Raw genomic sequence first — 576,716 nt, 5'->3', positions numbered from 1 at the left:
TACCAAGGCAAGGTGTTTGTGTGCTTGATGGGTATTTATATGCATCTCCTGCAATCAGGGCTAGATGACGCCTGATCGCAGGAGAGGATATTGGCTCCACACTGCCAGGAACCACCCGCAGATGGACGCCAATACTGCGGCCCAAAGATCACATAGTACCACCAACAGGGGAAAGCTCCCCTGACAGTTCCAGACTGCCAGGAGACACCTGCTTATGGACATAAGTACTGCATGATTTCAATGTACACATACCGTACTGGGGATCCCACAATAGGGATATAACTTTTCCGCCAAAGGGAATTTAATAAGACATGCGGCCATTCTCTAAAATTAGCAAGAGTCAAAGTACTATGTCTCATCATTTCATTATAAGAATCGGGACAGGACTGTTCATTATCACCATTAGGTAGGGTTGTCACCTGTCCAGTATGCACCCAGACGGGTTTAAAATCATGTGTCCCAGATTCAGACTGCCCTGAACCTGGACACATTATTCAGACTGGACTGTGGCTTCCCCTCTCCAGGGGGTTCCTGTGGCCTCCCTGTCACACCTGGACTGGGGTGGGGCAGCGGATGTGCCATTTACTAGAACCGATTGGCTATATTTCCCCCCTGAAATGTCTGCAGGAGCAAAATACAGCCTCAAATCACTAATGATGTTTATGATAACCCCTTCTCGCCGAGCGTACGCAGATGTGCGTACTCGGCTTCCGGGGGGTATACCGGGATGATGCCCGCACCTGCAGGCATCATCCCAGTACCGTTTTTTTCAGCGGGCGATTGGCTATCCAGCCATAACAACTGAAGCGGCTAAAAGCCGGTCGGCTGTTATGCCGGAGGAGCGGGAGGGGACATCCCCCCCTCCCGCCGCCTCCCACCGCTGTTACCGGTGCTCCCGCTCGATCGGGAGCACCGATTCAAGATCCGGCGCCTCCGGCTGCTGGGGAGAAACTGGAAGGAAGCCGTAATCGGCTTCATTCCAGTATTCTAATCTTAAACACGGAAGCGACGTCATGACGTCACTTCCCGTTTACTCGGCTGCCTATGGCGCCGGTTTAAAAAAAATATACGGTATTCAGAATTGCCGCTTTCAGCGATCTGAATACATTGAAGTGTAAAGGAGGGGTGGGGGGTCTTTTAGACCCCCGATCCCTCCATAAAGAGTACCTGTCACCACCTATTACTGTCACAAGGGATGTTTACATTCCTTGTGACAGCAATAAAAGTGATCAAATTTTTTTTTTTTAAACAATTTAGTCATTTTCATATAAATAAAATAAATAAATAATAAAATAAATAATAAAAATTTTTTTTAAAGAGCCCGCCGTCCCCGCGAGCTCGCGAAGCAAAGAAAACGCATACGGAAGTCGCGCCCGCATATGTAAACGGTGTTCAAATCACACATGTGAGGTATTGCCGCGATCGTCAGAGCGAGAGCAATAATTCTAGCACTAGACCTCCTCTGTAACACTAACCTGGTAACCGTAAAAAAAAAATTAGGTAAATAGGTACCATACTTTGTCGTCAATCCACGAGTGCGTGCAATTATAAAGTGCGACATGTTTGGTATCTATTTACTCGGCATAACATTATCTTTCACATTATGCAAAAAAATTGGGCTAATTTTACTGTTTCGTTTTTTTTTAATTCATGAAAGTGTCCCTTTTCCAAAAAAGTTGAGTTTAAAACACCGCTGCACAAATACCGTGTGACATAAAATATTGCAACAATCGCTGTTTTATTCTCAAGAGTCTCTGCTAAAAAAATATATATAATGTTTGGGGGTTCCAAGTAATTTTCTAGCAAAAAATATGGATTTTAACTTGTAAACACCAAATACCAAAAATAGGCTTAGTCATGAAAGGGTTAAAGGCTTCACTGCATACCTTGCCATTGGTGCCCTTCTGTCATCCCAACGAAAGAGGAATGGTACCACAGACTCAACAATATAGAAAAAAAATCTAAAGAACGCATCAGTATCTCACAGGAAATAATATCCAAATTCACATCAACATGGTACTGTTGGTAACACTATATGACAACATCTGCAAATACAGAAAATGTCTGTTAACCTCTACCACTGACCACTTGATAGAAACAGAAATCAGTAAATTCATAACCCGAATATCTCTTCTTGGTCCCTAATGTAACATAATTATATATAGGGACCATCAATTACACATCAAAAATTAACCGAATAAACAAACACTATGCCTAATACAGCTCAAGCAGAGAGAGAGAGAGAAGAATCCAGCTCCCCTCTCCCCTTCCCCCTTTCTTTTTTTTTATCTTCTTTCTCACCCCTTTCCTCTCTCACCCTCCCTCCTGAGCCCTTCCCCTCTTATCCCGTCATTACCTTCCACTCCCCCCTTTTTTTTTCCTTTACATCACATGTTCCTCCTAATAAAATAAAAACACAAAATATTAAATAAAACACAATATCTTTATAGCTAGAAACTTCTTCCAAAAGTTAACACATATAAAGAATCTATGTAGACACCAATATGCCAATTTGCTTCTATGGCTACCTCGAAATATTGACCCACTAATAGAGATGCTCGAACACAAATAAGAATTTTCTCCTGTATGAGTGTTTTCATGTTCCTCCCACATATGATCCAATTGGCTACTTATTACCTCGAGATGTATTAATGTTATAATGTTTGATGTTATTTGTATGCCTTTTTAACATCAATAAAAATGTATGAAACAAAAAAAAATGTGTTAAATGATAAGTTCACCTTTCATAACATGTTACACCCATATATTCGGGGTGTAACATGTAACATGCGCTGGCCCCTGCACCTCCGGGTCCCCTGCAGGGGATCTTCTCCACCTGCTAGCTCCAAAATTTTTTAAAAAAATGGCCCTGCAGGGCTCCACCCACCTGGCTGTGTCACTCATTCATGTGCTCTATGAATGGAAAACTACAAGGTCTGGCAGCCTTTGTGGTTGATGACTTGTAAGTTTCAATGAACTACCAGGGCGCTGTGAGTGCTGTGGTAGTTCATTAATTCTTCCTGTCAGCATGTTTTGGCTTATACACTGACAGGTCTACAGGAGACCTGCATGGCATTAGCAACCTGCTGATCGCTGGCGAAATACTTTACAGCCTCCTGCAACAAAGATAAATGCACATTTTTTTAACCTGCAAAAAAATGTCTATGTATTATTTTTTCTGAAAAGGTGAACTTTTTCTTTAAGGTGAAAAACCTTGAGGCTTTAGAACCAATTAAATAAAAATATCTCTGTGCAGCTATATAGTGTAATCTCCCCCTTATTTGGACCTCGCTAGTACAAAATGTCATCAAACATATATATATAAAAAATAAATAAATTGTGCAACACTCCCTATCAAACCCTTTATAAAATCAGGGCCCCAATCCTTACACATGTACACAATCGTAAAATGAAAACTTTATACAGCCCTATTAAAGTGATATAAATATATAACAATCAACGATAGGTGATAATATTCCAAACAAAATTGATATAATTGTTAATCTATATTCAACACATGTAGCTTCCACCATTTGTGAATGAATGAATGACTTGTATAGCGCTGCAAATGTGAACTGAATCGCCTCAAGGCGCTTGATCTGACCTGCATTGACTTCTTAAAAGAGGTGGGTCTTGAGTTTTTTGCTGAAGGCCCAATGGTTTCCTTCCAAGCGGATGTTCGTGGGTAGAGCGTTCCATAGCCGTGGTCCTTGGACTGCAAATCTTCATTCTCCCCTTGATTTGTACCGGGATTTGGGGATGAGTAGGAGGTTTTGGTTAGTTGATTGGAGGTTGCGATTGGGAGTGCAGTGTTTTATTTTTTCGCATAAGTATTGAAGAGCGTTTCCTTGTGTGCATTTGGGGGTCAGGCAGAGGGTCTTGAATGTGATCCGATCCTTTATGGTTAGCCAGTGTAGGATCCTCAGGGAAGGGGAGATGGATTCCCAGGGGTTTTTTTTTTCCGTGACTAGTCTTGCTGTCGTGTTTTGGACGACTTGTAGGCGTGTAATCTGTAATTTAAGTAGTCCTATGTAGAGGGAGTTGGCGTAGTCGAGTCGACTACGATTTGTGTAAATGGAAATGCACTCAAAATGTGCCAAACCACCTCCTTCCAACTTCATCTCACTAGAGAGGAGGGCTCTAATTAGTAGAGATCAGAGAATTGTAATTTTGCCTTCATTTATATGGCTAAAGGTCTGAATAAAAAAATGGAGGAAGATAACATGCAAAAGAAAAACTGTACACTCAAAATAGTAAAAAAATACATGCAGCGCTAATGGTGAAAACGACGTACAAGTGCAAAAAAGAATAATGTAAATGATCCAATATAGTGAATAAAAATGAATAAAACATATGTGCATAAAAGAACAAGAGAAAAAAAGTCCAAAAAAGAGTGCCCGTGCAATCATGAAAACTATATAATCCAAATTCATAGGTTATCTGGTTTCACCACGTTTTCCACCACCATGATAAGATGGACTCTTACCAAAATAATAAGACTCTATTACAGAGTCAAGAACGTTCAGTGTAATATATGTATGAGGCAACGGGTATCATCCAACCACAGGATCAAGGATATGGCAGATTCAATGGCACCTTAGTAGATGCGCAAGAATCTATTCCCATCATGGATATGCAATAAAATAAAGCAGCCACATAGTGTGATCCGGTATATAATATATTATTTAAAAAAAAGGGGGGATTACAAGCACTCAATGTCACTGAATTAACAGGCATGTCAAATCAATCCAAAACAGCAAGTAAACATGGAAGCAAAACAGCTGGTGTACACAGCAGGACAGGCATGGTGACGGCTCCTTATGTAGACGTAGTATGCAATGCATACTAGCACATTATGACATTACCTTGCAGAGTTCAAAAAAGAAAAAAAATGGTACTGTATACTACCGCTTTAAGAGTAAGATGATAATTTCTTTTAATGTTTTTAGAGTTATGCATTTTATTTGTTAAGATCTAATAATAGCATCTAGAAATCCTTTTTTTAATCTTGCTCCATGTACAATCAAAATAAAGGTAAATTTAATTGCAGAAAGAAAATTACTGGCTATAAAAAAGACTTATCTAGCATTTCAATTCAAAATAGTTACAGTTGTTAGCCATGGATATGCATATGAAAACATAATTATAAGCTTTTAGACATTTTATGTGTGCTGAATCTTACTTAAATCAATTTAGCAGTTTCTCAACATAAATATAAACAAATACATATGTGGTAAATGGGGTGTCACGTGATTGTACATTTGAAGTAGTATGACAGTGGTCATTCTGGTTTTCAAGGTGTTACAACAACATTATAAGTAGTCAGTTGCTGTAGGGGAGAACAGACCTGAACATCCCCCAGACCAATGGAGAAAATGCGTACAATATTGTATATACAATACATCATTACCATTTTAAGATTTTAAGCTATTGTGAGAAAGGTCATGCCTGGGGGGGGGGGGGGGGGATGCAAGAATAATTTTTTGAAATATCATACAATGGGGAGGGAGCCCTTTTAAGGCGACTCTGAAGGCAACATAGAAACATCACAAGTTGTGAGATGACTTTGGCTGTATGCCGTTGTGAGGATCAAGGTATAAGAATAAAAATGGTTGACAGTATGTTTCACTAAATGCTTATCTCGTCTGTTTTCAGTTGTTTTAAAGACATCATTCTTAAAGGCCGGATGGGTGCAGTCACGTACACACAAAGAGGAAGCCATGTCGTAAGGGTCAACTGCTGCATCAGCTCTAAAAGCAGAAGACACTTAGAAATTGCCTTTTATAGAAGTTGTTTTGTTTCAACATTTTTAACGCCTGTCTTTTTCTTAGTGTATAAAAAGAGCTGTGTGATAATAAAGGACCTCAGAGTGAGTGAGTGCGACCGTCTGAGCAGACATACTGAGAACTCTTTCCGTGTCTCCTTGCTTAGATAAGACTCTAATAATAATTGGGAAACGGTAACATAACTTATGAATAGGTGACTTGCAGTAGTCACACCTAACATTTTTGGCGCACGAACAAGGGACTTCGCTAAAGAAACTACAAGAGGCGAACGAACATAAGGACGGAACGAAGAGGTCGGGCACATCAGGAACCACAGACAAAACCTGCGCAGGTAAGAAAAGCTTTATTTTCTTATAAACTCTGTGCTTCTTAGATTTGTGCCCACCCGATCTGTCTGTATTGTTCTTCAGGTAAAACCAACCTCTGTAGTAAGCGAGTCTTGAATTTAATATTTGACTTATGTTACCGTTGTTTCTTGTCTGTCTCCTTGTCATCTGTCTGTTGTGACTGAGATAAGCCCTGTTTGTATGGTGTGAATTGAAACATATATCATCCCAATGGGTAACGGAATGCGCCCTTAACTCGTAAGAGTACTTGGGGGTCCGACACTTAAGTTTGATATACGCTTTTTGATTCATGAGCCTAAAAACGGGTTGAAAGTATAAGTCCTGACTGCCTCAATAAAGCAGGAATAAGAAACGATTGCTGAGAGATTCCATGGTAATGGGAAGGGAATAAGGTCTCCACAAAGTCCGGAGATCTAGTTATATGTGTTTGGCCACCAAAAGGAATGCTTGTATATGTTGTAGCCGTCAGTCTGGTCATAATATTTGTCAGTTGGCTAGCATATAAAGTAATTCGATTTCAGAAATCTCATCCAGGAGAGGTTTTTAGTATTTTGGCACCCTAGGAGGAGAAGGCAACGAGACACTTAGTAAGTGATCCAAACGCCACCTAGGCAGGACTGTCAAAATGGGCCAGAAACATGGTAAACCCCAGGAGGAATCTCAGAAATGTTATGCTGTTAAAGACATAATTACAATGTTGTATGGGAAGGACAAGGCACAGGGCACGAATAGGGTTCTCAAGAAATTTGGAATGGATGGAGAAAATGGGCTAAGTGTAGAAGGTTGGGAGAATATAAAGAGAGACAGACAGGCAGAGGTCCTGCAGAACAGATGGGTATCACAAATACAATGTTTAATTAAGGTTTCCAACAGGGCTAAAGAGGAGGGATGGAAGTATTGTCATGAACAGGGTGGATGGGACATGAAGGTCCGACGCAAGAGTCTCCCTTCTGCTCCCGAGGATGGAGTAAAAACGGAAGGTACTCCACCTCCTTATACCACTACCACACCAGGTAGCGAAAGACCAAAACTTTATCCTTCCTTAAGAGGAAGAGGATGGGTATGCCGAGTATGCGGTACCCAGAATACAGACTGGGCACAGGAATGTGTACATTGTGGAGCTCAAAGACCAGAGTCCGTAGCTCCAGTCCACAGTCGGACTAGGGTAATACAAGTAAATAATCCAAATGCGGGTCAAGCAGGACAGCCACCTACAGTGACTCAACAAGTCGTTCTGAGGACATGGGCACCTTGGTCGGCTGACACTCTTATGGCATTAATACAGAATGCTCCTGATCCCGTAGCAAAACCTGCCGCATTCTGTAGATTCGTGACACAATTACTAGACACACATGAAGCAACTTGGCAAGATGGGGAAGATTTGTGTAGACATAAAATGACACTAACAATGTTTAATCAATTTATGAATGAAATTGCTCCACATAGACCACAAGGGGATCCAGCGACAAATCCACCAGGAGTACACCCCCGTCATATAGACTCTAGACTCCTGTTTATTAATCAGTTACGAGAATTTTGCCAAAGGAAACAGCAGGAAAGGGGTTCGACAGCGCCCATAAAACAGGCCCCAGGTCAGACTGTTACAGAATTTTACCTCAACATGGAAAGCATGATGGCTGACGAAGGTCTAGATTTAGCCTTACCCGTCACCATTAGGGCTTTCAATCGACAGTTTATGGAAGGACTAGTACCCCAAATAGGTGACAAACTGAAGGCATGTACTCCCGAATGGAGAGCCATACGGGACAGAGGAACATTGTTGCAGAAAGCACAAGGCATAGAGGCTGATTTAGCAGAAGCTAAACCCAGAAGGACACCGGGAGTTAACACTGTTGCCCGGGTCAATGAAGGAGGGAATTCCTCCCGTAAACCTCTTACCTGTTATTACTGCAACAAGGTGGGACATATAAAAAGAGACTGTAGGAAAAGAATAAAAGACGAACAGGAAGGAAACACGGACAGAGACACGAGGGACTACAGACAGAGGCGTACCAACGATAGGGAAGATCCGACCGCATGACTTGCCCCAGTCCTAGCTGAATCAGAGAATAAAATGCTCCACATGTTGATGAAGGTGGAAGGTAAACATATTCCTTGTTTAGTTGACACAGGAGCATCACGCAGCTTATTATCTGATTCAGTAGTCCCTCCACACATGACATCCCGTGACACCATACCCATAAGTGGTTATGACGGTCTTTTGTCCGATGCCCCACTGACTAAACCTTTAAAAGTAAAAATAGGGAATCACATGTTTTTGTCACGCTTTTTGATTTCCAGAGGAGCCCCTACTAATTTATTAGGAGCAGATATTCTTCAGAAAATAGGAGCAAACATTACTTATCATCCAGATGGTATGGTCACCTTAGCAATAGGAGATGACCCAGAGGGTATAGAAATCTGTAATAAAATACAATGTTTGGAAGTAGAACCAGAACTGTCCAATACACCCTCGCCGGAAATAGATCAAATTCTGTCTAGCCTTCCGGAAGGGCTATGGGAAACACATCCAGCAGACGTTGGGCTTTTGCCCATACCCCCGGTTACTCTACAGCTGATTCCAGGAGCAGTTCTCCCCCAGCAGAAACAGTACCCACTCAGTGCGCCCCAGGAAGCAGCTATAGAACTACAAGTGGAGGCTCTACTCAAAAGTGGAGCATTAAAAGAAATACAGTCACCAGCCAATACCCCATTGTATCCGGTCAAGAAAAAGACATTGGGGGATGGCCCAGTAAAGTATAGAATGGTACAAGACCTAAGGGCGGTAAACAAAATATTGGTCCCAATAACGCCACTAGTACCAAACCCGCATACTTTACTTTCAGAAGTACCATCAGATAGCTCCTCATTTACTGTTATAGACTTGGCTAATGCTTTCTTTTCTGTACCCCTGGCGGAGGAATGTCAACCGTGGTTTGCGTTCCGTCTCAAAAACCGCCAGTTGACCTGGACACGCCTACCGCAAGGAATGGCGCATTCGCCAACTCTATACTCGCAAGCCCTACAGACAGTGTTGGGGGAATGGCAACCACCTGACACTTGTGTATTGTTGCAATATGTAGATGACCTATTGTTATGTTGTCCGGATAACGATACTTGTTTAAAAGCCACTCTATCATTGTTACAATTCCTGGCTGAAAAAGGGTGCAAAGTGAATAGAACTAAGTTACAGGTATGCCAGAAAAAGGTTGTCTTTTTGGGCCACTGTATATCCCAGGGTACTCGACACCTCACTGAAGAACGAGTCCAGGCCATAAGACAAATGAATGTCCCACGCAACTTTAAGCAACTTCGTATGTTTATGGGAATAGTGTCATATTGTAGACAATGGATACCACATGCCAGTTCTCTGATGCAGCCATTATATGATTGCTTGAAAATAGTACCCTATGTACTCACAGAAGCAGGTCATAAGTCTTTTAGCACCTTAAGAAAGTTACTAATTTTGGCACCTGCGATCGGGATCCCTGACTATACCAAAACATTTCATTTGTACATTGCTGAAATCACGGGACACGCAACAGGGGTGTTGACACAACAACACATCAAACAAAGGCCGGTAGCATATTTCTCAGCGGCTCTCGATCCTGTCTCTAGAGGATCACCGTCCTGTGTACGAGCAGTCGCAGCAGTGTCAATTATCATTGACAAATCCTCAGAAATTGTCTTAGACAATCCTGTAGTGGTACATACCACACATGACATACACGCCATCTTGTCACAAGTTCAGCCAAAACACATATCAATGGCGAGGCAGCTGCGTCTGCAATGCACCTTGCTCCTACCTCCCAATGTTACCTTCCAGCGATGCACTTCCTTTAACTTAGCACAACTTCTACCCTTACAGACAGATTTGACAGGGGGGAGTAATGGTGAAGGCACAGCACAAGAAACTCAGGATTCTGACACACTTTCATTTCATGACATAACATCTGATGAACACGATTGTTTTCAACTTATGGAACAAGAGATCACGGGGTTCCCACATGTCACAGACACACCCATTGCAAATGCAGAACACACACTGTACATAGATGGTAGTAGATTTGCCGATGACAAAGGTAAATATCACACAGGTTATGCTGTGGTAACGGACACACAGGTAATTGAGGCAAAGTCATTACCAGCACACATGTCTGCACAGGAAGCGGAACTAACAGCTTTAGAAAAAGCCTTAGAACACTTAGAGGGACAAGAAGGGAACATTTACACTGACTCTGCCTATGCTTATGGTGTTGCACATGATTATGGCCACATATGGAAAGCTAGAGGTTACCTTACAGCAGCAGGTACACCTGTTAAACATGGTGAAGGAATCAAAAGAGTCCTGAACAATCTTCAAAAAGTTAGAAGAGTAGCCATTATGAAGATAGCGGCACACACGAGCGCAAAAACAATTGAGGCAAAAGGAAATGCATTTGCAGATTTAACTGCAAAACAAGCAGCTCTAGGGGAAGTAAGCCCTGAGACCTTAGCTACGGTAAAGGTGAGCATCCCAGAACCGACATGGCAGCAGATGAGTAAACTACAGGAGCAAGCAGGAGAGAGCGAGAAAGATAGATGGGTAAAAATGGGAGCAGCACCAGGCCTTGACAATATATGGAGGGAAGGAGGCAGAATATGCCTACCTGCCTCTCTATACCCAGCAATGGCAGCGGCTGTCCACTTGCCCACTCATGTCAGCTCCAATTCTATGTATAGGATTGTAAGCCAAGGATGGCTAGCCCCTGGATTCAGTAGTACTGCAAGGAACTACTGTGCTGCATGCCAAATCTGTCTGTTAAATAACCCAGGACAGAGAGTAAAAACCCCACGTAAACATCAGGTTCGGGCCCAGTATCCCTTTCAGAGATTGCAAATTGACTATATCCAAATGCCTAAGAGCGGCCCATTTGAATTTTGTCTCGTGTGCATCTGCTTATTTTCAGGCTGGCCAGAAAGTTATCCAGTGAAATCAGCTACAGCGAAAGCCACAGCGAAGAAACTGATCACAGAGTTAATACCTAGGTTTGGTCTTCCTGAAACCATAGAATCAGATAGGGGAACACACTTTACAGGAGAAATCATGCAGAATGTAATGGCTATGTTAGGGGTTCAACAAAGTTTCCACACCCCTTACCACCCACAGAGTTCAGGATCAGTAGAAAGAGTAAATGGGACAATAAAGTTAAAAATACAAAAAGCTATGCAAGAGTTAAATAAACCTTGGCCAGAATGTCTGCCTTTAGCTTTGTTCTCCATAAGGTATACTCCAACGGGAAAAACAGGGTTATCCCCATATGAAATACTTTTTGGGAATGCACCCAGACTAGGTTTATACTTTCCACAGAGTATGCAATTGCAATGTGATAGTTTGACTGCATATGTGATACAATTACAACAGCATCTAACTAAGATCCACAAAAGTGTGTATTCTTCTCTTCCAGACCCTAACTCAATAGCAGGTACTCATTCGCTGAGCCCCGGAGATTGGGTCTATGTAAAGAAACATACCAGAAAAGCTTTAGAGCCACGGTTTGAAGGACCATATCAAGTACTGCTGACCACTCCCACATCGGTCAAGTTGGAGAGTAAAGCAGCCTGGATCCACGCTTCACACTGTAAAAAGGAGCCAGTTGGCAAATGACAACATGTATCTTTTTATTCTTTTTGTTTCAGTAATCCTGACCAATAGTTTGGTTACCTCACAGAATGAAATTCACAAGGATGAAGGATTTTCCAAAAAAATGTTATTACTGAAGTTTAAATATGCTTATGCTCGGAAGTCAGGATATGAGAAATGTTGGATTTGCAGTAAATTACACCCCAGTACAGCAAACATACCACTGATGGCAGTTCCTATAAATTATACTGACCTTGCTAACAGTAGCATTAACATAACTGGAACAAATACCAGCAAGACAGTAATGTTTAAATCAAATGGTCTCGCCTTTCCCCCTGCCTGGTGTTTCAACTTAGGGAACACAACGGGAGGAAATAGAGAATGCCAAGACAGCAAGTTTAATTTGCCCATTGTCGTATTAAATGGAAGCTTCTACCCCAGTAATTCCAGCACACACCAGACATTATCTGACTTCCTCACTAACATTGTGGATAATAATGTTAGGTGGTTAGTATCCAACTTATCCCTCTATGGATACACCTCTCGTTATAGAAATGATATCAGTTCAAGATCAGTAGCTCTAGGAAACAATATATACATCTGTTGTGGGGATAAGTGTTATACCTGGATACCTAGAAGGGCTCAGGGATGGTGCTACCTCGCAAGTTTGGTACCAGTAATGGGAGTAGTGGGTGATGAACGAGGTGATCACCTACTAGAAGCTAGTATGCACCCCAGATATCCCCTCAGATATCGTAGCAAGAGAGAGATATTCTTAGAGCAGGACATGGCATGGGCTTGGTTCCCGTCCTGGACAGGATGGGGTATAGACTTAATGAAGCGACTAAATAACTATACTGGAATAATTAATGATATTTTGGAGAAAAACTCTGATGACATTACTAAGTTAAATCTAGAGACCAGAGCCATCACAAAACAAATAGAATTACATGAGTTAGCGATTGAAAGTATGAGTGCAGCATTAACAGGACTCTGTGAGGCTACAGAAGACTATGAATGTTGTACTTGGATACATAACACTAGCATCGAGATACCCGACTATTATGACATCATTGCACGACACCGCACGGAAGTAAAGGATCTACAGGAGAAGGCCCGTAATATTGGCCGTGACTGGGATCCGTTTGGTGGAACTTTTAGCTTCTCAGGGTTATTCTCTTGGCTTAAGAAGGCAGCGATGACAATTATAGTGGTGCTTTTATTTGTATTTCTTCTTTATGCGTGTTTTAAACTGCTCATGTGCTTTTGCAAGAAAGCCAAGGTAAATGCTGTAGAAAAGATGGAACTTTTGTAAGTTGATAAGTTGGATAAGATAGGTGGATTTGGTTCCTTGACATCACCCATCTGTCAGAAAAGCCACTCTTCCTGAATTTTAGATGTTGGTACTATCCAGGGGGATGGGTGTATACCCCTCTGACAACTCGCGGTCAGGGAGAGTACTTTGGACATAGGCCGACTAGAACTTGTTCAGGTGGACCCAGGGTAAGAGGGAAGGGTGATGTCAAAGGGGGAAATTGTGAGGATCAAGGTATAAGAATAAAAATGGTTGACAGTATGTTTCACTAAATGCTTATCTCGTCTGTTTTCAGTTGTTTTAAAGACATCATTCTTAAAGGCCGGATGGGTGCAGTCACGTACACACAAAGAGGAAGCCATGTCGTAAGGGTCAACTGCTGCATCAGCTCTAAAAGCAGAAGACACTTAGAAATTGCCTTTTATAGAAGTTGTTTTGTTTCAACATTTTTAACGCCTGTCTTTTTCTTAGTGTATAAAAAGAGCTGTGTGATAATAAAGGACCTCAGAGTGAGTGAGTGCGACCGTCTGAGCATACATACTGAGAACTCTTTCCGTGTCTCCTTGCTTAGATAAGACTCTAATAATAATTGGGAAACGGTAACATAACTTATGAATAGGTGACTTGCAGTAGTCACACCTAACACCGTGTTATGGCACAGTGCAATTTTCCATACAAGTCATCACATATTCCATGCATGTCATCACTTATTTTGGATGTGTAAATATTTTTTTTTACTTTTGCATTTATCTTTGCTTAAATACAGCAACAACACCAATCTGATTCTTTTAAACTTAAAAAGGGCTTGTTTAGGTAGTTTTGGCTACAGTAGAAATGTATACTAATAAAAAATAAAGCTAAACTCCTCAGCTTTATACAACTTGGCCAGGGGCACAACAGTTTAATAACATAGAGTGATTTTATACGAGATAGCCGCGCTTATGGAAAAGGACATGATAGATAGGAAAATAGTTATGAGGAAGGTGAATACGTGCTGACGCACACCCAAAGAATTACTAAGAGGTTGTTGCCTCCCTAAATACACGGGCCTTATGCAAAAGCTTGTGCTATGAGATTTTTTTCCCCTTTGAGGAACAACCACCGGGCATAAGGTTTCCTGCACAACGAACAAAAACCTGCGGCAGAACGCGGAAGATACAGGCGAGTGGTGGAACCCTTAACAGCAAAGTGCAACGTGGAGCAGAACCTATAAGCTTACAACCCCCTAGGGGGTGCGTGGATCTGGTGAGTGGGGACCCAAGAGGGGGAATGAGCACAAAAGTCACCATAAATTCTCATGATCACGAAAGTCACCCTCTTTGATTTCCCTGAGTGGAATATTTGCATGTCTTTGGACATTTGACGGAAGAACTATTGAGGACTATTTGGTCAACTAAAAAATTGTTTTAGGTGGTTTACTTGTGCCACTGATATATCCCTTTCTCCTTTTTTTTAGCTTTTCTAGCTTTATTATAAATTTTTTTTTTTTTTTTTGGTTTTCACGCTGGTATACTTCCCTTGTGAATGGTGATTTTTTTCACAATTTTTTTCACAGTTTTTTTCACAGGTTTTTTTCACAGTTTTTTTCACAGTTTTTGATATAATTTTGGACCTACTTGTATATGGTTTACATATAATTGGTATATATATAAATTTACCTCACGCTGTTTTTAAAAAATAGGGGAACATTTTTTTTTCTTGTTGATATTATTCCTTTGGTAATGATTATATAGAAATCACCCATATGTGGATTAATGATCTAATGATTGATTAATTCTTATCTACCGTATATCAGTTGATAGATGTTGTGTTAAATTTACATAGATATTGTCACGGTACTGTATAGAACGATTATAGGAAAAACATTTTTTGAAAATTAGTTAACTGACACTTGTGAGGGAAAACTTGCACAATTGAGTGGAATGTAACATATTTAGTGGAATTATTGTTATTATTTATCATTATTCTTAATTTTCCTCCTTTTATATATGACTTATGACTCAGAGGTCCAGATATTAGGGTAAGGGACACATCATTAATATAGATCCAATTTAGGCCTGTTAAAAGGTGAGGTTCACTAACGGTATCTTTAATAGTTCAAACATATATATTGGAGGTAGCGCCAATAGCCCATCTTAGCCATTTAAAAAAAAAAGGTTTAATAACATAGATTGGGAGTTTCTCAAAAAAAAAACTCCTCCAAACTTCAACATCACATTCTTTAACTCCCCTTCCAACTTCATATCACCAATTATTCCCAAAATATTCAAACTTTGGAGTTCGGATATGTGTTAGGTAGAAATTGGCTAACATCAGTACAGTACACAAGCACTTGAATTTGCAACAAATGGAACCCCTTTGCTGCATTTCCTGATGGTGGCAGGATCCCTACTGATGATCAACATACCTCTGATCCTTTGATTCCTGGAATTTTTTTAAACTATAGCAGCCAAGCCAACTGTAGCCAGCACTTAAAGCACCTCATGAACCACATGAATGCTGACTAATTTGAGTCCAAGACTGATACAGAAACTCAAGATGTAAGGACTGTGGGAACTAATGGGTGCTTGGGCTAGACCACTAGTCAGAGCTTGCACAGTATGCCTGTCCTACAGACAGTATGCTGTCTGAGAGGGCCAATCTGGAGATGAAAAAAGCTACACTATAACCAAGCCCAAGTACAGCGCTGTTTAAAAAAATGTAACGGTTACCAGGTTACAGAGGAGGTATTTTGCTAGAATTATTGCTCTCGCTCTAACGCTTTTTTTGTTGTTGTTTTTTCTTTTTACATTGTCACTTTAGAAAAAAAAATTCTGATCACTTTTATTTCTGACCCCAAATTGACCCCAAATCCCTCTTTTGCACTTCAAAGTATTCAGATCGCCAAAAATACTGAATACTGTCATTTAAAAAAAATCAGCGCCAATGGCAGCCGAGAAAACTGGAAGGGACGTTGTGATTTTACATAGAAGACTGAACCAAAGCCATTTTCAGCTTCATTTCAGTCTCACGCTAGCCAGCGGAAGTGTCGGATTGTTGATCAGGTTTCCTGGTGGGACAGGAGTCCCAGGAAAAGCGACGGAAGGCAGCGGGGGGGGGGGGAGTCCCCTCCCGTTTCTTTGGGATAACATCTGAGCCGCTTTTAGCTGCATCAGTTGTTATCCCTGAAGAGCCAACCGCTCACTCTAAAAAATGGGACTGGGGTGATGCCTGCAGCTGCAGGCATCTTCCCAGTATAACCCCTTAAAGCCAAGGCCGCATATGTGCGTACAGTTAGCGCTGAGGGGATAATTACCTGTTCTATGCAATAGTTTTGCACAATACTGCCCAAATCTCTTCTTCTGAGACCCTCCACTGGCATTCTTAGCTCCCCCTCCCTTCCAAGTGCTCCCATAGCAATCCGCTTGAACTAATTTTTGGTTTGCATACACTGGTGAGAAAATGTGTTATAACATCTGCCTTCTCTCCCCGTGTTTATTTCTTTTATAGGGCCTACATTTTCTGTCCTTAACGTTTACTATTAATATGTTTAAAGAAGCAGTAGAAGTAAATAACTTAGATTTTTTAAAACAAAAAATAAAGTCACATTACAGATAGAAGAAGGTGCAACCTAATAACCAGAGGCTAAAATAAACTACAACATAATTCCCCACATTCATTGTAGAATACAACAAGTTGGTCCTGAAAACCAATAAACTGCATTGGCGAGTTGCATTAACCAAAAATGGTCAAATGACAGCCATATTTAATATATCCAGAACATTGTGAGGAACCTCAAATTACTTATACAATACAGAATACCGCTTCATATAGTTTTGGTCTGGCCAGAATGCTCAAAGTAATGGGTGTACAATTACCCTATCTGGATCACTGAGTGTGGGGGCCATATGAGTGGGCTTATAATCTTCTGGGAGAATCTCAATTAGCATCAGAGAAATAGTATAATAAAAAAGAAAAGGGAGATGTTTTTAAGGGGTAGAGGAGCAGGGAGGTTGAATCCTGAGCTTGTTTGTCAACTAAATGCACCTCCAAGTGATGTAAAAAGGAAGTTACTGAACATTCTCTGTGAGTAGCAACAGCTCCCAGACTTTGTTAGAGTGATCAATATAAATATGAAGCTGAGCAGTGAGATTTTCTATGAGTATGACATCCTGCATCTGAGTAGTATTCCACTAGGGAAAGGGGTTTGACACCTTTCCATTTTAATGATATCAGACACCTGGCTGAGGTGAGTATATGTACTAGTAGTTTTTTTTAGTAGCTTAAGATAATTCAATGGGGGTAGACCCAAGAGGGAAGGTTGTAGGGGAAAGGGGGCTATGTTTTTGAGTATAAATGGTCACCTAGTAATGTTTAATTGTTACCCAATACCCAATACCAAGGGGTCCAAGTTCTGTTTTTCAGTTTCAGCAACATTGGTTGATGGATATATAGCATGGAGGTGCTATGGGGTCTGGTACCAGTGGAAATGTATTTTATATTAATTATTCTTATATGGGGTACATATAGAGCTATTAGATGCCCTTTGAAATGTTGCCAGAGCTAGCTCCTCCCTCCAAAATGTTCTACAATTTTCCCACATATGATTGTTTATATGAATTTTGAAATATTTCATATGACGTTTTATATGAAGTTTGAAAGGAGTATATTTGTAAAATAGAAGGGAACTAGAGAGTGAATGGGCATAGTAGCAGATTTGTAGAAATCAAGAAAAACTGTGTTTACTTATCTCTCTCCAAAGCCCTAAATCTTGTGTCTTTCTGCTGTTTTGTTCCTCTGTTATCAGCATAACTTCTGACATGTTATCCGAGATGGGAGATAAAACCAGCCTGAAATTTGTGTCGGGATGGGTGCTATAAAGAGATTAACAGAGAGCTTGTCTTGTCACAGCACGTCTCCGAAAATCTCTTTGTCGTTCCTCTGCCTATGTGGAGTGGGGGTGTGTGCCTTTCCTCCAATCAGCTGTCACACAGTGTATGCCAAGAAACCATTCCTACTGCTGAATGAGGAAGTAAAAATTATAACGCAATGTAAGAATTTATAAAGAATATAACAAGCAGATATGCATGTAAAAATTATATATTTGGTTCATCCCTGTGTATCATCTGAAGTTGTTCATTTCACTGAGTATAGGAGAGGGTTTACATGCACTTTAAAGCTCCAAAAAAGAAGCATTGTTTTATTGTTCAGACATTCACTAGGTGGCTAAAATGAAATAATATCTTGGCCATCCATGACTAAGATATCTGTGAGGTCAGGCTTCCTGGAATCAAGGGGTTAAACAAAAAAGGGGGTCAGCAAGGAAAAAAATATGTTATCAATTGCTATTGGCATTTCATAATTTGATATAGGTTTCTGAGGAACACCTTGGGGCAAAGTTGTGGTTGAGTTGAGGTGAACCATCAAAAGTTGGTACAGTAGACCAGGAGATCAGAGCACATGGGTTAAAGAGGTTGTAAAACTTAGAAAAAAAAACCCTGCAAGACAAAAGGCATAATGTGCTAGTATGCATCACACAGCAGCTCATTACGAAATACTTACCTTAGAACAAAGCTGTTGCAGAGGTCAATGGCACATGGCTCAGAGGGAACAGCACCTGTGGGACATTCCTTCAGAACACATGCACCAGTGATGTCACTGGCTGCAGGCACTGTTAATATCTCCTAAACTGTACAGGTTTAGGAGATATTTTCACTATCTATAGGTAAGCTTTATTATAGGCCCATTTATAGGTACTTGTCAGCAGATGAAGTTTACTTCCTCTTTAACTGACTAGTAATATGTTATTATGATTGGGAATGTAAACCAGCTAGATTTTAAGAAGCATTAAAGATTGATCTAAAGATACAGTATCAGCTTGCATCTTTTAAAGATGGGAGATTGGTATTAGAATTGGAAGAGTCTCGAAAAGGTATAGTAATTTTGGTAAAATAACCATTTTAATGTTCACTATGCAACCAAAAATAAAAGATGTGAGTTTCCACTGAAGTGGGGAACTTCTAATATTAAGAGAGTGGAAGAAGAAGTCATAAATAGGGGTGAGCTTGACCCCCAAGTACATAAAGAGGAAGTAAACTCTCCCACTCTGATGCTTCTTTAAATTTAGTCCATTATAATAAGTAATTCTCAAACTATAGCCACTGCAATCCAGCCCAAATGGCATATTACTTACTGTTTAAAGAAATGTTAAAAAACTTGTTTCCAGGGGTTAGGCAGCGCCATCTTAAGTATTGTTTTCTGAGTCCACAGTGGAGTGTATTTCCGCCCTTACATTGAGCACTTCCTGTAATGTTAACCAAGCCTCCTTCTCAATCCAAAGTTTCTATGGCAACCCTGCTTCCCTGTTCATAGCTGACTTGTTTTATTTCATAGTATTTACTTGCGCCGATTGTCTAATGTTTGCCTTTGTCGGTCTTATCAGCTTCAGCTGATAAGACTGCAGTAATGTCCAGGTTTACACTGCATGTGATGTCACATGGTCACATGGTGTGTAGGAGGAAGCTCTGAATGATTCTGCAGCCTCCTGGGATAGCAGTGGTGTGCCGTAGGAAGTCCTGATAACAGATAGACAAGCACATAGAGAGTGTGCCCTAAATCAGGGGAGATCTGGGCAGCATGGTCAGTGACATCATTCTAAAGAACAAAAAGGATTACAACAATACTAAGCAAGTAAGGCAATATCTAAAAGCTGTGTTCATTAGGGTTTTTGATGCTGATTTACATGGGACAAAGTTGCGGGGGAGAGTGTACAACCACTTTAAGGACAGTTTGTCTTCCAGGGGCATGGGAAGTATTTAGCTAGAGCTGGAAGTGTCTTGGCATCACTTTATGTGTTAAAACCTCAATTTAAGTAGCATGCTTGTTATAGCCCGAGAATGAACCATTTAGATCCAGGGCTTTGTTTAGATTAGGAAGAGTAATGTGCATTTAGGTCAAGGTGAGGAGTTCATCCTCTGTGTCTGTTCCTAACCAGGATGCCACATATGTTGAAGTAATTACTGATATGGCTTTGGCTTTTTTGATCAATGTAGTGGTTCTTCAAGAACAATGAGACATTGAGCACACTCATTTTCCTGAGGACAATGCATAATTCAACTTGGTTGACACGGTTGAAGGCTTTACTGAGCGTAATACAGAGGCTGTCCCTTTTCACCTCCTTCTGAAAATGCAAGTTGCCTGGTTGTCATCGAAGCTTTTGGACACTGACAAAGAACAAGCAATTAGCAAAGGAAATTAAGGGTGAAATCAAAACCGCTAATCTGCATACTTGATCCAAGTCACCGACATAAACATTTCTGAAGTCACCTAATCAGTGCGACAGCCATGGAGTAACTATTTTTAGGAAGGAAAGGTCAGCAATGATAGCCTCCATATTGCCTTGCTACAGATTGTGTTTTGAAACAAAAAACTCAGAAAAATATTAAAGCAAAAATAAATCAGCATTTCCTTTTATTTATTCAGAAAATAAGATGCTAGAAATAATAAATATACAGAATAGCATATTTTTTCCTACAGAATACATCATAGTTAAACTAAAGAAAATAAGGAAAATATCATATATATATGTAGGAATGCTGTAGGTCATATGGCAGTTAACTAGTCTCATTAAAAAAAAAATCACATTATAGTTCTGGAAAATTATTAGAACAGAATTTAAATGTTCTAGTCAAAATTTTACAGAGTATGAAGGCATTGCTAAGGTGACCTGGGATTTCAGTTCAAGTTTATTAATCCTTTAGGAAGGGAAGGAAAGGTTAAACAAGATAAAGAGAGCAGCGAGCTTGAAAATGAGGAAAAATCACTGTTGGTTTTCCACAGGGTCTTCTTCCTAGTATCTGCGTTGTATATGCAAAGTATATATTCATGCTTTTTCATTAACAGTCACACATTCTCTGCCTCAGTTATGGGAAAGAAAATGTGGTTCATTTAATCCATGTAGTACTAAATGCTTTATTGTGAAGGCATAATTGGGACATAATGAGTTGAATGCCCAGATGACTTGCTTGGATAACAATGCAAAAAAGAGATGAGCAGAACATACAGATTTTTCCTACTGAATAAATCAAATTTTAATTAATTACTCTTGTAATCATAACATCATTTTAGCCTAAGGCAGAACCGGATATCCATAAAGCACAGAAGTCTTATAAAGGCCACAAGGAGGCTTTTACCATACAAGAGTGACAAGGGCGATTTATCCTAAACTGGTACATTACATAATTCTATTCTAGAAAGAGATAAATATTCTTCAAAACTAAAGAGCATGCAACTTTGGTGTGCCTAGCAGATGGGGCAGTTGTAGGAAGATGGTCATTTCTGCAAATAAGTCATGAGCTCGTGTCAAGTATAACATTTCCAAATGAGACAGGGAATAGAATTCTTACTTTAATGTCAACTACATGTATACTGTTAGTAATTAGGGTGAGTGAGTACTATCTTTGTTCAGGCATCATTCACAGGCAGCTTCTACATCCTGGAGTATAGTATTGGCTCTTTGAAAAAACAATCATGTAAATCTTGGGGCTCTATTTAACAATTGATTTCACACAAGAGTCACAAAAGTCGTCATATTCTCACACAGGCAAGCCCCACACTGCCTTTCACCCTATAACATTACATGAAGTTATAATGAACAGCTCAGTGCTATCCTCATGCCGGCCCAGACTCAAATGACTTCTCCTAGAGTGTTTCTCCATCTTTTTAAATTATACTGTAGTTGTATTTAGTGACATGTAGGAAATCCATCCATATATGCTTTAACTCCTAATCCATATCTGTCTGCTTGATCTAGTGGCTACTGTACTGTCAAAGAAATGGTTATCACTTATCTCATTTCCCAAGAGATATGCTCTGAACACCTCATGACTGTTATTGACTGCATAGGCTCTCCTTAAAATGGCTTATGATCTATCACGTGTATGCAGTTGGGCTTCTGGCACATAATAATGTTGATCTTATTTACATTAACAGCAGGCGGTACACTTAGGGTTTTTTCTCGCTGCCGGCTCTAATTTCAGTCCTGGATAGCCAGAAATTATAGTTCTGAATTCAGAATTAAAAATGAAAGTCCAACTCTTATTTTATTCATTTTTTTCAAAGGCATACTTTCTTTAGTCTTCCAAACTTCAGACAAAGAGGCATCATGCTGCTTGGGGCTACTGTGTCCCATAATAAAATCAGTTGATAAGCAAACATATATCCACCCACGGTAAATGGCTGACAGCAGTCTCCTAGGTGTAGGAATGCACAAGTGCTGTTTTTACACCACCATAAGACAGTAGGGATGAAGGGGTTAAGGTCATGACGTGACCATTACCTTGAAGATTTTGAGGTACTTGGCCCTATTTTTATTATAACAATGTGGGGATTTGTGAGGAGAGGTTAGGAGAATGCTCTGCTGCTTCCTGCACAAGTGCTGGAGTAGAGAAAATATTAAATTGTAAAGCTTGTCAAATAAATGTTTGTTCTCACTTAAGAGGGTGATTATTATTTTCCAAAAGCAGATTTCTCAGTGAACTGAAAAGCGAAATATGTGTAGCACCCTCTACCTAGGTAGGTGCTAGAGTAGGGTTTTTTGGTAAGTGTAGGTAAATTTAGGCAGGCCTAACTGGAATCGAGGCCTGTTTTTTTGGTTTATGTGGGCTGGGAGTGGCTCAGAGTAGCAGCTATGACTCACAGACAGCATCACCTCACTGTTACCTCCCTCTTTCTTCTAGAGGCTTCTAGAAGAAAAGAAGGGGATGAGAGGTGGAGCTGTCTGGGGTGTCTCAGGGAGCCCTAACCAATCCCCAACTAGGACTTGCAGTGGGCAGGCCTCCTTAAAATACCTAGAGTCAGCCCAGCTGGGGAGGAGTTTTATGGTGGAAGAACTGAGGATGGAGTACTAGGCTGTCGGGCCTTTGAGGAAACTCCCCAACCTGGAGGGGGGTGACTTTGGGTCTGGGCCTTGGGTGCAGGATGGAGCCCTTCAAGAACTCATGAAGGATCTGAACAGAAGGAGCTAGTACTGCCAGGCAAGTCTTCGGGAGTGAACCACTGGTTGCAGCCAGGAGGGCTGGTGAGTGACATGCACAGTCAGGAGGACTGGGGAGGCACACCTGAGAGGACTGGGAGTGTGCAGTCTGGGAAGGGTGCAAAGCCAGTAGTGTGGACTGTAATGCTGCAGACAGTGAAGTTGGGCAGCTGTAGCCAGGAGGGCTGGCAGGGCCTGAAGAGGGCTGGCTGGGATCAGTATGCGATTTATAGGACAGCTAGCACTAAATACTTTCCATATTTTCTGCTATACTAAAGGGACCCACGGCCCCTGTTTGCAAAAGGCTATTGCTAAGGCCTGGCTGAGTCAGTGTCAGGCCTAACCACCATGAGCTAGCTGCTCCTGGAACCACTAAATAGGAAGCTACATTCAGGAGAAATGGGGCTAACCACTAGATAGAAAGTGATGTGCAGGAGGAGGTGAATAACGCAAACCACTAGATAGGAAGCGATGTGCAGGAGGAGGAATGGAGCGAATCTTCTGGATTGTACATAGTTTTGTCCCAACTTTCTATGATCTTTACTGGGCATCCCATCCTTTTTTTTTTTAATCATGCTTAGGTTTGTAAGTGTCTTGCGCCACAGTAAAGCATATCTATATTCAAATTGTAAATAATGTATTTATTTTCACCTAGTAATCTGAGTAATCTTTAAGTTTGCAAACTTACTTTGTGAAGAATCCCACACATTCATTTTCTTGAATTCTGCAATATGTATTCACTATGTATTCACTATGCCCTGTGAATAGGCACTGCCGTGTCACACATTTTTAGAGCCTGCTTTCTGAGATAAAGTGGTGTTAAGAAGAGAAGTTTCAGGAGGCAAAGTCAGAACAGGAATCGCTACTTGTGTAAGAAAGGGCATCCCAATAGACAAGATGGCTCCTCTTTCCACTACAGATGGGCAAGAGGAGTCATACCTGTGCACAAGCAGGCATACCAATGCATGCTGGCACTCACATGCACCTTGTGACAAATGTTGGCCCCAAACTGGCTATTTAAACTGTGCCAGGACTCAGAATCGGTGCTGCTTGGTCTTCAGCCTCCTGTGTATCCTGTGTTCCTGTGATCCTGAATCTTGGTTCCAGTTGTTGACCCGGCTGGTCTTGACCACTCTCTGAACTCCACATGCACTAACCTCGGCTTGTCCCCTGACCTCCTCTTTGTGTCCGCTCTGCTCCTGCTTCTCTGATCAGTTCCAGATCCGGCTTGTTTCCTGACCACACTCCTGCTTGTGCCCTGCACCCAATCCATCCTGCCTGTGTGTGACCTGGCCTGCCTGACCCTGCTACTCTGCCTGCTGTCATTGATATCCACCTACCACCCTGCTGTTCCAGCTTACCTACTGTCTGTTACCAGCAACCATCTCAGCTGCCTGCTGTCACCCATGCCAGCATGCCTCAGTCTGCTGTCTACCATGTGTCTACCGGCTCTCTTGATTACTTGATTACTGGAGCCTTTTCTTCTGCTGCCCAGCGTGGACACCTGCTCTGCTGATAGGAAGACCTACAGGCATTTGTGCCACTCTGTACTGTGTACTCTGTGTTGCGCCTCATGTCTGCACTATCAGGGGCCCTAGTCAGAGGTGTAAGAAGATCATGTCAGGCTCTGCTACCAGGTACATGATAATTTGTAGGCAGCTAGGTACCATGGGATATGCAGCCCTTAGAAATTGAAAGAAAACAGCAGAGGAGCAGCTGCAAAGCATGCAGGGAATCCAGAAAGTTTTGAAAAAAAAGATGTCTGGCAGATAGGCAGCACTCACAATGTGAATGGAGATTTTTCAAGTAAACTTATACTATTGTAGCTATTGTTTGTATCGTTATTACAATGATGATGTTATAAAATAAAAACTTAAAATGGTTCCAAAGCCTAAATTCTTTTTTCCTTAATGCATTCTTTTCATTAAGGTAAAAAAATGTTTAAGTAGCAGTATGCTCCCTTTGAGCCCTCACTCAGTCCAATGCTTTGCCCATCTGTGGCTGCTCTCTACCTTTTCCCAGCTCTCACAGACTTAGCTAAGAGCAGCAGGAACCATTGGGGGCTTGAGATCCAGCCCAAAGGTGTGTCATGATAGAAAAGGGTGACACACCAAGAAGGTCAGGGTCCAGGAGCGCCAGTGGGAGACCTGAGAAGAGGAGGTTTTGGGCTGTTTTGTGCAAATCTATTGTAGGTAAGACTATCCGACCCTCTGGGAAACTTTTCTACACCCATAATTCTCTGCAGCACAATGAGCATGATTTGATAATGATAATAATTCTTTTCTGGGTGTCCGAGGCTGATTCCCCAACCCCCCCCCCGGGAACAAATTGGATAAAAAATTGGATTTTTGTATACACCGTAAAATCCTTTTCAATGAAATTCATTGACTGACACAGCTCCTTTAAAACTTGACCTTAGGGTTATATCGCCACCTTTAGGAGAGGAGTAGGCAGAGCAGGTAAAACATGTAAAAACAGCAAAACTGCGGTCCCAGCAAAAAAAAAAACTTCACCCACAACAAGAGGAACTCCTCAAACAGAGAACGGCCGCCATCAAAACCTGTGTCCACATATGCATCCAAGGATGCATTCATAACAACTTGTGACTCAATGAAAGTGTAAATTGCAACATTACACAGCCTCTTGCAAAAACTTTGCGGCCAAAGCAAGCATCCGAAGATGCGCTCAGGTCAACTTTGTAAAATTTAGTGAAAGTGTGAACGGAAGACTAAGTGGCCGCCTTACACACCTGGAAGACAGACACATGATGTCGGGAAGCCCAGGAGGTTCCAATTGCCCTGGTGGAATGAGCCGTGACGGGAAAGGGGGAGACCCGCCCTTTTAAGGCATAAGCCTGAAACACAATCTGTCCGCTCCTGCCAGACCTTTTTCAGACCAGCCACCTAGACAAACAGAGAGTCTGACCTCCGGAAGGGAGCCGTAGCAGACAGATACACCCATAGAGCCCGGACCATGACTCGGGAATGTAAAGCAACTTCTTTTGGATGTGTTGGCTTAGGACATAGGAATGGCAACACAATGTCTTCATTGAGATAAAAGGCTGAAAACACCTTTTGAAGAAATTTCATCCACCCGCCACTCCAAATCACTCCCAAAGTTAGAGTCCCCTGTCAGCTTCACATACAAGAGTCCCAGGCCGCCGTAGCTTAAGCCTTCTGTTGTGCTGTCATCCCTTATCCAGGGACATGCTTGGGATACATGCCAGCGGAGGGTTCTGTAACTCTCATCCAGCTTCATCTCTGCCCAGACCAGCCTACTCAATTCAGCTGTCTGATCCTTGTGCGGGTTTTCTCCTCAAAACAGCACCCACAATCCATACTGCGACCAGTACCATTACTTGTTGGAGGGGAGAACTTTTCCCTGGTGATGCTAGCATGGGCTAGCGCTTCCTTCCAGTGTTCGCAGCGGATAGAATCATACCATCCCAGCAGGACCTGCTCTGATACTGGTCCTCTGTGCTGTATCTGCATCTCTCACAACCTCCTTCTGAATTCCTCTTCCATGGAGGCTGGTATCTGTACCTCTACTCACCTGCTATCCGGACCTTGGATCCAGGTGGAGGTTTGGATGTCCCAGACTGCCGGATGCATCCCACTGCTTGCCATGTGATGGAACCTATCCCCCCCATACTCCGCTTGAGTGTTTCCATCAGTATACTGCTTCCTAAGTCCTGGAACACAAGTCCAATGGGTCTGGCTATAGGAACCCCCAAGAACTAGACAACACCAGTCTTGGAGTACATCAGGAATAGTCTTTTATTTGAGATCTCACACAAATATATACAGCAGGATGACTAAAACCTAACCTAATTAGCATGAGCTAATTATCTAATCATTGGCCCAGACTAGTTGACTGAGAGATACGACTTTTCAGGGTAAGACTTTACGTCTCCTAGCTCACTGACTATTCAATACACATTACCATAAACATCAACACAGGGTTAATTAACAATGTGTGGAATACTCTTACAAGCCAGACTAGACTCATTTACACAACAGACAGGTGGCTGGAGTTGATGACAATAGCATCTAACAGTTTGTGCCCCAACAGTGTGATTCAGTCTATTGCCAACATGGCATATACATATCCAGAGTCTGTGTGTCTTGGGGGGGGGGACATGTACCTGAACCCAAGTAACACCACGTCAGGGGTCCCCAGGCATACAGCTCACAAAGAGCACCCTTTGTCCCAGCTAGGTCTGTCACATGGGGTAATCAGAATCACCAGAATCCCCTCGGCCTCCACTCAGCATAGCAGGCGTGGCAGTAGTTTTTTGTGGGGGAAGGCATAATCAGCCGATAATGCCCCCATGGGCCACTAACGTGTCTGACGCGTCCCCCCAGGGTTCTCTTGTCCCAGAGACAATCCTCTGTACCTTCCGATTGAGCCGAGAGACCCAGAGGTCCACATCTGGTGTGCCCCTCCTTAGGTGAATAAACCGGAATACATCCGTATGTAACGACCATTCCCCTTGGTCCAGCATTTGATGACTCAGGTAGTCCGCATGCCAGTTTTCTATGTCTGCAATGTATATGGCTGACAAGGCTGGCACGCGCCGCTCTGCCCACTGTAGGATGTGAGCAACCTCCCATGTTGCAGCCAAGCTCCTTATTCCTCCTTGATGTGTGACATACGCCACAGCCGTGGCATTGTCCAACTGAATCCTGACCAAAGGCCCCTGCAGCCTCTTTGACCATGCGGAGAGGCACTGCCTGATCACCCAAAGCTCGAGCCCATTAATTGGCAGGTGGGATTCTTCCCACGTCTAACGGCCCAGGGCCGACTCTACGGCAAAACTGCCCCCCCAACTGGTCAGGCTAGTGTCCGTTGTAATCACCATCCAATGGAGAGGAAAGAACGATTTTTCCTGGAGACTTCAGCCACCAGAGCGGGGAATGCCTGACTAGCTTGCTCACCCAAATTTGACATTCCAGGGATGGTGGAGATTTGTCCCATATTGACAGGATCTCCCTCTGCAAGACTTGAGTGTGGAATTTAGCATATGGTACCGCCTCGAAAATGGCTATCATGAAACCCAGAACTCTCATGCAGAAAAGCAGCGACGACCACCTGTGGGGCACCTTTAACTTCACTGCAGCTTGAAAAGTCTGCAGCTTGTCTGAAGCGAGAAGACTCTCGCTTCTCAGGAGTCCAGCAGTAAGCCCAGGTACTCCAGGCACTGAGTCAGCACCAACTCTGACTCTTTTAGGTTCAGTACCCAAACCAACTCCCAAAGAGTTTGTATGGTGATCGCCAGGGGCGTAACTATAGGGGGTGCAGCAGTCGCGACTGCAACTGGGCCCTGTGCTGCAGGGGGCCCATGCAGCCCCCTCTACATACGGCCGGCAGCAGCATAGGCAGCTAGGGGTACCAGTGCACCATGCACACGGGTGGCTGGAGGTGGAGGGTGACTAGCAGAGCTCCACGCTCGACTATCGCACTGGTTGCTCTTTAGTTGTGCATTCCCCGCATGACCTGTGTCCTCGGCCGGCTCCCTTAGAGTACCCCTCTCCTGCTCCATGCATTGCCGCTCAGTCCGATGTCTGTTCTCCCCAGCCAGAGTCCCGCCCCCCCGAGTCCGGCCCACACTGCACTGCATACTTCTCCCGGGTAAACAAATTTTAAGCACACAGATGCAGTGCAGCCCTATGAGAGCCGGCTCCCTGGAGGACACTGCCAGCCCCCCTCCTCCCCCGTCATACACAGATGATGAAAGATCTTTCTGGGAGATATGCTGATCACCCGTCCAGCACACTGGATGGAGCCCAGGCCAACATGGATGAGTGCACGGCCTGCAGCTTGGTCATGGTGAGTGAGAGGACCCCATCCCTCACACACCATTACTTACCCCCTCCATCTCCCCCTGGGGACAGTAACTTCATCTGCCCTGGAGAAAAGGACCTCATCTCTTCTGGGGACAGGGACCCCATCCTGCCTAGGAACAGTCCCCCAATGGGGCACCTAAAAATAGAAAAAAACTAATTAAAAAAAAACTACTGATGCCAGTGGTGGAACTACAGGGCTCACAAAGGTCATACCTGTGACCACGTCCTGGAGTTCCACCACCGGACTCCGAGGGAAGGGCCCTGGCTGGGGTTCAGGGGGGCCCTTCATGGTTTCTTGCATCGGGGCCCTGAAGGTTCTAGTTACGCCACTGGTGATCGCACATCCTCCTCTAATTCTGAGGTAGAAGGTGCTCTCAGAAGGAGGTCGTCCTAACACCTTGGTGAAGACCCTCGGCATTGACACCAGGCCAAAACGGAGAACCACCATTTGGTAGTGCTCTTCCCCAACTTCCTCGCAGAAACCTCTGATGCCTGAGGCATATGGGTATATGTAAGTATGCATCCTTGGTGTCCAAGGATCACCAGGAAGTCCCCCTGATGAAATGCAGCGACCATGGAGCGAACAGATTCCATCCTGAGCCTTGCACTTTCACAAAGCTGTTAAGGGCTAGAAGTGGGTCCTGTAGAAACCCAAACAGGGCCTCCTGACGAGCTGGAAGCAGATGAAGGTTGGCGGGAAAGAATCTGTTTTGTGGACAAGAAATAAACTCTATCTTGTATCCCGATGAAACCAGTGTGTAGACCCAGCGGTCGGACCGTAGGAGGTTCCACCGAGCTACAAACTCCCGAAGTTGACCCCTCACCTGAGTGAGGCGGAGACAACCTTCATGCAGTAACATCTTTGCTCGCAGAATTTGTTTGGCTTGCGAAACCAGGGGCGCTTTCGTCCCTCTGCATGCGCCTTGTCAGACTGGGAGTGCTTACCTGGTGACCTGGACGGGCGGAAAAGCTACTTCAGATTGGAAAGAGAGATCCCATGCCTACGGCGTGGCTGTTTACCCTTCCTGGACTGTGGGAGCAACGTGCACTTCCCACCAGTGACATTCTCAATAATGTCATCTAGTGAGGCTCCAAATAGCTCTCACTTTGGAAGGGCAAAACCGCCAGTGCTTTTTTGGATGCTTGGTTCGCAGACCAGCATTTCAGCCATCAGGTGCAATAGCACCACTGCTGATACTGATGCTCTAGAGAGCAAGGGGACCGTATCCAGGGCCGAATCACAGACATACTTAAGGCCATGCACCAAAGGTCTGCCAGTTCTACGCAGACCGGGGAAGTCTGTTGCTTCACCAATTCCAGCGCAGCAATTTTGCCCATTCAGTAAACGGCTTTGACAACAAGGCCGTGGCCAACACTGGTCGTAACACTGACCCCACTACTGTACACATGGACCGTACCGGGCCACCGCCTCGATCCTCCTATCAGTAGGGTCCTTGGAGACAGGTGTCCCTTCTACTAGAATCGTGGTTACTTTATTTAACCTGGATAACGGGGGGTCAATGACCGGAGGAGATGCCCATTTTTCAGGAGGCTCTCCTTAAAGGGGTAATGCACCACCATCCTTCTCGGGACTGAAAAGGCCCATTGTGTCTCCCCCCATTCCTTGTATATAAACTTATCAAAATAAGTTACATACGGAAACACCTGAGCAGTGCGGGCCAGTTTTCGGGACCTAAAAAGGACCACCACCTCTGCAGATGCCCCTGCAGTATTCTGTCTGTTCAGGGTACCCTGCACTGCTGTGATAAGTGCTCCTACAAGTATCCTTTTCCTGCACCAACCTGAACACAGATTTATCCTCACTGTCCGCATGGTCCTGGTCCGCATCTTCTGACATATCAGAACAGGGGCTGCCTGTCACTGCGAGGCCCAAGTCTGAATCAGAGCTTTGCCTAGAAGACGGGGGGAAGGGGGCATTCTTTTAGCCCCCTTACACCCACACTTCGCTTCCACCCTGGTAACGAAAATCTCCAGGACCGCCGACAAAGCGTCCATGGGCACCGCAGGAGCAAGTGAGCCAGTTGCAACAACAGGAATGTCTGACGCCAAGCCTACCCTCACTTGCCTGTCACCACTCAGGGACTTAAGGCAAGGCACACAAATCCCACCCTCCTAGCTGCTTTACAGACTGAGGGACCCCCCGCAGGACTCACCACCCTGACCCAGGTACTGCGCCGTGTCAATGCTCTCCGCTCTCCCTTGTGACAAGCTTGGGGTGTTCTGAGTAAAAATCTCACCATTCTAGATGTATACATTCACCAGCGCTGAGGTAAAAACAAGCTGAGGCTACAAGAAAATGGCTGCCTGCTGTTCAGGCAAAGAAAACCCCAAGAAAATGGCCCCTGAACCTTCTAGGATATGATCAACAGTAATAGACTGCTAAGGCTACAGGAAAATGGCTGCGGCCTCTGGAAAATGGCCACGGCTTGCGCTGTGCCCCCCATGGCAAACGGCCGAACACCTCACTGTGACCAGAAAAAACAGGGAAGCAAGGAGTGGACCCTAACAGCCAGTGCAGCCCCTGGCAAGGCCCGAAGCCCCCCCGGAGGACCCCGGCCAGGTATGTACACCGCACCTCATGCCCAGTCACACAGCGGCCCAGTATGGGGAGGAGGGAAAGAGGGACAGGGAGAGAAGAAAGGGAGCGTGAGAGAACCCCTAGTCGACCTCCCAGGGAATGCCCAGCTGCTCCATCCTGCCGAGACAGGTGGAGCCGTACTTACCCCTTCTGTCGGGACGGCTGGACTCATTCCACAGACAGACCCATCACCCGAGCAGTACGGGGTGGCTGTTGGCCATGGCACACTGTGACATGGACAGCAATAGCCCCCCGTCATATGTGTGCCCCGGAGCATATAGCTCACCAGCTGCCCCTGGACCAGAAAGGGGCATGTTGTGGCCAACCCATCGCGTAGCTAGGGTCTGCTCATGCTCAATGGTCAGGCTGTGGAGACTACAAGGATTTATACTATCCAGCCTGTCACCCAGCCCGGCTGTTGATAGTAGGTCACAGGATCAAAAAATGCAGAAAAAATGAAAAATTCCCAGGACCAATGGTCCCCTTAGGGAGCTAGGTCCTTCTTCTACACTGGGTAGAAAAAACTGAACTGCAGGAAGCAGAGTGAGGGGTTATAGCCAGTGGGACCTCCCCCTGGGCGGTGCTATGCAGTTTTGCTGTTTTTACATGTTTTACACGTTCTGCCTAGTCCTCTCCTGAAGGTGGAAATATAACCCTAAGGTCAAGATTTAAAGGAGCTGTGTCCATCAATGAACGAAAGAGAAATATATATTTCTGTTCTTAGTATAAAAACAGGAATTGCAGATTGCATTCGACATTGATTTTTCTAAGTACTACAGAATAGCCAAAGTAGATACTTGAGGATGCGCAGGTTAAGGGTGCAATGTTTATTTTTATGTCACATCAGCTTGTCAAACCTTCCTTGCAGCAAAAATATTAGAGCACAGGCTGTCTAAAATCCCTTGAGAAAGCATATCTGAAAGGAACACAGGGAATTTAATTAAAAGTTTCCTTTCTGATATAGCCACAAGAACAGAAGTTTCATGTAGTCTACACACATCTTCAACATACAACATCAAAAACCTTAACATTGCATATTGTACTGACAGTATTTTGTATTGCACATTCACATTCCCATGCACATGTTTTTATTTTAAAGTGAACCTATACTCTGTTTTGAACTTTGAAAGGCTAACGCCTTGCCTAAGAGCAGACACTACAAGATGTTTACTATTATCTTTGTTATCCAGAAGGATCTTTTCTGTGCCCTTTTCTTTTTTGTTGTTTATCCTTTGGATGTACTATTCTAGCTTAAAACTATTACATGTAGCTATGTTATTAAAGTAAACCTCAAGTCTGCTTTTTATAATGTCTGTCACTTTTTTTTGCTACAAAAATTTAAATTGAAGCAGCACACCACTGCTAAAAGGTCCAGACATGACATTATTCCAATAAAGGCCAGGAGACAACAGAACAACAGAGAGTATCCCTCACATTTTTCGGGGTCCAAATTTGCCCCTTCATCATGGCTTGAATTGAAAAATCGAACTGGGTTAGAAATTAACTGGACCTTTAGGACTTGTTCACACTGCCCACACACTAAATCACATCAGTAGGGGGTGGTGTACTGCGCTCTGAGGAAGAGGGCATGTCTCTCAAAACGTGTCAGTTGCACTCTGCCCGATGGTTATGCATCTGGTGGTGACTTGTTCTTTGTAACACCTGTGTTATTTTTCCTTTTGGGAATATAATTATTTTATTTTTAAACATTTATTAACCACTTGCTTATTGGGCACTTAACCACTTGCAGACCAGACCATTTTTCTGGTCAAAGACCAGACCACTTTTTGCGATTCGGCGCTGCGTCGCTTTAACTGACAATTGCGCGGTCGTGCGACGTGACTCCCAAACAAAATTGACGTCCTTTTTTTCCCACAAATAGAGCTTTCTTTTGGTGGTATTTGATCACCCCTGCGGTTTTTATTTTTTACGCTATAAACAAAAATAGAGCGACAATTTTGAAAAAAACGCATTATTTTTTACTTTTTTTATAATAAATATCCCCCAAAAATATATAAAAAAAAAATTTTTTCCCTCAGTTTAGGCCGATACGTATTCTTCTACATATTTTTGGTAAAAAAATCGCAATAAGCGATTATTGATTGGTTTGCGCAAAAGTTATAGCGTTTATAAAATAGGGATAGTTTTATAGCATTTTTATTAATCATTTTTTATTATTTTTTTTTTACTAGTAATGGCGGCGATCAGCGATTTTTATTGTGACTGCGACATTGTGGGGGACCCATCGGACATTTTTGACACATTTTTGGGACCATTGTCATTTATACAGTAATCACTGCTATATAAATGCAGTGATTCCTGTGTAAATGACACTGGCAGTGAAGGGGTTAACCAGTGGGTGGCAGTGTAGGGGTTAAGTGTTCCTAGGGGTGTGTTACTAACTGTGGGGGGGTTGGGCTTTCATTTAGTGAACACTGATCTCTGCTCCAATCACATGGAGCAGAGATCAGCGTCACTAGTTGCTAGGCAGAATGGAAAAATGCTGTTTACACGGCATTTCCTCCATTCGGCCGCTCCGTGAGACGATCGCGGGGATGCCCGCGGCGATCGAGTCCGCGGGTCCCGCGACCGGACTCACGGGGGTCCCGACCAGAGCGGGAGCGCGCCGGCGCCGGCGCGCTCCCGATGGCAGGGCGGCATTGAATATTGGACGTACCTGTACGCCAATATGCCTGCCCGTGCCATTCTGTCGACGTACATCGTCGTGCGCTGGTCGGGAAGTGATTAAACCCCCCTCCTATCCAGATCAATTTTCTGCTTTCAGTGCTGATGCACTTTGAATGACAATTGCTCGGTCATACACTGTACTCAAATTAGATTTTTATCATTTATTCCCCCAAATAGAGCTTTCTTTTGGTGGTATTTGATCACCTGTTTGATTTTTGCTTTTTGTTAAAAAAAAATGTAAAAAGACTGAATTTTTTGAAAAAAAAATGTTTTTTTTATTTTGTTATAAAATTTTAAAACTGGTAATTTTTGTCTGTCATTGATGTACGCTGATGAGGCGGCACTGATGGGCACCGATAAGTGTCAGTGATGGGCACTGATGGGTGACAGTGATGGGCACTGATCAGTTACACTGATAGGCAGCACTTCTATGTGGCACTGATTGGCATCACTGGTGGGCATTGATAGGTGGGACTTGTGGGCACTTTCATGTTCCAATCATGAGGCATAATTGCCTCTTCCTCTTCGGGACCGATGTCCCTTTAAGCTGAGCCGGTGATCGGCTTTTTTTTCTCCTCTGCTGTCAGCGTGAGGAGAAAAAAAAACGATCACCGAGCTTTTGTTTACATCATGTGATCAGCTGTCATTGGCTGATCACATGGTAAGGGGCCGGGAACGGCCCCTTACTCAGATCGGTGATCATCCGGGCCACAGTGACTCGGTGATCACAGCGCGCTCTGGGAGGGAGCGTGCACAGGCCTCCCGGGAATTGACATTCGCACTGTGGCCGTCATTCGGCCATAGCGCGGATGTCAGATGGTTAAAGAGTTATACAGTAGTGCACTAGGCTTATGAGCCTTCTTCTTATGTTTGCTTTTTGCGTTGTGATATGCTTTTTACCACACCACACAGATCCTTTTTTTTTCATTTTTGTATGCTCTTTATTTGAAGTGCACGCAAGTGACACTTCATAAATGTTTACTTTACAGCAGCACAGTGTGATGCACTGCTGTACAGTGACATGTGGTGCCTTCCTTTGTAGCAGCATATCTGCAATATACAACAAATTCTGTAGAACAGTTGTAAAAATTGTTGATAGGGTAGGTGAAGTTCTTTTGTCCGTGGGTTACCTGTTTACAGGTCAGGCATTTGGCCTTACATCATTGGTACATCATTGGTAAATGCCTATGAGTGGAATTAAACACAAGTGATGGGTATTGGATTCTGGTTTAGATTTTAGTTTGCTAGGTGCCACAGAGTTTTTTACATTCCGGGCCTTTCTATATGAAACTTTAGGTTTGCGGGGAGAGCTGAGTTGAGATGTGGATCTTCCAAAAGGAAGGGGCAATGTTTTGTCAGTATATGTTCCATTTTATTGACTTTAGCATGGAACTGGGTGGTAAATCTGATGGTTTATGACACTGGTTCCTGAGGATCTTTTGAATCTGTGGTATTATCAGAGCTATAGTGGAGATGCGCTTGTTCTATTAGGGGCATAGGGTAACCCTTATTTATAAATTTTTGTTTTAAGAGTTTGATCTGGACTATGTAATCTGTTTTTCTGGTGCAATTTCCTTGCAAGTGGTAACACTGACTTTTAGGAATATTGGATATCCACCTGGGGTGATGGCAACTTTTAAAATGTATGGAAGAATTTCCTGCTCTAGGTTTTATGTAATTTTTGCCTAGGATCTGGCAATTGTTGTGGTAGAGCTCAAGTTTTAAAAAGGCTACGTTAGTGGGGTCACAGACTGAGGTGAAGGACAAACTGTATGGATAGGTTATTGCAATGTTGGACAAATTCCTCAAATAGGGGCTCTCAGCTACCTAGATTAAAATAATGTCATCTATTTAGTGTCCATAGAAGATGATGTTGGAAATGAGGGGATTTTGTGCCAGACGTAATTGGGTTCCCAGAGCCCCATTGTAAGGTTTGCATAACTTGGGGCAAAATTTGCCCCCATGGCGGTTCTGCTCACCTGTACATAATAGTCTCCATCAAACTTAAAATAATTATGAGTCAGACTGAATTCTTCCATAAGAAAATGTGTGGCCACTCAGAAGCCCACATCATGTGGGATCGATTTTTAGAGTGAATTTGCATCCAAAAACACACACAGGTATGTGGGTTACCGGGTGTAATTGGCTGAAGAACTCTAGAAGGTGTACCCCATCTCTAATATATGAGGGAAGATTCTGCACAAGGGGCTGGAGGAATTGGTCTCTATATGGTACAGGGAGAATATAGCGAGAACGGACTGGTGACACTGTCCATGGCTGCAACCATAGGCCTCCTTGGGGGGTTCTCACAATTTTTATGAATTTTGGGTGCATGATAAAGGTATAGGTTGGGAAAAAAATCCCATTGAAAAAAAGCTTTTTTTTCCTGTTTGTTGATAACCCCTGCATCATAATATGCATTTTTAACAAGAGATTGTGCTTCAGCAGTAAATTTTGGTAATGAATCAGATTGCAATTTTATATATATGTATATATATATATATATATATATATATATATATATATATATATATATATATATATATATATATATATATATATAACAGAAACCATGAAATCAGACTGAGACAGAAGTACAGTTAAATCACACATGTTTAATAATAAAAGTAAAAAGAACAAACATTGTCAAAACATAGCCAAATTTCAGTAACTGAAACAGATAGTTAGGCAAGCCAGAAGTCAGGGATCAAAGTAGTGCAACAGCAAGCAGGATCTGGAGCCAGAAAGAATGTCAGCAAAGCAAGTCTTTAAACAGGAACACAGGAGATAGGATCTGTGATGTTGACAAAGGCAGAGATTCTTTGGGCTTGGCAGCTTAAGTAGGTAGGACTGACAAGCAGGATATCATAAACAGCTGAGTAACTGTGGAGAGATAGGAGCTGGCAATCAGCCGACAGGTGAGTGGCCAGCTCTGAGAAGAAAGGGCTGAGCCCAGTCCTGACAATATATCAGCATCAGATAACAAGGGGCAAGCTTCTGTGAGGTAGTCTTGTTCCAAAATGCCACGACCCTTAGCTGATATTATCATAAAGTTATAATTGAGAGTGAGGTCTTTGAGGGCTTTTTGTTCACCTGAAGCAAGATTGGAATATTTATAATGAACTGTTTTGGTTTTGTGGCACATATTCAAGATTTCAGAGTAGACTCTTAGATAAAATGTTTGTAGATATGGGCCCTTTGCATCTACAGGATGGAAAACTGACTTAGGTTTGAACCTAGTATATTGTACTAGGGGTAACGTGAAAGGATGTTCTGTAAAAAAGCTAGATCCTCATCCTCATCTTCGATATATAATTCTTCCACTCATAGGCACGTACCAATGTGTAAAGCCAAATGTCTGACCTCTAAACATGTCACCCTAGGACAAAAGAATTTCATGGTTAAGGGCAAGACCTACCCTATAAACATTTTTTATAACTATTTTACAGAATTTGTTGTATATTGTTTATCCTATCCCTGCGGGCTGTTCTACTTTGAACGAACTATCAGAACGCTGAGAAAAAGATTTGGGTAGCACCGCCATTTTGTCAAGGATGGTGCTGACAAACACAGAGCTTCACCCCCCCCCCCCACACTTCCTTGAGTTCCATAATAAGTAATCTTTGAGTTTAGCAGTATGGTTTATTGAATCTATCCCAAGGATATTCCCGGAAACAGATCTTTTCAAATGCCTCTGCCAAAGGGAAGGGAAACCTTTTTGATTTATTCCATTGACACCTTTTGCCTTGGCCTTGGCTTTTTTAGCTTTATTACACACCACATTTGGAAAAACCTTGTCACATAAACAGGTCCTCTATTTATGTTCCCAAATAAATAAATAAATATATATATATATATATATATATATATATATATATATATATATATATATATACACACCCCATATAATATGGTTGAAAACAGATGTTTTCAGTTTTAGCATATGTATCCACATACTAAACATACTCATGTTTTTTTTTACATACTCTTTATTCAGGAATATATTCTTTACATAGAGCTGCTTCTTGCTTCTACACCACTATAGTGAGCTAATTTTATCCATGGGCTTTTTAAAAATCAACTTTTCATATCTACAGACACTGTGAACCTAAGTTCCACCTTGGTCACCTAAGTTGTACCAGTACCTTTTTTTATTGTTTTTTTTTATCATGCACCTGGTAGTATACCCTGAAATGATGAGGAAGGCCTCTCTTACACTTCTGACTTGGGGCCCCGATAGTGTGAACAGAAGGCAAAGGAGTGCAAAGTGGCACATGTGCCTGTAGGTCTAGGCAGTAGCAAAGAGGGTATCCACGCCAGGCAGTAGAGGTCATCAGTAGTCTTCAGTGAAGCAGACAGGCTGGTAGACAACTGGAGGATGGCAGACTGAAGCAGGCTGGTCCTGGTGACAGTGGGCTGGTGAGGTCTGGGTACAAGCCTGGTCAGGAGACAATCATGTAATAGAAGCAAATAAAGCAGACAATAGCAGAGGTCATAGAGAACAAGCCGGGGTCAGTGCAGGTGGAGTTCAGAGAGCGGTCAAACAAGCTATGGTCGGTGCAGGCAGCGTTCAGAGAGTGATCAAACAAGGCGGGTCAGCAAGTGGAATCAGGATACAGGGTAACAGGAATACAAGTTGCAGGAAGGCTTAAAGACAAAGCAGCACTCATCCTGGTGCCCATTTGGCACCAACATCTGTCACACGTGCATTAGCCAGTGCCCAATTGTTGTAAGCATGAAAGGGAACATGTTTTAGCCCTTGCACAGAAGGCATTTCCTTACAGTTTTTTTTTAAAGTGCAGACACCATATAAAATTGAGAAGGATTGAAAGATTGAAAGTTCTGATCCAGAAGTTCAGAATCCATCAAAAAGTCAAAAACACAGTTTTCTGTTCTCAGAAACAATAGTTCAGAACCTCGCCTTAACCATCAATGTGTCATTCTCTCCTCCATTTTCACATTGACAGGGTTTTGCCTTGTCACAGACCCCCTACCATTTGTTTTTGGGTGGCCAGGAAAGATGAGGCAGTGAGCATGCAGCCCAACTTTCCAGGAAGTATCCCCCCTGGAAACTTGATGGGTACAAGGACCTTATCCCCACATCACATGTTACAGGTAGGGAAAATCACAGCCCATCTGTACCATGTGATTAGCTGTGGCCAATCACAGCTAATCACAGTAGTGAACACTGAATGAATAGTTTTCATTCAGAAAAAAAGGTTGTGTATAACTATAAAATTCTAAGTTTTAAGCAATCATAATTAGTTCTGCCATGTTTTTATGGTAACACTGTATTGTTCTGATCACTGTATGTAAAAAAAAAGTTGTAAAAACAAAAAAAAAGTTATAAAAATATATTTAAGAAATTAACAAATTATTTTAAAAGTTGTTTTTTGTTTTGTTTTGTTTTACATACTGTCACAAGTCAGGGTCCCTTGTATATATAATAAAACATTTCATAAAAATTACATAAATATATTCCCTATTTTGTAGACGCTATAACTTTTGCGCAAACCAATCAATATACTTTTTTTTTACCAAAAATATGTAGCAGAATACATATTGGCCTCAACTGATTTTGGGGTATATTTATTATAGCAAAAGTAAAAAAAAATTTTTTTTTCAAAATTAAAGCTCTTTTTTTGTTTATAATGTAAAAAATAAAAACTGCAGAGGTGATCAAATACCACCAAAAAATGCTCTATTTGTGAGAAAAAAAAAGAATGTTTTGTTTGGGTGCAGCATCACACGACCACGCAATTGTCAGTTAAAGCAACGCAGTGCCATATTGCAAAAAATGCTCTGGTCATTAACCCCCCTGACGGTATTCCCGAGTCTGGCTCGGGATGGAATTTTTATACCAAAAGCAGTAACCCCGAGCCAGACTCGGGACCGCATCGCTGGATCCAGGAGGACATTTACTTAAAATCTCCCTCGGATCCAGCGATGTCCCCCCGCTGTACGAGCGAGCCGTGTCTCGCTCGATCTATCATGGAGCCGAGCTCCGTTCCCTGCGAGCGTTACGACGCACGGGGACGGAGATCGGCGCCAAATTCAAAAAGTGAAACACACAGTATACATACAGTATAATGTAATATTACAGATTACATTGCTGTATGTAATTATTTCACATCCCCTTTGTCCCTAGTGGTCTGTCCAGTGTCCTGCATGCAGTTTCATATAATAAAAACTGTTCTTTATGCCTGGAAACTGGAGATTGTCCATAGCAACCAAAACTGTCCCTTTACATCAAAAATGATTTTAGACCAGCTAGAAAACAGCGATTAATAAATTGTAATTACTCGCAGAATTGAGCGATAGTGATTTGTGGGGCGATCCGTCATCAAATATTGAAAAGTAATGACAGTGACAATTCTGCAACTGAGCAAATTTCAGTGTTTTTGATTTGATTACATTATTGAATAATTTTTATTATTGTTATATTATTATTTGGTATAATTATTTATAATTATTTATTATATTATAATTTATGATTTAATTTTTCAAACTTTATTATACCCGGGATGTCTGCTAGACTCTGGTTTGGACAGATTTAAGTGAGTTATTCCTAAGAATTACAGGACTACAATATAAAACGCCAAATTTTCATGCAAAATAATTGTACCGCTTTTAGCACCTAAAATCCGAAATAATCATACCGCCAGGGAGGTTAAGGGGTTAAAACCTTCTGGGGCTGAAGTGGTTCAATACCATCAAAAGAAAGCTCTATTTGTGTAAAAAAAAAATTCTGACCAATTTGCCATTTGAAAGCTTTTGTTAAAAAGGGGATAGTTTGGCATTGCCATGATGGACATGTACCAATGCAACAAAAAGGTTTGAGAAATGCAGTTCAGTAGAAAGTGAAGCCTTTAATGTGGCTTAAATGGCAACATTAAATATACACAAATAAGGTGACTGGGAGAACCCTGGTGATGTCATTGACCAAATATGGTCATGATTATATTTGATTTATCAGCATGTCCCTCCCTCAGATTGGAAAGCAACATTTAGTGGGGCCCCAAGCCTTGTGGATGTGGGGATCTTATAGGGCAATTATCACAGAATCTGGAAGTCCCCTTTATTATAATAGGGTCACACTAAATGTTTCTTTCCAATCTGCTGTGATAATGCAAACAGAGCATATGAGGACCCTTGCTGATACATCAAATATGATCATGACCTGGGATCTCCCAGTCACCTTTTTTACAAACAGAATGAAGCCAGGGATGAACTGTCATTTAGCAATTGTACTTTTTTTATGTCACTTTTGAAAGTGTAATGCCCTGTACACACGAATGGATTTTCCTACAACAAATGTTGGATGTGAGCTTGCTGGCTGAAAGTCCGACCATGTATATGCTCCATGGAACATTTGCTGGCAGACTTTCCACCAACAAATGTTGGCTAGCAGGTTCTCAAATTTTCCACCAACAAAACTTTGTCAGAATTTCTGATCGTGTGTACACAAGTCCGACGCATAAAAGTCCACGCATGCTTGGAATCAAGCAGAAGGAGCCACACTGGCTACTGAACTTCCTTATTCTTGGCTCGTCGTACGTCTTGTACGTCACCACATTCCAACGTTTGTAATTGTTGGCCAACATTTGTGTGACGGTGTGTATGCAAGACAAGTTGGAGCCAACAACCTTCAAACAAAATCCACGGTTTTGTTGTCGGAAAGTCAGATCATGTGTACAGGGCATAAATTGAAGTGGTACTTAATATCACATGAAAGCTTTAAGGTATCCCTAAGATCTCCACATCTAAAATCCACAATCCACAATCACAGAGCTCATCACAATAGTACACAATGAAAGGCACAAATCAAAAGCCTTCCATTGTGAACAATTATCATGTCATCTGCTGTGAGTGGCCACAGCGATCACATGTTACCGGCAGCTGGCTGGTACAGTGATCTGTTATGGCGTGTGCCTGGTGGACACAGCAGGTGACAGACCGCATGAGGCAAAATCCTGGGAGGACATCATATGAAAATTGTACTGTTTCATTAAATAGCATTCAGCTAGCCCTACATGCAATGTTTACAACATAAAGAACTCCAACTGCCATAATTTTACTCTACAGGACCGCTCTACAGAAAATGCAGAATGTAACGTGTGTGAAGAATGTTTTTTCAAGCATATTGTTGTTTTTGTTCAGTGTTTTTGTTTTTGTTCAGTGAAAAGATCTTCTCCCTGCTGTACTTTTTTTTATTTATTTTTTATTTTTTTTGCCTTTGTGCCTCCATGGCAAGGTCCAGCTTCCAATACTTTTTTAAGTAGTTTGCCTATTAGCTTTAAAAATGTTTAGAATCTACTAACAGGATCTATCCTGTCATAGACTTTAATGGGATGCACTAAACCCTTGGTGAATTGAACAGATTTTTACATCCCTATATATTAACTGAAATGATGTCTTTGTGCCTTATGGACTGTATCAATGTGTTTTAAGAACTGAAGTAATTTTCCTATAACCACCAGTCAGACTTAAACCCTCAGGGCAAGTCTGATTAATGGCTCAGGAGACGTGGCTCCTGTTCTTAGTAAGAACCTATTGATACTTAAGTCCTTTATGGTTTGTTTAAAAGCTAAATCCAGCCAAAACTTAGAAGTTTTGTTCCTACCTGTGCCTTCCTGTGCCAGTAACCCAATTCTTCTCATGTTCTCATGTCACAAAATAAAATGTGAGAGGGGGGGATGATTTGTTGTTGGCACAATGATAAATTCATAGTCTAGTGAAGAAAATTATGTGTAATACTGACAGGAGAGTGTGGCCCTGGGGTATATTAGGCTTATCTAAGAAAACTAGAGGAATCAAAAAGTAAGCTTCTAGACCAGAGGTCTCCAAACTGCGGCCCGGGGGCTGGATGTGGCCCTTTGCTTGCCTTTATCTGGCCCTTGGGACACTATTCCTGTCACTGATACAAGGCACTATTCTCTCCTATTCGCTCCACTGACACCAACGATGGGGCATGATTTCTCCTACTAGGAAAACTAAAGACGAGCAACTAGTTCTCCCAATGACACCAGTTTGTGGCATTATTTGTCAAACTGACACTGATGGGGCACTATTCCTTCCGCTGACACCAATAATGTATTTTTTTTTATCCCCAGTGACCACCAAGCCTATGGCATCGTTTTCTACCACCAATGCCAGGGCACTTTCTACTCCCACTGGCCAATGTCCGGCCCCCCGAACATTAAAAGCACAGTAAACTGGCCCTCTGTTTTGAAAGTTTGGAAAGCCTGGTTCTAGACTAGACAAGCCTTCCATTTCCCCTCCTCACAGTCATTACATTTTCTCTCTTTCACATCATGCCCCCTCATCTTTTTTAGATAAGTTTGCTGCAAAGTTTTACATCTATGTTCATGCTCTCCCTTTTAAGGTGATTTAGCAAAAGGGTGTATGTATTATACTTATACAAATACAGGTATATACAATCTATATACATATATAGGTTATATAGGTTATACAGATATAAAATACAAGTATTTTATATAGTGATATTCCTTTTATATTCTTTTCATTTCCCCTTTGTCTCACACAACCTCCCAAAGTCCTTCCTGGGTATCCATATATGAACTTAGGTTTCATGTCTAAGATATTACCTGGAACATCCGTCTCTGCATGTTTCAGCTCATGAGTCTTTGATCTTGTTACATTTGCAGATTAATAACCTTAAGGATGAGCAACGTCTAAGTGCATTATGTAGAATAGCTCCTTTATCCATGGCTGCTAAGACATCAATTTGCTTGTCAAAACGGAATAATGATGCTGTTGCAGTATAATCATTGCTTTTAATCAGGATCTTTTTGCTTACTATCATATTAGGTGCTTAGTATATTAATACTGCATACGTTACACATTATTTTCCGTCATAAAACATGTATAATAACCACACACTACCAGCATACAGTATATATGTAAACTATGAAGCAATAGGAAGGCTATATTCTGTATGCTTACTTTTGATTTTTTACCGGAGACAGATTTGGAGGTTACTACAGAACTATTTGTAACACTGGAGCAATTATGTGTTTTTCTTATATTTGTATCCATATGTTTGTGTGCTCGGTTTTTTAGCCTTTGTAAAAATAAAGTCTAATCCCCTGTACACACAGTCGGACATTCCGATGACAAAATCGGTCTGATTTTTTCTGATGGATGCTGGCTCAAACTTATCTTGCAAACGATCGCACAAAGTTGTCGGAAAATCCAATCGTTCAGAATGAGGTGATGTAGAACACGTATGACGGGACTATAAAGAGGCCAGTAGCCAATAGCTTTCCTCTCATAATCTGAGCATGCGTGGCACTTTGTACGTCGGACTTGTCTACACACGATCGGAATTTAAACGATTGGATTTTGTTGTCGGAAGATTTTAGATCCTGATCTCAAACTTTGTGTGCCGGAAATTCCAATGGAAAAAGTCCAATGGAGCCCACACACGATCGGAATTTCCGACAACACAGTCCGATCGTACATTTTCAGTCGGAAAGTCCGACCGCGTGTACAGGGAATAATAAAACTTATTGTATCTTTAACCAAAAAAAAAGAGAGAGAATTATGGAGGCTGCAAAAACTGATCTAATGGTTTCAGTACTTTCTGAATTACTAATTTAGACCATGTATGTAAATTAGTAGTTGTAACTTCACTCTGACCATGCATCTGGGTCAAAGCCAAAAACAGTCAGGCAACTGACATTATCAAAAGGAAATCAGCAATAACAGTATCCATATTTCTTTCAATACAGGTATCTTTTAAAAATGATTCTTCACTGATCAGGCGGGTAAATGGAGTAGGCGGCCAAAACAGAATAGAATCTAGAATAGAAGGGTGTGACGGGTTGAATACATATTTTTAATTTGTGATTTTACCTGGCATTGCGTGTCTCCGGGAAATCCCCATAAAGTCAATGGCCAAATATGGTCAAATCTATATTTAGCCAATGATGTCCCATGGCAGACCCTGCCCATTTGTTAATACTTACCTGTCATTGGGATTGGGATTGTGTCAGCAGTCTGGGGGGCATCATTTATTGTAATTGACAAGGATCTGCACATTTGGTGCAACATTATTGATTTGTTAACAGACTTGTCAAAATGTGTATGTTGTATTTATTTACCGTTTACTTTTTAATTTCTGAATGAGTACGGCTACTATGTACCCCTTACTCTTTCACATGGATGAGGCAATATTTGGGCACGAACAATCAGGCCAAGGTTGTGTGGAAAAGGCCCTCATCCCCATCAACATGGGGACAATGAACTTTGGCAGGAGAGTTCCTTAACATCAATAACAAATCAAATTAATTAGGGATTTTTTTTAGGGACCCTACACCAGTTTGTTTGTGTTGTGCCTCTCACATTTCTTACCAGGCTTGAAGGGCTTGGTATAAATTATTAGGGAACACAGTTTTTTTGTTTTTTTTTTGCATGAGATCCCCATTTAACAATTATACCAGACTCCTGTCTGTGATTAGATTCTGGTATAGTGAAGGGATTCGCCAGCTGTTTAATTACAAACAGAAGTGCGTAGCTGAAGCTGTCAATTTCTGGCAATTTAAACTGCTTTTATTTTGTTTTGACATTTCATTTTTTTTGGGGGGTGGGGGGGGGGTGTTTGATTTGTTTTGACATTTATTAAATGTCACTTTTGCTATTGTAGGTTGTATATGTCGTACAATTGTACCACTTTATAGGCAGGTTAGAGGACCCCCCCCCCAGGCATGTTATTTAAAAGAGAAGTATGGGTTTATTTTTTTATAATTTGATTCATACTTACAAAAGTGGATGCAGCATCAGACCGATGCTGCATCGGTCCCCTGCTGTCTCTGCACTGAGAACCGAGCCACTGAACACCACCGATGGCTCGGTTTTCACAGATCCCTGCTAATTTGAGCGCTGAGCTGTGAAGGGGTGGTGAGCGGCCGTCTCGCTGAGATGCTGAGACTGCCATCAATCAAGGCAGCTGGTGGATCCAGACTTGAGAAATCAGAATAAAGCACCTCCTCGACTGATGACAGTGACGTCAGCAAACAGCGGACTTCAGACTCAGCTCTCCGCTGAAAAGGGGTCACAGAAGTGCAAAACAAATTGTACTCCTGTGACCCAGTGGAGAAGCCCAGCCTAGAAAGCTTTGGCTGGACTTTTCCTTTAAAGGAGTCTTTCAGTTTTGCTTTTTTAATGTTTCATTATAAAGTATAACTAAAGGTAAACTTTGTTTTTTTATTTTGGTTTTGGATACAGTGGAGCGAGATTAGAACACCTGTAAAGTTTGTCTGGGGCTCTTTTAGGGAGCTTCATCCTCTTTTTTGTCCTGTTTATCGTTGCCATCAATAGGGTAAGTGAAAGTGAAAGAAAATCCCAAAGTTTGGGTTGACACCAAAACAGAAAATGAGGGGAAATATTCCAATGGAAACACTAGTTCTGATGACACTGTGATTTCCTCTCAATTCCTGTTTTCGCTTTGGGACAGAAAGTGAAGGGAAATCTCCCCAATGGTACAATGACAAAAAAACTGACAGCTTTTATAACTCTCCATTTACATCAAAAATTAAAAAAAAAAAACGTTTAGCCTTTAGTTCTATTAAAATGTCTGCTCCCTACCAAACAGAATTTTTATTTTTGGCTTTTTTTGCTTTTGTTAATGTACCCCATAGTCCCATGTCATATTTTCAATAATCCCTTTTACCCTAGAAAATGGCCAGAACTGTTTTTTTAATGTTCAGCTCACATCGACTTCAATGAGATCCGGAATCAGCACCTGAACTTCTGTAATATACACTGAACCTGCCTCATACTGAACCCAGGTACATTCAGCTTATCCCTACTGACAAAGATTAATTGGTTTTGAATATTATAGCAATAATGTACAAAAGGAGATGTAACCTATATATATATTTAATTTCCCCATCCTAACTTTAATAAAGGTTTGTAAAAGCGTATATTAAACCTGCATTAAACATTCAATGTTTTTCAAGAAGTCTCTAACATTGGACCTGAGACTACTCTAGGTAATAGCACCGGGACTGGGATGAGGAACAGATGTCACTTAACAGCCTTTATTATAGGGAATACCACAGGAGCCAAGTGCCTTCTACTGCTGCAAATGTTAGGGTTGGGGCTGGTGTTTGGGCAAGGGTTTCTTATTATGGAGATGTCATTTACATTTGGTAAAAAGTTTAATTTGTCTGTGAATTTGGAGATTAACATCTTCAAAAGGTTAACATTTATCCATAAAAAACATACTTTCAAAAATAATCTGATTTGAAAGCCTTATCTATGTTGAAAAATTCAAATCAAGTAGTATAGCCCAAGGAATTTAACATGAAAACTGACATATGCTATAGGAATTGCAGATAAGTAAGCTGGGGAGTTAATCCTTTCACATTCTGAATTTATAGCGTAACATTCTGAAGTACTATGCCTGTGCTTAATGCAGCTGTCACTGAACACTGCATAGTGCAAAAACATTAATTAAACGAATATAAAATTTAAAATATTTGATACAAAACTGAAAATAAAACAAAAATACATTAAAGGAAACTTTCCTTACCCTTGTGGTAAAGTATATTAAAAGGGTGTCCCATCCATACAATAGAGTACATGTATTCCATACTTACGTGTGCTTTATGTGGCTACACATAGGAGTTATTCTTACATTCTCGCACCTTTAGTAAGAGATATACGAAATTGTATAACATTTTTGAATTATTATACATGTAACAGTAACACCCTATTGTTTATATTCATCTACATGTATTCGGGGGATCTGGGGTAGATGTGTTATACATATTTTCAGCAGTAGGGATGGGCGAACAGTTCGAACACAAGTTCGGGCTCTGTTTGTTCAGGATGTTCGTCAAAACCGAACAATATGAGGTGTTCGGGGAAACCATTAAAATTCTATGGGACACTAACATGAAAAATCAAAAGTGCTAATTTTAAAGGCTTAGGCCGCGTACACACGGGCGGACTGTCTGTCCAACTTAGTCCGCTGAAACACATTTCAGCGGACAGTCCGCTAGTGTGTGGGCTTCAGCGGACTTTTTCAGCGGACAGTCTGGCGGACTAAGTCTTTCGGAATTTCCGTAATATTGTCCGTCCAACTTTGGTTTCAGCGGACAGTCCGCTCGTGAGTAGGCAAGTTGGACGGACTAAGTATGGCGCATTCTCAGAAAGGATTTACACGGCCGAAGGTTGCATTGCAGTGTATTGGACGTCGTATTTCTAGTCCCGTCGTACGTGCTGTACACGTCATCGCGCAAGCTTTCAATGGACTGTCTGTTCATCGCGTGTGGTCAAGTCCGTTCATTCAAAAGTAGGACGGACTGTCTGTCGGATTGTCTGACGGACTTAGTTGGCCAGACAGTCCGCCCGTGTGTACGCGGCGTTATATGCAAGTTATTGTCATAAAAAGTGTTTGGGGACCTGGGTCCTGCCCCAGGGGACATGTATCAATGCAAATTTTTTTTTTTTAAACTGATGTTTTTTTCGGGAGCAGTGATTTTTAATGCTTAAAGTGAAACAATAAGCATTATTGTTTCACTTTAAGCATTACTAGTGCCACGGCGAAGTCACGGGGAAAGCCCGTGGCATCAGAGGGGGTGGAATCACCCATTAAAGTCACCAGTGGCCCTGCCCTCAACTATATTACAGCGGTCACCCAGAAGAAGCGTCACTCGGTGGGAGCCTCCCACGTAGGTGGAACTGTTGCAGCTTTTTTTTTTCAGTCCATCAGGTGGCGTGAATTTACATCGCTGAACATTTTTATTTTTTTATTTTTTAATAAAGGACTTGTCCCAAGCTGTCTCTTATCTTTTTTACCATTTTTGACACTTTTTTTTGCGAAATGATAGTTGCACAATGTACCCCATTACCAATTCCCATAGGGAAGGGTGGGATCTTGGGGTCCCCTTGTTAAAGGGGGCTTTCAGATCCCGATAAGCCCCCCTGCCCACATATCCCCACAACCCACGGGCAAAGGTTGTGGGGACGAGGCCCTTGTCCCCATCAACATGGTGTCAAGGTGCTTTTGGGTCAGACCTCAAAGCACCCTCCCCATGTTAAGGGCATGTGGCCTGGTACAGTTCAGGGGGGCGCTCTCTTGTCCTCCCTCTTTTCCCGTGGCCTGCCAGGTTGCGAGCTTGGATAAAGGTCTGGTATGGATTTTGGGGGAACCCCTACACCATTTAATTTTTCAAATGTGGCTCAGGGTTCCCCTTAATTTCCATACCAGACCTAAAGGGCCTGGTATGCATTTTGGGGGGACCCCCCCCGTGCAATTTTTTAAAAATGTTTGTTTGGCGTTCCCCTTAATATTCATACCAGACCTAAAGGGCCTGGTAATGGACTGGGGGGACCCATGCCCTTTTTTTCAATGAGTTTTATCATTTTGCTGTGGTACTGTTCTAAACCCATTTTTATTGTTTCACTTTAAGCATTAAAAAAAAAAAAAATCACTGCTCCCGAAAAAAAGGGGCATTTAAAAAAATAAAAATGGCATTGATACATGTCCCCTGGGGCAGGACCCGGGTCCCCAAACACTTTTTATGGCAATAACTTGCATATAAGTCTTTAAAATTAGCACTTTTGATTTTTCATGTTCGTGTCCCATAGACTAACGGTGTTCGTGTGTTCTTCCTAATTTTTTTGCCTTTTCGGATGTTTTGGTGCGAACTGAACAGGGAAGTGTACGGCTCATCCTTATTCAGCAGCATGACTACAAGCATATCTTTTTAATATAACCTTTTAATAAACATAATAACATTTCTGATTTCTGACACAATTTTCTAGGCCTTAAAAACAGTTATCAAACGTTTATCATTTATTTAGGAAATATGGCTCGTCCTTCTGAACTGTGATATATTTTCTCCTGCATTTAATCCCTGCAATATAAGCATGATCAAGTTGTACATATGAGAGATTTTATTTTGAATTTTGTATTGATTAATCTGTAGATATAGTACAAGTGATTTTGGTAACTTGAGCTGACTGCTTTTAGTTTTCAGCTGGATTGCAGGTGGTGATAGTTATTGAATATTTACTAATAATCATTTGAATATATAAAACAGATAAAATATAATTGTGTACATAAAATTACAGCAAATTACAAATAAATAAAATATATTTTTACCATTTTGTCCATAACTGTTATATTAACCAAAAAACACGTTTGCAATGGTCTGGAGATCTTTCAGTTTAATTGTATTTGATTCGAGTTTTTGATCATTTGAATAACAATGGTATGACTACTCTATACATTAATCAGCTCATGCATATTCTTTCTATAGAGCAGAGTGAGGATGCTCTTCATAATTTAGTTTCACTGTATCCCCTGTGGGGGCAACCTGCTTATCTCTATCCCAGTCCTCTAAAATGACATGAGCTGTCTTCCTCTCCTGGGAGACTTAGCTTTTCACAACACTTCCTTAATTTAATGCCCTATTTAAGTTAAAGCTACTCTTTGTTTTAATTATACCTCTGTCAAAGTCTTTGTAAATGGACTCTTAATGTAATTAAGTTTTAAATGATACGAAAAACAAAACCAATGGAAAAAGCTCAACCTCAGCAACAATGCTGAGAAAGGAAGAAGAACTAAATAGGACAAGTCTTTAATTATAGTATAATTGTTTTTTTATCATCATTTATTAGCCTGTCTCTTTTTTTTTAATGGATCATCAGTTCGGCAATCCTCTTTGTATAAATTAAGCTGTGGTCAGATCAATGCCCCTGCATTATAATGCTTGCTGTTCTGAGCTGTAATTAGAATTAGATTGAAAAAGAATTACATGTATACAACATGCTGATTTGTGATAAATGTTTGCAATAGGTTTTGACTTCAAGCTTTACAGTGTGTACTTACAAGGTGATGGTGTTCTATAAACATTTATTTTTTTCTGGTCCCTGTTTGTTTAATGACCATGATAAGACCGTGTTGCTGTGTGAATATCATGTGATAAAAATCTATAACTGGCGAGCTTTGGTGTGATCTAATGATAGGAGCTTGTGTCAAGCAAGTTTACTCACACTGTATTTAAAGTGTTAGAATACCTATGCATAGGGTAGCCATTATTTACTAATTGATTTGAATATTTTAGAAAAAAAGGAGAAATAAGCTATTGTTTACTAAAAACTAGTAGTTTGTAGGTCATAAACCCTTTGGTATGCCAAAGCTTCCTTCACTATGCAGGTGTTCTGTAGTAAAAAAATAAATAAATTATATATATATATATATATATATATATATATATATATATATATATATATATATATATATATATATACACATGTATATATATATATATATATATATATATATATATATATATATATATATATATATATATATATATATATATATATATATATACACATGTATATATATATATATATATATATATATATATATATATATATATTGTAGACATGTCACTGGAGAAGTGGTTGAGGGGGTGTACATCTCACCTAGGTTGCTACACAGTGTGAGATGGTAAGTCCAGGATGGATCAGTTTCTCAGCAGCAATATGCTGCTGAGTTGTTATTTAATCTTGCCGGGCCTGGGTTTATATGGAATGGCAGGTAGGTTTGGTAGAGGGACCTGTCATTCCACACCCCCCATCCCTCGATCCAGTTCTGGGTTTTGGATCAGGTGAGCTTTGATCCTAATTAGCCTGGGAAGGTAAAGGCTCTGCGGGCCTGCAGGTGTTCGCTCTCAGCCAGGGAAATGAACAGTCTGTGTGTTGGAGGAAGCTGCAAGCACAGCCACTGCTGGAGCTAAAACCCACCCTGCGATATCCAGGCGAAAGACGCTGTGTTTATAAGTGTCAGATAGGTGAGAAGAACCTGTTAGTAAGCGCCCAGCCGGGCTAGGTTGTTTTCTTATTTTGTTATTATTTTGTTCCTGTTATACACAAGAAGCACGGTGTTGCTGTATATTTTGTTTGTTGGACTGTTTGTACCACGAATAAACGCCAAGGTCTGCTTTATAAATTCCAAGTCTGCTGTGAACTGTGTCCAAACTCACCCTACCCCGGGAAGATCCCTTACAATTGGTGGAGAATGCGGGCAACACGGTTGCTAGGGGCAACGGTGTGGACAGACTTGGCTACAGCTGCTTATGTCCTGGGTGAAAGCTGCAACTACACTCCAAGAACAGTCCAGCAACATGGAGGAGATGCTGAAGCAGTTTATGCAAGTGAGTTTTCAACAACAGCAGGCTCAGACAGAGGCCAATAGACGACATGAACAGTCCATGGCGGCACAACAGCAGATGCATAAGGAAGAGTTGCAAGCTTTGCGCCAAAGCCAACAACAACTTATCGAGCACCTGATAGTAAATCGAGAGGCGCCTGTGGTTGCTAATCCACCCACAGTGATGGGAGCCGCTCCAGAGATTTTTTTTGGGAGAAGGACTGTGCAGAAAGCGCTGCAAAAGATGACTGCTGAGGACGATGTTGAGGCCTATCTAACAGTATTTGAGCGCGTGGCTGAGCGAGAGAAGTTACCAGCCGCTGAGTGGGCAGAGGTAATTGCGCCCTATTTAACAGGTGAACCTCAAAAGGCCTACTATGACCTCAGTGAGCAAGAGGTTAAGGACTATACTCGGCTAAAAGAGGAGATACTTGCCCGACTAGGAGTTACTACTGCAGTCCGTGCCCGGAGGGTACGCAACTGGAGCTACAGTCTGGACAAATCAGCGAGGTCCCAGATGTATGACCTAATCCATTTGGCAAGAAAGTGGTTGGAGCCAGACACTTCTACTCCTGCACAAATCCTAGAGAAGGTCGTGATGGATCGCTACCTCCGAGCGCTTCCTACTGACCTGCAACGCTGGGTGGGACAAGGTGATCCTAAGAATGCAAACGAACTTGTCAACCTTGTGGAGAGGTTCCAGGCGACTGAGGACTACCTCCGTGATGTTCCTGCAGCATCTTCACCTCCCCGGAGCGCCAGATCTGTGCCGTCAGCTGGTAAGAGACTTCCATCTATTGGGGGAGTGTGGAGGGGTGCTGATGGAGGGAAAAGGGCTCAAGTGGTGTCTCAGGGAAAAAAGACTGGTGATGGTCCCGGGTGGCTAAGGGGCTCTGAAAAGGACTCCTTGCCAAAGAGACCAGGCCCTATCCAGTGTTGGAGATGCCATGAGGCGGGACACGTGTCTGCCCATTGCCCTCTTACCACTGAACCCATGGAGTGTGACGCTAGCCGGCGTCAGTCGCTGTTTGCGGAACCATCTTGTGCTGCAGTTCCTGGACTAGAGACTGAACCGCAAATCTGCAATATTACCATCAATGACCTTCCCGTTGAGGCGTTAATGGACTCGGGAAGCCTCGTAACCTTGGTGCATGCTAGCCTGGTGGCTGGGGACTTAGAGTCTAAAAAGCATATGAGTGTTGTGTGCATACATGGTGATACAAAAGTGTACCCTATAGTGCTGGCTAAAGTCGGGACTGAACAAGGCACCGTACAATATGAAGTGGGTGTGGTGAAAAACCTCATGCATAATGTAATATTGGGGCGCGATTTTCCATTATTCTGGGCTCTCTGGGAAAAAAGGAAAATCCCCAAAAGGAGTGGGGATACCTCTAAGGGGGTTGCTTTGTCCCCTGTGAATGATAGAAGTGTGCAGGATGAAAATGATTGTTCTCCTTTGCAGGTCCTGGCTGGGGAGGAGGAGGCTCCTCCCACTGAGCAAAATATACTAGACTTAGAGGTGTCTAGGGATAATTTTGGCGCTGCACAATTACAGGACCCCACTCTCAAAAATGCGAGAGAGCAGGTTGCTGTTATGAATGGGGTACCTCAGGAACCAGAGGCTGAAAAAAGATTTCCACATTTTTCGGTGACTAATGATCTTTTCTATAGAGTCAATAAGATTAAGGATGAGATTGTGGAACAGCTTCTGGTACCTAAGCCGTACCGGCGTCAGGTGCTTGACATGGCACATAACCATGTTCTTGGGGGACACTTGGGGACTGACAAAACGCGAGAGAGGGTTCTCCAGAGGTTTTTTTGGCCGGCGATATATGATGACATTAAAAAATACTGCGAGTCGTGCCCCACATGTCAGGTTAGTGCCCCAGTGTCACATTTTCGCAGTCCTTTGGTTTCGCTCCCTATTATAGAGGTGCCTTTTGAGCGTATTGCCATGGATTTAGTGGGTCCCGTTGTAAAGTCAGCTAGAGGACACCAGTATATTTTGGTAGTCATAGATTATGCGACCCGCTATCCTGAGGCTGTACCCTTAAGAAACACTGCATCTAAAACAATTGCACGTGAGTTGTTTTATATGTTCTCTAGGACTGGGATCCCCAAAGAAATCCTAACTGACCAAGGTACGCCATTTATGTCAAAACTGATGAAGGAATTATGCAAACTATTTAAAGTCTCACACATCCGTACCTCTGTATACCACCCCCAGACGGACGGATTGGTGGAGAGATTTAATAAAACTTTGAAACATATGTTGAAGAAAGTGGTGGGAAAAGATGGTCGTGACTGGGATCATTTATTACCCTACCTCATGTTTGCTATTAGGGAAGTGCCCCAAGCGTCCACAGGGTTCTCACCATTCGAGTTGGTCTATGGTCGTCACCCTAGGGGTCTACTGGACATTGCAAAAGAGACATGGGAGAGTGAGTCCACCCCATACAAGAGTGTTATTGAGCATGTAGCACAAATGCAGGACCGTATAGCCACTGTAATGCCCCTGGTAAGGGAACACCTCCAGAGAGCTCAAGAGGCCCAAAGTAGAATTTACAACCGGTCCGCAAGAATCAGGACATTCAACCCAGGCGATAGGGTCCTTATACTAGTCCCCACTGTTGAGAGTAAATTCTTAGCGAAGTGGCAAGGTCCTTATGAAATTGTTGAAAAGATCAGTGAGGTGAACTACAAGGTGCACCAACCAGGTAGAAGGAAGCCTTTCCAAGTTTATCACATAAACTTGATCAAGCCCTGGAAAGACAGGGAATCCTTGGTGGCGACAAATACTGTTAATAATTTGTCACCACCAATCCCTCCAGTCAAGGTAGGTGATGCTCTATCAGTGTCACAGAAACAGGAGGCTCTGGAATTTTTACAGAAAAACAAAAACAAGTTCTCTGACCTCCCAGGGCGTACCCACCTCATCCATCATCACATTGAAACTGAGCCTAGAAGCAGAGTAAACCTAAAGCCCTATAGGATACCGGAGGCACGTAGAAAAGCCGTATCTGCCGAGGTAAAACGTATGCTTGATCTGGGGGTAATTGAGGTGTCACAGAGTGAATGGTCCAGCCCGATTGTGCTAATCCCAAAGCCCAATGGAACTTGGAGGTTCTGTAACGATTTCAGAAAGTTGAATGAGATCTCCAAGTTCGATGCTTATCCTATGCCCAGGGTAGATGAGTTGATTGAGAAGTTAGGTAACGCCAGGTACATAACCACCCTCGATCTCACAAAGGGCTACTGGCAGATTCCACTTTCTGGCGAGGCTAAAGAGAAAACTGCATTCTCCACCCCTGATGGGCTATTCCAGTATGTAGTGATGCCATTCGGGTTACATGGAGCGCCTGCAACTTTCCAGAGGTTGATGGACTTGATTCTGCGACCACATCGGGATTACTCAGCCGCCTACCTTGATGATGTGGTCATTTTTAGCCCTGATTGGGAAAGTCACCTCTGTAAGGTACAGGCCGTGTTGGATACCATAAGTGATGCAGGGTTGACCATAAATGCCGAGAAGTGTGCTCTAGCCCTAGAAGAGGCCAAATATCTGGGCTACATTGTTGGGAGAGGATTGATTAAGCCACAGCTAAATAAAATTGAGGCAATACAGAATTGGCCTAGACCCCTGACAAGGAAACAGGTTAGAGCTTTCCTGGGTATTACGGGTTATTACCGTAGATTTGTGCCGAACTTTGCCTCAGTTGCTGCTCCACTAACTGACTTGACAAAGGGCGGAAAGACAGCAATGGTCACGTGGACCCCAGAGGCCGAGAAGGCTTTCCAAAGCCTTAAGTCTGCCTTGTGCCAACCACCTGTGTTAGTTACCCCCAATTTCAGGCGAGAATTTCTGGTCCAGACAGATGCCTCTAACACAGGCTTAGGTGCAGTACTCTCACAAGTAGTGAATGGTGAGGAGCATCCGGTGACGTACTTGAGTAGAAAACTAACCCCGGCCGAGAAAAATTATGCCATTGTGGAGCGGGAATGTTTGGCAGTGAAGTGGGCCCTAGAATCTTTAAAGTATTACTTGCTAGGCAGGAAATTCAAGTTGGTGACAGACCATGCCCCCCTAACATGGATGAAGTTAAACAAGGAGAGAAATGCAAGAGTGACTAGATGGTTTCTGTCCTTACAAAACTTTAATTTCACTGTGGAACACAGGCCAGGGAAATTACAGGCAAATGCTGACGCATTGTCGAGGGTGAGTTGTCTGTGGGGACAAAAGGCTCAGCCCTCCGGTCTGAAAAAGAGGGGGGGATATGTAGACATGTCACTGGAGAAGTGGTTGAGGGGGTGTACATCTCACCTAGGTTGCTACACAGTGTGAGATGGTAAGTCCAGGGTGGATCAGTTTCTCAGCAGCAATATGCTGCTGAGTTGTTATTTAATCTTGCCGGGCCTGGGTTTATATGGAATGGCAGGTAGGTTTGGTAGAGGGACCTGTCATTCCACACCCCCCATCCCTCGATCCAGTTCTGGGTTTTGGATCAGGTGAGCTTTGATCCTAATTAGCCTGGGAAGGTAAAGGCTCTGCGGGCCTGCAGGTGTTCGCTCTCAGCCAGGGAAATGAACAGTCTGTGTGTTGGAGGAAGCTGCAAGCACAGCCACTGCTGGAGCTAAAACCCACCCTGCGATATCCAGGTGAAAGACGCTGTGTTTATAAGTGTCAGATAGGTGAGAAGAACCTGTTAGTAAGCGCCCAGCCGGGCTAGGTTGTTTTCTTTTTTTTGTTATTATTTTGTTCCTGTTATACACAAGAAGCACGGTGTTGCTGTATATTTTGTTTGTTGGACTGTTTGTACCACGAATAAACGCCAAGGTCTGCTTTATAAATTCCAAGTCTGCTGTGAACTGTGTCCAAACTCACCCTACCCCGGGAAGATCCCTTACAATATATATATATATATATATATATATACATATACACATGTATATATATATATATATATATATATATATATATATATATATATATATATATATATATATATATATATATATACATATATACATATATATATATATATATATATATATATATATATATATATATAAAATGAGAAAACAACAGAGTGAGAGGAGTAAGACACTAGAATAACTACTAGTCACAAAAGACATCTTAACTCCTTACAATAGGCAATCAAGGCCTAATCAGCCCTAAAATTGAATAGCATATTAGTGCTATTAGCTGTATGTTGGAAGATTTCCCCCATTAAACACCACAAATATGCATATGATAATAGCTATAGCTCAATACTTTGGCTATGTTACTGAAACATTTACATACATCTTCAATTTTTTCACAGGTCAGGTTATACAAACAATTCAATTGAAGGCTTGAGATATACATTAACTTTTGCAAAGGTTAAAGGGGAACGCCAAACTGAACAAATGATTTCTAAATGCAAATGCCATGTATATTCTTTCTTGCTCATTGTATATTTTGTTCAGATCTATGAAGTAATCCAGAATCAAACAACTCATGAACTTTGTCTCTGTGCAGGAACTTCCTGTAATGCAGCGTACACGCGACTGGACTTTCTGGCAGAAAAGGTCCGATGGAATCATTTCATCGTATATTCCAATCGTGTGTGGGCTTCATCTGACTTTTTTTTTCCAAAATTCTGACGGACCTAGAAATAGAACATGTTTTAAATCTTTCTGACGGAATCTTTAGAAATAGAACATGTTTTAAATCTTTCTGACGGAATCAATCCCTATCGAGAAAACCGCTTGTCTGTATGCTATTCCGACGGACCAAAAACAAGGGAAGCTATTGGCTACTGGCTATTGAACTTCTTTTTTCTAGTCCCGTCGTACATCATCACGTTCTAAACTAACAGACTTTGGTGTGATCGTGTGTAGGCAAGTCCATTTCAGCAGAACTCCGTCGGAAAGACCGTCAGAGTTTATTCTGATGGAAAAATCGGTTGTGTGTACATGGCATTAAACATACAGTTCCTTGCTGCGCTTTCTCCTTGCGTAGGATGACCAGCTTTTGTTGCCACCCCACCACCCTATAATATTCTGCAGGCAGCTTGTAGTGGAAGGACCTGCTGGGTTCCACTCACAGTTCTGTCCCTTGCACAGACTGTGTGCAACCCAATGAAGACATCAATGCTACTTTTTTTTATTTTTTATTCAATCTTAATTTTATTCAGGAGAAAGGTTGAGAAAGAGAAGTTAAACATTACAAACAATAACAAGATACACCAAGATACATACATCGTATGTGTCTTAACAAAAACATGTCCATGGTACAAATAAAAGGATTGAGAGCATGCATAGAAAGCCTATCAGGAAACCTTTAATGATAACAATCCTTGTTTGGGAGAAAAGGGGGCAAAGAAAAGGAAAAAAAAAAAGAAAACAACATGTATATATATATATATATATATATATATATATATATATATATATATATATATATATATAGAGAGAGAGAGAGAGAGAGAGAGAGAGAGAGAGAGAGAGAGAGACTAAAATAGATAAAGCATATAAGCTAAAGAACCCTTCGTCTTCCGTTCAGCCAGGGGGGTCAAGGCTGACCCCTGCGCAGAGCAACAGACGAAATGATATAGAAATCTGTAGGAAAAAATTACGTGGGGTTCTTACATCGATTCAGAAACAACAGATACGCCGAAGCCATGGTACATTAGCTAGATGGATTTCTAGGGGTGTATGGAAATATACAGAAAAGAAAAAGGATCAAGGGCATATAAGAGGGGGTATAGAGATAGGGGGCAAGGGTCACTCTATCATGGTCCCAGGGCGACGTCATCCAGGCCATGTTCAGCCCAGGAGATAAACTCAGAGGAGTATCGGAACATGGACCATGATGTCCAGGTGAGAGTAAACTGTTCATTTTTACCACATTCCTCTGCCAACAGACGTTCCAGGTCCCTTATGCGGTCCACCTCCGTCGCCCAGTCCCCCAGGGAAGGCATGATCGTCGATCTCCAATGATGGGGAATCACTACCCTGGCCGCCGCCAGGAAGTGTCGTAAAATATCTCTTTTGATGGATTTGAATGTACCAGGGAGTATAGATAAGAGAGCCACCTCAGGTGAGGGGTGTAAAGAGGTCGCCATCAGCTTGCAGTAAAGTTTGAACATCTGTTGCCAATACCTTTGAACCGGAGGGCATTCCCACCATATATGGAGCATGGTTCCCCGGGAGCTAAGACACCGCCAGCAGGTATCTGGTACTTCCGGGTTGAAATGGTGTACAGTCGATGGGCATCTGTACCATCTCGTTACCAGTTTAAATCCCTTTTCCTGGATCTTAGTGGCGAGGGATATTTTATGCGTCAGGATAAAACTTTTTTGCCAGTAAATAGGAGAGATAGGGTGTTGTAGTTCTGTCTCCCAGGCCACCGTAAACGGAGGGAGGTCAGGGAAAGAGATATTAAGCAAGAGGGAGTAAAGTTGAGATACCACATGTGTTGGAGGTTCTGCCTGCAAGATCAGTTTCTCAAACCCTGTCGGTTCAGCAAGGATATCTGGAATGGATGGGAAAGTCCAGATGTAGGAGATAGTCTGTTGTCTCTGCATCCACTGCATGGGATGTCGGGAGGTTAGACTGGTAGAGGTATCTGTCCTTAAAGTGGGATCCGCCAAAGGACTTGGGCAAGTCTCCTATGGTCTTCTCTTTGCCATGGTCCGAATTTTGATACCCCCATAGCTGGAGGAAAGGCCGGGGTCCCAAAGAAGGGAGTCATAGGTCCCATGTATTTTGATAAGCCCCTTTTGGTCAGCATACGGTCCCAAATCTGGATTGTGTGATGAGTAAGGTCGTTGAGGGGGCCCGACCCCCCCCCCCGGACCGTGGGCAAGGTCCATGGGAGGGTGGAGAGATCGATTGGGTTCATATGATTTTCCAACTGAACCCAAAGCTTGGTGTAAGAGTGGTGGAACCAATCTAGTATGCACGTGAGCACTGCTGCTTTATGGTACAGGGAGGCGTCCGGGGCTCCGCCCCCCCCCCCCCGAACCCTTGGACGAGATAATGTTTCATACCGTATTCTGGGGCGAGCAGCATTCCAAATAAATTTGGAAAACAGTTGGCGTAATTTCCTAAAGTACGAATTAGGTATGTGGATAGGAACACATACAATACATACCATCACTTCTGAATTTTTGTTCTGTCGTACAAGAATATTCATAACTTTAGTAACCTCTTAATTTCCAATATGAGATTAGCATGCAAAAAAAAAAAAAAATGGACGATCATTCATCTGATAATCTCATTATGTGTACCAGGCATTTATAGAATAATTTGATGATTGGGCTATCTGTTGGTTACTTCAGGTCTCAGATTACACATCATAAAACACTTTCATCAGGTGTACTTGAGAGATTAAAGAAGCTTTTGCTTCAAATTTAGAAGTCCAATGTGGATGTTGTTGTGTACATTGATACACATTTAAAGGATGTAAGGATGCCTGACTATTAGACAACCAGGAAAGATATATCTTTTGTAATCAGTTGAATAATATGTAAATGTCTATGCACCATCTACATCTTATTACACAATAACACTTGTCTATGTTCTTAATTTAGGTGTTGCATGCATATGTTTCCAGCACTCATCAACCAGTTCTACAAAGCCCATACAAAAGTTCACTAATCCCTAAATGCTACACACACCTTAACCACTTCAATACCGGGCACTTATACACCTTCCTGCCCAGACCAATTTTAAGCTTTCAGCACTGTCGCACTTTGAATGACAATTGTGCGGTCATACAACACTGTACCCAAACTAAATTTTTATCATTTTGTTCCCACAAATAGAGATTTCTTTTGGTGGCATTTGATCACCTCTGGGATTTTTTTTTGTTTTGTTTCTGTTACAAAACTTTGTAAATAAGCACATTTTCTCCTTCACTGATGAGCACTGATGGGGCTGCACTGACGGGGCACTGATAAGGCGGCACTAATGGGCACCGATGAGGTGGCACTGATGATGGGCACTAATATGCACCACTGATAGGCAACACTGATGGAGCAATGATAGGCGGCACCAATGGGCACTGATATGCAGCACTGATGGTACACATAGGCAACATGGATGGGCACTGATAGGTAGCACAGATGGGTACTGATAGGTGGCACGGATGGGCATGGATCGGCACTTATAGAGACACTTATGTACACTTACCGATGGTATGGATGGATGCCAATCAGTGCCAAACAATAATTGCCAATCAGCGATGCCCATTGTGGGCACTGATTGGTATCCATTTTTGGCACTCATAGTCATCCATTGTGGGCACTGATTGGCATCCCTGGTGGTCTAGGGTGGCATACCTGGTGGTGGGCATCCCTGGTAGTCTGGTGGTGTCCCTGGTGGCCTAGTGTGGGCATCCTCGGGGGGCTGCACTGATAATCGATCAGCACAGACGCCCCTATCAGAGGAGCAGCAGATCGGCTCTCCTCTACTCGTGATCACCGGCTCTTCCTGTTTATATCGTGATCGGCTGTGATTGGACACGGCTGATCATGTGGTAAAGAGTCTCCATCAGAGACTCTTTACCTAGATCGGAATTGCGGTGTGTCAGACTGACACATCACAACAATGATGGTGGCCATGCGTGCCCCCAGGCGCCCGGTGAGGATATTGAAACCACTCTGCTTACATCATATTGGCGGGCGGCAAGTGGTTAAAGTGGATGTAAACCCGATTCGTTAAATCTGAGCTGGGAACATATATCTGCAGTGCTTTGTTATATCTCTTCAAAGCACTATGTCCCGTTACTGTCTCCAGCCCCTTCTTCTGTTATTAGCATGATAAATCCTGACAAGTTCTCTGTCACGTATGATAAAAGCAGCCAGAGTTTTGTGTTGGGGTGGATGCTATAAATAGATTAGCAGAGCCCTGAACGATTCAACGATAAGCTCTGAAAGTCTCTACCTATGCAGAGAGGGGGTGTGTGCCTTTCCTCCAATCAGCTGTCTTCGCTGTATACCCAGGCTTCACTGCAGTGCTAAACAGGAATAGAAAATCTCCTAACATGATGTGCACATTCTAAACCATATATAAAGCTGAAGACAGCAGATATACATGTAAAACTTATGTTGGAAGATTTGTTTCATTCCTGTATATCAGATATACAAATATACATGTAAGACTTATGTAGGAAGATTTGTTTCATCCCTGTATATCATCTGAGGCTTTTCACGTCACTGGGTATATGTGAGGGTTTACATTCACTTTAAAGTGAAACATCAGTTTTCTTAAAAAGAATATCCTTATGACAGTTGTATTCAGTACAGTATGAGGATTTAAAGATTTTCGCTGTGGTCTCTCAAATGCTTTCACATACTAATATAGTTCCTAGTGAGTCCTAAGCTGGTGATTATACCTACAATACTCAGATGGTATTACGTACCTGGTAGCAGAGCCTGAAATGATGAGGAAGGCCAATAGCAGAGTGGGTATCCATGCCAGATAGAAGAGGCCGTCAGTAGCTTTCAGTGAAGTAGGTGAGTGGTAAACAGCTGGTGGATGGCAGAGTGAAACTGGCTGGTACTGGCAATAGTAGGCAGGTGAGGCATGCACTGGTAGCAGACTGTGGAACAGCAGGATGTGTCAGGAAGCAGAGTCAGGAAAGTAACAGTAGTACAGACTATAGCACCAATACAAAATGTTTAAGCTGATCCACTGTCATTGAGCTCACTATTGATTAGCAAGTCCACTAAGTGCAGACACCTTGCCATGTATGCTATCGAAACTCACAAAATATAATCACAAAATGTTTGATTGTTTAATATTTTAAAGGGAAACGATAATTGTTTTGAGTCAAATATGTTTTTTGTAGTAGTAATATTTTTTCTTTTTTTAGTTTATAGCATTTAATATTTTGAAACTATTGTTTAATCAATTTTTTTTACTCTTTGCATACAATGTTTGTTTTACAGCTAAATAGTTAATACATGACAAAGGATTGCTAAAGTACTGTGGGTAAGTCCAGACACAGCACAGCTGACAATACTTTCTTTCAAGCTCTATATGTCTCATATAAACCTGGGAGTCAGTGCTCCGATGCCTTATTGGAGTTCTGTAAACATTAGGCTTCCTTCCTATAGCTGAAGTCAATGCTGGGACAAGGTCACCCAGAGCCCAGGGCAAACATGCTAAACTGCATCCCCCCCAAGATTTATGAACATTATGTGTCAGTAAAAACCACCCCCCAAAAAACACTAATCTGCATGCTTATACCCTAAGCATGAATTTCCCTCCTCCCACTGCAAATCCACCCTCCCTGCTAAATCCCCCCTCTCAGCACAAATCTTTGCCCCCCCCACCAAAAAAAAAAAGTTCACCACTCCTAAAACAAATCTTCTACCCCTAAAATCCCCTTCCCGGTACACATCTTCTCCCCTCCACTCAAAATCCCCCCTCCCACCACAAATTCCCCCCTCCCTAGCACAAATCTTCTTCCCCTATCCTCCCTCCCAACACAGATCCTCCTAAATCACTACTCTAAGCACTACCCCTCCCAAATTTCCCCTTCCAGAAAAATACTTACCGCTAGCTGCCCCTAAAATGCCCCCTTGTGCCCAGGGCAGGTTTCCCTTCTGCCCACCCCTTGTCCCAACCCTGGCTGAAGTGATACATGTCCTTTTGTGAAAGAGACTAGAGGTTTACCTGCTGTCTAGACACAAGACTAAAGCCAGCCATACATGGACTGAAATTTGGCTGGTTCAGCAGGGACCGGCTGAATTTCAATCCATGTATGAACAGGGAGGTTGTAAGGCAATTGATCTACTGATCGACTTCTGTACAACCACCCTTTTGGAAAATTTCTGCTCGATCAATGTGGCTATGGCTGACAGGGATGATCAGTGTGTTTTGATGGCAGGGAAGTCTTCCCGCTGTCAGAATACAAAGGTTCAGTGGAAAGGATTCCCCCATCCACCTTAAATGTGAGTCATTTTTTTTGTTCTATCTGCTAGTTGAACAAAAAAAAAAAAATATTCATCTATGGGCTGCCTAACATACCATTAACATCCATTATTTTAGATTTTTACCTAACTTTAAAATTATATTCTTTCAAAAATGTTTTTTTCAGTTTTGACAAAAATATTAAAAGATAACGTGCAAAACAATTATACATTCCATTTAATACTAGAGCATTTGTGCATTATTATGTCAATCTAAATATAATCTGAATGTAATGAAAGTACTTCCTGTTTGCTTTGCTGTATATCCCAATAGAATGAATAGGTTCATTTAAACAATCTGTTTACTGCAAACTGTTATTTCAATTCCCATTAGGTACTGTTGAATTTTAGCAGTTTGTTTCTGTCTTGGATTTTGATGGCACAAATGTCTGTACCTGAGATCCTAGGCTTGCAAATGTTACATAACAATTATGGAGGTATGCCACTATTATTATTGGATTTTTAAAGCTCCAGGGGGGAGAAAACAATTGAACTATTTTCACTAAGTTCTATTAATCATTATTTGCAATAACAACTATTATTTTAGCAATGGGAACCATTATGCACCGCAAAATAACAGTCATCCAGCTTAAAATAACAATCACTGTGGTAAATAACAAGTGTTTCAGCTTAGTGAACTGTGCCTATTGGCCCCCATTTCTGAAAATAACAATTGTTATGGTCTTACAACTGAATGAAATGAGGCTCATGACAGGAATATCACACCATGAATGTACCCAAGTTAACTTATTATCCATCTCACCACATTCCTCTAAAAACAAAAAGAATTTCCAAAAAACAAAAAAGTATATAACATTTTACAGCATCATCCTCACCAATTTAATTCTAGTATATTTGCACAAAACCCAGACAAAATGTACAGTATTTTGCCAAGTCTATTTACTGATTGTTGCCAATGCTAGTGAAAGTAGTTCCTAAATGGAAATTCATACTGAAAGAATGGGACTGATTTGGTAAAGCCGATAGGCTGTTCATCTTACAAAGGAATTTTCACTTTGCAAGGAATTTTTTTCCCTTAGCTTAATGAATTAAGTGAAGCTCTGTTGAATTCTATTGTTCAATCATAGCAAGCAAAAAAAACAAATTTTGTTTAAAAGTGATTGTAGAGTCTTGTTTTCTTTTTGTTTAAAAATAATAATTATGTTATCTGGAGCATCGGTAAGGGGGTGGCTAGGGGTGGCTGAAGCCCCAAATGTGACCCCGAAAAGCCCCGAGTCTCTGAAATGTATTTTACAATTATTAGCCCCGAGTCCCCGTGGCGCCGCACTGCGCATGAGCAAGAAGGAGCAAGCGGCGGCCAGCAGGACGCGTGACGTCGATACACCGCACGTAACCACGTCACATGTCCTGCCGGCCGCCGCTCGCTCATGAGCGAGAAGGAGCAAGCGGCGGCAGGACGTGTGACGTTGATACGCATGGCATCACGCATGGCATGCCCTGCCTTTAAAAAAGGGTAAGGCGGTGGCAGGAGACAAAGCGCACACATTCACACTAGGCAACCTGGGCGGGCTGACTGGAGCTGGACTGCTGGAGGCTAGCGCAACAACAAGGGATTGAGACAGGCTGCAACTGCTGACATCGTGCTGACTAGACTCTTAGAGCATTCACTCACTGGCAGGACTAAGATAAGGAGCTGGATCTGGCAAGCTGATCATACACTGTCTGTGGCCGTGCAATCATCTCATAACATTGTACCTTAAAGTGGAAGTAAACTCCCCTATCGTTTTCATCCTTGGAAGCTGCCATCTTTACCTCTGTTTAATCTTCAGCTGCCACGGTGCTGCACATGTGATCCGTTATGACACCCACCATTGGGTGGTTTGACAGTTTGGTTGAGAGCACAGCCAATGTGCAGTTAGCATTCCCGGCATGCCATTTTTTTTAAACTGTTTAAATCCATGGGTTTACTTCCACTTTAATGGCTTAATCTGACTTCAACTGGGTAGGGGCTGCCTGATTGGATGCTGCATGAATCATGGATCTAGTTTTAGTACCTCTTGTACAATCACATGATTGTATAGTGTATGGACAACTTTTCAGGCAGCCATGATCTGATATTCAGTATGGAGGATCCGTGTCAGACGCCCGTCACTATAACAGTACTGCTCTCAGATCACCACATTACCTTAGATTGTACAGTCAGATTGCATAGTGTATGGTCAGCTTTCTTTGGGCTAGAGCTACTTTTGATTGAAAAGAGATTTGTCTGCAACATTTTTTTTTTTTTTTTTGAAAAAAAGAACGTTTATTGAGCATACAAAATACATAGGATAACAGTAACACATATGGGGTGCAACATACACCAAATATACGGATATAAAACAGCTGCTAACAATACCACAGGCTGAAAAACACAAGGAGGGGGGGGTTCTTTGTTTACAGATTGCACGTTACATAAAAAAAAACAAGGGGCAATATAGTGTGTTCAGATATGGGGGGAAAAGAGGAACTCAGAGGTTGGGAATCATATGCCGAGCCATAATACATTCTACTCAAAGTAATTTGCAGAGAGGAGCAGGAAATCATTATTATGAGGGCGGGGAGCCCAACTACAACCACGGTGACAGCCGGACTCGCCGGGCCGAACCCGGATAGGTGTAAAGAGGCGTACAGACCACAGACTACACTAGTCGGTACATGTATCTGAATCCCCCATCCATTTATCCCACAGCTTGGCAAACTTGCTCGGGCAGCCTCTATGCATATACAGCAGTTTTTTATAGGGGAGAGTGGCATTGACAGCCGCCTTCCATTGTCGGGCGGTGGGGGGCGCAGAGCGCAACCAGGTGCGGGCTATCTGCAGTCTGGCTAGGTATAGGGTCTCCTGTAGAAAAACAGTCGGGATCCTTGCCTCCTCGGATACGAGGAGAATCCCCAGCAAACATTGGCGGGGGCATAGCGTCAGAGGGGAGCCCATTTGGTCATGTAGGAAGTCAACAATTTGCTTCCAGTAAACCTGCAACTCAGGACAGGACCAAAGGAGATGGTAGAACGTGGCCTGAGGATCACCACATTTAGGACATGCTGGATCATAGCCAGGTCTAAACTTGGACAGCCGCCCAGGGGTCAGGTATGACCTATGTAGCATGTAGAGGTGTGTAAGTCTGTCAGAAAGTTTCGGGGAGACCAGCTTAGGGGTGTCAAGTGCAGTTTCCCAGTCCGCGTCTTCGATAACCCCCACGTCGGCCTCCCATCTAGCCTTAAGTCGGTAGGCGCGGGCAGTCGCCCCAGGCGTGAGCAGGTTGGTGTAAAAAAAAGAAATCAGTTTCTTAGGGTCATCACCTAGCACGGCTGTTGCTATCGGAGGTGTTTCAAGCCTGGGGATATGGGAGCCAAACTGAGAGCTAAGGGCATGGCGGAGTTGAAGATACCTAAAAAACATTCTATTAGGGAGGTTGAAGTCAGTTCTGAGGGCCTGGAAGGGTCTGACAGAGCCATTGGTAATAACCTGGGACAGAAAGATAACGCCCCCGGCTAGCCACACAGAGCGGTCGGGGATCGTAGAGAGTTCGGGAAGTAGGGGATTGTCCCAAAGGGGGGTGTGGGAGTGAAACCTAGGGGCCCCAGTAATGGACGTGGCCTGCTGCCAAATCAAACAGTGGTGGGACAACATGTCTCTCATCGGGACGGAAGGTCCCCCGGAGCCACGCATAAGGAGACGGAGCGGGTGTACGACCAGAGTGTAGTGTGGGGAGCATACCAGTGAGGCATAGCGATCTTTGTCAGTCTGATTGAAATAGTAGAAATGGGACAGTTGAGCGGCCAGATAATAATAGTGCAGGTCTGGTAGGGCGGTGCCGCCCAGGTGGGTAGGACATTTCAGAACACTCCATGAGAGCTTGTGTCGAGACGAACCCCAAACAAACGTGTTTAAGATGGCCTCCAAGGATTTGAAGGTTCTGAGAGGGATGCGCAGGGGAGCATGCCAAAACACATAGAGCAGCTTGGGGAGGAGAATCATTTTGACCAAGTTTACACGGCCCATCACCCCAAGGGGGAGACGGGACCAAATCTGGGTTTTTTGCTTGAGCAGGGTGAATAAGGGTTCCACATTTAAAAGGGTGTAGTCAGTCAGCAATCGTGAACATTGCACTCCCAAATATTTCACCTGACTTGCCCTGACCAAGGGCATTGCCGCCTGATCAGCGGACGGGGCACCCAAGTCTAAAGGGAGGATCTGGGACTTGGACCAGTTAATACGTAATCCAGAGTATTCCCCAAACTGCTCTATCAATCGCAGGGCTGCTTGCAAAGAGGGACCCGAGTCTTCGAGGTATAATAACATATCGTCAGCGTATAAACTGAGGGTTTCTGTCAAAAGGCCCGAACGCAGGCCCTTAATTTGCGGGTGAGCACGAATGGCAATGGCCAGCGGCTCAACCGCGAGGGCATACAGGAGGGGGGACAACGGGCAACCCTGGCGAGTACCCCTAGACAGAGGGAAAGGATCCGAGATCCTGCCATTAACCTGGATCCGGGCAGTGGGAGCGCTATATAAAAGCTGAATCCACTTAATAAAATTAGGGCCAAAGCCAAAGTTAGTCAGGCATTCCCATAGGTAACTCCATTCAACGGAGTCAAACGCCTTCGCGGCATCCAGACTCACGACTACCCGGGAACCGATGTTATCGTGGGTGGCCTGCAGATTCATAAAGAGTCTGCGGAGATTGAAGGCAGTATTTTTATTAGGCATGAACCCCGTTTGATCTGGATGTATAAGGCTGAGGACAACTTTATTGAGTCGCAGGGCCAGAATTTTAGCCAGGATTTTTACATCCAGCTGTAGGAGGGAAATCGGGCGGTACGACTCTGGGTAGTAGGGGTCCTTACCGGGCTTGGGTATGAGGACAACAAGGGCCTCCCCCATGGAGGCGGGAAGGGACATTGTGTCGAACATATGGGTGTATAACGTGTGCAGTTCTGGGATTAGCGTGTCTTGAAAATGAGAATAAAATTCCAGGGGCAGCCCGTCCGAGCCAGGCGCCTTGGAGGATGGGAGGGAGGCAAGTGCCTCGGCAATACAGTCAGGGGAGATGGGGGCTTCCAGGAGGGTTCTCTGCTCTGGGCTGATAGAGGGGAAATCTATGGAGTGAAGGAATTGGGTGAGGTCAGCGTGTGTGTGTCTGGTTGAGGAGGTATATAGATTGGAGTAGAACATTCTAAACTCACGTAGAATCAGGTCAGGGTCAGAGATCAAGTCGTCGGCGGCGCCACGGAGCTGAACCACCACCGGAGGGCTATGGTCAAGCCGGGCCATATAAGCTAGCAGTTTGCCCGCCCGCTCGCCGTGTTCAAACACACGCTGTCTACTAAAGAAAAGGCCCTGCTTCGCTTTCTCATAATGAAGGTGATCAGTCAGTCGGGACTGGAGGCGGAGCTGGGTGGCATGTTCCAGGGAAGGGTCCGTCACAAACAGTTGCTCAAGGGATTGTAGGCGCTCCTCAGCCTGTGTCAGTGCCTGTCTAGAATTAGCCTTGTACCTGTTAATACGGGTGATCAGGAGCAGCCTAGCATGAAGCTTAAATGATTCCCATATTGACCCAGGGGACGCAGATCCCGCGTTTGAGCGGAGAAAAAAAACTAGTTCCCTCTGTAGGTCCTCCAGATCTGGGATAACCGTAAGCCAGAAGGGGTTCAGTCTCCACACACGGGGGGGGACAGTCGCAGGCAGTCTCAGCGTCAACCAGTATGGGGAGTGGTCCGACAGCACCCTGGCGTCAAAGCCGACCTCCAATAATTCGGGAAGCAGGGAGGGAGAGAGCAGGGCCATGTCTATACGAGACATAGCTCGGCGGGCGGGGGTGAAGCAAGAAAAGGCCTGTGTTGTTGGATGCTTATGTCTCCAGGAGTCTGTCATGGCCAGTTCAGCTGCAAATCTGCCGAATCTAGTGGTATGAGGGGGGGAAGACGTGCGGTCAGGTGCGCCAAGTCGGTCGAGACCGGGGTTGATGGTCATGTTGAAATCACCTATCCAGATTACCGGAACTGTAGGGAATTTGGTCATAAAATTAAGACCTTCGTGCAGGGCCTGAAACTGGAAAGGTGGTGGTATGTAAAACGCCATAATAAGCATCGTCAGGCCGCTCACAGTGGCATGTAAAAATAGGAATCTACCGTGAGGGTCTGAGCATAGGTCATGTAACTGGAACTGCACAGTTTTAGCAATTAAAATGGCTACACCTCGGGAATGGGAAGTGTGAGGGGCGCTGTACATCCAGCCGACCCAAGGTTTTCTAAGCGCCCTTTGGGACTGGCCTGTAAGGTGAGTCTCGACGAGGATCGAGATGTCCACTTTCAGGCGTTTGAGGTGAGTAAGGACGGCTAATCTCTTGGGTTTAGCGCCAAGGCCCCTGACATTCCAGGTTACAAATTTAAGCGCAGCCATGGAACATGTCGGCACAGATTAAACTAGTGTAGGCCCCCGGCCCAGAAAGTTCGGGCATGCAGGGCGCCTGGGCAACCTCCGGATCCTCCATGGCTGGCAGCAACAAATACAAGAACACATTTGCAATAAAGTTACAGCTGTAAATAGCACAATATAAAACACATAGAACCAGTAAAACAGTCATAACAATGCCTACTCTGGACCAGCGGGGCAAAACAAAAAAACTGTCACTCGCCGCAGCCGCGGTAGTGACTGCTGGCCAGGGAAACAACACAAACATGGGCGCATTTATAACAAACTGCAGAGCAGACAGTGCAGCAGGTTGCAGTGGGTGTACGTTCCAGAGCAAGAGTCAGCAGGTCGTCTGAGAGACCAGGTAGAAGCATAACGTGTGGGGCTGACAGGGAAAAAAAAAAAAAAAAAAGGGGGGGGGGGGAGCCCAGGCATGTGGAAAAAATGGGCCTAATAGGGGAGACAAGGAGTTCAAGCAGTACATGGTTACCTCCGTGTGCATCAGTAAAAATAGGGAGGGAAGGGAGAGAGGGGAGAGTGAAAAAATGGAGCGAGACAGGGGCAGGGGTGGCACGTCCCAGAACATGGCCCCCCTCACGATCTGCGCCATCACACCGGTGTTCATCTCAGAGAAAACAATGAAGGGTGCACGGGAGTCTGACAAAGGAGGGGAGGCAGAACCTGTGAATTCAGGGCACAGAGAGAGTCCAGCGGCGGTCACCGCAGAGGGCAATCAGCACAGCGTTCTCCCATGCAGGGGGTGATAGCAGCAAAAATGGAGGCAATCCATAGGGTCAAAAGAGAAAAAAAGAGGGGGGGTATAGTAGAGGGAACAGGAGAGGGCAGGGATCACTCACGGTAGCCAAGTGTCTGCAACATTTTTAAGTCATATCAGTATAGAGGAGCCTAGAGCTCAAAAGATCTTCCTGTACCTGCATATGGATTGTGGATGATTAACCACCTATTCCCAATTTAAAGATAAGGAAAATAAAAACACTTCTTTGAATGTCTGCAGGGTTGGTTCATGGCCATGCCACATGCAATCCAGTGGGTTTTTTTTTCTGCGTCAAACGCATAAATAGTAGGTTAAATGGTTTCCAATGGCATAGTTCACACGAGTGTGTTCCTGTCCAGAAAGAAAAGTGGAACATGCTGCATTTTTTTCTGCACTGAACTGCACCGGGAAAAAAATGCATCGGAGCACACATGTCCTTATCTAGGGTGAAGAAAAAAAAGGGGGAAAAAACGCACTGGAACACATCAAAAATGTACATGCAGAAACATCTCCAAACTGCGTTTCTATGGGGTGAACTGGCCCTTAGGGTCTGTTCACGCTGCTCGCGTTCCTGTGTGGTCCCACATATTCCAGTTTTGACAGCCTATTCATTTCAATGGGTTGTCAAATGTACTGGAATGCAGAAACAATTCTGTGGTTTGATGGCTACACCAGAATGGGGTATTATTGGATTCCAAGATGTCTTTGGGGTTCCATTAACAGTTGGCATCCGCATGTTAGAGCTGCACGATTAATCTCTAAGAATCGAAATTGCAATCTTTTTCCCTTCCCGATCTTCAAAACAGCATGTCACAATTCTTTCTAACAAGTTCCTCTTCTCCAGGCCTGGCCGGGCGGGCCTTGTCTGGACTAGTCTCTCAGAGTCGTCTCATCAATCATACCTGCTGCTGCCAGTGGGGGACACAGTCATCACGCTTCATGAGATGGGCGCACTAGCGCACTACAGGTAACTATATGCAATTGCATTGCATGCATGGAGAAAATGCTGATGTCTGATCAAATTTATGTTAAAACAAAATCCTATGCTATAGTCAAATTTAAATCTTAGACTGTGTTTATTAAAATAATTTTGTAAAATAGAATGTTGGGTACACCCCCATTGACTTCTGACAAACTACAAAATCTATCTCCTTTTTAGCTACTCCCACCCTACCCCATCCCCTCTCTTCCTAAATAACCTCCGAATCAGGACAAAATTCCATGTTGTGCTGGACACATACACGAAGAGATAAACCACAAGAAATACCTCAATATTATATACACCATGCGTTATAAGCGAAAAGAAGCCACCAAAGCAGAGACAGTATTGGAGGCAATATTAACAATACTAGTATCTACCACCGCACATCCCCCTGAGAGGCAACCCACAGCCTTCCTCTCCTCCTTCTGCATAGACACCGGGCTAATTCTCCCCACATACATCACAAACAAAGTATAATATCTTCAATGTATACTAATCTCGGCCTAGATGTCTTTTTTGCTATTGGTTTGTGAAGCTTGTCCTGGTCATATATTCCTGTAATTGTATTATATATACCTTGTATTGAAATACCTGTTTATCTTTCATGTTATCTAATAAAAAGAATAAAAAAAATAAAAAAAAAGAATGTTGGTTTTAATCTAAGTCTTTATAGTTTGAAATAAATTAGAACATTACATACCTAGATTACAGTCATACGGTACCCTTACTTGCCTTACCCATTTAATATATACTTAAATATATAATTCCACAAAGGGAATGGGGACAACTTGGCAAGCGACATTGTTTTGTATGTATTAATCACAATTGAATGCTTGGAAATGCTGACAACCATAAAATATATTTTTTTATTGCTTTTGTCTTTTTCTAATAGTATTTTATGTGCAACATACAATCAACAACAAAGTGTTCTTTTAGAATGGCAGCGAAACGCAAGTCAACAATGCATACGAATATGCAACAACAAAACAGGTACAAATCATTCTCGTTCTCCTCTCTCTCGTTCTCCCTTTCTCCTTCTCCCTTTCTCCTCTCTCTCGTTCTCCCTTTCTCCTTCTCCCTTTCTCCTTCTCCCTTTCTCCTCTCTCTCTCTCCTCTCACCTCTTTCTACTCTCTTTCTCCTCTTTCTCCCCTCTCTCTCTCTCCTCAATTAAAAAACTCCAACCCTGTGTGTGGTTTGTATGTTGCATAATGTTTTTTGTCCAAACACAATGCAGCTGTTGACAGCTTTCTGCTTTCCCTTTATCAGATGTTGATCAGGCTGAGTTGATGGGCACTGGTGAGGCTGAGCCTGAATGGAAGAGACACCAAAGAGTCAAAAAAACCCTACGACAACAGGTAAGTAGATATTAAATTTAAACTGACAAATAGATTTTCCTACATCACCTACGCATTTTTTTGTTGTGTTTTCAGTCTTTCTTAAGCACATTACAATCCATTTAAAATGGTGTAACACCGTAAAAAAAAAAAGAAAAAAATCATGAATGTGCCTAAATAAAATAAAAACATTTGGAAAGGTTTGAATTAGGCCTTAAAGAATGGATGCCTACATATCACAAAATTTATATCCGCCTTTGAGAGCTCAAAGACCTGAAATAGTGTGGGCTAAGCAGTTTTCAAATTTCTAGTGGGATGTTGGCAGCACACTCTTGCAACCACTGCTGCAGCCTGTAGTGAATAGTGGGGGTATACGTTTTATATACAAGAAGAAACTAACCTCACTAACAATAAATACACATATGAAGTTAAAAAAAAGACAACTTAAACACGGAGAAAAAAATATATACCAAGTTCAGGAAAGCAAACTCTAAATTTGAAATAATTTCTTCATAGGATATGGATATCAGACATTTTTTTCTGCAAAAAAGGGTCTAACGCAGCAGAAGAAGCTAAGCCTGAGTCTCATGAAGAAGCAGTGAGCACGGATCAAATTTCAGAATGTGATGACAGTATTTTACTCGCAGAGGAAGGCACTTTTAGTACCACAACAGATACATAAGTGGGTGATGGATCCATTGATATGACTGCAGTTTGTGATGTTACTGATCTAGGAGATGTGGATAGTGGTTATATGCAGCCTAAACTAAAGCAATATCCCTATAAAATGTTCGGTTCACAAAAACGATCATTCCAATTTCAGTGGTTTGAGAAATATACTTGGCTAGAATATTCATGTAACAAAAATACTGCATTTTGTTTTGCTTGTAGAAATTTTGCCCCAAAAGGCAGGAGGCACAATCTGGACGCATTATTAACCACACAAGGTTTTAAAAATTGGAAACGTGCTTTTCGATTTCTTTAAAGAGCATGAAAGAAGTGCTCTTCACAGGTCTAGCATGTTGGCATGGGCAGCTTGTAAAGATTCTAAACTGCGTGGAAATGTTGTAGAACAAATAGAAAAAGCTACTGTACTCCAAATTCGAGAAAGGCGAGAATATCTAAAATGAATAGTAGCAACCACAGTGCTTCTTGCCAAGCAGGGCATATCATTTTGAGGTCATTTAGAAGAAGAAAACCTAAATAGAGCCAATTTCAAAGAGTGCTTAAATTATTTACATAAATTTGATCCTTTCCTTCTAAAGTACAAGCCTCCAGGCAATGCTACCTATACTTTACCTTCATCACAAAATGATCTCATACAGTGCTGTTCAGAAGAAGTAACAAGTACAATTGTTAGCGAGTTAAAGAAATCTGGAATGTATGCCATAATGGCAGACGAAGCAAGGGATAAAAGAAAAGAGCAACTTGCTATCTGTGTGCGCTACGTTGAACCTGACACAAATGCTGTAAAAGAACATTTCCTGAGATTTTCTGAACTGAAAGATTTAAGTGCAAATTCAATAACAGAATCTTTGGAAGATTACCTCACAGTTAATGGTTTAGCCAATGTCCTCTGTGTTGCTCAAACGTACGATGGAGCTGCAGTTATGAGTGGCATAATTGGTGGTGTACAAGCTAAGTTTCAGAAAAAACATCCTGAAGCTATTTATGTTCACTGTTATGCCCATGAACTAAACCTTGTACTCTGCTATACCTGTAAAGCAATCCCAGAGGCTTCTGGTTTTTTTCAAACACTAGAAAACCTGTATACTTTTTTTAGTGTATCTTTTACACAGCACCAAAAGTTCATTGATGTTCAGGCGCAACTTGGACTAAAAGAAATAGAACTAGTACAGCTCTCAGAGACACTTTGGTCTTGCCAGATACGTTCCATTACTGCCCTAATAAGCAACTTTCCAGTCTTAGACCCCTTTCACACCAGGGCATTTTGCAGGCGCTATAGCGTTAGAAATAGCGCCTGCAAAACGCCCTAAAGAAGCTGCACCATTGTGTGTAGTGTGAAAGCCCTGAGGGCTTTCACACTACAGCGGTGCGCTGGCAGGACATCAGAAAAAAGTCCTGCCAGCAGCTTCTTTGGAGCGGTGTGTTTACCGCTCCTCCACCGCTGCTGCCCATTGAAATCAATGGGGCAGCGCTGTAATGCCGCCGGCAAAACGCCGCTATTGCGGCGTATTGCCGGCAGTTTTAACCCTTTCGCGGCCGCTAGCGGGGGGTAAAAGCGCCCGCTAGCGGCCGAAATGCACCGCAAATCCACCGCAAATCCGGCGGTAAAACGCCGCTAAAAATAGCGGCGTTTTACCGCCGACGCAAGGTGCGGTGTGGTGTGAAAGGGGTCTTAAAGAGGAGAAATCTGCCATAGCCACTGGCTTATTGATTAAATTGCGTAAGTTATCAGTGCGCTACTGCCTTTTTGCGTTTCAATTGTTACTGGCTACTACAGAAGGTTTCCATAAGTTGCTTCAGAAGGAAAACCTAGATTTGTCTACTGCATTAGACTGTAAAAAAGATGTTTGTACTTCATTAAGATCTCTAAGAACCTATGCCAAATCAAGAAATATACTTTAAAAAGCTGTTTCTTTGTTTCACATTGACAGTGAGACTCCACAAGCATCCAGGCGAATTAAAAAAACAAAAAATGATGGAAGACTTTGTGTACGAAGCCAGACCAACACCACGTGATCACTTGTCAAGTGAAGATTATCTTAGAACAAAAAATCTTTAACCCTTGCTTGGACCAAATGCTCTCTGAACTTGAGTATAGTTTCTCTAGCATTAAAGAAAATTTGGTCAAGGGCATTGAGGCATGCAACCCACTTTCTTCATCTTTTCTGTCAGAAGACATAAAGGAAATTGCAGAACATTACAAAATTGATCTGCACTATGAAGAAGTAGTTGTTTCTAAAAACTTCTTTGAACGCAAAAAACAGGAAGGTGCGGTACTAACAGTACAGCACATTAGCAAACTTTTGGATCCTTTAATGTTTCCAATGGTTAAAAAAATCATGCAAGTTGTCCTAACAATTCCTGTGAGCAGCTGCTCTTGCGAAAGATCATTTAGTGCTTTGAGACTTCTTCATACATGGCTCAGAGGTACAATGGGGCAATCAAGGCTTCATCATCTTGCAGTTCCTTCAATTGAAAAAGGTGTTTTGGAATCTGCGTCTGATGAATGTGAAATTGATCATTTTGGTAACAAACAATCACAAAGGCATACCTTGGTTCTCTCAAGAGATTAACTATTACAGGCACTTCAGCTGTCTCCGTAAATGTAATTTGCTCCTGAAACTGTAAGATTCTAAACTATACCTATAGGAGGGTAGTTCAAGAATAACAGTTAATGATGGTTGGCTTTTTTGGATGCTATGTACAGTATCTTACAAAATAAGTACCCATACACCTCACATTTTTGTAAATATTTTATTAGAGCTTTTCATGCGACAACAATGAAGAAATTTCACTTGGCTACAATGTAAAGTAAAAGTAGTGAGTGTACAGCTTGTATACAAGTGTAAATTTGCTGTCACCTCAAAATAACTCAACACACAGGCAGCCATTAATGTCTAAACCACTGGCGACAAAAATTACCTTACCCCTAACTTAGTGCAATTGTCAACATTGTGTCCAAATTCTTACTTCTTTGTAACTTCTTTGGCTGACCATTGGCAAGGCCTGATCTGAGTACAACCTGTCCTGCTAAACCGCTGTATGGTCTTGCCCACCGTGCTTTGGCTCAGTTTCAGGTTATTGGCAATCTTGGAGCCAAGGCCATCTTTATAGAGATCCTCAGTTATTTCCCATGAGGTGCCACCGTGGCATGTATTTAGATCTTCCTGTATGAGAGCGATAACATAACACCAAGATTCAAACCTGAAACCTTGTTATAACACTAAGGACTAATGAATCACATGAAAATGGGGGGGGGGCAAATTGGGCCCAATTTGGACATTTTCACCTGGGGGTACTCTTGACAGTGGTTTAGACTTTAATGGCTGTGTGTTTGAGTTATTTTGAGGGGGCAGCAAATTTATACAAGCTGTACACTCCCAAATTGTAGCAAAGTGACATTTCTTCAGCGTTGTCAGATGAAAAGATAGAATAAAATATTTTCTAAAATGTAAGGGGGTGAACTTACTTTTGTGAGATGCTATATGTACCCCTTTATTGCTAAATTATTTCCTACAGTAAAACAATGTCTGAACAAGTACAATTGTTAGTGAATTTAATCGAGAATGTATGCCATAGTAGCAGACAAAGCAAGGAAGGGATAAAAAGAAGGCAGCAACTTCGTATCTGTGCAAGCAATGTTCTACCTTACGCAAGTGCTGTCAAATCTTTCAGTTCACAAAATCCCAGGAAATGTTCTAAGTGCAGATCCAATAACAGAATCTTCAAAAAAGATTCTCTGGCGTGTCATTTTTGTAGACAACCTCTACTCTGTTTTTCTCAGACATTAAAAATTAGTTACTGAAAATGGAATATTGTAATACTATACTACAGTTTAAAAATGATGACACTTTACAGTACAGATTGTTTTCTATATGGTTAACGAGTTGTAATTGTAGTTTTACTACAAAAAATTGTTTACACTTTTATTAAGTTTTAAACTGGTGTATTTTCAACTCATGAAGCACCTTGCATTTTTCCAGAAACTCCAAATTGTAGTGAACCAAAATACAAATGGCAAAGACCAAGCTATGACTACTAGTACTACAGTCAAGTTGGAGAATTTCTCCATATTGGTTATTTGTAACTCCATTTTGAATTTTGATCTTTGCTATCGTTTGGAGTTTATTGAATAAACCACTGTTATGTGTTAAATGAGTGTTATAACAAGTGTCTTAAATATTGACTAATATAAACCCATGCCATGTTAAGGGTATTCTCTCCTTCCAGTATACCTCTGAGTCTGACCCTAAAAGTGGGATAGTTCTATCTACACTCTTTAAAGATATACTATAGGCACCAAAATAACTTTAGCTTAATGAACCATTTTTTTGTGTATTAATCATGCCCCTGCAATCCTGCATTATGTATCAATGCTCAATTCTCTGCCATCCAGGGGAGGTGTAACTGGGGCTGCCTGCATCCATTCCATGGATAGAAACAAAAGTGATTAATTCAACGCCTAAATGACTGAGAAACTAAAGGTGTATGGGTGGTCTATACACAAATGGATTAAGCTAATTTTGTTGCCTCTTACCTATAGTATCCCTTTTATTAGTGAATTGATTTGAATTGATGTGTGTAAGCTGCCTCTTATGGATAGTTTTGGACTTTAATATTTTAAACTGATGTTTTTTTCACAACAGTGAGTACCTTGTACTTTTTTGGGGGGGGGGGGGGGGGTTCACTAAACTCCAAATTCTAGTGAACCAGAATCAAAAAGGCAAAGATGAAGCTAAAATTGCCAAGCTATGGCATGGCTACAAGGCGAGTTCGATAATTTCTCCATCTTCTATTTTTACCGTAATTTTTCTCTTTTCTATAGTTTGGCTTTTATTGAATAAACCCATTATATGTTAAATGAGTGTTGTATAACACATCTCTTAAATATTGCCTAAGACACCCATGCGGCATGGGTTCATTGAGGTAGACTGGAATGAGAGAATAACCTAAACATGGCATGTGCCATGCTATGTTTAGGGTATTTTCTCCTTCCAGTCTACCTCTATGACCCCTGGGCCTGGTTCACACCTATGCATTTTTAGTGCTTTTTGCATTATGCAGATTTGTACTATAGTACATTTTTACATGGTTTTTAATGGAGCAAATTCTGTAGTGCAAATATGCAAAAAGCATAAAAAATGCATAGGTGTGAATCAGGCCTAAAAGTGGGAAAGTTCTACAATATTTAAAGGTATACTATAGTCACCAAAATAACTTTAGCTTAATGAAGCAGTTTCAGTGTATTAATCATGTCCCTGCAATCCTGCATGCAGTCTCACTGCTCAATTCTCTGCCATTTAGCAGTTTAATCCCGGTTTATTTTTATTTTTTTGTCTTTCAACCTGAGCCTAGTCATGCCTTGTGTCAGTGACTCGCACAGCTTCCCTAAAATTTTACTGTCAAGAGAAATCCAATGTTTACACTTCATTTATTGTACATTGGGGTTGATTTTATAAAACTGGAGAGTGCAAAATGTGGTGCATCTGTGCATAGTAACCAATCAGCTTCCAGGTGGTATTGTGAAAGCTGAACTGAACATGCTGAAGTTAGAAGCTGATTGACTAACATGCACAGCTGCACCACATTTTGCACTCTCTGTAATACGCCTGTAGGAGCCACCCCCTGTATGTGCTTAAGGTTCAATTTACAGAGGACTCAGAGGAGATTAAAAACCTCCTACAGTGAGAAAATTCGGATGGGAAAATGAAACCCTTTTTTCATGGCTGTGTCAGCCACATCCAGTGGAGGAGGTGTAACTAGGGCTGTCTGCATCCATTCCATGGACAGAAACAAAAGTGATTCAATGCCTAAATGGCAGAGAAACTAAGGCCTGATTCACACCTATGCATTTTTAGCGCTTTTTGCAGATTTGCACTACAGAACTTGTTCCATAGGAAACCATGTTAAATGGACTATAGTGCAAATCTGCAAAATGCAAAAAGCACTAAAAATGCATAGGTGTGAATCAAGCCTAATGGTGTATGGTCTATACACAAACTGATTAAGCTAGTTTTGTTGTTGATTACCTGTAGTAGCCCTTCTAGTCAGTGAATTGATGTGTGTAAGCTGCATTTTATGGGTAGTTTTGGAATTTTATATTTAAACAGATGTGTATTTCACATCAGTGAGTACATTGCACTTTTAAGTAGTGAATTGATGTGTGTAACCTGCAATTGTTTGTATTGGATCTTGATAACTTTGTTTTAAGTATAATAAAAAGACAACTTATTAAAAAATTTTGTATGCATATTTTTTTACTTGAGTCTGAGTTTACTCTTCTGCCAATGTGTCTTGGTGTGTGCATTGCACAAAGGGAATATGTGTGCGCAATGCCCATGCATATATTCTATTTTGCTCCCTGCATAAGATTACTACTACTGACTTAAACATAGGTATATATAATACTCATTGTAGGTGAGTTCAGTGTATGTCAGTTAGCCAGGTCAGTGTAGTGTATGTATGTCAGGTAGCCGTTAAGGTGAGGTCAGTGTATGTATGTCTCTACTGTCCGTCAGTGTATGTATGTCAGGTAGGTGAGCAGGGGCGTAACTATAGGGGGTGCAGCAGTCGCGACCGCAACTGGGCCCTGTGATGCAGGGGACCCATGAAGCCGCCTCTACATATGGCCGGCAGCAGCATAGGCAGCTAGAGGTACCAGTGCACCATGCACATGGGTGGCTGGAGGTGGAGGGTGTGAATAGCAGAGCTCCATGCTCGACTATCGCACTGGCTGCTCTTTAGTTGTGCATTCCCCGCATGACCTGTGTCCTCGGCCGGCTCCTCAGAGTACCCCTCTCCTGCTCCATGCATTGCCGCTCAGTCCGATGTCTGTTCTCCCCAGCCAGAGTCCCGCCCCCCCCTGAGTCCGGCCCACACTGCACTGCATACTTCTCCCGGGTAAACAAACTTTAAGCACACAGATGCAGTGCAGCCCTATGAGAGCCCCCCGGAGGACACTGCAGGCTTGTCTGCAAGCCCCCTCCTCCCCCGTCATACACAGGGGATGAAAGGTCTTTCTGGGAGATATGCTGATCGCCCGTCCAGCACACTGGATGGAGCCCAGGCCAACATGGATGAGTCCATGTTATGGCCTACAGCTTGGTCATGGTGAGTGAGAGGACCCCATCCCCCACACACCATTACATACCCCCTCCATCTCCCCCTGGGGACAGGGACCCCTTCTCACGTGGGGACATGGACCCCCACCTCCCCTGGGGACAGGGACCCCTTCTCACCTGGGTGCAAAAACTGATGCCAGTGGTGGAACTACAGGGCTCACAAATGTCATACCTGTGACCATGCCCTGGAATTCCACCGCCGGACTCGGAGGGAAGGCCCTGGCTGGGGTTCAGGGGGGCCCTTTATGGTTTCTTGCATCGGGGCCCTGAAGTTTCTAGTTACGCCACTGTAGGTGAGGTCAGTGTGTCAGGTGGGTGAGGTCAGTGTGTGTCAGGTAGGTGAGTCATTGATGCATCATTGATGGGCAGCACTAGTAAGCCAGGCAGCAACCAGCAAGTTAGCTTACCCCGCCACACAACCCCACCGCTCTGTCAAAAACACCAGCGACACGACCACCCCGGGTCCCCCCACGGTGCCCCTATTGGCCTTCGGGCTGAAGCCCATGGTCTTTTTGACAACTAGCAACGCCCCTGCATGTTATACTTACCAGTGCATTTGCACAGAGAAGCCCAGATCCTCCTCTTGCTGGGTCTCTCTTTGGCTCTCCTTGCCCCTCCCTCCTGACGAGTGCCCCCACAGCAAGCAGCTTGCTATGGGAGCACCCGAGCTGAGCTGCAGCTCTGTGTAGCCATTCAGACATGGAGCTGCGGCTCGGCCCCGCCCATTTCTCTACTCAGTGGCTGACTGATTTTTTGATTGACAGCAGTGGGAGTCAATGGTGTCTCATTCAGCCAATGAGGAGGAGAGTCTCAGGCAGCCAAGACAATCACTGGATGGAGATGGGGCTCAAGTAAGTATTAGGAGGATGAAAGTTATTGGGTATTTTGTTTTTTTTTATCATTTTTACCACATTAGCTAAATGTATTTCCTTACAAAGAACCTATTTGCCTTTAGTAAATAAACCCCAACATGTCATCTGCCATTGCTAACCTAAAAATGTTAGCTACTTAGTTGTTGTGTTGTGTTGCTCTTACTTTAGGAGTTCACCAGCATGAAGAGCCACTGCTGGACACAGATTGCGGGTTTAGGTCCTCTACAGTGTTCCTTGCAGTGGGAAGATGTGAAATCTATGGTCCGTGTTCCCCAGTTTGTAGAGGGATTGTGAGTGGAGAACCAAGGAATGTCCAAAATGACGGGAAATTTGGGTGATGTGATCAACTGAAAGCTGATGGTCTCACGATGGTCAGCCTCAAACTGGGTTACCAGAGGAACTGTTTTATGGGTAACAGGTCCTGAGGATAAGGGTGAACCATCAACCGTCTCCATCTCAATAGGAGCAGATGTATTTCTGTCTTGAATGTTATTGCGGTGGGCAAACTCTATGTCCATAAAGTTTCCTCCAGCCCCAGAGTCCAGCATAGCAGAGCAGGGGATTTCACGGCCCTCAGAAATAAGCTTAATAGGGATGACAAAATGAGAGAGTGGAGAATTTACTTTATTTTCTTTGAGAATCAATGGGGAGATGGACTGAGTAATAGAGTTGATTTGTTCAGGCAGGATCACATCAGTTGCCGCAATTGTTCTTCTAACCTTGTTAGAACGGTTAACTGTGTAATGGAAATTTGTAGGTTCTGTATATAATTGTATTCTATTTTATATGTATTGCACAATACCCTCACTGTGCACACGGCACTAATAATGTTTTCAGTACATGTTTTGCATTCTTTTCAGTCCTGATTAGAATTAGCCTGCCCTTGTTACCATAAACGTACAATAGTAATATTAATGTGATACCTACGTAATCATGTGTATAAAAACCTTAAAATGCGTCATAATAAAGGAGAATGGTTATTTGGAAAGATGCTGAGTGTATCTTTTGTGTCTGTTCCCTACTACAGTAGTTATTAATTTGGAACCACTAATCAATATGAGGGTAGGAGTTGCCTATCTATAGAATATCCATTTCAGGTGACGAGCTTGGCCAGCAGGGGTTACCAGGTGTCCCTGAGTATCCGAAACGAGGAGCTTGAGACGATCTGGGAATTTCTGATAATCATCCGGCTGAGGTAAGGCTTTTGCTTACATTTGAGCTATCAGACTTCCTTGATCGGTAAGGCATTTTCGGGACAAAGGGTACCTATTTTACTCCCCTTAATCGAACTGTATTGATTGGTGGTTATATGTTATGTTGTCACTGTCTACTGTCCATCGGAGTGTTATAGAGAAAGGGAAGAATAGTGGTGTTCACAGGTATATGTAGTACATCTGCTAGATAAAGTATTTTAGAGGCAAGAGGGTATAGGCACACGTAGAGAAGACTGGCCAGTCATTATGGGCATTAAATTAAGTAAGGGAATGAAGGGTAAGAGACCCTCAAAAATGCCCAGCCCAAGAGGAGCGCTATATATGAACCGAAGGAGCAGTTCCGCCTATACTGAGCCCCTAGATTAATGGTGAAAGTGGACAGGGATCCGCAAAGGGTAACTGGGTTACCACCAAAGTCCACAGGAACAAAGAATCATGCAGAGTATACAGCTAGAGAAACAGCTATCTATGTGAGCAGGATGGAACAAGGGTGACAATTAACACTAGACAGAAAGGGACTTTTTGAAGTTAAGTTGTGGGATGAATTTGGGGTCAGGCACTACAACTAGTAAAGTCAAGAAACAGTAATGACAGTTAAAACAGAATGCTTTATATGTTGTCAGAGAGGGAAGATGGGATGAGCACTATGGCTGCCTGTCTGATCATAGAATGTACAGTATGTGAAGTATGGTATTACAATACATTGGATGCAAAGGATATCAGAACAAAATAAGGAATGCAGAAGTTTAAGAAAGGAAGTATTAAAGTTAAAATAAAGTGAGAGAATGATATGCATGTGTTGTGTACAAATGGGAATAATGTAAGCAATTTTAGAGATATATTTGTGTATGTTTGTGAATGCTGGAACCTTTAGTTCTATCGCTTGTATGTGTCAATGTGACCCCCTCCTTTGTGCTCTCCTGAAAGAATGTAGCTGGGATGAGAGGTCGGTGATAAGCTGGAAGGACACTATGCCAATTTCAGTTTTTTAGACAAAACATGTATAACAAAATGTGCCGGGTTAACGAATCTAATGTTAAACAATGTGATCACAATTATTTTTGAATCTGTTTTCCAAACATGGTAAAATGAAGGTTACATTTAACCGTGTCTTACACAAATTGAATATCCGGTGATAGTGGAAACAGTGCATTTAAAAAAAAAAGAGAGAAATTGAGTAAAATTAAGTAATATGTCCCCCTTTAAGGACATTGATCTGTGCATATATATTAGTGTGTGATATTGAAATTATCATATGAGTATTAATTTCTAATATGAGTTTAACAATTTTATTAATAAATATAGATATATTGAAACTGGTTTAGACAACTTTTGGTTGGAAAGGAAATCCAGGTTAATGGGGAAATTGGTAAAAATGGGATTAGTTTAGATTAAGGCCGCGTACACACGGGCGGACTGTTCACCCAACCTTGTTCGTCAAACAGTTTGACAAACAGTCCGTTCAAAATTTGCATGAGCGGACTTGACCACACACGACGAACGAACAGTCCGCTGAAAACTTGCGCGATGACGTGAACGGCACGTACGACGGGACGAGAGATTCGAAGTCCTATACACTGCAATGCAACCTTCGGCGTGTAAATCCTTTCTGAGCATGCGCGGAACTTAGTTTGACGAACAAGCCTACACATGAGCGGACTGTCCGCTCAAACCAAGTTTCAGCGGACAGTCTTACGGAAATTCCGAAAAACTTTGTTCGTCAGACTGTCCGCTGAAACTGTCCGCTGAAGCCCACACACGAGCGGACTGAGTTGGACGAACAGTCCGCCCGTGTGTACGTGGCCTAAGATAACAATTTTGTAATTTTACATTTATTGAGTGTAAAGAAAAAAAAAGATTAAAATGAAGTTGTTAATTTGAATACAGCTGCAATAATGTTTAACAAAGCCAAGATGAATGGGATACATAAGAAGTTTTTCTACAAAAATGAAATCTTAAAGTCTGATAATAACTTGATGTGCGGTCCATGATGTGAGAATAATAATAAATAAAATGTAAATATAACAGACCCATCACATCAAGTCCACACACCCTGTTAGGATAGATGCTGCCTGCAGCCAGTTGGTTTATAGTTTTTGATGGCCAAGTGCTTTCTGGTCCATCATACATATTGTTGGTCCTTTTGTTTTTATGTATTTTTATTTTTGAAATTCAAAGCAGAATGTGTGGATTGTGAAATGATGTGCCCCTTTTCCTTGTAAGTGCAGTGGGTATAAGTAGAAGAATACTTAGGGTTTATGGACATCTCTGCATGACTGCAGGGTATTCTTATCATTTATTATAATATTTCCAGGAAAAAGTTGTCTTTTTGAAACATGAAACTGGAGTTCTTACACAAACAGCGTGATGGAAAACAAGCCATTGTTATATTTATGCAAGCTGGACCCAGTAATGAAGGGTTCATCCCGATATATCAGAGCTGTAGCTTTATGCAAATATGCTATTAGACAAAGTTACAGACATTATTTTGGTTGAATATTTAATTTTTAATGGTCCGACATTCTGCACAGCAAATATATAGCTAACTAAATGTTTGTCTAATGAAAGGTTCAAAATATGAATTTGTTTTGTTTATGTACAAATCTAACAATGAAAAATGCGTACATTTGAATCCAGCCACCTTATTGCCTCTATTGGAGGAGGCTGGAGACAAAGAAAAAGCACATGTGTTAAATTGATGACGTAGGAATCAGCTGCTGTGAGCCCAGTGCAGGACACACTCCCTGAAGACCCGAGTATTTACTTTTTTGTAGTGTTATTCCTGGTTTTATACTGAGAATTAAGTTTATCACCCAGAAGGATTCTCTGTATTCAGAGTCATTGGATCCTTTTTCCCCAGCTCAAAAAGCAGAGCTTCATGTTTTAGCAACGCCTGTGAGCTATAAAAAGAGTAGATATTTATATAGATAGTTGAGATAGAGAGAGCTTTTGGTTCCATTTGAAGGGCCGGAAGTTTGCTTTTACTTCGGCAGGTAAACCAATCAAGCACGCCAAGTTAATTTGATCAGCTTTTTTCAGCCTTCCAGGTTCTTGCTGAGGTAGCCATACTAACAGTAAAACTCACACATGGAAAAAGACCAGGCAACTCTAAGGATGCTGCCTTTACAGCCCCGGACACTTCCTGGGTCTGTGCAACTCACAGATTCCACCCTAGTTCTGGCCCAGTATAGCTGGGATTAATAATTCAACTTTAAGGACCCCAAAACGAGAAGAACAAGTGGTCCGCAGAGGGCAACTTCTTACAAAACAAGACTTTGGAAAAGGTGATCATTTATGTCTGTCAGACACTCTTTTCTCTCCAGCTTGACACATTGACCGTGTCATCAGTCACAAGCAGTTATGGCTGCATTAGTAAATGAGCATGGGATAGAGACAGGGTTCACCACAATTTGTTTTTATAACATACCACTTCTTGTTTTACCTGTTACCAAAGGTGTTACCAAAAGTGTTACCAAAAGCTGAACATCCCTTCCAGAGATAACAAAAAGATATATCCAGATGCCCAAGTCAGGATCTTACGAGTATGTATTTTGTTTGTATAGACATGTTTTCTGGATGTCCAGTGGCAAATGCTACTGCAAAGGCCACAGTAAAAAAGTGTTATCAGAAGTAGTTTTTAAGTACAGAGTGCAGAATCTACAGAGAGTAACAGAAGAAATCATTTTTATAGGAGAGTCCTTACTGGAAATGTTGAGGTTTTATTTTTACACCCCCTACTGTCTACAATGTAGCGGACAAAGTAGAGTAAGAAAATAGAAAACTTTTGCCTGAATGTTTTTATATTTTATCAAGCCCCTAATGGGATGTTGGACTTTCTCCCTATGGGATTTGGTTTGGGAGTGTGTTACTCACTTGCTTATATTTTGTTTCAGCAGCTGAAGTCCTCCATTTGGACCTCACAGAGAATGCTGCTGATCTTTTAAGGTTTTTGACAAGCTCATTTATGTGTTTTCTCCCCAATTCCAGATCCTAAAAGTTTGGAAGGATCTAAAACTAAAGCCAGGTGACTTGTGGATTGTTAAGAGACATTTATATATATATATATATATATATATATATATATATATATATATATATATATATATATATATATATATATATATATATATATAAAAATGTTTGGAGACTCAATACAGCGTCTATTTCATGTACAGTTTTGCAAAACTTGAAGGAAAAGTCACCTGGATCCACACCAGACACTACAAAAATGACTAAATTAAAGAAATCTCTGTGTTTGATTTGTTTCCCTCTTGCGATCACAGTCTAGGGTACTTTTTGATTCAATTACTTTAATTGTAAGGGATATATATATATATATATATATATATATATATATATATACCGTATATACTCGAGTATAGGCCGACCCGAATATAAGCCGAGGCCCCCAATTTACCCCCAAAAAAACTGGCAAACTTATTGACTCGTGTATAAGCCGAGGGTGAGACATGCCTGTCCATCCCTGTGTGTGTGTCCGTCCATCCCTGTGTGTCCGTCCATCCCTGTGTGTCCGTCCATCCCTGTGTGTCCGTCCATCCATCCCTGTGTGTGTGTGTGTCCATCCATCCATCCATCCCTGTGTGTGTGTGTGTCCATCCATCCATCCATCCCTGTGTGTGTGTGTGTCCATCCATCCATCCATCCCTGTGTGTGTGTGTCTCCATCCATCCATCCATCCCTGTGTGTGTGTGTCTCCATCCATCCATCCCTGTGTGTGTGTGTCTCCATCCATCCATCCCTGTGTGTGTGTGTATCCATCCATCCCTGTGTGTGTGTGTCTCCATCCATCCATCCCTGTGTGTGTGTGTCCATGTGTGTGTGTGTGTGTGTGTGTGTGTGTGTGTGTGTCCAGCCTACCTGTGTCCTGAGCCTGTGTCCCGAGCCTCCGTCCCGTGCCTTGCCTCCTTGCCTCCGTCCCGTGCCGTGCCTTGCCTCCTTGCCTCCGTCCCGTGCCGTGCCTTGCCTCCTTGCCTCCGTCCCGTGTCGTGCCTTGCCTCCGTCCCGTCCCGTGCCGTGCCTTGCCTTGCCTCCGTCCCGTGCCTTGCCAGGATCGCCGCTCTTCGTCGGCGCCTCGGCGGCCATTCTAAAATTCAAAAGCCGCGCCTCCGCCTTCGCCTGTGATAGGCGGAACACTGAATTTCCCAGCAGCCTGTGTTCCGCCTATCACGGACATCGTCTCATCCTCGTCCGTTGTACGAGGATGAGCGGATGTCCGTGATAGGCGGAACACTGACTGCTGGGAAATTCAGTGTTCCGCCTATCACAGGCGAAGGCGGAGGCGGAGGCGCGGCTTTTGAATTTTAGAATGTCCGCTGTCTGTCTGCTCGACACGCTGATCGAGCAGGCAGACAGCGATGACTCGAGTATAAGCCGAGGGGGGCACTTTCAGCCTCAAAAAAGAGGCTGAAAATCTCGGCTTATACTCGAGTATATACGGTATATATATATATATATATATATATATTTGAAAAGTAGTTTAGCCATGTTGAAGTCATATTTGTCTTTTGTACCTTTTCCATTTTATGTAGAATTGTCTGTGTTTACATGTGCTGATAAGTCAGCATACCAACAATTAAGCTAGAAGGCCATTCTGGCCACAGGAGTGTACAGCCAGTACTCTGTAAATATGTCTTTGTTTTTCACAATGAAAAGTCATTTTGTAATGAAAAAAGCTGCTCAGCTATTATTTTCTCCACAATGGAGTTTTTGCCTCTTTGGCCAGGACTACATCCACCTAAGCGTGTGGAGGTTCCAGGTTAAAGGTGATAGCAGATATGGTTAGTGATCAAAATATTGATCAAAAGAGAGGAGACTGTAATGGAAATGTGTAGGTTTTGTATATAATTGTATTCTATTTTATATGTATTGCACAATGCCCTCACTGTGCACACGGCACTAATAATGTTTTCAGTACATGTTTTGCATTCTTTCCAACCCTGATTAGAATTAGCCTGCCTATGTAAAGCCCCTTTTTACCATAAACATACAATTGTAATATTAATGTGATACCTACGTAATAATGTGTATAAAAACCTTCAAATGCGTCATAATAAAGGAGAACGGTTATTTGGAAAGATACTGAGTGTATCTTTTGTGTCTGTTCCCTACTGCAGTAGTTATTATTAATTTGGAACCACTAATCAATATGAGGATAGGAGTTGCCTATCTATAAAATATCAATTTCAACTGCATACACTGCCCAGAGTCTCCACAATATAGACAGAGGTTCTACGAACATCTTCTTTCTTTCTCCTGAAAAGAAATGGATCTCCTAATTGCATCAAACTGCATAGGTTCAGCTGTGTCAGAATCTGGAGAAACTCTTGGATCCTTCTGAGCAAATTGACTAGCAGAGAAACGCATGCCACCATTGCTTCCAAACATTCCCAGCCTCTCCTTCCTCCTTTCTGTAAGCCTCTGATCAACTCGGATACATAGTTGGATGAAGGCTTCAATATCATTAGAAGTCTCTACTCTGGCAAGCTCATCTTTTACCTGTTCAGAAAGCCCTTGGCAGAACTGACTTTTTTGCACTGCCGAGTTCCAAGTGGTATCTGCCATTCAACGTCTGAATTCAGCTGTGTACTCAGCAACAGAACGTTTACCCTGTCGTAAACTATGCAACTTTGCTTCAGCCGTAGCGCAGTGGTTGAGAATTGGATCATCAAAAACTTGATTCATTGCATCCTCGAAAGTCTGGAAATTATTCAGCATGGCACTGTCTTGTTCGATATAGGGGGAGGCCCAGGCTAGAGCTTCCCCAGTCAGGAGGTTGATAACAAACATTACCTTCTGTCTTTCAGAAATGAATGCAGTGAGTCGCATTTGGAAATAGATGTGACACTGGTTAAGAAAACCTCTGTAATGGCGGCGGTCGCTATTAAACTTGGGTGGGTGAGGCATATGTGCGTTAGTATCATCTCTGGAATGTAAATTCAGCAATTGTTTTGTCAGAGCACGGATTTGTTTGTGCTGTTCCTTCACCCCACCTTCCAGTACGGAGAATTTTTATTGGTAAGTGACACCGAACTCCTGCAGCTCTGCAATTTGCTGCCTGAACGGAGCCACAGCATTTGCTATAGCGGCCTCCAGGTTATTGGCCAGAATATTCTGTCACGATCAGGGGTCAGGCTCAAAGACCTATTGCTATAGCAGTGGCCGAACTAACCAGCAGGATAGGTACACAGGCAGTCACCCTGGCAGATGACAAAGGCTCACCTGAGGTGCGGAGTCTAAGTACTAACCGTTTTTCACCAGAGCTCCAGATGGTGGAGATGGATTTAGCTGCATGTTAGTACCAGGTCGCGGTCCTCAGGATCACCCCACCAGGAGGTGAGCAAGCCGGGGTTCAGTAGCAGATGAGCAGGTAAGGATCAAACAGAAGCGTGGTCAGAAAGCAAGCCAAAAGGTCGGTAATTAGTTTTTGCAGGTTGGGATCAGGAAGAAGCGTAGTCGTGGAACAAGCCAAGGGTTGATAACAAGCTGTAGCAAATATAAATGGCAGCAGGGAAGACAGGAGCCAGATACAGGCTGGAGATAGCACATTATTCTGGCAAAGAGGAAGTGCAGAGACATGGCTTATATCAGGAAGTTCATGGGAGGATCAAAGAGTTCGAGGTTGGGCTGAAATCAAGGTAGGGTTGTCTAAAGGATCTGAGAAGGCAGATAGTTCAGTGAGAAGATTCATTGCCAGACACAGCTGAGGTCGCAGGTTCAAGTCCAGATCCTGCAACTAGGTACCTGCTCCCCCCCCCCAAAAAAAAAATACATTTGGCATGTCTGGGGGTAAGGAGGAATGCTTAAAATGGAACTTTCCCTTTTGGGTGGAACTCCGCTTTAGGAAATCAGGAACCAGGCTGAAAATGTTAAATGAAGTTTGTTGACAGTGCAGCAACTAAAACACAACCTAACTAACTATTTACAAATGGAGGGAGGAAACATGAGCAGGCCAAGGTCAGTACTGAGACAGGAAACAAGGGGAGCATGGAGCAGGGTACTGGAAGCTGGATGAAGGATCAGGTACAGGAACAGGGATTAGGATCAGACAGGGACACAACTCACAGGAAGAACTCTGAAGCTCTGAACTTGTACAATCAAGGGTGGGATTATATACCTCCCAGCTGCTGGGAGACACCCATTGGTGGCCATTGGAACTGCACCCATCTACTCCGGGAACAACAGTGCCACCAGCAGATGAGCCAGATACTGACACAAGTCTTTAGAGGAACTGTGTCTCCCAGGAAGTAGTACTAGCTGATAATATAAACAACTTGAAAAAAGCTTTAGAGGTCTTCCTCAGGAAATAGAATACAGGTGTATAGGATGATTTAGATGATAATAAAAATCACACATATGGTGATTTGGATACACGCGTCTTTTTTTTAACCTTCTAAATTATGTAAATACATACCATATTTATCAGCTTATAGCAGGCACGAGTATATAACATGCACCTTCATTTTAAAAAGGGAAGTTTTAGGGGAAAAACTTAAATTTAAAAATAAGGAACTTTGAATCAAAATAAGGGTCACTGCCCATCGATGCAGCCTTATCAGTTTTCATCTGCAGCCTCAGCATTGCCCATAAATGCAGCCTGATCAGTGTTCATCTGCAACCTCGCCATTGCCTATTAATGCATCCTCACCATTGTCCATTAATGCAGCCTTATCAGTGCCCATCTGCAACCTCACCATTGCCCATCAATGTAGCCTGATCCGTGGCCATCTGCAGCCTCACCAATTCCCGTCAATGCAGCCTGATCAGTGGCCATCTGTAGCCTCACCAATGCCCATCAATGCAGCCTGATCAGTGACCATCTGCAGCCTCACCGTTGCCCATTAATGCAGCCTGATCAGTGGCCATTTGCAGCCTCACCATTGTCCATCAATGCAGTCTGATCAGTGCCAGATTACATAGTAGAATCTCCTGTTTACTCTGCACCCACAGTCACACAAAGTCCTGCCTCTTGGACCAGCTCCTATCATAGACAGAACGCTGGTCCAATGCAACATCTATCCTAGGAACCGGTCCAGGAGGTGGGACTGTGTGTGACCTCCTTCCCCTCTGAGGCAGCCTGGTAAAATATTGGTGTATAACACGCACACATGATGTTCCCTCCATTTTCAGGGGGGGAAAGTGTGTTTTATATGCCGATAAATATGGTAACTAAGATGTGATGGCTCTGTTAGTTTCCATTTCTATTTTTTCTTTAGGTTTTTTCTCACCTATTGATCCAGCCAGTAAATCTGTTATTTTTGAGCTTCCTTTAACAAACCAAGCTTTTCAGAAAAAGTGGCAGTTAAAGGGTTGAGACAAAGTATTTAACACTGACAAAGGTGCTTACAATGGTCAGATTTAATTTATTTATGTAAAACCTTTATCCCAAAAGCAACGACATTGTTTCTGTAACTGCTTATAAAGGTTTAGCTGGAGTTTGACTTGAATTTGTTAGTCTAGACCATTTAAATTATCTGGTGCATCTAACACCACCTTCTTCCCAAATTGGCAATGCTGCGGTCCTAATGTGTCTCTGTTGCTTCCCCATCCAGTATTAGGGCACCCCAAAACAGGAAATGTATTACTGGTAAGGACACTAGGTGAAAATACAGAACCCCCCCCCAACAAAAAACAGAAATGTAATGCGGTCACTACATTTAAAGATTGATAAACTGCAATAAATTTCCTTTTTGCATTTTTGTCTTGGGGATTAATACTGCTTTAAATTGTGGCCATGTGTCCACTTTAGGGACCTTATAGTGGACATATTATTGCAGTTTATATAATCACCTTTGATATATTTGTAGTGTGATCATATCCCCCTTAAAGGGGAAGTTCTGCCTGAGCTTGTTTGGCTTCTCCTATGGGTCACGGGGTGTAATTAATTTTGCACTCCCGTGACCCGCTTTCAGCAGAGAGTGGTCTGAAGTCCATTGAGTGTGGAAGAGCTGAGAGGAGAGCTGCTGATTGACAGCAGCTCTTTGCTCTGGGATCTGAGATGGCTCAGTTCTCAGTGTAGAGGAGGCAGGGGACATCCACCTAGGTAAGTATAAATGGGCAAAAAAAACCTTTACCCTTTTAAGCAGAAGTGCTCTCTAAGTTTTGTCTATCTAAGGACCTCATTATGCATCTCTCGGGGGAATTGAGACCTTTCCTGCAGTCCACCACACTGTGCTGTCATGCCATACCACACATGACCAAGTTGCTGGCTGTCTTTCACTTTCTGGGCAAGATCTTTTATCAGATGGTAGCAGGAGAGGTGGTTGGGGTATCACAGCCATTTTCTCCCATTTGCTTGCTAAGGCCCTGCAGGTTTTCAGGCAAATTGCCCCCAAACATACCTGCGTACCACACATCAGGAGTGGAATCAGACTAAGACCGATTTCTATGTGGTAGCTTGGTTTCCTAATGTCATGGGTGTCATAGACTTGTACTCTTGTTCCTTTTTTGACCCCTCTGATAAAGAATACATCTATTGTAAAAGAAAGGGGCACCACTCACTAAACATACAAGTTGTCTGTGATACAAATATATTCATCAGAAATGTGGTCACTAGCTTCCCAGTATCTGTCCACAATGCCCACATAATAAGGCAATCACAGCCCTATCACCATTTCGACACTAACAAAATAAACAAGGCTGGATTATTGGTAAGACATTTTTCATTATAAAATATGTCTCAATGCGTGCCACAAGCATCATACATGGAAGTACCGTGTTTATCGGCGTATAACACGCGCTGGCGTATAAAATGCACCCCAAGTTTAGGAAGTTTAAGGGAAAAAACTTACATTTAAATGCCCATCAATGCAGCCTTGTCAGTGTCATTTGCAGCCTTGTTCATCATTTGCAGCCTTGTCCATCATTGCACCCTTGTCAGTGTCATATGCAGCCTTGTCCATCATTGCAGCCTTGTCATGCAGCCTTGTCATGCAGCCTTGTCCATCATTGCAGCCTTGTCATGCAGCCTGGTCCATCGTTGTACCCTTGTCAGTGTCATTTTAAGCCTTGTCAGTTTTATTTGCAGCTTTGACTTTTAAAAATGGCGCCACCGAGATGTCCTGTGTATCTTGGCGGCGCTCGGTAGTTCTCGGCCACCTTCGGCCCTTCTCGACACCTTTCGGCCACCTTCAGCCGTTCTCGTCAGCCTTCGCCCGCTCTCGGACGTTCTCTGCTCCAAAATGGTGGAGGATTGGCGTATAACATGCACCCGCGATTTTCCCCTGATTTTAAAGGGGGAAAAGTGCATGTCATACGCCGATAAATACAGTATATGTTACACTTCTGCACACAAAATACACACAGCAGATTTTAGCCTTGGCTAAATGGCTAAACCAGATGCTCAACTTGGTGTAACCATTTCCAACTTAAGCCACTTCACACATGCCTAAGGCCTTTACATTACATTACAATCATGCTCAGCAATGAAAATCTAAATGTAGGGAAGAAATGTTCCTGTCATTACCCACTCATCATGATATACTATTGCAATTATAAGCATGGCATTTTCAAACTGCATTGCAGGTGATTCTGGCTATCATTTTCTGCCCTGGCTGCTAACACCACTCTTCAGGTGCTCAACATTTGCAGATTCTTGCTATATTGCAGCAATTACTAAGACAAGACTTGTCATTGAGCGGAGCTTTGGGGTTCTTGAAAGCAATCTCTGCTCTCACTATCTGGTGTTTTTCTGCTCTATAGCCCTAAAAAAAGTTGGCAATATGTTTTTGGCCTGCTGCATCTTTCATAACTTAGCCCATCGTGCAGGATTGCTCCTAGATTTTGAGTTTCAAGGCACTGATGAGCGAGGCCATCAAGTCGGACAGTACTTCATACAAAGCTATTTTTCAATTGCATTAACTCTTATGTTTTTACCAAGTAGTTTACTCTGTTTTTGGTGAAAAAGTCTGTGTTTGTTACAAAGGAACACAGGAAGTGGCCACATATCAGGCTGTCTGCAACCCTCCCACTTCAACACAAGCTGCTCATTTCAGCATTGTCTGTAATCTCTGAGCCCTTGGTTGACATTTATGACATGTACTGATAATACATTAATTTTACACCAAGATCTTTGGAGATATCGTAGGCAAAACCATCCTTGTATGTTTGCTTACAAAAAACTTAATTAAAACAAAGAAATAAAAAAATAAAAGATGATGACCAGCAATATTATTATTATTAGGCCAAACAACCAGTGTTAAACCAGAACTGTGCAAATACACTGTATTTACAAGCCATAAGGTATATGCCAAAGGAACATAGGTGTCGCATCCCACTTTGATACACACTGCTAAACATCTCATCTTATTATGGGGAAAAGTTTAGGCTCAAAGAAATAGGCTCAACATTATCTAGAATGACAATGGTGGAAAAACTGCAGTACATACAACCTTGCGCAACTGGGCATGACCAGTTGCACCCGATTCTCTGTGCTCCAGTTTTAGCAAATAGCACCCAATGTTTATTTTCCATATTCAAAAATCACATATGTGTCAAGATATAGAAATTTTTCATTTTGGATAAAATAATGGAGTGTTGAACCCCTGTCAGTCTGTTTTTTTCCATCTGGGTCCCTCTATTGTTTGGATGACAAAAAAATTCTGGAAAGATGTATTTCTTATAATGTGAACACTGTTTGAAATTCCTATCAATCCCAATTCTACAATAGCACTTTTAAACTTAAAACAGGCCACTCTCTCCTACCGCCAATTCAAACTCCTATTACAGATCACTACAGCCACAAAACAAACAATTGCCAAAGCTTCAAATCCCTGTTCTTAAAAATTGCTAAAAATAGAGTCAATTGGGCAAAGATCCATGCCAAAACAGAAACTATAACTTGAGATAAAATATCCAACTTTGAGAATATATGGAATGCCTGGGTGACTCACTTTTTGCCTTCCAATGCTGATGCTTCCTTACTAAGACCTTGGTAATCTCGATTTATACTTCCATTCTCTGCATTCATGGAATGTGTTTATTACCATGTACTACCCCGGGATCCCTACTACCTCTCATTTCTTTCTTCCCTATCTATTTTTTCTCCTACCTAAGATAATTTTTTTCTTTTATCTTCTTTCTCTCTTCTACCTTTCCCCCCCCTATTCTCTCTCCTCTTTCAATTTACTCTTTATATAGTTCTGGTAGCAGAACTTTTATTTCCTTGGTTATCGTTATACTAATTGTACATAGTTCCAATATGTAGTATAAGATTTTAGATGATATAATACATACTTTTTTTTTTTTATTTAAAATCTATACTTGTGATAAGACCTTTTTTTTAAATCTTTTGCGCAATAAACAAAAAAAGACCGACAATCCAATAGAAAAATGTAAAAAAATTGAATTTCTTTTAGAAATTAGACATTGGGTACTATGCACCCGCATATCAGCTTCCGCTGTGTATATATATATATATATATATATATATATATATATATATATATATATATATATATATATACACACATACATATATATATATATATATACATATATATATACACATATATATATACACTATAAATATATAAATTCTCAACCAATGCCACATTCTCTACATACATGAATTTCTGATTTTTTTGTCAACTATCGGAAAGTTTCCTCGTTAGGGGTACTGACTATTTTCTTGATGCTGCTGTCACTGGAACTTTCATGATGTCTGTTCTTGTATCTTGAGAAAGCAGTCTTCATGCAAGTCCTACTGCTGTCAGTTCAGGGTTCCTTTGCACAGGGCATGTAAGTTTGGTCAACACCCTCATCATCCACGTCTGTACTGCAATCTGTGTAGCTGACTTAGTTCAGAATTAAATGGTGTTTTCTTCTCTCTTGAGTAGTGGATCTTTGGGACTTATCTGCATATTTGCATCAACCTAGGTACATAGTACATGTGACAGCATATGAAGACATGCCTTTTTTTTTTAAGATTGAAAGAAAGCTATCATGACTTCCATAATATGCTTTCTTGTTTCCCTGTCTTCCTCCTGGCTCAATTTGGGATGTAGCATCTATTTAACACAATAAAAACATGTTAGTCCCAAACTCTAAACATATGCATATGTAGGTATGAATAAAAAATATATACTTACATTGGACCATGGATGCTTTAAGGATGCAGCAGGTGATTTCTGCTCCATGTTTTCATACTGTAAAAAAGGAAAACATACAATGCTTGGAAAGTGCAGATAAAATAAATGAAGCACATTTAAAACAAATTTCCAATGGATGACTTGAATACAGTAAAGAAATTATAAAAAAAAAGGAATACATAAGCATCTATATATGTATCTCTGCCATTGATAAGTCTGCCTCAAAGTTGGATGTTTGGAGATAAATGGTTGGATGTTTGTGGTAAATAAAAAATATTTCTTGTTAAGGTTACATATAATCCTTATCTAAACAATAGAATAAGCATTCAGCGCTGCTTATTCTATTGTTTAGATAAGATTATTGTACACATTTTGTTTTTATAAAGTGGCAGCTTAGCTTAAAGTTTTTGTTCAGCGCAGTGGCAATACACAGTAGATGGGGAAAGAGTGAGTGTATCTTTGTTTTACATAAGGTTACATATAGTTTATGGTTATCTCCTTTTTTTTATTCTAAACAATATCAAACAGTGGCCACTGGCGATACATTTTTTGAAGGGGCACAAACAAAAAAGCCAAAAATTCACTTACATCTGTAGAAGAGCAATTGCATGCAATACACAGTGTGCCACTGCCCAGGAATACTTGCATTCCAAAGGGAGAGACGCCAGAAACTGGAAGTGATGGACACGATAATGCGCAAAGCCCCACCCTACATGTTGAGAACTGTCCAATCACATGAGACCAAAAATGTTAAAAATATATACATTTGATAAATCAAAAGTGGGAGGGTTTGGGGCTCAGTGCTCTGTGCCCTGAGGACAATATAAAACAAGCCAATTAGAGCTCTCAGCCTCAATCACATCCTTTTCAAAACTTTAAGGACCTAATAGACACCCATTAGTCCGGCACCCCGCATGCACTTCATAAATTAAATACAGTTTTTTTTTTAAATAAATGATAATATATATGACTAACAGATTTTTAACATGTTATGAACTTTGGGGGGGGGCACCCCTGCTGCCCTAATGGAGTGGCCGCCACTGATATCAAACAAATACACAGAAAACATGTTGGGGCATGCTTCAGAAGTCCAAACAATGGGGAAGAAAGGTTGAACAGTCACATTGGGCACTTTTGGACAAACAAGCAGGAAACATGTGCAGCAAGCAGTGGGGGGCATAGCTGAAGTGTACAGCTAAAAAAGGGTCTAAATATCCAGAAATGATCTAATGAAGAATGTCACAAGCAAGGTATGCACCAGAAATGCGGCAGAAATTATAAAAATCTATGACACAAGCCAAACATGAAAGTGTGTTAACTGCGAAGACAAATGAGGCTGTTGAAAGGCTTACCATGTGCTCCACCAGATCCAGAATGTTTGGCTTCTCTTCTCCTGAGCTCTCTTCAGCAATCTCTCACTTCTGCCAGGACCCTGAGAAGTGTGCACCGGAAAAGAAGCCCAGCCAGCTGGATATGATGATGCCTGCAGTAAATTTCTACACACCTTTGGTGAATTATCACACTGTTTCATGCGGGAATAATCACAAAACACGGCCAAATATTGCATGCAGTATTGTATTAGCATTGTTTTGTGAATGTCAAAACACATTTTGAAAAAGGCTGATCAGTATTTCTTAAAGTGCTAGATACCGCTTTGTGAATGGAACCCATAGTGTTCTTCTGGATTAATTAGTCAATATTAGTCAATATGTTATGTAGTCAAGTTGATAAATGATAATACGTTTAATAAAACATCACTCAACATATTCATCAACCATAACTATGCACATAGAAAGGAAGGACATTCTCCATGAAGCGGCAACATATATTTCCTCAGCAGTTGGCACCACATTTGCACCCTGTGCGTCCCATAGGTGATTCAAGCTCAGTTGTGGAGGTGGTATAAAACATGGTGCCTCTGGTGCACCAGAAGAATTTTTATGTCTGGGTGACAAGTAAATCTTGCATTTCCCCCCAAAAAATTAAAACAAATAATAAAGTATATATATATATATATATATATATATATATATATATATATATATATATATATATACACCGTATATATACACCCATGGTCAAAAATATTAGCACCTGCATTTCTATCAGATAATGCAACACTTCACCCAGGAAAGTGTTGCAATTACAAATGTTTAGCCATTCTTATGTTTATTTCTTTTGTTTGTATTAGTATGATACAAAAGTGTTAAGGTTACAAGGCCATTTGCAGAGATCTTAATGTTCCTGATTCCACTGTGCACAACATTGTCAAGAAGTTTACAGACAATGGCACTGAAGCTAATCTCCCTGTACGTGGACTACAGAGAAAATTTGATCAAAGAGTTTGCCAAAACTTACCAGAGGAAGCCAAAATCCTTTTATGGAGAATGTACTGTGGACAGATAAAACAAAATTACAGCTTTTTGGTAAAGCTGATGGGTAAAGCCCATCAGTCTACTGTTTTCAGAAAAAGTAATGCAGACTTTAAAGAAAAGAATACAGTCCCTACAGTAAACATGGTGGAGGTTCACTGATGTTTTGGGGTTACTTTGCTGCTTCAGGCACTGGATGTTTTGATCATGTGCATGGCATTATGAAATCTGAAGACTACCAAAGAATTCTGGAGTGCAATATAGGGCCCAGTATCAGAAGGTTGGGTCTCCATCAGAAGTCATGCGTCTTACAGTAGGACAATGAACCAAAGCACATGTCAAAAAAGCACCCAGAAATGGTTAAAGACTAAGCTCTGTAGAGTACTGAACTGGCCAGCAATGAGTACAGATCTAAATCACATAGATCACCTGTGGAGAGATCTCCAAACAGCAGTTGGGAAAAGGAACTGTTCCAATTTGAGAGACCTGGAGAAGTTGGCGTAAGAATAGTGGTCCGAAATTCCCATAGAGAGGTGTAAGAAACTCACTGATGGTTACAGGAAGTGATTAATTTCAGTTATTTTTTCGAAGGGGTGTGCTATCAAAAAATTTAATTGAGGGTGCCAATAATTTTTTCCAGTCCATTTTTGGAGTTTTGCATGGAATATGTCAGATTTGGCTTTTTGTTTCTCCACTTTTTTTGTGTCAGATCAATACAAACAAAAGAAAATAAACATGAGAATGCCTAAACATTTGTAATTGCAATTTCCTGGGCGAAGTGGTAAATTGTGTGACAAAAATGCAGGAGTGCCAACATTTTTGGCCATGACTGTTTATATATATATATATATGTAGCAGACAACAGTATGGCTGAACTCTTTAAGATCTCTTTTGAGTTAACCCACCCTGAAGCTACCAGCTCTGCTCCTAAGGAGTCCCAGAATTGGTACCAAGAGCTTGCTGACTTCTTTGTCTCTAAGGTCCCTTAAGACCATTAGAGACAATATCATCAGACTAGAGATTGTGCAGGAGAACATCTGCTGAACAGTGATGGACCCTGGACTGTCCTGTTTCCAATTGGTAACTGCTGAACAAGTGGTTGAAGTAATTGCCTCTTTGAGACCATCTTCCTCCCCCTGGATGTCTGTCTTGCCAGTTTGAATAAAGAAACCGTTGTTCTTCTTGCCCCCTTTATTGGAGAGATAGTTAACAGTTGCTTCAGGACAGGCACCGTCCCGGGCGTTCTGAAGCAGGCCCTTGGACCCTGCCATCCTAAGCAACTGTAGGCCGATTTTCAACTTGCCTTTTGTGGCAAAGGTGATGGAGTGCTTGGTGGTTATCCAGCTACAGGCTTATCTTGAGTCCTTCTACGTTTTGAACAAATTCCAGTCCAGATTTTGACCTTTCCGTGGAACAGAGACAAGCCTGATCTGTGTCTATGATAATGTCCTTCACAGTCTGGACAGAGGTGACTCAGTAGCACTGGTTCTTTAGGATCTGTAGGCCGTGTTTGATACCATAAACCATACAATTTTACTGGAGTGGATGAGATCAGTTTTGGGTATGAGCGGGTCGGCTTTGGCATGGGCGGCCTCTTTTTTAGAGGGTAGTGTTCAGGGAGTCAAGACTGGCTCCTTTTACTCTAAGAACATTGCCTTGGACTGCAGAGTGCCACAGGTTCTACCCTGTCTCCTCTGCTGTTCAACATCTATATAAGGCCTCTTACCAACCTCTTAAAGACCCAAGCCATCTAGTACCATGTATATGCAGATGACACCCAGGTTTACCTGAGCATTCCTAGGAACCAGCTGGCTGATGCCACCCTTGCCAACTGTCTGGAAGCTGTCAACATATGGATGTCCACCAATTTTTTTAAACTCAGTGGTGGAAAAACTGAAGTGATTATCTTCAGTGATTTGGCTATTGATCCAGATAGTCCGCCTTGGCCTTCCTCATTTGGTTCTCCTCTGGAGGCGGCCTCCCAGGTTCGTGACTTGGGATTCGTCTAAAGCCCCATACACACTATCAGTTTTTCTGCTGAGTTTTTCCTTCAGATTTACCAAAACCATATAATATGAAGTCAAACCTTAGGAGTTTCAATTTGTATGCAATCAGACAGACCCTTGCACTACATGGTTTTGGTAAACCTGAAGGAAAAACTCAGCAGAAAAACTGATAGTGTGTATGGGGCTTTAGACTCAGGTTTAACCCTGGTAAATAAGGTAGTCAGTGCATGCCACTGGCAACCAAAACTCTCCAGGGTGTTGTTCAAGTACCTGGATCTTCTGGACAAGAAAACCGTCATCTGTGCCACAATAGGCAGCTGCCTAGACTACTGTAACTCATTATATCTGGGATTGCCAAAGCAAATGGCAGGGGCTTCAACTCATGCAGAATGCTGCAGCAAGGCTACTTATGGGCTACTTATGGGCGTCCCTTTGAGGGATCATATCACCCCGTTCTTTGTGCCTAGCACTGGCTGCCGATTTACCATCGTACTCTGTTTAAAGCAGGCTGTATCATATTTAAAATCATGAGAAGCCTTGCTCTGAGTTACCTCTGTCCACGCTTCCACAAACAAGTTCTGGGCAGATCACTTAGATCAAGCAGAAGAGACCTCCTCCACATCTATGTGCCTAAGAAGACCCAGCGTGGTGGTTGAGCTTTCTCCCATCAGGGTGCTGGGCTGTGGAATAACCTCCCTGCTGAGCTCCAGGAGGCCCCTTCCTTGTCTTTCGCAGAAAATTTGGAGACTTGGCTCTTCACACAAGCCTTTCCTGCGTAGCCTTTCTGGTTCCATTTTTCATGCTGCTTTCCTGCTGCTCTCTCCTCCTAGTCCCTGTTTTTTTTGTTTTTTTTTAATATATTTTTTTCCCCAATGAGCGTCAGGACCCTTTGTGCTATATCAAGATACTGCTCAACTCAACCCATCTCATATATATATATATATATATATATATATATATATATATATACAATATATATATATATATATATATATATATATACACACACACAACAGGTAAAATAATTATTAAACACCTCATTTTCACCACATGTTAGTAGGAATTAAGTTATGTGTAATAAATAAAGTCAGGGCTCTTTTTTCTGCCAGGACGCGGAGGAAGGCCGTTCTGCCACCTATGACAATCCTCTCTGCTCCAACCTGTCATAAGTCATGATGACACACTAGCGCTCACATCCTTCGGCTGCCTTAGGCAATGTGCTGATGCAGGAGGCAGCTTCCGTCCCTGCTTCTACTCACAATGTAGCACGGAGGAGCCCTGAAACTACAGTTCCTCAATCACCTGCAAAAAAAAGCCCGCATACCATATGGTCTGGAGCACTGGCAGTGGAAGAGGTGAGGGAGCTGGGAATGAGAAACAGGGGAAGGGGGGAGAGGAGAGATTGAACTGTGAAAGTGTATGGAAGGATTTGATTATGGAGAAGAACTAGGAAAATGTATGTGAGGAGGGGCAGAGAGGAGGGCTGGGAAAATGGGAGGGATTTGTGGAGAGAGGAGGAGAGGAGGGCTGGGAAAGTGGGGGGGGGGGTTGTGCAGAGAGGAGGGCTGGGAAAGTGGGGGAGGGGAATTTGTACGGAGAGTAAGGCTAGGAAAGTGGTGGGGGGATTTGTGCATAGTTGAGAGCTGTGAAAGTGGAGGGGTTGTGCAGAGAGGAGGGCTGAGAAAGTGGGGGGGGGGGGATTTGTGCAGAGAGGAGCGCTGGGAAAGTGGTGGGGGGATTTGTGCAGAGAGGAGGACTAGGAAAGTGATGGGGGGATTTGTGCGGAGAGGAGGGCTGGGAAAGTGGTGGGGTATTTGTGCGGAGAGGAGGGCTGGGAAAGTGGGGGGGGGATTTGTGAGGAGAGGAGGACTGGGAAAGTGGTGGGGGGGATTTGTTCAGAGAGGAGAGTGGGGGGGGGGGATTTGTGCAGAGCATGAGCTGGGAAAGTTGAGGGGGTGGAAATTTGTCCAGAGAGAAGAACTGGGAAGGACGGAGCTTTGTACAGAGGTAAGAGCTGCAGAGGGCAGAAGGCAGATTGTGCAGAGGTGAGAGCTGTAGTGGAAACTAAAGTGAATAACTCAACACCAAGTTCACTATATGGACCGCTTATGTATTTGTACATGTTGATCATATCCCCCTTAATCTCCTCTTATCAAGAGGGAATAGATTCAGCTCCTCGAATCCTTCCTAGCTGAGCTCCTCCATGCCTCTTATCAGTTTGGTTGCCCTTCTCTGCACTTTCTCCAGTTCCCTGATATCCTTTTTTGAGAACTGGTGCCTGAAACTGAACTGTATATTCCAGATGAGGTCTTACTAATGATTTTTACAGGGGCAAAATGATATCTCTCTCTCTGGAGTTCATACCCTTTTTTAATACAAGAAAGGACTTTGCTTGCATTGCAAGCTATTGTTGAGCTTGTGATCTACCAATACCCCCAGATCCTTCTCCACCATTAATTCCCCCAGTTGTACTCTCCCTAGTATGTATAATGCATGCATAATCTTAGCCCCCAAGTGCATAACTTTATATTTATCAACATTAAAACTCATTTGCCACTTAGTTGCCCAATTAGACAGTGCATTGAGGTTGGCTTGTAAATTGGAGGCATCCTGTAAGGACGTTATTCCACTGAATAGCTTAGTGGCATCTGCAAAGACAGAAAAGTTACTTTTAATCCCAGACCCTATATCATTTATAACTATATTAAAAAGTAAGGGTCCCAGCAATGAACCTGCACCACTGATAACCTTAGACCATTCAGAGTAAGAGTCATTAACCACTACAATTTTTTTGTATTTAAACATACATGCTGCATGTTATTTTGCCCTTGATGCTCAGGGCAGCGCTTTTCTATTTGAAAATTTGGGCTTTTTTGGGAATGGGTCCTTTCAGCTGAGGATCTTGGAGAAGGATGGGACAGTTTTTATGGAAGATTCTTTCCATGCACCAGGTATTGGTTATGAAATTGAGTGACAAATCTGATTTATTAATCTACCTTATCCTTTTTCTTGTCTTTATTGTGTTTAGGTAGTGAGAAAATGCTTAACTCACCAGATTTTGGGGGTACATTTTATCAAGGAATTTATTGGTGAGGACTTCCTTACATGTGCAGTTCTGATTCATCCTGCAAAATTGGCTCTTTGGGATGTTCTTCATCATTTCCGGGTGGTGGCAGCTGGTGAAATTAAGGTACAAATTACCTGATATAGTTACATGGAGCTACAGACCCAGAGTAACTTGACATGCACTGATTCTTCCACATATCTGTGAGTTGCCCACTGTATGTGTGCTCACCATACCTTTACATGCTACACTCAATCCGGCACCCTCTGGTGTTCTTGGCCCTATAGGTATACCCAGCTGACAGCCTTGCATATTTATCTTGGACTAGAATCTGGCCAACTATTTTCCTGAGATCTACACCATCTATGCCTAACTTTGATCATAATTACATCTGTACTGGCTATCTATGTGAGTTGCCAATTTGTTGTTTTCATTAAAAAAAATTCCTATGCTTATTGCTTACCACATTCAGATCGTGCCCTCTGCTATTTTCAGCTGGGCTACATCAGGCTGTAAGAGTCTGGCTTTGTGGCATACCAATAGAAAGGTGTTGTATTCCTCCCCTTGCATGCACATCAGAGTTGCTGACCTCTGCATTATACAACAACTATTTCCTAATATACCTCAGATGGTCTCCACAGAGATATTTCACCTCCATAAATCTTTTCTTCCACAGCCTGCTCTATAGAAGAAGGCTGAAAAAAAGCAATTATGTACGCATATTGAGAATCGATATGTGTTAGTCAATGAATAACTAGGGGTGCCAAAAGATATTTTAGTGTACAAAAATTGTTGACATTAAAGAATTACTATTATTATTATGATTTTTCATATTTCTGAAAGGTGTAAAAGGTTTTATGTTTTAGAAAAGTTCCTGTGTGAATACTTTTGTGGTTTACTTTTCATCCAGTAACATGAAAGATAGATTTTGCCATCATATGTAAATTTTTGATTCTACATAAATTATTGAAAATGCCTTTTGGTCTGGATGTAACAGTTGTAATTTGCTTCATTTATTATAAAATGTACTGATTCTATGTTTAAAATGGAAAAATAAATATGTTCAATATGTTCAATATATATATCTTTATTTCTTATTTCTTATTCATATATTTATATCTTTTTTTTCTTATCTGGAAAGTGTAGAGGACATAATCATTATATAATAATTTAATATATAAAGCAATTTGTCAATAAATTAAGAAGAATGATTACCTTCTTTGGCCAGGGGACATATAAGCAAATACATTTGCTTATGACAACAAAACAAAACAAAATGGTTCATGAGTGTAGCAACTCCTAGCTGTGTTGCTAGAGTGCTAGGATTTTTGTTTGTTAGTGTAGGTAAATTTCAGGTTTGGCTGGCAGCCAAGCCTGTGTGTTTTTCTGGATCAGGGTTTGAGTGAATCAGGTAGGCTGGATGACTCATCAGCAGCTTCTCTGGTGAACTCTTCCCTGCTAGCTGGAAACTTGGAGAAGGTTCCAGAAGTAGATAGGAGGAGTCAAGGAGGAGCTAGCTGGCGTATTTTGAGGGCTCTGACCAATCCTCGAAAGATGGGTTGGTGGGGGTAGGCCCCCTCAAATACTCAGAGTCAGCTCAGCAGAGGCAGTGTGGAATGTGGGTGGAAGTTTGAGATGGAGTATTAGACTGTCTTGGCCTTTGAGGGAGCTCCCCAGTCTGGGGGGTTGACCTTGAACTTGGGCCCTCTTCAAGACACACAGAGATGTTCCAGCCCAGGAGGCACGAGAGCAAGGAGATGACAGTGGGAAAACTCTGCCAGGCAAGTTTCCAAGAGGAAAAGGAACAGCCAAGAGGGCTGGTGAGTGACACACAGTCAGGAGGACTGGGAGGCATGCTTGAGAGGACTGGAATGGAGCAGTCTGGGATAGATGTAGAGTCAAACAGGAGGACTGTGGTGGCAGGGGCATGAGAAAGGGGCAGCTGCAGCCAGGAGGGCAGACAGTGCCTGAAGAGGTGGTACTGGGGGCAGTAGCCACAGATAGGACAGCTAGCACCAAAGACTTTTATTTGGTGGGAGACAACCACATTCACCAGCAGTCCCTATACATGAAGAATAAGCTTGTCATAATAAACACTATGTGGATGTATCAAGGATTCCAAATTGAAAACTGCCCTGTGAAAATATAAGTAAATGTGCACAGTAAGATTCAGTTGTACTTGAAGAATAAGGGAAAAAGCACTCACACCACCACATCCGCAAATTGAAGGGGGAAAAAAGGGGATACTAATAAAGTAACCAAGGGTCAGACTTTGGAGGCAGGGAAACAATGGAGAAGTGACACTAATAAAGTTTATTGAAAAAAATACATGATACAATCACAGTGTTCAAAGAGATTAAAAATCATATGAAATGATACAGCTTGTACAATGAGCCCTTGTGCATCTATGCATTTCGCCGTTAAGCTTCTTTAGGACACGATCAAGGTTCAAAGACATAACAGAGAAAAGAAAAAAGAGAGTGAATCTCACTGTCTGTAATGAGATATATTCAAAATATCCAAAATATCATATATACAGAAATTACATCATACTACATTAAAAAACATATGCTCAACTATCGAAGGGAAACCAGAAGAGACAGACAGCAATACACAACCATAAAAGATACCTTGGGGTGGACTATGTCTCATATACAAAACTCCAACAGCCAAAAATATGGAATGCTTCTGGCAAGGTGTAAGCAGGTAGAATCGAAATGCATGTGCGCATAGCTAATGGGAAGAATGAACTGGATTATGGGGATTGTAGGCAATACAGCGAGTGGCCTCCGCTCGATTTGCACATGTGCCAAAGCAAAATAGGACGGGAGAACTTGCTTGGGTAAAAACTAAGATGAGAATGAATACATAGTCCCGCTGAGAACCATGTCCACATGTGCAGAACATGGAAAAGGCAGGGGAGGTTTCAGGCATCTTGGAGAGGGATGACAGACATTTTAACTCGTGACATCGGATCTCGTAGATAAAAAGCATAAGTTAGATAAAAACACAAGAACACTGAATATTTATATATATATATATATATATATATATATATATATATATATATATATATATATATAAATTCATGAATCTAATTTGCATTGTTCAGAAATATAGTTACAGTAATAGACATTAGTCATAAATAGAAGAAAGCTAATAATCTAAATACATTACTATATACTACGTAATATCTCATTGATCCATCTAAAGGATCCTATGCTTCTTAAGCAGAACCATCACTGAAATAAAGCGGAAGCAGCAGATGGTTTATAAAATAGAAACAATATTCGAAATTGGAAAAGGGGATGGGGGGACACACAACAACAAAAAAAGAGGGGAATAAACTAAGCTAACTTTGAAAGGAAAGGTCTAAAGCTCATCATGTTGTTTAGGCCTGGATGTTTAGTGGCCCGTAGAGTTTCCTCCCCGAGGGCCTTCATAGATACGGTCAAGGGCAGCAAATTTGAAAACCCATGGGTCATATTTATGCTTGAAGGCTACATGGTGGTATTGAGGAGGCTGTTGGTGGCATCGTAGATATGATCCTTAATCCTCTTCCAAAATGGCCTGATTGTCTTTCCAACGTAGAAGGCTCCACATTGGCAGAAAATAACATATATAACTCCTCTAGTTTGACAAGTGATATGGTGTTGTAGGGAGTGGATACAGCCATTTGGAAGAGGGATAGAGGGTCCCACCAAGAGCAAGTCACAAAAATTACAAGTACCACACCTAAACGGGCCAGTTTAGGTGTGGTACTATTGGTCTTGGGGTCTGTCTTTGGTTTTGCAGTAGTGGCTACGTATTAAGCGATCTCTAAGGCCGCGTACACACGCGGGGACTGTTCGCTGAAACTGTCCGCTGAAACCAAGTTTCAGCGGACAGTCCGCTCGTGTGTGGGCTTTCAGCGGACAGTTTCAGCGAACAGTCCGCTGAACAAGGTTTTTCGGAAATTCCGAAAAACTGTCCGCTGAAACCTTGTTTCAGCGGACAGTCCCCGCGTGTGTAGGCTTGTTCGTCAAACAAAGTTGCGCGCATGCTCAGAAAGGATTTTCACGCCGAAAGTTATAATGCAGTGTATAGGACGTCGTATTTTTCGTCCCGTCGTACGTGCCGTTCACGTCATCGCGCACGGTTTCAGCAAACTGTTCGTCCGTCGTGTGTGGCCATGTCCGTCCATGCTAATTTTGAGCGGACTGTTTGCCGAAACTGTTTGACGGACAAAGTTGGGCGAACAGTCCCCGCGTGTGTACGCGGCCTTACAGATCCTGAATGCCAGAAGGTCATTTCTGGTTTAGGTCCTATATATTTATTTAGTATAGGGTTCGCTAGCAAGATGTGCCAATGTTTTTGGATTACTGACCATATTATCTGATGCTGGCCAGTGTAAGTAATAATAAACCTGACAGCATCTGGATCTGTTTTCTTAGGTTCTGGGAAAAGGATGGTATTCCTAGGTCTAGCTGCGGCTTTTTTAAAAGCCTTTTTAAGGCTGGTTTTAGTATATTCTCTGGCCAATAGGCATTCATATTGACAGTCTGCCTCCTGTTTGAAATTGGTATCACTGGAACAGTTGTGTTTTAAGTGCAAATATTGGCCAAAGGGGATACTTTGAATTAAGGACTGGGGAAGTGCACTTGATGCATGTAAAATTGTGTTACCCGCAGTGGGTTTACGATATTGATAGTGATGTCCAAAAATGCAGTAGTAGTTACACTAGATTGCATTGTAAATTTCAAATTGTAGTCATTCTGACTCAGTATGGCCATAAACTTATCCAGTGCTCCTGGTGGTCCCGCCCATAGAACCACCATCAAACAAATGAAAGAAGGTCAGTGTTCCTCCTTGGAAAACAGATCACGTTCCCACCCTCCCAGGTACAGGTTCATATATGAAGGCGCACAAAAAGTGCTCATATCAACACCCTGTACCTGGAGGAAGTGGGACCCATCAAAGGAAAAAACATTCTTTGAGAGAATGTGAGATAGTAGTTGTAACACAAAACTATTAAGGCTTACGGACTTTGGTCCCCTCTCACTCAGAAATCTGACGATCACTTCCATGTCACGCTCATGTGGAATGGATGAGTATAAAGCCTCAACGTCAATAGCTACCAAGAAGCAGCCAGAAGGCAAAATAAGGCCATCCAGATTTCTCAGAAGATCCAGAGTATCTTTAATAAAGGAAGCTAGTATAGTGACATGAGGTCGTAAATACTCATCGACAAATTTACTTGTTCTTTCTGTCTTGGAACGTCCTGGTGGGTTTTTAGGTTTTTGTGTATTTTTGGGAGTGAATAAAAGGTTAGGGTTCTATGGTAAGTGACCTGAATACCCTCAAAAATCTCCCTGGTGATCGAGCCATCAGCAAAGGCGGATTGTATAGTGTGATCATATTGCTGGTTACATTTAGTGATAATATTCTCGGATATTGGTTTGTACCATAGTCTGTTTTTAAGAATGTCCCAACACATGTTCCTGTATTGTAGCTCATCCATTACTACTACATTTCCACCCTTGTCCGAGGGTTTGATCATCAGGTGAGAATTTGTGCTCAAATTATCAAGTGCAGCCTTTTGTGCTTGGCGCAAATTTTGATTAGCAGACTTATGAAAGGTTAGTGACTCAATTTCATTGGTGGTCTGGGTAAAAAAAGTCCACACATTAGAATTAATATGCAGACATGGAAACTGGGTAGACTTTTTCTTAACCGCTTCCCCTAGCAACTTGATATCATTGTGGTATTGTGTCATTTTTATTCGAAGGTCCAAGGCCTCGTCAGATTCCGTGGTGTCTTCTAGTGTTTAATTCGATTCATTCTCCTCTAAGACCTTGTACACACAGTCAGAGATTCCGACGGAATGTGTCCTATTGGACCGTTCAGTCGGATATTCCGACTGTGTGTGGTCTGCATCGGACTGTTTACGTCGGAATATCCAACGGACCAAGTTTTCCAACTTGCCGGTAAAATTTTCCGACAAAATGCTCCTATCGGACATACTCCGATCATGTGTAGCCACGCATGATTAGATCAAATTCCTAGACCAAAGCTATTGGCTACTAGCCTGAACATAGTCCCGTCGTAACGAAATAACGTCATCACGTTATGTACAATGGGTTTTTCCGACAATTTAGTCCGACCGTGTGTATGCAACATCACTTCCGGACCTCTTCCGGAATTAATCCGTCGGAATTACTCCAACAGATTTGGTTGTCGGAATCTCCGACCGTGTGTACAAGGGCTAACAGAAGGACCAAGTTCTTTAGAGCTCTGAACTCGGCAACTGAATTTTTTTTCCAAATCTCTTGGTGAGAGATTTCGGCCTGTATTTGCATCTATCATTGTTGTATATAAACTTGTAAGTAAGTTTCCTAGCGAACAAATAGAGAGCTTTAATAATCTCAAATTTGCTCGGCAGGCAATTAGGGCAAAAACTTAGGCCAAGCTGGAGTAGCTCATATTCCGTTGTACTTAGAGGGTAGGATGACAAATTAATGACTTCCAATTTACAAGGGCCTCCTATAGATTCAGTATTACCTGTAGTTGGTAGAGTTGAAAGAGGATTGGAAAGTGGGCTGGTGATGAGATTGGTGTCAGGGATTTTCGTTTTAACACTATTTTTTTTCAATAAACTTTATTTGTGTCACATTGTTTCCCTGCCTCCAAAGTCCGACCCTTAGATACTTCATTAGTATCCCCTTTTTTCCCTCAGTTGGACTTGAACTAACAAGCATGGCATACCAGGCATGCAGACTGACATCCCAAAAGCAAGGGAGCAGTGAGCATGAAGACCCCAATCTACACTGATACAAGCCCATATGCTTTTCAATATTGTGGGGGTAGTTTAAAGGAAGTATTAGACATAAAACATGGACCCCTAAACAGACACCCTAGCCTGATACTGATACACCAGGCACCGATGGGGTCTAAAAGGGTTTGAAAGAAAGGGAGGGGCTCATGTTTCACCACCAACCTGCACATCATGAGGGGCAAGTACGTGATCACCTCTCTCACAGTGAACAGATTTTGGAGGTTCCATGGAACCCTTACATGTGCACATGTGCATGCATGTGTGAAGTTATGAAAATATATGAAGCACATATCTGTATACTACTCAGAGTTCCCCTTCAATATGAAATGTATTTCTTAGCAAAATGTTTCTGAATTCTTTTGGTATTTATTAGGTATTGCAACATATATACAGTGGTGTGAAAAAGTGTTTGCCCCCTTCCTCATTTCCTGTTCCTTTGCATGTTTGTCACACTTAAGTGTTTCGGAACATCAAACCAATTTAAACAATAGTCAAGGACAACACAAGTAAACACAAAATGCAATTTGTAAATGAAGGTGTTTATTATTAAAGGTGAAAAAAAATCCAAACCATCATGGCCCTGTGTGAAAAAGTGATTGCCCCCTAAACCTAATAACTGGTTGGGCCACCCTTAGCAGCAACAACTGCAACCAAGCGTTTGCGATAACGTGCAATGAGGCTTTTACAGCGTCCTGGAGGAATTTTGGCCCACTCATCTTTGCAGAATTGTCCTAATTCAGTTACATTAGAGGGTTTTCGAGCATGAACGGCCTTTTTAAGGTCATACCACAACATCTCAATAGGATTCAGGTCAGGACTTTGGCTAGGCCACTCCAAAGTCTTCATTTTGTTTTTCTTCAGCCATTCGGTGGTGGACTTGCTGGTGTGTTTAGGATCATTGTCCTGCTGCAGAACCCAAGTTCGTTTCAGCTTGAGTACACGAACAGATGGTCGGACATTCTCCTTCAGGATCTCTTGGTAGACAGCAGAATTCATAGTTCCTTTTATCACGGCAAGTCTTCCAGGTCCTGAAGCAGCAAAACAGCCCCAGACCATCACACTACCTCCACCATATTTTACTGTTGGTATAATGTTCTTTTTATGAAATGCAGTGTTCCTTCTACGCCAGATATACTTGGACACACACCTTCCAAAGAGTTCCACTTTTGTCTCATCGGTCCACAGAATGTTGTCCCAAAAGTCTTGGGGATCATCAAGATGTGTTGTGGAGAAATTGAGACGAGCTTTGATGTTCTTTTTGCTCAGCAGTGGTTTTCTCCTTGGAACTCTGCCATGCAGGCCATTTTTGCCCAGTCTTTTCCTGATGGTGGAGGCATGAACGCTGACCTTAACTGAGGCAAGTGAGGCCTGCAGTTCCTTGGACGTTGTTGTGGGGTCTTTTGTGACCTCTTGGATGAGTCGTCGCTGCGCTCTTGGGGTAATTTTGGGCGGCCGGCCACTCCTGGGAAGGTTCACCACTGTTCCATGTCTTCGCTATTTGTGGATAATGGCTCTCACTGTGGTTCGCTGGATTCCCAAAGCTTTGGAAATGGCTTTATAACCCTTTCCAGACTGATAGATCTCAATTACTTTCTTTCTCAATTGTTCCTGAATTTCTTTGGGTCTCGGCATGATGTGTAGCTTTTAAGGATCTTCTGGTGGACCTTACTGTGTCAAGCAGCTCCTATTTAAGTGATGCCTTGTTTTGAACAGGTGTGGCAATAATCAGGCCTGGGTGTGGCTAGAGAAATTGAACTCAGGTGTGGACAACCACAGTTATAGTATGTTTTAACAAGGGGGGCAATCACTTTTTCACACAGGGCCATGATGGTTTGGATTTTTTTTCACCTTTAATAATAAACACCTTCATTTACAAATTGCATTTTGTGTTTACTTGTGTTGTCCTTGACTATTGTTTAAATTGGTTTGATGTTCCGAAAAAAACTTAAGTGTGACAAACATGCAAAGGAACAGGAAATGAGGAAGGGGGCAAACACTTTTTCACACCACTGTATTCATTGTGTCTTCTTGCTCTACAGTTGACATGAAATGTCCTGCCAATGAAATGATGTTGAAATGTTGAAATGGAAAGTCCCTGTTTATAATATAATTTCTCACCTGACTTAATTAATCTTTATTTTGTCAAACGGACCTGTTACTGGTTATTGTGGTTGGGTCAGTGTGACCATATGTGGTGTGGAGGAGATTATTCATGAATGTATTGCGTACGTTGTGATTTGGGCCTGTGCCCGCTATATACTGTGATGTTATCATTTTCTTATAAAAAGCTGTACCAAATTGTATTCTGTATCACATCCCCTTGGAAGGTGTGATCATCTGTACAGTGTGTATTCTGGAGTAAACATTCATTAAGACGAATGCTACTTCTTTGATGTCCTTTATTTCAAGGCTGTATGTAACACATGTAAGATAAGATGGTAATAAACATACCACAAAAGAAAACAAAACACATTATTTTTAAAACAAAATTTACCTTCACAGGTGTCATTAGAAGAATTGTCATCAGAAGAAGTGTCCAAAGAAGTGTCCAAGGATGTCATGAGCTGTGCCCTCCAGCAATGGCAAGACAGAGTTCAGGGGAGCAAGGATGCCTCTATATGGTACAAAGCATGATACGTAATGTACAATTTAACAATCATTTTGTTCTGTACGCTATGCTAACATTTCATATAAGGGTCGCTATGCACTTGACCATACAATCTTTGTATCAGCTTTTGATTTTCCAAAACTACGTAATATGAGAACCTACCTAATCTATCCAGTCAATAGGTATACACTCATGAAGGCCCATGCACTACATAGTTGTTGGTGGATTTAAAGGAGTCAATTGTACAATCAGATTGTAATGTGTGTGGTGAGCTTTATACATCAATTTGTAAGCTTTGCTGTACAGTCCCAATTGTAACACCACCTGATTGTGTAAACTATACACATTCATATTTAATTCTGTACACAGTGCAACTGGTTCCAAAGTTTAGCTATTCAATATCATTTGATTTTATGATCTGTCCTGTACATTCCCAAATCCACAGAGTTTATTTTGTTATGTTATGCAGTAATATATCTAGTGCACAGAGCATTGTTCTGTAAGCTGTACTGTACATTCCTTTTTGCACACTACCTGATTTTGTACGCTTGGTTGTATATACATCATTGTCAGGATTTCCTTCTGCATATTGTGCTGTATGTTCCTTTTCCACAATGTGCCATTCTGTTCACTGTGCTGTAGATTCTCTATTTCACAAACACTGTTGCTTTAACATATCTGTATTCAATACACAGACAAGCAGAAAATCTACAAAAACAGTGAAATAGAATGAGTAAATGCCGATTATGTCATCTTTCAGGTGGGCTGTGGCATTCAGGTGAGGCCAACCGTCAGCATTTTTACTGGCAGCCAGCGAAAAAAATTAAATTTTCTCCTGGCAGTAAATTAAATGCCAGTGAGAGGAAAAGGTTGGCAGTAAAAAATATGGCTGTGACGCTCAAATCAGATCCAGTCTGGAGAAAGCCAAGACCATTTTAGTGCCTGCTACAGTGTGTTTGAGTGGCGCCGGTGCTCTGTCAAAATAGTCAATTCATTGAGATCTCCAATCATGTCACTTCCGGTTACTGTAAAGCACCAAGGCAGCATCAATTCCTTAGCTGCTGTTCTGTCAAAAAAGCAAACTCATAGTGTACATGCTTGTCAATGTTGTGTCAAAACAGCAACTCGTCTAAATCTCCAATTACTGATTCTTTACAGTAACCGGAAGTGACGTGATTGGAGATCTCGATGAATTCTCTATTTTGACAGAACACGGGCAGGGAGTGGGTCTGGTGGAGGCGGTGCCTGAGCGTGTCATGTGATGTCATGGTACAAGGGAGCCGAGTGGTGTCTGCCTATTAAAATTTTCGCTTGATATCTACCTTACATCACATTTTTAACTGCATATTTGTACTTGTTTGTAGCCTAAATACTAACATTTTTACTTAAAACTAAATTTTGTAATTTTTGTAAATCCCAGTAAAAACTTGGCTAAGCCAGTAAATTTTAGGTGTTGAGTCAGTAAATTTCAATCTGGTAGGTTGGCAACACTGGCCTGTACATAACGCACTCCTACTGCTAGATTACCTATTTACAGCTGTAGTAATACTGCTCGTAATCACGAGGGTTATATCATTGGTCAGTTCTGGTCAGGCCTGGAGCTTGAATAATGATGAGGTGTCTGAAGTCACTAACATAACTCAAGGCTATCCTGGGAGTCTGCAGGAACAAGTCAGCATTGCAGTATGTAGCATTGAGCTATGCTCAAATTAAAAAATCTATGAAATGTGCAGGGCTAAGGTATGAGCTCACTCATACTCAGAATGGAGAGCAGGAGGAGATCACTGAACTCCCAGTCTCTGATCTCCTATGTGTACACTGAACCAAAATGTGCTTTTGCATTCGTAGCTACAGAGTGCTGGTACTCTGAGCAGGCTCAGATGCAAATTGGATATTCTCTGTCCCTGGTCTGTTACTGAAAGACACAGAGGAGGCATCAGGCAGTGCTGGGGCAAGGTCATTTAGTGCCCAAAGTAAATATTTGCTTACTGCCATGCAACATTTAGCATTCTATGCCTCAGTAAAATATGAGGTAACAGTGACGTAGAAAGTAATTGGGCCTTTGTGCAGGATCATAAGTTGGACACTCCTGAGCAAGAAAAAAAAAGGACTGTGCAAGCACTGTGCAGTGTGGTTTTTAATGTGCTGAACACTGGCTATGGTCAATAGTAAGTGATGCAGAGTTCACACATCAGTAGTAGGTGGCACACAGTTCAGAGGTCAGAGATCAGTAATAAGTGAGGTAAGAGCTCCTGGTAAAGACTGATATGTAACCCAACGACAAAAAAGCCACCCTACCACCCACCCCCCAGTATTCTAGTTATAGTACATGAAATATTAAGAATAAAACGGCATATATATATAAAGTGTATATGTTATAATTTAATGGTCACAGCAGCCTCATTCTTTAGATTCCATGTATTGAGAAAATTATTTTGGAGAGGTTCGTGAAGCTCTAATCAGATTTTTTTAAAGATGGGTTACATCACAGTTAACCCCATGTCTGCTGGAGGTGGATTCCAGTGGTACCTGAACCCCACATTTGCCAGCTGCATCTATGCTATGCATGACTTTTTGCAGGAGCTCCCCCCACTTGATTCCCCCCCCCCCCCATTGTGGCACAATATGTATGCCGCATAATAGGGTGGGTGTGACCAAATTGTGAGAGGTCCCTAAAGGGGCATTGTAAACCTCAACACCACACTGTCCACAACTCAATGAATACATCCAATTCTCATTCACATGGAGGGCGGGATCTGGTGGCCTCTTCTTAAAAGGGGGCTTTCAGATTCCAATAAGGCCTGGGGGGTTGGTATGGATTGGAGAGAGATCCCCACACAGTTTCTTTTTTAATGCTGGCTCTTGTTCATGTTCTGCTGTCAGCGGGGAATCCAGCAGACAACAGGGATGACTCATCATTGTTAGGGAGTCGCAGGTGCTATCTCCTTAAGAACCAATGACTCATCCCTGCTGCTCACAGCAGGGAAGAGTCACAAAAGTAAAAAACTCTTATCAAAATTACATCTGAACTGCATTGACTCTCAGTACAATTGTCCCTTATATTTGCACAGGAAACTGGATTGAAATCGCACCGCATTAGTGTGAACCTAGGCTTATTGTTATAAAATTAAAACTTCTTACGTATACACAGGTATTTTCCAGTCATTCATGAAACAAGTGCAGTCCTCTGCTATATCTCCCAGGTTGAACAGTATGCTGCATAAAATGAAATGTCAAATAATGTCAAAGTTCTGTTCTGTGCAGCAGTACACTGTGATCCTAGACTGCATAACTGCGGTGGCCACGGTGGAGACCAGGATCAGAGGAGAATTGGAGGCGGCAGACATTAATTGTTTAGAGGGCAAATCGTGAATTGAACTTTTTTTTACAGCCCAGAGAGGAATCATTTTATTTTATTTTTTAAATAAGCTGGACATGGGCTTTAAATGTACCATAGTATGCTTTATTCTGTACAGAATGTGATAAAACCATAAAGCTTCTACATAAAGCAGAGGAGCAGTTATGCTTGAACCACAAAAGCAGTTCTAGTTCAATACTATAGATTTTGTATCGCCATAATTTTAAGACAGAAAACAGAATAACTTTTGCAGCAACAAAACCACACAGTATGTCTATAAAGTTCATTCACATTCTATCTTGTTTTATTGAATCTATTTATATTTGGAACACTTGTATGTTTTACTCTATGCTTTACAGAGATCATTGAGCCATATACATCAGTCCCTGGAAGGAAGGAGTCTAATGTCCTTATAACAATGTCCCACCCCACACATACACACACATACACACAAACATAAATATACACACACATGCACGTGCCAGTGTAACAATTATTTTGTTTTTGGAAAGGAAACCAGGACATTGGGTGAACTTATCCAAACACATATTCTATGTAGACAGTTCTCCTGATGAAAATAACGTCAATGACTTCAGCACTTCAAGGCGCGATTATAAACAAATTTCTAACCACCATTCTATCTAAATTCTCAATCTAGTTACATTTACAAAAGGTTACAATGTAGGTCTAATTTTTTACCACTATGAATTCAGTATTTTATTATTTCGTTGTGTTATTATTTATTACTTTGTATTTTTTTGAATTGTAAATTATATTAATTTATTTTTATGTCCTTCATTTTGTGCACTATTTATAAGAATTAATTATAAACTTGATAAACATCCTTAGTGTTGGTTGTATTGACTTATCCTGTATACAAGAATACAAGATTACCTAATCATTATTGAGGGTATTTTCTGTTACTCAAAAACAGAGTTGAGGTTAAACTAGGACTATGAAACTAAGAATAATAAGAGAAAAATAATAGACATCTCATGTAATCAAAGAAAAGGCGTGTTTTTGAAAATTACAATGGCAACAGTAAAGAGTCATAAGGATATTAAAATAACATTTTGTGCTAGCAGAGTGGATGTCTTAAGTAAAAATTTTAACTTGCTCGATTTAATCTTTAAAAAAAAATGCATATTTGGCATACACCCAAATCAGTTCAGCCATAAAAACAACAGTAATAAAAATGCTGTAATGTTGTCAGAAATGTATTATTGCTATTATACAGGCTTACTTTGGTAAAATATTCAAGGATTTTGCATTTGTGTTTACCTATTTACATCTAAACATGTACCAGTCTGTGCAGCCCTTCCATACTTCAGTGACCACCAAAAGTTCCTTCTATGGGTTTTGGAGTTAGAACAGGGGACAAATGATACACATTCATTCCAGCTATGCCACATATACGTCATGTAATTGAAGTATACTGTTTAATGTCAGTATTAATGAACAAGTATGACTAATATTCTGCATTCTTTCCAATAGCTTTTACCTTTCTGTTTTCTATAAACTGCAGTTTATTGGAGTTTGGGCGTTTTTTTTAAAAGCCCATAAACTCCACTCTATGTTAGCCTATGTGCCCATGCACACATGGATGTTTTTTAGCTTTAACAAGCGGTGGAGTTTATGGGCTTTTTTCTGAACGCCAGAAATTTGTGTTCAAATTGTCGTTATTCACCACCAAAAAACGACAAATGCTGATAAACGCTCATAAACACGCGATAATTAGTGTTCGCCGTTCTATTTTTTCAATGCATTGTGTGAGTTTGGAATGCACTGTGGGATTTTTGGAGTGTCCTCTGTAGTGATGGACGAACTTCCGACGGGACGTTTCGCGAACGCGAAACGCGAACGGACACAAACGTTCGCGAAAACGACCGTTCGCCGCGGGCTCCATTGACTTCAATGGGAGGCGAATTTCGCAAACCTTTAGGTCGAATTTGCGGCCACGGGGTAATTATTAGGGGGTAGCACGTAGTCCCACCACCTGGACAATAGCATAATACATGTATGAGGTGAATTTGGGATCGATAACTACAAGCATTTTTTTTTTATTTGGGAAATTGTTCTGACAATTCAGGACTATGGAGCTAATGAAGGCAATGGAGGAGAGGGAAGGTCAGGGACCAGGGTAGGCAAACAAGAGGGTGCAGGAGATACAGAGCACTGACAGCAGCACCGTAATACAGAGCACTGACATCAGCACCGTGACATACAGCGCTGACAGCAGCTCCGTGACATACAGCGCTGACAGCAGCTCCGTGACATACAGCGCTGACAGCAGCTCCGTGACATACAGCGCTGACAGCAGCTCCGTGACATACAGCGCTGACAGCAGCTCCGTGACATACAGCGCTGACAGCAGCACCGTGACATACAGCGCTGACAGCAGCTCCGTGACATACAGCGCTGACAGCAGCTCCGTGACATACAGCGCTGACAGCAGCTCCGTGACATACAGCACTGACAGCAGCTCCGTGACATACAGCGCTGACAGCAGCTCCGTGACATACAGCGCTGACAGCAGCACCGTGACATACAGCGCTGACAGCAGCTCCGTGACATACAGCGCTGACAGCAGCTCCGTGACATACAGCGCTGACAGCAGCTCCGTGACATACAGCGCTGACAGCAGCTCCGTGACATACAGCGCTGACAGCAGCTCCGTGACATACAGCGCTGACAGCAGCTCCGTGACATACAGCGCTGACAGCAGCTCCGTGACATACAGCGCTGACAGCAGCTCCGTGACATACAGCGCTGACAGCAGCTCCGTGACATACAGCGCTGACAGCAGCTCCGTGACATACAGCGCTGACAGCAGCACCGTAAGCAGCCCCAGGAGGAAGTCAGCACAGCACAGGGATGGTGTGATCCCCTCATAATAAGAACCCCCAGGAGGAAGTCAGCACAGCACAGGGATGGTGGGAGCCCCTCATAATAAGAACACCCAGGAGGAAGTCAGCACAGCACAGGGATGGTGGGAACCCCTCATAATAAGCAGCCCCAGTAGAAATATGACACCGCTCAACCTCTTCAAAGAGGAGGGTAGGGGCATATAGTACGGTGTGCTTTTTTGGGTCAGGGAAGTGAGCCAAATGAATTAAGAAGGTCTGTGTGCTTGATTCCAAAAATTGTTTATAGACATATACATGGTCTACTGATCACATGTGTTGAATTCCTCCGAGATCCATGCCTCATTCATTTTTAGAAATGTGAGGTAGTTAACACTGTGGTGAGCTAGGCGAGTACGCTTATCGGTCACAATCCCCCCTGCTGCGCTGAACGTCCTTTCGGACAGGACACTGGATGAGGGGCAAGCCAACAGTTCGATTGCAAATTGGGCAAGCTCTGGCCAGAGGTCAAGCCTGCCCACCCAGTAGTCTAGGGGTTCATCACTCCTCAGAGCGTCCACATCGGCCGTTAACCCAATGTAGTCGGACACCTGACGGTCTAGGCGTTCCCTGATGCTGGATCCGGATGACACCTGTCGATGGGTCGGCTGAAAGAATGACCTCATATCCGAAGTCACCAACACATCTTCAAACCGGCCTCTTCTTGCAGGCGCTGTTGGATTGGTACCCGCAAATCCTTCTCTGGGAGTGGGAATTGCTCCTCTGCCAGCGCACGCAAAAGCAGAATGCAGCATTTCTCGAAGCAAGGCCTGGAAGTGCTGCATTCTGACAGCCCTCTGCGACGGCGGTAACATTTCCGCCATTTTGTGTTTGTACCGGGGGTCTAAGTACGTTGCCACCCAGTACTGGTCCTTGACCCTCATGCTTTTTATACGGGGGTCCCTATTAAAACACTGGAGCATGAAGGCCCCCATTTGCACTAAAGTGGAAGCGGTGTGGTGGCCTGGCTCCTGCTCATCATCCAGGATAATGTCGTCCTCTTCATTCTCCTCTCCCCATCCTCGCACAACAGGGATCCCAGAAAGGTTTAAAGCATGCTCTTCTTGCTCCTGCTCATCCGCCCCGGCACCATCCTCCTCTGACTCCTCATCAGACTCCTGTTGTTGACTTGTCTCAGATAGAGTAGCCCCCCCTGGGAATTCATCCAGCATTGCGACTTCCTCATCTTCCCGCTCCTGCTCCTCCACAGCCTGATCAATGACACGACGCAATGCACGCTCCAGAAAGAAGGCATAAGGTACCATGTCACTGATGGCGCCATGGCTGCGACTGACCAGTTTGGTGATCTCCTCAAATGGCCGCAGAAGTCTGCATGTGTCGCGCATGAGCAGCCACTGGCGCGGTGAAAAAAAACCCAGCTCCCCAGAACCGTTTCTTTCGCAGAGTTCATACAGGTAGACGTTAACTGCACGTTTCTGCTGGAGCAGCCTATCAAGCATATAGAAGGTTGAGTTCCATCGCGTCGGGCAATCGCAAATAAGACGTCTGACCGGCAGATGGTGTCGCCGCTGAATGTCAGCAAGGCGAGCCATGGCCGTGTAAGATCTTCTGAAATGGGCCGAGATTTTCCTTGCCTGCCGCAAGATGTCCTGGACCCCAGGGTATTTGACAAGGAATCGCTGCACGACCAAGTTTAAGACGTGTGCCATGCACGGCACGTGCGTGATTTTGCCCTGTTTCAATGCGCTAAGCAGATTGGCACCGTTGTCACACACCACTTTACCAACTGTCAAATTGAGCGGTGTTAGCCACTCATCTGCCTGTGAACGCAAAGCTGAAAGGAGTGCCGGGCCAGTGTGGCTCTTTGCTTCCAGGCACAACAGACGCAGCACGGCATGGCAACGTCTCACCTGGCATGTGGAATAGGTTCTGGGGAGCTTGGGCGGTGCAGTGGAAGAGACGCTAGCAGCGGAAAAGGAGGAGGCAGCTGAGGAGGAGAGGGAGGAGGATGGAGTAGGAGGAGGAGAAGAAGAGTCAGGCCTGCATGCAATCCGTGGCGGTAAAACCAAATCTACACGGGTGCCACGGGTTACATGCTTGACGGCCGTCAGAAGGTTCACCCAGTGGGCAGTAAAACTGATATACCTTCCCTGCCCGTGTTTGCTAGACCACGTGTCTGTGGTCAGATGTATCTTGGCACCGACACTGTGTGCCAGAGATACATTCACTTGCCGCTGAACATGGCCATATAGCTCTGGGATGCCCTTCTCTGAGAAATACTTCCTTCCTGGGACCTTCCATTGTGGTGTTCCAATGGCCACAAATTTGCGAAAGGCCTCCGAGTCCACCAGTTTATATGGCAGTAGTTGGCGGGCTATGAGTTCTGACAAGCCAGCCGCCAACCGTTGGGCAAGAGGGTTATCCGGCGTCATCATTTTTTTACGCTCAAACATTAGGCCCACGGAAGCCTGCCTTTTTGCAGAAAAATGTGAGCTTGGCGTGATGGAAGGTGGAGTGGAGGACAATTGTGAGGAGAGAGGAGAAGGAGAAGTAGAAGACGAGGCTGGACGGTGAGAGCCTGCAGTGTGGCTTTGTGTGTTCCGTTGCTCCCACTGGGCTCGGTGATGGCTGCTCATGTGCCTTCTTAAGGCGGTCGTCCCTAGGTGAGTATTGGGCTTACCGCGACTAACGCGTTGACTGCAAAGATTGCAGATGGCAACGCTATTGTCAGCAGCGGACACGTTAAAAAAAGCCCACACTGCGGAGCCATGTGCCGGTGTCCTGGGAGCGCCAGATGTGACCGTACATGGTCGATGACTCGCTCCTGATACATTTGCAGTCTGCTTTGTCCCTGCTGTGCAATGTAAGTCATTGCTGCTTCTCCTCCCTATCTGCTGGTCCATATCTCCCTCTGAACTCCCCTCCTCTTCCTCTCTTGTGGGCACCCACGTGACATCACTAGACACGTCATCATCAACGTCACCTTCCCCACCGCTATAAGTAGAGTAGGCAGCAACACCGGGGACCAACCTCCTCCTTGGGCTGATCTGGGTACTGGCGTCAGACTGCTGAGTAGCGCTTGTTGCTACCTCCTCTTCCTGATCCAATACCAAGAGTGGCTGCGCATCAGAAATGTCCTCTTGATATGGATCGGAAAATAATTCCAGTGACTCAAGCGGAAGGTATGTGGTGGTGGTGGTGGTGGTCGTGTTGTTGGTGGTAGTGTCTTTGGGGGTGCACATAGCAGAGAGTGAAGAAGAGGGTGCAGATCGAGAGGATGAGGAGGGTGCAGAAGAGTAAGGCTGAGCGAGCCACTCAACCAAGTCTGGTGCATCCTTTAAAGTAATTGAACGCACCTTCTGCAACTTCCCACTTTGGCTCAAGCCTGTTGCTCCTGCCCTACCCCTACCACCCCTGCGGAAGGGCCTGCCTCTTCCTCTGCATGTCATTTTTTAAATGACCCTGTGACAAAACTCTTAGTCCCTATACCGCTGAAGGACTGCTGCAGTATAGGTGAGCGGTCAGCAGTGGTGCACGTCAACCCTATCTATTGTGGACCGATAGCGGTCCTTACAGAACAGCAGACTGTACCGCACTCAAGCCTATGTACCGTAGCACCCTATACCAAGTTACCAGTCCTTATAAGAACTTTTGTGGACCAAGCAGGTTGTGTATTAGTGTTTAGCAGACTGTACGTCAGTCCCTATACCGCTGAAGGACTGCTGCAGTATAGGGCAGCGGTCAGCAGTGGTGCACGTCAACCCTATCTATTGTGGACCGATAGCGGTCCTTACAGAACAGCAGACTGTACCGCACTCAAGCCTATGTACCGTAGCACCCTATACCAAGTTACCAGTCCTTATAAGAACTTTTGTGGACCAAGCAGGTTGTGTATTAGTGTTTAGCAGACTGTACGTCAGTCCCTATACCGCTGAAGGACTGCTGCAGTATAGGGCAGCGGTCAGCAGTGGTGCACGTCAACCCTATCTATTGTGGACCGATAGCGGTCCTTACAGAACAGCAGACTGTACCGCACTCAAGCCTATGTACCGTAGCACCCTATACCAAGTTACCAGTCCTTATAAGAACTTTTGTGGAACAAGCAGGTTGTGTGTTAGTGATTAGCAGACTGTACGTCAGTCCCTATACCGCTGAAGGACTGCTGCAGTATAGGTGAGCGGTCAGCAGTGGTGCACGTCAACCCTATCTATTGTGGACCGATAGCGGTCCTTACAGAACAGCAGACTGTACCGCACTCAAGCCTATGTACCGTAGCACCCTATACCAAGTTACCAGTCCTTATAAGAACTTTTGTGGACCAAGCAGGTTGTGTATTAGTGTTTAGCAGACTGTACGTCAGTCCCTATACCGCTGAAGGACTGCTGCAGTATAGGGCAGCGGTCAGCAGTGGTGCACGTCAACCCTATCTATTGTGGACCGATAGCGGTCCTTACAGAACAGCAGACTGTACCGCACTCAAGCCTATGTACCGTAGCACCCTATACCAAGTTACCAGTCCTTATAAGAACTTTTGTGGACCAAGCAGGTTGTGTATTAGTGTTTAGCAGACTGTACGTCAGTCCCTATACCGCTGAAGGACTGCTGCAGTATAGGGCAGCGGTCAGCAGTGGTGCACGTCAACCCTATCTATTGTGGACCGATAGCGGTCCTTACAGAACAGCAGACTGTACCGCACTCAAGCCTATGTACCGTAGCACCCTATACCAAGTTACCAGTCCTTATAAGAACTTTTGTGGACCAAGCAGGTTGTGTATTAGTGTTTAGCAGACTGTACGTCAGTCCCTATACCGCTGAAGGACTGCTGCAGTATAGGGCAGCGGTCAGCAGTGGTGCACGTCAACCCTATCTATTGTGGACCGATAGCGGTCCTTACAGAACAGCAGACTGTACCGCACTCAAGCCTATGTACCGTAGCACCCTATACCAAGTTACCAGTCCTTATAAGAACTTTTGTGGAACAAGCAGGTTGTGTGTTAGTGATTAGCAGACTGTACGTCAGTCCCTATACCAATGAAGGACTGCTGCAGTATAGGGCAGCGGTCAGCAGTAGTGCACGGCAACCCTATGTATTGTGGACCGATAGCGGTCCTTACAGAACAGCAGACTGTACTGCACTCAGGCCTATGTACCGTAGCACCCTATACCAAGTTACCAGTCCTTATAAAAACTTTTGTGGACCAAGCAGGTTGTGTGTTAGTGTTTAGCAGACTGTGCGTCAGTCCCTATACCGCTGAAGGACTGCTGCAGTATAGGGCAGCGGTCAGCAGTAGTGCACGGCAACCCTATGTATTGTGGACCGATAGCGGTCCTTACAGAACAGCAGACTGTAACGCACTCAGGCCTATGTACCGTAGCACCCTATACCAAGTTACCAGTCCTTATAAGAACTTTTGTGGACCAAGCAGGTTGTGTGTTAGTGATTAGCAGACTGTACGTCAGTCCCTATACCAATGAAGGACTGCTGCAGTATAGGGCAGCGGTCAGCAGTAGTGCACGGCAACCCTATGTATTGTGGACCGATAGCGGTCCTTACAGAACAGCAGACTGTAACGCACTCAGGCCTATGTACCGTAGCACCCTATACCAAGTTACCAGTCCTTATAAAAACTTTTGTGGACCAAGCAGGTTGTGTGTTAGTGTTTAGCAGACTGTGCGTCAGTCCCTATACCGCTGAAGGACTGCTGCAGTATAGGGCAGCGGTCAGCAGTGGTGCACGTCAACCCTATCTATTGTGGACCGATAGCGGTCCTTACAGAACAGCAGACTGTACCGCACTCAAGCCTATGTACCGTAGCACCCTATACCAAGTTACCAGTCCTTATAAGAACTTTTGTGGACCAAGCAGGTTGTGTATTAGTGTTTAGCAGACTGTACGTCAGTCCCTATACCGCTGAAGGACTGCTGCAGTATAGGGCAGCGGTCAGCAGTGGTGCACGTCAACCCTATCTATTGTGGACCGATAGCGGTCCTTACAGAACAGCAGACTGTACCGCACTCAAGCCTATGTACCGTAGCACCCTATACCAAGTTACCAGTCCTTATAAGAACTTTTGTGGAACAAGCAGGTTGTGTGTTAGTGATTAGCAGACTGTACGTCAGTCCCTATACCAATGAAGGACTGCTGCAGTATAGGGCAGCGGTCAGCAGTAGTGCACGGCAACCCTATGTATTGTGGACCGATAGCGGTCCTTACAGAACAGCAGACTGTAACGCACTCAGGCCTATGTACCGTAGCACCCTATACCAAGTTACCAGTCCTTATAAGAACTTTTGTGGACCAAGCAGGTTGTGTGTTAGTGATTAGCAGACTGTACGTCAGTCCCTATACCAATGAAGGACTGCTGCAGTATAGGGCAGCGGTCAGCAGTAGTGCACGGCAACCCTATGTATTGTGGACCGATAGCGGTCCTTACAGAACAGCAGACTGTACTGCACTCAGGCCTATGTACCGTAGCACCCTATACCAAGTTACCAGTCCTTATAAAAACTTTTGTGGACCAAGCAGGTTGTGTGTTAGTGTTTAGCAGACTGTGCGTCAGTCCCTATACCGCTGAAGGACTGCTGCAGTATAGGGCAGCGGTCAGCAGTAGTGCACGGCAACCCTATGTATTGTGGACCGATAGCGGTCCTTACAGAACAGCAGACTGTAACGCACTCAGGCCTATGTACCGTAGCACCCTATACCAAGTTACCAGTCCTTATAAGAACTTTTGTGGACCAAGCAGGTTGTGTGTTAGTGATTAGCAGACTGTACGTCAGTCCCTATACCAATGAAGGACTGCTGCAGTATAGGGCAGCGGTCAGCAGTAGTGCACGGCAACCCTATGTATTGTGGACCGATAGCGGTCCTTACAGAACAGCAGACTGTAACGCACTCAGGCCTATGTACCGTAGCACCCTATACCAAGTTACCAGTCCTTATAAAAACTTTTGTGGACCAAGCAGGTTGTGTGTTAGTGTTTAGCAGACTGTGCGTCAGTCCCTATACCGCTGAAGGACTGCTGCAGTATAGGGCAGCGGTCAGCAGTAGTGCACGGCAACCCTATGTATTGTGGACCGATAGCGGTCCTTACAGAACAGCAGACTGTAACGCACTCAGGCCTATGTACCGTAGCACCCTATACCAAGTTACCAGTCCTTATAAGAACTTTTGTGGACCAAGCAGGTTGTGTGTTAGTGATTAGCAGACTGTACGTCAGTCCCTATACCAATGAAGGACTGCTGCAGTATAGGGCAGCGGTCAGCAGTAGTGCACGGCAACCCTATGTATTGTGGACCGATAGCGGTCCTTACAGAACAGCAGACTGTAACGCACTCAGGCCTATGTACCGTAGCACCCTATACCAAGTTACCAGTCCTTATAAGAACTTTTGTGGAACAAGCAGGTTGTGTGTTAGTGATTAGCAGACTGTACGTCAGTCCCTATACCAATGAAGGACTGCTGCAGTATAGGGCAGCGGTCAGCAGTAGTGCACGGCAACCCTATGTATTGTGGACCGATAGCGGTCCTTACAGAACAGCAGACTGTAACGCACTCAGGCCTATGTACCGTAGCACCCTATACCAAGTTACCAGTCCTTATAAGAACTTTTGTGGACCAAGCAGGTTGTGTGTTAGTGATTAGCAGACTGTACGTCAGTCCCTATACCAATGAAGGACTGCTGCAGTATAGGGCAGCGGTCAGCAGTAGTGCACGGCAACCCTATGTATTGTGGACCGATAGCGGTCCTTACAGAACAGCAGACTGTACTGCACTCAGGCCTATGTACCGTAGCACCCTATACCAAGTTACCAGTCCTTATAAAAACTTTTGTGGACCAAGCAGGTTGTGTGTTAGTGTTTAGCAGACTGTGCGTCAGTCCCTATACCGCTGAAGGACTGCTGCAGTATAGGGCAGCGGTCAGCAGTAGTGCACGGCAACCCTATGTATTGTGGACCGATAGCGGTCCTTACAGAACAGCAGACTGTAACGCACTCAGGCCTATGTACCGTAGCACCCTATACCAAGTTACCAGTCCTTATAAGAACTTTTGTGGACCAAGCAGGTTGTGTGTTAGTGATTAGCAGACTGTACGTCAGTCCCTATACCAATGAAGGACTGCTGCAGTATAGGGCAGCGGTCAGCAGTAGTGCACGGCAACCCTATGTATTGTGGACCGATAGCGGTCCTTACAGAACAGCAGACTGTACCGCACCCAAGCCTATGTACCGTAGCACCCTAGACAGACCAAGTTACCAGTCCTGATAAAGAGCTTTGTGGAACAAGTGAGTTGTGAATGATTAGCAGACTGCAGCAGAAGGGCAGCAGTCAAGTATAATATTCTTTCTATATTTGGAAGAAAGAATATTATACGTGTACAAGCCTATTACCGTACCACTGATACCAGTCCTGAAAAGAACCTTTGTGGAACTAATAGTAACAGCAAGTCTTTAAAATTATCCTCACTGCCTGACACACTGCTTCCTGCCTGTCCCTATACAAATTGGCAAAAAAGAGTAGGCTGGAACGATTAGCTGGAACAGCTCTTTTGTGGACCTGATAGTAACAGCTAATGATGATGATGATGATGATGATGAAGAAAGACTAATCTGGCTGAGCTGTCCCTAAAATAGCAGCATACAGCGCTCTGTCCCTTTATCTAAACTGACAAAAGAAACTCAGGCTGCTGACCTAACACCTATACCAGTCCTGAAAAGAACTTTTGTGTACCAAATAGCTAGCGTTTTCTCTGTCCCTACTCCACACAGGATCCTTTCCCTACAGTGACAGAAGAAAGAATGTAAAATGGCCACCGGATCGGGTGTATTTATAGGTTAGGGGGAATGTCCAAGTGTCCATGAGCTGTCATGTCTCAATTGGTTGTCCTGTAACACATGATAAACGTGTCACGAAAGGTTAAAGTTCTTGTATACATTAAACACGTAAGTCCGCCGGGGCGAACGACGGAAAAAGGCGTTCGAACCCGCGGACGGCGAAAGTCGGAAATTCGCCGCGAAACGACCGCCGGGCGAACCGTTCGGCCATCACTAGTCCTCTGTATTTTTATTAAAAACGCCTGCCCATAAACGCTAACGCTATAAACGCTCATAAACGCTAGTACAAAACGCTGTTAAAAGCACATTTTTCAACCAGCGTTTTCTGCCAGCAATCTGGTGTCCAGAAAAAGCTTTTTTGGGCTTCAGTGTGCATGGAGCCTTAGTCAGCAAAATATTCAATAATAAATGTATTTCCAGGACAATGCCAAGCCTAGGGATGGGTTATCTGAAGGTTTTATGAAATAAGTAACATAGCACTGTTTTTTATTTTTTATAGCATTATTAATATATAAATATTAATAACATTCTACATTCTTGCCAGTCTGTTTTTCTTTTCTATTTGCTGTTAGTATTCAGCAGGATATTCAAACTATAAATGTATTTTCAGAACAATGCCAACCCTAGAAATCGGCTACCTGAAGGTTATGTGAAATGGATAACATAGTTCTGTTTTATCCATCAAACATGTAGTCTCATCTGTAAGTGGCTCTGTTAGGCTCATTACTGTTAAATTGGAATCAATTATTTCTCTGACACCCCATGAACTTTAGAAGTGCTTCACAGTCTGGTAATATTCAATCACATTTTTCTTGATGTATTGGATAATGTATTGCACAGCTCCTTCGTTCATTTTAGCAATACTGTGTGAAGAACAAGGTAGTAGGTTTTCTAAAATCTGTGTGTGTGTGTGTGTGTGTGTGTGTGTGTGTGTGTGTGTGTGTGTGTGTGTGTGTGTGTGTGTGTGTGTGTGTGTGTGTGTGTGCGCGTGTGACCTTCATGTGTTTGTTCAAAGCATTTTAAAGGGTCAGTCTGGCTAAAACTGATATTTAATTTTAGTGCCTGTTTACACCAGAGCTTATTATTTGCCCGAAAACGGGCACCGCTGTCTACGGCGCATGCACCCTAGACAGCAGCGCGCAGGCGCACTGAGCGTGGCATTTCCAAGAATGGAGCTGCCGCGCGTGTCGACTCCCGTGCGCATGCGCGGGAGTGACGTCATCGCGGCTTCGCCAAATGACAGCGGCAGAGCTGCGAGACCCCACCAACAAGATGGATGCAGCGGACTACAGGGGACAGTGGCGACTTCGCTGGCTCCTGTGTCAGGTAAGTGACACATAATGGGCTACTATGCGATGCATAGTAGTCCATTATGCTTTGCCTTTGCAGGGAATGAAAGAGGAAGTAAACTCATCAGGGTTTACTTCCTCTTTAAAAGTAGTATACAGTGGTGTGAAAAAGTGTTTGCCCCCTTCCTCATTTCCTGTTCCTTTGCATGTTTGTCACACTTAAGTGTTTCGGAACATCAAACCAATTTAAACAATAGTCAAGGACAACACAAGTAAACACAAAATGCAATTTGTAAATGAAGGTGTTTATTATTAAAGGTGAAAAAAAATCCAAACCATCATGGCCCTGTGTGAAAAAGTGATTGCCCCCTAAACCTAATAACTGGTTGGGCCACCCTTAGCAGCAACAACTGCAACCAAGCGTTTGCGATAACGTGCAATGAGGCTTTTACAGCGTCCTGGAGGAATTTTGGCCCACTCATCTTTGCAGAATTGTCCTAATTCAGTTACATTAGAGGGTTTTCGAGCATGAACGGCCTTTTTAAGGTCATACCACAACATCTCAATAGGATTCAGGTCAGGACTTTGGCTAGGCCACTCCAAAGTCTTCATTTTGTTTTTCTTCAGCCATTCGGTGGTGGACTTGCTGGTGTGTTTAGGATCATTGTCCTGCTGCAGAACCCAAGTTCGTTTCAGCTTGAGTACACGAACAGATGGTCGGACATTCTCCTTCAGGATCTCTTGGTAGACAGCAGAATTCATAGTTCCTTTTATCACGGCAAGTCTTCCAGGTCCTGAAGCAGCAAAACAGCCCCAGACCATCACACTACCTCCACCATATTTTACTGTTGGTATAATGTTCTTTTTATGAAATGCAGTGTTCCTTCTACGCCAGATATACTTGGACACACACCTTCCAAAGAGTTCCACTTTTGTCTCATCGGTCCACAGAATGTTGTCCCAAAAGTCTTGGGGATCATCAAGATGTGTTGTGGAGAAATTGAGACGAGCTTTGATGTTCTTTTTGCTCAGCAGTGGTTTTCTCCTTGGAACTCTGCCATGCAGGCCATTTTTGCCCAGTCTTTTCCTGATGGTGGAGGCATGAACGCTGACCTTAACTGAGGCAAGTGAGGCCTGCAGTTCCTTGGACGTTGTTGTGGGGTCTTTTGTGACCTCTTGGATGAGTCGTCGCTGCGCTCTTGGGGTAATTTTGGGCGGCCGGCCACTCCTGGGAAGGTTCACCACTGTTCCATGTCTTCGCTATTTGTGGATAATGGCTCTCACTGTGGTTCGCTGGATTCCCAAAGCTTTGGAAATGGCTTTATAACCCTTTCCAGACTGATAGATCTCAATTACTTTCTTTCTCAATTGTTCCTGAATTTCTTTGGGTCTCGGCATGATGTGTAGCTTTTAAGGATCTTCTGGTGGACCTTACTGTGTCAAGCAGCTCCTATTTAAGTGATGCCTTGATTGTGAACAGGTGTGGCAATAATCAGGCCTGGGTGTGGCTAGAGAAATTGAACTCAGGTGTGGACAACCACAGTTATAGTATGTTTTAACAAGGGGGGCAATCACTTTTTCACACAGGGCCATGATGGTTTGGATTTTTTTTCACCTTTAATAATAAACACCTTCATTTACAAATTGCATTTTGTGTTTACTTGTGTTGTCCTTGACTATTGTTTAAATTGGTTTGATGTTCCGAAAAAAACTTAAGTGTGACAAACATGCAAAGGAACAGGAAATGAGGAAGGGGGCAAACACTTTTTCACACCACTGTATGCACTACATTTGGTGCAATCCAGTGCTATTTCAGCCTATTCAAATGAATGGGCTGAAAATTGCATTGTGCTTAAGTGCACAGAAATTGCATGGGAACGTAGAGTGTTTTCCTGTGCAATTTCACTGTGAACGTATACTTAAATTGCTTGCAAAGGCAGAAGTTTTTTCTTTCATCTTAATGCATTCTATGCATTAAGATAAACAGCCTTCTGTGTGCAGCAGCCACTTCAGCATCTTCTAATGCCGCGTACACACAACCGGGCTTTTCGACAGCAAAGGTCCGATGGAATGAATTCGTCGGACACTTCGATCGTGTGTGGGCTCCATCAGGCCTTTGCTGTCCAAAAATCTGACGGACCTTTGAAATAGAACGTGTTTCAAATTTTTGGGCCGGAACTCCGCCGGACCTTGTTCCTATCGAGAAATCCGTTGTGTGTATGCTAGTTGCCCTAGTTGCTAGGGCAACTATTGGCTACTGGCTATGAACTTCCTTATTCTAGTCTGGTCGTATGTCATCACATTCGAATCCGTCGGACTTTGGTGTGATTGTGTGTGTCCAAGTCTGTTCCTACGGAAAGTCTGCCAGAACTCCGCCGAAAGTCAGTCGGGAAGACCGTCGGACCTAGTCCGTCGAAAAGTCCAGTCGTGTGTATACGGCATAATGCTTAATTAAGCCCCATCTCGATCCAGTGATGTCCACGACTGCCTCGGCCACCCGTGACTCTCACTCCTGATTGGCTGAGACACACCAGTGGCATCATTCTCCCCCACTGCTGTCAAAGTCAGTTAGCCAATCAGGAGAGAGTGGGGACAGGGCCAACCTGGGGCTCCATGTCTGCAGCTTGTCTCGGGGGTCCCCATAGCAAGCTGCTTGCTGTGGGGGCACTTGACAGGAGGGAGAGGCCAGGAGAGCGAAGAGGGACCCGAGAAGTGGAGGATCTGGGCTGCCCTGTGCAAAACCATTACACAGGGCAGGTGAGTATAACATGTTTTTTATTTTTATAGAAAAAAATGAGCCTTTACAATCACTTTAAAGCAGAACTGACATCTGAAAAAATACTGGGAGATAAGGTTTTTGTCAGAAAAAAAAATGTCTCTTATGCCAAAAATGCTTTCTCCTACCATTTTTCCTCCTTAATTTAATTAAACCTCTTCTCCTCTTTCCCCTAACAATTCTTTTATTTGTTTGGTGTACACTGCCTTCAGAAGAAAGAAAAATGTGAATCTCGCCTAGTATAAAAAGTTTAGTACTCACCCTGGATATAAGAGGGGGTGTATTCAAGAACTGTCGCCAAAAAACAAAACAACAAACAATGAGACTATACACACAGAACTGAGTTAACTACATATTTATGGTCTAGAGCCCTCTGACCGATACGTATAAGGATGACAAACAAGGTTAACATAAACTCCCTTCCTAGAAATGGACCTGAAAGTGTGCCCTGGTCTAACGTACGGTATACCAAAATAAGGGGGCATACCCTAGATAGAGAAATGGGTATAAATGAGATGAATATGAAATGGAGTGAAATGAGTACTCTCATGAGGAGTATAATGCCTGAGAAATGCCCTAAAAAGGGGATGGGTGGGTGGGTATCGCGCACCGGAACCAACGAGGAAGGCAGGCGAACGGGCTAGTTATATACCCCACCGGGCTCCTCCCATAATTCCAGGCCACCATACTGGCCTTTCTATTTATGGTCTAGAGCCCTCTGACCGATACGTATAAGGATGACAAACAAGGTTAACATAAACTCCCTTCCTAGAAATGGACCTGAAAGTGTGCCCTGGTCTAACGTACGGTATACCAAAATAAGGGGGCAAAAACATTCAGGTAGGGGTTGTATTTTATTGTTTCAAGTTTGAGACTGGGTGAGTTTAACAAAGGCCTGGGCCATCTCCACTTGCGGGTTGGGTATGTAACGGGCGAAACAGGTGGACTTCCATCTGCCCAACTTCTTGATAACATGGTCCGGGACTCCTTGGCGGGAGGCGGTTGAAGCTGCTCCGATACGGAAAGAATGTCCGGAGTAGTGAGTAGGATTGAGGTGAAGGATGCCCAGAAGTATCCTGACATGTTCCATAAACTGGGCAGCGTTCAGTGGTTTAGTGTGAAATGGCAGAAGCGGGCCAGACCCTGGTTGACCGGCCAGAAGGTTTAACAAGCGGGTGAGAATGGCGACCGGGCACCAGCGGTTGTTGGTCTTATAGAAATGTATGTCAGTACCCGAGCCAAGCTGCTGCGTCTTGGAGACTGCTAAGTGTAGAATATAATGATCTTCGTATCGGACCAGGTGGTGCTTGCACAGCATGCGTGCTGAGGGGCCATTACAAGTAAACTCGCCTGGCCGTAAGAAGCCGTAGAAGGCCAGGTGTATGGCTGCTTGCAAGACGATACTTATGCGGAGACCAAAAGGTGAAGTGGCCAGAATATCTGACATATCTCTAAAAACGTCTCCTGTAATAGGCAGCCGTTTGGTGCGGGCCACTGGCTGGTGCTTCTGGATGCCGCGCATAAGAGCCCGTACGGCGTGATAAGAAAATAAGGAAGGTTCGGTAGGGTCCTGGAGGGACGAGAAATGTTGTACACCGGCCAGATATAGCCGGATTGTATTAAAGGACAACGCCAACTCTGAGTGGCAGTGGGAAATGAAGCCTAGGACTTGCTTGACACGGGACGTCTCTGTGCTGTGGCACGTCATGAAGCGGTTAAAGGCCCTCCAGGCCGATTGATAGGCCTTGAGGGTATTGCGTGAGAGGGAGTGCTCGATGAGTTGGGTCGCCGCTAGGAGGTGTGGTGCTAATCCAGGGTCAGCTGAGACCAGTCCGGGATAGCTGCTGATGTTGGTCCAGCTCCGGGTACCTGATCAAAAAAAGAGACAAAGTTAAAGCGGGAGAGGGCGTCCACTGCCTGATTGAATTTACCGGGGATGAAGGAACAATGGATATTGAACTGAAATGATAAAGAAAGCTGGACCAGTCGACGAAGGAAGGACATAATTGCTAGAGAGTTGGATCTGCCTTTATTAATGATCTCCGCAGTGGCTAAATTATCTGTAGAAAAGGTCACCGTTTGCCCCGACCAACTGCGGTCCCATGTGTGAGCTGCAGCTACGATAGGGTACAACTCAAAGAGGGAGGACGTCTCAGCGAAGCCAGGAATAGCCAGTATCTGGGGAGGCCAGGGAGCTGCGAGCCACAGATGGCCAAAAATAGCCGCAAAGCCTGTGGAGGCCGCTGCGTCGGTCACCACCTGGGGTGAAAGGGAAGACACAGAGGGAATGAACAGGGACACGCCATTCCAAGAGGATAGGAACTCCTCCCACATAGCAAGGTCTGCTATCGCCGCGGGATCCAGGCTGAGGACTTGCTCCAGGTCCTGTGAGAGGGACAGTAAGACTAATAGGCGTGACACGAATGCACGACCCTGAGGGATGATGCGCATGGCGAAATTCAGCATGCCGAGTAGGGACTGTAGCTGTCTTTTGGTGCAAGTTCTGGCACGGGTGAAGTCCCTCAGGACCGTCCTGATGCGGGCCAGTTTATCCAGGGGGAGGCTGGCCTGCATAGTGTTGGTGTCTAGGCTGACCCCGAGAAAGGTGATGGTCTGCGTCGGACCGTCCACCTTGGGCTCGGCAATGGGGACGTTGAGGTTACTGAAGACCGCCCTCAACTTATGCAGATCTCCTGGAGGTGAGCCGGGTGGCTCGATCAGCAGGAAGTCATCCAGATAGTGTATGACTCCCCGACACTGGGCTACGTGCAGCAGGATCCACATGAGAGTCTGAGCGAAAGTATCGAAGAGCCAGGGGCTGCTCTTGGACCCGAATGTAAGTTTGGTGGCAAAATAGTACCGCTCCTTCCACTTGATGCCATGCCAGCACCAGAGAGATGGGTGGATGGGAAGGAGCTTGAAGGCGTCCGAGATGTCGGCCTTGGAGAGCCAGGTTCCTGTGCCTGTTTTGAGAATGGCCTGGATGGCCGTGTCTACAGATGTATACTTGAGGGAGAACTCCTCTGAGGGGATAAGGGAATTAAGACTGGGGACAGAAGAGGAATGAGGCGCTGACAAATCGTACACCAATCTGAGTTTATTAGAGAACTTGCCCTTGACAAGCCCAATAGGGCTGACTCTCCAGGTGTTGAATGGGGGCTGTGTGAAAGGGCCTATGATGAAGTCTCGGTCTAACTCTGACTGTAGTAGTTGGTCAACGGCTCGTTCGTCCATAGCTGCTGACCGCAGGTTCTGGCATTCGTGCGTGAGGTGAGGGAGAGAAATAAGTCCAGTGTGAAAGCCTTGAGTGAAGCCCTGAACAAGGTAGACGGATAGTGAGGGGGTAGGATGATCGGTGAGGTAGATGCTGAGCCACGAGACGTTGACCCGGCTTAGTCAAAATTTCTTAACCGGTTTGACCTCACACATGATCCTGGGATGAGCCCTATGACACTGTGTGCATACGTGGAGCAGCCTGCACTGACTGAAATTGCATGAGCCGCTGTTATAATTGTTGCAGATTGCTGCGCCCCCCATGGTCTTGATCGGGCGCCCAAATGTATCTGTCTGCGGCAGGCGTGCCGGCGCCTGTGAGCCCTGAGCGGTACCTGAGGTAGAAGGACCGTCTGAGGGCGGGGCTGCCACTGAGCTAGCGCACCAAGTCGCGGTGTGAGTAGCCGATTGGCAAATCGCACAAAGAGGAGACCGTAGTGGCGGCAGAATAGTTCTGTATCCATGACGCTCCAATCAGTAGGTGTCTGGAACTGGACGAGCCTGGCGGCCGCTTTGGCTGAAAAGGAGCGGTGGTAGTCGTAAAATGAAAACCCGCCGTATTTATAACCTAGACCTACTACCACATGGAGGTAGCGATCCAGCTCCTCCCTCCTGCCAGGGGAGACTGAGCAGATGATGTCCCTCATCATGCCGAAGGCCAGTGTAAATTCGGTGACAGAAAGCTTCCTGTCCAGCCTGGGGTCTTTGGTCTTGAGGACCACCGACACGTCCCCCCATGTATAAGCCTTGTTTTCTGCCAGTTCATGAATGGAGATGAGAAGCAAAGCCAGATTGACGTCCTTGCCCTCTAAGATGTCCTTCCTGATGCTAGCTGATACCAGATGAGAGGGGTACACCACTGATGTACACTCGGTGGTACCTGCGAGAGGGTTAGTCACTGCCTGGGATGCTGGTACTCGAGGAGACACGGGCGGGCGGGTCTCGAGGAGGGCCACCCGATTATGGACCTCTGACATTGAGGTCGTCAGGGAAGACACCAAGGTATGGAGCTGCGAAATAGAAGAGGCGATAGAGCCCAGTGAGGCCTGCTGGGTACTAGCCTCAGCCGCAGCTGGGGGAGGAAAGAGGAGCCTGAAAAGCTCGGCCTTCCTGGCTGTTGCCGGAAAGGGTACGCCTCTGCGCCTAAGCTCAGCTGTCATCCTAGGAATGGTCCATGCTCTGAGGGACCGTTGGCTGCCACTCTCTGAGACTAGAGACGGAGACAATGGGGCAGTGAGGTCCTCGCTGCCAGCCCGAGACATGGTGGCGTAATCCAGGCCTGGCGAGCCTATTAGTCCTTGGGTTCGGGTTTTCTCCTATGCGGAACCTATATGAGGGTGACATGGATTACAAGACACGTTGGAGATCCTGAAAAAGCATATATGCTTAACAAGAAGGATGCTTCCGCTCATGAGCGTTTCCTCCCAGAAGACGTTTTTGTTTTTTTTTCTTACCTAAGGAGGCACCGTCCCACCAGGTGCAGGGTGGACCTACTGAAAACTCGACTGACCTGAGGAGATGAAGGTGAAGTTTGAGAGTTCTATACCTGAACAGAAATGCTAGCCAAAATAGTGATTTCATGGAGGTGAGATTTTTTTTTTTTTTTTTCTGGCAGGTATGAAACTTTGAAGCAATTCATAGTGAAATGTGGTCGGTGAGCCAGGCCCCCGGTAGGAATCCAAAGTTTGAAAAATCAACTGGACTTGAACCGGGAAGCGATATGACAGTGAAATGAGTGAATCCGCCATGACAGATGTCCGGATCGCCATGCCATGCCACCATCTTGCGACCGAGATTCTGGAGCATGTACTGAAAATGAGGCCTGTCCTAGGGCACGCCGAGGCGAATTTGGTGCACGGATGTGACTATTCGTACCGGAGCGTGATAGGTGAGATGAAATGATACCCATGACAAAGACAAGAATCAGAGGATGTGCCCATGAATGAAACAAACGAATCCTGTCTTTGGAGCATGTACTGAAATGAGGCGTGACAGCTGGGCACACCGGAACAAATCGGTGCATCAATAAATGCAACAGGATTCGAATCGGAGCGTGATAAGTGACAGAAAATGATATGCCATGACAGAGACAAGAATCAACGACTGGACAGATGGTTACAACAAAGAATCCTTCTCTGGAGCATGTACTGAAATGAGGCGTAACAGCTGGGCACACCGGAACGAATCGGTGCATTAATGCATGCGACGGGATTCGAATCGGAGCGTAATAAGTGACAGAAATGGTATGCCATGACAAAGACTAGAATCAGGGATTGTGCCTGAACCTGCGAGTGACTCAGTCTCTGGAGCATGTACAGAAATGAGGCCGAATAACTAGGGCACTCCGAAGCGAATCGGTGCATCGGGGATGCGACAGGATTCGCACCGGAGCGCGGTGAGTGACAGAAATGAAATGAATCGATCTGATATCAAAAAGATTGAAATGATGCGAAGTGACATGAAATGATCGAAATAATTTGAACGGAATGAAATGATCGAAATGACTCAAATATATGAAATGAATCGTATTTGGAACGGTCGGACCGGTTTACCGTTTGAAAGGACACGACATTCGAAATGATCCAGACTGCTAGAATTAACGTAACGAGCAGTCGGCTGCGGTATCGAAGTGATTCGACCGATTCGAATATTTAAGTAAATGATTGGGGAGTCGTTCGGCTCGACCTGACGTGCCTACGAAATGAAGTGCCCGATGTGGCACGACCGACGCGTCTCGAAAGGAAATAACAACTTTCCTTCGCAAGAAAAAGGAGTAGTGACATGAGGTAACGAGTACGAGTGACACGGTTTAAAACGTTCGTGAAATGAAAGGTGAGAGGTTCGTGAGTTCAGGATATCGTGTTTAAGTGACATTGTAACACATGAAATGAGAAAATGGGTGCCGAAGCCCTACCTGCGACAGCCGGCCCAGACGCGTTGTACGACAACGGCAATTTCTTTGAGTATTGCGACACTCGGACGGAAAACACACGAACGCCAACGACAAGACGACTGACAACACGGATACGATCAAGACAAACACGGGGACTCACGAACACAACTCGCTACGTTTGGTCTCAAACAGTCGGCCCTTGATTTCTGACGTATCAGATATCGCGCACCGGAACCGACGAGGAAGGCAGGCGAACGGGCTAGTTATATACCCCATCGGGCTCCTCCCATAATTCCAGGCCACCATACTGGCCTTTCTATTTATTAGCATCATGAAACTATACAATGTACTAGCAAAAATTACCTCCAAAAAAAGAACCCCCACCAAGACTCACCCCAAAAATTCTAACTCTGCATACTGGGACAAGATGAACCACCACCTTTATGCCAAGCAAGGCGTAGGAGGTGCAGTCCCAGCAAGGAGCTGAGCCCACCCTCTACAAAAACAACCACCCCCCTTACTCAAAAATTGGCTCTAAGCCAACCAGCCAGGGACCAGTGTGGACCCGCTTCCAGGGGGTATAGTGCTCCACCTTAAAGCCCCAATGGGCGTATGAGACACTGCCTGATGATGGAGCTAGGGTGCAGTCGGTCAGTAATAAAGCAGCGGTAGTCAATTGCTTGATGCCCTGATATCCAAATAGGATCAAGAGATCCTCCGATGTCCTGCTAATTAGCACAGGTAAAACAGGTGACTAGTCCTGACTGCTGATACCTGATACAAACTGTCCATATGAGGATGTGGCAGGAGAGACTGCAAGGTTGCAGTGGTATGTGGACTGTAAGGATGAACGTATGTGCAAAATGGATTGCTGTACACAACACTGAATAAAGTATGACACACACACGATTGAGACATGTGTCAAGACAGGGAGATTCCCATGGCATGCAGGTAATCTCAACCTGTCAAAAGTGTAGCTATATACATCAAAACTCTGGTGTGGTGGTATTGGGTGTACTCACAGATCTCCGTTCACAGTCTTCCGCACATGGATGGATATAAGAGCCACTATGCTGTGTACCGATAGATACAGATCTCCTGCATGTAATGCACTCCACTTGAGGGCATGTGGTGTGTGCTACTCAGCTGATACAATACAGTACAATCAGACACGGTTAGTCTCTCTGATCCAGGTGAACAGGTGAAGCTACAAACCAAAAGTCCAAACTATGGGTTAGAGTCTCTGGAACTCTGAGTGGCTGAGTCATAGAAGGGGGCAGTATGTCCTAGCTTCACCATCTACATGTTTCATTTCTGTATACCGGAACTTTGCAGGACATGGTACACTGCTTGCAGAACATGTACATTGCAGTGTAAACTTCTTGCTCTTTCACAAGATCAATAAGATGATAAAGGTTTGTATGGCCACTGGGGACGATAAGACAAGTCCAGTTACCTCATCGGTAACTGCCAAAAACTGAAGAGGGGGGGTTGGTGAACCGAGAGGCAGTGGCAGAGAAGGTAAAACCATCTTTTTTATTGATGAGGAATGCCCTTCTTTAGGTGTCAGTTGATGATGTGATCACTTTCAATTAATAGAGTTGCAGGATCCTCTCAGAGTCTACAAAAATCAATCAAAATTACGTTCCGCTAGATCTGTTCATCTTAACCACTTTCAGACCGGACCAATTTGCTGGTCAAAGACCAGACCACTTTTTGCGATTCGGCACTGCGTCGCTTTAACTGACAATTGCGCGGTCGTGCGAAGTGGCTCCCAAACAAAATTGACGTCCTTTTTTTCCCACAAATAGAGCTTTCTTTTGGTGGTATTTGATCACCTCTGCGGTTTTTATTTTTTGCGCTATAAACAAAAATAGAGCGACAATTTTGTTATAATAAATATCCCCCAAAAATATATAAAAAAACATTTTTTTCCCTCAGTTTAGGCCGATACGTATTCTTCTACATATTTTTGGTAAAAAAATCGCAATAAGCGATTATTGATTGGTTTGCGCAAAAGTTATAGCGTTTACAAAATAGGGATAGTTTTATAGCATTTTTATTAATAATTTTTTATTATTTTTTTTTTTATTAGTAATGGCGGCGATCAGCGATTTTTATTGTGACTGCAACATTGTGGGGGACACATCGGACATTTTTGACACATTTTTGGGACCATTGTCATTTATACAGTAATCACTGCTATATAAATGCAGTGATTCCTGTGTAAATGACACTGGCAGTGAAGGGGTTAACCAGTGGGTGGCAGTGTAGGGGTTAAGTGTTCCTAGGGATGTGTTACTAACTGTGGGGGGGTTGGGCTTTCATTTAGTGAACACTGATCTCTGCTCCAATCACATGGAGCAGAGATCAGCGTCACTAGTTGCTAAGCAGAATGGAGAAATGTTGTTTACAACGGCACTTCTCCATTCGGCCGCTCCGTGAGACGATCGCGGGGATGCCCGCGGCGATCGAGTCCGCGGGTCCCGCGACCGGACTCACGGGGGTCCTGACCAGCGTGGGAGCACGCCGGCGGCGGCGCGCTCCCGATGGCAGGGCGGCAAATTTAAAGGGACGTACATGTACGCCCATTTGCCTGCCCATGCCATTCTGTCAACGTACATCGTCGTGCGCTAGTCAGCAAGTGGTTAAACAAAGTTTAAAGCATATTTTCGCTTTTGTATTCAAATTTAAGAAAACCTACTACATGTCATGGGATCTTCATGTGTCTAAGCCCTTGTACACACGGTCGGACATTCTGACAACCAAATCTGTTGGATTTTGTCTGACGGATATTGTCCGAAACTGTTGCATACACACGCTCGGACAAAGTTGTCGGAAAATCCGATTGTACATAACGTGATAACGTTATTTCGTTACGACGGGACTACGTTCAGGCTAGTAGCCAATAGCTTTGGTCTAGGAATTTGATCTGAGCATGCGTGGCACTTTGTCCGTCGGAGTAGGCTACACATGATCGGAGTATGTCCGATCGGAGCATTTTGTCGGAAAATTTTACAGACAAGTTGGAAAACTTGGTCCGTCGGATACTCTGATGGAAACAGTCCGATGGAGACCACACACAGTCGGATTATCCGACAAAACGGTCCGATAGGACACATTCCGTCGGAATCTCTGACTGTGTGTACAAGGGCTTAGACTACAAAAAATCAAGATAATCAAAAGAATGCATTTCAAAAAGCATTATTTGGTTGACAACCTAAGAAAGATGCTTAGAAACCTCCCAGAAAACTTAGAAACCTCCCACCCCAAACCCAATTAAAAAGTAGAAAATGCCACTAGGCCATATGGTCCTGGATTTACAAACTACTTACCTAATAAAGTAGTACAGGCAGAAGAAAATACTAAATCGAAAGGGGGTGCAGTCTCATTCACATTGAAGATACCCAGTAAGGATTAACATCCAAATAAGACTATATTGGTTTTAACCTCCCTGGCGGTATGATTCAGTCTGGATTTAGGTGCTGAAAGCGGTACAATTATTTTGCAAGGAAATTTGGCGTTTTATATTGTAGTGCTGTAATTCTTGGGAATAACTCTCTTAAATCTGTTCAAACCAGAGTCTAGCAGACATCCCGGGTATGATTAAAGTTTATAATATAATAAAGAATAATAAAAATTATTCAATAATGTAATCCAATCCTAAAACACTGAAAAAGGGACACTTTTTGGTTGCTATGGACAATCTCCAAATTTCAGGCAGAAACAACTGTATTTATAATATAAAAGTGCATGTAGGGCATTGCACAGACCACTAGGGACAAAGGGGGGGTGTATTTTTTTTAATACAGTACTGTAATCTGTAAGATTACAGTGCTGTATGTGTTTTGTGTGTTTTTACTTTTTTGAATTTGCCGCCGTTCTCCGCTCCCGTGCGCCGTAACGTCGCAGGAAAGGGAGCTCGGCGGCACCTGGCACTGTGAATCGAGCGGAGGACAGCTCGCTCACACAGTGCGGAGGACATCGCTGGATCCAGGGGACAAGGTAAGTAACTCTCCCTGTGTCCTCCCCTGCATCCAGCGATGCGATCCCGAGTCTGGCTCGGGGTTACCGCTCCTGTCAGTAAAATCCCAACCCGAGCCAGACTCGGGATTACCACTAGGGGGGTTAAGCATTGTCTTACATTACAGGTCAGTGTACAGTATCTATCCCTGAACACATTGGGGGTTGATTTACTATAACTAAAGAGTGCAAAATCTGGTGCAACTCTGCACAGAAACCAATCAGCTTCTCTTTTTTTTGTCAAAGCTTTATTGAACAAGCTGAAGTTAGAAGCTGATTGGCTACCAATTGCACCCGGTTTTGCACTCTCTGGTTTTAGAAAAGCCCATATAGTGAACTTGGTGCATTCTATTTTTTTACTTTAAAATGAATACACAAACAAGGAGGCACTCTTTACATCTGGAGGAAAAGAGGTTTAACGTCCACATATGGAAAGGCTTCTTCAAAGTAAGAGTCTGACAATGTAGAATAGGCTTCCTAGGGGAATTAGTTTTGGCCAGCTCAGTTGATTGCTTTAAAAAAAAAATATGGATGTGTTCTTAAATGCACAGAATATAACTGTATTTTAAGATTTATTAGTAATAACACCAGAGAATGTTGATCCAGTAAATATCTTATTGCCTAGGGGGTTCAGGAATCTTTTTTTTTTGACTGGAGAAAAATGGGTCATGCTTTATAGGGGATTTGTTATGCCTTCCTGATGGAATCAGATAGCACTGTGTCTTTTTTTTTTCACCTATGTAACTATACAGTATATACACTATATACACTATACAGCATAGCATACTAGCTAATTATGAATTACCTGAGATCGAAGCCCCCCGCAGCGGTCCTTGTTCATGCGATGACGTCAACGACAGTCTAACTGAAGTTGAAATAAAGGAAAGAATTATAAAACATCTTCAAAAAGGTAAATCGTCATGGAATGTTGTAAAAGCTGTTGGTAGTTCCCAGCTAGCTGTGTCTAAAATCTGGACCATGTAGAAGATAGAAAACTTAACCCAATATGCCTTGAAAACAGAAAATGTACAACGAAAGAAATGAGGAACAATGGTCAGACACGGAAGTCAATGTCTGTCACTGAACTGTAATGCCCTGTACACGTGGTCAGAAATTTCCGACGGAAAAGGTCCGATCGGATTATATTGTCAGAAAATCTGATCCGATGGGAAATTCCGACGGAAAAAATTTGAGAGCAGGATCTAAAATTTTCCAAAAAAAAAATCCAATCAGACTTTTTACGATCATTTGTAGAGAATTCCGACGGAAAAAGTGCCATGCATGCTCAGATCAAATTACGAGACCAAAGCCATTGGCTACTAGCCTCTACGTAGTCCCGTCGTACACAACGAACGTCCCCACGTTCCAAATGATCTGATTTTCCGACAACTTTGTCCAACCGTGTGTATGCAACACCAGTTTCAGACAAAATCCATCAGAAAAAATCAGTCGGATTTTGTGGTCAGAATGTCTGACCATGTGTACAGGGTATTAGACATTGACTAAAGGAAATGGGACTTATATACAGAAAAGCCAAGCGTACACCATCATTAACACCCAAACAGAAAAAAACAAGGTTACAGTGGGCTAAAGAAAAGCAATCATGGACTGTGGATGACTGGATGAAAGTGATATTCAGTGATGAATCACGAATCTGCATTGGGCAGGGTGATGATGCTGGAACTTTTTTTTGGTGCCATTCCAATGAAGTGTATGAAGACAACTGCCTGAAGAAAATCTACAAATTTCCACAATCATGGATGATATGGGGTTGCATGTCAGGTAAAAGTATGGTGGAGATGACAGTAATTAAATAATTAAATCTTCAATAAATGCCCAAGTTTATATTGAGGTTTTGGACACTTTTCTTCTTCCATCAATTGAAAGATGTTTGGTGATAATGACATAATTTTTCAGGATGATAATGCATCTTGCCATAGGGCAAAAGCTGTGAAAACTTTCCTTCAAGAAAGACATATAAGGGTTAATTTACTAAAAGCAATCAATCCCATAATGTCAATGGCATGGCCTGCAAATAGTCTGGACCTTAATCCAATTGAAAATCTATGGTTGAAATGAAAGAAAATGGTTCATAATAAGGCTCCAACCTGCAAAGTTGGAGCCAGAACGATGAAGAATACTGTTTGTCAATAGCTAAATTCATGCCTCAGAGAATTCAAACTGCTATAAAAGCTAGAGGTGGTGCAACAAAGTACTAGCGGTGTACTGTAGTGTTTTTTTTTTCATGATTTCATAATATTTTCCTCAGAATTGAATGATTCAATTTGCCTTATCTTTAAAAACAGTTGCAATTGACTACAGTTTTTTTTTCTTTTTTCTTTTTTAAGTGTTTCTTAAAGCCAGAAGGTTGGAACATTAAATTAAAATAGTTTTGATGCATGTCTGTGATTATTTTTTTCTATACAACTCAGTAATTGAATGAACTTTTTCCAAGAGTGGTGAATCCATATTTTTTTACCAAGGTTTGTATAGGGTTGTTCACAACTCTCATTAAAAGTACTAAATATGCTTTGCAATTAACACAAAGCTATGTAGCAAAGTACAGTTCTTTCAAGAAGTTTGTAATCTTCAACCTGACTTGGTTGGCATCAAAATGGTAATAGAGGTTCATTATGGGTAAATGTTAAATTGAGAACTTGGGGACTAACAAACATGCAACACACAATCTGCCAGGTGGGAAGTAAAACTAGGTAAATGAATGATGAAGCAGATCATGAAACAACAGTAGCCAATACCAATCTCCAGCTTCTTAAGCTATATGCTTTCATATATACAAAGAGGCATAGGTTTAAAGGAGTACATCATGTTCATTTTGCAAAGGGAATTTTCACTTTGCATGGGCATTTTTAATTAGCTCAGTGCTTGTGGTGAAAATTAAATTTGCAAAGAATACCTAATCGCATGAAAGTATATTCGGTTGCAAAGAATTTCATGATTGAAGTCAGCGGAGCTTAACCTCATTCACTAAGGTAAGGAAACATTCCCTTGCAAAGTGGAAATCCACTTTGATAAGTGAGCATGATGTATTGCTTTCGTACATTAACTTAAAAGAGAGTGAAAGAAAGTTATGTATTTTTCCCTATACAGAGGATTAGCACTATTTCATCTAGACTATGCTGTTTTGTTTCACGTAGTAGTTCATTTCTAGATGTACAAAAATAAGAAAAAGTACAAAGAATTGCAGAAAAACTATTAAGGCTCATGGAGATCCTAAGAGGAGGATTTCATATAAATTCATTAGTGGACCATATAAAGACCATATAAAAAGGTCAGTGGAAAGCTGTTTATTTTAACATTAAAGGCTACTGAAATACAGGCTATATAGCATCTATCATGCTATACTATCAGGGAGGCGTGTGATTGATCCCAAATATATTTTTTTCAGCAGGACAGTATCTTCAGTGTAAAGAAGAACAAGGAGTCCTGGAAGTAATGGTTTGAGCCGCACAGAGCCCCGATCTTAACATTATTGATTCTGTCTAGAATTGGATGAAGAGACAGAAGGATTTGAGGCAGCTTACACCCATAGAAGATCTGTGGTTAGTTCTCCAAGATGTTTGGAACATCCTCCCTGCCCACTTAGTTCAAAAAGTGTATGCACAAGCAATATTTGTGTCTTGAAGAATTGATACTGGTTTGAAGGCGAAGGGTAGTCACACCAAATTTTGATTTGATTTGGATTTCTCCTCTGTTCATTTACTTTCCATTGTGTTCATTGATAAAAATAATCTATTATCACATCTAAATCTGAAACTTCTTAATTTACAGCATTTTTTTTACACCTGCCTAAAACTTTTCCACAGTACTGTATATATGAAAAACACAGCAGAATGTTGATCCAGGAAATGATCCAATTCCTTTTTGGGTTCAAGAAGGAATTTTTATCTTTTGAAGAAAATTGAAGACTGCTTTCTGTGCTTTTACTTTCTCTATATCAACTGGGCTTATGGGTCCAAGGATGCACATTTTTTTCCTCTTTTTTGGCCTAGATATGTAACTTCAACAGCCCATGCAGCAACTAAAGAAAGCACAATGAAAAAAAACTATTTTTTGTACAGTTTCAACATTTTCAACCAGCTGTTTATTATAAAGCGGAAAGAAAAGAACCCCAAGTTATCTTTGGTTTAGGATTTTAACTTTTTCCATTGAATTTGTACTTGTGTGGTTTCTAGAGATGTAGTTTGTATTCTCTTTCATAAAGTCTCATCAACCAAAGAAACTCGTTTAATATTAACATTGTTCAGTCTTTATCCCAACTGGTCTCCTCACCATATAGAGCAAGAGTGATGTCTGAGCACACAAAGTCTAACACCAACTGACAGCTTCTATCGATTGAAAAAGGTTTTTAAAATATTTATATCCAAAGCTAAAGAAACATTTGGAGAGATAAAGCTCACATTTACCCCTTCACTTCAGGAGCACTGATTTCATTTAACACATGATTGAACAGAATACCACAAATGTTGTACCGTTCTATATAACAAACTACCCTGACCAGCTATTCTGTCATTAGAAGGTTTTAATCTAAGTCTAACTTTTTAACTTCTTGGACATAATTTGTTATGAACTGATAACACTACCCTAATGTGTGGCCTAATCTATATATCAGTTTGCCATATCTCATACAGTATGTTTAGGCAGAAAAACAGAAAGACACATATGTCCACTCATTTTTTCAACATAAAGTTAACATAAATCTGATTTGAAGAACTCTTTTATCTTTATTTTCCTTAACCACTTCCTATCCACTTCCTATCCAGGCCATTTCTGACACTTCGCTCCTACATGTAAAAAATTTTTTTTTGCTAGAAAATTACATAGAACATTATGTATTTTTTTTTTTTAGCAGAAGTAGAAGAATACAATTGTGGGTGTTGCAGTTTTTTATGTCACATAATATTTGCACAGCGTTTTTTCAAACACAATTAACACTAAAGTTAGCCCAATTTTTTTTTAGCATAATGTGAAAGATTATGTTACGCTGAGTAACTGGCGGCAAATTACAGTGTTTAAAATTCTCCATAGGCGATGCTTTAAATGAGTTTACACATTACTAGTTTAGCACAGGAGGTCTGGTGCAAAGATTGCTCTAGCTCTGATGTTTGTGTTAAAACCTCACATGTGGTTTGATTCATTTACATATGCTTGCAGGAGTAAAGTATGTGTTTGCATTTGCACCTAAGCACGGTGGGACGGAGAGGGCTTTACATTTTATATATATATATATATATATATATATATATATATATATATATATACACATTTATTTATTTATTTATTTTATACAAAACATTTTTATTTACCTTTTTTTTGTACTAACTTTATTGCTATCACAAGGGATGAATGGTGCTATAAAAAAATCTTTGGAGAACAGCGCTGTCCAAAAAATTGCTCAATTATTCAAAAGAAAGCCTATGCCAATGAGGCAAGCTTTAAAAATAATAGTATAAATACTAACAGTAAACTAAATATTAGATTCTTGCTGCAACACAATGTGAGATACCCACAATATACAAAGACCAAAAAATAAAGCTGCACTAGAACTTATAAAGTGCCAAAATGATCTTGTGACATATTAAATTCTAATATCAAATACTGAACAGTGTATATGACCAAAAAAATGTGCAAAAAATACTCAAAATTAAAACACATAAAAAGTCCAAAGAGGGAGAGAAACGCAAAAGAAATAAATTCAGTCCATTAGAGTGACTCTTTAAAACACCCTTCAGATGTATAGCAGGTGCGCCCAGAGAGAGAGGTTCATCCACCACCAAATTCAGTAAGGCTTACCAGCTGAAAAGATCTCTTTTTAGGGAGATCGTACAAGCTTGAAAACAAAACGATCGCTCCTGGTCTCTCCAATAGGTTCTGCTGGCGTCTCCAACTCCTATATCTCTTTCTTAGAGCGTCTCACATTCCACCATAATTGTTTGGTAAGAAAAAAGAGAAAGGCTCCCATAGCATAATTCCGTATAAAATTTTAATCCGAACGTAATAAAAAAGTAACAAACGCACAGATTTCCAGCTGAGTACAAGCGTGTGTATAATCACGAGCCGGCCGGCTCTCTCCTATTTACACTGCCCGCCCTTCCTGGTCAACGGGGAATGGCGGTGACGTCAGCACGCCGCTCACCCTACGTCAAAAATTACTTCTTCCTGGGGTACGGGCGGCGCGCTGATCCGCCGCCATAAATACTCACTGGCTAAGAACGTAACCGCCCACTTCCGAGCTCCTGGCTACAGCTCCTAATTCACCATTTTGAAATAGGGCAAAATTGATCGTTCGCCCTTATCCTAACTATTGAATGGTAAATCCACTCTAGGGAACGGAAAAGAACCATTTCCCAGATGGGTCTACATTAACCACTTGCCGACCGCCTCACGCCGATGTACGTCGGCAGAATGGCACGGGCAGGCATAAGCACGTACATGTACGTGCTTTGCCTCCCGCGGGTCGGGGGCCCGATCGGGCCCCCGCCCGGTGCCTGCGGCGGTCGGTTTTCGTTCGGGAGCGATCCCGGACGAGGGGACGGCCATTCATTCATGGCCACCCCCTCGCGATCGCTCCCGACGAATGGAAATCCCCGGTGACATCACTTCCTCTCCTGTAATGTAAACACAGGAGAGGAAGTGATGTATTCTCTCCTCCGTGTCGGTATTTTTCGTTCCGACACGGAGGAGAGCGGATCAGTGAGTTGCACCAACACATCCCACACACAGTAGAACATGCCAGGCACACTCACACCCCCCCTTTACCCCCCGATCACCCCCCCCAATTACCCCTGCCCCCCAGTCACAGTGACACCAATGTCATTTTTTTTTTTTTTTTTTTTTTTTGCATTGGTGTCATTTGTGACTGTAATAACTGTTAGGGCAGTTAGGGTTAGCCCCCTTTAGTTCTAATGTACCCCCCTAACCCCCCCAATAAAGGTTTAACCCCGTGATCACCCCCCGTCGCCAGTGTCACTAAGGCTGGGTTCACATTGCAGCGGTTTATGAGAACGAATGTGATTCGCACCGCACTGCAGTGCAAATCACATCCGATCTCTGTGCGATTCGAGTTCAGCCATTCGCCGCACCCGCCGCACCCGCCACACCCGCCGCACCCGCCGCAAATTCGCACGGGACCCTTTTTTTGGCCCGCAGCAGAATCTGATCGCATGGGTGTTCACACCATGCGATCCGAGTTTGCAGATCGCACTGCGATATGCGAACTGATCTGGGGGTGTCAGTAACATTTCACTGACACTCCCAGCAGTTCGCATAGGGCAGTGTGAACTGCCGCCGGGAGGCATGCGATGCGGGAACCCGCCGCGGATTCGCGGCGTTTCCGCATCGCTCCAGTGTGAACCCAGCCTAATAAGCGATCATTTTTCTGATCGCCGTATTAGTGTCACAGGTGACGCTAGTTAGGCAGGTAGGTATTTAGGTTCGCCGCAGCTTTTTATAGCGCTAGGGACCCCCATATACTACCGCATAAAGCCCCCTGATTGCCCCCTAGTTAACCCTTTCACCAGTGATCACCATATAACTGTTACAGGTGACGCTGGTTGGTTAGTTATTTTTTTATAGTTTCAGGGCACCCGCCATTTATTACCTAGTCTCACTAGTGTACCCCTAAATTTAGGGGTGTCTACTTTCTAAAATGGGGTCATTTGGGGGGGGGGGTTTGTGCCATCTTGGCATTTTATGGCCTTCAAAACTGTAACGCCCTTAGAAAGCCTGAAGGCGGTGCTTGGTTTTTGGGGCCCCGTACGCGGCTAGGCTCCCAAAAAGTCCCACATATGTGGTATCCCCGTACTCAGGAGAAGCAGCAGAATTTATTTTGGGGTGTCATTTCACATATGCCCATGGCATGCATGAGCAATATATCATTTAGTGACAACTTTGTGAAAAAAAAAAAAAAAAAAAAAAAGTTTGTAATTTTCCCGCAACTTGTGGCAAAATATAAAATATTCCATGGACTCAACATGCCTCTCAGCAAATAGCTTGGGGTGTCTACTTTCTAAAATGGGGTCATTTGTGGGGGTTTTGTGCCATCTTGGCATTTTATGGCCTTCAAAACTGTAATAGGTAGTGAGGCGTGAAATCAAAAATTTACGCCCTTAGAAAGCCTGAAGGCGGTGCTTGGTTTTCGGGGCCCTGTACGCGGCTAGGCTCCCAAAAAGTCCCACATATGTGGTATCCCCGTACTCAGGAGAAGCAGCAGAATTTATTTTGGGGTGTCATTTCACATACGCCCATAGCATGTGTGAGCAATATATCATTTAGTGACAACTTTGTGTAAAAAAAAAAAAAAAATTTTTTTTTTGTCATTATTCAATCGCTTGAGGCAAAAAAATAAAATATTCAATGGGCTCAACATGCCTCTTATCAATTTCCTTAGGGGGTCTACTTTCCAAAATGGGGTCATTTGGGGGGGTTTTGTACTGCCCTGTCATTTTAGCACCTCAAGAAATGAGATAGACAGTCGTAAACTAAAAGCTGCGTAAATTCCAGAAAACGTACCTTAGTTTGTAGATGTGACAACTTTTGCGCAAACCAATAAATATACAATTATTGACTTTTTTTTTACCAAAGACATGTGGCTGAATACATTTTGGCCTAAATGTATGACTAAAATTGAGTTTATTGGATTTTTCTAATAACAAAAAGTAGAAAATATCATTTTTTTTCAAAATTTGCGGTCTTTTTACGTTTATATCGCAAAAAATAAAAATCGCAGAGGCAATCAAATACCATCAAAAGAAAGCTCTATTTGTGGGAAGAAAAGGACGCAAATTTTGTTTGGGTACAACATTGCATGACCGCGCAATTACCAGTTAAAGCAGCGCAGTGCCAAAGTGTAAAAAGACCTCTGGTCATTTACCAGCAAAATGGTCCGGTCTGAAAGTGGTTAACCAACTCCACTATGTCCCTTAATTATCCCATCGGGAGCATACGATCGGATAGAGGCGTCCCCCCATGTCAAATCGCACAATTGCATTATATGCAACCAAACACGAAGGGATCCACACTCACTTCCCCAACCCCACTCTCCCCAATGGATAATTAATTTCTAATACACTTCAGGCGGTGTACACAGTATCTAATACAGTGTAGTGTGGTGTTGCAAAACAAAAAATAAGGAAAGGCACACTAAAAGAGGGCAAGCAGCCTCTGTGTCTACAGTCAACAGTGGTGGTTGTGGACACCGTGGATCCTGTGCAGGTGGCCGTGGGGCAAGCTTGTAATTTTTTGCTGCTGCTGGCCGTGTTATTGAGCCATAACAGGCAGAGGAGTTGGTTGAGTGGATAACGAAGCTGTCCTCATTCTCCTCACTCTCTGTCACCCAGGCTCAGAGTAGTTTGCCTCCCAACGAAGCTGCCAAAGCGACCTATTCCATCGGCTCCTTGTCCACAGTCACTCCCTCCGTAACCCCACCATCATGCATTGAGGAATCCCCAGTATTATTCTACCACAGTGTTGGTTATATGCTGCTGTAGGATGTGCAGTGATTTGAAGGCTCCAATGTTGGTTCACAGGTTGAGGAAAGGAGTAACGTGAGCCTAGAGAGAGAGGGTGCCACAGAAGGACAAGAAACTGGCAGTAATGTTCCCCCAGCTGCAGCATATTGCAAAGTTTGCTCCGGTGACGGGGAGGGAGGGGATGATGAGGTCATTGACTGTACTTGGGTGCCTGAGAGAAGAGAGGAGGAAAGTGAGGAGGAGGAGGCACAACTCCAACAAGGCAGGATGTCCTCTAGGGAGCATCTTAAGGGCAGCCGCCCTATTGCATCACACCGCAGAGCTCCGCTGGTGCAAGGCACTGCTGATTCCCCGCTGACTTTAAAATCAAGCGTAGCCAGAACAGCAGCTGCTTGGGCACCACATGCTTGACCAGACATATGATGACCTGCCATGCAGTCCGTTGGCACAGCACTTGAAAGACCCACATCATAGACATAGACCCACAACCCTACTATACCTCCAGTCCTCTCAAAAACCTGCACTGAGAGGAATGAATGCTGCCTTTTGAACTGGTAGACTGTCCCCTTTCATGAATTTTTGGAATGTGCTGTACCTCAGTGGCAGGTTTCAAAGCATCATTTCTTTTCACAGAAGACCATTCTGGCTCTCTACCGGCATGTGGAAGGCAATGTTTTGACCTCGTAGGACAGGGCAGTCAGCAGTAAGGTTCATATTACTGCTTACTCATGGTCCAGTAGGCATGGGCAGGGACCTTACCTTTCCTTCATGGTGGACTGGGTAACTCTGCTGGCAGCTGCAAAGGATGCAGGACAAGGTTCAGTGTTGTTGGAGTTGTTCCGCCACCATAACTCCAAAATACTAGTGGTGATTCTACCACAGCTCCCTCCTCCACCACTTTTTCCTCTATGACCTTTTCTGCAGATTGTCCTCTGAACCAGCAGTGCTCTGTAAGTGTTCAAGGGGCTACGCAAGCAGACAGGCTAAAAGATGCCATGCGGTGCTTGCGTTGGCCTGCCTAGGGGACAGGAACCACACTGGGGCAGAGATTCTGTCAGCTCTGCAGGGGCAGGCTCAGAGGTGGTTGACACCATGCCAGATTTAGTCAGCAATAGTTGTATGCGACAATGGCATCAATCTTCTGTCCGCCCTCCGGCAGGGACGCTTGATCCATTTTCCATGTTTGGCACACGTCCTGAATTTGGTGGTGCAGAAGTTCTTGACCAGGTACCCAAGCTTACAAGATCTCCTGAGGCAGGTTAGAAAGGTCTGTGGTCATTTCCGTCAGTCATACAATGCCAGTGCTTGGCTGTCTGACATTCAAAGGGAATGCAACCTGCCCAACAATCGCCTCATTTGTGACATGTCCACCAGGTGGAACTCAACGTTGGCAATGCAGCAGCGGCTGCACACACAGCGAAAGGCCATCAATGAGTACCTGTGTGAGTATGGCACCAGCCAAGGTCAGGGAAGCTAGGCTTCTGATAGCATTCCTGTAAGTCTGCCAAACACACAGGAAGAAGAGGAGGAGAAGGATTGTGTCAGCATGAATGTAGAGGATAACACTAAGCAGCAGTCTTCAAGGGATGGTTTTCAGTCCCCAGAAACCCAAGGAGTTGTACGTGGCTGGGAGGAGGTAGTTACGGATAATGTGATACTTAGTGACCCAGAGGGCTCAGAATCTAATGCCCCTGCAAACTTACGCTGCATGGCCTCCCTGCCTTCTGCAAAGCCTGCAAAAGGACCCTAGAATTCGTAGTATCAAGGAGAGGGATCATTACTGGCTGGCAACCCTTCCTGATCCACGTTACAACGGTAAAGTTGCAGAACTCATACTGCCTTCGCAGAGGGAGCAGGATGAAACATCTTCAGGAGGCCTTGAAGAAAGGTTTGTGTAATGCATTTACAGGCCCTGGGAGGTTACAATTTCCTGATGCTGGACAATGTATTGCTGAGGCTTCATTCAGTCAGAGGAAGGGCGGTGGAAAAGGTGGCCGGCTGACCAATGCCTTTAAAAAAAAATTTAGTCCTCACCGCCAAGGTCTGATTGGTTCAAGCAACCATCGCCAGTAGTGATGGCCGAACGGTTCGCCCGGCGGTCGTTTCGCGGCGAATTTCCGACTTTCGCCGTCCGCGGGTTCGAACGCCTTTTTCCGCCGTTCGCCCCGGCGGACTTACGTGTTTAATGTATACAAGAACTTTAACCTTTCGTGACACGTTTATCATGTGTTACAGGACAACCAATTGAGACATGACAGCTCATGGACACTTGGACATTCCCCCTAACCTATAAATACACCCGATCCGGTGGCCATTTTACATTCTTTCTTCTGTCACTGTAGGGAAAGGATCCTGTGTGGAGTAGGGACAGAGAAAACGCTAGCTATTTGGTACACAAAAGTTCTTTTCAGGACTGGTATAGGTGTTAGGTCAGCAGCCTGAGTTTCTTTTGTCAGTTTAGATAAAGGGACAGAGCGCTGTATGCTGCTATTTTAGGGACAGCTCAGCCAGATTAGTCTTTCTTCATCATCATCATCATCATCATCATTAGCTGTTACTATCAGGTCCACAAAAGAGCTGTTCCAGCTAATCGTTCCAGCCTACTCTTTTTTGCCAATTTGTATAGGGACAGGCAGGAAGCAGTGTGTCAGGCAGTGAGGATAATTTTAAAGACTTGCTGTTACTATTAGTTCCACAAAGGTTCTTTTCAGGACTGGTATCAGTGGTACGGTAATAGGCTTGTACACGTATAATATTCTTTCTTCCAAATATAGAAAGAATATTATACTTGACTGCTGCCCTTCTGCTGCAGTCTGCTAATCATTCACAACTCACTTGTTCCACAAAGCTCTTTATCAGGACTGGTAACTTGGTCTGTCTAGGGTGCTACGGTACATAGGCTTGGGTGCGGTACAGTCTGCTGTTCTGTAAGGACCGCTATCGGTCCACAATACATAGGGTTGCCGTGCACTACTGCTGACCGCTGCCCTATACTGCAGCAGTCCTTCAGCGGTATAGGGACTGACGCACAGTCTGCTAAACACTAATACACAACCTGCTTGGTCCACAAAAGTTCTTATAAGGACTGGTAACTTGGTATAGGGTGCTACGGTACATAGGCCTGAGTGCGTTACAGTCTGCTGTTCTGTAAGGACCGCTATCGGTCCACAATACATAGGGTTGACGTGCACTACTGCTGACCGCTGCCCTATACTGCAGCAGTCCTTCAGCGGTATAGGGACTGACGCACAGTCTGCTAAACACTAACACACAACCTGCTTGGTCCACAAAAGTTCTTATAAGGACTGGTAACTTGGTATAGGGTGCTACGGTACATAGGCCTGAGTGCAGTACAGTCTGCTGTTCTGTAAGGACTGCTATCGGTCCACAATACATAGGGTTGCCGTGCACTACTGCTGACCGCTGCCCTATACTGCAGCAGTCCTTCAGCGGTATAGGGACTGACGCACAGTCTGCTAAACACTAACACACAACCTGCTTGGTCCACAAAAGTTCTTATAAGGACTGGTAACTTGGTATAGGGTGCTACGGTACATAGGCCTGAGTGCAGTACAGTCTGCTGTTCTGTAAGGACCGCTATCGGTCCACAATACATAGGGTTGCCGTGCACTACTGCTGACCGCTGCCCTATACTGCAGCAGTCCTTCATTGGTATAGGGACTGACGTACAGTCTGCTAATCACTAACACACAACCTGCTTGGTCCACAAAAGTTCTTATAAGGACTGGTAACTTGGTATAGGGTGCTACGGTACATAGGCCTGAGTGCGTTACAGTCTGCTGTTCTGTAAGGACCGCTATCGGTCCACAATACATAGGGTTGCCGTGCACTACTGCTGACCGCTGCCCTATACTGCAGCAGTCCTTCAGCGGTATAGGGACTGACGCACAGTCTGCTAAACACTAACACACAACCTGCTTGGTCCACAAAAGTTCTTATAAGGACTGGTAACTTGGTATAGGGTGCTACGGTACATAGGCCTGAGTGCAGTACAGTCTGCTGTTCTGTAAGGACTGCTATCGGTCCACAATACATAGGGTTGCCGTGCACTACTGCTGACCGCTGCCCTATACTGCAGCAGTCCTTCAGCGGTATAGGGACTGACGCACAGTCTGCTAAACACTAATACACAACCTGCTTGGTCCACAAAAGTTCTTATAAGGACTGGTAACTTGGTATAGGGTGCTACGGTACATAGGCCTGAGTGCGTTACAGTCTGCTGTTCTGTAAGGACCGCTATCGGTCCACAATACATAGGGTTGACGTGCACTACTGCTGACCGCTGCCCTATACTGCAGCAGTCCTTCAGCGGTATAGGGACTGACGCACAGTCTGCTAAACACTAACACACAACCTGCTTGGTCCACAAAAGTTCTTATAAGGACTGGTAACTTGGTATAGGGTGCTACGGTACATAGGCCTGAGTGCAGTACAGTCTGCTGTTCTGTAAGGACTGCTATCGGTCCACAATACATAGGGTTGCCGTGCACTACTGCTGACCGCTGCCCTATACTGCAGCAGTCCTTCAGCGGTATAGGGACTGACGCACAGTCTGCTAAACACTAACACACAACCTGCTTGGTCCACAAAAGTTCTTATAAGGACTGGTAACTTGGTATAGGGTGCTACGGTACATAGGCCTGAGTGCAGTACAGTCTGCTGTTCTGTAAGGACTGCTATCGGTCCACAATACATAGGGTTGCCGTGCACTACTGCTGACCGCTGCCCTATACTGCAGCAGTCCTTCAGCGGTATAGGGACTGACGCACAGTCTGCTAAACACTAATACACAACCTGCTTGGTCCACAAAAGTTCTTATAAGGACTGGTAACTTGGTATAGGGTGCTACGGTACATAGGCCTGAGTGCGTTACAGTCTGCTGTTCTGTAAGGACCGCTATCGGTCCACAATACATAGGGTTGACGTGCACTACTGCTGACCGCTGCCCTATACTGCAGCAGTCCTTCAGCGGTATAGGGACTGACGCACAGTCTGCTAAACACTAACACACAACCTGCTTGGTCCACAAAAGTTCTTATAAGGACTGGTAACTTGGTATAGGGTGCTACGGTACATAGGCCTGAGTGCAGTACAGTCTGCTGTTCTGTAAGGACTGCTATCGGTCCACAATACATAGGGTTGCCGTGCACTACTGCTGACCGCTGCCCTATACTGCAGCAGTCCTTCAGCGGTATAGGGACTGACGCACAGTCTGCTAAACACTAATACACAACCTGCTTGGTCCACAAAAGTTCTTATAAGGACTGGTAACTTGGTATAGGGTGCTACGGTACATAGGCCTGAGTGCAGTACAGTCTGCTGTTCTGTAAGGACCGCTATCGGTCCACAATACATAGGGTTGCCGTGCACTACTGCTGACCGCTGCCCTATACTGCAGCAGTCCTTCATTGGTATAGGGACTGACGTACAGTCTGCTAATCACTAACACACAACCTGCTTGGTCCACAAAAGTTCTTATAAGGACTGGTAACTTGGTATAGGGTGCTACGGTACATAGGCCTGAGTGCGTTACAGTCTGCTGTTCTGTAAGGACCGCTATCGGTCCACAATACATAGGGTTGCCGTGCACTACTGCTGACCGCTGCCCTATACTGCAGCAGTCCTTCAGCGGTATAGGGACTGACGCACAGTCTGCTAAACACTAACACACAACCTGCTTGGTCCACAAAAGTTCTTATAAGGACTGGTAACTTGGTATAGGGTGCTACGGTACATAGGCCTGAGTGCAGTACAGTCTGCTGTTCTGTAAGGACTGCTATCGGTCCACAATACATAGGGTTGCCGTGCACTACTGCTGACCGCTGCCCTATACTGCAGCAGTCCTTCAGCGGTATAGGGACTGACGCACAGTCTGCTAAACACTAATACACAACCTGCTTGGTCCACAAAAGTTCTTATAAGGACTGGTAACTTGGTATAGGGTGCTACGGTACATAGGCCTGAGTGCAGTACAGTCTGCTGTTCTGTAAGGACCGCTATCGGTCCACAATACATAGGGTTGCCGTGCACTACTGCTGACCGCTGCCCTATACTGCAGCAGTCCTTCATTGGTATAGGGACTGACGTACAGTCTGCTAATCACTAACACACAACCTGCTTGGTCCACAAAAGTTCTTATAAGGACTGGTAACTTGGTATAGGGTGCTACGGTACATAGGCCTGAGTGCAGTACAGTCTGCTGTTCTGTAAGGACTGCTATCGGTCCACAATACATAGGGTTGCCGTGCACTACTGCTGACCGCTGCCCTATACTGCAGCAGTCCTTCATTGGTATAGGGACTGACGTACAGTCTGCTAATCACTAACACACAACCTGCTTGGTCCACAAAAGTTCTTATAAGGACTGGTAACTTGGTATAGGGTGCTACGGTACATAGGCCTGAGTGCGTTACAGTCTGCTGTTCTGTAAGGACCGCTATCGGTCCACAATACATAGGGTTGCCGTGCACTACTGCTGACCGCTGCCCTATACTGCAGCAGTCCTTCAGCGGTATAGGGACTGACGCACAGTCTGCTAAACACTAATACACAACCTGCTTGGTCCACAAAAGTTCTTATAAGGACTGGTAACTTGGTATAGGGTGCTACGGTACATAGGCCTGAGTGCAGTACAGTCTGCTGTTCTGTAAGGACCGCTATCGGTCCACAATACATAGGGTTGACGTGCACTACTGCTGACCGCTGCCCTATACTGCAGCAGTCCTTCAGCGGTATAGGGACTAAGAGTTTTGTCACAGGGTGATTTAAAAAATGACAGGCAGAGGAAGAGGCAGGCCCTTCCGCAGGGGTGGTAGGGGTAGGGCAGGAGCAACAGCCTTGAGCCAAAGTGGGAAGTTGCAGAAGGTGCGTTCAATTACTTTAAAGGACGCACCAGACTTGGTTGAGTGGCTCACTCAGCCTTATTCTTCTGCACCCTCCTCATCCTCTCGATCTGCACCCTCTTCTTCACTCTCTGCTATGTGCACCCCCAAAGACACTACCACCAACAACACCACCACCACCACATACCTTCCGCTTGAGTGCAAATGGGGGCCTTCATGCTCCAGTGTTTTAATAGGGACCCCCGTATAAAAAGCATGAGGGTCAAGGACCAGTACTGGGTGGCAACGTACTTAGATCCCCGGTACAAACACAAAATGGCGGAAATGTTACCGCCGTCGCAGAGGGCTGTCAGAATGCAGCACTTCCAGGCCTTGCTTCGAGAAATGCTGCATTCTGCTTTTGCGTGCGCTGGCAGAGGAGCAATTCCCACTCCCAGAGAAGGATTTGCGGGTACCAATCCAACAGCGCCTGCAAGAAGAGGCCGGTTTGAAGATGTGTTGGTGACTTCGGATATGAGGTCATTCTTTCAGCCGACCCATCGACAGGTGTCATCCGGATCCAGCATCAGGGAACGCCTAGACCGTCAGGTGTCCGACTACATTGGGTTAACGGCCGATGTGGACGCTCTGAGGAGTGATGAACCCCTAGACTACTGGGTGGGCAGGCTTGACCTCTGGCCAGAGCTTGCCCAATTTGCAATCGAACTGTTGGCTTGCCCCTCATCCAGTGTCCTGTCCGAAAGGACGTTCAGCGCAGCAGGGGGATTGTGACCGATAAGCGTACTCGCCTAGCTCACGACAGTGTTAACTACCTCACATTTCTAAAAATGAATGAGGCATGGATCTCGGAGGAATTCAACACATGTGATCAGTAGACCATGTATATGTCTATAAACAATTTTTGGAATCAAGCACACAGACCTTCTTAATTCATTTGGCTCACTTCCCTGACCCAAAAAAGCACACCGTACTATATGCCCCTACCCTCCTCTTTGAAGAGGTTGAGCGGTGTCATATTTCTACTGGGGCTGCTTATTATGAGGGGTTCCCACCATCCCTGTGCTGTGCTGACTTCCTCCTGGGTGTTCTTATTATGAGGGGCTCCCACCATCCCTGTGCTGTGCTGACTTCCTCCTGGGGGTTCTTATTATGAGGGGATCACACCATCCCTGTGCTGTGCTGACTTCCTCCTGGGGCTGCTTACGGTGCTGCTGTCAGCGCTGTATGTCACGGAGCTGCTGTCAGCGCTGTATGTCACGGAGCTGCTGTCAGCGCTGTATGTCACGGAGCTGCTGTCAGCGCTGTATGTCACGGAGCTGCTGTCAGCGCTGTATGTCACGGAGCTGCTGTCAGCGCTGTATGTCACGGAGCTGCTGTCAGCGCTGTATGTCACGGAGCTGCTGTCAGCGCTGTATGTCACGGAGCTGCTGTCAGCGCTGTATGTCACGGTGCTGCTGTCAGCGCTGTATGTCACGGAGCTGCTGTCAGCGCTGTATGTCACGGAGCTGCTGTCAGTGCTGTATGTCACGGAGCTGCTGTCAGCGCTGTATGTCACGGAGCTGCTGTCAGCGCTGTATGTCACGGAGCTGCTGTCAGCGCTGTATGTCACGGTGCTGCTGTCAGCGCTGTATGTCACGGAGCTGCTGTCAGCGCTGTATGTCACGGAGCTGCTGTCAGTGCTGTATGTCACGGAGCTGCTGTCAGCGCTGTATGTCACGGAGCTGCTGTCAGCGCTGTATGTCACGGAGCTGCTGTCAGCGCTGTATGTCACGGTGCTGCTGTCAGCGCTGTATGTCACGGAGCTGCTGTCAGCGCTGTATGTCACGGAGCTGCTGTCAGCGCTGTATGTCACGGAGCTGCTGTCAGCGCTGTATGTCACGGAGCTGCTGTCAGCGCTGTATGTCACGGAGCTGCTGTCAGCGCTGTATGTCACGGAGCTGCTGTCAGCGCTGTATGTCACGGTGCTGATGTCAGTGCTCTGTATTACGGTGCTGCTGTCAGTGCTCTGTATCTCCTGCACCCTCTTGTTTGCCTACCCTGGTCCCTGACCTTCCCTCTCCTCCATTGCCTTCATTAGCTCCATAGTCCTGAATTGTCAGAACAATTTCCCAAATAAAAAAAAAATGCTTGTAGTTATCGATCCCAAATTCACCTCATACATGTATTATGCTATTGTCCAGGTGGTGGGACTACGTGCTACCCCCTAATAATTACCCCGTGGCCGCAAATTCGACCTAAAGGTTTGCGAAATTCGCCTCCCATTGAAGTCAATGGAGCCCGCGGCGAACGGTCGTTTTCGCGAACGTTTGTGTCCGTTCGCGTTTCGCGTTCGCGAAACGTCCCGTCGGAAGTTCGTCCATCACTAATCGCCAGCATCTGCATTATATGGTACAGGAATATCTAGGGGCAAGAGCAGACTTGGAGACCTTTCCAACAGAGCATCCACTGGTTTACTGGGTCTTGAGGCTGGGCCACTGGCCAGAACTTGCTCAATATGCAATTGAGCTACTGGCCTGTCCTGCATCCAACATGCTTTCTGAACGCACATTCAGTGCTGCTGGAGGGTTTGTAATGGATCAAAGAGTGTGCCTGTCCACAGACTCTGTTGATAGGCTCACATTCATAAAAATAAATCAGTCTTGGATCAGCAGCTATCAAGCACCTGATGCTGATGAAACTGATTGAATTTGCTATTGATCTGGGATCATTTGAAGACTGCCTATGTTGACTATCCTATTCCTCCTCAATCTTGATGATGCTAACTTCCAACAATATTTTTGGTTTAGGGCACCACCACCCAAGGCCCAATTTTTCTATTCCTGTTTAACAGAGGCGTGTAATTAAATCTTTGATATAATATTTCACAGAAGGGCCCATTCCTGCACCCAACAAGAGTATCTGTGAGGGATTACAGTGTTGTGGCAGCACCATCACCACCCAAGGCCCAATTTTTCTGCCCTTGTTTACCAGGGGCATGTAATTACAATTTTTGATATAATATTTCACAGCTGGGCCCGTTCCTGTGCCCAGTAATTGTGAGGGGTTACAGTGTTGTGGCACCATCACCACTACTCAAGGCCCAATTTTTCTGCCTGTTTTACCAGGGGCATGTAATTACAACTTTTAATAATATTTTACAGCTGGGCCCGTTCCTGCGCCCAACAAGAGTATCTGTGAGAGGTTACAGTGTTGTGGCACCACCACCACCCAAGGCCCAATTTTTCTGCCCCTGTTTAACAGGGGTATGTACTGTATTTATCGGCGTATAACACGCAAAGTTGTATAACACGCACATTCATTTTAAGAGGGAAGTGCCCAGGAAAAAAATAAATTTCTTGTATTGGCGTATAACACGCACACGCTATTTGCACCCAATTTTCGTGGTGAAAAAGTGAGTGTTATATGCCAATAAATACAGTAATTACAATTTTTGAAACAATAGTTAAGCAGGGCCCGTTCTTGCGCCCAAAAAGAGTATCTGTGCCCCTCACAGATACTCTGTTTGGGCGCAAGAACGGGCCCTGCTTAACTATTGTTTCAAAAATTGTAATTACTGTATTTATTGGCGTATAACACTCACTTTTTCACCACGAAAATTGGGTGCAAATAGCGTGAGGGCACCACCACCACCAACACCTAAGGCCCAAATTTTCTGTATATAGGGCAGGCCATATAGTAAATATGGCAGAAAAATTAGAAATAATTCAACACTCAGTTGGTATACTTTTTTTATTTTTAATACAAACGTTTTTATTAAAATTTTGACAGTATAACAAGATAATGACGTTTACATATATTGTCAGGTTTCATACAAGCGAAATATATGCACCTAGCGTATATCATTCTATTAATTCAAGCCTATAGGGTAATGCAGCTTGCTTTTGTGCAAACCCATCTTTTGCTATTCTATGTCTTAGTGTGATAAATTAAAGAGATACCTTTACAATGGTTCAAAAGTCTTTTATAGAAATAAAGGATAACCATTGGTATAGAAGACTTTCCCGCAGGAGGTGTGCCTGAAAAGACCAAATGCATTCATTAAATTATGAAATGTGGGGCCACTCAACAGGTGGGAGGGGCTAGGAGCACCAAAGAGGGACCTGAGAAGAGAAGGTTCCAGACTGCTCTGTGCAAAACCACTACACAGAGCAGATAAGTATAACATGTTTGTTATTTTTAAACAAAAAAACAAGGCTTTAGTATCACTTTAAGAAATATCAACATATATTTTGATGTCTACTTTTTAAGAGACAAAAAGACTACCAGTGACACCAAAGAAATGTTTTGCCTGGCAGTAGAATACAGTTGTCCTTTTTCTGCATATTAAAATATTAATGATTTACATACACTATATTGCGAAAAGTATTGGGACGCCTGCCTTTACACGCACATAAACTTTAATGGCATCCCAGTCTTATTCCGTATTTTTCCCAGTCTTATTCCGAAAATTTAGTTGGCCCACCCTTTGTAGCTATAACAGCTTCAACTCTTCTGGGAAGACTGTCCACCAGGTTTTTTTTTTTCAACTCTACTTAATTACTATAGTTGCAAGCATTAGACATGTGCGATTAGTTTCGTACGAATTGAAAATTCCGAATGTTCGTTATGGAATTTTTATGCATAAAAATTTGCATGAATGTACGAATTTCCGGAAATTCGTACATTCATGCAAATTTTTATGCATAAAAATTCTGTACGAAATACGAAATTTAGTTTACGAATTTCAGATCCAAATTCATAACGAACATTCGGAATTGTTATGAAAAGTTAACGAACCTAAAAGTTAAAAATCCAGGAAGTCAGCACAGCACATGGATGGTGGGAGCCCCTCATAGTGATAAATTCATCATAACGAAAATTCATAATTGTTATGAAAACTTAACAAACCTAAAAATTTAAAACTCAGGAAGTCAGCACAGCACAGGGATGGTGGGAACCCCTCATAATGAGAAATTCATCATAACGAACTTTCGTTATTTTAACGAAAAGTTTACAAATCTAACAAAATTACGAATTGAATTTTGGACACGAATTACAAAATACGATTTTTTTTAATACGAAATGGAACGGAACGAAACAAAACACATTTTTGATGGGGCCCATGTCTAGCAAGCGTCATTAGCTGATGATTGGACGGACTTGAATATGAGCCCATTTCTCTCTCTCTCTCGCTCTCATTGTGGTAGAAGTGAGGCTCTAATAGAAATAAAATACTAAATAAAATGTAAAAAAGGTATGTATTAAAACCTGTTTTAAAAAAAATTAAGAATTGTAATCAATAGTTCTCATACTGTCACTTGCATAATCAGCAGAGCCATGCCAATTACCTCTCAACTATAGTAATTAGGTAGAGTTGAAAAAGTAGAATGCCATAATTTAAAGTGGAGCCACACACCACGTGAGGGTATTTAAATACAATTATTTAATGTTTGACTGACATGTACATTTAAATGGTTATACAGGTAGACAAACAGTATATTGCATTCTATATTCTTTTGTTTTTTAAGGATCATTGAACAGTGTGTCATGAGAATATAGAAAAAGTGACCTTCAAGTTTTGACAATACACATAGATGAAGGCTAAAATTGTTTTTTCAGCCCTACCAATTGCAGCCACTACAAAGTGAATTGCTCATAAAGTGGCAACGTTTAAGTGCTAAGGGAAAATTAAGTCATTATCAAGTGTCAAGAACATAGTTATTTTTACAATAGCTTTGGACAAGCGGCAGCCATAAATAGGATCTTTTCATATTACATCCATAAAACAGTGCTAAAGTTTTAATATTAGTATAATTCATTAAATTAGGCCATTCCTTCATGGCACAACTGAATATCCAGTAAGACTTTCATTTGTAACAAATCAAGTTCAGCAGTAAAAAAAACTAAGACAAAAAGGTTTTTGCCTTGGAACTTCATTTAACCTGTTTAAAATTAGAGAGAATGGTGGAATATCAAAAATTGCATTACATTTGGAACAGATGCACTAACATAAATACGGGGGGTGAGGGATCCATTTAATAACATGAGACTGTAGTGTGCCATAACCAGCTGAGGCCAATCCAATAATACAGTGATTGCTGGTTGGTTGTTGTGGGATAGGTTTACTGCACAATTAAAGAGAGTGAAACAGCCAAGTAAATCATCACTTGCATCAATTTGGCTAAACAGATGTGATTTAAAGTGATCGTAAACCCATATATATATATATATATATATATATATATATATATATATATATATATATATATATATATAGTGAAGTGAGTAGCCTCAACCTCCAGTGACACACAGAGATAAAACAAATCCTCTTATATAGGTTGTACCTGTTTATTTGCAGCCATTTATCAGGAAGAACAACACACAGATGAAAGGATCGTTCTCAACTCTAGCAACAGAGGCCGGGGATTTGATGTCACACACTGCAGAGCCAGAGCACAGAGCTGAGAGTAATCTAAGAGCTGACAAGAGAAAAATTGACTCATCCCCCTCTTCATGGGATCATAGAAATATAGAGCTGAGGGTATGATTTATTTCTAACAAAACACATACAATCTATAACCAGTTGCTTCTTCATCAGTACAACAAAAAACAAACAAACAAAAAAAGGAGAACATTGTGTACACTGCATATCCACCACTGCTATCCACTTGTCTAATGAAGAAAATGAGAATGACTGGTCCTGTAATTCACTAATCATCAACTCCCCACATTTGGCCATATTTTCTGTCTTTGCACATGACAGTTATGTCTTATTAAATATAGGACACATGCTTTTCAAATGACGTAGTCTCAAAAATAGCTTCTTTTTTTTTTATGAACTGGAGAGAAGGGTGGAATAGGGTAGTAGCTTCTATTACCTAGATATTTTGTGACAGTTACCATCAGATATGGTGAAGGAGAGTTAGTAAAGTGCTACTTTAGCCTCAAAGAGGTTGATTTACTAAAGGCAAATAGACTGCACTCCATAGCTTAGTTTATTAGGAAACTAGGTGAAGCTTAACTTCGCAAAGAATACCCAATAACATGGGGTTTGCAAGGAAAATGAAAAAACTGCATTTTAGCTTGCACAGAATTGGATGATGGAGGACAGCATAGCCCCCCCCCCCCCTTTTTACCAAGCTCTGGAGTAACTGCATTTGCAGTCTATTTACCTTTAATAAATCAAACCCAGAGTGTGTGTCATTTCTATTTTTACCACTCTTAGGCTTGGTACACACTAGGCGTTATTTACTAAAGGTAAATCCACTTTGCATTGCAAGTGCACTTGAAAGTGCACTAAAGGTGCACTTGGAAGTAAAGTTGCTGTAGATCCGAGGGAGACATGCAAGGAAAATAAAAAACAGCATTTTAGCTTGCACATGATTGGAAGATAAAATCAGCAGAGCTTCCCCTCATTTCAGATCTACCCCTTAGATTTATAGTGACTGCACTTGCAAGTGCACTTTCAGTGCAAAGTGGATTTGCCTTTTCGTAAATAACCCCCACTATAGCGATGTCAGACATGGGATGTGATTCACACCGCACTGCTGTGCAGATCACATGCAGTGTCTTTCCTTTGCAAATTCAGCCATATAGAGTGTATTTGGGCCAAAATGGTGTAGGACCCTTTTTTTGCTCCACACTGGGATCACACTGGAATCGGATCGCATGGGTGTGAACACGATCCGATTTCTGTCCAAATTCACAGTACGAACTGCGATCTGTGATCCGATCTGGGGGTTTTATTAAATTTGTATTGACTCCCGCAGAGGTTCGCAGAGGGCAGTGTGAACCGCCAGCGACTCAGGAACTGCTCTGGATTTGCAGGGTTTCCCGCATTGCACAAGTGTGAACCGAGCCTAAGTGGTATTTTGCAATCTTCATCTCCATCTCAGACTACTGCCCAGATTGCCTGGGTATTTGTTAGATAACACAATAAGTCTCAGTATTTTTGTTTTTTGGCAGCAAAACTTTTGTATTGTTTAAAATCTAAAAACAAAATGGGCAGAAGGCAAGCTAATTATAAATGATTTGCTTTGCAGGGAGCTACCAATTTCAAATTTTTTTTTAAATCCTGACAGGGTTGCTTTACGGCACGATGTTTCAGAACATCATTTTCAGTTTTATATAATTGCTGTATATATATTTAGGCCAACTGCAGCACAGGATGTCATTCCCAAAATGTAAAAAAAATCCCAGTCAAATAGTCACCTGTCAAAGAAAGACAGTGGAAAGATTAATTCTTAGACAATCACCTGTAGAAAAATTTATATCATTTTGCTTTTTTTTTTGTTTAAATCTTAAATGAGTTCTATTACACCAGCAATATATAGCAATACAAACAATAGTTTTTTTTTTTAACAATCAAATATAAGCTTACCTAAAAATCTCCTTTCCTGTTGTGAGTTCTGCTTGTCTGCTGTCCATTTCTTTACACAACTTCTGGATTTCCAGCATGCTTTGCAGCTCCTCCTCTGCGGTTTACTTTCAGTTTTGAAGGGCTACATACCCCATGGTACCTTCCTACCTGAAAGTAATGATTCCTGCACTGACTCCACCTCCTGAAGCTCCTCCTCTCAGCCCCTCTGTAGATCAGAAGGCAGGCTCTGTGGAATGTGTGACGCAGCGGTGTCTTCTCACAGGACATAGTGAACATGTGTCGCAAAGATCAAGGAAGTAAATATGTGGGCACCTTCACAAAATAAGTTTGCAAACTTCAAGATCATTCGGATTAATATGAGCAGGCTAGAAGTAATTAAAATAGAATGTGGAAATTAGTATATGGTTTTAAATTTTGGCCATAAATATCCTTTAAGACAATCAAACATTAGTACGCAATACACATTCACTTTTACTGTCCTAGAAGCATCATTTGAGTGCTATCTGGCATCATTACATGTGTATTTTTTAACTGAACAATATTTTTTGGCAAGAAAGATGAATACTGTTAATGTAAAGATCCTTTGCACAAAGCTTTGTTTAATACTACCTAGCCTAATACTGCAGATGTCCCTGAACGTCATGGAAGCATCTAATCTACTAGCTATCACAGTGTTCTGTTTGTGCGAGACACTATGCAGGCCATGGTTTTATCGCAATAAAGCGATCAGCATAGATTGTTCTTTAAACTCTTTTCTCCTTGGTTTTGCTACAGATGTTGTAGTGAAAACAATACACTAAGAGAATGCATGTTGTTATGTTCTTTTCCATAATTATCTCTCATTAGGCAACAGAAACAAAAGCACAGTAGATGTTCTGCACAAAAAAAAGATTTTTGACTGCTGTAATTATCAAGGAAACAGAAATGTACCTAATAGATTGTCATGACTGAGAATTTGCAGAAGTTTTATTTTTATTTTTTACCTTCCCATAAGGCCAAGAGGTGATGCTGTCCTATTCATTACTGGTAAAGCTGATATACATATGTAGCCGGTGCTGCTCAGCCCACCTGTGTCCCACTCCTCCGGTTGTGCTGATAGATACACAGGCAAGCTGGCAGGGGCACACACACACACCCTCAGCCTGTTAGCAGATGTGGGGGGGATTTTCCTCTCCCCCTCTCACTGTGCAGTAAAAGAGAGACACACACACACACACAGAAGCTCATTCTGCTCCTTCCCCTGCTTCCATATTAGCAGGGGGAGGGAACCATTGGGACTCCAGCACAGGGGGAACGAAGCATCATGGGAAATGTAGTCCCCAACACAAACGACCCCATAGCAGTTCCTGGGGACAAAAAACTACACAGACCAGCTGCATGGAGGATTTCAGAACATGTCTTTGCATCATGGTAACAGGAACTGAACACACAAAGCAAAGCACTTCTTCTCGTGTACAATAGAGTTACAATACAATAGAGATATATGCATTACACTATAATACTACAGTGCCATCTACTGCATAGACAGGTATAATGCATACAGTATATAGTCTCAGTATACAAGTAATTTGCTGTTGTTCTTCCAACAGGCCCTGGGTCGCGAATTGGTGAGCGGCACTTGCCCACCTTTAAGACACTGCATGCAATGTTGTCATAACTGTGCCCACACTTGTAGGAACACTTACACCCTGCTGAGCAGTCACAATATCCATCTTACTTACCAGGATACTACCACCACACTGTACATTACTTTATCTGCCAAAATACCTTTAAATACACTTTGCTCATGATGCCAAACAGGGCATCAAGTGCACAAACACAAGGCTAGCAGAATATACCTGACTTTTTAGTGAGAGGACCTTTTTCTTTTTTTTTTTTTTTTTTATTTAGCAGTGACTCTAAGTTTAACCTTGATAATTCACATTATTAAAAAGAGGGGGAAAACACTGTGCTCCCTATATAAGTGACAAAAAATTGTGATATAACACAAAACAGCAGCTAACATACAAACAAACCAAGTCAAAATAACGAATGATAACAAACAATGTAGCGCTATAATGTAAAAAAATGTAAAAAACCTAGACATAAATCACCAAATGATCTGGTAGTGAAATCAAACTTAAAAAGTCAGCACACATATCACATGTTGTGCAGTCCAGTAAGGAATACAGAAAATGTGTTACAGTGAACTAACAATATAAGCATAAAAAAGTCCAACTATGACAAAATTATGTAAAACGTGAGTCCAGATATTCCGTTGGTATGAACTATGTATAGCCTTCCGTTCCCAGCCAGAAATTATTATAGAAAACAGTGGATACCCTTACCGAAAATGGTGGACACAAATTACTATATAGTAAATGTGTCATGCAGGCTTATGTGCGTCACACACCATTCGTACAAATCAGGTCATGGATCACCATCCGAATAGTCGATGTCCACTTCAGGATCGATACACCTCAGATCTCCAGGGTTTTCAACTTTCTCTCGAAGGTTCCGGTCAGCTAGGGGCTAGGAGCGGGTTTACCACAAACAAAAGGTAAGGACACAATGCCTCTCATAGTGAAATTCCACCATTAAAGACATATAAAAAATGACATAAAAAATATCCAAAAAGAATCACGTGATCCAATAAAAATGAACAATAAAAAGAGCAATATGGGGAGCAGGAAACACTAAGGGTTACCGAGCTCGGAGTCATCACACTAAAGTGAAAGCACAGTTTGTGCTCTTTGTCTCCCCCTACACTGCAGTACCCGGCAGGAAGAGGTAAGATAAAGAAAGCACTGCCGTTTTTGAAAAGACTTTATGTATGTATGTATGTGTGTGTGCATTTGTATGTGCATGTGTGTGTGTGTATGTATGTGTGTATGTGCATGTGTGTGTGTATGTATGTATATGTGCATGTGTGTAGGTGGCGAGCAGGTGGGGGACACACTAGCAGCATTTGATGGCACACTGGCAGCATTTGGCACAGTGGCTGCAATTGATGGCACAGTGGCAGTGTTTGGCACAGTGGCTGTGTTTGATGGCACAGTGGCTGCAATTGATGGCACAGTTGTAGCATTTAAGGGCACAGTGGCAGCATTTGAGGGCACAGTGACAGTGTTAAATGGGCACAGTGGCAGAGTTAAATGAGCATAGTGGCTGCAATTGATGGCACAGTGGCAGCGTTTGATGACACAGTGGCTACAATTGATGGCACAGTGGCAGTGTTTAATGGCACAATGACAGCGTTTGATGGCACAGTGGCAACGTTTGTTGGGCACAGTAGCAGCGTTTGGGCACAGTGGCTGCTGTTGATGGCACAGTGGCTGCATTTGAGGGTACAGTGGAAGCGTTTGACGGTACAGTGTCTGCATTTGATGATTTTTTTTCTAAATTTTTTGCGCCCCCCAAAAATTTTGAGCACCAGCCACCGCTGTTTATTTTTTTAATTCTTTATTTAATATTTTTTTATACACAAAATATAAAACTCACATAATTAAACATGGCGTACGAGGGAGAAACATCATAAACCTTGAGCCTTGAGGGGATTCCCTTTTTAATACCCATTTCTGAGCTGGCGGGGGGTGGGGGGATTCCCCCTTTCCCCACCCTGTCTTCTCCTTTCCCCTCCAGGCTGATAAAAATATAATACTTCTTTCTCCTTGTTCAATACCCCCACCTGATTCCTTTATTTCCCCCCTCCCATTCCCCCCTCACCCCTCTCCCCCCACCCCCCCTCCCCTCCTATAGTCCTACTACCTCACTATATTTCTTCGTTAATTTGAACAATTTCCATTGTTCCCATTTCTTTCGGAATTCTGGAATTCCAGCCACCGCTGTTTAGATGTATGTATTCACATTTTATGTATGCACGTTTAATCCTGCCCCCCCCCCCCCCCCCACATTAGAGCTGGGCGATTTAAAAAAAAAAAAATCTGTAATAAAAAAAAAAAAACTCGATTCACAATTCGAATCGAGTTTTTTGTTTTTTTTTGATAGGCACCGCACCAGTCCTGAGGAGCTGCGGGCAGGAGTTTTTAGGTGAGGCTGCAGATTCGTCCTAGTCCGCGAGTCCGGCCTCGATTCAAATGTTTTTTTTCCCCAAGCCCTACCCCATATGTGTACAATCAGAACTGATTTTTTTTTCTTGCTTGTTCAAAGTATCAGCAAAAAAATGCTGTTCCTCTGAAAGCGATCTGTGTTTAGATCACTTTTCAGAGGCATTTGACAGCCGGTAAAGAGGCAATATGTTGCCTCCTGACCACCTGTTTAATTGTAAAGGTTTGTAAAGGTTTGCGTTTTTTTTTTAAAATAAAAAACATGTTACGCTTACCTTCACTGTGCAGCTCGGTTTGCACAGAGTGGCCTCGAACCTCGTCTTCTGGGGTCCCTCGGCGGCTCTCGTGGCTCCTCCTCTTATTAGATAACCCCAGAGGAACGGGAGCCAATGGCTGAGCTGCTATCAATCTATCCAATCAGGAGCCGAGAACCCCGGCCAAAGGAAGAGCGCATCTCCACCTGGTGAAGTTCCAGGGCTCAGGTAAGTAAAATAGGGGGGCTGGGGTTCCAGTGACTGCCACGTGTTTTTTCACCTTAATGCATAGGATGCATTAAGGTGAAAAAACACAAGGGTTTCCAACCACTTTAAATGCATCATCACTATGCTGCAACTGCAACTGCATGCAATGCACACAGTTGCAGAGTGGTTGCAGTGCAGTCCCATTCACCTGGGGATGTACTTAAAGGGTGCCCTGACTGGAAAAAGATTGAGAAACACCGACATAGAGGAACCCATCTCTCCATTTTCCTCCTGCAGCCGCTGAATGCCTGCTGGAGGGAGAGGTGGAGAAGTGGCAGGAAATGGAGAACTTGGTTCCTTTACATGCAGCCGCCCACTTGCAACCGGACCCTGTTGTTCCGCCACCGAGCTCGGAGTAAAGGGCCCTGTCAGGGGAGCCCTTCATGGTTTCTTGCATCGGGTCCTGAAGTTCTAGTTACGCCACTGATTGGCAGAGTATTGGCCGTTTATTGGCAGAGTATTGGTGAGTATTGGCAGAGTATTGCAGGGTTGCATAGTATTGGCAGAGTATTGCAGAGTATTGCACAGTGTTGCAGAGTATTGGCAGAGCATTGGCACTGGACAGCGCTGTGGGCACTACAAATGCAGCCCACAGCGCTGCTGCCATCTCTCCCTTTGCACTGTACCAATCATGACATGATGCCAGTTTGTTTACAAGTGATCGCTCCATCATTTGACAGAGCGATCACATGGTAAGCGGCCGCTACCATCGGCCGTTTACAGCGAGCCATGATGTGCCGGGTCTTTCAGACCCGGCGGTCATGGATGTTTGCGGGAGCGCGCCCCAGGGGGGTAAGTCAGTATTACCATAGGATCAGTGGATCAATAAGGCAGAAAAGACAATATAGGTAGACTTTGTATGGTGCCTGCTATAGTATAGGTGTATGTACAAAATAAAGAAAATACCCCATCTGATTCATTCATAATAGAACAATGGGCTCAATATATTCCAAATCCACCTGCTTTTTACTTGGATTATGTAAGTAATGTTTCTGCCTTTTTGTTTTCTTGTTTGCTCTGCTGTTTTTGTTACCCTGCTTATATAATGCAGTAAAAAGATACGGGAGGAGAGTGTGAGACAATTATGACCTTACTAAGGTATCATTCCAAAATAGACATATACCATATTAGAACAAAATAGGGTGGGACTTTACACGTACCTTGCAAGATCTAATGAAAACACAGATCATAGAGATTTATGTAAAAATAAACATATCTTTATTCTATACATACACATAATTGATTATAAAAAAAAAAATCTAAAAAAAATAGTTTAAAACAGTTACAGTAAGGTTGTTCAGGATGTTGTTATCCCAACTGTAAAATCCTGGTAAATGGCCTACGCATTTCGTGGGATAACCCGCTTCATCAGGGCCTTAGATTATAACACATATTATCTATATATTGTAATGATATATAAACATATTATTAACACAAAAATGCATATAGAAAACAATTAGCAAGAAAAATATATATGTTCATTGTATATTTCAACAATATTAATGAATGATATCACATCTAATTTACAACACTTTTAATGATCAATTGATAATTCTACAAATAATATTCCAATAAAGCTTGTTACATGCACTACGGCACATTGTGGGAAAGGAAAAATAGAGAGGAACAGGATGAGCACCTATAACAAATTGCCCATATATTGTATAATGTAACTAGTTCCTAAATTTTAAATATGTACAAAAAAAAGAAAAAACAAGTAAAAGAAAAACCATAATTGAATATCTAAAACTGTACCTGTCAAGTGTCAATGAACGGCTTTATGGGAGTGAAGCCTGGGGAGTCCATGGGGGTTGACTCCTTGTTCCCCTTGACAAGGAACGGTGCTCCTATATATTGATGGGGTTTTTGAATAATAAAGGTAGGATTGGCAGTTATATCTAAAAATAGGGGAAGTTAAATAAGTGAGTTGAGGGTTTCCAACAATAGATGTGGGGGATGGTAAAAACTGAGGAAAGGGAGGAAGGAGAGGGGAAAGTAAGTGAAGGAGGAGGGGGGTTGGAAGAGGGGGGAGGGAAGAGGAGGGGAAGAGAAGGGGAAAAGAGGGGAAGAAATAAAAGGAAAAAGTGGGGGAAGAGGAAAGGAAAGGTGGGGGGGGGGGGAGAAGTAAAAAGGAATGTCAAATAGTAAAATATATGGGTGGTCCTGCACTAATGGCAATAAAGAAAATTAACTGCTTCCCCTACTGGTACAACCGCCTAGGTGGAATGTAAATGCAAGTGTTAAATGGAGAGAGGTAGGTGTGGCGCTGTTCTAGGGTGCAATAATTGCATGCCCCTGTGTAACAATCTGCGTGTCCCCATATTATACCCCCAATGTAATTTATGAAAATAAAAAACATCAAATTGCTAAATGTGTTTAAAGTGTCAAGTGCTTGGTGCATACACTGGTGTGCACAAGTGCTGACAACACACATATGCAAACATGGATGAATGTGCTGTGATCATATATAGTCCATTCTTCAAAGCACAAAATTAAAGCTAAAGTGACTGGTGCTCTTCAAAACCATGCCTTGGTGATCCTTATGTATAAAAATAATTCATGGCTAAAAAATATATATACGGTATATACTGTGATTATGTATAGTCCATTATTTATTCCAGATAATCAGAAAGTAAAAAATATAAAAATAAAATGACAGGTGCTCTTCAAATCTGTGCTCCGTGATCCTTATACACTCCCCTATAGGTATTGCACTCACCCGAACCACTTACCCCACATAGGGGTATCTCGCTTTCACAGTATCTGCCACTGTGCAGCAATCTCCAGATCTGTTTCTGCAGTATCAGCTATGTCTTTCCGTGCTTGCGGTGTCAGGTATACCTTTCTCCTTTAAATCTCATTCCGCATCACCCACTGAGGTCTCCACATAAGTATCTTGTAGAAACATGCAGTCATTAGGTGAGTGCAAGACCTATAGGGGGGTCTATAAGGATCACAGAGCACACATTTGAAGAGCATCTGTCACTTTATTTTTATATTTTTTACTTTTTGATTATCTGGAATAATTTAATTAATGGACCATAAATAATCATGGTATATTATATATATATATATAAGAGGGCCAGTATGGTGGCCCGTAATTATGGGAGGAGCCCGGAGGGTATATAACCAGACCTCGCACACCGTTCAGTGTCGATTCCAGTGCGCGGTAATACGTCACCAGGCCGACCGTTTGCTTCTTACTTCGTCTTAGTAAGCGCGTACATACACCATCGCTATCCCGTCTCCATTCGCAAAACCTTGCCGATCGTTACGCCTCGTCGTCGCAGGTAGGACTATTCTCGTTATTCCTTACTCAAGTTGATATCAGTTCGCTAGCTTGTTTTCTTGGCTAAAGTTGTCTTCGGCTAGTATCTCTTTACGCTATCTTTCACGTACATTTTCTTCTACCTGCCGTATTTCACCCGTACGTTCTCATTCTGTACTTGTTCACAGCTTCGTTAAAATCGTACGTTCTCATTCTGTACTCATTCACAGCTTTCGTTAAAATCGCACGTTTATTCTGTACTCGTTCACAGCTTTCGTTAAAATCGTACGTTCTCATTCTGTACTCGTTACCATGTTTTCTTTCGAAATCGCTCGGCCTGTAAATAAACCGAAACCAGTGCTACCCTTACACGGTTTCAAACATGCACCCCGCCTCAAGTTGGCCTTCTACCCGCTCGTTCAGATCACAGACGCACTCCAGACGGTCGTCAAAACCGTACGATTCGAATATATATTTTGCATTTGTCAAAACACCCTTAAATAAACTTAGGCAGTCCGAACCCTTGTCATTTGACAAATGGTTACGGGGGATTCGCACCTAGTCGCAGCTATGTTTCGAATCCGCACGGAACCAATAATAAAAAAAAAAAAAAAAAAAAATATATATATATATATATTTAAAAAAAAAAAAAAAAAAGGGGGGGAAATATAAATATATATATACACAATACCGCACCGGGTCTTATCACGTCATCGACAAACGGGCCAAATCTTTCACCAACCGTTCTTTCAGGGCTCACATCCAGCCCGGTTCTAATAGTCACGGCACAAGCTCTACGATACTTTTCACCTTTCTCGAACCTAATTGCACGTTCATTCACAACTTCTACACCAAACCGCTCGTAGTTACGCACGGTCAACCCCACATAAATCATTTTCTTACCTTCTATCCTTCTAAACTAAACTGTCTTGCAACCACGGCAAGTCTTTCTGCATTTGGCTCACAAAACAGCCGAACGTCTCCAGTAGCAACACGGCTACTCATACGTTTTCTCTATCCCTGTTCCTCTTTTTAGGTCAGTAAATTTGCCACTTGGTCCATCCTGCAACAGGCTCAGACCACCCATTCCAGGTAAAAAAAAAAGAAAAAAAAAAAAAAGGGGGGGGGGGGGGGAGGGGGGTAGAATACAAGGTAACCTGGTTAGAGTTTTGCATTTCTTCACCAGGGGGTCGCCTATGGCCCCGAAACAGCTTGTAAACCCACCTTATTACTACTCCTGTATCACCCCGCTGTAGGTTTCACACAAATTCAGCCCTTGACCCAACAGAGTCGCCAGCACCAGGGCTTCAAGGCAGGTGCATCGTTAGAAGGTATGAAAAAAAAAAAAAAAAAAAAAGAAAAAAAAAGTTCCTTTCTCTTACACACTTTCACGACATATTTTACCTCACACGCATAATTTTAAATTTTGGGTCCGAGGCGTTAGCAACTGTCACATACTTCTACGCATCTCACTCTGTTTTCGGAGCACAAGCCTCCACTACGCAGACAAGGTCGCCTAAACCCCCATTCTTGCTGGCAGTGCAAGCAGTTAGCCGACCGAACACACGTCAATTTCTACAGACCGCAACATTCCTACTTAGCACACCAGACTTTCGTTACCTTCCCCGGTTCGCCCCGGGGATTCTGGTGCACTAGTCTGTGCCGAGCACAGTCGGACACCCGAGCTATCGGTTACCTAGCCAGTCACCTCCTGGCTCACCTCGGTGTCACGCATTCTTATGAGTTATAATAAATTGTTTCACTCAAACAGCGCTCAAGCGCAAACCAACTGTCGCTATGGCTGTCACTCCCCCTGATTTTCCTACTTTATGCTTTCCTCGAAGTACCTTTCTGTCCCCTCCTGTATCCCCAACCTTTTCTTAAAAAATATGCATTTCCCCTCTCGTTTAGCGGACACCATGTCGTTGGCCGGCAGCGACATCTCTTCCCCCGACCCGTCATCACCTGGGGCGGGTTCAACCAACGGTGACGGACAGCTCTACAGAGCCTGGACCATCCCGAAACTCACGGCAGAACTACGACGCAGGGATATCCCCTTCCCGGCTACAGCAAGAAAAGCCGAACTCTTGAAATTGCTATTCCCACCATCTACGCCAGCCCCATCAGATTCCCAGGCGTCCCTACACTCCATTGCATCAGCAGTTGCTCAGCTGCACTCCTTAGTGGCTTCACTGTCTTCAACAGTCTCCGATGTCCAGACCAGAGTAGTGTCTCTGGAAGAACGACAAGTGCTCCCCACGTCACCCACCACTACCACCCCCATGCCAATACCGTTAGGTACGCCCCAGTACAGCTCCACCATCTTCCCGGCACATCTCGTCCCAGCTAACATTAGGAAGGACATTTTAGATGGCCGGGACGTCAATCTCGCGTCCCTCCTTATTTCGGTTCACGATGCAGCGGAGAACAAAGCCTATACATGGGGGGATGTCTCCGTCGTTCTAAAAGCGAAAGACCGTAGGCTCGCACGTAAGCTCACAGTCACTGAGTTCGTGCTCGCCTTTGGTATGGTTAGAGACATAATTTGCTCCCTCAACCCCAACAAAAGGGAAGAACTTGATCTGTATCTACACGCAGTGACGGATCTAGGTTATAGGTATGGAGGGAGCGTGTTCTACGACTACCACCGCTCCTTTTCGGCCAAAGCTGCTGCCAGGCTCAGTCAGTTTCAGTTGGCTACCGACTGGAGCGCAGTCGATACAGAACTATTCTGTCGCCATTTTGCGGGACTACGCTCCCCACTGTGCACCAACTGCCAGTCGGCCACCCACACAACTAGCTGGTGTTCGGAAAACGAGGGCAGACGCCCCCCGTACTTTCCCCCCTTCTCAAACACAGCTCAGAGCGCAGGTACATCCACACAGCGCCCACAAGAGGACAAGTTAGGTCGACCCATTAAAACGCTAGGAGGAGCTCAAATTTGCAACAACTTCAATATCGGGGGTTGCCATTTCCCTCAATGCAGACTCCTCCACGTCTGCCTCACTTGCCACCAAGCTCACCCCAGTATCGCCTGCGGGATCAAAAAACCTAACCACACATGACTGAGCCGCATACACATCGGATGGCTGCACTTCTACCTCCTTTCACACCCATCACCCTCACTAGCAGCCTTCCTACTACAGGGTTTCACTGTAGGTTTCCACACGGGGTTTATCACTCTCCCAGACACCACCCACGAATGCAGAAATCTTCGGTCAGCAGCCACAGACGAAGAAGCGATCAACACCTTGCTACAAAATGAACTTGATCGGGGATACATGATCGGCCCCTTCTCACACCCACCTTTTTCTGTTTGGAGAGTCAGCCCTATCGGGCTTGTGAAAGGGAAATTCTCAAATAAACTTCGTTTAGTCTATGATTTGTCCGCGCCTCATTTTTCTCACGTACCTAGTTTAAATTCCCTTATACCCTCAGAGGAATTCGGTCTCAAATACTCCTCCGTAGACCTTGCCATCCAAACCATCCTCCGCTTAGGAGCTGGCGCCTGGCTGTCCAAAGCCGACATCGCGGACGCTTTTAAATTATTACCGATCCATCCATGCCTATGGCAATGGCACGGTGTCAAATGGAAGGACCAGTACTATTTCGCCACGAAATTGACCTTCGGCTCCAAAAGCAGTCCATGGCTCTTCGACACGTTCGCCCAGTGCCTGTCCTGGATCCTTTCACACCACGCGTCCTGTCAGAAAGTGATCCACTACTTGGACGACTTTCTGCTTATTGAGGAACCCGGGGAATCTCCAGTAGATCTTAATAGCCTTAGAGAAGTTTTTGCCAAACTCAATGTACCCATAGCGGAGAAGAAGGTGGAAGGCCCCGCACAACGCCTCACCTTCTTGGGTATCATCCTCGATACTCAAACCATGCAGGCTAGCTTACCTCTCGACAAACTAACCCGCATCAGGGAGGTCATCCATACCTTTACGATTACACAAGGGTGCACCAAGAGACAACTCCAGTCTTTGCTCGGGATGCTCAACTTCGCGGTAAGGATCATCCCCCAGGGTCGATCTTTTGTCTCCCGCCTCTTGGTATTTCTTTCCCAAGTACAAGACCCCGACCGTGTCTTCAGGCTAGATCAAGCAGCAACAGCCGATCTCAACATGTGGGACAATTTCTTAGCAAACTGGAACGGCATCTCAATGTTTATCCCATCAGTATCCTCCTCTTCACCCCAGATAGTCACTGATGCTGCAGCCTCCACAGGCTTTGCAGCGATCTTTGACCGTCACTGGTTCGCAGGCCCATGGCCGCCAGAGATTCTCGCAATCCCCGGCTTCAATCTATCATCCTCGCTATTCGAGCTATATCCTATAGTGGCTGCAGCACAAGCCTGGGGCAGTAGCTGGACAGGACAGACAGTTACGGTTGTCACAGACAATCAAGCCACAGCCAACATCATAAACAAAGGCCGTTCTAAGTCACTGGCCATAATGGCATTTCTTCGCAGGTTGTTACAATTGTCCCTTCAGCACCAGTTTAATCTTCTCTGCATCCACATCCCAGGCAAATGTAATACCTTAGCTGATGCCCTGTCCCGCCTTAATTTCGAATCATTCTTTTCACAGGAACCTGGAGCCGACCCAACCATGACTACTATCCCACACTGGTCTCAGCTAACTCTTCATTGAATCCGTACCTATGCAATGCTACCAAGCTCATTAACCTTTCGTTATCTCACAACACGATCAAGGCCTATCGTGCTGCCTGGAAAATGTACAACAGATTCCTAGCAGCCTTTCCCGGGGCGAGCCCAGGCGATCTCCATCATATCCTCGCTTTCATTTCATACTGCCACACGCAGATGACTTTGGCTCACAACACTATCAGACTCTATCTGGCAGGCATCCAACATTTTATTTCTTTGCAAGACCCCGCCAAACCGTCCTTATTCGCCGCTCATGCAGTCAAGACAATTCTGCGTGGTATTCTCAAACAGCAGCCGCCAGTCAGCAGCAAACGTCTTCCTGTGACCGGCACCATCTTTCGTGAGATATCACTCTTCCTCTCTCGTTCCCCTTTTGGCCCTTTTCCTAGCCTGGTCATTAAAGCAGCCATTTACCTAGCCTTCTATGGTTTTCTGCGCCCCAGCGAATTTACAGTCACCAGCTCTAGCGGTAAGAAGCTATGCAGACGGCACCTCACTCGCCACCAAACCTTCTTCACTTTACATTTAGAGGTATCTAAAACACAACAGGTGGGCCCAGGGACGGACATCAAGTTTTTTAAAACCTCCAATGCCTGGTGCCCCGTGGCCGTCTTGGACCAATTACTAGAGCACTTATCCGATCCATCACCCGACAGCCCGTTACTACCATTCCCGGTTAAACCACTTAGCTGTAATCAGTTTATCAGCCATGTCAAGATCCTCCTACGCAATATAGGCCTCGACCCAGCTCGTTATTCAGGACACTCTTTTCGTATCGGAGCAGCATCAGCAGCCTCACGCAACGGAGTTCCAGCACACGTAATCAGGAAGTTGGGAAGATGGAAATCCACTTGCTTCGCTCAGTACATTCCCGACCCACAGTCAGAAATGGCTCAAGCCTTCCGCGGCCTTGCTCTCTAAAACCTATTGTCTTACTATAATAAACTACTTTGTCCCTAAACCAAGTCTTTTGCGCCCTTCTCTTAGCATACCGCCCAGTAGCACAGGGCTCACTGCCCAGCTCAAATGGGTTTACCTTACTGCAGACCAGGGCACACTTCAGGTCTATTTTATGTTGTATGTCATGTGGCGTGTTTATGTTTTCCTTCCATACCTTCAGGACGAAGGGTTTTGACCATAAATAAGAGGGCCAGTATGGTGGCCCGTAATTATGGGAGGAGCCCGGAGGGTATATAACCAGACCTCGCACACCGTTCAGTGTCGATTCCAGTGCGCGGTACCCTCCCACCCATTTCCCTTTCTCACAGCACTCAAAAAACAAGTTTCTCTACAGGAACAACCATTACTTTCTTCAGGTATGCGCCCTTCTCTTAGCATACCGCCCAGTAGCACAGGGCTCACTGCCCAGCTCAACTGGGTTTACCTTACTGCAGACCAGGGCACACTTCAGGTCTATTTTATGTTGTTCGTCATGTGGCGTGTTTATGTTTTCCTTCCATACCTTCAGGACGAAGGGTTTTGACCATAAATATATATATATATATATATATATATATATATATATATATATATATATACACCTGTCACAGTTCATCTGAGTACCCGAGTACCGGTCACAGTCCATCACAGTATCTGTCACAGTCCATCTGAGTACCAGAGTACCTGTCAGTTCATCCGAGTACCCAAGTACTTGTCACAGTTCATATGAGTACCTGAGTACCTGTCACAGACCATGTAAGTACCAGTGTACCTGAGTACCTTTCACAGTCCATATGAGTACCTGAGTAAATGTCACAGTCCATGTGAGTACCTGAGTACCTGTCACAGTCCACCTGAGTACCTGAGTACCTGTCACAGTTCATCTGAGTACCTGATTACCTGTCAGTTCATCCGAGTACCTATCACAGTTCATCTGAGTACCCCGAGTACCTGTCAGTTCATCCGAGTACCTGTGTACCCATCACAGTTTATCTGAGTACCCGAGTACCTGTCACAGTTCATCTGAGTACCTGAGTACTTGTCAGTTCACCCGAGTACCCGAACATCTGTCACAGTTCATCTGAGTACCCGAGTACCTGTCACAGTTCATCTGAGTACCCAAGTACCTGTCACAGTCCATATGAGTACCTGAATACCTGTCACAGTCCATGTGAGTACCAGAGTACCTGAGTACCTGTCACAGTCCATGTGAGTACCAGAGTACCTGAGTACCTGTCACAGTTCATCTGAGTACCTGATTACCTGTCAGTTCATCTGAGTACCTGGTTACCTGTCAGTTCATCCGAGTACCCGAGTACCTGTCACAGTTCATCTGAGTACCCAAGTACCTGTCAGTTCATCCGAGTACCCGAGTAACTGTCACAGTTCATCTGAGTACCCGAGTACTTGTCAGTTCATCCGAGTACCCAAGCACCTCTCATAGTTCATCTGAGTACCCGAGTACCTGTCACAGTTCATCTTAGTACCCAAGTACCTGTCAGTTCATCCGAGTACCCAAGTATCTGTCACAGTTCGTCTGAGTACACGGGTATCTGTCACAGTTCATCTGAGTACCCGAGTACCTGTCACAGTTCATCTGAGTACCCGAGTATCTGTCACAGTCCATATGAGTACCTGTTACAGTTCATGTGAGTACCAGAGTACCTGAGTACCTGTCATAGTCCATATGAGTACCTGAGTACCTGTAACAGTCCATGGGAGTACCAGAGTACCTGTCACAGTCCACCTGAGTACCTGAATACCTGTCACAGTTCATCTGAGTACCTGATTACCCGAGTACCTGTCACAGTTCATCTGAGTACCCAAGTACCTGTCACAGTCCATCTGAGTACCTGAGTACCTGTCACAGTTCATATGAGTACTGAGTACCTCATTATCTGTCACTGGCCTTCAGAGTACCCAAGTACCTGTCACCAGCCCATCAGAGTCCCAGAGTACCTATCTGTAGCCCATCAGAGTACCTGAGTACCTTTCATAATGCCATCAGAATACCCGAGTAACTGTCACCAGCCCATCAGAGTACCCAAGTACCTGTCTGCAGCTCATCAAGTTACCCGAGTACCTTTCTGCAGCTCATCAGAGTACCCGAGTACCTAACTGCAGCCCATCAGAGTACCCAAATACCTATCTGCAGCCCATGCCTCATAGAATATATGTTGGGGTGTTTGCCTTCCAAAATGGGGTAATTTTGTGGGTAATTTCACTGTTCTGGTGCTCCAGGACCTTCAGAAGTGTGATAGGTAGGAATGAAATGAGATGTGATTTATGCTCCTAGAACGCCTGAAGGTACTACTTCAATGTTGGGCCTCTGTATGGGGCCAGGTTGTGTAAAAGTCTCACACATGTGGTATCCCCATACTCAGGAAGAGTAGCATAATGTATTATGGGGTGTTATTTTTGCTTTATGTGTTAGAAATATCTTATAAATTGACAACTTTGTGTAAAACTTTGTGTAAAAAAAATGCGTTTTCATTTTTTTTCCCACATATTGCCAAAAACTTCTGGAAAAAATGAACCATTCAAAAGACTCATTATGCCTCATAGATTATACCTTGGGATGTTTACTTTCCAAAATGGGGTCAGTTTGTGGGCAATTCCACTGTTCTGGTTCTCCAGGGCCTTCAAAAATGTAATAGGTGGTTGAGAAATGAGATGTGTCATTTATGCTCGTAGAATGCCTGAAGGTGCTACTTCAATGTTGGGCCTTTGCATGTGGCCAGGCTGTGTAAAAGTCTCACACATGTGGCATCACCATACTCAGGAAGAGTAGCAGAATGTATTTTGGAGTGTCATTTATGGTATGAATATGCTGTGTGTGAGAAATAACCTGATAATATGACAATTTTCAAAATCTTCATTTTGAAAAGATTTGTGGGAAAAAATTACAACTTAAAAAAACTCATCATGCTACTTACTTTATACCTTGGAATGTCTACTTTGTAAAAAGGGGTAATTTGGGGGTATTTTTACTTTCCTGAATTGTTAGTGTCTCAAGAAATGAGATACACCTGATGTACTGAAGGCCTGATCAGATGTGATCCATTTTCAGTGATTAGCACCATAGTTTGTAGACTCTATAACTTTCACAAAGACCAAATACCGTATATACTCGAGTATAGGCTGACCCGAATATAAGCCGAGGCCCCCAATTTACCCCCAAAAAACTGGAAAACTTATTGACTCGTGTATAAGCCGAGGGTGAGACATGGCTGTCCATCCCTGTGTGTGTGTCCGTCCATCCCTGTGTGTCCATCCATCCCTGTGTGTGTGTCCGTCCATCCATCCCTGTGTGTGTATCCATCCATCCATCCATCCATCCCTGTGTGTGTGTGTGTGTGTGTATTCATCCATCCATCCATCCCTGTGTGTGTGTGTGTATCCATCCATCCATCCATCCCTGTGTGTGTGTGTGTGTATCCATCCATCCATCCATCCCTGTGTGTGTGTGTGTGTGTGTGTGTGTGTGTGTGTGTGTGTGTGTGTGTGTGTGTGTGTGTGTGTATCCATCCATCCATCCATCCCTGTGTGTGTGTGTGTGTATCCATCCATCCATCCCTGTGTGTGTGTGTGTGTGTGTGTGTGTGTGTGTGTGTGTGTCCGTGCAGCCTTGTGTGTGTGTGTGTGTGTGTGTGTGTGTGTGTGTGTGTGTGTCCGTGCAGCCTTGTGTGTGTGTCCAGCCTACCTGTGTCCCAAGCCTCCGTCCCGAGCCGCCGTCGTCCCGAGCCTCCTCCGACCCGTGCCGTGCCTCCTCCGTCCCGTGCCGTGCCTCCTCCTTCCCGTGCCTCCTCCGTCCCGTGCCGTGCCTCCTCCGTGCCGTGCCTCCTCCGTCCCGTGCCGTGCCTCCTCCTTCCCGTGCCTCCTCCGTCCCGTGCCGTGCCTCCTCCGTCCCGTGCCTCCTCCGTCCCGTGCCGTGCCGATGGATCGCCGCTCTTCTCGGCGGCCATTCTACAATTCAAAATTCCGCCTCCGCCTGTGATAGGCGGAACACTCAATTTCCCAGCAGCCTGTGTTCCGCCTATCACGGACATCCTCTCATACTCGTCCGTAGTATGAGAATGAGCGGATGTCCGTGATAGGTGGAACACTGACTGCTGGGAAATTCAGTGTTCCGCCTATCACAGGCGGAGGCGGAGAAGGAGGCGCGGCTTTTAAATTTTAATGTCCGCCGTCTGTCTGCTCGATACGCTGATCGAGCAGTCAGACAGCGGTGACTCGAGTATAAGCCGAGGGGGCACTTTCAGCCTCAAAAAAGAGGCTGAAAATCTCGGCTTATACTCGAGTATATACGGTAATATACAATTATTTGGGTTATTTTTACCAAAGCTAAGTAGAAGTATAAATTTTGGCCAATCTTTATGAAGAAAAATTACTAATTTGCAAAAAATGTTGACAGAAACAAAGAAAAACTTGTTTTTTTCACAAAATGTACAACCTTTTTTATTTATAGCACAAAAAATAAAAAACCCACTAGTGATTAAATACCACCAAAAGAAAGCTCTATTTGTGTGAAAAAAAGGACGCAAATTTCATATGGGTTACATGACTGAGTAATTGTCATTCAAAATGTGAGAGCGCTGAAAGCTGAAAATTGGTCTGGGCAGGGGGGTGTAAGTGCTCTGTATTAAGGTGGGTAAACTTCTTCATTAAAACATTTTTTGTGCAGCAGTCCCACTCAATTTATTCTATAATATACGCCCTTGGGAATGCTTGATTGCTATTGCAACATACTGCTGTGACTGATGTGCACCTCACCGTTTGAACTTTCTCCTTGTGTATATATATATATATATATATATATATATATATATATATATATATATATATATATATTGAACATCAGTGTATCATTACTTAGACAGATTTACAGATTTAGGGATCGTGTTTGCTATGTATGCATATATTGGTACACTAATGCAAGCCTACAATGCAAAAGTATTATCTATTAATTCTTTTTGTTCATTTCCTGTTGTAAATTTGTCCTTATGACTTTGAAACAATTTTACCAGTGTTTTATTAATTCCATTCTGTGATAATTTTCATGTAGAAATGCTTTTGATACATCCATAAATGACCATTGATATGAAGTGATTTGAAGTGATATCATTGCAGGGCTCTGACTTTGGTGCTTTCATATGAGTAAGGCATATTCTTGTAACAGATATATTTTTTTTCCATTTCAACTGCTGCAGCTGATAATTTTTCAAGTAGTAATTAATCTTTCAGAAATAAAAGCATGGACATACATATATTATGCATGTATTAAAGCTTTCGAATTTTAAAATAACATTGCCAATGAGCCATGTAGAAGAAATTTTTAAATTATTTTTACTGTAGGAGAGCTATAATGATGAAACACTGAACAGAAACTAGATTTGCATGCCACAAATAATCACATACTATATAATGAATGCTATACTAATGCCATTTTTAAGTGTGACAAGGATATAAAGTAGCAATAAAATCATGTAAATCTAAATATAAACACAGTGTGGATAATAGACTAAACAATATAAAATGAAGATATGTAGCATATTTGTCTTTGATGAAATTGTTCATTTTATCACATCCTGCCTTTAGGAAAAAAGTAAATGTCTTCATTGTGAATATTCTCAGAATGTTTGATCAAATGCTTTAAAAGCTACTTCATTTTTATTCAGTTTTATAAATTTTTTCATTTATAAGAACAACACCTTGAGTGGACTTTGGTATAAGATTCAAATTCATGTTTCACTTTAGGTGTTTACAACCTAGTGTTCACATTGCCACGTTTCCTCTCCATTTTCCAAATGACCTATATCTTACAACTTAAAACTTTCAAATGACCTATACAGTGCCTTGCGAAAGTATTCGGCCCCCTTGAACTTTTCAACCTTTTGCCACATTTCAGGCTTCAAACATAAAGATATAACATTTTTATTTTTGTGAAGAATCACCAACAAGTGGGACACAATTGTGAAGTGGAACAAAATCTATTGGATTTTTGAAACTTTTTTAACTAATAAAAAAATGAAAAGTGGGGCGTGCAAAATTATTCGGCCCCCCTTGCGGTAATACTTTGTAGAGCCACCCTTTGCTGCGATTACAGCTGCACGTCGCTTGGGGTATGTCTCTATCAGTTTTGCACATCGAGAGACTGAAATTCTTGCCCATTCTTCCTTGCAAAACAGCTCGAGCTCAGTGAGGTTGGATGGAGAGCGTTTGTGAACAGCAGTTTTCAGCTCTTTCCACAGATTCTCAATTGGATTCAGGTCTGGACTTTGACTTGGCCATTCTAACACCTGGATACGTTTATTTGTGAACCATTCCTTTGTAGATTTTGCTGTATGTTTGGGATCATTGTCTTGTTGGAAGATAAACCTCCGTCCCAGTTTCAGGTCTTTTGCAGACTCCAACAGGTTTTCAACCAGAATGGTCCTGTATTTGGCTGCATCCACCTTCCCCTCAATTTTAACCATCTTCCCTGTCCCTGCTGAAGAAAAGCAGGCCCAAACCATGATGCTGCCACCACCATGTTTGACAGTGGGGATGGTGTGTTGAGGGTGATGAGCTGTGTTGCTTTTACGCCAAACATATCGTTTTGCATTGTGGGCAAAAAGTTCGATTTTGGTTTCATCTGACCAGAGCACTTTCTTCCACATGTTTGGTGTGTCTCCCAGGTGGCTTGTGGCAAACTTTAGACGAGACTATCTATGGATATCTTTGAGAAATGTCTTTCTTCTTGCCACTCTTCCATAAAGGCCAGATTTGTGCAGTGTACCACTGATTGTTGTCCTATGGACAGACTCTCCCACCTCAGCTGTAGTTCTCTGCAGTTCATCCAGAGTGATCATGGGCCTCTTGGCTGTATCTCTGATCAGTCTTCTCCTTGTCTGAGCTGAAAGTTTAGAGGGACGACCAGGTCTTGGTAGATTTGCAGTGGTCTGATACTCCTTCCATTTCAAAATGATCGCTTGCACAGCGCTCCTTGGGATGTTTAAAGCTTGGGAAATCTTTTTGTATCCAAATCCGGCTTTAAACTTCTCCACAACAGTATTACGGACCTGCCTGGTGTGTTCCTTGGTCTTCATGATGCTCTCTGCACTTTCAACAGAACCCTGAGACCATAACAGAGCAGGTGCATTTATACAGAGACTTGATTACACACAGGTGGATTCTATTTATCACCATCAGTCATTTAGGACAACATAGGATCATTCAGAGATCCTCGCTGAACTTCTGGAGTGAGTTTGCTGCACTGAAAGTAAAGGGGCCGAATAATTTTTCAGTTTTTTATTTGCTAAAAAAGTTTAAAATATCCATTAGATTTCGTTCCACTTCACAATTGTGTCCCACTTGTTGGTGATTCTTCACAAAAAATTAAAATTTTATATCTTTATGTTTGAAGCCTGAAATGTGGCAAAAGGTTGAAAAGTTAAAGGGGGCCGAATACTTTCGCAAGGCACTGTATCTTACAACTTAAAACTTTCAAATGACCTATATCTTACAATCCATCACCCCCTCCCCAGGGCTCAGAACAATTTTCACCAAGACTATTGCATGTTTCTCGGTGACCCACCTTGTGCAAACCACCATGACTCAACAACCCTAAGCCCTTGTACACACGGTCGGAGATTCCGACAACCAAATCCGTCGGATTTTGTCCGACGGATCTTGTCCGAAACTGTTGCATACACATGGTCGGACAAAGTTGTCGGAAAATCTGATCTTTCAGAAGGTGATGACGTAATTTTGTTACGATGGGACTACGTTCAGGCTAGTAGCCAATAGCTTTGATGTAGGAATTTGATCTGAGCATGTGTGGCACTCTGTCCGATCGGAATTCTCTACACATGATCGGAGTATGTCCGATCGGAGCATTTTGGCAGAAAATATTTCCGGCAAGTTGGAAAATTTGGTCCGACAGATATTCCGACGGAAACAGTCCGATGCAGACCACACACAGTCGGAATATCTGACAAAACGCTCCGATCGGACACATTCCGTCGTAATCTCCGATCATGTGTACAAGGGCTAAGGCTACATTCACACTGAGGCACTTTACAGGCACTATAGTGCTAAAAATAGCACCTGCAAAGTGGCTGCAAAGCGCCTCTCCTATCACTCCAGTGCAAAAGCCCTCAGGCTTCAAAAGTTTTCCATCTTTAAAATTGATCCAATCAAATTTCCTGACCTGAGCATCACTCTCTCTCTCACCACAGTAACTCATTTTTACTCACATTTTCCTTTTCATTGGATGTCCACAGTTCCACCTTCTTTGCTGCAATTTAGGACCACCTTATGAATCTTCTATATTCTAAACAACAACCCTCTCTCAGCCCCAAATAAATAACAACCCCCTTTTCCTACTGGAAATGGAAAACCCCATATCCTCTGCTTAGTGGATTACTCATCGCTTCTCCCATGTTCATAATTTCCTCACCTTTTATTACCTTCAATGTTGATCAGAATTTTTACAGCATTGCAAATCCTCCCAGAGCCACCCTCTTTGCCGAAAATGAATATTTCTTATGAATAGGGATGAGCTTCGTGTTCGAGTCGTACGTACGTACGTTCGACTCGAACATTGGCTGTTCGTCTGTTCGGCGAAATCCGAACTCTTGGTCCGTTCGCGTCAAAATTTGTGTGGCGCGCACGGCCCACAATGCACTGCGATGGCGCAGTGCATTGCTGGCTCGTGATTGGCCAAGCATGCACTGTGACCCCGCATGCTTGGCCAATCGCAGCGCCAGCAGCGAGGAGAGCCATGATTGGCCACAGGCAGGATGCCTGTGGCCAATCATAGCTCAGGCTGTGTAGTGCACGCCCCACACTATATAAGGCCGCCTTTGAGGCGGCCTCGTGTAGTGTGTTGGCATCTGAATCAGTGGGTGTTCTGTGTACCTTCAACACAGTTACACACCAATCGTTTTTGGCTGATTTCCTATCTTGCTCTTGTGTAGTGGTTATTGTCTGTGCCCTGACCGCAGTATACACCACTATATTCACCTCACCTATATAGCTAGTGATCTAGCTTTAATAATAGAGCTTGCAGTCAGTAGTGTTAGGAGATAGTGCGTGCTGTCTGCGTGCTCTGTACCCAGTACATACCGCTATAATCCACCTACATAGCTGTTCTCTATTTGAGCCCAATTGCCATCTGCAGGAGTTATTGGAAGTTGTGTGTGCCTCCAGCACAGCACAGTATACATCTGTATATACCCCTTTATCTCTGCTGTTTTCTGGTTATTGTCTGCATGCCCTGACCGCAGTATACACCGTGATATTCACCTCACCTATATAGCTAGTGGTCCATCTTTAATAATAGAGCTTGCAGTCAGTAGTGTCAGGAGATAGTGCGTGCTGTCTGCGTGCTCTGTACCCAGTACATACCGCTATAATCCACCTACATAGCTGTTCTCTATTTGAGCCCAATTGCCATCTGCAAGAGTTATTGGAAGTTGTGTGTGCCTCCAGCACAGCACAGTATACATCTGTATATACCCCTTTATCTCTGCTGTTCTATAAAAAAGGCATCTGCAGGAGTTAGTGGGTGTTGTGTGCCTCCAGCACAATATAAACTACCCAACTACTGTTTTACCCAACTCCCTTCAGGCCATTACCATGTCTGGAAGGCCAGCAAGGAGAGGCAGACAGGCGCAAGCCGATAAAAGAGGGCAAGCAGGCTCTGTGTCTAGAGACAACAGTGCTGGTCGTGGACGCGGTGCATTGTCATCAGCACGTGGCCATGGGACATGCTTGTCCTTCTTTTCTGCAGCTGGACATGTTGAACCGCAACATGCCAACGACTTGGTAGAGTGGATGACCAAGCCCTCTTCATCCTCCTCATCCTCTCTCACCCAGTCTCTGGGTAGTAGCAAAGCAGCTGCCAACACATCGTCTTCCCTCCTCTCAATGTCATCATCAGTGACTCCTTCCCTAGACCCACCACGTCCTCCTGAGGAGTCTCCTGAACTCTTTGAGCACAGTGTTGGGTACATGCTCCAGGAGGATGCCCAGTGTTTGGTGGGCTCTGATGATGACACTCAGCTAGAGGAAGGCAGTAGCGTGAGCGCAGAGAGAGGGGATGCTCAAGAAGGACAGCAATCTGGCAGTCATGTTCCACAAGCTGCAGCATACTGCCAGGTTTGCTACAGCGATGAAGAGGGAGGGGATGATGAGGGCACTGACTCCACGTGGGTGCCTGGAAGGAGGGAGGAGGAGGAGGAGGAGGAGGAGGAGGCACATGTCCAACGAGTCAGGATGCCCTCCGGGGGCCAGCTTAGGGGCAGCACACCGACTGAATCACACCGCAGAGCTCCGCCTGCGCAGAGCGCTTCCTCTGCGCGTTATTCTAAAAGTTCTTTGGTGTGGGCCTTTTTTGAGACGAGTGCATCAGATCGCACCACTGCTATTTGCAACATATGTCTCAAGCGTATCTCACGTGGCCAAAACATCAGCCGCTTGGGCACCACATGCTTGACCAGACATATGTTGACCTGCCATGCAGCTCGTTGGCAAGCGTACCTCAAAGACCCACACCAAAGAACAAAGCGGACCTCTCCTTGCTCCTCATCAGCTGGCATCTCCAACCCCACTAGACCTTCAGTCCTCTCTGAAACCTGCTCTGAGAGGAATGAAGGTGTAGAATTAGGTGTGTCACAGCCAAGTGCTTCCGGGAACTCTGCTAGTGGTACATCCACGTCCGATTATAGCAGGCAAATGTCCCTGCCCCAGCTGCTGGACCGGCGGAAGAAGTTTACTCCCAGCCATCCACATGCCCAGCGGTTGAATGCTAGCTTGGCTAAATTGCTAGCACTTCAACTGCTGCCTTTTCAGTTGGTAGACTCGGCCCCCTTCCGTGAGTTTGTACAACGTGCGGTTCCTCAGTGGCAGGTCCCCAAACACCACTTTTTCTCACGGAAGGCGATTCCGGCTCTCTACCGGCATGTGGAAGGCAATGTCCTTGCCTCGCTGGACAGGGCGGTCAGCGGTAAGGTGCATATTACCGCTGACTCATGGTCCAGCAGGCATGGACAGGGACGTTACCTGTCTTTCACGGCCCATTGGGTCACTCTTCTGGCTGCTGGGAAGGATGCAGGACAAGGTGCAGTAGCGTTGGAGGTTGTTCCGCCACCATGCCTCCAAAATGCTACTATTGGTTGTGACACACCTCTCTCCTCCACCCCCTCCTCTTCTTCTTCCTCCATGGCCTCTTCCAGTGCTCTGTCCTCAGAACCAGTGGTGCTCCGTAGGCGTTCCAGGGGCTACGCAAGTACGCAGGCAAAACGATGCCATGCCGTGCTTGCACTGGTTTGTTTGGGGGACAGGAGCCACACTGGGGCGGATGTTTTGTCAGCTCTGCAGGGGCAGGCCGAGAGGTGGTTGACGCCACGCCAGCTTAAGCCAGGAATGGTGGTTTGCGACAATGGCACCAACCTCCTCTCCGCCCTCCGACAGGGACAACTGACCCATGTGCCCTGTGTAGCTCACGTCCTTAACCTGGTGGTGCAGCGGTTCTTGGGCAGGTACCCCGGCTTACATGATGTCCTGAAGGTGGCCAGGAAAGTCGGTGTGCATTTCCGCCGATCATTTAATGCCTGTGCTCGTCTGGCTGAGCTCCAAAAGGAGTTGAACCTGCCCAAGAACCGCCTTATATGTGACATGCCCACCAGATGGAACTCAACATCGGCCATGCTGCAGCGGCTGCACACGCAGCAGAGGGCCATCAATGAGTACCTGTGCGACTACGGCACCAGGACAGGGTCAGGGGAGCTTGGTTTTTTCTCACCACGCCAGTGGGGCATGATCAGGGATGCATGCACTGTCCTGTCACCGTTTGAGGAGGCCACAAGGATGGTGAGCAGTGACAGTGCATGCATCAGTGACACTGTACCTCTTGTCCACCTCTTGGAGCATACGCTGTGTGGAATAATGGACAGGGCACTTGAGGCAGAACAGAGGCAGGAAGAGGAGGACTTCCTTGCCTCTCAAGGCCCCCTTTATCCAGACAGTGTTCCTGCTGTGCCACCCATCACACAGGAAGAGGGTGAGGAGGAGGAAGAGGAGGAGGAGGAGGATGATTGTGTCAGCATGGAGGTGGAGGCTGGCACTCAGCATCAGCATCAGCAGCAGCAGTCTTATAGGGATGATTTACAGTCCCAAGAAACACGTGGACTTGTACGTGGCTGGGAGGAGGTAGCTGCGGATCATGTTGTCCTTAGTGACCCAGAGGACTCCGGACCGAATGCCTCAGCTAACCTACGCTGCATGGCCTCCCTGATCCTGCAAAGCCTGCGGAAGGATCCTCGTATTCTTCGGATCAAGGAGAGGGACCATTACTGGCTGGCCACTCTCCTTGATCCACGGTACAAGGGTAAGGTTGCCGACCTTATCTTGCCATCGCAGAGGGAGCAGAGGATGAGACATCTCCGGGAGGCCTTGCAGAAAGCAACTGTAATGTAACAAATGTAACGCGTTCCCAGAGACTGGGAGGTTACAAACTCCTGGTCCTGGACAACGTGTTGCTGAGGCATCGGTCAGAAGGAGCGGTGGAGAAGGTGGCTGTCTGACTGATGCTTTCAGACAATTTTTTAGTCCGCAGCCCCAAGGTATGATTGGTTCCAGCACCCATCGCCAGCGTCTAATTTACATGGTGCAGGAATACCTAGGGGCAAGGTCAGACTTGGACACCTTTCCCACCGAAAATCCTCTGGCTTACTGGGTCTTGAGGATGGATCACTGGCCAGAGCTTGCACAGTATGCAATTGAGCTACTGGCCTGTCCTGCATCCAGCGTTCTTTCGGAACGCACCTTCAGTGCTGCTGGTGGCTTTGTTACCAATCACAGGGTGCGCCTGTCCACCGAATCAGTTGATCGACTGACCTTCATCAAGATGAATCAGTCTTGGATCACCCACAGCTACCAAGCACCTGAAGCTGATGTAACCGAATAATTTTTTTTGAAATACCACATCCCTTCAAGACTGCCTATGCTGATGCTGAGTGACTGTCCTGTTATGTTGATTGTCTATCCTCTTCCTCCTCCGCTGATATGTTGGAAGAACATTTTTGGTTCTGGGTGATGCCAGCAGCCCAATTTTTCTGCCCCTGTTTAAAAGGGGCGTTTAATTACAATTTTTGATGCAATGCTTTGCAGCAGGGCTAATTCCTGCAATAAAACTAGAGTATATGGCAGAGGTTGGAGTGTGGTGGCACCAGCACCAGTGCCTAAGGCCCAATTTTTCTGCCCCTGTTTAACAGGGGAGTTTAAGTACAATTTTTGATGCAATGCTTTGCAGCAGGGCTAATTCCTGCAATAAAACTAGAGTATATGGCAGAGGTTGCAGTGTGATGGCACCAGCACCAGTGCCTAAGGCCCAATTTTTCTGCCCCTGTTTAACAGGGGAGTTTAAGTACAATTTTTGATGCAATGCTTTGCAGCAGGGCTAATTCCTGCAATAAAACTAGAGTATATGGCAGAGGTTGCAGTGTGATGGCACCAGCACCAGTGCCTAAGGCCCAATTTTTCTGCCCCTGTTTAACAGGGGCGTTTAAGTACAATTTTTGATGCAATGCTTTGCAGCAGGGCTAATTCCTGCAATAAAACTAGAGTATATGGCAGAGGTTGCAGTGTGATGGCACCAGTGCCTAAGGCCCAATTTTTCTGCCCCTGTTTAACAGGGACATGTAATTACAATTCTTGATATAATATTTCACAGGAGGGCCCCTTCCTGTGCCCACCCAGAGTAACGGTGAGGACTTATAGTGTTGTGGCACCAGCACCAAAACCACCAAAGGTCAATTTTTCTACCACTGTTCAACAATGGCATGTAATTACAATTCTTGATATAATCGTTCACAGCAGGGCGCTCCAGCGCCCACCAAGAGTCACTTTGAGGGCTTACAATGTTGTGGCAAAACCAACACCTTGTTCCGCCATTTCTGCAGAGCATATAGGGCAGGCCCCTACTTTCAAACATCCAACTTACAAACATCAGACAGCAGCAAGTGAGATGAAAAAAGATGGACGACAAAACAAATTATACAGGGGTGATAACCCTTCCCTATGTTTTCCAAAAAGCTTAAAAATAGTTTTTTTGACTGGAGCTACACTTTAAAAATGTACCAGTTGAAAATTACAAACAGATTCAACTTAACACAACAAACCTACACAGTCCCTGTCTTGTTTGCACCGCCTGTATACTGCTGTTCTGAGTATATAGGGCCTGGGGGCCACACGCATTTCCTTTTTTAATATGGGTACAGGGTTCCCCTTAATATGCGTACAAGACCCAAATAGGCTGGTAATGGGCAGGGATGGCTACCCATGCCATTTTTCTGAATGATTTTCAACCATATTGCAGGAACCAGATATAACATTAAAACCGCAAGCAGTTTTAAATGGTGTTATTTCCGTTTAATCTCATTTTGTGCAGGGACTGGTCTAAACACGGGAAACACGTGGCACTTCACAGGCATACTACAGACACCCCCCAGGCACCATATTTAAAGGAATATTTCACTTTTTTTTCACTTTAATTGTCATTAAAATCAGTGCTCCCGCCAAAACGGCCGTTTTTAAAACTTTTTTTTGCATTGACCCATGTCCCCTGAGGCAGGAGTCAGGTCCCCAAACCCTTTTTAGGACAATATCTTGCATATTAGCCGTTAAAATTAGCACTTTCCATTTCGAACATTCGAGTCCCATAGACTTCAATGGGGTTCTAACGTTCGTAACGAAAGTGGGGTCCGTTCGAAAGTTCTGGTGCGAACCGAACCGGGGGGTGTTCGGCTCATCCCTACTTATGAATCTTCTCCTTCATCTGGGCACACAAACAACTCAAAATACAGCATTCCATCCTCTGCACGCAGATTGCAATGGTCCCCAACACAGAGAAACACTACAAAGCAGCATTGCTATTTTATTTTTTACTACTACATGCTACTAAGGCCGCGTACACACGGGCGGACTGTTCGCCCAACCTTGTCCGCTGAACAGTGTTTGGGCGGACAGTCCGCTCGTGTGTGGGCTTTCAGCGGACAGTTTCAGCGGACAGTTGGACGGACAAAGTCTTTCGGAAATTCCGAAAAACTGTCCGCTGAAACTGTGTTTGAGCGAACAGTCCGCCCGTGTGTGGGCTTGTCCGCTGTACTTTCGAAATGAGCGGACTGTTCCCGCTCGGAAAGTCCGCCCATTTCGAGCGCGTGTACAGGTAGGCGGGGCCCGCGAAGGAGACGTCGCGGGCTCCGCCGCCTGGAATGGGCTTAAAGGGGAACCCCAACGCCGAAAAAAATCGGCGTGGGGGTTCCCCCCAAGTCCACACCAGACCCTTGTCCGAGCACGCTACCCGGCCGGCCAGGAAAGGGGGGCGAGCGAGCGCGCCCCCCCTCCTGAGCCGTACCAGGCCGCGTGCCCTCAACATGGGGGGGTGCCTTGGGGAAGGGGGGGGCCGCGCGGCCCCCCCACCCCAAAGCACCTTGTCCCCATGTTGATGAGGACAAGGGCCTCTTCCCGACAACCCTGGCCGTTGGTTGTCGGGGTCTGCGGGCGGGGGGCTTATCGGAATCCGGGAGCCCCCTTTAAGAAGGGGGCCCCCGGATACCGGCCCCCCACCCTATGTGAATGAGTATGGGGTACAATGTACCCCTACCCATTCACCTGTGAAATAAAGTACAAATAAAAACACAACACAGGGGGAAAAAATATTTTATTGCACAGCCGGGGGTCTTCCGTCTTCGGGGGTCTTCTCGCCGGACTCCTCCGCTATGTGTGTGTAGCTCTTTTGCCAGCGGAGGAGTCCGGCTTTCTTCCTCCCCGCCGCCGGCCTCTTCTCCCGACTTCGGGGGTCTTGTCCCCCTCTTCGGTTCTTCTGCCGGGCCACCGCGCCTGGTCCGGTGGCCCGGTCTTCTGTCGCCGTCTTCCGTTCTTCTGTCGCCGCCTTCGGTTCTTCTGCCGGGCCACCGCGCCTTCTTGTAGCTCTTTTACAGGCGGTGGCCCGGTCTTCTGTCGCCGTCGCCGCCTTCCGTTCGTGTTCTTCTTCTTGTTCTTCTTGTTCTTCTCCTGGAGATGTTGACTCGACGAGCTCTCCGGCCGGAATGCCGGGGACGCGCTGTGCGGTCACTTATATAGTGACAATGGGGCGGGGTCACATGGTATATGTCACATGGGTTGGTCACATGGGTTGATGTCACATGGGGACTATGACATCGTAAGGGGGCGGGGTCACCATGTGACATCAACCCATGTGACATATACCATGTGACCCCGCCCCATTGTCACTATATAAGTCACAGCGCAGGGCGGCTCTGGCATTCCGGCCGGAGGGAGCGACGTGTCAACATCGCCTGGAGAAGAACAAGAAGAACAAGAACGGAAGGCGGCGACGGCGACAGAAGACCGGGCCACCGCCTGTAAAAGAGCTACAAGAAGGCGCGGTGGCCCGGCAGAAGAACCGAAGGCGGCGACAGAAGAACGGAAGACGGCGACAGAAGACCGGGCCACCGGACCAGGCGCGGTGGCCCGGCAGAAGAACCGAAGAGGGGGACAAGACCCCCGAAGTCGGGAGAAGAGGCCGGCGGCGGGGAGGAAGAAAGCCGGACTCCTCCGCTGGCAAAAGAGCTACACACACATAGCGGAGGAGTCCGGCGAGAAGACCCCCGAAGACGGAAGACCCCCGGCTGTGCAATAAAATATTTTTTCCCCCTGTGTTGTGTTTTTATTTGTACTTTATTTCACAGGTGAATGGGTAGGGGTACATTGTACCCCATACTCATTCACATAGGGTGGGGGGCCGGTATCCGGGGGCCCCCTTCTTAAAGGGGGCTCCCGGATTCCGATAAGCCCCCCGCCCGCAGACCCCGACAACCAACGGCCAGGGTTGTCGGGAAGAGGCCCTTGTCCTCATCAACATGGGGACAAGGTGCTTTGGGGTGGGGGGGCCGCGCGGCCCCCCCCTTCCCCAAGGCACCCCCCCATGTTGAGGGCACGCGGCCTGGTACGGCTCAGGAGGGGGGGCGCGCTCGCTCGCCCCCCTTTCCTGGCCGGCCGGGTAGCGTGCTCGGACAAGGGTCTGGTGTGGACTTGGGGGGAACCCCCACGCCGATTTTTTTCGGCGTTGGGGTTCCCCTTTAAGCCCATTCCAGGCGGCGGAGCCCGCGACGTCTCCTTCGCGGGCCCCGCCTACCTGTACACGCGCTCGAAATGGGCGGACTTGCCTCCGCCTTACGTGGGCGAGTCCGTTCATTTCAAAAGTTGAGCGAACTGTTTGCCCAACCTTGTTCGTCAAACAGTCCGCTCGTGTGTGGGCAAGTCCGCTCATGCAAATTTTGAGCGGACTGTTTGATGAAACTGTTTGCCGAACAAGGTTGGGCGAACAGTCCGCCCGTGTGTACGCGGCCTAACTGTGATAAAATCACCAATCACTGCATTTCTTTGGCTTCCACATCCTATACAAACACCCTCTTTCAACACCCCTAATAACTAACAACCCCCTACCAACCTAGTGTTTTGCTTTTGCTTAGTGAAATACTTGCTGATTCTCCCATGTCCATTATTTCCTCACCTTACATTACATTCCATATTGATCAGATCTTACTGAGCACCATGGATTCATTCAGACCAAATACTATAGATACCTTCAGATCAGACACTCCCTCCCTCTTATTGGGAACTCAAAATTTCTTTACACCAAATTGGTCCAATAACATACAGTATCTGCTTTATACTAACCTAGTCCCAAAATACCAACCAAGCTGCTCTCTACGGTCATCCCAAGACCTCCTGCTCTCTAGCTCCCTTGTCACCTCCTCCCATGCTCGCCTCCAGGATTTCTCTAGAGCTTCTCCCATCCTTTGGAACTCCCTACCCCAATCTGTCCGACTGTCCCCTAATCTATCCATCTTTAGACGATCCCTGAAAACCCTTCTCTTCAAAGAAGCCTATCCTGCTTCTAAATAACACTGTTTTACTTCCTCCATCAGCTCATCCCCCACATCTATTACCTTTTGTATCAATTGCCCCTTCCTTTTTAGATTGTAATGTAACTGTAATGTCTGCCCTCATGTTGTAAAGTGCTGAGCAAACTGTTGGCGCTGTATAAAACCTGTATAATAATAATAATATAAATATAATAATAATAATAATATGCCAGATTGCCCCAGAATGACATCCTTCCTATATATTTAGCCATAAACCCTCTAACCCACTACCCCACTGCATATGCCAGGAACTGACACACTTGACATTAACTGAAAATTGAAGTAAGATCTGGTCAAGGAGAGCCAAATGCTCTTTCAGCACAGTTTTAATAGGTAATTAGCTAGTATCAAGCACCTGCAGGGATCACAAAACTGTTACATCCTACAGTGACAGATTCTTTGGGGATATGTTCCATACATGGTGATCCTGTCTAAAAATCGAATTTTGGTCTTAAATCGTTTGCCTTCTTTATACCCCGTTCCACATCACTATACTAAAAGATTCCTCCACAGTCCTCCTACACCATACAATCCCAAACCTCGCCATTTCTCAGCAAAAGCTCAACATCTTCTTCTTCCTTGTAGCTAAGCAGACTATTGCAAACGCCTAGATGAAGTCCAAAGTTAATCTTTAACCACTTCCCGACCGCGCGCACGACGATGTACGTCGACAGAATGGCACTGGCAGGCATAAGGGCTTACATGTACGTCCTTGCCTGCCTGCGGGTCGGGGGCCCGATCGGGCCCCCGCCCGGTGCCTGCGGCGGTCGGTATTCGTTCGGGAGCGATCCCGGACGAGGGGACGGCCATTCATTCATGGCCACCCCCTCACGATCGCTCCCGACGAATGAAAATGCTCCGTGACATCACTTCCTCTCCTGTAATGTAAACACAGGAGAGGAAGTGATGTAATCTCTCCTCCGTGCCGGTATTTTTCGTTCCGACACCGAGGAGAGAGGATCGGTGAGTTGCACCAACACGACACTACACAGTAGAACATGCCAGGCACACTCACACCCTCCCGATCACCCCCCCAATTACCCCTGCCCCCCCAGTCACAGTGACACCAATGTCATTTTTTATTTTTTTTGCATTGGTGTCATTTGTGACTGTAATAACTGTTAGGGCAGTTAGGGTTAGCCCCCTTTAGTTCTAATGTACCCCCCTAACCCCCCCAATAAAGGTTTAACCCCGTGATCACCCCCCGTCGCCAGTGTCACTAAGGCTGGGTTCACATTGCAGCGGTTTATGAGAACGAATGTGATTCGCACCGCACTGCAGTGCAAATCACATCCGATCTCTGTGCGATTCGAGTTCAGCCATACAGATAGTATGGCTGAATTCGCGCCGCACCCGCCGCACCCGCCGCACCCGCCGCAAATTCGCACGGGACCCTTTTTTTGGCCCGCAGCAGAATTGGATCGCATGGGTGTTCACACCATGCGATCCGAGTTTGCAGATCGCACTGCGATATGCGAACTGATCTGGGGGTGTCATTAACATTTCCCTGACACTCCCAGCAGTTCGCATAGGGCAGTGTGAACTGCCGCCGGGAGGCATGCGATGCGGGAACCCGCCGCGGATTCGTGGCGTTCCCGCATCGCTCCAGTGTGAACCCAGCCTAATAAGCGATTGTTTTTCTGATCGCTGTATTAGTGTCACAGGTGACGCTAGTTAGGCATGTAGGTGTTTAGGTTCGCCGCAGCTTTTTATAGCGCCAGGGACCCCCATATACTACCGCATAAAGCCCCCTGATTGCCCCCTAGTTAACCCTTTCACCAGTGATCACCATATAACTGTTACAGGTGACGCTGGTTGGTTAGTTATTTTTTTATAGTTTCAGGGCACCCGCCATTTATTACCTAATAAAGGTTTAACCCCCTGATCACCCGGCGGGTGTCATTTGTGACTGTAATAACTGTTAGGGCAGTTAGGGTTAGCCCCCTTTAGTTCTAAGGTACCCCCCGTCGCCAGTGTCACTAAGGCTGGGTTCACATTGCAGCGGTTTATGAGAACGGATGTGATTCGCACCGCACTGCAGTGCAAATCACATCCGATCTCTGTGCGATTCGAGTTCAGCCATACAGATAGTATGGCTGAATTCGTGTCGCACTCGCCGCACCCGCCGCAAACTCGCACGGGACCCTTTTTTTGGTCCGCAGCAGAATCGGATCGCATGGGTGTTCACACCATGCGATCCGAGTTTGCAGATCGCACTGCGATATGCGAACTGATCTGGGGGTGTCATTAACATTTCACTGACACTCCCAGCAGTTCGCATAGGGCAGTGTGAACTGCCGCCGGGAGGCACGTGATGCGGGAACCCGCTGCGGATTCGTGGCGTTCCCGCATCGCTCCAGTGTGAACCCAGCCTAATAAGCGATCGTTTTTTTGATCGCTGTATTAGTGTCACAGGTGACGCTAGTTAGGCAGGTAGGTATTTAGGTTCGCCGCAGCTTTTTATAGCGCCAGGGACCCCCATATACTACCGCATAAAGCCCCCTGATTGCCCCCTAGTTAACCCTTTCACCAGTGATCACCATATAACTGTTACAGGTGACGCTGGTTGGTTAGTTATTTTTTTATAGTTTCAGGGCACCCGCCATTTATTACCTAGTCTCACTAGTGTACCCCTAAATTTAGGGGTGTCTACTTTCCAAAATGGGGTCATTTGGGGAGGGTTTGTGCCATCTTGGCATTTTATGGCCTTCAAAACTGTAACGCCCTTAGAAAGCCTGAAGGCGGTGCTTGGTTTTCGGGGCCCCGTACGCGGCTAGGCTCCCAAAAAGTCCCACATATGTGGTATCCCCGTACTCAGGAGAAGCAGCAGAATTTATTTTGGGGTGTCATTTCACATATGCCCATGGCATGCGTGAGCAATATATCATTTAGTGACAACTTTGTGAAAAAAAAAAAAAAAAAAAAAGTTTGTAATTTTCCCGCAACTTGTGGCAAAATATAAAATATTCCATGGACTCAACATGCCTCTCAGCAAATAGCTTGGGGTGTCTACTTTCTAAAATGGGGTCATTTGTGGGGGTTTTGTGCCATCTTGGCATTTTATGGCCTTCAAAACTGTAATAGGTAGTGAGGAGTGAAGTCAAATATTTACGCCCTTAGAAAACCTGAAGGCGGTTCTTGGCTTTCAGGGCCCCGTACGCGGCTAGGCTCCCAAAACATCCCACACATGTGGTATTCCCGTACTCAGGAGAAGCAGCAGAAATTATTTTGGGGTGTCATTTCACATATGCCCATGGCATGTGTGAGCAATATATCATTTAGTGACAACTTTGTGAAAAAAAAAATAAAAAAAAATTAAAGTTTGTAATTTTCCCGCAACTTGTGGCAAAATATAAAATATTCCATGGACTCAACATGCCTCTCAGCAAATAGCTTGGGGTGTCTACTTTCTAAAATGGGATCATTTGTGGGGGTTTTGTGCCATCTTGGCATTTTATGGCCTTCAAAACTGTAATAGGTAGTGAGAAGTGAAATCAAAAATTTACGCCCTTAGAAAGCCTGAAGGCGGTGCTTGGTTTTCGGGGCCCCGTACGCGGCTAGGCTCCCAAAAAGTCCCACATATGTGGTATCCCCGTACTCAGGAGAAGCAGCAGAATTTATTTTGGGGTGTCATTTCACATATGCCCATAGCATGTGTGAGCAATATATCATTTAGTGACAACTTTGTGTAAAAAAAATCGCTTGAGGCAAAAAAATTAAATATTCAATGGGCTCAACATGCCACTTATCAATTTCCTTAGGGTGTCTACTTTCCAAAATGGGGTCATTTGGGGGGGTTTTGTACTGCCCTGCCATTTTAGCACCTCAAGAAATGAGATAGGCAGTCGTAAACTAAAAGCTGCGTAAATTCCAGAAAACGTACCTTAGTTTGTAGATGTGACAACTTTTGCGCAAACCAATAAATATACAATTATTGACTTTTTTTTTACCAAAGACATGTGGCTGAATACATTTTGGCCTAAATGTATGACTAAAATTGAGTTTATTGGATTTTTCTAATAACAAAAAGTAGAAAATATCATTTTTTTTTCAAAATTTTCGGTCTTTTTACGTTTATATCGCAAAAAATAAAAATCGCAGAGGCAATCAAATACCATCAAAAGAAAGCTCTATTTGTGGGAAGAAAAGGACGCAAATTTTGTTTGGGTACAACATTGCATGACCGCGCAATTACCAGTTAAAGCAGCGCAGTGCCAAATTGTAAAAAGACCTCTGGTCATTTACCAGCAAAATGGTCCGGTCTGAAAGTGGTTAAACAGTGAAAGCATGGCAGAACACATTGTTTGTTCACAAGAACTTTCCAGTGTTCTCACCCTTACCCTTCCTCCTTCCTACCCCTGCTCATTGTCCCCCTTATATAATCCCTCCTCATTTCCCCTCCACTTTTCTGAACCCCTTCTTTTTATCTTCATGCTCAAGCCTCAATGTTGGCTACAATCCATGGCATCTCTACCTAGAAGCCTGTACACTCTTTGTACTAAGACTTGAAAACCCACTGTTTATTTATTGCCATTATATACCTTCCTATACTATGTGTTAAACTGAATCACGATTAGCCCTTGCGTAAGCAGCACTGTTGTTAAATCGTAACCTGGAAAATGAAAAGAAAAAAGTGAAACAGAAAACAATGCTTATTTAATTCCTGATAATATGTGATCTATCATGTCAAATTGAAACTTTTATCAGTGTGTCTATTCACATTAAGACTTGTTAAATGACTTTGTGTCAAACATATTAAAATTATTCAAAACGGATCTGCTAATGCAAAAGGACAGCCCAAGAAAGGGATTCTTAGGTTTTAAACAGTTAGCATAGAAATAGCTCACAATAAATAATCCCATTTACCAAAATCTGAAGACAAAGACTAGCGTCTGGAAGACTTGTCTGATTATTCATATCTCACTGATAAAAACACCAGAGAGGGGTAAAAATAAAAAATGAGGATCAGAAGTTGGCAGCTTATGCAGATGATTTGATCTTTTTTGTAACGTCCCCAATTACATCTCTCCCATCTTTACTAATGGAGCTACGAGAATATGGGAAAATATCCAACTTTAGAATAAACTATGGAAAATCGGAGGCAATGGGAGTAGAGATGGATTCGCCTCAGTTGCAAGCAGTGTCCACGCAATTTGATTTTAGATGGACGAATTCATATATAAGTTACTTAGGAACAAAAATGTCAAAAAATCTAAATGAACTGTTTGAACTTAACTATATCCCACTGGTAAGACAGATCAAAAGTGATCTTCAAAAATGGGACAAAGAGATTTTTACATGGTTCGGGAGAACCAATATTATTAAGATGAATGTGATGCCCAGACTGTTATACATAATTCAAACTATACCAATTAAGATCCCTTCAAGTTTGTTTAAGGATCTTAGATCAAGATTTATGAAGTTCATCTGGGCTGGGAAACCAGCAAGAGTACGCCGAGATATTTTAGTACTCCCCAAAGGAAAAGGAGGGATAGGACTTCCAGATCCAATAAAATACCAGGAGGCCTCACACTTAACTAGAGTAGTGGAATGGTGTAGGCTTAAAAACGAAAAACCGTGGATACAGACAGAACAAGCAGCGACAGATATCCCATTGGAAGGATTAGTGTGGATTCCAGATACAGAAATACCAATGGGATTGAGAAAACATCCAATACTAGGGGAGACATTACGAATAACTAAAAGAGTATTCAGGAAAACATCTATTTCAAGAATTCCCAGTCCGCTCCTTCCTATCCTTGGTACCCCAGCATTTCTACCGGGAATGACAGATCCAAAGTTTAAAACAATACAAGATAGAGGTATGAGTAGAATTTGTCATTTCTCGGTAGGCAACCGGTTAATGACTAAAAAAGATACTGAAAAAGGAATGACATTAGGATTAGACCCTTTCAGAATGAGGCAATTAGAAGCCTTTATTAGATCTAAATCAAAGGTATACGTAGAAATAAGGGCATTGACTGAGTTTGAAGAGATCTGTTTGAAAGGAGAGGAACTGAGACATCTGATGTCTTATTTTTATAGTATGTTAATAGAACAGGAGACTTCACAAGATTTGCCCTTTTTACAGGCTTGGGAAAGAGTTTTAGGGACTACGTTTTCCCCAGAACAAAAGGATAAGATGCTGTTGTTTAATCAAAAGGCCTCGATGGCAAGCAGATATCAAGAAGGGGGATATAAGATCCTTACTAGGTGGTATAGAACACCAAAAATGTTACATCAAATTTACCCCCAGATATCAGAGACATGTTGGAGATGTCATGGAGCAGAAGGAACATTATTACATATATTTTGGGAATGTCCAAAAATTAGAGTGTTCTGGGAGATGGTAGCCGATACTATTGTAAGGATTACAGGAATTGACCTGGGAGATAAACCGGCAACTTTTCTGCTGCTGGACATCCCAATGGCAATAGAAAGATTCAAAAATTCTTTGCTGAGACATTTATTGATAGCAGCAAGGGCATGTATCCCGGTTCTGTGGAAAAAAAGCAACCCTCCAGCTAGAGCACAGTGGTTTCAGAGAATTGCAGAAATCCAACAAATGGAAAATTTAACAATGACAATGAGAGATCAAGACGAGAAATATCAGAAGATCTGGGCTCCATATCTAAATTATAGAGAAAGTATGATGTGAAACATTTCGAAATATGATAGAGCAGGCGGGTGGTGGTGGGGGGGGGGGGAGTGAGGGGGGGGATTATAGAGAAAATTCAAACTTTTTTTTTTTTTTTTTTTTTTTTTTTTTCTCTTGTTTGTATATTTATTTATTTATTTTTCTGGGAGGGAAGGGTGAGGGAGGGGGGAGGATGACATGGAATTGAGGTACGGATTGAAATATTATAAGACTGTTATAGCTGTTAAAGAAGTTGTAGATGTAAAACGAAATGTAATGTGAAATCTATGGAAAGAAAAGATGAAAAAATAAAGAATTTATAAAAAAATAAAAACACCAGAGTCAGGTCCTATGAGTCGATTTTGCAAACAATGATTTACCAATTTAGTCAGCCATTTAATTAGGAAAGTGTTTTCCAGATGGTGTTCCCTAATCAAGTACCCCTAGTGAAAACTGTCATTTTAGCTTTGCTGTATTCCCATTGAGGAGTTTCAATTCACTTCATGTTCCCATAACACCAGGGCACACAGGGATTTTTATAATGCTTAAAGTGAAAATGATAAAAATGAAATATTCCTTTAAATATTGTGCCTGGGGTTCCCCTTCGTCTGCCTGTGAAGCAATAAAAATGAAATTTCCGGCAATACAGATAAAAAAATGAAAACTTTTTTTTTTTAAGTGTTGTGGGGTCGCCCTCAAAATCCATACCAGACCCTTATCCAAGTATGCAGCCTAGCAGGTCAAGAAAAGTGTCAAAAAGTAAGAAGCACAGTAAACTGTTTTTGAAAAGTTATTTATTAAAAAAGAAAAAAAAAATTGTGTCCCTCAATGTAATCCACCTTCAATCGTGTCGCCTGCCCGAAAAATAGAAAGAAAAAATGCCCCCCCCCCCCCCCCCCGGGAGGCCCACGGCCATCTGCCTCCTCTCCGCTTTTGACAGTTCTTATATAGGCAAGGGCGGAGCCTCCTGGTTACATTACCCGGTGGTACTGCCCCTTCTGATGTCACATGGCGTCAGAAGGGGGAGGTGCCACCGGGTGGCATAGCCAGGTGGCCCTGCCACTTGCCTATATAAGAGCTGTCAAGCAGGGAGGAGGCAGATGGTTAGGAGGCTTCCCAAGAGAAGACTGGCTGGGACGTGATTGACGGTGGATACATCGATGGACACTATTTATTAATTTTTTAATGAAGGACTTGCCAAAAATTGTTTACTGTGTTTCTTCATTTTTGACACTTTTTTGGTTAAAGGGTAGGTGTACAATGTACCCGATGGCTATTCACATGGGAGGGATGGGATTTGGGGACCTCCTTGTTAAAGGGGGCTTCCAGATTCCAATAAGTCCCCTGCCCACAGACCCAGACAATCACAACCCAGGGTTGTTGGGAAGAGACCCTTGTTCCCATCAATATGGGGACAAGGTGCTTTGGGGGCACCCCAAAACACCCTCCCCATATTGAGGGCAAGTGAGCAGGGGGGTTGCTCGCTCCCCCTCCCTTTTTTTTTAAAGTTTGGCTTGGAATTTCCTTAAAATCTATGCCAGACCCAAAGGGCCTGGTATTGATTTTGGGGGGATCCTACACATTTTATTTCTTAATTCCGTCACAGGGTCCCCCTTAACCACTTCAATAAAGGGCAAGTTCACCCCCTTCCTGCCCAGACCAATTTTCAGCTTTCAGTGCTCTCACATTTTGAACAATTACTCGATCATGCAACACTGTACCCAACCAAAATTGTTACCATTTTTATTCACACTATTAGATCTTTTTTTATAGTATTTACTGTATTTATCAGTGTATAACATGCACTTTTTTCCCCTTAAAATCAGGGGAAAATCATGGGTGCGTGCTATACGCTGATCCCCCGCCGATCTGCGCTGTCTGTGGAGCGCCGCCGACATCTGGCAAGCCGAGCCGAGTGTACTGTGTACTCGGCTCCGCTCTCAGTCACGCCCAGTCCCGCCTCCTAGCCTTTACGTCCCACCATTGGCCCGGTGTTGTGTCCATCACAGGAGCCAGGACAAGGGGCGGGACGGGGGCGTTACTGCGAGCAGAGCCGAGTAGCCGAGTACGCTCAGCTTGGTCTATGGCGGCGGCGGGAGGAGCCGAAGATCTCGGCGGTGGCGGCGGGAGAAGCCGAAGATCGCGGCGGCGGGAGGAGCTGAAGATCGTGGTGGTGGGAGGAGCCAGAGATCTCGACCGCGGGAGGAACCGCAGATCTCGGCGGCGGGAGGAGCCGAAGATCTCGGTGGCTGCGGCGGGAGGAGCCGAAGATCTCAGCGGGGGCGGGAGGAGCCGAAGATCTCGGCAGGGACGGCGGCGGTAAATTTAAACCATGCTGCAATTTTGGGGAAGGCTGCAGGGGGACAGTACAAGGCTGCAGGGGGACAGTGCAAGGCTGCTGGGGGACATTGGAAGGCTACATTGATGGGCATTTAAAATGTAAGGTTTTTTTCCTTAAACTTGCCTCCTAAAAGTTTTTTTCCTTAAACTTCCCTCCTAAACTTGGGGTGCGTGTTATACACCTATAAATACAGTAATCACCACTGGGTTTTCTTATTTTTTGTGATGTAATTAAAAAACATTTTTGAAAAAAACAAATTTTTTTTGTTTCTATTCCAATATTTTGCACATAAATTTGGGCCTACTGCTACATATCTTTGGTAAAAATAACCCAAATTAGTAGATATTATTTAGTCTATTGGAAAGTTATAGAGTCTACAAGCCATGGTGCAAATCAAAACAAATTGATCACACCTGATGTACTGATGGCCTACCTCATTTCCTGAGGCCCTGAAATGTCAGGACAGTACAAATAGTCCCTAAATTACCCCTTTTTGGAAAGTAGACAGTCCAAGGTATTTAGTAAGAGGCATGGAGAGTTTTTTGAGCATGTAATTTTTCCCACAATTCTTGGGAAAATTAAGAAATGATTATTTCTTTTACACAAAATTGTCATATTAACAAGTTATTTCTCACACACAGAATATGCATACTTCCAATTACACCCCAAAATACATTCTACTGCTCTTCTTGAGTATGGCGATACCACATGTGTGAGACTTTTTCACAGCCTGGCCACACAGAGAGGACCAGCATGTAGGGAGCACCATCAGGCTTTCTGGAGCATAAATTACATATCTAATTTTATTCCTACCTATTACACTTTTGAAGGTCCTGGAGCACCAGGACAGTGGAATTACCCACAAAATGACCCCATTTTGGAAAGAAAACACCCCAATGTATATTCTTTCAGGCATAGGCTGAAGATAGGTACTCGGGTACCTTGATGGGCTGCAGGAGGGAGGGAGTGTTCATTTTACAATGCACCAGTAGGGAAGTGGTTAAAATCAATACCAGACCCAAATGGTTCCCCCCACACCATTTTCCCCCCAATTTTTTTTATTATTTTTAAATTTAGCTCTCAGTGGTGAAGCCTGAACAACCTATTGACTGTGCGCTCGGCATGTGAACATCCCACTAAGTGCCCACTAATGGTGCCTGAACACTGTAACCCCTCACAGTTACTCTTGTTGGGAACAGGAATGGGCCCTGCTGGTAAAAATTAGAAAACATAATAAATGACATGCACCTGTCAAACAGGTGCAACAAAATTGGGCCTAGGTGTTGGTGGTGCCTGAACACTGTAAACCCTTACAGTTACTCTTGTTGGGTGCAGGAACAGGAATGCTGTTAAATTTTTATTTTTTAAAATTGAAATGACATGCACCTGTCAAACCAGAACAATTGAGACTTAGGTGTTGGCAGTGCCTGAACACTGTAACCCTCAGGCCGCGTACACACGGGCGGACTGTTCGTCCAACTTTGTCCGCTGAACAGTGTTTCAGCGGACAGTCCGCTCGTGTGTGGGCTTCAGCGGACAGTTTCAGCGGACAGTCTGACAAACAAAGTTTTTCGGAATTTCCGTAAGACTGTCCGCTGAAACTTGGTTTGAGCGGAGAGTCCGCTCGTGTGTAGGCTTGTTCGGCAAACTAAGTCTCGCGCATGCTCAGAAAGAATTTACACGGCGAAGGTTGCATTGCAGTGTATCGGACGCCGAATTTCTCATCCCGTCGTACGTGCCGTTCACGTCATCGTGCAAGTTTTCAGCGGACTGTTCGTTCGTCGTGTGTGGTCAAGTCCGTTCATGCTAATTTTGAACGGACTGTTTGTCAAACTGTTTGACGAACCTAGTTGGGTGGACAGTCCGCCCGTGTGTACGCGGCCTCACAGTTACTCTTGTTGAGTGCAGGAACGAGCCCTGCTGTTAAAAATTTGAAAAACATTGAAATTACATGCACCTGCCATACAGGTGCAGAAAAATTGCGCCTTCAATGTCGGCAGTGCCCTAAATCAAAAATATTGTTGGAAGCTAGCATAATCAAGATTCAGGAATAGGATAGGCGGCATAGGCAGTCTTCAAGGGAGCCAAGATCCCTAGCAAATTCAATCAGTTACATCAGCATCAGGGGCTTGATAGCTGCTGTTGATCCAGGACTGATTCATTTTGAAAAATGTCAACCTAACAACAGAGTCTGTGGACAGGCACACTCTTTTATCTGGCATAAACCCTCCAGCAGCACTGAATGTCCATTCAGAAAGCACGCTGGATGCAGGACAGGCCAGCAGCTCCATTGCATATTGAACAAGTTCTGGCCAGTGGTCCATCCTCAAGACCCAGTAACACCCAGTGGATGCTCAGTTGGAAAGGTCTCTAAGTCTGCTCTTGCCTCAAGATAATCCTGCACCATATGATGCAGATGCTGCCAATGGTTGCTTAAACCTAACAGTCCTGAGTGCTGAGAATTGTTTAAAGGCATCGGTCAGATGGCCACCTTCTCCACCGCTCTTCCTCTTACCAAACAAAGCCTCAGATACACAGTGGAACAGGAAAACTTTGGATCAGCAGCACATCCACACAGGAAGTAAAGTAGAAGGTCTTTATTGAAGCATAAACATGATAAAAGCAATGGATGGGTGTAGGTAAGGCAAATGCAGGTAGGTTGATGCATTTTGCACTGTAAAAGTGCTTTGTCAATACCAAGTGCTTAGTTTTGACAAAGCACTTTTACAGTGTGAAACACGTCAACCTACCTGCATTTCCCCTGCCTATACCCATCCATTGCTTTTATCATTTTTATGCTTCAATAAAGACTTTCTACTTTACTTCCTGTGTGGGTGTGCTGCTGATCTAAAGTTTTCCTGTTCCATGATTTCTGCTGCAGTGGTATGGCATGCACCCCACCTCACAGAAGCAACCCAGGAGTGTTAGCGATTGTATCACCTGTGAGCAGCGGCTTTTTTTCTCTACACAGAAACACCGTGTTCAGGAAATGGCAACCCCCCAGTGTCTGGAAAGGTGTTACACAAATTTTTCATCAAGGCGTCCTGAAGATTTTTCATCCTTTGCTCCCTCTTGCAAAGGCAGGATGAGGTCTGCAACTTTACCCTTGTAATGTGGATCAAGAAGGGTTTCCAACCAGTAATGATCCCTCTCCTTGATACCAAAAATCCTTGGGTAATTTCACAGGCTTTGCAGAATCAGGGAGCCCATGCAGCATAAGTTTGAGGAGACATGAGAGTTCTTTAGGTCAATAGGAATGACATTGTCAGGAACTACCTCCTTACAGCCACATACAACTCCTTGAATTTCTGGGGACTCAAAACCATCCCTTGAGGACTGCTGTATGTTATCCTCTACATCCATGCTGACACAATCCTCCTCCTCTTCCTCCTGTGTATGTTTGGCAGGCCTGCAGGAATGGTATCTGCATAGGGGGGGCATTGGGAGGAAAGGAGGTCCTCCTCTTCAATCCCCTGTTCTGCCTCAAGTGTGCTGTCCATGATTCCATGAAGCATGTGCTCCAGCAGGAAGACTAGAGGGACAGTGTCACTGATGCATGCATTGTCATGGGTCACCATCCTTGTGGCCTCCTCAAATGGTGACAGGAAAGTGCATGCATTCTTTATCACTGGCCACTGGTGTGGAAAAAAGAAGCAAAGCTCCCCTGAGCTTGTCCTTCTGACATACTCACACAGGTACTCATTGATGGTCTTCTGCTGCATGTGCAGCCGCTGCAGCGATGCCAGTGTTGAGTTCCACCTGGTGAGCATGTCACAAATGGGGCGGTTGGTGGGCAGGTTGAATTCCTGTTTAATGTCAGCCAGCTAAGCACTGGCATTGTATGACTGCTGGAAATGGCCACAGACTTTTCTGGCCTGCCTTAGAAGATCTTGTAAGCCTTAGTACCTGTTCAAGAAATGCTGCACCACCAAATTCAGGACATGTGCCAAGCATGGAACGTGACAAGTGTCCCTGCCAGAGGACGGAGACAAGGTTGGTGCCACTGTCGCATACACCCATTCCTGGCTCAAGTTGCTGTGGCATTAACCACCTCTGAGCCTACCCCTGGATAGCTGACAGAATCTCTGCTCCATTGTGGCTCCTTTCCCTTAGACAGACCAACTGAAGGACAGCATGGAATCTTTTAGCCTGACTGCTTGCATAGCCCTTTGAATGCTTAGGGAGCACTGCTGGTTCAGAGGACAATTCAGCAGAAGAGGCCATAGAGGAACAAGAAGAGGAGGGGTGGAGCAGACAGACAGATGTGGCAGAATCACAACCAGCTTTTTGGAGATGTGGTGGCAGAACAAGCTCCAGCACTGAACCCCTCTCCTGCATCCTTCGCAGCTGCCAACAGTGTTATTACTATTAGTTATTATTATTAGTGTTACTGTTTTTTATTTTTTTTATCCAGTGCACCGTGAAGGAAATGTAACGTCCCTAACCATGCCTGCTAGACCCCAAGTCAGCAGTAATGTAAACCTTGCTGCTGATCACCTGTCCAACGAGGCCAAAATATTGCCTTCCACATGAAGGTACAGAGCTGAAATGGCCTTACGTGAAAATAAATTTATTTTTGGAACTTGCCACTGTGATACAGCACATTGCGCAAATTCATGAAAGGAGGCAGAGTCTACCAGATGAAAAGGCAGCGGATGTATTGCTAGCAATTTGATCAAGTTAGCATTTAGATGCTGAGCATGTAGATGGCTGGGACAGTATTTTTTTCTTTTTTACGATTCAGAAACTGGGGTAGCAAAATGTGCCTGCTAAAATCAACAGGTGGTGTACTGTTAGCAGATTGGGTGCAAATACCTTTGGTACACATTGCTATACCATCATTCCTCTCAGTGGAGGTTTTTGAGAAGACTTGAGGTATAGTAGGGATAGAGATCCTAGATGTGGAGCAAGAAGTCTTCATTTTTTTATGATGTGGGTCTTTCAGGTGCTGTTGCCAATGGACTGCATGGCAGGTCATCATATCTCTTGTCAAGCATGTGGTGCCCAAGAGGTTGGTGTTCTGGCCAGGCTTGATCCACTTCAGACAGATATTGCAAACAGTATTGCTGTGGTCTGCTGCACGTGTTGAAAAAGGCACACACCATGGAACTTTTGGAAGTCAGCAGGTAGTCATCAGCGTCCTGCACCTGTAGAGCTCTGTGGTGTGATGCAATAGGGTGGCTGCCCTTAAGCTGGCCCCAGGAGGACATCCTGCCTCATTGGAGTCCTCACTTTCCTCCTCTGTCCTCTCAGGCAAGTACAGTCAGTGACCTCATCATCCCCTCCTTCCTCGTCACTGAAGCAAACGTGGCAGTATTCTGCAGCTGAAGGAACATGACTGCTAGTTTCTTGTTCATCATTGGCACCCCCTCTCTCTAGGCTCATGTTACTCCCTTCCTCAACCTGGGAACCAACATCAGAACATTCAAATTTCTGCGCACCCTCCAGCAGCATGTAGCTGCTATGATTGAATCATTCAGGGGACTCCTCTGTGCATAATGGCGGGGCTATGGAAGGAGTAGCTGTGGACAAGGAGCCCGTGGAATAGGCCTCTTTGGCAGCTGCGGTGGAAGGCAAACTAGTATGAGCCTACGTAACAGAGGATGGGGAGGATGAGGACAGCTTAGTTATCCACTCCACCAACTCTTCTACATGTTGTGGCTCAATAACACGCCCAGCAGTGGAAAAAAGGACAAGCGTGCCCTGCCTGCAGAGCATGCGCCATGTCCGCAACCACCACTTTTCACTGTAGACACAGAGGTTGATTGCCCTCTTTTAGTGACTCGTGAGCATCTGCCTCTCCTTGTTGGCCTTTTGGACATGATGGGGATTCTTATACCTTTTTATTATAGAACGTGGGGTGGAAATATGGTGCAATACTTTTGTGCTTGGTGCACTGTTTTTATTTTTTGGAGGGGTTTTTTCTAACCTTTTATTGTAGAGTGTGGGATGGGAATAAGATGCTTGGGTGCAATACTTTAGTACTTGGTGGACTATAAACCTTTTTATTATAGTTGTATTTAAATTTATTTAAAACTAAAATAAAATAAATGTAAAAAAAAAATAAGAAAGGGCAAAAAGAACAAACAGTGGTGAAGCAGAAGGAAGACCACTTGCAACTCAGAAGAACGGACAGCAATTATGGAGAATTTTTTATTTTTTTTGCTGCTGCTGGAAACAGAGAAGGGGGGAGAGCAATTATTCCCTAAATATTCTCAGTGCTGCTGTGCTGCTGAAAAAAAAAAAGTATACCACTGCTGTGCTGACACAGAAGGACTAACACCTGTGGCACAGAAGGGGGGATGATAATACTGCAGCAACAGAACCTAATACTAAAAAAAAATGATTACTGAAAAAAAATTAGATTAGTAGTGACACAGAAGTGTTGTACACACCAACACTTCAGTAGCACCACAACACTGGGTTAGTCACACTACAGTACACTGTATAATATACACTGCACTCAACTGTGTTATTCACCCCACACTACACTATATTATATGCTCTACACTGTATTATATACACCGCATTACACTGTTTTATTCACATTGCACTACACTGTATTATATATTCTGCACTACACTGTATTATATACTGTACACTGTGCACATTTTGTCACATTACAACCAAAAACTTAAATGTATTTTATTGGGATTTTATGTGATAGACCAACACAAAGTAGCACATAATTGTGAAGTGGAAAGAAACCTGCATTGCATCAGAGGGGGCAGGGTCACCCATACATCACTGGGGAAGCCCGGGTTTGCCCTTGCGTCAGAGGGGGGCGGGGTCAGGTGACAGGTGGCCCCGTCCTCCTCAGCTAAGACCTGTCAGGCTGTTGGAATTCCCACAGTGTCTCCGGTGGAGACAGCATGCGCTGCGCTGGACCATCGGAAGAGATCACCCATCGCTGGACCATTGGGAGAGATCAGCCATCGCTGGATAGCAAGAGTGGATTACCACCGCTGGAATCTTTTTTTTATTTTTTTATTTTTAATAACGATGTCTGTGTGTTTAACAATTTTTTACACTTTCTTTGTGAAATGGTAGGGGTACTTCAAGCAGGGGGAGTGGGATCTGGGGGTCCCCTTGTTAAAGGGGGCTTCCAGATTCTGATAAGCTCCCCGCCCGCAGACCCCCACAACCACCGGCCATGGTTGTGGGGATGAGGCCCTTGTCCCCATCAACATGGGGACATGGTGCTTTGAGGGGTCACAGTTGACGTGGGGTTCCCTTTAATATCCATACCAGAGACCTGAAGGGCCTGGTAATTGAACTTGGGGGGAACCCCACGCATTTTTTTTTATCAATGACTTTCAATGACTGTTCTCTGTATTACGGGGAGCCGACAATTCATTATACCAGCGAGTGCTTTTAAATGACTTTTTTCCTTCAGAAATGACACTTTGTGCAGGGACAGTTCTAAGCATGGGAAACATGCGCCCCTTTCCAGGTATACTATACACACCCCCAGGTATGAAATTGAAAGGAATATTACACTTTTATTGTTTCACTTTAAGCATTATTAAAATCACTGCTCCTGAAAAACAGCCATTTTTAAAAGTTGTCCCCTGGGGCAGAACCCAGGTCCCCAAACACTTTTTAGGACAATAACTTGCATATCAGCCTTTAAAATTAGCACTTTTGATTTTGAACGTTCAAGTCCCATAGACTTTAATAGGGTTCTAAAGTTCAAGCGAAGTTTAGGTCTGTTCGCAGGTTCTGGTGCGAACCAAACCTGGGGGTGTTCAGCTCATCCCTAATTATATACTCTGCACTGCACTATATATTATGCACTACACTCTAGTATATACTCTGCACTGCACTGTATTATATACTCTGCATTGCACTGTATTATATATTCTGCACTGTATTATATCCACTGCACTATATACTCTATATAATCTGCACTGCACTGTATTATATACTCTGCACTGCACTATATACACTACACTGACTGCACTGTATTATATACACTAAACTGACTGCACTGTATTACATACCTCCCAACTTTTGGGAATGAGGGACACCTATCAGCAAAAGTATGCAGGCATAGGACACACTTCTTGCCATGCCCCCTTAAAGGAGAATTTTACAAAAAAACTAGATTGGTTAAACCCACAAGTGTTTTTTTTTACCACACTAATATTCCTTTCCTGACAGACTCCATGGCAGCCTACGTATGGGTTAATCCCCGCCTCTCATACCTCATAGGACCCCACTCCCATAAATCTTTGCTTCTAGCTAGAGACTGTGTTCCTTTTTTGTCCTCCTAGGACCAAGGTGTTTTCTTACCTGTCGAAAGCTTTAATCCTCTCCTGGTGGTTTGCACGTTGATGATGATGGCGGTTATTCTCGGAGTCCATATTTCCCAGCTATTAGCAGGGAGGACACAGGCACTGAAGAGCGATGCTGTGAAGATCTGAAAGTCATCCATTGGTTGACAGATTGCATCATGGCCATTCGTCCTAGCTATTAGCGGGAGGCCCTTTATTAATGTGCCGATCGTGCAGAGAGTGTATCGACCCTCCCAGTCCCAGGATGGATTGTGCTGGCTTCAGTGTGGTGATGTATAACTTTTTCATGGCAGCCTGTTTTTGTGTGTTTGTTTGTCTTACCTGCACCGGTGTAGCCATGGCGGCTGGAACGATTTGCGTTCCAGTCCACCGCTATTCGCTCTCTCTGCGCAGATGCGTGGCTTCGACTGAGATCGAGGCTTGGTTAGCATGTGCGCAATTGGGACAAAATGGCGGCGGTCACGCATGCGCGCGGACGCCGTAGGAGTGGCGGTAGTACAGCGCAGGTGCGCTGCTGACATCATCATGGCGGCAGATTTATATAGCTGTCAGAGACAGCTATGCTTTGGAAGGTTTCCAAGCAAGGCAGCTACTTCCCGTGCTTGTGGTTTTTCTGCTCAAGGTAGGGGGGGGGGGGAGTATTATTGTCTGGTAGTGTGCATATCATTGCTCTCTCTATGTTCCTACCTTTTCAATGCTTATTTGAATTGTGCTTGTTTTAGCCATTTAAATCTCTGCTGCGATGGATGTGTCACCGCCCCCTAGTGGCCAACCCTTATGCCACAGGTAGGATGGAATTTTTTCCCCTCTGCCTGTTTGTATTTGGGTTTCTGGAGCAAGTTAACTATTTATATTCTTTTTTCAGCCCCTCTAGGTCTGAATCTCAAGTCTTGACACACGGTGATAGTGACAAGTCTAGGTCACAACGCCATCATTCGTCTTCAAGCACTAGACATACCAGATCATCCTCCAGACATAGGAGGGAAGGCTCAAAGTCTGGTTCTGGACACCATTCTTACCGCCATTCCAGCCGTCCTGTGGAAAGGACTTGCTGGGGATGTAAAACTCAGGTCCCAGAGGGTAAATCTCTCTGCGAGTTATGTTACTCTCGGGCTATGAAGGAAAGAGGATCTGAAGATCAGCATGTGGAGGCTCTGGTCAGGAAGGTGATCCAAGAATCCATGAATAAGTCGGATTCCAGCCATACTTCCAATCCTCCTTCGCTCCCAGCCCTAGTCACTGAGGTGGTTGATCCTGAGGCTCCAGGTCCCTCTCATCACAGTCTTTCTATTAGTGGATCCTCCGATAGCGAGGTGGAGACGGATGAACCTGGCGCAGGTTTTGAATTTTCTCAGGTTCCGTTCCTGGTTAGAGCAGTCAAAGATGCTTTAAAATGGGATGAACCAGTGGAAGCTCCCTTTAAGCAGAGGAAATACTTCAAGCATCTCAAGAAAGACCACTCAAATTTTCCTTTTTTGGAAGAACTTGGTGAAATTATTTCTGATGAGTGGAACAAGGTTGAGAGGAAAAATTCCTTGATCTCTAAGGTAGCAAAAATGTATCCTTTCAAGAGCGATGAGGTCAAACATCTTGAGTCAGCCCCTCTTATTGATGCCGCTTTGATGAGGTTGGTGAGGCATGTTACTCTCCCTCTGAAAGATTCTGTTTCCTTTAAAGATGGTCTGGAAAGGAAGATAGATACGGACCTCAAGCGCATCTACATTACTGCAGGCATGGCTTGTAAACCAGCCCTAGCCCTTGCTGCGTTATCTAAGGCCATGTAATCATGGACTGAGGATATAGATACGACCTTAGGAAGCATTTCTGAAGAGCTGGTCAAGAGCTCACCAGTGCATGAACTGGAGATGGCCTCGGCGTTCCTGGGGGAGGCATCCCTGGACATAATTCGTCTGGTAGCTCGCGTAATGCTCTCTTCGGTCACGGCAAAACGTGCCCTGTGGTTGCGCCCATGGGTTGCAGATCCTGCCTCTAAGCAGGCATGGTGTAAAATTCCTTTTGAGGGATCTTCCCTCTTTGGGAACAAGCTTGACTCAGCTATTACCCGTGCTACCGGGGGTAAATCGGGTTTTCTGCCCCAGGATCGCCGCCTCATGGGTCAGAGAAGAGTTCTCCCCAGGCAAGAAATGGAACGTGCTAGGGACGCACGTCGTTACAGACCTGGACGTGAGTTTAGGAAAAACTGGAAAAGAAGCCAGCCTTCAGGTCAAAAGTCCTCAAAAGCCTCTTCTTCTGGTGGTCGGGAGGCTTCGAAGTCCTTTTGATATGGGGTTTGTCCAGACGGAGCAAGTCAGGGCTCGTTTACTCCGTTTTCAGCACGTCTGGGCAGTCTCGATTCAGGACTACTGGATCATCAAAATGGTCTCCTCAGGACATTCATGGGTCTTCAACAATCCACCCATTCACCAGTTTATCCCAACGGTTCTTCCTCATTCAGAAGAAAAAAGACAGATTCTCGTATCATACACAGAATCATTGATGGCTCAAGGAGCCACCATCCCGGTTCCAGCCGAGGAAAGGTTTCAAGGAGTTTACTCCCCTCTTTTCATGGTCCTCAAGAAGAATGGCTCCTGGAGACCGGTCATCAATCTGACACATCTAAACTCCTTCATAAAAAAGGAAAAATTCAAAATGGAGTCTCTACTGACAATACGCCAGGCTATTCAACCAGGCGACTGGCTTATCTCAATAGACCTCAAGGATGCCTATTTCCACATACCGATTGCAGAAGATTACCAGAAGTACCTCAGGTTTGCAGTAGATCAGGTACATCTTCAGTTTACATGTCTCCCGTTCGGGCTCTCCACTTCGCCTCGAGTATTTTCAAAACTCTTACTGGCGGTCGTGGCTTTAATCAGGATCAGACGCATCCGGTTACATCACTACCTGGACGATCTGCTCCTACTTTCTCAAGACAAAGAGCAACTGTTGTCTCATCGGGAACAGGTTATTTCTACTCTAATGGAGTTCGGCTGGCTCCTGAACAAGGAGAAGAGCCATCTAGAGCCAACACAATCTCTAATCTTTCTCGGAGCCCAGTTCAATACAGTAATGAGCACCATCTCCTTACCCCTGGAGAAAATTCCGGTGATCCGAAACAGGATTCGGCTTGCAATGTCACCTTTTCTCCTCAGGGTCTCTCAATGTCAAACGATAATCGGCACTATGGTAGCCACAGCCCCTATGGTGAAGTGGGCACAATGGAAGATGCATCCCTTTCAGAAAGGGTTCCTCCAACAGTGGGATCCAAGGGCTCGAGATCATCTCGTCCGGATAACCCCTTCCGTGCGGAAGAGTCTCCCTTGGTGGCTACAATGGAAAAATCTTCTTCATTGTCATTCCATAGCACCTGTTTCCTGGGTCACAGTGACAACGGATGCCAGCAGCAGAGGTTGGGGTGCTCTCTGTCTCTCGGAAGTAGCCCAAGGCAGTTGGGATTTCCCTGCCCAGAGCGTGGTGTCGAACGTGCTGGAACTACGAGCCGCCTTCCAAGCACTGCAAGCTTTTCTTCACCTGACGTCAGGAGCTTCAGTTCTCCTTCGAATGGACAATACAACAGCTGTATCCTACGTCAAAAGACAGGGGGGTACTCGCAGTCTCTCTTTATTGAGGGAAGTAAGCCCGATTATGTCCTGGGCCCAGTCCAATCTGAGAGATCTGACGGCGGTTTATCTCCCAGGAGTTCAAAATGTCCAGGCAGATTTTCTTTCAAGATTCTCCCTGGACAACAATGAATGGTCTCTCCACAGCGAGGTATTCGATTGGATTCTGTCTCTGGGGATCCTACTGGAAGTGGACCTGTTTGCCTCCCCGTGCAATTTCAAACTGGAGAAATATTACATGAGGTGTCGTTGCCCTCAGGTTTTCGGGGTGGATGCCCTGATGGACCAGTGGAGATTCCACAAGGCTTATGCCTTTCCCCCGACTCCGATCATTCTCCGATTTCTGGCGAAGCTCAGGTGGGAAGAGGTCGAAGTAATAGCGGTTCTTCCGTATTGGCCCAACAGGCCGTGGTTCCCACTCTTGTGGCAGCTCAGTTTCCAGGACCCAGTTCCTCTGCCCTCCAGACCGGATCTCTTGTCACAGGGAACGACTCTTCACCCATGTCCATCCCAGCTCCATCTGATGGCATGGTTTTTGAGAGGGAAAGGCTGGAAGCGTTAGGTTGTCCCGACACAGCAATCGCTACTTTACTGAGTGCTAGAAGACCAGGTACCAACAGGGTCTATCAGAGAATTTGGTCAAAATTTGCAGACTATGTGTCCACAACCAAGGTTCGTGTAAAGACCCGAAGATAAGGGATGTTATTGGCTTTCTTCAGACAGGCCTGGACTTGTCCTCATCGGTGAGCTCCTTGCGGGTCCAAGTTTCCGCAATATCTGCCTTTTCAGGTGTCTCCTGGGCCAAGCGCCCTCTCACAAAACAGTTCTTCAAGGGAGCAATGAGGCTCAGACCTCAGAGGAAACCAAGGTTTTCTAAGTGGGATCTCCCCTTTGTCCTGGATTACTTTTCAGAGAAAGATTTACATCATGGGGATCAAGTATCTATTAAAGAACTTTCTTGTAAAACTGCCTTCTTATGCCCCGTACACACGAGCGGACTTTTCGACATCCAAACTCCGACGGACTGAGTCCGACGGACTATCCGATCGTGTGTGGGCTGCAACGGACTTTAGCGAAGCTAAAGTCTGACGGACTTTAGAAATGAAGCATGCTTTAAATTTTCCCGACGGAACTCCGCCGGACCCGGTCCCCTTTGAAAAATCCGCTCGTGTGTGTGCTACTCCGACGGGCTAAAACCGACGCTAGGGCAGCTATTGGCTACTGTTTAGGAACTTCCTACGTCGAATCCAGTCGTACGTCATCACGTTCGACTCCGTCGGAGTTTGGTGTGATGGTGTGTGGTCAAGTCCGTTCGGTCGAAAAGTCCGCCAGAACTCCGTCGGAACTCCGGCGGAACTCCTTTGGAGGTCTGTCAGACTTAATCCCTCTCGTGTGTACGGGGCATTAGTAGCCATTACGTCAGCCAAGAGGGTTTCGGAGATCAGTTCTCTGGGCTGCAAGGAGCCGTTTCTCACTTTCTTCCCTGATCGAGCAGTTTTGATCCCTATGTTAGGGTCAAATCTGAAGGTGTCATCCGTTTTTCATGAAAATCAGGAGATTGTGCTTCCAATCTTTCAGGCCTCTGAAGATTCTGGTATTCATCCTTTGGACGTTGGGGACGCTTTGAAACAATATTTGAAAGCCACAGCTCCTTTCCGGAAATCTGATCATCTGTTCATCCTTTTCTACGGAAAGAATAAGGGTTTACGTGCTTCTTCCCTAACTATTGCAGCTTGGATCGTTCAGGCCATCCAAGGGGCTTATAAGGCTAGGGGCTTGGCTCCTCCAGAAGCGGTGACAGCTCATTCTACTAGGAGCGTTTCTACATCCTGGGCGGCTGCCCGTCACGTTTCTCCAGAAGTGATTTGTAAAGCGGCTTCATGGTCGTCATTCAATACATTTATGACGCACTATTGTGTAGAACCAGCGTCCTTGTCTTCGGTTAATTTTGGTTTGAATGTCTTATCTGTTGATGGTGCCAATTAAACCTTTTTTTTCTTTGTCCAGCAATTGCCCACCCGGGTGTGTATGGCTAGTTATTTCCCATACGTAGGCTGCCATGGAGTCTGTCAGGAAAATGGAAAATTTATATCAAATACTTACCGTAATTTTCCTTTCCTGATGGACTCCATGGCAGCAGGAGTTCCCTCCCGTTTGCTGGAGTAGGCTAAGTTACGGAACACAGTCTCTGGCTAGAAGCAAAGATTTATGGGAGTGGGGTCCTATGAGGTATGAGAGGCGGGGATTAACCCATACGTAGGCTGCCATGGAGTCCATCAGGAAAGGAAAATTATGGTAAGTATTTGATATAAATTTTCCATTTTATATTGGCTTTTGGCATTTACAAATGCAGCAATTTAGGAATCAGACGAAAGGTTTAACGCTGGGAAACACTTTTTGATAGATAAAAAGTGCATTTTATATACATCTATATAGATCAGACCAAAATGAGGGACACATGAGGAGCAATGAGGGACAGAGGGGCATTGCTCCAAATCAGGGACAGTTGGGAGCTATGGTATTATATATTCTACACTGACTGCACGTTCAATGCAACCAACCTGCCTTTGGCTAATCATGGCTCTGACATTTGGCTAAAGCACATAGGTCAGGTGCATGCTTTGGCCAATCAGCAGCCGTCAATGCACTGCAATCTCGTAATGCATTATAGGGTGCTCCGCGGCGGAACAAACAAACACCCGATGTTTGAGTCGAAGTTACATTTGGCTCAAACATTGGGCCCATCTCTAGTATAATGTCAGAACTACAGATACTTGTTACTTAAACTAAACCATAGGAAATCTAAAGGCTGGCATTCACGACTTCACACTGTGCAACTAATTTTTTAAACTGTACAAATCAACAAACAAGAACCTTCTGGTTCCTTTATCAACTGTACTCCTTTAGCCAAAAATATCCAGAAGTGAGCAAAAGAGGGAGCCAATATAAGCCCTCATTGTTTTAAGCTATATATTGTCAGCCTTATTGTATTTACAGTCTTAAAGGTTGGAACAATCATTTGAGTTACTTACTCAAAAAAAGATGCAGATGAACACTACTGACTTTTTCTGATTGCCCTTATTTGCATGTACTTTTACTTTCTTCATCAGCGCACCCCCCACAGGTATTACCTTTTGTATCACTTGATCATCCGCTTTAGATTGTATTGAAATGTATTGAAGCTCTTCTGTCTGCCTCCATTTTGTGTAGACGGATTACTAACAATTTCAGAAGAAACCCTGTAATGGCAGCCCCCTACTTCTCTTAGTTTACTTTAACCACTTACAGACCGGACCATTTTGCTGGTCAAAGACCAGACCACTTTTTGCGATTCGGCACTGCGTCGCTTTAACTAACAATTGCGCGGTCGTGCGACGTGGCTCCCAAACAAAATTGACGTCCTTTTTTTCACACAAATAGAGCTTTCTTTTGGTGGTATTTTATCACTCCTGCGGTTTTTATTTTTTGCGCTATAAACAAAAATAGAGCGACAATTTTGAAAAAAACGCATTATTTTTTACTTTTTGTTATAATAAATAGGGATGAGCTTCGTGTTCGAGTCGAACGTACGTTCGACTCGAACATTGGCTGTTCGTGCGTTCGGCGAATTCCGAACGTTTTGGCCGTTCGCGTCAAAATTCGAGTGACGCGCGCGCGGACCACAATGCACTGCGTTGGCGCAGTGCATTGCTGTCCGATGATTGGCCAAGCATGCACTGTGACCCCGCATGCTTGGCCAATCGCAGCGCCGGCAGCGAGGAGAGCCATGATTGGCCACAGGCATCCTGCCTGTGGCCAATCATAGCTCAGGCTGTGTAGTGCACGCCCCACACTATATAAGGCCGCCTTTAAGGCGGCCTCCTGTAGTGTGTTACTTTGCATCTGAAGCAGTGGGTGTTCTGTGTACCTTCAACACAGTACACACCAATCGTTTTTGGCTGATTTCCTATCTTGCTGCTGTGTAGTGGTTGTTGTCTGTGCCCTGACTGCAGTATACACCACTATATTCACCTCACCTATATAGCTAGTGATCTAGCTTTAACCACTTAACAACTGCCCATTGCCGATTAACGGCTTCAGGGCGGTTGTTTAACTCAGAGAGGCCGTTAATTAACGGCCTCCCAGAATTCTGCTCTCGCGTGCCCCGAGGTGTGCGCACTCGAGAGCATCCGTGACCGCTGGGTCCATAGGACCCGGCGCATCACGGTAAACGGCCGCTCATAGTGGCCGTTTACCACGTGATTGCTCCGTCAAATGACGGAGTGATCACTTGGAAACAAACCGGCGTCATGTTATGACGCCTGTTCCTCCCTCCCCTTTCTGTACCGATCGGTACAGCGGAGGGGAAAGAGATCGGTGTCAGCAGCGATGTGGGCTGCATCTGCAGTGCCCACATCGCTGCTCACCGAATTTAACCCCTCAATTCCCTGCCAATACTCTGCAATACCAGTGCATACTCTGCAGTACCCTGCCATTACTCTGCAGTACCCCGCCATTACTCTGCAGTACCCCGCCATTACTCTGCAGTGCAGTACCCCGCCATTACTCTGCAGTGCAGTACCCCGCCATTACTCTGCAGTACCCCGCCATTACTCTGCAGTACCCCGCCATTACTCTGCAGTGCAGTACCCCGCCATTACTCTGCAGTGCAGTACCCTGCCATTACTCTGCAGTGCAGTACCCTGCCATTACTCTGCAGTGCAGTACCCTGCCATTACTCTGCAGTACCCTGCCATTACTCTGCAGTACCCCGCCATTACTCTGCAGTACCCCGCCATTACTCTGCAGTGCAGTACCCCGCCATTACTCTGCAGTGCAGTACCCTGCCATTACTCTGCAGTGCAGTACCCTGCCATTACTCTGCAGTACCCTGCCATTACTCTGCAGTACCCCGCCATTACTCTGCAGTACCCCCCATTACTCTGCAGTACCCCCCATTACTCTGCAGTAACCCCCATTACTCTGCAGTACCCCCCAATACTCTGCAGTACCCTGCCATTACTCTGCAGTACCCCCCATTACTCTGCAGTAACCCCCATTACTCTGCAGTAACCCCCATTACTCTGCAGTAACCCCAATACTCTGCAGTACCCTGCTATTACTCTGTAGTACCCCGCCAATACCCCGCCAATACTCTGTAATACCCTGCCATAAATTGCCATACCCAGCCATACTCAGAGATACCCAGCCATACTCGGTGATACCCTGAAGTACCCAGCCATAGACGCCCCCCACCCCTCACCGCCCTCCGGTGCTTCTACCAACTCTCCAGTACGATCAAAGCCAGAATCTTTTTTTTTATTTTTTATTTCAGGCTTCCCAGCCTAGAGGTGAGATGTGGGGTCATATTGACCCCCCAGATTTCACTGTAAAGAGGACCTGTCACCCCATATTCCTATTACAAGGGATGTTTACATTTCTTGTAATAGGAATAAAAGTGATCAAAAATATATTTTTGGGAAAAAAAATGTCAAACTAAAATAAAGTAAAATGAACAAAAAAAATAAAAAAAATAAATGAAAGCGCCCATGTCCCCATGTGCTCGCATGTGCCACACATGTGAGGTATCGCCAAGAATGTTAGAGCGAGAGCAATAATTCTAGTCCTAGACCTCCTCTGCAACTCAAAACATGTAACCAGTAAAAAAATATTTAAAGCGTCGCCTATGGGGATTTTTTAAGTAGCGACGTTTGGCGCCATTCCACGGGCATGTGCAATTTTGAAGAGTGACATGTTTGATATCTATTTACTCAGCATAACTTCATCTTTCACTTTATGCAAACATTGGGCTAACAAGTGGTTAATAATAGAGCTTGCAGTCAGTAGTGTTAGGAGATGCGTGCTGTCTGCGTGCTCTGTACCCAGTACATAACGCTATAATATAGGGCAGGCCCCTACTTTCAAACATCCAACTTACAAACATCTCCTACTTGCAAACGCAAGGAGACAGCAGCAAGTGAGATGAAAAAAGATGGACGACAAAACAAATTATACAGGGGTGATAACCCTTCCCTATGTTTTCCAAAAAGCTTAAAGATAGTTTTTTTGACTGGAGCTACACTTTAAAAATGTACCGGTTGAAAATGACAAACAGATTCAACTTAACACAACAAACCTACACAGTCCCTGTCTTGTTTGCACCGCCTGTATACTGCTGTTCTGAGTATATAGGGCCTGGGGGCCACACGCATTTCCTTTTTTTAATATGGGTACGGGGTTCCCCTTAATATGTGTACAAGACCCAAATAGGCTGGTAATGGGCAGGGAGGGCTACCCATGCCATGTTTCTCAATGATTTTCAACCATATTGCAGGAACCAGATATAACATTAAAACCGCAAGCAGTTTTAAATGGTGTTATTTCCGTTTAATGTCATTTTGTGCAGGGACTGTTCTAAACACGGGAAACACGTGGCACTTCACAGGCATACTATAGACACCCCCCAGGCACCATATTTAAAGGAATATTTCACTTTTTTTTTTCACTTTAATCGTCATTAAAATCAGTGCTCCCGCCAAAACGGTAGTTTTTAAAACTTTTTTTTGCAGTGACCCATGTCCCCTGAGGCAGGAGGCAGGTCGCCAAACCCTTTTTAGCACACTATCTTGCATATTAGCCGTTAAAATTAGCACTTTCCAATTCGAACGTTCGAGTCCCATAGACTTCAATGGGGTTCTAACGTTCGTACCGAACGCGGGGGTCGTTCGCAAGTTCTGGTGCGAACCGAACCGGGGGGTGTTCGGCTCATCCCTAATAATAAACATCCCCCAAAAATATATTTAAAAAAAATTTTTCCCTCAGTTTATGCCGATACGTATTCTTCTACATATTTTTGGTAAAAAAAAAATCGCAATAAGCAATTATTGATTGGTTTGCACAAAAGTTATAGCGTTTACAAAATAGGGATAGTTTTATAGCATTTTTATTAATAATTTTTTATTATTTTTTTTTACTAGTAATGGCGGCGATCAGCAATTTTTATTGTGACTGCGACATTGTGGGGGACCCATCGGACATTTTTGACACATTTTTGGGACCATTGTCATTTATACAGTAATCACTGCTATATAAATGCAGTGATTCCTGTGTAAATTACACTGGCAGTGAAGGGTTTAACCAGTGGGTGGCAGTGTAGGGGTTAAGTTTTCCTAGGGGTGTGTTACTAACTGTGGGGGGGTTGGGCTTTCATTTAGTGAACACTGATCTCTGCTCCAATCACATGGAGCAGAGATCAGCGTCACTAGTTGCTAGGCAGAATGGAGAAATGCTGTTTACATGGCATTTCCTCCATTCAGCCGTCCCGTGAGACGATCGCGGGGATGTGCGCGGCGATCGAGTCCGCGGGTCCCGCGACCGGACTCACGGGGGTCCCGACCAGCGCGGGAGCGTGCCGCCGGCGGCGTGCTCCCGATGGCAGGGCGGCATTGAATATTGGACGTACCTGTACGCCAATATGCCTGCCCGTGCCATTCTGTCGACGTACATCGTCGTGCGCTGGTCGGGAACCGGTTAATGTAAAACATTTTTCTGGCCACAGGTACCTTTAGAATGAATGTTTAGAAGCACAATGTTGTGAGCTATCCATGGTGCTGATTCGGCCCACTACTTTGGCAAATGATGGAGCTGCTATTCAAAAAAAGAGGCACTAACCACTAGGAATAGGCCAAACACCCCCCGATTCATTTCACACCAGAGCACCGCAAACAGGCAAAACGTTTTGGCGAACACGCTCATGTTAATTTTTCATGTTCGTGTTTATGGGACGTGAACATGAAAAATCAAAAGTGCTCATTTTAAAGGCTTATATGCAAGTTAGTGCCATAAAAAGTGTATGGGGACCGGGTACTGCCCCAGGGTTTTTAAAATTATCATGTTTTCAGAAGCAGTGATTTTAACCGCTTTAGCCCCAGAAGATTTTACCCTCTTCCTGACCAGAGCACTTTTTAAGATTCGGCACTGTGTCAATTTAACTGACAATTGCGCGGTCGTGCGACATTGCATCCAAACAAAATTGACATCCTTTTTTTTCCCATAAATAGAGCTTTCTTTTGGTGGTATGTGATCACCTCTGTGGTTTTTATTTTTTGCACTATAAACAAAAAAAGGGTGTAAATTTTGAAAAAAATCCAATATTTTTAAATTTTTCTTATAATAAATATCCCCCAAAAATATATAAAAAAACATTTTTTGTCTCAGTTTTGGCTGATATGTATTCTTCTACATATTTTTGGTAAAAAAAATTGCAATAATCGTATATTGATTGGTTTGCACAAAAGTTCTAGCGTCTACAAAATAAGGGATAGTTTTATGGCATTTTTGCTATAATTTTTTTTTTTTACTAGTAATGACTGCGATCTGTGATTTTTATCGGGACTGTGACATTATGGTGGACATTATGGCGGACATTATGGCGGAGATGACAATTTTGACACATTTTTGGGACCATTGGCATTAATACAGCGATACATGCTATAAAAATGCATTTATTACTGTAAAAATGTCACTGGCAGGGAAGGGGTTAACACTAGGGGGCGATCAAGGGGTTAATGTGCTCCCTAGTACGTGTTCTAACTGAAGGGGGAGGGGACTGTGTAGGGGAGTTGACAGATCGCTGTTCATACTCTGTATGAACAGACGATCTGTCTGTTCTCCCCTCAGAGAACCGGAAACTGTGTGTTTACACACACAGATCCAGGTTCTCCGTGTGCCCTGAGCGATCGTGGGAGCCTGGCGGTGATCGTGACCGCCGGGCACTCGCATCAGCTCCGTGGGTGAGCAGGGGGTGCACGCATGCCCCTAGTGGCCAAATAAGGAAGCAATGTAATATAACGGCGATTCGCGTAGCCGAGCCATGTTGCCGCTGTACAGCTGTGGCAGCTGGTCGGCAGGCGGCTAATAATGCTTAAAGTGATACAATAAATATGAAATATTCCTTTAAATATCGTGCCTTTGAGGTTTGCCTGTAAAGTGGCATATCTGTGCGATGTATAGAACAGTACCGCAGCAATAATGACATTTCTAAAGAAAAAATGTCATTTAAACTTGCTTGCGGCTGTAATGTATTGCCGTCTCCCCCAAAGCACCTTGTCCCCATGTTGATGAGGACAACAACCTCTTCCTGACAACCCTGGCCATTGATTGTCAGAGTCTGCGGGTGGAGGACTTATCAGAATCTGGAAGCCCCAGATCCAGCCCCCCCCCCCCCCATGTGAATGGGTATCGGGTACATTGTACTCCTACCCGTTCACGAAAAAAAGTGTCAAAAAGCAAAAACCACAACAGACAGTTTTTGACAATTCATTTATTAAAAACGAAAAAAAAGTGAGATATCCATGAATCTTCAATCACACCACCCAGCGTACCTGAAAAAAAGAACTTAAGAACTTTGCCTCCATGGGAAGCTTCCCAGCGATTACTGTCTTTTTGCTATTGACAGTTCTTATATAGGCAAGGACGGGCCACCCACTGATGTAAACGGATGACCCAGCCCCACTGATGTCACATGACGTCACATGATGTCAGAAGGGGATGGGGTCACATGGCCCCGTCCTTGCCTATATAACAGCTATCAAAGCCAAGAAACAGCAGTTGCGCAATGCCTCCCTTTGAGGCAGAGCTTTTTTTTTTTTTTAATTAAATTTTTTTAGTCTGTTGGGCGGCATGATTGAAGATGGATGGACATCGTGGAACACTTTTTTCTTCTTCTTTTTTAATAAAGGAATTGTCAAAAACTGTCTGTTGTGGTTTTTACTTTTTGACACTTTTCATGGTGAATGAGTAGGGGTACAATGTACCTGATACCCATTCACATGGGGGGCGTGGGATCTTGTTAACCGCTAGCCGACCAGTTGTACTGTGGTAGCATGGCTTGACTGCGCGATTCGCCTCTATGTTACGTCAGTAACATAAACAGCCCGGGGACACGGAGAACCGGGGAGCTGTGTGTGTAGTTTCCGGTTCTCTGAGGAGTGAACTGACAGATCTTATGTTCATACAGAGTTTCCCTACACAGTCCCCATCCCCCTTCAAGTAGAACACTTCCTAGGGCACACAATAACCCCTTCACTGCCCCCAAGTGTTAACCCCTTCACTGCCAGTGACATTTTTTACAGTAATCAATGCAATTTTAATCACACTGATCGCTGTATTAATGCCGCGTAGCCATCACGATAAAACTACTAGTAAAAAAAAAATATTTGTAAAAATGCCATAAACTATCCCCTATTGTGTAAATGCTATAACTTTTGCGCAAACCAATCAATAAATGCTTATTGCGATTTTTTCTTACCAAAAATATGTAGAAGAATTTGTATCGGCCTAAACTGAGGAAAAAAATATGTTTTTTTATATATTTTTGGGGATATTTATTATAGCAAAAAGTAAAAAATAATGCGTTTTTTTTTTTCCAAAAGTGGCGCTCTTTTTTTGCTTATAGCGCAAAAATAAAAACCACAGAGGTGATAAAATACCACCAAAAGAAAGCTCTATTTGTGGGAAAAAGGGACATACATTTTTTTTGGGAGCCACATCGCACGACCGCGCAATTGTCAGTTAAAGCGATGCAGTCCCGAATCACAAAAAGTGGTCTGGTCTTTGGCCAGCCAAATGGTCCGAGGCTTAAGTGGTTAAGGTTTCTAGATTTCAATAAGCCCCCCTCCGCAGAGCCCAAAAACCACCAGCCAGGGTTGTCGGGAAGAGGCCCATGTCCCCATCAACATGGGAACAAAGTGCTTTGGGGGCACCCCAAAGCACCCTCCTATGTTGAGGGCAAGCTGCCTAGTATTTGTTCAGGAGGGGGGTCTCTCACTCATCCCCCTCTTTCCTGGCCTGCCAGGCTGCTTGCTCAGGTAATGGTTTGGTATGGATTTTGGGGGGACCCCACACCAATTTTTTTTTTATTATTGCATGGAGTTTCCCTTAAAATCAATGCCAGATCCAAAGGGCCTGGTATGGATTTTGGGGGAACCCCATGCCATTTTTTTCTTAATTCTGTCATAGGGTTTCCCTTAACCATTTCAATACACTGTATTATATACTCTGAACTGCACTATATACCCTGCACTGTATTATATATACTACAGTGACTGCACTACATATTCTCCACCGTATTATACATACTACACTGCTGACTGCACTATATACTGTGCAATGTATTATATATACTAAACTGACTGAACTATATACTGTGAACTGTATTATATGTACTACACTGACTGAACTACATACTCTGAACTGTAATATATATATATATATATATATATATATATATATATATATATATATATATATATATATATATTGTGATATTTGGGGTTATTTTAGCTTAAGGGTAGAGCTTACCAGTGAGCTGAGTCCACGCCAGATATGCAGTTTTAAGGACTTGTAGGCCCACTTTTATTAAAGAAAGAAAAGTCCGATAACAGAAGAGTTGCCCACACAGGGGTTTCAGCTTTCCACAGCAACAATGTAAGTAGAACCAAAAATACCAAGCCACCTGGCTCTCTTTAGCAGCACTGCTGCTCAGACTTATGCTGCAGCCCTCTTGGCTCTATAACAGAGTTCCTGTACACCCAGTACCTCAGCACTCTTTACTAGCTTCCTTTTTCAGCCCACAAGCTTGGACCCTCTGTCTGCTCTGACAGACCGACCTGTGCAGGCATGCACACTTCTCCCTTGCTTGCCTGGACTCCTTGGGAGGGTGGAGCCCAGAACCATGGTCTTGGCTCCGTTATAAGCCCAGGACCCACCTGTGCAATCATCCAGCTAGACTTCTGGCTGTTCCCAAAACCCGGTCCCAGGATTGGAGATTCCGTCCCACCCATAACACTATGGAATCTCCGGTCTCCAGGTCCCAAACTGGATTTTTGAAAACAACGAGGAAACTGAAAAGCCAGTTTCCTCACAAACAAACAACTTTCCTGGAGCCCCTCAACCCGCTTGGTTGAGAACCCTGTATTCTTCTGCTACCACAATATATATATATATATATATATATATATATATATATATATATATACATACACTATACGGACTGCACTATATACTCTGCAATGTATTATATTTACTACACTCTCCACTGTATTATTCTTCACTGACTGCACTATATACTCTGTACTGTATTATATATACTATACAGACTTCACTATATACTCTGAACTGTATTATATATACTATACGGACTGCACTATATACTCTGAACTGTATAATAGATACTATGCAGACTGCACTATATACGCTGAACTGTATTATATATACTATACGGACTGCACTATATACTCTGAACTGTATTTAATATACTATACAGACTGCACTATACACTCTGAACTGTATTATTTATACTATAGGAACTTCACTATTTACTCCGAATCATATTATATATACTATACGGACTGCACTATATTTTCTGAACTGTATTATATGTACTATACGGACTGCATTATATACTCTGAACTGTATAATATATACTACACTAACTGACTGCACACTACACTAACTATCTGCCTAATCCCCATTCATTCACTATGAATTGGCCCGTGTAAGCAGCAGCCTTATACAGTGTGGGGACATTACACTGTGATTGGCCAAAGCTTGCAGGTCAGGTACATGCTTTGGTCAATCAGCAGCTGTCAATGCACTGCAATCTCGCAGTGCATTATGGGGAACTTTGCGGCGGGCGAACGTGCCGTGAGTGCCCCATATGTTCATTTGTTCTACTTATGTTTGACTCGAACATCGGGACCATCCCTACTAACCACACATACCAACCACTGGTAAAAAAATACACATACAACCACTTTCGTTCGACTGGTCTAAATGTAACTATCATCTTTGTCTTGCTTCAGTTTCTTACACAGGGGTTGCTCTCCTTCTATGCTCTGAGTACATGCCTAATGCTATCATAGCTCAATAATTCCTGCCCAATAGATTTCTAAGGTGGAGTTAATTGTCACTACTCAACTGACACTACTTTCAGCACTAGATAAAGCCTGGACAAAGTTTGCAGTCATCGAAACATATTCAGCACTGACAGCATTTGTGATTGATGACCCAAGTACCCATTGGATAGAGTTTTTTTTCTTTTTTGGCTAATCCGTTTGTACCTTTACTTTCAAGTGCATGTTAAAAGCAAGCAGCACAAATATGATCAGGTCTACTCAACTCTACTGACAGCAGAGCAAGACCCAGTGTCTGACCAATTAGTTATGCAAAGGCTCAGTGCTGAATGTGTTCTACTATTTTATACATTCAGTGCACCCTGGAAATTGAGCATTACTTTAAAGGCTTGTGTTTTGTCTTTATTTATTATTTCTCTTTTTTATCACCCATCTGCTTCTGTATTTTTCAACACCCTTCTAGGTTTATATTTTGCATGATCAATTTAATCTAGTTATTGGGGGGAAAAGTCTCCTTGTTTTTTTTGTTTTTTTTTTGCTTTTAGTTTACGAGAATATTTATAATTATGTTAAATGTAATCAATACAATCTTTTATGAGTAGCATTGCGGATACCAGCATAAAATGATTTAAAATTATATGCAGGCAAAATCAGTGCAATATAAATTACCATCTGCATGCTGTTTCCCAGAATTCCCACATGCTGAAAAAGTCAGTATGAATCATTATAGTTATTTGGGAAGATCATCTCCTAGACCAGTTCCGAGATGTTGCACATTCAGAAATATATTATTTTCATTAGTGGATTACAAATTACTTTAAAGTTAAGAATATTGACATCTTTGAGTGAAAATCCATTGATGTCCTAGGCATATCCTCTTTGATGGTCTTAAATGAATCCAGTTTCTTGAAAAACCTTTCTAGAATATGAAACTGGCTTGTAGTGTTCTTAGTGGTTTATGGTGGTCTCTTATAGTGGGTATGATATCCGGTAAGTGACTTTGTCTATCAGTCAGTGAAACTTATTCTCAGTAAATAAAACATGACAGATCTATCCTAGCCTCAACAGATGTCGTTTAAGAGAATTAGCTAATATTTCCATTATTTCTAAAATAATGAAAATTCCTATACTAGAATTTTAAAACATTATATATTAAGTAAACGGCCCTAGCTAACTGGGAACATTTTCGTAAAAGGATAAAAAAAAATGTTATAACTTTCAGTATATACATTCTATTTCTGAAAACAAGAAGTTATAATAAAACTGTGACCATTGACCGTGCACTGAAGACCTTTGTCTTTTACTAACTTGGTGAACAATAGCTACATTTTAGCAAATGAAGCTTCATTAAATGCAATTTACACTGCCTATTTCCAAATTGTGTCACTCCAGGTAGCTACATAAACTAAGCATAATGCAGCTAGGCCATACAATATAGCATAGAAATGTCTATTTAAACCCAATCACTAAGTTGTCATATAATCTTTAACATGTTAACTTAATTTCAAAATTCATTTTCATAATTTTAAATCTCCAACCTTCATTAAAATAATACCTGCTGTCTAATGCCGTGTACACACGATCAGAATTCTCGTCGGAAAAAGCTCTGATGGTTTTCCCGATGAAATTCCGACGGAATTCGACTCAAGCTGTCTTGCCTACACATGATCACATCAAATTCCGATCGTTTATAATGCAGTGACGTACAACACGTACGACGGGACTAGAAAAAGCAAGTTCAATAGCCAGTAGCCAAAAGCTTCTGTCTCGTAGTTGAATCTGAGCATACGTGATTTTTGGCGTGTAGGAATTGCATACACACGATCGGAATTACCGATAGAAAGTTTTTCCATCTGGAAAATTGAGAACATGCTATAAATTTTTTGCTGGTGGAAATTCGGCCAGCTAAATTCCGATGGAGCATACACACGGTCACATTTTCAGATGAAAAGCTCTGATCTGTCTTTTTCTGGCTGGAATTCCGATCGTGGCTTGAGAGCAATTATATTCAGTTGTATTGTCAGCAGTTGTATTTCACTTCCTGCCCCCAGGGCTTTCTTCTTGTCATGTCTTGTCTTATCTTAATTTTTGACAGGTGACATTGTTCCATCATCTGTTCCTTCTGTTGCTTGGGACTCCCCTCCTGACATTTTTGGGCAAATATTTTTGATAATGTACACAAAGTTTACTATGCAGTGTTTTTCCTGTTTATCTCTCTCTTTATCATCAGGGTCAGTCTTCCTTATAGTTTATGGCATGTGTAATTAATCACTGCTACCTTAATTATCTCACACTTCCATATCTCCAATCAGCTCTGTGTTGTTTGTAATTAGTAGGCCCAGCAGAGCATTATCTCTAGTTGGGGATTCCAACATTTCCACATTCAAGAAATGATGAACCTTGGTTGAGAGAGCAGTTTCATCTACCCAATCAGTACCAGGATTGTTGAAATCCCCCATGATTATACCATTACCCTGTCTCCCCGTTATCTCTAGCAGTGTAAGGAGATGGGTATCCATCACTTAATGTTAGGGGGCTTATAGCATACCACTAAAGCAATCATGCTTTTGAAGCTCCCCAGGTAGAAAAAGTTCTAGTTCTATAATTTAATTAACCTGCCAGGGCTGGGCTCATACCTTCCTATACTGCTTGTCAGTCCTGCCTACTTAAGCCCTCCAGTTGCGAGGAGCTCTGCCTTCACCTTGGTCAACATTACAAGAAAGCATCTCCTGCGTTCCTGTTTAACCACTTACAGACTGGACCATTTTGCTGGTCAAAGACAGACCACTTTTTGCGATTCAGGACTGCGTTGCTTTAACTGACAATTGCGCGGTCGTGTGACATGGCTCCCAAACAAAATTGATGTCCTTTTTTCCCACAAATAGAGCTTTCTTTTGGTGGTATGTGATCACCCCTGCGGTTTTTATTTTTTGCGCTATAAACAAAAATAGAGCGACAATTTTGAAAAAAACACATTATTTTTTACTTTTTGTTATAATAAATATCCCCCAAAAATATATAAACAAAAGTTTTTTTCCCTCAGTTTAGGCCGATACGTATTCTTCTACATATTTTTGGTAAAAAAAATCGCAATAAGCGATTATTGATTGGTTTGCGCAAAAGTTATAGCGTTTACAAAATAGGGATAGTTTTATGGCATTTTTATTAATCATTTATTTTTTTTTTTTTTTACTAGTAATGGCGGCAATCAGCGATTTTTATTGTGACTGCGACATTGTGGCGGACACATCGGACATTTTTGACACATTTTTGGGACCATTATCATTTATACAATAATCACTGCTATAGAAATGCAGTGATTCCTGTGTAAATGACACTGGCAGTGAAGGGGTTAACCAGTGGGTGGCAGTGTAGGGGTTAAGTGTTCCTAGGGGTGTGTTACTAACTGTGGGGGGATTGGGCTTTCATTTAGTGAACACTGATCTCTGCTCCAATCACATGGAGCAGAGATCAGCGTCACTAGTTGCTAGGCAGAATGGGGAAATGCTGTTTACACGGCATTTCCTCAATTCAGCCGTCCCGTGAGACGATTGCGGGTATGCCCGCAGCGATCGAGTCCACGGGACCCGCGACCAGACTCACGGGGGTCCCGACCAGCACGCGAGTGCGCCGCCGGTGGAGCGCTCGCGATGGCAGGGCGGCATTGAAGATTGGATGTACCTGTACGCCAATATGCCTGCCTGTGCGATTCTGCCGGCGTACATCGGCGTTCTCTGGTCGGGAACCGGTTAAAGACTGGCTTTGCTGACATCCATTTCGACTCCAGATCCTGCTTGCTGTTCCTCTACATTAAACCCTGACTTCTGTGTTGGCTAACTATCCATTTTGGTTACTGAACTTTGGCTATGTTTTGACTACGTTTGTTCTTTTTACTTTTATTATTAAACAAGTGTGATATAACTGTACTTCTGTCTCAGTCTGATTTCATGGTTTCTGACAGTAGGCAAAGGCCATGAATTCAGAAGATGCAGTCAATCCACTTGTTGGTAATATTTTTCCAGATTGGATGAACTGGATCACCACATGGCTCAGTTTGCCATGGCGTTATAAACGCTACTGAGTCACACGGCTCACCTGGAATCTCCCACTGTGGCCGCCCCGATACAACCTTTATTGCAGGCCGACCCTGCTGCTGCTCCGGTCTCTATGTAGGCACCCTCCTGGAGTATTACCTCTATAAGAGGTATGTCTGGTTCCACTCCGCCTCCCCAACGATTTGGGGGTGATCCAGTCCAATGCAGAGTGTTTCTCAGCCAGGTTGAGATGTACTTTGAGATGCTGCCCCAGGCATTTCCTAAAGACAGGAGCAAAGTAGGTTTTGGGATATCTTTGCTTTCTGAGAGAGCCTTGGCCTGGGCAAACTCTCTATGTGGAATGCAAAAACCTGTTGTCTTGAGTTACCCTGAGTTTGTGGCTTTGTTTTAAAAGGGTATTTGGCGTTCACGCATGCTCCACTTCTGCTGCCAAGTGCCTCATGTCCATCGAACAGAGTATGAGAACTGTTGCCGACTACGCCATTGAATTCCGTACTTTGGCAGCAGAGGTTGCATGGAACTATGAGGCCCTTGTGGCTGCTTTTTCTCATGGTCTCTCGGATACCATCAAGGATGAGATAGCGGCCCGAGATACACCCACTGCGTTGTGTGGTGAACTGAGACCTTGTATTGATTATAGCAGTCTCAATTGTTTCACGATTAAGAATGCCTATCCGATTCCATTGATCACAAAGTTATTTGACCGCCTCAAGGGAGCAACAGTTTTCACAAAGCTTGATTTGAGAGGGACATACAATCTCATGAGGATTAAGGTGGACAACGAGTGGAAAACTGTGTTTAATACCAGAACAGGCCATTATGAGTACCTCATAATGCCTTTTGGCCTTTGTAACGCCCCGGCAGTTTTCCAGGAATTCATTAACGATGCCCTCTGAGATTTGTTGCAGTTATGTGTGGTGGTTTATTTTGATGATATCCTCATATTTTCCAAGTCCCTGGAGAGCTACCACATAGATGTCTGTCGTGTGTTTCAGAAACTAAGAGGGAACAATCTCTATTGTAAACTGGAGAAGTGAGAGTTCCATCGTGAACAGGTTAAATTCCTTTGCTATGTAATTTCCACTCCTGGTTTTTCAATGGATCCCAAAAATCTTTTGGCAGTCCTACAGTGGCCCTGACCCATGGGTTTATGTCCTCTGCAGTGTTTCCTGGGCTTTGCCAACTATTATCTGAAGTTTATTAGTAACTTCTCATCTCTGGTCAAGCCCCTGACTGATATGACCAGAAAGGACGGTAACCCACAGAGTTGGTCTCCATTTGGAGTCCATTAAGGCCTTTGAGAGTCTCAAAGCTACCTTTGTTTATGCTCCTGTGTTGGCACATCCTGATCCTATGTTACCCTTTATCCTTGAGGTTAAAGCTTCTGAGACTGGTGTTGGCGCCCTTCTGCCTCAACGTTCTACCTCTGAGTGCGCTATGCATCCTTGTGGCTACTTTTCCAAGAAATTGTCACCTACGCAGTGAGATTGGTGACAGAGAGCTGTTGGCGATCATTTTAGCCCTGAAAGAATGGAAACATCTTCTTGAAGGTAGCACTTTTCCGGTTCTCATTCTTACTGACCATAAGAACCTTACATTCTTATCTGAGGCTAAACTCCTCTCTCCCAGAAGTGCACGATCGGCTCTTTTCTTGTCAAGTTTCAATTATATTGTCTCATACTTACCCAGCACTAAGAATGTAAGGGCTGACGCCTTGTCACGATAATTTTCCTCCACTTCCAAGTTGGAGTCAGTTTGGGTTCCTGTGATTCCCCCTAATCGTATTCTGGCTACGGTTTGCACCAGTCTCACTTCTCCTTTGGGTGACAAAATTCTTGCTGCTCAGGCCCATGCTTCTCCTGAGAAACCTTGTGATTGCTGCTTTGTCCCAGAGAGTCTCTGTACTGCCATGCTCCAGACTTACCATTCTCCCAAGGCAGCTGGCCATCCTGGGAAGAATCAACTGGTTTGGGCCATTCCTAACAATTCTGGTGGCCTAGTCTACATGCTGATGTAACTGCCTTCGTACCTGCCTGTTCTGTGTGTGCGCAGAGTAAGATTCCACAAAACCTTCCAGTGGGCCTCCTACAACCCATACCAAATGGAGCGAGGCCCTGGACCCACCTGTTTATGGATTTCATTGTGGAGTTACCCAACTCCCAGGGCAACACAGTTATCCTTATGGTGATTGACCGGTTTTCAAAGATTTGTCATTGTATTCCACTTAAGAAATTGCCCACTTCTAAGGAACTGGCTTCCATATTTGCTCGGGAGATCTTTTGCTTACATGGTCTACCCAAGGTTATTGTCTTGGACAGGGGAAGTCAGTTTGTGTCCTGTTCTGGGGAGCCTTTTGTGCACAGTTGGGAATTCAACTTGCTTTTTCCTCTGCGTATTACACACAGTCTAATGAGGCCGCAGAACAAACCAATCAGTCCTTGGAGCAATTCCTACGTGGCTATATTTCTGACCATGATAACAACTGCTCACACTTATTACCGTGGGCAGAGTTTGCTCACAACAGTGCCTTGAATTCTGCTTCTTGATTGTCCCCATTATGGCGAATTATGGTTTCCAACCTTCCATATTGCCTGACTCATTTTGTTCCGCAGAATACTCCTGTATTAGAGTAGCATCTCCGTGGTCTTTGTTCCACTTGGGCACACGTCCAGGAAGCTTTGCGTCATGCTAATGATAGGTACAGACTCCATGCTGACCACAGTCGCCTGCCTGCACCTTCCTACCAGGTTTAGGACAGGGTCTGGCTGTCATCTCGCAGCCTCAAACTTCCTGTTTCCTCACTGAGGTTTACACCTCTGTTTATTGGGCCTTTCCATATTCTTCGCAGGATTAACCCAGTGGCTTACGCATTAGACCTTCCTTCTAATATGTGTATTTAGAATGTATCTAATGTCTCCTTATTAAAACCTTTGGTCTGCAGCCGCTTTACCACCTCGGTGCCACGTCCTCACACTATACAAGTTGAGAACCATGAGGAGTATGAAGTACAGTCCATTGTTGACTTCCATAGGCTCCTCCGTGATTACCTTGGATGTTTTCCTCTCAAGCCTGGTGCTCCTCTGAGGGGAAGGGGTCATTGAGGAGGGGGTACTGTCAGGGTTGGGCTCAGCCCTTCCTTCTCTGAGCTGGGCACTCAGCTGTTGGCTAATTGGCTAATTGCCAGCTCCCATCTCTCTCCACAGTTACTCAGCTGTTGATCATATCCTGCTTGTCAGTCCTGCCTACTTAAGCCATCCAGTCCAGAGGACCTCTGCCTTTGCCTTAGTCAACATCACAAGAAACCATCTCCTACAATCCTGTTTAAAGACTGGCTTTGCTGACATCCCTTCTGGCTCCAGATCCTGCTTGCTATTCCTCTATATTGATCCCTGACTTCTGGCTTGGCTGACTAAACGTTCCAGTTACTGAACTTTGGCTATGTTTTGACTATGTTTGTTCTTTTTACTTTTACTTAAACAAGTGTGATTTAACTGTACTTCTGTCTCGGTCTTATTTAATTGTTTCTGACATAACCAGACTTCTAACATTTGTGTGAACATCTTTTTCTCATTTTTTACTCACATTTATTATTTTAACCTTGCACACACTTTTCTTCCTTTTAGATTCAGCATGCCTGCTAGCCTTCAAAACTTTAGTTTCCCTGTCTTCTGGTTTAAGATCCCCTCCTCGACTTCACCTCCATCTGTACACTCTGACCTTTGTTCTCTGCACTGTATACCCTCCTGTGAAACCCTTCCCCTCACATACTAATTTCAAAGTATCTCCAACCTTCTATCCATCTTCTAATCATCTTTTCCCCCAACAGATCTGCAAGGTTTCAGTCTGTCTCTGCTGTACAACTGGTAATTGACCAACATGTCAGCCCAGTTCTCTATGGACTTAAAACCCTCCTTCCTGCACCAATTCCTCAGCCACATATTTAGGTCTCTGTTGTGACTTCAGGTACAGGCAATATTTCTGAGACAAATACTTTGTTTTACAAAGATTTTTTGGGGTTTTTTAATATTTTACAAAATGCACAAAACATTGTGCACAAAACAGTGTGATAAGAAGAACAATGTGAAGTAAAGTAAAGGCAAGTATATGTTAACAAGTCCATCTAGACATTAAGGCAATACCTAATGAGACTTCCCTGGGATAAAAATGATTGGTGCATACACAAATCCAACATGAACTTAACTCATTAGGGTTTTCCAATATGAATGTATATGGCCCATAGAAACTCTTGCCTCAATACAAGTAAGAAAGGAGAGAAGAAAAGGCTGCTGACACCCAGAAAGGAAACATAGCACTGAAGGAGAAAGAGGAAAAGGTGAGGAATTCCGCTTATGATCTTTAACGGCTCACTGAGAAAAGAAAGAAGAAGAAGAGGACAGTGAGAGAGGGAGAACTTACCTGGAGAGAAGGGAAAGGAGGGTTCTCTTATGATTCAGTCTGCCATTCCACCCTTATTCAGACTGTGCAGGCTGTCATATGGACATCAAGGAGCGGTCCAGGCCTAGGTGGTCATTGAACTGAAACTAATATCTTGTAGGTCATTTTCTTTATTATAGTGCCTATATCCCTGAAATCTTTTTTAAGGTTGCTCCATCATCCTCTGATTTTGTAATTTCTTACCAATATGTAGCATGACATCTGGGTCCTCCTCAGCCCCACCCAACTATCTGTTAATTTAAACCATAATGTGTCAAACCGAGTGCCTGGCAAACAACATACTGTTAGGGTCTTTGTGTGTAAGGGAAGTGGCCGTAGAAGTACTGGCAATTGCGCCAACACCAGAAATGGGCGCCTTAGGCGCATTTCTGCATGCATGCTCATTGGCAGAAGAATGGTGAATTGTCCTGTGCGCATGCACAATGGCAGTGCATTACATGACAGATGGAACTTCTTGCTGGCCTATAAAAGGCTGCTGCTGTGTTTTCCAAATTGCTGGATTGTCATCAGCTTCCTTGTGCTCCTGAACCTCTGTGTCTATTCTTTGGATTTCCCATTGTGATCCAGCTTGTTCCAGACCTGTTTTACCACTTCTCCTGGAATTTCCCTTGGCTTGTTCTACTAACCTTCCTCTTGCTTGATCACCTGTGTATGACCTCAACTTACCTCACAAGCTTTGCTGCTGCTTTTTTTTAAATCAAAATAAAAGTTTATTCAGCATAAAAAGTAAATTCAGATTAATACATACAAGATGTGAGGTGCAACAGGCACCATCATAAAATAAAAAAATGTATAACACTGTCTGACAGAGCATAATAGTACCTGGAGATATTTCCATACGTAGCTCCTTGCATCAGGAGCATGGGTACATATAATCTTTGCCAGCATGGGCAATGAGGGTGCTTGCTTTTTGGACATTTTGACCGGATTTTCAGAAGCAGGTGGTATTAGTCAATAGGAGTTGAGGAATCATCCACCCATCTGTCCCAGATCTTATTGAATTTGCCAGGGGAGGGTGAGATTCACTGCCCTCTTCCACTGCTGAATAGTAGGGGGTGCAGGTCTAAGCCACAATTGGGCTATCTGCATTCTGGCAGTGAACAGGGTTTCCTGTAGGAATATCGTTAAGTACTTCACCCCCTCAGATATGGAGGGGAGGCCAAGTAAGCACTGGTGTGGGCATAACGTTGAGGGGGAGCCCATATGAACGTGAAGGAATTTGATGATCTGTGACCAGTATTGCTGGATGGGTGGACAAGACCACATGAGATGGTAAAAAGTAATATCATTATCGCCACACCTGGGGCAGACTGGGTTGATGTCAGATTTATACCTGGACATGCGGGAAGGAGTGATGCAGGACTTATGGAGGATATAGAGATGGGTGAGATGGTCCGACAGTTTAGGTGAAACTTTTTTAGAGGAGCTTTGCTGCTGCTTACTAGCTTGATCACCTGTGTATGACCCTAGCTTGCCTTTCAGACTTTGCTACCTCTTAACGGCTTGCCCACCTGTGTATGATCCTCAGCCTGGCTTCTACTTCTGTATCATGAGTGCACAAATTGCCCAAAGGACAGCTGAAGTTCCTAAAAGGACATTTACCTTGCAACCTACTCTGCAATCCTCCTCAGTCTCCAGGTGATCATCAGCCCTGCTCATCCACACCCTGCAGGCAACGTGTGCTTCTTTGGTCACTATACCTCCTGTTCCACTTTCATTGGCCTTGGATCAGGTATGTGATAGTACAATCCAGCCATGTCAGAGGCTAAGAGAGGTGGTTCCTCACTGGAGGCTCTGTGCCAGCAAGCCACAGTCCTAACCCAGACAGTACAAAGATTCCACGAATTCTATTTACAACTGGAAAGTCATTTAAAACATCTGACGGTTTCTCCTACTCCTGCTGATCCGAGTCCACTTTCTACCAGCACTGCATCAGCTTCTTCATCACAGGAATGTGCCAGCTCTACTCATACAGTAATGGTTTCTCCTACTGAACCACGAGTACCAATGCCTGAACGATTCCTCGGTGATCGGAAGAAATTCAGGGCTTTTAAAAATGCTTGTTTACTGTACCTGGCCCTTCAGCCCAGAACCTTCTCTGTCGTGACTGTGAGAATGGGGTTCACTATTTCTCTATTATCTGAAGAACCTCAAACTTGGTACTTACTGTAATTGTGTGGACATCTTTTTAGAGGCAATAGCACAACTTTATGATGATCCTCTGCGTACAGCAACTGCTGAGTCTGCCTTGCATCGCTGCTACAAGGGAAACATCCGGTGGAAGATTACACTAATGACTTCCGCAAGTGGTCCACTGACACCGGCTTGAATGAGGCTGCTCTTAAATACCAGTACCGCCAAGGACTATCTGAGATCCTTAAGGGTGAACTGGCTTAAGTTGAGACGGTAGCTACTTTGGAAGGGTTGATCCAACTTGCCATTAAGCTTGACAGATGCCTGCGGGAACAGCGGTCAGAATGCTTCCAAACCTGCTGGGCCTACTTGGATGCAGCCTAAGAATCCACCTGCTTCCTTTCTGCTACCTGTACCCTCTACCACTGCAGCTGCTAAAGGGGAACATATGCAATTGGGTCTAGTCTGTTCTTTCCTTACCACCAAAGAGAAGCAACTTTGTCGGCAGGCCAATCTCTTCCTCTACTGTGGAGGGTTTGACATTTTCTATGAAACTGCCCCTTGAGACCCAGTAAGTCTTATTAAAAAAGCCCTATGAACTTTCAGGTCTCCGGATCTTCTCTTTCTCACCTTGTTCTTCCTGTCTCCCTACAGGTAGCAGAAGGGAAGGTCAGGATCCTAGTGATGGTTGATTCTGGGCCTGCATCTGCTTTCTGGACTTTTCCCTAGCTAAAAGACTCTGTGCACCTCTTTATAATAAGAAACAAAGGCTTGAAGTACATTTGGCCGATGGTTCCTTACCCAGTTATGGACTCGTTACCCAGGAAACCAGACCCATTCTTACGATCTTGGATTTCAGTCACCAAGAATTCATCAGTTTTGACGTGCTATGTTCATCCTTGTTTCCTATCATTCTAGGACTTCCTTGGCCACAGGCACATAATCCTCAAATTAACTGGGTGAAGAAAAAATTCTCCTTTTCCTCTGCCTACTGCTTACAGCATTGCCTCGTCCCTGATTCCAGTAACTCTGCTAACCGTTTTACTGTTAAGCCCATACCCAGTGCACATCAGAATGCTCCATCAGTCTATCAAGAATTCCTGTATATTTTCGACAAAAAGAAGGCCGACATCTTCGCACCTCATCGGCATTATGACTGTCCAATAGAATTACTCCCAGGGCTGAAATCACTTTTGGACATATATTCCCTTTATCTAAAGTCGAGTTGGAAGCCTTATGGTTGTACATTAATGAGAATCTTGAAAAAAGGTTCATCCGTCCTACTTCTTATCCTGCTGGGGCTGGCATATTCTTTTTTTAAAAGGAGGATGGCTTACTGAGACCTTGTGTGGACTATAGGGAACTTAACAAGGTCACCATAAAAAAAGATACCCACACCCGCTCATTCCTGAACTGTTTCAAAGATTCTGAACAGCTCAGATCTTCACCAAGTTAGATCTGCAGGGAGCCTATAACATTGTTCGTATCCACAAGGGGGACGAGTGGAAATTGGTATTTAGAACTTGATTCAGACATTTTGAGTACCTTGTCATGCCATTCGGTTTGCATAATGCCACCGCCACATTCCAACACCTGGTAAATGATATCTTCCAAGAGTTCCTTGACAACTTCGTAATTGTTTACCTCAGTGGCATCCTTATCTTTTCTGCCACCTTAGAACTCCATCAACCCACATAAAAAAGGTACTATCAACTTTGAGAAAGCACAGACTTTACATTAAGGTGGAGAAATGCGATTTTGAGAGAATATTTATTCAATTTTTGAGACTTGCTTGCTCTACAGAGGGAATCACAATGGATCCACAAAAGATGAAGGCAATTTTGGAGTGGCCAGCCCCTTCGGACAAGAAAGGCATCCAAAGATTCGTGGGCTTTGCCAATTTTTATCAAAGGTTTGTGAAAGGATTCTCTGCAATCATCACCCAGTTGATCGACCAACAGGTTTGAAGATTCTGTTCTGTATTTCTGCACCAGTTCTACAGCACCCAGACCCAGTCTTGCCATCTGTGTTGTAAGTGGATGCCTTGGAAGTAGCCATAGGGGCAATTTTATCCCAACGTCAGGGGCCTAAAGCTCTTCTCCATCCTGCAGCTTTTGCTTCCCAAAAGATGAGTCCACCAGAGAGGAATTACGAGGTGGGTGATCGGCTGGCCAATAAGTTCACCCTAGAGGAATGGAGGTACTTGCTGGAACGGGCCGCTCATCCATTATGATTTTCGCAGACCATAAGAACCTGGAGTACCTCGTGGCTGAATGGCCATGACCCTGACAAGCCTGATGGGCATTATTTTTCTCCAGGTTTAACTTCCACAACTTGTGTCGACCAGGCTCCAAGAATGGGAAGGCCGATGCACTCTCCTGGATGTTCCTAGATATACCTGAAATAACAGAACCTGGCACCATCCAATCTGCAAAAAAAATTTTGCTCATCCTACCTGGCTTGAAAACAGCAATTAGACAGGCTTCTACCCAGTATACTGACCCAGAAGTGTCTTCTCTAAAGAATCAAGAAGGATTGCTGTGGTATCAGAACAAAATTTTTGTTCCTCAAAAAGTAAGACTTCAAGTCCTCAGGACTTTGCATGATCACAAGCTTGCCAGACATTTCAGGATACAGAAAACCTCTGAACTTGTTCAATGCTCTTTTTGGTGGCCCAGTCTGAATCAAGATTTCAGGAATTATGTCAGCTCCTTTACCATATGCCAATGCTACAAGGGGCCCAATGCCAAGTCCCGGGGTCTTCTGAGACCATTACAAATTCCAGAGCAGGAGAAAAATGTCCGTGGATTTCATAATAGACTTGCCTCCCTCTGAAGGGTTCACCAGCATCTTGGTGGTAGTTGACCACCTTTCTAAAATGGCACACTTCCTACCTATGATGGGCACACCCTCCACTTTAGATACAGCAAACATTTTTTTTTTTTAAAGAAATCATCAGGTTGCATGGACTTCCAGACAATATTGTGTCAATTCACTTCCAGGTTTTGGAAAGACCTCTGAAAATCCTTTTTAATCAAGGTATATCTATCTTCAGCTTACCATCCTCAGAGCAATGGTCAGAAAGAAAGAACAAATTAGACTTTGGAACAATATCTACAGTGTTTCTGTGCCTGCTCTCAAAATGACTGGGTCTCTCTTCTTCCTTGTGCAGAATTCACCTACAATAATTCTTTGCATGCTGCCACCAATCTCCTTTCTGGGCCAATTATGGGTTTCATCCCTCTTTTCTACCAAATACTATACCCGAAGCATTAGTCCCTGCAGTCCAGGATCGGATAAGCTTTATTCAAACCAACTACCAATGACTCCGGGAGGCTATGCAGGAGGCTCAAGATGATTACAGAAAAAAATGTCAATGACAAAAAGAAGAGAGAAAATCTGTTTTTAAAGTAGGGGACAAGGTATGGCTGTCTGCTGTAAAACTCTCATGTCCTTCTCGGAAGCTAGGATCAAAGTTCATTGAACCTTTTGAGGTCAGAAGGATGATAAACCCAGTAGTCTTTGAACTGGCATGACCAAACCCCTATAAGATCCACCCGGTATTCCATGTTTCTCTGCTTAAGCCTGTTCCAAGTCCCTTTGCCAGGAGAGAAGAATTGCCAACACCTCCAATTCTTGGTAGAAGGCGAAACAGGAGTGGATGCCATTATGGAGTACAGGATGACCAGTCCAGTACCTAATCAAGTGGAAGGGGTACTCCCCAGAAGATAATTCCTGGGAACCCTTAAGTAATGTGCATGTTACAAGATTGCTGCAAGATTGGTGCAAGACTTCCACAACAGACATCCGGAAAGACTGGCTCATTTTGGCATCCAGAGGCTGCCCCTTGAGGAGGCTTGTCAGGGATCAGTTGATCCAGACCTTCGTTTGGAAGTTATACCCATATGGGACATGCGTTGTTGACCATCTATTAGTTCAGGGGTCCACACCTAGAGGTAAGCAAAGCAGGCATGCTGGAGGTGGAGGGAAAGTCACCCTTACATTGAAATTTCTCATGGGGATTCTTTGTTGCTGGGACTGTTAGTCCACCTTCCATCTTTCTAGTTTATATTGGATTTATATGGCCTTCTTTATCACATTTGAAATGTTTTATTGAGCCCTTTATTGTGCTGCACTCCTTTGTATATTATTGACTTCTAGGTTATGTGAAAAAATCTTTTAGTGTTCCGCTGCATTTATTTTTGTTTGTTCTCTCTTTGCACTGATTGTATTTTATACTTTTTTATACTTTCTGAGCAATACTAGTCATTGTAATTAGAAAAAAACAGCTCTTATGCCCGTAATGACTTTGACTGCTAATTTACTTAGCTGAAAGGGAATGATTTTAACCTTCTGTAGCGTAAAATGTAAAAGAAAAATGGGAACAAAAACACTAGATTCACTCAAGTTTACAATGACTGTTTACATCTTTTCATGCAGCGCTTTTCTGATAGGATTCCCCCTCTAACTATACTACCAACTGTGATTGCTATTGTTATATTATTAGCTACAATGGGTTAAAATAAGTCTGGGATAAATGAATATCAGATTAGGCAAGCTGCCAAGTAGGCTGCCACCACAGATGCATTCATCCGAATAGAGAATGACCTCCAGGCGGACAGGACACTCACTGCCATGCTAACGACTCATTGACATTTGTCTGAGTTATCGCGAGTGATTCATTTTCTCCTGCCACAGCTGCCCTCAAGTTGGTTGTTTTAAATTATTTTGTTATAATTGTAATAGGCTTTTTATCCTGAGGAGAAAGAAATTAAAAGCAGTGATCAGTTCTGAAGGCAGCAGCTGTTCCTCTATGATGGGAGTGCAGACACCAGCCATACGTTTCTGTACACAACTGATTTATTGTTATGCAGCAGGAACATATATTAGGACTCACCATGCAGATAATATTATTCTTTATAAAGAGTCTTTTACATCAGTTTGTCCATAACAGTCAGTAGACACTTCAATAATAATAAATCAACCCAAACACAGTTTTGTCAAGTTACATAATGTATATGTTCAATTTAAAAGTTAGTCTGCTTTTGATTTTCATTGAAAGAGCATAAAAAAGCACATGGATGTCTCTTGGTATAGCAGAAAGGGGTTTTCATCATTGAAATCATAACATGTCAATCAAAACTAGAATTGCTAGGTATAATATTTTAATAACTACTGACTGGGCAGTTCTTGTGTTAAGCATGTACATATGCAGGATAAGTTAACAATTAGACATTTTTGACAAATAAAACTAAAAGCCTTAAAAGGGAAGTAAAATGTTCCTGTTTAATTGTACCTACAGGTAAGCCTATAATAAGGCTTACCTGTAGGTACTGTAAATATCTCCTAAACTTGCACTGTTTAGGAGACATTTACTATATACGCCGCTGCCAAAATCATCGGCGCATGTGCACTGAAGGAACGGCCGATCGTTCGTTCCATTTCTTCAGGGCCCTGTGCTGTGAGCGGGAGTGACATCATCGTGGCTCCAGTCAATCATAGCGCCAGAGCTCGCGAACCCGGAAGAAAAATGACATCGGTTTCAGTGGTGTGCGGGCGCAACAGCTTCGTTCTAAGGCAATGGTTCTCAACTCCTGTCCTCAGGACCCACTAACAGACCAAATTATAAGTATTGCCTTGGGGAGATGCAGACTAAAATACTGCAATCACTGAGCAGCAAATGATATCACCTGAGATTTATTTCAGTTATCTTGCAAACCCGGCCTGTAGGTGGGTCCTAAGGACAGGAGTTGAGAACCACTGTTCTAAGGTAAGTATTTCATAATGAACTCGTATGTAATGCATACTAGCTCATTATGCCTAAGGATGAGCCAAACACCCCCCGGTTCGGTTCACACCAGAACCTGCGAACAGACCTAAAATTTGCATGAACTTTAGAACCCTATTAAAGTCTATGGGGCTCAAACGTTCAAAAAATTATTGTCCTAAAAAGTGTTTGGAGACCTGGGTCCTGCCCCACGGGACATGTATCAATACAAAAAAAGTTTTAAAAAGGGCAGTTTTTACAAGAGCGGTGATTTTAATAATGCTCAAAGTGAAACAATAAAAGTGTAATATTCCTTTAAATTTCGTACATGGGGGTGTGTATAGTATGCCTGTAAAGGGGCTGCAAAGTATAATTTCTGCAGGAAAAAAAGTCATTTAAAAGCACTCGCAGCTATAATGAATTGTCAGCTCCCCGTGATACAGATAACAGTCATTGAAAGTCATTGATAAAAAAAAAAAAGTGTGGGGCTCCCCCAAATTCAATTACCAGGCCCTTCAGGTCTGGTATGGATATTAAGGGGAACCCTGCATCAAATTTAAAAAAAAATGACGTGGGGTTCCCCCCAAATATTCATACCAGACCCTTCAGGTCTGGTATGGGTTTTAAGGGGAACTCCATGCCAAATTTAAAAAATATGACGTGGGGTTCCCCCAAAAATCCACACCAGACCCTTTATCTGAGCACGCAACCTGGCAGGCCGCAAGAAAAGAGAGGAGGCGAGAGAGCCCCCCTCCTGAACCGTACCAGGCCACATGCCCTCAACATTGGGAGGGCACTTTGGGAGTCTGTGATCCCTCAAAGCACCATGTCCCCATGTTGATGGGGACAAGCGCCTCATCCCCACAACCCTGGCCGGTGGTTGTGGGGGTCTTATCAGAATCTGGAAGCCCCCTTTAACAAGGGGACCCTCAGATCCCGCCCCCCCCCCCCCATTTGAAATGGTAAGGACCTACCATTTCACAAAGAAAGTGTAAAAAATTGTTAAAAAACGCACACACACCTTTGGGAAAAGTCTTCTATTAAAAATATATATCTTTTTTTTAAAGATTCCAGCAATGGCTGATCTCTTCCAGCGATAGGTGATCTGATCTCTTCTCTGGGGTCCAGCGATGGGTGATCTCTTCCGATGGTGCAGCGTAGCGCATCCATCCTGTCTCTACTGGAGACACTGCGGGAATCCTGGCAGCCTGACACATCTTAGCTGAGGAGGACGGAGCCACCCATCACCTGACCCCGCCCCCCTCTGACGCAAGGGGAAAGGTGTGCTTCCGTGGTGTGCGGGTGACCCTGCTCCCCTCTGATGTAACGGAAACCTGCGTTACATCAGAGGGGGGCGGGGTCACCCGTAGATCACTAGGGAAGCCCAGTGTTCTGACACAAAGTGTCCGCCTATCGAATAGTGTCTGGGCCATACTGCGCAGACAGAAGGGGGCGGGGTCAGGTGACGGGTGGACCTGTCCTCCTCAGCTAAGACATGTCAGGCTGCTGGGATTCCCACAGTGTCTCTGGTGGAGACAGGATGGATGCGCTGTGCTGGACTATCGGGAGAGATCGCCCATCGCTGGACCCCGGAGAAGAGATCACCCATCGCTGGATAGCAAGAGTGGATTACCACCGCTGGAATCTTTTTAAAAAAAAATTTTTTTTTTAATAAAGGACTTTTCCCAACGGTGTGTGTGTGTGTGTGTGTGTTTTTAACAATTTTTTACACTTTCTTTGTGAAATGGTAGCATTTCAAACGGGAGGCGGAATCTGAGGGTCCCCTTGTTAAAGGGGGCTTCCAGATTCTGATAAGCCCCCCGCCCGCAGACCCCCACAACCACCGGCCACGGTTGTGGGGATGAGGCCCTTGTCCCCATCAACATGTGGATATGGTGCTTTGAGGGGTCACAGACCCCCAAAGCATCCTCCCAATGTTGAGGGCATGTGCCTGGTATGGTTCAGGAGGGGGGCACTCTCTCGTCCCCACTCTTTTCCTGCGGCCTGCCAGGTTGCGTGCTCGGATAAAGGGTCTGGTATGGATTTTTGGGGGGAATGCCACGCCATTTTTTTTTTTTATTTGCCGTGGAGTTCCCCTAAATATCCAAACCAGACATGAAGGGCCTGGTAATTGAATTTGGGGGAACCCCACGCTTTTTTTTTATTTTTATTTTTTACCAATGACATTCAATGACTGTTCTCTGTATTACGGGAAGCCAACAATTGATTATAGCCGCAAGTTCTTTTAAATGACTTTTTTTCCTGCAGAAATTACACTTTGTGCAGGGACAGTTCTAAGCACAGGAAACATGCGCCCCTTTACAGACATACTATACACACCCCCCAGGTACAAAATTTAAAGGAATATTACACTTTTATTGTTTCACTATTATTAAAATCCCGAAAAAACTGCCATTTGTAAAACTTTTTTTGCATTCATACATGTCCCCTGGGGCAGGACCTAGGTCCCAAAACACTTTTTATGACAATAACTTGCATATAAGCCTTTAAAATTAGCACTTTAGATTTCTCCCATAGACTTTTACAGGGTGTTCCACGGCTTTTCAAATTTGCCGCAAACACCCCAAATTGTTCGCTGTTCAGCGAACAAGCAAACAGGCAATGTTCGAGTAAAACATGGAGTTTGATGCCTTTGTCTTACTGGTTTTTTATTTTTTTTTATTTTTTTTTAGGGTTTACAACCTCTTTAAAGGAGATCTGTACTTAGTGCTAGTTCACACCAGGTGCAGTTCCGTTCAGTTCCGTGTGCTTTTTTTCTGCACTAAAAATGCATGCACTGTGTTTTCCATGTATTCCAATGGCTCTAGTTCACACCATGGAGTCAGTTTCTGGTGCAGAAAATAACCAGAAACTGACTGCATGGTGTGAATTAGAGCCATTGGAATACATGGAAAACACTTTGCATGCATTTTGTGCAGAAAAAAAGCACACAAAACTGCATGGAACTGCATCTGGTGTGAACTAGCCCTAGTACTAGCCCGAGTATGCCCTCAATAACCTCCTTTTAAAAATGCTTCCCTCTCACAACTAGCATGCACATTAGAAAGTTAGAGCAAAGTCAGAAAAGCACAGCCAGTCAATTACCATTTTCAGCAGAAGAGTTCAATTATGGTAGCCTTACTGAAATAGTAGAGAATGTTTACTTTTACTGGATGCACTCACACCTCCAATCACGTGCAAGGAAAAAACATGTTTTGTTAAGCTCCCCTACAAGCTACTGGGTTTTCTTTGTAAGGAAAACCGTACTTGATACACTAAAACTGGTCATACATTAATATTTTTTTCATTCAACCATTTGGTTGAATAAAAAAAAATTACCCGATTGAATGTGTGGAAGGGGGAACCGCTGTGCTAATGTGATAGCAGAGAGGCTTTCCTGTTGTCAGAATGCGCTGATCAATGTTGCCTGCTAAAGCCAGCAGCACTGATCGCTCAGGAAAAACCAGAGTGGCTTGTTGTACAGAAGTCATTCAGTAGAACAGCTTCTGTAAAAACATCCATTCATGGATGGAAATTTGGCCGGTTCAATAACTAAGGGCAGCAGTACATGAATTTTGATCCATGTATGATCACCCTAAGTCACGATGGTCAGATGAAGCTTCCCAGACTTTCAGAAGTGCCCTCACCTCCCTTACTTTGCATGATTAACTGTATCTTACAGTGTTAGTGTATGTACTATGTAGGACAGGAGAGAAGATAGGAAGCAATGGCACATTCACACCATGTCCACTAATCTGCTCTTCTGTGTGGCTGAGTGTTGACACTTATGCATGGTTAATCATACAGAGCCTCTGGGGTTGACTGTACTAGTTTGCTGGGAAAATTAAAAAGCACTTTCAGTATAAGAGAATAGATTGTTGGTAACAGTGTGGGGCGTGGACATGGTTGACCTCATATTGACTATGATCATCAACCTGGACTTCAATACGGTTACCGACATATTTAAGTTGTAATGTCCCCCTTGGGTCAGTGTTTGGAGTCACCTCTGAATTAATTGGCTAAGGGCCTTGTGCACAACACTGGGTAATTTCTTGTGGGGCAAGAATGGATCTCAATTAACTTGGCTACAACCAGCATGCCAGGTTTTACCTGCGATTATCGCTAACCTCTGCTATAGCAGTCTTCTCCAGGCAGGGGAGCCCCCCCCCCCACCCCCCACCAGGAGAAGGTAATGGCCTGGCAGAAGGGATTCCTGCATCAACACTGTTTTTGTTGATGGGGGAATAGATCAATTTTTTTTCCTGCAACCTATGGTTACAGGAAACAAATTTGCTCGTGTATGGCTGGCCTTAGTCACAGTGCTGCAATGTTGCTCCTGATTATTCTTTTACAAACAAGTAAACTATTTGGAGATTTTTTTCCATTCAACATTCATATAATGCACATATTTAGTGTATATTATGCAATTTACTCCTTACTATATTTTGGTGCCATTTCTTTCCTCTCCATACATTGTAAGTTTATCATACAGCTGTGAATGATCAGTATTTTGTAGCAAATGGTATGGGCATCTTTAAAGTAGATATAAACGTAATCACCAAAATCTTATATAAAGTTAACATGATAACGTAAAAGTTATTTTATATTTTTTTTAAATCGACACCTTTCATTAAATGTCCCTTGTAATTGGGTGACTATGACTAACAACATTGTCTCATGCATTACTTGTCCAGATTGTAAGTGTATGTGTGTATGCTGATGCTCATTGCACTGGTATATTCTGCCGTTGTTACCATCCACATAAAAAACAAGTGGTGTTATTTCACAAGAGGAAGGTAGGAGACAAGTGCAGTTCTGGCAGATCAAGATTTATATTTCTGTACTTGCAGTGTCTATAAAGGGAAAGAACACAGGGAAATGTGTTTGTATTGCAATGATGCACTGCGTGGGTTTATTTCTTTATTAACCCTGACAAATGCTTTAAAATCAATGATGCAAAATGCTTACACTTTACTACAGGAAAATGGACAAGTATTAACAAACCCTCAATGTTATTGCCCCAAGGTTGTGGTTGGCTGTAACTAACGAACTATCCAACGCATCCCTACATTCTCTCTCCCTGTATGGAGACCTTTAGATTCAAGCCTGTATCCATCCCTGGGACTTCTATTATATACTATTTGAACAAAACACAGAGAGATATTGAGCCTTGATATATAACAAAGAATGCATTTCCTCAATGGAAAATGATCATTTATATAATCAGACGGGAAGTAGTAATCCTTGTCCCCTCTGCAAAGCTTTATTAATCTCATCTTTCCCCTGTCCCCAGAGGCTACTCTGGTTTAGAAGATGGAATACCAGCACATTAAGTATGTTGAAAAATCAAAGAGCCCTAATGGAAGCAATAAGTCATTGAGAGAGAGAGAGTGGATTGTTCATCTGCTGAGTGGACCAGGAAGATACAACACAAATGTATTTCCAAATAGAATTTTAGACTGACAACATGTAAGACGAACATGATCTATACTTATCTTTGTGCGCGTTCAAATAAAACACATTCATTTTATTCTTATCACAAACAGAAAAAGAATAGAAATCTATGTAAATGTAAATGTCGCTGAGCTTCTGTTCAATAGTCTTTATGACAAACATGTTGACATGTTGCTGCTGTTACAGCTTGAACCTCCCAGGTGATAAAACACTGTTTGCTGCACAGTGCTAAGAGCGGTGCTGTGTATTCGCATTTGCTAACAATAAGAACAGTATGATAACAATGCTTAATAATTAGACAATTAATGCCTTTTGTATGCCTGAGGTGTTAGGCTCTTGCCTTAGTTCTTCTTTTGTTCCTATCACTTTCAAATAAGTTTGGGTGCCCAGAGGAAAAGCTAAACTGCATAAATCGTTGATTGCATTTCTGCTATTGAACAGATTAACCAAATCCTCAGAAGTGTTTTGGAAAATCAATATGCTTATCCCTCTGAGCTATATCTATCCATCTAAGTCTCACAATATAACAAAAAAAGTGTAATATGCATAAGTCTAACCAATCTTGCTTATATTACACCTAGAAGTAATCATTTTTTTCAGACATTTATTTAATAGCAAGCCTGCCAAATACAGCAGGATTTTTGAAGTGACCAACTCTACCAGTGTATTAGGATCACCTTCAATTGGGCACTAGTGTATGTATTAACACCTATTGCACTCAGAAGTATTCAGTAATGTTTGCTATCCTCTATGGCCATCCTTGGAAAGGTGAGGTATCCTTTTAGGGCAAACCGTAATAGATTTAATATTGTGTAAATCACTTTGAGTAAGTTTGCATATTTTTAAACTGACAATTTATATATTTTTTCTACTAATTATTTGGAATCCTAAATTTATAAAGAAATATTTGGTAAAGTATGCACCCATGTGGGATTCACAGAGCATTCTGAGTTTTCTAAAGAGAACAGCAGAAGTTTTGTATGGAAACGTACAAATAGAGGGGGGCAGGGCATGAACCCAGGGATGTCTTTAACACAGGGTAAAATGGGCAGCTGCCTCTGGCCCAGTCATTGTTGTGGGGCCCAAAGCAGCTGCTCCTTGAGCCTGCCATGGTTGTAACATCAGGGGTTGCTCCTAGCTCTAGGGGGGCCATCCGGCCTCTCTGTCATATCAGGTTAGCCAAGCGCTATGCACCCCCCTACTCTTTCCCTACTCTCCCGCTTGACCCTCCCACTGCTGCGTAGGCCACTACACTGAGTTTCAGGTTAACAGTGGGCTCAGTGTAATCATTGCTTTCTCTTCCCTCTCCCCCCAGCTAAGCAGAACAAGGAGCCAATTGGAAGAGACTTGAGGGGCATGATTGGACATATAGTCCCGAGGAGTGGACTGTTCACTAAAATTCATGGAGCCTGAGCTAGACCCTGATTTTAAAGGAGAAGTAAGCTAGGCTTGCCCTAGGCAAAGATTCACCAGGACAGTGCAGTGTTCTGGGGGGGTTAGTGAGAGAAATGTGTGGTACAGTTCCCCCCAGAGAGAGAATGAGCTAGTGAAAAACCACTAAGCGAGTAACATGTGGGAGAGACTGCAAGAGCAAGAGAACCCTGTTGCCGAGCCACTGCCAGGGTACAGACCTTGCTGCACTACCTACTGGAGTCACAATCAGCACCTGATCAAAGGGACCACTGCTGCTGTGTTGCTCGATCTGGTGAGAGGCCTTGCAGCCACTATTTCCTACCACCACTAGACAATGAGCCATTAGGAACTATTTAACCAACTACCTTATAACTATGACACCAGTGGCGGAACTACCAGGGTCTCAAAGCTCACACTTGCAACTGGACCTTGGAATTACGCCACCATGGGAGAACTCCAAGACAGCATGAAAGGGGCCTGCTGCAGAATATGCCAGGGACAGGTCCCTCCCTTTACCTTCTTCACCAGCAGTGATCAGGTGGCTCCCACTGGAGTGTTGATCATCTCTGAGACGGAGCCTACTGCGAGGCTCGCAGTGATTGGGTGGGATTCAGGGAAGGGATGTGGCCAGCCTTGGAGGTAATCACGGCTTGTGGGGCAAGCAGGTGTGCTGTTGTGAGAGGCTTAGTCAGGCTGCAGAGTGGACTAGACAGATGTACAGTAAAACCTTGGATTGTGAGCATAATTCGTTCCAGAAACATGCTTGTAATCCAAAGCACTTGTATAGCAAAGGGAATTTCTCCATAAGAAATAATTGAAACTCAAATGATTCGTTCCACAACCCTTTATTCATAGGTCCATCAGTTTATAGTCCATATAAAAAGATTATAGCAATGTGACCAGGTTGTGTAACCATAAAATGTCCACCCCCAAATGGAAGCTTCCACAAAGGAATTAGAAGCAAAATCCATCAGGCGCTACACAGAGTATAAAACAGAAGAGAGGTGCAGCAATATGGTTACAGTTAATGAAGATACAACATTTAGCAACTCACATGGTTGATGATTAAAAAGAGGCACATCTAAGTATGCAGGCATCAAGGATAAAGCTGTCCACATAGAAAATCCGCAGCACCGCCGGTTCTCACCGCTGTCAGTCTGCAATTGTGACCGGAAAGACTACCCTGCAGTAGAGCGTTCTGAAAGCATGGCTTGAAGCGCTCATGGAGCGCAGAGTGGAAGGGTTGACGTCGATGGCTGTGAGGAGGATGGTTTATGTGGACAGCTTTCCCCGGATGCCTGGATACTTAGATGTGCCTCTTTTACTCATAAACCATGCGAGTTGCTAAATGTTGTACCTTCATTAAATGCAACCCTATTGCTACACTTTGAGGCACCTCACTTCCCTTTTATACTCAGATATGACATGACACTATTTGTATATCAAGACATCGCTTTTATATCAAGTCAAAATTTATTTAAAAATGTTGCTTGTCTTGCAAAACGCTCTCAAACAAAGGTTTTACTGTATGTGCTCTGAGTGGAGATCCCATGGGAAGCACATGATAACCCTTTTATTTCTAGAAGATCCCTGGTGGAAATATTATGAATTTCCACTAGGGTTCTACTAGCTAAAAAATGGTAAATCATACACTTCCAAAACAGATCTGAAAGGGTTACTCATGCACTTTCAACTGGGATCTCATCTATCAGCAATGAAAGGATTAATTTTATCCAGTCACCCGGTGACATGACATGATTAACCCTTTAATTGCAAGCAGATGTTTTTTTGAACAGGGGTCAAGGGGGCTCTTCGTGGTTTCTTGCACCAGGGCCCTGAATGTTCTACATCTCTGCCAGTGACGGAACAACCAGGGTCTCAAAAGACACACTTGCAACTGAGCCCTGGTGTTCTGCAGGGACTCGTGACATAGTACACACTCACTATAGTAACCACACAGTGGACCACTCACCAAGTCTCTTCGCCTATTCAATTTGCAGCTGCAGGCAGATGGGGCATGCCATTGGGGACAGAAACTGTCCCATAATAGGGGAGGAGCTGGAGAAGGTCTCTGCTGTGTGAAGACTCATTGCAGGACACAGAGTGATGGCGACATGTGGAAGAAGTCGAGAGCTCGCATGCAGGCAAGGGGAAACAACTGACAGGTGACAACAAGTGCCTGTCACCGATCCGATCTCCACCAATCACTGCCACTGCTCCCATCCACCCCAAGCACTGCCACTGATCCCATCAACCCCCCAGCACTACCGCTGATCACATATCCCCACAAACACTGCCACTGATCCCATCCCCCCAGCACTGCCACTCACCCCGTTCCCCCCCCCCCCATTGGTAATAACAAGATCTAGGAATTTTCTGTCTATTGGTGGGTCCCCTCATGTCCCCAGTCCATGATGTGCAGGCAGTGAGGAGATAATGTGCTGTAACCTTCAGCAACCAATCAGTGAGCCATATTGTTGCACATTAACCTATAGAAAACAATCAGTGAGCGGTAATAATGTGCAGTAAACTCTAGTAACCAATCAGTGAGTGGTAATGATGTGCAGTAACTTCTAGCAACCAGCCATTGAACAGTAGTGATCTGCAGTAACATCTAGCAACCAGTTAGTAGTAATGATGTGCTGCAACCTATAGCAACCAGTCAGTGAGCGGTAATTATATTCAGTAACCTCTAGCAACCAATCAGTGAGCAGTAATGATATGCATTAACCTCTAGCAACCAATCAGTGTATATTTTGCAATATAAATCTATTGACAAAGATCGGGCCAGAACCAGAATGTTTCATGGATGTACAATATAACTTTGATGCTTACATGGAAACAATGATTCACATTAGCATGTGCTGATGGTATTGTTTACCTTCGCTTTTTTCAAACTCACACATATAAAGTATATATAAAACCTTTAAAATGACCATGGTAACCCTAAAAGCCACATCCATGTCTTGGACATACCCACCACTCTCAAATGCTGTTTCCACCCCTGAGATTAGGAATGGTAATATACCTTGTGATGTAGAATTGAAGATCAACTGGGCTGACAGTTGCAGGATATGTGATCTTTGATCAATTTGTAACAATAAAGCAACCATTAGGATAAACGTGTTCATTGGGAGGTAAACATCAGAGGAAGAATTTCTCAGATATTGGAAAATCTCTTAGCAAACAGCCTCCAAGCATTTCCTTTTCTATGGAGATAATGGAACGTTTATTTCTTCTTTCCACATGTACAGTACATGTTATCCAAGTTAGGAAGAGCATGCTATGTACTGGTGTCTCTTATAGTAATACTAGAAAGGTGAGAAAATGTCTCAGAGAGACATCTACCCATCTATGCCCAATTTTTGCCTTTAGAAGCACAAATGATAAATTGGTTACTGTGAAGTCTGGTCAAATGAACAATGAAATTAGAAGATTTAGCACATCTATATCTTGGCAGGATCAGGGGTCACTTTGATATTTTAGAGGAAACTTAATTATTTTAAGAATCCCACCTTTTACATATCCTCTTCTTTGAAAATAGGTGGAATACACACACATTCAAAAAGGTAATTCATTTATACTCAGTTAAGAATATCAACCATAACACAATGCAATGAGGGTTTCAGATGACTGATTTTGTAAATCCTTGATATAAAGTAATAGACTGATTTGAATTGCGGAATATTTTTCAATATTAAAAAAAATTCAGTAGACAGCAGAGTTTAATAAGCGCACATTTTTTTTTCTTCTAGCAATGAAAGGTCAGTAACTCAGTTGTCATTCATGGATGTTGGAAATTAGACTCTGAGGCACTTCTGCAATATTCTCATTAATTAAATTGAAAGCTAGTAATTTGTCTTCTATTTTGTTTTGGTTACAGCAACTTAATACCTACAGCCACATTATCAGACTTCTAAATCACCCAATATCCAAGAACAGAGGTAAACAAACATTATGGCATCCAGCTGACCATGTAAAGTAAGGAGCAGATAAATGCAATTAAATATTTTTATGCAGACTCTAAAAAGCATACTGAACCTAATATAGAGAGAATGGAAAACAAACACAGAAAAGGACATGGCTATTGTATGATGGGCTTTCAGGCAAAAATATCACTATAAAGTAAATAAATGGACAATTACTCTTGGTTTGCTGCGAATGATGATAACATTTGTGGAGAATGTGGATGTCTCACACAAAGAACAGTTTACATGGCAAACCTGAAGGACAGCAACTGCTGAAGATGGAATTTACCAAAGGTTAAAATCAAATAATTTATCTGTTTATCTCCATAGAAGAACAAAATAACGTCCCAATGTGTCTCATTGGAAATCTAAAAGGTGCCAGTGAAACTTTTAAAAGTTCAGTTAACATTGAAAATTAAAGACTGTGATGCATGCAGAAAACATAGCCTACTTGTTCAGTATTATGTACAGTATGTTTAAAGACAAGCTCCAGCCCCCCCCCCCCCCAGAAAAAAAAAATTAAAACTCAGCAGCTATAAATACTGTAACTGCTGACTTTTAATATTAGGACACTTACCTGTCCAGGGATCAGGGGAAGGCTGGCAGCCTTAGGCCAGGGGGGCAAGTCCAGTCAAGTGGCCCATAGAACCGGTGGTGGCAAACTGAAGGATCGGGAAAACAGACTAAGGTTTTCCATGATCACAAAGGTGGGGGGGAGGGTCAGGGAGGACAATGTGGCCCTCCAGGGCCCATGGAGGACCTGTACCACCATGGCCTCCAGGAACTAAAGGGCAAACATATCCTTGTATGAATCCCTCAGAGCTGAGGACCTAACCCCTCCCCAACCAACTAGTGACGGACTACAAGTCCAAGCATTACCGCCTGAGATTTAAGGATTTGATCCCCTCAACTAGTGAAGGACTACAAGTCCCAGCATGAACCCCTGAGATCTAAGGATGTGTGCCCTTAGGTCCTGAGCTCTGAGGGGTTCATGCTGGAACCTGTAGTCCTTCACTTTTGGGATGTCACAAACCCAAAAGTAAAGGACTACAAGTCCCAACATGAACCCTGGCTGAGATTTAAGGATGTGATCTCCTCCTCTGCTGCTAGCTCATTCTCCCATGACACACATGTGCCACATTACACATATGTTATAATTCATTCACTGCTCCCGACCTCACCTCAGACAGTTTGACTCTGGAGAGGTGCTTCTGTCAGTCAGTGACCATTCCCTTCCCTCAGGCAGGCTCCGAGGCGAATGCCGCCGCACAGGAGAAGATGGAGGGAAGAGGTGGGCGGATAAAACACTAATGGGCGTGGAGGAGGCGGAAGATCCTCCTCCGCTCTGAATGCTGGGGCCTCAGCCTCACTTTCCTCCTGGAGACTGTGACATCACTGGTTGCTAGATGCCAGGCAATCCTAGCAACCACTGCAGACGATAGAGGCCAGCAGTGGAACAAACGCATATTGGCCGGCAGGGTCACTTTGTGAGTAAAGCTATGCCACACAGAGACACCGCTCCACATTTCCCTGCACAACGAGAGAGAGACCCTGCTCCACATTTCCCTGCACCTGATTAGAGCCATAGGCTCTAATAGGCTTCAAAATAGGGTGGACTCAGAGCGCAGAGCATTGCACTTGGAGGCCACCCAGGTGTATTAGAAAAGCAAATTAATATTTGCTTTTTTAACACTGAACTGGCTCTCCACCAATCAGGATAGCGCAGGTCTAATTCCCATCACCTGATTGGCTGGAAGGTCAGGCGCTCCTATTGGACATCTAGCGGGAGGAAGCATGGAGGACACGGGAGCCACTGCCTGACCCACTGCGCATCCTACAACTCACCCCCGCCATCTGCTGTCTGACCTGCCACCAAGATGCGGTAAGTGCCAGTCAGACAGTGAGCGGGCAGGGGGTGTGCTGGTTAAAAGCTGCTGGGGGGGGGGGGTGGCTGTGGCTGCATTTGATGGGCACAGTGTGGCTGCATTTGATGGGCACAGCGAGGCTGCATTTGATGGGCACAGCGTGGCTGCATTTGATGGGCGCAGCGAGGCTGCATTTGACGGGTGCAGCGAGGCTGCATTTGATGGGCAAAGCGTGGTTGCATTTGATGGGCACAGTGAGGCTGCATTTGATGGGCACAATGTGGCTGCAATTGATGGGCACAAGGTGGCTGCAATTGATGGGCACAATGAGACTGCAATTGGGCACAGTGTGGATGCATTAGATGGGCACAGTGAGGTTGCATTTGGTGGGCACAGTGAGGTTCCATTTAGTGGGCACAGTGAGGTTGCATTTGGTGGGCACAGTGAGGTTGCATTTGGTGGGCACAGTGAGGTTGCATTTTATGGGCACAGTGAGGCTGCAATTGATGGGCACAATGTGGCTGCAATTGATGGACAGAATGAGCCTGCAATTGATGGGCACAGGGTGGATGCATTTGATGGGCACAGTGTGGATGCATTTGATGGGCACAGTGTGGCTGCATTTGATGGGCACATTGTGGCTGCATTTGGTGGGCACAGTGAGGTTACATTTGGTGGGCATAGTGAGGTTACATTTGTGGGCACAGTGCGGTTGCATTTGGTGGACACAGTGCGGTTGCATTTGGTGGGCACAGTGTGGCTGCATTTGATGGGCACAGTGTGGCTGCATTTGATGGGCACAGTGTGGCTGCATTTGGTGGGCACAGTAAGGTTACATTTGGTGGGCACAGTGAGGTTTCATTTGTGGGCACAGTGAGGTTACATTTGTGGGCACAGTGAGGCTACATTTGGTGGGCGCAGTGAGGTTGCTTTTGGTGGGCACAGTGAAGTTGCATTTGGTGGGCACAGTGTGGTTACATTTGATGGGCACAGTGAGGCTGCAATTGATGGGCGCAATGAGGCTGCAATTGATGGGCACAATGTGGCTGCATTTGATGGGCACAGCGAGGCTGCATTTGATGGGCACAGTGAGGCTGCATTTGATGGGCACAGTGAGGCTGCATTTGATGGGCAAAGTGAGGCTGCAGTTGATGGGCACAATGTGGCTGCAATTGATGGGCACAATGTGGCTGCAATTGATGGGCACAATGTGGCTGCATTTGGGCACAGGGTGGATGCATTTGATGGGCACAGTGTGGCTGCAATTGATGGGCACAATGAGGCTGCAATTGATGGGCACAATGTGGCTGCATTTGATGGGCACAGCGAGGCTGCATTTGATGGGCACAGTGAGGCTGCATTTGATGGGCACAGTGAGGCTGCATTTGATGGGCACAGTGAGGCTGCAATTGATGGGCACAGTGAGGCTGCAATTGATGGGCACAATGTGGCTGCAATTGATGGGCACAATGTGGATGCAATTGATGGGCACAATGTGGCTGCATTTGGGCACAGGGTGGATGCATTTGATGGGCACAGTGTGGCTGCATTTGATGGGCACAGTGTGGCTGCATTTGATGGGCACAGTGAGGTTGCATTTGATGGGCACAGTGAGGTTGCAATTAATGAGCACAGTGAGGCTGCAATTGATGCGCACAGTGAGGTTGCATTTGATGGGCACAGTGAGGTTGCAATTAATGGGCACAGTGAGGCTGCAATTGATGGGCACAATGTGGCTGCAATTGATGGGCACAATGTGGCTGCAATTGATGGGCAGAATGAGCCTGCAATTGATGGGCAGAATGAGCCTGCAATTGATGGGCAGAATGAGGCTGCATTTGGGCACAGGGTGGATGCATTTGATGGGCACAGTGTGGCTGCATTTGGTGGGCACAGTGAGGTTACATTTGGTGGGCACAGTGAGGTTACATTTGGTGGGCACAGTGAGGTTACATTTGTGGGCACAGTGTGGCTGCATTTGATGCGCACAGTGCGGTTGCATTTGGTGGGCACAGTGAAGTTGCATTTGATGGGCACAGTGAAGTTGCATTTGATGGTCACAGTGCGGTTGCATTTGGTGGGCACAGTGAAGTTGCATTTGGTGGGCACAGTGAAGTTGCATTTGGTGGGCACAGTGCGGTTGCATTTGGTGGGCACAGTGTGGTTGCATTTGATGGGCACAGGGTAGCTGCATTTGATGGGCACAGTGTGGCTGCATTTGGTGGGCACAGTGTGGCTGCATGTAACGGGGGGGGGGGGGAACATGCAGGAGGACAGTGAGATCAGCAACACTGCAGCACACCAGTGTGAGCCCACATCATAGGACCAGCTACTGCACATGCTGCTGAAAGAAACTTCCTTATCTGCAGAGGGGGAGAGACTGGCCACAGCTCACTTACTTGGAAGGAAGGACCCAGCACGAGGCTCAGTCATCACAGCTTCCACAGCGTCCCATAGAAAGCACTGTCTGCTCTGTTTAAATGTTCTCGCCCACACATCTTATTCAGACACAGCACATAGGCTGCTCAGAGTGTGGGCGGGCACAGAGAGAGAGGGGGCTGGAGGAGGCGGAGCGGATCCACCCTCTTCCATTCGGCTGTGCTCGCAATGGACACAGACGGTCAGCTCAGAAGCCAGGGACAGCACTGTGACAGGACAGATGTCCGCTCACAGCACAAACGTTCCTGTGCTTCTGGGCTGTTATCCAGCCCTGTCAGCCTCCCTCCGGACCGAGCAGTAACATGTGGCCAACTGCGGAACTGCACATCATGTGCACTTCCCAGCTCCGCTGGCAGCACATCAGCCTTTTTATAGGGAATCAGAGCAGCCCAGGGGGCAAATGCATCCCTGCCCCCCAGCCCAGCCCGCCCCTGCCAGGGATCCCGCAATGTCAACACCCCAGGCGATTTTTCAGTACACTCTTGGGTGCTGCTGCTGCCATTCCTTGTAAAGGAAACTGGCAATGAAGCCTTGCGGCTTCACAGTCAGTTCCCTACTGCGCATGAGCGATATGCACTGTGCTTTCCGAATGGCCCAGCAGCGGTGGAAGGAGGAGGGGGGTAAACTTCTGGTGGGACCTCCCGTGAGTGGGGATGGATACCTGTCAAAAATGAGCACCCGCTCCCCCCTCCCTGAAAAGGTGCCAAATATGGCAGCGGAGGGGGGAGGAAGCAAACAAGCAGAGCTTCCCCTTTTGGGTGGAGCTTCACTTTAAGCAAAATCAAGAAAAAGCATGTTCAGTACATCTCTCCAATACATGCACATTTCCATATGTTTTGGATTGTACTGCGGAAAGTTGGCTCCCCTACCTGAATCGCCGTCATTGTCCGTTAGGCGCGTACACAGTAATTTGTGGGCCCATTCATGAGGGGGGAGTCAACCAGCGATTCTATGTCCGCCGGCCATCAGCGATTGATCCAGGGACAGGCAGAACGGGGATCTGTCAGTGTAAACAAACAGATCCCCGTTCTGTCAGGAGACGAGAGCTAGATTGTCTGTTCCTAGTGATTAGGAACAGTGATCTGTCTCCTCCTCCAGTCAGTCCCATCCCCCCACAGTTAGGAACTCCTTCCCTGCCAGTGACATTTTTACGGTAATCATTGGCTATTTTTAGCTCTGATCGCTGTATAAATGTCAATGGTCCCAAAAAAAGTGTCAAGGGTGTCCAATCTGTCCACCGCAGTTTCACAGTCCCGCTAAAAATCGCAGATCACCGCCATTACTAGTAAAAAAAAAAATGCAATAAATGTATCCCCTATTTTGTAGATGCTATAACTTTTGTGCAAACCAAACAATGTATGCTTATTGGGATTTTTTTTTACCAAAAATATGTATAAGAATACATATTGGCCTAAACTAATGAAGACTTTTTTTATTTTAATTTTTTTGGGGGGGGGGGGATATTTATTATAGCAAAAAGTAAAAAATTGTTTTTTTTTTTCAAAATTGTCTTTTAGTGTTTATATCGCAAAAAATAAAAAGGTGATCAAATACCACCAAAATAAAGCTCTATTTGTGGGGGAAAAAAAGACATAAATTTTGTTTGGGTAGAAAAACCATGCAATTGTCAGTTAAAGTGACGTAGTGCCGTATCAGGAGGCCTGTAGAAGGAGCTGATGCTCCTAGCACATATCCTTGTTTATCTAGTCTTCCTTCCTTTGGTTACTCTCTGCATCCTGGTGACGTCATCTCCATACGCTCCACAGCGGCCCAGACCGACTTCCTGGTGGCCACAGGACGGATTGCGGCTACCCTATACACCTGCCATGGACACTCGTTTTGGATGCTGATCTACACCTACAGACACCATCATATACAGATGAGCCTATTTTTAAGTTATTTCTTGTAAGTGCATTACGTACTTTGCTGCTAATAAAGTGAATTGAATATACTACACTCAGGTTGGCGATTCCTGTGTCTCCCCCTTCTCAAATCTGTTTACAGAGCTGGCTTTTCTTTGAGGACAGCTGCCGCCTGTCATCTCACCCTAAGAACTGTTGCTATATGGACTGTTGAGCTGTTAGTGCTCTCATACTGCCTGTTGTATTTTTAGATGTGCACAAGTATTTGCACTTACAGTTTTTTCTTTAACAATTGGAAAATTAAAGTGTAAGTGATTACACATATGCTAATCTGATTCTGCCATTTTGTGAGTTGTTAATTTGTTTCTACCATTAAATCAGTAATACTGCACTCAGTTTGGCACCCCTCTGTCCTCCAGGTGCTGACAGAAGTACATTGTGGACTAATGTGGACTATTTATTTAGTATCAATTCATACATTTTATGTGTATATACATAATTTGCCTCCAGGTGTCACATCATCATTGGTTTAGTGCCACTGTTCCAGTTTTTCTTATCAGGAGATGGATTGGGGACAGTGGAAGAAGGGGAGGATCAGCAAAAACAGGATCAAACAGTCTTTTTACGCAGGATTATGTGCAGGATTAACTCCTTAGGTTCCCTAGCAAGTATAACAAGCATGCTTTCCTGCATATACAGATATTACTACTGTGGGTTACTGCTGCACGATTCTGGGAAAAATGAGAATCACAATTTTTTTTGCTTAGAATAAAGAGCACGATTCTCGCGGCGTAACATCATCTTTCACAATATACAAAAAAAATGGGCTAACTTTACCGTTTATTTTATTTATTAAAGTGTATTTTTTTTCCCCAAAAAATTGCATTTTAAAGACCGCTGCACAAATACATACAGTGTGACATAAAATATTGAAACAACCACCATTTAATTCCAGGGTCTCTCTCTCTCTCTCTCTCTCTCTCTCTCTCTCTCGTAAGAGATATGAAAGAACACATAAACACGTCACAAGACTAACAACATAAAATAGACCTGAATTGGGCCCTTGGTCTGCTGTAAGGTAAGCCCTGGCGAGCTGGGCGGTGAGCCCTGGTCTGCTGGGCGATATGCCAAGAGAAGGCCGCAAAAGACTTGGTTTAGGGAGGTAATTATTAATTTATGTACAACAAGACACTACGGGGCAAAGTTGCTGAAGGCTCAGGACATTTCCACTTGTGGATTGGAGATGTATCGAGTAAAGCAGGTGGATTCCCGCCTGCCCATCTTTGATCGCGTGGACTGGGACCCCGTTTCGTGAGGCTGCTGATGCTGCTCCAATGCGAAAGAATGTCCAAGAAAATGACCAAGGTCCTGGCCTAATTTGCTCAAAAGGAACCTGACGTGACTAATGAACTGGTTGCTGCCTGGGGTACTAATCGGGAACGGTGGTGATGGGCTGCCTGAGAGGGATCAAACATATGGGCCAAAAATTGATCTAGGATGGACACGGGGCACCAGGCTTTGAGAGTTTGGAAAGGTTTGATGTCAACCCCTGGACCGGACTATTGTGTTTTGGACACCCTGAGGAGCAAGATGAAGTAGGTCTGATGGCGTGTGAGGTGGCGTCTACGTAACACTTTACAACTGGGATGGTGACAGTATTCACTGGGGCGTAAGAAGCTGTAGAAAGCCAGGTAGATGGCTGCTTGAACGACCAGGCTGAATTTAGCCAAAGGGGAATGTGACAGGATGAAAGACACGTCTCGGAATATGGCGCTGGTGACGGGTTGCCGTTTGATACTGATTTGGGGTCATTGCCTGTGAATATCACACAACATGGTCTTGACCGTATGGGCGGCAAACAAGACGGTTTGTTAGGATCTCATAAGGGGATGAAATACTGGATGTCAGCTGAGTGGGGTCTAAGGTATTGTGTGACAATGCCAACTGTGTGTGGTGGCATAATATGAAGACCAGGATGTGATGGAGAACTCTTGGTATTGCTCTGGGGTTTGAGGCTAGTAACCTGACATAGAACCTCTAGGCTGCACGGTAGGCCTTCAGGGTGTTGTGAGATAGTGAAAGATTAATAAGGCAGGTAGCGTCGTGAAAGTGTTGTTTGAATCCGAGGTTAGCTACGACCAGTGTGGGATAAGAGACATGGTCGGGTCGGTTCCAGGTTCCTGCAAAATAACGAAGCAAAGTTAACGGGTAGTGCGTCGGCCAGATTATTGCGTTTGTCTGGGATGTGGACACATAGGACGTTAGATTGGTGCTGTGGGGATAGTGGCACCAGCCTGCACAGGAAGGCCACGATGGCAGGCTACTAGGACCTCCTTTATTCATAATACTGGCTGTGGCTTGATTGTCTGTGGCGAACGTCACTGTTTGTCCTGCCCAGTTGTTGCACCAGACTTGAGCTGCTGCGACAATGGGGTAGAGGTCGAACAAAGAGGAGGACTAACTGAACCCAGGAATCAAGAGGATTTCTGATGGCCATGGCCCTATAAACCCAATTTGGCCAAAATTGAGGCGAGGACCTGTGGAGGCTGTGGTGACCATGACTACCTGAGATGAAGAGAGAGATGCTGAGGGAATACACATTGGCATGCCATTCCAATTTGTGAGAAATTCAACTCCCATGGGCAGATCTGCTATAGCTGGCACATCTTAATTTAAGGATTTAGTCAGGGTCTTTACCTGGAAGAGAAACACTAAAAGATGGGAGGTAAAGGATCCCCTTGAGTCTGGCTGCTGCCTTGGCTGAAAATGAGCGGTGAAAGTCAAAGGATGGGCACCCTGCGTACTTGTGACCTGCTGCATGCAGATACGGGTCCAATTCTACCCTCCTGTTGGGGTTGCTCTGCCTAGCATGTCTCTGACTGTCCCCAAGGCCAGCACAAACTCTGTGACAGTGAGCTTGCGATTAAGTAACGGGTCTCTGGCCTTCAGGATGACGGAGACATCTCCCCGCGAATATGATTTGTTCTAGGCCAAGTTGTGTACTGCTATGAGGAGGGATGCTAAGTTAACGTCGTTGTCATCCAAGATGTCCTGCTAGATGCCCTGCTAGGACAAGGTGTGCAGGGAAGACGATGGTGCAGAAGTTGGGTGTATCTGTAAGTGAAGGTACGGGAATGACGGTGGTGACTGGAGCTGGTAGGGGCACCTCCAGGGCTGTCACTCTGCTTGGGCTTCGGCGACTGCCGTTGACAGTGTGGTTACCCAGGAGTGCAGCTGAGTAGTCGCAAAGAATATAGACTGAAGTGGTGCCTGGAAGGGCTGCCACTGGCGGTGGAAATAGTAGCCTAAAGGCTTGGTTTCCTGGCTACGGCAGGGTAGGATTTACTCCTGCGACACTGTTCTGCTATGAGTTTTTTTTTTTTTTTTTATTGGTCCAAGCTCTTGTGAGACTGTAAACCACCACTTGCTAAGCCCGTAAAGGGTGATGGCAGGGCTGAGGCAAAGTCCTCACTGTCTGCCTGCGACATGGCGTCAACTTAAAGCAAGGGGGGGGTGCGTATGTTTGAGGTAAGTTGCAAAGGTAGGAAGGGAGAGTTGCGTTGGGTAGATAAGATGAAAGGCGGAAGGAAACAAGAAGAATAGGACAAGGAACGACAGCCATAGTGACAGTTGGTTTGCGCTCAAGCGCTGTTGAGTGTGACTTTAGAAAACTCAAAAGAATGTGTGACAACCGAGGTGAGCCAGGAGGTCACTGGCTAGGTAACCGATAGCTCGGGTGTCAGTCTGTGCTCGGCACAGACTAATGAACCAGAGCGCCCCAGGGTGGACTGGGGTGGGTAGCTGAAGTCTGATATACCAAGTAGGAATGTTGCAATCTGTAGTTAATTGACGTGGGTTCTGTCTACTAATGCTTGCACTGCCAGCAAGTATGGAGATTAGGCGACCTTGTCTGCGTATTGAAGGCTTGTGCTTCGAAAACAGAGTGAAGTGCACAGAAGTATGTGACAGTTGCTAACGCCTCAGGAGCAGGTCAAATTCTGTATGTGAAGTAAAAATATGTAGTGAAAGAGTGTTTAAGAGAAAGGGGGAATCCCATTGAACTAAACGCCTGACTTTATGCACTAGTTGTGAAGTCGACTGGTTGGGGTCGAGAACTGAGTTGCCCGGGAGCCTGTAGTAAGGTGACATGAGAATTTTGTTTTGACAAGGGGGATTGCAAAGAGCTCTTTGGGGCAAAGCTGGCCCCCTGGTGAAGATGCAAGCCCTCGACAATGTTTTTTTTTTTTTTTTTTTTTTTTGGGAGATACTGTCCAAACCTGGTGCAGGGTGGACTAACTGGTGTTCTAACTGGCCTAAAAAGGGGAAAGCGACAGAGAAAATGATGAGCAGCCGTGTTTCTACTGGAGACGATGAGTGGCAGTTTGAGCCACTTGCTGAAATGCTTGCAGCGATTGCAAGGAAGCGGCCTTATTTGAATTATGAGGTGAGAATGAATGAATGGATGAATGAGATGAGCAGCTGTGTTGCTACTGGAGATGAGTGGCCGTATTAAGCTATTGCAGAGATGCTTGCAGCGATTGCAAGAAAGCAGCTTTATTTGAATCTATAAATTAAATTCTAAGTGTGTAGGAATGAGGAGAGCAGCCGTGTTGCTATTGGAGATGAGTGGCCGTATTGAGCCATTGCATTGATGCTTGCAGCGATTGCAAGGAGCTTTGTTGAAAGGCGAAAGAAAAGGTTATAGAGGAAATGTGATTATGTAGGAATGACCGTGCGCAACACTGAGCAAATTGGTGGAGAGAATTGTGTACTTTTGTCTAAACAGGCAGATTCCCATTCTGTCACTGCAGGGAATGATTGCGGGTGGCCGGCGGACATCGAGTCTGCCCCACCCACTGATTGGCTCTCCCGCTGGCCAGTGGGCAGTGCACGCACATCCAGCCGGCGCATGCGCCCACAAACTACAGTTTCCAAGCCGATGTACAATGGCGGAGATTCACAGGAATGAGCCGACCTGCTACAGAACAATGATGACGGCTCGTTGACAAGTAGTTAATGGGTTAAACTTCCCTCATTTACAGACCGAAGTTCATTCCTTTGATCTAAAAAACAAAACATTACAATGTTTATAGGGGAAGCGGAATGAGGCTGAGGAATGTTGTGAAACTTGGCAGCCTGCTTGTTTTTTTTATTTTTTTTTTTATTTTTTTTAAAGCAATTCTGCTGTAAACTCTGAACTCTGCATAGAATCGGGAAAATGCTTTGTTAAGATCGCAAGGGGGAAAGAATCATGATTTTGGTTCTTAATGAATAGTTGTGCAGCTCTACTGTGGGTTTAATAAAACTTTAGGAGAAAAAAAGCTCAAAAACAAAAAATAAATGCAATAACCACATCTAAGGCCTTTAGGGTACAATATGTTAAATTTTTGTTCTTGAGTTTAGATACACTTTACGTTTTTCATTTTACACTGCACCATTCCACCCTAGCCCTTTTTATTTGTCATCTAGTGATCCTGAAACAACTGTTTGTAGTACTAGAACCTGAAATACAAGTATTGTGCTGCCCCTGTCCCGTTTGTGAGTAATCTGATGATCCTGGAACATATATGCTTAAAATGATGGAACGCCCACTACAAATTATTTTTGCAGAAAGCCTGATGCGCTAACAAATTATAGTACTAAATTAGCAATCAGTCAAATTCAACCCTGTCTTGGTCTGTCCACTAGTTGACCTGTATGAAGTAGTGTATGATTGGAGCTAAAGAAAATTGCTGAAAACACAGATTAGGATAAATTGAGCGACTTTTCTATTTTAGGACAATTGCAGTGTTTTCCTGACAGTATCAAAGTCTGCTTTCGATAATTCAGGTACTTCTAAAGTTGCAAATGTGTTCAAAAAAGTATTTAAATGGAGAAACACATTTTAGAATTAAAAATAGTTAACAAATTAAAAGATGCTACAACTTTTTTAAATTGCATTCTCATCACCACTTGAATATGAAGGATTAACACCCAACAATGTACAATTATTCGTACTATTAAATTGATGTATTTTTATCTATATTTGTTTGTAATTACTGGATTAAGCACCAATTAGTTAATAGCAGTTAAATCATTTGACCCATACAAATCACGAGACTAAGCCCTTCTACACACGGTCTGAGATTCCGTCGGAATGTTTCCTATCGGACCGTTTTGTCGGATATTCCGACTGTGTGTGGTCTGCATCGGACTGTTTCCGTCGGAATATCTGACAGACCAATTTTTCCAACTTGCCGGTAAAATTTTCAGACAAAATGCTCCGATCGGACATGTGTAGCCTACTCCGACAGACAAAGTGTCATGCATGCTCAGATCAAATTCTTAGACCAAAGCTATTGGCTACTAGCCTGAACATAGTCCCGTCGTAACAAAATAACGTCATCACGTTATGTACAATCGGATTTTCCGACAACTTAGTCCGACCGTGTGTATGCAACATCACTTCCGGACCTCTTCCGGAATTAATCCGTCAGAATTACTCCAACGGATTTGGTTGTCGGAATCTCCGACCGTGTGTACAAGGGCTTAGAGTAAGGGTATAAATGCCCTCACCTAATATTGCGGAACTATAGCTTCCTGATGATAGCCCATTGATTGGCTGAACGAATTGAGAATAGATCGCGTCATCGTGACTCACTTCTGTCCGCCACCAACTTCCAGAAATCAAGCAGAACTGTGGCCAGCGGTCAACCATCCATTGTGGGCTGATTTCCCCCAAATAAATCACCTGCTATTCACACCGGGTGCCAGGACATAGGCACCTTTACATGTGAGTGAAATCATATTGTTTTTATCAATAAACCTTTTTGAAAATGGTATTGCGCAATGAGGCTTCCTCTTTGTTCCTATCCATCCTTATGAGGCATATCCACTTCAAGAGTCGCCAGCAACGAATATCTCCAGGGGTCTCCCCACAGGCTTAATTGACCATACTAGCGATAGTTGGTCAACACTGAGGGGTGAGGGTACATCTATGTGGGGCACCCAGTCTGAGCTGCAAGGAGCATGGATGTATTTTTGAGCATGAACACCTCTGAACATCACTTTATTGGGACTTTCACATTGCAATTTATATATTATTGCCTAATTAATATCACCTAACTGGTTTTCTTTATTTCTGCATGCAATACATCACCTAACTGGTTTTCTTTATTTCTGCATGCATTACATGTGTCAACTTCAATTTTACAATGTGTAGTGAAGTTAATTGAGATTTGTTATATATATATATATATATATATATATATATATATATATGTTAAAAAAAACAAGGCTGTCCTTGCAAACATGTTTTGGGCCTCTTCTACACATTATTGTGCTTTACCACCATTGCTAAGAAATTCTGAGGTTATTCCTGCAGTGATGTAATAAAGAAAAACTCATATAGAACCTGCCATTTCTATACACCTGGGACACATTTGCATCGCTTTTCCATGTGCTTGAATAAAAATCACTTTGCTAATGCTTTTTGTGGCCAAAGTTCATTCATCCAGAAAGTTTCCCCACGTAACACACTACAATAAGAGATTATTTCCATCAATGTGGATCCTGAGTGACATCTCCTCAGTGTGGAGGTATAATTATTAGAACATTAAACATACTCTGTTTCCCATGCATGCCAGGTGGATACCATTAATGTGAAAAGAAGCCAAATAACATCTGGAGCCTTGCAAGAGATAGAAACAATGGCATATTTGCTGGGTCAAGTGTATTTTATACCCTGTTAAAGTCTCTATTTTTATGGCAATACAATTGTTTCCAGTCAGTCATGTTTTGTAATGAAAAATCATTCTTGAGAAAAAAAGACTACTCAGAACTGAAGAATGGTATAAATCCACCTGATTGCTGTTAAAGGGAATGTATAGTGTTTTTTTTTACAAATTCTCTTTATTCTAAGAAAGTTAGACGGTTATTATTTAATATTGTTTTCATTTTTTTTAGTCAGGTAAATAGGAAATATCACATCAAATATGTTTTTATTTTGAAGAAGCAGATTGAACTTTTGGTTCATTTTCTCGTGTTTTGCCATTTCTTTATTACCTGTTGTTTACAGCACTCAATAGCAAATGTCAGGGCAGCAAATCAAACCTTATCTGAGATTGTTGCAATGTTAAAAAAAAAAGTTTAATTTGGAACTAGTAAATGAAAAGAGATTATTTGTCAGTAGTCCTAGAAAAAGCCAATGGAAGAAACACCTTAGATAGCTGTACACCTAACATTTTTTAATGTGTTTTTAAATGTTTTAACCATTTCCCGACCGCCTCACGGAGATATACTGCTGTAGACGGGCACGTGCAGGCAGAATCACATACCTGTACGTCGCCCTTTAAGAGGCGGCTTGCAGGCGTGCACGGGAGCTCCGTGAGTGTGATCACGGGTCCTGTGGACTCGATGTCCGTGGGGATACCCGCAATCGTCTCACGGAGAGGAAGTGATCAGGATCGGTGATAAGTGTCGTGTCACACATAGCCACTCCCCCCACTGTTAGAATCACTCCCTAAGACACACTTAACCCCTACAGTGCCACCTAGTGGTTAACCCCCTTCACTGCCAGTCACATTTACACATAGTCAATGCATTCTTAATTGCACTGAAAAGTGTCCAATATGTCCACCATAATGTCGCAGTCCCATTAAAAATTGCTGCTTGCCACCATTACTAGTAAAAAAAAATAATTATAATAAAAATGCCATAAAACTATCCTCTATTTTGTAGATGCTATAACTTTTGCGCAAACCAATCAATAAACGCTTATTGCGTTCTTTTTTACCAAAAATATGTAGAAGAATACATATCGGAATTTTTTTTTATTTATAGCAAAAAGTAAAAAATAATGTTTTTTTTTCAAAATTGTCGCTATTTTTTTGCTTATAGTGCAGAAAATAAAAACCGTAGAGGTGATCAAATACCACCAAAAGAAATCTCTTTTTGTGGGGAAAAAGGACATCAATTTTGTTTTGGGAGCCATGTCGCATGATCACACAATTGTCAAAGTTAAAGTGACACAGTGCCAAATCTCAAAAAGTGCTCTGGTCTTTGGCCAGCCAAATGGTTCGGGCTTAAGTGGTTAATGTAATAAAGTGATAGGAAAGTCTCCTTTTTTTTCCTATAAAAATAACAAACATGTTATACTTACCTGCTCTGTGCAGTTGTTTTGCACAGAGCAGCCCGGAACCTCTTTTTCTCGAGTCCCTCTTTGCTGCTTCTGGCAACTCTTTCCTGTTAAGTGCCACAGCTCATTTAGACAGTCCATTTAGACACAAAGCCATGGTCCGATTCCGTCCCCTCACCCTCTCCTTATTGGCTCAAAGACTTTTATTGGCAGCAGCAGAAGCCAATAGCACTTCACTGCCATCTCAGTCAATCAGGAGGGAAAGTACAAGACAGCTGAGTCTCTTATGCAACATCTCTGGCTCGAGAGGAGGCTTAGGTAAGTATTAGGGGGGCTGAGGGGGGCTGCAGCACACAGAAGGCTTTTTATCTTAATGCATAGAATGCATTAAGATAAAAAAAAATACTTCTGCCTTTACAACCATTTTAACAAATATAGGAAAATAAAGAAACTGAGGGTGGGTGTGGTGTAGTGTAATCTACCCCTTGATTTGCGATCTGCAGCCGCTTCTCCAGACAGGAACACACATGTCTCTTTCTTTATTGTATTCCTTTATCTGTGCTTGTCAGTATGAACAGCAACTATACTTGATGTAAAGTCATATTATCATTTGATGTATGTTTATATATACATGCTGATATACTGATTTCTAAAGTAATTGATTTTTGCATATTTACTTTCAGAAGCAAATATACCCCATTCCCCAGAGGAAGGCTATACATCCAAAACATGTTGATTTGACCACTTATGCCACGTACACACGATCAGACTATCCGGCGGACTTAGTCTGCTGGACAAACCGCCGGAAAGTCCCCCAGACTTTCTGAACGAGCGGACCTGCTCACACACAACCAGACTTTTCCAGCGGACTAGGTCCATCGGACTATGGCAGGAGTCTGCCGTACTTTTGAAATTAACAGACTTGCCCACACATTGAGGAAAGTCCGTTCATTTTGCTCCAGGTAGCTAGGACTGGCGAAGGAAGTCAATGTCGCCGCCTTCGGCCGCGAGATTGACACGTCGCTGGCCCCGTCACCTGGTATGGACTTAAAGGGGAAGCCCTACACTGAAAACGGCATTGGGGGTTCCCCTAAGGTCCATATAAGACCCTTATCCGATCACGCAACCCTGCCAGTCAGAAAGGGGGTGGGGACGAGCGAGCACCCCCCCCCCCTCCTGAGACATACCAGGCCGCGTTTCCTCAAGATGGGGGGTGCTTTGGGGAAGGGGGGGCCCTGTGGCTCCCCACCCCAAAGCACCCTATCCCCATGTTGATGAGGACAAGGGCCTCTTCCCGACAACCCTGGTCGTTGGTTGTCGGGGTCTGCGGGTGGGGGGCCTATCGGAATCTGAGAGCCTCCTTTAATAAGGGGGCCCCAGATACCGGCCCCCCACCTTATGTGAATGAGTATGGGGTACAATGTACCCCTACCCATTCACCTGGTGAAAATTTTTTTAATAAAACACAACACAAAGTTTTAAAATAATTTATTGCACGGCTCCAGGGGTCCGAAGAGGGGGACAAGACCCCCGAAGTCGGAAGAAGACCCCCAGATAGCGACGAAGAAGAAAGCCGGGCTCCTCCGCTAGTAAAAGAGCTAGCAAAAGTGCAGAAGATAGCGGAGGAGTCTGGCGAAAAGACCCCCCAAGACAGAAGAAGAGCCTCGGAGCTGTGCAATAAATTATTTTAATATTTAATATATTTAATTAGTTTTATTTACATTTTTTCACCAGGTGAATGGGTAGAGCTACATTGTGCCCCATACTCATTCAGATAGGGTGGGGGCCGGTATCTGGGGGCCCCCTTATTAAAGGGGGCTCCCGGATTCCGTTAAAGCCCCCCCACCAGTAGCCCCCGACAACCAATGGCCAGGGTTGTCGGGAAGAGGCCCTTGTCCTCATCAACATGGGGACAAGGTGCTTTGGGGTGGGGGGCCGCAGGACCCCCCCTTCCCCAAAGCACCCCCTCGTGTTGAGGGCACGTGGCCTGGTATGGCTCAGGAGGGGGGGGCGCTCGCTCATCCCCACCCCCTTTCCTGACCGGCCAGGTTAAATGCTCAGATAAGGGTCTTATATGGACCTTGGGGGGGACCCCCGCGCCATTTTTTTGGCATAGGGCTTCCCCTTTAAGTTCATGCCAGGTGACGGGGCCAGCGATGTGTCAATCTCGCGGCAGAAGGCAGTGACATTGACTTCCTTCACTAGTCCCATCTACCTGGAGCCGCTTTCAAAATGAACGGACTTTTCTCCATCTGTGGGAAAGTCCGTTCATTTCAAAAGTCCAGCGGACTAGCATACAGACGGCTGGATTGACCACCGGACTCGCAGTCCGGCGGACAATTTTTGAGTCAAAACTACTTTCTAAGTCCACCGTACTTTTGGGGGAAAAAAGTCTGCCGGAGCCCACACACGGGTGGATTGTCCGGCGGACCAGAGCCTGATCGTGTGTACGCGGCATAACACTCACCTGGGCTGTTCTATGGATGGGTTAGATGGTTATGGGTATTTTTGTGTGTATAAACAGCTATGAGACATGTATTAATGTATGCGTTTTTTGTCACTTTGTCATTTTATAAGGATATTGTTCCCTTTTTACTAATTTCTAATAAAATTCTATACTTTTTATACATGTGTTTATTCTCTCTCTGCCTCCAAAGTCCATGAGGGGTTTTGGGATGCACTTCGTGCAACCTAGTTATTAACTTTAATAAAAAATAATACAATACAAACAACGAGAAGGTTTTTCCAATTTGTTATTTCCCCCTATCACGCTACATGACACGTCTTTATAAATTACTGCTGACAACTACCTTAGAACCTACAGGAAATTCATCATTGATTAATACTAATATTTTGTTTGTTATCAAGAATAGTTTTCATAAATGTTTAGGCACACGACATTCATTTAAACATGTTCTTATTTAATGTGATTGTAAAAAAAAAAAAAATGAAAAAAAAAAAAGCTATTCTAGTTATAGTATCTGCTCTGTGTGATGGTTGTGATGGTATTGCACTGAAAGATCCCTTACCTCCTTTTCTGGAGTCCCCCACCAGTGTTTTCAGCTACTTCTGTAATGCTAGCGTTACAAGGCAGTGAAAATTAGAACAAATTGATGGCTGATGTAAAGAATATCCCGGGGAACCAGGTAATCCACAGAGGAGACACTGAGACCACGAGGAGAAAACAGACATAAAAAGACCAACCTTTGGCAACTTTGTGGATGAGAATAGAGGATGTGGTGCAGCATAGCTTCAAGTAGTTCTAAACTCAAAAGTTTTTTTTTTACCTTAATGCATTCTGTACATTACATTCTGTGTGCAGAGCTGCTGCTGTCTCTTTCCAGTATAACAGGATACCCTAATGCCGCGTACACACGAGCGGACTTTTCGACATCAAAGGTCTGACAGAACGAATACATCGGACAATTCGATTGTGTGTGGGCTCCAACAGACCTTTGCTGTCCAAAAATCTGCCGGACTTTTAGAAATAGAGCATGTTTCAAATTTTTCTGACAGACTCGAGTCAGGTCGTAAAATCTGTTTGTCTGTATGCTAGTCCGCCGGATGAAAACCGATGCTAGGGCAGCTGTTGGCTACTGGCTATGAACTTCCTTATTCTAGTCCGGTCGTACATCATCATGTTCGAATCTGTCGGACTTTGGTGTGATTGTTTGTGGCCAAGTCCGTTCATTCGGAAAGTCCGTTGGAACTCCGCCGAAAGTCCGTCGGGAAGACCGTCGGACCTAGTCCGTCGAAAAGCCTGGTCGTGTGTACGCGGCATAAGAGAAGAGTGAGCCATAGACTCCTGCTGCTGTCAGTCAAGGCTTGTGAGGAAGAAGCAGGGGGCATGACCAAGCCATGCTGTGTATGCCTACTTCCCAGCTCAGGAGCACACCTACATGGGTGTCCTCACACAGCTTGCTGTGGGGGCATTTGTAAGAAGAAAGAGCTTACAACACTGGTGGGGGACTCCAGAAAAGCAGGTAAGGGATCATTCTGTGCAATACCATCACATGCAGATACTATAACTATAATATATTTTTATTGTTTTTATTTTATTTTTACAATCACATTAATTAACCACTTGCTTACTGGGCACTTAAACCCCCCTCAGTCCCAGACCAATTTTCAGCTTTCAGCGCTGATGCACTTTGAATGACAATTGCGCGGCCATACAACACTGTACCCAAATGAATTTTTTATCATTTTTTTCCCACAAATAGAGCTTTCTTTTGGTGGTATTTAGTTACAGCTCGGAGTTTTATTTTTTGCTAAACAAACAAAAAAAGATGCAAAAAAAAAAAAAAAAAAATCATGTTTTAATAGTTTGTTATAAAATTTTGCAAACGGGTCATTTTTCTCCTTCATTGAAGTGCGCTGATTAGGCGGCACTGATAGGCTGCATTGGTGGGCACTGATGGGCTGCATTGGTGGGCACTGATGGGCTGCATTGGTGGGCACTGATAGGCTGCACTGGTGGGCACTGATAGGCATAGTTAAGGCGGCACTAATAGGCACAGATAAGGCGGCACCGATGGGCACAGATAAGGCGGCACTGATGGGCAAAGATGGGCACAGATAAGATGGCACGGATGGGTGGCACGGATAAGTGGCACGGATGGGTGGCACGGATGGGCACTGATAGGTACCACAGATAGATGGGACTGATGGGCACTGATAGGTGGCACTGATAGGTGGCTCTGATAGGTGGCACTGCTGGGCACTGATGGGCGGCACTGCTGGGCACTGATGGGCGGCACTGCTGGGCACTGATGGGCGGCACTGGGGTGCAGCACCTGAGGCAGATTTTGGGTGGCACTGTGGGTGGCACTGTGGGTGGCACTGTGGGCACTGCTGGGTGGCACTGTGGGCACTGCTGGGTGGCACTGTGGGCACTATGGGCACTGCTGGGTGGCACTGACAGGGGGGCACTTACTTTATTTCAGGATGGCACTGCGGGTGGCAGGTGGGCACTGGCAGGGGGCAGGTGTCCTTTTAAATTGCTGGCCGTGATCGGGACTGATGTCCCGAACACGGCCGCCGGCGATCGGCTTTTTTTTTTCTCCTCGCGCTGTCAGCGCGAGGAGGAATACTAGCCGATTACCGGCTCCGTTTTATCACATGATCAGCTGTCATTGGCTGACAGCTGATCACGTGATAAGGGGTCGGGATCGACCCCTTACACGGATCGGTGATCAGGCGAGTCTCACGGGCTCGCCGATCACAGAGCGCGCCGCGCGCGCCCCTCAGGGGGCGCGCAGGCCGCTCGTAACCGGGACTACGTCAATAGACGTAGTCCCGAAAATGTGGGTCCGCGCTATTGCCGTCATTTTGCAATAGCGCGGATCCCAAGTGGTTAAGAACATGTTTAAATGTGGCTAAACATTTATGAAAATTATTCTTGATAACAAACAAAATATAAGTATTAATCAATGATGAATTTCCTGTAGGTTCTAAGGCAGTTGTCAGCAAAAGAAGAACACACAACTGCAGACTCAGTTGTTCAATGACACAACTACGTGAAAATACAAGGCCAAATCTTAAGTAAGAGAAGCTAACCGCAGATATAGTTAACCAATACAATACCAAGAACATGACTGTCCTGGCTGCACAAGACTCTTCTAGAATCTAGACCACGTTATATAGTCATTTTCTACCAGAAACATCTCAGTTGTTGTGTCACCTATGCAAAAAAAATTACATTAACAAAGGCAAATCCCTGTTTCCATGGAATACATTCCTGTGCTGCATTAGGACTGTAAAAGCCATAAACGGCTAATGGTAAGTCTGAAATAATTTTTCTGTTCATAAATAGCAATGTTTTGACCAAACATATGACCTGCAGGGGAAGTTCTTTCCAGAGACAATTTTGAAAGAAGAAAAAAAAGCTTTTCATATGATATTTTACTAAGAGGCTGTATGAGAATGTGACTAGGTGTTCTGATATATTTGTATCAAGTACATTACAGTCTGTTTGCATTTACCTCAAGTGAACACATATTGATTAATATATACTGTTTAACACATAATCATAGATGATTATTGATGTGCTGACTTTAGATAATCAATAGGGAATGATAGAATCTGCCTGTGTTCCATTCATGTGTGTGAGGGAGGGGTGGGTCACCAAATCCTGCTTGAAATTGGAGAAACCCGAATTTAGCTGCCAACCCCATTTCAGTCTATTGAATTATTATACTATATTCTAGCCATTTTCAGGGCTAATATTCACAATATTGTCAAAAAGGATACTGGAAGCAGGGCATTGGTTTGGTGACATTTATAGCTGCTCCCATTTCAGCATGAAATCAGCCCCTTCCTTAAGTTTATGGTCTCTGCTACACCACAATGGATGTTACCCTGCTGCCATTATTTTACTCTAAAAGCTATTACTGCGCTCTATCAGCAGGTGGCATGTAAAATGTCTGTAATGCTGAACCATGCTGTCAGTGGTAGGTGCATGACCAAAGAAACATAGTCCAGTAAGCTTGAATAGGGATGCTAAATATCCTTCACGGTGTACGAGGTTAATGTTTTGGTGGCTGGGTAGGTATACAGGACAGGGCACACTTCTGAACCTGGTGGAACCACCATGTTTCCTTTCTGATTGTGACAGCGTAGTCACCTGTAACCCATCCTCCTCACTGACCTCATCATTTGACTCCTTGGAGCCAGCAGCCCCCCCCCCCCCCAAGTGCCCAGAACATATGCAACATCCTTGATTAGAAGCTGCCATGCTGTTTTGCAGCTATTATGCCTTAGGGATAGAAGCCACGCTGCACCAGAGCTGCTGGCAGCTCTCCAGGTGCAGATCAAGAGGTAGCTCTGCCATCTTCAGCCAAGCAAGTTAGAGTGTGACAGTAGCACTAAGCTGTCTGCTGGCTTTGCCTGAGAAAAACTTGTACCTACTCTGAAGCGTATACTCAACCTGGTGGTGCAGCCATTTAACTTGCAGTACCCTGGCTTCCAGTCTGAGGTGGTTGGAGTCCACTTTATTCAGTCATACCCAGCCAGTGTTCACCTGGCAGAAATGCATTGCCAACATCCACTGCTTGCCAACCGCCTTATTAATGACATCCTCGCATACTGAAACTCAATGTTGGCCATAATAAAGAGGCTGCTCCTATTCTCCACCTCCTCCTCTTTCTATTCCCCCACCCCACAACTTTATTCCTCATCTCGTTCTCCTTTACCTCTTTCTTCTGTATCCCCTCCTTCTATATGCTCTGGAATCATATATGACTCCAGAGTAGACTAATTTCAATCCCTCTTTTTTCTTCATTGGTCTTTTCCTGTGATTCTTTCACTAATAACAAGAGAAGAAGAGTGGCTAGCAGTAACAATTAGCCACACAATCCTCAGCCATAGGCTTCCCCCCTCCCTTCCCCAGAGTGAAGCCTTGAAACTCAAAGTAATGCTTTCCAACACCAACAATCTCCAATTATGGAAGAGCCCTGGGGCCATCAAATTTTTTTTTTTTCAGAATTCTGAGTTTGAAAGTCAGAATTCTGACTTTGAATCTCAGAATTCTGACTTTAAAACTCAGAATTCTGACTTTGAATCTCAGAATTCTGACTTTCAAACTCAGAATTCTGACTTTTAATCTCAGAATTCTGACTTTCAAAGTCAGAATTGTAAATTTAAATTTTTAATTTTTTTTTACAGAATTCTGAGATTCAAAGTCAGAATTCTGAGTTTGAAAGTCAGAATTCTGAGTTTAAAAGTCAGAATTCTGAGATTAAAAGTCAGAATTCTGAGTTTGAAAGTCAGAATTCTGAGTTTGAAAGTCAGAATTCTGAGATTCAAAGTCAGAATTCTGAGATTAAAAGTCAGAATTCTGACATTCAAACTCAGAATTCTGACTTTCAAAGTCAGAATTCTGAGTTTCAAAGTCAGAATTCTGAGATTCAAAGTCAGAATTCTGAGATTCAAAGTCAGAATTCTGAGTTTATAAATATAGTAGTCTCTATTAAGAAGATTTTAGGACCAATGAGCAATAATGTAGTAACACCCACAGACCATCATTCTGCAGACATACATCTCTGCTCCCGACATGGATATGTAAACCTATCTTAGGTTATAGCACACAGTATAGGGAAGCAGTGCTGGGTTCTCTGGTTCTTCTACTGTATAAATAGTTTGCTGTCTTATCATTCCTCTCTGTCTTCTGCTCCAACAAGAAGAGCCATGCTAAAAACGTGTGTATTGTGTGTGTGGGGGGGACACAGCTTCCATACATAACAGAAAACAATGGCCAGCACAGCTCTGCATCCCAACTTGTAGGAAACATTGCACTATTGTCCCAAAATTGAGGCAATTGTGAATGGCTAGAAGGCAGCAGGACAATGTGTTTTATGGCCCTAACGGATTGATCATGGCAATTACTTATCTGAACTAACAGTTGTTTCACAAACAATTAACCTCATATTAAACAAAAAAGACGAGAAATGTAAATAATGAGAGTTAGTATAGTGGTTAAAGCAGCAAGCTTTTGTAGGTGAGGTCAAGGGTTCTAATCCAGATGACAATATATTTTTTATATATATATTTTTTTTAAATATGAGATAGTGAGGGCTTAAATTGTATTTTATCAATATATCCAAATTGATTTCAAGGTATATTAAGACACACTGATATATTGAGCACACAAAGTTGTAGTATATGCTGGCTACTATAAATTAGAGAGTAGAGATTTAGAAGAAAAAAATGTATATATATTAGGGTGATCAGATGAGAGCATTAAGGTGTCATCTTCAGTTTCCCTGGGGGCGGTTCACAATTTCAGGAGACTGGTCATAACAGATCGATCATATCAATTACTTGTCTGGACTAGTACAATGGTTTCACTGAGAATTAATCTCATATTAAACTTAAAAATCACTTATTAAAAGTCTTTAAGTGATAGCATAATGGTTAGAGCAACAGGCTAATATTGTTGAAGTTGTTGGTTCTAGTCCAGGTCAGAACTTGTTATATATATATATATATTGATTTTATATTAAACTTATTTTAAAGTATGAGTTAGTGAGGGCTTAAATTGTATTTTATTGATATATCTAAATTGATTTCAAGGTATATTAACAAAGACATATTGATAAAATTGTTCTATATGCTGACTACTATAAGACCCCTTTCACACTGGGGCGCTTTGCAGGCGCTACAGCGCTAAAAATAGTGCCTGCAAAGCGCCCTGAAAGAGCCGCTGCTGTGTCTCCAATGTGAAAGCCCCGAGGGCTTTCACACTGGAGTGGTGCGCTGGCAGGCCACTACAAAAAGTCCTGCTAGCAGCATCTTTGGAACGGTGAAGGAGCGGTGAAGCTTTGTGGTGGTTTTAACCCTTTCTCAGCCTCTAGTGGGGGCAAAAGCTCCACGCTAATGACCGAATAGCGCCACAAAATTGGCAGTAAAGCACCGCTAAAAATAGCGGTGTTTTACCGCCAACACACCCACCGCCCCAGTGTGAAAGGGGCTTAAATTAGAGTAGGGATTTTTTTACAAATCTGTGTATATATTAGGATGATTTTGGTAACATGGGGCCAGTTCTCAATTTCAGAAGACTGTCCCTGGAAGCTTCATGATAACCACCATGTCTCACGACTCAGCCCTGGGCTCTGTACTATAAGGTAATCTGTGTGTGTGTACTACAATGCACATTCACCCGCCGATATCTCCCCTTCACTGATTGGCTGTAGTTTATCCCCACTGAGGCAGCGCCATTTTCCTCTTAGCTACACCGTTGACACTGGGAATTTTTTTCCCAGCTAATGACATCACCAATACAGGGTAATTTTTTCCATCCAGTGACACCACCGATGCAGGGTCATTTTTTTTCCATCCAATGACACCACTGATGCAGGGTCATTTTTTTCCATCCAATGATACCACTGATGCAGGGTAATTGTTTTCCATACAATGACACCACTGATGCAGGGTCATTTTTTCCATCCAGTGACACCAACGTTGCAGGGTTATTTTTTCTATCCAGTGACACCACCGATGCAGGGTTATTTTCAGACAGCTGCTGCTCACCTTCCATTGGCTGCCCTGGCTTCCTAACTTTCTCTGAGCTGGACTGGCAGAGGGCGGGTACTTCGTGATTGAGGGAGCTGGGGGGGTTACGAGAGGAGGGCAGAGTAACAGTCTGGGACACATGGGAAATCACCGTGCTGCACCTGCTTTCGTACAATCAATCCCCATAGCGATGCCGCTGGCACCCCTGGCCTGGAGGAGGGGGTGGCTCGGGCTGCTGCGGTTGACAGTCTGGAGATCATGCCACACTCACGGGTGTCCGTCAGCCCGTCGTCAAATGCGGGAGACTTGGGATGTCTGCATTGCCATCATATAATGCTGATTGAACAGAAATGCTATTACACACTGCTCACTACCCTGTCACTACATTGTGTTTAATGACTGCCCTGACACTGCCAGTACATACAGCTCATGGCCTCCTCTGCACTGCCACTACCAGGGCTGTCTCTACTACTCATTGGACTCTAGGCAAACATTTTCTTGGGCCCCCCCTCCCCACCTAAGAAATACAACAGATAGCAGCTAGACTCAAGAATCAGTTTACTGCAGCAGATCAGGTAGCGATTGTGATTGGTTGCCAGAGGTTGCAGCACATCATTGCCATTGATTAAATGGTTGCTAGAGGTTACTGCACATCATTTCTGCTTGTTGGGTGGTTGCTAGAGGTTACTGCACATCCTTAACACTCACTGATTGGTTGCTAGAGGTTACTGCGCATCATTATTGCTCACTGATGGGTTTCTAGAGATTACAGCAGTTCATTACTAAATTAACACAAATCTATAAAAAACTGATTCAAGCAGCGCTAATTACAAATAACTGCCACAATAAAGCAATTATTTTAACATCAGTCCTTTTTTTGTAATCCATGCTCTGTGTAGCTAAACATATAGTCCATATATCAGATCATGGAAATCACTATCAGACGCTGTATAAAAAATTCTATTGCAGATTCATAAAGCGGAATGAATGCAGAATGCTGACACCGACAAACACCACCTTCACACGTGCACAGGTTGAAACAGGGGGCGTGTGGAAGAGACCACCCTTGATACAACCCTTACCAGAAAAAAGGTTCAATCTGGCGTATACATATACAATCAAAAAGTGGCAGCAATCTTCGTTTTCTTATCCACCTCTGCGCTCATCCCCCTCAAAATTCAGTGAAAGAGAAGAACAGCGGACATAGCGTAATCTAATTTAAAACATCTTTAATGCTATTTATATAACTTCACAGTGTACACTCACAAACAAAGGATAATGTCATAGTGTTGTTCACAATATGTCAGAAGAACCAGATAGATACAACGTCTCCTACCGCTCACTGCTACTATAGCCGACGGAGGATCTGACTGCCTTCCTAAGACTTCAGGCGTGGTTACACTTGTCATATGGCTGTTCACTGATTGGTTGCTAGAGGTTACTGCACATTATTATCTCTGCATCAACTTGTGGGTGTGGTTAAACTGCACTAAACAGTGAGGCATTGTTACATACCAAGATTTTAGGAGTGCACTATATACAGAGTGCAGGGTTGAGGAGTGTGCTACGTACAGAGTGCAGAGTTGAGGAGTGCACTATATGCAGAGTTGAGGGGTGCACTATATGCAAAGTGCAGGGTTGAGGATTCCTTTAGTACAGAGTGCAGGTTTAAGGGGTGCGCTATGTGAAGAGTGCAGGGTTGAGGGGTTCTCTATGTGCAGGGTTGAAGGGTCCTCTATGGGCAGAGTGCAGGATTGAGGGCAGAGGCGTAACTAGAAACATTAGGGCCCTGGAGAAAGAAACCATGAAGGGCCCCCCTGACCCCCCCTTTTCACCAAAGCCAAGGGGCTTCCAGTTCTGGGAGGGCATTCATGGACAAACTCCCAGAGCCCTGCCTCCTGTGTGCCCCCTGGGGCACACAACCAGTGCACTCTGTAGCTGCTGTGTCCTTCAGACACAGCTGATCACAGATCACGGTAATGGGCCAATCACAGCGGCCCTTTACCAGGTGATCAGCTGATCACATATAAACAGACTTGCTGGTTATCGGCAGTACTTTCCTTCCATGCTGTGTCTGTGTGTGAGGAAAGGAGAGCCGTTAAGTGGCAAGAATGTCAGTACCTTATTTACACAAAAAATCAGGGCACTGATCATCAATGCCCTGATTATCAGTGCATCACCATTAGTGCCCATCAGTGCTGCCTATCAGTGCTCCTCAATTCCCCCTATCAGTGCCCATCAATGCTGCCTATCAGTTCCCATCAATGCCGCACGTGAGTGTCCATCAGTGCAGCCTATCAGTGCCACCTTTCACTGCTCATCAATGCCACCTATCAGTGCTCCTCAATGCCGCCTATCAGTGCCACCTATCGGTACTCATCAATTCTGCCTATCAGTGCTCATCAACGCCCCTTATCAGTGCCCATCAGTGACACTTATCAGTGCTCATCAATGCCACCTATCAGTGTTCCTCAATGCCGCCTATCAGTGCCACCTGTCAGGGCTTATCAATGCCCAGTGCAGCCTATCAGTGCTTATCAATTCTGCCTATAAGTGCCCACCTGTGCCGCCTTTCAGTGCTCATCAATACCATCTATCAGTGCCACCTATTGGTGCTTCTCAATGCTGCCTATCAGTGCTCATGGATGCCACCTATCAGTGCCAACTCTGAGCTGAGAGCATCTCTCTCATAGAGCCCAGAGCCTGCAATGACAGTTCCCCCTGCCTCCTCACTTGCATGGATTGGAGAGAACTAAGCGGATCTGCCCCTCTCCCTCTGTGTGCACCCTGGGAAGTGGGAATGATCAAATTCAGCTGCTGGGCTTCACAATTCCCACGGTACACAAAGGTGGAGCGGGGCAAGAGGGAAAGGAGCATATCAGCTCTCTCCTCTCCCATCCATCATACTGAACGGCCGCTAACAAAGCAGAGCAGACTGCAAATGACCAGCGCAGGTTGTGGAACTCTGGCTTAAAAAAAGACCTAGCGGGCAGGAGCGTGGGTTTCAGTGCAGCTACTTTGGGCCCCCCTGCAGCAAATGGGCCCAGGGCAGCTGCCCTGTTTGCCCTGCACTAAAGACGGCCCTGGCCACTACATACACTAGTTACTGTGCATGGCCCTGTACATCTTTACTACTAAAACTTACTGCATGTCACTAATTGCCTCCCCAGTTGCACAATCTCTGCATACTATTCTGCATGGAGACTACATATCATGGCTGCTTAGCACACACATTAGCACCAACAATAACACTGAGCGGGGAAGTTGGGTTGTTAGGACCTTATGATTTTGAAAGACAGCTCTGTCTCTAGCAATGACTATAGTTCTCAGTGACTCTAGCATTGATCATTGTAATGGCACTGAGTCCCAAAAATGTATCCGTGAGGATGACTATAGCCTACTGTCACCTCAGTCTCCCCAGCTGAGATAGGACAAGTCATCCAGTACCCAACTGTGCCTGCTCCCCCCCCCCCCTTAGGTAGGGGTTTTGAGAAAATAGTGGCATACAGAGCAAAATACTGTACCTGTATATGCATATACAGTATATTTGCAATATGTAAGAGTTTAAAACTGGCGCACACATAAGGGGCTAACAGTAGTAAAGAAGAAAAATAACCCTGCATTGGTGGTGTCACTGGATGGAAAAAAAGAACCTGCATCGGTGGTGCCACTGGATGGAAAAAATGACCCTGCATCGGTGGTGTCATTATCTGTAAAAAAATTTCCCTGTGTCAACATTGTAGCTAAGAGGAAAATGGCGCTGCCTCAGTGTCAGTGGGGATAAACTACAGCCAATCAGTGAAGGGGAGATATCGGCGTGTGCATGTGCATTGTAGTACACACGCACAGATTACCTTATAGTACAGAGCCCAGGGCTGAGTCGTGAGACATGGTGGTTATCATGCAGCTTCCAGGGACAGTCTTCTGAAATTGAGAACTGGCCCCATGTTACCAAAATCATCCTAATATATACACAGATTTGTAAAAAAATCCCTACTCTAATTTAAGCCCCTTTCACACTGGGGCGGTGGGTGTGTTGGCGGTAAAACACCGCTATTTTTAGCGGTGCTTTACTGCCAATTTTGTGGCGCTATTCGGTCATTAGCGTGGAGCTTTTGCCCCCACTAGAGGCTGAGAAAGGGTTAAAACCACCACAAAGCTTCACCACTCCTTCATCGTTCCAAAGATGCTGCTAGCAGGACTTTTTGTAGTGGCCTGCCAGCGCACCACTCCAGTGTGAAAGCCCTCGGGGCTTTCACATTGGAGACACAGCAGCGGCTCTTTCAGGGCGCTTTGCAGGCACTATTTTTAGCGCTGTAGCGCCTGCAAAGCGCCCCAGTGTGAAAGGGGTCTTATAGTAGTCAGCATATAGAACAATTTTATCAATATGTCTTTGTTAATATACCTTGAAATCAATTTAGATATATCAATAAAATACAATTTAAGCCCTCACTAACTCATACTTTAAAATAAGTTTAATATAAACTCAATATATATATATATATAACAAGTTCTGACCTGGACTAGAACCAACAACTTCAACAATATTAGCCTGTTGCTCTAACCATTATGCTATCACTTAAAGACTTTTAATAAGTGATTTTTAAGTTTAATATGAGATTAATTCTCAGTGAAACCATTGTACTAGTCCAGACAAGTAATTGATATGATTGATCTGTTATGACCAGTCTCCTGAAATTGTGAACCGCCCCCAGGGAAACTGAAGATGACACCTTAATGCTCTCATCTGATCACCCTAATATATATACATTTTTTTCTTCTAAATCTCTACTCTCTAATTTATAGTAGCCAGCATATACTACAACTTTGTGTGCTCAATATATCAGTGTGTCTTAATATACCTTGAAATCAATTTGGATATATTGATAAAATACAATTTAAGCCCTCACTATCTCATATTTAAAAAAAAATATATATATAAAAAATATATTGTCATCTGGATTAGAACCCTTGACCTCACCTACAAAAGCTTGCTGCTTTAACCACTATACTAACTCTCATTATTTACATTTCTTGTCTTTTTTGTTTAATATGAGGTTAATTGTTTGTGAAACAACTGTTAGTTCAGATAAGTAATTGCCATGATCAATCCGTTAGGGCCATAAAACACATTGTCCTGCTGCCTTCTAGCCATTCACAATTGCCTCAATTTAGGGACAATAGTGCAATGTTTCCTACAAGTTGGGATGCAGAGCTGTGCTGGCCATTGTTTTCTGTTATGTATGGAAGCTGTGTCCCCCCCACACACACAATACACACGTTTTTAGCATGGCTCTTCTTGTTGGAGCAGAAGACAGAGAGGAATGATAAGACAGCAAACTATTTATACAGTAGAAGAACCAGAGAACCCAGCACTGCTTCCCTATACTGTGTGCTATAACCTAAGATAGGTTTACATATCCATGTCGGGAGCAGAGATGTATGTCTGCAGAATGATGGTCTGTGGGTGTTACTACATTATTGCTCATTGGTCCTAAAATCTTCTTAATAGAGACTACTATATTTATAAACTCAGAATTCTGACTTTGAATCTCAGAATTCTGACTTTGAAACTCAGAATTCTGACTTTGAATCTCAGAATTCTGACTTTGAATCTCAGAATTCTGACTTTGAAACTCAGAATTCTGACTTTGAAACTCAGAATTCTGACTTTGAATCTCAGAATTCTGAGATTCAAAGTCAGAATTCTGACTTTGAAACTCAGAATTCTGACTTTGAAAGTCAGAATTCTGAGTTTGAATGTCAGAATTCTGACTTTTAATCTCAGAATTCTGACTTTGAATCTCAGAATTCTGACTTTTAATCTCAGAATTCTGACTTTTAATCTCAGAATTCTGACTTTTAATCTCAGAATTCTGACTTTCAAACTCAGAATTCTGACTTTGAATCTCAGAATTCTGACTTTTAATCTCAGAATTCTGACTTTCAAACTCAGAATTCTGACTTTCAAACTCAGAATTCTGACTTTGAATCTCAGAATTCTGACTTTCAAACTCAGAATTCTGAGTTTTAAAGTCAGAATTCTGAGATTCAAAGTCAGAATTCTGACTTTCAAACTCAGAATTCTGAATTTTTTTTTTTTTTTGATGGCCCCAGGGCTCTTCCATATCCAATAACACATTTTCTGTAAACAAATAAATGAACTGTGCCATGCTGTATAAATACCTTTGTGAAATTGCTATTACCACAACATTACAATCCATAAGGTGCAAATGCCAATAATGATAATAATAAATCAAAACAATATATATTAAAGTGCATAGTGCCACTATATGTAAATATCTATATAATAGATTTAAACAATCAAATGCAAGACTAAAGTAGAAAAGGTGAATCAAAAAAAGAGGGTGTGTTAAAGTACACAAATACAATGTAAACAGTGTGTATTACCCATAATAAATCATAAATGATTTGATGTAACAAGCAGTTCTCCAAAGAGACTTGTGACAGTGCTTCACAATTGGGCATGTCCTTATTTTCTCAGTGATGTCACCACATTCCTTTCCCTTGTACATAAACTTAGTCATGAATCCAGAGAGCTGTCATTAGTGTGGGAGTGTGGCATGAAAACAGGTAGGTGTATCAATTTTTTTCTTTTGACCATCAGACTTACAACACAGTTTTTTTTGTTTTTTTTTTGTTTGTTTTTTGGGGGGGGGGCTCTTTGTAATTTTTTTTAAATAAAAGACTTGCAAAAAAATGTGTGTGTTCGTGTTTTTATTTACAAATTACTTTTTTTTAAAGGAGTCATGTATACTAGATACCCCTTACTAGTTCCCATGAGTGGCAGATATCTTGAGCCGCCTCTAGATTCTGATAAGTCCCCACCAGCAGCCCATAGTCACCATGCCAAGCTTGAAGAGGCACTTGTCTTCTCCTCCTCCCATATTGAGGACATGTGGCCTGGTCTGATTCAGGAGCGGGGAGCCTCTGCTTGAACAGATTAAGGATCTGGCATAGGTTTGGGGTATGGATTTGGAAGCAAGATGGCCCATTTCAATTTTATTTTTTGTGGGAACCCTCCTAAAATATATACCAGATCCAAAGTGTCTAGTATTTATTTAGGGGATGAGGACCCAATGTAATTTTTTTTAACGTCTAACAAACTTGGTGTTTACTTTTCCTTATTTTGTAAATAATGGGTACTCCCCAAAATACACAATAGACCCTGGTCCTACTTAGGGCCCTTTCAAGCACTTTTGCATTAAAAAACACAAGAAAAATGCTTACCTTTAAAATCAATGAATGTGTCCACACTGGGACGGTGCATTTCCATTGCAGTGAAAAAAATCTTGCTTGAAGCATATTTGGAGCATGTTTGGGGAGCGATGAGTTTTTGTTGTGGTTTTTGAGTCACATGTCCTTTAAAAACGGTTAAAATCACAGTAAAATCCAAATTGTATTTATTTATTTAATTCTGGAAGCTGTAAAATACCTGTCTGATCCTGCCTGGTTCTGTCCTCCCCTCTGTAAACCGACCAAGGTTTATCATAGCTGCTAAACAATGACACCGTGATCAGTTTACCTGCCTCCATCTTCTGCAGCTCTCTTTTGTCCTCTCTCCCCCCTTCCCTCCCAGCTCTGTGTCTGTGTGAGCTGTCTCCAGCCCCTCCCCCCGCTGCAATTAGTATTAAAAAAGTGTCAATGTCACTGCCTCTCTTGTATACAGCAATAACACACTCTGTAAGTGTTTTTGTTTTTTTATTTATTTCTATAAATAAATACCTTTTTCCTATCTTCAGGCTGGTCATGTGACTCCCGACCGCTCTGCTACTCTGATCCAGGGCTACAGTGGGAGGGGCTGAGCAGCCAGCACGGAGGTCACTTGACCTCCCGGCTGACATCCGAGGGAAGCCCCTCCTGTCGTAGCCTTGGATTGGAGTAGCAGAGCGGCCAGGAGTCATATGACCAGCCAGAAGGTAACTCAAAAAAGGTATTTGGAGACACCATTTAAAAAAAAGCACTTTCAGAGTGTGGTATCGCTGTATACAAGAGAGGGACTGCGAGTGATTTTATCTCTTTGGTTAACAACCACTTTAACTCCATTTAAATATTTTTTCCCCTTTGTAATTGTTACTCTTGCTATACTACTTTGTTTACATGGTAGAAATATACTAGTTAACAGACAGGTTTTGTGAACCCCGCCCCCAAGGAGGTTTACTACACTTTAAGCAAAATTATTTTTTCCATTAGCAAATTCTCTTTAAGGTAGTGCTCAGCAACCATGCACTTTTCTTGCCAATTGGCTATCAGCCTTCAAAATAGAGAAAATTGATTTGACGGATTCAGCTAACATTGGCATCAATGGGTTTTGGATTCCATATCCAAACATTTAATTATCATTTGATTAGGCAAACCTCCCCAAACCAAACGCAGGTGTGTTAGATTCATCCCTAAGCACGATATGTGTTTTTTCTAGTACAAAAAAATGAATGTCAATCCTCAGTCTACCACGAACCAACCATAGCAAATGGGTTATCATAATACTAATCCACTCTCTGACTTCATATAAACCCATATAAAAACATGATCTCCTAGTTCTAGTAGTAGATGTGAATAACTCAGCAGGGATAACTCTATGGCAGCCCAATGAGTTTAACAAAAAATGCGGACTCAATTCTCCCATCCATAAAACTTGATGTGTATGAGGGAATTCTCCCACTGAGCTATTGTATTGTGACAGTGTGGAGACTTCCCTGCCATCTTAATACACTAATCAGCATTGCAGGTAGGGGGGGCCTGTCCATTAAGGGTGCATGGGCACCACCTCCCCTATTCACTGCCCCCACCCCCATCCATGTGTCCGACCCCTGCACATGAATTCCAATGCAGGGTGGGTGGTTTTTTGAAGCACCAATTAGAGCCAGAGGCTTTAATAGGCTTTAAAATAGGGTGGGCTTGGGGCGCTGAGAATGCACTCGGAGCCCACCCAGGTGTGTGAGAATAGTGAATGAAGTAATGAATGCCTGTTCTCCCTATCTAGGGACCTGCTATAAAGAGGGATATAGCAGGGTTTAATAAAGTACTGAAATGATGCCTGGGCCCTGGGTTGTAAATCATTAGGAGTTTTTTTCATTGATTCAATTTCATGCACCATGCACAGCAGCTTTCAACTCCTACTTCCTTCCTGTTTGTGCATGTGCTTACTAGAGTTGGGTGCACATTTCACAGTAGGGAAAGGTGGTTCCTGTAGGTCTCTCTTGCTTAAATAAACTAAGAGGCATGTCACCGAACGGCCCCACCCCTTTGTGACATCATTGACTCAGCATGCATTGGCCAGTGAAGTCACTAAGTTGCTGGGTCACCAAATGACATCACCAAGTGATCCCACCCCTTTGTTTATTAAGCAGGGGGTGGAAAGCAGAACTGTCATTCGGCAGGAGTCAAGTGTCAGGTGTGGTCTTTTTTTTTTTTGGGGGGGTTTTACTGGGGATTTACTTTGCGGGACATGTATTTTGTTTCTTTCTTTTAATAAAGGACCTATCAAAAACTGGCTCCTGTTGTATTTTACTTTGCCTATTTTTTTGGTGAATGAGTAGGGGTATTATGTACCTCACATGAATTCACGTGGGGGGCAGGACCTGGGGGCCCCTTTGATAAAGGAGGTTTTCAGCTGCCGATAGTTCACCCCTTACACCCCCAAAACCCCTGGGCCAGGGTTGTCATCAACATGGGGACAAGGTGCTTTGGGGGGGTAGACCATGTTGAGGGCATGTGGCCTGGTATGGTCCAGGGGGCATGCTTGCTCATTTCCTCCTGCCAGGCTGCATGCTTGGATAATGGTCTGGTATTTTGGGGGCCTCATGACAGTTTTTATTTTATTTTTTGGAGTGAGGTTCCCCCAAAATCCATAATAGACCCAAAGAGCCTGGTATGGATTGGGGGGAGGGTGTCCTACGCTGTTTTTTCTTTTACTTTTTTAATGCTAGCACTTCTGTCTACATTCTGCTGTCAGCAGGAAATCCCTGTTCCTTAACAGCCAACAATTCTTAGCTGAATTGTCACATTTAGCAGTAGTAGGAATACCACTGCTAAATGTTTCAGTTCCTGCTGCAGACCATCTGTAATAAAATAACGTGCAAAAACACTCGTTAAATACCATAGTATGTAAAATAAAATAAAAAATCATAAAAATATATATTTTTTTTAAAAATGAATACAATTTTAAAAAATGTGTCACCAGTCAGTGTCCCTGATCACCGCCCACCACACCAGTTATGTGAATGGCGCTGTGTTGTACTGGTGACTAAAAAAAAAACTTTTTTTTTAATTTCTTGATATTTCAAAAAATTGTGTCAGAAAAACTCACCATGTCTCTTACTAAACACCTTGGACTATCTACTTTTCAAAAAGGGTCATTTTGGGGGGTATTTGGACTGTCCTGACATTTTCAGGTCTCAAGAAATGGCCATCAGTACATCAGAATTGATCAATTTTCATATATATATATATATATATATATATATATATATATATATATATATATATATATATATATATATATATATATATATATATTCCATACAGTAGATTGTGGACTCTATAACTTTCCTACAGACAAAATAATATACATTGATTTGGGTTAATTTCACCAAAGAAATGTAGCAGAATACTTTTTGGCCTAAATTTTAAGATGGTCTTTTTTCGTTTATTTAGCAAGAAATATAAAATCCAGTGGTGTTTAATTATTTGTGTGAAAACAATGATAAAAACTTAATTTGGGTACAGTGTTGCATTACTGCACAATTGTCATTAAAATTGCCAACAGCGCTGAAAGCTGAAAATTGGTCCGGGCAGGAAGGGGGTAAAAGTGCCTTGTATTGAAGTGGGTATAGAAGGGTAAATTACATATTCGAAATTCTACATATGGCAGTTGGGTAAGTGGTATTTTATTCAGAGATCTGCAGGCAGATGCGTATCTAGAACCTTCAGGGCCCCCGGTGCAAGAAACCATGATGTGCCCCCTGCCTCCCTTCTATCCGAGCCCTAGGCTTCCAAATTTGGGAGGGTGTCCATGGACATCCTCCCAAAGCCATGCTTCCTGCATGCCCCCTGGGACATGCATCCAGCGCAATCACAGCGGCCCTTTACCATGTGATCAGCTGATCACATGTAAACAGACTTTCTGGTTATCCAAAGCCCTTTCCTCTCATGCTATGTCTGTGTTAGGAAAGGACTGCTGTTAACAGGAATGTCAGTAAAATGTTTACACTGATAATCAGTGCCCCATCATCAGTGCCATCTATCAGTGCTCATTAATGACACCTATTAGTGCCCACCAATGCTGCCTATCAGTGCTCATCAATGCTGCCTATCAGTGCCCGAAAAGTGCATCGAAAAGCAGCACAGAGACACCGTCATTGACAGTCCTTTCTCCCCCTCTGTCCGTCCTCTCTCACACCAGATGACAGAGAACACAGCTGATCTTCTCCTCCTTCTCCCCCACCCCTCTCCTGTGTGGGCTCCGTGGGAAACATGAGCTCATTAGCTTCACACTTGACTGGCCATGGAGCACACACACAAGAGGGGAGGGGGGAGAAGGTGGAGCAGATAGGCTGTGTCCTCTGTTATCACGTCTGAGAGAGGACGACAGAGAGGGAAATAGAACTGTCAATGCCAGTCTCTGTGCTACTGTTCCATGAGAGACATGCTCTCCGCTCAGAGCCATGTGAATAGCAATCCCACTGGGCCCCCCCCCCCACGACAGTGACGGAATGCCAGGGCCCAATCGCAAGTGCAACTGTTGCGACCCTGGTAATTCCACCACTGTCTGCAGGTGTACATTTTTAGAATCTAGCACACTTCTGCTCCAGCAGCCAACTCTCCAAGCATTCAGGCATTGTTACAAATCTATAAACTATTATGTGTACAGTTACATATACCTGTCTACAAAACAGGGACTTTGCAACCTGGCATATGCTTAAATATTCTATTGGTATGCTTGAGAATTGTGTAATTATATTGCAAATAAAGAAACAATGAAAAGACAAATACAAAGCGTTTCCTGTATCAGAGATCCTCAGCAGTAGCACAGCGTGATTACTAAAACACATTCTGGTCATTTTTATTCCTTCTTTGAAAGATTAAAAGGTGCGTTCTTCGTGTATGTTGGTGTGAGAACCAAATGTACAGACCGCGGGCAGCACTGCACAATCCCTCATTCACTTTGAAGTGCTATGAGAATAAAACTTAAAAGATAAACCTAACAAGCTCAAAGCAATGTTGGCAGCCAAAAGCAGTTTTAAAAAGCTCAGTTAGATAGGGAATGTAAATTTCCAAGATTGCTTGGTCAACAGTTGGGTCAATAGTTTATGTTTTTACATGTTCCAGCATCAAAAAATGTGCAATAAATAACACAATGGTGAATCTGTGGCAAAGCAATCTCCACAACAAAAAGTGATGTCCGGGTGTTCACTGAGCACACTGGGTGATTACCTTACAGCTGTAAGGTATACAGCATATATAGCCTTTAAGGGGAAACCAGGAAAGGAGCTTCAAACTCTTGTAGCCTCACCGCCTCCCAATACGGGGTTAATCCATGGGTTAACTCAAAGGGGATGCTCAGGAGATAAGCATAAAGCCCACCATAGTGTAGTCGTTTTACAAAAAACTAGTTTAATAAAGATTAAAAACTACTCACACATTTCAGATATGTATAACACAGTACAACAGATTACAAGCGTCCTGCTCATGTGCGAACGTCACTTCAAGGTAATCACTCAGTGTGCTGAGTGAACACCCGGACATCACTTTTTGTTGTGGAGATTGCTTTGCCACAGATTCACCATCGTGTTATTTATTTTCACTTTAAAGTGACACATTCACTTGGACTTATTTTATTGATTATTTTTTATCTCACTTTGAATGACACCATCACTTGTTTTTTTTATTAATTATTTATTGTTGTTTTTTTTGTTACCCACTATATTATTGTATTTATACATTTATCCACCTATTTTTATACGTAGTGCACAGGTACTCATTGATGGCCCTCTGCTGCGTGTGCAGCCGCTGCAGCATGGCCAACATTGAGTTCCACCTGGTGGGCATGTCACATATCAGCCAGCCGAGCACAGGCATTAAATGATCTGCGGAAATGCACACAGACTTTCCTGGCCTGCTTCAGGACATCCTGTAAGCCCGGGTACCTGCCCAAGAACCGTTGCACCACCAGGTTAAGGACGTGAGCTACACAGGGCACATGGGTCAGTGCCAGAGAGGAGGTTGGTGCCATTGTTGCAAACCACCAATCCTGGCTTAAGCTGGAGTGACGTCAACCACCTCTCGGCCTGCCCCTGCAGAGCTGACAAAATATCTGCCCCAGTGTGGCTTCTGTCCCCAAACAAACCAGCGCAAGCACGGCATGGCATAATTTTGCCTGCGTACTTGTGTAGCCCCTTGAACGCCTATGGAGCACCGCTGGTTCTGAGGACAGAGCACTGGAAGAGGCCATGGAGGAAGAAGAAGAGGAGGGGATGGAGGAGAGAGGTGTGTCACAACCAATAGTAGCATTTTGGAGGCGTGGTGGCGGAACAACCTCCAACACTACTGCACCTTGTCCTGCATCCTTCCCAGCTGCCAGAAGAGTGACGCAATGGGCCGTGAAAGAGAGGTAATGTCCCTGTCCATGCCTTCTGGACCAAGAGTCAGCGGTAATATGCACCTTACCGCTGACCGCCCTGTCCAGCGAGGCAAGGACATTGCCTTTCACATGCAGGTAGAGAGCCGGAATCGCCTTCCGTGAGAAAAAGTGGCATTTGGGGACCTGCCACTGACGAAGCACACATTGCACAAACTCGTGGAAGGGGGATGAGTCTACCAACTGAAAAGGTAGCAGTTGAAGTGCTAGCAATTTAGCCAAGCTAGCATTCAACCGCTGGGCATGTGGATGGCTGGGAGTGAACTTCTTTCTACGGTCCAGCAGCTGGGGCAGGGAAATTTGCCTGCTACAATCGGACGTGGGTGTACTGCTAGCAGAGTGCCCGCAAGTACTTGGCTGTGACACACCTAATTCTACACCTTCATTCCTCTCAGTGCAGGTTTCAGAGAGGACTGAAGGTCTAGTGGGGTTGGAGATCCCAGCTGATGGAGAGCAAGGAGAGGTCCGCTTTGTTCTTTGGTGTGGGTCTTTGAGGTAAGCTTGCCAATGAGCTGCATGGCAGGTCAACATATGTCTAGTCAAGCATGTGGTGCCCAAGCGGCTGATATTTTGGCCACGCGAGATACACTTGAGACATATGTTGCAAATAGCAGCGGTGCGATCTGATGCACTTGTCTCAAAAAAGGCCCACACCAAAGAACTTTTAGAATAACGCGCAGAGGTATCGCCCTGCACAGGCGGAGCTCTACAGTGTGATTCAGACGGTGTGCTGCCCCTAAGCTGGCCCCCGGAGGGCATCCTGCCTCGTTGGAGATGTGCCTCCTCCTCCTCTCTCCTACCAGGCACCGAGTCGGTGCCCTCATCATCCCCTACCTCTTCATCACTGGAGTAAACCAGGCAGTATGCTGCAGCTTGTGGAACATGACTGCTAGATTTCTGTCCTTCTTGAGCATCCCCTCTCTCTGCACTCATGCTACTGCCATCCTATAGCTGAGTATCATCATCAGAGCCTACAAAACACTGGGCATACTCCTGGAGCATGTACCCAACACTTTGCTCAAACAGTTCGGCGGACTCCTCAAGAGGACGTGGTGGGTCTAGGGAACGAGTCACTGATGATGACATTGAGACAAGAGAAGAGGATGCGTTGGCAGCTGCTTTGCTAGTACCCTGAGCCTGGGTGAGAGAGGATGAGGACGATGAAGAGGGCTTGGTCATCCACTCTACCAAGTCTTCGGCATGATGCGGCTCAACAAGTCCAGCTGCCGAAAATAAGGACAAGTGTGTCCCATGGCCACTTGCTGATGACGATGAACCGCGTCCACGACCAGCACTGTTGTCTCTAGACACAGAGCCTGCTTGCCCTCTTTTATTGGCTTGTGCCTGTCTGCCTCTCCTTGTTGGCCTTCCAGACATGGTAATGGCCTGCAGGGAGATGGGAAAACCAGCAATTGGGTAGTGTATATTGTGCTGGAGGCACAAAACACCCACTAATTCCTGCAGATGCCTTTGTTATAGAACACTAGCAATAAAGGGCAGATACAGGTGTATATTGTGCTGTGCTGGAGGCACACAACACCCACTAACTCCAGCAGATGCCTTTATTATAGAACACCAGCAATAAAGGGTAGATACAGGTGTATCTTGTGCTATGCTGGAGGCACACAACACCCACTAACTCCTGCAGATGCCTTTATTATAGAACACCAGCAATTAAAGGGTAGATACCGGTGTATACTGTGCTGTGCTGGAGGCACACAACACCAACTAACTCCTGCAGATGCCTTTATTATAGAACACCAGCAATAAAGGGTAGATACAGGTGTATATTGTGCTGTGCTGGAGGCACACAACACCCACTAACACCTGCAGATGCCTTTAATATAGAACACCAGCAATTAAAGGGTAGATACCGGTGTATACTGTGCTGTGCTGGAGGCACACAACACCAACTAACTCCTGCAGATGCCTTTATTATAGAACACCAGCAATAAACGGTAGATACAGGTGTATATTGTGCTGTGCTGGAGGCACACAACACCCACTAACTCCTGCAGATGGCAGATGGCTCAATTAGAGAAGAGCAATATAGGTAGTGTAATATTTGGGGGTTATTTAGCCTCTGTGTAGAGCACACCAGTGAGTAGAGTCCATGCCAGTTATGCCAGTTATGCCATTTAAGGGCTTGTTGGCCCACTTTTATTAAAAGTAAAACAAAACAAGTCCAATAATAGGAGGGTTTCCCACACAGGGGTTTCAGCTTTCCACAGCAACAGCGTAATAATAAAACTAAAAAATACCAAGCCACCTGGCTCTCTTCAAAAGTACTACCGTTCAGGCTTTACACTTCAGCCCTCTTATCCCTATAACATAATGTCGTACAACTACTGTACTTCTTTTTCTCTTCTTTGCTGCTCAGCCCACAGCTTTGGGCCCTCTGGCTATACCATGCAGACATGCCTGGTGCTCCACCAGGCATGTCTGGTGGAGCACCAGGCATGTCCACACAGCCTGGTGCTCCACCAGAGCGCTGCCAGGTGCTGGACTTATACCCAACTTCTCAGGCTCAGCATCAGTGAACTGCTCCAGAACATTACTAGTGACAACGTCACGTTGACACTCCATGCAAACCTCAGTTTTGTGGGTCATGGACAATGTATCTGCTGTGCCCTTATTTGGTTCATCCTGCTCACAAGGGTTAACCCCTGCAGCAGCCACCGTGCCCTCAGGTACAAGCTGTTCTGCAGCCCCTCCTGCTGGCACAGCAGAAACTGTGTCCACCTTATTTTTGTGCATAAAAGCCTTATCTATCAGGGAGATAAGATTTTTACCCCAACTATTCCAATCTATTGTATGTGAGCTTCCTCCTGCGGTACTCCTCAGAACCGATCCATCTGCCCAAGGAGACACATAAGAACAGACTGGCTTAGTTGCAGACTCATTACACCAGTCATTGTAAATCATGTCAGACTGTGGTAGCACATCTTGCAATACACCATATTCACCAACTTTCTCTGCTTGCATTTCATAAAACTCACACATCTTTGCATTTTCCACAGGTTGTGTTAATCCACCATTTACCTGCATATTTTTAGTACTAGCAGCTTGCACTAACACATTACTATTACACGGTACAGTTCCATTCTGTCCCACCAGAGTGACATCGCAGTTGTCCAGGGCAACTTCTGACTCCAATACATGAAGTTCCCTGGAGATTCCTATGGACAACTGTGCTGTCTTACCACCAGTTGCTACAGGCAACGGCCCATTTTTGATAACCCCAGGTTCTTTCAGAGCAAGAGTTTTCCCAACAGCAGCAAACTTTTCATTAATAGTAACACTTATAGCATTTTTAGCTTCTGCAGGCTGTCCTAGCCCACGGCCAACTTGAGCCTGATAGTCATTAGACACAACACTTTTAGTCACCAAAACAGGTTCTATTTGGACTTTAACCCTTGCATTCCCACTGTATAGGGAAAAGTCATTCTCAAGTGCACATTCAGTGGCCCCACTAACTGGGGTCACGCTCACATCATCATGGACAGTCTCATAACCAGTCCTTTTATACATGAAATCAGCAGTTCCAGCCATCATTTCATTAAAGACAGTCTTACCCACCGCAATAGTTGGGGTCACCATCTTCATTTGAGTATGTTGTCTTATGCACCAGTCCTCTGCTGCACTTTTACTGGCCAACTCCTGCTGGTGGCCATGGGATGAAACTACAGCAGGCATCTCCCACTGTTTAGCACCCCCTGCAGGCACAACAGGAAATTCATTGTTGCTAGGGGTGACTGCAAACATATTTTCATAGGAATCTGGGCCTGCAGACAAAACTTTTTTCTCAGCAATATTATCTCCAGCCGTATTCCATAACCTAGGGCAAGAAAACATGCCATGCCTCAGCTGGCCACATTCCAGGCATGGTACTGGGCGATTTTTTTCCAAAGTGATTCTCTCCTGGTGATTCCCAGCTGACAAAAACGCACAGGCCTCTTTGTAGGGTCGCTGAACCAAACCTCTACTGCAGCTCCTCCTTTCAGGCACACATTTCACTCTGGTTGCCATGGGAGACTGCACTCTCCCAGCAGAACTTTGCTGGCTCTCTCCTATGGGCTCCTCCTTCAGCCACTTTCCACGATCCTTATTAGAGATAGCCCATGGTACAGAGACAGCCCAACTGGCTTCCTCTGCGTTGCTATGGGCAACCACTCTCATCCTCAGCCTTTGATCAGCCTCCCTCCTTGCATATAGCATGGGCTTCTCTCTGCTGGATCCTGTCTCATGCTGTGACACATTCACATCTTTCACAATAGCTATGGTTTTAACTGCAGCAGCGTTGTCTGGGGCAACAGCACCCCTCATCCAGTTATGGACATCCAGCCGCTCTCCCCTTGCACTGAGGGTTGGCTTGCTTTCCTCTGTAGCTTGGTTAATTCCTGCCAGGTGCCACTTGCACCAATCCACTGCAGATTCAAATGCTGGTGGACTCTCCATATTTGCAGACACTCCACTACACAGAGCAACAACAGGAGTACTGTCTTTTTAAGGGACCTCTCCCTTCCAGGTACACCACCTGCTGCACACACTGCAGAGCACAGGCAGTTTCTGGCAATAGCTCACTGGTATATGCGAGGATCTTCAGTTATGCCCGCATCCGAGCACCACTTGTAATATTTGGGGGTTATTTATCCTCTGTGTAGAGCACACCAGTGAGTAGAGTCCATGCCAGTTATGGCATTTAAGGGCTTGTTGGCCCACTTTTATTAAAAGTAAAACAAAACAAGTCCAATAATAGGAGGGTTTCCCACACAGGGGTTTCAGCTTTCCACAGCAACAGCGTAATAATAAAACAAAAAAATACCTAGCCACCTGGCTCTCTTCAGAAGTACTACCGTTCAGGCTTTACACTTCAGCCCTCTTATCCCTATAACAGAGATGTCGTACAACTACTGTACCTCTTTTTCTCTTCTTTGCTGCTCAGCCCACAGCTTTGGGCCCTCTGGCTATACCATGCAGACATGCATGCTTCTCCCTTGCTTGCCTGGACTCCTCGGGAGGGTGGAGCCCAGAACCCTGGTCTTGGCTCTGTTATAAGCCCAGGACCCACCTGTGCAATCAACCAGCCAGACTTCTGGCTGTTCCCAAAACCCGGTCCCAGGATTGGAGATTCCGTCCCACCCATAGCACTATGGAATCTCCGGGCTCCAGGTCCCAAACTGGATTTTTGAAGACAATGAGGAAACTGAAAAGCCAGTTTCCTCTCAAACAAACAACTCCCCTGGAGCCCCTCAACCTGCCTGGTTGAGAACCCTGCATCCTTCCGCTGGTGGGGTACCATACTACCACAGTAGATACAGGTGTATACTGCGCTGGAGGCACACAACACCAACTAACGTCTGCAGATGGCAGATGGCTCAATTAGAAAAGAGCAATATAGGTAGATACAGGTGTATACTGCGCTGGAGGCACACAACACCAACTAACTCCTCCAGATAGCATATGGCTCAATTAGAGAAGAGCAATAAAGGTAGATACCGGTGTATACTGTGCTGGAGGCACACAACACCCACTAACTCCTGCAGATGGCAGATGGCTCAATTAGAGAAGAGCAATATAGGTAGATACAGGTGTATACTGTGCTGGAGGCACACAACACCAACTAACTCCTGCAGATGGCTGATGGCTCAATTAGAGAAGAGCAATATAGGTAGATACAGGTGTATACTGCACTGAAGGCATACAGACAACACCCACTAACTCCTGCAGATGGCTGATGGCTCAATTAGACAACAGCAACAAAGGGTAGATACAGGTGTATATTGCGCTGAAGGCACACAGACAACACCCACTAACTCCTGCAGATGGCTGATGGCCCAATTAGAGAAGAGCAATATATGTAGATACTGGTGTATGCTGCGCTGAAGGCACACAGACAACACCCTGCAGCCTACAGATGCCAAAACACGCCACAAGGCCACCTCGCTGGCGGCCTTATATAGGGCGGGGCGTGTACTACACAGCCTGAGCTATAATTGGCCAAGCATGCGGGGTCACAGTGCATACTTGGCCAATCATGAGCCAGCAATGCACTGCGATGGCGCAGTGCATGGTGGGCCGTGAGCATCACATGAATTTGGCGCAAACGGCCGAACGTGCGAACAGCCGATGTTCGAGTTGAACATACTCGAACACCAAGCTCACCCCTAATAGCAAGCTTAAGAAATTTGCTAAACAGTCTCAGTCTATATTGGGGCCAGGTTATACAAACATGTTAGATATTTTATATATATATTTTTATTTACATGGTTGCTTTCCAAATAAAATAACCCAACTGTAACTGTGGCTTATTCAGATTATCTGCTAAGTTACATTAACAGTGACACAACTAAAAAGTGCTTATTAATCATTAAAGGAAAAGGAGAATTTTCGGGACTTTGAATGAGGCTGGCACTAAAGGAATGCCTACCTCCATCCCTGTCAATATTATAGTGCCAGCCTCATTCAAAGTCCCGAAAATTCTCCTTTTCCTTTAATGATTATCAAATACCCGGGATGGTAGCACACATCAGTAGTTTGCACATTATTTTTACTAGTATGTATGGGCTGCTGTGATAAATGGCCCTATTGTTACTATTTATTTAGTTATAACTAGGCAAATGCGTCCCGCTTGGACTGCATCCGCGGGCCCTTGGCGGTGATTCGGGTCTCGCAGACCTGTCCGCTATTGCTTGCCTCTATGTGCGGAGGTATGCTTTGTGGATTTCCTCCCCTCTCCCCGCCCTTTGGTCACGTGGAGGGGGCGGATACTTGGTCTCTTTTCATGGACATCATGCTATATGTGCCGGGCACTAGGCGTCCTCGTGGCGCGCCGGTGCCGTCGGATTGCCATCTCATAGCGTACACACTGGGGAGATGGACCGGCGCTAATCGCCAGATGGCTGAGCCGCCCAGGTGAAGGCGGTCCTACTCTCCGGTAGTATGTGTTGCCAGCGTGTCTGGAACCAGGATGGTTCTCCTTTGTGGGTACTTCACAGGTAGGGCTATACACCTTTCCTTCCCCTTCCCAGCACACCCACATATAATTCTGACACTAACCTCACATACCTAATCACATTAGGTTTCCCCATAACTCACTCCCCATTCTTCTTTTTTTTCCCCTTTTGTTCTCTTGTTATGGTGGTCTTTGTTCTTTGTTAGTTTGACAGTTTCATCACGGTTTTCCTTTTTGCCCCTTTGTCACTTCACCATATTTATTTCCAACACACATATCTTATACACAACACATACACAGATCCATTTGTGGTCTATTCCTCATAGATCTCTCACATAGATATCTTCATTTATTCCACAGACCCTGCACCCTCTACCCACCCTGGGAGTGTCCATTTTGGTGGTTACCTGTTCTGCAGGCTGCCCCGGTGCTTGGCGGCTATGCACTGCGGCTTTTTCTGCGGACCCTGATGCCGTTTTACTGGCCCGCTGACGCAGACGTGAGTTGGACGCCTAGCCTTCAAATTAATTATAATTTATAATTATTAAATTATTTTGCAAATTTTTACCTAATTTATATATTAAATAAGAAGATTAAATTTTTTTTTTATATACATTCTGTAGAATTATGCCATGATGTATGCTCCTGATGAGCGGTCGGAATACCGCGAAACGCGTAGAGCTTTTAGCCATTATCCTCTATCCCAATCATGGAAAATCAAAAATCATATGATCCTTTTTGATTTATAAATTACTAATTAGGCATTTTTAACTGATTTATTTATTACTTAGTTACCATGGTTATATTGGCCATTTTGGGTTCAACCACAGCAAAATAACGTACATACATGCATACTGTTCTTTGTATTTTATGAGAATGCTTTTTGGATTGTAAATTATTGTGAAATATTAGTCCATGACTCATTGTATGGAGGCTGTATGCCCAGAGCATTTTAGAGGTTGATGCCCAAAATGTTTGTATGACGTATCATGGACTATACAAAATAAATATTTATTGCAGTCACTTGACTTATTCTCTTACTGATGTGTGCTTCATTTAAAGTCCCAATTCTGTTCTCTCCTCTCATATAAAAAGTGCTTATCTTTAATGTCCCCAAGGCCTGTCAGATAAAATTTGTGCAAGTTTTCCTGCTTAATAATTTGAGTTTGATTTAGCACATGATACCAATAACTCAATGATTTTTAGTTTCTGCTACCATTACATTATATATACAGTATGTCAATCAACCTTACAATTTAGGAATTTATTAATTATTTCAGAGTGTTTAAAGATTCCATATATTCAAACCTGACTTACAGACAATTGGCTGAAAAATAAATATTTTGGTTGTTTTACCAGAGAAAACATTTGTATTTCTGCACTTCTGAACTTTACAAAGCCCTACCACACAGCACAGCTAACCTGATGACATGAGATTTCGGTTAACCAACACAGATAAATCACTTCCTTGTCCACAGCATGTGATTAGACAAGTAAAGGAGAGCCAACAACCTAATGGGGTTATGTCTCTGCTTTCTTTACCTGTCAACGTAAAATCAAGTCAAATTCATATGTTTATACTAGTTGCAATTACATTTAATGATTATATATTTACGCAGTCATGCAACATTGTAGCCATATGACATTTTTATATATTTTTTTCACACAAATAGTGCTTTATTTTGGTAGTATTCAATCACCACTGGGTTTTTTTAGTTTTTGCTAAACAAACAAAACAAAGACGGAAGAGTTTGAAAAAAAAAAACCTTTTTTCATATTTTGTTATAACATTTTGCATGTAGTTTTTCTCCTTCACTGATGGGCACTGATGAAGCTGTACTGACGGGCACTGATAGGCTGCTCTGATGGGAACTGATGAGACAGCATTGATTGGGACTGATAGGCGGCACTGATGGGCACTGATGAGGTAGCACTGGTGAGTACTGATCAGGAGGCACTGATGAGGCTGCACTGATGGGTGGCAGTGATAGGCACTGATAGGTGCCACTGATAGGCAGCACGGAGAGATGGCACTGATAGGCAACACTGATGGTAACTGATAGGTTGCACTGATGGGCACTACTGGGTAGCACTGATGGGCACTGGTAGGCGGCATTGTTAGGCAGCACTGATGATGAGGCACTGATGATGATGCAGCATCTTAACGCATTCAAGGTAAAGCATTACTTTCACTTAAACAGAAAACCATCACTTGTGACTGGAAGAATACTGTATACCTCACTCACCAACTCCAACAGATGACAGTTAAAGCAGTGTTCGGCCCACCACTGCAAAAATTAAAAGCCAGCAGCTACACATACTACAGCTGCTGCCTTTTAACAATAGGACGATGTTGGCAGCACAGCTGATGTTGACTCCTGGAAGTGGGAAAAGGATACCTGTCAATTGCTGAACAATCTTATGAATGAATGTGGGTGCAGTACTTTTTGACAACCATATGAAGCCCAAAACAAAGATGGGAGCAGTGCTATTTGACCCCCATATTAGGGTCGCCACCTTTTGTTCAAGTCAAACCCGAACACTTTAGCGGCGCACAGCAATGTTTTTTTATAGTATAAACTATACATATATTTTGCTATTAAATAACATTTCTAATCATATGAAGTTAATAACAAGAGTCCCCCTTTACATCAGAGCCCACAGAGTTCCCCTTTTACATTTGAACTCACAGAGTTCCCTTTCACTGTAAGGGGGGACTCTGCAGACTCTGATGTAAGGGAGATCTCTGGGGACTCTAACATAAGGGATGCTCTGGGAACCCTGATTTAAGGGGAAACACTGTGGCCTCTGGTATAAAAGGGAACTCTGATGTAATGGGTGCTCTGGGAACCCTGATTTACCTTTGTGTACTTACTCAGAGGCAGGAGAGAGAAGGGGGTGAGACTTCAATCACAGACAGGGATGGATGGTGAGCTCACGCACCCTTTGGCAGCACCTCTCATCCAGATGTATTTGAGGCTGCTCGACTTCAAATTTCTGGCCCCAACTTTCCTTTTCTGAGGCACAGTGCTGGGGACTGGAGTGAGAGCAGACAAAGAGGGGTAGGGGTGGAGTAAGAGGTGCAGATTGAGCCCTCTCTCCTCTCCCATCTGTGTGTTTTTTTTGGGGGGGGTTGTTAGTGCTGGCTTTGGGCAGTGTGAAAGAGTGTAACAGACACTCAGCTGAGACAACTGCAGCCAGGAATCCTGCTGGGAAGCCATAGTCCAGTCTAAATAATGTGTCCGGGTCTCAGTCTGAAACCCGGACACATGATTCCAAACCCGAACTGTCCGGGTGAATCCTGGACGGGTGGCAACCCTACCCCATATGTAGCCCAAAACAAATATAAATAGAAACAACGGAAACATAGTGAAACCCTATGCTAGAGGCACAAAATCTGTGTTTCCTCAATATTATTGCACAGGTTATGAATCAGGTCCTGAAAAATGAACCATAACACTCACAAATGCTGATCACTAAAGCAAATTCTTATCTTGATCCAGGTGCATAAAATAGTCCAGATGGCAAATATGAAAATTCCCAGGGAATTCTTGAATTTCTTGGTGAAACAGACTGGGAAGATCAGGAACTAAATTTGTGAAGTATAGTACGTAAAGGGAAAACATTTCTGTCTCTATGGAAGCATAAAACATCCAGGAAAGATTTACTCCGCTCTGGTTTGTATGCCCTAATTGGAATATGCTTTCATCTGAAGAGCAGTCTGTCACAATTCTTGTGGCAATTAAATTCTGTGTTTTAAACATTTCATGGTTCAACCAAATGGTTAATTGTGTATATCAAAAATCACTTAGGGAATAGTTTAAGTCATCATTCTGTATTTTCATGTGCTCTATGATTTCCATTGTTTTGGGAATGTAATTCTGCTAGGACTCAGTAGGTGGTGACTATTTTTAACATATTTGTAATAGATTTTCTACCTTTTGGCCTACTAACTACTACACTTTCATCTCAGTTTTTCATTTGCCTGGTTTCCACACTTAAATGTTTATATATTCTCTCTATATGTTTTTTGTATTTCGGTGTCTCTGTATTTGGCCCATTTTAAGTATTTTCCTTGGCTTCATGCTCACTGTGGCTATGCTTATTAAAGATTAACTCACATTTAAGCCCTATACACATGGGCCAAATATTGCCCGAAAACCAGCAGTTGATTGGCATCCAATCAGTGCTCTTAGCCAATGGCTGCGAGTATCCAAAAGAAAGGGGGAGCAAGGAAGTGGGACTTTACAGTGGTGTGAAAAAGTGTTTGCCCCCTTCCTCATTTCCTGTTCCTTTGCATGTTTGTCACACTTAAGTGTTTCAGAACATCAAACCAATTTAAAAAATAGTCAAGGACAACACAAGTAAACACAAAATGCAATTTGTAAATGAAGGTGTTTATTATTAAAGGTGAAAAAAAATCCAAACCATCATGGCCCTGTGTGAAAAAAGTGATTGCCCCCTTGTTAAAACATACTATAACTGTGGTTGTCCACACCTGAGTTCCATTTCTATAGCCACACCCAGGCCTGATTATTGCCACACCTGTTCACAATCAAGGCATCACTTAAATAGGAGCTGCTTGACACAGTAAGGTCCACCAGAAGATCCTTAAAAGCTACACATCATGCCGAGACCCAAAGAAATTCAGGAACAATTGAGAAAGAAAGTAATTGAGATCTATCAGTCTGGAAAGGGTTATAAAGCCATTTCCAAAGCTTTGGGAATCCAGCGAACCACAGTGAGAGCCATTATCCACAAATGGCGAAGACATGGAACAGTGGTGAACCTTCCCAGGAGTGGCTGGCCGCCCAAAATTACCCCAAGAGCGCAGCGACGACTCATCCAAGAGGTCACAAAAGACCCCACAACAACGTCCAAGGAACTGCAGGCCTCACTTGCCTCAGTTAAGGTAAGCGTTCATGCCTCCATCATCATGAAAAGACTGGGCAAAAATGGCCTGCATGGCAGAGTTCCAAGGAGAAAACCACTGCTGAGCAAAAAGAACATCAAAGCTCGTCTCAATTTCTCCACAACACATCTTGATGATCCCCAAGACTTTTGGGACAACATTCTGTGGACCGATGAGACAAAAGTGGAACTCTTTGGAAGGTGTGTGTCCAAGTATATCTGGCGTAGAAGGAACACTGCATTTCATAAAAAGAACATTATACCAACAGTAAAATATGGTGGTGGTAGTGTGATGGTCTGGGGCTGTTTTGCTGCTTCAGGACCTGGAAGACTTGCCGTGATAAAAGGAACTATGAATTCTGCTGTCTACCAAGAGATCCTGAAGGAGAATGTCCAACCATCTGTTCGTGTACTCAAGCTGAAACGAACTTGGGTTCTGCAGCAAGACAATGATCCTAAACACACCAGCAAGTCCACCACCGAATGGCTGAAGAAAAACAAAATGAAGACTTTGGAGTGGCCTAGCCAAAGTCCTGACCTGAACCCTATTGAGATGTTGTGGTATGACCTTAAAAAGGCCATTCATGCTCGAAAACCCTCTAATGTAACTGAATTAGGACAATTCTGCAAAGATGAGTGGGCCAAAATTCCTCCAGGACGCTGTAAAAGCCTCATTGCACGTTATCGCAAACGCTTGGTTGCAGTTGTTGCTGCTAAGGGTGGCCCAACCAGTTATTAGGTTCAGGGGGCAATCACTTTTTCACACAGGGCCATGATGGTTTGGATTTTTTTTCACCTTTAATAATAAACACCTTCATTTACAAATTGCATTTTGTGTTTACTTGTGTTGTCCTTGACTATTGTTTAAATTGGTTTGATGTTCCGAAACACTTAAGTGTGACAAACATGCAAAGGAACAGGAAATTAGGAAGGGGGCAAACACTTTTTCACACCACTGTATATGAGGCACATGGTTGCAACTTTTTCATACCTTTCTTTCCTGAGTAATTGCACTTGGGTTTCACTTCTCTATTTAATTCACATATAGGTTGCCTTGTGTTCTATGCCTGTCCCGGTCAATGCTCGTGGGGCGCTTCGGATGAGTCGTCCACCGCGGCTCCCGTTAAGGGGTGCTTACCTATGGTTGGCTTTGACCCCTGGTACTACACCACCACCACATGAATTATGAAGTCAACAGGTGTTTGGTTTTGGGGGTCTTATAGCCCACCTGCATACATGTTTGCCTATATATTACCATTTATGCCCAATCCTTTATTTATAGATACATCGTGTGCTTTCTCCTGACGAGTGGCCTCCCAGCCACGAAACGCATAGAGCTGCCATTTATTATGATTTCAATTGACTTCACCTGATTATTAAGTTTACCTTTAAGCCCTGGTACACACGGTCGGACATTCTGACAACAAAATCCATCGGATTTTGTTCGACGGATTTTGTCCGAAACTTGTGTTGCATACACAGGGTAGGACAAAGTTGTTGGAAAATCCAATCGTAAGTAACGTGATGACGTTATTTCGTTACGATGGGACTACGTTCAGGCTAGTAGCCAATAGCTTTGGTCTAGGAATTTGATCTGAGCATGCGTGGCACTTTGTCCAATCAGAATTCTCTACACACAATCAGACAAAGTCTGATCGGATCATGTTGTCGGAAAGTTTTATAGCCCAGCTCTAAAACTTTGTCCGTCGGATATTCTGATGGAAACAGTCTGATGGAGCCCACACACAGTCAGATTATCCGACAACACGGTCCGATCGGACATTTTCCATCGGAATGTCCGACCGTGTGTACAAGGGCTTACACTTTTTTACCATGTGACCAAGGAGTTCATAGGTCTTGCAAGAATTACTGATATTACTGCCTAACTTTCTATGTATATTTGGTTAACTCTGGAAGACTTTTGCTTGCCATAGCATGTACCATTATTTTATGACTTTATGTGCTATATTATTGTATTACCATTACATGACTATAATTTGTATCTATCTGTTATGCTTATTTGTATTTCAGAGCAATCAATAAAACCTCCATTGTGTTTACCAATTTACCTTTGTTGCAACCATGTGCCTCATATAAAGTCCCACTTCCTTGCTACCCCATTTTTTTTTATATGACAAGGGATGGAAATGTGTGACTGTACCAGGCCACAGTTTCAATTAAAGTCCCCAGGGATGGAACCATTGGCCCTACCAAACCATGCGTTCATATAAACTCCCTGAATATAGAATTTCTCTTTTCAATACTAACCAATGGCTGTGAGTGCTGACCAGTGTGTTCTGGCGGGGGCGGTCGCCCCGGTCAGAACACAATAGCTCAGTGTGGCAATCACTGTACTAAAATCTCACCGTTAGTACAGGACCTTCTTGCAAGCTCCTCCGTTTTTTTACATTCAGCCCACTGGGATGAATGAAAAAAAAACTGCCATGTGTGCCAGGATTAACAGAGCCCAGTTCTTTACGCTGAGATTTGGCCATTTTAAATTCTTATTTTTTTTCCAACGATAGATGTTTATTGGATTATAATGGCATACATGTTGTACAAAAAGTAAGTGACACATAGCAACAAGTTAACAATAAACCAATTAATGTATAAAATATAGCACACCATGAAGGATCAACATAAACGATGTAATAATAATCTGCATTTATACCAAATTAATAAAGTACATCAAACAGTAGTAGAAGATGTCATTAAGAGCCATGGACTCCACATATGATTCAATTTGGACATAAAACCTTTTCTAAGAGCTACACCATTTTCATAGTTTTATAGGTTTACAAAAGCAACTAACTCTGACTATTTTAAATTCTTTTAAATTTCTTTCCCCCGTCCCATTTATAGTGGCTTTCCTTTTTCAAAACATCTTGGACAGACTTAAAAAAAGGCCTAGATGGGAGATAACAGATTTCCTAAATTAGTTTAAAGGCTAGGTTCATCTTTTTTTTTTCTAAATCCAAGCTCCCTTATGTACTAATTAATGTATGTGCATTATGTACTTATGTGCATTAATGTACTCATTTCCAAAAATAAAACAGCTTTCCATTATTTCTACACTGGCTTACCTAATACTCTTCGTAGCTGTTTGCACATACTGCTCAGTTACTTCTACCTTACTTCTTGGTCAGATTTTAGGTCGTGACACAGGAAGGAGTTGAGCAGCTGAGGGTGGATGGTGCAGGGTGTGTACTAATGGGATCAGTGGGTCATCACTTAAAATCTAACCAGGAAGTAGGCATAAGTAATCAAGCAGTAATCAAGCAGTGTGTTTAACCACTTGCCGCCCGCCCTATTACAAATTGACGGTGGCAAAGTGGTTTGATAATCCTGATCGGACGTCATATGACATGATCAGGATTATGAGCCGCTGCGCGCCCCCGGGGGCGCGCATCGCGGCGATCGTTGTTGCGGGGTGTCAGTCTGACACCCGGCAACTACGATCTCGGTAAAGAGTCTCCGACGGAGACTCTTTACCACGCGATCAGCCGTGTCCAATCACGGCTGATCACAGTGTAAATAGGAAGAGCTGGTGATCGGCTTTTCCTCACTCGCGTCTGTCAGACGCGAGTAGAGGAGAGCCGATCGGCTGCTCCTCTGACAGGGGGGCCCGTGCTGATCGATTATCAGCACAGCCCCCCCCCGAGGATGCCCACACTGGACCACCAGGGACGCCACCAGACCACCAGGGATGCCCAGGATAAGGTATGCCACCTTAGACCACCAGGGATTCCAGTCAGTGCCACAATGGATGCCAATCAGTGCCCATAATGGATGCCAATCAGTGCCCACAATGGGCATCACTGATTGGCATGCTTTATTGTTTGGCACTGATTGGCATCCATTAGTACAGTATATTATTATACAATGCCGCCTATCAGTTCCCATCCGTGCCGCCTATCAGTGCCCATCCATGCCACCTATCAGTGCCCATCCATGCCCACCTGTGCCGCCTACCCATGCCCACCTGTGCCGACTACCGATACCCACCAGTGCCGCCTATCCATGCCCATCCATGCCGCTCATCCATGCCCACCCATGCCAGCTATCAGTGCCAATTTGTGCCACCTATCAGTGCCCATCCGTGTCGCCCATCAGTGCCACCCATCAGTGCCCCCTATCAGTGCCCATAAGTGCTGCCTATCAGTGCCACATATCAGTGTCCATCAATGCTACCTCATCAGTGCCACTTCATTGGTGCCACCTCATCGGTGCCCATCAGTGCCGCCTTATCATTGCCCATCAGTGTATCCCCATCAGTGCCCATCAGTGAAGGAGAAAATTTACTTATTTACAAAGTTTTGAAACTGAAACAAAAAAAACATTTTTTTTTTCAAAATTTTCGGTATTTTTTTATTTGTTTAGCAAAAAATAAAAACCGCAGAGGTGATCAAATACCACCAAAAGAAAGCACTATTTGTGGGAAAAAAATGCTAAAAATTTCATTTGGGTACAGTGTAGCATGACCGCGCAATTGTCATTCAAAGTGCGACAGCGCTGAAAGCTCAAAATTGGTCTGGGCAGGAAGGTGTTTAAGTGCCCGGTATTGAAGTGGTTAAACAGCTATGAGGCAAGCCTGTGTAGAATTAATGGAAAGCTGTTTTTTTTTTTTTAATAAGTACAGTAATGCTATATTGCTACATAGGGGAGATGGAATTTAGGAAAAAAAAGTGAACAAAGGTGGTTGTAAAGTCAGAAGTTTTGTTATCTTAATGCATTCTATATGCATTAAGATAAAAGTCTTCTGTTTGCAGCAGCCCTAATACTTACCTGAGGCCCATCTATGTCCAGCGATGTCCACGAGTGTCTCAGTCGTCTGGGACTCTCCCTTCTGATTGGTTGAGACACGGCAGCGGTGCCATTGGCTTCTGCTACTGTCAATCAGTCAGTTAGCCAATCAGAAGAGAAAGGGGGTGGGCCGAACCACTGCTCCGTGTATGAATGAACATATGGAGTTGCAGCTCGGCTTGGGTGCCCCCATGAGACTGAGAGGCCAGTAACATAGAAGAGGGACCCAAGAAGTGGAGGATTTGGGTTGCTCTGTCCTCTGTGCAACAGAGCAGGTAAGTATAATATGTTTGGGTTTTTTATAAGAAAGAATTAGACTTTACAATCACTACAATGGTATCACAAGTCAAAAATATTTTGCTCAGGTGGTGGGACTCAGAAAATCTTCCACACTTTTGTCAAATTTTATATTTTATTTCTTTTAAGTCTCCACCATTGTGATAGGACACAATAGCCGCCATGACCTCTGGGATCCCTGGAGGGTAGCCTGAGGCCTCCACAGGAAAATCTCTCTGGGACGCCATATTGGCACGTGGCAGTTGGGCAAACCGCAGCCCGAGCTCAGGGTCAGCGATATCAGGAATATCAGAGGGAAAGTGGAGTTTCTTACCACCCTTGCCATGGCCCGATGACTTGGAAGGCATCCGCTGACAGATGCTGCAGCTCAGGTCGTCTGATCTCTCAGGTACGGGTAAAAGTAGGAGAGGGGCCCAACAGAGCTCTGAGAAGGATGTCTGGTTACTCCGCCATCTTAAAAACACCCTCATGATGTAATATCCTTAATGTACTGGCTGTGCAGTACCACTCTTGGTGTCTCATTCCTCGATCCTCCTGGGTGTACTAGACATTACTTCCGGGTGCATGCTAAGCGATGGCGTCACTTCCGGTCCCATCCAATCCCTTTTGACACATTGACCTTATGAAGAGGCCTCGGTTTATAAAATAAAACTAACTCAATGTGTTGTAAGATAGAAGAATAAAACACAAATTTTCTCCAAAATCTACAAGCTGAAACCAGCTCAGTGGAGCTCCATCAGCATCTGCAGATCTCTGACTAAACTTTGTCTCACTCCACCCAACAGACTACCCCTGGAGCCCCTCCAAGCCAGTAAACAATCACCCAATAAAATATGTGATTTTTGTATAACCTGTCTACTAGTTATCTTAAACTTTTGACCTGTTACTGATCACCTTCACAATTACAGGAGATAGCTCTCAAATGCTAAGCTCAGAGCTACTGCATCAGGGAAAAGAAAGCATATATGAAGGGATTTGAATCAGAGAAAGAGTTCACTCCTGCGATGGTGAAGGTGAACAGTAACAGCTGAGCCTTTTTTAGCAACATCCTTAGCAATGTCCTGGGAGTTTTCCACTCGGGCTTCATGATTCACGTAAATGGCCTACACCTATAGCAAGGGCAATATTTAATTTTGGTCAAAGCTACATAGCCTGTTTTTATCTAACGACATCCCTTATCTGCATAGACATTTTTTTGGGCAGAACAGAACTATGCCCCTAACCACTATACTATATACACTATATAACTATGCCAACCACACTATAGCCGAATGACAGCTACAGCGAGGTCCTCCAGTTCTGGGAGGCTGTCATGACAGCTTCTTGTGATTGTGCCTGACGCGCACCACACTGCTGATCACAGATTGAGGTAAAGAGCCAATTAGCGGTTCTTTACCACATGATCAACTGTGTCCAATCAAAGCTGATCATGGAGGTAAACAAAAGCCAGTTATCAGCACTCCTTTCCTTATGCTGACAGCATGAGGAGAGGAGAGGAGAAGAGAGCTGATAACTCTCTTGTGTAAAAGGGACATGTAAACTCATAACCAGGGCACTGATTACCAGTTTCCTGATCTGTGCCCACCAGTGCTGCCAATAAGTGCCTCCTCATCAGTGTCACCTGTCAGTGCTGCCTACCAGTGCCCATAAGTGCCGCCTATCAGTGCTCATCAATGCCACCTATCAGTGCCCATCAGTGCCACCTATCAGTGCCCATCAGTGCCACCTATCAGTGCTACCTATTAGTGCCAATCAGTGCCACCTCTCAGTGCCTCCTTATCAGAAATTGTCATTCAAAGTGCGACAGCATTGAGAGCTAAAAATTGGCCTGGGCAGAAAGGGGGTCCCAAATTTTGGGTTGTCCCCAGAACAATAATAGAGGGGAAATCTTACATAGCTACATAGTTAGTCTAGTTAAAAAAGACACAAGTCAATCTAGCTCAATCAATAAAAGGAAAAAAAACCTTACAATCCTATATTCACAATCCTTTACCCACAGTTGATCCAGAGGAAGGCAAAAAAAAAACCCATCAAAGTATGATCCAATTTGCTCCATCAGGGGAACAAATTCCTTCTTGATCCCCCAAGAGGTAATCGGATATTTCTTGAACCTGATATATATTTAGGAAATAATGCCCTTGCTATGGTTGTAAGCCATATATGTGCCCCATGAAGCCTGAGTGGAAAACTCCCAGGACATTGCTAAGGAAGTTGCTAAAAAAGGCTTAGCTGTTACTATTTAGTATTTACCATCACAGGAGTGAACTCCAGGCCTTTTTTATTGCAACCTACTGAGCTAGACAGAACCAGCTCTTGAAATATAAAAGTGGTTACAAAGGGTTAGCTGGACTTTTGACTTAAATCTGTTAGTCAAGCCCATCTAAATCTGCAAGTCCAACACTATCACCCTAGATTGACAATGCTGCAGACCAAGGGTGTCTCCATCACTTCTTAATGCAGAGTGGAGACACCCTATGACAGGAAGTGTATTACTAACAGGATCACCAGGTGAAAATAAAGGAAAAATGACTAAAAAATCCACCATATTTAGGGATTGGTGACCACTACTGGACCACCTACTGCACAAATACTTCAGCAGGGCAGCCCGGTTGCGCGAGATGATGTGTATGTGTTTTGTGCATGAGATACTGTGGGCATGCGCGTGGACCTGGTGGACTCAATGTCCACTGGCAAACCACGATCGCTCCACAGAGAGGCAGAACGGGGATATGTAAACAAGGCAAATCCCCGTTATGACGGGACAACATGGAGATCGGCTGTTCCTAATAATCAGAAGCAGTGATCTCTGTGTTGTCCCTGTGACCCCACCCCCCACACAGTTAGAACACACTGAGGGAACACAATTAACCATTTGATCGCCCCTAGTGTTAGCCCCTTCCCTGCCAGTGTCATCTATACATTGATTATTGCATTTCTTTAGCACTGATCACTGTATTGGTGTCACTGGTTCCCAAAAAGTGTCACTTTGGGTCAGATTTGCCACAATGTCACAGTCCCGCTAAAAATCATAGATCCACGCCATTACCAGTAAAAATAATAAAAAAAAATTAAAAGTCCCTAAGTCTATGCATTTTGCGCAAACCAATCAAAATATGCTTATTGAGATTTTTTTCTTACCAAACATATGTAGAAGAATACACATTGGCCTAAACTGATGAATACATACATTTTTTTTTTTTATGGGATATGTATTATAGCAAAAAGTAAAAATGTTTTTTTTTTTTTTAAATAGTCACTCTTTTTTTTATAGCGCAAAAAATAAAAACTGTAGAGGTTATCAAATACCACCAAAAGAAAGCTCTATTTGTGGGAAAATGTTGTTTGGGTACAGCGTTGCACGTCCGTACAATTGTCAGTTAAAGCGACACAGTGCCATTTTGTAAAAAATGGCCTGGTCATTAATCCTTTTAATACAAGGCTGAAGTGGTTAAGCTGAAATAAATTACATTTTTGTTTTTGGATTTAATACTACTTCAAGTTGACTGTACTCTACACAATTTGATTGCACTCTCTCCTTTAGATCTACTGACAACTTTGTGGTAGTTAAATACAAATGGAATGTTAATTTTTTTAGGTTTGTCCTCATATTAATTAATTTTGGTAAATGTAAAAAGGATTGTACTGAAATTAAAAATGACATTGGGATTTCGTTTTAGGTAAATGTTACAGGGATTACTGTGAATGTGCACTCTCTGAATATACACCATTGTTTTCCTTTAAATGCATGCCCTCTGAGCATTGGCTCACTGTCCTCAAGAGGCCTTTCCACATGTGTTGCATCCCTAACAGATAAACAAGGTTACATGATTGATGAGTTTCTTTTTAGTGAAAGGGCTGACAATGATGTGTACAGAAGATCCCCCTGACATCATGCCGACCCATGGCTCATTTTTCCAGATGATAAATGGAGGGGTATATTTAGTTCTCCTTTGGGATATATAATTAGTGTAACATTTGAAATCAGACATATTAATTGTTTTCAATTTCTTTAGCCTCTGAGCCCCCTCAGGTAACTTGAGGAGTTAATATATCTATACTGACACAGGGCAGAACACGGCCTATTATTCATACTGATCCAGGTCTGTGGATTCCACTTAAAATAAAAAAAAAATCTGTTATATAGCAGCCCTGTGGTCTTCAGCAGAATGGCATTCACTGTATTACAGCAAGAGGTAAGAAAAGCTAAGCATTAAAACAGGTGCACAATCTCCACTTTTCTATAGAGTATTGTAAGTCTACTGGCAGAAATCCAAATGTCTGTGCCTTCAAGTTGTTTGTTGCAGAATAGTCGGAGTTCTTTTTATTTCTGATAGCCTACACCTGTTATTCCACACAAGCCCTATTATTTTTATTCCATTTACAATGTGTGATGTGGTGGTTGTCCCCTGCAGCAGGAAAGAACATTTTTAGGTATGTGATTGGCCTGAGAAAACACAATTCCTTTTACACATTGTTAAAATGTCCAGGCTATGAGCATTCATTTATTGATTCTCAAATGGTTTTAAAGGTAGAAGGCATTCTGTGCATTGAGATAAAAATCTCCTGCGTGAAGTTCCACCCATCCCCCCTATACTTACCTAAGCCAGATCTCAATCCAGCGCTGTGCATGAGAGCAGCAGGTCCCTCAACTCTCTCTCATTATTGGCCATAGAAGCATCAGTGGGAGCCATTGGTTCCTGCCGCTGTCAATCAATCAATGGTGTCAATAACGGCATGAGAGGAGAGAGCAGGGGGGTGGAGCTGAGCAGCACTGTTTGTGTCTATAGACCCAAGGATCGAGCCCCCACAAGTGACCCTATAGCAAGCAGCGTACTATGGGGGCACTCAGCAGGGGGAGGGGCCAGAAGTACAAGTAGTGGACCCTAGAAGAGGAGGATCAGGGCCGCTCTGTCCAAAACTGTCCCAGATAGCAAGCAATTGAGCTGCAAGTTTGAAAATGACTTGCTAAGCTATTGCTAGACTTGCCAGGCTTCACAAGTTTATTGCACAATTGCAGCAAGTCCGCATTGTATGACTCCAGATCAACTTTCTTTGCAAACATTCTGCAAGTCTGCTGCAAGTTTTGGTTCCGTTATGTTGTGCAGTAGTCATCCCAGCACAGGGGCTGTAGACTTGCAGAACTCTTGCTGAAGACTCACCACTGCAACTTTGCTCTTGCTAGAGATTTGCCATGTAAATTTGCTACAAATTGGAAAATTGTTAACTAGAACTTGTGCTGCAAGTGTTCAACTTGCAAGTGAGAAAAGCTTTAAAATAAGCAATCCCGAGGTTCATGCATGGAGACTGCCAAGATAGCCAGGATCATCTAGAGCTCCCTGTCTAACAACACCCACCGCAGCCAACTGAGAGCTCATTACGGGCCCACTCCATGAGCGACAGCTAGGGGCACACCCCAGGATCACCCTGATGTCTACAGGCACTGCCAGATGGGACCAATCCCATGGCCCGTGAGCCCCACAGCCATTCCAAGATGGGGGCCACGAGTACACAGGGCAGGGAGACAGAGGAGGAAGACTCCATTGCGGAACAAGACGACCTGTGAAACCATGGCTCGCTTACCACAAATAGACACAGTGAGTGCAGCCCACAGGATGAGACCCTTCCCCACATCCAATGAATCCCTAATAGGGAAAACACTTGATATCTTTCTCCTGACCCCAATGTCTGACCCCATGGCACTGCTAGAGGCTTGTGAGGGGACCCTACAGGGTCATCCTCTTACACCTACTGACTTTTCTTCCATGATGTCAGCATTCTCCAAAATGCTATCCAGGGGCCTAGAACAAAACTCTGCTCAAATAACCTCATCAATCCATGCTGATTTACAACAACTGTGTTTGTGGATAGAACACATTAAAATAAAGGCAGATCAAGCAGTAGTCAGAATTAACCTAAACTGCCAGAATTCAGGATGTACAGGACCAATTAGAGACTGCATTATCAAAAATCGATGACTTGGAAAAGGCGTTACAATTTTAGGGTACGGGGTCTCCCTGAAACGGTGAAAGAGGTTCAGCCGGCAATCCGGGTGTTTATCAAGTACTTAATCCCTGACATCCCAGACCATTGCCTGGAATTAAACAGGGCCCACAGAGCTCTACAACCTTCACATTCAATGGCCAGAGGGACATTATTGTAAAAACACATTTTTACACAGTAAAGGAAGAGGTAATGAAAAGGTCATGTGCAGCAGAAAACCTGACATTCCAAGGACAACCTATCCAAATTTTTGGAGACCTCTCACCCTACACTGTACAGAAATGGAGAGCCTTGAAACCCCTTCTCCAAGTCTTGACACAAAATAAAATTATCTATTGATGATCTTTTCCCCTCCGCCTAAACTTCTCATTTTGCAACAAAAGTTATGGCTTTTCATCGCTTGCCGAAGGTGAGCGTATTCTACTACATCTGGATTTATTATCACAAGACCCGCAACCCTCATCAGCCGGCAAAGGTGCAACACCCTCAGCGAAAACGCCCGCCCCCTGCAAGCCCTCTCAAGGCGGCGTGACAAAAGCACCACTCCAAAAGATCCAAGGACTCTCTTCTACCCTGAGGACAGTCGGATGGATGCAGCTTCAATCAATGTGATCTGAACACCCTATTTTGTTTCCCCTGTTATTGCTGACCCCATCCAAATGAAAATACACTCTTCCATTACGGAGGGGTCAATCCTTTGGGAACAATCTGTGGGATAGGAAGGGAGAAGGGACACACTTAATGGTCCCTCTCCGTTATTTAGGGCACTTTTTTTCTAATGTTGTACTTCAGTTACAGTAGCGAACTAGGGCTGCTGGCCAGGGGCCTTCCTTCTTTAAATTCACCTCCACCAGCCTTTGAGGGGTGTTTACTTTCTCTCAAAGGCTGACAGAGGCACCCCTACCCAAGGGACCTCCAACCTTTTGATTATGGGTCAGGAAGAGACTGGACCTTTCCTGCCCGGGGGGGGGGGGGGGGGGGGGGGGCAGGAATTTGGGGACTATAGACTGTGCTCTAACAAGTTTATTCAGTTTGTCTCTCACATTTTCTCTTTTCCTTCTGCTTTTTATTTCCCACCTTTTTCTCTATCTGCCTATCTTTTCCTGTAGGAGTCTTGAGAGGTCACATGCCATTTGCTCCCCAACCCAAACAGCAGCACCCATCACCAATACTCATGGCGGCCGGCTGACCTGTCTACGTTGGATAAGGTACAGTGTATTCCCGAGATGCCCCACACTCTGACCATTTCTGGTACGACCTCTGCCAACTCAACATTGTGCATAATCTCACATAGGGATGAGCTTCATATTCGAGTCGAACATACGTTCGACTCGAACATCGGCTGTTCGCCCGTTCGGCGAATTCCGAACAATATGGGCCATTCGCTCCAAATTCGTGTGGCCCTCACGGCCCACAATGCACTGCGTCATCGCAGTGCATTGCTGGCTCATGATTGGCCAAGCATGCACTGTGACCCCGCATGCTTGGCCAATCACAGCGCCAGCAGCGAGGAGAGCCATGATTGGCCACAGGCAGGATGCCTGTGGCCAATCATAGCTCAGGCTGTGTAGTACACGCCCCACACTATATAAGGCCGCCAGCGCGGCGGCCTAGTGTAGTGTGTTGGCGTCTAAAGCAGTTAGTGGGTGTTCTGTGTACCTTAAACACAGTGCACACCGATCGTTTTCGGACGATTTTCGATCTTGCTGTTGTGTAGTGGTTGTTGTCTGTGTGCCCTGACCGCAGTATACACCGCTATATTCACCTCACCTATATAGCTAGTGATCTATCTTTTATAATAGAGCTTGCAGTCAGTAGTGTTAGGAGCTTGTGTGTGCTGTCTGCGTGCTCTGTACCCAGTACACACCGCTATATCCACCTACATAGCTCTTCTCTATTTGAGCCCACTTGCCATCTGCAGGAGTTATTGGAAGTTGTGTGTGCCTCCAGCACAGCACAGTATACATCTGTATATACCCCTTTATCTCTGGTGTTCTATAAAAAAGGCATCTGCAGGAGTTAGTGGGTTTTTTGTGCCTCCAGCACAATATACACCTGTATCTACCCTTTATTGCTGTTCTCTAATAGAGCCATCTGCAGGGCTTAGTGGGTGTTGTGTGACTCAATTACAGTATACCCCTTTATCTCAGGTGTTCTATAATAAAGGCATCTGCAGGAGTTAGTGGGTGTTGTGTGACTCCAGCACAATATACACCTGTATCTACCGTTTATTGCTGTTCTCTAATAGAGCCATCTGCAGGGCTTAGTGGGTGTTGTGTGACTCCATTACACTGCTGTTTTACCCAACTCCCTTCAGGCCATTACCATGTCTGGAAGGCCAGCAAGGAGAGGCAGACAGGCGCGAGCCGATAAAAGAGGGCAAGCAGGCTCTGTGTCTAGAGACAACAGTGCTGGTCGTGGACGCGGTCCATTGTCATCAGCATGTGGCCATGGGACACGCTTGTCCTTCTTTTCGGCAGCTGGACATGTTGAACCGCAACATGCCAACGACTTGGTAGAGTGGATGACCAAGCCCTCTTCATCCTCCTCATCCTCTCTCACCCAGTCTCAGGGTACTAGCAAAGCAGCTGCCAACACATCGTCTTCCCTCCTCTCAATGTCATCATCAGTGACTCCTTCCCTAGACCCACCACGTCCTCCTGAGGAGTCTCCTGAACTCTTTGAGCACAGTGTTGGGTACATGCTCCAGGAGGATGCCCAGTGTTTTGTGGGCTCTGATGATGACACTCAGCTAGAGGAAGGCAGTAGCGTGAGCGCAGAGAGAGGGGATGCTCAAGAAGGACAGCAATCTGGCAGTCATGTTCCACAAGCTGCAGCATACTGCCAGGTTTGCTACAGCGATGAAGAGGGAGGGGATGATGAGGGCACCGACTCCACGTGGGTGCCTGGTAGGAGAGAGGAGGAGGAGGAGGAGGAGGCACATGTCCAACGAGGCAGGATGCCCTCCGGGGGCCAGCTTAGGGGCAGCACACCGACTGAATCACACCGCAGAGCTCCGCCTGTGCAGGGCGCTGCCTCTGCGCGCTATTCTAAAAGTTCTTTGGTGTGGGCCTTTTTTGAGACGAGTGCATCAGATCGCACCGCTGCTATTTGCAACATATATCTCAAGCGTATCTCACGTGGCCAAAACATCAGCCGCTTGGGCACCACATGCTTGACCAGACATATGTTGACCTGCCATGCAGCTTGTTGGCAAGCGTACCTCAAAGACCCACACCAAAGAACAAAGCGGACCTCTCCTTGCTCCTCATCAGCTGGCATCTCCAACCCCACTAGACCTTCAGTTCTCTCTGAAACCTGCTCTGAGAGCAATGAAGGTGTAGAATTAGGTGTGTCACAGCCAAGTGCTTCCGGGAACTCTGCTAGCGGTACACCCACGTCCAATTATAGCAGGCAAATGTCCCTGCCCCAGCTGCTGGACCGACGAAAGAAGTTCACTCCCAGCCATCCACATGCCCAGCGGTTGAATGCTAGCTTGGCTAAATTGCTAGCACTTCAACTGCTGCCTTTTCAGTTGGTAGACTCGGCCCCCTTCCGTGAGTTTGTTCAATGTGCGGTTCCTCAGTGGCAGGTCCCCAAACGCTACTTTTTCTCACGGAAGGCGATTCCGGCTCTCTACCGGCATGTGGAAGGCAATGTCCTTGCCTCGCTGGACAGGGCGGTCAGCGGTAAGGTGCATATTACTGCTGACTCATGGTCCAGCAGGCATGGACAGGGATGTTACCTGTCTTTCACGGCCCATTGGGTCACTCTTCTGGCAGCTGGGAAGGATGCAGGACAAGGTGCAGTAGTGTTGGAGGTTGTTCCGCCACCACGCCTCCAAAATGCTACTATTGGTTGTGACACACCTCTCTCCTCCACCCCCTCCTCTTCTTCCTCCATGGCCTCTTCCAGTGCTCTGTCCTCAGAACCAGCGGTGCTCCGTAGGCGTTCCAGGGGCTACGCAAGTACGCAGGCAAAACGATGCCATGCCGTGCTTGCGCTGGTTTGTTTGGGGGACAGGAGCCACACTGGGGCGGATGTTTTGTCAGCTCTGCAGGGGCAGGCCGAGAGGTGGTTTTGACGCCACGCCAGCTTAAGCCAGGAATGGTGGTTTGGGACCATGGCACCAACCTCCTCTCTACCCTCCGACAGGGACAACTGACCCATGTGCCCTGTGTAGCTCACGTCCTTAACCTGGTGGTGCAGCGGTTCTTGGGCAGGTACCCCGGCTTACAGGATGTACTGAAGCAGGCCAGGAAAGTCTGTGTGCATTTCCGCCAATCATTTAATGCCTGTGCTCGGCTGGCTGAGCTCCACAAGGAGTTGAACCTGCCCAAGAACCGCCTTATATGTGACATGCCCACCAGGTGGAACTCAATGTTGGCCATGCTGCAGCGGCTGCACACGCAGCAGAGGGCCATCAATGAGTACCTGTGCGACTACGGCACCAGGACAGGGTCAGGGGAGCTCAGTTTTTTCTCACCACGCCAGTGGGGCATGATCAGGGATGCATGCACTGTCCTGTCACCGTTTGAGGAGGCCACAAGGATGGTGAGCAGTGACAGTGCATGCATCAGTGACACTGTACCTCTTGTCCACCTCTTGGAGCATACGCTGCATGGAATAATGGACAGGGAACTTGAGGCAGAACAGAGGCAGGAAGAGGAGGACTTCCTTGCCTCTCAAGGCCCCCTTTATCCAGACAGTGTTCCTGCTGTGCCACCCATCACACAGGAAGAGGATGAGGAGGAGGAAGAGGAGGAGGAGGATGATTGTGTCAGCATGGAGGTGGAGGCTGGCACTCAGCATCAGCAGCAGCAGCAGCAGCAGCAGTTTTGTAGGGATGATTTACAGTCCCAAGAAACACGTGGACTTGTACGTGGCTGGGAGGAGGTAGCTGCGGATCATGTTGCCCTTAGTGACCCAGAGGACTCCGGACCGAATGCCTCAGCTAACCTACGCTGCATGGCCTCCCTGATCCTGCAAAGCCTGCGGAAGGATCCTCGTATTCTTCGGATCAAGGAGAGGGACCATTACTGGCTGGCCACTCTCCTTGATCCACGGTACAAGGGTAAGGTTGCCGACCTTACCTTGCCATCGCAGAGGGAGCAGAGGATGAGACATCTCCGGGAGGCCTTGCAGAAAGGTCTGCGCAACGCGTTCCCAGAGACTGGGAGGTTACAAACTCCTGGTCCTGGACAACGTGTTGCTGAGGCATCGGTCAGAAGGAGCGGTGGAGAAGGTAGCCGTCTGACTGATGCTTTCAGACAATTTTTTAGTCCGCAGCCCCAAGGTATGATCGGCTCCAGCAACCATCGCCAGCGTCTGATTTACATGGTGCAGGAATACCTAGGGGCAAGGTCAGACTTGGACACCTTTCCCACCGAAAATCCTCTGGCTTACTGGGTCTTGAGGATGGATCACTGGCCAGAGCTTGCACAGTATGCAATTGAGCTACTGGCCTGTCCTGCATCCAGCGTTCTTTCGGAACGCACCTTCAGTGCTGCTGGTGGCTTTGTTACCGATCACAGGGTGTGCCTGTCCACCGAATCAGTTGATCGACTGACCTTCATCAAGATGAATCAGTCTTGGATCACCCACAGCTACCAAGCACCTGAAGCTGATGTAACCGAATAATTTTTTTTTTAAATATCACATCCCTTCAAGACTGCCTATGCTGATGCTGAGTGACTGTCCTGTTATGTTGATTGTCTATCCTCTTCCTCCTCCGCTGATATGTTGGAAGAACATTTCTGGTTCTGGGTGATGCCATTAGCCCAATTTTTCTGCCCCTGTTTAACAGGGGCGTTTAAGTACAATTTTTGATGCAATGCTTTGCAGCAGGGCTAATTCCTGCAATAAAACTAGAGTATATGGGAGAGGTTGCAGTGTCGTGGCACCAGCACCAGTGCCTAAGGCCCAATTTTTCTGCCCCTGTTTAACAGGGGCGTTTAAGTACAATTTTTGATGCAATGCTTTGCAGCAGGGCTAATTCCTGCAATAAAACTAGAGTATATGGGAGAGGTTGCAGTGTCGTGGCACCAGCACCAGTGCCTAAGGCCCAATTTTTCTGCCCCTGTTTAACAGGGGCGTTTAAGTACAATTTTTGATGCAATGCTTTGCAGCAGGGCTAATTCCTGCAATAAAACTAGAGTATATGGGAGAGGTTGCAGTGTCGTGGCACCAGCACCAGTGCCTAAGGCCCAATTTTTCTGCCCCTGTTTAACAGGGGCGTTTAAGTACAATTTTTGATGCAATGCTTTGCAGCAGGGCTAATTCCTGCAATAAAACTAGAGTATATGGGAGAGGTTGCAGTGTCGTGGCACCAGCACCAGTGCCTAAGGCCCAATTTTTCTGCCCCTGTTTAACAGGGGCGTTTAAGTACAATTTTTGATGCAATGCTTTGCAGCAGGGATAATTCCTGCAATAAAACTAGAGTATATGGGAGAGGTTGCAGTGTCGTGGCACCAGCACCAGTGCCTAAGGCCCAATTTTTCTGCCCCTGTTTAACAGGGGCGTTTAAGTACAATTTTTGATGCAATGCTTTGCAGCAGGGCTAATTCCTGCAATAAAACTAGAGTATATGGGAGAGGTTGCAGTGTCGTGGCACCAGCACCAGTGCCTAAGGCTCAATTTTTCTGCCCCTGTTTAACAGGGGCGTTTAAGTACAATTTTTGATGCAATGCTTTGCAGCAGGGCTAATTCCTGCAATAAAACTAGAGTATATGGGAGAGGTTGCAGTGTCGTGGCACCAGCACCAGTGCCTAAGGCCCAATTTTTCTGCCCCTGTTTAACAGGGGCGTTTAAGTACAATTTTTGATGCAATGCTTTGCAGCAGGGCTAATTCCTGCAATAAAACTAGAGTATATGGGAGAGGTTGCAGTGTCGTGGCACCAGCACCTTGTGCCTAAGGCCCAATTTTTCTGCCCCTGTTTAACAGGGGCGTTTAAGTACAATTTTTGATGCAATGCTTTGCAGCAGGGATAATTCCTGCAATAAAACTAGAGTATATGGGAGAGGTTGCAGTGTCGTGGCACCAGCACCAGTGCCTAAGGCCCAATTTTTCTGCCCCTGTTTAACAGGGGCGTTTAAGTACAATTTTTGATGCAATGCTTTGCAGCAGGGCTAATTCCTGCAATAAAACTAGAGTATATGGGAGAGGTTGCAGTGTGGTGGCACCAGCACCAGTGCCTAAGGCTCAATTTTTCTGCCCCTGTTTAACAAGGGTGTTTAAGTACAATTTTTGATGCAATGCTTTGCAGCAGGGCTAATTCCTGCAATAAAAGTAGAGTATATGGGAGAGGTTGCAGTGTCGTGGCACCAGCACCAGTGCCTAAGGCCCAATTTTTCTGCCCCTGTTTAACAGGGACGTTTAAGTACAATTTTTGATGCAATGCTTTGCAGCAGGGCTAATTCCTGCAATAAAACTAGAGTATATGGGAGAGGTTGCAGTGTTGTGGCACCAGCACCAGTGCCTAAGGCCCAATTTTTCTGCCCCTGTTTAACAGGGATATGTAATTACAATTCTTGATATAATATTTCACAGGAGGGCCCGTTCCTGTGCCCACCCAGAGTAACTGTGAGGACTTATAGTGTTGTGGCACCAGCACCACAACCACCAAAGGTAAATTTTTCTACCACTGTTCAACAATGGCATGTAATTACAATTCTTGATATAATCGTTCACAGCAGGGCGCTCCAGCGCCCAGCAAGAGTCACTTTGAGGGCTTACAATGTTGTGGCAAAACCAACACCTTGTTCTGCCATTTCTGCAGAGCATATAGGGCAGGCCCCTACTTTCAAACATCCAACTTAAAAACATCTCCTACTTGCAAACGGAAGGAGACAACAGCAAGTGAGATGAAAAAAGATGGACGACAAAACAAATTATACAGGGGTGATAACCCTTCCCTATGTTTTCCAAAAAGCTTAAAATGAGTTTTTTTGACTGGAGCTACACTTTAAAAATGTACCAGTTGAAAATTACAAACAGATTCAACTTAACACAACAAACCTACATAGTCGCTGTCTTGTTTGCACCGCCTGTATACTGCTGTTCTGAGTATATAGGGCCTGGGGGCCACACGCATTTCCTTTTTTTAATATGGGTACAGGGTTCCCCTTGATATGCGTACAAGACCCAAAGGGGCTGGTAATGGGCAGGGAGGGCTACCCATGCCATTTTTCTCAATGGTTTTCAACCATATTGCAGGAACCAGATGTAACATTAAAACCGCAAGCAGTTTTCAATGATGTTATTTCTGTTTAATGTCATTTTGTGCAGGGACTGTTCTAAACACGGGAAACAGGTGGCACTTCACAGGCATACTACAGACACCCCACAGGCACCATATTTAAAGGAATATTTCACTTTTCTTTTTCACTTTAATCATCATTAAAATCAGTGCTCCCGCCAAAACGGCCATTTTTAAAAACATTTTAGGCATTAACCCATGTCCCCTGGGGCAAGAGCCAGGTCCCCAAATCCTTTTTTAGGACAGTATCTTGCATATTAGCCGTTAAAATTAGCACTTTTAATTTCAAACGTTCGAGTCCCATAGACGTCAATGGGGTTCTAAAGTTCGTTCGAATTTGGGGTCCGTTCGAAAGTTCTGGTGCGAACCGAACCGGGGGGTGTTCGGCTCATCCCTAATCTCACATAATACACAAGGGCTGAACTCGCCGTTCAAAAGGCGAAAACTGTTACAACTGTACCACTCTATGAAATCAGATATACTACTCTTACAAGAAACCCACTTCCCCATTTCCTACCAGCCCACCTTTCTACACCAATGGTACCCCCAATTTTTTCTCCCCAATGCGGACAACAAAACCAAATGTGTAGCAATCTGCTTCTCAAAACACCTACATTTCTCACAAACCAAGGTTCTTAAAGACCCAGCAGAACGCTATGTGTTAGTGACAGGTACCATTGATGGAGAGACCTACACTTTTGTTCCCTACTATACACCTAACAAAGGGCAGGCAAAATCTTTTGACTCCCTAAGACACACAATACTGAAACACTGTCAGGACACAGTTTTCATAGGAGGCAATTCGAATATAGCACCTGACCTCTGTCAAAACAAAATGGTGACCGGGAAACCTAGATTCAAGCGCCCATCCAGACAAAGTTGGCCCAGCTACTATATTCAGCAGGTTTGGTGGATATCTGGAGGAAACTCAACCCACATATACAAGACTATACACATTTTTCTGCACCACATAACACGCATGCCAGGATTGACCACATCTTTATGCAAATACACTCAAACCTATTAGCCCTGTTTGCCCAAATTAGTGACACTTCCCTCTCAGACCACTCTACTGTGGTACTTGGGGTCCCAACGCCCTTTCGGGACATCTTCCGCTTTTAAATGGTGAATTAATGAAGCCTTATTAAGTGATATGGTACAGTGAAATACTATTTTAATGAGAACAACAACAAAACAGTTAACCCCGAAACCCTATGGGCAGCCCAAAAATATGTAATTAGAGGGAAACTCATACAGATAAACTGAAATGCGAACATGGAGCAGATATCCAAAAATGCACAGAGGACTTCCTTTCACTGAGCAATATCCACAAACCAAACCCCACGCATGATACCCTGTCCCACTTGGACACAGCCCAAATTAATCTTAATTTAGCTTTAATAACCAAAACTGAGAAGAAATTGCGATGGATGTGAGCGAAACTCTACTTTCAAAAAGATAAACCTGGTTTCAAACTAGCAGCCAAGCTGATCCCAAAACTCCGAACCCTAACCTTCCCCAAAATTTGCACCCCATCAGGCGACCTGTCCCATAACCCGATTTGAATTATGGAATCGTTTCAACGGTTTTACTCAGGACTCTATAAAGCAGGCCCTCCTCCTCCATCTGCTGCGATTGACTTTTTCCTTAAAGATCACCCTATTCCCGTAATATCGAAGAGTCATAGAGACCTGCTAGATGACCCTATATCCACTGCAGAGGTTCTAGAGACAATCAAATCCTTTAAATTTGGCACCTCCCCAGGCCCAGATGGATTTTCAGTCTGCTACTATAAAAAATGTGGCCTCTCCTTAGCCCCCTATATGGCCTAGTTTTTTAATTTGCTCAGGAATGGAACACCAATAGATAAGGACCTAAACACTACATGCATTTCGGCAATCCCCAAAGCAGGGAAATGCACAACTGACATTAGCAACTACCATCCGATATCCCTTATCAATATCAACCTTAAAATCATGACCAAAATCCTGACCTCCAGGATGGCTAGTTTAAGTTTAAAATGTTCATTGAATTTTTTTCAGATATGACAATAATAGTGGTATACAACAGTGCCGAGTATGTCATAGAACCATATGGTTCCGGAACATAAAAGTTAAAGCAGTAACAATGAAATAAGCATAAAAACATATTCATAATCTGAGAGAAATAGTGGATATCATTTGAGACATTGTTTAGACTAACAGGCAACCCTGATTCAGGTAGTTGTATCTTTATTCGGCCAGTCCACCTGAAGGAACCAGAGCCCGAGACTTGTCGCACTGTGACAAGGTATCAGTCAGGGACAAAGCCCAGGAGAACTCAAAGGTGTCAGCTGTTCCCCCAGGAAGTACCCGGCACCCCACCCCTTTGGGAACTCTATGTGGAAGTGCCCAGATCCTCCTGGGGCTCCAAGCCCCACCCTCCCCTTGTCTTGCTACTGGCTTACAGATAAGTGTGGCTAGTGAATCACTGACAAGTACACGGGTAATTCTGGCCCAATGGTGTCCCCATTTTCTGACAGCAGAGGAAACCATGTAAGCTTGCCCCAAAATATTTCTTACTCAAACTCAGGGGCTGTGATGAGCCTTGCTTAAGGTGAAAGGAGAGTGGGAGCAGAGTGTCCTAGACAAAGAAGAAAATGTGTGAGGGAGAGAGAAAAGTGTGAAGAGAAGTTTTCATAAGGGTCCAGGATCATCCGTAGTTCTGGGTGGAATTCCTGGGCAAATAGAGATATTACAGTAGGAGGCCCAGGGTTCCCATATGGCATTAAACTTCCCTCAAGATGGCTAGTTGTATCCCATGTTACATCCATAAGAACCAGGTAGGCTTCATCCCTGGAAGACAGGGCCCAGACCAAATCAGGAGAGCCATAGACATAATCTCCATACTTCACCCCCAAAGAGACAAGGCAAGGGTGTCCCCTCTCCCCCTTAATATTCGCCATTGCTATGGAGACCCTAGCTATAGTGATCAGATTTCACCCCAACATTAAGGGGGGTCCTCTGTGGCACTCGGGAACATAAATGTGCCTTGTTTGCAGATGATTTGCTTCTATTCCTTAGGTCCCCTTTAACATCTACACCAAACGTTTACAAACTGCTTCAAGAATTTGGTAACATTTCAGGCCTTAAAGTCAATGTGTCCAAATCTGTTGCCCTAAATGTGTCTGTCCCACCCCAATTGGTAGAGCAATTGAAACACCATTCCCCATTCACCTGGGCATCTGACTCCTTACCATACCTGGGGATTAAGCTAACATAGAATATAAGCAAACTGTACAGAGCCAATTATCCTCTCATATTCCACAAGTGTGGGGAGGACCCGAAGGCTTGGTCAAAGATTGGTATATCCTGGCTGGGCAGAATAACTGCGGGCAAAATTACATTATTTCCACATTTACTTTATCTATTTAGGCCACTCCCAATATCCATCAACAAAAAATCCCTCCTTGAAGTCCAATCCCAAATCACACGTTTTATATGGATGAAAAACAGATGCGCAAAAGGCACATTTTTCTGACTGAAAACACAGGGGGGTCTGGGTCTCCCTAATATTTAGTGGTAGTATCAGGCAGCACAGTTAGCACAAATATCAGCGGTATACTGCATTTGGGAGGACCCAAACCTGCATTGCTGTAATTTTCTGCAAAATTCTGTGTAATATGGCAACCTGGAGGCATTTTGCACACAGTTGGTGTAAGGAACACCCCCAGAAATGTCATCTCCTGTTTGTGTGATGAGCTGGCTGATTTTCCCAGAAAAGTCCAAAATAAAGAAAGTCCATTAAGTGATGTGAAATCCAATGAATTCCTCCATGCTTATACATTTTCACCAAAATGATAAGTGCGTTTCAGAAAGGAAGCCTCCACCTCTTGAGAATGGCCATTTACCAGCTCCTTAAGACCTCCTGTTATGGGAGGTCCTTCCCGCGTTTGGCTATATACCCAGCCAGGGCCTTAAATCCTCCAAGGAAATCTGGCTGTCTAGTCTCTGCCACCACAGGCAGGCCCAATCACAGTTGATCCCCAACAAAAAATAAGGCTTTGATATTGTAAAATCCTTTAGATGTTTATTAGTAAAAATAAGGTTGCACTTATATCAAGATTGTTAAAATAAGCATATAGGAAAAAAGCTGGCTGGCTCGATATGGCAGCCTGTCCTTTTGGGACTTGCACAAAAGCGGTAATGTCAGTACGTTGCTCCTCCCTATGCGTTTTGTCACAAATGATGTAGTCCTTGTGCGGTAGCAGATATAGCAGGCAGGGATCAAGTAAATACATAGCTATTAAACAAGCCAAAGGTTAATAACAAGTGGTTGCAGTTTAAGATAAAGCAGACGTATAATTGAGGAAAAAGTCAAAGATTAGTAACAAATGGTAATGAAAATGTGGATGGCAGCAGGAACGTAAGGAGTATGATATTGGCTGGAGAAAAGCACAATATTCTGGCAAACAGAAAGTGCAAAGGCTTGGCTTAAATAGAATATAGGGAGTGAGTTTGTCCAATGGATCATTCAGGGAGCTGTCCGGCATCTCAGGTGACTCAGCAAGAAGAGCTATTGCCAGATGCATTAGAGGTCCTGGGAGGTCTCATTTAATGACTGCCGGGGGTCATAACAGTGATCATTGCATTCTGATGGTGGGGAAATCTCCAACTGTCAGAATTCAATAGCTCAGCAGGAGGGATTCCCCCAACCAACATTGACTATGTTGATGAGGGAATTGAACATTTTTTTTCCTTCAACCTGTGGTTGAAGGCAAGAAAACTGCATAGTCTTTGGCTTTATTAAGGTTGTTGCCTTAATAATTTTTTATATAAGTATACTTTTTGAACCTCCCTTCTTTTAGGATACGCTTGACCTAATAAATTCTTTGAAATAACTCAAGGTGAGTGGGTAAGTGCTGGGTGAGCAAGGCGTGTGGCATGCAGGCATGCAGAGAAAGCACCAAACAATTCAATGTCTCCTCTAGGGGTGGCGCTATGCATGCATGCATTTTTGTTGGTTTCCTATTAACAGTGATTCAAATATCTATGTTGTATTATGCTTGATGTGATATGACATACTTGTATTCTTGTACCTATAATATAATTGTATGTATATGCCTAAAACAACTTTATTTTAATACATTTTTGCTATGTGTTGTGCTTATGCTTTGAAAAATCTTGTACTAATAGGTTGATAAACTGTGGAGGGGTTTAGGCGCCCCAAAAATAATCTATTCCAAGTTTCTAAATAATAGTGGTATGCAGACTTTTATTGCTAATTACAATGTGCTGCTAATCAAGTGTCTAAAGCCCAAAATACTATAACCCAAAAATTGAAGTGCTACAACCACCTCAATAATTAAATATAAAAAATAATATTCCTATTATAGATACTGTATATATGCATAATCATAATTCAACACATTTCATCCTTCATCATCATCCGAGAGATGAAAACTCATCTCTTCCTGGAAACCTATCCCGCCTCTAACTAACAACTGAACATTTGACTCTTCTATCCGCTCATCCCCCACAGTTATTACCTTTTGTGCCACTACCCCCAGCCTATTCGATTGTAAGCTCTTATGAGCAGGGCCCTAATAACCTTCTTGTATTTTACTGTATTGTAACTGTACTGACTCCCTTTAGATTGCAAAGCAATTCACAAACAATTGGAGTTATAGGAATTCTGTGTAATAATAATAATAATAATAATAGTAATAATCCTAAATATAAAAAAAAAAACTTCACCTGGTGTTAAAGTGGAAGTAAACCCTCCTATTGTTTTCAGTCAAGGAAGCTGCCATCTTGGCCTCTAATAATTCTTCAACTGTCATAATGCTGCACATGTAATAATTTATGACACCAGCCTTTGGATGGTTTGAAAGTTTGGTTGAGAGCACGACCAATGTGAAAGTTAACATTTCTGGCATCCTGGGAATGAAAATGTTTTTTGAAACTGGGTTTACTCCCGCTTTAAGTGAAGCTCTAGGTAAAAACTTGATACAATCTCCAACATTAACCTTCTTTCCTCTGTTTATGTGGAGTGGGGGTGTGTGCCTTTCCTCCAATCAGCTGTAACACAGTGTATGCCAAGACTCCGCTCCCACAGGTGAAACAAATATATAACTCAATGTGCACTTTCTAAACAGATAACAACAACAGCCTAGGGATTGCCCAGGAAAAAAACGAAGCCTACTTACCACCAGCTCGCAGACAACCAAATTAACCTGTCTAACATTATGCATGAAAAACAGGGGTTTAGTCCCCATACATATGCCTCCACTGTGGGGACACTCATATTTTAGTGTTAGGACCACAGACACCAGGGTGCCGTGATGTGGTTTTGTGGCTCACGCATGCGTGTGCAAATGGGTGCGGACTAAACCCCTGTTTTTAACACATACTGGTTAATTCAATTGTCTGCAAGCTGGTGGTAAGTAGGCTTTGGTTTTTTCCTGGGCAATCCCCAGGCTTTTGTTATTACCTGTTTTAGCCCTCCAATGCCGCTTACTGTGATAGCCAGCTATAGATGAGGGTGGTGGCAAGTTTTTTATTATCACATTGGTGTTTGTATTGGTCCAGCAACACACCAACGCCTTTGCGGCCATTGTGCTATTTGCTGGGTGTTTGGTGTGCTCCTGTACCTTTAAGAAGGGGTGGTCTCCCCTTCAGTCCACCTGCCCTCATTTATCCATCAGAATGCATATGCCTCCACTGTGGGGACACTCATATTTTAGTGTTAGGACCACAGATACCAGAGTGCTGTGACGTGGCTCTGTGGCTCAGGCATGCATTTGCAAATGCGTGCGGACTAAACCCCTGTTTTTAACACATACTGTTAGACAGGTTAATTTGGTTGTCTGCGAGCTGGTGGTAAGTAGGCTTTGGTTTTTTCCTGGGCAATCCCCGGGCTTTTGTTGTCACCTGTTTTAGCCTTCAAATGCCGCTTACTGCGATAGCCAGCTATAGATGAGCACACAGACCTTTTTTCTACCTTTGGCTCACTTCCTTGTACAAAAAAAGCACACCATACTATATGCCCATACCCTCCAGTTTGAAGAGGTTGAGCAGTGTCGTATTTTTGGGGCCCAGCAGCGAGTTGCTGGTATCAGTGCTGCTGTCAGTGCTCTCTATCTCGGTGCTGGTGTCAGTGTTCTCTCTCTATCTCGGTGCTGGTGTAGTGTCAGTGCTTTCGATCTCGATGCTGGTGTGGTGTCAGTGCTCTCTATCTCGGTGCTGGTGTCAGTGCTCTCTATCACGGTGCTGGTGTCAGTGCTCTCTATCATGGTGCTGGTGTCAGTGCTCTATATCACGGTGCTGGTGTCAGTGCACTCTATCACAGTGCTGGTGTCAGTGCTCTCTATCTCGGTGCTGGTGTCAGTGCTCTATATCATGGTGCTGGTGTCAGTACTCTATATCATGGTGCTGGTGTCAGTACACTCTATCACGGTGCTGGTGTCAGTGCTCTATATCACGGTGCTGGTGTCAGTGCACTCTATCACGGTGCTGGTGTCAGTGCTCTATATCACGGTGCTGGTGTCAGTGCTCTCTATCACGGTGCTGGTGTCAGTGCTCTCTATCAAGGTGCTGGTGTCAGTGCTCTCTATCTCTGTGCTGGTGTCGTTGCTCTCTATCTCGGTTCTGGTGTCAGTGCTCTCTATCACAGTGCTGGTGTCATTGCTCTCTATCTCGGTGCTGGTGTCAGTGCTCTCCCTCTATCTCGGTGCTCGTGCTGGTGTAAGTGCTCTCTCTCTCTCAGTGCTGGTGTCAGTGCTCTCTATCACAGTGCTGGTGTCAGTGCTCTCTATCTCTGTGCTGGTGTCATTGCTCTCTATCTCGGTTCTGGTGTCAGTGCTCTCTATCACAGTGCTGGTGTCATTGCTCTCTATCTCGGTGCTGGTGTCAGTGCTCTCTCTCTATCTCGGTGCTGGTGCTGGTGTAAGTGCTCTCTCTCTCTCAGTGCTGGTGTCAGTGCTCTCTATCACAGTGCTGGTGTCAGTGCTCTCTATCACGGTGCTGGTGTCAGTGCTTTCTCTCTATCTTGGTGCTGGTGCTGGTGTCAGTGCTCTATATCTCGGTGCTGGTGTCAGTGCTCTCTATCACGGTGCTGATGTCAGGGCTCTCTATCACGGTGCTGGTGATCATCTCCTGCACCCTCTTCATAGCCTACCCTGACCTTTCCTCTCCTCCATTGCCTTCATGCGCTCCTGAGTCCTGAATTGTCAAAATTTCACAGATAAAAAAAGAATGCTTGTCGTTGTCGATCCCAAATTCACTTCATACTTTTGTTATGTCGGTGCTCTATATCATGGTGCTGGTGTCAGTTCACTCTATCACAGTGCTGGTGTCAGTGCTCTCTATCACGGTGCTGGTGTCAGTGCTCTATATCACGGTGCTCATGTCAGTGCTCTCTATCTCGGTGCTGGTGCTGGTGTCAGTGCTCTCTATCTCGGTGCTGGTGTCAGTGCTCTCTATCACGGTGCTGGTGTCAGTGCTCTCTATCACGGTGCTGGTGTCAGTGCTCTCTATCACGGTGCTGGTGATCATCTCCTGCACCCTCTTCATAGCCTACCCTGACCTTTCCTCTCCTCCATGGCCTTCATGCGCTCCTGAGTACTGAATTGTCAAAATTTCACAGATAAAAAAGAATGCTTGTCGTTGTCGATCCCAGATTCACCTCATACTTTTGTTATGTCAGTGGCCATGTAGTGGGACTATGTGTGCACAGCTAGTAAGTATTTTGTGGCTGAAAATATGACCTGTAGGTTTTTAACCACTTCCCGACCAGCGCACGACGATGTACGTCGACAGAATGGCACGGGCAGGCATATTGGCGTACAGGTACGTCCAATATTCAATGCCGCCCTGCCATCGGGAGCACGCCGGCGGCGGCACGCTCCCGCGCTGGTCGGGACCCCCGTGAGTCTGGTCGCGGGACCCGCGGACTCGAACGCCGCGGGCATCCCCGCGATCGTCTCACGGAGCGGCCGAATGGAGGAAATGCCGTGTAAACAGCATTTTTCCATTCTGCCTAGCAACTAGTGACGCTGATCTCTGCTCCATGTGATTGGAGCAGAGATCAGTGTTCACTAAATGAAAGCCCAACCCCCCCACAGTTAGTAACACACCCCTAGGAACACTTAACCCCTACACTGCCACCCACTGGTTAACCCCTTCACTGCCAGTGTCATTTACACAGGAATCACTGCATTTATATAGCAGTGATTACTGTATAAATGACAATGGTCCCAAAAATGTGTCAAAAATGTCCGATGGGTCCCCCACAATGTCGCAGTCACAATAAAAATCGCTGATCGCCACCATTACTAGTAAAAAAATAAATAATAAAAAATGATTAATAAAAATGCTATAAAACTATCCCTATTTTGTAAACGCTATAACTTTTTTTGCGCAAACCAATCAATAATTGCTTATTGCGATTTTTTTTACCAAAAATATGTAGAAGAATACGTATCGGCCTAAACTGAGGGAAAAAATTTTTTTTTTTATATATTTTTGGGGGATATTTATTATAACAAAAAGTAAAAAATAATGCGTTTTTTTCAAAATTGTCGCTCTATTTTTGTTTATAGCGCAAAAAATAAAAACCACAGGGGTGATCAAATACCACCAAAAGAAAGCTCTATTTGTGGGAAAAAAAGGACATCAATTTTGTTTGGGAGCCAGGTCGCACGACCGCGCAATTGTCAGTTAAAGCGACGCAGTGCCGAATCGCAAAAAGTAGTCTGGTCTTTGACCAGCAAAATGGTCCGGTCTGCAAGTGGTTAAGGTTAGCCTGCCATTGAAGTCAATGGGGCCCGCCGCGAACTTTGCGGTTCGTGAACTTTTGGCCGCCTTTGCGGTTCACGTTCGCAAAATGTCCCGTCGGAAGTTTGTCCATCTCTATACTGGTGGCCCAAAGTTTTCTGGTGAGTGGCCCCCCTTATACTATGTGGCAGAACACAACACTTGAGTGAAGCACTCTATAAATAAGAAGAGCATATATCACTAGTGCACATGTGGTGGAAAAAAACTTGGAATAGAAGATTTTTTGTTTTGCATACTTTTTATTTATTTTTTATTACTTTTTATATTTTTCTACTTGTCTCAAGGACATTCATTATTCTGGGGACTTTTCATTGTACAGTGCCTTGAAAAAGTATTCATATCCCCTGAAATTTTCCACATTTTGTCATGTTACTACCAAAAATGTAAATGTATTTTATTGAGATTCTTTGTGATAGACCAACACAAAGTGGCACATAATTGTGAAGTGGAAGGAAAATGATAAATGGTTTTTGCAAATAAATATATAGCACCCCCTAGGGTGCTAGATTAGGATTCTTTTTTGTGAGTGTAGGTAAATTTAGGCAGGCCTGCCAGTTTCTGTTTGTTTTGGTTTGTGTGGGCTGGGAGTGGCTCAGAGTTTAGTAGCTTGTGACTCAAAGGCAGTGTCAATGAGACCGCCCTCTTTGTTCTAGAGGATTCTAGAAGGAGAGGAGGAGAGGAGGAGAGGAGAGGTGGAGCTGCCTGGCGTGTTCTAAAGAGCCCTGACTAATCCCAACGCTGGATTGCCAGAGGGCAGGCCTCCTTAAATATCTAGAGTCAGCCCAGCTGGGGAGAAATTTGTGGGTGGAAAAACTAAGGATGGAGTACTAGGCTGTCAGGGCCTTTAAGGGAGCGCCCCAGTCTGGGGGGGGGGGTGACCTTGGGCCATGCTCTGGACAGAAGGCACAGGAGGAGCAAAAGAAGACAACATGAGCTAGTACTGCCAGGCAAGTCTTCAGGAGGGAACCACCAGTTGCAGCCAGGGTGGCTGGTGAGTGACATGTGCAGTCAAGAGGATTGGGGAGGCATGCCTGAGAGAACTGGGAGCCTGCAGTAAGAGATGGGTGCAGAGCTAGTAGTGAGGACTGCAGGAATGGAGTTGGGCAGCTGCAACCAGGAGGGCTGGCAGGGCCTGAAGAAGGCTGACTGGGAGCAGTAGTCCACCAGTAGGACAGCTAGCACTAAAGACATTTTCTTTCTTGCTAAACCATAGGGACCTGCAGTCCCTTTGTTCAAAAGGCAATTGCTAAGGCCTGGCTGAGCCAGTGTCAGGCCTAACTTTATGTCAAAAAGTTTTAGGTTGCACTGATTAATAATTCTCTATGTGAAAATGCCATTTGAATGAAACAAAAACAAAAGAATGAACAGTCCTATAAACAAAAAGTGATACAAAATGATGCATTTGGTTAAGAAAAGCACTATTGAGCCCTTTATGGAAAAAAGAGCCAAACAAGTGCAAATGCTGAAAATGTGTATCAATAAATTCCTCCACAGTGGTACACAAGCATGACACCAAAAAAAAAAGGTGCACAATAGGAAATAGGATAGTGCCTCCACCTCTATACACACTTACCAGCTTTACGTGATCTCGTATTATGGGAGATAAAATGCACCTGTGGCTTATTCCCTCGCCTCGGGTCTCTATACAGTGCACCAATGTTCCCAGCGTTCACAACAAATGAAAAGCCTCATGTACAGCTATATTCCATACGTCTCCTGAAAAGACAATGAAGGCTAACATAGTTTAAATCCTAATTTTATTATATTAAAAGAAGGGCAAGATTGCACTTACATTTTGTTTTTTTAAAAACAGCTTATAAGAATTGAGCTGGGTGGCTTTCGATAGCAGCCTGTTGCATCCAGGATCTTTGTACACTTGGTGACGTCAGCACATCGTACCTCCCTACATACATTTTGTTACACACCTGGCGTCGTCCTGGGGCTCATGAGGACCTATGGAATATATCTGTTCATGAGGCTTTTCATTTGGTGAGGATGTTGGGAACATTGGTGCACTGTATAGAGACTCAAGCAGTGGAGTCTGGTGAAGTTTTAGGATGGGGGTGCAAGACCCCGCCCCTCCAGATTTGGCCACTCCCACTTCTCATAAACCACACCCCTTATAGAATCCACATCATATACCAGGCTTCACATTATACACGGGGCTCTGCACATCATATACCAGGCTGCACATTATACACAGGGCTCTACTAAAGCAACCTGTAACTCGCACATATCTGCATTATGCAACCTGTAAATCATACATATCTGCATTCTGCAACTTGTAAATTGCACATATCTGCAAACTGTAAATCGCACATAACTGCATTCTGCAAACTGTAAATCGCACATAACTGCATTCAGCAACCTTTCAATTGCACATATCTGCAACCTGGAAATCGCACATATCTGCATTCTGCAACCTATAAATCATACATATCTGCATTCTGCAACCTGTAAATTGTACATATCTGCAAACTATAAATCGCACATAACTGCATTCTGCAAACTGAAAATCGCACATAACTGCATTCAGCAACCTGTATATTGCACATATCTGCAATCTGGAAATCGCACATATCCGCATTCTGCCACTTATAAATCATACATATCTGCATTCTGCAACCTGTAAATTGCACATATCTGAAAACTGTAAATAGCACATAACTGCATTCAGCAACCTGTAAATTGCAGATATCTACAACCTGTAAATCACACATATCTACAACCTTTAAATCTCACATATCTGCATTCTGCAAATCGCACATATCTACAACCTGTAAATCGCACATATCTACAATATGTATGCTGCCAAACAACTATAAAAAGTTATTATCAGTGGTCGGCAGCATACCTCTCCCCCAACAAGATTTAAAAAAAAAAGGGTTATTATCGGTGGTCGGCAGCATACCGCCCCTTAGACAAGATTTTTTTAAAAAAAGGGTTATTATTAATAACCCTTTTTTTTTAAAGCTTCTTGGGGGGGTGTATGGTGCCCACCACCGATAATAGCACTCTTTTTTTAAATCTTGTTTAGCAAGGGGTGGTGGGGGGGTTGGGGTATGCTGCCGAGTGCTGACCACCATAGTAACCCTGTGGATGTGGAGGGGGTACCTGCGGCGGCGCTGAGTAAATAACGAAGTGGTAAGCAGCCATGTGGCAGCCTTACCTGATCCTCTCAGGTAGGACAGAAGTGCAAGTCTATGTACTCACTCGGCCAGTCCATCGCGCCGGAAGCTGTGGCGCGATCGGCTGCGCATCAGAGTGCTTTTTTTGGCCAAATGAAGCGCCTCATCTGCAATCTTGTGATTGCATAGACGTGGCGCTTCCTATATTGCACTGCGCCTGGTGCCCGGCGCCAGGATACAGTGCACATAGGGAGGGAAATTAAAAAAAAAATATATATATATATATATATATATATATATATATATATATATATATATATATATATATATATATATATATATATATATATATATTTTTTTTTTTTTTTTTTTTTTAAAGGGACATGTTTAAAAAAAATTTTTATTTTTTTTACTTTTTTTTTTTACTACATGGGGAGGGGGGGGGGCATGGGGAGGGGGGGGGGGCATGGGGGGGGGATGCCACAAGTGCATTTGATCTCCGTTTATAGGAGATCACGTATAGCTGGTAAGCGGTTATGTGTACAGTTATGTGTACAGAGGTGGAGGCACTATCCTATTTCCTATTGTGCACTTTTCTTGTGGTGTCATGCTTGTGTACCACCGTGGAGGAATTTATTGACGTACTATTTTCAGCATATGAACTTGTTTGGCTCTTTTTTCCATCAAAGACTTAATAGTGATTTTCTTAACCAAATGCATCATTTTGTATCACCTTTTGTTTATAGGACTGTTCATTCTTTTGTTTTTGTTTCACTCAAATGGCATTTTCACATAGAGAATTATTAATCAGCGCAACCTAAAACTTTTTTAACTGTATATTATTGTGTGTGTGTCTCACAAGTGGTTGCAGTGGGTTTTTTAGATCCACATTAATGTATTTCACCCATTTCTACACAGATTGCGCAGTATTTTTTATTTTGTGTTCTAACTTTACACATGCTAGGTGCTCCTGGGAGTTAAGAGTTTTGCAGGAGGAAGGAAGAGGATTAGTCTTCAAGCAAGGAAAGTGCTGGAGGAGACGGAAGTGGTAACTTGTACAGAAAAGTGTATATAGTTGTCCCAATTTATTTGTAATATTTGGGGGTTATTTTAGCTTAAAGGTAGAGCTTACCAGTGAGCTGAGTCCACGCCAGATATGCCGTTTTAAGGGCTTGTAGGCCCACTTTTATTAAAGAAAGAAAAGTCCGATAACAAAATAGTTGCCCACGCAGGGGTTTCAGCTTTCCACAGCAATAATGTACGTAGAACCAAAAATACCAAGCCACCTGGCTCTCTTTAGCAGCAACGCTGCTCAGACTTCTGCTGCAGCCCTCTTGGCTCTTTAACAGAGTTCCTGTACACCCAGTACCTCAGCACTCTTTACTAGCTTCTTTTTCAGCCCACAAGCTTGGACCCTCTGTCTGCTCTGACAGACCGACCTGTGCAGACATGCACACTTCTTCTCCCTTACTTGCATGGACTCCTCGGGAGGGTGGAGCCCAGAACCATGGTCTTGGCTCTGTTTTAAACCCAGGACCCACCTGTGCAATCATCCAGCCAGACTGCTGGCTGGTCCCAAAACCCGGTCCCAGGATTGGAGATTCCGTACTACCACATATCCCCCCCTTTGTTTCGACCCAGAGGGCGGAACACCCAAGGTACTTTTGGCACCTCTGTGCCAGATACCATTTACAGAAGTACACTCCTGTCCAACCTCGCTTCTCCTAACGGGGAACTCTACCCAATGCCTCCTTTGGAGTCTCCCTCTAAGCCTTACTGTCACTCTGCTATGAGCTTTGATGCAACCTTCCCAACTTTTCTTCCGAGTGCATTTCCATAAGCACTTCCTCTCCTGAAATCTTAATGGGTTCCCGTTGGTCTTTCTACCAACCCTTCTGCCTCCACGCTTCAGGTTCCCAGGTTTCCCCAAAACTCTCTCAGCAGTACTGTTCTGAGACTGTAGGGGGCCTATTTCTATAGTGTTTAGAACGGAAACCCACCTCTAGTGATGGACGAACGTTTCGCCCGGCGGTCGTTTCGCGGCGAATTTCCGACTTTCGCCGTCCGCGGGTTCGAACGCCTTTTTCCGTCGTTCGCCCCGGCGGACTTACGTGTTTAATGTATACAAGAACTTTAACCTTTCGTGACACGTTTATCATGTGTTACAGGACAACCAATTGAGACATGACAGCTCATGGACACTTGGACATTCCCCCTAACCTATAAATACACCCGATCCGGTGGCCATTTTACATTCTTTCTTCTGTCACTGTAGGGAAAGGATCCTGTGTGGAGTAGGGACAGAGAAAACGCTAGCTATTTGGTACACAAAAGTTCTTTTCAGGACTGGTATAGGTGTTAGGTCAGCAGCCTGAGTTTCTTTTGTCAGTTTAGATAAAGGGACAGAGCGCTGTATGCTGCTATTTTAGGGACAGCTCAGCCAGATTAGTCTTTCTTCATCATCATCATCATCATCATCATTAGCTGTTACTATCAGGTCCACAAAAGAGCTGTTCCAGCTAATCGTTCCAGCCTACTCTTTTTTGCCAATTTGTATAGGGACAGGCAGGAAGCAGTGTGTCAGGCAGTGAGGATAATTTTAAAGACTTGCTGTTACTATTAGTTCCACAAAGGTTCTTTTCAGGACTGGTATCAGTGGTACGGTAATAGGCTTGTACACGTATAATATTCTTTCTTCCAAATATAGAAAGAATATTATACTTGACTGCTGCCCTTCTGCTGCAGTCTGCTAATCATTCACAACTCACTTGTTCCACAAAGCTCTTTATCAGGACTGGTAACTTGGTCTGTCTAGGGTGCTACGGTACATAGGCTTGGGTGCGGTACAGTCTGCTGTTCTGTAAGGACCGCTATCGGTCCACAATACATAGGGTTGCCGTGCACTACTGCTGACCGCTGCCCTATACTGCAGCAGTCCTTCAGCGGTATAGGGACTGACGCACAGTCTGCTAAACACTAATACACAACCTGCTTGGTCCACAAAAGTTCTTATAAGGACTGGTAACTTGGTATAGGGTGCTACGGTACATAGGCCTGAGTGCGTTACAGTCTGCTGTTCTGTAAGGACCGCTATCGGTCCACAATACATAGGGTTGACGTGCACTACTGCTGACCGCTGCCCTATACTGCAGCAGTCCTTCAGCGGTATAGGGACTGACGCACAGTCTGCTAAACACTAACACACAACCTGCTTGGTCCACAAAAGTTCTTATAAGGACTGGTAACTTGGTATAGGGTGCTACGGTACATAGGCCTGAGTGCAGTACAGTCTGCTGTTCTGTAAGGACTGCTATCGGTCCACAATACATAGGGTTGCCGTGCACTACTGCTGACCGCTGCCCTATACTGCAGCAGTCCTTCAGCGGTATAGGGACTGACGCACAGTCTGCTAAACACTAATACACAACCTGCTTGGTCCACAAAAGTTCTTATAAGGACTGGTAACTTGGTATAGGGTGCTACGGTACATAGGCCTGAGTGCAGTACAGTCTGCTGTTCTGTAAGGACCGCTATCGGTCCACAATACATAGGGTTGCCGTGCACTACTGCTGACCGCTGCCCTATACTGCAGCAGTCCTTCATTGGTATAGGGACTGACGTACAGTCTGCTAATCACTAACACACAACCTGCTTGGTCCACAAAAGTTCTTATAAGGACTGGTAACTTGGTATAGGGTGCTACGGTACATAGGCCTGAGTGCGTTACAGTCTGCTGTTCTGTAAGGACCGCTATCGGTCCACAATACATAGGGTTGCCGTGCACTACTGCTGACCGCTGCCCTATACTGCAGCAGTCCTTCAGCGGTATAGGGACTGACGCACAGTCTGCTAAACACTAACACACAACCTGCTTGGTCCACAAAAGTTTTTATAAGGACTGGTAACTTGGTATAGGGTGCTACGGTACATAGGCCTGAGTGCAGTACAGTCTGCTGTTCTGTAAGGACCGCTATCGGTCCACAATACATAGGGTTGACGTGCACTACTGCTGACCGCTGCCCTATACTGCAGCAGTCCTTCAGCGGTATAGGGACTAAGAGTTTTGTCACAGGGTGATTTAAAAAATGACAGGCAGAGGAAGAGGCAGGCCCTTCCGCAGGGGTGGTAGGGGTAGGGCAGGAGCAACAGCCTTGAGCCAAAGTGGGAAGTTGCAGAAGGTGCGTTCAATTACTTTAAAGGACGCACCAGACTTGGTTGAGTGGCTCACTCAGCCTTATTCTTCTGCACCCTCCTCATCCTCTCGATCTGCACCCTCTTCTTCACTCTCTGCTATGTGCACCCCCAAAGACACTACCACCAACAACACCACCACCACCACATACCTTCCGCTTGAGTGCAAATGGGGGCCTTCATGCTCCAGTGTTTTAATAGGGACCCCCGTATAAAAAGCATGAGGGTCAAGGACCAGTACTGGGTGGCAACGTACTTAGATCCCCGGTACAAACACAAAATGGCGGAAATGTTACCGCCGTCGCAGAGGGCTGTCAGAATGCAGCACTTCCAGGCCTTGCTTCGAGAAATGCTGCATTCTGCTTTTGCGTGCGCTGGCAGAGGAGCAATTCCCACTCCCAGAGAAGGATTTGCGGGTACCAATCCAACAGCGCCTGCAAGAAGAGGCCGGTTTGAAGATGTGTTGGTGACTTCGGATATGAGGTCATTCTTTCAGCCGACCCATCGACAGGTGTCATCCGGATCCAGCATCAGGGAACGCCTAGACCATCAGGTGTCCGACTACATTGGGTTAACGGCCGATGTGGACGCTCTGAGGAGTGATGAACCCCTAGACTACTGGGTGGGCAGGCTTGACCTCTGGCCAGAGCTTGCCCAATTTGCAATCGAACTGTTGGCTTGCCCCTCATCCAGTGTCCTGTCCGAAAGGACGTTCAGCGCAGCAGGGGGGATTGTGACCGATAAGCGTACTCGCCTAGCTCACGACAGTGTTAACTACCTCACATTTCTAAAAATGAATGAGGCATGGATCTCGGAGGAATTCAACACATGTGATCAGTAGACCATGTATATGTCTATAAACAATTTTTGGAATCAAGCACACAGACCTTCTTAATTCATTTGGCTCACTTCCCTGACCCAAAAAAGCACACCGTACTATATGCCCCTACCCTCCTCTTTGAAGAGGTTGAGCGGTGTCATATTTCTACTGGGGCTGCTTATTATGAGGGGTTCCCACCATCCCTGTGCTGTGCTGACTTCCTCCTGGGTGTTCTTATTATGAGGGGCTCCCACCATCCCTGTGCTGTGCTGACTTCCTCCTGGGGGTTCTTATTATGAGGGGATCACACCATCCCTGTGCTGTGCTGACTTCCTCCTGGGGCTGCTTACGGTGCTGCTGTCAGCGCTGTATGTCACGGAGCTGCTGTCAGCGCTGTATGTCACGGAGCTGCTGTCAGCGCTGTATGTCACGGAGCTGCTGTCAGCGCTGTATGTCACGGAGCTGCTGTCAGCGCTGTATGTCACGGAGCTGCTGTCAGCGCTGTATGTCACGGTGCTGATGTCAGTGCTCTGTATTACGGTGCTGCTGTCAGTGCTCTGTATCTCCTGCACCCTCTTGTTTGCCTACCCTGGTCCCTGACCTTCCCTCTCCTCCATTGCCTTCATTAGCTCCATAGTCCTGAATTGTCAGAACAATTTCCCAAATAAAAAAAAAATGCTTGTAGTTATCGATCCCAAATTCACCTCATACATGTATTATGCTATTGTCCAGGTGGTGGGACTACGTGCTACCCCCTAATAATTACCCCGTGGCCGCAAATTCGACCTAAAGGTTTGCGAAATTCGCCTCCCATTGAAGTCAATGGAGCCCGCGGCGAACGGTCGTTTTCGCGAACGTTTGTGTCCGTTCGCGTTTCGCGTTCGCGAAACGTCCCGTCGGAAGTTCGTCCATCACTACCCACCTCTTATTTCTGGTACCTGACTCAGCAGTCGCTAATTGATTACCAGGTTTACCTGTACCTTTGGACACCACATTATCATGTACCATTAACACATTATTTGGTTCATCATTGACAGACATATTCAAACCAACATTAGACTTCTCACACATACCAGAGGGCCACCATCTGTATTTTTATCCACCGGAACAGGCAAGCTCTCGTCTGATTCACATACAATTCTTAGCACGCTCCTTGTCCATTCCCCTGTCCCGGGGACCTTATTATTAGGTTTGTCACCTAAACCAACCACTGGACTGGGGACCCCAGTCTCTTTAACCACCTTTGTTTGAGCCCTGGTCAGGATCTCTGCTGCTTTCAGGTCCACACATGGCCCTTCCACCTCATGTGGTTTTTCTACTGGTGCAGTATACACGCCCTTCACCAACTGACCAGCACCACTCTGGACCATAGCAGCAGAAATGCTTCCCATCTGGCTGTTAGGAGGTGTAACCACAGGCAATTTAGGCTTATTTTCAACTTCTCCAACGTCTGTCTCAAATATTTCTTCTGGATCTAATCTAGCAGCATACGTAGCGGCAACTTTTAACAAAAGTAGCAAATTTAGGAATAAACCATTCCTGTCCCGTTTTGCTTTGCTCTGTACAGCCTGCCATACAGTGTTCCACGTAGTGGTACTCCGCAATACCAGACCATCAGACTGTGGAGGAGACACACTAGTATAGATTGGCTGTACATCCCAAAGTTCAAGCATCTCTTTTAATGCTTCAGTTATAAACCAGGCCCTTGACTCCAGACCTAAGTCCTTCCTGGGGTCTTTCATGACACTGGGGCTGCAGAGAGACCCACTTGCTGAGACTTGAAAACTTGCGACGGTTAACGGAACCTCCTCCCAGCTGGAGGTAAACACAGCCTGGTGCTCCACCAGAGCGCTGCCAGGTGCTGGACTCAGGTATGTACTGGCCATAGGGACTATAGGGAGTTTCCCGGTGGGCCGATGGCTTAGTGGGCCGGTTTCAGTGGCAGCCAGTGGCATCGCTGGGGGGGACTTTTGGGGCTATAGCCCCAAATCTGGGGCCCATAGCCCCGAGTCAGTCCTGGAGTCCCCAACCACAGGGTCCCGGCCCACTACCTGCCCTCTTTCTGGTGACCCTGATGTAAGGAGGGGCTCTCTGGGGAACCTGATGTAAGAGAGAGGCTCTCTGGGGACCCTGATGTAAGCCGGAGGCTCTCTGGGGAACCTGATTTAAGAGAGAGGCTCTCTGTGGACCCGGATGTAAGGGGGGCTCTGTGGGGACCCGGATGTAAGGGGTTGGCTCTCTAGGGACCCTGATGTAAGGCGGAAGATCTCTGGGGACCCTAATGCAAGGGGGAGGCTCTCTGGGGACTCTGATGTAAGGGGAGGCTCTCTGAGGACCCTGATGTAAGGGGAGGCTCTCTGGGGACCCATATGTAAGGAGGGGCTCTCTGGGGACCCTGATGTAAGGGGGGCTCTCTAGGGGCTTTTTTGTGCAATTGCGTACAGTTTATATACTGTTTTTTGCGTGTTTGCAAAAGTAAAGTGGGCCGGTCTGCATGAAGTCCAGGGCCAAATTTTTGTCCCAGTCCAGCCCTGGCTGGACTTATACACAACTTCTCAGGCCCAGCATTAGTGAACTGCTCCAGAACATTACTAGTGACAACGTCACGTTGACACTCCATGCCAACCTCAGTTTTGCGGATCACGGACAATGTCTCTGCTGTGCCCTTATTTGGTTCATCCTGCTCACCAGGGTTAACCCCTGCAGCAGCCATCGCGCCCTCAGGTACAAGCTGTTCTGCAGCCTCCCCTGCTGGTACAGCAGAAACCGTGTCCACCTTATTTTTGTGCATAAAAGCCTTATCTATCAGGGAGATAAGATTTTTGCTCCAACTATCCCAATCTGTTGTATGTGCGCTCCCTTCTGCGGTACTCCTCAGCACCGATCCATCTGCCCAAGGAGACACATAAGAACAGACTGGCTTAGCTGCAGACTCATTACACCAGTCATTGTAAATCATGTCAGACTGTGGTAGCACAGGTTGCAATACACCATATTCACCACCTTGCTCTGCTTGCATTTCATAAGCCTCACACACCTTTGCATTTTTCACAGGTTGTGTTAATCCACCATTTACCTGCACATTTTTAGTACTAGCAGCTTGCACTAACACATTACCATTACACGGTACAGTTCCATTCTGTCCCACCAGAGTGACATCGCAGTTGTCCAGGGCAACCTCTGACTCCAACACATGAAGTTCCCTGGAAATTCCTGTGGACAACTGTGCTGTCTTACCACCAGTTGCTACAGGCAACGGCCCATTTTTGATAACCCCAGGTTCTTTCAGAGCAAAAGTTTTCCCAACAGCATTAAACTTTTCATTAACAGTAACACTTATAGCATTTTTCGCATTTGTAGGCTGTCCTAGCCCATGGTCAACTTGAGCCTGATAGTCAATAGACACAACACTTTTAGTCATCAACACAGGTTCTATTTGGATTTTAACCCTTGCATTCCCATTATATAGGGAAAAGTCATTCTCAAGTGCACATTCAGTGGCCCCACTAACTGGGGTCACTCTCACCTCATCACGGACAGTCTTGTAACCAGTCCTTTTACACATGAAATCAGCAGTTCCAGCCATCATTTCATTAAAGACAGTCTTACCCACCGCAGTAGTTGGGGTCACCATCTTCATTTGTGTACGTTGTCTTATGCACCAGTCCTCTGCTGCACTTTTACTGGCCAACTCCTCCTGGGGGCCATGGGATGAAACTACAGCAGGCATCTCCCACCGTTTAGCACCCCCTGCAGGCACAACAGGAAACTTCTTGTTGCTAGGGGTGACTGCAAACATATTTTCACCGGAATCTGGGCCTACAGACAAAACTTTCTCAGCAACATTATCTCCAGCCGTATTCCACAACCTAGGGCAAGAAAACATGCCATGCCCCAGCTGGCCACATTCCAGGCATGGTACTGGACGACTTTTTCCCAAAGCGATTCTCTCCTGGTGATTCCCAGCTGGCCGGAATGCACAGGCCTCTTTGTGGGGACGCTGAACCAAACCTCTACTGCAGCTCCTTTCAGGCATAAATTTCACTCCGGTTGCCATGGGAGACCGCACTCTCCCAGCAGAACTTTGCTGGCTCTCTCCAACATGATAAATTGGCTCCTCCTTAAGCCACTTTCCACGATCCTTATTAGACATAGCCCATGGTACAGAGACAGCCCGACTGGCTTCCTTTGCGTTGCTATGGGCAACCACTCTCATCCTCAGCCTTTGATCAGCCCCTCTCCTTGCATATAGCATGGGCTTCTCTCTGCTGGATCCCGTCTCATGCTGTGACACATTCACATCTTTCACAATAGCTGTTGTTTTAACTGCAGCAGCTTTGCCAGGGGCAACAACAGCCCTCTTCCAATTATGGACATCCAGCGGCTTTCCCCTTGCACTGAGGGTTGGCTTCCTTTCCTCTGTAGTTTGGTTCAGTGCTGCTAAATGCCGCTTGCACCAATCCACTGCAGATTCAAATGCTGGTGGACTCTCCATAACAGCAGTCACCTGTGCACTCATTGCACCAGTGTTGCTAGGGACAACCCCAGCCCTTTTTCTCCTTGATACACTCTGATCAGGTATGTATGGGGCTCGTTCGGGCGGTAACAACCCCTCCAACCACAGAGCTCTGTCTCTTTTAAAGCAAGTTGCTTTTCTCTTCATGCAAGCTTTCCTCACCTGCACATTGCACACACTGATTGTGCTGTCTCATGCACACAAACACAGTTCATAGCAAGAGAAAAAAAAAATTTTGACTTTTCATTCACAGGTACACCACCTGCAACACGCAATGCCTTTTGCCTGGCTGCACTTCCACACACAGCCAATAGTTCCTGACTTGAACTTACTGTAAAGCAAGGACCCGGATTCCACCGTCTTCTGCCCGCATTCTCCACCACTTGTAATATTTGGGGGTTATTTTAGCTTAAAGGTAGAGCTTACCAGTGAGCTGAGTCCACGCCAGATATGCCGTTTTAAGGGCTTGTAGGCCCACTTTTATTAAAGAAAGAAAAGTCTGATAACAAAATAGTTGCCCACACAGGGGTTTCAGCCCTCCACAGCAATAATGTACGTAGAACCAAAAATACCAAGCCACCTGGCTCTCTTTAGCAGCAACGCTGCTCAGACTTCTGCTGCAGCCCTCTTGGCTCTTTAACAGAGTTCCTGTACACCCAGTACCTCAGCACTCTTTACTAGCTTCTTTTTCAGCCCACAAGCTTGGACCCTCTGTCTGCTCTGACAGACCGACCTGTGCAGATATGCACACTTCTTCTCCCTTACTCGCCTGGACTCCTCGGGAGGGTGGAGCCCAGAACCATGGTCTTGGCTCTGTTTTAAACCCAGGACCCACCTGTGCAATCATCCAGCCAGACTGCTGGCTGGTCCCAAAACCCGGTCCCAGGATTGGAGATTCCGTACTACCACAATATACAATCTGCCAATTGATTGATATACAATCCGCCAATTGATTGATATACAATCTACCAATTGATTGATACACAATTCACCAAGCATCCCATATTTCCCTTATCTCATCCAAGTTAAAATCCCTCAATAAAATAAATTTAAAAAAAATAAGCACATGGACTGTCTTCTGCCTGAGAGTGACTGAGGAGTGAACACCGGGCTAGGCAGGGTGAGAGGTGGACCACTACACTCAGCGGCTCCTACGGGGCACCGCTACAAATATCTGAAAAGTGTGGCATGCATTTGTATTCTGCCCCCCCCGAGTCAATACTTTGTAGAGCTACCTTTCACTGCAATTACAGCTACAAGTCTTTTTGTGTATGTCTCTATCAGCTTTGCACATCTAGAGAGTGACATTTATTCCCATTCGTCTTTGAAAAATAGCTCAAGCTCTATCAGATCTCTATCATATAGGATGGAGAGGGTCTGTGAACAGCAATTTTCTAGTCTTCTGCAGATTCTCAATTGGATTTAGGTCTGGACTTTGACTGGACTATTCTAACACATGAATATGCTTTGATCTAAACCATTTTAGCTCTGCCTGTATGTTTAGGTGCACCTCTGCCCCAGTATCAAGTCTTTTGCAGACTCTAGCAGGTTTTCTTCTAAGAGTGCCCTGTTTTTGGCTCCATCCATCTTCCCATTAACGCTGACCAGCATCCCCACAACATGATGCAGCCACCACCATGTTTCACGGTGGGGATGGTGTGTTCAGGGTGATGTGCAGTGTTAGTTTTCCACCACACATAGCGCTTTGCTTTTAGGCCAAAATGTTAAATTTTGGTCTCATCTGAACCGAGCACCTTCTCCCATATGTCTGTGGTGTCCCCCATATGGCATCTCGCAAACTGCAAATAGGACTTATTTTGGCTTTCTTTAAACAATGGCTTTCTTCTTGCCACTCTTCCATAAAGACAACATTTGTGGCGTGCTCAACTAAAAGTTGTCCTGTGGACAGATTCGCCCACCTGAGCTGTAGATCTCTGCAGCTCCTCCAGAGTTACCATGGGCCTCTGGGTTGCTTCTCTGAGTAATGCCCTCCTTTAGTTTAGGTGGATGGCCATGTCTTGGTAGGTTTGCAGTGGTGTCATACTCTTTCCATTTTTGGATGATGGATTGAACAGTGCTCCGTGAGATGTTCAAAGCTCTGGATATTTTTTCATAACCTAACCCTGCTTTAAACTTTTTCACAAATGTATCCCTGATCTGTCTGGTGTGTGTGTTCCTTGGCCTTCATGATGCTATTTGTTCACAAAAGTTCTCTAACAAATCTTTGAGGGCTTCACTGAACAGCTGTATTTATACTGAGATTAAATTACACACAGGTGGACTCTATTTACTAATTAGGTGATTTCTGAAGGCAATTGCTTCCATTTGATTTTAGTTAGGGGTATCAGAGTAAAGGGGGCTGAATACAAATGCATGCCACACTTTTCAGATATTTATTTGTAAAAAAAAAATGAAAACCATTTATCATTTTCCTTCCACTTCACAATTATGTGCCACTTTGTGTTGGTCTATCAAACAAAATCCCAATAAGATACATTTAAGTTTTTGGTTGTAACATGACAAAATGTGGAAAATTTCCAGGGGTATGAATAGTTTTTCAAGGCATTGTATATTTATGTATATTGATATGGGTTGCATTGATTTTTTCACTTACTGATATACAGTTAGGTCTATATATTATTTAATTTCCACTCATAGATATTATAACCAAGTACTACTAATCTAACTAACATACCAAACAACTAGAACTACATTTATCAAATACTACAGCTGCCGACTTTTAATAAATGGACACTCACCTGTCCCGGGTTCCAGCGATGCCGGCAGCCGAGGCCGATCGATCGCTCGGCTCTCGGCTGCTGCCGCCACCATTCTAGGTGAGGGAATCAGGAAGTGAAGCGAATCGGCTTCACTTCCCGGTTCCCTACTGCGCGTGCGTGAGTCGCGCAGCGCAATAGGAATTGTCCGCGTTGTCTCTGTGACCCGCGTGTGTCCCAGCAGACAGCGCGGCAGGACAGGAAGAGGTATAGACTCCCACGGGAGTCTATGCCCAGAAGTGGGTGTAAATACCTGTCTTTGACAGGTATCTGCACCCCCCTCCCCCCTGAAAGGTGCCAATTGTGACATTGGAGGGGGGGAGGGTTCCGATCAGCGGAAGTTCCACTTTAGGGTGGAACCCCGCTTTAAGCAAGCAAAAATATATCATATAGATAATAACACATGGATGTTGACCTGGAACTTTCAAAATAATTACAGAGTTATACTTTACCAGTCACATAATCTATGCTAGGTTGGGGAAAGCTGCTTAGTCAAAACTTGGAGAGCAAGATGAGGATGAATTAAGATGTCGATTGTGATCAAAATGAATTTAGATGAATGGATCTGGAAGGCCTCAAAATTAATATGGGTGAAGATGGGTGATGATGATGAAACTCAAGAGTATGATCCCTTCTTTTTCTGAGCTTCCTCTTTTATTCCCTAAAATCTGGGGATCAGGCCAGAGGGTGTAATCTGGAATATTTACTCACCTCTGATTGGAGAGTAAAATTACAGATTAACTAATTGTTTGCACAGTCAATAGCCTAACTTGTCCACCAGATGGCACGCTAAGACTAGAAATAAAAGGTGTTTTTTTTTATTCAATTTTATAGTTGATAAAATGTTTTTTTTCCCTAGATTGATTTAAATGTGTCTATAACTATATTCCTTCAGGGTATTTGTGGCATTATTTGTGATTTAACTTTTTGGTATTTTAGCAGGTTAATTATGAAATACTGGTGGTTAAAAGGGTGTAATTTTATACAGCAATCCACGTTAATATATTATTTATACTCCTTACCATGTTTGAATACGTTTTCCACTATTTCCTTCTTACTTCTGAAAATGTATAGATTATGAAACACACTATATTTCTTATAATAAGGATTAGCTGTAAAACTTAGACATGGTTATTTTATCTTAATCATGATTGAGTCCCTTTTTGGATATTGTGACGTCTTATATATACAGTATACTGTACATATATTTAACAAGGTCTTTATTAATAAATGTCCATGATATCTAAACTTGTTTGGTCTGATAGAAGAGTATCCAACACAATCTTCTCGTAATCAGTCATTATGCCTTCTTTCATTTACCCGCAGAAAGACAATGTTTAGCTGTGTATGCAGAAATTGTGGTGTTTTTCATAGCTCAGTTAAATGGAACCATAGACTTCTTTTTCGCAGCTTGTTGTCATTTCTTACTGTCCAACACAATGAAAGGACAGCTGTACCACAGAAATTGTGTACAATCAGTAATAATCTAGTTGTTTGTTGCTTAAGTATCCCATCTATGCTTTCATAGTTTAAAATCATAGGAACCATATGCCATAATTAAACTCATAGAAACTCAATATTAAAAGATAAGTTCACCTTTAAAAAAAAAAAAAATAGATGCATATTTTTTGCAAGTAAAAGAATGTGCATTTACAGGTTGTTGTTTTTTTTTGAAGCCTGGAAAGCATTGCACCAGTGATCACAGCAGATCGCTGGAGCCATGCAGCCACTGTCAGTGTGAACTTCCCATCAATACATTGTACAGACAAACAGTTTCACTCTGAAAAAAAGACTCAATGAACTACCATGGAGCTGCTGAGAACTACAAGCCAACAGCCGAAAAGACAGTCAGTAGTAGTTCACCCATTCACAGAACTGAATGACATGGCTGTATGGATGGAGCCCCGCATGGCTACACTCATTTCAAAAAGTGACAGGTAGTATGGGGATCTTCTCCCTGTACTGCTGTCACAGAGAGTGCGGGGATCTCCGAGCGGCTGTAGGATCGGGAACATGTTAAACGTTCCACTCTAAAAATGGGTGTAACGTGTAACATGTTCCCAAAGGTGAACTTATCCTTTAAAATGTCAAATAAAAACTTACATTGGTCTTTGCACTCCACCTCATGCATAGATATATCACATGTAACTATGAGGGACGCTGAAAATGGATGCTGCTACTGCTGCAGATCCATGGGCAGGGTCCAAAATCCTCCACTATGTATCCGTAGACTTCATTAGGGGGCTAAAGTTTTTACATGGAGTTTCACTGGCACTTAGCACTTTACACCAGATTACGTTTTTTTATTTAAGGATGAAATGTGATGATTAATGTTTATGTATACAGTATATATTTATAATAAGATTTTTATTATTTATATGTAGAAGGTGGCTGTAGTATTGAAATTGGAATGTTGGCTTGCTGATATAACAATATGTTTTTAATAGTATCTTGTGTAACTAAAGGATTGCATCATGTATAACTAAAGCCCAGTGACAAACCCAGATAAAGTAGCAGCGAAGGGGTTATCGGATTGTGATATGTGTATTATGTTTTAAGCCAGGGGAAGACAAGCAAGAAAAATGAGTTTCACACAAGCTCTCTTTTTTTCTTCATACAGCTAATAGGAACACTTTTTCCAGTTACACAAATGCATGGTAATTAGTTCTCCATGATGCAATATTAGCATAGAGTTCACTGAAACCAATGTAAAAAGGAAAATTCCTAAAAATATGAAGGTATTAATGCACAGATTATTGGCATGGGTAGAGACATACACAAACTGTTATATACAGCAGGGGCAGTAAACAAAGGAATTCACCAGCAAGAAAGCGCACTGTGGCAGACACTATAACCACTTCCAATAAAAATTGTAATATATTTAGCATTGCAAATGTACAGATCATGCCCAATGAAATGTTTTACTTATTATCATTGCATGGATAAACAATTATGTAGTAATTATTTTCATGAATCATATTTATGCTGATCAGTGCAAGTTGGTTTCGGGAACGTTATTGAATTATTCCTGGTTTTAGTTAAAATTTTACAGTCTTCTAGTTCACAATTTTGCCTAAAGCTTCTTGACTTACTGTTGTTTTGCAAACTGTATTTTCTGCTATGCTGCAGTGATCAGGACAACCTTGTCACCGCAACTCAATGTATGCAAATTATTTTTTTGCCATTATTAGCCTTCCTTTCATTGCGCTTTGTTTGAATGCACAAAGTATACTTTAAAATGGGTTATCCAGCTTATATTTGGAGTATTTATATAGGTGATTTAAACTAAATAGAATATTAATGCAAATGTACCTGCCCTCCCACTTTTAGCGTTTCCAAAGAATGATTTTCTAGGAACTGCTGACACCATCATTGTTCTCTCACGTACACATGTTGTCACCCCTTCCCCTCCATGAATAATAAAGATCTCTCTTCTGGAAACATCACTGCTGGAAGATTCCTTGCTTAAATCTTCCATCCTTGTCTGAAGTAAGAGAAAAGATCCTGCACAGATTACACTGTGCTTGAAATTTGGTGAAGCTCCAAAGGATGAAGTGTGTTAGTGGAACTGATCAATAATCAAGCCATATTAAAAAAAAAAAACTGTCTTGGTAGGAATACCAGGTCTGCTGTTGCTCACTACCATCTGAAAATGATAGTTTTTGAGATGATCCTGGCATACATTTTTCAGTTACTAGGTGATCTAGAATGAGTACAGTATTTAGTATGTGAAGTTAAAGTGGTTGTAAAGCCACTTTGTAATGTACATACAACCCCTTGTATTAGATAAGGTTCTATGCTCATTACCATCTGAAAATGCTAGTTTTTGAGATGTCCCTGACATACATTTTTTCAGTTACTAAGTGATCTAGAATGAGTATTTAGTATGTGAAGTTAAAGTGGTTGTAAAGCCACTTTGTAATGTACATACAAACCCTTGTGTTAGATAAGGTTCTATGTTTCAGTGTATGTTAATTGTAAAAAAAATTGCAGATTTGTAACTTATTTTATAGCGCTGCTTGCTGCTCACATGACTGCCGCTGCTCCCTTTCTCGATTTGTCAGCTACAGTGGGAGTGACTGAGAATCCCCCGCTAACATCAGCCGGGAAGAAGGGAGGAGAGTGGCGGACAGTCATGTGAGCGATGAACGGTGCTATGAAATAAGGTACAAATCTGCATATTTTTTACAAAGAACATACACTGGAGCATAAACGTTATCTAACACAAGGGATTATATGTACATTACAAAGTTATTTTAGCTGCAGGAGGGAAGGGACAGGCACTGGGCAGCTGACAGGGAGGGAGGGGAGAAAGCAGGTGATGGAGGCACGTAAACTGACCACGGTATCAGGGACTCAGAAGCCATGATAAACTGTGGTCAGTTTACAGAGGGGAGGGCAGCACCAGGCAAGATCATCTAGGTATTTTAAATGATAGAAAGAGCCAAATTACACAGCACAAGCACTGCGCTGTTATTCATGTTTTAAAGGAACAAGATCCATTTTTTTTTTTAGGGTACAACCACTTTAAATCAAAATAGCAATTAGTATTTATAGAAGGAGATCAGCATTGGCAGACTCTCTATTTGTATCATGACAGATTTCCTCAAACCCACCTCCATTTTATTCTGTTTATTACAACACACTTCCCTAAATGTGCACCTGCATGCACCTGTTCATCTCTAAAATCTTCCATCAACTGCCAAATATGATCCTTAAACCCAAAACCAGCTTTAACTTTTTTGTTTGTTTGTTTTTTCATTAGAGTGGATGCGAGTCAGAATTTTTGTCAAATTTCTATTGCTATTTGTGGGAAAATTCCCCCTCACTTCCCGTTCAAGTGACAGCAGGACAAAAACCACCAGACGGTGTGGATATCATCATCACAGGAAAAGACAGAAAGCGATAAAACAATAACTAATGGTCAGACTTAATGACCTTTGGTTATACATTGCTTAGATCACTGATCAATTTCCCAAGAAGGGAATCCCCTCTGCAATATCCTGTTTGCCATTTCTCTTACTTCGTCTTGGTCAACATAACAGAAACTATCTCCTGCGATCCTGTTCAAGACTTGCTTTGCTGACATCCCTTCTGGCTCCAGATCCTGCTTGCTGTTCCACTACATTGATCCCTGACTTCTGGCTTGGCTGACTATCTGTTCCGGTTACTGAACTTTGGCTATGTTTTTACTATGTTTGTTCTTTTTACTTTTATTATTAAACAAGTGTGATTTAACTGTACCTCTGTCTGATTTCATAGTTTCTGACACAATTATAGCGACTTCATATAAATGTATCAGAAACACAAAAGTGCTACTTTTGATGTCACGTATGATGAAACGTGTAGGAAAGAGCTGAAACACACGCTACTGTACATGCGCGCATCAGCCATGGCCATCTTGGATTCTGGCATGCGACCACTGCATATGATATGAAGCACCTGTTTGTTTTTCATCTATTGTAAGTTTAATTTCATAATAACTCTTCTATGCCTTGCTGATCTTGCTGAACTATGAAGTGTTTTCTTTCTCCTTCCATGATTTAGCTGCATTATATACAGTGCCTTGAAAAAGTATTCATACCCTTTAACATTTTCCACATTTTGTCATGTTACAACCAGAAAGGTACATGTATTTTATTGGGATTTTATGTGATAGACCAAAACAAAATGGCACATAAGTGTGAAGTGGAAGGAAAATGATAAATAGTTTTCCACATTTTTTTACAAATAAATATGTGACAAGTGTGACGTGCAATACTTTGTAGAACCACCTTTTTTCTGCAATTACAGCTCCAAGTCTTTTTGGGTATGTCTCTACCAGCTTTGCACATCTATGATCTCAAATTCTACATCTATGAAGTGAAATTTTTTCCCATTCTTCTTTTCAAAATAGCTCAAGCTCTATCAGATTGGATAAAGAGCATCTGTAAACAGCAATTTTCAAGTATTGCCACGTATTCTCAATTGGATTTAGGTCTGGACTTTGACTGGGCCATTCTAACACATAAATATGATTTGATCTAAACCATTCCATTGCAGCTCTGGCTGTATGTTTAGAGTCCTTGTCCTGCTGGAAGGTGAACCTTTGACCCAGTCTCAAGTCTCAAACAGGACTTATTACTTTCTTTTAACAATGGCTTTCTTCTTGTCACTCTTCCATAAAAGCCAGATTTGTGGAGTGCACAACTAATAGTTGTCCTGTGGACGGATTCTCCCACCTGAGCTGTGGATCTCTGCAGCTCCTCCAGAGTTACCAGGAGCCTCTTGGCTGCTTCTCTTATTAATGCACTCCTTGCCCAGCCTGTCAGTTTAGGTAGACGACCATGTCTTGGTAGGTTTGCAGTTGTACCATACTCTTTCCATTTTCGGATGATGGATTGAACAGTGCTCTGTGTCAGAAACCATGAAATCAGGCTGACACAAAAGTACAATTAAATCACACTTGTTTAATAATAAAAGTAAAAAGAACAAATGTAGTCAAAACATAGCCAAAGTAGTAACCGGAATGGATAGTCAGCCAAGCCAGAAGTCAGGGATAAAAGTAGTGGAACAGCAAGCAGGATCTGGAGCCAGAAGGGCTGTCAGCAAAGCAAGTCTTTAACAGGATTGCAGGAGAACGTTTCTGTGATGTTGACCAAGGCGAAGGCAGAGCTCCTCTGGACTTAAGTAGGTAGGACTGACGAGCAGGATCATCAACAGCTGAGTAACTGTGGAGAGATAGGAGCTGGCAATTAGCCGACAGCTGAGCGGCCAGCTCAGAGAAGGAAGGACTGGGCCCAGCCCTGACACTCTGTGAGATGTTCAAAGCTTGGGGTATTTTTTTTATAACCTAACCCTCTTTTAAACATCTCCACAACTTTATCCCTGACCTTTCGGATGTGTTCCTTTGCCTACTTGATGCTGTTTGTTCACTAAGGTTCTCTAACAAACATCTGAGGGCTTGACAGAACAGCTGTATTTATTAGACATGTGCGATCGTATGAATTTCCATAAATTCGTACATTTGGGAAGATCCAAAATACGAATTGCCATGCTTCCGAATTTTGTACGAAATACGAAAGTTTGTTCACAAATTTCGGATTATTGAGTTTGTTAGCTTTTCATAACAAGTATGAACATTAGTTAAGATGAATTTAAAAAGCAAAAAATACCTTTCTCAATATAGCAGTCATCGACTCATTATGCTTATTATGAGGGGCTCCCACCGTCCCTGTGCTATGCTGATTTCCTTCTGGGGCTGTACCCCTGCTGTGCTCATTATGAGGGGCTTCCACCAACCCTGTGCTGTGCTGATATACTAAGCACAGCAGGGGTACAGCCCCTGAAGTCAGCACAGCACAGGGATGGCGGGAGCCCCTCATAATGAGCACATGGCTGCCATGCACAGCTGCTCCAGTTTTTGCCTGCTTCAATTTTGATGACCACATGATGAACCTAACGACAATTCGTATTTCGTACGAATCAAAACTGAATTTCGGACACGAATTATGAAATACGAATTCATTCTAATATGAACCGGAATGAAACAAAACAAATTTATTGACAGCGCACATGTCTAGTATTTATACTGAGAATACATTACATACAGGTAGACTCTTTTTACTAATTAGGTGACTTCTGAAGGCAATTGCTTCCACTAGATTTTAGTTAGGGGTATCAGAGTAAAGGGGGGCTTTATCTGTAAAAAATAAAAAAACATTTATCATTTTCCTTCCACTTCATGATTATGTGCCACTTTGTGTTGGTCTTTCACTATATCCCAATAAAATACATTTAAGTTTTTGGTTGTAACATGGCAAAATGTGTGAAATTTCCAGAGGTATGAATACTTTATCAAACTGCGGACAGAGCAATGTGGATTCTGGGAGATTGCTGGAGTTAAGTTGATTGCCTTGGGAAGTGTAAAGAGTGCAATTAGAGCGCTCTTAATTGGGAGAAATTTCACTCCAATGAGCCCCCCTCTTGCTGCACTGAAGTGGTGTGCGTTTTAGCTGCATGGAAATTTTAAAAATGCCACATTGTAGTTCATGTTTCCTTTGAGGATTAGATCCACTCATTACAGTATAATAGAGCTACAGTAAGCTGTTATTTTGAAACGATAAGCTACATTATTACCTTTTCACTTAAACTGCGGATGTGAATTTTCACTTCTATTCTTGAACATTAATGACAAACAGATATAAGGAATTACATTGCCAGTTTAAAAGACATTGTTCAGAAAACATATCTGTCATTACAGTGAGAATAACAAAAGCGTAGAATATCTATTGATGCAGCTTAGCATGTATTTTTGTAGAACATACTGGAGGATCATTGCATGTGCCCTCTCAAGAGTCAAGCTGTTTAAATATGTTGTTGCTCATTTCATATTATATTATTTCACACATATTTCATTTCTAGCTGTTTCATTTAAACAAATAATTAGACATTTCTTTCAACAGCATGATCATCAATGACTGTTAAGCCCCTATAATGTAAACAGGTTCCCCCAGAGCTGGTTTTGTCATTAGACATGTGCCTTTAGGTGGCAAAGGTAAATAGATGGCTTTTCATTTTATAATTATTGGCCACATATTCGTTTCCTCTGTCATTGTTAGAAATACAGTTAACTTTTATGCTGCAAACACACGGTCGGATTTTTCGACGGAAAATGTTCGATGGGAGCTTTTTGTCGAAATTGTTGAAATTGTATAGGCTCCATTGGACATTTTCCATCGGAATTTCCGACACACAAAGGTGAGGTCTGGATCTCAACTTTTCCGACAAAAAAATCGTTGTTGGAAATTCCAATTGTGTGTACACAATTCCAACGCACAAAGTTCTACGCATGCTCAGAATCAAGCAGAAGAGCCGCACTAGCTATTGAACTTCAATTTTCTCGGCTCGTTGCACATCATCGCATTCTTGGCGTTCGGAGTTTCCGACAACATTGTGTGACCGTGTGTATGCAAGACAAGTTTGAGCCAACATCCTTCAGAAAAAAAAAACATGGATTTTGGCAGAATGTCCAATCGTGTGTATGCGGCATTATACGCAAATTCAGAAGTTGTCATAACATTGTAATCTGGATGAAGACTATAAAATCAAGAAAATGCTCTGTGTAAAAGATAGCAGATAGGTGTTGATTTGGGTGGCAAAGGTTGTGTGCCTCTAAACTCTAGGGATAAAGAACTAGCCCTGAGCTTCCCCGGTATACTTCAGTGTAAGGGCTCATGCACATGGTTGCATTTGCCCATATGGCCTAAGGAGGGGCCTCTGCCAGATGCATGGAGGTACTGTATTTATATGTATCATTGGTGATTGCTTTTAAATCCCAGAATGAGTTGATTTTCTGAAAAAAAAAGTTTTTTTAAAGAAAAGTCTTGTTTATATGTAGGACTCAACACTTGAACTTGGTTTCAGAACCAAGAAGCAGAGGTTGCTCTGTAGTTGAACGTCAACAGGCTAATTAATAAAGAATCTTCCTCCCATTTTTAGGCTTTATGCTCACTGGTTTATTGTAAAATGCTACTTCTCCTAACAGGACAAAATCAGCATTATGAATTCACCTAGGCTGCGTTTTTTAAAGCCAATTTAGCAGAGTTTAGCAGCGTTTGGGCCTTTTTTTATTTCATTGGCTAGAATTCTAATTTATTCTGGCTATTGAAATGAAAAAACTCTGAAGCGCCAAACACGCCTAGTGTTTAGGCAGGTTTATGCGCATTTAGATGTGTTTAGCAGCGCCAAGCGTTTTTTCTGTCAAGACTCTGTTGCTCCTGGACACACCGGCAGTGTCTTTTTTTTCTGCACATAGGCTAACATGCAGGGGAGTTTAGAGGCAGGAAAAAAATGCCAAGTGCCTCTAGGAGCAGCTGTAAAAATGTCCAGTGTACATGAGACCTTAAAGTGTTTTGAAGCGATTTATCCCTTGTGAGACCTCTATGCCTGGTCTGTATAAGATATAATCACTGAGGACAACCCTCATCAGATAGCTTGAACTCACCAAATACCGATTCCATCCACAGAGGTGCTTTTATTCTGAATATCAGGTTACAGCGGATGACAGGATACAAACAGATGAATAGGTTGTAGTATTTATGCGGTCAAAATATGCTAATGTCTGTAGATTACAATGCAGAATACATGTGCCCTGCTACATGTGGCTTGTAGCTGCATCCATGACACAGGAAGTACAATCACAGAAAAAATGGTGGAGCATTACATAGAAAGGAAGTGTGTCATATCACCAGGGAAAAATAACATAAGAAAACAAGTGCATTACCACAAAAGGTCACTAGATGGCAGCATGTGAACTAAATATAAATATCCATAGAACCCTGCATTCACTATATCTGGTCTCCCACAGTACACAGAACCTGGAAATTAAAAATTATTTAAGTAAATATGAACTGCTAAATACCTTTTCTCATCATCTGTAAGAACAGTCTTGTGATTACTATCAGTTTCTGGCGGAGCGCTGGATAAAGCTTGTAGGAGTTTTCATTCTCCCCAGATTGTCCTATGAGGCTGCAGGACCCCTGACCTCCTGTCTGTACAGTGCTGATTGGCCATGTGCTGATCACATGCACTCTTCCAAGAAAAAAAAACTCTCTAGCAATACACACCAAACTGAGCATGTGCAGCTTGCACCTAATGCTCTGTTCTATTAGGAGATGGGTTGGGGACAGTAGAAGAAGTGGAGGATCAAAGAAGCCAAGGTCAAGCAGCCTTTTTACACAATGTGGAATTAACCCTTAGATTCCACAGTGAGTATGACAAGCATGCTTTACTGCGTATACAAACAGATTTTACTGTTGTGGGTTTATTTACACTTTAAATGTATACCTAAGGAATCCCAAAGCCATGCTTACAGCTTAAAAAAAAAAAGAACCTGGAAAATTTTCAGTAACTTTGTATGCAAAATGAATGCCATTATATCATGATAGTCTATGGTGCCTGTCCCCTTGAAGATCATTTTCTGTTTTCCAGTAAAATTGCCATTTAGGATGGTTCAAAAACTTCAAAAACAGCATAATTGAGAATAAAAAAAAATAGTAAGGATGCTGCAGTCTTGAAGCATGAATTGAATGCATTGTCCTCTGTCCTGAGCAGAGAGGCACACAAGGAGTGTGCTCACACCACTGAGGAATGGCTTCTGCTTTCATTATCTCTGTGGTGCAGTCGCTTTAGATGTAGCTGTTCATCCTTTTTTCGCCAAATGTTGTGCATTGTTTACTGATTTAACAAGAAACAAAATCAGAGAGGGCTATTCATTACAAACAAAGAAGGGAAAGGCTGCTGAATAGAACAACACACAGAAGAACAGATTACATATTGCTGGCAATTTTAGAAGAAATTACTCACTATCTAAAATCCATTACACATTGACGCTATCCTGAATGTGTAACACTTTCATTGCCAACACATCGCAAGAGACAAGCTGAAGAAGAAAGGAATTGTCTTGTATACCAAACGCTTCAGTTGTAATTCAACTTCTGATGCCAGACACTCCTGTGCTATGTACACACATATAAATTCTCTCAAATACTGCAGGACAAGCCAAGGATCTTTCCAAATTTATTTTTACGCCGTCTTGCTCTGGATCACTTGAACGCAAACAAATTATGTGATTTCTGGGTAAATAACAAAGGCCTTTGCTATTATGGCTGTGCATCATATCATCAGATCATGAAATTAACATGCTACCAAATAAGTTGATATGCACCTTTTATCAGTAGAGTTTTTGCATTCCATAGAAAGAAATCCAATAGCATGCCAGTGGAATAATTGTTCATTAAAGTGTATCTCTAGTCAAAACTTTTTTTTTCTTTTGCTTTGGATTAAGAAGGAAAAAATAGAAACCCCTGTTGTGCTTTCATTGCTGACTAGGTCCCCATCCAAATTATTTATCCTCTCTATTTTTCCTGCTGGCCATTGTCATTGAGACGCAAGATGGAAAAAACAAAATGTTATGGTTGTCACCAGACAACTTCACAAGGGGTTATAGTTGTCTGCCACGTACACACGATCGGACTATCCGGCGGACAAACAGCCGGACTTTGCAGCGGAGGTCCGCCGGACTTTCCGAACAAGAGGACCTGCCCACACACGACTGGACTTTTGAAATGAACGGACTTGCCCACACATGGAGAAAAGTCTGTTCATTTTGAACGCGGCTCCAGGTAGACGGGACTAGTGCAGGAAGTCAATGTCGCCGCCTCCATCGGTGAGATTGACACCTTGCGAGCCCCGTCACCTGGTATGGACTTAAAGGGGAAGCCCTACGCTGAAAAAATGGTGTGGGGGTCCCCCCCAAAGTCCATATCACACCCTAATCCGAGCATGCAGCCAGGCCAGTCAGGAAAGGGGGTGGAGACGAGCGAGTGCCCCCCCTCCTGAGCCGTACCAGGCCGCGTGCCCTCAACATGGGGAGTGCTTTGGGGAAGGGGGGCCCTGCGGGCCCCACCCCAAAGCACCTTGTCCCCATGTTGATGAGGACAAGAGCCTTTTCCCGATAACCCTGGCCGTTGGTTGTCGGGGTCTGCGGGCGGGGGGCTTATTGGAATCCGGGAGCCCCCTTTAATAAGGGGGCCCCCAGATAGCGGCCCCCCACCCTATGTGAATGAGTATTGGGGTACCATGTACCATAATACCATTCACCTGGTGAAAAAAAGTGTAAAGAAAAAAACACAACACATGTTTTTAAAATAATTTATTGGACAGCTTCGGTGGTCTTCCGTCTTGGGGGGTCTTCTCACCGGACTCTTCCGCTATCTTCTGCTCCCCACCCCCTTTCCTGACCGGCCAAGCTGCGTGCTCGGATAAGGGTCTGATATGGACTTTGGGGGGGACCCCCACGCCATTTTAAGTCCATACCAGGTGACGGGGCTCGCGAGGTATTAATCTCGCCAATGGAGGCGGCGACATTGACTTTCTGTGCTGGTCCCGTCTAACTGGAGCCCCATTCAAAATGAACGGACTTTTCTCCATGTGCGGGCAAGTCTGTTCATTTCAAAAGTCTGGCGGACTAGCACACAGACGGGCGGATTTTCCACCAGACTACCGAGTCCGGCGGACAATTTTGAGTCAAAACTTCTTTCTAAATCCGTCGGACTTTTGGAAATAAAAAGTCCGCCGGAGCCCACAAAAGGGCGGATTGTCCGGCGGACTCTGGTCCACCGGACCAAGTTTGTCGGATAGTCTGATCGTGTGTACGTGGCATAAGAGTGAATTCCCCTTCTGTTTTCTCTTCCTACTGTTGTGTCTAAGTAAAAGGAAACCCCTTTAATGAGACACAGACAACACCCTCCATAGGCTTCCCCACACACATTCCCCTATATGAGGCTATGTACTGTATACATCTTAAAATTGTATGTATGTAACCAAGCTACATATAATTCCTTTATTCATTTTAAAGTCAGATTTTAACCACTTGGCATCCACGATATAACCAAATGATGGCAACAGCACGGACCTGAATTTCCGGGAGGCCGTCATATGAGACTTGGGTGTTCACAGATCGAGTAAGGGGCAGATCCCAGCCCCTTACCACATGATCAGCTGTCAGCCAATGACAGCTGGTGACGTGATGTAAACAAAAGCTCAGTAACCTTTTTTTTCTCCCATGAGTGCCACCTATCAATGCCCACCAGTGGTGCCACTCAGTGCCTTATCAGTGCCACCTAGCAGTGCTGCCTACCAGAGTAACCTACCAGTGCTGTTCAGTGACCATTATTGCCGCCCATCACTGCCACCCATCAGTACCCATCACTGCCACCTATCAGTGCCTATAACTGCCAGCTATCAGTGCCACCTATTAGTTCCACTTCTCAGTGCCCACCAGTGCCACCTATCAATGTCCTTCAGTGCTACCCATCAGTGCCACCTCCCAGTGTCACCTCTCAGTGTACACCAGTGCCGCCTATCCGTGCCCACCAGTGCTGCCTTATCGGTGCCCATCAATGCAGCCCATCAGTTACCTGTTTGCAAAATTTTATAACAAAATATGAAAAAAATAAAATTTTTCTTTATTATTCGGTCTCTTAAAAAAATTTTAACAAAAAAAAAAAAAACACAGAGGTGATCAAATACCACCAAAAGAAAGCTCTATTTGTGGGAAAAAAATATATAAAAATTTAATTTGGGTACAATTTTGTATGACCACGCAATTGTCATTCAAAGTGCATAAGCGCTGAAAGTTGAAAATTGGTCTGGGCAGGAGTGGGGTTTAAGTGCCCAGAAAGCAAGCGGTTAAAGCAATATTAGAGCCTTGTTTTTTTTTTATAAAATAACAAACATGTTATACTTCCCTGCTCAGTGTAGTGGTTTTGCACAGAGCAGCCCCAATCCTCATCTTCTTGGGTCCCATGCTGGTCCTCCTGGCTCCTCCCACCTGCTGGGTGCCCCCACAGTATTCACACACTGAGCTGTGCCTCTGCCCCGCCCCCCACCCCATCTCCTGATTGGCTCACTGGCTGTGATTGACAGCAGTGGGAGCCAATGGCCACTGAACTGTGTGGATGAATTTCTCACAGTTGCTGAGAGTGGTGGTTACTATGGAGGTCAGAGCTTATAGGCACACACAACCTACGGCACCCAAATCAACACTTATCTGCTAGGCTCATCTCAGAGCATTTATTTTAAATCTTTTTTTATTTATTTTTTTACTTTTGGTTAACAATACATAGAATATGGATATTTAAATGTCAATAGCCTGGTGACAGTTCTACTTTAAAGTTGATTGGGATCCAGCCAAACTGGAATGTATATTTGGCTAACTAGGAAATCCATGCAAAAATGTTGCCACACAATTAAGTGATAACTAAGCCCAAAAACAAAAATGTAATATAATTGCAGCGTATGCCCCATACACACGATCAGATTTTCTGCTGATTTTTGTCTTCAGGTTTACCAAAACCATGTAGTGCAAGGGTCTGCCTGCATACAAATTGAAACTCCTAAGGTTTGACCTCATATTATGGTTTTGTTAATCTGAAGGAAAAACTCAGCAGAAAAATTGATAGAGTGTATGGGGCTATACAGTTCCTAAATGAGGTGGCTGCATTAGACTTATTTTTATTTTTTTGCTAAGAATATATTTAGCCAATGCAAAAAATACTTGTTAATCATGCAGAAATGCAGTGTTCACATCCTGTGAACTGCATCAAAGAATATCTTCCTTCCTAGCTATCTTTTGTAAATCACCAATTGCCCTGCCCCCATGTAATTGAGATACAGATGTATGGTCCATATCAGCAAAGCAGCCTACGGTGACAAACATGGCTCCCTCCACAGATATCATGGATAAGTGATGTAACCACCCAGAAACAGTATGTTATTTGCAGGATTACCAGGTGAGGATAATGCTAAAGAAGTTTGAATAAAGTACTGTAAATAAACGCAGTCACCAAGACACCAGTGACCTATAAGCCACAATAAATAACATTTTTGGTATTGGGTTTATATAAACTTTAAAAATGTATTCAAAACACAGCCATACCTGTACACAAGAGAATAGCTCTATTCGTTTGTGCATTTCCAATGAAAGGTTATTTCCCTTTCCCACAGAGGGCTTGATACAAAGACACTGGAGACCTTCTTTGACACTAGCTCTAGGAGAATGGGTAAATAGTAAACATGTGCAATTCGTTTCGTTACAAATTTATTTTTTAACGAATTTAGACAAATTCGTTAATTCAGAAATATCCGAATTAACGAAAACCCATTTAGCTAATTTTCCAAATATTCGTAAATTCAAATGTTTAAAAATGTGTAAATTCGTAGATTCATAAATTCGTACATTTGCACATTCGTAAATTCGTACATTCGTAAATTTGTACATTTGTACATCCTTACATTCGTACATTCATACATTCGTACAATTGTACATTCGGAAATGAGTAAATTAGTAAATTTGGAAATTTGGAAAACTGAAATAATAATTAACTAATAATAACTTAACTATTACTAACTATTAAATTATAGGTATTGGAATTTCCTTTCAAAGTGAGGCTGCAGATGGGCACAATGAGGCTGCACATATGCAAAGTGAGGCTGCAGATGAGCAATGATGATGCAAGTGGGTAAAGTGAGGCTGCAAAGTGAGGCTGCAAATGGGCACAGTGAGGACACAGTGAGGCTGCAAATGGGCACAGTGAGGCTGCAAATGGGCACAGTGAGGCTGCAGATGGGCACAGTGAGGCTGCAAATGGGCACAGTGAGGCTGCAGATGGGCATTGTTTACCCAGTAGCTGCTGCATTTCCCGCCCTAGGCTTATACTCGAATCAATACATTTTCCCAGTTTTTTGTGGTAAAATTAGGTGCCTTGGCTTATATTCGAGTATATACAGTACTTCAAATAGTTTTATTTAACAGGGGTTTCCTGGTTAGGCTTTCACTCTACAGCTTCATATATAAAACAATTATGCAAATCACGGATATACATTAATGGAAGTTAGCTCTTAGTTATAATCATTTTACCTTGTATGCAATGTTTGCCACACTGTGTCTTAATAATCTTTTCTCTCTCTCATTTTCTTTTTTTTTTTATCTTCATTCCTTTTCTACCTTTTTGACTCAGTGGAACCTCCAGATGGCTCAGCATTTCAAAACCTCGGGAAAAGATTCTTGGCTTAATGTTGGGGCAGAGAAATTGGGTGTTGATCTCTTTAGAACAGTAGAGAGTGTTAGGGCATAGAATACCCAAAAACAACAAAAATGCAGCTCCAGACTTCTCCACAAGCAACAGTCAACACCAGCTTGAATTCCGTTCTCCAGGACACTATACAGTTGGCCAGTTCTTCCCTAGATGCTCTAGCAAGGTAGAACAAGCTCCGACCCAGGCCTCTCTTTTACTAAAGGCTCTTCCAGGCAGAAGATCTGGGAGGCACAAACCTCCAACACTGGCTATTATCTTGCAATAGCCCAGGAAGAAAGGATAAAGGTCCATCTGCAAGGTCAACCCAAATATTTATATCCTTCCCCAGCAATCACTGGTAATAATCCTCCTAGTGATTTTCTTAGGACATAAGTACTCATAACTCAGTGCTATTTTATCCTGTTGTTCTATCTGTCTGGGACAACAGGCAGAAGTAAACAACAAACAGTAAACAATAAACAAGGGACACATAAAAACACACAATTCAGAGCTCAAGCTGGCTACAATGTAAAGCCCCATACACACAATCAGACTTTGTACAAACTTTCCTGTGGTTTCCTTTCCTTTTGTACAAAGGGCGTCAGCCGTGAACTTGCATTGCATACACACGGCAGGCCTTTCTCAGCCAACTTTCACCAAATCACGTGGTTTTTCTGCTCTTTACCGCCACCTTTGGTCAACTTCTGTATTGTTGTCTGATCTTTTGATTTGGTTCTGAGCATGCGTGTTTTTACTTTGTACAAAAGTCCTATGGTTTTCTGTACACACGATCAGACTTTGCTCCATCAGACTTTTGTTGCCAGAAAGTTTGTCCGTTCGCACAGGCAACAAAAGTCCGATGAAAACCGAAAAAGTTTGTCCGATGGAGCGTACACGTGGTCGGATGTTGCTCCGAAACAGCTAATTTGCATGTTCGTTGTCAAAAAGTCTGATCGTGTGTACAGGCCTTAAGCGGGGCCCAGGCTGCTTCACTTGTGGCCATAGCAAGCAGCTGGGTTACCTTACAAGTTGGGCTGACTTCCAGGGCAAACATTCTTCTTAGCCCAGATTGTACTTCACTGTATGAGGATGGTGATCAGAGACTAGGCCCTTCCACCCTCCTAGCTGTGCCTGTTCAAACCCCTCAGTCCCAAAGGTAGCCACATGCCCCAATTCCTTCCTGGGCATGACAATGAGATTTACACAGACTATGATCTCCCCAGGTTTGGCTGTGGACCACAGGAGCCTATCCTGCCCTCTACCTGCCTACAACACCCTAGCTGCAACACTAAATTTTAATTAGAGACACTCTAGTTTAGGGCAGGGTCCCTAAACTATAACAGTTGTTTTTAATTTTCCATTTATCCATTTTTAAAGGGAAACGTTAGTTCCCATATTTTGGCCACATGCCACAATCTTCAAAAATCTGGTGTGTGTGCAGTTACACAAAGGGCTCTACTGAGCCTTCGGGACCCAGCAAAGACCTGTGGCACATCTGTGTTGGAGTTGTCCACACATACACAGACACCCTGAGATCATGGGCCTCTTATTCACGTATGCAAAGGAAATAAGCACATCTTCATTCTCGCCTAGGAGGAAGGGGGGAGATGTTAATGTTTAAAAAAGGTTACTTTATTCTGTGAAGATCCATTTTAAGAGCAGAAATCTCTAAACAGGAGTAAGGTATTAGAACATTGTTTGGCAGACTACCTTTGATTTGCCATGTCCCAGCCTAGGCACCAATCATATTAGGACAAGGCCTCTTAGCAGCAGAGTTGGTAAGTCTATTTCCAGTTGCTAAGCCCAGTGCAGACCTCTCCTGTCTGCACCAATGTATACAGATGGGGGATTTGAGACCCCATAATTTCATTCACCTGGTCCATCACTTTACCGCCCCCTGCCAGGAACTATTAATATTGCAAGCATTGCATATGCCAGGATTGCAGACTAGGACTCATTAAGTCAACCAGTCTGCCTGAGATCCATGTGCCATGGGGGCAAGTGTGACCAGGTACTTGCCATTACTTGAGGATTCCTTCCTCTAACGCATATTATGAGTTGACCTTGCCATTATCTGACTGCCTGCAGCAATGCAACAATCATACTCACTTTACATGCTAAGACTTTAATGCATGTGTAGAACTTACCCCCAAAGGAGTCATTCGATGTGTCAGGCTCCCTGTTCCCACAACTTTGTGTACAGCTCTGTACTCTCGGACATACCTGCCTGGGTTGTAAATATCAATTGTTGATTCCTGTGTGTATATGTACTGTAGATATATCCCAGAAACACAAAAAATACATACATGCCAGGAATTACACAAACTGGTTAAGTAGGAGCAATGTGTATTGCCAGCAAATGAACATGAGAAAAGACTGTACAGTGATGAATCAACAGAAAGGAGATTATACGATAATGGTTCACAGTTAGAAAGCTATACCACAATGTTTAAAGAATTAAAGGAATGAACTGCAACAATCAAAGCAAATAATGGTACTGCAATATTTAAGAATTATATTTGACAGGCTGACAAACAGTGACTATTCAAGACAGAGTGCACCTCTTTCTTAAATTTGCATTGGGTAATCTTAACACAGGATAGGTATATAGGTATAGGTATATAACAGTAAAAATCAGTATCCAGAAGTGCACTGCTCTAGCCCTTCTGATGGCCAGCTTGTTGAGGCCCAAAACCTTGCATAGGAGCGAGTCCCTTTTAAAGCCGAGACACGTAATGGCACAGTGCTCCTAGTAGACAACTCTGTCTCTCTGCTGAGAGGTTGTACTATAGGGTCCAGACATGGCCCCTCACAAATCCTGAACTTAGTAGCTCTGTTCCCTGTAGTGTGTGCTGTGAGGGGGTGCTGCAGTGTAAAACAATGAACTGTGACACACTCTTGCTTGCTCCAAAAAGGAGCCCCAACCCTAATGCTTTACACAGTCCTCAGTATGCTGCTTGGGGATATGCAGCAGGGAAATTAATCACTCCCCTCAAAGGCTTGCTCACACTACATAATGCACTTACTTCCACCCTTTCCCATAAGGACCCTCCCTTAAAAGGCAGAGCATGTGATATACTGTACTGTATATCTCATGGTCATACCTAAATGACTGGCCAAACCTAGCAGGATTTCAGTGCCAATCATAGGCACTGGCTTCCCTAAGATGACCACTGGAGTTACATAAAGATGACAGCTGAGAGTCTTATACAGAGGACAAGTCAAACATCTGCAGGGTTCCTTTAGTGCACAGAGCACCACACTGATTATGTGATTGTTTGGTTCTCATTGCTCTGACTGACTTATGGAGAACATTATCACCCAGCATCACTTGACTAGAGACCTCACAAAAACGAGCTGCAGCTAAAGCCGGCAATAGATGGTTTGAATCTTGGACAGTTCTGCAGGGGCCGGCCAAGATTCAAACCATCTATGAGCAGGGTGATTGTACCCAAGTCAATCCATCGATCAACTTGGGTACAACCAGCATGTCACATTTTTTATGAGATAATTGCCAGGGGCTATAGCCGTTAGCATTAATCACTGTGTGTTCTCCTGGCAAGTATGGCTCCCCGTATCTCCCCTCCCCCGCCAGGAGAGCACAATAGCTCTGTGCAAGGGATTCCCCCAGCAACACAGTCAGTGTTGCTGGAAAGAAAATCGCACCATCTATGACTGGCTTAAGAGCACTTAGCACCCTACTACAACATCACTACAGGACTCTGCAGTGATGTAGGAGTTAAAGGAATGAGACATGATTTTAAGGCGGGAAAGGCACAGGCACCCAACACTCCTGGAAGTGTTAAATGCTGACACGCTTAACTACAGATCAAGAAGTATACAACTTATATTACAGACCTGTAAGTGTGGTCATTCTCATTTTATTTTCATTTTATTAGTCTCATCAAATCCATTACTCAATTCATCCTCAGGGTTAACTCAGATTTTTGCAGAATCTGTTGAAGAACTTGATACATATGTTTCAAATATTTCCCCAGGTTCCTGTTCAAGTTTAATGGCGTACATGTGGTTGGTGTTTTCTGATAAACATCCATCTGTGCCTCTGTTTCTTTATGACACATTAGCATGTGCGCAGAGTCACAGGGCTTTATGTGAACTGCAATGAATGGTTGCCTTGCAGACAGGTGGCACCTTGTAGAGCCCAGGTGGCACAACAATGCTGTGGCTAAAGAATCAAAATCTGTTAAAAGTGTGCAGCTGCCTTCTCTGGCATATAAGCAGGTATATGTCCAAGCCTTTTTAACTGCTACCAAGTGCAGAAGGAATAATTTGTTCACAAGACCCTGCAATTTATCATTCTAGGATGTGCTAGACGCAAATGCCAGAAGTTCAGTGGAGAGTGAGAAAATATGAAATATACTTGAAAGAGCACAGCAAGCCAAGTGCTCCCCAGGATCATGCACTTGTTGCACTCAGGCTGCAGTCTCATTTATTACACTGTGCAGTCTCGAGAATAAATTACATGGAAGAAAGCAATAATTCAATGTTAGTTAAAGGGGTATACATGCCTTCGCTATTGTAGCTGAGTTTTCCACTGCAAAGCCGATTTCTTTGTAAATCTTATAAATCATATGTGCAATAAGCCATATATTGTTTTAGAACAACCAAGTCACTAAACTCTTTACATGCAACTTCTCCCTTTGCTTAATATTAGAAGATTCACATTAACATCATATACATATACAAAATCAAAGCCAACCTGTCATGGGAGGAATATGGTGACAGCCATTGCTAATTGCTTTCTGAAAATCTCATGAAATCAGTGATACCGTATGATGCTTCCTCTTCGGAACATTGAGTTGCTGACTCTAAACTTTACAGATAAGGAAAGTCAGATAAATGTCAGGAGTCCTATTCTACAATTGTGTAGCACCCTCTAGTGTAGAGTGCTAGGTAATGTACATAGGTTTTTCTAGTGTAAGTAAATTCAGGCTTAGCTGGCAGCAAAGCCTGTGTTCTGGGTCAGGGTGAGTGACTCAGGGAGGCTGGATGACTCATCAGGCAACACTTCTGGTCCCCCTACTTGCTGGAACTTTGGAAAAACTTCCAGAAGAATTGGAGGGAAGATAAGAGGAGCTGCCTGGAGTATTGATGAGGGCCCCAACTAATCCCCAGCCAAATGGGCTGGCAGGGGGAGGGCACTTCTTAAATACTCTGGTTAATTTAGACCACCTGCTCACCTGAATCTAGTGTTTTTGGGGTATGGATATACCTACTACCCCTTAACTGGATCCCCTTTTTTAATTGCCATCAAGGTCCTACCAATGTTTGCACTCTAATATTATATCCATGTGGTAAGAGGCGTTAATGAGGGTGCTGTATGTCTGAATATTCTCAGAAGCTCAAATATACTTATAGTTATTACCTTTTGCTCCTATTATATGGCTCTTTTATGGTAGTGACTTTGTTTGCTCACATATCATAGACTATTTTGACTGATTGACGGATGAGCAATTCCTAGCATATTTTCACATTAAATGTCTGATGCTTTTTGGTGTTTGTTTGAAGTAAGCTATAATTAATACGTTTGCTCCTTCTTTTCTACTTACATTATGTTCCCGCCAATATGCTATGATATTTTGTATGGTATGTTGACATTGTATGTATTTCTGTAATTAATAAGCTGTTTGTGTTACTTACTAGCTATAAGCTCTATTAAGATCCTGAAAAAGCCCTCCTTCTGGGCAAAATGTGTCAATCCATACACCTTCCACTATCGATCCAAGCACAGATGGTTGTAATATAGGTCTATGTCTAGAACATTGGAAAACTACATTTGGGCAATATTATTGACTTTATAGGCACAAAGTACACAATATATGATAAAAAATATTTTACTTTATTACAAAAATTATTAAAATATAAACATGTTATATAATTGCATGATACAAATATTGCCTAGAAGAGTATATTAATTAATTTGTATATAAAACACCACCATAACCACCAAGACCTATTCCTGGAAGAGATAAGGCATCCAAATGGAATAGTAGCCAGTATCCAATCGGGCTTGGTGTAGGTAGATGTGGTATGATAATGCTCTACATGTTGCACATGTCAGCACTTCCTCAGGAGTAGGGATGAGCCGAACACCCCTCGGTTCGGTTCGCACCAGAACTTTCGAAAGGACCCCAAATTCGTACGAACGTTAGAACCCCATTGAAGTCTATGGGACTCGAACGTTCAAAATGAAAAGTGCTAATTTTAACGGCTAATATGCAAGATACTGTCCTAAAAAGGGTTTGGGGACCTGGCTCCTGCCCCAGGGGACATGGGTCAATGCCTAAAATGTTTTTAAAAATGGCCGTTTTGGCGGGAGCACTGATTTTAATGACGAATAAAGTGAAAAAAAAAGTGAAATATTCCTTTAAATATGGTGCCTGGGGGGTGTCTGTAGTATGCCTGTAAAGTGCCATGTGTTTCCCGTGTTTAGAACAGTCCCTGCACAAAATGACATTAAACGGAAATAACACCATTTAAAACTGCTTGCGGTTTTAATGTTATATCTGGTTCCTGCAATATGGTTGAAAATCATTGAGAAAAATGGCATGGGTAGCCCTCCCTGCCCATTACCAGCCTATTTGGGTCTTGTACGCATATTAAGGGGAACCCTGTACCCATATTAAAAAAAAGAAATGCGTGTGGCCCCCAGGCCCTATATACTCAGAACAGCAGTATACAGGCGGTGCAAACAAGACAGGGACTGTGTAGGTTTGTTGTGTTAAGTTGAATCTGTTTGTAATTTTCAACTGGTACATTTTTAAAGTGTAGCTCCAGTCCAAAAAACTATTTTTAAGCTTTTTGGAAAACATAGGGAAGGGTTATCACCCCTGTATAATTTGTTTTGTCGTCCATCTTTTTTCATCTCACTTGCTGTTGTCTCCTTCCGTTTGCAAGTAGGAGATGTTTGTAAGTTGGATGTTTGAAAGTAGGGGCCTGCCCTATATGCTCTGCAGAAATGGCGGAACAAGGTGTTGGTTTTGCCACAACATTGTAAGCCCTCAAAGTGACTCTTGGTGGGCGCTGGAGCGCCCTGCTGTGAACGATTATATCAAGAATTGTAATTACATGCCATTGTTGAACAGTGGTAGAAAAATTGACCTTTGGTGGTTGTGGTGCTGGTGCCACAACACTATAAGTCCTCACCGTTACTCTGGGTGGGCACAGGAAGGGGCCCTCCTGTGAAATATTATATCAAGAATTGTAATTACATGTCCCTGTTAAACAGGGGCAGAAAAATTTGGCCTTAGGCACTGCTGCTGGTGCCACCACACTGCAACCTCTTCCATATACTCTAGTTTTAATGCAGGAATTAGCCCTGCTGCAAAGCATTGCATCAAAAATTGTACTTAAACGCCCCTGTTAAACAGGGGCAGAAAAATTGGGCCTTAGGCACTGGTGCTGGTGCCACCACACTGCAACCTCTGCCATATACTCTAGTTTTATTGCAGGAATTAGCCCTGCTGCAAAGCATTGCATCAAAAATTGTAATTAAACGCCCCTGTTAAACAGGGGCAGAAAAATTGGGCCTTAGGCACTGGTGCTGGTGCCACCACACTGCAACCTCTGCCATATACTCTAGGTTTAATGCAGGAATTAGCCCTGCTGCAAAGCTTTGCATCAAAAATTGTAATTAAACGCCCCTGTTAAACAGGGGCAGAAAAATTGGGTCTTAGGCACTGGTGCTGGTGCCACCACACTGCAACCTCTCCCATATACTCTTGTTTGATTGCAGGAATTAGCCCTGCTGCAAAGCATTGCATCAAAAATTGTACTTAAACGCCCCTGTTAAACAGGGGCAGAAAAATTGGGCTGATGGCATCAACCAGAACCAGAAATGTTCTTCCAACATATCAGCGGAGGAGGAAGAGGATAGACAATCAACATAACAGGACAGTCACTCAGCATCAGCATAGGCAGTCTTGAAGGGATGTGATATTTCAAAAAAAATTATTCTGTTACATCAGCTTCAGGTGCTTGGTAGCTGTGGGTGATCCAAGACTGATTCATCTTGATGAAGGTCAGTCGATCAACTGATTCGGTGGACAGGCGCACCCTGTGATCGGTAACAAAGCCACCAGCAGCACTGAAGGTGCGTTCCGAAAGAACGCTGGATGCAGGACAGGCCAGTAGCTCAATTGCATACTGTGCAAGCTCTGGCCAGTGATCCATCCTCAAGACCCAGTAAGCCAGAGGATTTTCAGTGGGAAAGGTGTCCAAGTCTGACCTTGCCCCTAGGTATTCCTGCACCATGTAAATCAGACGCTGGCGATGGGTGCTGGAACCAATCATACCTTGGGGCTGCGGACTAAAAAATTGTCTGAAAGCATCAGTCAGACGGCCACCTTCTCCACCGCTCCTTCTGACCGATGCCTCAGCAACACGTTGTCCAGGACCAGGAGTTTGTAACCTCCCAGTCTCTGGGAACGCGTTGCACAGACCTTTCTGCAAGGCCTCCCGGAGATGTCTCATCCTCTGCTCCCTCTGCCATGGCAAGATAAGGTCGGCAACCTTACCCTTGTACCGTGGATCAAGGAGAGTGGCCAGCCAGTAATGGTCCCTCTCCTTGATCCGAAGAATACGAGGATCCTTCCGCAGGCTTTGCAGGATCAGGGAGGCCATGCAGCGTAGGTTAGCTGAGGCATTCGGTCCGGAGTCCTCTGGGTCACTAAGGACAACATGATCCGCAGCTACCTCCCCCCAGCCACGTACAAGTCCACGTGTTTCTTGGGACTGTAAATCATCCCTACAAGACTGCTGCTGCTGCTGCTGCTGCTGCTGCTGCTGATGCTGATGCTGAGTGCCAGCCTCCACCTCCATGCTGACACAATCATCCTCTTCCTCCTCTTCCTCCTCCTCATCCTCTTCCTGTGTGATGGGTGGCACAGCAGGAACACTGTCTGGATAAAGGGGGCCTTGAGAGGCAAGGAAGTCCTCCTCTTCCTGCCTCTGTTCTGCCTCAAGTGCCCTGTCCATTATTCCACGCAGCGTATGCTCCAAGAGGTGGACAAGAGGTACAGTGTCACTGATGCATGCACTGTCACTGCTCACCATCCTTGTGGCCTCCTCAAACGGTGACAGGACAGTGCATGCATCCCTGATCATGCCCCACTGGCGTGGTGAGAAAAAACCGAGCTCCCCTGACCCTGTCCTGGTGCCGTAGTCGCACAGGTACTCATTGATGGCCCTCTGCTGCGTGTGCAGCCGCTGCAGCATGGCCAATGTTGAGTTCCATCTGGTGGGCATGTCACATATAAGGCGGTTCTTGGGCAGGTTCAACTCCTTTTGGAGCTCAGCCAGCCGAGCACAGGCATTAAATGATCGGCGGAAATGCACACAGACTTTCCTGGCCTGCTTCAGGACATCCTGTAAGCCGGGGTACCTGCCCAAGAACCGCTGCACCACCAGGTTAAGGACGTGAGCTACACAGGGCACATGGGTCAGTTGTCCCTGTCGGAGGGCGGAGAGGCGGTTGGTGCCATTGTCACAAACCACCATTCCTGGCTTAAGCTGGCGTGGCGTCAACCACCTCTCGGCCTGCCCCTGCAGAGCTGACAAAACATCCGCCCCAGTGTGGCTCCTTTCCCCCCAAACAAACCAGCGCAAGCACGGCATGGCATAGTTTTGCCTGCGTACTTGCATAGCCCCTGGAACGCCTACGAAGCACCGCTGGTTCTGAGGACAGAGCACTGGAAGAGGCCATGGAGGAAGAAGAAGAGGAGGGGGTGGAGGAGAGAGGTGTGTCACAACCAATAGTAGCATTTTGGAGGCGTGGTGGCGGAACAACCTCCAACACTACTGCACCTTGTCCTGCATCCTTCCCAGCTGCCAGAAGAGTGACCCAATGGGCCGTGAAAGACAGGTAACGTCCCTGTCCATGAGTCAGCGGTAATATGCACCTTACCGCTGACCGCCCTGTCCAACGAGGCAAGGACATTGCCTTCCACATGCCGGTAGAGAGCCGGAATCGCCTTCCGTGAGAAAAAGTGGCGTTTGGGGACCTGCCACTGAGGAACCGCACATTGTACAAACTCACGGAAGGGGGGCGAGTCTACCAACTGAAAAGGCAGCAGTTAAAGTGCTAGCAATTTAGCCAAGCTAGCATTCAACCGCTGGGCATGTGGATGGCTGGGAGTGAACTTCTTTCGCCGGTCCAGCAGCTGGGGCAGGGACATTTGCCTGCTATAATCGGACGTGGGTGTACCGCTAGCAGAGTTCCCGGAAGCACTTGGCTGTGACACACCTAATTCTACACCTTCATTCCTCTCAGAGCAGGTTTCAGAGAGGACTGAAGGTCTAGTGGGGTTGGAGATGCCAGCTGATGAGGAGCAAGGAGAGGTCCGCTTTGTTCTTTGGTGTGGGTCTTTGAGGTACGCTTGCCAACGAGCTGCATGGCAGGTCAACATATGTCTGGTCAAGCATGTGGTGTCCAAGCGGCTGATGTTTTGGCCACGTGAGATATGCTTGAGACATATGTTGCAAATAGCAGCGGTGCGATCTGATGCACTCGTCTCAAAAAAGGCCCACACCAAAGAACTTTTAGAATAACGCGCAGAGGCAGCGCTCTGCACAGGCGGAGCTCTGCGGTGTGATTCAGTCGGTGTGCTGCCCCTAAGCTGGCCCCCGGAGGGCATCCTGCCTCGTTGGACATGTGCCTCCTCCTCCTCCTCCTCCTCCTCCTCCTCCTCCTCCTCCCTCCTTCCAGGCACCCACGTGGAGTCAGTGCCCTCATCATCCCCTCCCTCTTCATCGCTGTAGCAAACCTGGCAGTATGCTGCAGCTTGTGGAACATGACTGCCAGATTGCTGTCCTTCTTGAGCATCCCCTCTCTCTGCACTCACGCTACTGCCTTCCTCTAGCTGAGTGTCATCATCAGAGCCCACAAAACACTGGGCATCCTCCTGGAGCATGTACCCAACACTGTGCTCAAAGAGTTCAGGAGACTCCTCAGGAGGACGTGGCGGGTCTAGGAAAGGAGTCACTGATGATGACATTGAGAGGAGGGAAGACGATGCGTTGGCAGCTGCTTTGCTAGTACCCTGAGACTGGGTGAGAGAGGATGAGGAGGATGAAGAGGGCTTGGTCATCCACTCTACCAAGTCATTGGCATGTTGCGGTTCAACATGTCCAGCTGCCGAAAAGAAGGACAAGCGTGTCCCATGGCCACGTGCTGATGACAATGCACCGCGTCCACGACCAGCACTGTTGTCTCTAGACACAGAGCCTGCTTGCCCTCTTTTATCGGCTCACGCCTGTCTGCCTCTCCTTACTGGCCTTCCAGACATGGTAATGGCCTGAAGGGAGTTGGGTAAAAAAGCAGTTGGGTAGTGTATATTGTGCTAGAGGCACACAACACCCACTAACTCCTGCAGATGCCTTTATTATAGAACACCAGAGATAAAGGAGTATATACAGATGTATACTGTGCTGTGCTGGAGGCACACACAACTTCCAATAACTCCTGCAGATGGCAAGTGGGCTCAAATAGAGAAAAGCTATGTAGGTGGATATAGCGGTATGTACTGGGTACAGAGCATGCAGACAGCACGCACTATCTCCTAACACTACTGACTGCAAGCTCTATTATAACAGATAGATCACTAGCTATATAGGTGAGGTGAATATAGCGGTGTATACTGCGGTCAGGGCACGCAGACAAGAACCAGAGAACACCAGAGATAAAGGGGTATATACAGATGTATACTGTGCTGTGCTGGAGGCACACACAACTTCCAATAACTCCTGCAGATGGCAAGTGGGCTCAAATAGAGAACAGCTATGTAGGTGGATATAGCGGTATGTACTGGGTACAGAGCACGCAGACAGCACGCACTATCTCCTAACGCTACTGACTGCAAGCTCTATTATAACAGATAGATCACTAGCTATATAGGTGAGGTGAATATAGCGGTGTATACTGCGGTCAGGGCACGCAGACAATAACCACTACACAACAGCAAGATCGAAAATCGGCCGAAAACGATCGGTGTGTACTGTGTTGAAGGTACACAGAACACCCACTGCTTCAGACGCCAACACACTACACAAGGCCGCCGCGCTGGCGGCCTTATATAGTGTGGGGCGTGCACTACACAGCCTGAGCTATGATTGGCCACAGGCATCCTGCCTGTGGCCAATCATGGCTCTCCTCGCTGCTGGCGCTGCGATTGGCCAAGCATGCAGGGTCACAGTGCATGCTTGGCCAATCATGAGCCAGCAATGCACTGCGCCATCGCAGTGCATTGTGGGCCGTGAGCGCCACACGAATTTGGCGCGAACGGACCAAAATGTTCGGACTTCGCCGAACGGACGAACAGCCAATGTTCGAGTCTAACGTACGTTCGACTCGAACACGAAGCTCATCCCTACTCAGGAGCTTAGGCAGCTATTCTAAATGAACAAAAACAGGTAATGATTCATAAAGGTAACAATCACTTCTAAATATAGTCATACTGATATCAGGCATAGCATTAATTGTTTTTAAACAAGCTCGACCAACCAATACTCATATGAATCCAGAACAATGTCTCAAACACACGTGGAGCACGGAGTAGGGTGTGATGATGTCACTGGGCTCAGTGTGGCCCATTTCCAAGCATGTGCACTGTGTGTGTCACGGCAGGGGGGCTCCATTATCAAGCTGTACAAACATGAGTTGCCAACTGTATAACTTGCTAAAATAGATATGTTTTAACATCTATACTTAGAGGTGTCTCTCCCTATCTATTCAAATTTTTATTACAGAGTTAAGACGTTTCTGGAGGGTGATTTTCAGAAAGTGACTATTCTAGTCAGATGGACATACAGTAGGTTTGCCCAAGCCTAAAGCTGAACTTGAAACAGAACACCATCAGCTGTTACAAGAAAAATATGATAGCATGTCCAGAATAGTATGCCAACGCAGGTGCAACGGACACACAGACTGAGTACATAGATTAAAGAGCCATGACCAGCAGATCTAGCACTCCCAAAGCCCTGTAGAAGGAGCCCCAATCCTCTGAAACACATTGGCTATGAGGTACATCAATAAAGTTATCATTGTTGTCCAACTGGATGGAGCTTTTAAGACTTTCTATATATTCACAACACACCTCAATCTGAAATAAATAAAAGCCATTGATCGAACCTTGTACCACTACCATCCTGGGAATTCTACACCATGTCTGTACGAAGATAAGCATCATAAACTATGTGACTTAATTATACAGTATTGCACAGTCAGAATTTTGTAGACTTTATCAACAAGGTCTGTAAATTGAAGTTAAAACATATAGAAGATAATTGTGGGTAATGTCACATCTCTTTTCATTTGTATACTGACTTAAAGTGTCCTGAGATAGTAAAGAAACATTTGAAACTGAATAAGACCCTTTACAGCCAAACTCAAGCCAGATCATGTATGTCCCTTAAAGCGGAGGTCCGCCCTAAAGTGGACCTTCCGCTCATCGGAACCCTCCCCCCCTCCGGTGCCACAATCGGCACCTTTCAGGGGGGAGGGGGGTGCAGTTACCTGGATAATCCAGGTAACTGCACCCACTTCCGGGATAGCTCTCTGCGGAAAGGGGCGTAACTTACGCCCCTTTCTGCAAGTGCCCGCCCCTTCCCGCAAGTGCCCCGCTGCCTGCTGGGAAACACACAGATCCCAGAGGCAGCGGGGAGCGTCCTTATTGCGCAGCGCGATTCGCACATGCGCAGTAGGGAACCGGGAAATGAAGCCGAAAGGCTCCATTTCCTGATTCCCATACCCAAGATGGCGGCGGCAGGACCCGACAGACGACCTAGAGATCGGCTTCGGGTGCCGACATCGCGGGCGCACTGGACAGGTAAGTGTCACTATTTTAAAAGTCAGCAGCTGCAGTATTTGTAGCTGCTGGCTTTTAAAAAAAAAAAAAACGCGAAGTCCCGGTGGACTCCCGCTTTAACGGATCATTGTCTCGACACCACAATGTAAATGTATTTTATTGGGATTTTATGTGATAGACCAACACAAAGTGGTACATAATTGTGCAGTGGAAGGGAAATGATAAATAGTTTTCAAACTTTTTTACAAATAAATGTGTGAAAAGTGTGGCGTGCATTTGTATTCAGCCCCCTTTACTCTGATACCCCTAACTAAAATCTAGTGGAACCAATTGCCTTCAGAAGTTACCTAATTAGTAAATAGAGTTCACCTGTGTGTAATTTATTCTCAGTATAAATAAAGCTGTTCTGTGAAGCCCTCAGAAGGTTTGTTAGAGAACCTTAGTGAACAAACAGCCTCATAAAGGCCAAAACCTACCAAGACATGGCCATCCACCTAAACTGACAGACTGAGCAAGGAGAGCAATAATCAGAGAAGCAGCAAAGAGGCCAATGGTAATTCTGGAGGAGCCACAGAGATCCATAGCTCAGGTGGGAGAATCTGTCCATGGGACAACTATGAGTCGTGCACTCCACAAATCTGGCCTTTATGGAAGAGTGGCAAGAAGAAAGCCATTGTTGAAAGAAGGCCATAATAAGTCCCATTTGTAGTTTGTGAGAAGCCATGTGGGGGACACAGCAAAAATGTGGAAGAAGGTGCTTTGGTTAGCTGAGACCAAAATTAAACTTTTTGCCTAAAAGCAAAAAGCTATGTGTGGTGGAAAACGAACACTGCATATCACCGTAAACACACCATCCTCACAGTGAAACATGGTGGTGGCAGCATCATGTTATGTGGATGCTTTTCTTTAGCAGAGACAGGGAAGCTGGTAAAAGTTGATGGGAAGATGGATGGAGCCAAATACAGGGCAATCTTAGAAGAAAACTTGTTCAAGTCTGCAAAAGACTTGAGACTGGGGAAGAGGTTCATCTTCCACCAGAACAACAATCCTAAACATACAGCCAGAGCTACAATGGAATGGCTTAGATCAAAGCATGTGTATGGATGGGCCAAACACCCCCCCCCCCCCCCCCCACCCAGTTTTGTTCGCACCAGAATACCTTCAACAGGCAAAAAGTTCTAGCAAACATGCAAATGCTAATAAAGTCTATGGGACACGAACATGAAAGATCCAAAGTCCTCATTTTAAACGTTTATATGCAAGTTATTGCCACAAAAAGTGTATGGGGACCTGGGTCTGAACTAGGGGACATGTATCAATGCAAAAAAAGTTTGCAAAACAATATTTTTTTTCAGGAGCAGTGATTTTAATGATGCTTAATGTAAAACAATAAAAATGAAATATTCCTTTAAATATCATGCCTGAGAGTTCCCCTTAGTCTGCCTGTAAAGTGGCACATATGTGTGATGTGTAGAACATACCGCAGCAATAATGACATTTCTAAAGGAAAAAAATGTAATTTAAACTTGCTCGGGGCTGTAATGTGTTGCCGGCTCCTGGCAATAGAGATGAAAAAATGATGTAGGGTTCCCCGGCCCTATCCATACCAGGCCCTTTGGGTCTGGTATGGACAGTGGTCTTTCTCCATTGGGTATGGGTTGTAGGAGGCCCACTAGAAGGTGTCGTGGTGTCTTACTCTAAGCACACACAGAACAAGCAGCTACGAAGGCGGGTACATCAGCACGTAGACTATATCCCTAAAGTGGACCTTCCGCTCATCGGAACCCTCCCCCCCTCCGGTGCCACAATCGGCACCTTTCAGGGGGGAGGGGGGTGCAGTTACCTGGATAATCCAGGTAACTGCACCCACTTCCGGGATAGCTCTCTTCGGAAAGGGGCGTAACTTACGCCCCTTTCCACAAGTGCCCGCCCCTTCCCGCAAGTGCCCCGCTGCCTGCTGGGAAACACACAGATCCCAGAGGCAGCGGGGAGCGTCCTTATTGCGCAGCGCGATTCGCACATGCGCAGTAGGGAACCGGGAAATGAAGCCGAAAGGCTCCATTTCCTGATTCCCATACCCAAGATGGCGGCGGCAGGACCCGACAGACGACCTAGAGATCGGCTTCGGGTGCCGACATCACGGGCGCGCTGGACAGGTAAGTGTCACTATTTTAAAAGTCAGCAGCTGCAGTATTTGTAGCTGCTGGCTTTTAAAAAAAAAAAAACGCGAAGTCCCGGTGGACTCCCGCTTTAACGGATCATTGTCTCGACACCACAATGTAAATGTATTTTATTGGGATTTTATGTGATAGACCAACACAAAGTGGTACATAATTGTGCAGTGGAAGGGAAATGATAAATAGTTTTCAAACTTTTTTACAAATAAATGTGTGAAAAGTGTGGCGTGCATTTGTATTCAGCCCCCTTTACTCTGATACCCCTAACTAAAATCTAGTGGAACCAATTGCCTTCAGAAGTTACCTAATTAGTAAATAGAGTTCACCTGTGTGTAATTTATTCTCAGTATAAATAAAGCTGTTCTGTGAAGCCCTCAGAAGGTTTGTTAGAGAACCTTAGTGAACAAACAGCCTCATAAAGGCCAAAACCTACCAAGACATGGCCATCCACCTAAACTGACAGACTGAGCAAGGAGAGCAATAATCAGAGAAGCAGCAAAGAAGCCAATGGTAATTCTGGAGGAGCCACAGAGATCCATAGCTCAGGTGGGAGAATCTGTCCATGGGACAACTATGAGTCGTGCACTCCACAAATCTGGCCTTTATGGAAGAGTGGCAAGAAGAAAGCCATTGTTGAAAGAAGGCCATAATAAGTCCCATTTGTAGTTTGTGAGAAGCCATGTGGGGGACACAGCAAAAATGTGGAAGAAGGTGCTTTGGTTAGCTGAGACCAAAATTAAACTTTTTGCCTAAAAGCAAAAAGCTATGTGTGGTGGAAAACGAACACTGCATATCACCGTAAACACACCATCCTCACAGTGAAACATGGTGGTGGCAGCATCATGTTATGTGGATGCTTTTCTTTAGCAGAGACAGGGAAGCTGGTAAAAGTTGATGGGAAGATGGATGGAGCCAAATACAGGGCAATCTTAGAAGAAAACTTGTTCAAGTCTGCAAAAGACTTGAGACTGGGGAAGAGGTTCATCTTCCACCAGAACAACAATCCTAAACATACAGCCAGAGCTACAATGGAATGGCTTAGATCAAAGCATGTGTATGGATGGGCCAAACACCCCCCCCCCCCCCCCCACCCAGTTTTGTTCGCACCAGAATACCTTCAACAGGCAAAAAGTTCTAGCAAACATGCAAATGCTAATAAAGTCTATGGGACACGAACATGAAAGATCCAAAGTCCTCATTTTAAACGTTTATATGCAAGTTATTGCCACAAAAAGTGTATGGGGACCTGGGTCTGAACTAGGGGACATGTATCAATGCAAAAAAAGTTTGCAAAACAATATTTTTTTTCAGGAGCAGTGATTTTAATGATGCTTAATGTAAAACAATAAAAATGAAATATTCCTTTAAATATCATGCCTGAGAGTTCCCCTTAGTCTGCCTGTAAAGTGGCACATATGTGTGATGTGTAGAACATACCGCAGCAATAATGACATTTCTAAAGGAAAAAAATGTAATTTAAACTTGCTCGGGGCTGTAATGTGTTGCCGGCTCCTGGCAATAGAGATGAAAAAATGATGTAGGGTTCCCCGGCCCTATCCATACCAGGCCCTTTGGGTCTGGTATGGACAGTGGTCTTTCTCCATTGGGTATGGGTTGTAGGAGGCCCACTAGAAGGTGTCGTGGTGTCTTACTCTAAGCACACACAGAACAAGCAGCTACGAAGGCGGGTACATCAGCACGTAGACTAGGCCACCAGAACTGTTGGGAAATTACCTAAAATTGTTGATTCTTCCCAGGGTGACCAGCAGCCTTGGGAGATTTGTAAGTCCGGAGTACGGCAGTATGTAGACTCTGAGGGAAAAAGCAATGGTTACAAGTTTTCTCAGGAGGAGCATGGATCTACACAGAAATAATTTTGTCACCCAAAGGAGAAGACTGGTGCGAACCGTAGCCAGAATATGATCAAGAGGAATCACTGGAACAGGAACTGATTCCAACTTGTAAGTGGAGGAAAACTATTGCAACAAAGCATCAGCCTCTCCATTATTAGTACCCGGTAACAATGTAATTGAAGTTAGACAAGAAAATAGCCCATTGCACCCTTCTGGGAGAGAGGCATTAAGTCTCAGACAAGAATGTAAGATTCTTATGGTCAGTAAGAATGAGAACCGGCACCATGAAACCTTAGAAGAGATGCCTCCATTCCTTAAGGGCTAAAATTATCACTAACAACTCTGTGTCCCCAATCTCGTAATTGCATTCCACAGGTGACAATTTCCTGGAAAAGTAGCCACAAGGATGCATAGCGCTCTCAGAGGTAGGACGTTGAGACAGAAGGGTGCCAATTCCAGTCTCAGAAGCATCTACCTCAAGGATAAAGGGTAACTTAGGATCAGGATGTGCCAATACAGGAGCAGAAACAAAGGGAGCCTTGAGACTCTCAGAAGCCCTAACAGAGTCCGGAGACCAACTCTGTGGGTTACCGTCCTTTATAGTGACATCAGTCAGGGGGTTGACAAGGGACGAGAAGTTACAAATAAACGTTCGATAATAATTGGCTAAACAAGGAAATCATTGTAGAGGATGTATGCCCATGGGTCGGGGCCATTGTAGGCCTGCTGAAAGTTTCTCTGGGTCCATCGAAAAACCAGTAGTGGAAATGACATAACCCAGGAATTTAACCTGTTCACAATGGAACTTGCACTTCTCCAATTTACAATAGAGAGTTTTCTCTCAGCTTTTGAAGCACACTACAGGCATATGTGTGGTGGCTCTCTAGGGACTTGAAAATATGAGGATATCGTTGAGATTAACCACCACACATAGCTGCAACAAATCTCGGAGGATACCGTTGATAAATTCCTGGAAAATTGTGTTGCAAAGGCCAAATGGAATTAGGAGGTACTCCTAATGGCCTGTTCTGATATTAAACACAGTTTTCTATTTGTCACCCTCCTCAATCCTCAAAAGATTGTATGCCCCTCTCAAATCAAGCTTCGTGAAAACCGTTGATCCCTTGAGGCGGTCAAATAACTCTGTAATCAATGGAATTGCATAAGCATTCTTGATCGTGAGACAAATGAGACCCCTATAATCAATACAAGATTTCAGTTCACCAATATTCTTCAAGAAGATGCCAGCCCCAGCAGGAGACGAGATTTTACAGATGAATCCTCAAGAAAGTGCGTCTGCAACATACTCCTCCATGGTTTTATCCTCCATGGTAAAAAAAAATGCAATAAGTGTACATTGATTGGTTTGGGTGAAAGTTATAGAGTCTACAAAATAGGGGATAGATTTATTTTTATTTTTTTTACCAATAATGGCAGCGATCTGTGATTTTTATCAGGTCAGCGACATTGCAGTGGACAGATCGGACACTTTTCACTCATTTTTGGGGCCATTGACATTTATACAGTAAGCAGAGCTAAAAATAGCCATAATTACTGTATAAATGTCACTGGCAGGGAAGGGGTTAACACTAGGGGGCGATCAAAGGGTTAACTGTGTTCCCTAGGTGTGTTCTAACTATGGGGGATGGGACTAACTAGGGGAGACCGATTGGTGTTCCTATATACTAGAAACACACAATCTTCCCTGACAGGACGTTCCTTTATATACCCTGCACTTTCCTACTCTGTCACGAGCAGGTGTCCAGCAAACATCGGCTCGCACATCGGCTCCGGGGACACGCGGCCGGCGCAACTGTGTGCCTGCTAGATCATCTTAAAGGAGCGATGTATACCAACGGCAGCTTGCACAGCCGTGCCAACCTGCCTTACACCTGCTGTATAACTGCGTGGCTGTTTGGCTAACGGTTAACCAGCAGGACTTGACCAACAGGATATCATCATCAGGTGAGTTACTGTGGAAAGATTGGAGCCAGCAATTAACCGAAAGCTGAGCGGCCTGCTCTGAGAAGGAAGGGCTGAGCCCAGCCCTGACAGGTTTCCCTTAACCACTTCAATACACTGTATTATATACTTCGCAATGCACTATATACCCTGCACTGTATTATATATACTACACTGACTGCACTATATATTCTGGGAGGCAGTACTTTTTTCTATTTTTGGGGTCTGTCTGCGGCACTTTTTTTTTTTTAATAAAGGAATTGTCAAAAAGTGTCTCTTGAGGTTTCTAGCTTTTTGCACTTTTTTTGGTGAATGGGTAGGGGTACAATGTACCCGATACCCATTCACATAGAGGGGGGCTTCCAGATTCTGATAAGCCTCTCGCCCGCCGACCCTGACATCCAGGGTTGTCGGGAAGTGGCCCTTGTTCCAATCAACATGGGGACAAGGGTGCTTTGGGAGGCACTCCAAAGCACCCTCCCCCATGTTGAGGGCGAGCAGCCTGGTATGGTTCAGGAAGGGGCCTGCCAGGCTGAATGCTTGGATAAGGATCTGATATGGATTTTGGGGGTGGGCCACGCCATTTTTTTTATTTTGGCGTGGCGTTCCTCTTAAAATTTATGCCAGACCCAAAGGGCCTGGTCTGGATTTTGGGGGGACCCCACGTGGTTTTTTTTAATGTTGGCATGGAGTTCCCCCTTAAAATCTATAATGGACCCAAAAGGCCTGTTATGGATTTGGGGGGGGGGGACCCCATGCCAATTTTTTTCTTAATTCTGTCATAGGGGAACCCTTAACCACTTCAATAAACTGTATTATATACCCTGCACTGCACTATATACTCTGCACTATATTATAAATACTACACTGACTGCACTATATATTCTCTATATATTCACTATATATTCTCCACTGTATTATATATACGGATGGTCCTGCTGTTCGAGTCGAACATAAGAACATCATGTGTTTAGTTGTTTGTGTTTGTCTATTCAAGGGCAAGTTCACCTGCTGCAGAGCGCCCCATAATGCACTGTGAGATAGCAGTGCATTGACGGCTGCTCATTGGCCAAAGCAGGCACCTGACCTGCATGATTTGGCCAATCACAGTGCGATGTGCTGTGAGAGTCATGATTGGCCAAAGGCTAAGTCCATGTCCCACACTAAATAAGGCCGCTGCTTACACGGCGGCCGTATATAGTAAATTAATGGAAATTAGGCAGGCGGTTAGTGTAGTGTGCAGTCAGTCAGTGTAATATGTACCATATCTCACAAAAGTGAGTACACCCCTCACATTTTTGTAAATATTTTATTATATCTTTTCATGTGACAACACTGAAGAAATTACACTTTACTACAATGTAAAGTATTGAGTATACAGCTTGTATAACAGTCTAAATTTGCTTTCCCCTCAAAATAACTCAACACACAGCCATTATTGTCTAAACCGCTGGCAACAAAAGTGAGTACACTAACTGAGAATGTCCAAATTGGGCCCAAAGTGTCAATATTTTGTGTGTCCACCATTATTTTCCAGCACTGCCTTAACCCTCTTGGGCATGGAGTTCACCAGAGCTTCACAAGTTGCCACTGGAGTCTTCTTCCACTCCTCCATGACGACATCACCGAGCTGGTGGATGTTAGAGACCTTGCACTCCTCCACCTTGCGTTTGAGGATGCCCCACAGATGCTCAATAGGGTTTAGGTCTGGAGACATGCTTGCCCAGTCCATCACCTTTACCCTCAGCTTCTTTAGCAAGGCAGTGGTCATCTTGGAGGTATGTTTGGGGTCGTTATCTTGTTGGAATACTGCCCTGCGGCCCAGTCTGCAAAGAAGGGGATCATGCTCTGTTCAGTATGTCACAGTACATGTTGGCATTCATGGTTCCCGCAATGAACTGCAGCTCCCCAGTGCCAGCAGCACTCATGCAGCCCCAGACCATGACACTTCCACCACCATGTTTGACTGTAGGGGCAAGACACACTTGTCTTTGTACTCCTCACCTGGTTGCCGCCACCCTTGCTTGACACCATCTGAACCAATTAAGTTTATCTTGGTCTCATCAGACCACAGGACATGGTTCCAGTAATCCATGTCCTTAGTCTGCTTGTCTTCAGCAAACTGTTTGTGGGCTTTTTTGTGCATCATCTTTAAAAGAGGCTTACTTCCTGGATGACAGCCATTCATACCAATTTGATACAGTGTGCGGCGTATGATCTGAGCACTGACAGGCTGACCCCCCACCTCTTCAAACCTCTGCAGAAATACTGGCAGCACTCATAAGCCTCATACACACGATCAGACTTTGTACAAACTTTCCCATGGACTTTTGTACAAAGGGCATTGTCCACAAACTGGTATTGCATACACACGATTGGACTTTTTGAGAAACAACACGAACGTAATGACATTACAATGTACTGGCGACGCATCAAAAGAGGACGTTCAATTATCTGGCGCCACCCTTCGGGCTCCTTCTGCTAATTTAGTAAGTAGTAAGTTAGTAGACATTTGGTCAGTGCTGATTCGCGGCTTTCCGTTCCGTGCGTTTCGTGTTTGTTTACGACCGTTTTGGCCAACCAGCCATGTTGCACAATCCTAAGAGACAGCGTACTATTTATGGGCTTGGAGTTGTTGCTGTGACTTTAGCCCGGTCTAGGAATAATCGGAGTAGTAGGATGAGGAGTGTTTGGGTCAAAACTTAGCTACTTAATCGCGACCAATTTAGACATATGCCCTTACTGCGTGAGCTGCAGGAGAATAATCTGAATGATTATCGTAATTATCTCCGGATGACGGACTCCTGCTTTCAGCAACTATTGTCCTTGCTGTCCCCCTGTATTATGAAGCAGGACACCTGCATGAGAGCTGCTATTCCAGCAAAGCAAAGGCTCATAGCCACCTTGTGTTATTTGGCAACAGGAACGAGTCTCCAGGATATCAAGTTAACCACTGGTATCTCTCCCCAGGCTCTGGGAGTCATTATTCCTGAGACATGTAGTGCCATCATCCAAGTCCCGCAGAAGGACTATATTTGTGTACGTTTTTTGCTTTAATATCATCTTCATGTTTTCTAATTAATTTTATATTTTTTGTATTCCATCCTTCCCATTTTTGTAATATGCTGTGAATGAATGTCCTCTTTGTCCTCATGCATGCTGTAACCTTTTTTCGTGGCCTACATGCATATTTTCCTTGACTAACCTCCCCAGCATGCTACCCTGGGCCCATACACACCTAGCCTAGTACTTAACACTGTATTTATTATGCTTTATTCATTACCCTAAACACCGCCTAAAATGTGTCCCAATCGTATTCCTGCCCTTAAATTCATGCAGAGTGCAAGAGTCCCATTGTTGTGTTTCAAACGCTTATTTTGAACCACCCCCCCAAAAGATTTTTAAAAAAATGCAGAGTCAACCAATACAAATACTCTATCTGCAGATTTAGCTAAACACATACACTGTGTACCTTATTATTTGAGTTAAGATTGCTACCTAAATTCTTAAAAGAATGTAGTGCAAGGGCCTGCCTGATTACCTTCAAAATGTACAAATTATACTTCCGTTATGATTAATTTATCATTATAAATGGCTCCCACCATCCCTGTGCTGTGCCAACTTCCTGGGTTTTTAACTTCATCATAACGAATACTCATTATTAATTAAAATTTTTATTATTTTGTACAATGTATGTCAAAATGTGTCTAGATGTTGACAATGTGTATTCTTATTTTAGTTTTATGCCACTTCTTACCTGTCCACTGGCCTGACAATCTTGTAAAGATGGATGGGTTGGCCAAATGAAACTTACATTTTAATGCATTTAGTTCTCATGGAAGTGTTGAGGTTTACTTGTCCAAAACATCTACCCATTCAACTCCCCCCTCCTAAGATTTTTAAAATGTGCCACCAGAGGGGGTGAGAGAGCATATAATTGTAACTTATTATTTTTATTTAAAATACAATTTTAAATTTTAGAATATTATGTTGCCCCACAATGTTTGTGTCAAATATGGTTGCAATTTTATGTACTCAGATATTAATTTGTTTTCTTTGTTTGACTCCACAGTTTCCTTCAAACACTCAGCAATGGCAGGATGTGGCCGCCCAGTTTGCCAATTTATGGAATAAACTGTGGAGGTGCCATTGATGGCAAGCATGTGAGGACAGTCCCATTGCCAAACCCAGGATCATATTATTTCAATTATAAAGGGTTTTGCAGTTCTGCTTGCTGTGGTGTCAGCCAAATATGATTTTTTTTGTACGTTGATGTTGGGATGAATGGCCGTCACTCTGATGGAGGTGTGCTGATGCATACAGAATTTTATGATCGGCTGCAGAAAGGGACATTACATTTGTCACCTGCTCAGGACAATATTGAGGGACTAAATTTTGTGTTCGTGGCAGATGAGGCCTTTTCTTTGGGGGAACATATTCTAAAACCCTTTCCAATGAGGAACCTAACCCCAGAACAAAGGATTTACAATTATCGCCTCTCTCATGCCTGAAGGGTTGTTGAAAATGCCTTTGGAATTCTTTCCAGTAGATTTTGGCTCTTTTTAATTGCCATGAACTTGGCAGAATATAAAATTAATCATGTGGTGTTATGCTGCTGCTTCCTCCATAATTTTTTAAGGAGGAATGCTTCCAGCTACATTGCCTCAGGGAAAACTGATGAGGCATTTTCCCGACCAGCTCAAGAGGCTGTGATGCCAGCTCTTGAAAGTGTGCATGCTGGTTTAGGCTCCCAGAATGGCCGTCTTGTCCATGAACAATATATGGACTTCTTTGTCAGTAGAGGGGCAGTGCCTTGGCAGCAAAATGTTATTGCTAATTTGTAAATATTTTACTTATTCATAAAATATTGTTTCATTTAAACTACTGTTGTCTGTCTTTCTTATGTTTGTAAATAGCCATGATCTTTGTCCTTTTTGCCTAACAAAAAGGACAAAGATCATGGCTATTTACAAACATAACAAACCTGATGTGCAACATGAGGTGACCATCTCGCTTTGAGCTACACACATTTTATAGTACACGGTCAACTACAACAACTTAACAAATATACTGGTATTGAGCATTGAAATAAGAAGCCACACATTGTTTTTAGTTCAAAAAAATGTAATCTGTGCACATTCACATGTGCATTTAAAAAAAAAAATTTACATTTTTTTTTGGTCAGAAAATTTTTTTTTTTTTTAAAACCTTTTTTTTATTTTTAACATCAAAATACTATACATATATATATATATATATATATATATATATATATATATATATATATATATATATATATCACTTTTATTTATTTTTTGTGTTTTTTTTGTGAAAAATAGGCATGTTTAAAACTGGAACATGAACTATGAACTATAATAATATATAATAATATAAATATAATAATATAAACATTAACTATAAGAACAATAAAATTGGAATGTGGACATCATCATGCAGCAGGAAATGAAGAATTTTTTTTATATAATGGAAAAAGGGATTATATTCTCCCCAAAATATCTATCATGTTCTTTATTTCCTGCTGCATGATGTTGAGGTGATAGCACATGGCATCAATCTCCCCATTCCATGCCATGATTTGCCTGATGAGCCTCTGTGTGCTGTCTTGAGTGAACGGTTCAGGTTCTTGTTCCACAACCAGCACATCATCTAAAAATGGGTTAAAAAACACGCATTTAGAAATATGCGGGAATACATAGATTATGTGAAGCTGGGGTGTCAGATACTCACCTGGTGGGTGTACATCTCTGTCACTTCCTCCACCTCTCTTTCCTCCACATCCTCAGGATTTTTGGGGCTAATTTGCCATTCAGGCTGGCGAGGTTAGGGGTCCCGTGAGGTTGGGGGTCCCGGCGAGGTTGGGGGTCCCTGGAATCTTGTTGTCTGAGTCTTTTCTCCCCTATGAGAATGAAACAAAAGGTATACTTAGCACATAGATATGAAACATTGCTTTGAGGTGGTGTACAATTGTCTGTTTATGAAGAGATCCAAGTTGAAGACATGATTAAATTTCCCTTTTAACCAAACTGAAAAACATAACCTTTCGTGCCCAAGTTTCTCTGATGTCGCACACTAGTGCTCTTGAGTCCAGATGTGGAAACAGCTGCTGAATGCCCTCTCCTTACATTCCACTGAATCTATTTAGCAATTAATTAAAATTTCAAAGACAGCTAAACAATAATGCTTTAAACTTCGCTCAATATGACAAATTATCATGACCAAACCAGTCATAACCCTGTATCAGCTAAAGACATCATATTTATTAGTAAACAATCACCCTACGAACGTGGTTCCTGACTACGAACGTTGGTTCATACATACAAACGGTTCAAGTGCAAGTGCATGCAAGTTACTATTTATAATAGGAACACACGACAGGTACTTACTTTTTCGAAGCACCTTCTTTATTTTGAGATACTGATCTGGCTCCCTCAGTTTAATGTTGGACCAGCGCTTCCTTAATTGGTCTTTGGACCGTCGTACCCCAAACTTCTTCTCCAGAGTGTTCACAACTCTACTCATGATTTGGTCCTTTACCAAATTTGGATGCATGTATGGGCCATGTTTCCCATCGTAATCCTCCCTGCGAAAAATATCCATCATCTCCACCATTTCTTCAAAGGCCATGTTGGTGGCCTTAAATCTCCTCCTCCTAGATCGAGATTCCTCCTCACTGAATGGCACATTGGCCAACATCTGTGTCTCCACCATGTTTGCTCTGACTGCGCAATGAAGAGAGAAGGGAATATTAGAGAAAAGGAACGTCAGGGGCGGGCGATGCGAGCAGAGTTTCACGCATGCGTAGTGTATGTCAAGCTTAACACACGGTCTGTATATAGGTCCAATTGGAATATACGATGGACTCTACCCCATACACGATTGAAAATTTTAAGCACTGCACTTCTCTTTTGCTAAATACATGTATGGAAAAATAATCAAATTTATAGACATGTAGACATTTGATAATTAAAATAGTCCGGACGTGAATAAAGATTACAATTAAAGTCAATGGGACACGCACGTTAAATATTAAAGATGCATTGCAGAATCTGTAATATGGTCACGGCCCAACATCATGATGCTCGGAGAGCGGAGGTTTGACGCATACGCCGTGTATAAAGCACGAACGTGTGATGCAATGTAACATTCAGAATAGGCGGGAGATGAATGGCAAGCCGACGCAAACCAAAAGTGGACACGAAATAAAGGTACGTTTCTAGAATTTGTCATTACCTCTGGACAGTTTTTAAACATGGGAAACATGCGCAACTTTACAGTCATACTATAGACATCCACATCCAACCACCCCTCCCCCCCCCCAACACACACCCAGGTACGAAATGTAAAGGAATATTTCACTTTTCTTGTTTCACTTTTAAACATTAAAGTCCATGGTCTCGAAAAAACATCAGTTTTTTTAAAACATTCTTTTGCATTGATACATGTCCCCTGGGTCCCGAAAAACTTTTTATGACAATAGCTTGCATATTGTTGATTAAAATTAGGTCTTTGGAATTCTCACATAGGCTTTTATAGGGTGTTCTGCGGATTTAGACTTTGTCACAAACAACCTAAACGGTTTGCTATTGGGCGAACGGCCAATGTTCAAGTCAAACTCATGTTCAACTCAAACATACAGCCCATCCCTACTGCTTAAATAAAGACCCATATTGTGAACAGCTTATGAGCTATACGCCACCCATTTTGTTTTGTTTTTTATTATGTTTTGTAGACATCAAAATGATGAAGTCAAGTTTGAACTCACACAAATTTCTTACACAATTTATAGAAAAATACAGGGAGCTCACTAGTCTCACATAAAGACTATTGCAATAAAACCAAGAGGATAGCAGCAATTGAGCAACTGGTGGAATTAGCAAAAACTGTGTACCCCAGAGCAACCTACAGTTTGATCAAGACAAAAATTTGCAGCCTCAGAAGCATGTACAACAGGGAATGAAAGAAGATAGATGAATCCAAAAAATCTGGAGCAGCAGCTGAAGATGTCTATGTTCCCAAGCTCTGGTATTTTAACAGCCTCCATTTTTTAAAGGATCAAACGGTACCACACAGATCGCTCTCTACACTACCCTCCGCATCAGCTGAGGCCACCGATACTGAGCCTGATCCTACAAAGGATGAAGAGGAGAAGGAGCTCAGCTTGACCCAGGTATAGCATTGTTTAAAAGCTTGGCTAAAATATATATATATTGTTAATTGGATGCTAGTATGCCTAATAATTAGTTGTCTTAAAAAAGTGAGTTCCAATCAATAGACAAGTAGTGGCCAAAAAGGATTTGGACAAGAATGAGAAATGCTAGAGTCATATTGATAGTCTTTACTAATTGGACACATTCCAAATTAAAAAAGTCATGAGCTGAAAAGTGTTTGCGATTGATGACTAAAAATGAAAATGATGTTGTTTTTTCACACACAGGAACTTTTGAGCCAAGAAGATCCTGGGCCCAGCAGCCAGACAATGGAGTGCAGAATCCCTCCCCTGCATCCTCCCAAAAAAAGGGCCAGGAAGAGCCACCACCTGGATGAGGCCACAGCTGACTTCCTAACTAGGGCTACTTCTGTGATCACCGCAGTACCCGATAGTGCTGAAGGGTTTGGCTGTTTTACAGCTAATAAGCTCTGCAAAACTGACCCAGATCAAAGGGAGCTATGTGAGGGTATCATCATCCAGCTCCTCAGCAAGGCCAGGAAACGTGAGCTAACCACCAAATCACATGTGTGTAATTTGGACCACACACCTTTACCTCCTCCACAACAAGCCTACCCACCTCAGCAAGCCTACCCACCTCAGCAAGCCCACCCACCTCAGCAGCATGGTGGTCAGTGACAAAATCAGCCCCAGGATGCACAACAAGTCCAGTGGTCTGGGGAGTTTAGGGGCTACTAATTTAGCATGTTGGATTTTTTGATTTAAGTATGATTTAATAGGCTATATTTTTTTAGTTTTTGGTGTATCATTTGCTCTTTTGGTTTATAATTTTAAATTTAGAATTGTGATGACAGAGAATATGTTTAATAATTTAAGAATTTGACACGTCACAAATGTGCTATCTACATTACGAACGCTAGTTTTACAAGACCAACCTCTTTGTGCTGGTCCTTGCTCCCGAGCATGCGTGTTTGTACTTTGAACTGAAGTCCGATGGTTTTGTGTACACAAGATCAGACTTTGCTCCATTGGTCTTATGTTGTCAAAAAGTTTGTCCATTCGCACAGCCAACAAAAGTCCGATGAAAACCGAAAATATTTGTACACATGGTCAGATGTTGCTCCAAAAAAGCTCATTTGCATATTTGTTGTCAAAAAGTCTGATCGTGTGTACGGGCCTATACATCTATTTCCCAAAGATAACTTCTGATTATGATGCTGACTACGTGCAGTCAACTTCTTTGGTCGACCATGGCGAGGCCTGTTGTGAGTGTAACCTGTCCTGGTAAACTGCTGTATGGTCTTGGCCACCATGCTGTAGCTCAGCTTCAGGATCTTGGCAATCTTCTTATAGCCTAGGCCATCTTTATGTAGAGCAACAATTCTTTTTTTCAGATCCTGAGAGAGTTCTTTGCCATGAGGTGCCATGTTTAACTTCCATTGACCAGTATGAGAGAGTGAGAGCGATAACATCAAATGTAACACACCTGCTCCCCATTCACACCTGAGACTCTGTAACACTAACGATTCGCATCACACCGCGGAGGGAAAATGGCTAATTGGGCCCAATTTGGACATTTTCACTTAGGGGTGTACTCACTTTTGTTGCCAGCCGTTTAGACATTAATGGCTGTGTGTTGAGTTATTTTGAGGTGACAGCAAATTTACACTCGTATACAAGATGTACACTCACTACTTTATATTGTAGCAAAGTGTAATTTCTTCAGTGTTGTCACATGAAAAGATACAATAAAATCTTTGCAAATATGTGAGCAGTGTACTCACTTTTGTGAGATACTGTTTATAATACAGTTCAGAGTATATTGTGCAGTTAGTGTAGTATATATTATACAGTTTAGAGTATATAGTGCAGGTAGTGTAGTATATATATTATACAGTTCAGAGTATATAGCGCAGTCTGTATAGTATATATAATACACATCAGAGCATATAGTGCAATCTCTGTAATATATATAATATTAAGGTATTAAGTCCAGACCTAAATCAGATTGAGATCTTTGGCAAGACTTGAAAATTGCTGTTCACAGATGCTCTCCATCCAATCTGACAGAGATTGAGCTATTTTGCAAAGAAGAATGGGCAAGATGTTTCACTCTCTAGAAGTGCAAAGCTGGTAGAGACATACCCAAAAAAAGACTTGCAGCTGTAATTGCAGCAAAAGGTGGTTCTACAAAGTATTGACTTCTTTCCACTTCACAATTATGTGCCATTTTGTGTTGGTCTATCACCCAATAAATCCCAATAAAATACATTTACGTTTTTGGTTGTAACATGACAAAATGTGGAAAATTTCAAAGGGGTATGAATACTTTTTCAAGGCATTGTGTTTCAAATACAAGGATAATCTCAACCAACAGAAAGATGGTTGCACAATGGGGTTACCAGTGTCTCCAGTTGTAGCTAATGCCAGGTACACACGACCGGACTTTCCGGCAGACTAAGTCCGACGATCTTCCCGAAGGACTTTTCAGTGGACTTCCGACGGACCTCAGAATGAACGGACTTGCCCACACTCGATCACTCCAAAAGTCGGCCCATTTAGAACGTGGTGACATACAGCACGTACGACAGGACTAGAAAAAGGAAGTCCAAGACCCAGTACGCCACCCTTTGGCTCCTTCTGCTGATCGTGTGTTTATCTCGTGTTAGTAGACGTTTGGTTACGATTACGATTAGTTTGGAGACGATTCACGCTTTTCAGACTCCAGCTTATTCCGATCATTTTACTGCGGTTCAGTTTGTGCTTGTAGGGTTTGTATCTGGTTTTCAGTGCGTGTTGGTCAGTTTGTACCTGTATATTAAGGGGTTCTGGTTCGCTCGTTCCTGTTCTTCAGCTCGCTCTTCCCAGGCCTTGCTGTTCTTCAGTGCGTTTGTGTAAGTTTGTTCTGACCAGCCGACCGTTTTGAAGCCATGGTGCGTGGACGTACTTGTTCTTGAGTTTTTGCTGTTTGGGGGCTTGGTGTTGGGGTTAATACTTTGGCCCAAGCCCAGTCCATGAACAGGGCGAGGAGGAGTTCATGGACCAAGAATTGGTTACTCCAGCGTGACCAATTCTCGCACATGCCTTTACTTCGTGAGATCCAGGAGAATAATCCTGAGGATTTTAGGAATTATCTCAGGATGATGGACCCTATTTTTCACCATCTGTTGGCTTTGCTGACCCCTTATATCAGCAAGCAGGATATGCTAGTTGCCACTTGTAGACTGGGAGAAGCCTGCAGGACCTCAAAATCTCAACAGGCATCTCCCCCCAGGCTCTGGGGATCATTATCCCAGAGACCTGCTCTGCCATAATTCAGGTCCCGCAGAAGAACTATATTAACCCCCCTGATGGTATTCCCGAGTCTGGCTCGGGGTGTAATTTTTATACCAAGAGCAGTAACCCCGAGCCAGACTCGGGACTGCATCGCTGGATCCAGGAGGAGGTTTACTTACCTTCTCCCTCAGATCCAGCGTTGTCTCCTCGCTGTACGAGCGAGCCGTGTCTCGCTCGATCTATCACGGAGCCGATCTCCGTGCCCTGCGAGCGTTGCGACGCACGGGGACGGAGATCGGCGCCAAATTCAAAAAGTGAAACACACAGTATACATACAGTATAATGTAATCTTACAGATTACAATGTTGTATGTAATAATTTCACATCCCCTTTGTCCCTAGTGGTCTGTCCAGTGCCCTGCATGCAGTTTTATATAATAAAAACTGTTCTTTATGCCTGGAAACTGGAGATTGTCCATAGCAACCAAACTGTCATTTTACATCAAAAATGGTTTTAGACCAGCTAGAAAACAGCGATAATAAATTGTAATCACTCGCAGAATTGAGCGATAGCGATTTGTGGGGAGATCCGTCATCAAATACTGAAAAGTAATGACAGTGACAATTCTGCAACTGAGCAAATTTCAGTGTTTTTGATTTGATTACATTATTGAATAATTTTTATTATTGTTATATTATTATTTGGTACAATTATTTATAGTTATTTATTATATTATAATTTATGATTTCATTTTTCAAACTTTATCATACCCGGGATGTCTGCTAGACTCTGGTTTGGACAGATTTAAGAGAGTTATTCCTAAGAATTACAGGACTACAATATAAAACGCCAAATTTTCATGCAAAATAATGGTACCGCTTTTAGCACCTAAAATCCGAAATAATCGTACCGCCAGGGAGGTTAAGGTAAGTTTTATCCTTTAACATTATATATTGTCAGCTCCATTGTACTTATTTCCCTGAAACACCCCCTAAAATGTGTCCAAATGTAATGTGTGTCCTTAAATTAATTTATAACCCTCCCCAACCCCCTAAATGTGTTCAAATCTAATGTGTGTCCTTAAATTCATTTATATTAATAAATTGTCTTCATTGTATCTTTCGTCAGTTGAGCTGAATCTTCCCTGATAGGCCTGGATACTGGCCGTACTGGCTTGGTTCCCCAAACAGCCCGTCAAGTTTGGGAGAGATATGTCAATTATTTTATAGATGGGGGGCCATTGCAATGCCAGAAAATGTTTAAAATTTATATTAATGAAAAATGTTCTTTGCTGCTAAAATCTAGAGTTTGATTTCTTGCTTGCTTTTCTTTTTGGCTGTCTCCTAGGTTCTCCTAGGGCACTTGTAGTGCCAAGTGGATTTCCCTTTAGTAAATAAGCCCCATTGTCACTGTAAACACAAAATGACTTATAAAACTGGTATTGAGTATTGAAAGAAGAAGCCACACATTGTTGTATTTTAAAATGTTTACTATGTGCACATTCACACATGTGCATTTTTAAAATCTGGTTAAACATTATTTTTGCTTTTTCAAATTTTTTTGGGGGTTTTAGATTTTTTACTCAATATAATTTTGTTTTTGTTTTTTTGTTTTCACAAAAAAAAAAAAATTTCCAGCATTAGATTATTATTATTTTTAGATTTTTTTTTAGAAACAGGCATGTTTTAAAACATAACATACACAACTCTGGAAGTTACAAAGTTCAACGTATAAAACTTGAAGGCAATATCAGACATTAGACATGTGCACACTGAAATCTTTTCTCTCTATGTCGAATCTTTTCTCTCTATGTAGAATAATCTTGGACTAATAGAGCTAAGGTTAGGCACATTCGACCACACTCCTACTGCGCACCAAAGAGAGAAGGGGCAGGGAATAATCGTCAAAAAGAACGTCAGGGGGCGGGCGACGCAGGCAGAGTTTGACACATGCACAGTGTATATAAGGCTAACACACATCAGTCGTATGTCCGATTTGTGTCAGACAAACAGCAGTAACGAGCATCCTAAACTAAGGTAACATTTGAACTAGGCCCAGATTGAGGTCTATATTGGGCTAGTTTAAATTGAAATTGTTATTTTAGTTGTGTGTGTGTGCCCTATATTGGAATAAGATAATAATGAGAGTTTAGACTGACATTAGTGTTTTTGTCTTGTGTATTGTCTTACAGAAAAAATGAATTCATTTAAAGAGCACGATTTTTTGAGCATTTTTATTGACAAGTATAGGGAGATGAGAAATCTGTGAGAGGTCAAACACAGTTTGTATTATAATAAGTAAGCAAGGAAGGCAACACAGGAGACACTTCTGGAATTTGCCAAGACTCGGGTCCCTGAAGCAAACATCAAGTTTTTGGAAAATAAAATTGGGATCTTGAGGAACGTGTACAGGCGGGAGCACAAGAAGATCCACGCTTCCCTCAGATCAGGAGCAGCAGCAGATAATGTTTATGTCCCCAAGCTGTGGTACTTCCACAAACTGCAGTTTCTGGATGACCTGACTGAAGCGAGGGAATCTCTTTCGACCCTTCCCTGCAGCCTTCACTCCACCCTTCCCTCCACCCCAGCAGATGCTTCCCAGGAACATCCGGGTCCTTCCATCCTTGGGGAAGTGGATGCGCCCAGCTGGAGCCAGGTATATTCATTTTTAGAAACATTGATTGTCCTAATATTAATGATGTTAACTAAGATGTTATAATTGCTTACAAATCAATGATTTGATACCAAAAATTATGTATACATATCACTAGACAGTAGTGGCCAAAAATGTTGGTGACCAGCTCGAAAAATGCCGGGGTCAGAATGATTTTTCTATTTACTAACATTCAATTTGAAAGTCATAAGCTGAAAATTGTGTGTGATTGATGAAGCAAAAACTCCAACTAAGTCCCTTTTTTATACACAGGATGAGCTCAGGTAGGAGGAGATTATATGGACTCCTCAAGATCCCAATTTTGTTTTCCACTGACTTGATGTGTGCCCTGGGGGCCAATAGGCTTCATAAAAACCAAAACTTTCTCCAGTGTTGCCTTCCTCTTTATTTTGTTAACCAGAATAAAAGGATAATTTATTTTCACTAAATACGTTCCTATGTGTTTTTATTCAAAAAGGACAGTTTGTTTGTGAGTAGGCAGGTACATTTCAAAAAGACTATGGTGGTTATTTACGAAAGGCAAATCCACTTTGCACTACAAGTGCAAAGTGCACTTGAAATTGCACTGTAAGTGCCTTGGAAGTGCAGTAGCTGTAAATCTGAGGGGGTAGATCTGAAATGAGGAGAAGCTCTGCTGATTTTATCATCCAAACATGTGCAAGCTAAAGTGCTCTTTTTTTATTTTCCTTTTCCTTCCTTGCTCTCGGATCCACAGCAACTGCACTTCCAAGTGCACTTTCAGTGCAATTTCAAGTGCACTTTGCACTTGTAGTTTGCACTTGTAGTGCAAAATGATTTTGCCTTTTTGTAAATAACCCCCTATGTCAAATTAACAAGGGACACCAACCTCCTTAAGGTTAATAAAAAATACAAGACAATAACATTGTGGTAACTTGAAACTCAAAAAAAAAAAAATTATATGGAGATCACTAGAAAATAATTGTTAAGTGATTGTAAAATAAACATTGATGAAATAAAAAATTATAAAAGATGAGTATAAAAAATAATTGGGCTTTTAAAAACTAGAATATTAGTGATGAGATGAGGATAAATAACCACCTCAGTACAGTGCAGTTACACCCCCTTCCTGACCAGACCAATTTTCAGCTTTCAGCGCTCTCACAGTTTGAATGACAATTACTCAGTCATCCTACACTGTATCCATATGAAACTTGCATCCTTTTTTTCACACAAATAGAGCTTTCTTTTAGTGGTATTTAATCACTAGTGGGTTTTTTATTTTTTGTGCTATAAATAAAATAAAACGTAAATTTTGTGAAAAAAATGCCTTTTTCTTCGTTTCTGTCATAAATTTTTGCTAATTAGTAATTTTTCTTCATAAATTTTGGCCAAAATTTATACTGCTACATATCTTTGGTAAAAATAACCCACATTAGTATATATTATTTGGTCTTTGTGAAAGTTATAGAGTCTACAAACTATGGTGCCAATCTCTGAAAATTGATCACTTCTGATCAGGCCTTCAGTACACCAGGTGTACCTCATTTCTTGAGACACTAACAAGTCAGGAAAGTACAAATACCCCCCAAATAACCCCTTTTTACAAAGTAGACATCCCAAGGTATTAAGTAAGTAGCATGGTGAGTTTTTTTAAGTTGTCATTTTTTCCCACAATTCTTTGCAAAATGAAGATTTTTTATTTTTTTTTATTTTTTTTTACTAAATTGTCATATTATCAGGTTATTTCTCACACACAGCATATGCATACAACAAATTACACCCCAAAATACATTCTGCTACTCTTCCCGAGTACGGCGATACCACAAGTGTAGGACTTTTACACAGCCTGGCCATATACAGAGCACTAACATTGATGTAGTACCTTCAGACGTTCTACGAGCAAAAATTACGCATCTCATTTCTCAACCACCTATTACACTTTTGAAGGCCCTGGAGTACCAGGACAATGGAATTTCCCATAAAATTACCCCATTTTGGAAAGCAAACACCCCAACGTATAATCTGTGAGGCATAATGAGTCTTTTGAACGGTTCATTTTTTTCCAGAAGTTTTTGGAATATGTGGAAAAAAATTAAAACGCATTTTTTTTTTACACAAAATTGTCAATTTATAAGATATTTCTAACACATAGCATGTATATAGCAAAAATTACACCCCAAAATACATTCTGCTACTCCTCCCGAGTATGGCGATACCACATGTGTAGGACTTTTACACAGCCTGGCCACATAGAGAGGCCGAAAATTGAAGTAGTGCGTTCAGGCGTTCTAGGAGCATAAATGACACATCTCATTTCATTCCTACCCATCACACTTTTGAAGGTCCTGGACCACCAGGACAGTGAAATTACCCACAAAATGACCCCATTTTGGAAAGCAAACACCCAAACGTATATTCTATGAGACATGGGCTGCAAATAGGTACTCGGGTACTCTGATGGCCTGGTGACAGGTACTCGGGTACTCTGATGGTCTGGTGACAGGTACTCGGGTACTCTGATGGTCTGGTGACAGGTACTCGGGTACTCTGATGGTCTGGTGACAGGTACTCGGGTACTCTGATGGTCTGGTGACAGGTACTCGGGTACTCTGATGGTCTGGTGGCAGGTACTCGGGTACTCTGATGGCCTGGTGACAGGTACTCGGGTACTCTGATGGCCTGGTGACAGATACTCGGGTACTCTGATGGCCTGGTGACAGGTACTCGGGTACTCTGATGGCCTGGTGACAGGTACTCGGGTACTCTGATGGCCTGGTGACAGGTAGCATGGTGAGCATGGTAGCATGGTGAGTTTTTTTAAGTTGTCATTTTTTCCCACAATTCTTTGCAAAATGAAGATTTTTTTTTTTTTTTTTTTACTAAATTGTCATATTATCAGGTTATTTCTCACACACAGCATATGCATACAACAAATTACACCCCAAAATACATTCTGCTACTCTTCCCGAGTACGGCGATACCACAAGTGTAGGACTTTTACACAGCCTGGCCATATACAGAGCACTAACATTGATGTAGTACCTTCAGATACCTCATGTACCTCATTTCTTGAGACACTAACAAGTCAGGAAAGTACAAATACCCCCCAAATAACCCCTTTTTACAAAGTAGACATCCCAAGGTATTAAGTAAGTAGCATGGTGAGTTTTTTTAAGTTGTCATTTTTTCCCACAATTCTTTGCAAAATGAAGATTTTTTATTTTTTTTTATTTTTTTTTACTAAATTGTCATATTATCAGGTTATTTCTCACACACAGCATATGCATACAACAAATTACACCCCAAAATACATTCTGCTACTCTTCCCAGATAGTACGGCGATACCACAAGTGTAGGACTTTTACACAGCCTGGCCATATACAGAGCACTAACATTGATGTAGTACCTTCAGACGTTCTACGAGCAAAAATTACGCATCTCATTTCTCAACCACCTATTACATTTTTGAAGGCCCTGGAGTACCAGGACAATGGAATTTCCCATAAAATTACCCCATTTTGGAAAGCAAACACCCCAACGTATAATCTGTGAGGCATAATGAGTCTTTTGAACGGTTCATTTTTTTCCAGAAGTTTTTGGAATATGTGGAAAAAAATTAAACCGCATTTTTTTTTTACACAAAATTGTCAATTTATAAGATATTTCTAACACATAGCATGTATATAGCAAAAATTACACCCCAAAATACATTCTGCTACTCCTCCCGAGTATGGCGATACCACATGTGTAGGACTTTTACACAGCCTGGCCACATAGAGAGGCCGAAAATTGAAGTAGTGCGTTCAGGCGTTCTAGGAGCATAAATGACACATCTCATTTCATTCCTACCCATCACACTTTTGAAGGTCCTGGACCACCAGGACAGTGAAATTACCCACAAAATGACCCCATTTTGGAAAGCAAACACCCAAACGTATATTCTATGAGACATGGGCTGCAAATAGGTACTCGGGTACTCTGATGGCCTGGTGACAGGTACTCGGGTACTCTGATGGTCTGGTGACAGGTACTCGGGTACTCTGATGGTCTGGTGACAGGTACTCGGGTACTCTGATGGTCTGGTGACAGGTACTCGGGTACTCTGATGGTCTGGTGACAGGTACTCGGGTACTCTGATGGTCTGGTGGCAGGTACTCGGGTACTCTGATGGCCTGGTGACAGGTACTCGGGTACTCTGATGGCCTGGTGACAGGTACTCGGGTACTCTGATGGCCTGGTGACAGATACTCGGGTACTCTGATGGCCTGGTGACAGGTACTCGGGTACTCTGATGGCCTGGTGACAGGTACTCGGGTACTCTGATGGCCTGGTGACAGGTAGCATGGTGAGCATGGTAGCATGGTGAGTTTTTTTAAGTTGTCATTTTTTCCCACAATTCTTTGCAAAATGAAGATTTTTTATTTTTTTTTATTTTTTTTTACTAAATTGTCATATTATCAGGTTATTTCTCACACACAGCATATGCATACAACAAATTACACCCCAAAATACATTCTGCTACTCTTCCCGAGTACGGCGATACCACAAGTGTAGGACTTTTACACAGCCTGGCCATATACAGAGCACTAACATTGATGTAGTACCTTCAGACGTTCTACGAGCAAAAATTACGCATCTCATTTCTCAACCACCTATTACACTTTTGAAGGCCCTGGAGTACCAGGACAATGGAATTTCCCATAAAATTACCCTATTTTGGAAAGCAAACACCCCAACGTATAATCTGTGAGGCATAATGAGTCTTTTGAACGGTTCATTTTTTTCCAGAAGTTTTTGGAATATGTGGAAAAAAATTAAAACGCATTTTTTTTTTACACAAAATTGTCAATTTATAAGATATTTCTAACACATAGCATGTATATAGCAAAAATTACACCCCAAAATACATTCTGCTACTCCTCCCGAGTATGGCGATACCACATGTGTAGGACTTTTACACAGCCTGGCCACATAGAGAGGCCGAAAATTGAAGTAGTGCGTTCAGGCGTTCTAGGAGCATAAATGACACATCTCATTTCATTCCTACCCATCACACTTTTGAAGGTCCTGGACCACCAGGACAGTGAAATTACCCACAAAATGACCCCATTTTGGAAAGCAAACACCCAAACGTATATTCTATGAGACATGGGCTGCAAATAGGTACTCGGGTACTCTGATGGCCTGGTGACAGGTACTCGGGTACTCTGATGGTCTGGTGACAGGTACTCGGGTACTCTGATGGTCTGGTGACAGGTACTCGGGTACTCTGATGGTCTGGTGACAGGTACTCGGGTACTCTGATGGTCTGGTGACAGGTACTCGGGTACTCTGATGGTCTGGTGGCAGGTACTCGGGTACTCTGATGGCCTGGTGACAGGTACTCGGGTACTCTGATGGCCTGGTGACAGGTACTCGGGTACTCTGATGGCCTGGTGACAGATACTCGGGTACTCTGATGGCCTGGTGACAGGTACTCGGGTACTCTGATGGCCTGGTGACAGGTACTCGGGTACTCTGATGGCCTGGTGACAGGTACTCTGATGGTTTGGTGACTGGTATTTGGGTACTCTGAAGGGCGGTAACAGGTACTCATATGGACTGTGACAGGTACTCGGGTACTCAGATGGACTGTGACAGGTACTCTGGTACACAGATGGACTGGAACAGGTACTCGGGTACTCAGATGGGCTGTGACAGGTACTCGGGTACCCTGATGGACTGTGACAGGTACTCGGTACTCTAATGGACTGTGACAGGTACTCGGTACTCTAATGGACTGTGACAGGTACTCGGGTACCCTGATGGACTGTGACAGGTACTCGGGTACCCTGATGGACCGTGACAGGTACTCGGGTACCCTGATGGGCCGTGACAGGTACTCGGGTACCCTGATGGGCCGTGACAGGTACTCGGGTACCCTGATGGGCCGTGACAGGTACTCGGGTACCCTGATGTGCCGTGACAGGTACTCGGGTACCCTGATGTGCCGTGACAGGTACTCGGGTACCCTGATGTGCCGTGACAGGTACTCGGGTACTCTGATGTGCCGTGACAGGTACTCGGGTACTCTGATGGGCTGTGACAGGTACTCGGGTACCCTGATGGGCCGTGACAGGTACTCGGGTACTCTGATGGGCCGTGACAGGTACTCGGGTACCCTGATGTGCCGTGACAGGTACTCGGGTACTCTGATGTGCCGTGACAGGTACTCGGGTACTCTGATGTGCCATGACAGGTACTCGGGTACTCTGATGTGCCGTGACAGGTACTCGGGTACTCTGATGTGCCGTGACAGGTACTCGGGTACTCTGATGGGCTGTGACAGGTACTCGGGTACTCAGATGAACTGTGACAGGTACTCGGGTACTCTGATGGGCTGACAGGTACTCTGATGGGCTGTGACAGGTACTCGGGTACTCTGATGTGCTGTGACAGGTACTCAAATACTCTGATGGACTGTGACAGGTACTCTGATGGACTGTGATTGACAGGTACTATGAGGGGTGGTGACAGGTCCTCTTTATTGGGGGGGGAGGGCAATCAGTATGTTTGGTGTACACTGTATGCGGTAACGAGATGTTACCGCAATCTCCTCCTCACACACGATCGGTGTGTGAGGAGGAGAACCCGGTAACATCCCGTTACCGCAGTTTGTTTACATTTTTGTGATCGGCTGTGAAAGGATCACAGCCGATCACGTGGGTAAACAGCCGGCCAATGGCTGTTTACCAGCGTCGGTGACGAGCAGTGTTCCCGGGGAACACGCCACCACCGACGTGCACGCGCAGCGCGCTCGCGATCGCGCGCATGCGCCGTGCACGTTGGGGGTGTGACCATCTGTGATCGGCCGTGACTTCATCACGGCCGATCACGTGGTAAACAGCCATAACGAATGGCTGTTCACCCCCTTCGGTGATGAGCGGTGTCTCCGTGACACGCCGCCACCGAAGAAACAGGGATGCGCGCGCACGATCGCGCGCATTCCCTGTTTAAACGGGAGGCCGTCATATGACGGCCTCCCGCCACAATAGGTGCGCCGCCTGGCCGTCATTTGACGGCCGGCGGTCAGCAACTAGATAATGAAGAAAGAAGTTTGTGTGAATATGAGCAGCAAAACAACTTCATTCTTCCAGCATTATAAAGAACAAAAGAATGCGCTGTATTAAAAGATCACAGAATTAGCTGCGTGAGGAATGTGCTAGCTTCAATACAAACGCTAGTTTTACCACACCGAGCGCTTCCCTCTTGTACTTGCTTCAGACCATGCGTCGTTTTTGGTCCTTCGGACCAGCATACAGACGCCCGGTTTTCCCGATAGAAATTCGAGTCCGTTGGACAGATTTGAAACGGAGGCTGAAACGCGTCAACCTTTCTTATTTGTGTTTGGTCACTGTGGCTTGTTAATAAATACTACATTTTTTTAAGAGCAATCACCGGAGTCTGGATCATCTTTTCCAGATTGGAAATGTGTTCTATTTCTAGGTCCATCTGAGTTTTTGAAGAAAAAAGTCAGCTGAAACCAATACACGATCGTAATATCCGAAGGATTGATTCCATCTGATCTTTTCTGCCGGAAAGTCCGGTCGTGTGTACGTGCCATTACTTGTACTTGTAGGAGGTAGACATTAAAGCTTTAAATTGCCTCTAGATATTCAGCACTTGAACAAAAACAAAAACCTTACAGACACTGAATTCAGAGTGGGTGACTGGTTGAATATAAACTTACAAGTATACTAATTATCAATGAAAATGGTTAAAGAGCAGGGACAATGATGAACTGACTGGATTGCATTGGCAGACAGGTTTTCAGTTTGAAACCTTTAATTATACATGGAAATGTGACATTGACAATCAGCAATAATATGTGTGGGTGATATTGGGTAATGGGTATGTTTCTTGCAGCCATACCACCCTATGTCTGTGTTTGCTATGCAAAAACTCAGCCCTGGCTATGACAGGTCTTGTCAAGGCTGCTTTGTCATCCTGTCTTGTCATCCTGACTCATCTACAAGTTTCCCAAATTCTTCCTCCACAGCAAACAAAAACCATGCTGTCATTTACCTTACTGCAGCAGTGGAAATATGACTAGTTGCTAAAGATAATGCATATTTGACTTGTAGTTAAATCCACATTTGTGTATAAGTGTCCTCTGGGGACCCCGATATGCAGCAAAATGCATTACATTATCAAATAGCTGTGATAACGGAAATGCTAATTTTCACTGGCTGGTCTGTATGGAGGCCAGTGAGTTGGGTTATTTAAAGTGAACCCGCCACTCTGCCAATTTAGGCAAAGTCACAAGTTTTCTGCATCTACTTTGGCATCTCAGGGTGCACCAGGGCCATCTTAATGAGTGGGCACACCTGGGCACCTGTCACCTGATTGGCTGAAGCAACAGGAGCTGTGATTGGACGCCTACCAGGCGTCCAATCATAGCAGAATAGGACAGGAGAAGACATTGAGGACTCGGAGGGAGCGTGGAGGACAGCGCTGAACCGAGACAGGTAAGTGCCGGGCGGGGGGAGCACACTGTCAGCATTTGATTGGGCAAACTAGTGGCAATTGATGGGGCAAACTGGCGGCAATTAATGGGGCACGCCGGCGGCAATTGATGGAGCAAACCGGCGTAAATTGATGGGCACACTGGCAGCAATTGATGGGGCACACTGGCAGCAATTGATGGTTACAGTAGCTGCATTTGAAGGGCATGCTGGCTGCATTTGATGGCATAGTGGCAGCGTTTAATGGGCACAGTGGTGGCAATTTATTTTTTCAAAAGAGGTTTTTATTAAAGTAATCAACAGAAATACAAAGTCAGCGAAAAGAAGCATATTTCAACATTGGCATAAAATGGTTGAAGACCAGGTTACCAAAAGGTAATAAACACATAACAGAACCCTGCAGGACAAACAATAAATAACTGATACACTGTATGGGTCTTATATTCCAACCATAAATCAAAATGGTAAAGAAAACGACAGGTTAACCGTGCTGACCATCATAACCCAATTATGAAAGAAAGATCATGACAGGGAGAAGGGGGAGGGAGAGCAGAGAGAAACAAAGGAAAAAGAGGAGAAAAAGCAAACAGAAAAGAGAAACAAAAGGAAAAACCTAAGGTGCGATCACTGCTGTAAACGAAACAAGAACCATGGGTTCCATTTAAGGTCATAGATGTGTTCAGTGTCATGTAGGGTGTGAAAGATTTTTTCAGACAGCATTACCTGATCAATACGAGTGAGAACCTGTGCTAAAGGTATAGACGGGGACTTCCAATGAAGAGCAATAGTCCACAGTACAGCAACACAGATCGAGTGCACCAGTCTTATAAAATGTTTGGGGGTGTCGGGGGGGGTCTGGAATAGAAGGCAGTGGTGAAAAGAGAGGGACAGTGTTCGGCCCGCGAACCCATCCAACAGCTTTAAGACCTCCTGCCAGACAGGGCGAATTAAGTCACATTCCCAAAAAATGTGTACAAAGTTGCCGGGACGATTGCACCCTCTAAAACAGTTGGGGGATGTAAGGGGATAAATCTGGTGCAAACGTACTGGGGTGTAGTACCATCTAGTGAGAACCTTAATGGCAGTCTCCCTAACAGTTAGGGATCTAGTGGTGGCAATTTATGGGTACAGTGGCTGCGTTTGATAGCACAGTGGCTGCAATTGATGGGCACAGTGGCTGCGTTTGATGGGCACAGTGGCTGCGTTTGATGGCACAGTGGCTGCGTTTGATGGCACAGTGGCTGCGTTTGATGGGCACAGTGGCTACATATGATGGGCACAGTAGCTGTGTTTGATGGGCACAGTGAGGCTGCAATTGATGCTTTTTTTTATTTGTTTCAGTTTGTTTGCTCCATCACCAAAATTTTGAGCACCAGCCGCCACTGCTCTGTACTGACGTATACTATCCAAAGCTACCTCTGTACTGACCTATACTATCCAAAGCTACCTCTGTACTGCCCTATACTATTAAAAGCTATCTCTGTATTGCCCTATACTATCCAAACCTACCTCCCTACTGCCGTAAACTATAAAAAGCTACCTCTGTACTGCCCTATATTATCCAAAGCTACCACTGTACTGCCCTATACTATGCAAGGTACCTCTACACTGCACTATACTATCCAAAGCTACCTCTGTACTGCCGTATACTATCCAAAGTTGCCTTTGTACTGCCTTATACTATCCAAAGCTACCTCTCTACTGTCCTATACTATCCAAACCTACCTCTGTACTGCCCTATACTATTCAAAGTTACCTCTGTATTGCCCTATACTAGCCAACCCTACCTCTGTACTGCCGTATACTATCCAAACCTACCTCTGTACTGCCATAAACTATGAAAAGCTACCTTTGAACTGCCGTAAACTATGAAAAGCTACCTCTGTACTGCCCTATACTATCCAAAGCTACCTCTGTGCTGCCCTATATTATCCAAACCTACCTCTGTACTGCTCTATACTATCCAAAGCTACCCCTGTACTGCCCTATACTATCCAAACCTACCTCTGTACTGCCGTATACTATGAAAAGCTACCCCTGTACTGCCCTATACTATCCAAAGATACCTCTGTACTGCCTTATACTATCCAAAGCTACCTCTGTACTGTCCTATACTATCCAAAGCTACCTCTGTACTTTCCTATACTATCCAAAGATACCTCTGTACTGCCCTATACTATCCAAAGCTACCTCTGTACTGTCCTATACTATCCAAAGCTACCTCTGTACTTTCCTATACTATCCAAAGATTCCTCTGTACTGCCCTATACTATCCAAAGCTACCTCTATATTGCTCTATACTATCAAAAGCTACCTCTATCTTTCCCTATACTATCCAAAGCTACCTCTGTACTGCCCTATGCTATCCAAAGTTACCTCTGTACTGCCATATGCTATCTAAAGCCCCATACACACTGTCAGATTTTCTGCTGATTTTTCCTTCAGATTTACCAAAAGCAAATAATATGAGGGCAAACCTTAGGAGTTTCAATTTGTATGCAATCAGGCAGGCCCATGCACTATGTTGTTTTGGTAAATCTAAAGACAAAAATCAGCAGAAAATCTGATAGTGTGTATGGGGCTTAAAGCTACCTCTGTACTGCCATATACTATTCAAAGCTACCTCTGTACAGCCCTATGCTATTCAAATCTGCCTCCATACTGCCCTATACTATCCAAAGCTAGCTCTGTACTGTCCTATCTATCCAAAATTACCTGCCCTATATTATCCAACCCTTCCTATACTATCTAAACCTACCTCAGTGCTGCCATATACTACCAAAGCTACCTCTGTACTGCCCTATACTATCAAAACCTACCTCTGTACTGCCGTATACTATCCAAACCTACCCCTGTACTGCCATATACTATCTAAAGCTACCTCTGTACTGCCCTATACTATCCAAAACTACCTCTGTATTGCCCTATACTATCCAAAGCTACCTCTGTGCTTCCCTATACTATCCAAAGCTACCTCTGTACTGCCCTAAACTATCCAAAGCTATCTCTATACTGTCCTATACTATCCAAAGCTACCTCTGTATTGCCCTATACTATCCAAAGCTACCTCTGTACTTCCCTATACTATCCAAAGCTTCCTCTGTACTGCCCTATACTATCCAAAGATACCACTGTACTGCCCTATACTATCCAAAGCTATCTCTGTACTTCCCTATACTATCCAAACCTACCTCTGTACTGCCATAAACTATGAAAGGCTACCTCTGTACTGCCCTATACTATCCAAAGTTACATCTGTACTGCCCTATACTATCCAAAACTACCTCTGTAATGCCATATAATATCCAAACCTACCTTTGTACTGCTCTATACTATCCAATCCTACCTCTGTACTGCCCTATACTATCCAAACCTACCTTTGTACTGCCCTATAATATCCAACCCTACCTTGGTACTGCCCTATACTATCCAACCCTACCTATATTATCCAAACCTACCTTTGTACTGCCCTATAATATCCAACCCTACCCTGGTACTGCCTTATACAATCCAAACCTACCTCTGTACTGCCCTATACTATCCAAACCTACCTCTGTACTGCCCTATACTATCCAAACCTACCTCTGTACTGACTTATACTATCCAAACCTACTTCTGTACTGCCCTGTACTATCCACACCTCCCTCTGTACTGCTGTATACTAGCCAAACCTACCTCTGTACTGCCTCATACTATCTAAACCTACCTTTGTACTGCCCTATACTATCCAAGCCTACCTCTGTACTGCCCTATATTATCCAAAGCTACCTCTATACTGCCCTATACTATCCAAAACTACCTATGTACTGCCATATAATATCAAAACCTACCTTTGTACTGCCCTGTACTATCCACACCTCCCTCTGTACTGCCCTATATTATCCAAACCTACCACTTTCCTGGCCTATACTATCCAAACCTACTTCTCTACTGCTCTTTTACTACCCAAACCTGCCACTATACTGCCCTGTACTACCCAAACCTTCCACTATACTGCCCCATACCACCCTAACCTGCCACTATACCGTCCTATACTACCCTAACCTATCACTATTCCACCCTATACTACCCAAACCTGACACCATACATTACTACACCCTATTCTGTACCCTCCTGACCTTCCCTCTACTGTGTCCTCCAACCCCCCTGTACTGTGCCTTCCTGTCTCCCCATGCCGTGTACAGTCATACATAAATACAGGCCTGCTAAATGGCTGGGAGAGACATTTATGACAGGGGGCCAATGTGTTTTCGGGAGGGGTATTAGTTTAAAAAAGGAGTGTACAGGGAAAAAAAGTCAGTGAATACAGGGAGTCAGTGTATATGGAGGAGGGGTGGGGTGTAGAGAGGGCGGGACAGTATGTATAGGGGGTTAATTTTAATTTGGGATAATTCCCTGGTTTTCTGTATTTGTTGTTTCTAATCAGACTAAAAAGTCACTCCCAAAATGCAGCATTATTTAGCCACACCCATTCCTTGTTACCACGTGCATAATACACCACAGGTGACCTTCTCCCTGGTAGGGGCCCTAGGGCATTATTTTCCCAGGGACCCATGATGTACTTTCAAAACGAAAAGAGTCTTCCACACTTTTAGGTGCCTGGTTTGATTACCGCACTGCAACTTTTTATTTTTCTCTATTTTTTGGCCCGTAAGATATTTGTTCTGAACGCTTCATATTTTTCTGTCTGGTTTAACTTTATTTTTAACATTTTAATGATGTTGTGACGTTTTCTTCTAGCTCAATTTTTCTTACTTTGATGGTTGTCATGGTAATCTGTACATACAAAGAGCCCTTATATGTACAGAACAGCATAGCTGCTAAAACCACCCTGACATGACTGTTACTACCATCCAGGGATGGTACATCTTAAAACATCAACAAAGAAGCAGCGCATGTAGGCAAATTCAGGTTAAAAAGAGACAATCAGTTTCCCATTGTGCCAACAGCAAAATACATCCTTCCAGATTTCCTTTCATCTTTCAAGCAATGAAAAAAAAGCAATTGTACTACAAAAAATGCACAACAGGCTCAAATGACTGAAATTTAAGACAATGGCTGCAAAGCTGGTTGATTACTAAACATAATCCTGTGTTTCAGGATTCATTCTTCTCTCCATCCACCTATTCATCCATCCCTCCAACTCCCAGTTCACCATCTATCTATCCATCCACTATTGACTGTATATTCTGATATCCTGAACGCTTATCTTATATTATTATCTGCACATACAGTATACTGTATATCACAGTCCATAGACAATCTTGGCTTCCACATCACTCATTATTCCACGACCTGGCCCCTCGTCACCCTCTTTTGGCTTGTTCAGTGCAAGGATGAGTATAAACGCCTCTTGAACACTGCTACCTAGAAACTCTGCGTTTTTGGGAATACATACATTTTTTTACTGATGTAAATGCAGGCACTGTGTGCCTGTACACACAGGTGTGTAAACATGCACTGCATATTGATCAGTAAAAAAAATAAAAAATCTGCGTTGCTGGTCAGTGAAATATGCACACATACTTGGAAACACATATATACATGCATACGTCACACTTTTTTCATTAAAATAAAGATAGAAGAATTTTATGCTTGTGCGCATGTATGCACAAATACTTACAAATACGTGGAAGTGCGGCCCATTCTTTCTTTTTCCACCAGGAATGACTAATATTCATACATCAGTATGTAGTGATGGCCCTGCGGGGTTGCTACGTGTTACAGCATCCACACATATCACCCTGATGACAAACATCCATTAGACACACTTCCCAGTCAATGAACAGTCTCTTGCTTGTTTTTGTTGTTTTATTAGGAGATTGAACTTGGTTGGGGAAAATGCACATGGGATGCCCATAGGATGAATTGTACTTTGTAGAATAAAAGTAACTGCATCACACTTCTCAGCAGGACAAGATGGCTGACCCTAAACTTGACAGACTTTTACCTCAGAACACTTCTTCCAGCACGCTTCCTCCAGCACCCTGCATCACTGTCCAATTTTAGTGATCCTGTCACACCATCAGAACATGACTGGTCCTTTATAGGCCGGGGCCTGCAGTACCCCTTTGTGGTAGCAACCAATTTACTTAAGAAGAATAAATGTAGATGGACTACTTATCCCGGCAAGTCCGACTTGCAAATCCTGCCCGTCCTAGCTGCAGCGACTTGACGCAAAACTCCCACAGTCTCCCTCTGGCTCTACATCCAGCTCCCCCGGCATGCCTCTTCCAGAGCTTTCCACTCTGCTTTCCACACACCGACACCTGCCCTGGATCCTTCCTGAATGACTTTACCCCAGACGTGCGGACCAACTGTCTCCTCCAGCTCCTGTTCCAGGACAACTCTCCATGACCGTGTAAGGAGAGGCTTCCTCCCAGCTCCCGAGTTCCCTGCCTGAGGTACACCCCCCCAGAAAGGGGGTTCCCTCAGACACGACAGTCTAACACTCCATCATCCAGTTCACCCAGCCAACATTTCCCCCCCAGCAGGCTGAGCATGGCTATATGTAGGAGGCCTGCCAATCCTAGTTGGGAATTGGTCAGAGCTCCTCACATGCACCACTTGTCACTCCAGCTCCCTGCCCTGCCCCTTTTCCAGAACATTCTCCCTGGAAACAGAGGAGGTGCCCAAAAGCTGAAGTACATGTCAGGCACCTACTGCTATACTAAACCTGCCCCAGATCAAAACAAACAGGCCTAGATCACAGCATAGGCCTGATAAAATGTACCTGTGCTGGCAGCTTACACAAAAACCTACACTAGCACCTACCTATCTAAGGTAGAAGATGCTACACTCACCCCCCACCAGAATACAACTGGTCCCCAGCTGTGAAAAATACATAGAAAAATAGTTCCTGGGCCCAGGAGCAAGGGCATCCCATGTTACAAGTTACAAGGATGGGGGAAAGGAAATAACTTGGACAGGGCTATAGTACAAATAAATTCTGTACAAAAATAGATATTTACATTTCTGTCACGTGTATATATACACTGTACACTTCAACATACAACCCTAACTACAGGTCCCTGCAGCTAGACACATATACTTTAGAGCCTGAGAATTGCTCCCGCAGGAGGATTACTCTGCCTCACCACATTTTTTTGTCCTCCGGAGTGGTGGAGATGGAAAGCCATCCCATCTCTGGAGTTGCTAACAGAAGACAAAAATGCACAACAGCCTATCTTTACATATTAACTGTACACTTTACATCACTACTGGAAGGGGGTTATAATCCTCCCAGCAGAGAAAAATCAGATCCACATTACCACATATATTTACCAGTTTGTCACTATTCTGTCAGAAAGGAACTATTTAACCTCAAACAGAACAATAACCAAACATATGTGTGAGACCTGTAATAGTCCTTCTTTTGATCCTGAATGAAGGGGCCCCTTCTTGGACAGCAGGCAGCAAAGAAGTGGGTAGGGACAGAACACCCTAGTGTCCATTATCAACAGTCCTTCCATCAGGCACCCTGGGTGGCAGGTGAAGGCTGCCCTGCAAAAGAAAATGTCAGTGAAGGAAACCACACAGACCCTGCCCTGTTCTTGCAGTCCTTGTGGCTGCTCCTATGGTGGCTGCACAGCCCAGCAGTCCTCCTCACACATAGAAGCGGGGATTCAGCAACCTCCTCCTGCTATCCTCTTCTCCTCTGACTGAGACCGAATGGCTCCTGGTAGGCCGACCTGCCTTTACAACCAGGACTCGATCTCTGTAAATGGCATGTACCAACTTCCATTCCTCCAAAATGTCCTTGAACTGGGCCCAAGCATCACTCTCTGGCACCCTTAAAGGCTTTGGCACTTAGAGCAGTCCGGCTTTTCAGGGATGTCATCTGGTTTCTGCACACCGGCACCTGCAGTCACTAGGCCTCTGACCAGGGCATGGGTCATGGCAGCAGCCTCCTCCTCATGTATGTCCAGGATCTTCGTGGAGGAGTCTCCCAGGCTGCAACAACTCTCCGCCTCTGGCTTGTGATCCCTAGCCCTCTCCTGCCCTCTGAGTCTCCTGTGGCTGCAGCATACAGAGTCCTGAAAGCAGATTGACTGTATAGTACTTGGATTCCTGCTGAACATGTTCCAGCTGGGTTAATGGCTCCCCACAATGGCCGCACCAGGCCCAAGCATTTACTCCCCACGTTGGGACAGAGAAGACACAGCAACTCCACTCCCTCAATCACCCCCAAGGCGAGTCCTCAACAAATCTTCAACCAAACGCCAGTGTCTATTAGCGTTCGTTCCTACATGTCAGGCATCCACAGTAAAGCAAGTATCATCCGACCACCCTCCACCATCTTCAGCTGTCTCATGATGTTTCCTGCATGCTGGAACTTGTCAGCTTCATCCAGGGCTCCACCCTCCAGCTCTCCGTCTGCGCCTGAGAAACTGATAAGCAGGCCTCATGCTGCGTGCACTGGGTTGACCCCCTGTGGTAGTAGCTGGGATTGAGAGACACACTGGTGCTAGCTGGTTCTATCCAAACATGTGTCTCAACACAAACTGCACCACAGTAGCTGAATGCTGATAGCAGGCAAACTGTACAGTGGTTGCCCTTGGCAACAATAAAGTCAATCTCCAATGTCTCTCTATATAGGACCAGCATAGAAAAGTCCCCCCTGTAGGCACCCCAGGTTGTGTTCCATCACCAGGGGTAACAAACACAAAAATAAAGCAACAATTTTGAAAAAAACAATACCGGTATTTTTTATTTTCTGCTATAATACATATCCAATAAATAAATTGAAAAAATCGAATTTCTTCCTAAAATTAGGTCAATATTTATTCAGCTACATATTTGGTAAAAAAAATTGGTTTATGATCGGTTTGTGCAAAAGTTATAGTGCCTACAAATGATGGGATATTTTTATTATGTTTTTTTTTTTTTTACTAGTAATGGCAGTGATCAGCGATTTTTAGTGGGACTGTGACATTGCAGTGGACAAATCGGACACCTAAAACTTTTGAAACTTTTTTAGGGACCAGTGGCACTAATACATTGATCAGTGCTAAAAATATGCACTGTTACTGTACTAATGACACTGACAGGGAAGAGGTTAACATCAGGGGCAATCAAAGGGTTAAATGTGTCCTTGGGGGGGGGGTGCTTGCTAACTGTGTGGGGGTAGCTCTGACTGGGCGAAGACATAGATCGGTGTTCCTGCTTAGCAGGAAAGCAGGATCTTTGTCTTCTCCCATCAGAACAGCGATTTACCTTGTATACATTCTGTAGGCAGATCACCGTTCTGCCTCTCCCGGGAACGTTTGCGGGTGGCCAGTGGACATTGGGCCCACCAGACCCGCTAATTGGCTTCCCCTGTGTCCAATTAACGTGTAATTGCACACGCCTCCCAGTGGCTATTGCATGAAATGATGTACAGGTACGTTGTTTCGTGCAATAGAGCCAACCTGCCACAGTACACCTGCGGTAGGTGGCAAGCAAGTGGGTATTCTTGTACAGTTTAATGGTCAGTGAGGATATGGCGGCCTTCCTGCAAATTGGGTTGGAGAGGCTCCTTCACTTGGGACAGAAGTACTTATCAACAAGATTCCTCAAGTGATCTATAAAGATAAATTAACTACACTTTATCAGACTGCTAGAACATTGTTTGTCTTCTGATGACTTGTCTAGTTGACAAAATACACAAGTTTGTGTCACTCCCATTGTGTGCTTCATAGGTGTGCATTTCCATTGCTAATTTTGTTAATTGAATCACCTATTGTTTCTTTTTATCTATTAGTACTGTGTCCCCTTCACCCTGTTACCAAATTATTATGGGATGTTATATGATTGTTGATTAACTTACTGTTTAATTAGATTACTGTTTAATTAAGATCACTGTAAGTTGTTAGCTGTTAATTGGATTGGTGTTTGAAGTTTGCATTGTCATGCTAATATCCTCAGTGAAATGTCCTCCTGTGGGATATAAAGTATGTGTTTGAGTTTCAATAAACAGTCATTCCTTTGGTTCTTATCTCATACTATTGTCTGTGCATGATGCTTGGGGTAACAGGGCTGGTATTAGATCTCGTTGTGCTGAAACTAAGGATGATTTGAACACTCCCCGGTTCGGTTCGCACCAGAACCTGCAAACAGTCCTAACTTCGTGTGAACTTTAAAACCCTATTAAAGTCTATGGGACTCAAACGTTCTAAATCAAAAGTGCTAATTTTAAAGGCTAATATGCAAGTTATTGTCATAAAAAGTGTTTGGGGACCTGGGTCCTGTCCCAGGGGACATGTATCAATGCAAAAAAAAGTTTTAAAAATGGACGTTTTTTCGGGAGCAGTGATTTTAATAATGCTTAAAGTGAAACAATAAAAGTGTAATATTCCTTTAAATTTTGTACCTGGGGGGGTGTGTATAGTATGCTTGTGAAGGGGCGCATGTTTCCCGTGCTTAGAACAGTCCCTGCACAGTTTCTGCAGGAAAAAAAGTCATTTAAAATCACTCGCGGCTATAATGAATTGTCAGCTCCCCGTAATACCCAGTGACTTACGGATGACCCCGCCCCCCTCTGATGTAACGCAGGTTTCCGTTACATCAGAGGGGCGGGGTCACTCGCATGTGGTTGGGGAAGCCGGGCTTTCCCCTTGCGTCAGAGGGGGACGGGGGCAGGTGACGGGTGGCCCCGCCCTCCTCAGATAAGAAGTGTCAGGCTGCTGGGATTCCCGCAGTGTCTCCGGTGGAGACAGAGGATGGATGCGCTGCGCTGGAGGGAGAGATCACCCATCGCTGGAACAGATCAGCCATCACTGGACCCCGGAGCGATGATCATCCATCACTGGATAGCAAGAGTAGATTACCACCGCTGGAATCTTTTTTTTTTTTAATAAAGGACTTTTGCAACGGTGTGTGTGTCTTTTTTGATTATTTTTTACACTTTCTTTGTGAAATGGTAGGGGTACTTTTTTACCCCCTTACCATTTCAAACAGGGGGGGGTGGGATCTGGGCGTCCCCTTGTTAAAGGGGGCTTCCAGATTCTGATAAGCCCCCACCTGCAGACCCCCACAACCACCGGCCAGGGTTGTGGGGATGAGGCCCTTGTGCTCATCAACACGGGGACAAGGTGCTTTGGAGGGACCCCAAAGCATCCTCCCAATGTTCAGGTCATGTGGCCTGGTACGGTTCAGGAGGGGGTGCGCTCTCTCGCCCCCCCCCTCTTTTCCTGCGGTGGTCCAGGTTGCGTGCACAGATAAAGGGTCTGGTATGGATATTTGGGGGGAACCCCACATAATTTTTTTTTTAATTTGACGTGGGGTTCCCCTTAATATCCATACCAGACCTGAAGGGCCTGGTAATTGAATTTGGGGGAACCTCACGCTTTTTTTTTTATCAATGACTTTCAATGACTGTTCTCTGTATTACGGGGAGCTGACAATTCATTATAGCCACGGGTGATTTTAAATGACTTTTTTTCCTGCAGAAATTACACTTTGTGCAGGGACAGTTCTAAGCACGAGAAACATGCGCCCCTTTACAGGCATACTATAGACACCCCCCAGGTAGGATATTTAAAGGATTATTACACTTTTATTGTTTCACTTTAAGCATTATTAAAATCACTGCTCCCGAAGGCGAACAGGCAATGTTCGAAGTTGAACATGAGTTTGACTCAAACTCGAAGCTCATCCCTAGCTGAAACAGTTTGGAGGGCAGGAGGCACTGTTTTTTGCGAAAGCGCCCTAATCATGCCAAGCAGTTCCATCACAAACATGTTACACTGATGCTTGGTACCTTGATCCTCAGTGAACAGTAGATCCTCTACATCAGTGGTCATCAACCCTGTCCTCAGGGCCCACTAACAGGCCAGGTTTTATGTATTACCTTGGGGAGATGCAGACTAGAATACTACAATCACTAAGCAGCAAATTATATCACCTGTGATGTATTTCAGTTATCTTGCAAAAGTGGGCCCTGAGGACAGGGTTGATGACCACTGCTCTACATGTTTCTTCAGGATAAATAGTAATAGGTGATAGACAACTACAGGGATGACAACTGCAGGCTGGGCTATGCTCACCCCTAGCCAGGGCTTTTTTTCTCTGAGAATAGGTGCAGAAACTCCAACCTTCACCCTTTGTTTCTGTTCCCTACCCACCTCTAAGCACCGTTCCTTGGTTCCACCTCCTACCAACCTCCCAGTACGGCCCCTTTTAGAGAATACAGAATGAAGTATAATTTTTGCTACTAAGTCATTCGCATAGAATTTATTAATGATAACAAGAAAGACAGTAAAATAGATCCCCTGCAGTGAGCAACAATAGACCCATCCCCCATCCACCACACAACAATAAAAAAATACTGCCTCAGCAACAATAGATGTCCCAGCAGACTTCATCAATAGACACTAGGAGCCAGCAGCAGTAAAACACTCCCTCAACAGTAGATCCCTCCCAGATACAATTAATCCCCCCAGAAACATAAGACCCCCCCCACTTGCAACAATAGACCTCCACACAAAAATAGATCTCCCAGCAGCCAGCATCAATAGACCCTCCAGCATACCCCAGCAATCCTTGCCATTATATACATTCATTACCGGAGGTGCTGGAACTGCATTCCCCCGTTTTTTCAGTTCCTGCTGAAAAAAAAGCCCTACCCCTAGCATATCTCATTGATATCCATGGATTGGTTTAGTTGCATCCACCAGAACCAACCAGTGTATTTCAGGTGAGTCAAGACCCACAGGAAGAGAGTGGGGTGTCCGGGTAAGCTTAAGGAGCCCAGAGAACATTTGTGTGTTTTTTGAGAGTGCATTTCTTGCAACTCAGAATTCAAGTGCTCAGGATAACTGCTGCTGAGCTGAGACATACTCATGCTGTGGAGCCTGCTACTACTGATTACTGGGTCGTACGCTGTGCTACCAAGTTGCTGAGAGAATCAAATGACTATACTGCTGTAGCACTATTCTGTGCTGCTGTGAAGAGACCAAGAGGCCAAGAGGCTAAAATACTGTGCTCTCCTGAGCCTTCTTGTTTGCAAGGGAGACTGATTGCTCAGAGAATCTAGCCGATGGTTGAATTTTTCTGCATTTTCAGTTGTTTCAGGCGGTTATAGTGTTCCAGTTGTTCCAGATTGTTCTAGCTGTTCCAGCTTTCCTCAGGAATTCAGAACCACTGGAAAGAAACTCCAGTCATCATTCATCACTAACTGGCATCTTATTAAATGGCCCAATTTCCCTAAGTGATAGGACAGCCTCAAGTATACTGCGTTAAATTTGCAATTTTCTGGGGGCGTTCCAAGATAGCGACGGGACACGCTCTAAAATCTTGCAATACCACAGTACTGGGAGCCTTTACACCACCTCTACGGACTCTCCTGGCTGCCTGGATCTGAATGCCTATGCCTGGTTACAGACGAGGAGACGTCGCTCGAAAGCAGAATCAGAAAAAGGCAGCACTGCAAGCCGAGTGTAAGGCCTCCCCCGTCTCCCCTATCATGGCATCCCAGAGGGAGAAGGGAGTGGGTAACTCATACTATGTCAAATGGTTGCCTAGTTTTGCTCCAGCTGGGTTGGGTTTGTTTCCTGAGTACCCACCTATACTGATGTACAGGAAGGCTGAACGGCGTCACTCACAATAATCTCTTGGAACACCAGGGGCCTCAATCCCCCTGTGAATCGGTCGCTGGTGTTCCAATTCCTGCAGACCTACAACCCTCACATCTGTGCCCTTCAGGAGACCTTCTTGGTGGGGAGGAAGAGCCTCAGCCTCAAAAAACCCTGGGCGGGTACACCAGTACCATTTGACCTATTCTAATTTTGCCACAGGGGTCAGTGTCCTGGTATGCAAAACCCTGGCATTCAGACTCTTGGATCTGACACTCGACCCAAATGGATGATGCATAATAATGCATGCAATGGTGGAATGCTTAGAATAAGTACTGGTGGGTTTGTACATACCTCCTCCTGCCTCTACTAAACTGCTCCACAGGCTAAGCTCTCCCATTGCCAAGTATGCCATAAACAATGTGATACTCACGGGGGACTTCAATATGCCACCTAATCCTGAGATGGGCCGCTTCACCTCTTTGGGAGGGTCCACCTCGGATCTTTCCGTTTGGACGAAGACATACAGGCTGACGGATCTGTGGAGGTGGAGATACCCCCTCAACATGTCCTTTACATGCCACTCTGCCACCTATAGGACCCTTGTGCACATAGATTTGATGTATGCAGGGGGGCTCCTTCTTACCCGGGGTCCAGCATTTCTCTATCCTCCCGAGGGGGATCTCAGACCACGCGCCACTCCTCCTCCAGTTATCCCTTTAGGGATTCCTCTCGGACAAATTGGGGAGACTCTCGAGGTTCTGAACCTCTGACCCTAGAGTGGACTCTGGGTTTTGACAACAGATGAACACGTATTGGGCACTCAACCCAGGGTTTTTGGTAAGGGACACTTTTAAGGCCTTCTCCAGGGGTCACTACCAGACACTCATTGGGGGAGGCAGCTGAGAGCCAACCTGATTAGGGCTGAGGACCAGGCCACATCCCTGGAGCACCAGTACACCCAGACCAGAGACCCAGAGCTTCATACTAAGCTTCAGGAAAGCACTAGAGCAGTCCTACTGATTCAAACCTCCTTGACCAAAAAGAAACGGCATCTACAATCCCAGAGGAGCTTTGAGGAAGGCGAACGAGGGGGTAGGCGGCTGGCCTGGTTGGTACATGGGCAGTCGGCCTCCATGAGTGTCCCCTAACTGGTTGACAAAGATGGAATCAGATAGAATTCGTCTAAAGCAAATAATGCTTTGCCTCCAACTACTCAGGACTCTACTCTACCCGGATAGACTATTCTACGGAAGACCTCCAGATATACCTCTCTGAAATTGACATCCTGTCCTGCCTAATACCTATAGGGATCAACTTGACTCCCCTATCACCCTTGAGGAAGGTTCAGTAGGCCATCTCTTTGCTCCAGGCAGGAAAGACACTGGGCCCCGATGGGTTCCCCACTGAGTTAACTAGAGTAGAGTAGAGTAGAGTAGAGCTCTAAGTAGTAGGAGGCAAAGCTATCATTGCTCTAGATGAAGTCTATCTGATTGCGTATTTGTCAACCAGTGAGGGGACACCAAGGAACTAGCACCCAAATTCCATTCTATGCTCCTAGCCTCTTTACAAGACAGGTCCTTGCCAACCTCCACGTCAGAGGCTGTGATAGTAGTTATTTCCAAGACCCGGAACTCTGCAAATCCTATCGCCCGATCTCCCTGATCAACGTGGATGCCAAATTACTAGCAAAAATATTGGCATCCCGTTTGAACGGGGTGATCACAGCCTTGGTGCACCCAGACCAATTTTTTCCATCAGAATAAACTCTGACGGTCTTTCCGACGGAGTTCCGATGAAACGGACTTGCCTACACATGATCACACGAAAGTCCGTTTGTTTAGAACGCAATGACGTACGACGGGACTAGAAAAATTAAGTTCAATAGCCAATAGCGGTCCTAGCGTCGTTTTTGGTCCATCGGAATAGCATACAGACGAACGGTTTTCCTGATAGGAATTGATTTAGTCGGAAAGATTTAAACCATGTTCTATTTTTAGGTCCGTCAGAATTTTCGAAAAAAAAAGGCAGATGAAACCCACACACGATCGGAATATCCGATGAAAATATTCAGTCTGAGCTTTTCTGCCGGAAAGTCTGGTCGTGTGTACGCGTCATTAAAGTTTGACCTCATATTATATGGTTTTTGTAAATCTGAAAACAAAAATCTGCAGAAAATCTAATTGTGTGTATGGGGTCTAACAGCTCAGTCTGTCTACAGCCTGATAACAACACACACTAAATTTTATTAAGGAAACAACTGATTAGGGTACGTTCATCCTCCTCAAAAATTTGCCTTGTCCTAGTGGACCAAAAGTATGCATTTGCTCTTCGGCTCTTCCCAACTCTATCCAAAACTACAAAAAAATTGACAGGAGTCTATTAAAACATAGTATTTCATACTACTGCAAATTTACAATTGACTTAAAACACAAATTAGCAAGATGCAAATAACTGCTATAAAGGTCCCAGGTGCCCAACAAAGCCGCCAAATACCCCATACTTGTTGGTTGTTAAGACTGCTTGCCCCTGTCCCCCTGCCCCGCTGTGCATCAGTGCCCTTTACCACTGTAAATAGTTTTGTATAAAAAATGCCTTGGTTGGAAGCAGGGAAATGCAGCAGATCTGCAAACCGGTCACTGTTGTAAATGTGACAGATGTGGGGTAGACTGTTGATGATACAAATTGGCAGGGGTTGTGTTTCTCGGATGAAACATAAATGTGCGGGGGCTCTGAGGGGGACACAAATGTAGGTAGAGGGCTCTAAGGGGGACACAAATATTCTGGGGGGCTCCGATGGGGACACAAATGTGCAACAGGGGTTATGATGGGGCTCTGATGTGTGGGAGGGGCTCTGATGGGGTCACAAATATGTGGGAGGGGGCTCTGAGTGGGAAACTAATTTGTAAAGGAGATTCTGATGGATGATGGGGACATACTTGTATGGGAGACTCTGATGATGACATAAATGTGTGTGGGGGGGGGGGGGGTTTGAGGAGGATCCAGCACACTGGAAATGTAGCCTCCGTGTATGAGGCTCCGCCGTTTAGGTGTGGGCAGAGTTTTCAGGTGAACCATCCAGCCCTGCTCTCCCAGCCTATCAAGTTCTATTCTATTCCGTTGCTGCAAATTCATTTTTAAATAACTGATTTTTTTTCAGTCTAATGTGTGCAAAGTATACAGTTTGGCCGTCAAAGTGAAAAGTTTGTAGATCCCTGTGCTAGAGGATCAAGTAGAGTGGAAATGTAGTTTGGGATAAGTAGCACAAGAAAAATTACTCTATAACACAGATCTTAAGTAAATCGGACTAAAAATGAGAACAAATATGTAATGTTGAAGAGAGGGTCAATATAAGCTGTCCATATACAGCGGGATCTGGTCATTTGGAAATTAATGTGTAAATCCCCTGATCAGTGCATATCTAGTGATTTCCCATGATGGCTTACCAGGCAGTATCTTGCAATCACTCTCCATCTTTGCCATAGAAGAAGGCCTGATTACAGAATCAGAAAAACATTTCCCAGGTGTAAATATTCATAGGTCCTATATAACAATGGCACACCATGACTGCACAGATATCATTAATATCATGGAAAAATGTCATCCCATACATGGCCATAGAGGCACCAACAAATAGGACTTATATATATTACATTCTGTAGAAAAATATCATACTAACTAATGTTTAATGCATGAGCTTTTATTTCTTGAAAACATGCACTTGGTTTTAAAAGAATAAATTTTCTCCACCCAACAGAAAATATTTTATACTTGTTATATGTATAATTACTGCAGTACTTTATAAAATACCATTGCTTACATTAAACAAAACACTATTTGTAAATCACATGAACCTGAACCTCTAATCAATGCCATTTATAAAAATGTTTATCTATTATGCAAAGACAGGGCAAGGGATAGAACCTTGGTTAGCTTATAATTGATGATTGTGTCCCTAATGTGGAAATTCCTTGAATAAGAAGGAATGGATTCCTTCTTATTCTAGCCATAAACTGGTCAAATTTTGGCCCGTTCCTGATGAATAAGCTGACATTTGCCTTGGTTGGCCCTGTTGGCACCACTTAGTCAATTTAAATATTGACTGAGCCATATGGTAAATCTTTGACAGAAAAATGACTTTATCTGATCAGATGCAGTCACTATTCGGGTATTTAGAGCCATGGGTGCTACAACTGTCTGAATACAGTAGTGCAAATTTTGAGAGCTGCATTGTTTAGCATGAATTGAGGAACAAAATTATTTCCTCTTGCTCAGCCCCTAGGTGTCTATGGCTAGCCTTATTCCGCGTACACAAGATCAGATTGTTCAACGGGAAATGTTGGATGTGAGCTTGTTGGCTGAAAATTTGACTGTGTGTATGCTCCATCAGACATTTGTTGTCGGACTTTCCGCCAACAAATGTTGGCTAGCAGGTTGGACTTTCAGATTGTGTGTACACAAGTCCATCGCACAAAAGTCCACGCATGCTCGGAATCAAGTACGAGCCGGAAGCGCTCGGTCTTGTAAAACTAGAGGTCGTAATGGAGATATCACGTATGTCTTGTATGTCACTACGTTTGTAATTATTGGCCAACATTTGTGTGACCGTGTGTATGCAAGACAAGTTGGAACGAACACCCTTCAAACAAAAATTGACGGTTTTGTTGTCGGAAAGTCCGTTCGTGTGTACGGGGCATTAGACTGTCATCATTGGAACAAGATTCCCCCGCATCTCCCATTTGCCTATAAAATTTGGGATTTCCCCTCTTTTTCTGTCCTGGTGATCAAACAGCTACATAAATCTGACAGGTCCCAACTCTTCCCACCCCATCCAAAATTAAAAAAGCATTAAAGCTCCACTTCATTATCTTTCATACGAAACTGCTACCTGCTGTAGTCATGTCACTAAACCCAAAGAAAGAAGCCTGAAACCTCTGAATCTTTTCTGTGTTTGTGTAAGTGAGCTTCAATGACAAAAGATGATCATTCCAATTTATTAAGGCACACATTCCCTCAGGGACAGGTAATAACCATGGGCCATTATCCAGAAAATAATCCAACACCTGAGTAATACTTATGTCATTGTCCTTCTTCCTCAGTTAAAAACTCTTTGACTCTTTTTGACTGCTCTCTTAATCATTTCTGGGCATGACTTCAATCCTGCAATGACTTCCACAGAACAAATACAGAAGCATAAACGATTATGTCATTTAACCATTTCTATGGCCTTGTCTCAGCAGGAGAGAATGTTTTTCTAAAGCTGTACATTTACGGCAACTGTCATTTTAATCAAAGATGAGTGAGCTGTCCATTCTCATAATAACTACAGTGCACATGATGAAAGAAAGAAAACAGAAAAAGGCAGGAAGAAGGAGTGTTTGCAAAGTAAGGGTACTATCTCTGTGTAAAATCATCACAGAAAATAATGCTTATGCTATATGTTTTGTGTGTCCCAATGCCTCTACTTTCCATGTTTGCATTGGAAAAATTAAGTTGTTGTTCCTGATTTTGGACACTTTTATATATTATATATTATATCACAGCTAGAGATGAATGGAGTAATTTTGATGTCAAAGCAGAAACTCACAATTTCACTCATTAAAGCCCAACTGAACCCTCCTTATTTTTTACAGTAACACAGCTTAGCTGTATATGCAGTAGTAGGTAAGGGGACCCCCTGCTGTGCTATTGTGCTCTTTCAGCAGGACTACTCTGCTGTTAGGCAGGCCATACACAGCTCAAATACACAATTGTGTATGGGCAGGCTGAATGTACCAAGTTAATCCATCAATCAACTTGGGTACAACCAGCATGCCAGGTTTTACCTGCGATTCTTGCTAGCGGCTGCTAGAGTTGCTAGCAAAAATCACTGTCTACTCCCGGCAGGCATGGCTTCGCCCACAACACCCCCCCAGCGGAGAGAAGACAATGACCTAATAGGAGGGATTCCCGCTTCAACACTGTCTGTGTTGATGGTGGAATCAAGTGAATTTCTTTCCTGCAATCCATGGTTGCAGGAAAGTAATTCACTCTGTGTATGGCTGGCCTTAGAATACACACATTGTCATGGTTATGCAATAGAGTTCGTCTGCTTACCTGTCTGCATGTGTTCATTTCTAGAGACCAGCCGAGCTTCACCTGACTGCTTTTATTTCCTTCCTCTGGCATGGCTCCACCCTAGCTCCTATCAGACAACTCTATATTAACCTGTGCATTGCTAGCCTATCCTGCTGATCAACCTTTGTGTGTTAGCTTCCTGTTTCCTGCCGAGTGCTCTGCTACTGGTTTCCGTTACCGACTTTGGCGTGTCTTGACTATCCCTGTTTGCCTGTGACCCTGACCTTTTGGCGTATACCCGACTATTCTTGTCTGCTTGTGGCCCCGACCTTGGCTTTGTCCCTCACCATCCCTATCCTCCTGTTGCCTACTGTGGGTGTGAGCTGGGGGACCCTGGAGGTCGTGACCTAGAGCCAGTTGCAGCCAAGTCCATCCTCACCACTCAAGGCTCTGGTGAACACCTGCTGGCTCTTAGACTCCGCGCCCCGGGGAATCTTACGCTCTAACCCCAGTGGGATCTGTCCCCCATCTGCAGCAGTCAGCCGTAGGGTCCACAACCTTGCGGTGCACCCCTAAACCCTACGGTGTGCATCTGTCACCTGGGCTCTAGGTGACCTGACAGTTTGATCAGCCATGGACCCGGCTGACGTGCCGATCCCTGCAGCCGATCCATTGCAGGGCATAGTGCGGAGACTCGAGACCCAGGAATCTAATCAGACTCAGGTGATGCGATTCCTTCAGAATCTGGCTTCCCGCTTTGAGCAGCTACAGGCTTCCTTGGGAACCCCGAACCTGCAGCCTCAAGTACAGTCTGCGACTGCACCTATCGCACCAGTCGCATCCATGCATTCATTATTACTGCTAGCTCCGTCCCGTTTCTCTGGGGACTCCAAGGCCTGCAGGGGCTTCCTCAGCCAATGCACCATTCATTTTGAGCTCCAGCCTCAAAACTTTCTGTCCGATCGGGCAAAGGTAGCCTATATAATTTCCCTCCTCTCCGGTGAAGCTTTAGCCTGGGCTGCTCCCCTGTGGGAGAAAAATGATCCAGTGGTTTCCAGCCTGTCCAACTTCTTGAAGCTCTTTCGTAACATCTTCGAGGAGCCAGCTCGGGTTTCTTCTGCGGCTAGTGCCCTTTTACGCCTTCGCCAAGAATCTTGTTCAGTGGGCCAATATGCACTTCAGTTCCGTATCCTTACGGCGGAATTGAGCTGGAACAATGAGGCCCTGGTCGCAACCTTTTTACATGGCCTCTCTGACCGAGTGAAGGACGAATTAGCAGGAAGAGCTATCCCTGCCGGTCTGGACGATGTCATTTCCTTATGTAATCAGATTGACATTCGTTTCCAGGAGAGGTCCTTAGAAAAAAGACGCCAGCACCCCCCAGGTTCTAGTCAGCCTGAGCTTTTTCCCCGTCGCCCTGTGGAGCATCCTCTGTCTGCTGAGGAACCCATGCAGCTGGGCCGGACCAGACTAACCCCCGAAGAACGTGCAAGACGCAGAACTCTGGGCTTGTGTCTTTATTGTGGGGGCAAGGGTCATTTTCGTGACTCCTGCTCGCTCCGTCAGGGAAACGCTCGGGTCTAATACATTTGGAAGGTGGAGTATTGGACCCAGAAACATCACCTTCTCGTCTCCTTCTTCCAGTGTTGCTCCATGTAGGCACTTCTTCCCAATCGGTCCTAGCATATCTGGACTCCGGGGCTGCCGGCAATTTTATGGACTGGAGAACTGCTTCTTCTATGAAGCTTACCCTTTCTCCCCTCGTTACTCCACTAGTAGTCTCGGCAATTGATGGCACTGTGCTCCCAGGGGGCCCTATCCGTTTCCAGATGCTACCTATTAGGATGTCGGTAGGGATACTCCACCAGGAGTGGATCTCCTTCCTCATCCTACCCAAGGCCTCTACCCCCATTGTATTGGGCCTTCCTTGGCTACAGCTCCACTCGCCACATGTGGACTGGGTATCTGGGCAGATCCTGGCCTGGGGTCCTTCGTGTTTCTTGTCTTGTCTTCCCAAGGTGACCCCCAAGAGGAAACTTCCCATTGCTACCACATCTGTATCGTCCGATCTTCCCGCGGCATACAGCGATTTCCGGGATGTGTTCTGCAAGAAGTCTGCTGAGGTGCTTCCTCCTCACAGATCTTTTGACTGTGCTATTGACCTTGTCCATGGAGCAACCCTGCCCAGGGGTCGTACCTACCCTTTGTTCATTCCAGAGACCCAGGCCATGTCTGAGTATGTCGCTGAGAATCTGGAGAGAGGTTTCATCCGGAAATCCTCATCGCCTGCAGGAGCAGGGTTCTTTTTCGTTGCCAAAAGGGATGGTACCCTCAGACCCTGCATCGACTATAGAGGTTTAAACGCTGTGACTATTAAAAAACGTTACCCCTTACCTCTAATATCTGAGCTATTTGACAGGTTGAAGGGGCTTCCATTTTCACTAAGTTGGATCTCAGAGGTGCATACAATCTCATTCGAATACGGGAAGGTGACGAATGGAAGACCACTTTTAACACTAGGGACGGGCATTACGAGTACTTGGTTATGCCTTTTGGTTTGTGTAATGCTCCAGCGGTGTTCCAGAACTTTGTCAATGAAATATTCAGGGATCTACTGTACCAGTTTGTTGTCATCTACCTGGATGATATTCTCATCTTTTCCGAAAATCTGCCTGCTCACAGAAACCATGTACGCACCGTACTTCAGCGCCTTAGAGAGAACAATCTCTATGCCAAGATGGAGAAATGTTCCTTTGAATGTTCCGAGGTCCTGTTTCTGGGATGTTTTGTTTCTAGTGCGGGTCTTCGCATAGATCCCGGAAAGGTCTCAGCCATTACCAACTGGCCCCTTCCCGCTAGCCTCAAGGCCACACAGCGCTTTCTTGGCTTCACAAATTATTATAGGCAGTTCATAAGGAATTACTCTTCCATTGCTGCGCCTATTATCGCTTTGACCAAGAAGGGTGCGAATGCCAAAGACTTGCCTTCCGAGGCTGTCTCTGCATTTCACGATCTGAAACAGGCCTTTGTCTCTGGACCTCTCTTGAGGAGACCAAATCCTGAGGACCCATTTTTTATTGAAGTAGACGCTTCTTCGATGGGGGTGGGAGCTGTGCTTCTTCAGGACTTTGAGAAGAAACGTCAACCATGTGCGTTCTTCTCCAAAAAAAATTCTCATACAGAGAGAAATTATGCCATTGGTGATCGGGAACTTCTCGCAATTAAATTGGCGTTGGAGGAGTGGCGTCATCTCTTGGAAGGTTCCCCTCACTCCATTACGATCTTTACTGATCATAAGAATCTACAGTACCTACAGAATGCTAAACGTCTGAACCCCAGACAGGCCAGGTGGAGTCTCTTCTTTTCTCATTTTAAATTCACGATTACGTACAAACCTGGTTCCTGCAACGGTCGAGCTGATGCGCTCTCTAGGTCATTTGACACTTTGGACGAGGAGTCCAACCCTGATCCTGAGCCGATCATTCCTACCTCTTGCATTGTTGCCCATTCTACCACCCTGGAATCAAAGATTCCTCCGGATAAGACCTTTGTTCCCACGTAGCTTAGAACTAAGATCCTTCGTTGGGGACATGATTCCAAGGTGGCAGGTCATGCTGGATTCCTCCGATCCTTCCTGCTTATCAGTCGTCACTACTGGTGGCCTAATCTCCGCTCGGATGTTAAAGACTATGTTAAGGCTTGTCACGTCTGTGCTCAGTCTAAATCTTCCACTCAAGCCCCTGCTGGTCTTCTCATGCCCTTGCCCATTCCTAAGGAGCCCTGGTCTCATATCGCCATGGATTTTATCACTGATCTTCCACTATCGGAGAATAATACGGCCATTTGGGTAGTAATCGATCGGTTCTCCAAGATGGCTCATTTTGTTCCTCTTCCTGGTCTCCCTTCTGCCCCTGCCTTGGTTCCCATTTTTGTACGAGAGATTTTCCGCCTTCATGGTGTTCCTTCTCATGTCGTCTCGGACAGGGGTGTGCAATTTACTTCTCGTTTTTGGAGAGCCTTTTGCAAATCCCTCGACATTACCTTGGATTTTACCTCTTCTTATCATCCCCAATCCAATGGCCAGACTGAGAGAGTTAATCAGGAGTTGGAGGTCTTTCTCCGTACCTTGGTCTCTGCCCATCATGATGATTGGGCATCACTATTACCGTGGGCTGAGTTCTCCCACAATAATCATGTTAACGTCAGTTCTCAGAAAACACCCTTTGTCACTGTTTATGGAAGACATCCTCAGCTTCCTCTTCCTATGACTTGTTCTTCTGACATTCCAGCTTTGGCTACTGTTCAGGAATCATTCAATTCCATGTGGGCTGACGTTCATGATTCCCTCCAGAAAGCTGCCAACAAATTCAAGAGTTTTGCTGACCGTCGCAGGCGTAAGCCACCTTCTCTTCAGCCAGGAGACAAAGTCTGGCTCTCCACCAGGAACATCAAACTCCGGGTTCCTTCCCTCAAATTTGCCCCAAGATTCATTGGTCCATACACCATAATTTCTAAACTGAATCCGGTTTGTTTCAAGCTCCAGATTCCCAAAAGCCTCAAAATCTCTAACTCCTTCCATGTTGCCCTTCTAAAGCCTTTAGTCCTCAATAAGTTCTCTCGTCCTCTCTCTACCGTAGCACCGGTCTCTGAGGATGATCAGGAGTACGAGGTTAGCCAAATTTTGGATTCCCGACTCTGTAGAGGCATTCTCCAGTACCTCGTGCACTGGAAAGGTTTTGGTCCTGAGGAGAGGTCGTGGATTTCGGCTTCCGAGGTCTTTGCACCTCGTCTGTTGAGGAAGTTTCATTTGAAGTTCCCCTCTAAACCTGGTCCCAGGCGGGGAAGGGGGAGGCCTCGTAAGAGGGGGGGGTACTGTCATGGTTATGCAATAGAGTTCGTCTGCTTACCTGTCTGCATGTGTTCATTTCTAGAGACCAGCCGAGCTTCACCTGACTGCTTTTATTTCCTTCCTCTGGCATGGCTCCACCCTAGCTCCTATCAGACAACTCTATATTAACCTGTGAACTGCTAGCCTATCCTGCTGATCAACCTTTGTGTGTTAGCTTCCTGTTTCCTGCCGTGTGCTCTGCTACTGTTTTCCGTTACCGACTTTGACGTGTCTTGACTATCCCTGTTTGCCTGTGACCCTGATCTTTTGGCGTATACCCAACTATTCTTGTCTGCTTGTGGCCCCCGACCTTGGCTTTGTCCCTCACCATCCCTATCCTCCTGTTGCCTACTGTGGGTGTGAGCTGGGGGACCCTGGGGGTCACGACCTGGAGCCAGTTACAGCCAAGTCCATCCTCAGCACTCGAGGCTCTGGTGAACACTTGCTGGCTCTTAGACTCCGCACCCCGGGGAATCTTACGCTCTAACCCCAGTGGGATCTATCCCCTGTCTGCAGCAGTCAGCCGTAGGGTCCACAACCTTGCTGTGCACCCCTAAACCCTACGGTGTGCATCTGTCACCTGGGCTCTAGGTGACCTGACACACATCAGCTTTGCGGCCAAGTGGCTGAAAGCCACTAATTGAAGGAGCTTTTCCAGCAGGACCGTTCAACAAAAATCTGATCTAACAATTCATTTCTGTAAAACCAGGAGGGCTATACACAGATCAGAATTTGGCCAGGCCTTGCTGATCCATGTATACACATCTCTAAAATACCCTGTGCTGCCGGCACACAGGACAGTCAGGCTGTTTCTCTCCCAAACAAAACAGATATAAGCAGGTGCAGTTAGCTAGTGTGCCACTAGGTGGCTTTGTCTCAAAATAGTGTCTAATGGGTAGTTGTTTTAAGTTGGTGTTGGGCCCTGTTTTGGACAAAGCCTTTTTGTAGTATTGTGATGGGTGGACCTATTGCCCCATATATGTGTCAGGTTGGGAGGAGTCTAGTGGGTATGGCAGCCAAACACCCCATACCTATGCAGATGTAGTCAGCACAGCCAAGGCCCCGAATAGGGCAGAAGCCCTCTAGTGAAATAGTTCAATACCCAGAAATTGGCTGTAGTCATCCAGTTTCACTAAACATAGTCTAAGTGGACTGGGAACATGATTAACCTGGACTGAGAGTGGGATGCAAAAGGCCTTTTAGGTCAGGTCAAGTGTCCTCTGTCATGAGTACGTATACCCTTGGGACGTCTAGTGACACCTGGGTGAGTGTACATAGTCTAGAGGTGCAGCCACAGTGCTCTTGTCTCTGGAACAACCTGAAGGGAGCCCTGAGCTGGATGCACAATGCCTAATTGGCAAGTCAGAGCCCTCTAAGTGAGTACTGATGACCCTGGGGATTGAGAGAGTGACATTAGGCAGCTGGGTTTCAACACAGTGGTGCTCCCAAGGACAGAAGAGGGATATTAAGGGAAGATGGCTTAACAGTGATGTAGAATGTGTGGCTTTCACATTTGACTGCTGCAAACAATCTGTGTAAATGGGATTGGCAAAGAATGCCAGGCAACATTGCATAGTATGTCTATGTGATGCGATGTTTTGATGCCATCTTTTAAGAACAATAGTAAAGTGTGGAAACTATTATTTTATGTGGACATTCCTTTCTTGTGATTACAAAGGCTAATGGCCAGGATTGTTGAGGGAAGACCTACGGCAAGGATTAGGGTACAATATGGGGAAGGCTAAGAACTATCAGCAGTGGGGTATAGTCCTATGCCAGAAGAAGAGGGACAGGAGCTTGAGTGATTTGGCGCCAACAGCCAAGCCAAGCCAATCAGAAGCCCCCTTACACAGGAAACTGGCTCGTCATTTTTGTGACTTTTTTCCCTACCCCCAAACAACAGCATTCACACCCAAAGCAGCCATGTTAATTGAAGTAGTGTTTGGAAGGGTGTGTTGGACTTCTGAAGAACCAGGATGTTGCTTTGTGTAAGACAGGTACAGTCTTTATGCCCTACATAATTATAAGTGTATAAAAAGAGCCCTATATTTATTTTTTTATTTGCATATGCGGCTTGGTTGCATTACAGTAATAATAAAGAGGGTTCAGCTGAGCTTTAAACTACTTAGGTAAAATTTGGTTTGGAAATTTTTTATTTTATTTATTTATTTATTTTAAAGTTTTTTTTTTTTATATGTGTGTTTAGGGTAGTATAGTGTACTTTCATGTTTGTTGTATTTTTTGTTTTTTGTTTTGAGCTGATTGTTAATTTTGTACTTTTGCTGTATTTTTTTATTTCTTTTTTTGTGTCTATTTTTTTTTCTTCCTGTAAAAATTGTAAAATAATATTTTTTGCCATAAGAGCAGGACCAGCAAAGTTGGAAACAGCTTCTGTAACCTTCAGGGGCCATATACATCACATTTCTCCCTTACAAACTACCAAAAAAGACCATCATTTATCATTCCCTATTGACTTCAATGCATTTTTTAAATGGGGAAATGTTGCAGAATCCCTTAACTTTTACTGAATGTTAGGCAAAATAAAAACTTTCCTTCAGCTTTAAAGAATATGTCAACCCAAATTTTTATTATCCTGATATGTGTCTGCTGTAACATGTACAAAAAAGGTATCCTGTTCTTTTTGTATTGCTTCCTTTGTGTTAAATACTTGGGGGGTTATTTATGAAAGGAAAATCCACTTTGCACTGCAAGTGCACTTGAAAGTGCACTTACAAGTGCAGGCGCTCTAAATCTAAGGGGTAGATCTGAAATGAGTGGAAGCTCTGCTGATTTTATCATCCGATCATGTGCAAGCTAAAATGCTGTTTTTTATTTTCCTTGCATAAAGGCTAAAGGCTAAAGTCTACAGCGACTTTACTACCAAGTGCACTTGCAGTGCAAAGTGGATTTTCCTTTAGTAAATAACCCCCTTGGTGTTCCTGCCCATCGCTCTGCTTCCCTATTAAAACCATACTAAGTAGGAGAGCACAGCATGGTTAGTTCTCTTACTGTGCTGGGCACTAGGGATGAGCCGAACACCCCCCTGTTCGGTTCGCACCAGAACCTGCGAACAGACCTAAACTTCGTGTGAACTTTAGAACCCTATTAAAGTCTATGGGACTCGAACGTTCACAATCTAAAGTGCTCATTTTAAAGGGTAATATGCAAGTTACTGTCCTAAAAAGTGTTTGGGGACCCGGGTCCTGCCCCAGGGGACATGGATCAATGCAAAAAAAAGTTTTAAAAACGGCCGTTTTTTCAGGAGCAGTGATTTTAATAATGATTAAAGTGAAACAATAAAAGTGTAATATTCCTTTAAATTTCGTAGCTGGGGGGTATCTATAGTATGCCTGTGAAGGGGCGCATGTTTCTGGTGCTTAGAACTGTCGCTGCACAAAGTGTCATTTGTGCAGGAAAAAAAGTCTTTTAAAATCACTTGCGGCTAAATTGTCGGGTCTCCGTAATACAGAGAACACTCAATGAGTGTTCTCTGTATTAGCCGACAATTCATTCATTCATTGATTAAAAAAAAAAAAAAAGCGTGGGGGTTCCCCTAAATTCAATTACCAGGCCCTTCAGGTCTGACATGGATATTAAGGGGAACCCCGTGTCAAATTTTAAAAAAAAATTGACGTGGGGGTCCCCCCCAAATATCCATACCAGACCCTTCAGGTCTGATATGGATATTAAGGGGAACCCCGCATCAAATTAAAAAAAAAAATTGACGTGGGGGTCCCCCTAAAAATCCATATCAGACCCTTTATCCGAGCACGCAACCTGGCAGGCCGCAGGAAAAGAGGGGGGGACGAGAGAGCGGCCCCCCCTCCCTCCTGAACCGTACCAGGCCACATACCCTCAACATGGGGAGGATGCTTTGGGGGTCTGTGACCCCTCAAAGCACCTTGTCCCCATGTTGATAAGGACAAGGGCCTCATCCTCACAACCCTGGCTGTTGGTTGTGAGGGTCTGCGGGCGGGGGGCTTATCAGAATCTGGAAGCCCCCTTTAACAAGGGGACCCCCAGATCCCGCCCCCCCCCTGTTTGAAATGGTAAGGGGGTACAAAAGTACCCCTACCATTTCACAAAGAAAGTGTCAAAATGGTTAAATAAGACAAACACACTTTTGAAAAATTCCTTTATTAAAAATGAAAAAAAAAAAAAAAGATTCCAGCGGTGCTAATCCACTCTTGCTATCCAGCGACGGATCTCCGGGGTCCAGCGATGGATGATCATATCCAGCGACGGGGGAATCTCTCAGTCCAGCACTGTCCATACATCCTTCTTCTGTCTCCTCTCCGGAGACACTGCAGAGAGCACAGCGCTGACGTTTCTTATATTGGGAGGGCGGGGCCACCCGTCACCTGACCCCGCCCCTCTGACGCTGCAGAGGGAAGCCAGGGGTTCCCCAGTGACGTGTGGGTGACCCCGCCCCCTCTGATGTAACGCAGGTTTCCGTTACATCAGAGGGGGCGGGGTCACCCACACGTCACTGGGGAACCCCTGGCTTCCCTCTGCAGCGTCAGAGGGGCGGGGTCAGGTGACGGGTGGCCCCGCCCTCCCAATATAAGAAACGTCAGCGCTGTGCTCTCTGCAGTGTCTCCGGAGAGGAGACAGAAGAAGGATGTATGGACAGCGCTGGACTGAGAGATTCCCCCGTCGCTGGATATGATCATCCATCGCTGGACCCCGGAGATCCGTCGCTGGATAGCAAGAGTGGATTAGCACCGCTGGAATCTTTTTTTTTTTTTTTCATTTTTAATAAAGGAATTTTTCAAAAGTGTGTTTGTCTTATTTAACCATTTTGACACTTTCTTTGTGAAATGGTAGGGGTACTTTTGTACCCCCTTACCATTTCAAACAGGGGGGGGGCCGGGATCTGGGGGTCCCCTTGTTAAAGGGGGCTTCCAGATTCTGATAAGCCCCCCGCCCGCAGACCCTCACAACCAACGGCCAGGGTTGTTAGGATGAGGCCCTTGTCCTTATCAACATGGGGACAAGGTGCTTTGAGGGGTCACAGACCCCCAAAGCATCCTCCCAATGTTGAGGGTATGTGGCCTGGTATGGTTCAGGAGGGAGGGGGGGCCGCTCTCTCGTCCCCCCCTCTTTTCCTGCGGCCTGCCAGGTTGCGTGCTCGGATAAAGGGTCTGATATGGATTTTTAGGGGGACCCCCACGTCAATTTTTTTTTTTAATTTGATGCGGGGTTCCCCTTAATATCCATATCAGACCTGAAGGGTCTGGTATGGATATTTGGGGGGACCCCCACGTCAATTTTTTTTTTTAATTTGACACGGGTTCCCCTTAATATCCATGTCAGACCTGAAGGGCCTGGTAATTGAATTTAGGGGAACCCCCACGCTTTTTTTTTTTTTTTTTTTAATCAATGAATGAATGAATTGTCGGCTAATACAGAGAACACTCATTGAGTGTTCTCTGTATTACGGAGACCCGACTATTTAGCCGCAAGTGATTTTAAAGGACTTTTTTTCCTGCACAAATGACACTTTGTGCAGGGACAGTTCTAAGCACCAGAAACATGCGCCCCTTCACAGGCATACTATAGATACCCCCCAGCTACGAAATTTAAAGGAATATTACACTTTTATTGTTTCACTTTAATCATTATTAAAATCACTGCTCCTGAAAAAACGGCCGTTTTTAAAACTTTTTTTGCATTGATCCATGTCCCCTGGGGCAGGACCCGGGTCCCCAAACACTTTTTATTACAGTAATCTGCATATTACCCTTTAAAATGAGCACTTTAGATTTCTCCCATAGACTTGTATAGGGTGTTCCGGCTTTTCGAATTTGCTGCGAACAGCCCAAATTGTTCACTGTTCGCTGAACAGGCGAACAGGCAATGTTCGAGTAGAACATGAGTTCGACTCGAACTCGAAGCTCATCCCTACTGGGCACTATGCCTGTTCTCCTCCAATTATCTGACTTCTACTGACACCCAGACATACACACACAGCCATTCGCCGGGAAGTTCAGCATACTGCTGTTTCCCCTGTTCTAGCTCTATAAGATAATTATGCAGCCGAGAATAAAGAACATGGGGGGGGGGTATTTACGAAAGGCAAATCCACTTTGCACTACAAGTAAAAAATTACAAATGCAAAGTGCACTTGAAATTGCACTGAAAGTGCACTTGGAAGTGCAGTCACTGTAGTTCTGAGGGGGACATGCAAGGAACATAAAAAACAGCATTTTAGTTAGCACACGATTGGATGATAAAATTTAGCAGAGCTTCCCTCATTTCAGATCTACCCCCCAGATCTACAGTGACTGCACTTCCAAGTTTATAGTGCGAAGTGGATTTGCCTTTCGTAAATAACCCCCTATGTGATCAAATGGGGGGAGAAAGGTATTTATGATTTTTTTTTTATATCTATACACAAAACTTTAATTTACATTTTAAACTGAATGGGTTGTTTTACAAGGTTAGGGTTTACATATATTTTAATCTCAACTAAGTCTGTACAGCGCTCCCTTCCCATTATATGATGGAGGATTTACTAGCGTAGCTCTGTGAAAGCTGCTTTCTGCAGCTGCTGAAGAAAGATATGTAAATGTGTTCATAGGATGCATTTTGCAACTCTTTATTTAAACAAAGAATCATAAATAGACTGAAATTCTTCTTCAATGTGTGGCAGAAACTGTTACTGCATGTGACTACTTGTTTTATCCGTATTATACTACACCAATGCTCAGATTAGGCATACTGAAACAGTTAATGGATAGTATTGACAGATCATGTGACCCAGATGTACATAACTAAACAATGGTTCGAAGACCTCAGATTTTTAAAAATGAATCTCAGGCTTACTGGGAAGTTTTTCGTCCACCTTGGCCTCGTGGATGAGCACAAATCTCCTATCTTCTGTTTTCCTAGTTAATACATTACCTTGTAATGTCGGTTCGCTCTCATTAATGGGATGTAAGCTGCCGTCATTGATGTTCTCTGGTTCCCTGTGGATTGATTCAAACGCAGCTGTAATTTTGGAACTCTAGGGTAGGAAATGCTTGAGGTGCGTGCGTGACAAGGAGATGTGTTACTTGATAAATCCAAAGATGTCTCTTCTAATGCAGGTCCGTTTCATTGTGAGTCTCCCAGGGTTTAAATTATCCAGAATTACCTAGAAGGTTCAACTTTCTGTGTTTTGCTCTCTTTGGATAATTCTGCCCTTTGTCTTTGATTCCTCATGGCTAATAACTCGCTTTATCTGGAGCTTCTGAGGTTCTCATTCATCCCTTGGGAGTCTATACATGTGGCTTTAAATGAAATAATGCCATTATCTTTGGAGTACATGATGAAAACACGATGAAAATCAGCCGCTACTGTAGAATACACATGGGTAACTTCCACACCCCCATATTGTTTCCTTTAATTACAAATGTCAGTTTTAATTGAACACAGCTACAGTGTTAATGAAGCTAACAATGGTAAGATATTAAGGGCAAACATGCATAAAGAATTAAGCAAATACCTGTGGCTGCACGCTTGGGCTCCATAGTCTACCTGTCTAAGAATGAATTAATGCCTCTGCTCTGGTGTTTCAGGCTCATACTGTGAAAATGGTCATAGTGCTTTGTAACCACTAGATTTTGTTGTGCTGTTTAACCACTTGCTTACTGGGCACTTAAACCCCTTCCCGCCCAGACCAATTTTCAGCTTATAGCACTCTCACACTTTGAATGGCAGTTGCGTGGCCATGCAACACTGTACCCAAATTAAATTGTTATAATTTTTTTCACACAAATAGCGCTTTCTTTTGGTGATATTTAATCACTGCTGTTTTTCTTAATTTTTTGCTAAAAAAACGAAAAAGCTAAAAAAAATTGAAATAAAAAAAAAAACAGTTTCATGGTTTGTTATAAAATGTTGGAAACAGGTAATTTTTCTCCTTCATTGATGTGCGCTGATGAGGCTGCACTAATGGGCACTGATAGGCTGCATTGATGGGCACTGATAGGCTGCACTGATGGGTGGTACTGATGGGCACTGAGGCAGCACTGATGGACACTGATGGTTAGTACTAATGGGTGGCACTGATGGACACTGATAGGTGGCACTGATGGGCACTGATGATCATTGATGGGTGACATGGATGAGCACTGGTAGGTGACACTGATAGGCAGCACTGATCAGTGACACTTATGGGTATTGATTGGCAGCACTGGTGGTACTGGTGGGAAAAGGTAGGTGGCACTGCTGGGCACTGGTCGGTGGCACTGGTAGGCACTCATAGGTGGCACTGGCAGGTGGCACAGATGACAGAAGCTATTGACTGGCTTTTTTTCCCCTCTCACACTAAAAGTGTGAGAGGAAAAAAATGAATACCAATCTTCAGTTTATATCATGTAATCAGCTGTCATTGGCTGACAGCTGATTACGTGGTAAGGGGCCGCGATTGCCCCCTTACTCCAATCTGTGATCAGCCAAGTCTCATATGTGACTCAGTGATCACAGAGCGTGCCGTGCATGCCCCACAGGGGCAGAAGACGTCAATTAATGCCAGTGCTGTAGCCACCATTCAGTTATAGAGTGGGCAGGAGGTGGTTAAATTATGTTATCATTGATCTCACTTAAAGAGTAATTCCACCATTGTTCAGAAAATCACATTTCCTTCTGGCTGATCAATGTGAATTGCAGGGATTTTATTGCAGATTCCCACCTTTGGTTATTCTGAAATAACTGTTTGTTTCTGTGTTCAAGTGCAAAATGAATGTGCGATTTCATAATTCTCAACCAGCTGCTGCACCCACAGGGCTAAATTTGGATATTGGCAAGGTCTGAATCCCTTTAGATATAATTTAGCTTTGGGAGTATCTCACGAAAATTACATTTTTGTTAAAGGTGATGCCATTTTTTTTATCTTATTGCACATTTCTGGGAAAATCAGAAAGCCAATCACACAAGTTGGAAATTATATTTTGGGGTGAATCGCGTTCTGTACACTCTGGGTCGCAATATTGCATTACATTTTACAGAACATTATTTAGGGAGGAGGAGGAGCAAGAAGAGCATGCTTTAAACCTTTCTGGGATCCCTGTTGTGCGTGGATGGGGAGAGGAGAATGAAGAGGACGACATTATCCTGGATGATGAGCAGGAGCCAGGCCACCACACCGCTTCCACTTTAGTGCAAATGGGGGCCTTCATGCTGCAGTGTTTTAATAGGGACCCCCGTATAAAAAGCATAAGGGTCAAGGACCAGTACTGGGTGGCAACGTACTTAGACCCCCGGTACAAACACAAAATGGCGGAAATGTTACCGCCATCACAGAGGGCTGTCAGAATGCAGCACTTCCAGGCCTTGCTTCGAGAAATGCTGCATTCTGCTTTTGCGTGCACTGGCAGAGGAGCAATTCCCACTCCCAGAGAAGGAGCTGCGGATACCAATCCAACAGCGCCTGCAAGAAGAGGCCGAAAAAAAGGTAGAAAAGGTAGAAAAATACAGTACCGAACCATGGATAACTACCTATTGAGAATGTAAAGAGCCTAGTACTGGAAAAATTAAAATCTAGCTATAAATCAACTAGCCTATCTAAAATAGAAATTAAGGTGTCTTGTGCTAGTGTATTCTAAAACTTGAATTCCAGAAATCATGTGTTTATATATCAACATAAGTAACTAAGTAAAAGGAAAAAATATTCCATAAAGTGCAAATGTTAAAACGTGCAATTCATAGTGCATAAAAAAATGATAAAATACAGTCTTTAGTGAAATTAAATAAAGTGCCAGTGATAGTTAGTTCCGTAATCTTCTTAAAAAATAAAAAAGTTAATAAATATGTATAGAAGACAGTCTATATAAAAGCTGAAATAGGTGCTCAGTGACTTGTTCAGTGCTTCTCAAAAAGAAAAACAGGTGCCAGCAATCGTGTTGTAATTTCTGTGTCTCCAGTATACACGGCACACTAGGTGAAATGGCCCCTTACCTTACTGCTGTAAGGTAAACAGCAAATCAAGCAGCAAAAACAAGGGTCCAGGGATTCTATCCCAATTCCTAGCAGGTGAATATTGGTCCCCTCAGGTAGGTATTTTTCCTCTCAGATAGTTTCCATATAGATCTTTGGCTTCAGTATAGCTCCCAGAGGTCTCATAGGAAAGATAGAGGTACACTCGGATGGTGAAGTACGTTCGTAAAATTTATTGTAACGATATATAAAAAGAGGTACTCACAAACATACGATAAAATACAGCATTAAAAACGGACGAGCAATCCGCTCGTGTATGCGAACGTCACTTCCGGTATCCTCGTTCCGACGCGTATCGTCACTGGTCACGTGACTTCATCACGTGACCAGTTTGCTGCTTGATTTGCTGTTTACCTTACAGCAGTAAGGTAAGGGGCCATTTCACCTAGTGTGCCGTGTATACTGGAGACACAGAAATTACAACACGATTGCTGGCACCTGTTTTTCTTTTTGAGAAGCACTGAACAAGTCACTGAGCACCTATTTCAGCTTTTATATAGACTGTCTTCTATACATATTTATTAACTTTTTTATTTTTTAAGAAGATTACGGAACTAACTATCACTGGCACTTTATTTAATTTCACTAAAGACTGTATTTTATCATTTTTTTATGCACTATGAATTGCACGTTTTAACATTTGCACTTTATGGAATATTTTTTCCTTTTACTTAGTTACTTATGTTGATATATAAACACATGATTTCTGGAATTCAAGTTTTAGAATACACTAGCACAAGACACCTTAATTTCTATTTTAGATAGGCTAGTTGATTTATAGCTAGATTTTAATTTTTCCAGTACTAGGCTCTTTATATTTATATTTATATCTAGTTCAGGTAGCGCAACACCATCTGTTTGATTTTCACTTTTATTATTTGGGGGTTAGGGTTCATACCCCTGTCGGTAGTTTGCTGCAACCTATCCTTTTAAATAGTTCAGGCCCTTGACGACAGCGCGGGGATACCCTAAACCAAATTACCTATTGAGAATATTCAAAAACAATGAAAGTATACATGTGACAAGATCACGGATACAGTAGAGACATACATTAAGCTAAGGACAATTCAAGAGTCTTACTCTATAATCCATTAATAGTAATGCCTGAACATATAACCAATAATCATTTAAGATAATAATGTTGTCTAGCCCGTGAATGCCATCAAAATTCACAATCTAGTCACTTACAGTTCGTATTTCACTTCTGTGTTAACTTAGGAATGGTGATAAAAAGCTGATCACCTAAACCAAGAGGGAAAGAGGGAAGGGAGAAAGAAGGAAAAAGGTAGAAAAATACAGTACCGAACCATGGATAACTACCTAGATCCATAAGGTTCCTATACTACCCAGAAACACGAATTCCAGGCCGACCATACAGATACATATTTTGCTCCACTACCATCTCTGTACGCCAGAATTTTCTCATATTCTGTGATAGCATTAACTTTCAAGATGAGTTCTCGAATAGAAGGGATATCTCCTGATTTCCATCTGTAAACTATTAGAGATCTAGCTGCCAGCATAATGTGCATTGCTATAGCTCTCATAGGCATGGGAAATGTAGACATATTAATGCTCAGTAGAGCTTTCTCAGGGGAAGGTCAGGGTGATGACCCCTGTAGTCTTTGCAACCAATTTGAAAACTTAATTCCAGAAACTCCGCAAGTGAGGGCATGACCACCACATGTGTAACAGGTTTCCCACTCCACCACACCCCCTCCAGCCCAAATTCGAGAATTTAGCTACTATGTAGGGAGTACGATGCCATCTAGCTATCAGTTTCATTGATAGCTCCTCGTAATTTGAGCACCTTGAGAAACGCATGTTATTCCTGATTGCCGATAGCCATTGCATCCCAGTGAAAAATTTCCCAAGGCCTATCTCCCATTTCTCAAAATGCCCAAATTTACTAAAGGACTGTTTCGCCCCAAGTAGGCCATACATTAATGAAATTCCTCTATATTTAGGATTAGCGGAGTATAGAAGGTCCCACACCTTGGGAAGAAAGAGAGACTTCGTGATTTTTACCTTCTGATGCCAAGAGGCAATCTGTAGGTACGACAGGAATTTCGAGTGGGGGATCTGAAATTGATCTTGGATATTTTTAAAATATCTTATGCTGTCGCCCTCCATGAGATCCTGTACTAATTGTATGCCTTTAGTCTGCCAAGTGGACAATGACAAATTTGGTATTAACCAAGTAAGTGAGTCTAGGGGGATGGGTACCCTTGTTATGCATTTATCTGAGACAGAAGACGCCCTCAATGAATTCCAGGCTTGGAGAGAAGCCTGAATAGTAGGATGATCTGTAGGAAAATCAAAGCAGTTAGAGTTATAGGCTATCAGGAGCGAACTAAGTGACCTGGGGTGTATCCAGGCCTGCTCAAGTTGGCACCATGGCTTGGGTTCCAAATTTGAAAACCAACCTCGTAATTGGTCTAGCACTGCTGCTGTGGCATAATCCTTAAGGACCGGAATACCTATACCGCCCACCATCTTGTGCTTACTCTGCAAGTGTAATGAGAATCAATTTTTTTTCCCTGACCAAATAAATGCTACCATTTGTCGTTGAAGATGTTTAAAGAAGGACGAAGGTATAGGTATAGGCAATGCTCTAAAGAGGTATGTAATTTTGGGGAGGAGGAGCATTTTATAGGCCGATAAGCGGCCATGCCAGGACAGATAATGGTGCTGTATTCGGGTCATCTCTGTTTGGAGTTCATCTAGTAGAGGAAGAAAGTTTGCCTAAAATAGTTTAGTAGTGGATGGGGTCAAGGAGGTTCCCAAGTATTGTATAGAATTGGAAGACCAGGGAAATGGGAGTTCCTTCTTTATTTTTGTCATAACCTGATCGTTAATCCCTAGTCCCAACACACATGATTTATTTTCATTTATCTTGTAGTAGGAAACTCTGCTAAAGTTCAATAAAACGTCATCTGCCTTAGTAATAGGTTTATAAGGGTCAGATAATGTCAATATAACGTCATCTGCAAATAGTGAGATTTTGTGCTGGTCGTTCAAGGAGGGTATGCCCTGTATTTTGGATTGTCGTCTAATCATCTCCGCCAACAGTTCAATGACCATGGCGAAGATTACCGGCGAGAATGGACATCCTTGCCTAGTGCCGTTTGTTATGTTAAACTTTTTAGAGAACATAACCTCGGCGTAAACATAAGCAGAGGGCGATGAGTACAATGCCAGTATGGCTTGCTGGATACGCCCAGTCAACCCAAACTTCTGTAAAACCTGAACCAAATAGCCCCAATGGATTCTATCGAAGGCCTTCTCTGCATCCAAGGAAAGGAGCAGAGAAGGCCTTCGCGAGTTCTCAGCCGAATATATAATATTTACCAACCTCCTTGTGGCATCATTAGCTTGCCTCCCCTGCACAAAACCAACCTGATCAGGATTGATAATTACTAGCAGCAAGGATGCCAGCCTACTAGCTACCAATTTAGCATAAAATCTTGATGTCCACATTTAACAGTGAAATTGGTCAGTAATTCTGTGGTAAGGTAGGATCCTTTCCCGGTTTCGGGAGAGTAACAATAGTAGCATTAAGCATCTCACTAGGAAATGATGCCTCGAACATCGTGGCATCAAAGATCTGCTTTAAATAAGGGGTGAGTTCCATTTGGAACAACTGAAAATATTCCGAAGAGAACCTATCCGGGCCCGGAGATTTATCATGGGGCATGCTTTTAATTACTTTTTGAATTTCAATAATTGTGCAAGAAGAGTTCAGGGCATCTAACTCATCTGAGGATATTTTAGGTCATTTTGTAGCTTCCAGAAACTCCGAAATCAAGTGGGCGGATGGTTGAGGGGTACTTGGATCGTCTTTGAGATTATACAAAGATTTGTAGTAATCACTAAATGCGTCAACTATTTCTTTGGGATTATACACCGGTAATTTGGTTTTGGGATTTATCATGTGGCCAAGTCTCTGTTGCACTAGTCTATCCTTGAGCTGGGCAGCCAGCAGTTTCCCCTCTTTATTGCTATAACGATAGGAGTTAGCTTTAAGTATGCAAAAGCGGTTTTCCTGCTGGGTGACCAGAAAGGTACGGAGTTCTTGGCGTACTAAAAATAGTGCATCCCTAAGCTTCTGCGTGGAGGATTGTTTGTTAAGGGCCTCTAAGGTGTGTACCTTCCCCAACAGATCATTGAGCCGCTCCGCCCGTTGTCTTTTAAGCCTAGAGCTCATCTGGATAAGCAAACCTCGCACATAAGCTTTATGCGTATTCTAGAGTGTGAAGGGGTCTGAAACCCGAGTGAGCATTCAATTCAAAAAATGTTTTCATGACGCCTTTTAAATATTTCAAGTTTTCAGGTTGGGAAATGATAGATACGTCATTTTGGCACCGGTTAGCTCTTGTTTCGGTGCTACGGTCCCCCACACTAACTGAAATTGGTGCATGGTCAGACCACGTTATACAATGAATATCAGACTTGACTATTTTTTGCAACAAAAACTTGTCCACGAGAAACAAATCTATTCTTGAATAAGAATGATGGACATTTGAAAAAAAAGTAAAGTCCTTTTCTGAAGCATGCTGGTACCTCCAGACATCAAAGAGACAGGAGGTAGAGATGAAATGCGACAGGTTAGGCCTGCGGAATTTTGGTCGTACTGGGTTAGAGACATCCAAGTCACTATTTGGGATCACATTGAAGTCTCCACACATTAATATATGTCCCTGTTGCATAGAGGACACTTTCTTCCAAATTTTCCGCAAAAACCTGAGCTGATGCATGTTTGGAAGGTACACATTGACCAGCGTGTATTTTATTTGATTGATTTCACAGATAAGCACAATGAATCTACCCGATGGGTCAAGGTACAAATCCAGAGAAGGCGATGGAATTTTTTAATGGCAATCGCCACTCCTGCCTTTTTTTTGGGACCATTCGCCAGATATACATGTGGAAACTTCTGGTTAGAGAAGGTTGGATGGTTCCCAGCATAAAATGAGTCTCTTGAAAGCAGATTATGTCGCATTTAAGACTTTGGGCCTCGCTCCATGCTAGTTGACGTTTATATGGGCTGTTCAGACCCTTCACATTCAAGGATGATATTGTGAAAGCCATTGCCTGCTCTCCTAAAATGTACCTGCAATCCAGAAGCTTGCGTTGAAAATATCCCACAGGTCCGGGGATGATGCCGCTGATTGATGTATGCTGCACATTCTCGGGTTAGAGATCAGGAGTCGTTTGTACCGTTTCCTGTTACGGCTTTAGGAGTCCAGATTATGAACTGAGATGATGGAAGAGCAAATGTAGGATCTAGGGTTATCCAACAAAATAGTGTTAAGAAAGAAAAGATAAAAAAGGTAGTGATTCCGTAGAGAATCTGTGCTGGTGTGATACCGCTAATGATTGGGGGGAAAAGCGGTTAGTCTCAAGTAGGGATCAAACTTCGTGTGAACTTTAGAACCCTATTAAAGTCTATGGGACTCGAACGTTCACAATCTAAAGTGCTCATTTTAGAGGGTAATATGCAAGTTACTGTTCTAAAAAGTGTTTGGGGACCTGGGTCCTGCCCCAGGGGACATGGATCAATGCAAAAAAAAGTTGTTGTTTTTTCGTCGCTGGATAGCAAGAGTGGATTAGCACCGCTGGAATCTTTTTTAAATTTTTTTTATTTTTAATAAAGGAATTTTTCAAAAGTGTGTTTGTCTTATTTAACCATTTTTACACTTTCTTTGTGAAATGGTAGGGGTACTTTTGTACCCCCTTACCATTTCAAACAGGGGGGGCGGGATCTGGGGGTCCCCTTGTTAAAGGGGGCTTCCAGATTCAGATAAGCCCCCCGCCCGCAGACCCTCACAACCACCGGCCAGGGTTGTGAGGATGAGGCCCTTGTCCTCATCAACATGGGGACAAGGTGCTTTGAGGGGTCACAGACCCCCAAAGCATCCTCCCAATGTTGAGGGTATGTGGCCTGGTACGGTTCAGGAGGGAGGGGGGGCCGCTCTCTCGTCCCCCCCTCTTCTCCTGCGGCCTGCCAGGTTGCGTGCTCGGATAAAGGGTCTGGTATGGATTTTTAGGGGGACCCCCACGTCAATTTTTTTTTTTTAATTTGATGCGGGGTTCCCCTTAATATCCATATCAGACCTGAAGGGTCTGGTATGGATATTTAGGGGGACCCCATGTAAAAAATTTTTTTTTAATTTGACACGGGGTTCCCCTTAATATCCATGTCAGACCTGAAGGGCCTGGTAATTGAATTTAGGGGAACCCCCACGTTTTTTTTTTTTTTTTTATCAATGAATGAATGAATTGTCGGCTAATACAGAGAACACTCATTGAGTGTTCTCTGTATTACGGAGACCCGACAATTTAGCCGCAAGTGATTTTAAACACTTGCTTACTGGGCACTTAAACCCCCCTCAGTCCCAGACCAATTTTCAGCTTTCAGCGCTGATGCACTTTGAATGACAATTGCGCGGGCATACAACACTGTACCCAAATGACATTTTTATCATTTTTTTCCCACAAATAGAGCTTTCTTTTGGTGGTATTTAATCACAGCTGGGAGTTTTATTTTTTGCTAAACAAACAAAAAAAGATGCAAAAAAAAATCATGTTTAATAGTTTGTTATAAAATTTTGCAAACAGGTAATTTTTCTCCTTCATTGAAGTGCGCTGATGAGGCGGCACTGATAGGCTGCACTGGTGGGCACTGATAGGCTGCACTGGTGGGCACTGATAGGCTGCATTGGTGGGCACTGATAGGCTGCACTGGTGGGCACTGATAGGCATAGTTAAGGCGGCACTAATAGGCACAGATAAGGCGGCACCGATGGGCACAGATAAGGCGGCACTGATGGGCAAAGACGGGCACAGATAAGATGGCACGGATGGGTGGCACAGATGGGTGGCACAGATGGGTGGCACTAAGGGGCACTGATAGGTACCACTGATAGATGGGACTGCTGGGCACTGATAGGTGGCTCTGATAGGTGGCACTGCTGGGCACTGATGGGCGGCACTGCTGGGCACTGATGGGCGGCACTGCTGGGCACGGATGCTGCACTGGGGTGCAGCACCTTTGTTTAGGCAGACTGAGGGCACTGCTGGGTGGCACTGTGGGCACTGCTGGGTGGCACTGCTGGGTGGCACTGTGGGCACTGCTGGGTGGCACTATGGGCACTGCTGGGTGGCACTGACAGGGGGGACACATTGTTTATTTAGGCAGGCAAAGCAGGGGGCAGGTGGGCACTGGCAGGGGGCAGGTGGGCAATGGCAGGGCTGGCCGTGATCGGGACTGATGTCCCGATCACGGCCGCCGGTGATCGGCTTTTTTTTTTCTCCTCGCGCTATCAGCGCGAGGAGGAATAATAGCCGATTACCGGCTCCGTTATATCACATGATCAGCTGACAGCTGATCACGTGATAAGGGGTCGGGATCGACCCCTTGCACGGATCGGTGATCAGGCGAGTCTCGTAGACTCGCCGATCACAGAGCGCGCCGCGCGCGCTCCTCAGGGAGCGCGCAGGCCACTCGTGCACGGGACTACGTCAATAGACGTAGTACCGGAAAAGGAGATCCGCGCTGTAGCCGTCATTCGGCTATAGTGCGGGTCTCAAGTGGTTAAAATACTTTTTTTCCTGCACAAATGACACTTTGTGCAGGGACAGTTCTAAGCACCAGAAACATGCGCCCCTTCACAGGCATACTATAGATACCCCCCAGCTACGAAATTTAAAGGAATATTACACTTTTATTGTTTCACTTTAATCATTATTAAAATCACTGCTCCTGAAAAAACGGCCGTTTTTAAAACTTTTTTTTGCATTGATCCATGTCCCCTGGGGCAGGACCCAGGTCCCCAAACACTTTTTAGGACAGTAACTTGCATATTACCCTTTAAAATGAGCACTTTAGATTTCTCCCATAGACTTGTATAGGGTGTTCCGGCTTTTCGAATTTGCTGCAAACAGCCCAAATTGTTCACTGTTTGCTGAACAGGCGAACAGGCAATGTTCGAGTAGAACATGAGTTCGACTCGAACTCGAAGCTCATCCCTAGTCTCAAGCTATGTAAATCAAAGATGACAACAGAAACAATAAGCCAACTTCCTGAGCGATAAGGCGATTCTAGTAAAATGTAAAATTATAGGTTTTAGCCCGCTTCAGTGTCCGAGTTTGTACGTGATGAGGAGGGTGAGCGACTCTTCTCCTTATGTTGAAGGTTTAATATCTTCCACTCCTCCATAAGTCGGATGCCCTCTTTTACTGTAGACACCACATATGGTTTCCCTTCCTGGGTAATAAATAGTTTGGCAGGGTATATCCATCTGTAGAAAATCTGGTGGTTATTCAACAATTTAGTTATCGTTGCTAATTGCCGTCTCTGTTGAACAGTGTATGCCGACAGATCCGCATAGAAAGACAAGTCCCGCAATTTGTTGGGCAACTCATCCCGCCGCCTAGCCACCATCATAAATCTGTCCTTCACATGGTAAAAATGTAATGGACGTATGGTGTACCGGGGTAAGTGGGAGGAGATGGATTTAGGTCTAGGCAATCTATGGATGCGATCTATCACTAGCTCCTCTGTCGGCGTATCTGGGAGAGCCACTTTCAACAGGTTAAAAAAATAGTCTCTCAGCTCTTGTGGCTTAACCGTCTCAGGGATCCCTCTAATTTTAATGTTGTTACGTCTCGACCTATCTTCAAGGTCTGCCAGTTTGGTTTTGATGCACAGGATTTCCTCATCTCTGTCATTGTGTGCGTCTACCATATCCTTAAAAGTATCTCCAAATTCCCCCATTTTTCCCTCAATATGGGAGACCCTGTTGGACACCGCTGATACCTCTGATTTAAATTGCTGGGTATTAGACATCATGTCAGCGTGTATGGTGGAACGCAAAGACACCAGCATGTCCTTCAGTGTGGTATCCATGATGGGTTGGTTTAATGTGGGGAAGTCAGTGATGGAGTCCTGCAATTCCCTGGTGTCATCTAGTGATGTGTTGAAAGCCCTCAGCTCACCTGTGTCCGCGGAGATACCGGTTGTTTTCTGTCTGCTTTTAGCCGGACTGGATGACTCCGAACGCGGCAGTGAGTGAGATGTACCGAATGTTGTCGGTGTGCTTTCCATGTCTGCAGGTCTCTCTCTCCTATCCCGCTGCAGGCCCGGGCCTCGCACGCTGCTATGCTGGCCGCCGGCGCCATCTTGTCCAGTGCCATGACGTAGCCGGGCGAAGAAATTCAGCATTTTGCCCGGTCTGGATGCGTCTTTTCTCTTGTGAGATGGCATCCTGAGGGTCTCCCGCCAGTGAGGAAACCAAACTCGGGCAGAAACGAGGGCTATAGTCACTTTGAAACGCTTCGGTAGCTCAGTGTGTTGCGGAGCTCCACTAGTGTGCGTCCATCCGCTCCGCTGGCTGGCCACGCCCCCCTGGAAGGCAATGTTTTGACCTCGTTGGATAAGCAGTAAGGTACATATTACCGCTGACTTATGGTCCAACAGGCATGGGCAGGGATGTTACCTTTTCTTCACGGCGTACTGGGTAACTCTGCTGGCAGCTGGGAAGGATGCAAGACAGGGTTCAGTGTTGTTGGAGCTTGTTCCGCCACCACTCCTCCAAAATGCTAGTGATGATTTGGCCACAGCTCTTTCCTCCAACCCCTCCTCTTATTCTTCTTCCTCTATGGCCTCTTATGCAGATTTGTCCACTGAACGAGCAGTGCTCTGTAAGCGTTCAAGTGGCTATGCAAGCAGTCAGGTTAAAAGATGCCTTGCGGTGCTTGAGTTGGTTTGCCTAGGGGACAGGAGCCACACTGGGGCAGAGATTCTGTCAGCTCTGCAGGGGCAGGCTCAGAGGTGGTTGACCTCATGTCAGCTTCAGCCAGGAATGGTTGTAAGTGACAATGGCACCAACCTTCTCTCTGCCCTCCTACAGGGATACTTGACCAATGTTCCATGTTTGGCACACGTTCTGAATTTGGTGGTAAAGCAGTTCTTGAGCAAGTACCCAGGCTTACAGGCCTGAGGCAGGCCAGAAAATTTGTGGTCATTTCTGCTGGTCATACAATGCCAGTGCTCAGCTGGCTGACATTCAAAGGGAATTCAACCTGCCCACCAACCGCCTCATTTGTGACACGCCCACCAGGTGGAACTCAACAATGGCAATGCTGCATCAGCTGCACACAAAGCAGAGGGCTATCAATGGGTACCTGTGCGAGTATGGCACCAGGACAGGGTCAGAGGAGCTTGGCTTCTTTACGCCACGCGGTGGCTACTGATCAAGGATGCATGCACTGTCCGGTCATCATTTGAGGAGGGCACAAGGATGGTGAGCAGCAACAATGCATGCATCAGGGATATTGTCCCTCTAGTCTTAATGTTGGAGCACATGCTTTGTGAAATCATGGACAGGGCACTTGAGGCAGAACAGCGGGAGGAAGAGGAGGACTTCCTTACCTCTCTTTATCCAGATAGCATTCCTGTGGGTCCACCAAACACATAGGAAGAAGAGGAGGAAGAGGAGGATGATTGTGTCAGCATGGATGTAGAGGATAACACCCAGCAGCAGTCTTTAAGGTATGGTTTTCAGTCCCCAGAAACCCAAAGAATTGTACGTGGCTGGGAGGAGGTAGCTACAGGTCATGTGATCCTTAGTAAACCAGAGAACTCAGAATTGAATGCCTCTGCAAACTTACACTGCATGGTCTCCCTGATTTTGCAAAGCCTGCCAAAGGACCTTAGGATTTGTGGTATCAAGGGGAGGGATCATTACTGACTGGCAACCCTTCTTGATCCACGTTACAAGGGTAAGGTTGCAGAACTCATCCTGCCTTTGCAGAGGGAGCAGAGGATGAAACATGTTTAGGAGGCCTTGAAGAAAGGTTTGTGCAATGCATTTCCAGACCCTGAGAGGTTACAATTTCTTGGTGCTGGACAACGTGTTGCTTAGGCTTCATTCAGTCAGAGGAAGAGTGGTGGAGAAGGTGGCCGGTTGACCAATGCCTTTAAAATATTTTTCAGTCCTCAGCACCAAGGTCTGATCAGTTCAAGCAACCATGGTGTAAGGACCGTACCAGTGCTGATCAAATGTACAGACATATGCGCATGTGCACGCGGGCCTCTTCCCGAGTTGTACAGCAGTGTGCAGTACGCGGGTGCACGACGGGTGCGTGTGCGAGCTAGTGCTGTTTGGCACCAAGGAATCTTCAAAAGTGCCTCAGTGACACTTTTGCAGCGCTGTTTTGTCTGCAGCTCTGTACCTGTGTTACCCAAACCTGCCTTGCTGACTGTTACCGACCCGCCTGACTTCCCTGTCCTCTCCAACCCGACCTGGTCTGCCTGACTCTGCCTGTCTCTGCTGTGAACCGTTGCCGACTCCTGCCTGCCTTGCTGACTCTGCTGTTGTCTGCCGTTCTCACCTGCCTGAACTCCTGCCAACCTGGACCGTCTGACCTTGCCGCTGCCTGCTGTGTTTCTCCACTGGTGACTCAGAGTGTCTGACCCTGCCTTTTTCCTAATGCCTTGTGTTGTTGTGTTCTGGCCTTCTCAATCAGCTCCAGCAGCCGCTGTTCCTGCATCTCCTGCCACTCAGCTTGCAGATTGCTCCTGCCTGCTGTCATCTGCAGTTCAGCCATTTCTGGAGGATTTTCAGGCACGCCTACCCACTGCGCTCATGACACCACTGTCCCCATTCCAGTGGCTCCTGAACCAGCGATGTAAGAGGGGTCTTCTCCTACAAGTCAGGCTCTACTATCAGGTACCTAACACATTGCCAGTGTCTGCATTACATGGTGCAGGAATATTTAGAGGCAAGAGAAGACTTGGAGACCTTGCCAACAGAGCATCCACTTGGTTACTGGGTCTTGAGTATGGACCACTGGGCAAACCTTGCTCTGTATGCAATTGAGCTAATGGTCTATCCTGCATCCAGCATGCTTTCTGAATGCACATTCAGTGCTGTTCGAGGGTTTGTAATGGATCAAAGAGTGTCCCTGTCCACAGACTCCGTTGATAGGCTCACATTCATAAAAAACTGATCAGTCTTGGATCAGCAGCTATCAAGTACCTGATGCTGATGTAACTGATTGAATTTGCTATGGATGTGGGATCCCTTGAAGACTGCCTATGCTGACTAAGGATGAGCCGAACACCCCCCTGTTCGGTTCGCACCAGAACCTGCCAACAGACCTAAACTTCAAAATCTAAAGTGCTAATTTTAAAGGCTAATATGCAAGTTACTGTCCTAAAAAGTGTGTGGGGACCTGCGTCCTGCCCCAGGGGACATGGATCAATGCAAAAAAAAGTTTTAAAAATGGCTGTTTTTTCAGGAGCAGTGATTTTAATAATGATTAAAGTGAAACAATAAAAGTGTAATATTCCTTTAAATTTCGTACCTGAGGGGTGTCTATAGTATGCCTGTGAAGGGACGCATGTGTTCCCGTGCTTAGAACTGTCCCTGCACAAAGTGTCATTTCGCTAGGAAAAAAAGTCTTTTAAAATCACTTTGAATTGTCGGCTCCCGTAAAACAGAGAACACTCAATGAGTGTTCTCTGTATTACGGAGCTGACCATTCATTGATAAAAAAAAAAAGTGTGGGGTTCCCCTAAATTCAATTACCAGGCCCTTCAGGTCTGGTATGAATATTAGGGGGAACCCCGCGTCAAATTTATAAAAAAATGACGTGAGGGTCCCCCTAAAAATCCATACCAGACCCTTTATCCGAGCATGCAACCTGCCAGGCGGCAGGAAAAGAGGGGGGACGAGAGAGTGCCCCCCTCCTGAACCATACCAGGCCACATGCCCTCAACATTGGGAGGATGCTTTGGGGGTCTGTGACCCCTCAAAGCACCATGTCCCCATGTTGATGGGGACAAGGGCCTCATCCCCATAACCCTGGCCGGTGGTTGTGGGGGTCTGCGGGCGGGGGGCTTATCAGAATCTGGAAGCCCCCTTTAACAAGGGGACCCCCAGATCCCGCCCCCCCTGTTTGAAATGGTAAGGGGGTACAAAAGTACCCCTACCATTTCACAAAGAAAGTGTAAAAAATGGTTAAATAAGACAAACACACTTTTGAAAATTTAATTAATTAAAAATAAAAAAAAGATTCCAGCGGTTCTAATCCACTCTTGCTCTCCAGCGATGGATGATCATCTCTCCGGGGTCCAGCGATGGCTGATCTGATCCAGCGACGGGTGATTTTCAGTCCAGCGCTGTCCATACATGCATCCTTCTTCTGTCTCCACTGAGGAGACACTGAGGGGATCCCAGCGCTGACGTTTCTTATATTAGGAGGGTGGGGCCATCCGTCACCTGACCCCGCCCCCTCTAACGCTGGTGAGGGAAGCCAGAGGTTCCCCAATGACGTATGGGTGACCCCGCCCCCCTCTGATGTAACGCAGGTTTCCGTTACATGCAGCGGATTTCTATCACAAATTGTCAGCCCTCCTGGAAAGGGGATTGGCCACTACGGCAGCCAAAATTACAGGGGACACAAAATTAGATCTGCAAAACATAAGCTCTTGAATGGAAGCAATTGAAATTAAATTGGAGTTCACTGCTGCAGTCTCCAACCAAAACTCAGATCTAATCCAAACCCTGATCAACTAGACATCACCTTATCATGCATAGATGATCTGAAGAATAGATTGAGACGATACAATTTCAGGATCAGGGGACCAAAGTCCATCACGGATGTAACGGCGGTAACCCAAGACCTAATCAAAACCTTGTTGCCTAACACCCAGCAGCAACGTCTAGAGCTGGAAAGAGCCCACAGAGCCCTGGGACCCCCCAGGAAGGACAGCTCCCCTAGAGACATAATATTCAAACCACACTACTATGCAGTAAAAGAAGCAGTCATGAAGAAAGCCCACACCATGCCCCAGATGACCTGCCAGGGCCACTTAGTGCAGATTTTCACTGACCTATCACCCTCCACCAGCCAACGCAGGCACACGTGAAGCCATTACTGTCTCTGGCCCAGAAGGACATCAAATACAAATGGTCATTCCTGTTTGCAGTGCCTCCTGCAAAGGCAAGAACCAGGCCTTCTCCAACTTCTGAACAGGAGAAAAACTCCTCCTAAGCCTGAAAATTATATCCCAGGACTCAGACATGGAAATGTCCTTCTCCTCTTCAGGATCCACCAAGAGACCACCGCCCGCAGGCCCCTCAACCCCCCTATGGAACAAGACAAAGGCACGAAGATCTGGGAACAATGGCCCACCTTTATTGCCCCCACCTGTAAAGGTCTGGATCTTCTAACCTACCTAACTTAATGTTAGATCATCTGACACTTGAATTTGGTTGACTTTCCAGTTGGGGGTCTTGACCCCTTTTTTTCCCTTTCACGGCCCTCAGCCAATTGAAATATGAGGTCCAGTTCATTGGTCTTCTTCTGCAACTGGTGTCCTCATAGACAACTCTTTAAAGCGGAAGTAAACCCATCGATTTAAACAGTTAAAAAAAGGCATGCCGGGAATGCTAACTGCACATTGGCTGTGCTCTCAGCCAAACTATCAAACCATCTAATGGCTGGTGTCATAACGAATCACATGTGCAGCACCATAGCAGTTGAAGATTAAACAGAGGCAAAGATGGCAGCTTCCTTGGCTGAAAACGATAGGGGAGTTTACTTTCACTTTAAAATCTAAGGACAGAATCACCTTAGAGAACTGAACTTTGTAGGTCATGCTACTAAACTATGGTTCCGCTTCCTGAAACAACGGGCCCCCCTCCCCCTTGTCTTCTCCACTCCCTTCCCCAACTCTCCCTTGCCCCCCCCCCCAAGTTAGCCATAAAATAGCCAAATTAATACACTCATTACCCCCCCCCCCCCCCATGTTCCGTAAAAAATAATTAGATCTTAAGGCCTGGTGCATACATAACCTATCCTGGATAGGTCAGATAAACTCTATAAAAATGACACTACTCCCCAAACTGCTCTACTTGTTTTGCTCACTCCTTAGTCCAATCAAAAGGGACCACATTTGATCCTTTCAAAGCAAGATACTGAAATTCACATGGGAAAAGGGCGGATACAGAATCCCACACAGTATCTTGTACTGTCTTAGGCCTACCACAATTACTCCAATACTATCTAGCAGCCAGACTGGCTCAGATTTCAATAATATACTCAATATTCGAAAAACCGGACTGGATCCAAATTGAAAGGCAAGCAGCCCCTTCCCACACTTTGGAATTATTGCTGTGGTGCCCCACAAAAACCTGCCCTCCGATAATGGCACCGACCCTGTCACGCACCCTAGCCCTATGGGACTCTTTACACTCCTCAATGGCCCTGACCTCAGCGAGCAAACTGCTGTCCCATTTATTAAATAACCCTGACTTCCGCCCAGGCATGAACATATTAGTATTTAAATGGTGGTTGGACAACGGACTGTACAGAATCGTACATTTTTACACTTCTTCAGGCCTTCGCTCTCTCTCAATCATTGTGTCAATAAGTTGGAATTACCCACTGCAGAACGCTTTAGATTCAGACAAATTAAACACTTTTTACACTCAATCTGGTCAGAAAATCCACTTCCGCCAAGATTCACTGCGTACGAACTCTGGTGTGGACAGGGCATGGAACAGAGGGGAGGGATCTCGATCATTTACTTATCACTGGTGATTCCGGTCTCCAAATCCCCCTTCATGACTGCTTGGGAGTCGGACCTCCAATTCATATGGGACCTGGAGACCTGGCAGATGGCCTGCTTCAAATCCTTTAAGGGCATTTTAACCACTTCAGCTCCGGACCAATAAATACCTTAAGGACCAGAGGTCTTTTTGCAATTTCGCACTGCGCTGCTTTAACTGGTAATTGCGCGGTCATGCAATATTGCACCAAAACGAAATTTGCGTCCTTTTCTTCCCACAAATAGAGCTTTCTTTTGATGGTATTTGATTGCCTCTGCGATTTTTTTTTTTTGCGATATAAATGGAAAAAGAGCGAAAATTTTGAAAAAAAAAGATATTTTCTTCTTTTTGTTATAAGAAAAATCGAATAAACTAAATTTTAGTCATACATTGAGGGCAAAATTTATTCAGCCACATGTCTTTAGTAAAAAAAATGTCAATAAGCGTATATTTTTTCGTTTGCGCAAAAGTTATAGCGTCTACAAACTAGAGTACATTTTCTGGAATTTACACAGCTTTTAATTTATGACTGCCGATCTCATTTCTTGAGGTGCTAAAATGGCAGGGCAGTACAAATCCCCCCCAAATGACCCCATTTTGGAAAGTAGACACCCCAAGAAAATTGCTGATGGGTATGTTGAGCCCATTGAATATTTATTTTTTTTGTCCTAAGGGATTAAATAATGACAAAAAAAAAATAAAAAATTTTTTTTTACAAAAAGTTGTCACTAAATGATATATTGCTCACACATGCCATGGTTATATGTGGAATTGCACCCCAAAATATATTCCGCTACTTCTCCCGAGTATGGGGATACCACATGTGTAGGACTTTTTGGGAGTCTAGTCGCGCACGGCACCCCGAAAACCAATCACCACCTTCAGGATTTCTAAGGGTGCAAATTTTTGATTTAACTCCTCACTACCTATCACAGTTTCGAAGTCCATAAAATGCCAAAATAGCACAAAACCCCCCCAAATGACCCCATTTTGGAAAGTAGACACCCCAAGCTATTTACTGAGAGGCATGTTGAGTCCATGGAATATTTTATATTTTGCCACAAGTTGCGGGAATATTACAAACTTTATTTTTTTTGCACCAAGTTGTCACTAAATGATATATTGCTCACACATGCTATGGGCATATGTGAAATGACACCCCAAAATACATTCTGCTGCTTCTCCTGAGTACGGGGATACCACATGTGTGGGACTTTTTGGGAGTCTAGTCGCGCACGGCACCCCGAAAACCAATCACCACCTTCAGGATTTCTAAGGGTGCAAATTTTTGATTTAACTCCTCACTACCTATCACAGTTTCGAAGTCCATAAAATGCCAAAATAGCACAAAACCCCCCCAAATGACCCCATTTTGGAAAGTAGACACCCCAAGCTATTTACTGAGAGGCATGTTGAGTCCATGGAATATTTTATATTTTGCCAAAAGTTGCGGGAATATTACAAACTTTTTTTTTTTGCACAAAGTTGTCACTAAATGATATATTGCTCACACATGCTATGGGCAGAAGTCAAATTACACCCCAAAATAAATTCTGCTGCTTCTCCCGAGTACGGGGATACCACATGTGGGGGACTTTTTGGGAGCCTAGCCACGTACGGGACCCCGAAAACCAAGCACTGCCTTCCGGATTTGAATATAAAATGCTACCAAAAAACCTGTTAGCGATGGCAGGGATCAGGCCTGACTCTGCGATCGCTGCAGTTATGTGTTTAGTGTTTTGTAAGTGACAGTGATCGATCGATACTGCACTTGGGTGGGCTGGGCAGAGGGGCAAAACGCAGGTGCCAGCAGGTATTTGGGCTGATCCCGCTAACAATGCGTTTTTTTGGAACCCTAAACTGCTGGGGACGCTAGTATAGATCTGATCAGATCAGATATTGATCTGTTCAGATTCTATACCACTACGGGAGGTGTATGCTTTGTGTGTGGGTGTTAGCGGTACTGGCACTAACCTAGCACTGCCTGGGGCGACGCAGACCCTGACCCTAAAACCTAATTGATATCACCCGCCGGGTGATCAGGGGGTTAAACCTTTATTGGGTAATAAATGGTGGGTGCCCTGATGCTATAAAAAACAAACTAACCAGAGTCACCCGTAACACTTATACGGTGATCAGTGGTGAAAGGGTTAACTAGGAGCAATCAGGGGGTTCAAATTTTTATTAGGTAGTATATGGGGGTCCCTGGCGCTATATAAAAACCTGACGGGGAACCTAAATAACTAACTGGCTAACCAGCGTCACCAGTGACACTTATACTGTGATCGCTGGTGAAAGGGGGTGAAAGGGTTAACTAGCAGCAATCAGGGGGTTAAAACCATTATTGGGTAGTATATCGGGGTACCTAGCGCTATAAAAACCTGGCGGTGAACCTAAAAAAATAACTAGCTACCTAGCGACACTAGCGACACTGATGCAGCGTTCAGAAAAATTATCGCTTAGTGACACTGGCAAAAGGGGGTGAAAGGGTTAACTAGCGGAAATCAGGGGGTTAAAACCATTATTGGGTAGTATATCGGGGTACCTAGCGCTATAAAAACCTGGCGGTGAACCTAAAAAAATAACTAGCTACCTAGCGACTGTAGCGACACTAATGCAGCGATCAGAAAAACGATCGCTTAGTGACACTGGCAAAAGGGGGTGAAAGGGTTAACTAGCGGCAATCAGGGGGTTAAAACCATTATTGGGTAGTATATCGGGGTACCTAGCGATATAAAAACCTGGCGGTGAACCTAAAAAAATAACTAGCTACCTAGCGACACATGCAGCGATCAGAAAAATGATCGCTTAGTGACACTGGCAAAAGGGGGTGAAAGGGTTAACTCTAGGGGCAATCAGGGGGTTAAATCTTTATTGGGGGGTGATAGGGGGCTACCCTGGACCTAACACTAACTGTCCTGACAGTTTTTACTGTCACAACTGACACTGAATGCATTGATCAGTAAAGAAATGATCAATGCAATCAGTGACACTGTGACTGGGGGGGGAGGGGGGGCGGGGGGCGATCGGGGGGGGATCGGGGGGGGGGGGGGTTTGTGTGCCTGTGTGTACCTACATGTCAGTGTAGTGTTGGTGCACACTTACTTTCTGTCTTCTCCTCGTAGTCCGGTCAAAAAGACCGCCCCGAGGAGAATGACATCACTTCCTCCTTCCTGTGTAAACAATACACAGGGGAGGAAGCTTCTCATTGGCCAGGAGCGATCCAGAGGGGGTGGCCGAAAACCAACGGCCATCCCCTCATCACGGAGCGCTCCTGGACCGAATCGGACCGCCGTAACCAGCGGGAGGGGGTCCGATCGGACCCCCCACCCGCTGGAAGGCAATCACGTAGATGTACGTGATTGTGCCTGCCTGTGCCATTGTGCTGACGTACATTGGCAATACGGCGGTCCTGAAGTGGTTAAATACATCCCTCACAGAGGTCAGTTTGAAAGTTATCTCTAGATGCTATTACACACCCTTTAGGTTGGCTTCTATGTTTCTCTCAGCAGACCCTCTATGCTTCAGAGGTTGCCAACTTTTAAGAACAATGGCCCACATTTGGTGGGAATGTCCCAGAATACTCCCTTTTTGGAGAAAAATCTTCAACGTTATTGACAAGCTCACTGGCTGCCAGGTCCCTAGGTGCCCGATGTGTGGCTCTTCTCAATGCCGTAATCCCATAGATCTCCACTCCCACTTGAAGGCTAATCCACTTTATTCTAGTAGGAGCCAAACTGACTGTGGCCAAGGCATGGAAACAACCAAAAATCTCAGTAAAGCCTGCTCACAGGAAAATCTCCTGGATAATGTACCAAGAAAAGCTTTCTAGTATGCTATCAGACACAAATTTCAACAAATTTGAAGCCACCTGGGAGCCTTGGGCTCAACATGTAGGCATCACCCTCCTCCCTAGTGCTAAGCCAGACTGAGTTGTTTCTAAAAGCTGATGATAGACAAATGCAACTCTTTTCTCTTTCTCTACATCTTTCTAGACTTTCTAGACCCAACTAGACTGCGTTCTACCACTTGCTGGCGGTGACAGCAACACCTGCAGCCAAGGAGGACTTGGAGAGCAATCCAGCTAGACTGGTACTGAACCATAATTTGGCAAAATTAGCCCTAAAACCCAACTGTGGTTTTAGGAATATTAATTTTTAAAACAAATAGCGCGTGCTCTTCAGGAGCCGGCGCTACATAGAAAAATCCAGAGAATAGCAATCGTTTCACAACTGGATTTTACAACCCCCGGTTAGAAATCTCACTAGGCCTAGCAGCCAGTTGGGTGTTAAGTAAAGTCTCTGCCACAGACTTGAGCGTAGGATATTTGAGAAAGTCTTTGCCACAGACTTGAGCATTGGATATTTGACAAAGTCTCTGCCACAGACTTGAGCGGGACAAATTTAACCACTTGCCGACCAGCGCACGACGATGTACGTCGACAGAATGGCACGGGCAGGCAAATGGGCGTACATGTACGTCCCTTTAAATTTGCCGCCCTGCCATCGGGAGAGCACCGCCGGCGGCGCGCTCCCGCGCTGGTCGGGACCCCCGTGAGTCCGGTCGCGGGACCCGCGGACTCGAACGCCGCGGGCATCCCCGCGATCGTCTCACGGAGCGGCCGAATGGAGAAGTGCCGTTGTAAACAACATTTCTCCATTCTGCCTAGCAACTAGTGACGCTGATCTCTGCTCCATGTGATTGGAGCAGAGATCAGTGTTCACTAAATGAAAGCCCAACCCCCCCACAGTTAGTAACACGCCCCTAGGAACACTTAACCCCTACACTGCCACCCCCTGGTTAACCCCCTCACTGCCAGTGTCATTTACACAGGAATCACTGCATTTATATAGCAGTGATTACTGTATAAATGACAATGGTCCCAAAAATGTGTCAAAAATGTCCGATGGGTCCCCCACAATGTCGCAGTCACAATAAAAATCGCTGATCGCCACCATTACTAGTAAAAAAAAATAATAAAAAATTATTAATAAAAATGCTATTAAACTATCCCTATTTTGTAAACGCTATAACTTTTGCGCAAACCAATTAATAATCGCTTATTGCGATTTTTTTTACCAAAAATATGAATAAGAATACTTATTGGCCTAAACTGAGGGAAAAAATGTTTTTTTATATATTTTTGGGGGATATTTATTATAACAAAAAGTAAAAAATAATGTGTTTTTTTCAAAATTGTCGCTCTATTTTTGTTTATAGCGCAAAAAAAAAAAACCTCAGGGGTGATCAAATACCACCAAAAGAAAGCTCTATTTGTAGGAAAAAAAGGACGTCAATTTTGTTTGGGAGCCACGTCGCACGACCGCGCAATTGTCAGTTAAAGCGACGCAGTGCCGAATCGCAAAAAGTGGTCTGGTCATTGACCAGCAAATTGGTCTGGTCTGAAAGTGGTTAAAGAGCTATCATATGGTACCATGATCTCTCAGCTGATCCGGCGATACCGTATGAGTTTAGATCCATGTAGTGTCCTCCAGGCTCCTTCAGAGAAGCCAGCCTTGCGCACGGCCTTCTCCTGAAGAGTCCCCCCGGGGTTTCTCCAGTTGCTGGGCCTCTCCCTTCAGATGAGATGGCACTGGACCACCTTCAATAGGCCCCGAAATCCATTCAGGCCTGTCCCTGCAGTTGCACTGCCTCGGGCTAGCCAGCCCCGAGACTCGAAATGCATGGTTCCGCACCCCAGGCCAGGAGGGCCATGGGGCTGGGTCAGGAGGTCCACTCAAACCGAACAGGCAGAGAATAATCTCCGGAACCCAAAAGCATGTGATGTCATTACCTTAAATACCACCTCCCAGAATGCACAGCAGGAGAACACTCCCACTGTGCTTGTTTCCGAAAGAACAGTGGCATTTAATACACCCAGCTAAACTGCGCTGAGGGTGGTGACAGGGACACATGTGGTCAAGGAGAACCCAGTGCAACCCAACTGGACCCAAAAATTTAGAAAATTAGCCCCAAAACCCAACTGTGGTTTCAGGAAAATTAACTTTGAAAAAACATATAGCGCCTGCTTGTCAGGAGCCAGCACTACACCTGTAAGGAGATAATTCTTCCCAATGACCACAAGTGTAAGGACCATTCATCCCACTGACCATCATGCTAATGTTTCATGAGTTGTAGATTTCTAATTTTTAGTAGGGGTTCCCAGAGAACAGAGAACTATTTCAATGGTTCCTCTGTGTTGAAAAGGTTGAGAAAGGCTGATCCAGATCTTTGTCTGACTCCCCCAGCTGTTCATCTCCTAAAATGTATGATGATGGATGTATTAAATGTTTATTTGTGATATAGATAGATAGATATATAGATAGATAGATAGATAGATAGATAGATAGATAGATAGATAGATAGATAGATAGATAGATAGATAGATAGATAGAGAGATAGATAGATAGATAGATAGATAGATAGAATATGTTTGTAAAGATTTAAATTTAAGAAGCACAATAAAAATTGCCAATAAAGAATTCTAGTTTACCTTCAAGAATTTCCAAACAAGTGGGAAACATATAATTAAACCTGTATTCTATTGAAAATATTCAAAAATAAAAAATACTGACTGAGAGTTCACGCATGATGTCCCTGTTACTTTTAATAGCCTCTTCTGTGCCCCTCTGATTTACTTTCACATTCTTACTGGGTTCTGACTATACCTGACTTTATGGCTAAGCTCCCCCACTCTCACCCAAATTCAAAGAGAATATTCTTACTATCCACTGAAGTAGTCTCACTGGACAGTGAAATAATAGGCAAATTGCGATCTTTTTGTGGCCACCTCTACTTAATAGAAGTCGGTCGTTTGAACGACTACTGACAAAAGTGACATGCTGTAAAACTGCAGCCGTTCATCAAGATATTCTGCCAGTGGTGTGTCCCACTGTCAGAATACAATGCCCCAGAAAGGGGGGTAAGCTGGCATTCCTCCATCCACCTTGCTTGTGGGTATTGAGAAATCATATTTTTCTTTCTGGTTCAATAAAAATAACCCGTCTATGACCAGCTTTGCTTTAAAAGGTTTTAAATGCAATACAGGTTCAATATACAGAACAGCAGTGCTTATCTAAGTGCAAGTACAGTATGCTAAAATGATTAATGAGGACTTTATTAAGATAAAAAATGTAAATAAGAATTAACTCACAGGGTAAGGATTAAAATGGCTAGTCCTGATCAAGTATACCTTAAGATGTGGGGTGCTTCTACTGTCTCACTAGCTGCAGGGGTTTCCAAGGTTACGAGTCAAGCTGGCAGTCCTCTCCCCGTCAGCTGTGACATCACTGGATGTGACATCACTGGATGTGGGGCATAGGGCACGGGGGCCCACATCCAGTGACGTCACAGCCGATGGGGAGAGGACTGCCAACTTGACTCAGAGCCTTGGAAACTCCTGCAGCCAGTGAGACAGCGACAGCGCCCATACTGCCGGCTATCTGGATCAGGACTACACAGCAAGCCTCCCCTTTTGACTAGCCATTTTAACCCTTACCCTGTGAGTTAATTCTTATTTTAATTTTTTATCTTAATAAATTCATCATTAATCATTTTAATATGCTGCACTGTTCTCCACATTATATGTCTACAGAGCTGCTTCCTCTTCCACAGCTGGCTGCACCTCTAGAGCGCTATATACATCTTTAACCCATTAAACTTGTTCCTAACCCATTCAAGCCTGAACTGAACTTTCCAGGATCCAAGCTGCCCCCAACCGCTGGATTTTATTATCATAATAACCTTTACCAATAGTTTTGTTTCCCACCCATCCGTCTCTCTCCAAGCGCCACTATACTCCCTATACTCTCTTCTCATTCAATATACAGAAGCATAACAAACAACTGTCAATAACAACTGAGTATCTCTAAGGTTTCAATACAGGAAATTCTAATGGAACTTAGGTTAAACAGGAAATGGGATACTATTTTTGCAGCCACAATGGATCTTCTGTCTAACGTGTACCGCGACCCTTTGACAGCAGAAACTGTGTATTGTTCTGCCCTTTAAAAGACAACTTATTGTTCAACGTAATGCATGAAAAAGCCCTTGAGCAGCAATCTTCTCCTTGTAGAAAAATATTACACTTTAATGCCAGTTACTTGTGAAGAATACCCAGATTAACCTGGAACAAGAAGTGAGCAGAACACTACATTAGTTCTACCAAACCAGCCAAGCTTTGAAAGACCAAGGAATGAAAGGCTGCCTTGCTGTGCTCTGGGAGTTGAGCTAATCTTTAACTTCAAGATTTTCATTTATTTTTAGAAGGGATTATTTGATTTCAATTCTCCGAAGGCTTTAAGTGATTTCTGCCAGTTTCCTTTCACTTGGAAGATGACCCAATAAGAGTCAGGGACACAAAGAGACTCTGACTTCTATCCTTGTTCAGGAGACGCAATACAGACCTTAGCTTTAACAGTGTACTTTGCTTGATTTGTCTGCCTAAGCTTGACTACTTTATATCCAAACTGTATTGCAAGAAAGAGTTTGAAGTATATATGAATATTAAAGATCCTAAACTGATTTATGCATTATTACCATTATGTAACATCCTCATTTATGTTATATCAAAATAATAACTGTAAATACCTTATTTTTATCTTTTTTATCATAGTCATGTGAATTTTTTTTTATATTGTGTTCATGGTCAGCAATTAGGGGGTGGAGACTCATTCGGATAATAGTTTCTGCATAAATCACATCTGGAAGGAGCTCTTTTTCTCCATGGAGATAGCCCAAGCATCACCAAATTGTAAACAGGGATAGAGAGAAATTGACGTTCCTGGACACTCTATATGGGATCTGCTAAGGTTCACTAGGGAAAGGGCAGGACCATGGGAGTGTCAGTCTGTGATGACATCACGGCTCCTGGAATTTAGAGCTGTTGTCAAGCACTCCCTTACACAGAGTTGCAGTTGATCCTGTGACCAGAGCAGATTAAAAATAGGTAAGTATACAAATGTTTTTTTAATAGAGGTTAAGCGGGATAGGTAGGAGTTTTCCATGAGTTGGTCAGCTCCTGTAATTATTTTGCTAGATTGACCAGTAACATTCTGATTTCAATTGTATGTTTTGGTTTTAATGGAGTATGATTTTATTTTCAGTGTCCATGGATTAAAAGCATATCTAAAGCCAAAAATGTACCTCTCTCAGGTGTTTTATGCTGTCCCCATTGGGGAGATTCCCTCTCTCTATTTGTATTAGGAATGAGCTGGGTGTTCGAGGCGAACGCATGTTCGCCTCGAACACCAGCTGTTTGCCCGTTCGGCGAAGCCGGCAGCGAGGAGAGCCATAATTGGCCACAGGCAGGATGCCTGTGGCCAATTATAGCTTAGGGGGTTTAGTACACGCCCCACACTATATAAGGCCGCCTGCGAGGCGGCCTTGTGTAGTGTGTTGCGGCATTCAGAGAGATAGGATAGGCAGGGACAGTGTCTTCTTTTCTTGTGATTGAACTCAATTGAACTTGAGCGCAGTTAGAGTTGGTGTGTTGTACCTCCTGCACAGTATACACCTGAAGCTCCCCCAATTGCTGGTGCTGTTCTGTTTATATACCACAGGCATCCGCAGCAGTTACAGTGGGTGTATTGTGCCTCCTGCACAGTATACACTTGAAGCTACCCCCAATTGCTAGTGTTGTTCTGTTCCTATACCTCAGGCAGCTGCAGCAGTTAGAGTTGGTGTATTGTGTCTCCTGCACAGTCTACACCTGAAGCTACCCCCAATTGCTGGTGTTGTTCTGATTCTATACCACAGGCATCTGCAGCAGTTACAGTGGGTGTATTGGGCCTCCTGCACCGTAAACACCTGAAGCTACGCCCAATTGCTGGTGTTGTTCTGTTCCTATACCACAGGCAGCTGCAGCAGTTACAGTGGGTGTATTGTCAGACGAGCATCATCGGGAACAGCTGGTAACTGTGGAAAGAGAAGAGAGCTGGCAATTAGCCAACAGCTGAGCGGCCAGCCCAGAGGAGGAAGGGCTAAGCCAGCCCTGACAGTTGCCCATAGTTTTAAAGGCTCTAATGATGATACCCAGCTAGAGGAAGGCAGTAGAGTGAGCCCAGAGAGAGGGGATGCTCAAGAAGGACAGCAATCTGGCAGTCATGTTCCACCAGCTGCAACATACTGCCAGGTTTGCTCCAGTGATGAAGAGGGAGGGAATGATGAGGTCACTGACTCCACGTGGGTGACTGATAGGAGAGAGGAGGAGGAGGAGGATGCACATCTCGAACGAGGCAGGATGCCCTCCGGGGGCCAGCTTAAGGGCAGCACACAGAGTGAATCACACCACAGAGCTCCGGCTGTGCAGGGCGCTGCCTCTGCGCGTTATTCCAAAAGTTCTTTGGTGTGGGCTTTTTTAAGACGAGTGCATCAGATCACACCGCTGATATTTGCAACATATATCTCAAGTGTATCTCGCGTGAACAAAACATCAGCCACTTGGGCACCACATGCTTGGCCAGACATATGTTGACCTGCCATGCAGCTCGTTGGCAAGCGTACCTTAAAGACCCACACCAAAAAACAAAACGGACCTCTCCTTGCTCCTCATCAGCTGGGATCTCCAACCCCACTATACCTTCAGTCCTCTCTGAAACCTGCACTGAGAGGAATGAAGGTGTAGAATTAGGTATGTCACAGCCAAGTACTTGCGGGCACTCTGCTAGCAGTACACTGGTCATCCGATTGTACCAGGCAAATTTCCCTGCCCTAGCTGCTGGACCGTCGAAAGAAGTTCACTCCCAGCCATCCACATGCCCACCGGTTGAATGCTAGCTTGGCTAAATTGCTAGCACTTCAACTGCTGCCTTTTCAGTTGGTAGACTCGGCCCCCTTCCGTGAGTTTGTGCAAAGTGTGGTTCCTCAGTGGCAGGTTCCCAAACGCCACTTTTTCTCACGGAAGACAATTCTGGCTCTCTACCAGCATGGGGAAGGCAATGTCCATGCCTTGCTTGAGAGGGCGGTCAGCGGTAAGGTGCATATTACCGCTAAATCATGGTCCCGCAGGCATGGACAGGGACGTTACCTATCTTTCGCGGCGCATTGGGTCACTCCTTGATACCTTATTATATCAGAACCATTGCCCTGGGGTTTTTCCTATTTTTCTTGCCAAAAGGGTCAAGTTGTTAATGAATGACCAAACAGGCACAAAATTATAGATGAGGATATACCTCTCTGATTCTACTTTAATTAGTATCCAGATTACTACTTTTATCATTAACCTTCCTGTGGCCCCCGGATTCAGACATACCTGTGTGTGACTTAAAATCCTGTTACAGTACTTTCTACTTGTTGGCTGCTATACTTTGCGGTATAACTGGCTAATTAGTAGGGATGAGCCGAACACCCCCCGGTTCGGTTCGCACCAGAACTTGCGATCGACCCCCGTTCGGGGGTCGTTCGGTACGAACGTTAGAACCCCATTGAAGTCTATGGGACTCGAACGTTCGAATTGGAAAGTGCTAATTTTAACGGCTAATATGCAAGATACTGTCCTAAAAAGGGTTTGGGGACCTGCCTCCTGCCTCAGGGGACATGGGTCACTGCAAAAAAAAGTTTTAAAAACGGCCGTTTTGGCGGGAGCACTGATTTTAATGACGATTAAAGTGAAAAAAAAAAAGTGAAATATTCCTTTAAATATGGTGCCTGGGGGGTGTCTGTAGTATGCCTGTGAAGTGCCACGTGTTTCCCGTGTTTAGAACAGTCCCTGCACAAAATGACATTAAACGGAAATAACACCATTTAAAACTGCTTGCGGTTTTAATGTTATATCTGGTTCCTGCAATATGGTTGAAAATCATTGAGAAACATGGCATGGGTAGCCCTCCCTGCCCATTACCAGCCTATTTGGGTCTTGTACGCATATTAAGGGGAACCCCGTACCCATATTAAAAAAAGGAAATGCGTGTGGCCCCCAGGCCCTATATACTCAGAACAGCAGTATACAGGCGGTGCAAACAAGACAGGGACTGTGTAGGTTTGTTGTGTTAAGTTGAATCTGTTTGTCATTTTCAACCGGTACATTTTTAAAGTGTAGCTCCAGTCAAAAAAACTATCTTTAAGCTTTTTGGAAAACATAGGGAAGGGTTATCACCCCTGTATAATTTGTTTTGTCGTCCATCTTTTTTCATCTCACTTGCTGCTGTCTCCTTGCGTTTGCAAGTAGGAGATGTTTGTAAGTTGGATGTTTGAAAGTAGGGGCCTGCCCTATATTATAGCGGTATGTACTGGGTACAGAGCACGCAGACAGCACGCACTATCTCCTAACACTACTGACTGCAAGCTCTATTATTAACCACTTGTTAGCCCAATGTTTGCATAAAGTGAAAGATGAAGTTATGCTGAGTAAATAGATATCAAACATGTCACTCTTCAAAATTGCACATGCCCGTGGAATGGCGCCAAATGTCGCTACTTAAAAAATCCCCATAGGTGACGCTTTAATTTTTTTTTTACTGGTTACATGTTTTGAGTTGCAGAGGAGGTCTAGGACTAGAATTATTGCTCTCGCTCTAACATTCTCGGCGATACCTCACATGTGTGGCACATGCGAGCACATGGGGACATGGGCGCTTTAATTTTTATTTTATTTTTTTATTGCTCATTTTACTTTATTTATGTTAGTTTGAAATTTTTTTCCCCAAAAATATATTTTTGATCACTTTTATTCCTATTACAAGAAATGTAAACATCCCTTGTAATAGGAATATGGGGTGACAGGTCCTCTTTACAGTGAAATCTGGGGGGTCAATATGACCCCACATCTCACCTCTAGGCTGGGAAGCCTGAAATAAAAAATAAAAAAAAGATTCTGGCTTTGATCGTACTGGCGAGTTGGTAGAAGCACCGGAGGGCGGTGAGGGGTGGGGGGCGTCTATGGCTGGGTATTTCAGGGTATCACCGAGTATGGCTGGGTATCTCTGAGTATGGCTGGGTATGGCAATTTATGGCAGGGTATTACAGAGTATTGGCGGGGTACTACAGAGTAATAGCAGGTTACTGCAGAGTATTGGGGGGTACTACAGAGTAATGGCAGGGTACTGCAGAGTATTGGGGGTACTGCAGAGTAATGGCGGGTACTGCAGAGTAATGGCGGGTACTGCACAGTATTGGGGGGTACTGCAGAGTAATGGGGGTTACTGCAGAGTAATGGGGGGTACTGCAGAGTAATGGCAGGGTACTGCACTGCAGAGTAATGGCAGGGTACTGCAGAGTATTGGGGGTACTGCAGAGTAATGGCGGGTACTGCAGAGTAATGGCGGGTACTGCAGAGTATTGGGGGGTACTGCAGAGTAATGGGGGTTACTGCAGAGTAATGGGGGGTACTGCAGAGTAATGGCAGGGTACTGCACTGCAGAGTAATGGCAGGGTACTGCACTGCAGAGTAATGGCGGGGTACTGCAGAGTAATGGCAGGGTACTGCAGAGTATGCACTGGTATTGCAGAGTATTGGCAGGGAATTGAGGGGTTAAATTCGGTGAGCAGCGATGTGGGCACTGCAGATGCAGCCCACATCGCTGCTGACACCGATCTCTTTCCCCTCCGCTGTACCGATCGGTACAGAGAGGGGAGGGAGGAACAGGCGTCATAACATGACGCCGGTTTGTTTCCAAGTGATCACTCCGTCATTTGACGGAGCAATCACGTGGTAAACGGCCGCTATGAGCGGCCGTTTACCGTGATCCGTGATGCGACCCGGCGGTCACGGATGCTCTCGAGTGCGCACACCTCGGGGCACGCGAGAGCAGAATTCTGGGAGGCCGTTAATTAACGGCCTCTCAGAGTTAAACAACCCCCCTGAAGCCGTTAATCGGCAATGGGCAGTTGTTAAGTGGTTAAAGCTAGATCACTAGCTATATAGGTGAGGTGAATATAGTGGTGTATACTGCAGTCAGGGCACAGACAACAACCACTACACAGCAGCAAGATAGGAAATCAGCCAAAAACGATTGGTGTGTACTGTGTTGAAGGTACACAGAACACCTACTGCTTCAGATGCTAAGTAACACACTACACGAGGCCGCCTCAAAGGCGGCCTTATATAGTGTGGGGCGTGCACTACACAGCCTGAGCTATGATTGGCCACAGGCAGGATGCCTGTGGCCAATCATGGCTCTCCTCGCTGCCGGCGCTGCGATTGGCCAAGCATGCGGGGTCACAGTGCATGCTTGGCCAATCATGGGGCAGCAATGCACTGCGCCACCGCAGTGCATTGTGGTCCGCGCGCGCGTCACTCGAATTTTGACGCGAACGGCCCAAACGTTCGGAATTCGCCGAACGGCCGAACAGCCAATGTTCGAGTCGAACGTACGTTCGACTCGAACACGAAGCTCATCCCTACTAATTAGCATATTTTTGGTAAGATCATGCATGGACCTATGTTTAAAAGTGTATAAATTGCACAAATATTTGAACACTGCACATTTATATAATGTTGTTATGCCCATTAATTGGTTATTATTGGAGTATGTTATCTTATTATTTTATTGATAATGGAAATGTGAATGTAATTATGATATATTAGTGGGCGGCACAGTAGTGTAGTGGTTAGCACTCTCACCTAGCAGTAAAAAGAGTCACTGGTTCAAATCCCAACCAGGACACCACCTGCCTGGAGGTTGCATGTTCTCCCTGTGCCTGCGTGGGTTTCCTCCGGGTACTCCGGTTTCCTTCCACACTCCAAAGACATGCAGGTAGGTTAATTGGCTTCTGTACAAAATTGGCCTTAGTATATGAATGGGGACCTTAGATTGTGGGCTCCTTGAGGGTAGGGACCAATGTGAGAATGCAATGTACAGGGAATAGGGGTAGACACTCACTCGGGTTGAACTGGATGGACTGGTGTCTTTATTCAACCTTACAAACTATGAAACTATATCTTTGATCCATATCTTTCTATTGTTTTTGGTTTATCCACTAATGCCCCGTACACACGAGCGGACTTAAGTCCGACAGACTTCCAAAGGAGTTCCGTCGGAGTTCTGCTGGAATTCCGACGGAGTTCTGACAGACTTTTCGGCCGAACGGACTTGGCCACACACAATCACACTAAACTCCGACGGATTCGAACGTGATGACGTACGACTGGACTCGAATAAGGAAGTTCATAGCCAGTAGCCAATAGCTGCCCTAGCGTCGGTTTTAGTCCGTCGGAGTAGCATACACACGAGCGGAGTTTTCGAAGGGGACCGGGTCCGGCGGAGTTCCGTCGGGAAAATTTGAAGCATGCTTTATTTCTAAAGTCCGTCAGACTTTGGCGAATCAAAAGTCCGTTGCAGCCCACACACGATCGGATAGTCTGACGGACTCGGTCCTTCGGACTTTGGATGTTGAAAAGTCCGCTCGTGTGTACGGGGCATAAGTGTACCTTTAACTCTTGAGGAAGCTCAGAGGAGCGAAAAACATGTCGAGTGGTACACTCCGAAGTAATAAATATTATTTATTTTATTTCATCATAAAATATTGATGTGGATAACAATTTTAATAAATTGTAAATATTATTTTGTACTTTTGTTAATAAAATAAAAAATGTGTTATTTTATGATACATACTCTGTGAATATCTATTTACCATACACTATACAGCACCTTTAAAGTCCTGGGGTTTTGCCTGCCCCTTTGTCCCCGTCTGTATTTTTTAGTGTTTGAAGTTGTTCCGCCACCAAGCCTCCAAAATACTACTACTGGTTGAGACACACCTCTCTCCTCCACTCCCTCCTCTTCTTCCTCCATGGCCTCTTCCTGTGCTTTGTCCTTGGAACCAGCGGTGCTCCGTAGGCATTCAAGGGGCTGCATGGGGCATGAGTACCTGTGCGACTACGGCACCAGGACAGGGTCAGGGGAGCTCGGTTTTTTTCACCATGCCAGTGGGCATGATCAGGGATGCATGCACTGTCCTGTCACCATTTGAGGAGGCCACGAGGATGGTGAGCAGTGACAGTGCATGCATCAGTGACCCTGTACCTCTTGTCCACCTGTTGGAGCATACGCTGCGTGGAATAATAGACAGGGCACTTGAGGCAGAACAGAGGCAGGAAGAGGAGGAATTCCTTGCCTTTCAAGGCTCCCTTTATCTAGACAGTGTTCCTGCTGTCCCGCCAATCACACAGGAAGAGGACGAGGAGGAGGAGGAGGATTGTGTCAGCATGGAGGTGGAGCCTGGCACTCAGCATCAGCAGTCTTTTAGGGATGATTTACAGTCTCAAGAAGCCTGTGGACTTGTACGTGGCTGGGAGGAGCTGGCTGCAGATCATGTCGTCCTTAGTGACCCAGAGGACACCAGACCGAATGCCTCAGCTAACCTACGCTGCATGGCCTCCCTGATCCTGCAAAGCCTGCGGAAGGATCCTCGTATTCTTCGGATTAAGGAGAAGGATTATTTCTGGCTGGCACCTCTCCTTGATCCACAGTACAAGAGTAAGGTTGCGGACCTTGTCTTGCCATCGCAGAGGATGAGACATCTCCGGGAGGCCTTGCAGAAAGGTCTGTGCAACGCGTTCCCAGAGGCTGGGAGGTTACAAACTCCTGGTCCTGGACAACATGTTGCTGAGGCTTCAGACAATTTTTTAGTCCTTAGCCCCAAGGTATGATCGGTTCCAGCAACCATCACCAGCGTCTGATTTACATGGTGCAGGAACACCTAGGGGCAAGGTCAGACTTGAACACCTTTCCCACCGAAAATCCTCTGGGTTACTGGCTCCTGAGTAGGGATGAGCTTCGACAACATTGCCTGTTCGCCTGTTTACCGAACAGCGAACAATTTGGAGTGTTCACGCAAAATTAGAAAAGCCGCGGAACACCCAGTACAAGTCTATGGGAGAAATCTAAAATGCTAATTTTAAAGGCTTATATGCAAGTTAATAATTATAAGGTATTCTCGCGCCACAATAAATATAAAACTAAAACAAAATTAAAACTATGGTTGCAGCAAATCACCGGCAGGGGTGCAAGTGTGTATAGTAAAGAATCAATAAGTGGTGTTGCGCTCCAAATTAATAACGCTACTAAATAAAGTAAACAAATACCAATAAGTGTGCCTGTGCACAGAACTTAGAAAAATATAAATACAAAATATCTGCTATCAACTAGCTACTTACCTCACTGCTGTAAGGTAAACAGCATTCATTAATTCCAAAGGGTTAAATGTTCCTGCCAGCTGGTGTAGGTACTGCAGATATTTCCCTCTAGATGCTTAGCCATAAACCATAGGTAATTGCCATAGAAGAAAAAGGAGCTCCGATAGTGAAGTATGTACAAATATTTCCACTTTATTATAAAAAGGATATAGTCCTGGGTACTCACATTTAATAACAAAGATCATAGATAAAAACAAACACACATCGAACGAGCGCCGCGCTCGTACTCCGGACGTCACTTCCGGTGTCCTCCTGTCTCTGTTGCGTGGATCCTGCCCCAGGGGACATGTATCAATGAAAAAAAAAGTTTTAAAAACTGAAATTTTTTCGGGGGGCAGTGATTTTAATAATGCTTAAACTGAAACAATAAAAGTGTAATATTCCTTTAAATTTCGTACCTGGGGGGTGTGTATAGTATGCCTGTAAAGGGGCGCATGTTTCCCATGCTTAGAACTGTCCCTGCAAAAAAGTGTAATTTATGCAGGAAAAAAAATCATTTAAAATCACTTGCAGCTATAATGAATTGTCGGCTCCCCATAATACAGAGAACACTCATTGAAAGTCATTGATAAAAAAAAAAAAGTGTGGGTTTCCCCCAAATTCAATTACCAGGCCCTTCAGGTCTGGTATGGATATTAAGGAGAACCTCGCGTTAAATTTAAGAAAAAAGGTCATGGGGTTCCCCCCAAATATCCATACCAGACCTGAATGGTATGGATTTTAAGGGGAACTCCACACCAATTTTAGAAAAAAAATGGCGTTGAGTTCCCCCCAAAAATCCATACCAGACCCCTTATCCGAGCACGCAACCTGGCAGGCCGCAGGAAAAGAGGGGGGGACGAGAGAATGCCCCCCCTCCTGAACCGTTCCAGGGGGGCGGGATCTGGGGGTCCCCTTGTTAAAGGGGGCTTCCAGATTCTGATAAGCCCCCGCCCGCAGACCCCCACAACCACTGGCCAGGGTTATGGGGGTGAGGCCCTTGTCACAGACCCCCAAAGCATCCTTCCAATGTTGAGGGCATGTGGCCTGGTACGGTTCAGGGGGGGCGCTCTCTCGTCCCCCTCTCTTTTCCTGTGGCCTGCCAAGTTGCGTGCTCAGATAAAGGGTCTGGTATGGATTTTTGGGGGGAACTCCACGCCATTTTTTTATTTGGCGTGGAGTTCCCCTTAAAATCCATACGCCCGTGTGATAATCATTATAGTGGGGAGTCAGTCCGCACCTCAGATTTCCAGCAGTCCTAATCTTACATGGTGATTAGTGATGGACGAACTTCCGACGGGACGTTTCACGAACGCGGCCGATAGTTCGCGAACCGTAACGTTTGCGGCGGGCCCCATTGACTTCAATGGGAGGCGAACTTTGCAAACCTACAGGTCAAATTTGCAGCCACAAAATAATTACTAGCTGTGCAAACATAGTCCCACCACATGGCCAATGACATAACACATGTATGAGGTGAATCTGGGATCGACAACTACAAGCATTCTTTTTTTATATGTGAAATTGTTGTGACAATTCAGGACTGTGGAGTGCATGAAGGCAATGGAGGAGAGGGAAGGTCAGGGTAGGCAAAGAAGAGGGTGCAGGAGATGATCACCAGCAGCGTGACATACAGCAATGACACCTGCACCGTGATAGAGTGATCTGACACCAGCACCGTGATAGAGAGCACTGACATCATCAGCGTGACATAAAACACTGACACCAGCACAGTGATATACAGCACTGACACCAGCACTGTGATAGAGAGCACTGACATCAGCAGCGTGACATACAGCAATGACACCTGCACCGTGATAGAGTGATCTGACACCAGCACCATGATAGAGAGCACTGACATCAGCAGCCTGACATAAAGCACTGACACCAGCACCGTGATATACAGCACTGACACCAGCACCGTGATATACAGCACTGACATCAGCAGCGTGACATACAGCAATGACACCTGCACCGTGATATACAGCACTGACACCAGCACCGTGATAGAGAGCACTGACATCAGCAGCGTGACATACAGCAATGACACCTGCACCGTGATATACAGCACTGACACCAGCACCGTAATATACAGCACTGACACCTGCACCGCAAGCAGCCCCAGGAGGAAGTCAGCATAGCACAGGGATGGTGGGAGCCCCTCATAATGAGCATAGCACAGGGATGGTGGGAGCCCCTCATAATATGCACAGCAGAGGTGCAGCCCCAGGAGGAAGTCAGCACAGCACAGGGATGGTGGGAGCCCCTCATAATAAGCAGCCCCAGGAGGATGTCAGTATAGCACAGGGATGGTGGGAGCCCCTCATAATAAGCAGCCCAGGAGGAAGTCAGCACAGCACAGGGATGGTGGGAGCCCCTCATAATGAGCATAGCACAGGGATGGTGGGAGCCCCTCATAATGAGCATAGCACAGGGATGGTGGGAGCCCCTCATAATATGCACAGCAGAGGTACAGCCCCAGGAGGAAGTCAGCACAGTACAGGGATGGTGGGAGCCCCTCATAATAAGCAGCTCCAGGAGGAAGTCAGCACAACACAGGGATGGTGGGAGCCCCTCATAATAAGCAGCCCCAGTAGAAATATGACACCGCTCAACCTCTTCAAACAGGAGGGTACGGGCATATAGTACGGTGTGCTTTTTTTGGACAAGGAAGTGAGCCAAATGAAGAAAGAAGGTCTGTGTGCTCGAGTAAAAAAATAGTTTATAGACATATACATGGTCTACTGGTCACATGTGTTGAATTCCTCCGAGATCCATGCCTCATTCATTTTTAGAAATGTGAGGTAGTTAACACTGTCATGAGCTAGACGAGTATGCTTATCGGTCACAATCCCCCCTGCTGCGCTGAACGTCCTTTCGGACAGGACACTGGACGAGGGGCAAGCCAACAGTTCGATTGCAAATTGGGCAAGCTCTGGCCAGAGGTCAAGCCTGCCCACCCAGTAGTCCAGGGGTTCATCACTCCTCAGAGCGTCCACATCGGCCGTTAACCCGATGTAGTCGGACACCTGATGGTCTAGGCGTTCCCTGATGCTGGATCCGGATGACACCTGTCGATGGGTCGGCTGAAAGAATGACCTCATATCAGAAGTCACCAACACATCTTCAAACCGGCCTCTTCTTGCAGATTGGTACCCGCAACTCCTTCTCTGGGAGTGGGAATTGCTCCTCTGCCAGCGCACGCAAAAGCAGAATGCAGCATTTCTCGAAGCAAGGCCTGGAAGTGCTCCATTCTGACAGCCCTCTGTGACGGCGGTAACATTTCCACCATTTTGTGTTTGTACCGGGGGTCTAAGTATGTTGCCACCCAGTACTGGTCCTTGACCCTTATGCTTTTTATACAGGGGTCCCTATTAAAACACTGGAGCATGAAGGCCCCCATTTGCACTAAACTGGAAGCGGTGTGGTGCCCTGGCTCCTGCTCATCATCCAGGATAATGTCGTCCTCTTCATTCTCCTCTCCTCATCCACGCACAACAACAGGGATCCCAGAAAGGTTTAAAGCATGCTCTGCTTGCTCCTCCTCATCCGCCCCGACACCATCCTCCTCTGACTCCTCTTCAGACTCCTGTTGTTCACTTGTCTCAGATAGAGTAGCCCCCCCTGGAAATTCATCCAGCATTGCGACTTCCTCATCTTCCCGCTCCTGCTCCTCCACAGCTTGATCAATGACATGACGCAATGCACGCTCCATAAAGAAGGCATAAGGTACCATGTCACTGATGGCGCCATGGCTGCGACTGACCAGTTTGGTGATCTCCTCCAATGGCCGCAGAAGTCTGCATGTGTCGCGCATGAGCAGCCACTGGCGTGGTGAAAAAAAACCCAGCTCCCCAGAACCTGTTCTGCCGCAGAGTTCATACAGATAGACATTAACTGCACGTTTCTGCTGGAGCAGCCTATCAAGCATATAGAAGGTTGAGTTCCATCGCGTCGGGCAATCGCAAATAAGACGTTTGACCAGCAGATTGTGTTGCCGCTGAATGTCAGCAAGGCGAGCCATGGCCGTGTAAGATCTTCTGAAATGGGCCGAGATTTTCCTTGCCTGCCGCAAGATGTCCTGGACCCCAGGGTATTTGACAACGAATCGCTGCACGACCAAGTTTAAGACGTGTGCCATGCATGGCACGTGCGTGATTTTGCCCTGTTTCAATGCGCTAAGCAGATTGGCACCGTTGTCACACACCACTTTACCAACTGTCAAATTGAGCGGTGTTAGCCACTGATCTGCCTGTGAACGCAAAGCTGAAAAGGAGTGCCGGGCCAGTGTGGCTCTTGGCTTCCAGGCACAACAGACGCAGCACGGCATGGCAACGTCTCACCTGGCATGTCGAATAGGTTCTGGAGAGCTTGGGTGGCGCAGCGAAAGAGACGCTAGCAGCGGAAAAGGAGGAGTCAGCCGAGGAGGAGAGGGAGGAGGATGGAGTAGGAGGAGGAGGAGGAGAAGAAGAGCCAGGCCTGCATGCAATCCGTGGCCGTAAAACCAAATCTACACGGGTGCCATGGGTTACATGCTTGACGGCCGTCAGAAGGTTCACCCAGTGGGCAGTAAAAGTGATATACCTTCCCTGCCCATGTTTGCTAGACCACGTGTCTGTGGTCAGATGTATCTTGGCACTGACACTGTGTGCCAGAGATACATTCACTTGCCGCTGAACATGGCCATATAGCTCTGGGATGCCCTTCTCTGAGAAATACTTCCTTCCTGGGACTTTCCATTGTGGTGTTCCAATGGCCACAAATTTTCGAAAGGCCTCCGAGTCCACCAGTTTATATGGCAGTAGTTGGCGGGCTATCAGTTCTGACAAGCCAGCCATCAACCGTTGGGCAAGAGGGTTATCCGGCATCATAATTTTTTTATGCTCGAACATTAGGCCCACGGAAGCCTGCCTTTTTGCAGAAAAACGTGAGCTTGGCGGGATGGAAGGTGGAGTGGAGGACAATTGTGAGGAGAGAGGAGAAGAAGAAGTAGAAGACGAGGCTGGACGGTGAGAGCCTGGAGTGTGGCTTTGTGTGTTCCATTGCTCCCACTGGGCTCGGTGATGGCTACTCATGTGCCTTCTTAAGGCGGTCGTCCCTAGGTGAGTGTTGGGCTTACCGCGACTAATGCGTTGACTGCAAAGATTGCAGATGGCAACGCTATTGTCAGCAGCGGACATGTTAAAAAAAGCCCACACTGCGGAGCCATGTGCCGGCGTCCTGGGAGCGCCAGATGTGACCATACATGGTCGATGACTCACTCCTGATACATTAGCAGACTGCTTTGACCCTCCTGTGCAATGTAAGTTATTCCTGCTTCTCCTCCCTATCTGCTGGTCCATATCTCCCTCTGAACTCCCCTCCTCTTCCTCTCTTGTGGGCACCCACGTGACATCACTAGACACGTCATCATCGACGTCACCTTCCCCACCGCTATAAGTAGAGATCTCGGAGTAGGCAGCAACACCGGGGACCAACCTCCTCCTTGGGCTGATCTGGGTACTGTCGTCAGACTGCTGAGTGGCGGTTCTGGCTACCTCCTCTTCCTGATCCAATGCCAAGAGTGGCTGCGCATCAGAAATGTCTTGATATGGATCATAAAATAAATCCTGTGACTCAAGCGGAAGGTATGTGGTGGTGGTGGTGTTGTTGGTGGTAGTGTCTTTGGGGGTGCACATAGCAGAGAGTGAAGAAGAGGGTGCAGATCAAGAGGATGAGGAGGGTGCAGAAGAGTAAGGCTGAGTGAGCCACTTAACCAAGTCTGGTGCGTCCTTTAAAGTAATTGAACGCACCTTCTGCAACTTCCCACTTTGGCTCAAGCCTGTTGCTCCTGCCCTAACCCTACCACCCCTGCGGAAGGGCCTGCCTCTTCCTCTGCCTGTCATTTTTTAAATGACCCTGTGACAAAACTCTCAGTCCCTATACTGATAAAGGACTGCTGCAGTATAGGGCAGCAGTCAGCAGTAGTGCACCTCAACCCTATATATTGTGGACCTATACCAGTCCTTAAGGAATAGCAGACTGTACCTCACTCAACCCTATGTACTGTAGTACCCTATACCTTACCAGTCCTTATAAGGACCTTTGTGGAACTAGTAGGTTGTGAATGATTAGCAGACTGTACCTCAGTCCCTATACTGATAAAGGACTGCTGCAGTATAGGGCAGCAGTCAGCAGTAGTGCACCTCAACCCTATATATTGTGGACCTATACCAGTCCTTAACCACTTCAATACAGGGCACTTTCGCCCCCTTCCTTCCCAGCCCAATTTTCAGCTTTCAGCGCTCTAGCGCTTTCAGTGACAATTGCGCGGTCATGCTACACTGTACCCAAATGAAATTTTTATCATTTTGTTTGCACAAATAGAGCTTTATTTTGGTGGTATTTATTCATGACTCCGTTTTTTATTTTTTGCGATATAAGCGCAAAAAAGCGGAAATTTGGAAAAAAAAACAATATTTTCTTTTTTCTATTTTAAAAGAAATCCAATAAAATCAAATTTTGTCATAAATTTAAGCCAAAATGTATTCTGCTACATGTTTTTGGTAAAAAAAATTCCGTTAAGTGTAAAATAATTGGTTTGTGTGATCACGGACATATGTACGCAAATGATCATGTACATATGTGTGCAGGTGATCACGTACATATGTGTGCAGATAATCATTGGGACATGTAAATTTAGTGGGACATATGTGGGGGACATGTGTTTTTATTATTAGGGACATGTGTTTTTATTATTTGGGGACATGTATGTTTTGGGGACATGTGTGGGGACATTGTGTTTATACTGTGTGGTGTGTTTACTGTGTGGTGATTTGTGTGTACACTAGACTGATGATCAGTGAGTAAAAAGCTGTAAAAAACAGCTCATACTCACTGATCATCAGCCGGCTGCAGTGATCCGCTCTCCTCTTCTCAGCGATGACTTCTGTGTGAGGAGAGGAGGAGCCAATTGCCTAGCAACCGGCTGTTTGTTTACATCACATGACGGCCGTGATTGGACACGGCCGTCATGTGATCAGGAGGGCCAATCACAGAGCCCTCCTGCCGATCTGAGATGCGCCGTGTCCGGGTGACACGGGCGCATCGGGATCGCGCCGCTGCGCGGGCACGCGCGCGCGCGATCCCGCTACTTCTGATGGACGTTCCTGAACGTCCTATCAGGAGTAGACGGCTCCGACCCGGCCGTATATGTGCATTGGCCGGGTGGGAAGTGGTTAAGGAATAGCAGACTGTACCTCACTCAACCCTATGTACTGAAGTACCCTATACCTTACCAGCCCTTATAAGGACCTTTGTGGAACTAGTAGGTTGTGAATGATTAGCAGACTGTACCTCAGTCCCTATAGGGCAGCAGTCAGCAGTAGTGCACCTCAACCCTATATATTGTGGACCTATACCAGTCCTTAAGGAATAGCAGACTGTACCTCACTCAACCCTATGTACTGTAGTACCCTATACCTTACCAGTCCTTATAAGGTCCTTTTTGGAACTAGTAGGTTGTGAATGATTAGTAGACTGTACCTCAGTCCCTATACTCATAAAGGATTACTGCAGCAGAAGGGCAGCAGTCAAGTATAATATTCTTTCTATATTTGGAAGAAAGAATATTATACGTGTACAAGCCTATTACCATACCAGTCCTGAAAAGAACCTTTGTGGACCTAATAGTAACAGCTACTGATTAAACTGACTGTCCCTCACTGCCACACACAGCTTCCTGCCTGACCCTATTTAAACTGACAAAACACAGGCTGCTGGAACAATAACTTGAATAGCACTCAAAACTATATCCTGTACTACTTTACCATACCAGTCCTGAAAAGGACTTTTGTGGACCTAATAGTAACAGCTAATGATTAAACTGACTGTCCCTGCTGCACACAGCATCCTGTCCCTCTCTCTACACTGACAAAAGACAGGCTGCAACAATCACTAGCACAGCAGTGCCTCAAACCTATATCCTGAACTACACCTAACACCTATACCATGATACCAGTCCTTAAAAGAACTTTTGTGGACCTAATAGCTAGCGATTTTGGTCACTGCAGTCTCTCCCTGCTCCACACAGCAACCTCTCCCTATAGTGACATACGAAAGAATGTAAAATAGCCGCCGGATCGGGTCTATTTATAAGTTAGGGGGAATGTCCAAGTGTCCATGTGCTGTAATATCTCAATTGGCTGTCCTGTACCCCATGATGGATGTGTCATCATAGGTCAAAGTTCTTTTACACAGTAAACACGGAAGTCCGCAGGCCGAACGGCGGCAATAGTCCGCCGATCGGGCAGACGGCGAACAGCCGAAATTCGCCGCAAAACGACCGCCGGGCGAACCGTTTGGCCATCCCTAATGGTGATACACTTTTTGGAAGCTTGCTGCGAGTAGCCATGTGAGTCTGATAATAAGGAGACACCTGGGAGATCGAGACAATCTCTGGCATCTGGACATCTATGGTGGGATCTGTGATCTAACTCGTGCTGTTTGACCTCCCCTAGCAGGGGGGGTCACTGAGGATCTGGTAAGCCTCCATCTATTAGTGGTGTTTAGAGGTGATGGGTTCCACGTGGTCAAACACAATGGATTAATCAATCAAGTTTCAACTACTTCTATATACCGTATATACTCGAGTATAAGCCGAGATTTTCAGCCTCTTTTTTGAGGCTGAAAGTGCCCCCCTCGGCTTATACTCGAGTCATCGCTGTCTGCCCGCTCGATCAGCGTGTCGAGCAGACAGACAGCGGCCATTCTATGATTCAAAAGCCGCGCCTCCGGCTCCGCCTTCGCCTGTGATAGGCGGAACACTGAATTTCCCAGCAGCCTGTGTTCCGCCTATCACGGGCATCGTCTCATCCTCGTACTACGGACGAGGATGATACGACGTCCATGATAGGCGGAACACAGGCTGCTGGGAAATTCAGTGTTCCGCCTATCACAGGCGAAGGAGGAGGCGCGGCTTTTGAATTTTACAATGGCCGCCGACGAAGAGGGCACGGGACGGAGGCAAGGCAAGGCACGGCACGGGACGGGACGGGACGAAGGCAAGGCACGACACGGGACGGAGGCTCGGGACAAAGGCTCGGGACACAGGTAGGCTGGACACACACACACACACACACACACACACACACACACACACACACACACACGGATGGAGACACACACACACGGATGGATGGATGGATGGAGACACACACACACACAGGGATGGATGGATACACACACACACAGGGATGGATGGATGGATGGAGACACACACACACACAGGGATGGATGGATGGATGGATGGAGACACACACACACAGGGATGGATGGATGGATGGATGGAGACACACACACACAGGGATGGATGGATGGATGGACACACACACACACAGGGATGGATGGATGGATGGACACACACACACACAGGGATGGATGGACGGACACACAGGGATGGACGGACACACAGGGATGGACGGACACACAGGGATGGACGGACACACACACAGGGATGGACAGGCATGTCTCACCCTCGGCTTATACACGAGTCAATAAGTTTGCCAGTTTTTTTGGGGGTAAATTGGGGGCCTCGGCTTATATTCGGGTCGGCCTATACTCGAGTATATACGGTACATTTTGGAAATATTGTTTTTGTTTTTGGAATATATTATATATGGGTATTTAAATATTTTTCTAAAATTTTAAATACACAATTTATTTACACATGAACTTTATTTATGTTTTTGTAGTAATATATTTTTGTATCCAATATTTTTATCAATTTGGTGGTGTACATATATCTTATTAAATTTGTGCATTGATTGTCACATATTTTTTTTTAGCACTTTTGCACTTTAATTATTGCAATTTCTTCAGTATTATTACTTATAGGTTAAGCGCTGCACTTTTTATTTTCTCTAAAATCCATATTAGACCCTTCGGTCTGGTATGGATATTTTGAGGGAACCCCATGTAATTTTTTTTTTATTTGACACAGGGTTCCCCTTAATATCCATACCAGACCTGAAGGGCCTAGTAATTGAATTTGGGGGAACCCCCACGCTTTTTTTTTATCAATGACTTTCAATGACTGCATTACAGGGAGCCGACAATTGATTATAGCCGTGAGTGCTTTTAAATTACTTTTTTTTCCTGCAGAAATTACACTTTGTGCAGGGACAGTTCTAAGCACGGGAAACATGCACTTAGTCTTGAGGATGGATCACTGGGCAGAGCTTGCACAGTATGCAATTGAGCTACTGGCCTGTCTTGCATCCAGTGTTCTTTTGAAACGCACATTCGGTGCTGCTGAAGGCTTTGTAACCGATCACAGGGTGCGCCTGTCCACCGACTCGGTTGATCGACTGACCTTCATAAAGATGAATCAGTCTTGGATCACCACCAGCTACCAAGCACCTGAAGCAGAATAATTTTTTTTGAAATGTCACATCCCTTCAAGAATGCCTATGCTGATGCTGAGTGACTATCCTGTTATGTTGACTGACTATCCTCTTCCTCCTCAATGATCCTTCTGATAGCTTGTAAGAAAATTTTTGGTTCTGTGCGCCGCCACCAGTGGCTAAGTCCCAATTTTTCAGCCCCTGTTTCACAGGGGTGTGTGATTACAATATTTGATGTAATACTTTGCAGCAGGGCTCACTCCTGCACTCCAACTAGAGTATCTGGGAGAGGTTGCAGTGTCATGGTACCAGCACCAGTGCCTAAGGCCCAATTTTTCTGCCCCTGTTTAAAATGGGCATGTAATTACAATTGTTGATGTGATACTTTGCAGCAGGGCTCATTCCTGCTCTCCAACTAGAGTTTCTGTGAGGTGTTGCAGTGTCATAGCACCAGTGCCTAAGGCCCAATTTTTCTGCCCCTGTTTAAAAGGGGCGTGTAATTACAATTTTTGATGCAATACTTTGCAGCAGAGCTCATTCCTGCTCTCCAACTAGAGTTTCTGTAAGGTGTTGCAGTGTTGTGGCACCAGTGCCTAAGGCCCAATTTTTCAGCCCCTGTTTAACAGGGGCATGTAATTAAAATTTTTGATGCAATACTTTGCAGCAGGGCTCATTCCTGCTCTCCAACTAGTGTTTCTGTGAGGTGTTGCAGTGTTATGGCACCAGTGCCTAAGGCCCAATTTTTAGCCCCTGTTTAACAGGTGAATGTAATTACAATTCTTGATATAATATTTCACAGCAGGGCCCGTTCCTGCGCCCAGCGAGAGTAACTGTGGGGACTTATAGTGTTATGGCCCCAGCACCACCACCACAACCACCAAAGGCCCAATTTTTATACCACTGTTGTTCAACAATGGCATGTAATTACAATTCTTGATATAATAGTTCACAGCAGGGTGCTCCAGCGCGCACCAAGAGTCACTTTGAGGGCTTACAGTGTTAACTTGTGGCAACACCAAAACCTTAGGGCCAAATTTCTGCAGAGAATATAGGGCAGGCCCCTACTTTCAAACATCCAACTTACAAACGTCTCCTACTTGCAAACGGAAGGAGACAACTGGAAGTGAATTGAAAAAACGACGGATGGCCAAAACAATTATACAGGGATGATAACCCTTCCCTATGTTTTCCAAAAAGCTTAAAAATAGATTTTTTGACTGGAGCTACACTTTAAAAATGTACCAGTTCAAAATTACAAACAGATTCTACTTAACACAACAAACCTACATAGTCCCTGTCTTGTTTGCACCGCCTGTATACTGCTGTTCTCAGTATATAGGGCCTGAGGGCCCCATGCTTTTCCTTTTTTTTTATTTGGGTACGGGGTTCCCCTTAATATCCGTACAAGACCCAAAGGGGCTGGAAATGGGCAGGGGGGGCTACCCATGCCATTTATCTCACTGATTTTTATCCATATTGCCGGAACCAGACATTACATTAAAACCGCAAGCAGTTTTAAATGACTTTTATAAACACGGGAAACATGTGCCACTTCACAGGCATACTATAGACACCCCCCAGGCACGATATTTAAAGGAATATTTCACTTTTTTTTTCACTTTAAGCGTCTTTAAAATCAGTGCTCCCGGAAAAACTGCCGTTTAAAAAAAATAAATTTGCATTGATCCATGTCTCCTGGGGCAGGAGCCGGGTCCCCAAACCCTTTTTAGGACAATAACTTGCATATTAACCTTTAAAATTAGCACTTTTGATTTCAAAGTTCGAATGTGACATAAAGCTGGGGATATTTTGCAATGGGGATACTTGTTGCTGGGAAAACTGTTTTAGCCCTTGTACACACGGTCGGACATTCTGACAACAAAATCCGTCGGATTTTGTCCAACGGATTTTGTCTGAAACTGGTGTTGCATACACACGGTCGGACAAAGTTGTTGGAAAATCCAATCGTTCGTAACGTGATGATGTTATTTAGTTACGACGGGACTAGATTCAGGCTAGTAGCCAATAGCTTTGGTCTAGGAATTTGATCTGAGCATGCATGGCACTTTGTCCGATCGGAATTCTCTACAAACGATCGGACAAAGTCCGATCGGATCATGTTGTCAGAAAAATGTTATATCCAATTCTCAAACTTTGTTGGTCGGACATTCTGACGGACGATGAAGTCCACACACAGTCAGATTATCCGACAACACGGTCCAATCGGACATTTTCCGTCGGAATGTCCGACCGTGTGTACAAGAGCTAAGAGAGAGTTTTCTCCTCACTTCTTTTTCTGCCAACATCCAGAATAAGGCAAAGAATGGCAGTAGTACTAAACACACACCCTCCTTAGTACTTTAGATATACCATACTTTAAGTGATTACTGTAGCATTTACAAAAAAAATGTTACTCATTTTTTACTTGCTTAGGTTTCCATATTTCCATGATTAATACTTCATATACAGATATTTAGAATCTGCATCTAGTGATTGTCTCTGTGTTGAACAAGCCAGTTAGCATCTTTGTAGACCAACTGCTGACATAAAATTAGCCACAAAGGGAGTATATTTTCAGGCTGATCGATTTACATTAGGAGAAAGGAAAAGCGAAGCACAATTACCATGCAACACAATTATGCAAAATGAACTGTCTGCATACATCACAAGCATGCATTTTATATATATATATATATATATATATATATATATATATATATATATTCACTTGTAGAAACAATGTGTGTGTGTGTGTGAAAATAATTATTTGGATGAATAATAGAGAGATGATGTTGCGCTGTCACGTATCAAAGTGCCAAGTGAAATTAAATAAAAAGGTAATAAACTTCCAATATATAAATAAATTAAAAATAAAAACTCAAATCAACATGCTCGTGACAGCATTAACATGTGAAGTGATAAGCAAAACAATCCAGGTGAGAACACAACAGTGTTATAAATGACTAAGTCAGTGAAATTCCAATTAAGCAAATGAGAAGAAAATTGTGACATAAATAACTATAAAGTCCAAGTGTAGACACAGTGAGTCAGGTGCAGTGAATGGATCAGGTGAAGTATCACTTCCAAAATAGGTGACTGGTGATTAATCTTGGTGGTGGTCGGTATCATCTTAGTGCTCGCTATCAGCTGACCTCACTGCTTTAAGATAACAGAAAGTAAACAGATCTTTCCCTAGGTGTCACCGTGTCTCCACCTGCCTCCATGCATGTTGTTAGTGGGAACTTCATCTGTTAGAATCCTGGGGGTCCTGGGGGTTCTACACCACGTGACTTCATCATCCCCTGATGAAGACCCTAAATCGTAACTGATATCACCCGCCAGGCGATCAGGCGGTCAAACCTTTATTGGGTAATAAATGGCACGTGCCCTGACACTATAAAAAACAAACTAACTAACCAGCATCACCTGTAAAACTTATACGGTGATCACTGGTGATGGGGGGTGAAAGGGTTAACTAGGGGGCAATCAGGGGGTTAAAACCTTTATTAGGTAATATATGGGGGTATCTGATGGTGAACCTAAATAGCTAACTGGCTAACTAGCGTCACCTATGACACTTATACGGTGATCGCTGGTGACGGGGGTGAAAGGGTTAACTAAGGGGCAATCAGGGGGTTAAAACCTTTATTAAGTAGTATATGGGGGTACCTTACGCTATAAAAACCTGACGGTGAACCTAAATAACTAACAGGCTAACTAGCATCCCCGACACTAATACGGCATCACAAAAAAGATTTCTTATGCCCCGTACACACGAGCGGACTTTTCAACATCCAAAGTCCGAAGGACCGAGTCCGTCAGACTATCCGATCGTGTGTGGGCTGCAACGGACTTTTGATTCGCCAAAGTCTGACGGACTTTAGAAATGAAGCATGCTTCAAATTTTCCCGAAGGAACTCCGCCGGACCCGGTCCCCTTCGAAAACTCCGCTCGTGTGTATGCTACTCCGACGGACTAAAACCGACGCTAGGGCAGCTATTGGCTACTGGCTATGAACTTCCTTATTCGAGTCAGGTCGTACGTCATCACGTTCGATTCCGTCAGAGTTTAGTGTGATCGTGTGTGGCCAAGTCCGTTCGGCCGAAAAGTCTGTCAGAACTCCGGCGGAACTCCGGCGGAACTCCGGCGGAACTCCGGCGGGACTCCTTTGGAAGTCTGTCGGACATAAGTCCTCTCGTGTGTACGGGGCATTAGTGACACTGGCGACAGAGGGTGAAAGAGTTAACTGGGGGGGGCGATCAAGGGGTTAAACATTTATTAGGGGGGTTAGGGGGGTACCCTAGACCTAAAGGTGCCTACCACTACCAGCCCTAACACTTATAACAGTCACAAAATGACACCAATGCAGTGATCAGTGAAAAAATTAAAATTGCTATTGGTGTCACTGTGACAGGGGTGACAGGGGGTGCAGGGGGGGTGATCATGGGGGGTTATTTATGTGCCTATGTGTATTGGTGTTAGTGTGCTGTTGGTGTAACTCACTCTGATGTCTTCTTTTTTCGTTGCAGCACCTCCCTGTGTGCTGCAACGAAAAGGCTTCCCAAGGAGAGATGACATCACTTCCTCTGCTTCTGTTTTCAGTTTCAGAAGGAGAGGAAGCTTCTCATTCATCAGGGGCGATCGTGAGGGAGAGGCCAATCAGAATCAGTGGCCTCCCCCTCAGAATATCAGAATGGATCTCTCCTGGAACGATGCCGACCACCTCGGGCATCGGGGGGGGGGGGGGTGTGCAATCGCGCCCCCCGCCCATGGGAGGGGAGTAACGTATGGGTACGTTACTCTGCCTGCCCATGCCATTCTGCTGATGTATATCGTAAAATTGAGGTATTGAGGAGAGCATTGGGTAGGAGCCCCAGGATTCTCACAGAGGAAGTTCCTCTGACCTTGTTAGAACTACAGGCTGTGTATACAACTAACATGCATGGAGGTGGGTGGAGACATGGTGACACCTAGAGAAAGATCTGCCTACTTTAATGCTGTTGATACTTGACAGAACAACATCATCTCTCTATTATTCATCACTTTATGCAGTAACAGATAACTAACCAGTGTTTGCAGTTGTTAAGCCACATATCTTAAAGTGGTAGCGCGAGAGACTCACTTTACAAGAAAATAATTCATTGATGTCCAGCAGATTTTGTAAGTTTGACCACTTACAAAGAAATAAAGGGTCTATAATTGTTATCATAGGTGTATTTTAAATGATAGAGACAGAAAAGCAACCAAAAATCGAGCTCTTTGACTCTCTGTATTTGGAGGAATGACCCCAAGAACACCATCTCTACAATAAAGCACAGAGGTGGAAACATGCTTTGGGGCTGTTTCTCTGCTAAAGGTACAGGTCGACTTTGCCACATTGAGGGGCCAATGGATGGGGCCATGTATTATAAAATCTTGGATGAGAACCTTCTTTCTTCAGCCAGAACACTGAAGATGGGTCATGGATGGGTCTTCCAGCATAACAATGACCCAAAACAAACCACCAAGGCAACAAAGGAGTGGCTCAAGAAGAAACACATCAAGGTCATGGAGTGGCCTAGCCGGTCTACTGACTTTAATCCTATAGGAAATTTATGGAGGGAGCTGAAACTTTGAGTTTCCAAGCAACAGCCAACAAACCTTAAGGATTTAGAGAAGATCTGTAAAGAAGAGTGGATCAAAATCCCTCCTGACATGTGTGCAAACCTGGTAACCAACTACCTCTGTGCTTCTCCACCAAGTACTAAGTCATATTTTGCTTGGGGATCAAATACTTATTTTACTCACTGGACTGCAGCTCAATTTATAACATTTGTATCATGTGTTTTTTTCAGGATTTTGGTTAATATTCTGTCTATCATTTAAAATACACCTACAGTATGATAAAACATGATAGACTCCTTGTTTCTTTGCAAGTGGGCAAACTTAAAAAAGCTGCAGGGGTTGAAATAATTATTTTTCTCACTATATATACATGTGTATATATGTACATAGTATCTCATAGAAGTGAGTACACCCCTCACATTTTTGTAAATATTTTATTATATCTTTTCATGTGACAACACTGAAGAATGACACTTTGTAAAGTAGTGAGTATACAGCTTGTATAACAGTGTATAACAATTTGCTTTCCCCTCAAAATAACTTAACACAGCAACTAATGTCTAAACCGCTGGCAACATAAGTACACCCCTAAGTGAAAATGTCCAAATTGGGCCCAAGGTGTCAATATTTTGTGTGGCCACCATTATTTTCCAGCACTGCCTTAAACTTCTTAGGCATGGAGTTTACCAGAGATTCACAGGTTGTCAATGGAGTCCTCTTTCACTCCTCCAAGATGACATCACAATTCTGGTGGATGTTAGAGACCTTGCACTCCTCCACCTTCCATTTAAGGATGCCCCACAGATGCTCAATAGGATTTAGGTCTGGAGACATGCTTGGCCAGTCCATCACTTTTAACCTCAGCTTCTTTAGCAAGGCAGTGGTCACCCTGGAGGTGTGTTTAGGGACATTATCTTGTTTGGAATACTGCCCTGCTGCCCAGTCTCTGAAGAGAGGGGATCATGATCTGCTTCAGTATGTCACAGTACATGTTGGCATTCATTGTTCCCTCAATGAACTGGAGCTTCCCAGTGCCGGCAGCACTCATGCAGCCCCAGACCATGACATTTCCACCACCATGCTTGACAGCAGGCAAGACACCCTTTTCTTTGTACTCCTCACCTGGGTGCCGCCACACACATTTGACACTACCTGAAACAAAAGTTTATCTTGATCTCATCAGACTACAGGACATGGTTCCAGTAATCCATGTATTAGTCTGCTTGTCTTCAGCAAGTTGTTTGAGGCTTTCTTGGGCATCATCTTTAGAAGAGGCTTCCTTCTGGGACAACAGCCATGCAGACCAATTTGATGCAGTGTGGGGCATATGGTCTGAGCAATGACAGGCTGAACCCCCACCCCTTCAACCTATGCAGCAATGCTGGCAGCACTCAAACATCTATTTCCCAAAGACTACCTCTCGATATGACGCCGAGGACGTGCTGTCAACTTCTTTGGTCGACCATGACAAGGCCTGTTCCGAGTGGAACCTGTCCTGTTAAACCGCTGTATGGTCTTGGCCACCGTGCTGCAGATTCGTTTCAGAGTCTTGGCAATCTTCTTATAGCCTAGGCCATCTTTATGTATAGCAATATTTATTTTTTAGATCGTCAGAGAGTTCTTTGCCATGAGGTGCCATGTTGAACTTGCAGTGACCAGTATGCTCCCCATTCACACCTGAGACCTTGTAACACTAAGGAGTGACATGACACCGGGGAGGGAAAATGGCTAATTGGGCCCAATTTGGACATTTTCACTTAAGGGTGTACTCACTTTTGTTGCCAGCGGTTTGGACATTAATGGCTGTGTGTTGAGTTATTTTGAGGGGACAGCAAATTTACACTGTTATACAAGCTGTACACTCACTACATTACATTGATGTAAAGTGTAATTTCTTTAGTGTTGTCACATGAAAAGGTATAATAAAATATTTACAAAAATATGAGGGGTGTTCTCACTTTTGTGAGATACTGTAAATCTGGCCAATAAAATTAAAAAAAAAAAAGATTTCTAGAGCTTAGGCACATTTAGACACTTTTGCATGCCTTTACCCACATTTAGGCGCATCAGGCATTTTTTATGTTGAAAAGCTCCTCTCCTGAACATGACTTTGGTGGGGGGGGTTCTGCCTCTAAACACCCCTGCCATATAAACTTCTGTAAACACATTATAGTGTGCCTGGACTCATAGGCTAACATGAAGGGACGTTAAGCGGCAAAGAAAAAAAAAGCTCAAAAGCTTGTAAAAGCTGCATTTTGGAGCTCAAGTGTGCATGATCAAGTGTACAGATAATTTTTTAGTAATCGATGGCACTGCCCTGGCAAGGTGTCATTACACATTATTGCATACTAAAACACTCTAATGCCATGATGCACTGATGTTACCCAAACATGGCAGGCCTGGACCTCATTGCACATGCACAAGGAAATATCCTTCTGGGAGGCAAGGGTGCTAGTCAATATAGGCCTTGCATAAGGGCTGTGACAGGCAGGTAGTGGTATTGGTCCAGCAACGCACCAACACCTTTGCAGCCATAGTACAATTTACTGGGTGCTTGGAGTGCTCCTGTACCTTTAAGAAGGGATGGGCTCCCCTTCAGTCCACCTGCCCTCCATCTATCCATTAGAATGCATGTGCCTCCACTGTGGGGACACTCATATTTTAGTGTTAGGACCACAGATATCAGGGTGCCGTGACGAGGCTCTGTGGCTTACACATGCATTTGCAAATGCATGCGGACTAAACCCCTGTTTTTAACGCACTGTTAGACAGGTTAATTTGGTTGTCTGCGAGCTGGTGATAAGTAGGCTTGGGTTTTTTCCTGGGCATTCCCCAGGTCTTGTTGTTAGTGGTAAATGGGTACTCACTCAGTGGTCATAGGCAAACCCAGGAAGTTAAGGCCCTAGGCTTCTTCCTAGAATGCCCATGAAGTTATCTCCTACTCACTGTCAATATAGGAACTGATACCATGGCACTGTTTGTAGGATCGTATCACAAAAACTACAAGACCGGCTTGGTTCCTCAACTTATCTTTCACAATTTTTTTATTATTAATGTGCACTTCATAAACAAAATTCTACATTAACACATTTTCAATGTATGCAATTTGCAAAAAATACAATCAGTGTGAAGTCTGATATTTTATAAATGTGCTTTATTTTGCACTCAAGGCTAATGTAAGCATTAGTTAAATGATGTATTTATATAATGCATATACTGTATATGTATGTACTCTATCCACAAATGTATATTTCAGAATTATAATCACCAGGAAGTCTCTTGTGGAATGAGGCTGATCTGTCAAAAATAGGAAGCATCCTCTCGTTTAGAGTTATATGGCATTCTTCAGACAGATGCTGCAAGACAACAAAAAGAGAAAAGGATAGTTAATGCATAAGCCTCAGGGTTGTCTCAGTCAGAAAGGCTCACACCAATACATCCATAGTGTAGATTGCCTCTGGCAGCCAACATCACAGCTTGTTCATGTACTTCTCCCAGCAGCATTGGAATAGGACGGGACTCTCCAGCAGCTGGACAGCTCATTCTCTTGACAGAAACTGTTTGTCCTTAAGATACACAGCTGCCTGTGAGCATATTTGAAATGGAAGAACAACGGGGTGACATACAAGAATTGCTATAAGCACATTTGGTCTATACCTAAATATCTTCATCATTGTAAACAAGTTCTTATATGAGCTGATGTGTCTTGCTAGGCATGTTTCTACACAATGCATCTGCACAATAGGAGACTTACTTATGACAAAATGCATGTACTTTTGTTCAAAATATTAACTTTGCATGATTGCACACCTCAGTCCAGTTAATGCTTGCTGGAATTTACTGTATACACAAGGGGAAAAGTTCATTTTCCTAAATAAAAAAACCTGTGCTGAGAGAAATACAAAGCCATTGCCTTTGCTGAACTCCCTCTGTAAATATTGGTTCAGAGGCTGTCATACTCTTCCTGTGGCTGCAATACTTTCAAGTCAGTGACCTGGAACAAGCTTTCAATGACTAAAGACAGAGTTAAATTGGAACTCCGGATTGACTTTTTAAAACAGAAGGTATTAACGTGATATTGCTTCAAGCAGAATTATAAAAACAAGGGATTTATAACTCACCCCAGGGTAGTGGGCAAAGGCAACTTTTTCGGGCTTGTTAGCCATCATCAGTGCAGCTTTTGGAAAGCACGGGACCAATGTGACAGCATAATCAGACAGGTTATGGTGAGATGGGGTTACTCCAAACTGGGCTAAAAAATATGGGTGCCCCCCTACAATATATATAAGCCTCCTCTCATTTGGTCTAGGAGAGACCCTTAAAGCCTGTTTAGGTAGTTCATTAGTTGTGTTGCCTTTCCTCTTACTTACATCATACTACATTCCAGGAAGGGAAAGAAGACCGACTGCCACAGGACAATGGATTTAGTTAACAATCATTCTCTAATAGAACCCCAGCATTATATCTATTTTTTTAGGTTTTGGGTGCAGAAAGCATTCACTCGATACTAGCCATCTATTCTTAGCCCTTGTACACACGGTCGGACATTCTGACGGAAAATGTCCAATCGGACCGCGTTGTTGGATAATCCGACCATGTGTTGGCTCCATCGGGCTGTTTCCGTCGGAATATCCGACCGACAAAGTTTTAGAGCTGGGTTATAAAATTTTACGACAACATGATCCGATCGGATTTTGTCCGATCGTTTGTGGAGAATTCCGATCGGACAAAGTGCCACGCATGCTCAGATCAAATTCCTAGACCAAAGCTATTGGCTACTAGCCTGAACGTAGTTCCGTCGTAACAAAAAACGTCATCAAGTTACGAACGATCAGATTTTCCGACAACTTTGTCCGACCATGTGTATGCAACACCAGTTTCGGACAAAATCCGTCGGACAAAATCTGACGGATTTTGTTGTCGGAATGTCCGACCATGTGTAGAAGGGCTTAGAGTAGTTTTTTTGTTCATTTTTCTTTAATAACATGCTGTTGCATCATTTGAAAAATGCAAAAATAGTGTGCACCAGCCACCTCACATTTCGCCACTTAGATTCACTGCACCTTTCTATCCCCAAAGAGAAAAAGTTAGGCATACACCAATTAGGCCTATTACCCCAAAAATATGCCCTGTTTCTGGCAGCTCTCTCAGTAGACATTGGGAGCACCTAATATATACAGGGGGAAGCAGACTTCTCACTCTTAGCTGTATTAGAACAATATCTATGAACATCAGCTTTAGTGTTGTGCCTCTGCACACACAGACCACCCACCCCCCCATTCACATAGCACAGCACAAATGTCATTATTGTGTAGTGTCATTCAAAGCTCAATGTCCAGGTTGCAGAAATTATATCGGATATTCTCAGTGACATTTGTGTTCATTGCACAGGCATCAAATGCTCACTTAAGTGAGAGCAATGTTAATTTAATTCCTAGTCATTTTAAACCTAACCTAACTGACACTTGAGTAAGTGTGAATGAGCGCCTGGTAATAGAAGATCATCTAACCTGATTACAGTGCTGTTCACCTGTAACTCGTTGGCTCTACCTGTAACCTTTTCATCTTCAAAAAAGTTCTAAAATAAACAATCAGGTTAGACAATCTTCAATTACCAGACGCTCCTTCATATTTACTCAATTGTCAGTTAGTGGCAGTATGTTTTTGGCAAGAAAAAAAGGTTCTATATTTAGTGTCAATGCAAGCGTTAGTGTCATATTTAGACATAAAGACATTTTTATATGCGTTTATGTAGATACAGACCATCTTTCCAAATATATTTGGTATCAATTGTTTATCCGTTTACTGCCTTACTAGCCCTAAAAAAGGAGGTGGCTGTTTCCCTGAGACACATTGGCTGTACTTGTAACCTTTGCATCTTCAATAAAGTTCTAAAGTAACACACCAAGTGAGATGATAATCTGTTACTGGACACGCCTTCATACTTACTTAAGCTACTCCAGCTAGAAAGGCATTGTCATCCTATCAAAAAGGTAGCAGACCTAAGATCTCAACAGAGTCCACTACCACTGCCGATCTTTGGGGTATCAGCTCTCCAGAAGAGACTCCCACCATATTTATTGCATAGATATCCACCAATAACTTATTTGTTGGTTTACCAGTCCAGCGTGGTCTTCCACATACACCAAAAACTAGCTTACCAATGACACTGACACTAACTAGCACTGTCACTAACTGACACTGAAGGTAACTGGCACACTGCTACTAACTGACACTTTTCACTGCCACTGGACTACATCTACACTGACACTAACATTGACACCTAATGTACATTGACATTATCACTCACTAAACTAGATAAAGCTAGTTCATCTTTATTTTATTATTTTAACATACTTCAGTAGCAGGAAGGAATAGATACAATGTGTCTATTCCAACTCACTAGAGGAGTAGTCTGATGTTTCGCCTCTTTACAGAGGAGGAACAACATTGGGGCAAGGTACAAGGTGAAAATTCACAGGCTATCACAGTGATCATGTGATTGAGATCCATTTCCCCCTGGATCCTAAAGTTTAGTAAGAGAGCCAAGGCTGTCACTTAGGAATACTTACCTGAATCCCATCACGATCCAGTGATGTGCACAAAAGTCTCAGCTCTCCCTCCTCATTGCCTGAGCCATTGAGCCAATGAGAATAGAGAAGGGCAGGGGCGAGCCACGGCTCCTTGTCTGAATGGCTGAACAGAGCAGCGGCTTGGGAGTGAGCCTGCTCTGGTGCCCCTACAGCAAGCTGAGCAGATAAGTATAACATAGTTGATCATTTTAAAAGAAAAAAACTTGAATAATTTAATATATAGAGTTGCATAAATTATGTAGATGCTGTTTTGTAAACAATTAGAGCAAAATGCATTTCTATCAGATGTTTTTACTATTTTATTGTAATAAAACAGGAAATTAAAAACATATGTAAAGTGACAAGAATAGCACTAATCCACACACAAAAAACTTTATAATCTGAAATGGTAAATACTACAAATTATAACATGTATATATATTTTTAACATGTTTATTATTATGTTTAACCACCTCCCGCCCGCCCTATAATGACGGGCGGTTTCGTCCGGGTTTCATCCGGGTGGCCGTCCCTGGACGTCCTTGTGTTTACTTCCGCAATGCGTGCCGCCGCGGGCGCGCATCGCGGAAGTTTTGTGCTTGCCAGGTCTCCCGGAGACAGGCAAACATAGATCGCCGTGAACGCCCAATCAAAGCGGCCGTTCACAGCGCAATCGCAGCTGCCAATGAGAGATGATCTCAAATGTAAACATATGAGATCATCTCCCATTGCCGTGCCTCTCCCTCCTCACACAGAGACAGCGTGTGAGGAGAGAGAGGATCTGTGAGTGACATTTTTTTACTGTGACTAAAATCTGTCAACCCTAGTGCCAACTGTCAGCCCCAGTGCCATCTGTCAGCCCCAGTGCCAGTGCCATCTGTCAGCCCCAGTGCCATCTGTCAGCCCAGTGCCATCTGTCAGCCCAGTGCCATCTGCCAGTAGTGCCAGTGCCGCCACCTGCCAGTGCCACCTGCCAGCGCCAGTGCCACCTGCCAGCGCCAGTGCCATCCGTCAGCCCCAGTGCCGTCAGCCCCAGTGCCGTCAGCCCCAGTGCCGCCAGTGCCAGTGCCACCTGCCAGTGCCAGTGCCATCTGCCAGCGCCAGTGCCACCTGCCAGCGCCAGTGCCATCAGGCAGCCCCAGTGCCGTCAGCCCCAGTGCAGCCAGTGCCAGTGCCACCTGCAAGTGCCACCTGCCAGCGCCAGTGCCACCTGCCAGCGCCAGTGCCATCCGTCAGCCCCAGTGCCGTCAGCCCCAGTGCCGCCAGCCCCAGTGCCGCCAGGGCCAGTGCCACCTGCCAGTGCCAGTGCCACCTGCCAGCGCCATCTGCCAGCCGCAGTGCCATCTGCCAGCCCCATTTGCCAGAGCAATTAGCCAGAGCAAATAGCCAGCACCATCTGCCAGTGCCAGCGCCAGTGCCATCTGTCAGCGACATCTGCCAGCGACATCTGTCAGCGACATCTGCCAGCGACATCTGCCAGCGACATCTGTCAGTGCCATCTGTCAGCCCCATCTGTCAGCCCCATCTGCCTCCAGTGCCATCTGCCTCCAGTGCCATTTGTCAGTGCCACGTGTTGTCAGTGCCACGTGTCGTCAGTGCCACGTGTTGTCAGTGCCACGTGTCGTCAGTGCCACCTGCCACGTCAGTGTCACCTGTGATCAGTGCTGTCAGTGTCACCTGCCACATCAGCGTCACCTGTCAGTGTCATCTGCCAGATCAGCGTCACCTGTCAGTGCCATTTGTGATCAATAAAAATGTCACAAAGATTATATTCAGCTGAGGAGGCATATGATATTCTTGCAGCCGACAAGAGCAACGGGGAGGTTTCCGCTTCGGATTCCTCCTCATATTCAGATTCTGAGTCTGACGTGGACTACGAGCCTGTCCTCAGCAGCGGTACCATGACAGCCTCAGAGGAGGAAGATGATAGTCCGCCCATCAGACGAAGGCGCACTGGTGAGGAGGCGGTACCATCCACCAGCACCGCAGAGCCATCCACCGGCAACCCAGTGCCATCCACCGGCACCACAGTACCTCGGCAAAGGCCAAGTACCAGTGTGTCAACTCGGCCCCAAAGGGTTAGGTCCCATGCCAGCCTTCCCTATTCCCTCCAGAACCCCTTGTGGCTTCCTCCTAACTCAGGAGAAGCTAACGTTCCCCCTTTCACTGCCAACCCAGGAGTCCAGGTGGACACACACAATTTTTCCCTGATGGACTTTTTCCACCTAATTTTTACAGAGGACATGCTTGAATCCATTGTGGTCCAGTCCAACCTATATGCCCAACAATTTATTGAAAGCAACCCAACGTCCTCTTATGCCCGACCCTACGAGTGGAGAGCCCTAACAGTGGAGGAGTTTAAAAAAATTTTGGGCCTCACATTTTGTATGGGACTAAACAATAAAAATGAAATATGTGCATATTGGTCATCCCGCCCCATCTATCACATGCCCATCTTTTCCTCAATAATGCCCCGGACCAGATATCTAATGATAATGAGATTCCTACACTTTAACAACAATACCCAGTGCCTTCCCCGGAATGACCCAAATTTTGATAAACTTTACAAAATTCGGCCGCTAATAAATTATTTTTCTGAGATCTTCCCCCAGTTGTTTACCCCAGACCAACACATATGTGTGGATGAGTCCCTGATCAAATTTTCTGGCAGGCTGGGCCTAAAGCAATTTATTCCCTCCAAAAGGGCCCGCTATGGGGTGAAGATGTATAAATTGTGTGACCGAGCCACAGGGTATACATATTCCTGCATGGTATACGAAGGGAAGGACACCCAGCTACATCCCCCTAATTGCCCCGAATACATCGGATCGAGTGGGAAAGTTGTTTGGGAACTCATAAACCCACTCCTGGAGAAAGGCTACCATCTTTATGTGGATAATTTTTATACAAGTTTACCCCTGTTCTGCAACCTCCATAGAAAGCAAACTCCAGCATGTGGCACCGTAAGAACGAACCAGAAGGGCTTTCCTCAAAGCCTCATCAACAAAATGTTAAGAAAAGGCGTAGCGGCGAGTTTACGGAACGAGGAAATTTTGGCTGTGAAGTGGAGGGACAGAAGGGATGTGTACATGCTTTCTTCGATCCACAACAACACTTTTGTTGAGATCACCAGGAGGGATGGCCCAATACAAAAACCCACTTGTATCCATGAGTACAACATGTTCATGGGGGGTGTCGACTTGAACGACCAGATGCTCGAACCCTACCTTGCCACGAGAAGAACATACAAGTGGTATAAAAAAAAATTCAATTTATTTCTTTTATTTGGCCATATACAACACGTATGTAATCTATCGTAAATCCACAGAAAGACCCATACCCTTCCTTGGCTACCAGGAGGAAATCGTCACTGCCCTTCTATACCCCAACGGCCCACCACAAAACATTCGATCCGATGTAATTAGCAGACTCTCTGAACGCCACTTTCCTGATAAAATCCCTCCCAGACCAACAGGCCGAAGACATCAGAAAAAATGTTGGGTGTGCAGCAAACGAGGATTGAGAAGAGACACCACTTATCATTGTGCCCAATGCCCTTCCCAACCAGGCCTCTGCATAGGTGACTGTTTCCGCCGTTACCATACTTCAGTGAATTATTAGTGAAGTATGGTAACCATAACCCTCACTTCCTGCCATTTACCTTCACACCCCTTATGCCTCTGCTTGCTCTGTAACTGACCCTGGCTTGTTATTCGACCACGCTTCTGCCTACTGATTCTGTTTATGCCTCTGCCTGATCTGGAACTGACCCTGGACTGTTATTCGACCACGCTTCTGCCTACTGATTCTGTACATACCTCTGCCTGATCTGGAACTGACCCTGGACTGTTTGACCATGCCTTCTGCCTGCCTCTTGGACTGATCTTGTACCCTCTCAGTGGACTAGTGGGATTCATAACAGGGGTCTCACATATGTGAGGGACTCCAGAATAGTTTTTTTTGATGAAGAAGACAATTTCCTTTGTTTTCTCATTCCTAGATTAGGGTCTGGAGACTCGGAGGCTTCAAAGAGATTTGGGTGGGAGAAGCCTCTACCCCTATCCCCATTCTGTCCTGAACAAGGCCCTACTTCTGCCTGCTGCCTGTAGGACCTATACCATCATGCCTCTGCCTGTCGCATGAACTGACCACACCACATGGATGGACCATGTTCCTGCCTACTACCAGGACCAATATTTTGGCAATGTTGATGATCTCTGCCTGCACTGACCTTGGACAGTATATGGACAGTATCCCTGCCTGCTGCCAATATTGACTATGGACAGTATACCTGCCTGTTGGCTGGAAAATTGTGTTCACTTTTGCTGACCAAGTCCCTGCCTGCTGCCTGGACCAGTGCTATCATCCTGTGGACAACTGCACTGCTAAAACCACAGGTAATCTTTTGTTTACTCTTTTCTCAGCAGAATGTATTTTGGGGTGTAATTCTTGGTATGTGCATGCTATGTGTCCCTGGAACACCTGATGCTGTTCCTTGCATGTTGGGCCTCTGTATGTGGCCAAGCTGTGTAAAAGTCTCACACATTTGATATTGCCATACTCAGGAGGAGTAGCAGAACGTATTTTGGGGTGTCATTTTTGCTATGTACATGCTATGTGTTGGAAATATCTTATAAATGGACAACTTTTCGTAAAAAAAAAAAATATGCGTTTTAATTTTTTTCCACATTTTCCCGAAACTTCTGGAAAAAAAATAAACCATTCAAAAGACTCAATATGCCTTATAGATTATACATTGGGGTGTTATCTTTCCAAAATGGAGTCACTTTGTGGGCATTTCCATTGTCCTGGTGCTCCAGGGCCTTCAAAAATGTAATAGGTGGTTGAGAAATGAGATGTGTAATTTATGCTCCTAGAACGCCTGATGGTGCTATTTCAATATTGGGCCTCTCTATGTGGCCAGGCTGTGTAAAAGTCTCACACATTTGGTATTGCCATACTCAGGAGGAGTAGCAGAACGTATTCTGGGGTGTCATTTTTGCTATGTACATGCTATGTGTTGGAAATATCTTATAAATGGACAACTTTGCGTAAAAAAAAATGCGTTTAAATTTTTTTCCATATTTTCCCAAAACTTCTGGAAAAAAATAAACCATTCAAAAGACTCAATATGCCTCATAGATTATACATTGGGGTGTTAGCTTTCCAAAATGGGGTCACTTCGTGGGCATTTCCATTGTCCTGGTGCTCCAGGGCCTTCAAAACTGTAATAGGTGGTTGAGAAATAAGATGTGTAATTTATGCTCCTAGAACGCCTGATGGTGCTATTGCAATATTGGGCCTCTGTATGTGGCCAGGCTGTGTAAAAGTCTCACACATTTGGTATCGTTATACTCAGGAGGAGTAGTAGAACGTATTTTGGGGTGTCATTTTTGCTATGTAAATGCTATGTGTTGGAAATATCTTATAAATGAACAACTTTGCGTAAAAAAAATGCGTTTTCATTTTTTTCCACATTTTCCCAAAACTTCTGGAAAAAAAATGAACCATTCAAACAACTCAATATGCCTCATAGATTATACGTTGGGGTGTTAGCTTTCCAAAATGGGGTCACTTTGTGGGCATTTCTATTGTCCTGGTGCTCCAGGGCCTTCAAAAGTGTAATAGGTGGTTGAGAAATGAAATGTGTAATTTATGCTCCTAGAACGCCTGATGGTGCTATTTCAATATTGGGCCTCTGTATGTGGCCAGGCTGTGTAAAAGTCTCACACATTTGGTATCGTTATACTCAGGAGGAGTAGTAGAACGTATTTTGGGGTGTCATTTTTGCTATGTACATGCTATGTGTTGGAAATATCTTATAAATGGACAACTTTGCGTAAAAAAAATGCGTTTTCATTTTTTTTTCCACATTTTCCCAAAACTTCTGGAAAAAAAATGAACCATTCAAACGACTCATTATGCCTCATAGATTATACGTTGGGGTGTTAGCTTTCCAAAATGGGGTCACTTTGTGGGCATTTCCATTGTCCTGGTGCTCCAGGGCCTTCAAAAATATAATAGGTGGTTGAGAAATGAAATGTGTAATTTATGCTCCTAGAACGCCTGATGGTGCTATTTCAATATTGGGCCTCTGTATGTGGCCAGGCTGTGTAAAAGTCTCACACATTTGGTATCGTAATACTCAGAAGGAGTAGCAGAACGTATTTTGGGGTGTCATTTGTGGTATACACATGCCATGTGAGAGAAATAACCTATTACATTGAAAATTTTGTGAGAAAAAAAAAAAAATCTTCATTTTGCAAAGAATTCTGGGAAAAAGATGACAACATCAAAAACCTCACCATGCATCTTAGTAAATACCTTGGAATGTCTACTTTCAAAAAAGGGGTCATTTGGGGGGTATTTGTACTTTCCTGGCTTGTTCTGGTCGCAAGAAATGAGATAGGCCACCAGTACATCAGGTGTGATCAATTTTTTATGATTCGCACCACAGCTTGTAGACTCTCTAACTTTCACAAAGACCAAATAATATCCAATAATTTGGGTTATTTTTACCAAAGATATGTAGCAGTATAAATTGTGGCCAAAATTAATGAAAAAAAAATTATAATTTGCAAAATTTTATCACAGAAACAAAGAAATATGCATTTTTTTTCAAAATTTTCGGTCTTTTTTCATTTATAGAGCAAAAAATAAAAACCCCAGAGGTGATCAAATACCACCAAAAGAAAGTTCTATTTGTGGGAAAAAAAGCACACAAAATTCATTTGGGTACAGTATTGCATGACTGAGTAATTGTCATTCAAAGTGTGAGAGCACCAAAAGCTGAAAATTGGTCTGGGCAGGAAGGGTGTTTAAGTGCCCAGTAAGCAAGTGGTTAAACCAATTGTTCAACATTGGTATGTGTACGTGTATAAGTGTTAAACCAATTCAGTATGCAATATCTATAAAGTGCTGGTGCTTAACCGATTCCCGACCAGCTCACGTACTTTTACTGCGGAACAATGGCACGGCTACGTGAAACCCTGTACGGGTACAGGGTTCCCTTTAAGCTGCACGGCGGGGAACGCAATGCGCGTGGCCGGTGGGCGCGATCGGGTACATGAGTGCCAGCACAGGGATTTGTATGTGCAAACACACATATCCATGTTCTGTAAGGGGAAAGGAGACATATCATTGTTCCTACTAAGTAGGAACAACGATATGTCTCCTCTCCCAGTCAGTCCCATCCGCATACAGTTAGAACACACATTTAACCCCTTGATCGCCCCCTAGTTTTAACCCCTTCCCTACCAGTGATCTTTACACAGAAATCAGTGAATAGTTATAGCATTGATTGCTGTATAAATGTCAATGGTCCCAAAAATGTGTCAAAAGTGTCCAATCTGTCTGTCGCAATGATGCCGTACTGCTAAAAATTGCAGATTATAGCCATTTCTAGTAAAAAGCATAAAATAATAAAAATGGCATAAATCTTTCCTATAGTTTGTAGACGCCATAACTTTGGCAAAAACCAATCAATATACGCTTATTGCGATTTTTTTTTACCAAAAATATGTAGAAGAATATATATTGGCCTAAACTGATGAAGAAATTAGTTTTATTTTGGGGATATTTATTATAGCAAAAAGTAAAAAAAAAATGTTTGTTTTTTTTTTCAAAATTGTTGCTCTATTTTTGCTTATAGTGCAAAAAATAAAGACCACAGAGTTGATCAAATACCACCAAAAGAAAGCTCTATTTGTGGGAAAAAATGGACACAAATTTAGTTTAGGTACAGCATTGCATGACCACGCAACTGTCAGATAAAGACTGCAAAATCTAAAAGATATAATTGTCGAAAATGAGACATGAATAAAACCTCTATCTCTAAAAATTGATAGAGATTTCCACTAAGTTTGGATTTACAGAATTTCAAACAGGATTTGCTGAACCCTTGGCAAATGAAATCCAGAAAGATAAGTTCATTTCTACCCACCAAGTCAATGCTTAGCTGTATTTAAGCCATAGCATTATGCCCTGTACACGCGGTCGGGCATTCCGACCACAAAATCCGTCGGATTTTCTCAGACGGATTTTGTCCGAAACTTGTGTTGGATACACAAACGGTTGCACTAAGTTGTCGGAAAATCCGATCGTTCTGAACGAGGTGACATCAGACACGTACGTCGGAACCATAAACGGGCCAGTAGCCAATAGCTTTCGTCTCTTAGTTTATTCTTAGCATGCGTGGTACGTTGTCCGTCGGAATTGTCTACACACGATCGGAATTTATGCAATGGGGGATTTTGTTGTCTGAAAATTTTAGATCTTGCTCTCAAACTCTGTGCGTCGGAACATCCGACAGAAAAAGTCCAATAGAGCCCACACACGGTCAGATTTTCAGACAACATAATCCAATCGAACTTTTTCCATCAGAATTTCCGACCGTGTGTACAGGGCATTAGAGTGGCAGCCTGGCTTAAGACATTTTCAGAAGGAGAGTTCAGCAAAATATTTCTGATTACAAGTGTCTAATTTTTTAGTGAGGGAAAGTTAAAAATATCTTCAGCAGCAGTGATCTCCAATGACATGTTCTTGCTCAGACACCTGTTTGGAAAATGATCTGGGTCACAAAAGCACACACAGAGCTCATTGCCTTTACAAAAGCTTCCACAACATTTGCCTTAGAAATTCACTTAGGTTCATATGATCATTTATTCCATTGAAAGTCTGGTAAATGTATCCAAGGTCAGCAAGACCTCAGAAAACACAAGGATCTCGCACTGCTCTGCAGGTTTGCACTGGTTTGCAGACTGATCAGTCATTCTTTGATATATTAATATCTGCACAGAGGATGGCAGAATCACACAGATAAGCAATATTATAAGAATGTATTACAGTTCTTGCTGGATGCTAATATAGGCAAATGTATGCTTTTGTATTAGGCAGTTCAAAAACCTTCTGAAATGAAGATATTATATCCTATTTTTTAAATCTTATTTTTGTTTGGATTAAAGGTAGCTTTTCCTGGATAACACAGAAGCTGTGACTGCTAACTTCTTGTGCAATGGGTAATTGCCTAGCTGTCATGATTACCCTATTTTGCTTCAAATCTTTGAATCTCTAATTCAGAACACAAGGAAGGAATTTTGACCTTACCCTGACTTCCCCAGTAATGCGCATGTGCATGCGTGTTTCAAGTCAGAAAAGCCAGATGGTCCCCCATTGGGTAGATGAAGTTTACTTAAAGTGGAACTTTATGCAATTGATACAAAATAATGTTCTTTAGCACATTATTCCACATTAATAATTGTGCAACCAACATTAGTGTGTGCTGTAAACTGCCTCCAGCATTGTTTCTGTTTCAACATACAAAGCCATTCACAACTCTGCCCCGAGCTACATCACCAAACTTGTCTCCAAATATCACCCAAATCGTCCCCTCCATTCTTCTCAAGACCTCCTACTCTCAAGCTCTCTCATCTCCTCCTCCCATACTCATCTCCAGGATTTCTCCAGAGCCTCTCCAATCCTCCGGAACTCGCTACCTCCACTGCACCGGCTGTCCCTTACTCTTGCTACCTTCAGGCGATCCCTGAAAACTCATCCATTCAGGGAAGCCTATCACGTCTCAAACTAATCTCCTACCACTTCCATCAGCTCATTCCCGACAGTTATAACCTTTTTGTACCACCGGCCCCACCCTATTAGATTGTAAGCTCTTCTGAGCAGGGCCCTCTTAATCCTCTTGTATTTTATTGTATTGTAACTGTATTGTCTCCTTTTTATATTGTAAAGCGCTGCGTAAATTGCTGGCGCTATATAAATCCTGAATAATAATAATAATAATAATTATTGGAGGCTGCTATTTTGTTGAAGTCCAGTGCCCCTGCAGAGCAGTTAAAGCAGAACTGAACCCTCCGATGCATTTCAGCCAAGAAAGTTGCCATCTGTTTGATCTGCAACTGCCATGGTGCACATGTGATCAGTTTTGACGCCAGCCATTTGATGGTTTGACAATTTGGGTGAGAACACAAGCAAATGTGACAGTTGGCAATCCCAGCATTGTTTTTTTTAAACTGTTTAATCAATGGGTTTAGTTCTGTTTAACCGGTTCCCGACCAGCGCACACCGATGTACGTCAGCAGAATGGCATGGGCAGGCAAATGGGCGTACAGGTACGTCCCTTTAAATTTGCCACCATGCCATCGCGTGTGTGCGCCAGCGGCGCACGCCGGCCAGGACCTCCGTGGGTAAGGTAACGGGTCCCTATGATCATCTCACGGGGAGGAAGAATGGGGAGATGCTAATGTAAGCAAGCATCTCCCCATTCTGCCTGTGACAGTGTCACTGATCTCTGCTCTCTTTTATTGGGAGCAGAGATCAGTGACATGTTACATGTAGCCACACCCCCCCACAGTTAGAAACACGCCCCAGGACACACTTAACACTTACACTGCCCCCTAGTGGTTAACCCCTTCACTGCCAGTGTCATTTACACAGGAATCAGTGCATTTGTATAGCATTGATTGCTGTATAAATGACAATGGTCCCAAAAATGTGTAAAAAATGTCCGATGTGTCCGCCATAATGTCACAGTCACGATAAAAATCGATGATCGCCGCCATTACTGGAAAAAAAATTCTTAATAAAAATGTCATAAAACTATCCCCTATTTTTTAAACGCTATAACTTTTGCGCAAACCAATCAATAATCACTTATTGCAATTTTTTTTACCAAACATCTGTAGAAGAATATGTATCGGCCTAAACTGAGGACAAAAAATGTTTTTTTTTATATTTTTGGGGGATATTTATTATAGCAAAATGTAAAAAATATTGCATTTTTTTAAACATTGTCACTATTTTTTGTTTATAGCGCAAAAAATAAAAACCGCAGAGGTGATCAAATACCACCAAAAGAAAGCTCTATTTGTGGGAAAAAAAGGTTGTCAATTTTGTTTAGGAGCCATGTCGAATGACTGGGCAATTGCCAGTTAAAGCGACACAGTACCGAATTGCAAAAAAGTGCTCTGGTCAGGAAGGGAGTAAAATCTTCCGGGGCTGAAGCGGTTAATCTTTAGGCTGTCAGTAGGTCAGTCACAACAAATTGAGCACACAAAAAAAAAAAGCAACTGAGCATGTGCAGAGCAGGGTGAAACCATATATTACTGGATTTCAAACAATATACTAACTTATTTTTAATGTTTTACATAGCTATACCTGCAACAAGGTGCTTGGGGGGGGGGGGGGTCAAATTCTAATCGTTGAGTAAAGTTTGAATTCATTTGAAAATGAATAAAGGAATTGAATTTTATTGAAAACGAAACTAAATTTAACGAAAATAAAACAAAACGAATTTTGAAACCAAACTTAACGAATTCCATAATGAAACAAAATGTGTAACATAATGAGTCTATCCAAAATGAAACAAAAACAATTTTTTTCCATTCTGCACATGAATAGCGGCTGCCCTGCTGGCAGAAGGCTGGCCACGAGCACGATTCAGAGAATATTCTGCGTTTTCTAAATTAATGCAAAGCATTCTCTGATTGGATTTTTGTAATCTTGCAAAAACAGATCCTTGCAGTCTTGAACAGTTAATGTAGAGCAGGACATCTAAGTTTGAGTTTGAATTTGATAAAAAGGAAGGGGCGTACCTCCCTGTGCTAAAAGTACTGGCCAGCAGTGACTGTTTCTATAACCAGAACATTTTAATTAAAACTTGCAGTGCTGGTAGGGAGTGACAGTCAATTGCTTCAAATATTATGCTTTATACTTTATTTTAAAATGAAAATATAACAGTTTTATGTCAATTAAATTTTTTGGAAAAGTATATTGATTTCCAAGCTGTATTATAGTATTAAATATTTGCATACGTTCCTTATTTTACATAATTACATGTAAAACAGGGGTTGTCCTCAAGAGTAAAAAAGACAAAGTGCTGCATGCTTGCTTATATTTACAGTGCAGCTATCTTGTTTTATCAGCTTTGTATTTTCTTGTTTTACTCCATGTCTCCATTAGTAATTTTGAATTCCCTGATACTGGCAGTCTGCAAGCCAGGGGGTTAACGGCTCATATGTCTTCTGTGCTTTTCTCTCCCCTCCCGCTTTCTTCCCTCTCCCACCCTTTTGGCTCTATGCAGCATCTCAGCTTCCTCCCTCCTTTCCCTCCCATGTTCCTCCCCTTCCTGGCATTTTGGCTTTATAAGCCCATGACTTCCCTCCACTGTCCATGCATTTGAAAAAGAGGGCAAAGTCCCTATAAAGACGTCATGCATATCCTGTCTCCTGACATCCAGCAGGCATGTTGACAGCTGTCATCCTCATGTGCAGTCTAGAAGAACACCACTGCTCGGTCTTAGTCTCTGCTTGCTCAGTGATGCCTACTAGACATGTGCACACTGAAATATTTTGTTTCGGAATTTTGTTTTCGTCAGAAAAATAAATTTATTTAGTTACTTGTTTTTATTTATTTCATTTCGTAAAAAAAATGCATTCATCTGAAAATCCGAAATAACTAAGGTTGAATCTGTCATTGAAGGCTTATGGTGTCTGTTACCGGCAAGTTGGAAAAGTTGGTACGTCGGATATTCAGACGGAAACAGTCGATGGAGACCACACACAGTCGGAATATCCGACAAAACGGTCCAATAGGACACATTCCGTCAGAATCTCCGACCGTGTGTACAAGAGCATAGAGTTAGGTTAGGCACATTCGACCTTTTTTGCTATTGTCTCTATAATATCAAATCTTTTCTCTCTATGTCAAATTTTTTCTCTCTATGTCAAATCTCTTCTCTCTATGTCAAATCTTTTCTCTCTATGTCAAATCTCTTCTCTCTATGTCAAATCTCTTCTCTCTATGTTGAATCTTTTCTCTCTATGTAGAATAATCTTGAACTAATAGAGCTAAGGTTAGGCACAATCGACCACAGGTTGGACGGATACAGATTGCTATTTTCAGCGTCATGTCGAATCTCCTATCTATATCGAACTGTTGTCACAACAAAACCAAAAAGAAAGCATTTGTTTATGTCGGATCTTTCGGTTTTCAGATTCTGCACGTTCTTTATCGTTTGTTAAAACGATAATGAAAATAGCCCCAATTCGGACGAAAATGCATTCGGCCAAAAACGAATGCACATGTCTAATGCCTACAGCCTCACAGTAATTACAGTTGCTTGGTCTCAGGTGTTCCCTATCCATGCTGTCCCATGCTAACTTCAATGCAAATATGCTGCTTATTTTAATAAAATGTTTTTTATTTGATACTGACCTCAGCGCCCTGCTGTTCGTTTTCTTCTACATTGAGGTGATCTTACCCAGATCTTCTGCAGAGGTTCCAGCCTCAGCCCCTTCTCCTGTCCATCACCTATTCCTCTACCCTGTTAATGGTCTACAGATACAGATGAAAGTTCCAATGGACCGAGGGACTTTGCAATTCTCCTAGGAGTTTCGTATATACTTTGTACTTGTACACTGTTTGGATTTGCTGCTTCTCCTTCCACTGTTACTGGCTCTGGGAGGGACAAGACCTATAATTGCTAACTGCAGTAGAGAAAAATTAGGTCTTTCACTGTTCCAGACAGGGCTGTGTAAATTTTTGACATGGATGGACAGAAATACACATCCTTTGACAAGGTATTTCATATGTGTAATTAGCTGTTCAGCTTAACATATTCATTTGATGTTGCATTTAACCTAATCACAAATAGATTTAAATAAATAAATAATTAAAGTGGTTTTAAGCCCTAAATTAAACATATATTATATTGCAGCTTACTAATCCTTAGATGTGGTGGCTGCATTTATTTTCTTTCTTTGGCTTTTCTGATCTGAAAAGTAAAACACCCCTCCTCTATTAGTGAGACACAACTCTGGAGGAATGAGAACATGAGGCACAACAGCATTGACAGTCTAGATTCTAGAGGGTAGTGTTAAATATATTGGCAGATTTAAGCTGGTTTCAAACAGGCGATCCGATCAGATCAGCCATTGTTTTCTATGAAGCCGCGGATGTCAGCGGACACTGCCGGCATCCGATCCTGTTTGGCAAAAAACAGCCGGATGGCAGATTCATCCACCATCTGTTCAGTGGATTGGATGATACTCTGATGGAAATGGACAGGTGGTCCATTTCTATATGACCACCCTATAAAATGTGTCCTATGCAGCACAAACTTGGACCTGTCATCTGCCTGCTCAGTGGGGATCGATAGAGAGTTCCCCCACTGAGCAGATGGATGCGCATTCCGGAGTCTGCCTCGTGTGAAAGAGGCCTTAGATACATTAACAAATTGAAGCCAAACTCCAGTTCACACTTTATAATCAGTTACAGCAAACAGTTTTCACTTTGGTATAAAGAGGTTTTGCATGAATAAATTTAAGATGATCATTTTACTGCCACGACCACTGCCAGTGTTAAGTGGTTTGTCTCATTCATGCAAATTGATACATTCTGATGGAAAACATGTGCTTCTTTGAAAAACAACAGACTTGCTGGCTGGATCACCAGATGAAAACAGAAGAAAGCATAAAAAGAAAACAAATAGAACCAAACCATCTAGGAACTGGTAACCTGCAATATATATATATTATATATATATATATATATATATATATATATATATAAAAGCAATGGTTAGGATTATCTTTTTAACAGTTACAGTGCACAGCTGCCATTTTAATGTTATTTTGCAGTTGTGACAGGAACCCTTTAAATTACTGCACCACAGAGGGATTTGTATATTGTTCTGTACTTTGGACATAAATAGTGTTTCCTCCTAGCTTTATTCCCTTTATTCTGTATGCTATGGATGCCGAATGATGGACTCGTGAGTGTGCCCGCCAGGCAACCCCCCAGGAGAGCGCTTTTGCTAGGGCAGTGATGGGGAACCTTGGCACCCCAGATGTTTTGGAACTACATTTCCCATGATGCTCATGCACTCTGCAATGTAAGTGAGCATCATGGGAAATGTAGTTAAAAAACATCTGGGGTGCCAAGGTTCACCATCACTGGCCTAGGGGGTTATCTCATGTGGGGAGGAGCCGCGTGAGGGACCCCAGAAGATGGTGTTCGGGGCCAATCTGTGCAAAACGAGCTCAGTGGAGGTAAGTATGACATGTTTGTTATTTTTTTTTAAATAAACAAAGCTTTACAATCACTTTAAGAAAAATCCCAGGACAGAGTACAAGGAGAGATTGATGCAGACAGCTTTTCCCAATCCATCCTGTCACTGACTACCCTAACATGACCTCCGCAGTGACAAGTATAGCTGGCATTATACACAGCATGAGCCGCTAGATGAGAATTTCTTACAACACAAGTGTAATCCTACAGGCTCAGTGGATATAATTCAGGCCAGCATTTCCTCAATCAGTGACCTTATTAGCAGGATGATCCACTTGTATTTTGTGAGATTAATTTAATGCTTACTAAAAATACCATTAGACCTTTGATAGGATGATGGGTATAAGGAAGAGATCAGATGTAAGATTTCAGGAGGCTTGACCCAGTAGCACAGCTTGGAATAAATCCGAAATAGTAAAAAAACTTAAAAAAAATAAATAAAAAATGAATATCATGTAGGTATCTACTTTGACACTGATCCATTTGTCATAGCAGTGTTTCTGCAGATCTCAAACTAATTGTATTGTATGGTCAGGTATTTTATTTTTAGACATATGTTCATTTACCATATAGTCATTATTTTTACCAGTAATAGGTAGTATTGCAAGCTATCACACAGAATATAATTATGACACGCTTAATAAGATGCACATATCAGCCACATACCTGTCAGATTACTGCAATCTCAATTTGGAGCAAGAAACTAGAGTACCAGCGGGATCAGGGACTCGTGCCTTCTGGCAATATAATAATAACAACCTTTCCGGTTCTCAGATATATGATCAGTCAAGCAAAGTTCATCCACGGCAAGAAAATGAAAATATCCATACTTATTGCTGCTACAGTCTGTTTCTTTTATTGTTTTAATTCACCCAAAAATAGCTAGTGTTTTACTTATATATTACACACTTTCTCGAGGTTTTGAGTGCCCCAAAAAAAAATTACACTTGCATAAGGTAACTGTTTTATAATGTTTTGTTTTTTTGTTTTAGTTTTTTTACGTGTTGTGCACTAAACTACATCCATATAGGAAACACAGCTGTGCTGATTGTGGATCTTTTCATTTTCTTGCTATGATTGAGCATAAAGCTTCTGGATTGAATGTTTATATACAACCAATAAAGAATATGTAGCTATATATGTATGTTTTATGTGAAGCAATTTTTTTCTTGTTATGGATGAGCATATGAATCTAATAGATTTGGCCTTGAATGTTTGTATACAACCAATAAAGGTCATTCAGCTTCATATGTGTTTGTGTTTTGTAAAGAATTCATGTGGAAGTATAACTAAAGGCAAAGCGTATTTTTCATTTTGGATAGTTAAGGGGACCTCCGTCTGTTTTTTTTGTCATGTGTGTCTCATTGGGGAGATTTCTCTTCACTTCCTTTCCCATTGCCAGGACAGGAAGTAAGAGAAAATTCCACCAAAGTGAGAAAATCCCTGGTTGTCAGTAGGGTAATCAGAACTAGTGTTCCCATTGGATGATATCCCCTCTATTGCTGTTCTGGGGACAACCCAAAATATGAGATCTTTTTTCACTTTCACCTTAATGATAATGGTAAATATGACAACTAGAGAAGGTGAATCTCACTGACAGGGGCACAGATAGCAATAGAAATATAACAAGTGTTATAATCACTCTTTGCTCTGTCCAATGAAAAATACCCTGCAAAAAATATACTTGTACTTTAACCACTTGCGATATTCTGACCGGACTTCATATGATGTAGCGCCCACCACCTTCAGGTGGGTGCTAATAGGTATATGTTAGGAGAAATTGCCAGTGCCTTACTGTTTCTTTGTTTAGGCCTGATGGGTTTGATCTGGGTTTGGGAGGAGCAGTAGAATAGAGGAGGGTGTGACCACCTGTTCTTCACCCTGGAAGACCTCCTTTGCTTCTCCAGGGTAATGTTCTGGAAAGAAGGCGGGGCAGGGACTGGAGTGCAGGCAGTGTATATGGCCCCTGGCCCAATCATAAATTTTTATGGGCAGGGGTGGGGCATACATATATACTGAGGTCACATGCTTCCTGGGAGAGATGGGAAGAGACTGAGTCCAGAGAATCTTCATAATGTGACCATCAGGAGCAGGCTCAAAGACCTGGGGTTTCAGAGGCCCCAGTGCTGGAGAGCAGGATCCTAACCGGAAGGCCTGAGGGTTCAGAGACCCCAGAGATGGATGGTTCAAGCCTACAATCTGCACCAGAAACCCTGGGAGCAGAAACCAGGAATCCAGGCTGGGATGGATCATTGCACAAGAATCGGGAAGTAGCTGCCAAGTGGATGGAGTAGACCGGGGGTGCCTGGACTTTCCTGAACTGGCCTGGGGAGGATTTTCAGGAGATGAGAGAGGCAGGGGAGGCCTGGGGCTTCGAGCATTCCTATTTACCAAGGTGTCTTTCAGAGGTGCATCGGCCAGTTTGCTAAGGGAAAGCGTCTTAGCTACTCAATATGGAACAAGGGAAAGAGGCAGCTCATGCTTCTTTGGACTACTGACAACACCATGGACTGCAGCAAGAAAATAAATGTTTACTGTTCAACCGTTTGAATGTGTCTGTTGTTACTCGTGTGGGGTGGAAGGGCGGGGGTTAAACCAGCAGTACTGTAATGAGCTACACCAGCAGCTCCCAAGGGAGTAGTGCACTACATGAAATTCTCAGGATATCAAGCCACTGTCCCCGGGGGCACGCATCACACAGATCGCTGACAGAAGCAAGTAGAGGAGAGCCAATCGGCTGCCCTCCTGATGGGGGGGGTCGTCTGTGCTTATTTTTTATCAGTACAGCCCCCCCTTGGATGCCACCCTAGACCACCAGGGAAATGTCAATCAGTTGCCAGGCAGTTGCTGTTCAGTGCCAGTGAAAAATTCCTACCAGTGATGCCTATCGGTGAAATACAGGGCCAGGCATCAGTGCCCATCATTGCCCATCAGTGCTGCCTTTCAGTGCCCATCAGTGCCGCCTATCAGTGCCCATCAGTGCCCAGCAGTGCCTTCTATCAGTGCCCCCAGTAAGTACCCATCATTGCAGCCTTTCAGTGCCCATCAGTGTTGCCCATCAGTGCCCACCAGTGCCACCTATGAGTGACCATCAGTGCCGCCTATCAATGCCCATCAACGCCGCATATCAGTGCCACCTATCAGTGTTGCCTATCAGTGCCCATCAGTGCTGCCTATCAGTGCCAATCAGTGCCACCTCATCAGTGCCATCTCATTGGTGCCTCCTCATCGGTGCAGCCTTATCAGTGCCCATCGGTACAGCTTTTCATTGCCCATCAGTGAAGGAGAAAACTTACTTATTCACAAAATTGTATAACAAAATCAAAGAAAAACGTAAAAAAAAAAATTTGGGTCTTTTTTTTATTCGTTTAGCAAAAAATAAAAACCACAGAGGTGATCAAATACCACCAAAAGAAAGCTCTATTTGTTGGAAAAAAATTATAAAAATTTTGTTTGGGTCCAGTGTAGCATGACTGGGCAATTGTCATTCAAAAGTGACAGCACTGAAAGCTGAAAATTGGCCTGGGCAGGAAGATGCGAAAGTGCCCTGTATTGAAATGGTTAATAATACCCTCAGCTCTCTGTGACAAGGTTTCCTTTTGGACCATCTGCCTGAAGGTGGTGACAGAGAGTGTGAGGACATAGAGAGGGTTTAATGCCAGGCAATTCTAAATCTGTGTTGATGCCAGATGCGTGGATATAAGACTGAGGATCAGTAAGGTCCTAGCTTGGGAACACCATGGTAACCAAGCAGGTTAAAGGAACCAGGTTGAGGCCCTAACCAAGAACAGACACAATCAGGCAAACAGATTTTTGTTAAGATAATTGTTACTCCTTCTGGTAGGAGGAACGATTAGTCTACCTGCCTTTTTAAGGCATGGGTTGGGTCAGTGTAGGGTAGACATCCCAGTGTCAGAAGAAGAGAGAATAACAGAGAACGTTGTGTGAGTGCTAGAATGCTTCCTTCCTTAAAAAATTTTTTAGACTATTGTTTTTTTTGTTTATGCTAGGATAACAATTGCTCTGCATTGGATAATGTTTGAGGGCCTTCACCCGGGCTTATGGAAAAAATGATTAATCAAAATCTCCCACTTTACAAGTTAATGTATGAAGCGAGGGGTTGCCTTAAGAAATACCTTCAAATATGAAGACCATGAATAGACCCTCAGGATACAAGTGAATCCTTGCTTCATTTAGTCTCTGACCCTCCACCTTAATAAATGTTTACATTGAGTCCATATGTTCTGATGATAGGGTGTTGTGTGTATGAACCTACCCAGGTCTTTGATGATGTAATATGTCTTGACTGAAATGGTAATATGGGTGGGCATCAGTTACTTTATAACAGAAGTAGAAAAGATGTAGCTGGATAGCCGCACTCCGAATTATTCAACTTTATTTCAAAAATGTAATTAAAATCATAGCATCTAGGCTGGTAAACAGACTAACTGCACAGCCGCTTTGTAGTTACTTTATAACAATATGATATCTGTAGTCATGTACCCGGACAGTCTAAGCCCTTGTACACGCGGTCCGACATTCCTGATGGAAAATGTCCGATCGGACCGTGTTGTCGGATAATCCGACCGTGTGTGGGCTTCCTCTGACTTTTTCCGTCGGAATGTCTGACCAACAAATTTTGAGAGCTGGATATAAAAATTTTCCGACAACATGATCCGATTGGACTTTGTCCAAGGGTTTGTAGAGAATTCCGTCGGACAAAGTGCCACGCATGCTCAGATCAAATTCCTAGACCAAAGCTATTGGCTACTAGCCTGAACGTAGTCCAGTCGTAACGAAATAACATCATCACGTTACGAATGATCAGATTTTCCGACAACTTTGTCCGACCGTGTGTATGCAACACCAGTTTCGGACAAAATCCGTCAGACAAAATCCGACGGATTTTGTTGTCGGAATGTCCGAGCGTGTGTACAAGGGCTAAGGGTAATTGTGTTTGCTCCTCTTTTTCTGTTTGGCTTGTTTCATTTGACTCTTTAAGTACCTATGCAATACACTGCTAATTATTTATGTGCATATGTCTCTTGCCAATATTCAACTGATGGAATCAGGTACATTTCCAGGTATACTGTAAGGCCGCGTACACACGGGCGGACTGTTCGCCCAACCTTGTCCGCTGAACAGTGTTTGGGCGGACAGTCCGCTCGTGTGTGGGCTTTCAGCGGACAGTTTCAGCGGACAGTTGTGAAATAAAGTACAAAAAAAAGCACAACACAGGGAAAAAATATTTTATTGCACAGCTCCGGGGGTCTTCCGTCTTCGGGGGTCTTCTCGCCGGACTCCTCCGCTATCTGTGTGTAGCTCTTTTACTAGCGGAGGAGTCCGGCTTTCTTCCTCCCCGCCGCCGGCCTCTTCTCCCGACTTCGGGGGTCTTGTCCCCCTCTTCGGTTCTTCTGCCGGGCCACCGCGCCTTCTTGTAGCTCTTTTGCAGGCGGTGGCCCGGTCTTCTGTCGCCGCTGCCTTCCGTTCTTCTGTCGCCGCCTTCGGTTCTTCTGCCGGGCCACCGCGCCTTCTTGTAGCTCTTTTACAGGCGGTGGCCCGGTCTTCTGTCGCCGCTGTCGTCGCCGCCGCCGCCGCCTTCCGTTCTTGTTCTTCTTCTTGTTCTTCTTCTTCTTCTCCTGGAGATGTTGACTCGACGAGCTCTCCGGCCGGAATGCCAGAGCCGCGCTGTGCGGTCACTTATATAGTGACAATAGGGCGGTGTCACATGGTATATGTCACATGGGTTGGGTAGGGGTACATTGTCACATGGGTGAATGGGTAGGGGTACATTGTACCCCATACTCATTCACATAGGGTGGGGGGCCGGTATCCGGGGGCCCCCTTCTTAAAGGGGGCTCCCGGATTCCGATAAGCCCCCCGCCCGCAGACCCCGACAACCAACGGCCAGGGTTGTCGGGAAGAGGCCCTTGTCCTCATCAACATGGGGACAAGGTGCTTTGGGGTGGGGGGGCCGCGCGGCCCCCCCTTCCCCAAGGCACCCCCCCATGTTGAGGGCACGCGGCCTGGTACGGCTCAGGAGGGGGGGCGAGCGAGCGCTGTTTGGCAAACAGTTCGTTGAAACAGTCCGCTCGTGTGTGGGCAAGTCCGCTCATGCAAATTTTGAGCGGACTGTTTGCCGAAACTGTTTGACGAACAAGGTTGGGCAAACAGTCCGCGCGTGTGTACGCGGCCTAAGACTGTTTTGGACAATTTTTTCAATAAAAATGCATTTAAAGAAAAAAAAAAGAAAAAGAATGATTCCTCCCTCCATCCACTAGTGTAAAAAAGTTCTGATTGAACAGAGATTGAACGTTAAGGCTGGTACACACTGACCAAATACACCAATGTGTACAGCAGTCCCCCTGTCAGAACACAATAGCTCAGCAGGGAGATGGTTGTACTAAAATCGCATAGTACAGCGAGCTCTTCAGTTCTCTTTTTCGTTCAACCAAAAAACAAATGCCTGTGTGCACCAGGCATTACTGCAAAGATTTGAAATGCTGCTAGCACCACTGCAGTGGAATGTTGTGTAATTTTTTTTTAACAAAATAACTAAGTTATTTTGCATCAAGAAGCCTCTGAGTAATTTTCTGCTAGAAGAACGGTAGAGTGATGTCAAGAGCACAACCAATACCTGGGAGGAGAATTTCTGTTATAGTTACTGTTAAGGTGTTATTTCTGGCAGTTGAGGAAAGGACTCCTTCTCTTAGTTAACAGTGAGAAACAGAAACAGAGAAAAGTGACGGCAGAAAAAAGACCAAGTGGTCCATTGAGTCTGTCCATTTTTTGTTCTTTTTGCTTTTTTGTTAACTTTTTTGTCTGAGTATAGATCTGTGTTTGTTCCAAGCCTGTTTGAAGCCATTTACTGTTGACTGACTCACTACAACTGAGAGTGACCCCCTCATGGACCATGCATCAGGGAACCCAGTGCATCATTGGCCCAAGCTGCTTTGTAGGCATCCCGAGCCCTAATCTGGACCACGGATAATCATAGGGCCCTGCACTCTGGGTGACAAGGGCTTAATGTTGTGAGGACCAGAGGGATGTGGAACAAGGTCTAGGACCTGCATCCGTGCAAGTGTGCTCATGTGGGGTATATGCGGAGAATGCTGTGAACAGCCCTGGGACCCTGAGTATAGGTGTGGCCTAGCTACATTTGTTGGCCATATGTAAGGAAGATGCGCAGTCTGCCAACTAGCTGAAGACCACTTCCTTTTGCAGGGTTTCAGTTTATATAGGTCACTGTGTGCCAATTAAAGTGCTGAGCGCAAATGATAATTTATCCACATGCTAATGTGCAAGCACATCAGCAGTTACCCTATGAGCTTTGGGCAGCAGTATGTGCACGCCTATAAGCCCATACTGGTTTATTTACAGTGAAGCAAATCATAGGAATGATGCAATTGTACATGTCTAAAATCTACTGACATGCTTAGTGGTTGACAAAACACCTCAATCACAGCACTACATCCCAGGATGGCTTACTGGGATCAGCGTGGATCTCATTGCATATTCACAAGTGTTACACATTTAAAGTAACTCTGGGTTCACACTGTTGTGCGGAGAAGTTCACAGCAGGGGTCAAGTGCATCCCTGTTCACAGTTTCAGGTCAGATTTCAGTCTGACTTTTTTGGCTGAATTCGGACCTGAAATGGATCAGAAGATGCACAGGACTCCTGTGTAATTCGCTCCATAGCCGCTGTGGAGATGCGTGAACCAGCTCCATTGAGAGCCGACCACAATCTCCTGACATATGAATTGGATTCACTTCACAATAGTGTGAACTCAGCCTTAATGTATACACAGACCCCAAATTAAAAGTTATGTTTATTGCAAGTGTAGCACTAACCCCCAAATGAGCTTCTTGATTGATTGGGCTTACCGTTACCTTCTTTTCCTCAATTCACGTCTAGGGGTGTCCCGTGGCAGATGGCCCAGTAACTTGAGAGACTGACAGTAGATCCGCAAAAAGGGATTTTATTTGCAAAAACGTAAACAATGAACAGTGTCTTAAATCGTGATCAGAGGGTTAGGAAGAAAGTTCAGGTACTCTTAGTGTCAAAGTCAATAATGAAGAACTTGCCTACTTTGACTGAATCCAGAGAATAGCCATTCACAACTGGATTTTCACTCAAGTTGGATGGTCCCTCTCTCACAATGCCTAGCAGCCAACAAGGTGCTTAACTCAGGAAACAAGTCTCTGCCACAGATTTTGTTGTAGAACATACAAGAATAAGTCTCTGCCACAGACGTTGTTGTAGAACACATAGGAAAACTAAACTTGTAGAACACTCGTGTGATACCTGGATCTTTCAGCCAGCTTGGCAATATCCATGATACCGGATTCACTTTGGTACTTCAGCCCTTCCAGGCTCTTGCTAAGAAACCAACCCGTACGTGGTCTTCTGAAGAGTCCTCCCCTGGAATGCTATGAAGCTAATGGGTCTCTCCCAAACTGGAGACGGCACCCAAACACCTCAGAATCCTCCTTTAGTTTCCCTGCCAGGGGCTAGCCAGCCTTGAGACAACAAGTCGGGTGGATCCGCACCCCAGGCCATAGCCTTCATGGGGGCTGGTCAGGAGGACCAGGACCATGAAGTTAGCACATCTTTCTGGACCGGAACCCCGAACCACGGGACATCCGCATCTTAAGTACCCTCTCCTAGAAAGCACAGCAAGAGCGCCACTCCCATTGGGCGGGCTCCGAGAGAGGATAATCTTAAAGCACCCAACCAGACTGTAGTTCCATGCCTGCTAGAAAAGACAATGCCCCCTGTGGCTAGGCTGAACATCCCATAGTCCAGTCAGACTGATGCTGAGGTCCAAATTTAGACAATTTTACCCAAACCAACCTGCAGTTCAGGTATAACCTTAAATTTATAAAAACATAGCGCATGCTCTTCAGGAGTCGGTGCTACACAAATGCTTTTTCTATGTTGTATTTCAGTAAATAATACCATTTGTACCTGTATGGAGGGACTTCCTGTTTTATGCTGACAACTCTCATGCAGCTGTCTCCAATATATCTGAGTGTTGTCAGTGTTCTCAGCATGCTTGCATTAGGACTACAACTGTACATGCTGACACACACACATAACCAGCAAATGTCACTTCAAACTGTCCTTATTACTCCATTAGACACTCTGCACTGTGCTGGAAAGCTGATTTACCCGTGTTCAGGGGGTGTTCGGGGTGCAAGTGATGCGCCCGCAAACACTCCCACTCTACACTCATTTGTCTGTGGCTCTTGTCCTTTTTTTGTATTGGCCGGGACCTTAGGATGACTGGGTGGTGCTTTTTCGGCACCGCAGCATCACTTCTAGTTTCCCAGCTGGCTCAATTTGTTGTGGAGTCAGAGTGGAGTCTTGACTGTGACCAGGAAACTGTGATGTGTGGCAGGGAGCAGATCAGAGATGCAGCGGATGGACGCGGAGCTGGCAATGCTGAGCCTGAAGGTGAGTGCCGGGATTGGAGATGATCTCTCTCAATATGTCACTGTGAATGGCAGAGAGGATTGCAACAGCTGAAGAGTGTACCTGCAGTTCTTGCAGTTTTTGCTGTTGGCATGTCTCTCTCTCTCTCACCCGGCGACATGCTTCCCCCTCCTTGGACTCCTCTGCAGGGTGGCTACCGAGTGACTGCTCCACTCGGTGAGTAGTTTGCCCTGCGTGAGCCTGGCTCCCTCTCCCCCACTTCTGATCACTTTTCTCAACTGCTGCAGCGCTTCATGGAGGGAGGAGGGTGGGGCTGCTGAGTGTTGTGGTGCAGGGCATTGACTGGCAGATGTGGGGTTCCCAAACCCCAAATCACTTCCCCTCCCTTCCTGCTTTTCCCCGCCTTGCCACTTCACCTTAAATCAACCCCCCTCCCTGCCCCTCCTACCTAAACAACCCCCCCGCCTTTCCACCCTAAACAAATAACCCTCTTCCCTGCATCTCCACCATAAACAATAACCTCCCCTCCTGGCCTCTCCACTCTAAACAATAACCCCCCTAACCTGCCTCTCCACCCTAAACAATAACCCCCTCCCTGCCTTACTGCCCAAAACAATAACCCCCTTCCTGCCTCTACACCCTAAACAAATAACCTACTCTCCCCACCTCTCCACTCTAAACAAATAACCTCCCCTCCCTACCTCTCCACCCTAAACAATAACCCTCCTTTCTGCTTCTCCACCCTAAACAATAACCCTCCTTCCTGCCTCTTCACCCTAACCCCCCCCCCCCGCCTCACGACCCTAAACAACCCCCCTGCCTCTCCAGTCTAAATAATAACTCCCCTTCCTCCCTCTCCACCCTAAACAATAACCCCCTTCCTGTCTCTCCACCCTAAACAAATAACCCCCCTTCCTGCCTCTCCACCCTAAACAAATAACCCGTGTGTTTAATGATGGGGTTAATATGAGCGAGGGGGACCTGTGTAACAATGGGGAGTAGTGTTGAGGAAGGGGTCCTGTGTTATGATGTGGAGAGGGATAGTGGGAGGGGGGTTTGGTTCTGTTTAGCCATTAAGTCCCTTCCACAGTTAACAGTCTATCTTTACCCAATTTTGGTGTGATGTGCCGTATGCTTACATCAGCCTCAAGTATCCCTCATGCTCAAGTTCTAAAGTTGGGGGGTTTATGTACTCTGTCGTGCTGCTGGGACTGTATACTCTGTCCTGTGCTGCTGGGGCTCTACACACTGTCCTGGGCTGCTGGGGCTCTATACTCTGTCCTGTGCTGCTGGGGCTGTATAATCTGTCCTGTGTTGCTGGGGACGTATACTCTGTCCTGTGATGCTGGGGCTGTATACTCTGTCCTGTGATGCTGGGGCTGTATACTCTGTCCTGTGATGCTGAGCTGAATACTCCTGACACTATGAGTGGAAGCTAGTGGAATACAGGAGACGGCGTGGGTGTATTCTATAAGGGGTGGGGCTTATGAGAAGTGGAAGGGGTCAAAAAGGAGGGGTCTGGCGCCCCCCACCAGCCACCACTGCCAACAATGTCTCCTGCAGAAGACAATTGCATCTGATTACATCAAAAGAATTGACAAGCAAGACAGTGATTTTCTCAGGCCTGGCAAACAAAAAGAGAAGATAGCAGACACAGGGCCATTAATAAAGCATCTAGAAAATAGTATATGAATTGCATTTTTATTACATCTTATTTGTATAGTGGGAGCTGGGTATGCCACCATTTGCTTTTCTTTCTAGTATACTGTATATAAATGTCTGCTTCAGAGAACCACTATCACACAACAAATAGCAGTCTGATAAATGTACATGGTAAATACATGTTGTAGATTTTTTTTTTCACATGTATTTTTTTTTTTCTCCACATTTACATCCAGACAAAACAGTCCAGCAAAGACAGCTATGACAGTGGTTGGGACAAATAATAACACTGCTAGGACTGCTTGAAACAGACACCTTTTTTACAAAGTTGAAATCCTCTTTTTTTTACAAAAAAATGTTGCTGTAACCACTCAAGCACCCCTTGACAGTTATAGCATAATAAAATATGTGCTCACTAAAAATAAACTATACTTTTCCATTAAGGTGTCACGAATAGTGGATGCAGTGTCTACTGGGAAAACATTTTCCATCATATACTTGACTATAATTCAAGATATGTAATTTATGTGATAATCTAAAAAAAGTGCAGTGTGCATCTTTGTATGAAGGATGATTCTATGAGCCTCTGATAGACCGAGGGACCGTGTGCATTAAATTAATATTAGGTGTATGAAGGTGGCCATTTCAGAACAGAATTTACAACATATTTGGTATTTTAGGCTACAGATAAGGCAGCTAAATGGATTCTCTTGGTAAAATAAAATCAGTAAAAACAGTGCCCCTTATATATAATATTTTGTTTTCGGTACTATATGTAACAGGTGAAAAGAGAGATGGAGCTTTCACACTAAAGAGTTAATTTACCAAAGGCAAATAGTCTGTTCATTTTAAAAGAAAACTTTCCCCAGAGCATGGAGAAGAAAAAAAACAGCATTTTGGTTGCACATAACTGGATGATGGAAGTCAGCAGAACTGCACCTAATTCACTAATATCTGGGGTAAAATATCAGGAATATCAGACCCTTCTCGCTGTCCTTCCCCAGACCTTTTATGTACACAGTCACCTTACACACCATGTGATGACCAGCGACGTACCTATTTGTAGCTGGACTTTGAGTGGTTATACCGGGATGATGCCTGCAGCTGACCATAAAGCTGATCAGAGACAGTAACAGCTCCGATCATCTCTCGGCGGTATAAGAAACCGTAAGTGATGGCGCATTTCAAAACTTCCAGTTTCCCAGTTGTAAACAAACCCTAAGTGTCAGCAAAGTGTAATTTCTTCAGTGTTGTCACCTGAAAAGATATAATAAAATAGTTACAAAAATGTGAGGGGTGTACTTACTTTTATGAGATACTGTATGTAATGCTTAAAAGTGAGAAAAGAAAAAAGGACCCTTCTCTAAGATGATTTGGTACTTAGCTTGGAAAAAAAATGTAAATAATAATTTTATTTTATTAAACAGGTTTGTTTTGACAGCCATTGCAAGACATCATATAATTTCAGTACACAATGGTGAAAACAGTCGCTACTTTGCTCCCGTATATTTTTGTTCTACATTTAAAAAAAAAAAAATAATAATTTTAAATGATCACCGAAACAAAACTTGTTTTTGAATGGTTAACACTAGGGAACATTGAAATCTCTATTAATTAGTTTGTGCATTAGTGACTAGCTTTTTATGTTTCAAAACCTCCCCAGCTGTGTTGACAAGCAATTAATATTTCTGTATGCAGTCATTTTAAAAATAAATGCAAATAACACAATGAAGCTTTTTGTGGTCTTAACCATTCATTGCCGGAAGGAGCCACCAATCGTTCGCATTAAATGGCAGGAAAGTAACTCACCCCATTGGAGAGAGAAAAACCTGCAGAATAGGCAACACTGTTATACTGATGCTTTTTTTTAAGAATACAGTTAATGAGCGATGTGTGCATAAAAACGGCAAAACACATTAGTTATTAGTTTGTGTGTCTGGAGGACACTTTTAAAAACCAAAAGGATATAAATAAAGAGATGATGCAAACAAAGGCTACTGACAGAGTGCATAGTGAGAATCATAAAACTAGTGACACTTAACACTCAAGGCAATGTTTTCAAAATGCCATTTCTTTATCATTTGCCATCTGTGAAGCTACAATAGCTGCTGCATGGGAAAAAAGGATTTTATACAGAGCTAAAATCAAAATGACCAATTCTAAATATATGAAACTTGCTGGAAATGACCCAACAATGCCAGGATTTTGCTCTGGTTGCCAGCTCATTGCCAAAACTGTTTACAGTTTAATGCCCTGTACACACGGTCGGACTTTCCGACGGAAAATGTGCAATCGGATCTTGTTATCGGAAAATTCCGACACACAAAGTTTGAGAGCAGGATCTAAAATTTTCCGACAACCGATCGTATAAATTCTGATCGTGTGTAGACAATTCCGACGGACAAAGTGCCACGCATGCTCGGAATAAATTACAAGACAAAAGCTATTGGCTACTGCCCTCTTTAAAGTCCCGTCGTACGTGTTCTGAACTATCAGATTTGCTGACAACTTTGTGCGACCGTGTGTATGCAAGACAAGTTTGGGCCAAAATCCGTCGGAAAAAATCAGACGGATTTTGTAGTCGGAAAGTCCGACCATGTGTACAGGGCATAATAATTCTAATACCAGCAGCAGCGCCTACATGGTACATTCTGCATTGACTGGATGTTGGGAGGGAGGAAGAGGAAGGAAGATAAGGAGGAAAGGGAGCTGAAAAGTGGACAATGGGGAGGGCTGCCCACAGAAGGAAGCAGGTACCATGCAGCCTCCCCCTGGCTTTTCTGCTGGCAGGATCAGGGACAGTGAAGAGTCTAATGCCTCATTCACACGGGTGTGCCTGTCTTTGCCCACATGGAATAAAAAGGTGTTAAGTGCACCTACATGCAGACAGTCCCATTCATGTATATTGGGATGCAGGGGCTGCACAGACACAGTTGCTGGTCCCAATTTATCAGTGCGAGAGCATGTTTCCATTCAAGGACACACATCTGCACCCACAAGACTGTAAATGTGGGACCAGCAGTTGTGTCCATAAAGGTCCTGTGCATCCAATGGGAGCAAAGACCTGGGTGTACTGATTGGCACCCCCATGTGAATGAAGCCCAAGATGATGACTTTGACTTCTGCATTGTGTACAATACACACTTGACCCTTGCACTTTGTATGTTACCTACCCTGGACCCCTGCACTTAGATTACATACTCCTGCAACCTTCGGTTTGTACATTACATACTTATAACCCTTACACCCTGTTAACCACTTGCTAAACAGGCCTTTTCTGGAACTTTTTGTTTAAAAGTTTAAATCAGGTATTTTTGTAGAAATTACTTAGAACCCCAAGCATTATATATATTTTTAAGCAGGGACCATAGAGAAAAAATTGGCGAGTTGTAATATTTTATGTCACATAGTATTTGCGTAGTGGTCTTCCAAACTCAATTTTTTGGGAAAAAATACACTTCAATGAATTTTAACGCAAAAAAACACCATAGATAACCCAATTTTTTGTAAAGTATAAAAGAGATGGCGTTATGCAGTGTAAAGAGAAACCTAACCTAAAATTGTGCACATGCACGTGGAATGGCGACAAACTACGGTACTTAAAAATCTCCATAGGCCATACTTACAGGTTACCTGTTTAGAGTTACAGATGCAGTCTTGCGCTATAATTATTGATCTCTCTCTAACGATCGTGGAGATACCTCACATGTCTCGTTTGAACATCATTTACATATGTTTGTGCAACTTATATATGCATTCACTTCTGCGCACAAGCACAGAGGAATTGGGTGCTTTAAAAAAAAAATTCTTATTTATTTTACTTTTTATTTTTATACTGTTTTATTTTTACTATTTGTAAACATTTTATATATTTTTTTTAAATCACTTTTTTTCCTATTACAAGAAATGTAAACATTACCTGTAATAGAAATAAGGATGACAGGTCCTCTTTAGTTAGAGATCTAGGGTAAAAAAGACCCCAAACCTACTATTCACGTTCAAAAGCAAAAGATAAAAAAAAAAGTTTTGCTTTTTTTTTGCGTTAACAAAAATTTTTTTATTATAGCCCGGGAACTGGAAGTGACGTTATGACATTTCTCGGGTCCTCCAAGGTCATAGAGACGAGTGGCCATCTTTGCCTTACTCTTCTCCATTCCCAGTTACTGCCAGTGTCAGATCACTCCCGGGCTTAACGGTTCAGTAAGGTAAGCCCGGCAATCCACAAGCGGAACCATTTCTATCTGAAAGAGAATATAATAAAAAATATATATCAGGGCTATGGGAGCTAGCTGCTGCCATAACCCCGGTATTTAACGTCAAGCAAATGTAATTTTTACTATAGGCCACTTAAGCCCCTCCCACTGTTTTTCAATTTTTGCATACCTTTCATTTGCCACTATATACTATGTGTAACATGGTTATTTATGCTAGGTTAAAAAAAATCTGCAGAAACAAAAGTGGCTCCAAATCATATTTCTTCAACCTGCACAAGAAAAATAACAACCAAAGAATTTGTCTTCTATCTTATTTTTCTGAACTAAGGACACAAATTAATTATAGTGCAGCCTACCAATTTTGCAGCCTTTAGATGTGATAGCTATATTAGTTTTCTTTTTTAAGGGTTTGTTTCCCTTAAATGTCATCTGGCAGTCCTGCCAGTAAAATACTTCCCATGTAGATGGACCACATTGTCATGGAGTTTCCAGAACCAAGGAGGCAGCAGTAATGCATGAAGACATGAATTATGCCTCCCAGAGGCATCAAAAGCTGAGGCTCAGGTAAGATTTTATTTTTATTTTTTTTCATAAAATTACTTTTGACAACATTTTTCCTATTTGTATTTGAGTGGTGGGGAAGGTGCTGATAGTAAAGCAGACCTTCTGTCTTCATGAAAGGTCAGCTTTAAAACATTTGCTGTAAAAACACATACTATGCATTCATTCCTAGATGGGACAACTCACAAAGGATGACTTTTGAGATTCAAGTTCTCTTTCTCAAAGACTGCATCTATCTAAAGCATTTTTGGTCTTGTTCAATAAAAAAAGAGCACTAATGCAGAATAGTGACCAATTAGAATTCACATTGCTGAAGTCAAACCAGCTCAAGATGATGCCTGATCGGTTGTTACTGAATACTGAACTAGCACTTTTTAATACTGCTAAATAACCCATATAAACAGAGTAATTTAGCTCCTAATTATTAAATATATAAAGCTGAGAACAGGGTAGTAAGAAACGTGAACAAAAATATTCAACTGAATTAATGGCTTTTACAAAATAGAAAATTAAATATAACATCACAAAGCTGGGGGGGTGTGGTATAACTTCAGTCCAAGATGGACGCTTGAGCAGCAAAAATCTGCTACAGGATCCCCAACGAGCCTCCCAAGCAAGGGAAAGGGTGACCGAAGCTCCTCTGCCACCTGCAATTCATGATACCAGTGCTCGCAACCGCCGAATAACATTTTCACAATGTTCCGGATATCACAGGGAGAAGGTCACACAGCCAGCTATACGGCTCAGCGGGTCCTGTCCCAATACGGATGGCAGGCATGGCCTGCACAAAGCCTCAGCCACTCGGATCTCCAGGCAGTGGCAATGGACATCAAATCAACCCTTTCTGCAGCTATGACTGACCTCAAAGCAGACATACAAGCCACTGAAGTCAAGATGGGATCAGTGGAGCAGGCCACAGCATGCCATGCAGATGCCATTAGATCGGTACAGAAATCTTCAGACATGCACCTCTCACAATTCATAGAAATACACCGCCACTTAGAAGATCTGGATAACCGTGGATGAAGCCATAACATACGAATGGGGGGGGGGGGGTTCCAGAACTAACTGACCAAAATCCAATTGAACAAACTGCCTCAGCTATATTTAATGATTTATTGGAAAGACCCCCAGACTCTCCTATTGAGTTTGAGAGGATACACAGAGCTAAGAGATAATATGTTGTTTGGTAAATTTTTCCCTGAAAGAAGCTATTCTAAAAAAAGCACGAGAAAAAAATAGGGTTCACTTCAATGGTAACGAAATCAAACTTTACCAAGACCTTTCAAATATTACACTGAAAAAACACCACAAAGCTTTTACTGATTATTTATATGCAAAATCACAATGATAAAAGTAATATTTTTAAGAAACTGTGACAATATAATAAAAGTGCTGCCCATCAATGCCCATCACTGCTGTCGATCAATGCCCATCAGTATCACTCATCAGTGCCACCCATCAATGCCCATCAGTGCCCATCAGTACCGCCTATCCATGCAGCCTATCAGTGCCCACGAGTGCTGCCTATTAGTGCTCATCAGTGCCACCTGAGTGCTGCCTATCATAAGTGCCACCTCATCAATGCCCACCAGTTCAGTCTATCAGTGCCCATCAGTGCCGCCTCATCAGCTCCCATCAGTAAAGGCGAAAAATTACCTAGTTACAAAATTTACTGACAGAAAAAAAGTAAAAAGCATATTTTTTTCAAAAAATGTTGGTCTTTGTTTTTTTTTTTTTTGTAAAAAATAAAAAACACAGAAGTGGACCAATAGGAAATGGCACACAGACCTAAAAACTAACTTAACTGAAGAAGAATGGGAAAAAGTTTATACCATAACCCACAAGGGCTCTTTGAACGTTAGTGCCCAAGAAAATATGTACAAGTTAATATCCAGATGGTACCAAACACCGTCTATATTACATCGATCATTCCCTGCTACCTCTCCCTTATGTTGGAGATGTAAAACTGATTTAGGCACTCTCGAACATATCTAGTGGTCTTGTCCTTCTCTTCAACTATTTTGGAAAGAAGTGCATCGCCTTACTCAAGCGATCACCACTTATTCACTTGACTTTTCCCCTGCTCAACTATTGTTACATGTTTCAAAACGATCCAAGCGGTCCTACATGGGTTCGTTAACTATGCATCTCCTCATGGCGGCAAATTTATGTATTCCTGCCAAATGGAAATCCTCAGATCCACCGTCGTTACTGGTTCCGTAGAATAAATAAAACAGCAGAATTAGAGGAACTGATCCACCAATCAAAAGATACCCCTTCAAAATATACCAACACTTGGTCCTGTTGGTTACACTTTCGCCATACTGCTGAATACAGATCAGTGATCCCTTAAATTGATAACGTGTGGTTTCTCTTCTCCCCCTTGACATGTTACTCCCTCCCCTTTGGCCCTTTTCTTTTTTCTTTCTTCTTTTTTTTTTTTTTGGTTTTTTGATATTTGGTGAAACCTGAGGATTCTTTTTCCTTTGTAAGCTGTTTAAACAAATGATTCATGTGGTATTACTTAGGACAATAACTAGCATATGTTTACTGTTTATGTTCTTTATCTTTCACACAGCGGTTGCATCCACGATTTATATTCTTTTTCTTCTTGCATTTATGTAATGTTATATTGTGAGTTTATGAAAATTTAATAAAGATTACGGTACTCTAAAAAAAAAAAAAAACACAGAAGTGATTAAATACTACCAAAAGAAAGCTCTATTTGGGTGAAGAAAATGATAAAAAAATTCTTTAGGTACAGTGTAGCACGAACACACAATTGTCATTCAAAGTGCGACAGCGCTGAAAGCTGAAAAAAGGCTTGGGCGGGAAGGGGGTGTAAGTGCCCGGCAGGCAAGTGGTTAAAATAAAAAATCTGAACCTAATTCAATTAAATAAAAAAAAATGTGAACTAATTTTGATTTTTCATTACTACCAAAAACATACATTTCAAAACCAATATTTCACCAGATTACTTTTTATTAAAAAAAATATTTGCATACCTGTTTTCAACAGTCAGAATGAAGTGACTGTCCTTCTGCTCAAAGAGGACTGCTGGTGCTTGATCAATGAAGAATTCAAGGACAGTCCTGGAGCGTGAAGAGAGTATGTACAAATTGACATTTTTTTTTAAAAACAGGAAGGGGGGGGATACAACATTTTTCTTTTTTCTTTTTTTGGAGTTCCACTTTAACGAGAATGGTTTATATCAGTGCTTCTTAACCTCTCTAGGGCCGTGACCCCTTAATAAAATTTCCCAAGTTGTGGGGACCCCTAACAGTGGTGGCGTTTGATGGCAGAGTGGCGCATTTGATGGCACAGTGGCGACAATTGATGGGCACAGTGGCTGCGTTTGATGGCACAGTGGCAGCAATTTCTGGGCACAGTGGCTGTGTTTGATGACAGAGTGATGCAGTGGCTGCAATTGATAGGGTTATTTTTCAGACTTTTTCAGTTTGTTTGTGCCCCCCCAAAAATTTTGAGCACCAACTGCCACTGATTTATATATAAACGTCCTGTTGGTTCCTCAAAAGTGGTTATTCCATGCCAGTGCTAGATATACAAAGTGTATAGCACCCAAATATGTATCTAGCACTGGCATGGAATAACCACTTTAACCACTTGCAGACCGGACCATTTTGCTGGTCAAAGACCAGACCACTTTTTGCGATTCGGCACTGCGTCGCTTTAACTGACAATTGCGCGGTCGTGCGACGTGGCTCCCAAACAAAATTGATGTCCTTTTTTTCCCACAAATAGAGCTTTCTTTTGGTGGTATTTGATCACCCCTGCGGTTTTTATTTTTTGCGCTATAACCAAAAATAGAGCGAAAATTTTGAAAAAAACGCATTATTTTTTACTTTTTGTTATAATAAATATCCCCCAAAAATATATAAAAAACTTTTTTTTTTCCTCAGTTTAGGCCGATACGTATTCTTCTACATATTTTTGGTAAAAAAATCTCAATAAGCGATTATTGATTGGTTTGCGCAAAAGTTATAGCGTTTACAAAATAGGGATAGTTTTATAGCATTTTTATTAATAATTTTTTTTTTTTTTACTAGTAATGGCGGCGATCAGCGATTTTTATTGTGACTGCGACATTGTGGGGGACCCATCGGACATTTTTGACACATTTTTGGGACCATTGTCATTTATACAGTAATCACTGCTATATAAATGCAGTGATTCCTGTGTAAATGATACTGGCAGTGAAAGGGTTAACCAGTGGGTGGCAGTGTAGGGGTTAAGCGTTCCTAGGGGTGTGTTACTAACTGTGGGGGGGGTTGGGCTTTCATTTAGTGAACACTGATCTCTGCTCCAATCACATGGAGCAGAGATCAGCGTCACTAGTTGCTAGGCAGAATGGAGAAATGTTGTTTACACAGCATTTCCTCCATTCGGCCGCTCCGTGAGATGATCGCGGGGATGCCCGCGGCGATCGAGTCCGCGGGTCCCGCGAATGGACTCACGGGGGTCCCGACCAGCGCGGGAGCGCGCCGCCGGCGGCGCGCTCCCGATGGCAGGGCGGCATTGAATATTGGACGTACCTGTACGCCAATATGCCTGCCCGTGCCATTCTGTCGACGTACATCGTCGTGCGCTGGTCGGGAAGTGGTTAAGGAACCAACTGGGACATTTATATATAAATGATATGTATTGTTCCATAAGAAAAAAATGTTGTCATGTCATATTTATTTATTAACAATATATGTATTAATTACGCCGGTGACACACAGTACAAAAATGCTTTTAATAATGTCTCTGACTTACCAAAGTCACTCAATTATGTTTCGTCGCCGTCATCTTGGTACACTCGTCCACAGCAAGCGGACTTCAATGGGTGTAAAAAGATGTCCGCTTGCTGACTTCTAACTGTAGGCTTACTGCGGACGAGAGTAACCAAGATTGCGGCGACGGAACATCACTTCCGTGCGGTTCTGTCCTCTCCAGGAAGTGACATCTCGCTGGTGGAGATGGACAGACTCCGGCGTAACACAGTAACTTCAGGTCCATCTTGCCCAGCATTCGTGACCCCCTGGCAAATTGGAAATCGACCCCCAGGGGGTGTATATAAACCTTAACCACTTAAGGACGGCCTCCTGCACATTTACGTCGGCAGAATGGCATGGCTGGGCACATCAACGTACAGGTACGTAGTTGTTTAAACACCCCCCTCTCCCTTTTTTTTCTTCAAGTAATATTTCCAAACAATTGTTCATCCCCTGTAGATACGCACCCTGCATTTGTTTTGAAGCAAAAGAAGAAAAAAAAACACTAGATTTTAAAGGCAAGTTAGACTACACAATTTATATAAAATCTATTTTTTATTTATCATCAAAAATGTTGAAAATCAAGAAATATACATAGACACAATCAGCTAAAAACATATGTTCAATTATATCACAGAAACAAGTAATTCAGGACGAAGGATGAGCTGAACGCCCCCTGGTTCGGTTCGCACCAGAACATCCAAACAGGCAAAAAATTCGGAAGAACACACGAACACCATTAAAGTCTATGGGACACGAGCATGAAAAATCAAAAGTGCTCATTTTAAAGGCTTATATGCAAGCTATTGTCATAAAAAGTGTTTGGGGACCCGGCTCCTGTCCCAGGGGACATGTATTCAATGTAAAAGAAGTTGTAAAAATGCAGTTTTTTTTGGACTAGTGATTTTAATAATGCTTAAAGTGAACCAATAAAAATGAAATATCCCTTTAAATATCGTGCCTTGGGGGTGTCTATAGTATGCCTGTAAAGTGGCGCAGTTTTCCCATGTTTAGAACAGTACCAAAGCAAAATTACATAAAAGAAAAAATAATTTAAAACTGATCACTGCTGTAATGAATTGTTGGGTCTCGGCAATACAGATAAAACTCATTGAAAAAAAAGCCCAACATTTTTAAAAAAGTGCTTGGGCACTACCCCAAGCACCCCCCCCCCCCCCCCCATTTTCAGGGCATGTAGCCCGGTACAGTTCAGAGGAAGGGGAGGCGCTCTCTCGTCCCCTCTTCTTTTCCTGAGGCCTGCTAGATTGTGTGCTCGGATAAGGGTCTGGTATGGATTTGGGGGGGGGCTCTACGTCATTTTTTTATTATATTGGCGCAGGGTTCCCCTTAAAATCCATACCAGACATTTCAGGTCTGGTATGGATTTTGGGGGGGACCCCTATGCCATTTTTTTAATTTGGCGCAGGGTTTGCCTTAATTTCCATACCAGACCTGAAGGTTCTGGTATGGATTTTGAGGGGACCCCCATGCGATTTTTTTTTTGGTTCAGGGTTCACGTTAATATTCATACCAGACCCAAAGGGCCTGGTAATGGACTGGGGGGGAACCAATGCTGTTTTTGTCATTTTATGTGGTACTGTTCTAAACATGGGAAAACTGCACCACTTTACAGGCATAGAATAGACACCCCCACAAATTTTAAAGGAATATGTATTTTTTTGTTTCATTTTAAGCATTATTAAAATCACTGCTCCCGAAAAAACTGGAGTTTTTAAAACTTTTTTTTGCATTGATACATGACCCTTGGAGCAGGACCCTGGTCCCCAAACACTTTTTATAACAGTAACTTGCATATAAGCCTTTAATATAAGCACTTTTGTATGTCAGTGTCCCATAGACTTTAACAGTGTTCCGGCTGCTTTTCGAATTTGCCCCGAGCACCGCATATTGTTTGGTGTTCACCAAACATCCGAACAACCAAAGTTCACCCCGAACTTATGCCCGGGCCAAACTGTTTGCCCATCCCTATTAAGGACTCGATACTTTACAGAAGTGGTAGTTGTTACATAACTTGCGGTAAGGGAACCCCTGTGCGCCGTCGCGTTTCGCTAGTCTGTTTCTTCAGGATACACAGTGGAGAGTCAGCAATAAATACGTTTCACTATACAAATAGAAAATTTTCATATCTGTAAGAACTCATATCATCCTACACATATTTTTTACAAACCATGAGCCACAACACTCAAAATGCTTAAAGAGGAAGTAAACCCTGATGAGTTTACTTCCTCTTTCATTCCCTGCAAAGGCAAAGCATAATGGACTACTATGCATCGCATAGTAGTTCATTGTGTGTCACTTACCTGACACAGGAGCCAGCGAAGTCGCCGCTGTCCCCTGTAGCCCGCCGCATCCATCTTCTTGGTGGGGTCTCGCAGCTCCGACGCTGTCATTCGGCAAAGCCGCAATGACGTCACTCCCCCGCATGCGCACGGGAGCCGACACGCGCGGCAGCTCCGTCGTTGAGAATGCCGCGCCCAGTGCGCCTGCATGCGCACGGGAGCCGACACGCGCGGCAGCTCCGTCGTTGAGAATGCCGCTGTCTGCGGCGCATGCGCCGTAGAAAGCGGTGCCTGTTTTCGGGCAAATATCTCCTAAACCATATAGGTTTAGGAGATATTTCTTGGACCTACAGGTAAGCCTTAATCTAGGCTTACCTTTAGGTCAAAGTGGTTTGTAAGGGTTTACAACCACTTTAAATGTAATATACACCATAAAATAATATGTGTATAGATATTCACTTGTAGAAACAATCAGCTAAAAACACCTGTTCATTTATATCACAAAAACGTGTCATTCAGGACCCGATACTTTACAGAAGTCGTAGTTGTTACATAATTTGCGGTAAGTGAACCCCTGTGTTCCGACGCATTTCGCTAGTCTGTTTTCACATCTTTTAGAAGTCATATTATCCTAAACATATTTTTTACAGAACATGACTCATAACACTCAAAATGTGTTAAATGTAATACACCATAAAAGAATATGTATATATATTCACCCTGCATTTACTCCTGAGGAAGTGGACATTGTTTCATGAAACGTGTTGAGTTTCTGGATGCAGTTTTTTACAATCATGCGTTTCATACTTGAACCTCATATTTTAATTTACTTACACCATGAATGAACCATCTGTAATTTAAACTCTTTAGAAAGTGCACATTGTGTTAGAAATGTTTCTTCCAGTTTCAGCAGTGGGGGGTCTGGACTAGAGGTCGACCAAATATATCGGCCGATATTTGGCGTTTTTTAATGAATCGGCATCATTCTGACACTTGTTGCTTACAAGTAAAAATCCTGTATTTTCTGCTTGAAAATCACATAGAACCCCCAAAAATTATATATCTTTTTTTAGCAGAGACCCTAGGGAATAAAATAGTGGTTGTTGCAATATTTTATGTCACACGGCTTTTGCGCAGAGGTCTTTCAAACACATTTTTTTGGGAAAAAAGACACTAATGATTAAAAAAAAAAAAAATGAAAATTTAGCCCATTTTTTTCGTCCAAAAGTTTTGATTACCTGTTTTTGTGTATTTAACCACTTCAATACAGGGCACTTTCACCCCCTTCCTTCCCAGCCCAATTTTCAGCTTTCAGCGCTCTAGCGCTTTCAGTGACAATTGCGCGGTCATGCTACACTGTACCCAAATGAAATTGTTATCATTTTGTTCGCACAAATAGAGCTTTATTTTGGTGTTATTTATTCACGACTCCGTTTTTTTTTTTTTGCGATATAAGCGCAAAAAAAGCGGAAATTTGGGAAAAAAACAATATTTTCTTTTTTCTATTTGAAAAGAAATCCAATAAAATCAAATTTTGTCATAAATTTAAGCCAAAATGTATTCTGCTACATGTTTTTGGTAAAAAAAATTCCGTTAAGTGTATAATAATTGGTTTGTGTGATCACGGACATATGTACGCAAATGATCATGTACATATGTGTGCAGGTGATCACGTACATATGTGTGCAGATAATCATTGGGACATGTGATTTTAGTGGGACATATGTGGGGGACATGTTTTTATTATTAGGGACATGTGTTTTTATTATTTGGGGACATGTATGTTTTGGGGACATGTGTGTTTTGGGGACATATGTGGGGACTGTGTTTTCTCTGTGTGGTGTGTTGTGTGTTTACACTACACTGATGATCAGTGAGTAAAAAGCTGTGAAAAGCAGCCCATACTCACTGATCATCAGCCGGCTGCAGCGTTCTGCTCTCCTCTTCTCAGCGGTGACTTCCGTGTGAGGAGAGGAGAGCCGATTGCCTAGCAACCGGCTGTTTGTTTACATCACATGACGGCCGTGATTGGACACGGCCGTCATGTGATCAGGAGGGCCAATCACAGAGCCCTCCTGCCGATCTGAGATGTGCCGTGTCCGGGTGACACGAGCACATCGGGATCGCGCCGCTGCGCGGGCGCGCGCGCGCGCGATCCCGCTGCTCCTGAATGACGTTCCCGAACGTCCTATCAGGAGCAGGCGGCTCCCACCCGGCCGTATATATACATTGGCCGGGTGGGAAGTGGTTAATATTTAATACATAGTTTTTTATTTTTTTTTAATCTAAATTATACATAAAAGTGAACTGATTGGAGGTTTGTTTTGTTTAATAAATGTTTAAATGTAAGAAATTTGCTGTATCACTTATTACTTAAGGCTGCTTTCACACTGGATCGGGCAGGCGTTGACGGTAAAACGCTGCTAGTTTTAGCTGCACTTTACCGTCGTTTTAGCGGTGCTATTCTGCTGCTAGTGGGGCACTTATAACCCAGCTAGTGGCCGAGGAAGAGGTTAAATGCACCCGTGAAGCGCCGCTGCCAAATTGCATTACATGCGCTTCGGCAGTGGTGCCCATTCATATCAATGGGCAGGAGTGGTGGAGGTGTGGTATACACCACTCCAAACATGCTGCTTGCAGGACTTTTTTTAATGTCCTGCCAGCGCATCGCCTCAGTGTAAAAGCACTCAGGCTTCCACACAGACTGCAGGGGAGCCGTTTTGCAGACACTTTACAGGTGCTATTTTTAGACCAAAAGCGCCTGAAAAATGCCCCAGTGTGAAAGGTGTCTGTTAGATTTTATAAGATGAAGGGGGAAAAAAAGGAAAAAAAATGAAAAATCGGCCTAACATATCGGCCCAAAAAAATCGGCATCATATATCGGCCATCGGCCGCCACGATTTCTAAATATCGGCATCGGCCAGAGAAAAACCCATATCGGTCGACCTCTAGTCTGGACATATACTGTGTGAGCTGATTGGAGGAAAGTCACGCACTCCCCCCCTCCCTTCCACATAGGCAGAAGAACAAAGAAACTTGCAGAGGTGTGCTGTGAATATACAAGCCCTCTGCTTATCTGTCTCTAAGTTACCTCCCCGACACAAATTTCTGGATCGGAAATCTTGTCAGAAGTTATCATGCTGATAACAGAGAAACGGAGCAGGACTTAAGGCTTTGGAGAGCGATAAGTAAACACTACAAATATATGTGCTCAGTTCAGATTTCATGAATGGGGTTTACATTCACTTTAACTAAGATGTTAATATATAAAGGAGAGGAAGTGTTTGTAGTCCAAATCAGGAGAGTTTAGGATGATAACGCTGCTCCTCCATAGATACAATACACCAAATGTTGATACAGCGTCACCCTAGGAAAGTAAATATGTTACTGGCAAGATCACCAGTTAATTTGGTAATATAGTGTATGTGCAGTAATAAAATACAAATTTATTAAAAAGCCAATAGGCAACCCGCTGCTTGCCGACTCTTATGCCGCGTACACACGACCAGACTTTTAGACGGACTTGGTCCGGCGGACTGGAATTCGTCGGACAATTCGATCGTGTGTGGGCTCCAGCGGACTTTTTCTTCCCAAAAGTCCGGCGGACCTAGAGATAAAACTTGCTTCAAATCTTTCCGATGGACTCGAGTCCAGACAAAAAAATCCAATTGTCTGTGTGCTAGTCTGACAGACTAAAACCGACGCTAGGGCAGCTATTGGCTACTGGCTAGGCTATGAATTTCCTTATTCTACGTCATCGTGTTCAAATCTGTCGAACTATTGGAGTGATCGTGTGTGGCCAAGTCCGTTCGTTTGAAAAGTCTGGCGGACCTCTCCGTCGGATTGTCCGCCGGATCAAGTCCGTTGAAAAGTCCGGTCGTGTGTACGCGGCATTAGAGTTGGTGCTAGTAACTAAGCATGGTAGTCCAGGAATTTTACATAATCAAGTGGTCATTGATCCCTCGGGGGGGGGCATATATTGCTGCAACGGTCTAAAACAGACCAATATAGAAGGGGTAGGTGGATCACTTTGCAGGTCCATGAAAATGTATTAGTGTGCCCGGTGTTGACTGTTTAGCAATTCCGGGGGTTAGGCCTCCTCAGGTGGGACATTTGCTTATCCATTCTAATTTAGTGCCATTTACCAAGTACCAGTTTGACGTAAGGTTGCGGAGATGCCTTGAGCACATGGGGTTAGGCAATCTTAGTTTTTCTTCCAACTCCATTAGAATTGGTGCAGCTTCAGAGGCAGCCCGGAAGGGATTGAAGGAATCAGCCATTATGGAGATGGGGAACGCCCCAAAAAATGCGAGCATAAATGCTGTTTTAAAAAGCAAAGCTTCATATGATGAAAAACAAGCCATTATTGTAACCTCACAAAGGCTACTAAGAATGTCAAGAGAGATTGGCTTTCTGTTATCCGATACAAAGGTCATTCTCTTGTAACCCCTAAGCACCAGTTTCACTGAAAAATACATCGTACATTGGGGGGAGTCCCTTTAACCTGAAGAAAAAGGAAATGCCAGCTAATGCTCTCATTACATGACTGCTCGAAAAACACTGCTACATTAGAAATGATAGGAAAGCCAAAATAGCTCCTTCAGATGGATTAATTAAATCAAAACCCTCCCTGCTTGTAAAGGACATCCACATCCTCCAAGTGGCTGAATAACTTGACCAGGTCTTGGGGGCTACCGAACCCCTGATTGCTTCCAACACCATGTTCATATCACCTCCCACAGATGCTCTGGACCTGGGATACCCTCCTCGTCCGCCTCTGGAAAACACAGACGAAACCAGTCCATCTGACAAAACCGGTCCATCTGAAACCGAGGTAACGCATCGGCTAAGTTATTCAGAATCCCTGGAGTATACTTGGCTTTGAGACAAATGTTAAAATTCAAACATAAAAACACAATTTGCCTTAAAACCTTGATCACCAACAAAAAACCTGATGAGAGGCAATTTGCCGCAAACAGGACTCCTCTATTGTCTGTTGCCAGCAAGATATGCCTATTCGCGAACTCAGATCCCCACAATTCCAAGGCAACGAAAAGAGGGAACTGTCATGGTTATGCAATATTTTGTCTGCTTACCTGTTCCCATGTGTTCATCTAGAGACCAGCCGACCCTCACCTGTCTGCTTTTGTAATCCATCCTCTGGAATGGCTCCACCCTAGCTCCTATCAGGGAGCTCTATATTAACCTGTGCACTGCACGCCAGCCCTGCTGATCAACCTTTGTGTGTTAGCTTCCTGTTACCTGCTGTGTGCGCTTCTGTTGTTTTCCGTTACCGACTTTGGCGTGTCTTTGACTATCCCTGTTTGCCTGTGATCCTGACCTTTTGGCGTGTCCCTGACTATTCCTGTCTGCTTGTGGCCCCGACCTTGGCTTTGTCCCTCACTTTCCCTATCCTCCTGTTGCCTACTGTAGGTGTGAGCTGGGGGATCCTGGGGGTCACGACCTGGAGCCAGTTGCAGCCAAGTCCATCCTTACCACCAGAGGCGCTGGTGAACACCTGCTGGCTCTTATCCCTCCGCGCCCCAGGGAATCTTACGCTCTAACCCCAGTGGGATCTGTCCCCCGTCTGCAGCAGTCAGCCGTAGGGTCCACAACCTTGCGGTGCACTCCAGATCCCTACGGTGTGCATCTGTCACCTCGCCTCAAGGTGACCTGACAGTTTGATCAGCCATGGACCCGGCTGACGTGCCGCTTCCTACAGTCGATCCGTTGCAGGGCTTAGTTCGCAGACTTGAGACCCAAGAATCGCATCAGACCCAGGTGATGCGATTCCTTCAAGATCCGGCTTCCCGCTTCGAGCAGCTACAGGCTTCCTTGGGAACCCCGAACCTGCAGTCTCAAGTACAGTCAGCAGCTGCACCTATCGCACCAGTCGCATCCACGCATGCATTATTACTGCCAGCTCCGTCCCGTTTCTCTGGGGACTCCAAGGCTTGCAGGGGGTTCCTTAGCCAGTGCACAATTCATTTTGAGCTTCAGCCCCAAAACTTCCTGTCTGATCGGGCAAAAGTAGCATATATCATATCCCTTCTGTCCGGTGAGGCGCTAGCTTGGGCTGCCCCTCTGTGGGAACTGAATGATCCAGTGGTTTTTAGCCTGTCTGATTTCTTGAAACTTTTTCGGAATATTTTCGAGGAACCGAGTCGTGTCTCCTCAGCGGCTTGCGCTCTTTTACGTCTCAGTCAAGAGTCCACGTCTGTGGGACAGTATGCTCTTCAGTTCCGTATCCTCACAGCTGAATTGAGCTGGAATAATGAGGCCCTAGTTGCAACCTTTTTACATGGCCTCTCTGATAGAGTGAAGGATGAATTAGCAGGAAGATCCCTTCCTGCTGATCTGGACAGTGTCATCACCTTGTGTAACCAGATCGATATTGGCTTTCAGGAGAGGGCCCTGGAAAAAAGACGCCAGCACTCCCTGTTCTTTAGGCAGCCTGAGCCCCCAGTCCCTTCTCTTCGATCCAAGGAGCACCCCCTGCCTCCCGAGGAACCTATGCAGTTGGGCTGGACTAAGTTATCTCCCGAAGAACGTGCTAGGCGCAGAACTCTGGGCCTATGCCTCTATTGTGGGGCCAAAGGTCATTTACGTGACACTTGTTCTCTTCGTCCGGAAAAATGCTCAGGGCTAATACATCTGGAAGGTGGAGTATTAGACCCTGAAATATCACCTTCGCCTTCTCGTCTTCTTCTTTCTGTGTTGCTTCATGTCGGTGCTTCCTCTCGTTCGGTCTCAGCACATCTGGATTCCGGAGCCGCTGCCAATTTCATGGATTGGGAAACTGCATCCTCCATGAGACTTACCCTTTTGCCCCTTACAACGCCATTGGTGGTCTTGGCGATTGATGGCACGGTTCTCCCAGCGGGCCCTATCCGCTTCCAGACTCTTCCTGTTAAGATGTCAATAGGGACACTATTGTCTAATAGGGACAATAGTGGATATCCTTCCTTGTCTTACCTAAGGCTTAATCTCCTATCATATTAGGTCTTCCTTGGTTACGGCTCCATTCTCCACACGTTGACTGGTCTGCTGGACAGATCCTGGCTTGGGGTTCCTCCTGTTCCTCTTCCTGCCTACTCAAGGGTACCCCAAAGGAGGAACTTCCTGTTACCACCATCCCAGTATCTTCTGCTCTTCCCGCTGTATATAGCAATCTCTGGGATGTGTCCTGCAATAGTCGGACTGATGCACTCACTAAGTCATGTGGTACTCTGGATGAGGGGCCCACCTGTGAACCTGAGTCGATCATTCACTCCAGTTCGCATAACCATTTACATTTGCCTGTCCCTAATCTCGACCTGTCCCTAGTCGCGACCTGGAGCCAGTTGCAGCCAAGTCCATCCTCACCACTAGAGGCGCTGGTGAACACCTGCTGGCTCTTAGACTCCGCGCCCCAGGGAATCTTACGCTCTAACCCCAGTGGGATCTGTCCCCCGTCTGCAGCAGTCAGCCGTAGGGTCCACAACCTTGCGTGCACTCCAGATCCCTACGGTGTGCATCTGTCACCTCGCCTCAAGGTGACCTGACAGGAACTCTAAAAGTACCATGTTCCTCGAGGCCTGACTGTTAATTAAAGACTCTGCCCATGATGCACAACACAAATGTGTTTTCCATATAGCACCAAAACCTTTGTATCCTGCTGCATCAGTGAAGAAACTAAAATCCAGGGCAAAGTCCATCTAAAAAAAGGACTGCCCATTGTAAATATCTAGGAAAATGGCTCAAACCAATAGATCCTCTTTGAGGGCACTGATCAGCCTAATATGGGCAAAAGGCGACTTCAGATGCAATATGGAAAGATAGAGCCGCAGCTAAAAAATTGCACCCACTGGCATAATCCTGCAAGTTAATGTCAGGGCACCCAGAAGTGATTGCATCTCTTTCAGATGTATTTTCCTGTTTGGTAATACTAATGCCAGCAAGGATTTTAGTTTCTCCAGCTTTGTCTCTGGCACGTGAAATTCTATACAGCAGGTGTCAATTTGGATGCCTTGGAACTCTAATGACGTGGTACACAAACACGTTTTTTCCTCTGTCAGAGAAATGCCAAAATACTGGGCTATTTCACGAAAAGTTTGCAACAAATCAAAACAAAGAGTAGCGCCTGGCAGTCCTATCAACAAAAAAATCGTACAGATAGAAAACAAAGTACCCAGTGAAGGAAGGTGGAAAAAGCCTCAAAATATGAACAGGACAAAGAACACTCCATAGGGAGGCACTTGTCAAAAAAATAGCAATTATCAATGAATTGAACGCTGATGGGGAAACCTAATGAATTGAACGCTGATGGGGAAATAGGCACGAGGGAAAAAGACGATTTTAAATCAGCTTTAGCCAATAAAGCCCCATTGATATCAGCATTTAAAGACCCATCCTTTGGGAAGGACAAATGATGAATGATGTGAAATGAGCCAGGTTCTCACTTAGGCATCACACCTAATGGGGAAATGCAGAAAATTACTAAATGGTGGATGTTAAAAAGGTCCCTCTATTCATCCCTCTACAATTCCATTAAACACCTTTTCCCTAACCAACTGGGGCTAAACCTCCACTGATTTCCAGTTACCCACCACTGAACACCCCTCTCCCAAAAAGGAGGGCAACATGAAACCATTGGTAAATCCATCAATGAGAAAACATGCTTTCACCTTCTTTGGTTACCTGTCCAGCCATGGGTGCATTTTTTCCAGCCTCACTGGAGGCAGGCTTTTTGGAAAAATATCCTTCAGCCCTTGACTGGATCCTGCATTCACATTCTTCTTGAAACACTTCACCACTGGGTGTGCTCCAGCACAATAAGAACATTTGTGCCTGTATTTACAAGAAGAATTCCAACGACACTGGTTTTTGTTGAATGCAAAACAGGGATTGTTTTGTTGAATGCAAAACAGGGATTGACCGTGGTTTGCTTAATCGTGACTTGGTTCTGAGGCAAAATCAAATTGAGCCACAACCCCACGCCTTTCATCCCCCGTTTGAGTGAAGGGTGAATGGTCAAATTCTGTCTAAAAGACTCGTCGTAATTGTACCACCCTAACCCACCAAAATGTTTGTAGGCTTCCAAAATGTGGTCTAAATGCTGAAACAAGCCCCCACACAGTTCTGGGTGCTTTTCTGCAATTACTCCACAATAAATACACCTGTAACAAATGATCTGGGTATTGGCCTACACCTATCATCCTCACTCTTCTCTTCCCCCCTCCTATCACACTTAACCATGAAATCCTTATGAAAGGGAAGGAGAGAAAGTATATCTATAAACTCCCCCTTCCATATTTTCTCCTTCACCAACATACTTAAGTGATAGCCTAGGGGAAAAATCTCGCAAGGCATGGCATCCTTCATACAAGATTCAGGGACATTATACCTAACAGGCGCAGCAGTCTGTAATATCTGAGGACGTGGTAAATCCCTTTGAATCCAAACATTAACCCCGACATCAGAGCAGTGCTGAGAAAACATATTAGCAGGTTGAAAGATATAGCAGATCAGATACAGCATCAGATCAGATACAGCAGCAGAAGAAGGGTTAACTGGTGCAGATACAGGAGCTGAAGTAACAGTGTGAACAGTAGAATGTTTTGAGACAGGAGATAAGGATTTAACCAGAGAGAATAGTGAATCCACTAAACTAGACAACGCACTCAATTGGACTAACTCACCAACTGCTGGAGGCTGTACTGTCTCCTGCCGAGCTTCCCCTCTAGCAGCGCACTCAGGTCTGGGACTTGTGGTGCCTGCCCAACCGGCAACACCTGTGGCACTTCGGCATGCCAGCTTCCTTGCTGTGCGACCTTAGCCTCCTGCGGTCTGGGGTCTGTCTTGCCTTGCCACTCCGTCCTCCCCTAGCCACTGGTGAGGGTGAATATGACCGCCTCTTCTTGCTGACACAGCAGCTCTGCCCCGCCATGCCACCTCCTTTTTCTCCTGCTCTCCCTGGAATCACACGGACTTCTTTGGCATCTTCCATGGCCAGTCAGCTCTTCTCTTGAGGAATGCTGCATCTCTCGCAATATAGATAAAAATCAATTACTTTTTTTTTTTAAACAGCATGGGATACCCTCCCAAAATCCATACTAGGCCCTTATCCGATCAAGCAGCTATGGCAGACCAGGAAAGGGGGGGTGAGTGGGCACCCCCCCTCCTGAACCATACTAGGCCAATTGCCCTCAATGGGGGGAGGGTGCTTTGATGTCCCCCCCAAGCACCTTGTCCCCATATTGATGGGGACAACAGCCTCGTCCCCACAACCTGTCTGGGCTGGGCTCAGCCCTTTCTTCTCTGAGCTGCCCGCTCAGCTGTCGGCTAATTTCCAGCTCCTATTTCTCCACAGTGACTCACCTGTTGATGATATCCTGCTCATCAATCCTGCTTACTTAAGCTGTCCAGCCCAGATGATCTCTGCCTTCTCCTTGGTCAACATCACAGAGACTTTCTCCTGCGCTCCTGTTAAAGACTTGCTTGGCTGACATTCCTTCTATGTTTTGACTATGTTTGTTCTATTTACTTTTATTATTAAACAAGTGTGATTTGACTGTACTTCTGACTCGGTCTGATTCATAGTTTCTGACTAAACCCTTGCCAGTGGTTGTGGAGGTTTGCGGACGGGGAGCTTATTGGAATCCCCATTTACCTGGAGGGGGGGGCTGGGATCTGGGGCCTAGTTAAAGGGAGCTTCCAGATTCTGATAAGTCCCCTGTCTGCAGACCCCCACAACCACCGGGCAAGGGTCGTGGGGATGAGGCCTTTGTCTCCATCAACATGGGGACAAGGGGCTTTAGGGAGACTCAAATGCACCCTCCTCATGTTGAGGGCAAGCGTCCTGGTATGGTTCAGGAGGGGGGGGGGCGCTCGTTCTCCTCCCCCTTTCCTAGCCTGCCATGGCTGCTTGCTTGGATAAGGGTCTGGCATGGATTTTAGGGGGACCCCACGCCATTTTTTACAAAATTTTGGCACAGGGTTCCCCTTAAAATCCATACCAGATCTGAAGTGTCTGGTATGGATTTTGGAGGGACCCCCATGCCATTTTTTTTATTTTGGCGCTGGGTTCCTGTTTAACCATGTTAATACACTGTGTTATGTATACTACACTACCTGCACTGACTGAATATAGAGTCTACACTGAATGTCTAGTCTACACTAAATGTAGAGTATATATATATATATATATATATATATATATATATATATATATATATATATATGTATGTATATATATATATACAGTCACAGTCACACACTATACATGGCCGCTATGTAAGCAGCTTTATATAGTGTGGGGCATGGAGTTAATCCCCTGAGCCATGATTGGCCAAAGGCACCCTGCTGACATCCATCACTCCATAGAGGTCTATGGAGCGTCCATTCAGGTCCGCCTAAAAAACTGACAGGCAGACCTGAACGGACAGTCCATGTGAAAGAGGCCTTAAATCTCTTTTTCTTCTAATTTTAATGAGTGGCCACGAGCCTTGGTAAACTCCCTTCTGCGAAAAAGTTTTATCCCTATTGTGGGATCACCAGTATGGTATTTGTATATTGAAATCATGTCCCCTCTCAAGCATCTCTTCTCCAGAGAGAATAAGTTCAGTGCTCGCAACCTTTCCTCATAACTAATATCCTCCAGACCCTTTATTAGCTTTGCTGCCCTTCTTTGTACTCGTTCCATTTCCAGTACATCCTTCCTGAGGACCGGTGCCCAGAAATGGACAGCATACTCTAGGTGCGGCCGGACAACAGTATTGTAGAGCGGTAGAATTATCGTTTTATCTCTGGAGTTGATCCCCTTTTTAATGCATGCCAATATTCTGTTTTCTTTGTTAGCAGCAGTTTGGCATTGCATGCCATTGCTGAGCCTATCATCTACTAGGACCCCCAGGTCCTTTTCCATCCTAGATTGCCCCAGAGGTTCTCCCACCAGTGTATAGATTGCATTAATATTGCCAATGGACCTTATTTTGTACAGTAAACGTTTATGGGGAACTGTGTCAAATGTTTTGCAAAATCCAGATACACCACGTCTTCGGGCCTTCCTTTATCTAGATGGCAACTCACGTCCTCATAGAAGGTTAACAAATTTGGCAAGAACGATCCTTCATGAATGTATGCTGATTACTGCTAATGATACCTCTCTCATTACTAAAATCTTCTATATAGTCCCTTATCATCCCCTCCAAGAGTTTACATACTATTGATGTTAGGCTAACTGGTCTGTAATTCCCAGGGATGTATTTTGGTCCCTTTTTAAATATTGGTGCTAAATTGGCTTTTCTCCAATCAGCTGGTACCATTCCAGTTAGTAGACTGTCAGTAAAAATTAGGAACAATGGTCTGGCAATTACTTGACTGAGTTCCCTAAATACCCTCGGGTGCAAGCCATCTGGTCCCAGTGATTTATTAATGTTAAGTTTCCAAGGTCTAATTTTAATTCTCTCCTCTGTTAACCATGGAGGTGCTTCCTGTGATGTGTCATAAGGATAAGCGCTGCAGTTTTGGTTACTGAAGCCCCCCGATTCCCTTGTGAAGACTGAGGGGAAGAATAAATTCAATATCTTCACCATCTCCCTATCCTTTGTAACCATATTTAAAGCAAATTCATCTTTCCTCTGTGTTCTTTGTTCCTAATATTTTATCCCAATTTATGCCTTCTAGCAAAGCTCGTAGTTTAGGGAATGTTTCCTATTTGTGTGATTTATACTGAAGCCAATTGACCTGTGATCGCTGTTACCTAAATTGCCCCGTATTTCTACATCCGTGATCAGGTCTGTATTGTTGGTAATCAGTAGATCCAGCTTTATTTATAGTTGGTGCATCTACCAGCTGACCCATGAAATTATCCTGCAAGATGTTTAGGAACTGGCAAGCCTTAGATGAATGTGCGGTTCCCTCCACCCAGTCTATGTCTGGATATTTAAAATCCCCCATTATAATAACACTTACCATCCTTGCTGCTACTCCAAATTGTGATATGAGATCTGTCTCCCCTTCCTCCCTCAGGTTAGGGGACCTGAGGGATGAAGAGCATACTCCCAGTATTATTTTCCCTTTAGCTTTATCCCTTTGGAGCTCTACCCATAAGGATTCCACCTCCTCCCTAGCTCCCTTAGTGATGTCATCTCTCACATTCACTTGCACATTATTCTTGATATATAGGTATACCCCTTCCCCTTTATTACCCTCTCTATCCTTGCGATAAAGGGTATACCCTTGAATGTTTGTCAGCCAATCATGAGAGCTGTTGAACCAGGTCTCTCAAATTCCCTCATACAATAGTATCTCTAGTTCACCCATCTTGTCCTCCAGGTTTCTGGCATTGGTGAAAATTCCATGTAGTTTAGACCGGTCTCATATTTATCCTCCTATTGGGTGTTCCGAGATTGTAACTAGAACTTACTACTATACTTACCTTGGGTTTATGTGCTTTGGTCAACCTACCAATAATGCCCCCAATACTACCCTCTGGAATTCCCGAGCTGACTATCTCTACCTCTGGACCCTCCTCCCATTGCCTAGTTTAAAAACCCCTCTAACTTTTTGCCCATCTTCTTTCCTAGCTGATCTGCATCCTCCCTCATATAGGGGCAGTCAGGGCCGCTGATAGAAATCATGGGGCCCCGTACAGCCTACCTGACGGGGCCCCCCTTCAGATCCACCCTTGGTCGCTCCTTTAGCCCCACCCCTGGCCCTTCCCCAGATGCCATATTGTGCTGCAGACAGTGGCACCAATGCCATGCTGCCCATCAATGCCATATTGTGCTGCAGACAGTGCCACCCATGCCGCTGATGGCAAAGTGCCTTTGGCAGCGTGGGTGGCACTGTCTGCAGCACAATATGGCATTGGCGGCATGGGTGACACTGTCTGCAGCACATTACGGCATTGGCGGCATGGGTGGCACAGTCTCTGCAGGCAGCACATGATACCTGCAGACAGTGCCACCCATGCCACTAATGCCATAATGTGCTGCAGACAGTGCCACCCATGCCATATTGTGCTGTAGACAGTGCCACCCATGCTGCCAATGGCATAATGGCATGGGTGGCACTGTCTCTGCAGGCAGCACATGCGTTATGGCATTAGCGTCATGGGTGGCACTGTCTGCAGCACATTATGGCATTGGTGGCATGGGCGGCACTGTCTCTGCAGGCAGCACATGCATTAAGGTCCATGATGCATGTGCTGCCTACAGAGACCGTGCCACCCATGACGCCAATGCCATATTCTGCTGTAACAGTGCCACCCATGCCGCATGCGTTATTGCCCATAACGCATGTGCTACCTGCAGACAGTGCCACCCATGTTGCCAATGGCATAATGTAAAGATGCTGCTGCAGTAGTAGTAGATCTTGAATCCACCCCCCCAAGCAAGTACACACCTGTGTTCTGTGTTAGCCGGGCCCCAGGAGTCACTTCCTCCTTGATCCTGTTGCTGGTTGCTGTCTGGACTGGAGTGCGAGTGTCCACAAACTATTCCAGTCAGATGCCAGATCAAGCTGCTTCTTTTTTTTCTTCCGCCACCGCCGCTCGTCTCTCTGCTTTTTCTCTGGCTGAGTGAAGAACAGAGCAGAAGGGGAGGAATCACTCCGCGCCAGGGAAGGCAATATAGAGGACGCGCTGGCCGGAACTTGAGCCAGCATGAGGAGCGGGCATGGAGAGGACATTCTTCCGTGTCCGAAATAGAAAAAATAGTCCCTCCCCCTGCCATTGAGCTATCGGCATAAAATTTTTTTTAAAAAGAACGGCAAGGGGTGGGGGGGGGAGTGTTCAGTTGGTTTGGTGTACAGATAGTGTTCATACAAGGTGACTGGGGGATTTTTTTTTTTAACATTAATTAGTTCTCTGTTCAGGTTGCCCGAGCCCCCCTGCTGGCTGGGCCCAGTACAACAGGGCCAGTTGTACTGGCCTATCAGCGGCCCTTGGGGCAGTATGGCTGCATGCATTGACCCTGCATGCAGCCGCTGATGTTAGCGGTGCATGCGCTCTGCAGATCCAACGTATCCTGTCGGAACGAAGGGCACCCGCGAACATGCGCGATAGTGATGTCATCGGGGCTCCGGCCACTAACAGCGCCGGAGCCAGCGATTCCAGAAGAAATGCAGAGAGAACATGTCAGCTCCCTCAGCGGTGACCGGGCGCAGTGAGGGAGCTTTGTTCTAAGTGTAGCACCCTCTAGTGGTGTGCTAGAAAGAGTAGGTACATTTAGGCAGGTCTTGCTGGTTGCTAGGCCTGTTTTGTTTTTTCATTCTGGGCTGGGAATGGCTCAGTGTAGCAGCTGGTGACTCACAGGCAGCATCACCAAGACCTCCCTCTTCTTTCCAGAAGATTCTGGAAAAAGAGGAGGAGAGGAGAGGTGGAGCTTCCTGGGGTATTCTGAGGAGCCCTGACCAATCCCCAACTTGGACTGGCAGGGAGCTGGCCTCCTTAAGTAGCCAGGGTCAGCCCAGCTTCCGTCTCATAGTTGAATGTAAGCATGCGTGAGTTTTTGCGCATCGGAATTGCATAAACACAAACGCATTTTTGGATAGGAACTTTTTCCAACCAAAAAATTTAGAACATGCTCTCAATCTTTTGCTGGCCGAAATTCAGCCAGCAAAAGTCCGATGGAGAATACACACATTTTCCGACCAAAAGATCTCATCAGTCTTTTGCTGGCCGAATTTATGATCGTGTGTACGCGGCATAAGAGTGTCCAGGGAGGACAAATGGTCGCAGCCAAGAGGGCTGGTGAGTGAGCACAGTCAGGAGGGCTGGTGAGTGAGCACAGTCCTAAAGGAATGGGGAGGCATGCCTGAGAGAACTGGGAGATTGCAGTTTTGAGATGGGTGCCAAACCAGAAGAGAGGACTGTGGGAAGGGCAGTGGAGAGAGGTCATTGCAGCCAGGCTGGCTGGCAGGGCCTAAAGAGAGCTGTCTGGGATTAGTAGTTGAACAGAGGACAGTTAGCACCTGAACTATTTCTACATCACAGGGGCCCAAGGTCCCTGCTCACAAAAGGCAGTTCATTGAGGCTTGACTGAACTAGTGTCAGGTCTAACCATGCTGTGCTAACTAGTCTGGAGGAATAACAGTCTGCAGCAAGTGAAGTGCTTGAGAAGTAGCGGTGTGAAGCAAGTGAAGTACTGGAGGAGTGAAGTATAAGAGGTCTTAAGCAAGAGTAAGTGCTGGAGAGAAGACTGGAGTGTATACAGTACAAGAGCAAGTTTGCACTGAATATTTCTGGGCATCCCATAATTCCCAATTTCCCATTCAAGTTTAATCCCCTCAAAAAAACAAAAAACAAAGCTGTCTGGATGTCTGGCTGGGCAGGGTGACAGGTGAATCCCTACATTCAGCAACCCCTATGGGGGTATGGCTTCATAAGGTACATATTTCATAATGTGCTAGTATGCAATGCATACTAGCACATTATGCTATTGTCTTGCAGGGTTTTTTTCAGCAGTTTACTACCGCTTTAATACTGAGTTTCTTAATTAATTTAATCAACCAGCATACTTTATCCCACCTCTTTAGTGTTTAGGAGTAGGGGGACAAGGAGGAGGAGAGAGTCAGGGGAGTGCCATTTAGCAGTGTATGTGCCCACATGTGTGACTCTATAGTCATGTGAGCTGCACAGATAGGAAAAAGGAGGAAACGGAGAGCTTAGAGGGAAACTGAAACTGAGCATGCTTCATAGAGGACACCATCTGGTCTACACAATCTCAGCCTGCAGTGGGGACATGGAGAAGGTGGGAGGGACAGGATCGACCAGGTATATTTCACACCACACAAAACAAGTGCTTTAGTTGCTTCATGGGTATGAATTCTATATTATACAGCATGCAATAAGAGTTTTCCATAGTCTGGGTTTAATGACACTTTAAAAGCAGAACCTTAGTCAGAAAATGAAGTTGTGACAGATTAGTTTATGCTGGCCCCTTTTGCAAGTGGGGCTATATTATATAACATTAAAAGCAAGTACCTATTCTACCTAAATTTCAATGATTCTACTACTCATCCTGCTCTGCACAGCCACAGTTGTCTATTTTGAGCATGCAGACTGTTTCAAAAAGCAGAGCAGCAAGGGAGTTTTGTGAGAGCCTGATCTGCTGATAACATGAAGACATATGGCTACCGAGGGTGAAGGAAGAAGCAGGTAAGAGACAGACTGTGACAAGGGAGGATAGATTAGGGGCAGAGTAAAAAAAAGCTGTAAAGATGATAGCACAAACTTTGTTGCCAAGAAGATACAAGAGCAAGAATTCAGGTTACAAAGATATTATCTTACATCCTTGATTTTACTTTTTCTTTCAGCTGTACTTTGCACCTTGGAAACTGCACGCAGTTTTAATTGCATCATGTGACATATAGGTCTGTGAGTCTGAAAAGAGAAAGAAAATTCAGAGTGACTGCTCTCCCTGGGCTCTGGTTTTGGCAAAATGGCAGCCTCAGGCAAGAAGACAAAGGAGCAATGTTGGAGACAAAAAAAACTTTTCACACAGTGCGCATGCGCGGAGCTTCCAAGTTGGACGCCTAGACTCGGCGCTCTGTCCCACTCCGGTCTCGTCGGCCATATAACATCTAGCAGCCGGAGCGCTCACACCTCTCCCAGGGCTCTTTCGAAACCAGAGTAGTCCGGGAACATCCCCATGTCCTCAGGCTCTGTCAGGAGGGATCTCTCCCATCAGCCCAGCTTCGGCCTTTCATCCAAAGAGGAAGCCAAGAGGGCACGCGGAGCACAGCATACAGATGATGAGGGGGGAGAAGCTATGGATGCAGCCACGGACTCTGGAGCACTGGCGGCCCCTCTGCCGGAGTCTGAATCTGTAAGTAACCTCTTCCCCAACATCTTGTCCCCAGCATCCACAGAATCATTACTGGAAAGAACACTGGATGAACTTATTGCCACCCCTGTGAGAGACCATGCGGTCAGCCCAGATATGTCAGCCCTGCTCAACCCACATTCTCCTGCAGGCCCACTGGACTTTACTACACTGATGAATGCCTTTTCCAAGATGCTGTCCAGGGGCCTAGCACAAACGGCATCCCAAATCACATCCACCATACAAGCCAACCAGCAAAATTTAGGCTCTAGAATTGAGGCCACAGAACAAAAATTCTAACAAACAATCTCTAGGGCCAACCAGAATATTGCCCCCATCCAGGACTTACAAGATCAATTGGACACTGCTATTTCTAAAACTGATGACCTGGAGAACCGCTCCAGGTGTTCTAATTTTAGCATAAGAGGGTTCCCCTAAACTGTTAAGGACCCACATCTAGCAGTTAAATCCTTTATCAAAGACATCATTCCAGACATCCAGGACCATCGTTTGGAGGTGGACAGGGCTCACAGAGCTCTTCATCCCCCTCGTTTGAATTGAAAACCCAGAGATATTGTGGTCAAACCACATTTCTTTGAGGTTAAGGAAGAGGTCATGCATTTGGCCAGAAGTGCAGAGCAACTAACCATTCAGGGACACCCCGTCCAAATACTCCCAGATCTCCCCTCCTCACTATTCAGTGGAGGAGAGGCCTGAAATCACTTCTGCAAGTCTTATCACAAAAAATTATCAAATATTGGTGGTCCTTCCCCTTCCGCCTATCATTCTCCTACAAGGATAAAACACCTGGCTTCACCCCTATCCATGAAGGAGAACACCTGATGGTACACGTGGGCCTCATATCCCTGGACTCATAATCTTCTGCAAGCCACAAGACCACCGGATCGGCTAAACGCCCATCACTGCAGGGCCCATTTACCCCAGTTTGGAGAAAGCAGCAGTCCAAGCAATCCAAAGAATCTCACCCCTGTGAGAGACCCCAATTTTAATTCTTTCACTTAGGCTGTTTTCCCTTTTGGACACCTCCTTCCTATTTCTAGTAAACACGGACAATGGATTTTCAGTGATATAACGGTATCCATTGGTGGCCCAACCTTTAGCAGTGAACACTTTATTATCGCTGTAGAAGATTTTGGGTCATAAGTTGTCCGAATCATGGGGGCTTAGAAGAGGGGCTTGGCAGTGGAGACCTTTGCCACACCGCTCTCCTAGCCACCCGGTCTTAGTTTACTTCCAGTTTGAAGTTCCTTTCCTATATTTTACCTTTTATAAATTGTTATTGTTGATACGGTTGCTAGTTCGTGGCATACGCTGATTCCTAGTTGAAATCAAAATTGTCATTATATTATCTGGATGTTCCACGCCCAGGAGGCTCGGGGGGCAGACATCACCCCCGTTGGGGACGGGTCTTTCCCTCTGAGCTCTCCTGAGCAGAGAACATCCCCTGGGAGGGGGGGGGATTTCTTTCTGTCAATGACAACAACATTTTTATATGGTAGGCCCCCTTCCTTCTACAAAGCCATAATAGGTGGTTGACAAGGCCAGAGCGGATGAAGTATACCTCACTCTGCCCCTGCGCATAGGCCCCATGCAGAGGTGGTTGTTGGTCTGGTTATTACTTGATAGAGGTTATTACTTGATAGAGGAGGAGTGGACAAATCTGCTCCTCTCTTCCGGGTCTTGAGGAGGTCTGCGATGTGGCTATTTCGTGACCTTCTCGGATCCCCACTCTTCTTTACTCTCAATCTTCTTTTCTTTTTCTGTCTCTCTCTCTCACTCTCCTCATATTGTTACTTTTTCAGGCAGCAGGGAGGCTCCATGGGCAGATGTCTTAGAAGAGTTGTACTTTCCTTAATTGGTCTACAGTGGCTCCTGACTGGATTCATCTGGTGGAAGGTAGGTCTCCGTTCGGTAACGCATTTTTTTCTTCCCTCTGATCCATGACACTACATAAAGTGATTTCTTAATTTTTTCGAGTAGCTTCCCATAATGTACAGGGCTTGAATTCTCTGCTGAAGCTCCCAAAATACTTCCAAAACACTTTGTCCCTGCAGATGGAGGTGCTTCTCCTTCAGGAAACTCACTTCCCAGGTCATATAATCCCTCGTTTGTCCACACTAGATTCCCTCAATTTTTTTTGTGAACACAGAAGACAGATTTACATTTACAGGGCCCAGCTAGGCGTCATCCTGGGGAGGCAGGGTCCCGATCAGATTCCCAGAGCTGTAGATGTCACCTCTCTTTTGAAGTCAAAATGGGATGGGGGCCCCAACCAGGAAGGATTCCTATTGTGTGTGGATCTACAAAAAGAGTTTGATACTGTTGAGTGCCCTTATCTGTTTGAAGTGTTATGAAGATGGAGGTTTGGCCCTCATTTCATACAGTTAATAATGTAATTATGTAATTTATGTACCATATATAGCTCGATAGACTCTCTGTTTATTGTAAGTTTCTTAATCTGTGGCAGCAATGCTCCACCCCCCCCCCCCCCCCCCCCCCCGACACAGTATGCTCCCGGTTGGGGTGTCTGGGTGAGGGAGACAAGATTCAGATGGTAAGATAATTACCACGAAATCGACATTATTGTCTTAACACTCATATGATTGCATCGCAGATAGTTTCATTGTTATCTCATAATTTTTGCTCATGTTTCCCTTTTTTGAAAAATCTCAATAAAAATATTGAAATAAAAAAAAAAACACTATGCATTGTTGTGCAGCATGTGTTCTCCTGCTTTGCAGTAACATGTTGTAAACTGTGCTTTTTAACATGTCCAACCACAGCACACCAGTGTTAAGGGGACCTAAAGCATATATGCAAGCTTATAAAACTTAACACAGACCCTGGATTTCATAAAGGGTGCTATAGACACTAGACAATAGAAGACATTGTAGACATTAAAAGTTTGTTTCCCATCTGTGCAACAAATGGTGCTGCTTGCTAAAGAATCCATACAACTGTCAAAAGGTGTATATGCATTTGTTGTAGAATCACATCAGACAGAATTTTGTCTGTAAAAAAATACTTACACATATAACACAAATTACTCCAACATCTCCAATCATTCAAATAAGGTGTTGGCACCCACCCTACATAAGAGTTATTTTGTTTTTTGCACCTGCAAATGACCAGAATTGCATGAAATCAGCTTAGGCAACTACTGGAGCAACAAACAAAGGCAGCCTGCATGCATTTAGGGAGGACCTAAGATACTGTAGGTACCTTAAGTTGGGAGTAATCAGCCACATCCTGTGTAAAGCACGGTATCCTTTATCTTGTTCTTGTTATTGTGTAATAATCCCGAGCAAACAGTCTTTGGGACAGTATATGCAAAGTGGTGCAGAAATGCACAGTATTGTATTCACTAACTGCATTACCAGAGGATGGCTTCGGCAAGCAGGGGTAGTGTTCCATAAGAAACGGTATTTAAGCTGAAGTAGCACCTCCCACCAGTTCCACTTCTTCATTCTGAACACCAAAGTATCATCAATGATGCTGTCCTCACTCCACAGGAGCCTTTCCCTACGCTTTACACTCTCCTTCACAAACAGGTTCCTATTTCTGAGCATGCACCTGACAGAAGCACACCAAAGTGACGTGGGTTCTCTTATTTAGAAAATTTCCCTCAACCAAAAATGGCCGCCAAAGTCTCTGGAGAGTTCAGTGTCTGATAATCCCATGGAACCATTTAGAGCTCCTGTTAAATTACTGCACTAAATCTACAAATCTCCTAGGCTGAGTGTTTGTTAGTGTGCCTGGAACTGGTGTCTGGTTCTGTCAGCCTTTGAACGCGTAAAGGGACAAGGGAGACCTGGTTTATTTCTATGGTCCCTTTGGGGGTGAATGCTACATAGCATTTCTTATTAAAATTGTCATAGCCATAGCGCCAGAATGTGTAATGCCCCATACACCCGGTCGGACATTCTGACAATAAAATCCATTTGATTTTTTCCGACGGATTTTGGCCCAAACTTGTCTTGCATACACATGGTCGCACAAAGTTGGTGGAATATCCGATCCTTCAGAACACGGTGACATAGAACACATACAATGGGACTATAAAGAGGGCAGTAGCCAATAGCTTTCGTCTCGTAATTTATTCTGAGCATGCGTGGCACTTTGTCTATTGGAAGTGTCTACACACGATCGGAATTTAAATTATAGGATTTTGTTGTAGGAAAATTTTAGATCCTGCTCTCAAACTTTGTGTGTCGGAAACTCCGACTGAAAAAGTCAGATAGAGCCCACACATGATCGGATTTTCCGACAACAAGATCCGATCAGACTTTTTCCCTCGGAATTTCCGACCGTGTGTATGGGACATAAGTGTCACACATAACAACTACCTGAATCTATTGCTTAAAATAGAAAAAAAACTGTCCTTTGGCTTTTAGGATTTTGCCGCAGTTTTTTATTTTAATGGACATACCTGGAAAAAGTGTTGCAAATGATTTGCTGAATACTCACCAAAATGGCTAAATGATGCAAAAAAGCTTTTATATAAGAATGTGTTGCTTTTTTTATAGTCACTGATTATTATGAAAACGAACAAAAGATGCGCCATTAAAGGTATCCAATTCTTTAGAACATGTGCCAGCAGCACTTCTTACATCAGAGGTCTATTAATGAATCATGGTAGTTTCAGAAAATGCAAAAGAATACTCTTGAGTGATTCAGTAACACAGCACCCTTGCAGGCAGAGTCTCAGTGCCAATATCATCAACAGAATGTTAAACAGAAAAGGGGCAGAGCTCCACTTCTTCCAAATTAGAAGAGGTAAATATAAAAAGTGTTTTAATCATTTTTATGCAGCTTTAGTCCTGTAGTTTGCACTTTGCCATTTTTAAAAATTAATGAAAAGATTGTAACAAACATAAAAGGTGTGTTATATCAACTTCTACACCTCATTTTCCTACCAAATTAGTTTGAATAAAATAAAATGAACATGAAAAGCTATCTGTTTTGCTTTTATCTTTGTTATAAAGTAGAGAAATGATAATCTGCTGGCTGAAAAATGCCGGTTTGGCAACAGAGTTCCCTTCACAGACCCTGTTTGATGATATGCCCCATAGGTAACAATAATGTCATCCAAAACATCTAAAACAGCAAGTATCAGACAGCTGGAGTCTGCTGTCTCTGCTTCAAGTGTTTGTATAGGAATGACACAAAGTTACATCCAAACCTCACTATCCCCTTTCTAGAGTATGTTCCAGCATGTTTTCTTTTTCTTTTACCTAATTCCTCTAGTGAACATCTTTGATAGCATTACCAGATTTTTACAGTTCTAATAGGGCAGCTGCTGGGAAGAAGGATTAGCATTATGGGCTTAGTCAATTTCTTTTGATATGGACAGTCCCCAGAACTACATCTTCCAACAGTCTTTACACTTTGCATGTTGTGGTCAGACTGTAAAATATAAAGCCAGTGGCATTGTTGAAATGACCAACCTTGTAGTATTTTTTATGTGAGTCTTTAGTTATACTTGGTATTGTACACTTTTGAATGCTTTAATTGTTTAAACTAGGTAAACTAGTGTAGTTATATTCTCTGTGCTATTTGTTTGCCTTACTTCATAACGATTTGGCTCTCATGTGTTGGGTACAGTTTAAAGTATCTTGGCTAATCTCCCTATGTCCATTGTTTGTTACATCTAGCTTGTCACTTTTTAGCAATGGCAGATACCTGCACAGGGTCACACGGCGTTCAATGCATGTGTTTCCATCTATTCTGTGTCAATACTTTGTCGAACCACCTTTCACCACAATTACAGCTGCAAATATTTTTGGAGATATCTCTACCAGCTTTGCACATCTAGAAAGTGACATTTTTGCCCATTCTTCTTTGCAAAGTAGCTCAAGCTCTGTCAGATTGGATGGAAAGTGTCTGTCTTGCCAAAGATTCTCAACTGGACTTAGGTCTGGACTTTGACTGGGCCATTCTAACACATGAATATGCTTTACTATGAACCATTCCATTGTAACTTTGGCTGTATGTTTGGGGTCGTTGTCCTGCTGGAAGGTGAAACTCTGCCCCAGTCTCAAGTCTTTTGCAGACTCTAAGCCCGTGTACACACGGTCGGACATTCCGACAACCAAATCCGATGGACAAAATCCGAATCTCAAGACTTGAGACTGGGGCAGAGTTTCACCTTCCAGCAGGACAACGACCCCAAACATACAGTCCAAAACTGTTGCATACACACGGTCGGACGAAGTTGTCGGAAAATCCGATCTTTCAGAACGTGATGACATAATTTCGTTACGATCAGACTACGTTCAGGCTAATAGCCAATAGCTTTGATGTAGGAATTTGATCTGAGCATGCGTGGCACTTTGTCCGATCGGAATTCTCTACACATGATCGGAGTATGTCTGATCGGAGCATTTTGTTGGAAAATATTTCCGGCAAGTTGGAAAATTTGGTCCGACGGATATTCCGATGGAAACAGTCCGATGCAGACCACACACAGTCGGAATGTCCGACAAAACGCTCCGATCGGACACATTCCATCGGAATCTCCGACCGTGTGTACAAGGGCTAACAGGTTTTCTTCTAAGATTGGCCTGTATTTGGCTCCATCTTCCCATCAACTTTGACCAGCTTCCCTGTCCCTGCTGAAGAAAACCATCCCCACAACATGATTCTGCCACTACAATGTTTCATGGTGAGGATGGTGTGTTCAGGGTTTATGTGCAGTGTTAGCTTTCTGCTACACATAGCGTTTTGCTTTTAAAACGGAGATTCACACAAAAATTGAACCTCCGGTTTTTGGAACCCTCCCCCCTCCGGTATCACATTTGACACCTTTCGGGGGGTACAGATACCTGTCTAAGACAGGTATTTGCACCCACTTCCGGGCATAGACTCCCACGGGAGTCTATGCCTCTTCTTGTCCCACCGTGCTGTCTGCTGAGACACACATGGGTCCCAGAGACAGCGCAAACCATTCTCACTGCGCTGCACGACTCACGCATGCGCAGTAGGGAACCGGGAAGTGAAGGCGCAACGCTTCACTTCCTGATTACCTTACCGAGAATGGCGCCAGCAGCAGCTGAGAGCCGAGCGATTGCTCGGCTTCGGCTGCCGACATCACTGGACTCCAGGAAAGGTAAGTGTCCATTTATTAAAATTCAGCAGCTGCAGTATTTGTAGCTGCTGGCTTTTAATATTTTTTTTTTAGGTGGGCTCCCTCTTTAAGCCAAAAAGTTAAATCGTCTCATTTGACCAGATCACCTTCTTCCACAATTACTGTATCCCCCAGATGGCTTCTCTGCAGATGGGAGTACTTATGGCTTTCTTTCAACAATGGCTTTCTTCTTGCCACTCTTCCATAAAGACCAGATTTGTGGTGTGCATGACTAATAGTTGTCCTGTGGACAGATTCTCCCACCTGAGCTGTGGATCTCCGCAGCTCCTCCTGAGTTACCATGGGCATCTTGGCTGCTTCTCTGATTAATGTTCTCCTTGCCTGGCCTGTCAGGTTAGTTGGACAACCATGTCTTGGTGGGTTTGCGATTGTGAAATACTCCATTTTCGGATGATGCATTGAACAGTGCTCCATGAGATGTTCAAAGCTTGGGATATTTTTTTTATTACCTAACCCTTCTTTAACCCTTTCCCGCCGAGCGTACGCAGATATGCGTACTCGGCTTCTGGGGGTTATACCGGGATGATGCCCGCACCTGCAGTACCGTTTTTTTGCAGCAGGCGATTGGCTATCCAGGCATAACAACCGATGCGGCTAAAAGCCGCTCGGCTGTTATGCCGGAGGAGCGGGAGGGGACGTCCCCCCCTCCCGCCGCCTCTCGCCGCTGTTACCGGTGCTCCCGCTCGATCAGTGATCCGACGCCTCCGGCTGCTGCGGAGGAACTAGAACGAAGCTGTAATCGGCTTCGTTCCAGTCTCCTCATCGTAAACACGGAAGCGACGTCATGACGTCACTTCCCGTTTACTCGGCTGCCAATGGCGCCGGTTTTAAAAAAATATCCGGTATTCAGAATCGCCGTTTTCAGCGATCTGAATATATTGAAGTGTAAAGGAGGGGTGGGGGGTCTTTTAGACCCCCGATCCCTCCATAAAGAGGACCTGTCACCACCTATTACTGTCACAAGGGATGTTTACATTCCTTGTGACAGCAATAAAAGTTATCAATTTTTTTTTTTTTTTTAAAACAATTTAGTCATTTTAAAAGAAATAAAATAAATAAAAAAATTTTAAAAATTTTTTAAAGCGCCCGCCGTCCCCGCGAGCTCGCGAAGCAAAGAAGACGCATACGGAAGTCGCGCCCGCGTATGTAAACGGTGTTCAAATCACACATGTGAGGTATCGCCACGATCGTCAGAGCGAGAGCAATAATTCTAGCACTAGACCTCCTCTGTAACACTAACCTGGTAACCGTAAAACATTTTTAAAGCGTCGCCTATTGAGATTTTTAGGTACCGTACTTTGTCGTCAATCTACAAGTGCGCGCAATTATAAAGTGTGACATGTTTGGTATCTATTTACTCGGCGTAACATTATCTTTCGCATTACGCAAAAAAATTGGGCTAATTTTACTGTTTTGTTTTTTTTTATTCATGAAAGTGTCCCTTTTCCCAAAAAGTTGCGTTTAAAACACCACTGCGCAAATACCGTGTGACATAAAATATTGCAACAATCGCCGTTTTATTCTCTAGAGTCTCTGCTAAAAAATATATATATAATGTTTGGGGGTTCCAAGTAATTTTCTAGCAAAAAATATGAATTTTAACTTGTAAACACCAAATTCCAAAAATAGGCTTAGTCATGAAGGGGTTAAACTTCTCCACAACTTTATCCCTGACCTGCCTGGTGTGTTTCTTGGCCTTCATGATGCTGTTTGTTCACTATGGTTCTCTAACAAACCTCTAAGGGTTTTACAGAACAGCTGTATTTATACTGAGAATAGATTACTACAAATTAGGTGACTGCTGAAGGCAATTGATTCCACTAGATTTTAGTTATTCAAAAAACAAGACGAGTATGGGACTTTAAGTGAGGCAGGCTCAAAAAACAATGTAAGAGTAGAAATTTTATTATCAACTATACACAAATGTCGGGGACAGTTTCTATGTGACCAAAAAGTGTTCAATACATGTACAGGCGTAACATCCAAGTAAACATGATATATCAATATTCTATATCATGTTTACTTGGATGTTACGCCTGTATATGTATTGAACACTTTTTGGTCACATAGAAACTGTCCCCGACATTTGTGTATAGTTGATAATAAAATTTCTACTCTTACATTGTTTTTTGAGCCTGCCTCATTTAAAGTCCCATACTCGTCTTGTTTTTTGAATTTTGAATAGGGATGGAGACGCACTGCCCCCCCCCCCCTTCCTTGTGCGTTTCATTTAAAGTCCCAGTATATGGAGATATACATTCCCCCCCCCCTTTTTTTGCTAGATTTTAGTTAGGGGTATCAGAGTAAAGGGGGTTGAATACAAATGATATTTTGTAAAAAATGTGGAAAACAATTTATCATTTTCCTTCCACGTCACAATTATGTGCCACTTTGTGTTGGTCTATTACATAAAATCCCAATAAAATACATTTATGTTTTTGATTGTAACAGAAACAAAATGTGGAAATTTCAAGGGGTACGAATACTTTTTCAAGGCACTGTAACCAATCCTAAGGTAAAACACCACTTGTGTCTCGAGTAACCTAAAAATGTTGCCTTTGTTATTTTGCATCAAAAGCTAGAATACATCCTGAAAAGTATCCTGCAGTCTGCTGTCTACACTCGTATATAAAGAGAGAAATATAGAGAGAGAAGCCCTGGTTGTTATGGTCTAAGTCTCTGAACCTGAAGGCTAATTGCTCACACTATGCGGTGCGGCGCGATGTGCGCCATTATTCTGTATGGCTCGAATCACACTGAATTTGCACCAAAATCATGCAGGATCCTTTTTTGGCCAGACCAGAATCAGATTGTATGGGTGTTCACAGAATGTCATATTTGTCGCTGTCTGAATGTGTCCTTCATGTTGATGTGATTATGTTGCGTTGTAGCTGCCTTTTTTCTGTGTAAGTGCAGTGTCTAGTTTTTAATAAAACTGCGGTATCTGGTTCACACTATGTGGAGCATGGTTCTCCATTTATGCTTTTTTGGAGTTTGGCATCAGAGAAAGTCTTGTCAACCGTCCCTGCAGGTCCTCTGAACCCTTAATGTGAGAACAATCTAAAATCTTTGAGTGGTTTTGAATCTGATCTACTGTCAAGTTGTATGGCCTACAGTGTGCCAGGGAGCATCTATTCCTGAGAGGTATGACCTTTCAATTAATTTAGGAGGTCATGGAACTCTGATAAGCTGCCATACATTCATTTTTGGGGACAGTTTATCAAACTGGTGGAGGATGTATTTAATTTCTCAGTGAAGAATGGGATCTTCACATGGACTTTAAATTACAAGTGGCCATTTTCTCAATTTTATGTTTTGTATTTTTTTAATGTTAAATAGCTTCTTTGGTATTTGGCACTTTTAGTTAAGAATGACCAATAAACATTGGTTCTGGAGTTCAGCTTTAAACAAACACTTTTAGTGGATTGCTTATTTGAGTAGACACTAATGCAGCGTACACACGATCGAATTGTATGACGCACTTAGTCCGTTGAAACACATTTCAACGGACAATCCGCTCGTGTGTGGGCTTCAGCTGACTTTTTCAGCGTGCAGTCCGGAGTACTAAGAATTTCGGTTTGCACAACAATCTTTCCGTCGTACTTTGGTTTCAGCGGACAATATGGTCGTCAGTATGCTAGTCCGACGGACTAAGAATGGCGCATGCCCAGAAAGGATTTACAGGGCGGAAGCGCTCTGTCTTGTAAAACTAGTGTTCGTATTGAAGCTAGCATATTCGTCATGCTGCTAATTTTGTGATCTTTTAATATAGCACATTCTTTTCTTCTTCATAATGCGAGAAAAGTGAAGTTGCTTTGCTGCTTATATTCACACAGAGCTATCACAAATGTCTTTATTCATCCTCATCTTATGATTAATATTCCAATTCGAGAATAAATAATTAAAAAAAAATAACGGACGAATTAAGCTGAAGTCTGAAAAGCGCAAATCGTCTCTAACCAAACTTCCACTAACGCAAAGTCAGCAGAAGGAGCCCAAAGGGTGCTTTGCTGTGTCTTGGACTTCCTATTTCTAGTCCCGTCGTACGTGCTGTACGTCATCGCGCAAGCTTTCGTCGGACTGTTTGTGTATCCGTGTGTGGTCAAGTCCGTTCAGTAGAAAGTACGCCGGATTGTGTGTACGCGGCATAAAATAGATTACAAGTAGACACTGTTAGGAAAATTAGAGTAAGAAATTACAGAAAAAGGAGGGATTGGAGTGTGTGTGAACAGTAATTTGATCTGTCCGACACAATTTACATCGAACACAGAAAAACCTGGTGCCAAAGGGCATGGTTAGAACCCCTAGGGGTCTATTATAGACAGACCAAATGATTTAAGTATAAAAATATACATTTTATTGAGCATAACAACATAAGTCAATAAAGATCAATATATAAAAACAGAAAGTGGTACCCAGTTAAACAATTGTTTGCCCTTTGGCACCAGGTTTTTCTGTGTTCTGTTAGGAAAATTAGTCATTGCCAACTGTCAAAGACCATCGGGGGCAATAATTTTCATGTGCCTTATAGTGGAATTTTATATTTAAGTGTTATTACCTAATGTCAGTTACCAACCATTTTAGCAGCTATAGCTGTAAGTAAAAAAAAAAAAAAAAGCTATGATGACCTTGGCAAGATTGAAACCTTATTTTTCTAGCAGGTTGTGAGTTGTGGAATGCATAGTGAAGGCAATACATTTCATGTGTCTGTTCTGTCACTTATCCAAATAATGAGAGCTCTACTTGTGTCGATTCCAGGCAACCAAAATGTCTTTTAGGCAGCCTCTCCAATTTTACAACATAACCTATGTTGATATTAACAAAGAGTTCCACTCTGACCTCAACTAGAAGCTAAAATACTTTTTTTTTTTTTACGTTGCAGTGAAAATAGACGACTGACACATTTCTTTTGACATCATTCCAGACAGAGTCACTTACAATAATGTTACAATAAACTGCCATGCACTGTTGAGGATAGCACATTTCTAAAGGAAAGCAATCAAAGCATGCTGTGTTGTCCAAATTAATATTAATCAGATACTGCATGTTATTTAGCAGTTTCCTGTTGAGAATTTTTAATCACAGGACAAGCCATTTACAATCAATACTATCAAACTGTGACTTGGAGAAAGAAAAGAAGAAAAATAAAATAGAATAGAAAAAAAAGATACTTTATATTCTTGTATTTATCAGTGTATAACACATACGGGCGTATAACATGCACCCCAATTTTAGGAGGGAAGTTTAAGGAAAAAACTTACATTTTAAATAAACAACTTTGAAGCACATTTAGGGTCACAGCTCATCAATGCACCCTGCTCAGTGCCCATCTGCAGCCTCTAAATTGCCCATCAATTCACCCTGCTCAGTGCCCATCTGCAGTCATTAATTTGCCCAACAATGCAGCCTGTTCAATGCCCATCTGCAGCCTACAAACTGACCAACAATGCAGCCTGTTCAGTGCCCATCTGAAACCATTAAATTACCCAACAATGCAGCCTGTTCAGTGCCCATCTGCAGCCTATAAACTGACCAACAATGCAGCCTATTCAGTGCCCATCTGCAGCCTCACCTTTCCCATCATTGCAGCCTTGCCAGTGTTGGATTATCCCTGCTGTCTCTGAGGGAAGAAGAGGAGTGAGAGCCGCTGAATTACACAGAGTCGCGATCTCCTGTGTACCTGGCACTCTGTCACTCACAGACACGCCTCCTGGCCCTGCTCATATGATAGACAGAACAGATGCCCAATGTGGGGCCAGGAGGAGTGGCTGTGAGTGACAGAGCACCAATTACACAGGAGATTGTGGCTCTTTGTAATTCAGCGGCGCTCATTCCTTTTCCCTCAGGGACAGCAGGGATCGGTGTATAACATGCAGCTATGATTTTCCCCTGATTTTAAGGGGGAAAAAGTGTGTATTATACGCCGATAAATACGGTACATCAAATGGAGAGCCAACTGAGCTGCAGCAGATAACATGTCCAGTTGTAAGGTCCATAAACTGTTGTAAACCCTTACATATACTTAGTAAAGTGACTGGCCTCAGATGATTCACAGAGATTAAATAAATCCTGCTTCATAAGTTATGCCTGTTTATCTGCAGTTTTCTTTTCTCTACATACATATCTCAGTGTAACATATGGTTCTGGGCTGCCAGTTCAATAGTGGAATCTTTCCCAGAGCTAGTGTCCACATGAAATCAGTGTGGCTTGAGTGTCAGTTTGACAACTGTGTGCTTTTCTGTGTCTATGAAGTCCTTTGAAGTTCTGCAGACCCTGCTCTATGTATCAGGAGCCACCATCATAGCACATTAATAATACAACACTTTATATTAGGCGACCTGACACTTTAGTTAAAGTGGAACTACACTGTAGAACTACACTGCATTCGGGGTTGGACATTTTCGGCTGTTCTTGGGCAGATGGGAGCATGCACAATGATGTCATGACATCGCCTGGCGCCATTTATGATTTGGCTTACCTCCCGGAGACATGCAGATGGACCTCCCCGTATCCATGCACACTCGCTCTCCGGTGCTGTCAGTCCTGAACACTGCACCATTCCCGGCCTGCCTGTGACGATCATCATCTCCCACTAGGCTCTGAGCAAAGGGCTCTGGATTCTCATCAAACATGATCCCTACAGTGTGCTGCTGGAGTCCCAACACAGGGAAGACTGTTTGTTCTTTGAGTCCGGAACTAGGACCACCCTTAGTGAGTACTCACCATCTCAAGTATCTTGCCTGCAGCCTCTAACCAGCTCCTGTATCCTCTCTGCAGCCTCAAACCATCTACTGTATCCTGCCTGTAGCCTCTAACCATCTCTTGTATCCTCTCCGCAAACCTCTAACCATCTCCTGTATCCTCTCTGCAGCCTCAAACCATCTACTATATCCTGCCTGAAGCCTCTAACCATCTCCTGTATCCTCTGCAGCCTCTAACCATCTCCTGTATCCTTTCTGCAGTCTCTAACCACCTCCTGTATCCTTTCTGCAGCCTCCATCCTTCTTCTGTATCACGTTCGCAGTCTCTAACCATCTCCTGTATAATGTCTGCAGTCTCTGGCCATCTCTTGTCTTGTAGCATGTCTGCACAGCCTTGAGAGGTGTGAAGAGCAGGAGCACCACCAGAATGGTCACGGGAGGAGTCAGACATGAGTGGACTGTAGAGAGGTGAATATGTGATGAATTCAGAGCTGTCGAGCTGGAGCCTGGAGAGGACCGTCTGACTGAGCCCTGCATAGTGCACCTGAGAGGAGGTCAGTGATAGCACTGCCAGGGGGATCACTGATGTAAGGGGGAAGTGAATATAGCAAGGTAAGGGGGGGCACTGATACAAAGGTTCCCCCTAATATCAATACAGTATCCTTCTCTTACCTTAGTGTATTCACTGTGTGGAAGGTGGTTTGTGGTCACCAGAGTCACCACCATATCAGAGTTCCCAGCGTTCCTCCTTAAATCAATGTCCTTAGAGTTCCCCTTTACATTTAGAGTCTGTACGATTCCCCATTACAATGCAAGGGGGAATTCTAATGTAAAGGGGGCAACACTGCAGACCCTGATGTAAGTGTAAAATCTGATGTAAAGGGGAAATCTATGGACTCTGATGTAAGGGGATGGGCTCTGATGACCAGAGACCACTTATATCAGAGTTCTCCTTTACACCAAAGTCTGCAACATTCCTCCTTCTATCATGATCAGCAGCATACCCCTTTACATCAGAGTTCCCCTTGCACTGTAAGGGGGAATCCAGCAGACTCTGATGTAAGGGGGAACTCTGTGCTAGCTGGGTTATATTAACCCGACCTTCATGGAAATGGAGAAATATGTTTTTTGCTTTTCTTACAACATTGCTAATAGCACTAGCAAAACACATTCCTTGTCATGAATCTTCAGTAATGTTTTATGCTCTACCTATCTTCTTATCTCTCAGGTCTGTGTCTTAGCTCTAGAGAGAGTGCCCCCACACCTGGGAGTTTAAGTATGAGCTCTTAGCATGGTTCCACCCCAGCCTCTCAACAGGAAACACTATTTAACCTTGCACACTTCAAACCAGCCTTGTCGAGAAAAGTTGTGATTAGGCTTCTGATGTGGCGTTTCCCGCTGTATGTTTGTCTCACACTTCCGTGTACTGACCTTGGCATGTCCTTCTGGCCATTCTTGTCTGCTAGTAACCCTGACCTAGGCGTGCCTTCCTGACCATCCCTATCTGCTAGTTGCCCTGACCTTGGCTTGTTCTCCTGACTATCCTGT

This window comes from Lithobates pipiens, unplaced genomic scaffold (assembly GCF_037356315.1).
Source record: "Lithobates pipiens isolate NorthernLeopardFrog02 unplaced genomic scaffold, aLitPip1_a1.2 Scaffold_3, whole genome shotgun sequence".
NCBI lineage: Eukaryota > Metazoa > Chordata > Amphibia > Anura > Ranidae > Lithobates > Lithobates pipiens.
This window is presented reverse-complemented; position numbering follows the sequence as displayed.